Raw genomic sequence first — 484,152 nt, 5'->3', positions numbered from 1 at the left:
TCTGGGCAGTTTGAAAGCCACAAGCGACCACAATGACCCCAGGTACGGTCATGGCCATACAGTTTCTACAGCTTTAAAAGCCTTTTTTCTCTGCAGATTTCTTTAACTTTAATTTTACCTGTCCCCAAAGAGTATGCATCCCTGCAAGAACCTGGAGGAGCTTCCAGACAAGTCATACTTGGTTCAAAATTTTAGCTATGCAAAGATTTAAAAAAAAAAAAGTACAAAGCCTTTTCTTTTAATGGAATGAGTCTCGCATGGAAGTTGTGCAGTATTGTGCTGAGGGACATCAGCTATGCAGCATTGCCAACCACAGGCATTCAAAACTCGTGAGTCAGACTCCCCAAAACCCTAAGACTAGTTTCATTCCCTTCTGGATTTTGAGCCTTGAAGCACCACAACTTCAAGCTTTTCTCTTCTGAAAATGACATTTTTGACCAACGGGGCGAGAGCTGAAACCCTCACATCATCACTGGGCTGCAGGAGTCGTGACTGTGAAAAAAAACAACATTAAACACCATGAAACGAGCAATAAACCCCTGCACTGCCCCCCTGAATTTGGCAGCAGGACAGCCACCCCGAGCAGCTGGGACACCCAGAAGGGTTCGAGCGATGGAAACCTGGTGACAAGAAAAGAGATGTCCTCACCGTTAACGGTGACATGTTTGTAATGGGCCATGACAGGGTAGAGGAGAAGGGAAGAGCAAAAAATACTCTAAGGGAAAAAGAAGCAGGGATACCTGCAAGGAATAAGCGTAATAGGTTTATTCAACAGGGAGAAGGGAAGGGGAAATTTTTTAAGGGCAAGTATTCAGCTAAAGCTGCCTAAAATGGGGCCAGGCCTTACAGAGAATGGATATTTTAAGTGGCAATTTATTCCACTAATAAAAAAAGAAGGATGCAGGTGCTTTGGCAGGGCTGTGGACGGGAGCGGGCGAGCGCTGCGGTTGATCAGAGCCGGGTCTGCAGCGCCGGTCGTGCGAGGGCCTCAGGCACAGCTGGTGGCTCTGCATTTATTGGGCTCCTTTTCCCTGGTGCCAGGGCCCACGTATGGATTTCAGCTATCCAGAAAGCGCTACCCGCACCAGCATCTCCTGCAACAGCTCTGATCACAGGCTGCGGTAGGTAATGAGAGATATTTTAACCAGATGCTACAGCCATCCCTTCTCCAGCTGGGCAGGGAAGGGCTTGTGCCCATGGGCTGCTCCACGCTTGCACCTTTCACGCCAGGAGGTTTCTTGACCAAATTCCCAAGGCAGAGTAGCAAAAAGACAAGAAATCTTTGCAAGCTGGATGGTGCCGTGCTCGTCAAATTGCTCAGGGCTCCTTGGGGCTGACAGTGCTGCTCCAGAGCCAGGGCTCTTGCGCATCATCTTGCTGAAACCGGGCAACATCCAGCTTTTCACCTTCATCCCTAAGTCCAGAGCACATGAGTCAAAGGGTTGTGGAGATGAAAGATTAGACTCTGAAGTAATGGAAGTGGTAAATTACACCTTGCAGTAAGCACTAAATTGGTGCAGGCATCCATGCCTACCTGCCCACACCGATGGTCGTATTGCAGCATTGCAAACCGCAAGCCCATAGAGAAGCTGCAACCTTGACTCTCCGTTTTAGTGTCGTTATCACCATTATTTCAAACCTGGTAGCAACTGGGGACCCTGAGCAGGTTTCAATTCTGATACAGTCTACACCACATACAGATGAAAGGTCATCCTATACTTATCCCAAGGAGAATATACTCTCAACTGGCCCAGATCCCTCATCCTCTATTCTAATATATACTACTTTTAAACTATCACTCTCATACTAAAAATAAAACTATCTATGTCTCTCTTCTTCACTGCGATGTCTGAGTTGAAAGGGTAGAAGTGCTTACTGAAAGTCACGGTTAATGTACCCTGGAAGGATCTAGGACGGCATACCAGAACCTGGTTTTGGCATCTGGGAACCAGTTTTCAGCCATATATATCACCGTTCCTGCGTGCACTCTGGTGCACACAAAATTAGCCCTGTGGAATGCAGATTTAAAATTTGCTTTCCAGAAGTACTTAACTGCAGGAGCTAAAATTCACTCTTTCGACATTTCCTACCTGTTCAGAAGAGAAGGAACAAAGTCCTGGCCCTTTGTTATTTGGGTCCCTTCCCGGGAAGGTTTGCAAAGCCCACGTCTAGCGCTGCCGTTTGTTTGCAGCCTGAACAAAGACCTTTTAAGCAGCAGCTCCCGACAGGAGCTCGCCACCTGCCTGCCCCTTGCCTTGTAGTTTACTTTGGGGTCTTTTTTCAATAATAGCTGGAACACGTGTGCAAACCGGTGTGGGGGTTTTTTTCCTCTATGCCTACAGCGCTGGCTGCAAACCAAACGCCAGCCCAGGGTGTGCAGCTGGGAGAGAGAGAAGGAAAAAAAAAAAAAGAAAAAAAAAAGAAACAACCTGTGGAATGTTTTCTTGCTCCTGAGAGCTCCAACACTTCCCTGCCTGGGGGAGCGCTTGCCATGGCTGGCACTTGCTGCATCCAGCAGCCAACGGGGTTTCCTTTTCAGTGGACTCCAACTAGATTTTGGGCAAAAGATAGGGGCGAGGGGGATGCATTTAACAACTGCTTGATCACCTTTTTCAACTGATGCCATTTGGCTTGTTGCACAACCACCACCCTTGCACGTCCTTGCAAATGGTGGCTTGTTGCACAACTGCCATGCCCTTGCAAATGGTCCCACAAGGGCGAGGAGGGCTGCTTTGCACCCAGACGTGGAAGTTTGACCTCACCACCAGGTTTTGAGCTGTGTTTTCACCTCTCTGATACCAACCTCATGGCCACAAAAGCAGGGTGCAGGTTTTCTTACCCAGGAATCCGGAGCGGTTGATGCAACCAGCTAACCCTGACCCCACTCGAAATCCTCCCGGAGACAAGCCCTGCCGTGCAGCACGCAGAGGCCCTGAGCACCTTCCTCGGTCCAAGCAGCTCATGCAAGAATAACATGGAATAACGGATACGCCTGAGGATATGGCACAGAAAAGGAACAGGGTACTTCAGGGCGTGCTGGCGCTCGGCTCCGCTTCCCACTCAGGGCTGGACGCCTGGGGAGAAAGCACAGAGTATTTACGTGCTGGCTTGGAGGGATTAATTTTCATCGTAAATAGGGACACCAGAGTTTTTCACTATTTATTGGTAGAGATTCAATTTTGCAGGAGTTTGCGGTAAGTTTATGGCTTGTCCAGGCGGGAGGGCGGCTGGAGACGTGGTGTGGGCAGCGTGGAGCCCCCGCGCACTGCAGAGGGATGCTGCCTGCAGTCAGCCAGGGAACGTGGGTGGTTCCTGCAATATCAGCTAAAATTGGGAGCCCTACGCAGCTTATCTGAGCCGTGCTCGAGGAAGGCTCTCAGCACAGCCCTCTCGGGTCAGTGCTTTAATGCTGTTGTGCCATTCTCACTGCACACGCAACACCCCTGCGCTCCCCCTCCCAGAGCCCTTTCCAACTTGGCTGGAGTGGTTTAAAGAGCGGTTTTTTTGCCGTGCATGCCTGCCTTTCCACCGGACCCCCTCCCGGGGGACAGGCGAGCCTGTCCTGTCGGCCTCAGAAATAGACGGTGGCTCATATCGCAGCTCGCAGCCTCCTCCCCAAACCCACAGCCACAAAGGCGGTTGCTCAAGCGTAGCATTCCTGCTCCCTGTGTCCCGGGAACAGCTGTACCGAAAAGATGCCGAGAATCCCTGCGAGGCTCCAAGGAAAAGATATTAACCCAGGAGGGGAGCAGCAGTGATATAATAAAAAGTCATAATAAAAGAGAGAAGCCACTGAGTGGATTAGCAGCCCAAACGCTGCTTGGCTTTTGGTCTCCTTTCCTCCAGCTTTTCTGTGCCGCATGGTCATCTGCTCAAATTCCTCTACCCCAGAGACGCTCAGCTCCTGAATTTCAGACAGATCTCCTGGAGGTGTCTATGCTGCAAAGCCTGAGGGCATGGCCGAGAAACTTAACTGCACTTAACTCCACCCGAGTGCATAGGAGGACACACAGGCACGCGTAGCAGGCATTAGATGCTGCATCACGCGAGCTCCCCGATGCCCGTGCTCTGCTAGAGCAGGGCCACCCGCTCCAGCTCTGCCCTCGCAGGGAAATAAAAGGCAGATTTGGAGCTTGGTGTGTATTTCTCAGGTACAGCAAAGGTAGTGGGATACATCCCGCTGTTTTAGCCCTCCCCCCCGCCCCCGGTACCTGCCACACACCAGCTCTTCCCTACTTTGTGCCAGTGTGGAGCAGCAGATAGTTTTTCCCTGCCAGGCTGTTCCAGAAGCACTGACCCAGGCTCGGTGCAGGGGTGGGATGCAGAGGTGGAGTGTCCCCATGAGGAGCAAGCAAACCTGTAGCCCTCACCCACATTGCACCCAGATCCAACACCCAGCACAAGGCGTGCAAGGACAACGTTCCCCTTCGCTCCTTTAGAAACACCCAGGGCGATATCAGGAGCACAAAGCATCTGCCACCAGCGGCTGCCGGCTGCATCAAGAATTTTGCTCTTGGGGAGAGACAGAAGCAAAGGGGGCGGCTGTGGCGGCAGCAGCTGTTCCCTGCCCGCAGCCCTCCCGGCCACGCAGGGCATTTAAATTTTAAAGCACGCTCGCCACGGCTGTTTTCTCCGTCGTCTCCATCCAGCTCGCAGAGACCCTCTCCCCGGGAGCCGCCGGCCTGTGAGGCACCCATGGGTTCACTGGTGGCCAAGCTCCTTCTGCCCACCATCAGCACCTTGGTCTTCCTCCCCACCATCAGCATCGCGGCCAAGCGGCGCTTCCACATGGAAGCCATGGTTTACTTCTTCACCATGTTCTTCGTGGCGGTAAGATGTCCCTGTACCTCCCCCGGTTCTTTCATCCCCCCTGCACCAGGACACCACCGGGAAGGGTAGCTGGATCTCGCCCAAGAGCAGTGAGTGCGACCCCCAGAATATCCATTTTCAGGTTTTTCCCACCGTGTGCGGCGCCAAGTGGCTGATTCTTCAGTTTAGGTGGTCCTAAGGGGTGGCCTTACATAGATTTAATGGTGTTTTCTGTTTGTGAGGTTAGGGAGAGGGTCTGGGTGCAAAGCAACTTGATTGATTCGCAATGTTTTGGAGCTGTTTTTTCTCTTTGTTTTACAGCTGGTAAGTGGCCATGCTGAATTTGGGGTTTAAATTGTATCCAGAGTCTCTCGCTATGCTTCTGTCATTTTAGCCAAAAGCACGTAGTCGAATTATTGATTTTGCAATTGCTAAGTAGTGATGGGAGCAATGCTCAAGTCGGGGGAGTTTCTGCACTGGGAAAAGAAAGACTAAAACATGCTGCTGAGCTATCAGGAAAAATAAATATTAACCCTGGACCCTGGCAGAGTGGTTTGAAAATGTGTGTTTCACCAGGCTCAGAATCGCCCTGCCTTCCCTCGCATGGGAATAACGGGAGGAGAAAGTCAGTTGTCTGTACATATACAAAATAATGCATATTCCCGCTCCCGGCAGTAAGCTGCCCTGTGCTTTGTATTGCTGCTAAGTGCCTCTGTACACACACAGGTTGAGCACCTAAAGCAGCGTTCCCACTGGAATAAATCTCCTGCTTAACCCCATAGCAGGAGCATAGCAATGCTCTGCTAAAGGATATGAAGGAAATAGCCCAGCAACCCAACCAATATTGCATTTACTGCTTCTCCCCACCCATCTCAAGGCATCTCATGAGGGTTGTCTCATCCCTTGCACAGAGACAGAGAAACTGAGGCAGGGAGTAGATAAGGGTGTGAAAAGCTCTTCCACAGCAGCAGAGCTCTGAACCAGGCTAGTCTCTTATTCCTAAGGATCCACCATTTAAGCCTCCAATTTAAGCACAATGCAGGGGGAGAAATTCTGCCAGTTCCATAAAAACTATGGGACTAGTTAATAAAAACTTCCCAACCGAGCCCCCCCCCCCCCCCCGCCCCAAGCTCCCCAGGGAAGCCAGACATCTACGATTTCATTTTGCACCGGTTTTGTGTCTGCTCCACCTCCCCGAGAAGTCAATAGGAAAATTGGCATGTGTTTCGACGGGAGGTGGAACAGGTCCTCGCCGAAGAGATTGAAGAGGCAAAATATCTGTGCGTGGGGAAGGGAAGGAAGGGAAGGCAGCTGCCAGCATGGTCGGGGGGGTAGGAAGGGCAGCAGCTGCTGCTGTTGCCTTTCTTGTAGCGTCCCATTCCTCCTCCCCCAGGAGACCTCATCGGAGCAGTGAAAGCATATGTCCATCGCAGACAAGTGCTGCGACGCCAGCCAGAAACACGCTCTTTGTCTTCCACCCTCTCTTCCCCCTGTCTCCGGACTCCCCGAACCCAATCTCAAACAGAGAAAAGAATTACAGCCGTGGTGCAATCTTTTCTAGAAACTGCAGCAAGCCAAAGGACTTGCAGCAATTCCCATTATAAATAATATCAGCATCCCCGCTGGGCCATGACAGCGAGGATTGTTCCAAGGGCGTCCTGCCAAGCAGTGAAGGGACTTCTTCAGAAACAGCGAAGCACGCTGGTGCTACCACTAGAAAACTTGCAGGGCTGAGTGCTTGGAGGAAAAGGCGAGCGCCAGGCAAACACTGGGAGCATTCCTCTGATTGCACTGGAAAATTTCTCTTGGCTTGGTTCGCATTTATGTTGCATGACAATGGGTTTTTCGCAAATAACCTAATCAATGAGCTAATGGGCAGGAACCAGCGGTTTTTAAGGGAATGCACTAATGAGTGAATTCCCCAGTATTCAGACTCTGGCCGTATAAACCCTATTTAGCCTGGACAGTGACCTGGCATCTATACACATTTCATCAGGACACTCATTTTGAATTGTTTTACTAGAATCTTTCACAATTAGAACCATAACCCCAGAGTCCTCCTTCTGCTGGAGAGGACGTCCCTGCACTGCCTGCAGCTCGGCTCGAAGCAGCTTGGTCATCAGATTGCAAATGCTGGCACAGACCGAGAGGCAGACTAAAGCTCGTCCACAAATAATTTGTACTAAGAGAAAAGAATGTTGATTCTCAGGCAATTGGCAATTGGGAATGGTGACATGATCTCTCAAATATATTCATTACTGCGTATCAGTGACCCTGGTGTATTTGAGACAGCCTCAACAGCCACGCAAAGGCTGTTTTAAACCAATTGATAAGACCCTTTACCTTACTGGTCTGTGGGTAAGGAACTAGTTTTCTAATGCTTTTTTCTTTCTTTTTTTTTTTTTAATAGATTTACCATGCATGTGATGGCCCCGGCTTATCAGTGCTGTGCTTCATGCGCTACGATATCCTGGAGTACTTCAGCATCTATGGAACAGCTCTGTCCATCTGGGTGTCCCTGATGGGTAAGCACTGGTCTTGCATGGTTCCTACCGAGCACCAGCGTTTGCAGGTCGGGCAGGCTCTGTCGGCATCGCTGGTGGGATGGTCAGTGGGTACAGTCCCCAGAAATGCTGTTGCCTTTGAGCTCCCATCTGCAAGACTTAGCCGTGAGACTGTCTTTTAGGGAAGTCAGCCCGTGCTATGGTTTAATCAATTTTTATATCATTAATGCCTTGGAAAGCCATTGCACTCGGTGGGGTCCAGACACACATGAAAACTCTCCTGAGTGGTGGCTGGGGAAGTTCTGCTCTTGGAGATAAACAGAGGTCTGGTGCCGGGTGTTTGTGTTAGTTGGGTGTTCCTTTACCTTCACCAGCTCTTATGCGTGTCCCTACAACAGCTGAATTATTTATTTCAAATTGGCAAGTAACACATGCAGCCTTGTGCTTTAGTTCAAGGCAGAACAGTACTATGTGATGACTTAGTTTGAAGCCTTCCATGTCAGGGAATCCCCCACTTCTCCTCATTTTCCCCATATGGAGCCCCATCAGCATGTCCTGTCCTGACTTGGGGGCATTAAGAAATGCAGAATCTGCCACTTCCCTCGGTAGCATGCAAATCAAAGTGGTTTAGGCAAAACAAATATATCTTCCTAGTTCATCAAAAGCCAGTTTGGGCTGACGGGAAATATTATATCTGCTTAGAAAAAGCAGAAATATATTTCACTTCCTTTTTATTTAAAATCCTGACCCTTGCTCTATTACTCAATTTTCCTTTTCCCACATTCCCTTCACTCTCTTTTTTTCTCTTTTTGTTCCTCATTTGCCACTGAAACAAAGTATAATAGAAATGAAAAAAAAATATATATGACAGAACTAAAGAAGGATGAAAACTTCAAACCTATTGTTTTCCCATTTTTGTCAACACGCTTTTTGGAAGGACACAAGTATTTCTGACAGGAGAATAGAGCAGGGTAAGGGGAGACAGATGAAGGGACAGTCACTTTCCAACAGCAAAGGCTTTGCTCAACAGATTCGGACCATCTCCAGCAGCCGCACACCCAGTCCCGACTCTAGCCAGGCAGGGTCCCCAGCCCTCCCAGTGCTCAGCTGGGGTCACCACACTGATCTACAGCTCCAAAACACCCACAGGACTTTCTCCTCTGCCCCTCGGGGTTCCAGGGTTGGTGCAGGACCTCCGGCCGGGTTGGGAGAAGCTCCTGCAGCCCCCGAGCCCAGCACGAGCCGTGGGGCAGCATCCCCTCCGCCGGGCACAGATCCATCCCTCCGCCCTTCACCGCCGAGCAGCGCAGACAGCAGCATCCCCCTTGAGGGCATGTGACAGGATAAAACTTCTGTGCAGGGAAAAAAGAGTGGGGAAAATATTAACCTTAGAAATGGCTCTGTTCCCCCAAGGTGCGAGTCCCGAGGTGGGCTCCCACACTGTCCATGGCACTTCAGCACTCTCTCTGCTTGGCTGGAAAGGCAATGAGGAAAATCATCTCCAAAGGGCACTTTCAGTAGGTAACAGCAGTGTCAGGGTAGGTCAGAGCCGATCCAGACACTTTGGCTCCCTGCAGCAAAATTCAACTTGATTGCTTCATTACTGCATTCAAAAACCTTGCAAAAAAATACAAATCCCGGACTACGATGTTTAAAATATTGACCCGCAGGGAAACAACAGAGATTAAAATGCGGACATTATCCCTTAGCCAAACTCCCTATAAAACCACGATCCAAGGACATGGAAGGTGTGGTGACTGAAGCCCAGGGAAGCCTCTCGCTGTGGCTTGTAAAGCCCGAGCGCACATGTGCGGACGCAGACCCTCGGGCACGCTTCCCGGAATGCAAATCCAGGACAGCCATAACACAGCTGTGCGAGCTGGAAAAGCATGGAGCCCACTGGGATCCATAACTTTTATCAGTTATTACCCCATTCTGTGCTAAACAAAAGCCTCTAATAATTTACTCGCACTGGCGACTTCCAGCTTGCAAACCTCAGGCAGGTGCTGGCACGGCCAGGCAGCCCAGTCCCCATCGCATCGGCAAGCGCGGTCCTACTGGAGCGGGGTGAGCTGGCAAGTTTGGGAGGGTTGGAAATGTAGGATGAACTCAAGAGCCAATGGCGGGCTCACCGGGTGCAAGTGTCTTCTGGGTCGAATTCTCTGGGTCTTCTTCTTCTGGGTCTCGACTTCTGGGTCGAGGCAGTAAAGGAGAATACGGGTGGGAAATCTTTAGCTTCCACACGCAACACTGAACATAAGATCCCCTAAAAACAGCTCCTAGACCCACCACTCAGATGCCTCAGGATGGTTCGCTTTGCCCCCGTATGCCTCAGTTTCCCCAGCTGTGAGGCATAGGGGCAAACCAGAAGCGGATGCGATGCTGAGGGTCCCCAGGGCAGGTGGGACAGACCCCAGTAAGGCTTTAGGGGAGCAGATGAGGAAGGGGGTGGGTGAGCTGACGCTCCCTGTGCTCGATGCCGCGCAGCCCTGGCAGAGTTTGACGAGCCGAAGAGATCGACCTTCGTCATGTTTGGCGTCCTCACCATCGCCGTGAGGACCTACCACGACCGCTGGGGCTACGGTGTCTACTCGGGACCCATCGGGACGGCCGTTCTGGTGATAACCGTGAAATGGGTACGTAGGGAAGGGCACCGTGCCGGCATTTTGCAGGATGTTCACGGCGGGGAAGGGGCTGAGCCCTGCGCGGAGGGGTCCGACCTGTGCCAGCGGTTTCCTCCTCAAGGTCCAGCTCTCGCAGCGCAGGCCATCACGGTGATTAAACAGCACTTCTTCAACCCGAGCAGAAAGCAGGCAGACAGCCTTTGTGATAAACGCCAGATTCGATCGGTCTGAGCAATCTACCACATCTCCCGTCCCTGCGTTTCTAATCAGGAAGAACGCATTGATGGAGTTTTTACAGCTACTCAGAGGCAGAGGGGTCTGGTAAACTGCCCCGGAGCCAGTGGAAGATGTGCATAAAATGCGGTGATAAAGTGGGAAGGAATCTGCCTGTAGTCTGCCTGAATCTGGCTGGGGGAGTCGGGCACCACGCTGCAGCCTGTGCCCCGCACACAGCGGGTGCTGTCGAACCGGCTGGGAGCCCGGTGGCAGAGCCATTAGCAGGAGCCAGCACGGCCGTAAAAGGGAAAGGCGAAGAAATCAGTGATGGGGTAAAAACTGCAGGAAGGCACTGCTGAGCATCATGGAAATACAGTGATGCAAGTGCCAGCTACATACTGTCGCTAAGCCCCGTCTACTGCCCGGCCGGCAGCTAAAAGCAAGTGGCCACGACGGGGAGGGGATGAGCGAGGAGGGGACCGAGGTACGAGACCACCCTGTGTCCCCCAGCCTGCAAAGGCTGTGCTGGGATCCGCTCTCCCAGAGTTTGGGGTTGTGAGGGCACACGCTTCCTGAGCTGGGTTTGGGGCTGAATATTAAGAAAACAGCGTTATGATCAGGAATGAAGCAGGAGGACCCGTTGCAGCAGGAGGCACAGGTGCTTCCCACGTGCAGGCAGACCCCGCAGCCCCGGGGGAGCCGTGGGCTTTGGGTGGTTTTATTTCAGCTTTCATAGGATCTTTCGGATGCGGAACAGGCAGCTAAATCCAGGTGAAATTGTGTGGTGTGTTCTCTCTTTCCTTTCAGCTACAAAAGATGAAAGAGAAGAAAGGGCTCTACCCAGACAAGAGCGTCTACACCCAACAGATCGGTCCCGGCTTCTGTTTCGGGGCGTTAGCGCTGATGCTGCGGTTCTTCTTTGAGGTACCTGTTTGCAGAGTCAATCACCCTGACTTTACAAGGCGTAAAGGACATTACCAAGATAGGAGACCTCCCCCTTCGCACCGCTGGGCTGCATCCAGCCTTGGACAAAACCCAGCTCAGGTGCGGGTCTCTGGGGTTGGCGTGCCGGGGTCTGGTGGCAGGGACGAGTGTCCCTTCCTACCTGTCCCCATCCCAGCCCCTGGCCCGTTAATTGCGGTGTGGGCAGGGAGAGGTGTGACACCAAGTGACGCGCAGGGTGATGCTCGCTCTCTTTTTTCCCTGTTAAGTGAGTCGCAAGGTCACGGACAATGCTTTCTTCAGCCATAAGTGATCCTCAAAATGGCTTTGTCAAATGCGAGCGAGGTTTTTTGGAAACTGGGCACGGGTGACTTGAGGACACCTCGCAGAGCCACGGCAGGGACTGGATACAACCCAGGCACGGCCAGATCCAAAGCTGGCTCACGCCAAAGACTTTCAGTTGACTCCCAGGGGCACTCGATCCCATGTTTACAACCTTTTGCTCTTGCCGCTGGCCAGTTTGCCCGTCCTGCACAAAAGGGTCCGTCTGTCCCACACGGGGAAGGCGATAACCCCCCCGACACAGCTGCCGGTCACGCCTGTGCTCAGCCCCGCCGTTACGGCTGCTCTGTGCATTGGGAGCTGCTAGATACAACCTCACAGTCATCCCCAAGGATTATTTTTCAAAGCATTTAGTAATTGCAAATTCTAGCAGAACATAAAAATGTCACTTAGCAGAAACCGCCTCCCCCCGCGCCCCGGCCTCGCCGCCGCGTCCTTTGCGGGGTAATGAAACACTTCATTCAAGAATTGGGAAATGTGCAAATTGGAATGTGTTAAATCCACTTTGCTTTTTTTTTTTTTTTTAAAGCTGGAAATCCTTTCTTCTTTGACAGCAAAAAGAGGCAGAAGGCTCAGGAATTTTTTTTTTTTTATTCCTTTCCTTTCGGCTACTTGCAGAAACCTAATGTTTTGCACCTAACGCAGAGCCCCCCCCGGCACCTCTGCTCCGGCAGGTCTTGCTAACTCTCTTCCCACTTGCAGGAGTGGGATTACACCTACGTGCACAGCTTCTATCACTGCGCCTTGGCCATGGCCTTTGTGCTGCTGCTGCCCAAGGAGAACAAGAAGGCCGGGAGCGCCGGGACCCCCGCCAGGCTCGACTGCTCCACGCTCTGCTGCTGCGTCTGAGCCGTCCGGGTGAGCGGGGCACTTGCTTTTCTGCTCCTGGGGCAATGCAACCAAAAGCAAAATGCCTGCTGCGTTTTCCTGTGGGACATCGGCATCTTCTCCCACCGGCTCTGTGCAAGCCCCGGGGATTTTCTTCCCTGGAAAGTCTTTACCTTTCCACCATCAGCCCCAGCAGAGGTTGCGCTTCCAGTTTGCTCCATACTCCTACTTCTCGCTGGAGAAGCGCTTGTCTGGGCTGCAACCCTCAGGAGACCCTCGTGCTCTCAGGCCACGTCACCGCCTGGGCTGTCCCCTGCACTGGCCCTGGAGGACCCGAATTGTCCCCTCCGTGCAGGTTTCCCCAGCCTGAGCACGCGGGGCTTCGTTTGCAACGCCCGATTAACAGAACCTGTATTTTTGTGAGATAGTTACTATTTTATTTATGCATTCTCTTGATGTAAATAACACAGGCTAACAAAGACTTCGCAAGTGTGCAACGCCAGCATTTCTTAAGTGGTGCAAGAAACTTTCCAGCTCAGCTCCGCTCAGTTGAGGGTAGATGCCAGCCCCAAAGCAGAGCTCTGGGCACGGCCACCCCCTCCCCTACACACAGCCCCCCAGGGCCTGGAAGGAGCTGCAACATTGGGCACTTTGTCCTTGCAGACCTGCCCCGGGTGCTGCAGGCGGCAGGTGCGCTTGCGGCGAGCCTCATTAGTATGGAAAGTACATGGAAAATTAAGAGGCAGAGAAAAGAAGCTCCTGGAGGGAGGGGGAGGACTGTAAACCTATAACATCTCCTCTAACAGACTATTTACTATAGCAGAAGTGTATGATTTATTTAGACTGTCTGGGAAAAACGCCAAGACTATATGTCATGGACAATTAGAGCAGTATTGATATACAGTGATGTCCACAGAAAGCCCACATTAAGCCTGGGTTCCTCTGGAAGAGAAATCCACCCCGGTCATTCATCAGAGCAACTTCCTGCGACGGGGCAACAACCAAAACTGAATGAGCTTCCAACAAAAATATAAATGAATTATGAACCCCCAAGCATCCAAGAGTCACTGGCAAGCGGTGGCACAGCTGATGCAGCTGCACGCAGAGGCAGCGCTAGCAAAAAGCTTCCAGAGGGTTCACCAGCACCTAAACCAACACAGCACACCACGTCTTTCTGAGCATCCAGCCCCCGGGATGTTCTGCAAGATGCTCTAAGGGTTTGCGTGCGACACTTTCCCTATTCCTTGCACGCTACTGGAGTACTTTGCCACTCGAGGACTGCTCAGGGTATCCCCAAAAAACAGTCCCAAGTGCTCATTTTGTGGGTGTTCAGCCCCTCCTGGACTGCGGTGACGTTCATAGCCTTGCAGCAAGCCCCGGCAGTTTTCGTGGGCAGCGTGGGCATGGGGAGAGCCTCGCGTGGGTAAAGTGCTGGAAGGAGAAGCACTGGGTAACTGCAATGCCTTACTGTGGCTGAGCAGGAGGGGAAAAAAGGTTGGCAAACCCCATGCAAACAAGCAGGGCATGTTAGCTAAGGCCCAGCTGAGTAAATGAAAGCTCCAGCTCCCACCTGCCATGTATTCAGGTGTTACACCAAAAAACCCGAGAAGTATATTGCATACAATAAAATCCCAAGCAAGGTTTCCTTTTTCCCCTCTCCCTGCTGATGCCCGAGGGCACTGCTCCGACCGCGCAAACTGGCCCACCCTTTGCACCCCCATGCAGGACCAGCACCCACCCTTGGGACCGAAACGCAGCTGGGCACGTCCGCAGGGTCATCAGCCCCGCGCCGGCGGCAGCACCCGCTGCGGCAGCACCCGGCACCCCGACACCCGGGAGGAAGGTGCACGGGCTGATTTCACTATCACCCAGGCAGGATATCCCCTGCAATACAAATGCAGGGAAATATTATAAACATTTACAGCAACGTAGACAAAACAGTCTCTTGTAACCTTTTAGCGCTGCCGAGAGCTTTGCCTGTAAGAGCTCTTGAGCCTCTGCCAAAAATTCTTGCTGTTTTCATAAGAGTAGGTGTTTTCGTCTAAGGTGCAGTCTGAGTGCTGTGACCTTTGTCATGTCTGCTACTGAAATTTCCTGCTTCTCTGTTATTCTCTTCTTTGGTAAGACGATATGAAACCCAAAACTTTTATTGCCCCTTTTAAAGCGTCTTTATAGCTCCCCGTCTACTTCATATACTGTCTTATTCTTGAACGCTGGGATATTACTTATGGGATCCGGGCTTGATGCTGCAAAAGGCATTTGGGTTTCATGAAGCCCAAACCGCCTGGGTTTTTTTAAGATCAGCTGAGGGGGGGGGAAGAAAAAAAGAAAGAAAAAAGGAAAAAAGGAATGAGGGGGGAGGGACCGGGCTTTCCACTCCGGAGGCATCGGCATCTGCTACCAGCGCAGCGGCAGAGAGCAGCGACAAGGGCGAACAGGAGCCTGCCAGCCTCCCTCCTGCTCCGCAATACCTCCCCAGGCACAAAATCCCATTTGCTTTGTGTCTGGGCCAGTGCGCGGTGCCCGCCGACCCCGTGGGGACACCATCCCACGGCGTCTCTTCCCGCACCTCCATCCCCTGCCCGCTCTGCCCCAGAGCCAGCAGCTCAGACGTGGCCGGACACCACGGCCGGTGCCGAATCCGGTGTGGCTGGAGCAGATCTGTCCCAGACCTGGCACTGGTAGAGGTCAGCCCTGCTCGGTGGGTTCCCGCACACCCCATTTCCCTGCTCGGTTTCAGCATCGGGACAGACCACACGAAGGACGCGCGTCCCCAGACAAGGGCTGATGCAAAGCCACAAGGGTCAGGCGCCGGTGCTGATGCTTCGTGCTCCTATCCCACCCTTTGGGCTGCGGGGCATCGTCTCCACCGCATGTAGGGACCACAGCGGCAGGGATCCCCTGGGATCTCGCTCACTTCTGCACACTCCCTAGCATCCCCAGCATGGGAGGAGTGGGATCCCGGCGTGCCAGGGGGGAGAGGGCTGGCTGCCCTCGGGCTGCAGCCCCGCAGCAGAGGATCTTGCAGTAGGTGCAGGAGGCATTGGGCACCGATGGAGCTTCAGGGTGGCATGGTCAAACCATCCTTTCCAGGAGAGACACGTTCCCCTGCGCTTGCCTACGGCAGGGTTGGGATGAGAGGGGAATTAGGACCTACTCCTGCTTGAGGGGAGGCTTCCAGAGATGTCTAGTCAGGCTCGGTGCCAGCTAATCTTCCAGGCAAACTTTATCCAGATCCCTTTGGCTGCAGAAAGTGAAAAACTAGCCAGACCAAAACATAAAAGCCTGGTTCTGCTGCCAGCTGTATGGGGCACTCCAGAAAACACCTTATCACCATGTGATTTTGAAAGACCGCTTCAGGTTTTTTTCCACATGCTGCTCTTCCCTCCTCACCCTCACACCGCTGTTCCTCCGTGCACGTTCAAGTTGTGAGCCAGCCCGGCCAGCCCTGCCAGGTTAACTCACAGACCTTGGGGCCAAGGTTTTCCTTCTAACCATTTTTATGCCCTTTAGGCCACAGTGATGCTACGCCACTTCAAAAAGTGCTGTTGCTCCATCCCGAGGCACATACAGCTCCCCGGGAGCGGTGATGGACAACCCAAGGAGATGCATCTACCAAGACTACGGGAGAAGTCCTGCCTCCTCCCTGGGAGGGCTAAAGAAACCCGATTCCCCTGAAAATTCAAGAGTGGTGATTTCTTGTGGAAGTAGGGGCAGGAGCTCTCTGGGGAGCCCCGGGGAGAGGGCTTGCCCTGGGCTCCTCCATCACCCTCTGGTTCTGATGTGCAGATGTCTGTGCCCTGTAACAGGGATAAACCAGGTCTGCAGGGGCAAAGGGGAGTCACCACCAATGTCCTACACAGACCCAGGGCTCCATAGCCCTGGGACACGGCACAGAAGCACTAAGAGAAACCAGCCCCATCCATCAGCCTGGAAAAAAGGGGAGATGAAGCAACCGAAGCACCTTCTAGGACCACTTGGTATCTCTCAGCTTCACTTCAGCTATCCCAGCCCCGATGCGTATCTTTTCCTGGTGCACAAAGAAGGTCTCCTACGCTTCAGAGGAGTCGGGGGGCACCCAGGAAGACCAGGGTGGGATTTGCCGTGGCTGGTGCTGCTCTGCAGAAACACCACCTTTCTGCAGCAGCGCAGGATGGAGTTAGAGCAGACGCAACCGTGGGGGTCAGTAAAGTGGTACCTGCCGCGTGGCTGCAAAGCAGCCTAACCCAGCCCCAAGAGAAAAAAACATTGACGCGTTGGTGTTTTGCTTAAAACAATGCCATGCAATGTCCCAGCAGGTTTCTCTTCTCCTTCTCTTTCCTCTCAGCAAGATTTCCAACCAAACTTTCCACCCCAGTTGACGTGGGCAAGGTAGCCCCATTGTTCAGCAGCGACGGGGTACTTTCAGGGCACGGAGGAGCTCGGCTGCGGTGTTGCAGACAAGGCTGAGCCGCTCGCCTCCCAGAGGGGTCGGGCAGGGAGCCCCTCGCACACTCGCAGGTGTCCGCTCCCCCCCCCCCGGCAGCACCGGAGATGGACGCGGATGGTGGACTCGACCCAAGCGACCAAACCCCAGCGCCGAGTCCCTGACCCGGGGAAGGGCAGACGCAAAGCAGCCGGGCTCACTCGGCTCTTGCGGGGATGCTTTCACAGCTGCAAAAACCCGCTCCAGGTCCAGGTTCGGTGTCTCCAGCCTCCCCGCTCCTCCGGTGGAGCGGTCCCAGGGAGCAGCGGTCCAAGGTTTTTGGTTTAGGCCAATCTCCCAGAAATTCTGTCATCATGCAGTGCATCACGCACACTCCCGGATCCGCATTACACAGAGGATGGCCCCGGTCCAGCGCCTCTTAAAGTCAGTGGAAAAACCCTCCCTCGCTACGATGGGAGCTGGCTCGGGCCGTATACGATCTGACAGATACCATGGAGCAAGAGAGGTTGTTTTAATCTGGGAATACCTTGTGGCCCCAAAGCTTCTTCTGGAGACGGAAAGGGCAGCGTGTCTACAGAGCGGGTGCTGCTAAGAAAAGTTCCCAACCTCGCAACAGCCTTTCAATGAGCATTTAATGAACCGTCGTTATCTGATCCATGTGCTCCGAATGCAAGGGAACCGCTCGGGTTTCCAACTGCACACATCATCTGATGCTCATAAAATGAGCTGATGTGTCTGGGAAGCCCCAGACCCAAAGAAACATTATTTCAATGGGGAAAAAAAAGTCAATAATGCTTTAAAAAACACCCGCATGGACCAACAGGGACAGTGGCTGCTCTCCCCTGCTTACCTGTGGTTTTCCAGCAGAGCAAATGTTCACTGATAAAACTCACAATCTCCTTATAGAGGCAGGATCTGTTTTGCCTGTAAAAGGGAAGGTTTGGGGGAAGTTTTACATGTGTGTCTCCTCTCTTTCTATGTCTTTATATGCATTTTCATTTTCACAGTAGTTGAGCTAATCTGAATGGAGCAGGAGCGAGGGTCCAGGTTATAACCAAAGTATCAGGTAGCACCTTCACATCTGGAAGGGATTTTGACACAAGTTCTCCCAGACTGTTACAGACAGTTTAAAAGCAAAATCTGATAAATAGCAAATGTTTAACAAGTCAATAGGAAGCTGCATTCGCAAGAACATGTGGCTCTAACTGGTCTAGCACCGCCGCATTGCCAAGGCCCTTCAAACCCATACGCGCACATACCTGCAGCACGCGGCGAGGGTTTGCCATGGCTCTGCCTGGTCCTGGTCTCAGTTACAGAGGGAAGGATTAAAGACAGATGTGTCTTTGTATGTCCAGACATGTCCAAGAGCCCGCTTCAAAGCCTGAGAAGGGTAAGGGGCTTGCTTCTCCTTCCCAGCCTAAACCGAGTTCCTTTCATATTCTGTATGCCCCCAGCCTCGTGTTTAAGGTGGGAAGAGGATAAAGAGAGCTGAAGAGCTCAGGGAAGCACCACAGAACCCATCCCCACAAGCCTGCCAGCACACCGGGCACCACTGCCCCAGCACAGGAATTTTGGAGGATGCACTGGCCGGTGAGCACCCACTCGGGTAACTGCACAGTGTGTCAGAAACACACAAGGTCTCACCCCAATTTTGCACAGATTGGGGTCCATCAGAGCTCCAACCCACAAGGCAGAGGCGTTTGCACCTTTGAAAATCCTTTGCCATCCCTTGAGAGCCGCAGCCTCCTCAGGGCAGAGGCCACCGGCTGCCCGGGCAATGCCCTCCCGAGGAAAAGTGCCGCTGGCAGCAAAACATCCCGACACAAAAGCTCTTGCAGTGTTGCAATGCTGCCTGGTTTGGGGAGAATTCATACCAATAAACAAACGACTACCCAATATGTGGAAAGAGGCATTAAAATAGAGAGAATTATGCAAGGAGTGGGGAGCGGACGGGGAGACGGAGAAATAAAAAGTGACCAGGAAAACCACGAGAAACCCTCCAGGATGCCTGCCTATATTTAAAGATAATGTGGTCAGCCGTCTTGCCAAGTCCCACTCATTTGGAGCTAGGCTCATGTTTTGGATTAATTTTAAGGCAGTTCCTAAAGCATCTCATTCGCGCAAGGAAGAATTTTTGCCTCCTTGGCCAAGGTGACCTTTTAAAAAATCTCACTCACTATTTTTCAACCTCTCACTCATTTAAAATTGTCATCACCCGGGAGCTGCGGGGCACTCAGTGCAGACAATTCATTTTCTGGCGCTCACTAGTCCCACAACCCTGGAGCATCCTGGTGTGGGGCTGGGTGAGAGGATGGGGGGGCCGGGGGGGGCATTTTTCTGCAAGTCAGGACCCTTCCCCTCTCCTGTGAGCATCGCTCAACCAAGCACTGAGAGCAGAAATCGCCCCTTCTAAAATATCTCAGCCTCTCCAGGCACGCCACCATGGGCTGGTTGAAAGTTTTCTACAGAAACTAGTCTTCCAGAGATAGTCAGATTTTATATATATTTTTTTTTTAACTAAAATATTGTGTGGATGCATGCGTGTGCTCTCCAGACTAGTGCCTTTGTTCGAGGAAGGGAAAAGTAAATTGCAGATATTGCCCCCAAGCTCTGACTGTTCCATTGCACATGGTTTTTCTGCTCAGCTCTTTGCTTAGAGCCGCCCCAGAAGGAGCCACGTCAAGATGTGCCCCAGTTGCTCAGCCTCCATGGGGAGGATGCATTCAAGAAGCATCACCCCCAGCTCCCAGCCACAACAGGGGGAGACTTTTTGAGCAGAAATATGAGAGCGGTCGCTCCCAGAAACACCACCCAGTCCACCTTCTCGCCCAGGCATCTGCAGCATCCTAATTGCCCTGGAATCCAAAGCACGTCCACGGCAGGGCAGTCAGATGCTTCCCATTTAGCTTAAACTTTTGCAAAATGCTCAGCCACTGACTCACGGCAGGGCCCGGGACGAGCCGGCACACCGGTGGCGCTCAGCTGCCCTCGCCGCACCACGGCACGATCGTGTCCACTGCCCCATTGGGGTGTTTGGCCAAAAAAAAGGGATTTTTTTCAAAGTCGAGCATCCCTTGCTACTTTGCACCTCTCCCAGCACAGCCAGAGTGCTACCGGCAAGAGAGAAGGAGAAGGGACATGGAAGATGCTATTTTTTGCTGATGATCCCAGATGCCATGCTGGGGTTTTAAGGGAGGGATCGGAGCAATGGAGGAGAAAAGCACCAGCTGAGAGGGACTGGTGGCCGCAGGGGCAGCGCTGGTAGCGAAGCGTGGGGCTGCGGAAGGTGTAGAGCTCCTCAGCCCAGGGAGTCCAGGGGTTGCGGGCAGTCGGGAGCCGCTTGGGATGCAAGAAGCTCCGTTGCTGCTTGGGCTTTTGGGAGCGTAACAAGTAAGGCCAGATACTTCCCTTCCCTCACACCTCATGCCCTAAAGATCCAGTGGCAATACTGAGTGATAGCAGTGATCATAATTAGCCTTTTGGCTGGAAAGAAAGAAATCACAAGATCTCACTGCTCCCCAGGTCCAAAGGTGCCAGACGCAGCGTGAGGACGTCCTTCCCGCAGCAGCTTTGGTACGTTAGCATCCAGCCCCGGGGGAACCAAGGCACACAGAGGCAGCCACGAAAATGAGACAGACATTTGGGGTTTCAGTTAAGCAAATTTCCTCCAATCAGCAAGAAAAGTTGAGCTTGGGTTTGGCTGGATTTGGGAGATGAAGTTTTTGGGCAGCTCCATGGTTTTATTTAAACCAGTTCAACCAGCCATCGCATAACCTCATCTCACGAGGGGAACGCAGAAACTCAAGGTGCCTCTTGTGCAATAGATGCTGCTCTCTACCCAAGCAGGTCTGGGATAATGCTCAGAGTTTTGCTCCATCTCTGTCCGGGCTAAAGGAAAGACCACACACAAAACGGTTTCAGGATGCCAGCAGCTGTGCACAAAGCATTTGGTTTACATTAATTATGTCTGGATAAAAAAAAAAAAAAAGTTGGGGGGGGGGCGGGGAGAGAAGGAGAGCAAGCAAGCTGAGAAGACAGGAGGATGGAGGGAGGTTTCTGCATCGTCCTGATGAGATCTGCTCAGATCCCAAATGTAGATTGCAGCACATGCTGTGTGTCTTAACACCTCCGGCCCTGAATGGCTTCTGCCACCCAGAGCAGCCTGTTCCTGCCCTGCGCGGCGCCTGTAAACGCCTTGGTGAATGAGAAGGACAAATGCAGGCCGTAACACTCTCAAGGACCCCAGTGGGACCCTTTCCTCCCAGCTTTGCTCCCCGCTCCACTTCCCTCTTTCTCCTTTCCTGAGCAGAAGTGGTCCCAAGAAAGACTGGGGAAGGTAAAGCAAATGCTGCTGCTGGCGGAGGGAGAGATGCTGGGGGTTACTGGGAAGGGAAGCAGCAAATGAGAGAGGAGGGTAAATAAAATGGGGAGGAAGCCGATGGAAAATGAAATAATTAAAAGCAGAAAAATCCCCTTGGTTTCCCAGCAGTGCAGAGACCCCAGGAGCGGGCGAGGGAAGCCCTTCACCGTCTCCTCTCCGGAGAGTGCTGTGAGCAGCGGGGACTCTTCCAGGGTCAGGGACTGCCACCCCCCAGGGATGGGCACCCTATACCGGCACAGACCCACGGGTGCCCCATCCCCTCCCCATGGGCAAAAGGAGCCTGGTGAGGTGCGAGCTCAGCCTGCCTTGCCTTGGCCTTGAGCAACAAGCAAAGAGACCGGATCGATTTGATCTCCAAAAAGCAAAGCCCCACTGCGGCAGGTCCACGATGCTGCTTATCGTGGGGGGGGGGGGGGGAAGCGCGGTTCCCACCTTGGACCATACACTGGGCTGCACCAGCATCACCCCAGCAGCCCAGCCAGCATGCAGAGGGTGGGACATCCAGCCCTGAGCCCCCAGTAGCAAACACCTCCCTACAGGGACCGGAGCGAGCGACTACAATGAGCTGGCATCTGCACCCCCGCTATGTCCTGCACATCTTCTGCACGCTGCATGTCTCCTGCACGCTGCACATCCCCATCCCATGCGGCTCTGCATGCCCACTAAGCACTAGGACTGCAGCAGTCCCTGACCAAGGACCTTGCTGTGCCAGGAGAAGCACAAATCCTAAATACGTTCCCGTTTCCCAAGGGCCAGCGGCATGCAGCAGCCCAGCCAGCTCCAAAACAGGCGATGAGCACTCTCAGGTCCCGGCATCGCCAGGCACAGGCAGCTGGCAAGAGTCGTGCCACCGCATCTCCTGCAGCCGGCCGTCCCGGGGCGGCACGGTGGTCGAGCCCCCCGCCAGCAGCGGCTGCCCCTTCCCAGCCCGGCCAAAACCCCCTCGTCTCATGGGCAGCCTCGCTGTATAATGAACTTTTGCGTTGCAGCAGCACCGTCTCCGCTCAGCGGCTCGGGGGGCCCAGCCTGCGCACGCCAGAAGCTGGACTGACCCATGTCAGAGGTGATTAATTTATCAGGCTTTTGGCACCCACCGCTCCCCGCCAGAAAAACAATATCCCAAATTCCAGGCCCTCCCGCCCAGCAGATGTGTCTGCGGTGAGGGCGACCGTTCCAGCCCCGTCTCGCAGAAGCCGCTGCAGGGATGCAGCACCCGGGGCTCCCGCACTGCCGGCCGCCTTCCCCATCCCCGTGCATCAGCGGGAAAAACTTCCTTGGGAGCAAAACCCAGGGGCTTTCTGCTGGCGTGCCATCCCGGTGGGTCCGGCTTCTCGTCCTGCGTGGTTGTCCGTGCTGCCGAGTCACCGAGGAGAACCGGGATGGGGGTGAAGCCGAGGAAGGCGGTGGGTGCCGGGATGCCGCCCCGCTGAGCCCTCGCATCCGAGGGAGGAGCGGCACCATCCTGCCCTGCCGCTCCCCAGCCCACGGAGCTGCCTGGCATCGGCGAGCGTGTCTGTGTTTGAACCTAGCAGGCACTGATTAAGGCCTAATTAAATTGGCATTAATCTGTATCATCAGCAAAACACGCCAGGCCTTTAAGGGACAGGTTAACAAAGTTGTTATCATTAGCGGAGAGGGTCAGAGGATAGGCATGGGGCGCAGCATCGCTGCAAATGCTAGCCGAGCCCTGCAGGTTGCCCTCCCCACATCTACCAGGGGTTTAAAGTGAGAAACCGAGAGGGTGGTGATATCATTCAGATGTTGCAAAGCACTCGGACATCGGGCGGCCGAGAAACGGGAGACATTTTTCTTCCTCTCCCCCTGCCTCGCCACCTCCCCCTGGGTTTCGGAGGAGGGATGGGAGCCCGTCGGAGCACGGGGCTGCCAGTCCCTTTGCATCCCAGTGCCGGCCACAGGGAGATCTGCTGCCCGGCCGAGGCCTGAGCTCGCCCTGACGTCAGGGTGAGGGATGGAGGAGGGGGGGATGACGGGCAAACAGCCTCTTATTTATCCAAAAAGGTCACAAGCGCCTTGGAAGAGGCTGGAGCTGGATCCCCACGGTCCAGAGGAGGCCAGCGTCTCCTCGAAGGAGAGGTTTCACAATTCATCTCATTTGTTCGCTGTGGCATTTTCATCACGGTAGTTCGACTTATGCAATTACATAAAAAACATCTAATGAAATCTCGGTGACACAAAACATGAACGTTTATATTGGCCTCCCCGTGCCGCAGAGTTGATCTTGGCCGGGGCGTCCAGACAGACATTCTGCATTCTTCAGAGATTAAGCACTGAAACGCTCCGGAGAAACCCAGCTGCCCGCTCCCCCTGCAGCCGCGCCGCTAATTCCAACCACATGCTCGCCGGCCGGGAAAAGGGGAACACATACCTTATACACACACACACACACACACACGGGTACCGCCGGGGACCCAGCCTGGCACCCCACGCACCCTTCGGCTGCGTCCCCATCACCACGGGTACTCGCGGGTCTCCATAAATAAATACTTGCACAGCGAGCGCAACGGCTTGGCAGATACAGTGTTAGGTATAAGTAAGGTACTGCAGTGAAGTCATTAAGGAAATAAGAGGAGTGATGGGTAACCTCGAGTCAGGGCTGGAGCCCCCGAGCCCGACCCCAGGGTGGCGATGCCACCGCTGCCCACGCCATACCTCGCTGGGTTATCAGCCCGTGAGATGTCAGGACCCCGTCAAAATCAATGAGCCCGGGAGGCTCTGGGCAATGAAACCTTCATCCTGGTTTGGTTCCCACCTCCCCCCTTTTAAAAATTCTTCTGTCTCCCATTAAAAATCAAGCTGATCTTTTAAAAAAAGGAAAAAGAAGGGAAGGATGAGGCGTGGAGGGCAGGGACTTCGTCCTCGACAGTGCACGGGGAGCCAGGCAAGGAACCGCGGCGCTTCCAGAGGTGGGAACGGGATGGGGACGAGGGGAGCGGACACCCCATCCCGATGCTGCCCACATCACCCATCATGCGTAAGCTTGACCAGAACTGCCCCGGACCCGCACCCAGACACCACTGGGCGATGCTGCTTGTGGGTGGCCACAGTGCCGACGAGCAGAGCCACCTCGGCCGGCACCAGCCAGGGCGCATCCCACCGCACATCCCTGCTCTCACCATTGCCATTCCTGTGTTTTAAGACCCAGGGCAGTGACTCCGATGCAAATCCCCATCCCAGTGCCCGCCACAGCCTGAGAAATTCAGCTCGTCCCACAAAAGCACCCGTGGACAAACACGCTGGCCAGAAAAGCACCCGTCGTGCCAGGTGGCACCCAGCTGGCATCACCAAAGCAAAAGCCACCGCAGCGTTTTTTGCACCACCCTGGTGCATGGTTGGCTGCAAACCCTGCGCAAGACCTCACTGCCATTGTGGGGCGAAAAGGGGTGAATCCTGGCCAGCACCGGCTCACGTCACCAGCAATTTCTCCAAATACAGGTCGGTTTGGGGACAGGGACCAGCACCAGCTCGTGGGGCCAGATGTAGTTGCCGAGCTCCTGCCCCGCACCACTGGCTGCAGCTGGAGCTCTTGAAAAGCCCCAAACTGCCTCTCTTGTGAGGTCAGAGGGGTCCAAAATGCAAAACCCACCAGGGGACACACCAGCCCCACCACCCCCAGCCCCCCCCACACCATCGGTGCCCTCATTTTAAGGGCGGAACATTTTTAACATACTACAAACCATCGGCAAAACAAGATGTCAGGGCTGTAACTGCTGCTGGCGTCGATTCTGCCGGGGCGTGGGAGGGATCCAGGAATAACAAGGGGGGGTTCAGCGAGCAGCAGCCCCCCCTCTCTCGGGTTGCAGCCGGGGCTCCAGCCCCGCGGGCGCATCGGCCAGCTGCCTGCATGGGATGTCTGCAAAGGCTCGGGCTTTATCGCCTTGCACAGAAGGAGGAGGAAAGACGGGAGGAGGGGGGAGAGAGAGAGGAAAAATAGCCCCTTATTCCACTTTCATCAAGGAAGCATCAAGCCGTCCAAAAAATTTAATGTCATATTTTAGCAAGAAAAACAGCTGTTGTGGTACTTTAAGGCCCAGCATATTTTGGCCAGGGCTGCATGTTGTGGATATTGGCTGAGTCAAGGTTAGCTGTTAAAAGGCAGAAATTCTAGACCCATATGAAGAAACATCGCGTTCCTTTATATTCAGATAATATTTACTCCCAGGCCTGTTTTGTTTTGTTTTCTTCTCCCTCCTGGAGGGGGGCCCAGCCCCGGGGCTGTGGCTGCCCTTGGCATCGGCCAGTTCTTTGGGCAGGGGGGCGGCCGCAGGCAGGACATGGCACTTTGGGGGTGATGGAAGCAACGGGAAAAGCAGAGGAGGCTCCGCCTGGCACCTCCGACTTGAGGTTTGCCCTCCAATTTTCAGCACCGCCTGGCTTTTGAGCCATGCCTTGTGCACGGGGAGAGACAGAGGGGCAGGAGCCGGGGGTTCGCTGCCCGGTGGGAGGCGATGGGTCCATCCCAGCAGCAGAGGATTTGGGGCGGGGGGCTCCGTCGCTTCCCCGCGGTGCCGCAGAGAGGATGGGGACACACGAGATGCCCGCTGGTCTCATCCCACGTGCCTTTTGCCGTTCAGGTTGGGTCAGAGTTTTATTCTCCCCAAGGGATAAAGATGCCAATAAATCTGTGGCAGGCAAAGCGGGAGAAGGGGGAGCGAGCTCCCGTGCCATCAATCCCACCCTGTGTCCCAGGAGGGGCAGCTCTACCCCGGCCAAGGTGCCAGCGTACCTACAAAACTCCCACAATATTTAACCCACAAAAATTAAGTGCAATTTTAATTTGCAGCTTTATCTTTTCATAATTTTGTTCTGTTAGAGCATATCTATGTTTTTTAAGTTATCACCCATTTAAATGCCTGTATCTAACGTCGGTCCCCAAACCAGCCATGCCCAGGCTGCCGCGCTTGGGGTGGGCCAGTCCCCTCCAAAAAATCTTTGCGCGACAGCTCCTTCCAGCTCCCACCTGCACTGTGCCATGAGAGCAAACGGAGCTCCTGGGTCGAGAAAGGGCAGGGGGGTGTGCATCTATACTGCATGGAAACGAAACCCCCCAAAACTGGACACACAGCCCCCCGGGCTCCACAGCCCTGCACCGAGCACGATGCCACCCAGGCTGTAAATGACTCATCTTCTCATAAAGCTGGTTTGCTAAGGAAGAAAGAAAAGCCCTTGCCCCGAAACAATTCCTCTGCGCTTGCCAAGCTCGGCGGGAGCAATCCACGCTGTCTCTCTGCTTCTCCGGAGCGCCCAGTGTCGGCGTCCCCCCACCGTGGTGCCACCACCGGAGTCGGACCCCCGGTGTCCCCCCGCAGCACCGGGGCTTTCCTCCCCACCTCCCGCCCAGCGCCGTGCCTTACCAAACACGGAGCCACCAAACACAACCCTGCATATTTCGCTAACCTCAGACGCTTGGATAGGGAAGGCTGCGGATGAAAAAAAAAAAAAAAAAAAAAAAAAAAGGGAAAAAAAAAAAGTCCAAGGTGGAACCGCAATGTTTATAAAATGGGTCACTGAATTATACATAAAAATATTTTCCTTGTGGATGCAATTACTTCCTGGACTTGTTATTCCACAGATGCTTAAGTTCGCCTCAAGCAACTCCAATAAATGCTTTACAGTCTGCTAGATCAACAGTAGCAGCGCTGGAGCGAATTGAGCAGCGCTGTTTCAAATTTGTCAGAAAACCACACAGTGTTTTCATGCGCACGTTTTAGAAACCCAAACAAAATGATTCCCAACCGTCGTGCTCCCTTTCCTTATGCTTTTAATGGGTTTCACATGAGCTCCTCCAGACACGGGCAGAGCCCCAGGGGCTCAGGACACCCAGGCAAGTGCTCCCCGAAAGTCCGGGAACGGCCGGGAGAAGATAGGGACCGAGCAAGGGTGGCACCTCCCATCGCTCTTCCCATAAAAACCCTGCTCCTTCTCGCTCCCAAATTTTCCCATCTCATCCTCCTGCAAGGTCTGCCTCACCCGTTAGGTACCCGGGGGGCAGCGGGATGTATAACCAGCTTAGGAGGCTTTCCCAGGGGAAATGAATTTCGGGAGCGAGGGGTCGGGGCCGCCCCTACCTGCCGCGGCGGCTGCAGGCGGGTGAGGGAGAGTTCAGGGGCTGGGGGGGACACACGGCACGTGGGGTTTAAAAGTGCAATGAAAAAAAAACCCCAGAGGAGCGGCAGCAAAGCTGGTGGGAAAGGAAAGAAGCCGAGGCAGCGGCCGGACAGTTCCCAGCATGGGCACAGGCTGGTTATAACAGTCTCCCTCCATGGCATGGGAAAAGATTTGGGTTTTTTCTCCTCTATCCAGCCACCAATTTTCACAAAACTCAAAGTCAGGGCCATGGAGTTGCGTAAAGATATTTTTTTAATGCATGTCGGCCTTGGCCTAAAGGCCCCTGAATAAAAACCTAGTCCAGCTGGTGCATCTTGATCTTCAAAAACCTCAAAGCTCCTTTCACTTAAGAGCAATTGAAAGTATTTAGTGCCACTTCCAAAGACCTTGAATGGGAAAGCAACCAAGGGCTGGAGTGTTGGGGGACACCCCAGGGTCACGGGGCAGAGTGCTGTTATGCCAATAAAATAATTTAATGTCTGCCCAGGAATACTCAAGATTCACTCCAGGACTAACAGGTGGCTGTAACAAGATTATCCCGTTAACAGATCACCAGCGGAGCAGAAATGTGTTTTCAGGTCTCTGCTTTCACTCCAAATTTCATCCACGAGATTTTCTGTCGGCAGGATAAACGTGTTAAAAGGTGCCTGCAAAAATGGGTTTATAAAAAGCTCCTTATTCTCCTGCTTCGAGGACGCAGCTGCCTCTCTTTCCCCCTTGTACGGGAATCCCAACTCATCTTTGCCTTTTTATAGGCCACAGCAGCAATCCTGCTCCTCTCCCACTCTTCTCTGCCAGCGGCCAGGGATCGATGGCAGCCGGCCACCAGCCTGCCCACTGCAGTGTCACAGCCCCAGCTGGGATATATCCTTGTCCCCATCCCTTATCCCATGAGCTGCAGGCAGAATGCAGGCTCTCAGCCCACCATGCACAGCATGAAAGTCCCACGGGACCAGAGGAAGCATCGTTTCCTCGGCGAGGGCACCCCACAGGCTGTAATCCCCAAAATCCCAGCACGGCAAACCATTTATGAGGAATCCCCACCCCACCACCGGTGGAAAATGCTTTGCCAAAGGGAAGGAAATGGGTTGGGAAGAAGGTGGGTTTCCCTCTGCCCTTGCTCCCAGTCCCGGGATGGGGACGGGGATGGGGATGTGTCTCCGCGGCCGAACCGCATGCAGGGCTGCATGACGGGCACGGCGCTGCCCGCCTCGGAGGTTAAACCAGAGGCCCCGCAGGGAACACGCTGGCATTTTTAGTTGGAGTTAGGTCCCAGCACATCTTAATTTTCAATTCAACCGCCACTGAAAAGAAACATAAAATAAAACAAGCGCCAGCGGTGAGGAGGGAGGGAGAAGGCAGCATCGGGTCTGCCCATGGCCCTGAATTAGCTGCAGAAAAACGTTAACATTCCTGTGCTGGACCCCGGCCAGGGAACGGAGCAATTCAGGAGACGGCGATGCAGTCACTGGCAAACATGCACACGGTCTGCAGGTCCCGGTGCCGCAGGCAGCATGCAAAACCCCGGGGAAACGGCTGTGGCCGAGCGTGAGGAAGAGCACGGGCCCCGCACCCTGCTCCCGGGGATGGCCCCGAGGAGTTTTTAAATGCCACGAGCGTTTTTCTTCCCAAGGCAAAGCGACTGGGAAACGCCACGCAGAAAGTGACCCACACTATGTGGGATTTCACTGTAGCTGGACCCCATCCAGCTCCAGGTCCCCAAGCCAGAGGTGCCCAGTTTGGAGGGGTCAGGTCCTGCCTCCAGATGTGTGAGCCGCTGTGATTTGGAGGCGATGGGCAGGACAGTGCAGGGGCAAGTGCTCCCTTGGCAGGGGGGGAGCACAGCATCCCCCAGAGCATCCCCAGCACCCCGTGCCAGCCCCCCAACACCCAGGGTCCCACCGGCTCGTTGCAGAACCCAGCATCCCACCCCAGACCCCCCAGCATCCCACCCAGCATCCACCCAAGCCCCAGCCTAAGCTATGCCTGGCTGTCGGCGCGGTTTAATAAGGCTGGCCTGCGCCCTGGTATCCGCCGGCCGCCCCAGCCCTCCTGATTTTGCCATTTGCCGGGTGCTGGAGGCAGCGTGCCGCGCTCGAGCACCGGCGAGGGCTCCAATCTGTTCTTCATTAGGAGGGGCAGACAGCCCAGCGCGGGAGTCTGAGCCCTAATCTCCTTTCCAGTTGGTATCCGTCAGCAGATGTACAACAAGTGGTTGGATATTTTAGCGGGCATGTGTGTGACAGAGCCGTTAGGGTTTTTTTCCAGTTTTGGGGCAGGGGCGGGGGGAAGGGATAAAATGCCGTGGCTTGCTGAGGCTTTGCCGGTCGCACGCGGAGCCCGACGGCAGGTCCCGGTGCATCGGCACGGCTGCCAGCTCTGCTCCGCCAGCGTGGTGGTTTATTTTACCAAGGTCTTTCTTGGAAGAAGCGGTGATGAAGTTAACAGCCTGTGAGCCATAATTGGCTCACATTAAATCAAGGAAATGATATGTTTTGTTTTGCCCTTTTTAAAAAAAAAAAATAATAATCATATTAAACAGGAAAAATACACACAGAGCCAAGGAAGGAGCAGGCAGCAGCTCTCAGGAATGTGGGGGGAGATTTGTGTCCGAAGCATAAAGAAATCCAGTCTTTGCCATCAAAGAAAAAGCAGCTTCACTTCAAAATACCCAGCAGAAATGCCCCTAGGCAAGGGAAGGGGGATCCAAAAAAACCCAGGTTGTGGCACCGCAACCGGCGCCGCTTCAAAGCCTGTCCCAGCAGCTCACGGAGTTGAACTAGACACGCTAAAAAAATGTTTCTTAAAAAAATTCTTCTTGAAAGTTGTTTTATTTATCTCGCCACCTCTCAACCAACGCAGGGTGTCGAAAACCTTGTTGGTGCCTTAATGCGGCTCTGGATATACAGGATATTTCAGAAAGGAAACTTGTGCTTGTTCTTTAAATTCTATTTTTAGCCCATGTGGCTACATCCTGGATGTGAGCTGAGCCAGGTGACGGCAGAACCATCCTCCCAAGGCTGCAGGTCACCTAAGCCATCGGGACTTGGGAGGGATAACCTCCAGCCCCTACAGCCTTCCCTGCAGACATCCCCGCAGCCTAGCAGGGCTCGGCTGTATTTCCACGCACGCTGCCGCGGCGGTGCAGCCCTGTGCTTCCCAAGTTTTCACCCATCCCTACCAGCGAAAAGTGCCGCTTTTGGTCCCCATCCCTGGGGACGTTCAGCCCCTGCTATCATGCAGTATTTCTGCACAGATGTCCCTGCACGAAGATCAACCGCATCATCCAAGCAAGGCAAGGCAGAGATCTATGGGGCGCAAGGACCGCAGGGGACCAGCTCCAAGCACTGCTGGCTGCATCCCTCCCTCTCCCAGGAGCCACGATCGCCCTGGGGATGTTCACGCTCCAGAAGAGCACGGTCCTGCGCTGCCTTGACACTACTCGTGCATGCTGGCCCGGGCCAGCAGCCACCCAAAAACTACAGCAGAAGATGCAGCCAGTGACGAAGCCACCACATCGCATGGGAAGGGCTGGAAACATGTAGTCTGCCCCCACATCCCCTTTTTATCCACCATCTCGGTTTCATTTGTACCTGGGGGGACTGGAAGTTGGGGGTTGCAAGATTTCAAGTGACCTGAAAAAAAAAAAGTCCTCCAAGCAAGAAAAAACCATCCTGCTTTTGGTAAATCCAATGCCCAGCTGAAGCTCACACACACTTCCAGCTCATCCCGGCTTCTGGGTTAGCCAGGTTGGAAACGGGACACCAAAAGCCCTCGCTCTAAGCATGGGGGGATGAACAAGTCTTCCATTTGCGTGGCAACCAGGAAACCCCCAAATTCAACCCCTGTCCAATTTAAAAACAACAACAAAAAATCCCTCAATAGGAAATTCTAATTTTGCTTGGAAATGTCATTTCCAAACGGCACATGAGAAATCATGCTCTGACCTAGCATTGCTGACAGGCAAATATTTATCCCCACAAAATTTCCACATAAACCCATCACTTTTGTCAGTAGGTCTGGACACCAGGAGCAGATGGGGAAGGCAGCAAGAGGGGAGCCAGGAGGCACAGGGACAGGCAGCCCTGCCCAGCGGGTCAGAGCCACAAGCGGCTGCGAGCCCCTCAAACAGCTCACTGCAAACACGATGGGTCTCCTTGAGACTCATTTTGAAGGCAAGATGCAGCCTTTTCCAACGCATTCATAGCGAGTACCTAATATTTTTTCAAACCTAGTTGTACCATTTTTTCCAATACATTAAACCAATACGAGCCTCTGCTCCCAAGCCCCGCAGCACTTCATCATTCAGCGCTGCCGCTCTCGCCCGTGTCAGAGCAGAGCGGATCCTGTCCGACGTACATTTCTCAGTCTATTAGGCAGAGTTATTCTTTTGCTCTGTGTTTTGATACTTACAAAGCCATTACCATCCTTCGCATGCACATCCATCATCAGGCCTTCAAACTCCAGAAAGTCCCAAAAAACTATTTTCCACTCACCATGCAGCCTGCCAGGCTCTGTTCTTCTACTCTGCGTTCCTTCATCCATCGAAAGACATTTCAGCAAGTTCCGAGTCCAACAAAATAAACAGATGGCAGCCTGAAAAGGTGGTGATTTTTTTAATTTTTTTTTTGTGAGGGGGGAGCAGGGTGAGGGATACAGTAAGGAAGAGCTAACTTCTGTCTGCCTGGTTGGAAAAGCTAACCTGGGCTCCGAGCACCGATGCCCATCTGGAGCCGGAGAGGCTCCAGGCACCGTATTTTGCAAAGCCATGGGGTCTTGCAAAGCTCTGTTGGGGTGCACCCAGCCCAGTGCCGACCCCCACCAAGCACCCACGCACCCTCCCTCCACATGCCCCCAGCACCCTGCAGTCACTGGCCATCCCCTGCGCGACTCTGGAAACCCGGCACGTGCTGCTCGCCCGCGTCTTGCCAGGAGATTCACCGTCGTACCTCTGCGCTGCCCCGATGGCTCCCCAGCAGAGACCACGCGCTCCCCGAAATCACCCACATGCACCCACAGAGCAGCACCATGCTGCAAAACACCAGCTCTGCTACAGCCTTAAGGGATGGGGGCAACGCAGAGAGAAGCAATCCTGCCCCAGTCCAGCACAAACCAGCCCCGGGGCTGCCCCTAAGCCCAGCACAGGCACCGAGCATTATTGCATCTTGACCCAGCAATCACCAGTTCAGACTTACAGGGAAGATTTATGAAAGGATGTGGCCAGATGAGCGATAGAGACGAATAGCCTTGAGGAGTGACTGATTTCTCCCTTACAAGAGGAATAGAAATTAATTTATGAATTGGGTTAGTTAAGTTGCCAAGTGGCTTTGATGCAGTTTATTTTTTTGCATATGTTCATGATCTATTGCACAGCTGTCAGAGGGGGAGGAAGGTCCAATTGAGCCGGAGCAATGCATCACTCCGGCTGAGGCAGCCAACAGCTCTCAGCAAAACCAGATTGTCCTTTAATCGGCCACGGGTTGGTTTGCCGCTTTCCCGAAGCCGGCGCCTCCTTCCTCCCCACTTCACCCTCGAGGGCCTGGAGCCCCGTTACTTGCCACGCAGGTGGGGAGCGGGGCAGGACCCCCTACCCCATGCCGATGGCCAAGTACAGCCCACCGGAGACACTGCTGATGCAGAGTCTTCTTTCACCTTACCCACCCCTTGTGTGTTTTGGTAGGACCTACAGCAAGTCAGGAGAATCGCCAGGGAGAGATGGAGCAGGGACAGGGTGGTGGGTGCTTTATTCCTTACCAAGACTGCACTTTTAGAAAGAAACCACAGAAGGCAGAGCAAGGACACGGTGCTCACCGAAAGCAAGCGCGGGGACCTGTTACACCATGCCTGAGGGACCCCCCCTTCCCTCCAGAGGACACCGTCCCCCTGCACACCAAGGGACAAACCTGCCCAGGGGCTCAGCCCCGGCTCCTCAAGCTTCCTACGGGCTCCGGCTCCCCGTACTCCCCGCTATTACAGGTGCTTGGAGGTTTTTCAAGACACAAAGTAATTTCCTGTTTGAAAGAGTTGACGGATCTGCACCAAAACTGGATAACCCTTTGCATTTCAGGGAGATCCGACTGCTCCAGCTCAGGGCTTCTCTCCAATATGCTTTCCCCCCTCCCCAGATATAACGGGGGGAAGTTGGGTTGAGCAATCCTCTCTGTCCCATGTCCAGGTGGCTTCAGGTTTAGGACAGATACCTTGTCCTTCCACGAGGTCTGTGACAAGTACGTGCAGCGGCCATGTGCCAAAGAGGTGTCCCAGCCCGGAGCGGGGTCCCAGCCCTGTCCCCAGCCCCATCCTAACACCGCTCCCAGCCCAGGAGACGCAGCAGCCGCTGCCAGCCTTCCCTGCATCGCCCTACTCCCTCCCGAAAACCTCCCACATACAGGGCTATTTAGGTAAACCCCCTGGTAATTAAATTATCACATAAATACAGCAAAACCGGCTAATGCACATTTACGGGCTTGACGCCTCTTCAGTTAATAGTTGCTTTGTAGCCAGAAGAGTGAGAATTAAATCAGATATAGGCAATAGCTCCTCTGGGGAAGGAGGTGGAACTCAGGGCTCCAGCCCCGTGCGTGCACATGCTGGGGTCGCACCAGCATGGGTGGGCTCACCCCACTGTGGCAACAGAGCAGGTCCTGGGTCCCAGGCTTGTTATACTGGGTCCCAGGGCTGCAGCAGGCTGCCTCCGGCCACCCGGCACCCAGCCTGTGCACCCAAGCACAACACAGCCCCAAGGAGATGCCAGAGCCAGGGGCTCAGCACCCTTGCTCCTGGGAGAGCACAAAGCTCTGGACAGAGGGGAGGTGCAGATCCTGCTTTCTGAAGTCCCTCATTAGAGGCCACATCGACCTCCAAAAGCAAATGAAGGGAGGGAGATGAATTAGCAAGGGACGTCGCGGCATGCAGACGGCCATTTCATGGTAGTCTGCTCCAAGTCATCTTCACCCTGTCCAAGCCACCAGACTGCACAACCAGCTCGGCACCCAGCACTGCCACCAATTCCTCACACCCCATCAGGACACATCATCTCTCCCTGCTTCAGTGTTTGCCTCTGCAAACTGGAAGCTCCCAGCCCTTATCTTTGAGAGACATGAACATCCAAAGGACACACAGACAGACCCATCAACGTGCATGGAAGCCTTTCTTCTACTCGCTCCCAAGCACACCACAGACCAGCAATGCAGGTTTCACACCTTTGCTCTAAGGAATATCACTCCTGGCAGGGACTTGCAACCCAGCACACAAACCTTTCCAAGAAACACAAGCACAGAGCTGGCGTGACCCTGCATAGGGCAGCACGCTCAGCCCCGCCACTGTCCCAAAAAGCAGCAGCCAAACAGCTCCACGATGGAAAGAGCCAGAGATAACTAACCAGCAAGCCCATACCTTCCTCCTCACTAGAGATATTTATAACAAAAACAAAGATCAGGGAAGAAAAAGAGAAAAGCCTTTATCTTGCAGCAGTCTCAGTCCCCAGAGACCGTGCAGCCACACTCCCCAGTAAGCGCCACCATGCTCAGCACCTGCAGCCCCTTTTCACCTGGACCTGGGGGCCTTTTTTTTTTTAATTTGTAGGGCTGAAAGGCAGCTGCTTTGGGATGTAACATGGCAAATATGGCATTGCAGAGGCTCAGCACACCTAGCTTTGGGAAAAAGCTGAGGCCTAGGAGGGGCAGAGGAGATAAAGAAGAGCTTTCTCAGTGAGCAGCCTTAGGGAATTTGAAGAGGAAGGATGCTGCAAATTCCCTAAGGCCACTCATTTGCAGATTTTCCTTGGTCCGCAAGATGCAACCAGCAGCAATGAGTCCCAGCCCCTGTGGCCCCACGTAGGGCCATGCCCTTGCACAGAGCATTGCCACCGTGGGAGCGAACGGGCACTGGTAGCCCAGATGCACGAGCAAAATGCATGCAAAGGAGGTGACCGATGGCATTTGCTGATGGAGGGGGAGCTCCAGGTCGGCTGGAGGTTGTTGTGACATTCCTGCTCGGACCAACAAGGCACTGGAAAGTTTTTGGATGAGCTGGCCTGCTGCCCCAAGATCCCCTTGCTCCACGACCTTTCTTCCTGCGGAGAAATCACAGCCCCGAGTGCCTGAGTCAGCTGTAAATCCCCAGCATTGATCAGACACTAAATGCAGCACTTGGTGGTTGCAGAAGGGGAAGCAGATTGCACGAAGGAAAGAGCGCAGCAGGTCCTGGCTGACACCAAAGCGTCACTGGGGCTCCCACGCAGGCCGGGGGGGGGGGGGGTGCAGAAACCATCCAGGTGGTCCCAGAAGCACCAGAAGCTAAGGTGAATGATGGAAACAAGAGGAGCACTACAGTAGTTTAGGGAAAGACATCTTTTGTTAATTAAATCCAAGTGCAAAGCCAGTAGGTGTATACCCTCCTTTTGTACAGAGTGAGTTTGGATCGTGCAGATGCCCCAGCAAAACGCTGCCTGCTGAGCCCTGCGGGGTCGGGGGGATTAGGATGAGGGGCAAAGGCACCCACGGGCAGCCCAGGGCTGCTGGCAGCTGCACCCAATGTGGCAGAGATACCACCCTCCCCTTTTCCATCCTCATCAGCACTCTTCATCCCCCTCACCTGCTCCTTGTGCCCCCTCTGAGTTCACCCCTCGCTCCTTCCCTCTTCTTCCTCTTCCTGAGCTCTGCTCTATGTTGAAACCCCTTCCCCAGAGTGGCTGTGGAGGCTCACACAGATGCAATTTACCCTTGTAAAAAAGAAGCAGAGTTTAACTGGTAGCGGTTCCTCAAGGGGAGAGATGTGGCCTTAGCAAAGGGATGTTTCTGCTGGTGGAAACAGTTCAGCAAAAATCATCCCTGTAAGTGCTGCTGCAGTGATGGGTTTTGGTGTGGATGGGGTCTGCGAGGGACAGAGGCTGGGTGGGCACAGGACAAAAGCTGTAGGGCACCGTTGTTTCCCCATGGCTCTTTGCCTGCTGGTTTTCTGGGCTCCCCCAAGTTTCCTCCCCGTAGGCTGGCCAGGCACAAACCCACGAGGCACAGATTTTCTCTGATTAGGCAACGGCCTTGCAGCCTCTCCCCTTTCGCTTTCAGCTGCCTCTTCCTCCCCGTCCCCGAGGCAGCCCCGAGCGCGGCAGCACCCACGTCGCGGTGGGCGCTGCCATGGAGCCGAGCGCACGGGAGCCCCTCGTGAGGAAGAAGAGCTCCTCGTATCGGACCTTCCCCGAGAGCACTGGCAAGAGGCTCGACAAGGAGTACCTGCGGTAAGGGACGGACTGGGAATGTGGGGCTGGCTGTGGGGTGGGCTGCGTCCCCTCTCCCGAGAGCACTGGGCTGCGGGGGGAGCTGGTGGAAAAGCTGCTTCGTATTGCTGTCGTTCCTGAGTTGCCTTGAAATGGGGTCTCATCCTGCCCAGGGGGTGCGGTGCTGGATGAGCCCGCTTGGGAGAACCGTGGGTTTGTGTGGTTTTGGGCATCCAGCTCTCATGGGGGTGTAAGGTCCTGCTGGGGGGCTTGGGACCCTTGAAAGGAACCCCCTCCCTGCTCTGCTGGGACAAGCCGGCTGCCGGATGGGTCCGTGGTGCCACCCAGCTCCAGCTTCTGCTTTTCTCAGTTTACTGAACATGCTGAAAACCACCCGGCACAGAAGAAAGCATTGGCGGTGCCTGGGGGGGACGTGCTCTCCCCCCGCCACCACACAGCCGGAGTGGCTGCTGCTCCGCTCAGAGAAACCCCACCAGCCTGGGGCTGTGCAGGGCCATTCCCCAGAAAAATCCCTCCGTGGGCATCACGAGATCCTCGGCAAAGGCTGGGGGAAGCCGCAAGACAGATTTACAGTTTCTGCTGGGTGCGATAAGGGCACCCAACACATCTTTCTCGCTCCGTCCTTCCCTCAGGAGCCTCCACAACAAGCGGCTCTACCTGGCTGTGTTTGCCGCTGTCCTGGGGAACTTCAGTTTCGGCTTCGCCCTGGTTTACCCCTCGCCCGTCATCCCTGCCCTGGAGGCTCACCCCAGCCCTGCGCTGAGGCTGGACCAGCACACGGCATCCTGGTTCGGGGTAAGAGACGGGGTTATCCCTGCTAGGGTTGGGGGGACAGAGCCAGTGGGTGTGCGGGGAGAGAGCTCGGACCCACCGAGATCCCTCTCCGTGTCTCCCCACAGTCGGTGTTCACGCTGGGAGCGGCGGCGGGGGGGGTCAGCGCCATGCTCCTCAACGACCGCCTGGGTCGCAAACTGAGCATCATGTTCTCGGCGCTGCCCTCCGCCGTGGGATACGCGCTGATGGCCGGTGCCCAGGGGATCGGGATGCTGCTGCTGGGCCGCGTGCTGACGGGTTATGCCGGCGGCGTGACGTCCGCTTCCATCCCGGTAATGCGCCATTGGGAGGGAGTTTGCCGGGGATTTGCACGGCGGGAGACGGGGCAGCGCCGTAGCTGAGCCTGGGGCATCCTGCTAGTTTTTTTGGAGGCATTAGCAGAACTCCAGGGCTGCAGCTGGGCGATTGGGGATGGGGTGGGTGCATTGGGTGGGCAGTCCTGGCACGGCCAGCCTGAGCCGTCCCCGCGGTGCTGGACTTTCTTACCCGCAAAAAAGGGAAGGCAGGTCCTCGGTCCCTGCCCTGCTCCCCCCAGCAGTTATGTCCTCCCATGTTTACCAATTGCCAACCTCGTGTTGCATGCAGAGGGGAAGGCAAGAACTGAGTAACCCTGGGGGCATGTCTTTCCAGTAATGGAAGCGTGAGCATACTGCTGGGGCACTTCTCCCACGCCGGGGTGACGAGAGGGAAGTGGCCGTGTCCACGAGGCCGTCCGCTCCGCCTGCCAGGACCAGCTCGTGCCGCTGGACCGGTCAGGTTTCCACCCCGAGAGGGCAGTTTCCCAGCAGTTTGGGTTTCTCTTGACTGCAGTGGATGACTGTGAGGTGACAGAGGACGGGTTTTGGTGGTGACGGCCGTATTATCGCGGCTCCGTTAAGTGTGCGTTGTCCCGCTCCAGGTCTACATCTCGGAGATCTCCCACCCCGGGGTCAGAGGCATGCTGGGCGCTTGTCCTCAGATCATGGCGGTGCTGGGCTCCCTCATCCTGTACGCGCTGGGCAAGTATCTTGGTGTTTGGAGGGCAGGGAACCCTTGGTGAGACCTTAGGGGAGGGGAGTTGATTTTAAACAACTTTCTCAGCGAGTTGATGGATTCCTTCCCCTCACAGCCAGCTCACAACCACCACCACGGGTGTACAAAGCGGGTCTGGACAGGATCACCCGTGCATAACCCACACTTGTGTGTGTGTGTGTGCTCAGAGGGATGAATCCATAACCCACACAAACTCGTCACCGTGCCTGCAGACCCGAGTCCTGCTGAGGTTTCGTCAGGGCTGAAGGGCAGCATGCGATGAACTGTGTGTGCATCTCTTGTCAGCGTGTCCCCTGGTTGCTGCAGGATCTTGCTGGATACTCTAAGATTTGGGGGAGCTTGCTGGAATTTCCCCATATCGTACAGCTTAAAATGTTTCTTTGCTAGGAGAAAAACACACGCAAAATCTCTATTTATTTCTTTTTAAATTTTTTTTTTTTTTTTTTTCCGGATGGATTTATTAAATTATTGGGGTGCCCACATGGAGGCGAGGCCAGTGCGCACTTTCTGCTCCTAACTGTGCTGCTTCGGCAGGGCTGGTCCTGGACTGGCGCTGGCTGGCCGTCGCAGGGGAGGTGCCGGTGCTCATGATGATAGTCCTGCTCTGCTTCATGCCCAACTCGCCCCGGTTCCTGCTCTCCCAGGGGAAGGACGACGAGGCTCTGGGGTCACTGCGCTGGCTGCGGGGCAGGGACACGGACTATGCCCGGGAATATGAGCAGATCAAGGACAGCGTGAGGAAGCAGGTGAGGAGGCTCACCTCCAGCACGGGAGAGATGCAGTGTGAAAATTGCAAAATCCAGCCTCCTTTGGGCAATTCCTGAGCCGTCTTCTGGGTGCCACAGTGGTGCCCGGCGGTGGTAACGCCTCGGCGTTGTGGCTTTGTCCCCTCCAGAGCCGGCGGGTTTCCTGTGCTGAGATCAAGGACCCCTTCATTTACAAGCCCATCCTGATCGCGGTGGGGATGAGGTTCCTGCAGCAGCTCTCGGGCGTCACCTGCGTCCTCGTGTACCTGCAGTCGATATTCAAGAAAACATCCGTCATCCTGGTGAGCCCCGGGCTTCGGCCTGTGCTCGGACTGCCTTGTCTTCGGTGATGGCTGTCCAATGCTCCGAGTCCCCTGCAGCCCCGAGAACCCCAACTTTGAAGCCTTTTTTTAAAGCACGTGGTTGGCAGCAATTGCCAAGCACCTGCCCTGCAAAAGGCTGCATGAGGATGGGGAGCAGGACTGGCCCCACTGTCTCCGCGCTCTTCTCCTCTGAGCTTCAGGCTCTTTTCTGGCGTCTTACTATAGGAGGATAGCTTTGACAAAGTCATGAGCAAGACTCAAGGCAACACATGTAGGAACCTGCCCTTTCCCTGGCTCTCCCATCTCAGCTTCCCCGCTGCTTTTGCTGTTGCAGAAACCAGAGTACGATGCAGCTCTTGTTGGCTTGGTACGTCTGTTCTCTGTGGCCATCGCTGCCGTGTCAATGGATAAAGCTGGGAGGAAGATTCTTCTTTTTGTATCAGGTATGTCTCTCTCCCACTGTTGTTCAAGGGAAGCTCTTACTTAAGGATTTCCAGGAGCTCTGCAAATGTGGAGGAGTGGAAACTTCAGCCACACAGGACTCGGGCAGGGAGGGGGGAGGACTCTTTCCTTCGGTGGTGGCTCAGCTCCTCAGCAGAGGTGTTCCCGGGTGCTCAGTCCTTGGCACAGAGGGGGTCACTCACCCATCGGTCCCACTGTGACGTGGCATCTCTCCGCAGCTGGTGTCATGTTGGTCTCCAACCTAACCATGGGGCTCTATATCCACTTCGTGCCAGCTTCTCAGAACAGCACTATTGCTAACAAGACCCTGGTGAGCTCTGCCGACCTTCCTGCTGAGCCAACAAATTACATCACCCTCATCCCCCTCCTGGCAACCATGTTCTTCATAATGGGTAGGTGCAAAGAGCGAGACAGCACCCAGGACCCACAGCACAGGGCTGGGTACCAGCCTGGGGGGACGTTTCTCATTCGAGGCAGGGTGATAAGGAGCAAGGAGATTGGGCTTGGAGTTGGAAGGCAGGCAGATGTCCCTGGAAGACCAAGAAAGATGACATCCGAAGTCACTTTGAGGACTGACAGTCCATGAATGGGGGGGGAATAATGATTGATGGAGGTGCAGGGCAGGATTGCACAGGGCTCTTCCGCACTCCTCAGCGGGCTGCAGAGCCTCAGCAGCCTCCCCCTGCCCCTTCCCTCCTGCAGGTTATGCCATGGGCTGGGGGCCCATCACCTGGCTGCTGATGTCGGAGATCCTCCCTCTGAAAGCCCGTGGGGTGGCCTCGGGCCTCTGTGTCGTCGTGAGCTGGCTGACAGCCTTCACCCTCACCCAGTTCTTCCTCCGGGTCGTGGTGGGTACTGCCCCGGGAGGGTGTCCGGCAGCCCCTCCTCAGACCCTCTCTGCACCAGTTCACGTCTGCTTTCTGTCCCACTTTCCAGGAAGCCTTCGGCCTCGAGGTGCCCTTCCTATTCTTTGCTGTCATCTGTGCTGGAAACGTCTTATTCACAGGCTGCTGTGTTCCAGAAACCAAAGGCAGGTCCCTGGAACAGATCGAGGCCTTCTTCAGGACTGGCCGAAGGTCGTTCATGAGGTAGGAGCTGCCATCTGCCAGCCGTACTGGGCCACCAGTCCAGATGCTCAAGGGCAACAAAGAAAACGGTTGTGCTGCTGGAGGTGGAGGCTGGAGCTCTCTGCGAAGGCAACAGGAGAGGAAAGGGTGGCCATGATCGTCTCGCTTTGGATGTAGAAGTTGCCACCTGGAACTTTACCTTCTCTTCCCGTCATTCAACACTATCTGTTGCTCTCTGGGCAACATGTCAACCCAAGGTATGGGACCAGGTAACCAGTGCCAGGCTGGAGGTAAAGATGTCCTGGAAAATAAAAGGTGTGGCTGTGGACAAGAAACCATGCATGTCCTTCGCTCAGCAGCCACCAAAGCAGCCTGAGAGCCCGAGGGTTTGGCTGGAACAGAGAGAACAGCTGTAGCCACTTTGGCAAAAGTTCATCATGTAGTTGCAAGAATAAAACAGTTTTGCCTCCAACTTCACGATGTTGCCTTGATTTGCAGAGAAGGGAGCTGCAGGCAGGTGGGATGGGAGAGGCAGACCAGGACTGTGACAAGGGGACCACAGCAGCCTGCAGCATCCCAGATGAGTCTCATGTACTTAAAGACTGTGAAAGAGGCAGAGCCAGGTATTTTGTACAAAAAGCTGCCATGTTTTATTGCTCTAAAAACACACATTACACTAGAAGCCTAATGAACAAGACCAAATACAGTTCACAAAGAAAATCCAGGACAAAACAAAGAACGGGAACAGACAAACATTCAGCTGTAGTGCAAGTGATTCACTGTAGGAAAGACACAGCGGGTACTGCCAATACTTTGTACTGGGGTGGGTCTTTCCCACCACAGGGTTTTACTCATCCACAAAGAGGAAGGTGGATGCACCTCCATCACAGTTTTGTGCAGAGCCTCCACCTCCATCACTTTGGGATTTCAACTGCATAGTTAGTAGCAAATTGCTCTTACCCCTTTCCTGTGTGTCCTGCAAGATTAAGGACTTGGGTTTTTATTATTTTAGAGCCTAACCCTAGGTCGAACACAGCTGCAGGGTGTGTTTATGGCTGCGAGGAAAGAATGGCCTTGCTGAGTATCCCATCCAACCTCACTCCTCCCAAAAGGGCAGAACAACAAAGGCTGAGCTGGGAGATGATTTGCCCAAGTATTTGTCTAACCTCCTGAAATGCACTTGGCACCCCGAGGTCTGGCGGAGATGCTTGTGTCCTCCTATTCCTGGAACATTCAGCCTGCTATGGACAAGGAAGCATGGCGTAACATAGCATATTTGACCCAGGTCTCAAGATATGCTAGCTACTATTCAGATCCCCGGCAGCAGGAGAGGAGGGAAATCACCTAAGAGAAGATGTGCTTTATCAGAGGATTAATTTAAAGCAGCCTGGGACAGAGAAAGAGAGATGGGCCAAAATCAAAACCACAGAGAAAATTCAGTATTAGACCTAACCTTTGCAGCTGAGACCCATTTCCAGAAAGATGTTCAGCCCTGGCTGGAATAGGACTGTTTCTAAGCATGGCCTGATTACGAGAGGTCTCAAGAGCCTCTGGTTTCCACTGACCTTCTGAAGATCAGGATGTCTGGCAGCCCTGTGCTAGAGCGTTCTCTTTCTCACATGGCTATGGACCAGGTTTTGATATCTTCACTTCAGTGAACCTCTTCCCTGAAGACAGTGGATTTTTTTTCCTAAGGAAAAAATGACAAAGATGAATTGAACTTCCCAGGGCTCAGCCTCAGGAGGAAATGCCCGAATATGAAATGAGGTTGGACTCTTCAGGTCCTGTGAGAACCTCACTGGAGAAGTATTTTCTGAGTGACCTCCTTCAATATAGAAAGTCTGAGGGTTTTTGCTACAACGTTTAGAGTCTGAGAAATCACAGTGGCTCTTTCCAGAGGTAGAATGGTCTTTTTATTCACTGCACACACAGAGAATCAATTAGTATTACAAAATCAGCTCCTGCCCAGAGCAGCGAGGTCTGGGTACGCAGCAGAAAGTGAGCTTCTGCTCTTCTCTTCACACCCAATGGACAGCCCCAGGGGAGAGTGGAGCTAATATGCACAAGTGCTGCCAACTTCATGCCTGAATTGGACATGGAAAAGTTGCACGTTGTATAAATGCACGTGGGTAAGAAGTGCACAGCTCACACGGTGAATGGTGTAACAGTCCATTGCTAAGTGCACACGTGCTGCCAGTACCCAGGTGTCTTTTCCACACTTGGTATCAATAATTCACTATAGTCAATGCATCACCCGCTCTTGAGTTCTCACTTAACAAAACTGTCCCATCGTCTCCCAAGAGGCTTTTCCAAGACCTGGCAAGCAGAACCTCCTCCATGGAAACCCCGTGGATTAGCCATCCAGCCTGGATGCCATCAGCAGCGATTGGGTTGAGCCTGTAAAAATCTTTAGAGCAGGGCTTTTAACTTCATTTATCCTTACACAGCTCCAAGCGCCCTGATGGCGCCTCTAAACACAATTAATAACCACCATGCACTGTGAATGGGCATATTGACTACCGTGACGCTACTACTCTAAAGGTCCTTTCTATCTCCACAAAAAGAGTCTCTTGCCCACACGGAGGTGAGACCATCTACTAACTGTCACTACAACTCTTAAAAGCCATGGGTGCTGTCACCAAGCCACGTCTGCAATGATGGTAGCATCGGGCTTGGTTTCAGCTGCATCACAGACAGACGAAATTCCCAAGAGCTCCCACTCCAGACACGCATCTGTAGGAGTCAGCACTCTCGGAGCACGGATCTGAGATACCTCCTGTTGCAGCAGGCACAGACACTGAACAGACCCGGTGTCTTTAAGCGTTGGGGCCAAAGGCTCCAGGCTCAGCTCTTACAGAAGAGTCCCTGAGGCTCATTTTCAACAAAAGCCTTAAGCTCAGATTGTTCGCTGGCTTGGCCCCGGTGTCAGACCCAACTGCCGCAAAACACAGCACGACAGCACCGCTGGTGTCCAAGGGACTTCTGTCGTTGCTGCCAAGGGAGCAGAGCGGACCAGTCCGTGCCAACGAGCCCTCCAGGTGATCTGGAGCAGCACCTGCCTGCAACAGCCCCAGGGACTGCTGCTGCTGTGCTATGGCATCAGGACAATCCGATGAAGCCAGCGAGGGTCCTGCCAGTTCCGTGGTTCATCACCGCGGGCGTAGATCAGCCTGCAAGCGTTATTCTATCACCTCTGCTTTGCCTTTCGCCTCCTGTCACTAAAGCTACCGTGGAACTACTCACAGAGCAAAGCAGTCACTACCAAAGACATGCTCGTAGCTACGTGCACCAGTCTGCAACATTCCTCTACTAAACACTACTTAACTCCCCAACCTCCCCCCCCGAAATCAAAGCAGATGCCCTGTTTGCTAGGCAGGACTCCACACTTGAACCACCCAGTAAAGGGACTCTGCAAGGACACTGCTGGCTCGAAGAGCGGAGAGACAATTACCACCGAAGTACCCCACAAGCTGCAGCGTATTCCTCCTGCAGCACCCCATTACTGCAGGCAGCGTGACCCACACGGGATGCTGGGGTCCCTGCACACACACACACACACACACAAGAAAGGCCAACGACCCACGTATCGCATGCAGCAACAGGGATCAGCCCAGCGCCGGGGGCTGCGAAATGGCACAGCCTTTATTGAAACAAGCTGCGTCCGAGCTGGCGGTGCCTGTTCTGCATCCCAGACAAGCAGGTGTCAGAGCAATCACCCTTCGGAGCCCTGGGGGAAAGGGGCTTAGCACAAAGTGGCTACCCAGCATCCAGCTGCAAGGGCCCGCGCCTGTAAATAAACCCAAGCCGTGTTCCTGACCGGTGCAAATCCTCACACCTCCCTGAACTCCACCGAAGAAACAACAGCTAATATTAGCTGGCAGCTTAGGCCCCCGATCTCCAGGGACCGCTCTGGTCCCGCTGCAATGCAAACACTACATCCGTACCCAGCCATCCCCTCCAGCAGCGGCTCCATCCCAGGCTCTGCCAGGGATGCACTGGTGTCATTCAACTAACGCGAATACACACCGTACCTAGAGGACGGACGTGTTATATAGATAGTTTCCAACACGACACTGCTCAAAAGCCACAGAGCTGCTGGCGGACAGACCCTTCTGACAGACAGCCCCCAGCCTCCAGCAGCGTTTCTCAGACCGCCGTGCAACCCCTCTGGTACCCCAGTGATTCAAATGGGACCACAAAGTGTTGGTGGCAGCGGGAGGTCAGCTCCCAGGGCAGGAGAGCAAGAGCTGGCTGCAAGTCCCCACGGCCGCTGCTCACCGGAGCCGCTACCTGCCCTGGCTGCTGAGTGAGCACAAACCTCCAGTCCAGCAGCTACAGCCCAGTTTTCCTCCCTTCTCTCTCCCAGAAAAGGAGGAAAACCAACTTTGTCAAGCTAGTGGCCCAGAAGAAGACAAAGGGATCAAGGGACAATACGCTTTCCAAAAGTATGAGAAACACTCTGAAGGGCACAATAGGATTTTACGGTATCCCAGTTATAGCATCCCAGTTACAGCAGCCAGGGCTCTCCCTGGGTTCAGAGAGGCCCCCCCAATGAAATGAGGTGGTCCTTTGAAGGACAGGAGAAACGAGTGCTCTGTTTCCTATGTCCAGAGAAAATGAGTCCCATCAAAATACTTAAATAACTAAAAATAAATTATTCCCCTTTTTCCTCATCAAAGTAAAAAGCAATCGTGTAAATTCAAATAAATTAACCCCCCCCCCCAGAAGAAATCATAATGAGAAGAGGGGGACCTGAACTTAGCAAGCAGTTTTGTTCTGCATGATACAAAGCAAACAGAAAATATAATGCAAAAACCACTGATGGAGCCTGGAATAAAGAAGCAAGACATCCCAGCTATCTGCACTGAAATGGTGCAGACATCTCTATGTTTGCAAAGGAAGAATATGCCACCTTCCCATACAAAATCAGCCCAGGGCTGATGCAAAAAGAACACGAGCCCAAAGAGAAAGGCTGTACCAGACAGAAGCAGAGAGCAGGTCCCTTGCATAGAGGGACCTTGCATAGGTCATGGGAGCAGGAGCAGATGCAGGGAGTGAGAGAGAACAGAGTCCCAGGCTCATGACAGAAGGATGCTGTCGCACATCAGTAACCCTTACACCAGCAAAAAAACCCCACTTGGCTCAAGCAATCGTACCCTTTTTCAGCTGAGGTAAAGCAAACCTCACTTCCCTTCTTCCCCAGTAAAAGAGTGAAGCTTAAGAAAAATACCCTTATTAAGACAAAGTAATTAGTTCTTATAATTCAAGTAAATTGCAGTAACTGCCTGCAGCTGTGTCCAGAGGAAGCAGGGACTGTGCTTTGTAGGTACCAGGATCTGCCCCAGCACCTCTGGCAGCTCCTCTGCAGAGATGGTTGTTGTCTTTATGTGGGTTTTTTGCTGGAAGTCCTTTCCCATGCAGCGATGCCTTCAGTGCCTGGCCTAACTGGACCCATATTAAAAATACTCAGTGGAAGAAGACCAAGCTTAAGCATCACCATGTATTGCTAAACCCTGGATTAGTGTATATTACCCCCGGGAAGGGCCACACCAGAGAGCGTTACTAAAACCGTGTAACGTGCAATGGCAGGTTACCCCCAGGCATGAGGCCAGCAGCTCCGTGGCTCCCATGAGACCAGTGCAGGCGAGGAGCTGGCACGTCAGCTCTGTCCTTCCTCACCCCATCCGGAAAGCAGTTCCCAAATGAGCACTGCATCCTCAGCTCGTTATCAGGCATCACTCCAAAGAAAGGCTACCTATTCAGGCTTGTAAAGCAGCACTCAAAGAGCCAGTACCTCTGCAGCAAAAAAAAAAATTAAAAAAAATTTAAAAAATAGGGGGACTGTGAGATATTTGGTTGAGGGTTGAGGAGGAGAGAGGGGCCAACGCGCTGAGGTCTGGCTGCTGGTGTGAGAAGAGGGCACAGCCCGCCCCAGCCCCTGAGATTTCCAGTTGCTGCAGTGTCCAGGGAAATCACGGCGTGACAGGGAGGGGAGCGGGCAGAGGGAAGGGCAGAGTGGATTTCCGTATCTTCACCAACATCTCAGTGTCCAGGAGAGGTTACCCCGAGCTCACGTGCTTCAGAGAGCCTGTCCCTCTAGGGCGCCCGTGAGCTTCTCTTCATCCATTTGCTTCTGCTGCTGGTGGATACGGGCGTAGGAAATGGCATCTCCCCTGCAGAGAGAAGGGACAGTGTTGGGATGCGAGCTCCGGGTGCCCACCGCGGTGGGTACAGCGCCTGGCACGGAGCTCTCCCAACCAGGTCCCGGGCCTCTCCGTGCTGAGGGATGCCAGGAGTGAAATGGGACTTGCTGGTCCTCTCCAACCCCACCAAAGCTGCTCACTTCCCCCAGAGCTGGGCTCATCCATCCATCCAACAGCTGCAGAAAGAGGGCTGGGACCCACACGGGAAACTAGACTGAACTCCCAAGGAAAAGCTCAGAGCCTCAGCAAACCCTAGGACCTTCCCTCCCAGGGCTTTGAGATGATGGCAAGGAGATCTTCTCTGGCAGCATTTACACCTGAAAGCATGGTTAGTACAAGAGGAAAGCGTAGCCTTAGGGAGGCAGATGGGGGTGAGGGCTGGAGGTCCACCTTCCCCTTCCCTCCCCTCCACAAGCAGACAGATTTCTCTTACTTTTTGCCGAGTGCCGACAGGCCGTAAAGCACCCCGGTGGCAAAGGCAATGGCATTTCCAAAGAGCGTGGTCAACGTCAGGCTGAGCATGACCGGGAACACAGCCATCCTGGAAGACAGAGGCAGCCCTCAAAGCCGGGCTCCGCTCCCCAGGGGATGCAGGGATGCTCGTCCTTTGCGGCATGCCCACGTGCATCCCAACGCAGTTCCCGGGATGGCTTCACCACCACAACACACCCCAGGAGCATCCTCACCCGCAGTAGAAAGCGGCTTTCTGCCAGGGCCGCAGCTTGTCCGCCCTTGCAGAGACGGCATTCGCAAACTCGATAAACTGGCAGCAGAAGGGGGCTTCGCACAGGAACAGGACAAAGGCGTTGAGCCTCCAGATAGAGCAAACCAAAGTTAATTCTGCCCACGTGGCCCAGATAAAGGGTTGGCAATGCCCCCCAGTCTCCCGGAGACCAGCCGCTCCCATGGCCAAATGCAGGTAGAAGGGAATGGTGGGACTGGACCCCACCATGCTCCCTCCCCACTTCTGGATCATTCCCAAACCCCGGTGCCCCAGACTTATTTTGGATAAGGGTATCTCAGTATTTACCTAAAAAGGAGTAAAGAATGAATGTAAATAGAATAAATCCAGCATCTCAACCTGCCCGATGGAGCAAGATCTGGCAATTCACAGAGCCTGCAGTGCCTGACGGACATTTCCCTCACGTCCATTGCCCAAGCGGGGCAGCTCTGCCCCTTGCTCAGTGCTGTCTAATTAACCAAGCCTTCCTCCCGGCAGAAAAAAAGAAAAGAAACTCTGCTCACATCATCCACACGCCAGCCGCGATGTTCAGGGGGTTGATGGTGACGCAGTTCCAGAGACCAGCGAAGGCACAGGCTGGAAAGCAAAGAGGACTTTGGTGACCATGAAGACCAACCCAGCACACCCACGGGGCCAGAGCCTGGCAGGCAGGGCTGGCTTCTACTCCCAGCTCTGCCCTGCAACAGGACCTTGCAGCCACACCAGCACGATTTTGCTCTCCCATATTTTGGGCTGTTTTGCAGAGCAGGGGCTGCCCAGAAGACCCCTTGCCTCAGCCAGCACCTCTAGGCACTGCAGAGCAGCCTGCACCAGCGCAGGAGGGTGGGTGGAAAGGTCTGATGGTCCGAACAGGACCCCGGGATGCAGGGGAGAGGGTTTGTTCCCAGCTCCTCCGGTCGGGTATCCTTTTGATCTCAACGGCTGGTTTTTCAGCGTGACACTTGCACAACTGTTTCACTTGCGTAGAACAACAGAGCATTTGCCTTTACGTGGAGTCACGTATGTGGCACTCTAGTTTTTCTTTGGAATTACTGTGCTGATCTGGGATGAACAAAGAGGTCCCAGCAGACACCCGTCTCTGAGCAGCATGCGGAAAGTTCAGCAAAAACATGACTTGCAGCACCAAGGCACATGGGCACAGCATTAAATAAAGCAGAGGTGAACCCAGTCTCACACACGCTGCTGGTTCTGTGCAACTCCGCTAGAGATGGGCAGAAAAGAGCCAAGTTTGGGTCTCCGCTAATACAAATGGAAGCGGATGCCAGATAAAGCAGAGCCCAAAATAGCCCCAGCACTCCTGATTCTGTAATGCAAGGAGAGGAACGAGGCAGCAGCATCCAAGCTGAGGCTGCATGCACCTCCTTCGTGCCTCATTAAACTTGCAGAGCGTTCCCGGCACTTGATACGGCCCTTTTCCTCCGGCCATGCCAACAGGCTGCTGCTGCCTACCTGGGAACCCGAGCCCGGGCAGGCAGGGCAGCAAGACACGGACTGAGTCCACAGTAAACACCCCCAGTCCTGCAAAACTCCAGCTAAAACCATACAGCCCTTAAAGAGGGGATTAGCAGCACAATGAAGAGCAGCAGAGTCCATCTCTGAGAATGAGACCAGCCTGGGTTTGGGTATTTCAGATGTCTGCTCGTGTTTTGCTAAGGGGATCCCTGAGCAGAGCTGCTGTGAGCAATGCTGACCTTCAAAAGCCTGGCATGTGTTTGCAAGGTTTCTTTTAAGCAGCCACACTGCTGAATCTTCACAGTTCCCTTAAAAATAGTTATCCTTATTTACCGGACTGGAAAACAAAACTACAGGCCTATGACAGGACCGATCTAAGGTCAGCCCAGGAGCAAGTGACCTCCTGGTAAAAACCTAAAGGTTTTTTTTTTCCTAAAGGAAACAACCAGACAAGGTTATTTTTAAAGGCTTCCTAGGACTATTCCACAGGACCCAAAATCTTTCAGAGAATCCTGCACAAACAAGATGAGCCACCAGAGGAGAAATGCCAGAGGACATGTTACCAGCCGTGCTCCAAGGGCACTCCTCATCCTCCCGTGACAGAGGGACCAGTGTCAGTGTCCCCACGCTGCAGGGGAAACTGAGGCACTGGGGTGGGATCATCTGCTCATAGTCACGCATGCCAACAGCTGGAGCGCTGGAAAAGCAATGGCAAGCAGGATTGCTGGGAGCAGCGGGCAGCACAGAGAGCAGGGCACGACGTGGCGGTTTCTAATTCTTCTCTGTGACTAACAGACCCTTGGACGCTGACAGGAGAGGAGCTATGGGGAAGCACCACAGGCTTGTGACACTTGCTCTCTCCCAGGAAAGCACACCTCTGAAAATAATGTTAAGTGACTTTCAGGCACTTTATAATTAGCAGAACAGCAAAAATCAGCTGCACCTCAACTATTCCCAAAATGCAGCCGAGGCTGGGGCAGAACTTGCCTTGTTTAACAGCAGGGCAGAGCACAGAGCTACAAAACTGATCTCATCCACAGAACAAACCCGGGGAGGCAGAACGTTACTTTTTCAAGCAGGTTTTTGGCCTTACTCTTGTTTTAATCTAGCCAAGCAGGGGTTGTTTTGTCAGGGTTCTGGTTTGGTTTTGTCCTCAAACACCCCAAAACAACCCCTGAGCACTAAGTGTCCCTGTAGGAGTCTCAGCTAAGCAACCACCCCGCTTGCCAATGGACTAATGACCCAGCAAGCCTGAGCTGAGCAAGCCCCTGCGTCAGCATGAGCACCAGCCAGCGGGAAAGGAGTCAAAGGTTTATAATCGCAGGAACACTGCACTCGCTGGCGGCTGCCAACAGCCACAGAGATAACGATTCAGTGACCTTCGATCTCCTTTGCAGAGCAGCGCATCCCACAGCAGCCCGGTACATCCTTGTCCCACTGGGATGGGATCAGCTCCTGCCTCTGTAGCCAAAAGGGGATGGAGCTGCCAAGCCAGAGACTTCTTTTTGCGGAACAGAGGCCTCGCAATAGGTTTAAAATGCAGATAATGCTCAATGGCACGTAAGCTATGGAAGACAGACAGTTCTGCCATTTGTTTAACTGCTGTCCCATCTCGAATCCCTGAGGAAGCACAAATAACTGGGAGCTAAAATGGGGGGGGGGAGAACACCGCCCCCTACAAAGGCTCTATTCATTTCAAGCAGCTGGTCACTGTCCTCAACACAAGCCTATTTTTGCTCCTAGAGCATTTTACAAAAGCCACAGACTCTCCTCATCCTTTTACAAACAGGAACACAAGGGAGAGAAGGGACTTGGCCAAGGTCGCCAAGCCAGCCTGGGCAAGAGCCAGAAACAGATCCCAAACCTTGCTGTTCTTGTTCCTGCTCCGGCCCCTGGACCTTTCTGGCTTAAGCAAGTTGTAGGCTGCAGGTGTTTGCCTGGGGTAGATGTTGTCCGCCAGTCTCACCTCCCCTAACAAAGTTTCTCATCCTTTCTACAGAGAGTTTTTCCTTCTGTAAGAAATAATCCAGCCCTGTAGCAGGACCATAAATCCAGTTGCTCAAAATCCATATAAATTATTTCTGCTCTTTCATAGCAAGCTCTGAAAATAGCAGCAAACTCCAGCCTTGCCGTGTTATTAGTCACCCCTTTTCCAAACCGTCCACCTTCAACAAGGTGATGCTGAACAAGGAGCATTTTGCAGAGGGCCATTACTAGCACGGGACCTTGGAGGGTTGCCTCTTTCCACAGTCCCCCATTTCCCTGCTCGTAAGAGGAGTCTGTGTCTCGCACTGCCCCATTCTCTGCCTGATGAACTTCATGAAGGAAGACTGTCAGGGCTACAGAGCAAGCTGACAGACTCCCCAGATCATCAGCAGCAATCCTGTTAAGAGCCTGACACTTCTTCCAAAAGCTTCTTCTCACAGACTCGCCCAAATACGTAAAACTCTTAGCTTCCTTTAAAAACAAGTCATGAGCTCTCAGAGCTGTGAACAAAAGGTTGGGAAAATAATCCAAGTATAATTCAGCTGCTTTGAAACGTGAAGACGGAGAAAAAATATGTCTTCAAAGACTCGCGCTTTTAAACCACTCGTGAGCTGCTCTAGCACGAGGTGGGCAATGCCACCAACGCGACCCAACAGCCGTCCTCTCCAGCTCTTCACCCTCCATCCGTGTCCCCCTGAGCTCTGCACGGGCCAAAGCCACGCAAAAAGTGCCGAGGCTCCCGCTACAGCTCCAGTCCGTGGGAAAGACGCCGCTACACTAAACCCCCACCTGGGACCTGCGCCGAAGACACGTCCCAGCTGGTCTCTTGGCCGTCTGCCGGGACCAGAAGCACAGGGGCCCCAGGCAGAGCACGGCGAGGCCAGTACGTTTTGCCCCGTAAGAGCAGTCCTAGCAAATCTTTTCACACCTCCGGAATTTCAGCACCTGAGACATAAAACAGTGAGAGCAGCATATGTTTTACCAGCCTAGCCAAAAAGGGCTGTAACGAGCCTGCCCAGCGATACCGTGGTCTACAAGGTCGGCTGCAAAAATGCGGTGGGCTTGTGGAGTCAAGTCCCGAGGCAAGAGGCAGGCACGGGAAGGGGGCAGGGAGAGAGGGGGATCAGACGAAACGCCACAGCCGAGGGAATAAATCAGGGCCGACTGCACTGGCTGAGAAACACTCTTGTTTCACTAGAAGTTGTGGACCTGAAGCAGAAGAAATTCTCCATCCTGTGCTCTGCAGGAGATCAGACTAAGCGGTCATAACAGTCCCTCCTGCTTTTAAGAGCTATTAATCTCCCCACAGAATGTAGCAAAACAGCACTACAGGACAGGCTGATTTCTGGCAAAGTTGCAAAGACTCTTTCCCTGGGAAAATTTTTTTCAGCAGCAGGTAATTCAGAGCGCAGCCAACTCACTTTGCTGTACACCGGCTCCCTTCTTCTCTGTGTCCAAGACTAAACCCCTTAAAAACACACAACACAAACCAAGTCCATTATTCACCTTCAAAAAAAAAAAAACCACAGGCAGGCCCTCTGCAATCAACAACAGCAGTAACGGGAAACACACTCCGACATTCAGGATGGGGAAAGAAAATAAGTTGCAGGAACATACAAACACCCGAACAGACAAATAGGATGAACCAAATCTCGTGGCCCCTCTTCAAGCCCAGAACCTGGCCCTGCTGAGCACCCTGAGCCTGGTCCTCGCAGTAAAATCGTCATCTAGTTTATCTGCCCACAGCCCTCCCGCAGGACCAGGGGCTCGGCCGCTGCTCCCATCACTTCCAGTGAGTGCTGTATCCAAGAAGAAACTCGAGGATTTGCAGATCCCCCCGTGACGTCCCTTCTCCCAGGTGCCGAAGTTCATGAGGTTCGGTGAGCGCAAAGCACATCCCTCGTGTGCCAGCTAAAACCGCCCCACTTCGACACGTCCACGACTCTTCCTTCTGCCCGGAAAGCAGCAAACTTAACGTCTAGAGCAGACACAAAACCCATAACCCCAAATGATTGTTTCGTGGGGCGGCCCCCCTAACACAAAGGTGACCCTAACAAGAGGCAGGCGGGACCCCTGACGCGCGCTTTCGCATGCACGAGCGGCGCCGAGGGGGAAACCTTTGGCTGCAAGGGAAGGGGATACTTACACATGCCCCCGATGACCCCGGCAATCCTGCAGAGCCACCTGTACCACCAGGTCATGCCATCATCGGTGGAGGAAGCCGCTGGGTCAGGGGCTGCAGCTTGGAACTGCTCATCCTGAGAGCTCATCGCACCCCTGCTCCCGGGGGGTCAGGGGGCAGCACCCCGCTCCCCGCCCGAGCCCCAGCAGCGCAGGATGCACACACACCCCCCCACGCACACACACCCCCCCTCCAAGTGACGCTCCCCCCTTGCCCCCCTCCAGCCAGCCCAGGACACAGCCCCTAAACCCAGCCCTGCCGCTGCTGGACCTCTCCCCGCGCCCCCATGCAGGGCCTGGCCCCCGGCAGCCCCCCCCCAGGGCTGACAATGGAGGGTCTCTGCCTGCAGCAGCGATGCCAGCGGCCGTGGGAGCTGCCTCCACGTCTGCCTGCGTATTGCATTGTGGGTCCCCTCCTCCAGCAGGCAGGGCTTTGATGTCACTCTCATTAAAAGGCTGGTGGGCAGAGCCCGTCGTGTACATATTCATAAGCAGCCGCGCAGGCATGCACTCCATCCACGCCAGGGTCTGGGGTGCGCAGGAGCTCGGGGTCCCGCTTCCCCTGGCTGACAAGTAGATGCCGTTATCCAGGCAGCCAGTGCGTGCTCGGAAGAAAGGGAAACATGAATTTTCTGCATAACGTGAATTACAAAGTTCTGCCCTCGAGATAAGAGGGAAACACTCCCCTTAATCTGAATGGAATCAGGTTGTCTCCCTAGAAAATGGGAGCAGAAGCAGAACTTTGCACGTCAGAGATGTCTCAGTTGGCAACCTGTTGGTATCCAACCAAATGGTACAGGGAAACAGCCTTAATTCTCTTAAATTATAAAGACAGCTGCATTTTTTGCAAATTAACATGGAGCATACAGTCCGTAACCAGAGCCCATCTCCGCAGACCAGGGAGTCTGCATTGTTGATCTGGAACAATAAATAGCAGTGAGACTTGGGATCCAGAGCACAGTGGGAAGATAGATCCCATCTGCTAAAAGGTTACAAAAAAGGATTATGAAAAGGATGTCTTTTCATTAACATCTCCTGTTAGACAGGAAATGAAGGCCCAGTGCCTGCATCACCCACGCACTGCAGCGGGATAGCTGATATATCCAGCTCCTCAAGGATCTCGCTTCAAGAATCTACTTTCTACCTCTTCCAGGAATGGAACGTAAATCTGGAGACTGGCAAGCAAAAACCTTCAGGCTTAACCAGCAAAAAACAACTAATAAGAAGACAGAAGAAAATAAGATTTTGCGGTTGTAAAAAGATGTCAGAGAATTCAACCGAAAGAAAGCCGAAGCACGGTTAAAACTGCCCAGGCAGAACCATTTATTGCATCCAGCGTGAAGAGCAAGGGCAGATGTGTCCAGCCAGGCTCCAGGTGCAGAAAAGACCCCTTAAGCTATAACTTGTGATTTTGAGGAGGATGACAGATTTGGACTAAAGCATGGTCCAATGTTCAAGGTATTAAATGTTCAAGATATTAAATAAAAACAACCTAAAAAATGTATTTAAATCAAACTTGAGTGAATAATTGTCACTGCTCTAAAATACCTCTTCCTGCTATGACTTGCATCATGCAGTCTCAACAATCTCTCATTGCACAGTTCCTGTGAGAAGAAGATACAAGCAGATTAGTAGCACAGCTACCATTCTTATCTGACTAAATATGTCTCAGCAACAAACCCGTCATTAAGAGACAGAATTCTTTTATTTTCCCATAGAAAAGAAGAACTGGTATCACTGTCAGAAATATAATAGTAGAACCACAGAAAGGGTGGCTGGGGAGGGACCTCTGGATGTCATTTAGTCCTCCCATACAAAGCCAACTGTCACCAGGGCTTGACCAGGTCAGCAGTGTCTTGGTATAGCCAACTCCTGAAAACATTCAAGCTTTCCGGGTGACCTGTTCTAGTGTTGCACTACCCTCCTGGGCAAAGAAACTGTCTTGCCCTCACATGTCTCTAGTCTTCTTGGGCTAACAGTTCGTCCTCATGCACATCTTTACCTTTTTTATAACATTGCAGAATTTCAATGGGCAGTTTTAAGGGGCATTTTAAGTGCAGGAGAGTGAACTTAATGGCTAAACCATAATCATAGCTACTTGTAGCATACAGAGGTTTATAATGGGACACTGAGCCACTGAGAAATTAAATGACTATCCTAAAAGGTCACAGTGTACTACAGAAGCAGAACCCTGAGCCTTCAAGTGTCCAAGTCACTAACTGCAGACATGTAAACTGCATTAATACCAATCAACACAGACAGAAAATCTGCATGAGGACTATTTCTAAATATTTGGTAGTTATATGTCTTTTGCATAACCTTTATAACTATTAACTGAGAACCCAAAGGAGTCGGTAGATATTATTGTTCTTACTCAATAGATAGGGAAGCAGTGGCAAAAAGATTAAATGACTCGTGTGACCTCAAGCAGTGAACAGGCAGCAGTGACTAACTGGACCACAGCCCTTCTCAGTGCAGTGGCCCTCGCCCCTTTTATTTGGGCCCAATAGCACGATATTCAGCCCAGAAACTGGCTCGGTGATCCTTAGCATTTTCATGAAATTCAATTTCAGCTTGGCTTCCTGTTGATTGCCAGAAGAATTGTTGTTTCCCATGGAACACCATCGTCTTCATGGTGCTTACATCACGGACCTGCGTAAATAAAGACCAAACCATTATATCATAGCAGCCTACAAGTGAAGTACCCACAAAATACTGGGGACTTGTGAATTGGTCACTCAGGGGGAAAAGCTTCCCTACACGAAGGTTAGAAGAAATACAGTAGACATCAGTAGCGCTCATTCACATCTGTTTACATAAGAGATCAGAGTCTGACCCTCTAGAATTTGTGGTTGAACTTTGCATCTGGATGGAAATGTCTAATGAGATGAGTCCGTTCCCATCCAAATCATCCCCTTCAGGCTTCTGACTCACCAGGATGTAATTAAAATGCGTTTGGTTGCTCTCATTGCCCAGGTCAATATATAGGGCACGGATAGCTATGCGATGCCGAGGAGCCACATTGATGAAGGTCCGACACACTACTTCTTGCCTTTGATCAGCCAATTGCACAGGATTCACTATTTCACCTTGGGGACCAAACAGCTGCTTGTCACAGTCTGAGAGAGGGAAAGGGAGCAGAAAAGAAAATGATTTAGAGAAGTGTCCAGCACCTCCAAGAAAGAAATCATTTAAATTAAATACAGGCAGAAAAGTTTCTCTAAGGATTTTCATCTGGAAACCTCCTAACATCAGCAAACACCTGCAGGAGGCTTGCCTTTAAAACAGAGGGGTAGTCCACAAATAGTATTAATTCCAACACTCCTCAAGAAGGGGCTTATTAGCTGCTAAAAATGAAGCAAGGTTTCCATAGATTTCCATAGGCAACCATGATCTGTAGAACTCTGTGGGCCTTGTCATGGGTGCCTCAATCTAAAGCAATAGCAAAGCTTTCAGTAAGGTACCTTGGTAATATTTTTTAGTTGCAGTTCTGCTGTTGTACTGAAGAATGACCCCATTTCCTGGCAGCAAAACACGCTGTTTCACAATCAGTGTATTCGTTCTGGAATTTATCAGTGACAAAGGGAGCTTCCTGCAGCCTGTCCGCCACATCATTCGCCCAGAAAACAGCATTACCTCACCTGGAATGGATGAGCAACAGGGACCAGAAACACTTTTACTTTAAGTAAAAGGCTGCAACCTATCTTATACAGGTCTGGAATCAAGTAATTTCTGCATCTTGTTCCTATCTTATCAAAATCTGTTATGAAAACAGTCCAGTTAACTAATCTAACTGTACTGATTCCAACAACAGGGTGTATTACAGAAAGAGTTTTTAACAGGCCAAAGCAAGCAGCTTCTTTAACCCCATAAACTCCTTTCATCTCATATCTATCAACAAAACAGGTAAGAAACTATTATGCAGTGGGAGGAAAGGCATCAACTTCATTTAGTCCCATCTGGCAAAGACTTGGTGGGACAGAAAAAATGGTAAAATGGTTTCAGAGATTACACAGCCTCCAAGGTAGCAAGAACCATTCAGGGCACCAAAAGCACGTGGGCAAATGAGATGCAGATTTCCCAAAGGGCCAGGATAGTCCCCAGCACACCCTGGGCAGTACCTGCACTGCAGTTGAGGGAGCTCTCCAGGACGCTGACTATTATCTCCTCCCCGAGAGGACGTCCGATGGCCACAGTGCAGTCACTGCTCTCTACACCCATCATGTTGATGACCCCGGTGGCATTAAGAAAGAGCTTTCCACAGACACCTGTACAGCAGAGACAGATGAGAAAAACATCCAGAAGGAACTACCGCTGCTGCAAAACATCCCCCATTCCCTTCGTGGCACTATGAACAGACAAGTGCCAACAGTGTGCCCACCTTGGGTGGAGCACAGGAAGAGTCAGCTGCTGCCTCAAGGAGTCCCAAGTCAGAAGAGCTTTGGGAAGCCCAGGAAAGGGAGTCATTGTTCCTAGCTCAGATAACACGGACAGCTCAAGGCATGCTGGAAGGAACAGCATGTTGTCCATCCTAACCAGGAGTATTCCCTTCCCATGCTCCTGTCCCTGTACGGCAGTAGGGTCACCGCAAGCCAGCTGCATGCAGTAAGCACCTATCTCTACCTTTTGGTAGTGCCCTCCTCACCTCCACTGGTCTTTGTCTGTTCCCAAGGCACAGCTGGCACAGCAGGAGGAGGAAGATCCAGGTCCTTGTAACTCCCCTCTTTGGAAGTTGCGGCTGTCGTCAGCACGGCTGGTGTCACTGTCTGTAGTTCTGCTCCGTGGGACCTGGTCCCCACCGCCTGCTCAGGACAGGGCCCTGCGGAGCAGCCACGTACCACAATGGCCTTGGGGAAGTGCCTGCAGAAGATGGGGTTCACGTGCTTACGGGTTAGCGGGTTGAGACAGAAATCCTGCCGTGTCTGAATGCCATTCCCACACGAAGTTGAACACTGCAGAGGAAGAAACCCACAGGCTTTTATGCACGTGTTTCAGTTGGTATTTAGAAATAAACACATTTATTGGCTCAGGCATGATCTGGAAGGCTGATCTTTTGTTCACTGATGCTGTTCTGTCACTTGCCCTTTCAGTGCTCTAGTTTCATCAGCTATAAGATGGCTGACCTCGCAGGGGATCTTCCAAACTATATCTTTCAGTTGCAGAACAACTTCCTAAAAAATCTGAAAAGATCTGCATTCCAGAAGAAAACATGCCAAGGACCATTTTTAAACTGCAGCCAAAACCTTAGCTGAGAAAGGTGGGAAGCAGACCTATGGCTGCTAAACACAGGGCAGTGGAAAGGATGGAAAACATCCCTAGAAACACTTTAGCATTTCTGTGGGAAGTAAATATACAAGGCAGAAGTGGTATTTCTCCCCTCTATGCTTTAGGGAAGTGAATGGCTATAAAACCGCTGCAAATAGACGCCAAGTGCTGCATCTGAACCGGAGCAAATACCTCTGTCCACTCACTGAAGCTCCATTCATAAGAGCACATTCGGATGACACAGGGGACGCTGGTAAGGGGCTTCTCTGCCACAGGACACAAACGCTCCTCCAGCAAAATCTCCTTGCCTTGGTGAATCTGCACACAGGTGACCAGCTGAACAGCTAAGCCGAGCCCACAACTGGAGGAACAGGGGCCAGCTGGAGTTACCTTCCATCTGACAGAGGACATGGAGAAGAAAAATTCAGTTCGTGATGAATCCCCACCCTGTACTATCTCTCACTGTAGAAGATGCACTGCAACTCCCTCATGCTTCCCCCTTCTGCTCCTCAGCAACTTTCTTCATCCCTTCGCCTCACACACTTTGCCTATGGTACTTAGAAGGCAGCCTTTGAAACAAGGCTAGGCAGCCTGGAGCAGGTTTAGAATTGGACCCAAACAAAGGGCATTCACATTTTGCAAGAAGCCCACACGCTCAAAATATACATTGAATCTTACTCTGTGTCCATTACAGTCTTCCCCAGGGTGATGTACACAGTCTTAACTGCAAAAACAATCTTATCTCCTTCCGAAAGGCACGCCGCTCTGAACAGTCAGATCAGAAACTGACCCAGGGCATTTCATCCTGGGAGCGGCATCCTGTAGTACTCAAATAAAGTTCAGATGCCAGTGGCTTTCCAGTCCCACAGCAAATAGGGTAGGGCAAGCTCTGCCCTATTTATCAACCCTGAGCCACATCCTAGATCACACCATACATGTTCACAAACAACTGCTCTTCCCCAGTGCATGCTCTTGTGACCCACGCGGCCATTTTGATCTCGGAGGGCACAGCTCCAAACTACACAGCTCCTGCTCCCCTGGGCGAGGCAAACCATCACACTGGACACCTGCCACAATCTCTTCTGCCTTCTCCCTGGCCTCCCTTGTGCAGGAGAGGACCTTGTGCATCACACCTCCTCCACAGCTTACACTGCATGAGCCCATTTTGTAATGCCACCTGGGAATAATGCAGCCATCAGTGAGAACCTCCAGCTGTCACCTGTCTTCACTGGATTTTAAATCCAACCAGTCCATGGAAGTACAACTGGAATTCTGTTAATGCGCTCATACACACTGGCTCATGTTTGAGAGATCAGCAGTCAGGCCATTGAGTGCGCTCTGCAATACCATAAATCCTAAGGCAAGTGCAATCAATTTCCTTCGGTTCTCAGAGCAGCTATTCCAGATTCTTAGAGCATTTAATTCTAGCTACTTTCCTTGATGCTATGTGGAAACAGTACAGCTGGCAAATATGTCATCACCTTTTGCAGTTACAGATTTGTTCCTACTTCCCCAGGGTAATAAGGGATCAAGAGGTTTTCAGTTTTTCCCTGGACTCAAACTCCAAAGACTTCACTTAGTTCTGCCTGAGAATATACCAGCCCAGGAAAGACTCTCGGTTAGTTTGCTGAGTATGGATCAGTGCTACTGTTTTTGCAGCTGGCTGTGCTTTCAAACCAGAGGGCAGAGGAAGATAACATCCTCGGAGTAGCTTGACCCTTACTTTACCATGTCCCTGGAGACAGAGAAAGGAAAGACCTCTCACTGGCTTGTTTTCTCCTGCTAACTGCTTTACCTTGGTGGGCAGGGACCGAGATCGCAGACTTCCATCCTGCTCTCTGGCTTTGGCACTGGATGACAGTTTTCTTCTTGGGTTTCTTCTTTGGTGTCAAAAGCCACACATACATACTGTAGCTGAGTCTTACCTAGAAAGGAGTGATCTTACTGCATGGCATGCATACAAGGGTTGAAAATAAGCCAAGCAGTGTCAGTCGCATCTGTGTGTACAGAAGAAGCAAACTCTGCCCAAGCCCCAGGCACTCTTACTGCATTCATCCCCGCCAACGCTGAAGCACAGCAGCAGCCAGCCAGGCCTCTAAAGTATTCCCTGAGCCAGGCCCCCTTGCCTCTTCAGGCTTAACAAAAACTGTGACCACAGCTACACATGCACTTAGAACTGTAGAGGGGAAAACACCAGGTCCCTGAGGTTCCTAGGCACTAAGCTCACACCTACAGCCAAGTAACATTTCCCTGCAGCACTAAAAGATCTCACCTCTACCACAGGAGACGGAACACTCTCCAGCTAGAGGGCTCCAGACATACACGGTCCGATTTTCCAGCTGGATATGCCCAAGTGACTCCAAAGTCTGAAGTAAGCGTGAATCTTCCTCCTCAGAACAGAGCAAAAAGACCCAGACTGACATTGGCACCTGTTTTCCACACTGGTCCCGATCTAATGAAGCTGGGGGATACCTCCAGATCGAGCCTACAACATATTTGCTGTCCCTGAAGAAAGAGGCACATTTAAGCACCTTCTCCATTTTTGCAGAACTTCTAAGTACCAGGAATAGCTAAGGACATCCAACAGCCAAAACCCCTCCTAATTCACACTACCTGAAGAGAGCTACCTGAGACTGGAGATGCCTAAAGAAGTATCTTCCCCATCTGTAAATGTAAACCTGGCAGTGGCTCCCCAGTACAGATTTGGACCACTGGATCCTGTGCTGAGAAGCCCTCTTCCCTGATAGCAATCCTCCCTACCACGTCAGAACCTCTCTGTTTGCCAGTGACGTATTTCCTAGTGGACCTGGGGTTATTTCTGTTTCTGGTTTTGTTGGACTCTGTGAGGAGAAATGAAGAAAAAACATAGTCAACAGCTGCCCTAAACAAACCACCACTATGAATTGATGAATCCAGCAGCATAAATTAAGAGGGACACAGCTGTCTGAAGTGACAGGATGAACCTTTAACTGAGCAGACATCCTTGGTGCAAATTGCCCACCTAGACTCCAGTAGTAAGGTGGTGGTTCTTAATTGGTATCCTCCTGTGGATCACAAGTGCAAAGCTCCCAGTGAGACTCCTGAAAAAGCCAAGCCAGTAAACTCACTTTGTCCCAGCCTAATGGGCAGACATTAACCACACACGGCACAATGGAGAGGGGTTTTTCTTCTTCTGGGCACAAGCTGTCATCCACAACAGTCTCCAATCCATCACGAAACTGAACACAGGTCAGATTCTGCTGGGCAACTCCAGTTCCACAGACAGCAGAGCATTCATCTCTCTGAGACATCTTCCACCTAAACAGGAAGTACATGTATCACCCTATTTCTCATCTGGATCATGGAGGTTTATTTCTCACACCACTGACTACAGAAATGGGTCCTACAGAATATTCAGCTTCTCTATCTCAAGAGCCTTGTCTGGATGTGATTGAGAGAACAACTGCTGGAAATTAAGTCCTTGCACTGACAGCTCTCTAGGAGTAAAAGCACCTAAGCTAAAGACCTATAGTTCACAGTGTAATCACTTTTTATTAAACACTAAAATGTCTATGAGATCAATGTCTGGGCAGGCTTGGCTCTTGGTCCTCTTTCCAGTCTAATTAACACAAAGGTCTCCTCCAGAGTAAGACCAAATCTTTGTTGGCACAATCTTGGAAAGGATGTGAGCAGACATCTTCTGGCCATACCCTCGAAGTATTTTCATTTAGTAGACTAATGTAAAATATTGGAAGGACTATCTCCCTTTCATTCATTTGACATCTCAATCACCTCATAGGACCAGGAAAGACAACATGGTTTGGGATCCACTACGCCATTATAATTAGGAAGAAACTACCTCATACCTCTCCTTTTTTTTCACCTTGCACAATGCAAATGAGACTTCAGAGACTGGGTTAGCTGGCAGAGAAAGGACAAGTGAAGCAAGAATTCAGCTGAGCTTCCAGGAACACCAACCTGTACAGGCATGGCTCCATGACACAGGGCTTGTGCTCTGAAAGGGGCTGTGGTAGCTCCAGACACCACTGATCCTCTGTTATTTCATTCTTTGTCTGGTCAAAGCACACATGATGCACTGGTCGCGTCCCTGGGATACAAAAAGAAAAGGAAAGGAAGTTATAAAACAAAGTGAACAGTTCACCTCTAGTATGCTAGGAAGATGCAGTAATTCCACTTTACTCAAATCATCTGTGTAGGAAAATGGCATATTTGGGAATACAGACCTTCTATAAACACACAAACCCCTTCTTTCTGATATAAATTTTTCCTCAAGAGTTTTAAAGTGACTTTCCAAGATGAACACCCCAGAAGATGAGAAGTTTGATGGATAATCCACTGCCAAAATGGAAAGATTGCTCTAAACTGGTCGTTTGCAAGAACAAGGATATCAATCATAATTTGGTCCAAATTACTTTTAATGATCTTGATGTCTGACTGATGAGGGACGGGTTGCTGAAAATAAGCTTTAGCAATCAGCCATTTTTAAATGACATTCTGTAGAACTAATCATGTAATATCATCACGCTGCTTTTGTACCCAGACAGCACTGTGCCAGTGGACTCAAAGTGATCATCAATATCCAAAACTAGACTAGAGGTACTGGGAGAGAAACTGCAGACTTGCAGTGCCTGTGGCATGCAAGAAATAAAATATTGATAAACTACAGCTATAAACAAGATTTTTAACAATTCTGAACCTAACAGGTAAAGCGGGTGAAAATCCAAAGTCAAAAAACTTACAAGCAAAGCTGTAAAGAGTCTCCTTTGCAGTGAATGAGCTACCCACAAAGAGAGACAGGCATTCCTGAATATTAAAGAGCATGACCCTGAGAAGCAAATGTCAAGAATCAATCAGCAATGTTATCTTTTTACTACCTTCCTTGTTTTCAAATAATGTCTATTGGTAAGGAGGGCCTGAGCATCACTTTCAGCTCTCAAGATGCAATTTCAGCTCGGATTCTCAACTTTCCGTTATTTTAAGTCCCAGCTTTCTCATGTTTTTTGTTTGTGACTGCATTAGCTGGGAGGCCCCAGAGCATTTTGAGTTCTTTACTTCAGAGTTTCAGCAATCAGTTCACCTGGGGAATCTGCTGGAGAAAACCTCTCCAGAGATAACTAGTCCTATAGAGTGACTTTCACAAGTATTCATTAATGCATTTTTCTAAATTCTTGTCATAAAAGTCTTGAGAGCTTTGCCAGTGTCATCTGTATTATCTGGTAAACAAGATGTCAGACCGTCTACCAGAGTGATCTGTTACAATCTGCATTATGATTTCTTCAGGGAGACAGAAAGGATTAGCCATGGCACAGGAATAGAATTCTAAGAAGGAAGTTTCATAATGAGCTCTGAGGCTTTGGTTAGACACTAGATACCACTTTGGTCTCAGACTTTTGATGTTTAGCCAACTTCAAATTACAGTCTTCAATAACTTTGAAAAATCTGAGAAAATTATTTAGTCTTAAAACCAAAAGTTCAGTTAAAACCTATTTAAAAATCCTCTTCAGGATCAAACGTTTTCACTATCATTTTATGTTTCAGCTCATTTGCTGATTTGCTAATTTAATTCAAAAGCTGTACCACTCTTTTCTTTTGTCCAGTTTAATACTGGCAACTGCAGCTCACTTTCAGCAATTTGCTTTTAAATTCAGCTCAGTTGTTTAGTAAGTTCTAATCAAGTATCTATCACTGATGTCACATGTCTTTCAGTCAGCCCAGGAGAGCCCATGGAGTAAAGATCTGGGTGACTACCAGCTAGCCAAACTAGAATTCTGCCCAGATCTCCATAAAGATTGAGTACTGCTGCCTCACCTTCCCCACAGGTCACTGAACATGGCCCCTGCTGAGGAATCCACATATACGTCAGATTCTCTTTGGGGACAAAGTAGCTGAAGGTGATGTCTGGGTTGCTGGCATTGCCATATTCTTCTGCATATCTCCGATAGACCTGGTGAAGGAAAAAGTTGTGGTCAATGCAGAAATCAACTCAGACTCATTTCTTAGGATGGAGGTAAGAGAAGCTAGTCCCCCTTTCTTCCACCCAGTCCTAAGCCTCAATGCTATGACTCTCAATTCCTGCCAGATGCAGTCAGAGTACTCACCCTGTGAATTCTGTGCACAGGGCACTGAAAAAAGATTAAGCCAAGGAAAACGTTTAACTCAGTATGCTTTTCACCACACAACTATTCCCCAGGCCTGCAGAAAGCCTGCAGGCAGCCAACCCTCAACCTTTCCCAAGAAGAGCAACACCATCGCTCTTAGTGAACACCATCTCCACAGGCCTTGGACACGAAGCCTACTACACCTGGATTCTGCATGGCAGCAGAGCTACACAAACTCAGCCGGGCCAGTTCTGACTGGCTCCTTTCCAACTCTGCTATTTTAATTTACCTGTATTTCAATTTCTTCTTGTGTTGGCCCATCCACACGGACTTCCTCCAGGCTTGGCAGGTTGTCCTTGGTGAGAAACACTTTGTATTTGATTTGGCTGTCCTCCAGAACTGACGGATAGGTGACATTCAGTGAGATTTTTCCTTTTCCAGCAACCACATATTCTCCTTTAACCTTCACAGCTAGAGAGGCAAAAGTAGCAGTGAGGTTAAGAGATATGATGTGGTCCCCTGGTGCTGGCAGCTACAGACTGCCCACTTGCTAGAAACCAGTTTAATCTAAACCAGGCATCCCAAAGAACATGGTTTCTACCACTTCCCACTGGACAACATCCCACAAACAAATTGCATCATCAAGAACTTTCCTCCCAGATTCCATTTTCTTGTTTTTACAAGCTTGTTTTAGCCCTGCCTGTAGTTCCTCCTCTCCCTTTCTTTCAACTCACCCAAATGCGTGAAGAGTGGTCTCTGATTGGTAACATGGACCAAGGTGCTGTTATAAGGCAGGGACAGAAATGTAATGTACTCTGGAAGGATGGAAAGAAAGAAGACACGGTCACCTTCCGTTGCTGTACCTCTGTTGAAAAAGCTGGGGATTACAGATCAACTCCTCTTCATCTTACTAGCACACTATCCATTGGAGGACAAGCCTTACAGGCAGCAACAAAGCTTAATTGCAGACAGGGGTTATATAGCTAATATATATAAAAAAAAAAAAGATACAACAGTGATGGCCAGCAGGCTAAATTCACACTAACCTTAGCTCTATCAGCTTGGCTTGAACATAGTGATGGTGAATACAGCAAACAAAGCAGAAATGAATTCTGTGTCCTGCTCTCACCTCTCTTTTGTTCTTTTTATCTTCTCTACTAATATCTACATGTGATAGTGCAAGAGCCAGAGCAGTTGCTAAATGGATGTTTAACATCTCAGGAAGCATCTAACACAGCCGCCAGCTCCCAGTAATTTGCTGGACTTCCCAAATGGCTACATTTCTGATCCACGTCCGGAGAAGAACTATGACCAAAAAAGTCACTCTGCCTACACAACAGCATACAAACAGTACCATAATGTTGAGTCTGTGCGTGAGGACTACACACCTTTAGCTTTTCCTTCTCTGTAAGATCCACTCACTTCGGTGCAAGTGGTATTATCACCCCCACAGACCTTGCAAGAGTCCATTATCTTCTGGGAGTCCATCTGGCCATCACACCCGAATGCCTGAGCAAAGGGGAGAGTCTGTCAAGACTTGCCTATTCTGAGAACAAGTGAATGAAAGCAACATTGCCTAAATTCCTGAAACTGCCTTTTTCATTTGTAATTTGAATTTAAGACGACAAGGTAGACAAAGATGCATTTGTACCTAGATCTACCACTGTACGGCACTATGGAAAGCCAGGGATTGGAAAGCCTTAGCTGAGAGCACAAGTTGCATTAGTTGTGTGACATTTTCTTTCCCATAAGCAGCAGCCCAGAAAGATTTCTCCTGTGACCTAAAACAAAGGCTCTGCACTCCTTCTCTTCTATGAATTCTTTCTGGAGGGGGGAAGGGAAAAAAAAAAAAAAAAGCCCAGGAGAACAGTAAACATGAATGGCAGGTTCTAAAGGAATCTTTAGCTCCCCAGACCCAAACCTAGCTCACATCCTTCAGCCTGGCCTTCAATCCCATAGAGCTCAGAAAAGAGATTCTATCCTTATTCCCACGAACAAGACTAATTTACACAAAGCTACAGAAGGATCTCAGCAGGCTTAGCAGCAAAACATGTGCAACTGCTGAATTTATGCTACAGGCACTGATCCCAGGTTTTGGATGCTGCCATAACATCCATACTTATCACTGTCGCCAACAGAATAGCCGCAATCAGACTAGCTTAAGCCTACACCCTCTGCTGTTCATTACGTGGAAATGCATTACAAAACATTGTGAATACGAGGATAATGAGAAAAACATAAAATTTTCAAAGTGTATTCTGGGAATGTAAAGAAACAACAGAAAACATACAACCGGGTCAGCATTGAGAAGTTACTAAAATGCAGACAGTGCGGGGGAGTTATATTCAAGTTCATCATGAAAGAATGCCTTTCTCAAGGCATTCCAGAAAAAAAAAAAACGTACTTCAGTTTTGATTAGCAATACTGCAACAATCAATTTGTCAACTTATGATTCCCAGGTTTTACTCCTTGTTTTGCCACTGACTTGGTATGTTCGAATCATGTAAACTTTTCTCCAACAGAGTCAGCGTTTTATAGGGCTATTTATACCATGCAAACTGAACAGCTAATGATGTCTCCTCAACTAATGCATAAACCAATTGCTTCTTGGATTAGGGATGAATAGCCTTATGTACTTACTGCATAATTAGCAGAATGTCTTTTCTAGAGGGCATTGGCATTGGATACACAGACAGAATAGTAGATTTGCTGGACTCCATCCAATAAGCTAAGAACAAAACTCTCTTCTTTTGAGAAGAGCTCGCTCTGTTGTTTGGGTCACGATGTTTTCTTCCCCCGCTCCTAGTAAACTGACTTGTTTGGAGCAGATTACGTGTCAGAGGTTCACCTGGATTCCCCAGTCACTTACTCTGCAGCTTCCCATTACACACAAACTGAAAGCCCCATGGCGCTCAGAGTCATCCTGCTCACATCTGGTTCCATCTACGAAACTGTCTTCACGGCTTACCATGAATTCGTTTCCAACAGCCCTGCACATGTGCTTGCATAGCATGTCCCCTGGAGGAGGCAGACAGAAGAAGAAAGGAGTTACTCTTTCAGAAAGGCACGTGGCTGACCATCAAGCAATGAGAAGTCAAAAGGATCTGACAGAAAGAGTATCCAGGTTTCACATGAAAACTAAAACAATCACTGAAACAGCCTTTTGACTTCAAAGTACAGACAGGTCCATGAGCACTCCCCTTCACAAAGAAACCACAGTTTCTCAGTCTCTACTTACCTTTGGCAAAGCCAACAGCAGAAGTCCAGGTATAAAAGGATGGCACTTCTACAGTGAGATACAGTGGCTTTAAATTTGTTGCTGCACATTGTTCAGTCATAAAGTCCTGCTGGGTCATCAAACAGGCCTACATCCCAGAGAGAATTGTATGGGTAATGAAAGGGAGTTACTGAGCACAGAATCCCAAGCAGCATTTTACCCACTAGCTAAAGGCAGAAAGCAGTGGCTGGTAAGTAAAACACCATAACAACTGCAAATGAAAAAAACCACTTTAAAGGGACGCTGCGGGATATGCAGAGAATTGTGTTTGGAAGCTGATATCTTTGTTATTTCAACAAAATAAATGGATAAGGAAAATAGGAACAATATAAGAATGTTCCTCTGAAGAAAACTATCATTAAGTGAGTCACTATTTTCTCAGCATCTGTCCTGCTATGAAGGCATAGAGAAAATGCTTCATTACATGTGAACAATTCTATCAAATAATACTGCTGTCTTCAGACACAGTGGAACAAATAGCTCTCCTGTTGTCAGACAGATGGAGGCTGTATGCCAGATCTTTAGTCCTCCTTCTCAGATCAACCAGCTGTGAGAAGTACAGTCCCAAACCAGCTCTCAAAGAGTTAAGCGGCATTAAAAAAAAAGCTCAGAAGATGTGATGAGCTCCACTACCTGAGTATTGCACATCTCCACTTGCACGCTGGCACCATGGCATTCCTGCCCCCCAAAAGCAGGCCTGGAAATAACAGGAGAACAACTCCTCAACAGAGGCAGGTTTGTCCCAAGCAAAGTGCAAGACTCAGACCCCACGGCTCTGAGTCAGACAAGAGGCACTGCAAACTTCCTGGCTCCCCACCTCTTACCTGGGATTGTTACAGAACCGCTGCCTTATCACAACTCCACCTCCACAGCTGCGGGAGCAGGAGGAGAAAGGGCTCCAGCCAGACCACTGCCCATGGACTACAGCCATGGGGTTCAGTTCTTCCAGAGAGCTGCACTGTCCCTTGGAGCACCACTAAGACCAAGAACACACAAATATGGCAGCAGCACCACAGTGAACCCATCAGAGCTGGGATCTACAAGGGTGGCTCCCTGGCCGAGGAGCAGTGAGTGCCATGTACCCTCCAGCCACCAACAGTGTCTTGCTGTCTAATGAGCTCCGTAGCACCCACACCCACTCCTGATCATCAGATCAGCAGCCTCCTTACCTTATTGATTCCACACTCAGTACCATCCAAGAGGGGAACAAGAAGCCGAGTACAGCTGGATTTGTCTCCTGGTTGTACATGGCATGACAGAACTTCACATATGTCCTGGTGTGTCAAGAAAATCAGGGAGTTCGGGGAGTCACTTAGGCTCATCAACACAGCAGTCCCAAAAGTTGCTCCGTTTAAATGGTCCATGTCCCAGACGTTTGGTTTTCCCACAGCTACCCAACAATGCAAGCAAGTCCCTTCATTTCTCCTGCTCCTGGGCAAAAGTTGTGGGCATGTCAAAAGACCATCACTGCCAGCTGTAATGCTAGATGGTCAACTGAAGCAATTAAAGTTCCACCCACTTTAGGGCTTCCTCATTAACAAAACATGTCCAGATGGCAGCTATTAGCTATGCTGCATTTCTCAGACACAGGGACTTGAGCAATGGTGGGGAAGCTGAAGGAATCCAATGAACAAGAGCTCCCTAAGACAGGACCCTGAGTAGGCGTACCCAGCACTAGCACCGCCAGGCCCATTTGGACAGAAGGCTGTGCATACTGTGCAAACCTTAAAGGAGACTTATGTGGACGAAGGAGGTGATGGAGAGAAGGGAAACATTTTAAAAGCCTTTGAAGGTTTGTTCTTTGCCAAGAAATCTGTGGCAGGAAAGCACCTTCCATCCCTTTATAATAAAAATGTCCCCAGCTCCCTTTTGCTGAATCTTGGCTCCAGAACATTTCCCTGCTGCCCCTAGCAAGGGAGACAAACTTTCTACCTACAACATTGCTGTCAGCAAAGGTGCATGCTGTGGCAACACTCCCAAAGGCTATTTTACATTGCTCATCTGCTCCATAGTACAAGCCAGGCTTCCATCCAGGGATGCTGCTGTCCATGTCCGGCAGGTCATTTAAGCAGTTTGTTTGGCCTGTGCTGATAGAGACATAAGAAATATCACTTTCCCAGCTGTGGGCAGTAAGGACAATGACATGTTTGCAAACTTCTGCTGAGTTTCATTCTGGGAGTTGGCTGCTGCTTTCCCAGACAACACATGCTTACTGTGGGCTGTGATGGATTTAGCTGTAGCAGCTGCCTGGAGATGCTCACAGTTCCCTGCTGCTGAAGTTATAACAGAAACTCACGCCTGTTTCTCACCCAGCCAGCTCACAGCCCACAATGCTTGTTTAAACCTAGATGCTCTGACATTTTAAACAAAATTTCCAGGCTGAGCTAGTGTCTGAGAAGTCCAACGCACTCCAAGCATGTTAGTCACTAACCAAAGTAATTTCCAGCTACTTGAAACAAAAACTGGGGTTTAACTTCAGCAGCAGACACAAGTGGTAAGAAATAAACAAACCCCAAGAGTTTCACAGTTCCTCATTTTCCAGGCATGTCCGATTTTATTCCTTCTCTTTCCCTGCCCTCTCCTAAGCTCCCAGCACAGGGAAACACTCCCACATGGGCACACAGAACTCGACCATTCCCATACCTGACAAAGGCCAGGAACTCTTCTCGGCTACACTGTGACCAGGTGAGGTCGATGCTGTTGTGGTTTCCTGCTGAACCCATGATGTAACCGCTGCTGCTGCACTGATTCCCCTCACCATCATGGGGGATTCCAAGACTGTAACAGAAGAAGCACAGTGCCCTGAGGGGAAGAAACCCAGCAGCTGGGTTCCCTCAGAGCCTCTCTTCTCTAAGCAAGGGCTGAGCTCCCTCTGCAGCCTTTCCTTCTACTGTTGTCACAAAGGTTTTCTCTCCTCTTTGCAGCTTCTAATTGTCACAGAGCGTGCAGGAATACAAGAAATGCAAAGAACTCTTTCCAAAAGTTTTGAATAATCTATAGGACACCCCCTGTTATGCCAAGAGATCCTTTTCCTTCTTCTGAATCCTTGAAACTGGGCTATGCTTTTACCTGAATAAACCATACTGAGTTGATCTGGGGCTTTTCTACTGACCTGTGCCCAATCTCATGGGCTATGGTGACTCCCAGGTCAAAGCCAGTGTCCTGGGTAATAACACAGCTCCAGAAGGAGGAGCAGACTCCACCTAATTGAGTCACTCCACGTAGCTCCTTGTTCCCATCAGGTAACTCCAGGTCAAACCTAAAGTAAGGGAGACAGATACAGAGGAAAGAGCAAAGAACCACTGTAGCTAATAATGTCAGGTCTAGACATTCAGCTGAATTTATTGGCACCTTCCTGACCTAACTTTGCCAGCTACCTAACATTTTTTTTGACACATGGAGCTCCCTGGGGCAAGATGGTAGCAGTAGGGTCCCAGGAACGCCCACTGTTCAAAATTTGTGGTGATTCTACATTAAAAAATCCCCATGACACCAGACAAGCAGAATAGAATAAAATGACCTAATCCTATTTGCAAAAGACAGAGCAGTATCATCACCTCTTTGAAGAAAGAGCACCAGAACAAAGCCATTACACTCAAGAAAAGTTTGGCTTCGACAAACTTAGCCAAGACCATTTAGAGCAAGGAGCCTGAAAGTCAGACAAAAAACATCTGAGTCAGAGTAGCACTAGAAATCTTCCATAGAAAACACCAGCGGGTTTTCACTTCCAGTTACTGTTCGACTTTTCTGCCCACAAAAAGCTGCAGTGGGTTTGGCTGTGCTGCTCTGGAAGCATAAAATGTCTGCTCAAGTCTGGCTGGTCAGTGCTTGGGGAATATTCCAGTTCCTCCAGAAACTGAAGAAACAGCACCTCTCACTAACTGCATTACACTAAGGGCAGGAGAATCAACCCCAAACAGGAGAATAAATCCATTTCCAAAGATTCTGTGATGCCCAACTGCTGGAAGGCCCAGTGCAAATCCCTGTCACTGCACTAACAGCTAGATACCATCAGCCCTGTTTCCAGTCCCCTCCCAGGGCAGGGGAGTTTCAGTACCTGGTGACGTAGAGGACAATGTCAGCATGCTGGGGGTCAGAGTCATTCTGGGGGTTGACCTTCTTGCTCCACTCACAAACACTGATCAGCGAGGAGGTGATATTTGTGGTGATGTTTACCTCTGCCTAGAGTGAAGGCACATGTTTGCATGTTTCACACAGCTTTTAGCAACCCCTTGGACAACACTTGCACATAGTCCTCCCTGCTTACCTCTGGTTCTGTCAAAACAAGCATTTGCATAAGATGAACCCTGAAATGAACACCCAGTGAGGCATCTCTCAACAGCTCTGCCCCCTGTTAAAAGACAGAAAGGATTCAATACAGAAGGTACCTCAGTGACTCCCGCTAGCTGTTCCCACTAACAGCACTGCATTCACTACAAAGGTAACACACCTGGTAACCATAAGGGGCAACTATAAAATCACTGGGAAGTACAACATTAAAGTATGCACTACAAATGTAAATAGATCTGTCAACAGATGAGAACTGTTGTTAGACTTGTCAGATACTCTGAAGCAGACAGAAGAATCGGCATAGAAAACAGTTTAATAGGGTAGGAGAGTGAATGCTAAAGACTTTTTTTGCAATACACAGACACAGAAAATGCATTAAAAAATCTTAATAATAGCAAACGGAGACATTTAGAGAAATTCTGTAATGGAAATAAAATGTTAAAATGTAAGATTAATTCAGTAGATCTGGTTCAATCTCACTGAAAGTAACAGGGACTGGATCAAGGCTCTGGTGATAAAACTCTTGCTACTGTATCTGACTTACAACAATATTAGTAATGAAACAAAGAGCTACATTTTTTACATGGGTTTTAAGGCAACAACCCCAAAGCCTCTAACATCCGCTTTTACTCGTGCAGCTCCTTGTACAAGGGAAAGCTTGCCATGCAGTGCCAAGGGAAGCAGAGAGAAACACCCTGCACATAAACAGTGCTTTGTACCAGGAGCCAGTAACCACAAACACCTCTCAAAGTGCACTCACAGAGGTCCATCTGCCTATGACATAGTCTGTGACACTGTGAGCTCTCACACTGGGACAGCAATCCAAACAGAAAGCTACTCACAATGTTCAGGTTGGTGAGAATATATCGCTCTGTGTCCTCTTTGTGGTACAAGTAAACATCTGGACCTGCTACGACCATCAGCTCCAGATGTTTGACAGTTCCCTCAGCCCTCTTCTGCAGGCGAGAAAGAAACCGCCCTGCTGAACAGCAGAAAGGGACACAGGGAGTTTAAAATGCAAGACAACATAAAAGGTCCTACATATCCACTTGCTTTTCCTGAAAGACTAGAATAATCCAGCTGGAAGACCACTCCTCCAGTTGCTTGCTCAGGTTTCCCACTTCTGTCAGTTTCTTTCACCTGCCAGCATCCTTAATAACACACATATGCTATCAAAATAACAAATACCTGAATGAAAACACACTAGTTACACCTCAATGAGGTGAGAAACATATTCAAATATACTCATACATTTGTAGATACAAATTTTTCCTCTGAGCTCATGCAAGCAACTCCACTACCAAAAGACAGCTTTTCCAAGCAGAACAAGCAGGGCGTCCTCTCCATGCACATTACCTCTTGCTGTATTTGCCTCTCTTGCGGCACTTCTGAAAAGAATGTGGGGTCTGGAGAAGCCAAGGTCCTTCAGCAGGGCGACATCTTTGCTTCTGACAGGCCTGATATGAATCTTTTCCTCATTCGCAATGACGACTCCTTGCTAAAGGAGATGAAATTCCACCTCTGAGTTATTCCAAAGACATTTGCTATCAGTGAAGAACTGTGTGCCATATCCTTCCCATTTCTCCTTTGTAATGCTCAGATTTATTAAATGGATGATTCACACATGTTCGGCACATCAGGCTGCAAACCTACGAAGGCTGTAAAAGCTTGTAAAAATAAGTTCAGTGCATACTCACCAGCTGTCCTTCACAGTAAGTGACTCTACACTTAGCCCCGGGGGGTTGCAGTGGATTTCCACCTGCAAAGCAGTTGCCCGAGAATCGCTTCAGTAAGCTAAAGGAAGAGTTCACCACTTGATTGCTCAGAAAGGAAGATGAAAGGAGGGCATGGTCCTCTAGAAATTCAAAGGCATAGAGTTCTCCCCAGGCCTCAATGGAGCAATATTGAATACGACAGGACATCAGCCCAGTCTGTTCTTTACAAGGGCAAGTTGGCTCAGCAACAACAAACTCAGGTACTGAAAGAAATGAAACAAGACCAGAACAAGGGCAACAGTTATGAGAAACGACGATACATGGAAAACAAATGTAATGATCTATCTCCCTAGGAAAAAATACTCTCCAAATGACAACTGTGGCCTTTCAGGGTCATCGTGTCAACAATGAAAGAATTTCTATGCTTTCATGTATTCCAAAGTGAGGATAACCTGATTAGGAACAGACAACAGCTCTGAAACTGGCTCCTGATTTATCTGTGCTTTTGCTCTCTCAATAAGGAGAACAGTTCATTTAACAAAGGCTGAGACAGTCTTACTTCCTCCGATGTTAAATATTACAGAGTGAGAATTATCATAATCCAGACAGGGACACTAGGATGAGCACCAGGTGAACTCACAAGTAGACAACATCCGTGCTTTAAGGATTTGAGAATTTAAAAACGTATCTTTATTCTGAACTATCATCAATCCGGACCCAGAATACTAGTCTCTCCATGTTTATTTCAAAAAAATTATCAAGTGCATTTAAAGCTATTCTTAGTCTAAAGCTTCCCGCTTGGAAGACCTGGATCTGTTAACCTCATAGAAGAATACCAATACAGAGAATGAGGACCGCAGGAGAAATGTGCAAAAAGATTTATCATATCTCCTTCAGCAGATTTTAAATACTGACCCAGTTCTTCGACAGCTTTCTCAGTGAAACATAGGTCGCCTCACTGAGTAATGTGACTCGGAAATGCTAAACGCTTGTCAGATCAGGGTTCGTTAATAAGTGTTCTTAGCGTTATCGAACGCGCAGCATTAGAAATAAACTGACAGACGTGTTCCAAAATCAAGAAGGAAGGAGCCCTGCATACCATCAGACACTGAGCTGGTTCCAAAATAAGAGAAAACATCTTCCGCATCCAAAGCGCCGAGAAATTTCTGCAAGAAGAAGAATAGCTTTACATTTTTTTAAGAAAAACAAATGGATGCAAGACTATCGTTTAACTGAACTAACCTGGAGGGAACGCCAGCAAACAACAAGTACCGATGCCAAGTTCTCATGGCTTTATTTTGCACTAAGCATGGGCTGCACAACAGCCACCCAGAGGAAACAGCTTTATCTTCTCGATTAGTGAGGTTTGATGGATTTTGGCTTAGAACACGTTGTGTTGTCTCTTCCTTTTTTTTCCTAGAAATAAAAAAGTCTTCCTGGAAACCGCATTTTCTGGAGGTCAAACTCACCTCTTGGAAAGCCGGCGGCCAGCAGAACCCCAAGGGGAGCATCACGAGCGCCCGGATGGTCAAGCTGACGATCATGCTGGAGGAGTTGCAACCAGCGCTGCGGAGTCAGCTCCGGCCCAGGGGTGATTAATACGACGACGTTTGGCCCAAGGCATCACGTGGAACGGAAGGGAAGAGTGCAGGGTTTAAACAAACAGGGGAGCTGATCCTCTGCAGAGAGGGGCAGCCGGGAGGGGGGAACGGCCTGCAGCTCGAGGCTTTACTGGAACAGCTGGAGGGAGAGCGGTTTTTTGCGCAATGTTTGCGACTTTACCGCAGCCAAAAAGCGCGGCAATAACGAGCTCGGAGCCAGTCTTAGCGGCCAAACACACGCGGGGCGGTGGGGAAAAGGGGCTCCGTGCCGTTCAACCTCCGCCCTGACAGGCCTCACGCCTCCGCCGCGACACCGGCCTAAACCCACACCGGCCGCCGGGCCCTCACACCGGGGATAGGCCGCGGCCTCGCACACCCGGCGGGCCCCGCAGCCCGGAACCGAAGAGCGGGTCGACGTTCCCCGCCGGGCCGGTGCGGCGCTGCGCGGTCCCGTTCCCGGCGTGGCGGTGAAGCGGTAGCCCCGGTCCGTTTGGGACTGGTTCCCCCCCCACCCCCTGCCCCGGCGGCATGGCGAAGGAGAGCCCCGCGGAGCCCGAGGCGCCGGGGCCGAGCGCCGCGGCCCAGGGGAAGGGCAGGAGGAGGAGGAGGAGGAAGAAGAAGGTCTGGCGAGGCGGCGGGGAAACGGCGACGGGCGCCGGGCCGAAAGGGCCCGACATGGCGGCGGGGGCAGCTCCCCCCCGCAGCCCCCGGGAGTTCTCCTCCAACTGGAAGGCGCTGCAGGAGGTGAGGGGGGACCCGGGGGGGGGGGATTCGGCATCCCCCGGGGGGTTGGGATGGGGAAGCCGGCTGGGGCCATGCCGTGATTCTGCGACTGTAGTTGCACTTTGTGTGTAGTAATTAAAAGCAAGCAAGCAAACAAAATCATCTTTTTGTCACTAACTAAAGTGCTGCGGGCAGGGATGTGGGGTGTCCCGTTGGAGGTAATGCCCCTAGAGCCATTTAGAGAGCGCAGGGCCTCAGCTGGTGCTGAGGCAGAATGCCTGGAGACCTCGGAACGATGGCAGGGTCAGAAACGGAGGGACAGAATCAATCCTTTTTTCCTTTTTTTTTTTTTTTTTTTTTTTTGTCGTTTTAGGTACTGAAACAGAAGGCCAAGAACTCCAATGAGTCCATCTCTACATGTCAAACAGACACCAAAAAGAAGCATCCACTCAAAGCTGGAAAGAGCCAAGAAGTTCCAGCCATCAATGGGAATGGGAGTGTGATAAAGGCCAAATCCACAAATAAAACGGACAGTGGTTCTGCTAAAGACAATCCTCCTTTGGCTAAGCCAAAATCCAAGAGGGTTGCAAGGGATACGAATTTAAATGGCACCAAAAGCGATGGAAAAGGCTGCAAAGAAAAAAAGAAAAACGGCAATATTTTAAAGGAGAAAGATGATATAAAACATAAGAGGAGGAAAGCTGAAGAACATGTGGAGCAGCAACCCAAAGAGTGAGTACTTCAGACGTCATACAAGTATGTGAATATCTGTTTTGGGAGGTGTACATAAGGAGCAAGGAGCAGTACATTCAGAACAGCTGCACTCTTCCAGACTAAGTTTTGGGAGAAACAAGATGCATGCTGCCCCTTCTCCTCAGATACAGCAACAAACCTGCATAGGTCACAGTACTAGACTGATTTTCACAGAGCTAATTTCTTGATTTAAAAAATAAATATGCTTCTTCTACACAATAAAAAATACAAGACTGCTTTAAGACCGTTAAATGTCATTAAATCTGTACTTACCAGGGCTGAAATCTGGTTTGATGATGTTGACCCAAAAGATATTGAAGCCGCAATAGGACCTGAAGCAGCAAAAATTGCTAGAAGAAATCTGGGACTCGAAACGGGCCAATCCAAACAGTCTGTGGAGCAGGTGCTGGTTAAAGAAAAGGCTTCTGAAGGGTGAGTGGCATTTTAGCGGGAAGGATGGCAGCAGAGGCATCAAGATTATCTTCTAGTAACTGATTTGCAGGTGCACAGCTTAAGCTGACATCTCCCCGAGTCTGCTGACAGACAAACTGTTGAGTTTTCCCTGTTTGTATCAACGTGTGAACCTTGTAAACTCCACTATGTGGTCCCTGTAACAGAGGTGTCACCAAGCTGTCCTTCTGTCTTTTAGGCTGACACGAGCAGTAGCCATGGACTGTGAGATGGTGGGAGTGGGACCCAAGGGTGAAGACAGTATTGTGGCTCGTGTGTCCATCGTGAACCAATTTGGAAAGTGTGTTTATGACAAGTATGTCAAGCCTACAGAAGAGGTGACTGATTACAGAACAGCTGTTAGTGGCATACGCCCTGAGAATATAAATACAGGTAGGAGGTTTTTGTCCCAAAAAATGTTCTTCAAGGAGGGAAAATTTAACAGGCTATCGCAGAAGCCTCGTTGGCTGAGCTTGGAAAAGTTTTAGACCTATTTTGGGAAATGGAAAACAAAATGTAGTCTGAATGCTAAGAAAAATTGTGGGAAGAAGTACTTTTTACAGAGTGGTCACTAATGCCCTAGAAGTTAACTTGTGGATTATGGTATGGCAATAATAGGAAGTTTATTTCCTTTTAGTGCTACACTCTTTCTGGTATTCTCTATGCTTTTCTAACAAGCAGAGGATTTAGGGTACTGTACAAATTTGTGTAACTACAGTCCCAAAGATACAATTGCCTTCACAAAAAAGATGCAATGTTTTAACTGTAGCTTGCTTAGTTGTCTTATGCATCTAATGGAAAGCCTTTCACTATGTGGTATTTTTAGGTGAAGATTTTAAAACAGTTCAGAAGGAGGTCGCCGACATCCTGAATGGAAGGATTTTAGTTGGACATGCTTTACGCAATGATCTAAAGGTAAATGGCTGCAGATTTGTTATTTTGAAGACAAGGCTCCAAAAACTTAAGATCTATTCAATTTCTAATACATCTTTCTGGATCAGATGCGCATACTAAACTCCTAGGAACTACAGCTTTATCACTGTTACCTCAGTTTCTCGTCATGTCATGCTGCACCAATTATAGCCCTAGTCGCTTGCCTACTAAAGTTCTCCAGCTTCCAAACTCTGTGGCTAATAGCACTGATCTGCTTACTGAAGAGCCAGGAAAGAAATATAACGATGAAAAAACTGTTTGCATGCTTTCCTTAGCACCCAAAGCTCAGCAGTCTGGTCATTGTTACCAGAGACAGGTATCTTATGTCCTGCTGTACCAGCACTGCAGGTAGTCTGCACAGGTGGTGCCTCCAGATTCAGTTCTGTTTCCCATGCTAAGTAGAAATGTGGTTCTTGAATCCAGCCAGTGTCTGGATGATTGTGGTCTTGTCCATTCATGGTTTTGAACTATCTCTTATAATGGATGGAGGGAAACAGCAGAAGCTGTACATGCAGCTGTACAAAGTTTCATGCAACAGCACGCTTTGGACTGGAAATGTAATTTCTTTTAGGTCCTATTTCTTGATCATCCTCAGAAGAAGATACGTGACACACAGAGATACAAGCCTTTCAGACAGAGAGTCAAGGTAAGAAACTGACTCTTGAGCTGCTGACTCCCAGCTGGTAGCTCACTCCTACACTTGTCCCCACCTGACCCTGTTCCTCCTTTCCTGAAACAGGGATGCCTGCTTTTTGTTGCTTGAAAATGCTAGTCTAGTTGAATGCTTACTTAGTGTTTGAAATATATCAATAAGTTACTTAGTTCAGTACAAACATTGCCAGTAACAGCTGTGCACAAAATTCATTGGCTTTCCCATTCTTTAGCAGTTGCATGGTCTTCATAATGCTCTTCTGGATAGCTAAATAAGATGCTACAGTTCTACTTACAGTAAGGCTTGGCTCCTCAAAGGTACTGTTTCCATAGGGATGTAAAAAAAATTAGATGGCTTCAAGTTTCTGCTTAGACTGCAGGAGTAAAGGTTCAGATTATAGGGAGGTATTTTGTTTCATAACTCTATACTCAGGTTGTCTTTTTCACAAAAAAGCACCCCAAATGTAAATCTTAGGGTTATGTTAATACACATAAAATCCTTTCAGCAGTGCATCCATAAATCTCATAATTCATGAATTCTTCTTGCCAGTTCACCAGTAGAAGCTGAGATGTGCTATACTTTACTGAGGAATGCACTCAAACTAGTATTTTTATATGTATACACATATATATATTTCAAGTAGAGTGAGACAACATGAGTCTATCTTTTCTATTTCTAGAATGCACGGCCATCATTGAAACTGCTCTGTGAGAGACTGCTAAATGTTCAAGTGCAGACATCAGAGCACTGCTCGGTATGTATCTCATCAGAACATACATTTTTGGGTAGATCAACAAGGTATTACACATTAGCTCTAGGATCTAAGTTCATTCCAGAATGCTGGGGCTTCATTTTAGCCTCTCAATGAAAGTTAGCAAGCTCTGCTCGGACACCAGCATGCAGCAAGATTGCCATCTAAGCTTGCTTACTTACTGTTACGTGTCTCCTACCACTTGGATTATTTCCTTAACTTCTTTTGCACAAGTCAACTGTATTTTATTTAAATATTAATTCTTGTTATTTTAAGATCCCCGAGGAAAAAAGTAATTCTCAGGTATCAACTGCTTACCTTAAAAGCAGCATTCTGCACTGTTGTACTATGGCAGGTTGGATAAAATAGTGTGAGTGCCTACTACTGAATGGCAGCAGTTCGTTCCTTTCTTTCAGTGGACAGGAGGATACAATAGAGGAATGGACTGAAAAAGCAGGGCAAATTGTGAGGGTATCTCCAAGATACTGTATCAGGAGTATTTTTTCATTATGGCTTTCCAAGTCACGATGAGAAAGAGCAAGTGCATAGCCTTGTGGTGGGCCATGCATTCTGAATACATATTCATCCCTTCCACTAGTCACAGAACCTAAATCTAGAAAGAAATTATGAAAAAAGTTACTTGAAAGGATGTATTAAAATGATGGAAGATTTAGCTGCTTATTAATAATAACGTTCTTAAACCATGTCAACTATGTTTCATTAAGCCTCCACTTTGTTCTGTTCTGTTTTAGATTCAGGATGCACAAGCAGCTATGAGACTCTACACCTTGGAGAAAAAGAAATGGGAAGCTGCTGTTAAGAACAAATCTAACAACAAAAATTGTAAAACTTGAATGGTGTTTATCTGCAGCATTTGCTGGTTTCATGTCACATTCCAGGGCAAATTCAGAGATAACTCAGAACTGACAGCAGCTACTTAATAAAATCAATCAAAAGACAGTATTTCCTAACCTGGTACATGAATGCTGCCATATCAAAATACTGCTAGTATCTCCTTTCTGGATGGTACTTATGCCTAATGTCTACTACTGTGTTAAACAATACTTGTAACAAATGCCTGCATTTGTGAAGTACTTCATCAGTTCAATTTCTGCAAAGGACTGAATAAGTTAAAGTGTTTTTAAATTATGATAGATGAAGGAAGAAACTGTCGTTGCTTTGTTGAAACTCCCAAGACTAAAATCTTTATTTCAAGTATTTTAAATTCTACAAAAGTAAGGTGAATTCTTAATTATTGCTGTTAGTCTCTCGGTTGTGGTACCTAAATCAACAGAATATATAACTGTTTATATATTATTAATGGCCCAATATTAATCTTTCTGGTGAGAAAAATCTTTTAAAATATTTCTGGAGCATCCAAGCTTTTATATTTGAGCCAGAAGTGTACAAGTCTTGTTCTTATACAAAAAGGTTTTCTTTCACTTCTGCAGTTTCAAAAGCGTTGCATCCACAAGGGTCATTATCTCCTGGAGAGAAATGTGAGAATTGTCAAAACAAGATTACCTTGTTGTTTCACTTATTTTTATATTCCTTTATTAATAAAAACACTGTGTCTAACATAGGTCTTTAAAGTGAGTGGTGTTTTAAACATGTGGGGTCTGATTCTACAAAATCCAAAGCAACTGTAATTGCCAGACTGAATACTAATGCTGTGATTTAAATAATCTACACGGATACTGGAAGGTGACAAGGAATGGGTTTCAGAGATTTAGCAGTTGCATGTCACACACTGTATTGCCAGAATGAGAGTGTTCTGATCTTGTCTGTCAACAGGGGACACAGGGAACAAATTACATTTACAACAGAAGAGGGAGCTTTCTTCTCTTTTGTGATTCTTTTTCTACACTACCTTGTAACTGCAGGGTCCATTAAATTGGTACAGGCAGTGCCTGCAGGAGACACTGGAGAACAAGTTTGTGTGTAACTATCTTTGAGACAAATTATGTAAGTAGGCTAAATGCATAACTAAAAAGAGCGAAGTTATAAGACTAACCAGTTTTATTGGCTTAATGAAAAAAACTTGTAATTACTGGTTTCTTGACAGCAAGCCATTGCAAAGGAAATACTACTGTAACACATTCAATAGCTTGGATAACTGCCGCTGCTGGTGTTTCAAGTTATATTTTTTTAAGTACAACTACTTGTTGGAATTTAATGTAAGTTAAATCTTCCAGCAAACTGTGACAAGGGTTTGTTTTGTTGTTAGGGGTTGTTTTTAAGGATGTTACTTATAAAGCAAAAATAATTGGATGTAATATACTTATGCTTTATTCCTGTAAACATTAGCCTGTTTTGTTGTGAAGAATGTAGTAAATTAATGCAATGCAATGTTGCAAGAGACCAGAACAGTTTTAAAAAATTACAGCATAAAGCATAAAGAAAAAAACCCTTCCAACTACTTGTTTCCAGTAGTTAGAAGTATTCTTACAAACTTACTCTTCAACCCATATATACATAATTCTGTGAATTTGCTGCACTATGTAATTCCAGCTATTTCAGAATGATAAAATCCATAACCAGAAGTAATATACTAAGCATACACCCTTTATTATCACAGTGACTTCTACATACCAGGTGAGATGTAAAACGGAATTTTATTTCAGACAGCAGTTCTTCCATTTTCTGGGACAGTAGATCTAGCACAACTTCATCTGTAAATGAACAGGGTAATTTACAGTTACAGCTGCCAATAGTTTCACCAGGAGCTAAAGGAGACCAGAGAGAGAGACAGATGTACACAAAGGGAAGGCAAGATAAGATGAAGTTAAAACATTGTAACATCAGAGTGGCATTTATTCAAGAACAAGTGGAATGAACTCTCAGTTCCAATTTATCTTCTCTCGGACACAAGGTCTTCCCTGAGAGCAACTAACATGTCCCTGAGCAGCTACTGTTACGGTATTCTTTGCTACCTTTTGGGGGTGGAGGAGAGGAAGAGACTCTACAAGTAACACCACCATCTCACCATACTGAACCATCTCGTTAGTCAGCATACAGATACTTTCCACCACTCCAAGATCATCAAAGTGAAGGTGATAGGCATCTTTGATCACGTTTATTCCAGTGCCTTTTGAATCCGTTATAAATCTCAAAGCTGATATTTCTGAAAGGGAGACAAACACTGCTGGGCAAATTGGTAGCTGCAGACTGCATTATCTGCTTTCCGACCCCCTGCTGCAGCTAGCACACGTAATATTTTTCCAGGAAGTCGTGCCCATTACTTTCAGTCTTCCTAAAAGCTATTCTGAAGAATATTTGGGCAACAAGTAGAAAACCATATATGCAGCTGACACTGTCACACATGGCAGAAGCTATTTTAATGTTTATTGTTTTCACATTGATTTAACTGTGTAAAAGGGTAGAGCTCAAACAACTTCATCATAAATAACAAAACACTCTCAAGTTACTAATAGATCAGATTGTGCTGATCTAATACTTCTCATACATGCATGCTAGGTCCATGGGAAGAAAAAAATTGACACCTCCAGTTTCACTATTTGCTCTTCCAGTCCTGCAAGAAAAGATTAACTCAGGAGAGCAGATGTCAATCCCAATCCCACTTTGAACTATACAGAAACATCCACTTCTGTGCTGATCTGCAATTAATTAGAAAAAAAAAAAAAGAATTGCTGAATGTTACCAGATAGCCTTAGCAGGCTTGCTAATGCCAGGCAGGCATTCTTCACCAGCACTGGTCTTTCTGGGTTTGTCCTGAGCACATCCAGCAGAAGCGCTGTTGTGGGCTCATACTCATTTTCAGTTAAGCAACCTTTAAAACAAACAAAAAAACCACAAACAAACCCCCTAAACTTCAATATACTCAAAAGCCTTTAAAACAAGACTTATCATCATTCCAACTTCTGCCTCCTGTTTCTGAAATGACTTCTTAATCATGCAATAAGTTACAAAGAAAGCAGGTGAAAACCTGTATTGCAGTAAAAAAGGCCTAATAAAGTCTTACCATGAGTTGATCCAGGGGTTTAAGAGAATTTTCTGATACATCCTCTACGTCAAGATGCCCTTTCATTCTCCAAGCCAAAAGGAATAGAGAGTCCTGAATACTCAACCTATTCTGCCGGTGGGTACTAGAAACAAGACTGCTTAGGGTGTTTTACTCAGCTCTTCCTAGTGGAACGATGGCATAAGTGCCAGGTGGTAGCTAAACATACGGCAATATTCTTGCATGAGAAAGAAATAAGACAGAGTAGTACTGCAAGGATGCGTTTCTTAGTGCACATGATAATGAGATATGCATTTTATTTTTTAATCTGAAATACTGTTCCCAATCTACAAAGCAAATGGCATAAAAAGAAACCTCCCAGCCAATGCTGCACACTAACACTGTGTTCAAAGGAGTAACACAAATGGGATTCTTGGTCTCAAGAAATAAGCCAGAGAGAATGCTCTGCACAACATGGGTTGCTGTAGCTGCCCATCATTACAGTAACCATTAGCAGTATCTAGTTATATAATTGCTACAGCTCATCAAAAATAGCTTCATTAGAAAGTGTTAGAGAGCAAGTGCAGGGAAGACTGGTTAAGAGACGATGCAAATTCCTAACTCTGCTGCCATCTGCAGAGCCTGCTAAGGCCAAGCAGCCTGTATTTCAGGGATCACCACTAACAGCGTTCTGCATGCCAGCCTTTTCCATGCACAAGGGACAAGAAGGCTGGGAAAACACACCTTGGAGTGACAATGCCCACAGAGCCGAGCAAGCAGACTCCGTAACTCTTCCGTTCTGGAGATGCTCTTGAAGGACCGCAGAGGTAACAGGCACAGCACTTTTCAGCAATGCTTGGTCTACATTATTCTCTGAATTACCATAACAAAAAGCAAATGCATCAAGCAGTTATTTAATCAAGTAATAATATCATAAGCACATTGTATGTTAAATTATATCAGTAAAACCTTCAAAGATGTTGGCATTGGAGTAATGCAACATTATTTTAGCACGGACAACAGCAGAGGGAAGGAACCCAAAACGTACAAAAACAAATAAAATTTTACAGGACTAATAAACAGTAATGTTTATTGCAGAAACTTCTCCATGAACTAGTTTTCTTTGCCATTTAAATTATACATGGTGATCACAGCAAGAGACCTCCAAAAATAACCATCTTTTTGACAGAATACGGTCTGCAGGATGGATATTTAGCTGGTCACATAAATGGGTGGTTTGTTGCACAGAGGGAATAAAACACACCAAGTGCAATTGTGAACATTTTGTGCTTTGAGCATTCCTTGATGATTAGACCACCACAGACCTATACAGGAACATATCACCAAAACAAATCTCCTAAAAAACCTCCCAGTGCGGTCTCCTAAGAAGGGGTCAGCTCAAGCAATCACCCATGGCTCTCCAACACTGTGGGATGATGCTGGTTTAGTTCTAAGGCAATGGGAAGAGTACGCTTGCCAATCACATTTCTTTCGGAAAAGCAAGTCTCTAGATGTCCAACTCAAGATTCAGCCCAGTGCTGCCAAGAGAAGTGCAATGCAAAGAAATAAGATGCTATTAATTCCAAATGCTGATAACTAATCTAATATGCTGTTTGCACTCCACTCCCTCTGCTAAGAGCAGAGCAAAAACCACGACTGACAAACCAGAAACTGTGTGTACCCTTTCATTTCTGACAGTCTGTTCACAAGCCATATCTTGGCATAAACAGTAAAAATTTGACTTTGACACCTTATCACAAAAAGGGTTGCTAAAAAGTCTGCATTAGTTTTTAGTTTTCTCCCATTTAAGTCTGGATCACTTAAAGTTATTCTGGTAGTACTGTGGAGACATCTCTCCAGAATGGGAGAAAGAAGAAAAATCCAGTCCCAGCAACAGGAATGTCTGAACTCAATTAGGCACAATACCTGCTGCCTTTCAGTCACATCACATGAGTCTAGGCACAATACTTGCTGTGTTCTGCTTACCACTCACAGCCAAGCTCCAGAGAACTCCACAGCAAGAGAGGCAGATCTTTTCATTATGAAGAAATTTTCTTAAAATTGACAGAAGGTCTGGAATTACTCCAACTTTCCTTAGATTCTCTGCAGCAACTTCTGAAAAAACAGAAAAAAATTCTATAGAATCTGGTATTTTTGTCCCACTCACCCTCCTCACTACAGAGCACGCTACTAACCATATTTAAACAGTGATAACAAACCAGTAACATGATACCATCAGCTGAACAAAAGAAAGCAAGAGAACAGACCGAATTCTTTAACAAGATGTGCTTAAGCATAGTGTTTAACACAAGTGACCCTTTCAAATGGATGTTTGGCCATCCCTTTTCCATACAGATCTGAAATTTACAGAGCAGAAAAGGAACCAAGAGGGTATAAATGACTATTTTTCAAATGTTTGCAATGTAGCAATTCAAGCTACCTCAGCTTCAGAATTAGGAAACACTGTATAAAAATAATTTGGTCTTAGAGGGTAAATTTATTTGTACAGGACACTTTGTGTGTAATTTTTTTTTTTTTTTTAATTATCACCTTGCTGCTAAGTCCTCTGTAACCATTTATAAAAAAGAGTGTTCTGATGACTGTTTAACTGACACTGAAAACAAGTAAAAAATACTATAAATATTTAGCAATTACAACCTCAAGAGAAAAAACAAAGTAGAGAAATTAGGTAGAATGGCTTCAATTCACCATGGCACAGTCAAAAATAGAATCCAGGTTCTATGCCCCCATTTTCCTAAGCACTACTATTTGCATAGTTTGTACTTGTTTCCAAAACAAGATGAAATACAGGACCACTCTAATAGATACAATTCTGTAAGTACCTGAAGTCTCAGCAGTGTATCTTACACTTTCAGGAGTGTTCTTTTACCCATATCTAGTCAATCTTACCAATAGTACTCCTATTAAACTAATACCTACATCTCTCGGTGAAATCACGAGTTCTGCATTTTATCTTGGATTAGATTATAAAAGTCAAAACATAAGAATATTCACCAAAAATGAACAAGGTGACCCACCACTGGCTGAAATCATCATCAGCAATGTGCAGACCAATGAAAGTAACTCCTCATTTTCAGAGTATTTTCTCACTGTGTCTAACAGAGAGCTGGTCACATTCTCATCCAGGGCCATCACCACATCCTGTTCTAGAGTTGTCAAAAGTACACATTTGAACAGAACAAAGATTTCAGTGGCTTTGAATGAAGTCTGAACCCCCTGCTGTCAGCATCAGTAAAACATTCAATTAACAGCATTTTTTTCACATAACATATCCAGAAGTTACTTTAAATTTTCTTTTTCTGCAACACAATTCTTACTATTTTCAAGCTTATATCATTATCAGGTGTTATTGGGGTGAATTGCCAAGAAAGTGACAGCAGGGACCACACAAGAGACCAAAAAACACTTTTATGGTTTGAAATTCAAATACCAGAACACTGAGAGTCTCTTATTTATGCACTCTAGTATATAACATGAAAACAAACTTAGTAGCCTAATATCAGTAGCCTGTATTAAAATTAACACTAACACAGAATTCATGTATGCCAGGCCTGAAGAAAGTCCATGAGAATCCAGACTCTTATTAAGGCTGGTTAAATTCCTCTATTACTTTAAATTCATCCCCTAAAAACATTACTGAATCCATTTTAAACCTTATCTGCTACCTCTAACTTTACAAGAGATAGGCTGTATTAACCAGAATAAGCTGGAAGTCTTGTAACTGTACCTTGACTAAGAATTTCAAGCAATAAACTGCAACCATCTACTTGTAACCTGAGAGAACCTACATGAGTCTTCATGGCAAAAGCGATCAATTCCGTGAACGTTCTCAGATAGGGCAAGGCTGTGGGATAAAGAAATTGTTTGAGACAACATTCAGTTACACAGTGTAGAATGCTCAGTGGGTATCTATACTCCAAAACACAAAAGTTCCAGCTTCAAATAAATTTGCGTCCCTATGGACAATGTGAAACAGCAGAACAACATTCTTAAATCAAAGAGAAGAAAGTGCAACTACAGATGGAACAATACAGAGTGAATTTTGTAGGCTCTGTGGGATATGACTCTTATTAAACACAGCTGCAAGGCTATGCAAGTTAAATGTAGCCAGCACGTTCCTCATTAAGTCACACTGGCATTGTTCCCCAGTCATGTAGCCAGTTGCGGGGTAGAACATTGTGCATGAGCCCAAACCCATGCTTTTCAGAACCTGTGGAGGAAAGTATTTCATCAGGTTTCCTAATTCTAGGAAGACTTTGAGCTTTTGAAATAGCTAATACAGCTATTCAGTGTATCCACAAATACATGATAAAATGTTGACAAAAAACTGGGATCCATTTTGAGCACCTTCAAAGATGCGAGCATCAGTCATGGCAAGCCATGGTGCAGAAGTGCCAAACAAGTCACTCAGATGTGGCACAGCCTTGTACTGCTGTCAATAGGACTGAATGAGAATCATGAAGATCCATTCATTCTGTTATTTACAACCAAAGCCTCCTGTATTACTGAGTAAAGATTTCTTCAGTAACAGAGTTGAAGGTACAGGTAACTCTAAGGAAAAAAAAATGTATTATTCTTTTTCCTTATCAACTACAGATAGGAACACCCCTGTGTTTTAACATCATAAGCCAATGCCAGCATTAAAATGCTATCACTATCAAATACCAGTGCATTTTATAACTGAGATAACATGGTGCTTTGAAAATATTAATCTTGATCTGACATTAATCTGAAAAATGTGCAGATGCTGGGAGAAAATATACAGTCTTCACTCACACAGCTTTACTAGACATATGTAGCTTCCTTTTGCTCTATCAGTCTTACAGCCCTAGGCATTACCCCCAAGTTGCCCCAACGCTGATATGAATTACCTTCTTCAAATGTCAGTTTGCCAATTCACCTTAGTTGCCAATTAAAATATCACTAAGGTTTTTTTCCAATGTCTGTTTTTCTTATCCAGTAAAACACCTCTGCTGTTCAACAAAAGCATTTACAAAACAAGTACCAACACAATCACATCAACTAGTGGCCTATTCCAGTACATTCCAAAAAATGAGAAATAGGAAGAAAGCAATTTCATTCTCATTTATTGTCAGGAGAAATCTTTTCCTCTTCCTATTATCTCAAAATGTAAGGAAAGAGCAGAATAAATAAATTAATAAAATAGTGCCTTACCACTTTTATCTCTTATAAAGCTGGCAAGGTGCTGAATGGCTTTAGCCTGTACTTCTTCTATATCCCAGAAAGCCTGCATGAAATCTACGTAAACCAAGAAAATTCTTCTAACCATTTGATACAAACACTTATAAAAAGGACTCAGGTTTTCTCTATTTTGTGCAAGATGTGAATTCATATAAATGAAAATAATGTAGATTGTGATTGTTGAAGAGAGAGAAACTTTTCCCCAACACATCAAACATTTAAATATTACAAAGCGTTATGATTCACCTGTATAATCTGTGTATTTGGCATTATATATTTTGGGGATTTGCTGGAATATTAAATCAGAGCAGGGATAGGGGCTTTAAATGCATTATTCCAATAGCCTTTTCAGATTAAGATAATATCTTCCTTACTTAAAAGAAAAATAATGGAGCAGATCCTTTGTTGGCATAAATTGGCAAACATGTTAGAATGCAGACAAAAAAGTGGGGCTCCCCAGTTTTCTGAGGAATGATTTTGATCCCATTTAACTTGTGCACTAGGCATGGCTGGTAATCTTATGAGGTTATAGAAAAGGCTGTACAGTGATCCTTCCTCCAAATAGCATCTCATTTTATTTCAAGTAAAATGAATGTCCAATAATTCATTTTCAAGTAGAATGCATGCTGACTGGAGAACACATGGATTTATTTCCTGAAAAAAATCACCATTATACTAATCTTATTTTCCTTATTACCTAGAACACTTTCGATTCCTCCCTCAAGAAGCACATCTATTATTTTGGGAGGCAAAGACTTTTTCAGTTTTACTGAAGAGGCACCAGCAACAGTCAGGCATTCCCTAATAAATGGAACATCAGTCAGATCCCTAGAATTGAGACACAAAAGCAGTACCAGTAAGTTAGAACTGGTAAGTTACAAAAAAATTTCTACAGGCTTTGTTTCATTTTGATATAAAAAGTTAATACTACTTCTTTGAAGACTGGATTATTTTTGACAGAACTTAAAACAATTTACTTCAAAACAGCTAATGAAAGAGCTTACACTGAGCAAGCCATGCTTAGGCTTCAAGTAAAATTGCGTATAACATGATTTTATAGTGCAATGCCTCAAAAAAGGACACCTATGCATATCAGAATGCTCACTTCTGAATGAACACCAAGCCTTTGACTTTTTTAATAACTCAATGTGTCAAGGCAGTAAGATCAGCAACTTTGACTCAATTTCTTTCAAACAGTAGCTAATATTCCCCTCTTTGTGAAGGTAGGTGGGGTTTAGGACAAAAAAAATAAAGGGAAAGCACCCAGAACTCACTTTGCTGTGGGTCTCATGCTGGGCTCAATCTGTAGCATCATAAATAAAATTGGAAATAAAGGCAAAGAGCTGTTATCTCCGTTTTGCAGTAATGTCAGAACTCCCTCAAGACGGCTGGTATCCTGTCTAATATCCTGCAGTAATGAAGTTATCTCTTCTGCCTGTAAAGGGTATAGTATCAGAAGAGGTTTCACATCCTTGTTTACAGATATCCCGGTGGGCCCATGACATTTTAAATCTATAATGAAACATTATTACATACATTCAGAACAAAGCAGGTCGTCATGTCAAGTAGAATACAACCCAGAGACCAGATGTCAGATTTCTCAGTAAAAGAAAAAACAAATGTTTCTGGAGCCATCCAATACTTGCTATCTGTTGAAATAAGAATCATACAGTAATGTTGCTGACATTGTACTATACACAGTTTTTACTTGCACATGCGTGAACTGCAAGCAATTGTTTTATATCTAAAAATAATTTAGAGATAGAGATATTCTGCAGAGATTAGACAATTTTTACTGGGGATATGCCACAAAAAACCACACTATAACTAATGAACAATTTTCTAAGATGTTACTGTATATGTATCAAGCTAAAAAGTATTCCAACTGTATCTGTTGCAGGGTTCTGAGACTCACAGACTTATCTATAGTTTTCAATTGTGAACAGAATTAATACTGCAGGCAACTGCCTATGAATATCCTATTCATATGTTAGAAGACAAATAGTATAATGTGGAAAAAGGGGAGGGAAGACATTTTTTTCCTCTTCCGCTGATTTTCCTCTGAGGACTAAAAATATCCACCATAACTGAATCTTTTAAAAATAAAGTAGAAAAAAAAGTGAAACAAGTATCTACTTTCTTCCACTCTTATTTTCCATTTCATCTCATCTGTCATAAGTGTTTCTGTACTGAAGTCGCTAAGCATGAAGGATGCTTCACCAGTCACAAGTATGTTTGATGGCTTGAGATTTCTGCAACACAAATATTTTCTGTCAGCCTGTAAAATTAGAGTCTAATGATATATAACTACAGGTTCCCAGCATCTTTACACATCAGAAGGTTTGGGGCTTTTGGAGGGGTGCAGGAGGTTGTTGGTAGTGTGTGGTTGGAGGGGGGTTGTTTTGTGTGTTTGGTTTTTTTAAATATACAAATCATAATCTACTGAAATACAATTGTTTTCCGCTTTTACTGTGAAATGCTTTAAAATTTGTGACACAAATTTATCTGAACACGGAATGCAACAACTGTCTCTTACTTTAGATACACAAAGTATATACCCCGTCCATCACAGCCACCAAAGTGTAAGCATTAAAAGAAATGGTCAATATTCTAATGTTAAAATTAATATTAGAATTTTAGCACATTCAAAAAAAAAACAAAACAGAGAGAACACCTAGCTCAAATGGATAATATTAGACAAAACTTATGAAACAGACAACTTCAGAAGTCACAGAAAACTAATCTACATATGAAGTCCAGAATTTCTACCTCCTTCTTCCCCTTTTGGAACAGTAAAATTCACTGCCTCTGAACAGCCGTGCTGAACCAACAGTCACTGCAAAGAACAGTGACCTATCAGACACAGAGTACAAGATTTCTACTCACCTGTGGAAAATACTTTGTTTGTGTATATAAAACAAAGCATCCACCATCTGCCCCAGGAACTTCACAATCACCTGTTGAAGGGAATATACATGAAAGTGTAACAGAGTAACTTCCAAATATCCTTTGGAAGACAGCTTCCAAAAACACCCTTCAGCAAAACACTGTGCTTTGAAGATTTTGGGGAGGACTTTGAGAAAGAGGGAATACAGAGGGAGATATAAAAAGAAGTGAGACTCTGACAGTTTAACCAGATGCCTCTTCTGTACTTTTTACCATGTCCGCTATTTTTTCTGATTTCTGCCTTTTTTCCTTGATTACAGATGAAAGATCTCCTTGGCCTGAGTGCTGCATTACCAGACAAAGGAACAGAGATGATATCTGTAAGAAAACATTACACCAAAATTGTCTAATTGTTCACAGGTAATAACATATTCAGGAAGAAAGATAAAACTGAGCACTTGGCCAAACTGGTGGGTGTGATGTTCGCCAATACCAAGGTGTTTGAAGATGATTAATCTCTCACAGAGGACACTATTTACTTTCTTTTATTAAAAAATACAGCATGTTTCGTTTGTTTTTTCTTAAAACAAAACACTATCAAGGATCTTATCTGAAGCCATATGGGACAATTCAAGTCAAATATACACCCACAAAATCATGACAGATTTTGCCTGAGCACGGAATAAAATCTGCAAATAAAAAAGTCAGGGCTTTCAGTTTCCTATATTCTCTTATAAAAGGGTTTTCATGCAGGCATGAAAATCAGAATTGCACACCGATTCACATCAGAATCTGTGAGTCAGTGTGCAATACTGCCATGGACTCCAGACATCTTCACAGCTTTTCAGCGTGTTTATTCAGGAGTTAAGAAAGCAGGCTTGTTTCAACTCAAATAACCTTTTTTAGCATCTCACACCAATAACCCCAAATTTAAACCTGCAAAAATGCTTACATGCCTACAACATTAACCATGTGTTCCACTTTAGCCAATCCTATTTCATTCTCACCTCATGATCCCAAGTCACAAACAATTCTTTGTAAGCACAGATGTTTGAATGATGAAGTTTAAGCAAAGCCTTTGCCTGCATATATAAAAATAAATAAAAAAAAAATAAATAAAAAAGCATTATAATGATAAAAATAAAATAAATAAAAGAATGATAAATTTATAATAATATATAATAATAAAAAAATACAGAGAGCACTTTCTGTGGCTACACAGTCCTTCCCACTGAACATGACCTTAAATAATATCCTAAGCCAGTTCCTGACTCATTCATGTTACATGTCTGATCAAATCCTTTCAATTTGCAAGCTCTATTGTATATTTGTATGTGCAAATGCCAAGTTAAGGAAAATATTTCTAAGGCTCTACTCAATATAATGCTCTAACAGCCTTGTGAGATTCAAGGATATAAACTGATCCTTAGGGAGATGATATGTAAACAACCCCCTTCATCAGTTCCTAATATCCAAACCTGAAAACATATCTTAGAATATGAAAGTCAAGATGATTTTTCCCCACATAGCCATTATTTCCAGTAACCCCTGTACAAGCTTGAACCACAGAAAATACAACGACACTACCGAGATGCTTATCTCCTTGAAGCTGGTTTCCATGTAAGGCTCTAACAATTACTGCAACAAATTTACTGATGATGTGAAAGGTAAAAATAATTCAACTTATTCTCCTATAGTTGTTTTTGTGTATGTGCAGACACAACAGAAGAACCGAGAGCCACACTCCCAGCTGGGACAACTGCATTTATTTCAATAGACACATACCTCAGCAGAAAAATTGGATCAAACTTTATCAGTAAAACCAGCCTCGGTACATAAAGAGGTCACCTCCCTTGAGTAGGATGAAGCATCTGTACTGGCATGTAGTCTCATCATTTTCAACTACAGATGTCATGCATACTGGACACTGTGAGACTAATCCATTATGAGCTACTTCACGTATTTTGTTGAAACAAATTTTGAAATTTTAATACTATTTCTGATGTTGCTTCTTACTCAAGGCATTGAAACAAGTTTGCACAAAAAAAAGTACAACAAAGGAAGAAAACCAATCAAACCATTCACATCAAAAAATGTCCAACTCTGAGAAATTAACATATAACGAAATATGTTAACTACAAATTGAGTTCTTAATAATAAACTATAAACATACCAAAGTTCTCCTTCAGCTTAAAGGCCAATAGGATGAGCTTTGCTCTTTGTCTTCAGCACAAAACAAATATGAACCCTGAAAAGGGACTATCCTCTGAGAACAGCTGTCCATTTGAATTTACATATTCAAATGTAGGAACAATTAATACAAAATCCTGGCCTAAGCCCAAGCAGAGGGCAGGGAGAACAGCCCTCAGATAGTCCTACCTGATTTACATCTTGACTATTTACTTAGTTAATCCTTGTAGATAAAAGACTTTGCTCTGTTAAGACTTTGGTCTTTGTAAGTGAAGTAGTAAAGAACAACTGCACTGATACCTCCTTCAAGGCCTCACTTGCTTGCTTTTCCTGAATGCATTCAACCTGCACCAAACAAAAGAGAAGGATGAGATTGTAATATAGAGACAGGCGAACTTTAAGCCAGACCAATCTTGCCAAGATGACTGGAACTGCAAATTGTGTATGAATTGGCATAAATTTTCAATGATAACTCCAATTGCTAACGTTTGGAGCGGTCTTCTTGTTGGGAGATGGCCAGAAACAGAGCTTTAAGCGAGTGTGACAGCTAGCCAGTCCTTCTCCTGCATTGTCAAAGTAGCAGTAAGCTAAGGTGAAAACACGCTGGATGACCTAAATAGGCTGCTCCCCTTTTCCCATTTTTAACCTCAATATTCTTGTAAACTGATTTTCCCATTTCCAAAACAGCAGCACAGTAAATTGTAAGCCTACTCTTACCCAGGCCAAGCTGCCCAACGTGTTTGTCTCTGTTGCCATCAGAAGGGTCCATGGAGATGACAAACATGCCAATGGACTCTCGTTTTCCTAGCAACCACTTTCTCACCTGCTTTATTACACATTTCTTCTCCGCACCCTTTTCGGTTTTCAATTCAACTACCAGCATAGTGCCCAGCGCCCCAGGCTGGAGCTGCTCCAGCACCTGCAGAGCAGAGGAGAGACACTAACGCACTTGGTGGTTTTACACCACCAAGGCAGAAAGCCCCTCCAAACCACTTTCCCACAGACACCCTCCACGCAGCACACACCTCCAGTTCCCTGTGGCAGGACCACGGGCACCCCCACCCACACCCCAACTCTCGAGAGGGGCACACAGGCCTTGGCCTTCCCCTCCCTTCCAGAACTTTCCCCCTCGTTTCCCCCCTGCTAAGCACAACACCCCCATCTCCCCAGGGCCGTCCACACCCCAGCGCTTCCCTCCCTGGGACCACGCAGGTCCCTTCCTCAGGGTCACTTACACCCTCTCCAAGGCCACACACCCCCCAGGGCCACTTACGCTCCATCCCCACGGCCATATACTACCCCCAGGGGTATCTACACCCCCTCCCCTAGGCCACAAAGCCCTCCCCACAGCCATGTAGCCCCCCAGGGCCACTGACACCACCCACAAGGCTGCAGCCACCCCCTTCCCACCGGACAGGGCCCGACCCTTTGGGCAGCACCTCATATTTCTCCATGGCGGGACAGGGCCCGACCTCCCTGTGAGGCAGGACGGGTGAGGAGGAACCCCCAGGGCGGGAGCAGCCCCTCAGCCACTAGTAAGAGATAGCGGGGCAGGGAGAGACAAGAGCACTTCCCCTTTGCCTCAGCCTACACTTTCAGCCCCCCAAAAAGCGCCGTGATAGACCCCCGAACCGCAACAAAACCCTGGGGGGGAAAAAAAAACCCCGAACTGCCGAAGTATCTCCTCCTTAGGCGGCGCGGCTCCTTTAAGAACCCGGCGCGGAGGTGGGCGGGCCAAATGACCCCGGGAGGGGCGGGGCGGCTCCGCCCAGCGTGTGCGCCTCAGCTGCCGCCCGCGCGGCGCCTTTAAGGGCTGGCCTACGTGGCAGCAGCAGTGGCGCGGCCGGGCCCGGCGTTTCTTCCTTCCTTCCCGCCCTCCCTCCCTCTCTCTCTCTCCCTCTCTCTCTCTCTCTCCCCCCCGCGATCGTCTCTGAGAGCGAGGCCGGGCCCCAGGCGCGTAGCAGCCGGTAACACCCTCCCCCTCCCCTTTCCCCTCTTCTCCCCCGCCGCCATGGGCCAGAACGATATCATGAGCACCGCTGAGGACTTCGCGGACCAGGTGGGTGTCCCCGCCCGCCTTTCCCTTCTCCGCTCGGGCGGCCTTTGTGCGTTGGGCCGCTTCCTCGGGTGCTGGGGCCGGCTGTGAGGGGGCGCCTCGGCGGGCTCTGCGCTGAGGGGACGGGGACGGGGACGGGGGGTGGGTTAGGCCGCCGCCCTGAGGGGCCCAGCCTGGCCGCGTTAGGGCGGGCTGGGATGGCGGCGGCCGGGAGTGGGGGCTGTTCCTCCGGTGGGGCTGTGGGTTTCCTCGGCCGCGTCGTCTCCGGGAGGTGGGATGGGGAGGGGGGAGGCTGGGGGCCCGGCTCCCCGCCCGAGTGGAGGCGGCCGGCGCAGGCCCAGCCGCTGGGTCCCTGCGGGAGCGGCTGCCCCCTGCCCTCATGCGAGCTCTGCGGGTGTTCTTGAGCTGCTGGTATGGTGAAGCGAACCAGTTCTCCTTGGGAACTGGGCTTCTGCCGGGGGGTGAATGGGTGGAAGGAGAGCAAGAGGCCGAGCTGCTCGCGTCTTCTTGTAAGTCGTCTAGGCTGGCAGAGAGGGTGTAAAGGGGTGGGGGAAACTGGGGTGAGGTGGTGGTGACAGGAAAGCAAAAAATCTAAACCCTGACTGATATCCGGAGACCTGGACTGGAAGAGGCTTGCCAGCACCATAGTACTGTGCTTAGCATTGGGGCAAAAGGAGAGGAAAACGAGCTGATGTTGTCTTGTAATCCTTTTTACGTTTATTTCAGTGGAGGCCCTTGTGGATTTCTCTGTTTAAATAGAAGTTTGTGATCTCTTATTATATGTGAGAGCAGGAATATCTCGAGTGTAAGTAGCTGATCTGCTGGTGATGGTGTTAGAAAGATCTTCACTGTCATGGTGATTCATCTAATTGAAAGTAAGAGGCACCATCTAATCATATTTAGCAAGTTCTCTGGAAAATCTGATTCTGCCTGGTTCTACAACTCTGACTGAAGCAGTGTGACTTGTGTGGTGCACGATAACACGTCACAGCTCTGAGGGGGCTGTGCTGCCTCTGTGTCTTAAACTGAGTTTCACTGGGAAAACCTGTTCTGCACTTCCTCCCCACCCCCAGGTGGAAGACTCGTTTTAGAGACAGAGCTTCTCATGGTGTGTGGAGTATTCAGTTTGAGGGGTGTCTGGATCATCTTCGTTGTCCTCTGTTTACCTTTTCCTCACACTCCTTTTTAGAGGAGAAAATAAATTATCGCTATAGTGTTCAAATCATTTGCCAAAACTTACAACACTTGTCCTGACCTTTTTATAACACCTCTCTATTTATTCCTGGGTGACTATTTCTAGATGTCTTTAACACCCCTTTTTTCATACTACTGAAAGCTCTGTTGTCCAGCTAAAAATGCAGTTTGCTTCCTCCTGAAATGAGTTTTAAATGGCACAACTTTATTTGTGCTTGGCCCCATTCTATTTAAAGATGAGTCCTGTAGTACAGAATTTGGAGTATTTGCATATACTTACCCGTCAGATTGCAAAACAATTTTTATGGCTTTCAAATTAACTAACTCCTTTGATAATTCTGCTTCCAAATAGCTGCCTCGTAGCTCAATCAGATACTTCCAGTACTGTGTGTGCTGCGAAAACTCAGTATGATGCCAGTGTAGGAATGCAGAGATTTACTAAACAATAACCTTTGGTATATATTGAGAAGTTAACACTTGGCATGATGGAAACTGTTACTTCATCTTGGATTAAAAAAAAATATCTGGAACATTTGCACTGAAAGTATGTTGAAACTCCCTTTGATGGAGGCAGAGGTAGTGAAGCTGGACAATGACTGTTCTGGGAGCCGAATGCATTCTTAAAGATATCCTTGCTTTCTCCACTCCCTGTACTAATGTTCAAGACCTAATGAATCTTAATTTCTGTAGCCTAAAAGCCCTGTGGGTAAAATGTTACAGCTATTTCCATGGCTTATCAGTAAGTCCTGAATGTCTCTTACAGAAGCAAGAATAATCTGTTCCTTAAATTCAAACACTAAAGCGTAATTTTTCCCCAAATGCTATAAATGCTATTTGACATGGCAAATTATGCCTTGGATGCCAAGATACTGTCGGAAGTCTCCCCTGAAGTAGTAACAAATGGCTCTTAATCCAGAGGTGAACTAGTGCACTGAAGGTATGGTCTTACAAGGTGGCTAAGCTTGCCTGACATCTAGCTGTCAGTGAAAGGGGTTGTCCTACTTTTCCCAAGGTGGTGTTCCCCTTTTCTCTCTCTCACTAGCACTTTCTGTCACTGGACTAGAGAGATGAACTGTTGGGGGGGGGGGGGGAGTTGATTTTTTTTTTTTCCTGTTAGTTGCAAGTATCAAACTGTTTGGGTCAAGTGAGCACCAATGCTGGTGGTGGGATCACTTGTGATGAGAACTAACCATTGGTTTAGCTTGGCTGTAGCATAAGTTTGTAGCCCGCAGGTGCACAGTATGGCTGGTGAGCTGTTCTGCTCTGCGCTGTTGGCAGTTTCCAGGGACTGCAGCAGAGGAGACAGCTACTTGGTGGGTGTTGGGGGTGGTCCTGGTGATTTCAGAGAAGGCAACTCATTAGATATCAGGGAGGGCAGGAAAAGCCATTAAGGGTTCTTAAAATCTAAGTGATATTCAGTGCAAGGAAATTGGGATCTTGGTTCAGAATGATGCCCAGCTACAGGCTTTATGAATTGACTTGTTTTTAAGCCCCATAACACCAGCCTGATGTTATTAATTAAATAATTTACATACTGAGAAGTTAATCCCCTTTTTAGTGATTCTTGTTAAAATATTACATGCAAGCTCTTCATTGCAGTCACCATGTACTGCTGACAGTATTGTACTGGAAATAGCTGTATCTGGGGTCTGTACAGATTGTTTAGGGTTATAGAACTGGTTGTTTCTCCTCTGTAATCCCATAAGAGGGAGCAGATCTCAAGCAACTTTTCTGGTGTCTGTAATAATCTTTAGGAATGTGGGTGCCTGGTATTTCTGCTGTTCTGAAAAAAATGATGGACAAAAATGCAAGGAGACTATTGAGTCATTGTACTGCAGTGAAAGGACTCTAAGGGAGAACCAGACTCTGGGGGTTTTATTTAATTTTCCAACATAAATGCTGATGCATGTTGTTCAGCTAATTGTAACATCTCTGTATCCTATTTTGTGAAAAACAGAAGGGAAAAGAAAACATTTCATTGTTAGTCTGAACTTTTTTGTGGTTTATATTAAAAAAACTAAATTTGGAAACTCTCGATAACATAGTCAGTTAAGGATCAGTGCACTGATCCTTTATTATAAATCAAATAGCCTATTCTGGTTAGGCTGGGGAAGAATCTTCCCATGAAGAGAGATAGCAAAATGCAAAACATGACTAATAAATCCCATTTTAAAGATTTGATTAATAAATAGCCCTTTGGAAAAAGGAATTGGTATAAAGCATGCCTTAGAAGTAAAAAGCATTGTCATGAGACATTTTCCTGCAATTGAAAACCTGATTAAGACCTCTGGTAATGTTCTAGCGGCTAGAGCTGTTGTCTTGCTGTTTGAAATAAGTGGGAAAGCCTCTGTTCCCAGTTTTCACAAATAACTTGTAGACATTGATTAGCCCAATGTGATGGGTGTTACTGTCCCTGTGATTATTAGGTGGGATCTCCTTCAGTGGATATATACAGGTTGGTGAAAGGAAGTGATTTTTCTCTCTGCCAGAGGGTTGAGCATCCTATTCCAGAAAAGATCACTGGTGTCTGAGGCTGTTAGAGGTCTCTGTCCTCCCAGAACAAAGCAATCCCTTAAATGACTATGAGGTAGATATTTGGAATATGCCTTTATCAAAAACTCTAGATTAATAATGCTATGCAGCCCACAAGAGGGCTTTCTGTGCAGATTTGCAGACTGCTGTTCATCACCATGATCATAACTTCCCTGATCCAAGAACACACACATGTACGCACACAGAAAAGGCTTCTCTGTTTGGACGGAATATACCTAGGTGACAGCACAAATTCCCAACTCCTGGCTGTGTATTGGTCTTAAAATACCTGTAATTATGCTACAGTATGCACACTTTCAACAAAATGGACTGGATTTTTAATAAATTTGAAACAGTTGGAGGTGGGATGTAGTTTAGAAAGGATGATATTCCCTCTCTTTGGGGAGGCCTTTTTATGGATTTGACTTTTTCAAGCCTCCTTTTAAAAGAATGGATTTTGAGCAGAGATTTGATTTAGGGATCCCTGGATCCTCTTGTGCATCTTTGCTTGTTAAACTGCAAGGAGCATTTAAATCTATCTTTGCCTTTCTAATCCTGTTAGAGGGGGAAGTGGCAACACAAAGCCTCTCTGGTGTATGTTAGTGACTTGGCTGCCAACACAGAACCAGCTGTTCTTCTTTAAAATAGTTTTACTTTAGCATTTTGTTGTCTTTTCTCAAGATGTTTTGCCTCTTGCAAGGAGGCAATATGTGCCAAGAACAGTTGATGCAAAGCCTATAGCACAATAAGCCATCAAAAGATTTGATGTTGTAAGTTTAACACTGCCACCTCCATCAATCTCAACAGTTTTGTTTTGACTTACATGTATTGTGCTCAGTGTAGTGCATGTTTTGAGTCCCATGTCTTAGTTGGATATGTTTATTAACTGCAGCTACCAAGTTTCCCATATGTGCTGCTTTTATCTGTGTGAATCGTAAAGGAAATAGGAAGTGGTTTCAGGGTGCAGTGTTTGAGCCACATGTTGCTGGTGATGTATAGGGACAAAACCAGGGGGTCTGGTACTATTAGTTCAGTCCCACTTCTAGAGACCTGTTTCTTACAAGTTACTCTGTCCTTACCTAAATTACTTAGGTGATTTATACATGAATCCTCTAATTGTAAAATCACTTGATGTCTGTGATGCTCTCTTGTTGTTATCTGGTAATTGTTCTTTTCCTTTCTCTCTGGATCTCCATGGCTAGTTGTTCTTTTGGTTTGGAATTTTGTTCATACAGTCTGTTTCTGAAGCTTATTCACTTTAAGCTTGCTGCGTACCGGGGTTTCAACTTGTGTGTAGCTCAGTAAATGCAGCTTACGTGAGTTATGGATGTCCAAAGATGATGTGTGTCATGATAAGGTTGCTTAGCACTGCAGCTGCCTTGGGCTTCAGTCTTTCTGACTTGTCTTAAGCTGATTGGATGTGCACACTCATGTCTAATAGAGAGCATTAAATTCCCTCTATATACAACAAGAACAGGTAAATGCCTTCTTGGCTCCTTCACCTGGACTGTTGGCAGTTGTTTGACTTCAGGGAAAGGGAAGATGAGATCAGCTCACATGACCCACTTAAGAAGCAACAAAGATGAGGCCTGGAGGCAGATACCCTCTCTAATGTTCGCTTCTTCTTTCAGCCTTTCCACAGCAGTGGTTTTTTTCCTTTTCCTACGGATGCCCAGCACTTGTCCTCTTTCATTTCCTTCTAGACCGAAGTTGCCTGTTCTGCGTCTTGACAAGGCAGACTTATTTTACAAACAGCTTTTGGTTTTGTACTATTTCCAAAACAACTTTATCCTTAGTATTTCTCAGCAAGTTTGTCCCAATGCACAGTGAAATCCGGGAGAGAAGAAAGCTGTAAACCAAGATGTGGGTCTCATTCAGTGACAAAGATCACAAATTTTCTTCTGACTCATTCATCTAACTGTTGACATGGCTTAAAAAAGCCTGAAGTGGCAGCCCTGAGTCAGAGTACAGCTGCACTTAAAATGCACTTGATTAACTTGAATCTTGACCCTTAGACTCTGGATGCATGCAGTACAACTAGTGTAGTTTGCTCCAATATTAACTATTAAGCATGTTTGCCGGATTTTTTTCTTGTGATAATCTTCAGTTACGCAGTAAGCAAGCCTTGTCATCTGTATAGGATTTGGAACAGCCTTTAGTATTTGCTAATTACTGTGGCAAGAATAAACTTTCAGGAATGGCTTTAGTTTCCTTTCTCCATATTCCCATATATGCTGAAAGCATGCAATGCTGCCAGAACTTTAAAAAAAAAAAAAAAAAGGTATTCTGGCCAGAAAGAAAACCAGTCAGCTGTATTGTAACCTGAAGTCAATGTAAATGCTGAATGATGAAAGAGAAGGTTTGTGTGCCTTTTCTGTCCATTTTTATAATATAGTTCAATGCTGTCTGGAAGACACCTATACACATGTGGGTTCCCCTACCCCTTTTCATGCTTGATGTATTCTAATATTGCATAAATTGTATGAATCAGTGTGCCTTACAACACATTGAACTTTGTGTGGGATAATTGGGTTTTGTTAAATAGCTCCTTCTCCTAGGAGTTCTAACACAGGGATCTCTGTGGAGGCTGGCAGTTCTGCATGAAGGCTTGTGGCATGGGCATTTACCTTCACAAGTATCAACCTGCCCAAACTGTTCCTGTCACCTGAAGGTAGAAACCTGCTGGATAATCTTGTAAAGTTAGTTTTAGATTAAATTTATGTTTGTTTCTTACTAGATTGCGCTTACTCAAACAGCAGCATACACTGACTCCAAATGTGTCCTTCTAGTGATCTGGCTAAGCCGAACCTGTGCATGAAATGGGCCAGCCAGGTGCTAGCTTGCATTCAGAGTGACAGTGCAAATCCTAGTGAAAGTCACCATTAAGTAGTAACCAGTGTTGTTTAGGAAATGGGGTGACAGTTAAATGCTTGTCATGATCCAGAGGCAGTAAGGTTTCCTGTACACCTCACAGGCCTATACACCATGCTAGTCTAGACCCTGTTTGGCAGTTCTGTATTTGTTCCTTTATACTTACTGTAACTGTAGAGCAAACTAACCAGTGAACTTACAGGATGAAGAGGTATGTGGGACCAGATACATCTTGCATTCCCAAGAACTAAGGCTCAGCATCTGTTGCATGATGATATCATTTCCTTTTAACTGCTACACTGAACTGTATATATAAATGCCTATTTTCTTTCTGCAGAGGGTGCTATTTTTAATGGAAGTAGAAACTGTGTATACTTGCATAGAGGATAGAGGGTGCAATTTCATGCAACGGCTACACTGGTCTAATAGCTGCTTTTGCTATCCAAGTGCACATGCTTTGCACTGTTGCTTTTCTGAGCTGTTAGAGGGAACTAGCTTGGAAAAAGCTTATTAATGTTTCTGTCAGCCTGACTCCCTCAATCAGTTTGGTAGAGGCTGTTGAGTGCCTGAGCATGTGGGTGGGAGTAGGATTGCCCTTTCAGCTCCTGCCTATCTGATAGTTGAGCTGTAACATGAAACCCTGAGATAGACAAACTAAAACCAAGGTCAGCCTTCATCTAGTAAGAGCTCCATCAAAACACAGTTCTTGTATGGAAAGGTGCTGCTGGATTCTGCTTTTCTCCCAAGTCCCTGTCCAAAATGCTTTTTGGGTGGAGCATAACAGATTTCTCCCACTGCTCCCAAGTGTTCTCAAACTGGAGTGGAGAAAAATTTCACTAAATCCAACTCCCAAGTATGTGTTTCTCTCTAGATGTTGATGACCCTGTGTGCATGAGAACTGCTGACTTCAGAGTCTGCAGAGTGCATGGATCTGTTATGCCTCAAGTATCGCCTTGCCTTCTTTCCCTGCTAATGATGCTGTCTGCCCATGCAGTTCCTGAGGGTGACGAAGCAGTACCTTCCCCACGTGGCCCGCCTGTGCCTGATCAGCACCTTCCTGGAGGATGGCATCCGCATGTGGTTCCAGTGGAGTGAACAGAGGGATTACATTGATGGCACATGGAACTGTGGCTATTTCCTGGCCTCCATCTTTGTGTTCATAAATCTCTTCGGACAGCTGAGTAAGTGGCTCTAAGGCTGTTAAGGTGGATGCCAGAGTATTCCAGTGTGTCTGCCACCCTGGCTCATGTAAGCACTGTGAATCATGTAAGCATGGGATGCTTCACTGATTTCTTAATAGCCATTGACAGCTTAGAACTGATAGTACTACATGGGCTGAATGAAAAGAACTCTTAAATGACCTGCTTCAGCCTTTCCTGGAAGCAGTCTTAGAGAATTTCTTGTGACATACTACCTCTGAGTCAGAGATGCCAAGAATCCATTAGGACAATCTGTTTTCAGTTCTGTATGTGCATCTATAAACACATACCACAACCCCCGAATTCTGTAAATGAAATAACTCTTTTTCTTAAAAAGGGCAGTGTTAAGACTTTCTCAGCCTCCTGTTTTTATGGGTATTAATCTCAATAGCAAAGTCTTATCCTGCAGTTGGTACTCTTAAGCCTTAGGTGCATGTGTTGGAGATTTTCAAAGCCCAGGAATCAAAATAAGCCCAGAAGCAGAGCTTCTATATGTGTGCTAGGTGGGCTTAGGGTATCAGAAATGGAGAGAAGTAAAATTCTTTTCCATTTATATTATGTCCCTGATCTACTGTTCTTGATTACTCTGCCAATTTCTTGTCTTGTGTCTGGGGTTTTATTTATCCTCATTTTTGTGTAGAGAGTCAGCATAATTTAGTGTAGTTACCAGTCCTCATGTCAAAGTGGCAAAGGCTGTCAGTGCTTTGTGACAGAAGACTTGAGGAAGGATATAAAACAAAAGCTTTCAAGGAAAAGGAGTGCAGCACGTTTGCCCTAACAGTTATCTCATTTAAAAAAAAAAAAAAAAAATCTATGATGAGTTGAGTTTCTTTTTAACTTCTTTTAATGCTTTAACACTGATAGCTGCTGTACAGTGCTGTGTGTTGGGGACTGCATTCAGCATGTGCTTACCCTTTGTAAAATGAAAGAAACTTCTGGAATAATATTTTAAAATGCACTAAAACTTCTTGGTTCTCAAACTGATTTGTGCCAATGTGCCATTAAAATTTCCTGCCTGATGTTTCAACCGATGCACAGCTGAAAGAAATTGGAGTCTGCTCAGTTCAAAACAAGTTAGCATTCCTGCAGCATCTCTTCCTGTTAAGCCAGAAGTGTAACTGTGTTCAATTTCCCCAACTCAGGCGGCTGTATCCTGGTGCTGAGTAGGAACTTTGTGCAATATGCCTGCTTTGGACTGTTTGGAATTATAGCATTACAGGTAGGAGGCTTAAGTCTTCAGCCCTTCTAAACCATATCTTTCAAATCTCTCTTAGCCCCAGTACTACCAGCATGCATTTAAATACAACTCGTTCATAACTCTGGAATTTTTCTCCACTATGGCTTAGTGGCAGTCTTCACTGGCATTGAAATGTTTTGCTGCCTCTGTTCTGATGTGCCCAATAGATCCTTGGCTGTAATTGCAATTAGTCAGCTGGAGACATTGATTCAATACTTGACCTTGACCAGTTTTGCAGAATTAATTTGCAGTTTACCTGTATGTCAGTAACGTGCCAAATGTGGAACTTGTAGTTGCTTTGGCCTTCAGCACACAGCTTTTATAAAGGACTTTCCCCATCACAAAGGATCTTAGCTAGTAGCCTCCGTTGTGTTCAAAACCGATTAATTTTTGTGGGAGTTAAAGCACAAGTCAAATTTTGGCTTCTATCCCCTGTTTTATACTGACTCACTGGACCACATTGATGTAACCTGCCTTGTTTCCTTCTGTATAATATACTTGTAATTGACTTCTGCTATGGATAGTACAGGCTTGAGATTATAACATAAATTCAGAACTTCAGTGTAACTTATATGGTGTTTTAACCTGTTTTATTTTTTGCCTAGACTATTGCATACAGCATTTTATGGGACCTGAAGTTCTTGATGAGGTATGCCTAGTTCTTAAAGTTTTTATCAAAACAGAATGAAGACTGTTGTCTGTTCCTGCCACTAGCTGACAGAAGAAATTATCTTTGTACATAGTATTTACTAGAAAGATGTCACAAATTATGCATTTACATTAGACAAGAAATGACAGCACTTAAAGTCAGTAGAGTCTGTGTTAAACCATAGACCGTAGTTTCAGTACGGTAGAAGGGACTAGTCCCTAGCTAGTCCCTAGACTAGTCCTAACCCACTATAATCTAAATGCTTCTGCTACTAACCTCCTTGCTAAGAGTTTACAAAAAAAACTGTCTAAACTGGATCAGTGAGCTGCTATTATTTCCTAAATGGCTAAAATAGCAACTGTGCTTATGTGTGACTGAAGCCATTTTCCAAGAAAACTAAAACATGTGGATACTAGAGTGGTTTTTGGGATTTTAAATCTCTGATAAATTCTCTTAAGTAGAAGACAAGGTTATTAAACATGAGCTTTCTTGTCAAATCCTGAGTGATGGTTGGCTGTTACCTTTTCACCTTTCTCCTGAGAGGAGGGCAGGGGGCAGCACAAGAGCTATACTCCAGGCTTACTACAACCCTGTAAATGTGTAACTTCTTTTAGCAGCACTGCTGTTCTGTTTTCTCAAAGCAACCTCTGAACTACTTTGGCATAAATGGCTAAACCTGAGGTACAGAATAACTTCAACTCAACTGAATTTGTGCTGTAACAGATGCTAAGCAACTGTGCCTGAGCTGCAGGTGCTGGACTTCCCTGGCAGGCTGTATATGTCTGCACAGGCTGGTGTAAATCGTTGTTGTGTAGTGCTGCTGCTTCAGCTGTGAAGTTTAATGCAGACATGCATCACAAGGTGCAGAGTAGGTCACTCGCTAGCATGCAGATTCTTATTGAGTTGAAATTGCCAGATAAGACTTGAAATGTATAGATCACTGCAAACTGTAGTAAACTATTTCTTTTTTTTTTTACTCATTTCTATCTTTCTGTAGGAACCTTGCCCTTGGGGGAGGCTTGCTGCTGCTTTTGGCTGAGTCGCGCTCAGAGGGGAAGAGCATGTTTGCTGGTGTCCCTACCATGCGGGAAAGCTCTCCTAAGCAGTACATGCAGCTGGGGGGCCGTGTGCTGCTGGTCCTCATGTTCATGACACTGCTACATTTTGATATGAACTTCTTTTCTGTAAGTATCTCAATATAAAAGTATGAGTTAAGGAACTAGAATACAGTACCAACTCCCGGATTGGCTGCAGGACCTGCTCAATGCTTATAATTCAAGTCTATTTTTTAGTAGAATTAATATTTAGAAAAAGTTGCTAGATCATCTATGCCATGACAACCTGTTCTGCTGAACCTGTCCATGCTCTGTTCTGATGCTTGTGTATCTATTTAAGAACCACGTGTAAGCTCGTGTTGGCTTTTTTCCTTGCAGATTCTGCAGAACATTGTGGGCACAGCCCTGATTATCCTCGTGGCAATTGGCTTCAAGACAAAGCTGGCTGCCTTGACTCTAGTCATCTGGCTGTTTGGCATCAACATCTACTTCAATGCCTTCTGGACCGTCCCAGCCTACAAGCCCATGCACGACTTCCTCAAATACGATTTCTTCCAGACCATGTCTGTAATTGGAGGGCTCCTCCTCGTGGTTGCACTGGGTCCTGGCGGAGTCTCCATGGATGAGAAGAAAAAAGAGTGGTAACAGGAATAGCAACACTTCTTGGGACATAACATACTAAGTCCAGAACTGATTCTCTATGGATTCAACAAAAACTGCCAGCATTTTACACGTACATGCCCCCTTCCTATTAAAGGCACAGATGTTTTGAATTTGATTTACAGTGGCACCAGTAATATAATAGATGAAATCCTGTTTCTTCAAGGAATGTTGCCTAGGCTTATTCTAACTTCCTAGATTTGGAACTAACCCAAGGAACCTGCATTTTGCTGATGCTTCAGTGAGTTGCAGTAGAACAGTTGCTGTCTTTAATGTCAGCAACATTTTAAAATTTGAAGTACTGTGAGCAGATACAGCTGTATCATTCAGTGTGCTGTTGGGTTCTAGCTATAACTAAACAAGTGGATCCCCTTTCTCACCCTCTTCAAAACTGTCTTGTGCATAAGGAGTTCCATTGCTGGTTATAGCATTGCTTATCAAGGTGGAAAGCAGCATTAAAAAAATCACTGTTGTTTTGCTGCTCAGAGCCCTTTAATTCCATTTTATTTAACAAGAGGGAAGGTCTTTCCTGCCCCCAAATAGAAGGCAAAAAGAAAACCCTGAAAGTAGTTGTAACCCCCTCTAGGTAAGAAAATGGAGAGGGTTTTCTAATGTGTCCCAGTTCCATTCTTGACGGTAACAAGGGAGAATCCTGTATTACTAATCAGGAAGCCTGTATGGCTAATGAGATTTCAAGAAGGAAGGCGGGGGGGGGGGGGGGGGAGATACTCCTGAAGAGACAGAATGTTAAATTCTGTGAAAATTCTGTGCCAAAAGAACTCTTTATTCAGCATTCTTTCCCCAAAGTTGCCCCTCCTGAATTCCCAAGAAGGGAGCTAGGTTGTGCTGCAGGTTCCATAATAAGAGCTCCTTTCTGCTATTAACCAGCTTCCATCCATATATGCCCCAAATTCATATCTGAATTGCAGGTTATTGGTGAAAGTGTCTTTAGAATTACAAAAAAAAATTTTCCCTGCACTCAGTACATGCAAGATGAGAGCAGTCAATCTTCTAATCTGTAGTCTTTGCTTCTTAGATTCACTTCTGTCAGTCTCTCAGCTGTTGACTGAAGAGCTGGGGTGCTGAACCCTGGAGTACAGCCCCTTCTCTCTGCCATCTTGCACCACACCTGAGATGTGTAGGGAGGAAACATGGAAGTCAGCTGTGTGCTGCCATAGCCCCAGTTTTCAACTCTGTATGCAAATGGTTATAGCTGAAGAATGCAAGTGCAAAGCCTGTGCAGTGAATAAACAGCCAGGGATGTAACTTGCATGTTCAGAGAGAGGAACTCCTCAGCATAATGGTGAGGAGAGAGGAAGGCCCTGTTTTCACCTCTTGGTGCCATGACCTCTGTGCCATGAACATGCTTAGTGCTGCTCAGAGGAGGCATTTTGTCCTCTGCTAGTCAACTAGGTGAACCTCTTTCACTAGATTACGAAAGAATTCTAGAAAGCGTGAGCCCTACCAACTTGCTAACATTACATTGATCCTTGCACTGTTGTCTCCCTTGAGAAAGCTGCTCAACTGTTTGTTCAATGAGTAATTCAGCTGAACACTGCCAGCAGGAGCTATTTACCAGGGTCTCCTGGTAAGGACACTAACCTGGACAGTTCAGCTCAATGGTTGCTTTTTAGGAGAAAAAAACAGGCTGAAAGAACTGATGACAAATAGAAGAGCACTGTTGAATGTTAAACCAGTGACTTTCATCATCTTAAGGAGAAAATAGCCTATGTAATAGCAAGATGTGCTGCTGCTGAAGGAAACAAATTGGGGGGGGGGGGTAGATGGGAGGGGGAGACAGCATTTAAGGTCAGGTCATGTAGAAGGCTTTCTTTTAAATCAGTTTTGCAGGAGAAGTTTTCACCTCCAGTGTTCACTGTGCCTGTCTTCATAGCAAAACAAACTGGTCCTTTAGGTTGTGCATACACAGCACAGGATGCTTTTGCTCAATTTCACTGCAGGTCCTAGAATGGTTTTAGAATACAGGCAGGTTTTAGAATAGAGGCAGTCATTCTCAGATATCTTAACTGCTGTTGATGTTTGTAGTATTTATAAATGGAATGATAGAAATGACTCCTGTAAGTAGCCCTTCAGTTGGCTTTTTCAGCTTGTGTCCTGTCAAACTAAGGAGCTGGATGATGGACTAGTCTGAAATATTGACCAGTTTCCTCTGAAAATCAAGTCCCCTCTCCAACAAAAGGCCCCAGAAAAGGAACCGACACTGTCCCTTGCAGCAGAAATATTTTGGTACTAAAGGAGCACAGTTAAGTGGAAGGCATAAGATATTTCTAGGCAGCGCAATATGCAGGCTTACTAACTGTGAGTCCTGATACAGAAGATTCTGGTTTCCTACATGCACTGCTGTATTCATGCATCTCCCAAAAAATACAGTGACCTCTCCCCGTGGCTGAGAAGCTCTCACAAGCAGGATGTCAGCTATCAATTGGCTCTGCAAAGTGTTCTGGAATTCATTCTGAATATATTTTTGCTTTCTATGTGGAAAAAGAAATAAGTATAAATTCTCATTTTATGCTGTATTTTGTACCTTAGTTGTGTTTGAAAATGTTTTGATTTTTGGAAACAATCAAAATAAAACAATGGCATCTTTGTATCCACTTGGCGTGTGCGACTGGTGACACTCCACAGACGGGCTACCTGGAAATGCCGGTCAGTGGTCTTGTGTGCTTTCTCTCCCACCTCCTGAAAGCTATCTTTCCATAATGAGGTCCGAGCACTGGGCAGCCTGTGCTTGACTGCAGCAGTCATCCTTCCCTTGGTGGTGGTGGGGTGGCTCGTGGCTGTTAGAATACAGCTTAGTTCCACCCTGCTATTCCCCTCCCCAGCTGTAATGGTTAACTGGAAGGAGCAAACACTTCAGCCAGCCTTGTGCACCCTGTAGAATTGTTACACAACAGGCTTCAGGCCACATATTTATCATAAAATTTATTTGCCGTTCGTTGCTTTCTTGAAGTTCTTGGGTTTTTGATGATGACTCTTGAATTTCTTCTTTAAAGGGCCTGACTGTTTCTGTAGGAAAAAAAAAAAGTTAATCAGCTTATTTCCAAAACCCAAATCCTGCCCTTCCCAAGCCAGCTTAAAGAAGAGAAATTGAGTGTGGTCTCCTGGTTGCAGAGCCAGCCAGGATGTCTCCTTGCCCTACCCTACCAGTTAGCATCACTTTCTCTGACAGGCTTATGGTTTCATTCGATACAGTGAGTCTCCCCACAGAAACGAACCTCAACTTCATCCAGCCTTCACTTTCCAGTTTGATAGTCATAAAGGATCCAGCCCTTTCCTCAGGCTGCCTTAAAGGTTTATCTGTCTTTACATATGTAACATCTGCCTGCTTCCCAAACTAAGAAGTATCAGGGTATGTCCTCTAAGGCAGGACCTTGCCAGCTCCTCAAAAGAGGCAGAAAAAGGGGTCTAGAAGGACCCTGTGACTTAAAAAGGGTTTGTGTTTATCTGTGAATGAGGAGGAAGATTACAGAACCCACAAGACACACTTCAGTCTCCCTGCGAAGGCAGTGTGTGGCAGAATCCCACCAAAGCTGAGCTATTTATACAGGCAGGAACACCCCTAGTTACTGCAGGCAGGATAAACATTTACTGGTAGTAATTCACACCTCAGGATGGGAGTTAGCGGCTAGCACATGGGGAAAGTCTATTCTGAACAGCTTTGCACCTTCTGCTGGTTCTCAGACAGGAATAGATCAGACAAACACCTACAGGATGGGATCCCAGCTCCACGCTCCCCTCCTGCTGCACGCAGCAGTGTGGCTCCCACCTTTCCCCTTTTGTTGCCAACTGCTCTGCTGACATCCATTCTTCCACCTTCCTCTCCATTCACATCACCGTTCTGCTTGGCCCCATCATCCTCGCTGTCTGTTGCGAAGTCATCACTGCCCTTTGTGGTTTGTGGAGCTGCTGGGCTTTTTTCTGGGAAGAGTGCGGCTAAAATAGAAAGATTTAGCTCAGGATCAGTTCTCTGTGCACACAGGCTCTGCCTCCTCCTAACTTCACTTTGAGGGCATCTTAAGGGTGATTCGCCAAGCTGCTTCCAGTCTCTGAGCATATACTTGTCACTACTCAAATACCTGGGAAATAAACACACTGGTGTTTTATTAGAAACGCACCTGGTGCTCTCACTAGCCTCGTTCTGGGAACCGTCCAGCACAGGCGGTTCTGTGGTGTTACACCTCTGCTCTCCTACAGCAAGGCAGTGCCTCTAGATGTAAGCAAGCAGAACACCCTGAAAAACTTCTGTCAGACCCCAGGACTTGCTGAGAAACGAGGAAAGTAGAGATACCTAAAGCAGCAAATCCCCATGGATCTTGTATCCCTCCCCTCACAGCCTATGTGATCCAGCTCTGGTTATTACTTAGTGATAACTGCTATTACTGATTTTGCAGTGGTAAGTTTTTCCAAAACCCAAGAACCCCCAACTGGATGGAAGTCATGTGAGTAGCAGGGAGCAGTATAAAGAAGCCTGGACAAAATTAGCCAACGAGCTCCCTTCAGTACATAGAGGATACCAATGTTCTTACTCACGTGGGTACAGGTCACTCATGCTGTCATCCGTCTCCTCTCCATCCTCATCACTGGACTTTGGCTCCCAGAATTCCTCTTTTCTGTAAGGCTGTCTGCTCCCGTTCATTTGCTCATCAGGGTGGTGCGTCCTCTGCTTCTTCTGTCGCAAGCAGGCAGGGACGTACTCCACTCCTTCCTTCTGGCACTCCTCATCTAATAGCACGAGGGGTTGGGCAGCACTTAGCAAGGTCACCCAGTCACCCGAGTCCTTTCCATTTCCAGCTCTAGCTTATATTGACATATACTCAAAAGTATGTCAAGCTCTAACTCTAATATACATTCATGTAATCTACAGTGATAGTATGGACCATGAAAGGCAGGAAAGACGTTAACACAGACACTGTGCTGGACGTGCGAACCACCCTCTCTGGGGAAGTTTTAGAGCCGCTCCTCTCAAATAAGGATGTTCCAAGGTATTTGCTAGTGGCTGATTGCTCCCTACATCTGGGATCTTCCTTCCTAGCTGAGGAGCACACACAGCAACAGCAGTACATTACTGTCAATCTAAAGAAAACTGCCCCCCTCCCTTCATGTAGAGCTACTGGAATCTCAACGGGTCAGGGAAAAAAGTTGTCTGGTTTTATCTTCAGAAAAGCTACTTACATGTTTTTAGGGCCTTCTGATAGCGCTTCCCTTGGACATGACGCAGCACGTGCTCTGGAAACTTGTTGATGTGTCTGAGAGTGAGCTTGCAAAACAGCTGGTGTCTGACAAGACACAGAAAGAAAGAAAGAGCCAGCAACAGAGTTTAAGTATGCTATTACTTAATAACTTTTCACTTATAAGCACTGTGCTCAAAGCTGATAAATACTTTATAAATACCTTCCCTGTCCATAAAGACTCAAGAACCGTGTAAAGCTCGACCACTTTATGCCAGAGATTGAACAAAGTGTAAAGCACAACACACAGGAGGAAGAATACGTACAGATTCTTTGTGCTGGGCACTATATGGGGCTCAAACTTGCCATAGTCAAACTCTCTGGCTGTCTTTATCAGCCGCTGATACTTCTTGCCATTAGTATAAGCCTGCAGCTCCGACAGCCGACATGGCATCTCGTGGCCTGTCAGCCTGCATCTCACCTGAAGAAAAACGATGTCTGGTCAGGGAAGCCCAGGGGATTGCCCCAGAGCTGGGGAGGGCAAGAGAGGCCTCCAGCTCCCACCAGCATCCTCCTCCCCGGCCCTCTCCGACTTCCACAGCGGCAGAAAAGCATCCGGGCCAGGGAGCTTACTGGGCCCGAGCCCATCTGCCGGAGCACCCTCCCCGGCCTGCTACCAACCGGCCTCGTCCCCCCTCACGGCCGCCTCAGGGAACGCGGCCCCGGCCCCCCCTCACGAACCCCTCGGGGAGGCGGCCCCAGCCCCTCCCAGGGCCGCCTCCGGGGACGGCCCCAGGCCCTCAAGGCGCCCCTCAGCCCCGCACGGCCCGGCTCCATCCCCACCTTGCCCGGTTCCGCGAGGGTGAGGAGCGGGTGCTGCCGCAGGAACAGCCGCTCCTCCTCGGCCACCTCAGCCATGGCCACGCCGTCGGCGAGCCCGGGCCCGGCCATAGAGAGGCGCCGCCACACAGGAGAGCGCCTCAACTTCCGGTGCCGGCCACGCCGGGGTGCAGCCGGCACCATAGAGAGAGGCGGCTAGAGAGGGGCCTGACTGCCTGCCCGCCCGCACCGGGGCGGTCTGGGCCGGAGGCGGGTGGCGGCGCGGGAGACGGTGGCGGCGTTGCCATGGCGACGGGGAGGCTGCTGCTGCTGCTGCGCGCGGGGCCGCGGCTGCTGAGGGAGCGCCGGGGCCGGGTGAGGGCTGAGGGGAGCGGGAACGGGACCGGGACCGGGCTGAGGGGAGCGAGAACGGGCTGAGGGGAACAGGAACGGGCCCGGGCTGAGGGGAACGGGGCCGGGCCCAGGCTGGGGGGAACGGGAATGGGCTGAGGGGAACAGGCCCGGGCTGAGGGGAACAGGAACGGGCCTGGGCTGAGGGAAGCGGGCCCGGGCTGAGGGGAACAGGCCCGGGCTGAGGGGAGCAGGAACGGGCCCGGGCTGAGGGAAGCGGGGCCGGGCTGAGGGGAGCGGGCCCGGGTTGAGGAGAGCGGGAATGGCCCCGGGCTGAGGAGAGCAGCTCCAGGCCGGGTAAGGCCCCAATCCTGTCCAGGGCCTGTCCCCCCGCGGTGCTCGGCGCTGTCCGTGCGCCCGGCCGGACTGGCCCATCCGCCGTCCTTCAGCTGCCGGGGCCCGGCCGTTGGCCGCGGTGGGTTGGTGACCCCCTCCTCCGTCGCGGCGTGGGGACCTGTTTCACTGCACTAAAAGTGAGCAGAATCGGTGTCAAAAAGGCTGTAAATCTGTTCTCGTGCTGCTCCAGCATGGCGGGAAGGGCAAGTGCTCGGCTGGCATTTATTTCAAGAACAAATTAAGATGGTGTGTATGCGTGCTGATAGCATGGATGGAAAGGGGAAGGTCATTTGCTGTGCTATAGTCAGCCTAGTAACTGGAATTTGATTTTATTTTTTTTAAATTATAACCTAACCCGTAGTGTTTCACAGGCGGTTGCTCAGATGAGACTTAGTGCGTAAACAAAATTTAATGCAATCATTGAGGCAACTGGTATCATCTAGCTACAAATTTTACAAAGCAGAGACACCACAAAGGATCTTAAGGATCTTTCTTATTTCATGTAGGTGTCACATTGCTTGATCAGAAGAACATTTTTTGGGTATCCCCTAACTAAAGCAGGTTCTGGTCTGATCCAACAGACTAAAGGTAAGAATAGATTTGTTTGGGTTTCTGCCCTGTTTCCAACTTATACCAAGAAGTGACATTTTCTGCAGGAATTTGGCATCTCCTCTCCTGTACAAATCCTATTCCTCATTCTGTTTTTCTCTAGATGTTTGTTTGAGATTCTGCAGACCACAAAGTTCTACAACAGCTGCTGACGCATCTGGAGAGGACATTGTACTCAAATGGGGCCTTTTCCTGGTCCCTCTGACCACATTCTGTCTCGGCACATGGCAGGTACAAATAAATACTTCATTTCTTCAAGAGATGAGCATTTGAGGTCTGCCAGGTTTTGCCATCTCTGGCTGTTTAATCTAATGCAAATCACATACAGGGTAAAGATTTGATGTTGTTTTACCTACCTTTCTGTTTTCCAAGTGTCCATTTGCAAGTCTTTAAAGGAAAGATTCTTATTTTTTACACCTGCATTTCAGTATAAATATTTCCTCAAATTAAAGTCAGTAGCCTCCATTTCCATATCTCCAATTACCCTGCTTTAGGGTCAAAGGAGAAACTTATGAGAAAGATTTTAAGGCTTGCTGGGGTTATTGCATTGCTCTGTTCTACCACAAGGAATTACTTTTGTGTTTGTGTACTTTCAGGTTCAGCGACGAAAGTGGAAATTAGATTTGATTGCACAACTGGCATCAAGAATTACATCAGAGCCCATCCCTCTGACATTAGAGTATGGAACCTGAGATAGTTTATTGTCTACAGAGCACTGTCAGTGTGCTGGGGATATTAGATATGGTCCCTGCACTAATGAGCTTATGCTAAGCTAAACTGCATGAAAATGAAGGAATGCAATGGGAATCAGGACATGCAAGCAAATTAGAGAGATAGACATCCTGTTAAATTTTCTTATTTTTAGTAAAAGAATAAGTGAACGCTTCCCTATGGGATACTTTAAATGCATGTAAAAAGGATTAATCTCTGTTCGGGAGAATGCGGTATGTAGTTCATACCATACGTAATCCTCCTGGAGAAGGAGGACTTGGTAGCTGGTGTCTGTGATGTCCCACAGGGATTATTCCTGCAACAGGGAGTCTTGGATCAATAGCAGGCCCTGCCCCAGGTGTGGAGCAGTTGTGTTAAATATGAGACAGATTTTTAAGGTCACTTGGCCGTATGGCACAACTGTCAAAACAGTTCAGTTGTTCGATTTCATGGTCTGGGATGGGAAAGAAACACTCCCTGTTGGCTGGATGCACATGCAGCCTATCGACCTGCTGATCAGTGGTGTGTGACATTGAAGTGGCACTGGGTTACAGGTATCATGGCAAAGAATTGCTCTCTGGATACTCACTATCATCTCAATTTGATTCACTGTGATAGTAATAAAATATTAAGCCAGCTGCTTATTCCACGAGGTGTTTTGTCTTCTGTTTCTGTCTGGCAACTGGCTGTGGAGCGAACCATTAGGGAAAAGGAGAGTCCCACAATAAAATTCCCTAATTTGATTTGCCTGTCGCAGCCATGATTTTGTTTTCATACTGTTCCATGCAGCCCCATGGAATTGAAGGAATTGGAGTACAGACCTGTAAAGGTCCGAGGGCATTTTGATCACTCCAAGGAGCTCTATATTTTGCCACGGTCACTTGTAGACCCTGAGCGAGAAGCCAGAGAAGCCGGGCGACTGACATCCCACCCAGAAAATGGAGCAAACGTCATTACTCCTTTCTACTGCACAGAACTAGGGTAAGTTAATGAAAGTAATGGTTCTTGTGAGAAACTTACTTCTCTTTTGAAAAGCTGAATCACAGTGGTTGGGTTTATATAAATCAGTCCCTCTCCCTTAAAAGGAATCTCTCATAGTCTGTTAGGTCACTGAGGCTTGATTTGAAATTATATTTAAATTCCCCTATAATGTGCTCTGAGATGACAAAAAAAAGTGGTACCAAACGTACAGGTTGCTTCTTCCTTTGGTACTTAGTTCTAGGCAGCAGGAGGAATAAATTTCCTTTCACTCATGAGCCATATTTCTTTATGCAACTCTAGGGTCACAATTTTAGTCAACCGAGGATTTGTGCCCAAAAAGAAAATGAAACCGGAGACCAGGCTGAAGGGACAGGTAAGGGGGATACAGGGAATGTCGTGTGTTACTTTTTGCCCTTTGATAACCCAGAGGCACTGCTGAGAAACCCAGAAAGGCAGCAGCCACGTTCCACATCATGGGAGGTTACTTGAAACAGTCATTGTGCTTCTCAAAGGCAGCAAACCTTTTCTTCCCACCTTATTGTTAAGTAAATAATGCTTTTTACAAACAGGGAGCTGTTCCTGATCTGCTTTTTTCCCTGCTGTGTTACAGCACTACCCCACTGCAGGGCATAACCACTTGGATTTATAATCAGACCCTGCAAGAGCCCTATTTTTCTACCAGGACCTGGTATGCCCGAATATGAAATGAACCTTGAAAGATTCCTTTTTTCTCCTCTGCTCTTCTCTTCAGATTGAAGGTGAAATTGATCTCACTGGGGTGGTGAGGTTATCAGAAACCCGGAAACCTTTTGTGCCTGAAAATAACATTGAGAAAAACCGCTGGCATTACCGTGACCTGGAGGCTATGGCAAAGGTGACCGGTGCTGAGCCCATCTTTATCGATGCAGATTTCAGTAAGTCACAGAGGAACCCAACCCCATGTCCAATTTACATCAGTCTCCCTCCCCTTACTTTCAAGTAGTTATTTCCCCATGGCACTTGGAAAGGTAGAATCATAGAATCATTTAGGTTGGAAAAGACCTTCAAGATCAAGTCCAACAAGGTATTGCATCTTTCTCTTGTGTGCTCTGCTAGGTCTATTTTGAAAGTGATAGGCAGCCAGCACTGGGAACGGTAGCACACTTGGAGTGGTGCAGGTGGTGTTTGACACCTAGAGCACAACCAGCCACTTGCTGTAGGGCCACCTGCCCCACAGTTCTGGCTTTGCTGGGAACTTGGGAACACTATGGCCGAGGAAGAGGAGCAGGGTATCCACATGACTGACCACCTTGATCCCATTTCTCGCAGCAAGGGCAGCTCTACGCGATGCAGACTAGAGATTTAACTTGTGCACTGTGTTGTACCTACAGGAAGCACAGTCCCAGGGGGGCCCATCGGAGGCCAGACAAGAGTGAGCCTGAGAAACGAGCACATGCAGTACATCATCACCTGGTGAGTTACCCAGCCTGCATTTGACCTTCCACACGTTTCTTTTGAATGTAAGGCTTTGCCTGGCATTCTTGCTCCTGCACCAGTGAGACTGGATGAGCCCTTAAGCTGCAAAAGCCTAAAGCTTTAACCTAACATTTGCACAGTGATTTGACAGGTTTTGTGTCTTACTGCACTGCAGCTGACTTAGGGAGGTCCCATCCATCTTGAAAAGGTGTAAACGTGGTTTTGTTTTCTTTCATAGGTATGGCTTATGCGCTGCAACTTCATTCTTGTGGTACAGGAAATTTATACAAAAGATACCTCTGTGAAAGGAAGGGCTAGCTTTGTCTCTTCTGTACTACAGACTGCTGTCTTTTTTATAAAAGTCTGCTCTCGACCGATCAGTCCTGACTAACTGAAGCACCCAGAGTTTCACGGCAACATATTCAGTAAATATATGCAGCTATGAAGCTGCAAATGGACTTCAAGCAACTGATGCAAACTCTTGAGCTCCTAGCAGTGCGATTCTGGCTGCAGCTTGGAAGCACTGAACTTCAAAATTCTTAAGTGGCTGTTGAAACTATCGCATATAAATCAGCTTCAACTAGAAATCTCAAGGATACTTTTCTAGTGTGGTTGAGTGCAAGTTTTTAACTTCTCCACTGCTGTATTTTCCAAAAGATGGCAAGGGATTTTGTGAATCACAGTTTCTTCGTACTGAGCAGTCATTCGCAAAGTCAGGAGTGGTTCACAGCAGTTGCATCAGAATAAATAAAGGGCTGTGTGACTCACATTGTACATCTTGCATCTTAACAAGGACAGACCTGAATTAAAGGTTACTGTGGATACTAGAGTCTAGCTGGGTAGGGCAGCCTGTGGCTTGCAAGAGCATGATGAGGGCCAGCAAAACCAAGCAGCAGCCACCTCACCGGGAGCCTTATCAAGCTTGGTAGCCTACAACAACTCCACAAGAAGGACAAGAAGGTCTAGATTCTTTCCCCGCTTCAGCCTGACCATTTTTGCCCTGGAAGAGGTGTTACAGACCTCCTCATGGGAGATCCCCAGCTGGTTAGCCCAGTTAAGTGTTCTAACACCCTATACAACCCATACCATAACTTAAGGCTAAGTACTAAGGGAGATGATCTAGAGCCATTCCCAATTGAGAGGTATTTGCATAAGCAAGCTAGGCTTAAAGCCAGAACTAGCCTATCCCATGCAACTTATGATCACATAGTATGCACAGCTGAGCCACTGTTGATGGGCTATGTGTTCAGAGAGGAATTACAACATAGGACCAACAGTTAAGGGCAGTTGTTCCAAGTCATCACCTGCTCTATGCAACTGTTTCTGTGCGGCACTATTCAATCATTCGATGAAAGGCAATGCTAATGTGCTACCCACTGCCTGGAACACTCCCATTAACAGAGACCACTGAAACTTCATCTGGGGTTTTATTCTTTTTATGTACAGAAAACACGGTACCAATCCAGTACATCTTTAGCCCAGCTTAGTAGCCAGTTCTTTAGCCTTTGCTTTTTCAAGCTTAGCAATACGAGCCACTGATTTTGGACCCAAGACGTTACCACCCCAGTGACGACGGATCTGCAAAGAAGTGAGAACAGGTTAGACACTTCATACAGTCTCTTACTATATTCAACCAACTAGCTCAATCCCACTCTTGTGCACAAGGGGAAGAGCTTCCTCAACTAGGAAGTCCTACACATTTCAAGCAGTGAACTAACATTTCAGGGCAGCGCAGAGAATGTACCCCACCCTCAGGTATAGAATCTGGATACATCATAAGCAAATCTAGGTACACTACACCCAACAGGCTTTAAGCTGTTGTCACTATGTCTGAAATAATCTGCATTTCACTGGGAAGCTTTTGGGGATGTTAACAGTACAAACTGAAAGGCTAGCAGCACAGAGAATCTTACCTCGTCGTATCTGTCATTGTAGTTGGTCTTAACAGCCTCCACCAGCTTTGCAAGGGCTCCCTTATCCTCCCTGTTGGTGATAGTTTTAGTTCCTTTAGAGCCTCAATTTAACATTTTCTGTAACTCTTATGCCTCAGGATTTAAGAGCTCGTAGTGGCAACATGGTTTTTCAGGTTAAGTGTAAGCGTCACTTGTCAAGGGGTAATCACTCCTAACATCAATGCTTTAGGAACCTGCACTGCTCAGATTAAGGTTAATAGTTCCATCTATGTACTTTAGAGTAAACACCCATTTTGGTAAGCCAAAGTAATCTCTATCTTCAGGATCCAATAGAGCTCTTAATACAAAAGGACATCTATATTATACATTATAGAGACAGTATTTTATTTATTCTGATTACTTTAAAACTACACAAACCCAAATTTGCTATCCATCTGCTCTACAGTCTGTCTTTATGGGCAGTTTGCTTTCTCCACTACAGAGAATCAAGCCAGCACACAGAATACTTACGGGTTAACTTGTGTGAAAGCAACAGAGGTACAGGTTTTCCTGTGGACCAGTCGCCCCAGTCTGGCTTTGCCCTTGATGATGCAGTATGGCACTCCCATCTTGCGGCACAGAGCAGGCAAGAAGACCACCAGCTGAAAAGAAAGGGAACGTGCTGTGTAACTGAGGGAGAACATCCTTTTATTCTTTGAGTCAGCCTGGGCTGTGGCAATTGCTCAGTGTTAAAAAGCTCGTTTTGCTCTTCATTGTTGAGTCAGGTGAAGAAATTCATACATCATTGCAAGGGCCAAGCCTCATTGTAATACTAGGACAACTAGGAACATGCGCAAGTATTCCAGTTCTGGCAATTTATGCATTCTCTTTTCATGCAATAGATTTGTCCTAAAATGCATTTTCACCCCAAGCATAGTTCTGACCTCAGCTTAAGTTACACAGGTAGCCCATAACATCTACCAGCGCATATGCTTACCTCAATGGGGTCTACATCGTGGGCAATAACTACAAGCTGAGCTTTCTTGTTCTCTACCAGAGTCGTGACACTGTTAATACCTGAAAAACAATTTATAGGTAAGCTTTGATTCCGCTCAGTCTATTTTAAGTTTTCATATAAATCTCATACAACTAGCTCAGACTCCATAGTACAGCTTCAAAGTTCTGAAAACTTCTCATATCCATTCAGTAGCACAGAGAGGATATTCCACGGACAATTTGCTAAAGCTCAGGGTTAAAAAGCTCGTCTATTTTGCTCTTCACTTTGAGCTCAGGTGAAGAAATTCATACATCATTGCAATAGCTTGTCCAATCCTGTTTGGTTGGAGCAGAGCTCTAACCAAGTACTACACTTCCGTATGTGCAAGCAGCCAAGTCCATGTACAAAGTTACCTGCTCGGAGGACCGGTGGCCGCTTAGTCGGCGCATCTCCCTTTCCTGCAGCTTTCTGCTCAGCACGAGCCAGTAGCCTCTGCTTCTTCTCTTGCTTATTTTCTGGCCTGTATTTGTGCGCCAGCTTCAGCAGCTGCGTAGCTGGAAGAGAACATCTACTAGTTAGTTAGCTGCGTGACCTAAAAATCTAAGCATTACTTTCTAAAACACTGAAGTGCATCAGCGATCTTGGTGGTTGTCATCAAGTGTATTTAGACAGCAAAAAGTTAGCATTGTTTGCAGACTGCAAGAGCAGAGCTAGCAGAGTGCCTCTAGAGCCCATATTTACCTCTACATGCACCTCTGTTGGCAGTGAGAGCTCCTTCACTGTTTGGATGAGGAAATGCCTGTGGACCCCCACAGCAATTATGGTTAAAGGTGGTGCACTTTCTCCTTTAAAGCAAGCAACATCTACGAGGGAGTTACTCTACATGGGCTGAAAGTTTCTTGCAAAGACACTGTCACCTGGAAAAGACTATTTACTCATTTCACAGAAGACGCTGAAATCCCTTATTCCCCCGTATCAATGTCAGCCTGCAAGATGCTGGCTTTCCCCCCAGCACCTGCACTCATACAGATTTCTTAAACTATCTGTTTACACAACCCTACGTGGTTCTACATCAAGCTGGAAAAATGGATTATGATGGAAACAGGCAGTTAAGATAACCCTGGGTTTGGGTTGTTAAGTAGGAGCTTTGGTATTTTCTATTCCCTCTTCAAAGTACACAGCAGCTATCAAGACTTAAGCCAGCAAATTCAGACAGCAGCTTGCTGCTGACATCACCCCAGTCACTACTAAAGCTGCCCTAAAATGTTTCCAAAGATACTCTCCAGCTTACCTTTGTTAAATCTTATTTTGGTTTCTTTCCTCTTCTCTGAGGCATATCCCATCAATGACCCAAGTTAAAAGAACTTTGTGGGGCACATCCTTACCTGTCTGGCGGTCCAAAGCTTGAGTGAACTGGTTAATGGCAGGAGGCACCTTCAAGCGTTTGTAAAGAATGGACCTCTGGCGCTGCAGTCTGATGTAGCGCGGCCATTTCACAAAACGTGTGAGATCACGCTTCGGCTGGATATCCTGTCCTAAAAATAAAAAGTTTAACTCACAGCTGTTCCAAACCCACAGAGCAACAGCATGGAATAGGCACGAGTGCATCAGTGATCTTGGTGGTGATATGTCAGCACTATCACTCAGATAGCAAATATTCTTTCACATCATCTGCACACCGTACAAAAATGGCACTACAGGAGTCTGAATTGATTCACTGTAACATGTGGAAAAAGGCAAGATTCATCGCAATAGAATCAAATAATGAATCTTTGTAATACAGAAAATTCAGCAAATTGTCCATAGCCACCGTCATATACCTAATGAAGGACAGATCTTAACTGGAGGCAGCAAGGCAACTACCTCCATCACTGTCTCCACTCTACAGCTTTATTACAATACCCTTCTGTTTACAATTTAGGCATCTGCACATAAAGCAAAAAAAATCCTTGAGCAAGTAGCCCAAGTATTCACTTACTCACCAATGCCAAAGTTCTTGGGCCTCTTCTCAAAGAGGGGATTGACAACCTTCTTGGCCTCCTGCTTCTTGACTACAGCAGGGGCCGGTGCTACCTTCTTGCCCTTGGCCTTCTTTCCTTTCGGCTGCAAGAAAGGAATATGCTCTTCCTTCTTTTGCCTCCAATACTGATGTACTTGAAAGAGCTTTCAATCCACCTTGGAAATGCATTTTTCCAGGCATTTCACCAGCCTGACAGTCGCCCAGACTAGTCTTGCTCTTGCAGAGATAAAATCCTTTGCTTTGGCTTTAAAAGGTTTACGAACCTCCCGTTTAAAACCGCCTGTTGATCTCCTCGGCCGGGCAGCAATCGCCCAGCCCAGCGCTCCCAGACACCGCCAGCAACCGAGACACCCCCACCGCGGGTTACCGGCCACCGAGCCCGGCCCGGGATCCACCCTACACCGGGAAAAACGCTGCGGCCTGGCCGGGCTGCCCCTCTCCCAGCGGCCCGCGCTGCGCGGCCGCCCCGCTGCGGGCGGGTAGGCCCCGACCCAGCCTCCCCCGGGACCGACGCCGGTCACCGCAAACCGGTCACGAAACACCCCTCCCGGGTACCGAGCACCCGCACGGCTCTCCCCACCGGGCCTCGGCCCAGCGATGGAGACGGATGGCGGCGGATAAACCCCAGCCCCCACCCCGCGCACCGCCGCCACTCACCATCTTGAACTGAGGAAGAGAAAGGAGAAGCGGCGCATGCTGGGAAATATCTATGGGGCGCGACGTCTCGCGAGAGGACAGCGGCGGCGCGCGCGGCGGGGCGGGGCCAGGGGAGGTTCGAGAGGGGCGGAGCGGGGCCGCGGGCCGCCATGGCGCAGCAGCGGGTGCTGCCGCAGAGCAAGGAGACCCTGCTGCAGTCCTACAACAAGCGCCTCAAGGACGACGTCAAGTCCATCATGGATAACTTCACCGAAATCATCAAGACGGCTAAGGTGGGCAGGGGCCGTAGCCGAGCCCCGAGGCGGCCGGGGGAGCAGCCGGGCTCCTGAGGGGAGAGGGGCGGGCTTTCCCCGGAGGGGCGCCTCTGAGGGGAGAGCGGGGCCCCTGAGGGGAGAGCGGGGCCCCTGAGGGGAGAATGGCCGCGGCCCTGCAACCGGGGGCGGCCGTGAGGAGAGAGCGAGCCCCTGAGGAGATGGTGGGGGGCAGCGGTGGGACCTGTCTCCCCGTTGCCCTGAGGGAAGAGGGTTCTTTCCCCAGGGCGGGCGGCGGTCGGTTCTTCCCGGCTGCTGCTGTCCTCCCTGCCACTGCCCCGGTGTTGCTGAACGGGGGAGAACGGTGGGGAGGGTAGCAAAGATGATTCGCGGGTGCTGTAGAGTCCAGAGGCCGCCCCAAGGATTCCTTGTGTAGATTGAGGTGATATGAGTTGCCTTATAATGTAGTGATTGCGTATCAGGATTTTAGTATGTAAAGGTGGTTATGTACACGTTTTTCTTTAGATTGAGGATGAAACTCAAGTCTCTCGAGCAACCCAGGGTGAACAAGATAACTATGAGATGCATGTCAGAGCTGCAAACATTGTGAGTAGCATCTGCTGTTCAAATCGGTGGGTAGCATGTCCTGCAGGTACTGTTGGTTTCATTGTTGCATCTTGGGTAGCGGTTATAACTCTTAGGAGGTCTACTGCTAGAAGAGTAACCTGATATTTGGGGTGGCTGTCAGGTGAATCCATTCTCTAGGGGGAAAGGTGGGGTAGCCTGGCTTGTCAGCTACAGGCCTCTGTCAGAATCCTCACGTAATGTGAGAGTTTCTACTTTATTCAAGGCTTAGGCTGAAGGAGCAGCTTGGGAAATCTTGTTTTAGAATTGGAGCAAAGCACTGTTTTGATATACTGTGTGCTGTGTGATTATTTTTTTTTATTATTATTTTTTCCTTCACTCCCTGCTACAAGGTCCGAGCTGGTGAGTCCTTGATGAAACTTGTGTCTGACCTGAAGCAGTTCTTGATCCTCAATGATTTCCCCTCTGTGAATGAAGCTATCAACCAGCGCAACCAGCAGCTGAGAAGCTTGCAGGAGGAATGCGACAAGAAGTTGATTGCACTACGAGATGAGATCTCCATTGACCTGTACGAGCTAGAAGAAGAATATTACTCTTCCAGGTACAAATAGGGCAGTGGACTTCTGCCTTATGATCCCAGCCCTTTTGGGGTAGTTAGTCCAGACAAACAAGTAGTCCTTAGAGTACAGGTCTTGAGAATGTTCCCAACAACATTTCACTCCTGTGTTTAATTAGGTTAAACTCTTTTTCTGCAACTAAAGCAACTGCCTTTTCCTTGTAGATATCCTACAGGGTATAAATGTCATGGTGAAGGAGGTATTCACAGCGTCCCACTCTAGGTGCCTGCTTTAGTTGGCTAAATTTGACAGATAATTTGCTTAGGCTTCTTTTGAAATCCTTGTAAAAGGAGATGAATTTCCTTGGGGTATAGGCTTCTGTCTGAGTATCCTTCTGGAGGAGCCTCTGTCTCTCTCCTTGGAGAGACTAGCTTGCTGAGCTGGGTCCTCATGTTAGATGAGAGAACCATGTCTTCGTCTTCCTGGTGAGTTCTTTCCCAAGTGACCTGGTTACACAGTGTGCCTTTTCCCTTGTAGTACACTGCCCCCAGCTGCCTGGAGTCCTGTTGGGGTGAGCATTTGAAATGAGAAAAAAAGACTTGCTCAGTTTCATTGAATTATGAAGGATTGTGATAGGATTTTTCTATGGAAGACTTATTACTGATCTGTTTGTGGGATTTTTAATGTTTTTAAAAGACTCTTAGAAAACAGGCTTTAGAGAATTCAGACACTTTATTTTTTTATTTTCTGTCATGCACTCCGGCACTTCTAGTTGATGATGCAGTAAATGAAAGCAGGAGAAAACAAATGAGAACCTGATTATTTTGACTGCACTGTCCCAGCTAAGTGAAGTCAGTGCAATAATGCTATGACTTCTAAACAAAAACTTAACTTTTGAAAACCTGATTTAGAATTTTAATGACAGGCTTTCTATTTTTGCCTTTCCCTCCTTTCTAAAAATGCTGAATGCCTATAACCCCAGCTAAGTCAACTAAACCCCTAATTACTCAATATCTTTGGAAGTTAGGACATTATTTATGGGTTAATATATGTATTTTAAGAGTAAAAAGATACTGATATGACATAGCTTAGGAATGGCTATGACATCAGAAGAAAATTTGAGGTAAAAGTTCAGAGTTGTTTTTCAAACTTGACTCATTTTTCTGGGGGGGTGGCAAGGGATCCTAGAAATATCTCAGAAATGAAGAGTGATGGTCGCAAACCTAAGCACCAGTCCAGGCCCTGATAGGTCAGGGGTGCATCCACTACATAGGCTGCATACAGCACAGCAGCGAGCTGTATCCAAAGCGATGCAGTGTGGGATGATAGGGCCTCACATATGCCAGACATGCTTCCCTCACACTGTCACCAGACTGCCACTACTGTGTGTTGGTAGCTTTAACTTCTGGGCTAAGGGGTTCTGACCATGCTGGCACGGTCTGTTCACCTGCCTGGCACCAGACACCATGTAGAGCAACCCTTTGTAACAAAACTAACACTAAGCACAAATGTTGGCATATACCAAATGGATTTGCCTTTGTGCTCTTTCTTAGAAGAGTGGTCACGAGGTGAGGAAACTTTGCAACTCTACAGAGCTATGATCCCTCCACTGAAACCTGTTATCATGTAGCACTTAGTCGTTTGCTTTTAGCACTTACTCCCTTCCTGTGCTCTTTCCTGTCTTTTTCTGCACCAAAGAAATTTGTGTGTGTGTAAATATAGAAACAGTGATTTATTCAAAGTCCTTTTATAACTAGAGTACTAAGATATTTTTAATGAAACCTTATTGTCTAATGTGGGGAAAAAGGGGTTCTGTTATGTCACATAGTCATAGAGTGATAACCATGTTTAAATGGCTGTAAATGCAATAGCTGGTTTGCCCACAAACGGGCATTCTGTGCTGTCCTGGGAGCCCACCTGGGGTTGCCCCTCCGTACCATCTGTTACTTTCTCATGGGTCTTGATCCCACAGGATTTATAAAGAGGCGTGCAGTCCCGTGAGGCCAGGACATGGGTTCCATACAGCCATGCTGCCATACTGCTCTCCTGTGCTCCAGTTTCCCTGAAGGTCACTGGTTAGTTTATTTTAGGTCTTCCCTCCAGGGAAGGCTGTAGAAAAGAGCACCTCCAGGTGCTGCAGAGCTGAGAGCTGCCTGCCCTGTGCTGTGTAGCTTGTTTGGTCCCTGTGCACTGCTCCTGAAGGCTGTGGGGGAAAAAACTGTGGAAGGCAGCGTCTCCTGCCCAGCATCTGTCACTGCCATTGTGCTAAGGGGGCTTAGGAGGGAGCCCCTTGCCCACAGTGAGTAACTAATAGGATGCACCTCAGGTGTAGGGTCAGGTTTCATTGCTAGGGTTTTCGTGTGTACACGGGGGTTTTAATGAGGAGACCTGAAAGCAGGTCCTTGAAACTAAAGCCGAGTAGATTGTTCTGAAGGAATCTTTGCTTTCAGACCCTGTCTTCAAGTAGTTTCCTAGAGCTGTTCCTCTGCACACAGACCTGGCTGCATGCCCCAAAGGGGAGTAGTAAAGTCCCTCGCACTGAGAAACCCTCAGTCAAAGGACAGAGTAGCAGGTTGGGCAGTGCTGTTGTGGGCTGTGCAGTAGCAGCTTATTCACCCTGACTTTTGAGGAGTATTACATGAGAGGCGAAGCTTAGACTTTTGGAACTGTTCTAACGGGAGCAGCGGGAGAAGCAGTTGTGCTTCTGACGCAGCTGAACTTTTCTTTGTAACTCCCCTGCAAAATGCGGTGGATGCTGTGGCCAGATTTTCCTTGGAAACTGTGGCCTGAGGTCTAAGACTGACAGAAAAGGACTCGTAGTTCTGGTTCAGTCCTGAAGGTCTTTGCTAACTGAACCCAGCTTTGCTGTGTGTGGAGGACAGTAGGGAAGGGTGGTCTTCCAAGGCATTTTACAAAGGCCCCAGATATAAAGCCTGTGTCCACTGCCTTGTCATTTCTACTACAAAACCAGCTGGGTGATGCTGCCAGAAGAGAGCTCAGAAGTAGATGCTTGCAACTAGTGCTTTGTGTGCTTACTCCCCAAAGCGGTAACTCCAAGTCCAGCTTGCCTTTTCTCATCCTAAACCCCAAACTTGCATTTATGTTCCATTGCTCCCTCCTCTGAGATCACAGGAGCTGTCTTGAGTGTGGGGTTAAATCTCAACGTGTTTCATGTTTGTGCAATTTCAAGTGTCTCATATTTCTACACCCAAAATATTTCCCTAAGCATCTATTCAAGTCCATACATTAAAAATGTAAATAAAGCTGCAACAACAAAATCACTTGACCCATTGGGTTTGTTTTACTGTGAACGCAAGCTGCTTTCCACTCCAGCACTCGCTTTGTCTTGGGTGTCTCATCTGTGTACAGCTCCTTCCTCTCTTTGGAATTTGTTTTCGTTTTGTTCCAGTTTCTTCCATCATTTTTCTTTTTAGTTTTGGCCCTTCCACATTGCGTTTTCCTCAGAGCACAGGCAAGAATTAGCCAGTTGTTTAAAAACATTACTTTCCCACGCTGCTGGTTCATCCAGCTCTGTAGTCTACAGCAGTCAAATCCAGCAAGCTGCTTTTAGGAGAACAGCTCAGGTTCTGCTGAAAATGGTAGGAGCCATCAGAACTTTATAATCAGGCTGCAGAGCTTCCACACTAGACCCAGACCTTCTGTGGAGCACTTTATTGAAAGGGCAAGGGTGCAAATAGGTTTCTTCTTTATTATGACAGGGGCAGGCCCTGAAACAATTGTGCCAGCTTTTCTGCTGAACTAAAATTTAGAGCAGGATTTCTATTTTTTATCTCACATAGGTCATGATCTAATTCCAAGTAAAATAATAATGAATGGGGTCCTTACCTCACACAAATCAGTAGCAGAACTCCCATCTTTGGGGTCCCAGGACCTCGGCCCAGATCTTTCCAGGGACTTAGAGCGTCTGATTTAGAATTGAGCCTCTGTTTCGGTTTGTAGCAACAGTTTTGTCTCTGAAATTCCCCTGATCCTCACCAGGCCCACAAGGTTCAAGACCAGCTCTTAAGGGTATCTTAGGGAAGGCCAGTGTCACAAGACTTGTGATGAATTTGTGATCACAGACCTTACACCCATGAGTGGGGTTTTTTGCCATTTTCTTAATGCTTTGCTTCTGTCTTGCTTCCCCCACCCTTTCCCTCCCTCCCCTCCTCTCTTACTGCACCTGCTGTCTCTCCTTACTGGGGTTATTCTGGAAAGCTACAGTCTGTGTGACAGCAATGATCTTCCACTGTGCGAAGCCTACTGGAGACAAGACTTTGCCACGCTGTCCCCCGAAAGCCTCTCCATGCCTCTGACAGCTGCCACAGCAGAGCAGAGCGTTGCTACCTCCCAGAGCTCAACCCCATCGCACCCTCACGTGAACGGGCACGGGGCAGGCCCCACGGAGCACTCCTGAAGAGGATCCTCTGCTGCTGAACGCGGCACTGCACTGCTGCAAGTCTTCCACCTGCTGTACTGAGCAAGCGTCTCCTGCTGTCAGGAGAAGGCACTGGAGCTGCGTTTGTAGGTTTCTGCTCACTGGATAGCCACAGTGCTTTCTCTGCCCCTGGGACGTTGCTATGAGTGTTTGTCTCCATTAAGAGACCGTGATAAGTAAATACAGAGTTGATTGCTCTGACAAGTTAGTTAGGTTTGCTTTTATGTGATAGTTATGTGTAGAGTTCATTAGAAATCCAGTTTGTTTCCATGTGAATCTCAGTAAGTACATGCTGGAGTGTGGGGAGTTGAATTTGTTCAGGATAAACTTGAGCCAAATGTGGGGGCAGCGAGTGTTTTGGGGTTTTTACCCCGCTTCCCAAAGTTACTGACATTCTGGCTGCTTTAAAGCTCTCTCAGGATGGCCTCTGACAACCTCCATTCTACTTAATTAGGGTAAGAATATTGTATTTTTTTTTAGTCATCAGTCTTCGTTGTCAGAGTGCTTCACAAACTTGAACTTCTTGGTAGCAGCCGTTTGGGAGAAGACTCTCAGGAGACCCTTATCAAAGAGCAGTATTCTCCCTTTCAAAGAGGAAAGGGCACACTGAGGAATCAGACTGAGGTATTGATGATGCCATTTGCTCGAGGCCCCAGAGAGAAGCTGTGACATGCTTTAGTCTGATTCTGTTCTCAGCGTTTACACAGAAGCTTTCTATTAACATAGCCTGAGCTAACATGAAGCCAGTGTTTGCATTGGCTAATAGTTTTGTCTAATAAAAAACTCTGGAGATGACTGGGCCATATGGGGCTGTGAGGGATTCTCTGTTACTCTCGCAGTTTCCTTCAAGACGCTGTTGGTGCTTTGCCTGCAGCTGTGCAGCAGCGTGGCACTCTTTGGCCCTTCCCTGTTGCGGTGGTTCTGCGTTGACTGGACGCGGGGTGTAGTTGAACTGGAATAGGGTCGTGACAGCTCAGTGTGGTGGGCACCGTGGAGCTGCGGCTGCATTCCAGCAGCTGAGCTGAGCTTCCCTGGCATTCTGCTGCAGCATCTCGCTTCTTAGGATGTGAATTTTGGTCCATGTTTTGACTTTGTTTTCTTCCATTCCATTTATTTTTGTAATTAGGTGGTTTAATAAAACTAACTCTTTTGTATAATTTTTAAGGCGTGTGTTTTCAGCCACGGGGCTTTGTGAAAACAGGACAATGCTGACTGCGCCCAAGCGCTGGGACGCATCTGTGTGTGTGTGTGTCCGTGTCCCCGGGTTTTGGAGACCACCACCCCCCCACCCCCACCCCCCGCCGCTGTCGCTGCGTGGGGGCTGCAGTCCTGCCGCTCTACGGGGCACCCGCACCCCCCCGAACCGATAGAGCCCCGTCTCCTCCGACCCGCTCACCGCCAAGTAAGGGCCCGGGGCCTGCAGACGGGAGCCGAACCGGGGCGGGGGGGGCTACCTACGGCTGCGTTCGGGGGATGCTGCTGGCGGCCAGCGGAAACGGGGGCGGCCAGAGCACCCCACACACACCCCGCCGTCTGTCCGGGACGCCCCGAGGCCCGGCGGCGGAGCCCCGGGGGGAAAGGCCGGCGAGGCGGCTCTCGGTACCGGCTCCCTTCCCGCCTCGCAGCCGCCGCGCTGCCGTCACTTCCTGCCCGGCGCGCTGAGGTCACTTCCTACCGGCGCGGAGCGGCACGAGGGGGATGCCGCCGTCCTCCCGGTATCCTGAGGAGAGGACGGGGCGTCTCGGGCCCGGCCGGGGCTCCGCGGCCTGATTGTGCTGAGGGAGCCGGGCCTGGGTCGGGCAGGGCAGCTCCCGCCGAGGGACGGGTCACCCCGGGACGGTAATGGCCAACCTGGCCGCCCAGGACTCCTACCTGCAGGGTTTGGCGAGGAAGGTCTGCCTGCAGGGCGCCCCGGAGTCGCGGAAGAGAAAATTTGGTAACGGAGCTGTCACGCTTCGGCTGCTGTCCCTCCCAGCCCCTTCGTGGGAGTCTGGGCTTGTGACAGGCTTGCCTCCACGGGGGGCTTGGCCCAGGGGAGTGGTGGTGTGCCGGTTTTTAAGGAAAAAAAAAAAAAAAACCCAAACAATCTCTGTTGAAACGCGGGGCTCCCGAGCACGTTGTGCGCGTTGCGCTCTTAGCCCCAGGCATCGGTGGTCTCCGCTCGCTTTTATACACGTGGTGATCGGATGTGGGAGGAGTGGGATTTTACTGAAGTGTGCAAGCACTTGGTCTGTTTAAATAAATCCTAAACCATGTAATTTTTGAAGATTGAGATATGCCATTGTAATGCTGGAACTTGAGACTTCAGTAATAACTGAATGGTATGAAGTGGGCATGTAGCGTTGTCCTGTTTTGTGTAATTTGTTTTTGCCTTCTAGTGTCTAAGCCAGGCCAGCCCGAGGATGCTGGCAGACAGCTCAAGAAAAAGAAGAGAAAGAAACCCAGGAAGCAAGCTGAGAAGACAAATGCTCCTTCAGTCCAACAGGTGGTCTCTAACACCAGTAAACCTACTCCGGGACAGAAAGCAGCCCCTGAAGCCAGCAAATCATCTCCACGGGGTGTTACACAGAGCGGAAATGAGAGTTCGGTTACAGGTAAGAATACCATGAGGTCTGGCTAAAGTTACCTGAGCTCAGGTGGCTGCTTTTCAGTTGCTTCACACATGTCTAGATTGGAAAGCCTTTAAGAAGTTCAGCTGAATTGAAAACATATTTGCTTATTCCGTGTGCCCTAAAAGCTTTTGTGTATGTACATAAATTTGTAACGTCACCGCTGGGTGGCTCTCTGGAAATAGCATTTAAACTGAATTGCAGATTTTTTATGTATTTGGGTAACTTCTGGGAATTACTGCATGGATGCAGTCTCTGTCATGCCAGGCTGGCTTTCCATTATGAATCTGAAAAGCCTGATCACAAAGAAAAGATGTCCTTGGCATCTTTGTTTCCACTGGCTTGGTACTTGTTTTCTGGCTTGTTAGGCAGCCACAGGGCATGCCAGGCCACTCTGGCTGGCAGTGCTGAATGATAATATGGATAGGAAAGGGGTAATTCTAAAGAAACCAATGAAATAGAAACTCTTGGTTTCTTTAGGTTTTCCGTTCTATTCACAGCATCTAAAGAGTTCTTGGAGATTTTCCCATAGCCATAGAAAGTTCTCCTGTTTAGCTAGTGCTGTCTTTTAAGTATTTTTATTTTCTTCCTCTCGTTTTCAGGGAGCAAAAGTGAACTGGGTTCCCCTTCTTTTTTTGCAATTAATCTCTTGCGTCAGAGACTACATGAGAAGATTAAAAAAGCTTCTGGACAAGTATGAGAACTCTTAATATGTATCCATATGTGTGTTGATGCAATATAAATTCTCCCTAGCCTCCCAGGGGATGTGGGGACAAGACTACAATCTTACAAGGCTCAGGGTTTGAGCTAATTCCATCTCCTAAGGAAGTGTCTGTGGGTATTGCTGGGAGACTTGTGTGCGTGCTGTGGTCTGGAAAAACATGTGAGAAAAGGTAGGGCCTGGATTGGAGGAGAGCATGCCTCTGGTGATTTTGAGGAAAAAGAAAAGCACTAAGGCTGAAAGGGAACTTAGCTATGGGGTGTTGAGAGAGAGTAAAGGGTTTGAAATGCCTTTGCTGTGTTTAGTATCTCCAAAAGCTGAGCCCACAGCTTCTTGTCACAAGTAGTGCGTTTTTAGGAGAAGTTTGAAATCAGGAATTTGAGGACATCCCACTTTTAATTCTGCTTTGTCCCTGTCGTGGTTTAACCCCAGCCAGCAGCTAAGCACCATGCAGCTGCTCGTTCACTTCCCCCCCACCCAGTGCGATAGGGGAGAGAATTGGGTAAAACTCGTGGGTTGAGATAAGAACAGTTTAATAGAACAGAAAGGAAGAAACTATTAATGAGAATAATAATAATAAAGTGACAATAATAATAATAATAATAATGAAAGAATTGGAATATACAAAACAAGTGATGCACAATGCAATTGCTCACCACTCACCAACTGATGCCCAGTTAGTTCCCGAGCAGCGATCCAACTCCCCCCAGTTTATGTACTGGGCATGACGTCACATGGTATGGAATACCTCTTTGGCCAGTTTGAGCCAGCTGTCCTGGCTGTGTCCCCTCCCAGTTTCTTGTGCCCCTCCAGCCTTCTTGCTGGCTGGGCATGAGAAGCTGAAAAAATCCTTGACTTAGTCTAAACATTACTTAGCAACAAGTGAAAATATCAGTGTGTTATCAACATTCTTCTTACACTGAATCCAAAACCTAGCACTATATCAGCTACTAGAAAGAAAATTAACTCTATCCCAGCCGAAACCAGGACAATCCTTTTAAGGCTCCTGAATCATGTCCGTCCTTCTTCTTAGGACGATGCCAAAGAATTGCCTCCTGCAGTCCTGGAGAAGAGGCAGCGAAGGAAGTATGAGAGAGAGAGGAAGAAGCGCCGAAGAAAGGAGTTGAAGATGAAGGCAAAAGTGGAGAAGAAAGAAACTGAGGAGGTACCGGTAGAGCCAGAGAGCAAAAAGGAGGAGAGCACAGATGAGATTGTTTTTAACAGGGTTGAAGTCCATGAAGAGAATGAGTTGAGCAAGATCCAGAAGAAGAAAGAGAAGAGGAAAGCAGTGAAAGGCAAGATCACGCCTCTGACGGGCAAAAACTACAAGCAGCTGCTGAGCAGGCTGGAGACCAGGAAGAATAAGCTGGAGGAACTCAAGGATAAGGACCAGAAGAAAGCTCAGGAGCTAGAGAACAAGATGAAATGGACAAATGTTCTCTATAAGGCGGAAGGCGTGAAGATTCGTGACAACGAGGAGCGTCTGAAAGAAGCTCTGAAGCGTAAGGAGAAGCGTAAAGCGCAACGCCAAAGGCAGTGGGAGAAGCGGACAGAAAAAGTGGTGGAAAAGATGCAACAGCGGCAGGAAAAGCGTCGCAAAAACATTCAGAAGAAGAAGAAGGATAGGATAGAGAAGAAGAAAGCCAGGGCCCGGAAGAAAGGCCGGGTTCTGCCAGAGGACTTGAAAAAAGCTGGTTTAAAGTGAGAGCGAGGTGGGGAAGGGAAGTTCTGCTTGCGGGGATCAGCAGTGAGCTGTCACAGAGCAGACCCTCCGTCTGCCTGACCCGGCTGTGCTGCCGCTGCGCAGCGCCCGAGGAAACCAGCCCGTGGGACGGTCGCTGCCGTGACTTCCCAACTGAGTAATAAAAAAAAAGCCTGCGGTATGTTTGTTAATTAAATTAAAAGAAACGCCTTCCGATTGGTTGGTTATAATAGTTATTTTCCTCAGGGGAGGATGGCGGTTGCTCTTATCTCCTCCGATGCTCTGGACGTGCCCCTCGAAGCCCTGGTACCATCGAGGGACCCCCGGGATCGGCCTCCCGCCGCCGGGGGGGCGGAGTCCCGCCGGCGGGGGGCGGGGTTCCGAGGGGGCGGGGCGGGCCTAGGCACTGCCTCCCCCTCGCTGCCGTGGCAACGGGGAGAGCTGCCCCACCCCCACCCCTTTGCGTTGCTATGGCGGCGCGCGACGCGGCCATTTGGGCGGGCGGCGTTCGGGCCGGTCCTGGCTCCCCTGAGGGGACAGGGCGAACCGCTGGGCCCGCGGCGGGACGGCTCTTCCCCCCTCAGTCCCGTGCCCTCAAAAGCTGGTGAATCGTCACGTAGATATTTTTAAACCCTCCGAATGTTTTGCCCTGCAGCACTGTTAGTAGACAGTGGAAACCGTGCGGCAGGCATGTCGTTTCACCTTTAGGAGGGCCTTTTCAAACCGAAATGTTTGATCCGCCCTCGGCCCTCTAGCTTGTAAATCGCAATTCTTCTGGAAACAGGCCTGGAAGTCGGCTGTGGTGGGCCGCATGCAGCCGGTGGGAGCTGTACGCCTCGTCCCCAGCGGGGAAGTCTGCAAACAGATCTTTGAGGCTGAGGTAAAAAAAAAAGGTCGGGTAAAAGCCAAATGAGCTAATTATGTTGGTCAGTTGTTTGCTGGCTGTTAAAGTGGTGACCTCAAACCACAGGTCAGTTTCAACCTTTCTGGTTTTTGTTTGTTTAAGTAGAAAATAATTGCTTTATCTTCAGCCTATGCTTTCTAATGTGTCTACAATTGTTCCTGTGTTTTCATCATGTACCAGGGTATGTTAACTGAAGGCAGAATCGTTATGACACAGCAGCAAAAGATAAATTAAGATGCATAGTAAGCCAGACTCGGGCATTTCTCACTCTGCTGTTGACTTCCCTTGTAACAATAAGCAAGGCACACCATCCAATTTCCTTCAGTTTCCTCTCTGCAGAAATGGATATCTTTTTTTTCTCATTTTGAAAACAGCCTCGGATGAAAATTGTTATGCATATACCAAGTAGTGTTCATTATTTTACCTTCCTTTTCAGCCCTCTTCCCCCCCACTATTTTTATCTATTATTTTTTTGTTATTCTCTGTTCAGTAGGTTGGAAAGAATTCTAACGATTTTGATTATGGTTCTTTGAAGGCTCAGTTAATACGCTCTTTGGATGAAGTAAGGAACAAGACTAGGTTTTCTATAAAGAGTGAAAGGCTCACTTGCATTAGGGATTCAGAAATTTCTACTGATGCCAGCCTACTACCGTGTTACCAGCAGCAGCATGTTGAAAGAACACCCTACAATGACTCCACAGAAAAGCCACCATTGTACAGGTAGAGAACAGAAGCATAAAAACCAATTATATGTTCATGACTATAGGTATGAAGTTGTAAGATTTGCACTGGGAGCTAGACACTCCTGAGTTCTTGGTCACAGCACTAATGACTTGTAATAGACTGTCTCCTTGCCAGATGTAAATTGAGTATGATGAGCTGCTGCCTGTTAAAGTGCAGATTAACAGGCTAATATTTGTAATGGCATGCATATTTTATGGCTTTTCTTTTAAAAAGAAATTGTGTCTTTTTTGTTCAAAGCAGTCTAGTATAAGCCAGTCTGATACATATTTTTGAGCTATATTTTAAACTATGTTAATGGTTTACATGATGATGCAGTAATGATTATGTAATGAGCAAGAAAAGAAATTAGTGCATCCATCCTTTTCACTCTAACCGTTCTGCTGAATAATGACACCCTTATTCTCACTTCCCCCAAGGAGAAACACAGTGCCCCAGCTGATGGGAAGAGCAGTGGGCAGATAAAGGCTATTTCTACATTTCTTGCTAGTTCTTACTTAATGGTTCATAGATTTTTATACCTTTTAGAGAAAGTATGTATGTCTTTGTAGTTTACACGTATTAAATCTAGCATTTATTGCTTTTATGCCATCATAGCAGATTTGAACCTGTGATCAACATAGGCTAGATAATTACTTCATCTCAGAAGAAGCAACATTGATTCTTTGAATCATATTCTTTGGAGTCAGAATGATGCTTATGTTCACTTAAATGTTGCATTTTGCCAATTAAATTTAATGTTATACCTGTTGCAAATCCCTCCTCTTACGTAATTAATACAAATCAAAGCTTTATTCTCTTTCAGAGAAGCTACAACATTTCAAAAGGCTTGGAAAAGTATAGATGTAACTGCAGCAGAGGAAGTCAGAGCCCTACCTGATATTGTTGGTAAAAGTTATTTCCCTTAATGTCAGATATTTTAATTTGCGTTCTTAGGAGCCACCATAAGTATAATGGTTTTAGCTGAACAAGGTATAAAATTGTGGTGGGTTGACCCTGGCTGGGTGCCAGGTGCCTACCAAAACTGCTCTATCACTTCCCCTCCTCAGCTGGACAGGGGGGAGAAAATATAACAAAAGACTCGTGGGCAAAGATAAAGACAGTTTAATAAAGTGAAAGCAAAGAAAAACAAATGATGTTATTCTCTACTTCCCATCAGCAGGCGATGTCTAGCCACTTCCTGGGAAGCAGGGCTTCAGTACGCACACTGGTTGCTCCGGAAGACAAAAATGCCCCCCCCCCCCCCCCCCCCCCACTTCTGTCTCCCTTCACTTAGCTTTTATATCTGAGCTGATGTCATATGGTATGGAATATCTGCTTGGTTAGTTTAGGTCAGCTGTCCTGCTTATGTCCCCTCTCAAGATCTTGCCCAGCCCCAGCCTGCCGTTGAGAGGGGCAAAAATGTTGGAGAGACAGCCTTGATGCTGTGCCAGCACCGCTCAGCAGTAGCCAAAACACTGGTGTGTTATCAACACCTTTCTAGCTACCAATGCAGAGCACAAGCATTATGAGGGCTGCTATGGGGAGAATTAACTCCATCTCAGCCAGACCCAATACAAAAATCAAGCTCAGAAATGACCTGACACATTTTTGATGATTTGTAGGTAATTTTGAAGATGAAGAGTCTACTCAGAGAAAAAAATGGTTGTAAAATTGTCGATCTATCACAGTTTGTGTTTAGATGGTAAATTCCAGTTATGATGTAAGCAGATCTCATTCTTGGAAGTTGCAATTTTTTGCACCATACCTGAACTTAGTTCATGGCTTCCATGCTTTTATCCTGAAAATCACAAATAAATAAAACCAAAGGAAATTTTAAAATATGCTTTACTATTTTTAACCTACATTTGCATAGATTTTCTTTCCTGTTGAAAGCTGTCACACACTGTAATAGCTGCACAAACTACAGAGGTCAGAGTGTGGATTTAGTGATTCATTGTGTATGCATTATGTGTTCTGCAGCAACAGTTCCAAGCTATGTCATCCTTATTTCTTTCTTGGCAGTTCCTGAGGAAACGAGGAGTAATATCTTGGAATGCCTGTCAGAACACCGACGAGGCCGTCACGATGAAGCACTAACCTCCATGTATCATGAGCTTGCCTGCATTGCCAGGGTAAGACTGTATTTTGTAATCCAGATAGTCTAGAGTACTATACTAAGGTCAGGGCCTAATATTCAAAATATCAGACTGACTTCCTTACCTTTTTAGGAGATGGAACCCTTTGTTTTGGAGCCTGGAAAATTCCTTCTGGCAAAACTGATGGAATCTGATAGAAAAATTGAACTTCTGTTTAAAAAGATTGAGTTTGACTCTACTCTGGAAGGTTTCTCAATTGAAGTAAGGCAGCTCATGCCATTGACTCATCTTCAGTTATTTGTACCTGGTCTGCGTAACATAGTTTCTTATGTCTTGCTTTAGTTTTAAGATATAAATGGGTGGGGTTGGGGGGGTTGGTGTCCCTTTTTTTTTTTTTTTTTTGACATTTACTTTTCAGTGAGATTAAGAGTAAATCATTCTTGCAGGGTTTGGAAGAACTGTGGAATATCATCCAGCAGGAATACTTGACCAGAAGGAAGTGGATTAGGGAAATGGATGAATCCCTAAAAAAGGTTGAAAGGAGTCGAGCTGATAAAGTGAGCTGTAGTCTTAATAGCTGTTAATTAAGCATAAGATTACTATTTGCTCATAATGCTGGATGCAAAGCAAAGAGTGGCTTGCCTCCACAGGAGTCAGAGGTCTGCCAGGGGTGCTGCTGTGTAGGTGATTACTGTCTTTTCACTGATAGATCAGTCTCTCATTTTATACCCACATAATTAGGAGAAGATACTTCTTTTCCAGTTACAAGGTGTTTGTTTCTTTCACAGTTATCTGTAGTAAAGATGCAGGGAATATGGGAGCTGCTTTTATTTCTCTGCAGGCTTATTTAGGTCAAACTGTCATCAGGTCTAATGCTATTTTGTTGGGACATACCGATTCTGCAGCTGAGAACGTGCACAGATGTGCCCTAGCTAATTTTAGTTTGGGTAGGCACACATGCTACACTTACATAGGCTTCAGCCTGACCTGTAAAAGTCATTGGACATCACAGTAAATGTTTGGATAAATAAATGGATAGTCCATAAGGAAGTCCTTGCTGCTTTGTCCTGGTAGGCAAACAAAAGCTATCTGTTGTACCTGTGTCAGTCTGTCCTCTCTTTGTAATGTAGACATGATGAATAGGTCCAACAGTATCACCAGTAACTTTTCTGTTTGATTAGTTATGAAAAATTCCAGAGGTGACCAGGTTTGCTTAAATTTCATGTCCACTTAAAACAACCACTGGTAGATTCACTATAGATATTTGAAAGGAAGTTGGTTAGATTTCTAAATTCAGATTGCAGCCTGTCTGCAGACCACTCAGTTATCACAGATATTAAAGAGAAATCAGTTGAGCAATAACGAAATAGAATGTTTTAGTTACTATTTTTATGAATGTTTAAAAAAGTCAGTATTTAAGATGGGTATTTTGAGATTCACTTCTCAATCCATCTATCAGCCACTTGAATTTATTTTAATGGGAAAAAATTGTCTTGTTCATATTGTTGCTTAACTTGGGAAGTTGTCATTTGGGAAACTGTCATTTGAGTTATACAGATTTTTCTTTTTTTTTTTTTTTTTTAAATTCTTTTATTGCACAGATAACAGAGGTACTGAGGAAGTATACAGTGATACTGGAGGAAATTTCCTTCTTCTTGTCAGCTGATGTTTACAGGTTCATGAATGATGAGGCCATGGTAAACCTTTCATACTTAGAGTCTGTTTTACCTGTGAGAAGATAGCAATCTGAATATTTCCAGAATGTCTTTTTTTCCAACTGAAATTAATGAATTTCTACCTATCAATCACTGCAGTATAGGAGAGTTTACTATTTTGCAGGATATTCTTTGTCATTCGTATTCTTTTTCCCTCATTTTACATAGAACAGGCAATAGGGGTTTTTTTCATGTTATATGCTGCTTTTATTCCTGTTTTTATTTTTTAATACACAGATGATTAACAGAGCACTGTTGGCTAATCAGAGGGCAATTGCCAAGCTGTTCTTTAATCTAATGAAATCAGAGATGAAGACAGAATTATCACATCGTTTGAAATGGCAAGATAGAGTCAAGGACTGGAAGTTCATCCAAAAGAACTATGTAGTTCACAGTTTCAGGTCAGAAATTTTACAATTATATTTTGGAGTATGAGTAGCACAAAGTGACTAGTGTTCACTTGTGTTTTCTATAAACAGTAGTACTTAATCATTTTTCCATTACAAAACTAAAAAGCTAAAGGAAGTTTGCATTCTTTTTTTACCTGGGAAGTATAAAACATATTTTGTATCTGTATTTCAAACATGAAATTTTCCCAAACAGATACTTACTTCAATGTATTCTTCAATCCTACAGAGAATTTATGGCAAATGAAGAAATACAGAATCCCCCAACTGTAAAAACAGAAATGGAAAATATGATAATGGATCAGATTTTACTCAGTGAAAGAAGACTGGAGTTTTTGCAGCACCTTGGGTATGACAGAGAACAGGAACAAAGGAAAATAGAATTCTTTCTCGAGTTAATGAGGGACTTGACTACAAAATGCACTTTGCTTCCTTTCAGTGTGCAGTTGTACAATGCAGCAGTAAGGCAGGGCCTAAACATCTTTTATAAAGTTCTTTTTAATAGAAAAAATGCATTCTTGGTTTTCAACACACCAGTTACACTAAATAGGGGGTGATTGAGGGCTAGAAATGCAGGAACACAAAAGTACATCTTACTAACATTTGAAACATAGTAGAAAGGGGCAGACAAGGATGTGCAGATAAGTAAAAATTGATGATCTTGTCAAGGCATTATTTCTGTGTGGGAGTTTGTGTAATAAATCATGAAAGGAGTCTTGATAGCAATCTAACACTGCTAAGTTTGAACATCCATCCTGACAACAAGAAGATGGTTTGGCTGCGATGCATTACAATATTTACAGCTTTTCTTTTACAATGTATGTAGCAACAAGATAGATTACAGTTAGTTCCTTGTCAGTAAACAGTGGCCTTGAAAAACAGCAGTCATCTTGTTTTATTTTCATTGCTAATATGGCTGTAAATAAAATAAAGCACAGTAGTATGGTTACTCTGATTCATAATTTTATCCTTTAAGAACTGACTGGATTATATTTTAAGGTATCTGATTCCTGTTTCCTATTTCAACAGTGATATGTTGCCTCCAACACACACGAACAGTGAGGTAAATGAATGGTACAGATCTTTGGTGAATTTAAACAAAAGTATAGGTAAGTTGGGAAATCATTAAAACAGTCTGGAATTCAAGAATTTCTTTCTTTCTTTTTTCCAGGCAGTAATGAGTCAGATGGGTGCTTTGAAAGTATATGTTTGCTATATTCTTTTTTCCATGTGTTTCCATGTATCTTCTAAGCTGCTTTGAGCTAGCAAAACAACCAAAATAAGCAATCTGTTGCATCACCTCCCTTTTGCCAGCATTTTTGCATGGTGAGATCTAGCAGGAACTGACTTGGTTAGAATTAATCTGGGGAAAATAGAAGGTTAATTTTAATGCAGATCAGTTCTCAATCATTCAAAAATACTCATTACTTCTTGGAGAATGAGAGGGGAAGTATTTGAGATGCTTCCTTTCTCTGAGTCCTGTAGGGTGCCTTCCCTTGGCATGTCTACCTTCTCTTTCTCCAGAGCACATCCTGTCTTAATGTTGGTAGCCTGTATAGTAGCAAAGAAGTTGCTAGCAATTGTAAACAACCCACTACTTTTAAGCATAATGATAAAAAGATTTGTATTAAAACATCTTATTTTAATGGCTGATAGTGTCATACAAGTGTGAAGACACCACTGGGATATGTTATCTGTGCTGAGACTCAGCACAGGTCCTCTGTCATTTTTCCATTTCATAGTGCGCTGTGAAATACAGAAATCTTCACAACAGTCTGTTCTTCCATATCTTTCAGATACCCACAATGTGCAGTGTATGATGAAGATACGCATCCAGTATGAGATGGTCCAGCAAAAATGTTTGGCAGAAGTGCAGTTATGCAAGGTTAGTATCGTAGCTTTGCGAATTCTTGGAAGGATTGTTGGTAACAGTACGCAATGTGTTGTTACAGTAATAAAGGTTTGAGGATCCACCAGACATTGAGATAACAAGTGAAATTACTTTTTAACTTCTGTCTTATTCTGTTAGAAAACTTACTGTCCATTCTGTTTCACAGTAGCATGTGGTATTTGTACATCAAATGTGTGAAAGTAGTAACAAATGCCAGTAATGAAAGGAGTACTGTCTCACACTTAGGTAGAGGACTCAGGGTCAGAACCCTCAGCCTTTGTGCTGAATCTGTCTTGTTTTGGGAAAGAAATTCCACCTCTCTGCCTCAGTTTCTCACTTTGTGTCCAAATAGAATTGTACTGCTTACTACCAGAATGTGAGATCTTGGAGGTTGAATCATTCTCTATCCATTCACAAGAAAAGAAGAAACACTAAGCTTAGGTATACTCTCTAAAAGCCACACAGTATTTTATGTTCTATTATGTTCATGTCAGTAATTTAGCATTCTTTTCATTTAGAATAACCTGTTGAATCTGAAAGTTTGCACAAAAAAAGAGGCTGAAGAACTTGTGAATTCTGAGTTACTTCCATTGACTGAGAAACTACAAAGTCAGTTTGAAGAAGAACTGGAGCATATGGATGTATGTTTATTACATCTATTTTTATTGCTCTGGGAGTAGTCTGTTCTTCCTGCGCTACTGCCTGAAATGCCATATGCATCTTAGGCTATTGATACGTTAGAAAGAGGTCCATAGTGTGACTGAACACCTGCCCCACAAATAAAAAAAAGTTTGGTGTGGTTCAAGGAGTACAGTTCATAATTGTTTGGCTTATATTTGTAACAGGTTATCAGGGATGAATTAGGTATAGCTCATCCTGCCTGGATGCAGAGAGATAGATTTCAGTGATCTCCCAAATTTCTTTTAAACCTATCTTTTATGTTTCTGTACATGAAAATGCCTGGGCAGTTGTTCCTAAAATGACAGACTTCGGGGCATATGTAGAACATAGTAATTCTGTGCTTTGCAGTACCAGAAGAATAAACGAAAGTTTTGATATCTAAGCTTCTAGAACAAAAATATACATTCTTATCCAGTTTACTTGGACTATTTTTTCCTCTCTGAGTAGAAGAGACCATGTTGAATTCTGACAGTGTACTTACAGACAGCCTTTCATCATGTCATATGCCCCCTTACTCATTTATTTCACCTTCCAGCAAACCGTTTAATAATAACCAGTTTGCTTAAATGTATTTCTTTAGAGAGACTTCAAGGAGCTGGCTAAACAGAATGAGCAGAATTGTAGAAACTTGTACAGCTATTTTAAAGAGGCAATGGATCTCTGGGATGTCCATCAACTCAAACTGTCCCAGCAGGAAGGTGAACTTCAGAAGAAATTAGATGAATGCAGATGGAAACAGAATAACTCAATACAGGTATAAACATAAAAACAAGGATGTAGTAAGAGGTGGAGAAAGGACTTCTTGATGCAGAGAACCCTCTGGAATTCAAAATAGCTGGTATAGAATTTAAAATGTAATCTTTGACATTTATACTGGAATTTCTACAGGGTAGTTTCATTCTATCAGGTACATTGTTTGCTAACTGCTTGATTCACACTTAATGTACAGTCATATCTTATTTTTGATATGGCAATGGTAATAAAGATTTTATTTTATGTATTTAGTGGCTGCAAGTTTCTGTTACTCATAAGATCTTGTGCAGGTATAGAGTCTTGTTTGTATGTCATGCAACTTGGGGTGGCAATGTCGGAGCTGTTGTTCATTATCTATGAAAGATCTTCACAGTAGAAGAGTTTTGGTGAGGTAGCCTCCCTTCTTGGTGTAGAATATATGTACATAATTAAATTATTTGAATCCTAAATAATTATGAAGCAGTTTAGTAATTACTAAATAATTTTTACTGGGTTCTTTTTATGTGGCCTTAGGTGATGGAAGCTAATCTAGATATAATTTTGGATAAAATGAGAACAGCGAGCTCTGAAGAAAAGCTGAGGGAATATTTGGAGAACACCCTTTCTTCTTTAGATGACATTAGAGCTAGGTATGAATTTTGTAGTGCAAACTTAAAAAGTAAAGCATATCTGAATGTTGGTTGTAGGTCTTGTTTAGTGCTGTAGTGCGAAGGTGTGGAAAAACATGACTTGCTACTTTATGTAAGAATGTAAAATAAAATAATTTCCATATTGAACGAGGTTAAGGCAAATAATACTCACATTTTAGAAGTAGGACTAAGAAAGACTGGTATCATTTAAAAAATATACCAAATCAGTATTATGTACTACACTGTGTCATCCATGCCAATCGGATAATTATTTATTCAGAAGGTAAAAGTAGTAGTTCAGATTCTTGAATCACAAGGATCAGAAAGTAGGTCTGTGCCATCACCTGTGCTCACAGATTTGATCTCTTTCAAAGTCTCAGTGACTAGAAGTTACTAATAACTTTCAGACAGCCAAAGTATATATGTTGGTAATCTTTCTGTTACATTTCTCATGATCAGGAATTTGCATCTTTAAAAATCACATCAAAATTGGCACATACCACTCTCCTTGCTGAAGATCTTAGCAGAAGGTTTGAGGATTAAATAGCCAGAGAGGAAGCAGTTATATTTTCACACCCAGAAGGTCTTTTCTGTCTGTTAGATTGGAGGCATATTAGAAGAGTGATGTGGGCCTGCGCGGCAAATACACACACACACACACACACCTCACACTGTAATTCTGTTTAGAGCTGTTGGTTCAGTACTCTTTATGTTCATTAGGACAATTTAAAAAAAACTCCAAAGGTAATGTATCTTTTTAGGTGAGTGAAAATACAGTGAGAGGTTGCAAAGGTGGAATGTAATCTATCTGAACATTTGAACACGTACATAGATTCCCCATAATTATCTTCATATAGGAGGCAAAGAAAATGTATATGTAAATGAAAACAGGTGTGAACATTAATTTTCCTAGAATCAAGACTCAGCTTGAACCATTAGCTTTCATTTCCAAGTAAAATGAAAATAAACCAGAAAAGCTTCAGTCACAGCTAAGCATGGTACAGAAATAACATGAAAGACAGTATTTTGACCTCTCACTTCTAATATTCCTTCTGTAAGCACAGGTCTTGAATGGTTTCCATCCAAAATAAAAGATCTTAAATACTTTATTGCAAATATTTCTTCACTTTGTGCATTTATATATTTGTAATGAACTAATCTCTACTAACAAGCCATTGTAGTGATTGTGTTCAGGCTAAACAGATATAGTACAATGTTTAGCCTAAAGGTTTTATGAGATTGGTCAAAAAGTTAGATTTGGATTTAAAGACATTGTAGTCATATTCCAATTTATTTCTATACATACTTGAGTCTCTTAAACAGTGATCTTAAATTTGACAGGTATGAGACATTCAACCAAGTTCTAATGGATAAAGTAATGGCTTACCCAGAAGCTATTTTGTGGGAATTGCTTTCTTATAGTATATCCATCAGCCAATATTTTAATGTAAAGGAAATCTTCAAACAGGTATAAAGAAAACAAACTTCTTCTGGTTTAAAATCTTACTGGTGTATTAATTTTTCACTTTGGGGAAAATTTACATTAGCTTTAAAATTTAGATCATATAAACTAAAGCATTGTTTTGGCCATAGGACTGAAGTGCTTTTGGTAGAAATAGAGGGGGGAAACACAAAAGCTTTCTCTGTCCCACAATTTTAACTCTGTCCTTGTTACAAACCGCATTTTAGCAAATTCACTTGCCTTTTAAACAGAAAACTGCAAGGTAGCAAGATTACATTAATCAATTTGAGTTTTATAGCTTCTTTAGAAGATAAGTGATCCATTCAAGACTATCATATCTTATTGAAATAGATATATTTTGAGAAGGAATACAGATTTCTTATAAGAAAGCAAATCCTTATTTTTAAATTGTGTGGGGTTTGTTGTTGTTGTTTTGCTTTTAGAACTTGCAAGGAAAGAGAGACTCCACATTTCAAGATCAAGATAATACCTCAATGGTACAAACAGGTATTTTTGCTTGCTTGTTTTTCAATCTGTATTTCTTTGGATTGTGATCAATAAAACTCTGCTTTAACTGGAAAGAACTAGTTAAGGCTTCAGAAGCTGAACATCTGGTGGAGCAGCAAGCTGAGAGCATTGTGCAAGAAAATGAAGGAGAGGAAAAGACGGATGGTTGTCAACAAGAAAATGAAGAAACAAACACATCTGAGAATGACAAGACCTTTGCACAGGAAACTGAAGAAACAGAGGAAAAAGAAGATGGGAAGAGTACTCCTCATGAAAGTGAAGAAACTGAACATGCAGAACAGAGGGTAAGCTTTACACAGGTAAGTGAACAAGAGAATAAATTTGAAGGTGAAGGTAGTCTTGCACAAAATAATGAATAATAGGAAATCTTTTTACTGAGGTAAGTCTAAATTCCTTAAAGTAGATTAGATTCAGTCTTTGCACAAAGCATGCAGGAGTCTTTATTGCTTTCATTTATTTCTGGACTATTAGGGCTTTAGAGCCTTTTTATGGGCAAATGGAGTGTATAAAACAGTTTACAACCATTCCTTTTGTACTGCTTTTACCCTTGTAAAAGCCTTTTGCATAGAATTTTTTATTTAATTCTCTTTCTGTCTTTCATCATAGTATTCTTAACCCACAGTGAATGAGCTGTTTTTGTATCTAAGTATTATTTTTTCAGGTCTTTAGTCACGTGAATTTATTACCATAACAAAAACCTTTTAAAACGTTGATGACTCATTGATATTGAGACTTGCAAGCATATTCCCTGTATGAATGTTGTCCAAATTGAGAACAAGAGCATAATTCTTAATATCCTTAGGACTCTTACATTAGCTTGTGCACTGTTAATTCTATGCTTCTACCTTTTAAAGGTAACAGATGATGATTTCCAGTTGTTTCCTAGGCTATGTTCAACAGCAGCAAGGCAGAAAGCTCTGAAATTGCCGTGGAGACCTTTTCCACTTCTAGTGAAAACTCTTACACAGTTCTTGCAGTTGAAGAGGCAGGAAAGACTGACATCCCAGAGACTTATTTTACAAAATATGAAAAAAAAGAACCACTTCCTATGTACCTGAAATATGTACTTATCAAAGAAACCATGTTTGTAGAGCTGAAGAAACGGTTAGTAGAAAACAGTTTATGTTCTTTCTTTCCCTTTAGGTAATAGACAAATTGCAGTTGTTTGGAAGAAACATTAGACTAAAGATGCAAAACTTATCAATTATTTTGATGTTATTCCTCTATTTAAATTGATAAAAATAAGAGAAAAATTTTATATTGCTTTCCATCCATAGCTCTCAAAGTACCACTCAAGCATTTACCTCTTAGAGAACATTCATATTTTACAGAAAGTTATTTATTGAGAAAACATATTACAGAAAGGCAAGTAATTTGCCCAAATTCCCTGCAGAGCCATGAAGGTAAAATGCCTGGTACTCATTAGTATGCAGCCAGCTCATAAACTCTACCAGTATTGTTCAAATGGTAATGAAACCATATCTTCCTATGGTCATAAGTTAAATTCTTAGAATTAATATATTTAATAAATTCATTTATTACTTACTGTTCCTCACTGTAATATTTCTTTTTCAATCATAGGATTCGCCTCTGCTTTTTTGAACACTTGGAGAAATGGTTTGCAGAGTCCTTGCCCAACTCCTGTGCCTTTGTAGCTGCCAAGAAAGAGGAGCTGAATTCAGAACTTCAGCTGCATCTTCACTTGCATCAGCGAAGGCAGGAGAATATAGAGACACATATCTACAATGTTAGAGCTGGTACCAACTGGTTTTTTTACTCCGAGCATTACATATCTTCATTTAGAGATGATCATATGGACCAAAATGCATTTCAGTGTCAGTTGACTCAGTAGTAGAGGACAATAGGAAGCAGTTGAGTGTCTACTAATTCCTAGTATAATATGTTACTCATATATTTTAAAAAAGATGGGGTTTTTTCTATAGCTCATGCTGGTTTGTGCTATGTTATGTTTGGAAAATAACCAATAGTGCCTTGGTCAATGACTTGATTGTGAAAGATGTAGAACATTCAGTTTCTATTGTCAATATTTGTGAATCATCATTCTCCTTGGAATTATTTAACAAGAGTTTGCAATGTACAAAAAATAATTTTTAAAGTGTTGCAGAAAAAGAGTTGGCAAGTGTTGGGAGAGATTAAATGCCAGGGCTTGGCTTCTGAATACATGAGAGGAAGGATTTAGCTATATGAAATATCACTGAGCTACAGATTGGGCACTAATCAGAATTCTTTTTGTACGAGAAATGTCAGGTTTTTCTGCTGGAAAAAAAATTATTTAAGACAGGTTTGTTGGTCTTTAACATATAAACTAAAAATTCTCTTTTGGGAGAACAGGAAAATAATTTTTCAATTCCACTTTTTCCTGCAAAGAGGACGGTTGCCTTTTCTGGCAGTTTTCTTGAGGTTGATCAGCTGGCTCTTGATTTATCCAACTGTCATTCCAGAAGGGAGACCAAAAACGATTCCCACCCTACCCCACCCCAACATAGGGAGAAGTGTATTTTCCATTAAAAAAAACCCAAACAACCCTTTACCTTTACTTTTGTTACAAGACTGAGAACAGAGAAATAATAGAGATATCATCAGTGACCAAAAATAAAGGAAAAAGAGGGCTTAGTGCAAACAAAAGGCATTTGTGATTTGAATGGGTTAGGAGCTGCCAGGGATATATGTTAAACACAGGATAAAAGTCAAAGAACCAGAATTGGATGTATTTTATTTTATGTTTTAGCCACTCTGAGATCTGCCTCGATTTATTTTACCACTGCTTCTGATAATAGGTTGGCTGGTGGTTGTGTATAGTCCACAGTTAAGAGGGAGTCATGACCATGTTGTAAAACTTCTTTTCTTGTCAGTGGAACTGATACTTCACAAAGAGCGTCTAGAGTGCCACTGTGCTGGGGTGGTGGAAGCTCTGAAAAAGGAGAGAGCTGAATTTCTCAAATTTTGTGATCAGCAAAATAACATCAGCAAAAACTTACATTCGCGAATCCGTGACATAGAATCTGTCTTCCTCAGTGCTCCTATGACTGAGAAGTAAGTGTGCCACAGGTGTTGCTGGCTGCAAACTTCCATAGTGAAATACTCCTGATTGCTGTCTGAGATGTTCCCAGTTTGCATTCTGAATCTATTTTATATGTCATTACTCTTCAATGAAGACTGCTTCATGAAACTTTAAAAAAATGTAAAGAGTTTTTGTTTCCTTTCTCTCTCCCTGAAGAAATTAAAGTCAGTACTGAATGGATGACAATTTTCATATATTTTCAAAGTGCTGGCAGTATTAAAGTAGAAAAGATGTTTCATCTGTTTAGATTTAATCCAGTTTACTGAACCTGCACAGTACTAGCAATTGATCAATTGGTTTTGAAGGATACTCTTCAATAGCATCAGCTGCTTGCTGATATCTTCCAAGTGTTCATCAGAACAATCACAGTTCAGTGAGTTGCTTTCAGAATAGTAAAACACTCTTGAGTTCTCAGATTTTGTTCATGTCTTTACAGCCAGCAGTGTCTGAATCATAATGTGTGCTCCTCTTTCTATATGTTTTCCCTGTCTTTTATTATTTGCTGTTAGGTTAGTTTCTTTCAGCAACAGTCTGCACTCAGAGCTACATAATCATCTGGAAGTGATCCAGGTTTCCCTGAGGAGTTACCGGAACTATTTGGAGGAAGCTTTAGGAAAATTAAGGGATTCAAATGTGGATTTTCTCAAAGCTTGCAGGTATAGAGATTTCACTGGAGTGTTGTTTATAAATAGTTACCTATTTCTGGGCATCAGCATCTGTTGCACTGGCAGAACAGTAAAATCAAAGTTTATTTTGTTATTCATCTAGTTTGCTATTTAAAAAACAAATTTATTTTGTTAAGCCACAATTATTACACTGTTTTCATCACATTTGTGTTGATATCTATGTTTTAGGGCTGCTTAGCTAAAATAGTCTTTGAGAAAAGGAAGACTCATAGCCAACTGCTTTTACTCTGCTGGTTGCTTTCAGATTATTTTTGGAGGGAGGTAACTTTTCTCCTGAGGAGGTAAAGTATTTCAGCAAGCGTCTTCAGGAAGAAAGTAAGCGTATTGACTCTTTTGAAAGTTTAATCAAGAGAGATATGGAGAAAATGGAATCAAGCTACTTGGAGCAGGTGTGCAGAGTTTCATTTTTTCATATTTGATGTGATTTATAATCAGCCTGCTCCCAGATTAGGACTGTAAAACTGTTCTGTGTGGCAATTACATGATGAAAAAATAAGTAGAAATGGTGAGTTCTATGATTTAAGTTTTAAAAAGTGAAAATTAATTAGTTCTGTCTCTTGTTTCTGGCATTCTTAAAGGCTACTGAACTTATCAACCAGTCTGAAACAAAGTTTCGTTATCTTTTTATGAATCGAGTCTTTGTGGAGAAGATCCAGCGATTTTTGACAAATCTACAAGTGCAAATCAAATCAGAGGTACAAACAGAAACATCAGAACTTCATTTAAATGAATTATAATCTTTTATCTTTTATACCATTTAAGAGATTTTTGGCTGAATTCAGAGTTGACAAACGTTAACTGACTTTTTATATTCATTCAAAACCTGTTTTCTGTCATTATCAGCTTAAAACTATGTTTTTACTACTGCTGCAGCTATGCTGGAACACTACGGTCTTGCAGCATGTTGAGTATGTTCATCTGAATAGACCAGATTTTTGTGTGGTACAGTAAAGGAAAACATGAAGTGTTGCTTTTGTGAATTATTGTTTTCAGCTTCTCCTCTGAGTACCAGTGATTTGTTTTTACCAGTGAGTCTAGTGCTTCAAAGTGGAGCCTCTGAAAATCCCTTGAATGGGATTTCACTTCACCAATGTTTGCTTCTGCTTTAGGTAGCAAGTTCCAATTTGCAGGCAGTGACATTAAACTCTTATCTAGAGAAGCTCCATCAGAAGATAGATGCTTGTGCTCATCCTTCTGCAGAAAAAGAAGTAAGTTCTAATCAGCACAAAATGGTATTTAATTTGACTTGGTATTAGTTTGATTCACTGTGCATGTTTGTATAATGTATAAACTAACATTTTTGAGGTAGGCATGTTTATACACATTTGGGAGGTGGGTGGAAAGAGTACTTTACCACAGAATTTTTGCTCAGGAAGGTCCTGTACCTGTTTTCCTGTTTGCCAAACAAAAGCCTCAGCCTCTATACAATCTCATTACTTCCATGCATGTGTGTTGTGCTTTAACCCCAGCCAGCAACTAAGCACCACGCAGCCACTCACTCGCTCCCTCCCTACCCAGTGGGATGGGGGAGAAAATTGGGAAGAGAAGTAAAACTCGTGGGTTGAGATAAGAACAGTTTAATAGAACAGAAAAGAAGAACTACTAATGATAACACTAATAAAATTACAACAGTAATGATAAAAGGATTGGAATATACAAATGATGCACAGTGCAATTGCTCACTACCCGCCGATCAACATCCAGTTAGTCCCCGAGCGGTGATTCCCCCTGCCCCCACTCTCCCAGTTCCTACACTAAATGGGGCGTCCCATGGTATAGAATACCCCACTGGCCAATTTGGGTCAGCTGCTCTGGCTGTGTCCTGTGCCAACTTCTTGTGCCCCTCCAGCTTTCTCGCTGGCTGGACTTGAGAAGCTGAAAAATCCTTGACTTTAGACTAAACCCTACTGAGCAACAACTGAAAACATCAGTGTTATCAACATTCTTCTCATACTGAACTCAAAACATAGCACTGTACCAGCTACTAGGAAGACAATTAACTCTATCCCAGCTGAAACCAGGACAATGTGTAAATAAAATGGTGATAGAACAGAGTCAAATGATGTTGTATGCAACAGTCAGCATATTTGAAAAGTCTGAAATAGCTAGTTTGGTAAATACCATCTGTATTATCGTATCTTTCAGCCTTTGACTTCTGAAGAGTTGTATGATTTTGCCATAGTAGTGTTGAAAGAACTGAAAAAGAGGAGCCAATATCTCGACTGCTTGCTAGTAAAAGCTAGTAAAAGCCTGCATGATAATGTAAGATCGCATTTAAGTTCTCTGTATTTTATTTAATATCGAGTGAATTTTTATGTGTATATGTTTTAAAGGTTTTTCGGAATCTGTGCTTTGACTTTTCAAATGAAGAAGGATGCTGCATTATGCCAAGCTGTCCAAGACATTGTAACATTAGGTCAGCTTTTTTAATAGGCTGAGTAAATCAGTCACCACTGAGTTTACTAAATGTTAAAGATGCACAGCATCACAATAAGTTGCTCAGTTCTTCGCAAAAGTTTATTTTCAAGGTGTAGCACTATTCATAGATACATATTTCGGGGGTTTCTTTCGATAATTAAAAAAAATTCATCAAGTGTACCTGAAGAGTTTTGTTTTTTTTTTTATCAAGTGGTATTTTTTTTTTCCCTTCCTTGTCTGGAAAGTCTGTCTTCATGTTGTAATCTACAGTGGATCACTGTTTTAAGGGTATATACTTAAATTCTGCTTATGATAGTTATGAGAATCTACTGTTAACTATTTTTAAATGTCTCAGAGTTGTATAGCTGTAACAACATTACGACTAGAATTATAAAAACCTTTCTTTCAGCCTGTGAAGGAAAATAGTGCATGTTTAGAAGATCTGCTTTAGTAATCAGTACCTACATGTAATGGTTTCACTAATTGCCTGCTACAGTCAACAGGGTTTCATTTTTCTTCCAATTTCAGGAGGACTTTACCCCTCTTGCAACGGATGTTACGTTACAAGGTCCAATTGCTGTTGCCTTTCGAACAGAGTGTCTCAGAGATGAGAATAAAGTGATGGTGATGGGGCTGGATCCTGTCAAATTTCCTTTGTTAAATCCAAGCAGAATGGGAAAGTCTGCAGTTGATGATTTAGCAATAAGCGTTATCAAAAATTTACTTGAGTAAGTACTTGTTTGACTAAAGGTATTTTTCTGTCATTGTCTTTCTTTATGTTTTCTTTGAAATATATACCTCTTCTCTTTATGAGGCTCATGATAACACTACAAGGGGCTTCACTACAGTATTCTTAAAATTTATATTCCAGAAGCATATAAAGGGTTTCCTGAATTTCTATTTTGTAGTTTACCTTTGTACATACAGAACTATTGAATTTATTGTTTGTAGGTAATACTACTACATACTTTTTGATCAGTCTAGCTTTAAAAATCAGTCTAGCTGAGACTCCTTTCTTTTTACGAGCAAGATTTCTAATAGCTAAATTACCCCATTGTGAGTAATAACTGACATGTAGTTTATAGCACTATGATAAATTTTAGGTATTAAATTTTTGTCTTCTAGAGCTCTATTTTACTTAAAAGGTGATTAGATGCTACATAGCTGAATGAACATACAAAGTGTGAAATGAACAGTGTGGCAAGTGTGTGATTTGCAAATAAATATTTTAATGCAGTTTTGCTTGTAGAAATTCCAAAATTCCAGTTAAACAATTAGTTCGTCCCATGGAAGTACTTCCATTTACACTGTCAGTTGTGAAAATAATCCTATCTGTTAAATATTATCTCAGAAATTTAACTGCACTTAGCACATGGTAGGGATAGAGAACTTACATAGTTCTCTATATAATATAGCATACAATATAAAATAGCAGGGTATTCAATAGCCGCTTAGCTCTTTTTTTGTTTCAGAATTCAGCCGTCCAGAAAATCTTCAGGCCTAAATCAGGAGAGAAATGATCACTCACATTCATTAGGACCAGGTATGCCAGCATTTCTTTTAATATATTACATTCATCTAAATTGTAGTTCCTAGCATCTCGCTGAGCAGGTCTAGCATGTTCCAGGCCAGTGGCTTACATGCTAGCTCTAATAGAGTTGTACATCCCAACTTTTTTCTTGGATAACTTTGCAATAAGAAGATGATTTTTGGCTCTTAATCAATGAAAGCTGCAGAATGAGATAATAATTTTATGAAGAGTACCCATATTTGGGTACTCAAATAGTAGTGATAGCAAAAGGGAAAAGGGGTGGAGAAAAGAATTAGAAGAGAAGTCGTGAAAATATGTAGGGGATCAGGGATCCTTCTCACAGTGTATTATCATTCACTCAAAGGTTAGTGGAGGGGTAATCCCAACAGCTCCCTACCTAGCATTCCCATTTCCTCATCTCTCTTCTCCAGAGCTTGACTCCTCCACCCACTTTCAAAGGTATCATCTCTCTCTTCCACATTCCTAAGTCCCCATCACAGCCAAGACTATGAATGTAGCCCGTTCATTCTCCTTCTTATTCCCTGCCTTAATGTTGTTTTAAATCTCTTCCCATCTACCATGTATTTTCTATGACGTTCCCATCATTTATGTGCCAATGCACAACCTTTATTGCTGTTGCCACTGCTGGCTTAGTTTAGTTCTGTCTGTCTGAAATTATTGTTCCTGTAGTTGTCCCCTTAATGTTGTAAAGAAACATTATAGAAATGAGAACATAAAGCATATAACCATATAAAAAAGACTTCAGTTGGCATTTATACAATGTTCTTCATCTGTCCTTGTTAAATATAAAGCAATTCTTCCCACATCAAAGAAGAATGTTCACTTAAATGTATCTGATGAAGGTCCTCAGATCTCTGCTACTTACAGCCATGCAGGTCGGACCACCAAGAAGTCAACTTTTAACAAAAAGTTGCCAAAAGGAAGGTAAGACCCTTGAAAGGAGGAATTCCACTTATAATATTCCTGTGCAGAAATTTACCTAACCTTTGTCCACTGCCTGTTCTTTGAAAAATTCTTAACACTTATTTGTATTAGCCTTCTTTCCAACTATGCTTATCATTTGGGATCTCTTCCCTGTTTATGTCATCATGATCAGCTCTGCATTTTTTTTTTTTTTCAGATTTTGGCTGGAAAAACATTCTTCTTTTTCTCTTTCATCTGCTGTTGTTTTGTATTTTGAAGTTGTTGAAATACAGACTAACCCCATTCAAATCAATATGGCTTAATTTTCAGGTCTGGTGTCTACACAGTATGTCTTCTGTTTAGTCCATACATAGATGAGATGAGCTACTGTAACAGTGAAAACAACAGAAAAGTTTTGAAGAGCTGTTGAGGAGAGAATCCTGAGAATTTTTTTCCATCAAAAAATTATTTTCATATAATACTAGTGTCACAGTTACATTTTTTCTAAATTTTTCTTCAGTTTCATATCCATCATATGACTGACTAGCTCAAATAATCAGCCAGAGAAGGAAAATACTTGTAGATAGTTTCAAATTACTGTTTCGCCTCCCTAGGAAACAGAAATACACCAGACCAGTCCTCAGTGACAAGAGATTCCAGGTATTTGGAGAAAAACCTCCAGAATCTGAGTAAGTAATGTATATTTCCGGAAATAGAAGTTAATCTGCAAAAAGCCCTACCTATCTATTTATCTATCTATTTATAATCATGAACTACAGAGTTCACCATTGAATTTTGAGGTATTTAACCTTGATATTTATGGATTAAAGTGTTTATAGAACAGTTCCTTTTTTGCAGCATAATAATAGTGAATATAAAAGTAATCCATTTTATGCTGTTTAATGTCTGAAATGGGTGGCCTCATTGGAGTCCCTTTTGTACATTTACAAAAAATGGGCTGGAAAATGTAAAATACCCTGTCTTTCAGTTATTTTCACATCTAAGAAAATCAATAAATTTTATACACTACATTCTTGTGCTCAATATTACATTTATATGAATAAACAAGGAACAAACTGTTTTGGAGGTGATTTTTAAATGGTTCCATTCTCCTTCTCTAAGAAAATGATCATATTTTTTCTTGATAGTTGTACTATACAGAATGGAGCTATTTCATATGTGCCATGCAAAACTATTAAAATTAATGTCTAAGATGTTTAAGTGCTTAGGAATTTTGTTCCACATTATGTTTCAAAATACTTCCAGGAAACAGCTAGACCCACCTTCAAATGTTTTTGGTTTATCTAAAGTGCATGGTAAGCTCGTAAGGTAGGTTTTCAGCACAGGAAGTTGGCTAAGATTGCTTTTTTGTTCCAGTGACATGGAGGTGTTCTCCAGTAAGTATTTACAATAGCTCAGAGTCCTTGCTTCTTCTGAAGAGAATCTGTACTAATGGGGGTAAAGGTTCTTAGGCTTTCTGAATATTTTTTTGTGTATGCTCTGAAATATGTATTAAAGTAAACCTGAACAAAATATTTGAAAATCCATAAATATTACCAGTGTGATCATTTTACAGCATGATTGTCTGGTTTTTAAAGTTTTATTTATTTTGTTTGCTTTCAGTACTTTTAAAGGGATTATTATGAATATTCTCTGGACAGGTAATAACAGCTTGCTCTGCCTTGCTGAGGTAAGAAAACCCAGTGTTCTTCAGCCACTTTTGCTTTCATAGGTCTACTCCTGTGTCAGCTAAATAAATTGGTTCTTTACAATGTTTGGATGAACATCCAAAATTTTTCCTTTCTTCACCAGTGCATCTAATTTTAAAATAATATTTGACAGAGTGTATTTTTAATCACAGGTTTCTTTATAAATATTAACTAAGCATGTCAGAATCAGAGGAAGAAAACTGGTCTCAAATAAGAGGGTGGTTGGTAGCCTTATGTATCTCTGCTACTGTTATATGCCTAGATATGACTTGTTTGAATGTGTTATCAACAACTTTTCTCTTTTCTCTTTACCTCCTGAAGGAGTTCTACCAAAAAGAGAACCCTCAAATCACAATGCTTGAAGATCTGCCAGAGACATTTGAACATTGTGCAGAAGTGCTCAGACAAAATCTATTGTCATACCAAAGGCAGACAGATGATTACTACAATTCCTGTCTTACAGGTTAAATTCATTCAGTTAAGACTTTCAATTTCTTGTGTATGTAATTTTTCAGTTATGTGAACTGAAAATTGCAGTGATGGAGAATTATGTAGCTTTCTTAATCCATCACACTCAGTGGGAAAAGTCCAGTTGATTTTACTGGAAATTGGGCCAATATTCTCTTTTAATATATTATCAGCTACAAAAAGCATGGCAGAAGAATTTGATTAAGTTGAAAGACCCGTACAAGGTCCTATCTTTATCAAGTGTATGTTTTTCAAAGCATTGGACCTAGAAAAAGGAATGGCAGGGACAGAATCTCTGTGAGAGAAAATTCCAGGTTGTTTGACCCTTGCAGTGTCATTCAATACAGCTGAGTAGTTTGGGATTTTTTCCTTGCAATGAGTAATTCTGTGTCACATATACACACTGTGTTTTCCAAAAAGAATTTCAGGATCAGTTGAAGTTGTTTGAGAAGGAGCTCCCTTATGTCTCCCAGTTGGCAGTTGATGGTCTTTTAAAAGAACATGAGCAGAAGCTCAGCTATTCCACTGGTCAGATTCGGCACCTCTTCAATAAACAGCTGGAATGCTGGGAGAATGAGAAGGTATGTATCATGGATGTGTTGGAATGCTTCCAGTGTAAGCAATGCTAAATGCATCGAATTATAAAATGTCATTTTTATTAATCTCACTGTTTGCTTAATCACTTACTGTTGAGCTAGCCACAGATTTAGTTTCTGTGTTTGCAGTTAGTCTGTGTAGTTCTACTGGAAGCTTTGTATTTCTAGTAACTCAGTCCCTTCTCTCACTGCTTCCAGCACTGGGATGCCTCTTTATAATCTTATACGGCTCTGCCTGTCATCTTACACTTAGATTGTAAACTCTTTAAGGGCTGTGACATTGTGGTATGGCTATATAGCTCATGCTGTATGGGTGCGCTCATATGTAGGTGCTATGACATACAGATAATGAAATATCATTATACACTATCTTTCAAAAAAGAGGTATATTTTATCCAGTAATACCAGAACTGATAATAGAATCATAATGGAGATCATGCAGAAAATGTTATAGAGTAGTATCTTGAGATTTTGTCCCTTTGAGTGTTACGTTAAATTCAGGAAAAAATACAAATACAGAGATACAAAAAATATCTTGTTTACCACTTGGTAGGAGAGATTATTATTTGTTGAAAACAAAGACCAAGATGAGATCAGAGGCCCTGTTCTTCAGCAGATAGGCAATTTGGTATACGCTGCACTACAAGGTTTATCTCTAGACAGCCAAGGAATAGACTAAATTTTCTTTGTCTTTCTGAATACTTTTATATAAAATGTGTGGGGTTTACTTCTTCCTTATTATGACTCAATTGCACATACTTTACTGAAGACGTTTCTTTCTTATGTATTTACTTAAAGACTGTGCACAAGAATCAATTACATCCCTCCCTGGGACACCCAGACAACTTACTTCAGCTGGACACTTTGTGCCAAGAGGAAATAAAAAGGCAAAAAGACCAAGCTGATGGTATTCATCTCAATACACAGATGCTGCAGGTAATTGTAAAGCCATTGCTTAATATGAACTTAGATGTTGCATTTGGAAAGGAGAGTACCTCTTGGATACATTTTTCCTCCCCATCAAAAGTAAACTGGAAAATGTTTTAAGTTTTAGGCAATCCTGTTCATACATCTTTTAAATTTTAAGTTATTTATTATCAGCATTAGATCAAGATATACATAAATGCATATGCACATGTACACATGCGTAAATTTATTGTGGGACTAACTGATCTTTTCTATCACTCATAGAACATAATGAGGAAGAGATGACTTAGATCTTAATGGTAGAATTACTGGATGTAAGTCTAAATTGGGAGCAACAGGGACATCCTCTGGTTAATTATATTACTTGCAGCCAACAGATGCCAGGAAGGGTTTGCTTCTGTGTGCATTTCGTTAGTGCAGATAATTGACATTTTTCTACACAAGATTAAGAATGGGAATAAGCAGAATTTTACAGGAGAGGTTCAGGAATCAAAACACTTTTCCTGCTCCATCCCCTAGGGTTATTGAAGGTCAGTTCCTCAGCATTAAAACTCTTTGTTTACTTCTCTCAGGCCACTCACTCACTCAAAATTCTACACTGTCTGCAGAGTATATATATTTTTAGTTCCAAAGTAATATCTCCTTCTCCTCTTAGCTCTGCACACACAGAGAGAAACACACACACCCTGTTTTAGAATAATACCTGGCCAGAGCACTTCCACGCAAAGTACCCAAATTCCGAAATGGCCTTTCCTTTAGGCAGAAGGATGCATTTACAGATAGCTGGTTTTATCAGGTTTAGGTACTTAACCCAAATAATACAACTACTGGGCACCTATACACAGAACTCTCTAGTTTTTTGTACTTTACTTTAGGTAATCAGGTAGTGTTAAGAATACTGCAGAGAGGCACTTCTAGACCCTTTTATGTGCAACTTAGAGCCTTATGTCTGTTATCTGCAGCTGCTGCAAAATGTCAAGGTTGGATACTTGTGTAGTTCCTTTGGAGCTAAACTAAAAGGAGAGGAGATCAAATTATCAAAGGAATTCCTCTCACTTGTCTCCAATGTCCCAACAGGACTGTGCTGTGGAGTGTGCTCAGAACTTTTTTTCTGCACTAGCTGCCTTGACTGAAAAGCTGCTTCTCGAATTAGATGAAAGTATCACTATTGATGATGTACAAGTAGCAAGTAAGTAAAGAACAGATTGCTTGTTCAGGCCTCCTGCTTCCCTCTCAAAGATTGCAGCGGACTTTCCCTAGGAAGAGGAGACTTTTATATGCTATAGTACTTTAAATGGAAAGATTTGTATGATCAAGCATGCAAAGGTATTTCTTGAAAGTGAAGAGCACCTAGCTGCTTATAGTTACTTTAAAACAATGGTGTTGCTGCCATTGTTTTGTTGCTGCTGAGTATATCTTCTATTAAATCCCAGAAATTGAAATACCAAGACAGAAGACATCCACTTTAATCCGTCGTAAACAAGCTGGACTTCCTGTAGAAATCGCTGAAGTTAAACAGTTAATTGAACGTGGGAGCAGGTAATATTTGAAGCCACTGAACACTGTTCTATGTAATTTCTCTAAGCTGGTATCAGGCACTTTCCTCATAGATTTTTTTGCTGCACTTGTTGAAACTGCTGAATACTATGTTCATTGTTAACTCATGTCATTTAACTAGTTGTAGGGCAGTTTGGGCGGGTAGTGATTTTAAAGAAAGAATAGCAATGGATCCAAATAAAAGTCACTTACGTATTTTACTGTAAAGCAATAAAATTTCCATATTATTGCTATGCCACTTTGCTAGCCACTATTTATCAATTCAATACTTTCAGATCTATGAATATACTGTGTATTTTCACTCAGAAGATATGAATTATATCTACTGTGCAGAGATCCTGAAGTTTTAAAAGAAAAGGTGGTTATACTAAATCAGGTTTTTTTAGGGTAAACCTTTTGTGGAGATTAAAAAAAATAATTACTCTTTTGCACTTTAAGTACAAGTAACATGAACTGGTATGATCTGCTCTTTTTTTAAATTCCTCTCTCATGTGTTTTTTGTTTGTTTGCTTGGTTGGTTTGGTTTTTTAAAGGACTTGGCCAGGAATACCCATGACTACTCTTACAGACAATTCAGACTATATTCTTTGCAGAGAAACTGCATCAGTTACAACAGCTAAGACTACACTGGGCCACATAGCAGCAGTAGGAGCAAGAGATGCTGTGTATAAGGTTGGTCTGTGGGAGAGAAGTGTGAGTGGGGCTGCTACTGTTATGGGTTTGGTGTTTTAAGAAGAAAGTCATAGCTATTTATAAGTTTTTAATATACACAGTGTTTTCAGATCTTAAAGCCATATTAACTGTGTGTAGAAATCCCCTCTTGTGTCAGTTTCTTTGTGATGTCAAAAGCAGGCAGAGTTGGTTTCTCAGGGAGCCCTCTCATTCTGATACAAGAGGGAATTGTTTCAGCAGAGAAGCATGGATGGTGTTGGAAACAAGAAATTTCATGCATTTCAGCAGCATCACAATTTGAAAAGTAGCTGCTGCCACAGTGCCATTTCAATACAGCTTGCTTTCCACTCACCTTTCTTTCTAAAGCCTACAGCTTTAGGCTTAGATCACAAAGGCTGATTATTCCATAAAAGTTGAAGGGCTGTAAGATATTTCATACATATCTTACATCCTGAACTGTCACAGATCATTGTTTCCACCATAAAAATGATGACTCTTTCTTCACTAAGTCTGCTAGAAGAATGGACACATTCCAGATAACTCTAAGACTCTGACTTGCACTGATGATAGTTTGTGAAACAGTAGTGTTCAGTAATTAGGAGAATATTCTTACGTTCAATCATTTGGAAGTAAATGGTCCGTGTTTATGCATCTGTCGTGGAAGTAATAGTACTCCCAGTGAACTGAATTAATTTTTTAAAAAATGTATATTTTTAATAGGGAAACGTAAAATACACTGTCAACAATGGCAAATGCCATCAAAACTATAAATTTGCATGAGTGTTTTATGTATCTAGTCACGTACCTACGCACCTGGTTACAGTACAGTTTTGAAGTGAACATAGGTTGCCAGCAGGGTGTGATACAGTAAATGCATGCCACAGAAATATTTTCCTGAATGTATGTTGCATTAAAAAGACAGTATTTTATATTTTGGAGCATGGACTCTTTAATAAAGGTGCCTTGAGGTATTCATGATGGTCTGCAAGCTTCTGTTTAGGTGAAATACCTTTTTAGCAGCTTTGTAATAGTTCAGTTCATACTCATGACTTAGGAAGTTCCGGCAAGAGCCACAGTGCATTCTGTGTTTGAGATGCATGCTTTCCTCTCTGTTCTCTAGAGAAGGCAGCTCTTTAATCTCAGGAACTAATGGAAGTGAGATGAAGATATTGCATTTTTAGCAAAATTTAAATATTGCTAATAATTTAGTTTCAGAAGTCTTTAAAAGGAACACAGAAGGAAGACAGTGAATAATTCATTGTTCATATAATTCTATTGTCAAAGGCAGAAAATAAGTGGCCTGTATGCAATCTTCTGGCACAGTGGATCAGGACCTGGATTTAGGCAGTGTAAAATTATATTTCATCACTACCAATTTTGTCCTTTATTGTTGTTGTTGTTCATACAGAAATACAAATGTAGACTTGAGCAGCAGTTTGCCCAGATCAAGGAAGAAAGTACAGCTCAGCTGCTGACAATTCAGCGTTGGGAAGATTGGTGGAAACGATCCATCCAGAAGATTAAGCAACTCTATACATGAGATCAGTCAAATCTTGCTGATATCCTTCTGATCATTGTTGGTGCAAAACTGACAAGTTTGTACTAATATCAGTGATGTTACACATTTAGTCCAACAGAATTTTCTTTATTTTATTTATGTTGCACTGAGCAAGTGCAATGGTGAAAGGAGCTATTTTCTGCCTCTTGAAATAAAAAATCTGACGAATGTGCTATAAATGAAATGTAGACTCTGTGCAGTGCTTCCTAGTCGGATCTCAGCCAGAGTAAAGTTAACTCATTGTGGTGCTAGCTGTAATATGAGAATCTGAAAAGCTAGAAGCCCAAGCAGTCGATTTGTACTGAAGTTCATGTTCAAGACTCAGGCATGATTGAATATGTCTGTGTCATGGCACAGTCTGAGTTTATAATACTCAAAGGCAGCCTGGTTTAATAATGGAGTCCAGCAAGGAAACTTTTTCTTTGGCAGAGATGAAGCCCTTCCCATGGATATCCTCTCTTTCTTCACATTCTGAACAACACTGTACTCACAGCTCGCGACTTCAGCTTTAGAAATCTGAAATACAGGTTTAGAAATCTGAAATGGTTGGTCTGGAAAGAATATTTTCCACGGAATGGTCTACAAGTGAGGTATTTATCTGCAATCCAGAATGCTTTCCAAGGCAGGGCTGCAAAATAATGTACTGCTTTGTTCTGGGAGGTCAAGCAAGTTCATTTAGGAGTAATATAGCTACTTTCAACCATATAGCTTTTAAAAAACTCTCTGAACAAATTTGAGGAGTAACTATTAAAAATGCTTTAGCTGTTTTTTGTGTTTGTTAGGAGATTCTGTCATTAACTGCAACCACATCTATTTCATTTTTGTTTGCATTCATTGTGAACATTACAGTTGTAAATCAGATGAGGACAAATATCATAAATGTCAATTAGATGGTTTTAGATGCAAGGAAATGTTCCGAACTCATCTGGCTCCAGTGTTCTTGCAGATTTGTAACACAAACTGAAGCAAAGGGAGAATGCATCAGCTGTGCTCCTAATGATGCAATATTTCAAAATATGTGTATTACTTTTCCTGAGGGATTAGATGTTTACTCTGTAAAGACACATGGAAGTACACTCTGCCTATTACAATAGCTGAAACCACACTAAAATAACCAGAACGCCAATGTCATTTTTTTATTCTGGGTTAATTTTACTATTCAAATTGAGGATAACTTTTATTCTCCTTTCTTCTATCCATTTGTTATCCTCTGTCCTTCCCCATCACCCAATTTCTATGCTATCAGTCTCTGTATGCCAGGGCGATAAGTGCATGAGGATGGTCAGGTGCAGAAGAATCCCCAGGAGACTATCTGCAAAGTGGTACTGTCATATGTTTTCATTTATGCTTTGGGGGAAAATTTTGAGAGGATGTTTATGAAATTGGAAAGTGGTATCAAGCTGGGTGGGGCTTCAAGCACCACGGGAAAAAGAATTCAATGAAGGCTTGATGTTTTAGCAAAACAGAGAGCCTGAAAATGGAGTATAATTCCGTAAAGTCAAGTACAAGGCTTTATGTGTCATAGACCTGGCTAGAAGTTCCATAGAAAACATGTCGATTACATTTGGCCACAGGCTGAATGTCATCACCAGTGCTGTGTTCGTGCAAAGTAGGCAAGTGTCATATTGGAATGTATGAACTGTCACAGCATTTCAGTTTTGTGGGGTAACCCTGCTTTACTCAATACTGGTGAGGGCTCAGCAGAAGTAGTTGGGTTTTGGCACCAGATTGCATGAGAATAGACTGATTAGAGAGAATTCAAACAGAATTGACAGAAATAGCCATGGGTCTTGAAGCTAACAGTCTACAAAGAAAGACTGAAGGAGTTGTGGTGGTTGAGGTCACAGAATAGAGAGGGAAGGAAACGTCACAGCCTTCAGGTATGTAAAGGGAGTCTCCAGGTGCATGGTCACTGCCATAAAAAGGCACAGACCTAAACTGCAGCAAGCGAAATCCTGGTTGGAAATTAGGAAGCCTTCTGATAGGAAGGGCAGTAAAGCACTGGCATAGGTTGCCTACTCACCCTATGTCTAGCCAACTCTCAAAGAATGATTGAAAAGCAACTGTTTGAACTCCCCTTTACACACTTGTCCATTGTGCATGTGCTGGAGGCATCAAGCACAAGCTCAGATACATGGCACTGAAAAATCCTGGCATTGGTCTAGCAGCTCTCATTACAGAATTAGCACAGGAATTAGATAAAACTAGTCAAAGCATAGACTAACTGCTAGAGAGGAAAGGCTGGTTGCAAATCCTTCTACAATTGTGGATCTGCAGCATTTTTAGGCAAGAATCCAGAACTGCTCAGCATGAATCCATGAAGGCTTTAAATGTTGGAAGGTCTTGAGAGATACATATATTTTTAGGTTGTTTTTTTTAAAACTGGGATTTTGTGATGCTTCTTGGTGAAAGCTGATTAGATTGGTTGACAGGAGAGTGAGGAAGAAGCACCAGAGAGGATTTCTGTGTGTCATAATAAAGCAAATTAAAGAACTTTTTGCTACCTGTCTTTTTATAACCAAAGAAATTAAAGTGGGAAAATTGCCACTGTCTTTTCAGATCCATTGGCACTATTGTATGCCTTACCAAGGGCCAGGACAGAAAAGATTTCTGTGATGCTTGCTTCAGCCTTCCCAAAAGGAATTGCCCTGTACTGGTTCCTCCCACTAACATCAATGCTACTGACTATAAATAGGAGTTTGACAAACAGCCTCTTTTTTTTTTTTTTTTTTTTTTTTTTTTTTTTTCTTTTCCCCAGGCTCAAGTCACATGTTAGAACGTGCTTTCGTCTAACTCAAGACTGCATTACAGTCCCTACGGCAGCAGCCTGGAAAGCTTGCTTTGCAGGAGAGCGCTTTACGTGGACGCAAAAGATGCCGAGGAGGTGGAAGTGAGCTTGCACACACACAAGACTTATCTGCAGTACCGTAGTTCTGTATTCACTAAAGGTAATAATGAATGTAGCCTATAATAATTAATGTGCTTGTAACAAGCTCCTTTGGAGGCCACATGCAAAGGCTTTGTGTGTTTGTCACAGGTCCCGTGGTTCACACTGTGGGAACCTTTACTTCCCTGTGAACAGAAAAGGGATTAATTTGAGCTTTTAAGGTAAGACAGCTGACCTAGGGGAAGTTGATTTCTGTGGCTGTTGGAAAGGGAGTATTTTCTTTGACTTGCAGAGAAATATTGTTACCCAGTATGAATTATTGTTGTCTAATGTTTCTTTGCTTGTATTGGACTTTAGTTTACCTTTTTCCTACATGCATCTTTGGAGGGAGCTGTCTCTGGCAGTTATCTTCTGTGAAAGATGGAGTTTTATCAGCTGAAGTGATAACTGTATTAGCTCTACATATCACCTGATATGATTGATTTTGATAAGTTTACTAAATTGCAAAGGGTGTGGGCTTTAGATGAAGAAATGGAATCTACAGAAACTAGAATCAAATCAGAAAGGTTCCTTGCACACTTATTACTGTGATTAGATCTCACTGAAATGGAGAGATTTCTCAAATGCTTTACAGGAACTGCCTCAGTGGCCTGGCTCTTACAGTCTGGTTCCTTCCGTGTTCCTGATTTCAGAAAGACTGAATTAAAATGAAACTGTCTGGAGAGCCTCATACTTTTATGATTAAATAATCCATTTCTCTCATAATGAGATATTTATAGCCAATATCCCTTGCTTTTTTGTTCTTTGCAATTTGAAAGCTGTCCAGAGTAAGAAGTTGCCCTTCCTTCCTCTACTCTAGAAGGCATGATTTCCAGGAAAGTGGTGGGATCTCTTGTCTGTCTGTTTGTTGTTACTGCATTTATCTGGTAAGCATTTGCTGGCAAGCTTGGTCATATTTAAAAGATCCTGTCTATACCTATACTGTGGTAAAAAACATAGTAGCAGAAAAATATAGGTGGTGCATTTTATGGAAAGTCCCTGTTAGAGCTTTAAGAGAGAACAGTAATTGGTATAACAGATAAAGTAGCACTAGTAGAGGGAGAACCCTCTGAAGGGAGAGAGAAAAAAAGACCAACTGTGTCTAAATTAGGCTCCTAACACTGTATCTGTCTCACACAAAAAAGTTCAAGTACAGAATATTCCAGTTACATTTCAGTTCAGGCCTTCAAAGAGATGATTATCTGTCTCTTCAAACAGTCCAAACTCACTCCAATATAACTAGGAATAGCTTTGTAGCTATCAAACATTGCAGCTTTCAAACATTGAGAATGTTTGTAGCTTTGAGTATACTGACTACTGAGTATGCCTTACAGATTCTCTTGAGCAAACTCAAACATTGTTTGAAAGGAATCTGAGATCAGGCATTTCTATTAACTATTTGATTATTATTAAATTATTATTAATTGTACTGTACTTCTGATGTTGCCATTTGTTCTTGTTTCATATTGTGGGTAGCTGCATTTCACCAGTAATTAAGTGCTGTATATAAAAATGTATCTAGATGGTGATCAAAACTGAAGGGAGGAAAAAAAAATTAAAGGACACACACGCAGCATTTAAAGTCACAGGAAGTGTCAGTATAACACATCCGTGTATATTACATATTTATCCATTTTGGGCATTGCCTTGTGTGTCTCCATTTGTGTATGCTTTTCAAAAATGCGTAGGCCTATATTTTGCACACCACTTGGTGTAAATAATAATACTTAGACCTGCTGTTACAAGCTGGATGCTTCTGGACTCGTTTTGTTCTGAGATTCCCACTTATGCCTTATCAGCAGTATACTACGTTGAAAAATGAATACCCTGGATCGTACGCTAATTAGTAAAGTAGACATGCAGTTAGCTAGAGTTAATTCTCAAAATCTGTGCCAGATTGTCAGAAGATCTTGGAAAATCCTAGGAAGGTATCTTTTAACATTACCTGTCTTAAAAGGTTTCTTTGCTATCACAGGATTACAGTTGGAAATAGAAAAGTGCACTACCTCCCATATTACCTTCCTTGCCCCAAAATCTTGTAAGTATCCCTTTTTGTATGTAATGAATAACACAGATGATTGTTACAGGAGCTGTACTTCACTGACGGTATAAGTAGTTACTAACAAGTAGTCACTTGTTCTTTATTTTATGAATCTATAATTAGTCACTCTCTTAAAACAAAACAGTAATAAGACAACCTTTTCTGCTTTAGTCTGCTTGCCCTTCAGGACAGCTCTGTATTTGTACAGCATGAGTGAGGCCTTGTTTGTTGTGGGTCACAGAGAGACCATGACTAACAGGTTAACATTGGCTTTATTATCAGGGTGTAATCACACACACACGCATGTACACACAGGATCTCACTGTGCTTTGAGTTGTTGGTTAAGTATCCCAGCTCACTACATGGAGACATGTAAGTCAGAGAGGTGAAATGAACAATCACATAAGGAGTTCTGGCAGAGTTAGGAATAACCCCCCCAGTCTCCTAATTGTGTTCCTCTTCTTCACTCTATGATCTGTGCTTTCCACTCACTTTATGCATGTATTTGTGTTATGGCAGCGCTTGAGTTGTGAACCAGAAGCCTGCTCTGAGCAAATGAAAGGGTAGCTGCTTCTCCAGAAACCTTACAGTTTAAGGGGTCAGCTTCATTGTGTGATGCAAACTAATGTACAGTTAACTAACTTATCATGGGTCCCAAAAGCTGTCTCAAAGCTGCATAAAAGAGAATTTACACTGTGGAGGATCAGGGTACATGGCCTAAGTGAATTCACTGCCATATTGGACCATAGCTGTAACAAGACAAGCTACGGCTTTTCCAATGTTTTGTTGTTACTGATCTTGTAAAAACAAAACAAAACAATGCAAATAGAAAAGATGGTCTCTTAGAGAGGCATTTCTGATTACTTCAAGCCTTTAAAAATCATCATGTCTAGTAAGATGCTTATTTCTCTGTGCTATTTAAAGTGTGATATATTTCAGGTAGGTCAGCTCTCCAGGTGAGCAAGAACAGTTATGCAGGGAATGGAGCACATACAAGACCAGTAGTGGCAGTCCCCAACAAGCATATCCTTCCCTGGATTTTGACCCCTAAACTCTGATTTACCCACAGACTCGGAGAACTGCCAGCATCTCTCTGTCCTTGTTCTTTTGTGTGCTCTGTTTCAAAACTGTTACTTGTCTGACAGCCCCTGAATGTGTGTACAGGCAACATCTAACTCTCTGTACCAGGCAGAGCAGTGTGCACAGCAACTGGAGTGAGGACTGGGACAGCTGTCAGTACAGCAGCAGGTCCTGAAGCTGAACCTGGTTCATATTTTAAGAAAAGCATTACAGTCCCTTTCTATTCTCTCCCCATCATGCAGCTCCATGAAACTCCAATATACAGAAGAGAAGCTAATCCAGCTTTTCCCCCAGTAAGTACTGGCTTTTTATTTCCTGACCTTTAAACAGCTGTTCCTCTCTTCCAGGCATATTCATGTATTATTCAGTGGATATTTCTTCCTTTTTTTACAGATTATTTTATCAGCAGCCAAGAGTGCTGGCTCCAAAGTAAGTTTCTTTCTTTGAACTTTGTCATTTGTTTCTGCTGACTTTGGTTTGGGTGCTCTGTGGCCCTCACAGTCTCAGAGTCCTGGTACACACTGAACAGTACCTTGTTCCATCAGAAAGCTAACGATACGGGTATGTCTACAGCTGTCTATGCTGCTATAAGATTGAGTTTAGCCACTGTATTCTTGTTCACATACCTACTGTAAATTCCCAATTAATACATTAGCACACACACACACAGAGTCCATCTACATGGTTGCTGCCAGGAGCTCTTTTTTTGAGGTGGGAAATATGTAATAGTTGGAAGACAGTGAGAAGTACTTTCTGAAACTGTGTTGTAGCTGTAACCAGCTGTGGGAGAGCTTTAAATCTATTTCAGGGCAAAATCAAGCAGGTGCCTTGTATGACCTTCAGCAATGGTTTCAGCTAACCTGCTGGATCTTACACTGGAACAGATTGCAGGCACTCACACAGACAAGTCTCTGTGAGAAGCCGTGGAACCAGTGACTTTAAACAGACATGGAAGGTTTCAGGCAGCAGCAGCTAAGAAGTGACTTAGGCAAATGCTCCTTGTCAGCTCATGTTTGTTAGCAGTCTCCTTTGGTCCAGCTCCAGTGACCTGGCTCTTATCTCTAGCAGTTCACCTTCAGCAGCTGCCATTCTTTTGCACATTAATATACACACCCTGTTGGTACATACATATATTCCCTCCCCCCCACTATTTCAACAGGCTATGCTAGGCCTGAATATTTCTCCCTTCCATATTTGAATGAATTAATGTGCAAAATCAGCTAGTATGTACTGGACTAAATGAGGAGAGAATCTTGTAGCTTTTAGTGCTCTATGTCTTCCGAAGGGAGTTCACTAGCACACACTGAGGAGATGCATACCATGGAAATGAGTCATGGGGAAACCCAGTGCAGACCTTTAAAATGAAATGAAAAAAAGCCCTTCTTAAAGAAGCAAACTTGCAGATTTCCTTCCCCCTCTCTCTCTCTCCCCCCTCATCTAAAAAGGATAATTAACCCAGAAGGAGAACAGCTCAGTACATTTTCTATAAACCAAATTCTTCTTCCTGTATAATTTCATCTTTTAATCATACGCATTACTATAGGAGGGAGTGAAATTGTTATTCTCTTATCCACTCAGACTGAAAGTATTAGATCTGGGCTGAAAGAGTACTGCTGCCTCAGCCATCAAACTGCTCCCCACAGATCCCTTGGTTTGGTTCTTGTGCTACTATCGCTTTGGGAGCATGTCAGATGGGAGACTGCTTCAGCCTCCAAGTGTGGCCCTGTGCTGTGCATGACAAATTTCATTAGCAGAGTGCTATAGATCATGGGCTGGGATGAATGTGAGTGGGCTAGGGTAAATTACACATTATAAATGACATCTTGTTTTAAAATCAAAAAGGTAAGAATGAAGCCCTGAAAACAAAGAAAGTTGAAATAGCATTGTGTAGCTGTAATAGGGCATAATCAGACTCTGCTGCATATATATTCAATATTTCCACTACCCACACAGGAGATTAAGGATTTTCTATAACTTTGTTACACATTTGAATGTTGGCTCACGTACAGAATTTTAAATTATATCTGAATGTGTTAAAGCTATATATAAATACTGGAAAAAACAAACTGTCATGCCGCAAGCTGTGTTTTAATAACACAGCAATGGGGTATATTTTAATATTAATATTCATATTATTACTTGTGTTTTAGTTTGTATGTAGCAATCTGCATCAGACTGATAGCAAATATGCATAGCTTCTTATTCTGTAAGTTCAGTGGTCATTAAACTCTCCTTAGCAGAAAAGTCCTATGAGCTTAAATGAGATTTTAGTAGATCCTGGGGGTTTTGCCAGTTTGTTAAACAGTGCTTAATTTCATCCCAGGAACTGAAATGTCCATGCTCAGTAATCTTAAATAAGAGGGCAGGGAAAAAACTATGAAGATAATAATACCCATAATGAGTTAATGCTGATACACACACTCTTCTTCTAACTGTCTTTTGAATGTTTCTTTCCCATTTACTGGCTTTTAAACCAAGGGAACAGTTACATTTCATTAACATTCTTTTCCTTCAGGCGTCAGGATGTGCTGACAGTCACACCATGGCTGGCCCCCATCATCTGGGAAGGAACCTTCAATTCTGAGATCCTAGACAGTGCCTACAGGCCACTGAACCTCACCATAGGGGTAACAGCCTTTGCCATTGGAAAGTAAGTGAACCACTCAGTGGGCACAGTTCTTGGGTTGATGTACTTCCTCTGTCAAAAGATCATTTTGGCTTTTCTTGTCCTCAGCAGAGCTGAAATCTGTCCCAATCTGTAGTAAACTTTCATGCCCAGGTATTGTGTCTATAATCATACAAGCCTACAAGATAACGGACTCGGCACCCAAGGTACCTGGAAGCCTGGTCAGTATTTTTTAAGAACTAGCATGTGCCTTGGGTATTAGAGCTGTAGATAGGTGGTTGGTTGGTCAAAGTAGGGATAATCCACTTGTTCCTTGTCCTCCACTGTATTTTACCTATTGTGTGTGTAGTGTATGGATCCTTGCAGCAATAGCTAGTCAACACTCTTCATCCCTTGTCTTCTTCCATTCATTAAAGTATCCTTCATAATCCGCCATGCATCCCCTTGTCTCTGCTGTGCTATTCATGTGTTGTGTCTGCACAGATACACAAGGTTTGTGGGAGGCTTCTTGGAGTCGGCAGAGAAACATTTCATGAAAGGCTATCGGGTGAACTATTACATCTTCACGGACAACCCTGAGACAATTCCCGATGTCCAGCTGCAACCTGGACGAAGGTTTGTCATTGTCCCTATCAAGAAATACTCCAGCTGGCAAGAGATCTCCATGCGCAGGATGGAGGCCATAAACAAGCACATAGCAGAGACAAGTCATCAGGAGGTGGACTACCTCTTCTGCCTGGACATTGACATGGTGTTCTACAATGCCTGGGGGCCCGAGACCCTGGGTGATACAGTAGCAGCCATACACCCCGGCTATTTCAATGTCCCTCGAAGCCAGTTCCCTTATGAGAGGAGGAGCTCTTCAGCAGCCTACATCCCTGATGGGGAAGGGGACTTCTACTATGGAGGAGCCGTGTTTGGAGGGCTGGTCAAGAAAGTCTATGAGTTCACCAAGACTTGCCACATGACCATCCTGGCGGACAAAGCCAATGGGATCATGGCAGCCTGGCAGGAAGAAAGTCATCTCAACAGGCACTTCCTCTCCCACAAACCCTCCAAAGTGCTTTCTCCAGAGTATTTATGGGATGACAGGAAGCCAAAGCCCCCTGAAATTCACCTCATACGTTTTTCCACAGTGGATAAGAACTACAACAAGATAAGAGGTTGACCATCTGATCCCTGCAGAGGTGTCCTCCATGCAATCAAACCCACTGAATATTAGCTCCCACAGAACATGCCCCACCATGAATTTTTGTTCCCAGTGTGAACAAACTGAGAAAGGAACATGTGGATAATTTCTCTGGAGAATGGGAGTCTTAATGCATTTCGGAAGCAGCAGCCAAAGTGGAGGTGAGAATGAAAAGGTTTCTAGGTTCCTAATCTTTGTAAATACAAGCATCCTGGTTGAGGCTGCAGCACACAAAAAGGCATCCAAAAGGCCAGTTACCAAATGCAAGGCTGTCCTTATAGCAAGGCTGCAGATGCCTTTACCTGAGTGTTTCCTGAGGCCCAGCAGAAACTTAGCAAGATCAAAATGGTATTTGACATGCCTGTGGAGAAGGAGAAGACCTAGAGTTTTAGTAAAGACCTTTTCACTTAAAAATCCAGCTTTGCAGGGCAATTAATTTTCATGCATTGTGATTTAAACTCACACCCTTTTTCAGGATTAGGAGGAAACTTGCTCTCGGAGCAAGTTATCCCTGATTAGTGTGCAACAGGATTTCTTGGACCTTCTCAGCGGAGAGCTGGTGCCAGCCATTGCCAGTAAGAACCCTGGTCTGACAGGACAAATAGTGTGAATTCATATAGCAGTTATCTTCCACGTTCCAATCTGTGTTTTGGAGACCCAATTTTAGACAGAACTGGCAAAGCTCAGACCCAGACTGAACTTGTTTGGGTTTATTTCAATCACAGATGTGCTCTGAACCTTTTCCCTGGTTCCCATGTCTCTGTAGATCATGTAATCTTTTCCAACACAGAAAATCTGGTATTGAGAGGTTCATGTTCCTATCCATTGCTTCAGTCCTTTCCAACTTTTCTAAGCTCTGTGAAATAAATTGGCTAGAAGCTGCTGGAACTGGCAGTAAGAGCTGATGTATTTCCAGCAAACAGGGTGATTTCATTTTATAATTAAATGCTCTAGTGAAACTGTGAGTTCAGTCTAGAGCTGGAAGTAGGCTGGGGTTAACATTTTCTTTGCACGAATGTGATGAGAAGCTGAACCAGGCGTTTTGCAGCCTTTAAAGCCTGACAGCTCACTCGGGTGAAGAAGTGTGGGGGGGTCCAAACACAGGGGAACAGCCACAGCTTGCCAACGATGACAGCATAATTGTCAACTGAGGTCAAAGCATGGAAGTTCGTCAGCCGCATCCCTTGCCGCAGCACATCTGCCATAAACATCTTCTCCGTTACCTCCCAAGGCATGCTACCAAAGGGCTGTGCAAATCCATGCCATGCTTATTTAATGTGAGCAGGGAGAGGGACCACAGGGAGCAGCAGAGAATGGCAGTGCTGTACAGCACGGAGAGGAGAAGCAGGGTGAAAGGGCTAAGCTGACTGTTTCTAAGGGAACAGTTTAAAAAAAAAGAAAAGAAAAAAAGGCTCATTTAGCAGAGAGAGAGAAAATGGGGAAGAGGTGCCTGACTGTTCTTGCTTCTCTTCACATGAAAAATTGCTGTATGGCAGTGTATCAAGTATTTGAAGCTTTAGGGCCCCACCACTGATTGCAAATGACTTAACGAGCCCTTTCAGTCCTGTGTGAGCTGGCTGAAAATGGCACTTGCCAGTGTCATTGTAGGCATTTCATCTTCAGAAGACTAATTAGAAAATCTTTCATGGTACCCATAATATAGATAAGGTACACAAAATACCTCCAGCCCAAAACCCTTAGTGGCAGTTGGGTCTGTTGATTCATGCTTTATCCAGCCAAGGGTTTACCCTATTGTATTTTCTCCAGACTGTTCTTAGTGCTGTGGTGCTGGAGGAAGACACCCCTCTATGTAACTAAACCAAAACTGAATCTCCTGTGAAGATGTCTATGTTTGGTAACCACGCACCTCATCTAAGCCAAAAGGGTGAAGAAAGATCCTTATCCAAATATTTCCAAAAAAATATATTCCCACCAGGATTCCAGGATTAATACTGTATATTTCTTACTGTAAAACAGTTGTGTCTGAAGGCCATGACTGCAACTAAGGTCTCATTATGCCAGTTGCTATATATATGCATATGGATTTTTTTATGAGCCAAAAGGAACTGTCTAGTCTGATCTGCACAGGACAAGCCAGGTAATTTTATCTCCCGATGTCAGTATCAAGCTCACAATACGTAGCTGGTCTGTGCTAGATCTCTCAGAAAAGCATTCAGATCCAATAAAACCATGAAGTGGTAGAGCAGCCACAAATCTATAGATCAGCTGTGCCAATGGCTAATTCCCCTTATGCCTTAATTCTGCTCTAAATTGGTCTGTGTTTGCAGCCTGTATTTGCAGCCTTTGAGCTTCATTCTGCCATACTAAATTACTTGAATTCCTGTGCAGATATTCATAGCCTATACTAAATCCACCACAAGAGGAAGTTCTCCAGCACAAATGATGCATGGTAGAGGGTGGCCTATGTTTCTGGGGTACCTGTTCTGAAAAACTTTTGTGAAAGGCTTGGTCTCCGGCTCTGCTTCCTAGCCGCCTTTTGGCCGAATCCAGGACCCTGTGATTGACGTGGTAATGGCCTGATTTGTGCAGTGCCAAACATGTTTATCTTCCTGGCAGGCCTGCAGCTTCTCCCCAGGGGAATGTCTTGTGTCACATGTTATGTGACACAGTTCTGCTTGACAGGGCTGTGATTTGAAGCAGTACCTAGAAACTCCCTATGTCTCCAGTGAGCAGAAGAATGTGACTGCAGAAACACGCTCCCCAGTGCAGTGTGGGAGATGGTCCCTGAATCAGCTCATGCCCTTCTCTAATTAATAAAAGCCTGGACTTCTGTTGTCATCTCCTGCTGATTAATCCCCTTCCCCCAACACCAGCAGCAAGCTTTCCTTCTCTCATTTAGATTGTGCAGCCTGAGGCTTGTGGGCAGCGTGGGAGTTTCACAAGGACCTACTTTCTGATCAGAATTCCCCACCAACATCCATTGCTCAGTGGGGAAACTGAGGCACACGGTAGCAAGGCAGCAGAGTGGCACTCTTGCATGTGAGGTCTTGCTCTGTTCGCCACAGGGGACAATGCAGTCTCACATGTCCATGTGCCAAGGGAATTTGGACTTGGAAACATGCATGCAGTACTACATGAAAAGTGAATCACCACATGTAAATAAATCATCAGCCGATTTACACTGCCTGAGAATCTGATCATGCTTTCAAGGTATTTCTGACTCAAGCCTTGCTTGTCCTTAACCAAGCCTCAGATCAGTAGCTTATTGCCTTCCCAAGGGCCCCTTGTTCCATCCATCCCTTTCTGCTCAGCTGGAACAGACTCATCATTCATTGTCCATCTAATTTAAGAATCCATCTGACAGGCTTTTTCTTTCCTTGTTCCGCCTGGTGACTTGCATGGTGCATTCATCCCCAAAGGGAAAATTTCTCTGGGGAGCAAGAAACAGAAACTTCCAGCCCTGAATATGATCCTAAGGGGGGCCAGACTGTGATCCTCTCGTTCTCCCCACTGATAGGACAAAAATAATTTCCACTAAGCCAGACTAGCACCCTTTTTCACTCCTATTTGGATTTCCCGATAACCCTCCCATAGGTGGTGTTGCCTGACATTATTGACCAGAAACGTCATTTTGAGCCACTTTGATACGCAGCTATAGTTACGAAAGGACTGGCCTAGTCAAACCTTCTCTGTGTGAGATCTGTGGCTGGGGGGCATGGAAATGAGATGGTCTTTGAGCAGACATGAATGAGGAAGGATAAAAACATCAGTTATACATTCCCTGCACAAAACCAGCTTGGGGAATACCCATGTGCATTGGACTGGCTTAATGCAGCTAAAGCAGCACGGTGGTGGAAAGGAGCTGGAAGGCTGTGAGCTCCCTGCCAGAACGGCTGGTTTTACTCTCCTACCCTCTGTCTTACCTGTTTTGCCTGGGGCTTTACAAGGAAGACACTGTCTCTTGTTCTGTGTCCGCATGGGGCCTAGTCTTGGTTGCTCGCTAGTGAATGTGAGATACACAGAATGAGTTTCTTTCTCAGGGGGGATTTGCTCTAATCTGAAAGGGCAGCACTAAGCAGCAGGGTTACTATTTTCTCACTTGAATCCCCCCTGCTCTGCTTCACCTCACTGCCCCAGCAAGTCTCCGTGGGATCCCCAGGGGTGAAACATGCAGAGGGCAACAGCTGCTCTCCAGGTGGAGTGACAATGACAGTGATGGGCCCTTCCAGGGACAGCAGGAACTGGAGAAGAAATTTACAGGAGTGGGTTGCACTTTACCCACGCTAAATCCCCAGTCCTGCAGTTCTGATCCACACATAGGTCCACACAACCAAATAATTTAGGAAAGCATTGCTAGCAAAATGCATCGAAGGAGTGACTTTTAAATGTCTGTCTACCCACCCGACTCCCTCCTTTATTGAAGTGTAAAAGAGTAGTGCTGTACTGACTTGACTTTTCTTGGGCTATATTTAGATTAAACATAGATCCACCAAATGCCGTTGTTTTATGTAAAACTAGTATAAAGCCATATGAATAGAAAGGCGGTTTTAACCAGAAATCTCTGCTGCTTGTATGCCCACCTCATCCCCCCCCCCCCCCCCCCCAGTGAATCTTTAGCTAATTTAAAGCAAGTCAGATGAGTACAAATTACTTTTTAAAAGTGCTTCATTCTGGGTTTTTTTTTTTGTAGTGAGTTTTGCCAGCATCCAATTACAGTTATAGACCTTTTGAAGTATGTATTTTTCTCACTGTTCAGCACTGACACCGTTACTATAATTAGAATGATGTTGCTCTGTAGCAGCATCTAGTGCCAGAGCGATTGGCCTGGCAGCACCTTTTCCTTTCCTGGCTACGCTCCCCACCCAGAGCTGCTGGTTCTGCTGGCCTGGAGCGTCGGAGGAGCAGGACAGATGGGCTGTGCCTTGTCACCAGTTCCCACTGGATACGGGCTGTGCCTTGTCACCAGTTCCCACTGGAGATGGGCTGTGCCTTGTCACCAATTCCCACTGCAACCCTGGTAAAGTTGGTCCTTCCCGCTCGGTGGCTCCTGGGGCAGGGAGGCTGTTGGACGCGGTGGCACTCGTGTGGGTACTGGGGGCGCGTGTCGGTCCCCTGGAGTGCGGTGGCCCACTTTGCATCCCCAAACCAGGAGCATTGCACCGGCCGGGTGCACTGGGCCGTGCAGAGTGACGCAGCCTCCTCTCAGCTCCTGCTTCTCCTGACATCACTCTGCAATGGCACATGTCATCGGCCTCATAAACTATGGGTACCGGAGCCGTTCACACGCAGCCTGTTTCCAGGGCAACCCCGCTCACTCAGCCCCCGCTGTCTCAACCAGCTCACGCTCCAGCACACCGACTGCGCACCCAAAATCTCCAGCAGCTTTTTCCCGGGGTCCCTCCGTGCCCCCCACCCCCTGCCCTATTTCGGCTGATTGGGTTGAGCAGAGATGAGGCAGCCGGGGGAGGATGTTTGTGCACAGTCCCGGTGCGGCAGGCTGCCGCGCTCGCCTCCTTAGAGGTGTCTTACTGGGGAGAACTCGGCAGCCGTGTGCGCACTGGGGGGGGGGGGGGGGATCTCCCAGCAAAGGACCCTTCCTCTGCCCCGAGGCTCTTCTCCTATTTATAGCCTGCACAGCGGCGCCGTGCCAAACCTCTCCGAACCGCCGCTCGCTCCCTGGCGAGGCCTGCAAGGTGCTTTCCCACGGGTCCTGCACCCACAGCACCCATCTCCTGCGGGGGGGAGGCACCCAAGAAGAGGTGCCCAGGCAGAGGGTGCCACGGGGGCACGCGTGTACCCAGCGGTGCGGCTGCCCCTGGGTCCCCCGCTGCAGACGTGCACCCACCTGCAGGCTCTCGCCCGGGGATGCGGGGGGCCAGACCGGGAGAGGCCGGGCGCGGCCCCCGCCCTCCCGGTAGCGGCGCGCCCGCCCCCGCCCCGCTCGGTGCCGCCCCGCGCTCGGCTCTCCCGGCCGCGCTCCGCGCTGGCGGCGGCTCCGGCTCCGGCTCCCGCTTCCCGGGGCCCCATGGCCGGCGCGGTCCGGCCCCGGCCGCCGGGCAGCGCGGAGGGGCGGTGAGCCCGGCCCCGCGGAACCCCGGTGCGGGGGTCAGCGGCTGTCCCTGGGCGGCCGGCGGAGGCTATGCGCGGGGCACGATGATGATCGACACTCAGGTGAGTTGTGCTTTTTCACCCATCGGCTTTGTCTCTCCGGAACACTTTCGCGGTACCCCCGAGCTCCGGTGCGCTGCTAGCGGGGGCGGCCGGGCTCGGTCCCCTTCGGCACCCCGGCTAGAGGGGGTTGACGGTGGCCCACGCGTGTCCGCGACGGGTGACTAATGCATGTGCGGCGCCAGGGAGCGGGTGGGCTCTGTCGGTGATTTCCTTGGGGTCTGTACCTGCAAGTGCCTGTCCCTTGCTGCCTGCTGGTGTAGGGGGACGCTACGTGCTAGCAGTCCAGACCTCTGGTCTGCTGCGTGAGCTTTGGCAGAGGAGAAGCAGCAGCCTTTGCGGGGGGGACGGGGGATCTCTTTTTTTGTTTTTGTTTTGGGTTGTTTTTGGGGGTTTTTTTTGTGTAATGGATAAGTGTGGCTAGTAGAAGTGGGGATGAAGGATTGGGAACGAAAAGACAGTTTGGGACAGGGTCTAGCTGCGGGTGCGACGCTGCAGTCGTTACGGAGCTGTGTGGCTGCTGGCAGGCTGCAAAGCTGCTGCATGCTGTGCCAGCAAGCCAGGGCTGCAGCTCTCCAGGCAGCACTTAGGCCAAGGGGCACCAGGAGGTCCCTTATCTCTGCCTGGTGTGTTTATGAGGCTAAATGAAGCTAAATTGAGCTGACGTGGACAAAAGCTCTACACTCAGAAACCCACAAGTGCTTTAGGGGCAGGGGAGGATGAAGCAAATGCATGAAATTCGGGGGTCTCATCAGAATGTGGCTCTCTGGTCCTGATGCTCCCCTGACTTTATACTTTCTATTCCCCTTCCCATGTTCTCCTCCTGACCCCAACCCTGGGAAGGGAAGGGGGGTCTGTGCTGCTGCCCTGGTGGTGGTGGTGGGAAGGTAAGTGGGCAGTGATGGCTCCTGGGAGCCCAAGAATGAATAAAGGGAAGGGCTGATGCTGTGGTGGAAAAGTGGGCTGGGATCCATTTTTGGACTGGAAAATGTGCATACCAGAGCCGCCTCCTGCACCCAGTGGGTCCATTTGGTCTGGGCCTCATTTGGCTTGATCCAGCCCTATAAACAAGAGCTAAATTAGGTCTGTTGGGGGTAAGTTTGTGAGGCAGGAGCTAGTGCCAGTATGCATGCGTGCTGGATGTGGCATGTCCCTTTGGAAAAGGGGATTGGCAACCAAAATACCAGGGTTTGGATCCTGACCCTGCCAAGGGTCAAGAATAAGAGTACTCTGCCACCATGACTGTGGACTGGGGAGAATAATCTTGCTGGGAGATCCAGAAAATTATTAGGTGTAAAGCTGTCTAGAAAAAGGTGTCCAGGGCTCAGTCTCCCTTCCATGTTGCATTCCTATGGAGTGCTTTGTACTAAGGTCTCAACTTTAGCCTTCCCATCACTTTTTATAGTTGCCCCCATTTTATATATGGGTAAACTGAGGCATGTAAAATTATTTGTTACAAGCCTTAGGATCCTGCGCGGTGGATGTTATCATGGAGAGCACAGGTTAGAAGTCCTGATTCCGCCTACATGTCCTGCTTGAAGAGGATGAACCACTTTGCTATTTAAGGGGTGCAGTTCATTGAAGTCCCGTCATTTGTGACTACCAGTTAAGAGGAATTTCCAGCTGCACCCGCAGCCGCACCCTGCCAGTTCTTATGGCTGTACAGCTACATTTTTCATGCCTCATAAATGTTTCTCTCCCTGGTTGCTAAGGGAAAGACCCACACAAACAACTGGGAAAACTGAGTGCTGCAAAGTAAATAAGCTGAGCAAACAAGATTTTTTTTTAAATCTCTGATTTAATTGCTGCAGGTGTGTTGTTCAGGGTGTCCCGACATGTGAAAGCAAAGGTTCATGTGCAAGGGTGAATTTCATCCTTTAAAACTGAAAGCTGCATGTGAGCTGGGTCAGAAGGTGGCTTCCATCCTGAACCAAGCTCCCAGAGCTACAGACTCGTCCCCTCTCTCTCTTACTGGCTGCTTGGGCTGGAGAAGGGAGCAGATGGCGGACAAGCAGTCTTGGGGCTGGCTGAGGGCAGGATGCAGAGTGCCTGAGTGCAGGCAGGCAAGGCTGGAGCTGAATTTGTTTTTGTGTGTCTGTCATCTGCTCTGAGGCAGAGAAGGGAGCTGCGTCTGAAGTGTCTCCAATGGCTGGGAGTTAACTCTTGGTGGTGCTCTGCCACGGGTAGGAGGGTGAGTTGGCAACAAGTGACAGCAAGCGGGAGTCCAGCTGGCAGCAGGGTCTGGGAGGAAGCGGGTGGAGAGATGCAAAGTCCCTCCTCAGCGTGCTTCAGCTGCTCCATCTGGAGCTCCCACTCATGCATGCGTGTATATGCCTGCAGATAGGGCTGATCAGACATGAACAGAGGATGCAGCGACTGCTGCAGGCTCCGGAATAAATCTCTGGGATATTGTAATGATTGATTTGACATCCTGTAGTTCATTGTAGTTTATTATCTTTGGGGTCAGTTTGCTTTGAGATGACCCTTTATATGAAGAAAGGAGGGGCTTTTCAGAACTGTGTTTATTCTGGGCATCTTTGGGGTTGTGTTTTTCAGTTCCTCGCAGTGTTCTCACTCTGCCATTCCCTATACGGTGCCTGGCTACTGGACCTGGAGAAGCAGGGGTCCTGATCTTGTGTGGTAATCTTAAAAGCAGTCTGCGCTATCCATCAATGCTGGTTTTGCTTCCGATACCTTTCCCATTGCTATAGCAACACATGTCTCATGGAGGATGCCAGCATGCTTTCCAGGTGGTACATGCAGAGAAGCTGCTTCACCTGCCACCGAACTGCAATCACTTGTGGAGCAGGGCTGGCTAACTGGCAACTACACACAGCTGCTGGGGCTGGAGGTGCAGAGAAACTGCTCTTGGCTCCCTCAGGCTGACCCTGCTCTCCCAGGTGTTCCCACTACCTGGAGTTTCCCTGGGATATCAGGGTGACAAAGTACATGTGCGAGTGCGTGGTATCTAGTGCCAGAATCTGGGATTTCTCTTCAAAGGAGATGTTCGGGATGGCGTCAGCTAGGTTGCCAAGGCTTGATGTGTATTAGGGGCTGTTTGCTGTCTTCCCCCTTCACCTTGCCTGTAGAGGCTGGAAGATGTGCTTCACCTGCAGGGTGCTGATGGAGGAGAGGGGTTGTTTGCCTGCTTTTCCCAAGTGAGCTTGTTTATTCCTCCACCTCCTTCACAGGCTGCAGTCACTAAATGGGCTCTGGGATGCTCTCTTGTTCCGTTCCACCTCCCCATCCTGCTGTCCTTTGCTCTTCTGTGCAAACCAGAGGCTGTCGCCAGTCATTCAGCTGCGGGCGGCCATCAGCACTGCTGCAGGGTTGCCTTCCCGCTGCAGCGATGCTTGCTGCTGCCTCCGTGCCTGGCTTGGTGCTGGTTGGGGATGCATTTTGCATGCTGTTGTGACTGGTGCGAGCTGTGTAAACCTGTGCGAATGCCTTGTGTGGGCAGGCTGCAGGCTGTCCGGCTGTTTGGGGCCGAGCGGGGCTGAGCAGCAGATGGCACTGTTGGTTTCCCTATGAGTTATTGCCTTGGGTTTTGCCTTTTATCAGTGCTGAGAAGGGTCGGTGGTGACGGGAGCCGGGGCATGGCAGGCGCCTGGCTCTCTTGGAAAGGGGCACGAACGCCAGGCTGGGCTCCGCTGCGGGGAGCGGATCTGCTCAGCGGAGCTTGGTGCTCGCGTCTTGCTCACCAAGGAGGAGCTGTGTTTGACTGCTTGCCTCATCCTTGGAGACCTGAGGTACAATCCCAAAGCCACCGTGGGCCTGCTATGAGTCCTTAGCAAGGCTATGTCAATCGCTGGTCCCTCCTATAAAAAGAAAGCCCTGATCCACAGCTCCCTTTTGTGCTTGTTCCCACTGTCACCAGTCAACCCATCCCCCAGCTTTCCCTAGCACTCAGTAAACAACAGGCAAACGCGTGACCTTTCCATCAGCAGTGGCTGGGAGAGGTGCCTTTGCTGCTTTCCAGGCTGCCACATCTGTGCTGTTAGTGTTGGTGTAGTAGTATTTAAATACATGCATGGGGCGGTGTGGTTGAACACGCTGTGTTGCCGCCCCAGTGGCTGGAGCAGCACCAGGCATTCAGGAGTGGCCGTGGCAGCCAGCTGTTTGGGTGCTGAGCTGTCTCCCAGATATCCAATTTGCTCTGTCTGGGTCCAGCCCCTGCCTGCTGCAGGATCTGCTGGCAGCAGCAGAGCCTCCAGATGTTAGAAGGTTTTCCTGCTGGGACTGCCCGAGTCCAGCCTGCGTGACCTGTAGTGAGGGTTCACCCATCTGTTTTCCCTGGGGATTTTCATTTTAAATAACTTGATTTCTTGGGGACCTTTTGGCTCCCAAGTCACCCTGGGTGTGCCTGTGCATTTGCCCTCAGTCCTCTGCCCCTTGCCACCCAGCACTCTTGGAACAGGCTCTCTGCGGGCTATCTCTGCGGATATTTGTTTTCTCCACTGATTTTCCCCTGCATTGCAAGTTTTGGCCTTGGGTCAAAGACAATATTTGTAGACATGAGCTGACGTCAAAGTCGGCTCGGTGGTGGCGTGCTGGGGGATCACAGGCTTCCAGGACAGAGTTCCCGCTCCCTCGAGGCCTGGGAGTGCAGCAGGAGTTCATCCACTGCAAAGATTTACAGCTGCCCCCTGCTCCTGGGTTCGCTAAGCTGTGCTCCGGCGCGGCCCCGCAGGCTTCTGCCTTCCTGCGCTTGGGGCTGGTGAATGCAACATTCCAGGGTGAATGCTCCCTGGAGTAGCTGTAGCTGCAATACAATGTCCTTCACCACCCTGTCTGGAGATTTCAAAGCTGGGGGGAAGGAAGGAAAGAGGTGGGGGGGGGGGGGGGGGAGGAAGGGGTGCAGTGGTGCCCCGATGGGTTGCTTGCCTGCTGCAGCTTGGAGAGGGTGGAGAAGCCCTCCTTTGGTCTGTCCTGCTTCTGTGTAGGATCTGGAGAAAATCAGAGAGGCTTTAGATGTGGTGCCAGAGCTCTGGGATGTCAAGGCATCCCAGATAAGGCTCCACGCTTCCCTCTAGGGCCTAGAAAAGAAAGGGAGGAGGGGGAAGAGAAAATATGTGAGGTGTGGTGCAGATATTGACTGCTGTAGGCTGACCAGCGTTGTTAGGAGGGATCACCTGTGTGACTGAAGAAGCACTCCTGGCATTATCAGAGGAGTGGATGGGCAGCTAGGGCGCAGGTTGCTGGCGCAGCCTAGGTGCGATGCTCTCCCTCTGCCCAGGATTCACTATGTGCCCATGTGAACCTTCTCGCAGCCTCCCTGAAGGCACTTGCTGGCTGATACTACTCTGAAAGTTCTGTCTGACTTGGACCCTCGTGGGTTTCTCAGGACATCCGCTGTTCTTTTTTATCTTTCCTCTTCCATGCGGTCCCAATCTGTTTCCCACTCCCTTGCTATAAACACCCTGCCTGGCCTGAAGGCAGGAAGCAAACACTGCAAAGACCATGTTCAGCGCCGAAGGAGCCTGCCTGGCTCCATGCGGGCTGTCGGCACGGGATGGGGAGGTCAGGGTCATTTCACAGGGCAGCCCGCAGGCCCCTTTGAAATCTCTGGCAGCCACCCTGCCCTGCTTTTTTGGCCCCACTGCCTCCCTCTCTCAGCGGATTTCCCACCGTGTGTTTCCTGCCCGTCCTGCTCAGTGCTGTGTCCCATGTGGTCATGGCTCTTTGCTTCCCTAGGGAGGAGATGCCACCAGCATGAAAAACGGTTGATGGGTGGCTGGGATGGTGCAGCAAGGTCCAGAGCAGGCAGAAACGCTCTGGTCAGGGTGGCTCCTGCTGCATGCTCTGCTCTGAATTGTGGAGAACAGGACTATGGCCAGCCCTTGGCTGCTTTCTAGCCCCTCTCCAAGGAGGTTGGGCAGCCCTGGGAGGAGGGCCAGTGATCAAAGTCTGCTGGGAGGGGATGCAAGATTCTTCCCACGGCAGTGGTGGTTGAGGTGTGCAAAAGCATTGGCTGTGCAGAACCAGACAACCGCTGTTGCCTGAGCTGTGGGGTGTCTGCGGGGCAGATCTGGTGGGTGCACGTCGGGAGAGGACAGCTGGTCCAGGGCAGGAACAGCTAAGGGATGGGTCTGAGCTCTGCGTGTGCGGAGGCTGGAGGAGCAGGGAGGATGTCCTTCCTTCAAGTGGCTGTTTCCCTGGGAGAGGTCCCACATTAGCTGCCTCATGCCTAGCAGGCTAAGGAGAACACGAGTCTTTTCCTCATACAAACACGAAAGGCTTATGGTTGTTTAAGGGCCCTGTTTTGCTTGGCAGAGGTTGAAAGTCCCAGCAGGCTTCAAACCCTCCCGTTCAGCATTTCCATGGTGACAGGCAGGCGCTTCTGGTAGCTGTGCTGTCCTCGGTGGCACCAAAATAAGGAGGCTGGTGCCAGTGCTGTGCCTCGGTGTGGTGCGTTTGCAAGCCAGAGCCTGTGGCCACCACAGCCTTGTCCCACTACAGGGCGATCGGACACGCTCCTTCCCCAGTGCTCGTGGAGGGCAGATTATTTTGCCCCCAGTGGGATAAGCACTAAAAGGGGGAAGGGTTTTGTTCAGGAGAACTGTGACCAGCCTCCTGCTCCATCACTGCGCGTGGCACTGATGGGGATGCCTGCAGGATCATGTCCCCTGACAAAGAGTTCAACCTGTGCCTCTGCATTCATAACCCGTTGTGGAAAATATTAGGCCTAGTAATTTGCAATGCTGTGTGAATTACTAATTAAAGGGAAGGGGAGATGACTGATAAATGCTTGCACAGTCTAGGGAAGGCACATTTCCGCTGGTGGAAAGGCATTTATCTCCCTCCTGCCACAGCACAGACCCTCCTCCTCAGGCTTAACTGCTGCAGCTATCCTGACTGTGCCGTTTGGAGGGGATCTGGACCCAAAGGGGTTTTAGTTGAATGAGGCATCAGTCAGGCATTTGTATTTTGCACGGTGGCACAGCCCCTCCTGTGGCACTTGGTGGCAGGTCTGGCCACAGTACCCACGGCTGCTCTGGTCTCCGTCCCTGCGTGTGGCTCAGCAGTGTTTTCTCGGAGCTCTCCAGAGTGTGGAGGTTTCTCATCCTTGTACAGAAATGCAGCATGGCTCTGGGGTGCTTGGGGCTGGGTGAGAAATTGGGATTTTTACATCCTCTGCAAGCTTGATTTTTGGTTTTTTTCCACACTGGCTGTCATTGCAAACTAGGGGGGAGGGATGCAATCTTGAAACGTTTTGCAAATAGAAGTATTCTGAAAAGTATCCCTTCTCCTTAGGAAGTTGCAATGAAATTCACATTCTTCCATGAAATGTTTATATATTTTGGCCAAAGCAGTGTATCTTTTGCTGGGAAACATCCATAAGTATGACTAGGATGGTGGTAATTAGGAAGAGATTGAAATGCGATGATATTCATCAATATTTCAGGGGCCAAGTCCTACAAGTTTGCATGTGCGGGCACCATTTTCCTGTGCAAGGCCTCCTAGCTCCTTTGCTCTCTGGCCAGCGACCTGCAGCTGAAGCATGTGTTTCTTGGTAGGATTCAACATGTCTTTGGAGAGGCCACCACCGACACTGCGGGTGTTGAAGCCCTGCTTTTGGGGAATTCACCCAGCACCTATCGGAGTCAGCCACTGCACCGGGTGGCTCTAACTGCTTATACAACTCCCCTTTGCGCTGTTCCCAGTGCTGCTTGAAAGGGTGTTTAGTTAATAGGATTATAAAGCTTTCCTGTCGTTAGGCAACGGAAATCAATGGTGGGCCTCCAGGGCTGAGTTTCATCCGATTTACAGTACAGTCACTAGATGGCTGTGCTGGGTGTGTGGCGAGAGACTGGTACGGTGCTGGAGGGAGGACATACCACCTCCTGTTGCTGGGTGCCACTCTGATGGGGTCTCCTGCAAACGCAGAGGATGCTTTTGGTCCGCCAGTGCCGGCCACATGTTTCTCTGACTGCAGGGGTCCTGGTCGGTGCAGTGCCTGGGACCACATGGGCAGTCAAGATGCTGATGCAGCCCTGTGGTGCCAGCTGCATGTCCCAAAGCACTGGATGGTGTTCCCCAGCTCCCATGTCTACTGCTGGGCAGGTACAGGAAATTTTCCTGTTCTCCAGCCAAAAATGTGGCTTGGCCTAAAAGCTGAGAGTAGGCGCTGCTCTGCAATGCCTGAGGGGACTTCACCCACCTCTCTGCTGTAAGAAAGCATCTGGAGACAACAGGTTAGTAGGAGGGCTCGTTAATCTGTGCAATGTAAAGTGAGCTCACAACCCGCCATCCCCAAATTGCAGCAGGCTCCCAGCCCCCAAGGGGCTGCAGAGCTGGCAGGGGATGGGGCTGGCAGCCCCCTCCGTGGTAGGCTGCACGTCTGTGCTGCGTGGGGGCCAGGCCTGGGAAAACTGGGGTCCAGCCACAGCCTTCGGGGAGGTCAGGGAAGGGCCTCTGTGCTCTCTGGACTGTGTCCACCGAAGCTGACAGCCTTGGGGTTTGGTCAGTCCCACCCTGCCGTGTCCTCCTAAGAGGGTGGTCCAGGCTGAAGTGCCTCTCCCTCTCTGATCCAGGGCCGTGCCTCTTGGGAGAGGTCTGCAAAAGGCATCGGTTCCCCTCGCAGCAGAGGAAGCAATGTCAAACCCTTCACTGTTGTATCGGGAGGGTGGGGAGCAGCTGAGCGGGAGCCCTGAAGGAAACTTCCAGGAAAGTCAACCTGCTTCAGGAATCTGGCTGTGCAACAAGTGTTTCCCATCCCCATGGCTAGCACAAGCTGGCAGAGGGGGGACTGCACATGGTGGAAGCTTCTTTAAACCCCCTAGCCTGCAAAGCAAGCACGAAGAGGGAGGATCGGGAGAGCCTTTGGCTTAGTGTGTGGGGCTGGAAACCTCCAAGCTGCGTTGCCTGCCAAGTGACACGGAGCAGTGATGTGGATCTGCAGATAACCTCTTGGCCATGTGTTATGTAGGCTAAAGTATGCATGAGGAGCTGAGGCGGTTTTAGACTCCGCAGCACGGTGTCCTGCGGAGGAGAGCAGGCTCCTGGGGTGGGGGGACAGGAATCTCCTCCTTCGGGTTTGTTTAAGCTTCAGCTAAGCCCTGGAAAATATGCTGAAGGGAACGACCCTGCCCAGTGCTGGAGGCTCGGCCAAGTGGGTGAATTAGTGGACGCTCTGTCTCTGGCGAATGCTCCAGGTAGTATGTTGTGCTGTACATCACATCTGCGTGCCCCTGTTTGCATGCAGGCCTGGATGCGTGCAGACATATGCCCGGAGAGGTGCCCTGGCCTTGCTGCCAGCCTGGTCTCTCATCACAGACGGCTGCTGCTCTGGCCTGGTTGGCAGGTGGAATAAACCCCTGTGGAGATATTACAATTGGTAACAGCGGGGATTGTCATGGCTTGCAGGTGCCTTCAGCTCTCTGTTTCCCCCAACACCTTTCTCTTCTCCGGCAAAGATTTTGTTTGCAGTGGGAAGCGCCGGGTTGTGCTGCCGGGCTGGCGTGGGGACAGCTGAGTTCTGTAGTGCCCTGTGCTGTGCCCACCTGAGTCCCAGCGAGATGGCTGGCTGTGCTGTCAGTGCATGGTCCGGAGCTGGCCCTAGAGGAGCCAGGATGTGCTGACGTTTGGGAGCTTATTTTGGCCCTGGTCTTTCTTAAATCTCTCTGTGCTGGAGTGCTGTTGGCCCCCTTTATAGGAAGATGTTTTGAGAGATGATGGGGCTTTTCCTTGTATTCGGAGTTGGCAGGGAACAGCCATGATGGGCACGTGGCAGTTTGTGGCATCCTCCTGCACTAGTACCTCTGCAGCCCCCAGCTCCCTAAGCCTGCCGTATATGCCCAGCCTGGGAAGTTGGGCACCCATGCATGAATACAGTCATCCCAGCAACATATGCCCAAAACACGTGCAAGCCTTGTGCCAGGGATTTCCCTGTCTGAGAGCTGTGCCCAGGTTGCTCTGGCAGCACAGAGTGGCTGCACATGGGATGGGGAGACTTGGGGGGATGTTGTTAAATGGGCTCAGTCTAGTGGGGAAACTGAGATTAATCTTGGCATGAATGAGGAAGGGAGGGTGGGGGCAGCTATGATTTGCAGGGAGTTCCATGGTGACTGTCCTCCTTGCCCTCCAGCAGCGTGGTGGTACGGGGTGCTGGTGCCACTTGGGGCAGGAGGGACTGGGAAGCTGCTCCATGATGTCTGCCCAGGAATGGGGTCCTTCCTCCGCCTGGTGCATGGGCAGTTGTGCAATGGCTGGTGGCATCGTGGCCGGAGTGGCAAGTATCCCTCCTTGAGCAGCTCTGCCCACCCTGGGCTCCTCAGCTGTGTGCACCTGGGGGCTGCTACATTAGTGCCCCCTGCCTCGGTTCTGTCCCCATCTCCAGGGGGAGGGCAATTATGGAAACTCAATAAACTGTTGCCATGACAGCCTCAAGCTCGCCTCCCTCCCGATGCCATACCCACTGTGACAGCTCAATATTACTAGCTCCCATGGGACTGATTTCAACAGGATAAAGCGCTTTCAGCACGGGACGAGGCAGCTGGATTTCAAGCAGCAGAGCCCTTTTATCCTGCCGATGCGGGGAAAGTCTCAGAAGCAGAAAGGAGGTGTGTGGGTGCCTGTCGGTCCGTTTCCTATGGGGGAGAAGTCCCCGGTCTCATTTGCATCCTCTCGCAACCCCATGAGCTGCACCTCTGGTCTCCGTTGCTGCAGTGACCGTCTCCATGGAGACCGGTCCGGCACAGCCGCATCATGGGGACCACGGAGGGGGAGGCCATGGGGAAGCATCCCCATCCCCTCCCCACAGTGACGTGATGGCTCCCAGGGTGCTCTCTCAGCCCCCAGGGGAGCGTGAAAATTGAAATCCCTCAAGTGGCAAATGTGTGGAGGAATCCCAAGAAAACTAATTGGTTTTCTCCCACCCCTGTTTAATGCTTGTTGGCTTTCACTTTGCATTGGTAATTGCTGTTCTGCACCTATTAAAAGGCCGTCTTATGCTTCGTGCGAGCTTGATTGCAAATTAATTTTGCATATGTATCTATTCAGAGGAGCATGGGAATTTTATTCGGCTCAGGATGCTGAATGCCAGATGGGCTTTCCAGAGGCACGAAGTGCGGCACAGGCTGTGGCCACTATCGGGAGTAACTTTGAGGGAACGAGGGCAGGTCCTTCAAATAAATGCCTAAAACTGAGGGTGCAGATACAAATCAATGGGATGCGTTCTCATAACTCATTTGGGACAAGACAGATGGATTTCAATTGGGATATACAGAAGCACCCATGAGCTTAGATACCAAGGTGCCTTTGATTTTCACTGAGAAATGGGAATCCTACCTGCTCATGGTCTCCTGGAAGTCCCACTAGGCATCCACCTTCATGTCTGTGCCTCTATCTGCCTCTCTAAATCTACCCGTAGGCTTTTTGTAAATGCCAGATTTCTTCAGAGGGATGATATCAGGTTGGGATTTCTGTTTTTGAAAGTAGATTTCCTCTTTCTATTACTGATAAGTATCAAAGGGGAAGAGCTGTTGGGATTTTCCATTTGCCTTTCACTCGTCATGCTGCTTTGTTTCCTCTTTGCCTTTCTATCAGCCTCGCACAGTAAAAATAAACTAGTCAGTTTTGTGTCATTTCACTCAAGTACACCATTCTCGTGCACGTGCAGGATGCCATGATGTTTGGGCTTGTGGACAATACATGGAGTTGCAATTTCCTTTGAAAAACAAACTAGTCATTGTTATTTCTGTGGAATTTCTTTAGTTTTGTGGAAGCCTTTGATGCTTGACTGCATCAAGCATTGTCAGCCTTCCTTACGTGTGCCTTTGTCCTTGTGAGTCACTTGGTGCAAGAAATGACCAATGTGGTGGAGAGGTTGGTCACTGCTTCTTGGAGCATTCTGAATGTTTACGCCATTGCAGCTATGCTGGGTACTAAGAGCCTCCTGTGCATGAGTTTGTCACTGAAACCTGCATCCACCTATGCAGAGATTCAGTTGTGGTTCATCATGGCATGCCCAAAACAATGTGCTTGCAGGGTAGCAGAGGCTGTTCAGACTTTAAGGAATGGATGCACTTCCCAGTGCAGCAGTCTGCCTCTTCTTGAGGCAGCAGTAGAGCAGTTGGGAGCAGGATGCATCTGGCATAGGGACCACAATTTATTTGTGCTGCAGTTGCTCTGTTCTGCCCAGATTGTTACTGGAAAACAGTGTTTTTCCAGTAATGGTTGCTAAGCAGTGAGGTCTCATGATGGGCTTTATCTGCTCAGCTGGATGTGCAAGAAACAATAAAGCTCCAGTGCAAAATGAAATGGGGAAGCATCAATGATTGTGCTGGGGCTTCCCTGCCTGCGAGAAGTGGCCGCTGGGGTAAGGTGATACCAGGGGGAGATTTCTCTTCCACCCCTTCCAGGGCTTTTCTGCTCCTTGGGCTGGCATGTGCTGCTGTTGGGCTCCAGCAGTTAGTCCTGTGCTTGTGTGGATGACTTTTCTGTTACTGATGCAGTAGTATGTTCAAGGTGCTCAGCTGCTGTTACTGGAGGATCTGGGATCGTAGCACGGTTTCCACTCATGCCAGCCAGACTGGAGGAGGAGTAGGATGAGGCTGTCGTTCAAAAATCCACGTAGGATCGTCCTGTCTGGGCTGGTTTGACGGAGGAATCTTTGCCTTGCACTTCTGCTGAAAACGTCCCAATGGAAAATTGTTCAAAACCACTTTGCTGGTTTCTGTTGAAGGACCGTTGCATTCCCCAGTGACTTATGCAGGTGTCTGGGGAGACTGGTGCGTGGGCATGCATGAGCTGGCCCCTGGTGAGGAGGGGAAGGTTTCACGGTGTCTGTGGGACTGTGTGAATGCCCACAACATCTGGCTGGTTACCGCTGGCCAAAGCCTTCCACGTACAGCAGCTTTCATGTCCTATCAGACCCCATCTACTCTGTCCTATTGCTGTTTGTCTGAGACCATTCTCCAGAACAGGTGTTGTTTTGTCCAACGTCTGCTGCTGCTGCTCTGCCTGGCATCTCTTCTGGGACTCTGCACTTGTAGTTTTGCTTTCCTTTGCTGTCTGCCTGTGTGTTTTGTAACTTTCCAGAAGTGTTATCCCTTTGGCATCTTTATGGCTGCCTGGTGGGAGGTCGCTGGGCTCTGGGGACCAGCAGAACAGACTGAGCCCCTACCAGAAATGTGTGCTCTGGGGTAGCAACCTGTGCCATCTATCCCTTGCTGTTGCTGTGAGGTCCGGGGGAGCCCTGCAGACCCAGGCACCAGAAGATGATGCGACTCCTAGACCTCCACACCACCTTTGCAGTAACTCCTGTTCCCATGGGAAAGATTAGCTGCTGAACAGGATGATAAGTGGGTTCCTGGGGATGGTAGCCCTTGGAGACTCTGGCACTTGAGTGTGAAATCTGTGTCCTTTTCAGGATGTTGGTACAGTCGCTTCGGCCTACTGGATAGTGCAATCCCAGCTGGCCAAGCCCAGCTTGTTACTGGAAGGTTGTTATTGGAAAGCTGTGCTCTGCCAACCTATTGTGGGGTGGTGAGTAACCTGAGCTGGGGCTGAAGCATGGATTTGAATCACCTTTCCTGGAACCAGAGCTGTGGGTGCTGCCTGTGCTGGGGGCAAATTTTGCTGCTGGTGAGGACAGTGTGAAATGTGGGACTGCCCTTCCTGGGAGTGCACATTTTATTGAGTCACCAAGACATCATGTATGTAGAGGGGCAGTGACTGGCCATGCCAGGGTGTTTCCTGGGCTGTGGCACTGCCTTTCTGCCATGAAAAGAGCCAGACAGTTGCCAGTATGCTATCAGCCAGAAGCTAGGAGATGGCCCTGGAAATACTTCTTTGTCCATGTGCTTTAGCTGTATCTCCTCCCCTCTGAAGCCATTCCCGGGGCTGCTGCAGTGCTGCCCTCTGTGTCCTTGGTGCTGCTCATCTCAGCCATATGGTGCTTGAAAAATCTGTCTAATTTCCAGTTAAAACTTATTTTATGGTGGGTTCGTTCCTATCTGGTCTTGTTCCAGGCTTGTCCATTAGCTCCCATTCCCGCAGCATGTAAACACTGGTTTTCTCACCCTTGCATTTCTCCAGGGAATGAAGGGCTGGACCCCACTGCAGTCCCACGCTCTGCCCCAGCGTTTTGGGAAGGTGCCCAGCTCTGACTGCGAGCAGCACGAAGGGTCCATATGTGTGTGAGACCCGTCTAACCCCAGTGTCTTGGCTGGCTCTGGCTCCTGTGCGAATGACTCAGCCCAGCTGAGGAGGCCAGGAGGGACCGGGGCCAGTGCTGGCTGGGTGATGAGCAGGACTCACCAAGCCCAGCTTACCTAATGCTGCAGGAATGCCGGGCTCAGCAGGGCTCCTTGGTGCTGCCCTGAAACCCAGGAGTGCTGGGAGCCGGGCTTGTGGCCTCAGGCAGCGGCTGGGTTTGGGAAAGCTGGGACAGGGCTGCACCATCCCAGACCTTTGCCCTGCGTGTGGCGAGGGGCAGCCCCAAAGTGGGAACCCCTGCTGCCTGCAGTCATGGGAAACCACCCAAAAATGCCTGCCTGGAGTAGGGTCTGTTCACACTATTTATGTCATCCCCACTGGGCCCAGCAAGAAGGGCAGCCGTAAGGACATAAACTCCTGGTTTAGGGCAATAAGGACTTTTTATTGACTTGGCCCTAACATTTTGCATGGCCCCTCTGTTGGGTATTTAGCTGGCCCCAGTGACTCCCCTTGCTGGGTGCAGCTTGATGAACCCACCAAACTGCTTCTCTACTGCCCTCATCCCTGGAGAGAGACACCCTGGGTGTTTCCCCTGGTTATTAAGCCTGGTCTCTGTAGCTGATAAGGGTGAGAAAATGGCTCATGGGCTTGGCCCCAGGTTTCTTCTTGTTTGTGAGAGTGGTAACATCTGTGTCGTACATGTATGCAGGTGATATACATGTTGCTCCATGTCGACTCTCTCTTCCTTCTGCTACTGTTGGTGCGAATTCTGCAGGAAGATGCTCTTTGTAGCAAAACCATCCCATTTTGTGCCATGTTTACTTTGGCAAAACTCCGTTTTGGAGTCGCAGGCTCTCTGGTGGAAAAGGTAGCAGGTGTCATGCTCACCTGGGCAAAACTTTCCATGCAGAATTGACCTGCAAACAAAATGATCACTGATATTCACTGTCTTTTAGTGCCACGCTGCATTTTTAGTGCCATAAGGTTCCCAAGCACTCTCTGGATGTGAATTATTTAAGCCTCACTGTGGTCCTTGGAGTACAGGGAGGCATTGAGCTGAAACTGCCTCTGACAATGGAAAGCAGGGATGGAAGAAGAGAAGGAAAGAAAAGGGGAGGCTCCAGCTCCGATCATTCATGCTCTGTCTCTCACACCCTCTCATCCTTCCAGCTCTGCTTGTTTGCTTGCCACAACAGCCAGAGGGAAATGCTGTAGCTGCTGCAGACACAGTTTGATCATAATCAGAAATCAACAGCAGGGAGGACCTGTTGTGTCTCTGAGACAATGCACGGGGTTTGTGAGTGCCACGCATGTAGATGAGGCTGAAAACCTCACGCCAGTGCAAAGCAGCAGCCTGAGCCAGCACCGAGATCGCCCTGAAAGAAAGGAGAGGCTGAGGGAAGGCAGCGTGCCGTGGCATGCTTGCAAAGGACTGTTTCACCGACCTCAGGAGCATCGCTGGCTACACACATGCATGCACACAGGCGCACTTGCTCACACACGCGCACACACAGCCTCTTGGTGCAGCTCCTCGCAGCCCTTTGATTTGCAAGGAAGGAAATAAGACCTCTTAGAGCAGCAGAAGCAGCAGCTGTTGGCAAGATGCGCTGACAAAATTGAGCAGGGAGAGATCTCCAGTCTGGTTTGCTGCCTGGGCTGGACCTGCTCCTGGAAGAGGAGCGGCGGAGGAGAGAGTGAAGAATGAGCAGCCCCTCCATCCCTGGGAAGATGGAGGCAAAACCTTTGTTCAACGTGCAGAAGGCTCTGGTGCAGCCTGTGCAGATGTGCATGTTGGATATCCCCCTGAGCGTGCAGGATGATGATGTAAGTAGAAGGCAAGTGAGCCGCCAGCCCGTTTTCGGCTCCAGGGATGGGGTGGGTGTGCAAGGGGCAGAGAGGTGCTGTGACCCCACCCCGGTGCTATCCGGGGGTGGTGAACTTCTGGCGAAGTTAAAGATGCCAAGAGCTGGCACCGCCTCCAGATGTGACTGTTTCCTCTCTGAAGTGGTGTATTTTGAGGCAGACCATGTCTTGCACTTGCCAAATCCAGGGCACCAAAATGAAAGGAGTAGTTTGGGAGGGAGGGGAAGCCTTCCTATATGGAAAAAGAACTGTGTTGTAGCTCAATGCAAAAGGGAGTGTTTGCTGTGTGTGTCCTGACTCTGCTGCCCTGGGGTGGCTGACGGGTGTGAAAACCTGGGAGGCAGCAATCGGCTGCAGAGCTTGACTCTGCCTCCACACACCTTGGTGGCTGCCCCGCCTGGTCTTGCCATCTGTGTGGGCATCGATCCTGCCCTCTCGCTCTGCTGCTGTGCTGCAGCTGCAACCAAGTGCAGGGTTTGCTCCATGATGCAAAAATTTGCATTGGTTGCAGCACCGAGGTGGAGGTTTCCTGATGTGCTCGGGTTAGGGGATTCCTGGTGAGGGCTCCTCTTGTCACCTTAACTCTGCCCCTTCACAGAAATACACTACAAATCTGACTGTGCAAGAAGGGACCCTGTGATAAAGCTACTGGAGAACCCCAAATAGGGGCAATGCTTTCCAGAGCTGGTGGGTGGTGAGCGGTTGGTGTCCTGCATGTATTAAGGGTTTTGGGTGTGATCCAGGTGCTGTTAAGATTTGAGGCAAAACTTCCTTTGATTTTGGAGCAGAGAAAGCCCATGTTCTTGCTGTGTGTGTTCAGTGTTTGTACTATCACTGCAGGAGCCTTAAATCTGGATTTTCTTGATGGCAAACAATTGATATGTCACGGTTAATGTTACCTTCTCTTCTACGTTATCTGGGTGTTTAAAGAGGTGAAATGACAGTACAGAAATGAGCTCGTTTCCCTGGTAGGAGGGAGGACTTTCCTGCAGGGTGGTGTGTTGGATCTCGGCAGGGGCGGGAAGCCCCAGCTCAGCAGCCTGCGAGTGTCTCTGCAGGGACAGGGGACTTGCAGGGGAGCATCCTATATTTAGAAGCTCCCCCAGGGCTTTGCCAGGATCTACTGTGGTGCTGCACTAATGAGGATACCTGTGATGGCCACTGCAGAGCTGGTGGGGTGTGCCGGGGGTGGGAACCGTGCCCCAAAAGCGCAGGTGCCTCCTGCAGCATTTGTGGGAAGGAGGGAGGGCGGCCGGGCATTGGGAGGTGGCTGGAGCATGGGATGATAGCTGGTGAACCAGCGGCTGGATGCTTTATTCTTATTTAGCTTGGTGTTTTGTTTGGTTTTTTTTTTAAGCAGCAGATTTCTCAAGGCTTACATTACGTGATATCCATTCCTACTCAGTAGTGCAATCTGGTGCTGGATTTCCCTGCGGCCCCGTGGTGCAGCGCAGGGGATCCTCAGGGTTTGCCCGACACAGGTGGAGACTTCCTTCCCTGCAGAGGGGGAAGCCTGAACTGGAGACCTGTGCTCATCTGGGGAGTGGCTGGCCCCGGGCACGGGGAATGTCCTGATCTGGGTTACTTGGAAATGACCTCCACTTGCTAATCTTATTCCTGGTTTTATTGCAGAAAAGAAAAATAATTTTTAAGGGGGTTGTGCACTGTGTTAGAGGTTTGGTGTTTGTTGGTTTGGGTTTGTTGTTTTTTTTTTGGTTGGTTGGGTCTTTAACAATTCCTGCTAACCCTTTGGCGGCTGCTGGGTCACAGCCAGTCCTGGGAGTTGTGTCACGGTGAGGTAGCGGTCAGTAATCTGGCACATCGGGGTATCCCCAGCCCTCGGGTCATCACTGGGGCGTTAGCTCCATTGTGCAGGACAGAAAGGGTTAGCGCTTTCCTGTGGAAACTCAAACTGCCACGAGGTCAGGCTGGGAGCTTGGTCTCCAGCATCCCCATTTCCACTTAAATTGAGGCTCTGCATATGCACCTTGTGCGTTTCACCGCTGTGATCACCTATCCCAGCTCAGGGCTCTGCTGGTGCTTCCATCCCCTGCCCTCTCCTGCATTGAGCAGAGCAGGATGAGACCCCCAGGAGCGAGCATTGGCTGGCAGCACCTGTGAGCAGGAGGCAGATTAGAGACCAGTCTGCCTCTCTGTGCTCACATACCACTGCTTTGAGACTGAGGATGCTCGCTCCGTTTTCCATTCCTGGAAAGCGGGGGCGTAGCGGCTCCCGTGCCCCCACGAAGCTGGCACCTCTCTTTGCTGCAAAGCACGGGCCGGTGGGGAAATGCCGGCGGGGAAGTCCCAAGCGGCATTTCTGTCTGTGGAGCAATGGGGAAACTCCTCTTTCACAGCTGAAAGATTATCTCCAGCCAGGCAGGGTTTGGTGTCTCACGCCCACCCGTGTGCGGGTACATGCTCATTTCCCTGCGGTGGCTTCTGCCAGTCTGCGTGGGCATGGTGGAGGGAGCCGTGTTGGCATTTCCCCTTCTATTTCAGGACTTTCAGGCTCATGAATTGCCTTTCTTCTTGGAGATGGCACAAGCAGGTTGGGAAAAGTTTAGGAGCTGTGTTACATGGGGACCTTTGGATGCTCGCACCCAAAGGAAGCTCTACTAAAAGATGGGGGTCCAGAAATTGATTCAGCCAGGGAACGTGCTAACGAGTGGTCAAACCCTGCCTACGCCGCAGTGGGCTGGCCCTGGCCCAGCGCTGCCTTCCTGACCCGTTGCAAGTGTGGGAGCATTCAAGCAGGTCTGCGGGACGCAGGGTTGGGAGAGGGTAAAACAAATTAACTTCATGGGAAGGGAGTCAGAGGTTTTCCCAGCACCGTGGGTCTTGGCTGCATCACCCACCTGCCCTGAGCCCTGCTGCCCTTTGCAAAGGTGCTCTGGGGTGCCGGGTGTTCCTCTGCAGTTGAGTTGGCACTTTGCAACTCTCCCTGCCCTTTGCAAAAGGAGCATCGTGCCCCATCAGCGAGCTCCCCTCTTCCCAAAACACCCTGCAGACCAGGCGGGGACCCCTCCCTGCCCTCCCCTCCCCATCTCTGACCAGTGCCGGACGAGCAGTGCCATGTGCTGCCTTGCGCTTGTGTGCTGTGCTCCACATTGGAGCCAGCCATGCTCCAGAGCACTCAGAAACCTTCCTCTAATCAGGACCCTGTTTGGTTTTGTGGGTGAGGAGTCGGACGAGTATTTTCCATCTCCCTGAGTGTGAGTTGCCATGCAGGCTTCTGTGGCAGCAAAGGGACGGAGTGGCAGAGGAAGACGCAGAGGAGCTGGGATGCGACTGTGAGGAATGGGGGTGTTGCAGGGGGAGGAGGAGGACACAGCAGCACCAGAGACCTGGGCAGGAGGCGCAAGGCAAAGCTGAAAGCTGTGGGAGCAGAGTGCTGTGTCCCCGAATCCCATTGGCACCTGCTTTGACGTAGCCACGGGAGCATCTGGTCACCATTGTGTGTGCTCCTGCTGAGACCTGGCATGGCCAGGTTGCTGTCAGGTCTCTACCTTCCCCGGAGGACAAATCCTGCTGGCCTGGACCTCCCACACGTGCAAGGCATGGTGTGGAAATAACCTCAGCGGAGCTCTTCTGCAGGATCCTGTCCGTCTGTCTCCATCACCAGTTGGACCATAGCTGTGGGAAGGCCTGGCTTGAAAAGTGGGCTTTCCTTGTGCTGCAAATCCATTCACTGAACACACAACTGACCCCTTCCAGGCTGGGTTCCCAGAGGAGCAGGGCTTTGCCCTCAAAAAGGAGCAAGAGAGCTAGGCAAAGCCCGGATCAGGACACCCCACAAAGACATGAGTCCCTGGCTCAAGCCTGTTCTCCCAGGACAGCAACTCTGAGTCAACATCTCATACTCGTGTTTTCCAGGAAAACTGCTCTGCCCCGGCATGGAGCGGGGCTCCTTTGGGGAGTGTTTCACTAGCCGGCAGTGCACCATTGGAGGTGATGGAGAGACGTGAGCTGCTCGTGCCCACGTTCAGTGGCTGGTCATCTGGAAGGGGAACATCCTCATCTCCCCCCAGGCTACCCCCAACATGGTGGTGCGTGTTGGGCAGAGGACGCTCTCGTTTCTGTCTCCCTTGCTAGCTTTCGATGGGGCTGTCAATCCATCCCTTTCATAATTCAGCCACAGCAGTTGCAAAATTTCCCAGGGTGCCTCTCTTGCTATTATGGGTAGGGATTTCCAAAGCTTTGCTAATAAAAGAGCAACAGTTTCTATATCTGGGAAATGGGGAAATCAATGAACAAACTGTTGCAAGTGATATAACGGCTTCTTGTGGCATCTCGGGCAGTTCCCTAATATGATGGAGCTTTATGGCACACCGTTTTGTCAGCTTAATTGGCAATATCCGCTCCCTGCAAGTGGGAGCTGCAAGGCTTTGGGGGACCAGTGAGCCGATATCCCACGGTGGTGGGGTCCTGCTGCCCAGGCCCATCTTGCACAATCCCAGTGCATCCCTCCTGTCTGGTGAGTTGATCCGCTCATGGTTGTGCATACCAGGGCATCCCAGGCTAATACCATGCAGCTGACCCAGCCCTGTGTGACGGTGAAAATCCCTGGGAAATACCCCCTTGTTGCAATGTCCCATAAATGGCAAGTCAGAGGGGAGTGCAGCACAGCCTTTGGTCTCTTCCAGCACAGCTGTGTCTGAGTTGGACACTTAATGCAGTTCTGCAGAGTGAAAAGAAAAGAGAAATGATCGGGTGAAATTCTCAGTGTCCTGCTTAGGCACTTGCGTCCTCCGGAGCCTGTCCTCATGGTCTCCCTGTCTTTGCCTCCTTCCGTTCTCCTCTGTGATGTCCTAATAAGTGCAGTAGGTTTGACTTCAAAGTGGTTAGCAAATATTTTCCACTCCAGTGGGCTAATTAGTTAAATTACATTTCACATGCTAATTTATTCCTCTAATATTATTTTTTTCCCAGCGTACTGGAATACAGGAGAAGATAAAAGCTTGGTTTGACCTTAAAGCCAGGCTCAGAGGAGCTGGAGATGGGAACAAACGATTAGTTCCCAGGTTTGCTGTAGCACAGGCTTATTCCCTACCACATTGGAGAGCTCGTTCAAGTTGAGCTTTAAGTATTTTAGCTGACCGCAACCCAGGTACCTTGGGTGAAATGTCCTCTGGCACATAGAAGAAAAACTTTCAGATCAGCAGTAATGAGCTACTAATTTCCAGCTTCATTGTACCTGTCTGCAGCACAGGTATCACCTTGGAGTGCTGTGTAAATGGCAACTAATTAATCTTTGCAGGGGTGGGTGAGACTGGTGTTGCTTCCTATTATGCACCAAGGGGTGAAAGGATCTGCTTAGTCAACAGGCACCAGAGCCAGCCTCAGGATTCAGTCCTGCACTCGAGGATCGTGTCCCACAGTGGGGATTACGGCCATCCTGATCATAGCACTGTAGAGGGGCTGGAAAGGCACCTTCCTCACCAAGCTTGGGAGGCTGAATCCCCAAGGCTGGGAGGTAGACGCTTTCCCTGTGCTGGGTCTGTGGGGCTCAGCTCCCTCCCCGGGGGCTGCACGTGCGGCAGAGATGCAGCGGGTGCCTTTGGGCCATGAAGTGAGTTGTTGAGCAGGGGGGGGTTGCATGGTGTGAAATCCTCTTTGTCCCGCTGGTGAACGCTTGCTGGCAACTGAGCCCTGCTGGGGCCAAGACACTTGACATCTGCAGCCCCAGCAGCATCCTGCCGCTCTCTCAGTGCGGCTCTGCCAGCCTGTGCCTGTCGGAGGTGGAAAGGCTTTAACCGAGATCCTAACGGGGCCGGGGAGTTGGTGCTTGCCTCGATCACAGGTTGAAGCCATGCGCCAAGCGTTGGGGTGAAGCGATAGCTGCAAACAGCCCCGCAATGAATCAAACTCTGTCGTGTTTATATCAAAGGCTTTTTCTTTTCCACTGCCTGTGTATGGTAGATGTTATCAAGAGGGAGGAGCTCAAAATGAGCACTAGGACTGTTTCCTGACCACAGTTACAGTTAAAAACAACAAATCCCTCCATCCCCGCTCTTGGCCAAACTCTCCTTTTTCCCTTGGGTAAGTGGTCACTCGGTTTCTTTGGAGAAAACTAGAAACTATGGAAAAAGTTTCCCAGGCTGAATTCTCATCTGTAAAGGCAGAAATTCAGAAGGATGGTGTAAAGTCTTGGGATTTATGGGAATTGCCCCAGCAAGGCTAAGGGCTGAGCCCATCCAATGCCTTGTGTCGGTGTACAGGGCAGCTTCAAGCCTGTCCGTGGCTCCTGCAGTAGTGCTATAGGGTGCTGCCGCAGCTGCCTGCAGCAGCATGTGTAACCCCTCTGCCGCATCTGTACCTCTACTGGTTTTGTCAGTCCTGGGGGAGGGTATCTAACCACTGCCCTGTGAGCCAGCAAAACCCCCATGAGCTGTGAATGTGAACGTGCAAGGCAGTGACCGCTCTTGTATATGCCTTGGGCTGGCTGAAGGCAGAGGCAATGTCTTTGTGAGCGCCTGTCCCAGGAGTTTTTGGGGTGGCGGCAGTCCCTGTTTCCAGCCCTTGGTGAGTGTTCAGAGAGGGGATGGCTGGTGTGATAGCTGAGCGTTTACACTGGCTTAAAGGAATGGGGAAAAGGGTCACCGCTTGCTGCTACATTTGGTTCACTGGTACTAAAGTGTGCAGAGTCTTTGCCTCCCCATGTGCCTGTGTTCATCAACTGAATAAACAAGTGGAATACAGCCATGAGAGTGCTGGGCCAGTAATATCAGGGTTACACTTTAAATAAGCAGTTAGGAGGACTGTGTTGATGCAGCCAGGCAGACAAGGCTTGCCAAAGTAAAATGAAAACGCAGACCTCTGGAGCCTTGACCAGTGTCTGATTCAGCTCCCTAGGGTGCAGCCTGCCTCAGGGGCTCATCCTGCCCAAGGGTTTGTCATTGCAGCCCAAACACGATCGCTTCTGGGACATCCTATTTGCAGATTTTTGAGATGCGTGGTACTTGCAAAGCATCCGTGCTTGACCCATGTGATGCTGGCACATTAAGCTTGGTCACACCAGTGGCATCTCTGGGCAGCTACCTTGCATGTGCCTCGGTGCTGGGTGGTCGCTGGTGCTCCCCTGCTGTAGGGACAGTAATCACCCAACCGACTCTCACTGCTGCCCCGATGGCATTGCTGGTGCAATTAAAACAATGCTAATTCTCCATGTACTGCAAGTGCAGAAGGAGCTGATGATTCTAGTTAACTGTTCAATCGATCTGCTTAAATATATTTTTATAAGTGGCCTGGCTGGATCTGTGCTTGCTAGAGCTAGCTGCGGAGCAGAAACTGCGAAGAAAATTAGGTAAAATGCTGTGTGCCACATCTTCTACTGGTGTAAATCAAGGCAAACCCACTGATTTTGGTGGCATTGCAACCTCTCTCTATCTAAGGATGTGAACTGATGTTCAAGGTGACATCTAGAGCGTTTCTCTGTTGCTTTGCTCTTTCTTGCCATCCTTTAGCACCAGCTTCTCTGTCTGAAATCTGAGGGCAATGTGAGAGCTTGCTCCTCTTGCAGCTTTTACTCTGTAGACGTGTATCTCCGAAAGGTACAGGCTCTGCCTCTTGCACTTTGCCTTTCTCAAGTGAAATGGGATCACTTCTCTGTGCTTGCAGCTTTCTCACTCTCTGCTCTCGTGTTTCATCCTGATGATACTATGGGGACCCTCGAACTCAGCAGAGCATTTTTCGTGGCTCCGGGCACTGCCGAGGCAGATGCACAGTCGGGTCCTGGTGCCCACATGCTGCTGGCGGTAGTTGGCTCCATCCCTGCACCCCGGGGCTGGGCACCCCAATGAACGGCAGATCGGCAGCGGGCCGCGGAGCAGCTGCCTCCTGACAGTTTGATTCAATAAGGGCCCGTCAATACAATTTGCTGTCATCTGTCACTTTGCGTCGGGGCTCAGAGCAGCGCCTGCAGAAGCAGCTGTTGCAGGAGCGTGCCGTGAGGGCTGCCAGTGCTGCTAGGTGCCCACGCGTCCTCAAATAAGGCAAATCCAGTTTACCGACTGGTTTGGCGCATTACAGGCAATCAAAGGCGGGTTGCTCAGTGCCTGCTTGGAGTCTTTGCAAGAGCACAGGGGCACTTTGGCCCTGGCTGTCCTGCCCTCCCTAAGCAGAGATCGTGAGTCAGTAGGTGTGAGGGTGTCCTGCCTCCCGCTGCAGCCCCATCCCTCCTCTTCGTGGCTTCCCACGCTGCGTCCTGCGATGAGGCTGGCCCAGGGACGAGGCTGTCATCAATACAGCCACTTGATTTGGAGTATGCCAGCTGCAAACACGGGGGAAACGGAGGTTTCACCCCATTCACAGCCACAAATGTGACAGCAGAGTATGGATGTAGCCCTGGGCATCTCCCATCCAGGGACTCCATCAGAGCTGGCCCTATTTATTTACCCCATGTTTCGGCAGCAAACAGGGAGCCCTGGGGCCTTGCAGCAGCTGAGACAGCCGAGAGCGGCAATACTGAAGCAGAGGTGTGCCCTGTGTGTGCTTGACGCACCATTAAATGCCTTGAGCTGGACCTTGCCTTCAGATGTGGCTGCTGCCACAGACGCGGGTGGCACCGCTTCTTGCTGACATAAGCTCCCCTTTTGTGGTCCGTGGCTTTGCTGAAACGTCTTCACGTCGGCACGCAGTCACTGCATGGCTGCTCCTCGGCCAGCACTGACGTGCCTCGGGGTCTCAGCACCTCTCCAAAGCCAACACGTGGCTTTGGTGGATCCCCTGACCCTCACTGTACACTAGTGTCCCCACGCGTTAGCAATTTTCTTTTGTTTAAGCATTACTCAGCACAGATAGGCGCTGCTGCTGTGTTCAGAGAGGGCTGAATTTAGCCACGTGAGCTTCAAATAATGCGAAGAAACTACTCTGCCAGGAGCCCTGTCCTGAAACAGCTTGATTTGGCCGCTGTGCTGGCTATTGAGTGCCATTTTCATGCAAATAGAATCTTTGGTTTCAGTGCGATGTGCTTGTGAGGTGGTAAAACGCTACAGCCCAAGTAACAGAGGACAGCCAGATGCAGCTCAGTGTTGGCTCTGTCTGTTGTGAACCTGGAGTGCTTTAACTGTGTTGTTTTGGTATTAACATTGCTGAAAGGATTGGCTCCATCTTGCCCTGAGGAGATGGCTCTCACCAGATCCTCCTGCCCGGTGGAGGAGCCGTTTGCTGTCATATGACAATGCCGTAATGTACAGGCCAGGCAGGCTGGTGGTTTGGTTTGGGCAGAACTTGTGATATTTGGTATTTTTAACTCCTGGCTCCTGGAGTCATGTGTGTGGCATCACGTACGGTGTCTGGAGAGAGGAGCATGTTGCTGGCCCAGCGGTGTGCACCCTGGTGTTGTGGTCCGCAGCTGAGCCTTTCGGGCGTTACCTCCATGCAAATGCTGGCCATGAGCAGCATCTCAGGTGCTCGTCTTCCTCTGTGCCTCTATGGTAAGAAATTTCCTCTGTCTTAAAGTGAAGTCTTGACTTTATTAACCCCAAGGGCTGTTTACATCCAAAGGCTGATTTGTTGATTTTCTTGTCATCTACGTGCAGACTCATGCAGGCATCTCCTCTGGCCTGTGTCCTCGCTCCTCTCCCAGCTTCTCTGGGCTTGTGCTGAGGTTTTTCCTGGGTGTGCTGGGGCTGCTGCAGCACTCGGCAGCTGGACACCTCGGGTCTTTGCTCCCTCTTGTACCCCGGGAGTGGGGAATCTCTGATTCTGTCCTGCTGACGGCTGCCATCTGCCTTTTTAGTTTGGGGCTGGGTGCTGTGAGCTCCAGAGGACAGCCAGCAGGATCGGGCCCTTGACTTGGAGATACTGAGGAGATGTTTGGGATGAGCTGTGTGACAGTCTTGGCAGTGTCTGGCTGTGATGTTGGCAACAGGGAAACAAATGCAGAGCAACGCTCCCCTGGTAATGCTGGTGGCCCGAAATGGGGGGGCTTGCTTTCCTGCCTGCCAGGAAATAGCACCCAAACCACCCCCCGTTAAAAATAACCCCTTTCTGCTCATCCTTTTCTTCTCCCTTTAGGCTTCTATGTGCATTGCTCTCAGAGCCTGGGGTTTTTCTTTCATCATAGTACCCTCCGCAGCACTTCTACTTCCCATGCTGGAAACTTACGTACAAGTTAGAAACTGCAACCAAGTGAGGAAAGGAGGGGAAACGGGGTTTGTAGGGCCAGACCCTGGGCTGACCGACCGGAGCAGCTGGGAGGCACTTCTGGGGGCTCTGGGGAGATGTGCCGAGGACCGGGGGAGGCAGGATGGAGACAGCTGTTGCGGTGATGCCGGGTCCGGCAGCGTCGCAGTCGTGGGTCGGGGAGCCCCTGCCCGGGGGGGTCCCTCCTGGACAGCCCTGGAGCTGGCTGGAGCCGGGAAATGGAGACTAATCCCTTCCCGCCCTGCTGTGCGTGGAGCAAGAGGGAACCAAAAGCAGCTGAAAATCCCGGATTTCCCTTTCTATTTGGTGGAGGGATGGGGGAAACGCAGGGGAAGAGGCGGACAAGCTACAGGGGTGCAGCTCCACCTTTTCCCACTGCGTTAGGGCTCCCTGCCTCTGCTCTCACAGCCCTTGCCCCTGCGGGGAACTGGCCCTGCCCATCCATCCCTGGTTATTTTGGGGTCAGCACAAGGCAGGCCCCTGTCTCCGAGTGTCGGAGACCTGGCTGCTGCTGACAGTCCAGCCAGTCGCAGCATGGCACCAGATTGCATCCGAGACCTACAACAAACCTCGATTTCCAGGGGCCCTCGATTGCTGAATGGACCCACTGCCCCAGCTCTCTTGCTGCGAGCCTGCTCTGGAAAAGAGCGTTGTAAAAGGCGGTGAACCTCTGCCGGGGCCTGGGGCGAGAAAGGGGGGAAAGGGAAGCTCTCCAGGGATTTGGCTTTTGCAAAAAAGGTGACTCGGTGCGTGCCCCGACTGGCGTTGCACCTGCGTGCTGCTGGGTTACGCGCCCACGTGTAATGGAAACACTGACACTGCTCCTTACCCGCGTGGCACAAATAGCAACGGGTAATTCACCGTTGATAAGTATATAATGTTCACTGCTAAGATTAAAGAAAATTGACCTGTAATAATGCTGCCTGCTCAGGAATGGATTAATCAGCCCATGCTTTCCGTGTTCATCGAAGCACAGATGAGCTCAAGAAGCTCGTCGGGGGCAGGATGCTGCCTCACTGCTGCAGAAAGTCTCGCTGAAGCTGGATGAGACCCTTAGGGAGCAGCTTGTTTCACTCGCTGTCTGGTCCCTGACCCTCCTGCAAAAGTTCGGGTCCTGTTTTCTAGCTGTTTTCCCTGCAATTAGGGGGGCAGAAGATTCTTTAAATCTGATTTCTTACCAAAATAAGGCTAATGCTGTCATGGTATCTGTCTGCCTGTGTCCTCTCCCCAAATAAATTCTGAACCTGCTGGCCTGCTTCACACAAATTTGTCTGAGGGCACATGGATAATTAAGTCTGTGTAGATATGATGAAACAGGATGGTTGAGAGGAGAAAAAGAATCTTGTAAGTGCCCCCAAACATCTGTAGCATGAGTTCTTGTATTATTAGACACCAGAAAATCCACGTGGGAGATGCTTCTTACAAACACTTTAACCACAAAAACATTTTCATTCTCAATTCACACATTTTTAGGCACCAAAGACTGTCTGGAGACACAAAACCATAGGAAACAACACAAGTAGTTGTAGTGCTCATGGGATGACCTTTTTATTTTAATGAAAACTGAAATTCTTCGGCACTCAACGTGATTCCTGGAGCCAAGACTTGAAAGGAAAAACAGCATAAGTCATGGACCCGAAGGTAAAAAGTCGGGAGGGTCAGCAGTGCCGCAGCCAGACTCAGCACCGCGGTGTGACTCAGCGCTGCTTGCCGAGTTTGTTGATATTTGTGCCACTGTAACCGAGAGATAAATCTGGCCCTTGGCCACCGGCGTACAGTATTGTTTGCAAGAACATTGCTCCTCCGTGCCAATAACCCACAACAAAAAGAGTTTTGCTGGCCATTGAGAGAGGCGCTGGAATAACTTCCCCCACTAAAACAATGTGGAGCGGAAACCTTTTAAAGTAGTAATTACCGAAGGGAAAATAATTTTTTTTTAAACATCCTTTGTCTGAGGGTCTAACAATACCTGGGAATACTAAAAGACTTTTTACAATTCTTAATTGACTTTTCAGCCATGTGACTGACTGTTTCATCTCTGCAATACCCGGCTCAGGGCTGGGCAATGAAACTTTCCCTTTCCAGCTCTTGCCAGCCTCTTTTCCGGACTCTCACGTGGCCGACACCAGTAAGTGTGTACTCAGGCTGTTAAAGCAGAGTATTTTTGTGTCCTCTCACTGCATCCCAGCCCCGACTGGGGTGAATTTGGCCCAAATGACTTGGCAGGGGCTGCACGGTGTCAGCAAGCACCCCGGCTCGCTGGCTGCTGGTCCAGCTGCTGGATGTCTCTCCCACCACGCTCCTCCTGCAGCTCCTCTCCCTCGTCCCTGCGGCTGCTCCGGGCCCTCTGGCCCTTCTCTTGGCTGCTCACTTTCAATCGCATCAGCTCTTCGCTCTGCCGGAGCCTGGCTCCAAGGTTTCACTCCTCACTTCAAATCAAGTCAGCTTTCCTGTGGCTTTCACGGCAGCTTTCTGATGTGTCCGGGTTTTGATGTATGCTTTCCCTGATGTTTGTGCAGCCGAAGGAGGTGCGGGACCATTGTTGGAACATCCTTTTCCATATCCCCCATTAAAGGGCTTTGTTCCTGTTTAACTGGACTTCTTATTTTAAGTAACATCAGTTATTACTTGTGGCATTAACATTATGCGTGTGGTATGCCTTACTGTTGCTTCACTTATTTCCAGGATCTGACGTTTAAATCTGTTCCACCTTATTCCTATACTGGGCTAACTCTGTACTAAATCTAGGCTACTTGTAAATCTGTTTTATTTTGCTACCTGTAGCTCTTCAGATCAGCTTGGTACTGCAGCCCAGCATCTTGCAGCCTGTTTGGGTCACACGTTTAAACTGAGCTTTGGGTATAATTTAATCTTGTGCAACATACCAACTCTATGCGCTGCTTCCCTGTGCTTGTACTATGGCATCACTTTTCTCTTGGACTTCTTAGCAGCTTCGTGGCCCCGTTCCCTCCCCTACACGTGTTCAGACACGTCGTTCCAGCGACAGGGGAACGTATGGTGCTGATCAGGTTCGGGGAGCTGAGTCTGAGCGTGCTTGTGCGGCGTTTCCATCAGTCGAGGTAGTCGCACAGATGCAAACCTGCATCCCTGTGCCCAGGGAGAACAAGCAGTGTGGGATCAGAGCACGTCCCCAGATACAACACAAGTGCAGGCGCTCAGCGATGCCCCGTATGTGCTGGTAGGAGCTATCACCCAGGCATAGGGCAAGGGGGTGAGCCTCTCTCCACCTTCTCTAGCCCAGGAGGAGAGCCAGCGGGGTGACAGCCAGAATAAAGCTGCCCTCCCGCTCCCCTGGATGGAGAGTGGGACCCAAAGACCGGTCCGAGTTTCCCGTCTGTCTGTCCGCCTGGTGCGGGCAAGGTGGGTATACGTGTCGCCTTCGTGGCTGCAGCAGCGCAGCCTGCCTGCGTCAGCCAGGGAAGGCACAAGTGAGAGCAGGGCTAGAGAACGTGCCAGGAGAGGAGCTGATGATGAGGACAGGCACTCTGCAAAGTTTCTTTGTTATCCGCTGGGATTTCTCTATTGATCGGTTGCCAGAGTTTCTTGTTTCTGAGAGTCTCCTTTTACACGATTCAGCTGAACGTGTCATTTTGGCTGGTTGTCATTGGTGGAAAAAATGTACTGCCTGCCCTTGAATGTATTTTTGAAAGGTGAGCAGAGCCAGAGCTTCGTTCGGTTTCTTTTCCACCTGGGCTCACGAGCCTGGCCGTGGAGAGCACTTGCTGCAGCCTGGGTGATTTAGAAGGGGCTGCACTAGGCTGAAAGGGGGTTCGGGGAGGAATGGGGCTGCTCAGCCCTACACGAGCAGAGACACAAGCGTGCCAAAGCCCTAACAGCGGGTGATGCTGCCCTCTGTTTCGTAGGCAGTCACCAGCTGGTTGTTGCAGTACATATTTTGCATATTTAACAGAGCAGTCTTTTGAACTGAACTATTGCTCCCAGTCTGGCCCCAGTAGCTCAGTACAAAGGTGCTGGAGGGAGGAACAGCCGCGTGTGCAGAAAATCCAGCGCGTAACCTTCCTCGCCAAAGGATGTAGCGAGGGGAATAAGTTATGGCCAGTAAATTCCTTGATAGGTTGAGTTTCTTTGGGGAAGCAATGCAGCTGGGAGGCAGATTAGCTTTGCTTTCTGCATCTGCGTAGCCCCTGGTCACTCTGTGTCTGACCGTGGCAGGGCAGGGGCCAGCAGCACTCGGGGTGCCCTGCGGGAAACGAGGGGCTTGGGGTACTGCGCTGGTTGTGGGAAGGTGACTCCAGCTGTTGGGGGGGACTTGTTGGGGGACCCTGCAAGGCTCGGGGTGCTTTGCCAATGAAACTGCTGCCGCTGGACCTTGCCCACCATCAGCGATCAGATACGTGTTTCCAATATATAATGAAATCTCACTATGTCATTTTATTTTTCTGGTAGATGAGAAGGGCTGGTTTGATTTCAGAAAGGAGTTTCCTCTATCTTCAGGGGCTACACCCATTCCCATCTTTCCCTGCCAATTTTTGTGGCTTCATAACCTTTCTCCTCTTTTCTACCCGTGATATTTCTTTTCCCGACTGTTATGCAGAAGTCCCATGCAAGCAAAGGTGGAAATTAGAATAACTCTGAGCACCTGGGAAGCCTGAACTCGTCGTACGCTGATCGCTAAGCAACACAGAAAAATGTTTTTCCTGTTTTTCTTTTGGTTACAGGCACCTTAGGTGGTATTTGTTAAAAGAGCTGACTGAAACATTCTGGCAGAAAGGTGATAGGGAGATAAAAGCTGCCTTTAAAGACAAACAGCTCAAGAAATAATAGTCTTTACCAGAGGAGCTCTGGCGTGTCTGCAGCATGTCAGGCTTCAGCAGCTTAATGCCTGCTGAACTCTGCACTCAGGGGAGCAACACGGACGGCAGCGGAGAAGCACGTGGAAAAGGAAAAAGCTGCGACCTAGAGCTGCAGCTGCAGCTCCCTTTCGGTGTGGGGATGGCCCGTAACAAAACTCACTGGGTATTTTGTGATTCTCTCGAAACAGCGAGCTCTGGGCGAGCTTTCGTGCCAGTTTTCTTGCATCCCCCTGCTGCCAGTGCCCTGCAAAATTCTGTAACGTCTCTTGGTGCTTTTCACAAGATGGACCCTGTTGTCTTTGGCTTTCTGGGCATGTTTTAATGTTAGTAGTTATGTTTTGGCTCTTATTTTTCTGAGTATTTTCCACTGTAAATGGCTGTGCAATGCTTTGCTGCGAAGGAGTCAAGGCACCTCTCCCCAGAGATGGTCGCACAAAGCGTGCTGTGGTCAGTTGTTTCTTAGAAAGTGGCTTGATTCCTCCCCACGCCTGTGTTGGCCTTGTTCTGCTGAGTTTCTAGAGGTCAGCAAGCTTGAAAAACAGATGTTTGTGTTGTCACTTGCCACCCTAATGGAAGATGCTCAAATACTACGGCCAAGTGGATGGCATAAGAAGTAGGATCGAGGAGAAATATTCCTGCAAGCTCTTGAGTCTCCAAGGCCTGTAGCATAATTGCATCGACATTGCTGAGCTTCAGGAGTCTGCAGTCTCCACAGGAGATGCCGTAGCCCAGCTGTGCGCAGGGGCTGCAGGAAATGAAACACAGAATAGCTGGATGGAGAGTTTTAGATCCTAATTGCCTGGGGATTTGGTGTGCTTCCTCTGCTAGGAACTGACAATAATGAGGAGCTCGCCTTGCTGTGTTTAGAGGTTTGGCGTGCTTCAGAGAGGCTGGAGGAGAGCTGGGTTCCTGAATGAACCCTGCGCTTAATAGCTGCCCATGGGGGGCCATGGGGAGGAGAGGGTGTTGCAGCTGGAGAACAGGTGCCACTGGCAGAAGGGCCACAAAGTGCAGGAGAGCCTGAATCAGCCTTCCTCCCTGCCAGCGCAAAGAGTTCGTAGTGCCTGATCGGCCAGGGAAACAGCCCTGAGAAACGCCCAAAACCTGGAGGCAAAGCGAGTGATCCAACTGCCCTGCATCTGAAACACTCAGTGGAGAATTTCCTAAAACCCACACTTGCTGTAAGCCATGGCAATGTGTGGCTCACCCCTAAAATCTAGTTAGAGGCATTGATCGTGTTTGCAAGTGAGAATTGGGTCTGGGAGGGACTGAGGGCTGGCTGTGATCTGTTGGTCCCTAAATTTTGGGAGCAACTGCTCTAATTAACATCTGTATACAGACACTACTGAACGGAGCGGGGACATAGTTTTTCCCTTCTTGCACAAGCTTGGAGGTTTTTTTCCCCTCATCCTGAAGTAGAAGAGATAGTACTAGTTTATTATTATTATTTCTTATAAACCAATCTTCCAGCTGAGCCTGGGCAGTGGAAAGTGTTTCAAATTAAAATCTGAATGTCCCAAAAGTTTTGATTTAGGACTCGATGCAAGTGTAACAAACAGCTTGACTTTTAGTTAACAATTCTTTTCTATCGGTAGCACTTTTCCTCCAAAATGCCTTACAAACAGCAATGAAAAGGGCTTCCCCAGCCCCTACAATAGAAGGAAGTGTTATCGTCTCCATTTTATAGCGAGCGGCCTGACACAGCACTGCAGGGATTTAGTCAACGCGCCTCGTGAGTTGGTGCCAGAGCTTGGGACAGAGGCCGGATAATGTTGCAACTCCCACATAAAACAGCCCGGTTTCCATCGGAGGCTGCTGATTTGGGTCCCAGTTCACTCACTTGTCGGAACAGCGAAAGCTGGTGGTGTGCGATGCTCGAGAGGTGGCTGGGGCTGAGATCAGCTTTTTTCAGTTCTCTGCTCTGGCATCTGTCCTGCTGTAGGTTCACTGAGGTTCAAAGAAAATATGGGTTTTGCGAGGCGGTACTGGTGTGTGCCCTCGGGGCGGTGGCAGGAGCACTGGGGGTGTTTGGAGGCAGCTCGATGCCATGCAGGAGGCAGCAAGCCCTGTCAAAGCATTTCTGAGCGATGCTTTGCGGTGGGCAGCCTCACTCACTCAGCCCGTGGCCTGATGGAAAAAAAAAACCACCAGCAGTATCGAGCACAGGAACTGGGTCACCACGAGTTTTGTCCTGTAGGAAATACGCTGGAAAGCCCTTCTTGGAAGTGGAACAGTGAGATGAAAGTGAAGGAGGGCAGTTGCTGGGAGGGCTGGAGGATGGAGCTGAGGGGGATGCTCGAAGGCTGTGTGTACGAGCTTGTACGTGCCGGGGAGAGATGGCTCGGGGTCCGTGCTGAGTCTGGTTATTACGCAACAAACTAAGGTCTGAATCTGCAGGTCCTGACCTAAATGGATTGAGCTGAACCAGGAAACTGGCTTAGAGTTTGCAGAAGCCCCTCTGTGTTACCCGTTCCGCGATATTTACCATGCAGGGAAGCCTGCAGGCTGGAGACTGCGGGAGAGGAGCATAGATTTGTGATCTGTAGGTGCTCTGGTGTTGGCTGTATTGGTTTGCGTTTATTCAGCTGAGTGCTGATTGCAGAATGGTGGAAAGAAACGAAGTAAGGGATTTCCCGCAGCACACGGTTCCTGCGCCCGTCTTTGCTCCTGTGCCTGCTGAAGTCAATGGGACATATACAGCTGACGTCAATGAAAAATGCTTAGTGTGTTGTGAAAAGCTTTTGCTGAGTTTGCCAAGTGTAAAATGATATATATTATTTTTTTTAACAAGTCACGTTTTCTTAAATTCCCTGCTCCTGGAGTCACGTGTATATAAATTAACTGCATTTTTCAACAATTGCTAGACCTCCAAGGGTGTAGGTGAGAAACCTGAGGATGTGATCCTGCGTGTTCCTGTTCGGCTCTATGCTTAGAGGCAAATAAGCTCTGAAAAGTTATTTGTTTTGAATCTCATGATTTTCAAGAGCCTGGCCCCTGACGGCTGGCTGAGTGTTTGGGGTTAGCTACGCTGAGCAAACATCCTGAACTTGGGCTCCTGACCCTGCTTTGAGTGTTTTGCTTTTCAGACCCAGAAAGTTCCCAGGAGAGGAGAGAGGAAACTGGCTTGCTATTTTTAAACCCTCGCAGTTGCCTTCCTGCCTTATATTATTTATTATCCATTATCAGAAGTGTTTCTCCCCTGAAACCATCTTTAGTGGTCAACCAAGGGACCAATGAAAATTGCCCATCAAACAGAGCTGCATCTTTCCGTAGAGGTCAGACGAAGCTGGAGGGTTTTGAAGGGTTTTGCCAACTGAAAATGGGTAGTGCCGTTATTTATTACGTGCACTCAAGCAGCACCAAGCAATTCCAGTGGTGGGCCATGATTACGCTGCCCTAAGAGATAAACACTGAAGAAAAGCAGTCTTCCTCCCAAACACCCTGCAGCCCAGAGAGGCAACACTGCCTTCTGCTAGAGAACCGGGCTCTGCCTCCGATTTCTGTACGTACCGAGTGAAACGATGCACGCCACCGATCTCATTTCGTAGCACATCTTGCAGTATCACGCGGTTTCCGCGTGATGCGCCAGTTGGGTCTAAGGACACCTCTGTGCCGAGCATCATCACATCCTTTCTGCAGCAGAGAAAGCTCTGGTGACCTGACCAGCACCGTGGGGTGACCTGGGCCAGCATCTCTGTGCCCGGGCGGGGTTAAAATCCGCATCGCCCCCAAGACAGCATCCCGAAGGTGCAGGGCTGCCTTGGGCAGTGCAAGGCCCTGGCTCAGGGCTGGGTCCCGTTTCTCAGGGTGTCCTGGGGAAGTCCCCTTGACCCTCTGTGGCTGTAGATAAGCAGGACAATAGCCCACATTGTCCTCGCTCATCCTCCTGCCTGGTGAACTTTCAAGTTTAGAGCGTATGGCATCCCTGGCAGCTTCGTTAATCCTGTCCTGCCCAGGCAGGAGCTACTGGTGCCCGTGGCAAAGCTGGACATGTGAGCATCGGCTCCATGTTCTCACTGGAAATAAAGCCGCAGGGCTGGAAGGCCCTGGGAGGCTGATGTTATTTCAGCTGCGCAGGGAGCCCGGGCGTAAAAGTCTGGGTTTTGGTGTTGTCAGCAGCAACTGCCCAGACCCTGTGATATAGTTTATCGGCAGCATGTGAGGAGGGAAGGGGAAGAGCCAGGGGAGGGTGAGAGCACGCTGTGCTCAGCGCAGGGGGGATGATGAATGACAAAGAGTTTTGCCCGTTTCTCTTTGCTTCGGAAAACAAAATTACGTTGCAGGGTTTCAGCCTCGAGTTGGAGGCTCAGGGCCTCTTTAAAGCGGGATCTCTAGCCCCGCTGTCCCCCGGGCCTGTTTCTCTTTGCCACAGTCCTTGCTGGGCCGAGCGCAGGTGCCCTGGTCCCCGATTCCCCCGCTTTTGCGTGCGCATCGGGGTCCTGGCATGGGGAAGGGGTCAGACCTTGCTCCTGCCACTGACTCGCAGCGGGGCCCTCAGTCACATCCCTTCATCTCCCCCAGGGATGCTCCCCGCCGTCCCCACGGTGACCGTGTCGCCCCGTAAAGTCCAGCTGTGGAGAGCGAAGGGCTGGGCAGTGCTCTGAACACACTCAGCACTGTTGGCGGTGGGGGGGGGGGGGGGGGCGGCTGAGCTCATGTGATGAGATTAAACTTGTTTGTTCGGATGAAAACACATGCTGTCGATATTCACGCACTTGAATTTAATACTTTTTTCTTTGGGTGGTGGCGGGTGAACCCCAGACCTAGGTGCTGTAGGAACCCCTGGTGATACAGGGATGCTCTTCCAGAGCCGCTGTCGCCTGCACAGCTTTGCTCCCACCCCCCCCACCCCCCCCATCCCCCCTTAAAACCCCTCCAACCCGTCCCCCCTTCCCCAACCTCCGCTCCTCCGGGCAGCTGCGGGTCCCCACCACCCGCAACTTCCCGCCTCTCCTTTTTGGGAGCTTCGGGGCTTTTTCCCGACTCGGCCGCCTCCCACCGTTCCGTAACCACCCGCCTCCCTCCTTGCGGGGGCCGTGCCGTGCCGAGCCGAGCCAGGCCCCCGGGCGGGCGGAGGCTGCGAGAGGAAATCCAGTGCCTGGTTTTGCAGCCTCGCCGGCTCCGTCCCGGCCCCGCGGTGACATCAGGCTCCTGGGGGGGGGGGGCCCGGTTGCGGGTTCCCGGCGCCTACCCCGCCGCTGCTGCGGGAGCTCCCGCCGCTCCTCCGGGGCCGCTCCGACCCCGCCGAACCTTGGCCCGTTCCTGCTCTCCCTGCACCTCCGCGGCTCCGGTCACCCACCCACGGCATCCATCTCCCTACCCGGGCGTCCCGTTGTCGTCGTCCGTGTCCGCCGCCCCCCCCCTCCTCCAAGCCTCCCCGCTGCGTCTCCCCGGGCATCCCGGGGGCGCTGGCGGGGCCGGCGGCGGAGCGCGGAGCCGGGGATGCGGCGGCCGTGCCCATGGTGAGCCGCCGGCGAGTCCCGCCGCACCATGCCGCCGCGGCTCCCCCTTCTTCTTCTTCTTCTTCCTCCTCCTCCTCCTCCTCCGAGAGGATGTTCGAGGGCTGCCGGAGGGCGCGGAGCCTTTGGGGGGGGGTGAGGCTGGAGGTGGCCGGGGAGAACAGCCCCGTGGTGCTGCACAGCTTCACCCAGCTCGACCCCGACCTGCCGCCGCTGGAGGTGAGTGTGGGGATGGGGGGGTGGTTGGGGGGTGGAACTGCTGCTGTGAGGGTTTTTTTTTTTTTTTTTTTTTGGGGGGGGGGGGGGGGGGGTCAGCACTGCTCTAGTTTGGGGTTCTCTGCGCTCGCTGGCAGGCTGGCGAAAGCCAGCCCGGCGTTCGGGAAGGCTGGGGGCAGTCTGTTAGGCATAGTGCTGTTTCATTTTATTTAATAAATAGGTGCCCTTGCTCGGTGGTTTTTTTGCCGTGTGTCCCCGTGCCATTGACTGGCAGGCCGGCTTCTCTACTGTGAGAAACCAAAGAGACGCTCTCCCTCAAGACAACCAGGGAAGAGGCACGTTGCTAAAACTCAGGGCTTTTAATATTTTATTTGAGGCTCTGGCTGTTGGAGGCAGGAGTCTGCTCGGATCTAAGCTGCTTGTAAAAGCTTTAGGCTTGTCCAAACCGCAGAAGCATCCTCTGGGAAGGTTACGGGCATCGGGAGGACTTTGCTGGAGGATGCAAAATATTTGTGCTTCTTTGGGTTCGACCTCGGGCGGTTCAGAGTCACACTGGTCCCCTGGAAGTCTCAGCCCGAGTGGTTTTGTTGATGGCAGTGGCATGTGGAGGCACCCAAAATAATCTGAGTCAGAGCTTTGCCTTTTTTCTTAGTAATGGATGATCATCTTCGGCGTGCCAGGAATGTCATTGATTGTGAGCAAACGGTGCGTTAAGAGAAGCTCAGCTGGAGGAAGGTTTTGGCGTTCAGAGGTGGTCCTCTCAGGGCAGGGCCCGAGCCCTGCGGACTGGTGGTGCAGGGGTTAATATCAGCAAGGGTCAGCAAGTCTGGCTTTGCTGAGATTTAGAGCCAGCTGCAGATGTGCTTCTCTGCTCTGGCTCTGGATGCTTCCCGCTGGAGGGGGGCTGCGGAGCAGGGGAATCACCACTAAAACCTTTTGAGTTACCGTGCAGATATCCGGGGAGGGCAGCCAGAGTTTCAGGGGGCGATGGCCGCTTCTCCCAGCGCTTAACGATCTACCCCATAACCTGCGATGGAAAGTCTTGGTCAGCCACGGACGGGAAGGGATTATCTCAAGCTCCGGCTGTATCGGTTCACCTCTGGCCTGGTGGCAGGGACTCATCAGCTCTGCCGAGAGTTCATGAAAGCTCCATCCAGCTTATTTTCCCCCCTTTCCCCTCCCTGCTTCTCTCTCCTGGGGGTGGGCGTACTGACATTGTTTGGAGTACATCATCTGGTTCGTGTTATGCCTGGCAGGAAGTCCAGCCTCTCCGGCCCGCCGCGCTCCGGGAGGCCGAGGGGCCACGCTTTTGGCAGGGAGACCGAGAGGAGTGGGGAGGAAAAGAGGGGATGATGCAGCGTGCTGCTCTTACCCAGGGGAGAGGCTGCCTGGCACGTACGAGGCTCTGTGCACCCCGGCCGGAGGAGGCTCCGGAGCTTAGGAGAAGGTTTGGCAGCATCTTGGGTGATGGAGGCTGTAAAGGCATAAGTCGCTGGGGCTGAGGGTGGCTTTGCATGGCCCCCGCTCACCTGAGCACAGCAGAGAGAGACGACTGCCTGCCAGGCCTCCTCTGAAATCGTCTTTGTCCAGATTTCTGCTCTGGGCTGTACATGGGTCTGTGCTGCGTAATGGTCAGAGCGCAGTCGCCGGTATCTGGTTGCTTGGGCTCTTCTCCCAGCTCTGAACAACTTGCAGATAAATTTCTCCTTTCTTTGTACCATCCATTGGCAAGCGATGGCAAGAAAAGGCGCATCCCACCCAGAGTGGTGTATGGTGACCCGCTGCCTCCCGAGCAGCTTTGAGATGCTCGCTAACGTCTAGTGTATTCCCATGCAAGGGCCTCCACGTTGCTCGCTAAGCCCTGCCGGATGGGTTGCACTTGCCGGCGTTGCAGTGCACGACTGGGAAAAGGGAAAAAAATAAGCGTCAGTGTTGCACCAACTGGCCCGGCAGCAGCATGGTGTGGTTATGATCCTCAGGTAGAGTATCTCTGCAAGATGCACGCTAGGAGGAGAAGGCAGATTATTTGAATAAGAAAACCCCTGGAGACCGTCAGAGTTTTGCTAAGCCCCACTGATACCCTCTCAGCGCTGCTGCCGGTCCCCGGATCCGCGGTGGGAGCCTGGGGCTGCTGCTTCTGCCGAAGGGAGCTGTGCTTCCCAGGCTCAACATGTTCCCCGCGCTGGGACAGAGCTGGCTTTGGCGGAGCTGTGCCAGCTTATGGGGTGGATAGTCTGGTCCCACAGGGAATAGAGGATCCCTGGAAAGCTGCTGGGCAGGTTGCAGGGAAGGCAGATCTTGTGTTCCGCTCCTCGGCCGAGCCCCCATGGATGTCAGCAGGGCAGACCTTTGCCTGTATCCCACAGCAACGGTATCGATCACCGAGGCATCGCTTTGAGGCCCTACTCGAGGTCTCGTGGCCACGTGTTGCCAAGTGTTCTCGCCGTGATTTTAACCACAGGGAGTGGAAAAATTAAACTGTCTTAAGCAAGGGATCGACAGAGCAGCTTTGCAGACCTTTTGCTTTGTCTTTTCCAGTTCCAATCGGTCCCAAATCAGCAGCAAGTGTCAATCTTTCCTGTCCAGTGGCAGCCGCAAAGTGAATTTGGTGGTCCTCCTTTTTGTCCTTGCTGGACAAGCGTGCTGTAAACACCCCTGCAGATGACACAGACTGAAACTTCCATGAAGCTGACATTGCCGAACCTCTAGACAAGTGGCTGGGCTGACGGGTAGCAAAAAAGCTTGTCTCCTTGCTATTCCGGCTCTTTTTGTTTTCTGAACAATTAGGAGATTTTCAGTTGCTAAACCATCCTCGAAAACTTGAATTGCTCAGCCCAGATGCCTTGGAGGTCAGTGTTTGTTCTTTACAGCTGGGAAGGAGGCAAGGGAGGGGCAAAGATAGCTCTTAAAAGCCATTTTCTTCTAGCTTCCTATGGTGCCTTTGGAAGAAGATCCTTTTCTCCCAGCCTGTTCTCCCCCAGGCACAACCTGATATGCCCCTTGCAATTTGCCAGATGAACATCATCTGTTGGTATTTCTTGGATGGGGACGTACCTTCTGGCTCCCTTCCAGAAAGGTTTGGAGCCAGCGGTGGGGCTGGGAGCAGGCTGAGATGCTGCTGATTGTTGGTGGCTGCTGCAGGGTGGGAATAACAGAGGTGGGAAGGATCTTTTTGTTATTATTTGATATGGTTAAAGAGAAGTTGGAGAGAGGTTTCTAAATGTGTTTAAGGATCACGTTACTTTGAGGCTGCTGTGCCATGTTTCCATAGGGGTGGGGAAACCCTCCAGTACTGGGATCTTGCTGAGGTTTTAGTGGATTTAATACCAGACTGGCAGCCCTGGAAACTGAAATCTTTGTTTATCCACAGGCTGGATGGGCAGCCCCTCGCCCCGAGGCCACGCTGTGCTTCGGCTTGGCTCCCGGGGCTCCCTGCAATGGGAGAGGCAGGAGGTCCCGTGCTGCACCTCAGGGTGCTTCAGAACCCCCCAGATCACACCGTTGCTCCGCTGTGGCCATCTATTTTCTAGCTGTCGGGGTAGGATTACTGGGCAGGGGCAACTAAATGCAGTCTCAGAGGATTTCCACGCTTCCCTGTGCTTGGATTTGGGGTGCGATAAGCAAAAGGAGCATCGGGCCAGCTGTGCCTGCAGGATGGGTCCCGCTCAGCCGACACCGCTGTTCCAGAGCTGGGGGGTTGGCTGTGACCACCCCACAACTAGGACCAGAGCACGGCCTGGTTTGAGGGCCACCTGAGTTGGTCCAGCCATAGGAAGGGCTTCACCACTACCGACTCCTCCATCACCCTTCCCAGCTCTCTAATTGCCAGCCGCTCTGTCCCCCGAGGGACGTGTAATTGAAGGAGCAGAGACCTTATTTAGGTCACTCTAGACCACATTTAAAGGATGGGCATCCCCCACTTGTACTTTTTCTAACACCGTTCTCTCCAGAGCTGCCTAGTGACTGGCTTTCAAGCGGACGTGTTCCTTTTATTTAAACATATACTTGTAGCAGGGCTGTTTCAGTTCTCAAATATTTCTTCATCTCCCACGGACTCAGCAAGAGGGGGAAAAAATGTCGTTGCTAAGGAGCGGGATTTGGATACAAAGCTGGCCGAGCTGCTGGCGGGGGGCCCGGGGGGCTCCAGTGCAGCTCGTGGTGGGTCAGAGTTTGTGCGTTGCTTTGGTGAGATGGTACCTGTGGGGTCTGGATGAGGGGGGGGTCAGGATTCAAAGCATCACTCGGGCCTTGGGGAGAAAGAGTTGAGTTGTAGGGCTCATAGATTAAATAGTTTATCCCCTGCCTGGTGCTGGGTTAGACCCAATGGCAGCATCCATGGCCTGTCCAGAACGTGTGATGTTCGCTGCGGGGGATCTGTGGGACCTTCATTCTGCAGCGAGAAGCATCTGTAGGTTGAAAGGTGAGGCTGGCGTGAGGGCTCTTACGAGGAGGGATGTTAAGCATCGCACTGAAACTGTATCGCAGCCTCTGGCTGGAGCGTGCCTGCCTGGGAAAACTGGCAGCAGGGGAAGAATTGAGCTCTTTCGGCTACTTCAGTTGTCGGTTCGTCTCATTCCTGTCCCCGAGTGGGGACTCACCCGTACATCACAGCAGCCCCCAGCCCTCCTGGCTCTGCCTCGCAGGTTGGCAATCCGTATGGAGACCCGGGGAGGGGATGGGAGCAGGGACAGAGGTGCGAGGGTGCTGCACGGCAAGGCTGCTCTGAGCGTGTGCCGCGGGCTAGCGCAGGAGTAGCTTTGCTCACATGTAATCTGGTGTTTGCAGAAGGGATTTTGTGGATGGGCCTTTTGTTCTCTTAACACCTGGGAGCAGCTCTCCCAGAGGCGACAGGAAAGTCCTTTCCTAAATCTCTGTGTGGGCTGCAGTGAGCAAACACTGGTCTCCTTCGGTGCAGCGAAGTGGCAACTCCGCAGCACCTAAAACCTCCGTCCCTCTCCACCTGATTTTGTTTGGTTTGTTTTTATGATGTTATGCAAATAATCTCTAAAGTTTTTGGTTGCATTCCTGGGGCTGCGTTGGTACAAGTTCTTATAGCGCAGCGCTTTTACATTAGATAACTGCCGAGAGTTTCTCTTTAACATACCTGAGGGTCAGTAGTTATGTGACAGCGAAATGTCAGTGGAGATTAAGCACACGCAGAGGCACATGCGTAGCCCGTTTCACTTGCATAGCTTGACACCAGCGAGTTTGTTTTCATCACACAGTTGGTATTTCGATGAGCCCTGCTGTCAGAAACATGCTGGGACGGGAAAGGGCATCTTCCTGCTCTGCACGTGGGGTGCTGGGTGCCCGTGCCGTGGGGCCGGTGGGCACAGCTGCCTGGCAAGCCCCGGTGTCGGCGGAGGCAGGATGGAGATGGCTCCAGCTGCCAGGCACCAGCCGAGTCCTCGGAGCTGACAGGGGAGGAAAAAAAAGTTGTTTTAACTTGCAAACAGAGCAGATTGAGGAGGAAACTCATCGGAGGCAACTTCATCTGGAATGCTGAGGCATTATTTTTAGAGCGGCTTTTCTTTCTGCTAACCACACTTTAACAAACAGCAGCTGAGCTGAGGGCCTGTGTGGAAACCTGCTTTTCAAAGGGCTCGCTACCCATCTTACCAGAACTTCTTTTCATGTGATGGAGCAAAACCACGCAACCTTTCCCTGCTCTTTGCAGTGGTCGGGTCACCATGGAGACTCGCAAGCTGAGAGCCTGCCCTCGGCTCCCTGCTCAGACGGCGTTTTCATTTCTGAAATGATGTGTTTGGTTTGGGTTTGCCTCTTAGAGTTGGAACTAACTTCAGGAAACCATTGTTTAGCCAAGCTGGGCAACGTGAAGCGTGTTGCCCAAGACTGGCAGGGTGAAAACTCAGCTGTGGGAAGCGAACAAGGATGCTGAAGCGCCCACCTTCATGTGGTGGGGACTTTCGGGACCTCACCTTCCAGTTTAGGCCAAAACCCCAGGGATTTAGTTCAAAGACACTTCCCTAAAAGGCTCAGCCGGTGGCCTGCTGCGGGTGAGGTCTGGCTCCGTGCGTTGGAGCGGCAGCAGAGCCGGTGAGCTGGAGGACGTGGTGGGGGGTGTCACCCCCATTCCTCCCATGCTGCGACCCCAACGATCGCTGCAGACTTTTCAGAGCAAGGCTAATGCTTGGTTTGGTTTATCAACTTAAAGCAGCCCAGCTTTTCTCCAAATGTTGCTATCTGTTTCCTTTGATTATATTTTTTTAATGGATATTTGGTCCCAGCTGCAGTTCTGCTGGTCAGGACCCCTTGGCTGGATCCCTGTGCTGAGCAATACGGCGGCAGTGCCCATTGCTGGTGACCAGCACTGTGATTACTGGGTTTCTAGACAATGTGGTTTACTAGATTCAGTCCCGGTTGCAACAGTGAGAACTGGCATTAAGACAGGCCCGGCTGGTCCCTCCCTCGCAGCGTGCTGGGGGTGACTCAGAGCGTAGCTATGGCTTACGCCAGTGTCATAACAAACACTTATTCCCCGAGGTGCTTCTGGCGGGTGTTGGGGGGGTATACCACAAACTCCATCTCTCCCAGTCCTCCTTCCTATGGATTTCAGCATGTTCCTTTGCAAAACTCAGCTCTGGGAGGATGGGGCTGTTTGAGCCTTGATCTGTCTTAGTCCAGGCAACGTCAAAGGAAAGGAGCCGGGGAAGGAAGGTGGGCACCTCTGCCCTGTTCGCACTGATGCTGCCCCATGGTGGTTGTGCACATCAGCTTTTTGGGTATCCCAGGATTTGTCCCCTCAAAATCATTTTAAATGGGAGGGCGAGCTGCAGGGATGCTCACCTGCAACTGGTAATCCCAGGGAATGAAGAGGGCAGGGTGGCAGGAACAGACGAGTCGGGGTGGGAGCGTGCCTGTACTGGCTCACCGAAGCGCTGTGGCCAGGAGGAACAGGCTTACTTGTGTGGTGTTTTACCTGCCATGAAAAAAACAGATGGAACGTGAGGGAACGCTTGCCTGCAAATGCCTGTGGTCACCCAGCGCCAGGTTGAAATCCCGATGCCCGGTGTCCCCCAGCAGACGCAGGTGTGCTGCTGCAGATGCTGATACGCCTTCGTCATCAGCCATCGCTGGGAAAGGGCTGTGTCTTAAGCGGCGGGAGAAAACATGGTCCCAAAAGTCTGTGCTGAATCAGGGTAGGTGGGAAAGTGGAGCAACGCAGCGTGAAGCTGCCTGCTCGCTCCCTGCCACCCCCCGGGTTTGGCTAACACCCGGTGGAGGGTCGGTTGCCTGCAGGTCCCATTCTGGCTGATGCTCGGACGTGGTCCGCAGCAGGACCCGCACCTAGACGTGCAGGGCTGAAGGTGCGGAGAGGGAATTCATCCCACCACCCCGGCTGCCCATGCCCTGCCTGGACACCCGCGTTCCTTGTACCGCAGCTGCTTTCCACCCTTTGGATGCGCAGGATCCGGCACACCCAGCTCTCGGGGCAGGGCCTGGGTCCAAACCTCACTGCTTGGGCTCCTGGTGTGCATGTTCAGGCACTTGAAGACAGCTGGATTTTTTTGAATATTTTTGTTTCTCAGTTGTTTTCTCCCCAAAGGTGCCAATTAAACTTCAGCTCTCAGTTGCTTCAGCTATGGAAATCAGACTCAGTTGACTGAGCATCCTGATTGCAGGCCATCCCAGGTGTCGGCTTGTTGACTCCTGCCCCTGTACCTGCTTATATAGCACCTACTGCCTCGTTGACACCTATTTAAGTAATGCTCCGAAGGTGAGATTTTCTTGATTACAAAGCAAAAGCGCTTGCTCTCCTCCCTTCCACCTTCCCACAGGCGCCCCAGGGAGGGGAACAAGTAGAGGGGAGACTATCCAAGAGGAGGATCTCTCCCAGCCCTTTCCCAGAGCGAAGGGGATGGCCTGAGACCTGCAGCTGGGATGCGGTGGGACACGTTGGGGCTGCGGGTGTCAGGAGGAGGCTGGGACGAGAGGGACTCAGCCCGGATCTCCGTGCAGGGCGTCCCGGGAGGCACGCCGGCAGGGAACGGAGGCATCCTACGTCATCCCGGCCGGGTGGGAGTCGGGCGCAAGGGGCACGGCCGGAGAACAAAGGCTCGTATTTATTCCTCCCATCCTTTCACGGGCAGCCCCTCGCTGCCTCCCCGCACTGGATTGTTCCTGCATTTTCTCTGCTTCAGCTGTTTACTGGGTCACCCTGATGCAGACACGCACACAAAGAACGAGCCATCCGGCGAGGCCATTCCTGTGCCACCGGCACCGCGAGTCCCTCTCCGGCCCCGGGGAACACAGTGGTGGCATTGAACCGGGCTGGGAGAGCGCCTGAGCCTGCCCTGCTCCCGGGTCAGGGTGGGCTGGGGGCATCCGGAGCCCCCCAGGCATCCTCCTCTGCACGGGCTGGGGTGATGGGATTTTGGGGAGGGGGGCCCGAGAGGTCTGGGCTCGTTGGCTTTGCCCGTGCTTCAATCGCACCAGCTTTAAGGGAGGGAAGGTAGGTTGACGTAAGGCAGTGTAAACACATGGGTGGACGCATTTCTTTCACGAGGGTTTATTTTGGTTCAGCTTATCTAAGTTAAGGATGTGTCTGAGCTAAATTGAAATTAACCTTGTTCAAATTGAAACAAAGGGTGACGGCACAGTTACTGTAAGCCAGACTGCAGCCAGACAGGGCCGTGGCTTTTGGACAGCCTCCAATTTGTCCACCCCAATCTAGGCACCTTCAAAATCACTGAAAGCTAGGACTCTCTGCTTTCCTTTTCCCTCCGCAAGTTACAGCGGGTGGGTTGCTGCATAGGCAGCCATTTACAGCTTATCCAGGCTGCTCGGGAATGGCGCGTGGCGAAACTCCCTGGGAATATTGGCATGGGGCCGGTGGGATGGTTCAGCATGGCACGAGCGGCTGAAAGCCACCTCCTGGGTCCGGGCTGATGTTTTACGCCTGGCAGTTGCTGGATGAAGCCGTCATCATCGCGTTGCCCTTTCTGCGTCTCCCACGTGCCTCGCTCGTGCCGCAGGTGCGTGCCCAGGTGTGAGCTTCGTTCCCGCGGGTCAGGTACATGCTGGGGGCGAGGTGGGGGGTTGACAAAAGCAGCTGGTTTTAGAGCCACTGATGTTTCCTTAACATTAATTTTTTGGCTGTCCGGACTGGCACATGGCCTACGAGCTGAGAGCAGGAGAATATTTATTCAAGGCTTTGTGTCTCTGAGAATATAAAGACTTGACTTTTGGGATAGATGAACTCACTAGCTTGCAGATGCTGATACACGCAAGGGACAAGCATTGCCCTGGAGTTGCAACAACGAACAAGTCTGTGTGTTCTGGTTGACATGTGTTAAGACATAAATGACATTTCAGGAGGGACCATACCAGTCGGTTTCAAGGTATATCAGCTCCAAATGCCAACCTAATCACCATCCCTTTCCAAATGCATATGGCAGTTCTTGCTGCCACAGAAGTAACACACTTGGTGCAAAAGTGCCCTGTTTCAGCCATGGAATCAACAGAGTAAGGTTAGGTCAGGCAGGCTTGAACTGTAACCTCTTTGGGACAGACACCCGTTTTTCTTTGCATTTGAACAAGGCACTGTAGAGCTGTCATGTTGCAAGTGACTTACAGGTGCTCCTGTAAACACACAAAACATAATCAATTTTTGAACTGTTATGTTTTTTGCAGAATTCTCTGTTCCATCTTGGTGAAATACAGACTGTTGTTCTGAGCTGAAATGACTTAGTATGAGACACTCAATCTTTATTTACCCTTACAGAGCAATATGTATTAATTTTTTATACACCAGTTTTCACCAGTCATGTCGTTCTGGTTTCGCTTCCAGTAATTGCCTTCCGGGCTCTGGCAAGTTTGTAGCGGAGCAATTGCTCTGTAAGCGAAGGCCAGCTGCGTCCCTTGTATGCAAGCCTGAGTCTGTGTAGGCGTTGGTGCTGAGCCTGGATGCTGCCGCAACACACGCCGAAGTGATCACGAACACAAAGCTAAGGACTGTGGAGCAAGAGCTAGAACTGCTGTGTCGGCGGGATCTTTTTTCCATCAACTTGGAGAGGAAGCAAAACCTGCTGCACTCAGTTTTCTTCTAACCTTCAGCAGCCTCCGAAGGGAGCCCATCCCAGTGCGTCCGCTGGTAGGAAACGGGAGGGAAGTCCTGCTTTGGTAGGGTTTTCACGTAGGGTGCAAATGTCTAGGTAGAGGTGCTGGTGGTCTTCTATACTCCCGGGCGTAAGAAACCCAGGGTTTGGAGTTGAGCAGTCATCTCTGGCATCTCTGGCACTGCCAGTTGCAGACAGAGATTGCTTTTCCCTGGGAAGTCCTCCTAGCAAGGCTGATCCCCCAGCACCTGCATCAGGGGGCCTGATCCTGCCCCTTGGAGACCTGGGAGGCATGGAGTGGACACGGAGCGTCTTTGCGGATCTTTGACTCTTGGTTTCCAGACCATAAAAAGAGCGAAAAAGTCTCTACGTGTGGAAAGGCTCTTACTTTTCTTTAAAGGCAAAACAAAAGCAAATGGGGGAGGAACCTTGTGTATCTGCTCTGTCTCGTTCCTGGACCCGAGCGCTGAGCTCCTAATCCTCACTCCAGCCACTGACTCACTGCATGCGAGTCACAAGATGCTTTTGTAACAGATCCACCAGCCGCTGCTTTCTCATCTTCCTAAACCGTGAGGGTGGAGAAGGCTGCCTTTGAATATTGTCTCTAACCCCTCTGGGTTACGGACACAGGATCAGACCTGCCGTCAGTCTCGGGCAGCCCCAGACCCCGAAGGAGGAGGTCTGAAGTCCCCACAAGAGGCAGATACGGGGTGATGTGTCCCCTCCCTCTGCCCCATCCTGCTCCCTAGGAGTGTATGGCGCTGGGGGATGCACGGCCCTGGGATTGTTGCACTGGGTGCAGCTTTCCATGCTGAAACACCTGAAGCAGAGCGAAAACAGAGTTGAGTGTCAGGAAAGCCCGGCTGCAGAGCCCAGCAGCTGACGAGGCGAGAACAGGCTCTCAGCTGTCGCCGCTGTCTTGGTGTCCTGGCAAAAACACCCCCTTTTCATAGTGGGTTTAAGTTTAGCTTCTGGCCCTTTTTCTGTTCTTTTCCTGTTTCCCCCTTTGTCGTTATGTTTTAATGGGCTGTTGGAACCAGTCCTGGTTTGAGGCAGCTCTGAGCAGGCAGGAAGGAAGGCGGAGAGTGTTGAAAACCCAAAGGAATCGTGTCCATCTGTCTAACATCTCTGTGCGGGGAGCAGTGCCCAGGGCAGGGGCTGGGTGCAGCCGAGCTGCGGCGGGGGACTCGCGCTCCATCGGTGGCAACGGGAACACGGCTTGGGGAGAAAGGAGACACCGGGACATCAACTTGCCCGAGGCTGGCGTTGGCCGGGGAGAACCATTGTACCCCAGTGCCAACCACGGTCATCGCTGGGATTGTGTTTGGGAGCAAGAGTGCTCCAGCCCTCGATGGGGCTGCTCATCCAAAGCACATGCCGTGGGTCACCGGGGTAGGCAGGCACCAGCACGGGGCACCTTTCGTTTCCCCGAACTCGGGGGATATTCGGCAGCTTCCTCGCCAGCTTTGGGTAGTCTCTGTAGCCTTCCTGAGTGCAGCCAGGGGAAGGAAACTGCTGATGAGTGTGAGGAGCGGACGGGACAATCCTGACCGGCGGAGCCGTGGGGGAACATCCACCGCAGGGCTTTTTGCCTGGAAGTCCCCATGAGGAAGGGTGTTGTGCTGTGTGCGCTTATTTTGGATGTGTAGGACTGGGTACTTCTGCTTTTGTGGTCTTTTTCTTTGGTTCACGGAACTGCAGTTGTTTTCCTTTCACTAGATGGGGGTGGCTTTTTTCCTATTTCCTTTTACCTAATGTTATATGCTTCGGTTTGCATCAGAGGCCCCAGAGTTGCTGCTGTTCATTGCATGAGTTTGGGATTTGCTCCTGAGAGTGAAACGAAAATTAACTCGGGGCTTGTGTCGACCGTGGAGGATGCGGTCCTCGGCGGAGCCAGTTTCTTTCGTTTCTGAAAAGGCCCATTTCCCGTTGCTGGTGGGAAGAGATTATTCTGAGAAGGGACTGGGGATTGTAAAGACCAAACCCCCACTTTCTGTTTCTGGCTTTACCGTCTTTCATCAAGTCCTTTCGAACTTGTGCAAACACGGAGTTTCAATGAGAAACTCCCGGTGATGCCTCTGAGGCTCAGGTCTGCCTTTTCTTGTCTCGTTAGCCAGTAAGACTGTTAATTCCCAACAGGCGCAGGTTCCCGGCTTCCCATGGGCAGAGTTAGCGTCTGCTTTTCCCTTGTGGCTGGTAGCAGGGGCCCTTTGAAATCACGGTGCAAAGGTACGGTGCTGTGTTATACCTGTCTGTATAACAGACAGGCATTTTGTGTAGCCCAGCTGAAAGGGAACAGAGTAATACAAACGTCGTGATCTTTAAACCAGCTGTTGTCCACGGAGCATCAGTAAAAGCACTTTAAGCAGTTTTGCCTCTTCCACGTGTGCTGAAATTAATACCTTTTTCCAATAACAGTTCATTATTTTGTGTCTTTGGAGGCCAATGCGCTAACCCAGGACACGTGGGACCAGAGCTCTTAAGACCTGGTAATTGTTGGCTAATTGTCTGTGTGTAACGTGCAGGGATGCTGTCATGCTCACACTTAATTCTGTACTTTGCTCCTGTCTTAATAAAACCACCTTTGTGACTGATCTCAAACGCTTTCCAAAATGCAGATCCCTAGCCAATATTTTGCTTTGCTGTTTGGCTTTTGCATTTTCCCCTCCCTCGAGCTGGCGAGAAGAGATGAAGACAGATTCCCTGCTGCTCTCTGCCTGGCTCCTGCGAGGGTCCCTCACACCACAGCCCTTCCTCCAGGCTCGTGAACCTTGGCTGTGTCTTAGAGCTCGTTATTAAACCTCCATGTGAAGACGTGGGGTTCGACACCACGCCGTGTACTAGAACATTCACCAGAGAGCAGAAGAGTTTATTGCACGGAGCAGGAATTCCTCCCCGGTGTAGTCACCAATGCTTTGAACTATCGGTGGGGAGCTTGTTGCTCACGCAGCCCGGGGCTATCTGCAGTTGGAAGCGGCAGTCTCTAAAACCAGGCAAGCCATCTGGTGCAGACCTCCAGTTTCATATTTCAGGGGATGAACTCCTGCAGAGTTCACTTACGGCTGCTTTTGCAAAAGCCTCCAACTCTGCAGAATTGGGCGTCTGATACCCCTAAGTTAAACATGTGGTTTTCCCTTGTGCCCCTCCATCAAGAGGCCTTTTTCCTGCTGTATGGAGAGGAGCAGGATTGCACACTGAGCTGGAGAAATTGTGGTCAAATGTTCATTTTCTGTGTCATCTTTTTTTTTTTTTTTTTTTTTGATGCCCATCTTGAAATGCGTTGGATCTCACTTTCTGGAGTGCTGAGTCCCTTCTGTATGAGTTTTGTGAAAAGTGTAAATGCCGTAACCATCAACGTGCTCAGAGTTAGTGCTTTTACAGAAAGCTTTGCTTAATCTTGTTGCAGCCATTTAAAGTCATGTCTGGGCCAGTTGGATGCATCTCTTCTACCAATGCGATGCAGTAAGCGGAAGGAACTGTTCACCTGTATCTCTGCCATGGTGTGGTGCTCAGTTATTTGGGTTGAAGCACCAATGAAGGAGGGTTTGCACATGGGTGCTGGGCTGCGGTTGTGCTGGTTGAGGCCTGACTCACATTCCCTTCTGCTGTGAGGGGCAGAAAACTCCAGCAGATTTGTAGGGCAGGCAACGGGGAGCAATGGCTGTTGCAGTAATATTTGCCAGCACTTGACTGTCAGAGCTCTTTAGGGACCATTTTGAAGACATTCATCTTTGGTTGACTTGATGGAAATCCTGGTGTGAGTACCAGACTTAAGATAGCAGCATTCTTGAGGGCTGGCACGTACATAAGTCACAGGCCAAGGTTTCATGTCTCTCCCAGCCCTGCTCCCACCCCACATCTCCTCATCTGCAAAGGGAGAAACGTGCATTTGGTGCAGGAGTTGGAGTGGGACTTCACTGGCTCCATCCTGCTGCTGCTTTTTGCTTCGTTGGTTTTCAACCAACATGTGCAGAATGCACAATCAGCATCTTGGAGAAGCAGCGGTAGGAAAGAGGAAGCTCACACAGAATATAAATAGCCAAATTTTAAAATGTACCAGTGTAGCAGCTCGCCCGGCTCTTGGCATGAGCCTGGCTGAGGACCGCTGGGAAGCTGCGTACTTCGTGTGTGGTTTGCAAAGGGGGAACTTTGGGGGATATCGCATAAGTCAGCAAGACAAAAACTGAATGAATCTGACAGTCTTGGATATGGGAAGGAAATGAAATTTGCTTCTACACACATCAAAATTGGGTGTATCCTCTGCACATGACACAAAATACGTAGTGAAAACCCCTGCACGGTTACGGCAATACTTTCCACTGTAGTTGCACAGCAGCTGCTAATGATTCATGAATTGATCCTGGGACATTTTGTCCTCCCATATGATTTGACTTCTTTATTAATTTAATTGCATCTCAACAAGCATCTGATTTTTCTTGGTATTTGTGTCTGGGGTTTACAACTGCCCAGCCAAATCTGTTTTCTGAGTTAGACTGGACAGGGGTCTGGTCCTGCTGGACCCAGAGCTTTCCTCCAGCCCAAAGTCAGCATAACTGGAAGATACGCAGGGTAGGGCTGATCTGCAGGTTGGGGTGCAGAAAGGTGATAAAGGGGTGATAAAGGCTGGGAGAGAGCCCGGGAGAGCTGATGCGAAGCACTGTTGGAGGTGATCCCCCTTCTCTATCACTGCCCCTTGGGCAGCGGGCTTGCGCGCTCAAGAGGCATCCACTGCTGTCGCTTCTGGAGGACGGCACATAGCTGTGGGCACCAGGGTCTGATGGTCTGTGTGGACAAACTGGGAAGAGTTCCCACAGATTTCTTTCTTTTTTGTTGGAAAGAGCATCTATAGGAGGAAGAAAAACAACTTGGCTGACTTGGGCTCAAGTTAGGTACCATCTAGAGCCTGATCTAGAGCGGACGCAAGGCTTCAGCGGTGCCAGCAGCTCTCTCCTGAGGTCAGGGGTGGCTCACCTGGTGTAGGAGCACATCATTCCTGTGAGCTTTTGGTGGACAGAGGGAGAGGCAATGGGGGAGAAGCCCAGCTCTTTTGGCTGCCAGTGCCTTTAGCTACATACCAGCTCAGCTTCCCCTCACTGACGTGTTTAAACGGTTTCGTCTTCCCCAAACCGGGGCCAATGTCACGGGTGGCTGCTGGGGCTCCCAGCGCGGACGTGACGTGGGGCTGCAGAGGAGCAGGGGGTCAGGGTGGGCTCAGGGGCTTGTTCGTGCCCCCGTTGGTGTTCGGGCTGTGTGGTGCCAACCCTCGGGGCTCAGGGCTGCCTGGGCCTGGGCCAGCTAAGCTGGGGGCAAGCTGGGCTCAGATCTGCGCTACCCCCAGCAGCCAGCATCGTCAGCCCACAGATTTATCGAGGGCATGTACCTGGAGACCTGCCCGTCAGATTTATCGAGGCAGGAGGGAGATGTATTTTCATGTCACGCTGTCTAGGAAGGTGCGGGGCACGCTGTGCTGGTGGGTGCCTTTTCCATTCTTGAAATTCAGACCTGTTTATACTTGAACATAAATTTATGCCATAGTTTATCCCAGAGCACAGAACAAGAGGGGGACTGACAGAAGGACGTCTGTCTGTCTGCTGCCTTGTGCGAGTGCTTTCAGGGTTGGTCTGGAAGCCAGTGAATCCCCGGAAAGACTTCTGATGTTCACAGCACAGCCAAAGTTAGGAGCCTCACAACCCCTCGAGCTTCAGCAAACCAAACCTCTGCATACTCTGGCATGAATTGAGAAGAGCAGGTTCAGCAGAAAGTGAGGAAGAAGTTGAGTAACCCTGCCCAGGGGGATTCGCTGTCCTCATTCATTACAGCCATGAACAAGAAGCTTTTTAAAGCTTTCCCCTTACTCTCTGGGCTTGCTGTGGTTCCCTGCCTTGATTCTTTGCTAATAACAAGCACTTGACTTAAGCCGGGTGTGATAACAGCGCGGTGACCGCTGCTGTGATGGTGATGATAAAGGATGGTGGTTAAAGAGCACGTTAGGTGCACATTTGATAGCTCACGGTCATGTTTGGCACTTTCTGCTCAGTGTCTCTTGAGATGTGCAGTGCTGTCTGAAGCCGGGGCCCTGGGGTATGGCTGTTCCCACATTCACGAGGAGCCGTTTGGGAAGAGGATTTTTTTGCAGGGAGCAGCATCGCTCCTGGGGCCCCATCCTGGGTTGTCCCACGGCAGCTTCTTCCGCAGTGAACCCTGCGTTGTTGCCATCGCTTGGGGGTTTTTGTGCTCCTGAGAGGCAGATTGCAGGGAAAGCCACGGGCTGGCTCTGGCCCCTGGCTGGTCCGTGTGATATTCAGGGGGGACTTGTCCCCAAGCCCCTGTGCCCCAGCATGAGGTCACCTCCCCCTGCTAACCAGCTTATTGCTTCTGGGCATTTTCCCCATCTGCTGAGCAGTGGGTTTTGCCGCATGTTACACCGTGTCCCGCCATTTGGCGTGGGGGATGGAGGGAGGGGGAGATCCCTGCGGTGTTTAAAAGGATCTGGATAAATCCTCTTAGGAGAGGCACTGACTCAGCAGAGCGTGGTGAGAGAGGAGGAGGAGGAGAAGGGAGCCAAATTGTCCTTGTGGGGCTGGAGTTACCACCGCGTCCCACGCTGGCATGTGGGGCTGGGGGAGGCATGTACCTGGGGACCTGCCCCAAGAAGCATCCTCTCTTTCCTCACCAAATTTTAGGTGGTCTCCATCCCCCCAGAGCAGAAATGTGAGCCTTGTAGCTGGGTCAGGCTGTGGCCCAGAGGTGCCTGTCCCCCAGGGGTGCAGGGACCTCTCCCAGCTATGTCCGAGCCCACCCCAGCGCTGCTCCCTGGGGTTCCCCACCAGCTTTGAGCTCCCCCCTTGGATTTCTGCCTTGCGTGTGTGGTCAGTGCTGCTGAAGCTTGCGGGCGGCTTGGTTGCATGGTTATTATTTAATACCAAAGGTACGCCAAGGTGCTCAGTTCCCGCAGGGGCAGATTACCGAGATTACAGTCAGACCAGGCAGCAATGTCAATTTACGGCAAAGGCAAAAGCTTGGGGAGAGGGAAGCAGCCGGGGTTGGGTGCAGGGGTGTGCTGCCATCCGTCCCCCTCTCTGCCCAGCGAGGGGTCCCCGCTCTGCCCGGCACCTGGCGCTGGCACAGCCTGGGTGTGCAGAAGGGCTGAGAGGCAGAGCCAGGGGACATGGAGCAGACCGAGAGCAGCTTCCCAAAGTCCTGGCTCTGCCTGTGTGCAGGCTCAGGTGGGCCGAGGGTTAAGCTGGCCAGAAAGACTGGTGTCGCCTGGTTTGCATTTCTGAGCAGGCAAGGGAGATTCTCGCTGCCTGCCGGCTGTTGCCCTTGGTTTGCTGGGATGCCTCGTACAAGCCCACAAGAACATCTCTGCCACGCTTTACTCTCCTTATCTCACGGTGTATCTTGTCTTCTTGTGCAGAGCTCCACGCAGGAGATCGGAGAAGAGCTGGAGGATGGTGTGATCTACAGCATATCGCTCCGGAAAGTGCAGCTCCATCACACGGCCAACAAAGGGCAGCGATGGCTGGGGGTAAGCTGGGGGCTCCGCCAGCTTCCTGACACAGCGTATTTTAAGATGTTTCCCTTGCCAGAGACACGGTGACCTGATGTCAGGGCTTGGCTGGGTCGATACCAGCCCATGTCTTGCCCTCTTCTTGCTCCCTCATACACTCCTGTCCTGGGAGGTCCTCCCAACCCTTATCTGGGAATCATGTATTCACTGGGAAGCTGGGGCATGGGAGAACCTGCTGGCTGCTGCCCCATGGGAAGGGGCATGGGGAAAACAATCTGAAGCCCCGTTTTGCAAAATAGGGCAACTCTGATTTGCATCTAGATTTTGGCAACCTTGAGGCCTTTCCTGGGATTTCCCAAATGCTCAAGGCTCCTCAGCTGGGTTGCTGGTATTTGGTGTCTGAGGAGACCCGGCTTCCCTTTCCCCAGGCCTGTCACGAGAGCCCCAGGCACTGCAGGGGGTCCATGGTCCCAGCCTAGACCCGAACGGTGGCTCGTGAAGCTGGTTGGGACCACATTGCACTTGAACATCTCTGTCTTCACCCGACCCACTGACTTTTCCTCCTGTCCTGGCAGTTTGAGAATGAGTCGGCCTTAAACCTCTATGAGACGTGTAAGGTGCGGACGATAAAAGCTGGGACCTTGGAGAAACTGGTGGAATACCTGGTCTCAGCCTTCAAGGGCAATGACTCCACCTACGTCACCATCTTCCTGTGCACTTACCGGGCCTTCGCCACCACCAAGCAAGTGCTGGACCTGCTGCTTAACAGGTGAGGCAGCCCTGAGCCCTGAATTTCAGCTGGGGGTGGCCGGTTTCTGAGCCCACTCGGCCGGGAGAGCCCCAGCATCTTCTGCTGCCATGCCTTGAAGGGCTGGTGGGCTTCTCCCAGATCCATCAGCATGAAGGTTTTGGGGCAGGACGAGGAGGATGCAACTTCCCGGAGAGCTGGAGCCCTTCCAGCTGGTACCCTGCTGCAAGGTGGCCAGTGCTGGCTGCTTCCCTCTTCCCGTAATGCAGAGTTCGCTCTGCACCTCTGTGGCAGAGTTGAGGGAGCAGGACAGTGTGTGGGAGGTTCATCCCGACCTCCTGGCAGAGCTGGGAGTGATGTGGAGGGACAAGAGGCAGCACCGATAGGCGGCCGAGTCCAGGATGCTCACTGCCTTCTTGCTGTGCCCCACCAGGTACGGCAAACTCCACGTGCAGGCGAATGGGGACCATGCCAGGCACGCTGTGGATGAGAGGATGGAGCTGAAAAAGTAAGTCTGACCGCACTGTGGGCGAACAAGAGAAGGGTGTCTCTCATTGATAGATTTTCAGTTCTCATCCCATGCTGTTCCTGGTACCTGGGGTGTGTTGGGGTGCACACGGGTTTCTCATGGCACCCGATTCTCACACAGGCTTGCCTGTGTTCCTCCTCTCCCTGCAGCACCATCTCCTCCATCCTGGGCGCCTGGCTGGACCAGTACTCAGAGGATTTCCGCAAGCCCCCAGACTTCACCTGCCTCAAGCAGCTCATCTCCTACGTGCACCACAACATCCCCGGCTCAGACCTGGAACGCCGAGCCCGCATCCTGCTGGCCCAGTTCCAGCAGCAAGAGCAGAGCGAGTCCAAAGCAGAAGGTGGGGTCCTTTCCCCACTGCCAGGGTGTCGTTTGGGGCTCCAGGTGGCAAGAGTGCTACTGGTTGGCATTGACGGTCTCCAAAACCTCAGGTCTTGCCACATGGCTGAACCCCCATAAGCCCTGCCTGCATTTACATGGAGGTACACTGGGAAGCTAATCCAACTGAACCAGAAGTGGGATTTCTAAGTGGGCAGCTAATCTGCCTTTAATCCTCTGCAGACACTTGTGTCCAGGTTTAAAATGACTGTCCTTTTATCTGAGCCTCGTTTCTTGAGGTGTGAAGCCAGATGGGACTTAAGAGCCCAGGAGGTGGGATGTAGGTGCCTACAGAGGGCTGGCGTGGGTCGGCATGGGCCCTGGCTCACAGCGGTGCTCAGCTTCATGCTGTCTCTTACAGCTGTGGACCATGGCGGCTGCACCTTCCAGCTGGTGGAGGAGAACGGGGTTGGGGACGGGAAGCCAGATTTCCTCTCCTTCTCCCCCGAGATGGTGGCAGAACAATTCACGCTGATGGATGCTGTGAGTATTCATTCAACAGCCAGGTCGATGGTGCTTTGCCTGCCTGCAACCTGCTGCTCTGGGCACAGGCCTGTCTCTTCCCATCCATCTTCTCCTCCTGGCCTGTTCCCTTTCCAGGGACCCCAAAGAGACCCGTGTCCATCCCTTTTATCTTCCAGGAGCTCTTTAAGAAAGTGGTGCCTTACCACTGCCTGGGCTGCATCTGGTCCCAGCGAGACAAAAAGGGCAAAGAGCACCTGGCGCCCACCATCCGTGCCACGGTCCTGCAGTTCAATAGCGTGGCCAACTGTGTCATCGCCACGTGTCTCGGAGACCGGTCCCTGAAGCCGCAGCAGAGGGCTAAAGTGGTGGAGCGGTGGATCGAAGTGGCTCGGGTAGGACAGCCTGCCATCCTGCTCACCTCCTGCCTCGGCCCGGGGCTGCGGTTCTGCGGTGGGTGAATCCCAGCAGATTCCTGGGCTTTCTTTAATGCTGAATCCCCTTGTCATCTCCTTGTCTGCCCCCAGGAGTGCCGCATCCTGAAGAACTTCTCCTCCCTCCGAGCCATCCTCTCGGCTCTGCAGTGCAATGCTGTTCACCGGCTGAAGAAGACCTGGGACGAGGTTCTACGGTAAGCGGTGTCTTCTGGGCTCCTGCAGCTGCAGGGAGGTTTCAGGGGGGAGGTTGTGCTGTGGCCGTGGCCCTTGAATGTGTAGGTGGGATTTTCTCAGCTCCAGCATTGCCTCTTGGAGTGTGCCCAAAACCCAGGGACCAGCATAAGGTATCAGGGACCTAAAGAGGGTGAGGACGTAAAAGCACCATCACCTCCTCCTCCTTTCCATGCAAAACACCCTGGAATAGCCCCCAAACAGCAAGGCCCTGCTAGAGCTGTGAGCATTGCAGGGATCATTTGGATGAGCAGAAAAGAGCCCGAGGAGGAGACCCCAGGGCGGCACCATTGCTGACTCCCCCCCATGTTTCTCCCTGAGCAGGGAGAGCTTCCGCACTTTCCACGAGCTCTCAGAGATCTTCTCCGATGAGAACAACCACTCGCTGAGCCGGGAACTTCTCATTAAGGTATGGGGAAGTGGCACCCTGTTTCTGGCAGGGAGCTCGGGCTGATGCTGGCAGAAGTTTCCACAGTGTTCCAGCCACCAGGCTAAAGCCCTGGCAGTGCTGCCAGGGTTGCAGGCGTGGGTGCAGGCAGGGCGTGCTGAGTCTGGGGAACGGGCAGGGGTTTTGGACCAGGCTGGGCTTTCTGCTTCTCCACCCAGAAGTCGTCATTGCCTGAAGCTTGCAAAGCAATTCAGCAAGCAGAGATAAGCAGTGGGATAGGATCCAGTGCACCAGGTGACGGCTTCTCCCCAGAGGAAGCTGCATTTTAGCAGCCCGGTGCAAAGTGCTCTGGATTTCAGGTGGTAGGGTTTGTGAAAGGCTGCAGCAAAAATGTCCTTCCCTGTGGAGCCTCTCCGCAGCTTCCCAGCCTAGCTCTTCCAGTTTGGGGGCTGAGAGGACACAAAATGCAAAAGGGAACAAAACATCCCATTGAGGAGCTATTTATACAGAGCTGGAAATGGGAGCAGCAGTTCCTATTCACTAAGCCTCTCCTCCCTGTGAGCCACAAAAAAGCTCAGCTTTGATTTCCTCCTCTTCCCCTCATCCCTTTTTCCCTCTACAAGGAAAGTTGTACCAATAAAAGCAGGGCTGAATTTTAGCTTGTCTATTAGTGCAATTTCCCAGCCGGGCTGATCCTCACTTCTCCCCCCACATCCAGGAGGGCACGTCCAAATTTGCCACCTTGGAGATCAACCCAAAGAGGGCTCAGAAGCGGCAGCAGCAGCAGCGAGAGATGGTGAGTCTGGCACAGCCACCCCCTTGCCCCCTCCCCGGCGGCTGCCCGGGTTGGTTCCCGTTCTCTGCTGACCCTGGTTGTCCCTCGCTGTCCCCACAGGGTGTGATGCAGGGCACCATTCCCTACCTTGGCACCTTCCTCACGGACCTGGTGATGCTCGACACCGCCATGAAGGATTTCCTGGACGTATGTACCTCCATCTCAGTCCTCTGCTTCTTCTCCTTCCTCAGTACAACCACCCCAGAGCCTGGGCTGATAAATGGAGGGTGGGTCCCCCATGCGTCCTATGCCGGACACTGCACCCTGCGCATCCTATATCTGACACTGCACCTTCTGCATCCTATATCTGACACTGCACCTTCTGCATCCTATATCTGACACTGCACCCTGCGCATCCTATATCTGACACTGCACCTTCTGCATCCTATATCTGACACTGCACCCCACGCATCCACCTCTGTCAGCCCATGGAAATGGGTCGCTCTCACGCTGCCCCTTGGCAGGGATGCCCACAAGGCAGTGGCAGTGAGCCTGGGACCGGGAGGGACGGGAATAATTTTTTTCTGCCTGCTCCACGCTGACATTCGGCTCCTTCTTTTCCAGGGTGGGCTGATCAACTTTGAGAAGAGAAGGAAGGTGAGAGCTTTGCCTTGACAGCAGCACAGCAGGGTGGAAGGAGGCTGACTTGGTGCAAGCCCAGACTGTGCCAGTCACTTTGGGGTTGATCCCTCTCCTTTTTTGCTGTCATGTTCTTCGTTTTGGGGGAACGGGATTCTGGTCCTTCATATCTGCCTCCGTGCATGCGGCTGGGCTGTTTGTGGAGGAGGCTGGGGCTGGCAAACAGGTCTGGTCTCACGGCTTCCATTTGCTGCAGGAGTTTGAAGTCATCGCCCAGATCAAGCTCCTTCAGTCGGCCTGCAACAACTACAGCTTCACGCAGGAGGACCAGTTTGTGGAATGGTTCCACAGCCTGGAGAGGCTCAGCGAGGCCGAGAGGTGAGCGTGGTCCAGGTCTGTGCTGCTGCCGGTGCATCAAGAGGTGCCACCGCTCGTCTCCTCCGGCTCCTGAGCAGCTGCTGCCCCGTGCTCCGCTCCCTGCTCTGCCTCCCTCGCCATGCCGGCACGGTGCTCGCCGCAGCTGTGGTGGCACAGAGAGCTCAAACCTTCATCTCTCCCTTCCCAGCTACGGGCTGTCGTGCGAGATCGAGCCACTGTCGGAGTCGGCCAGCAACACGTTGAAGGCGAAGAAAAACACGGGCATCATCAAGCGATGGAGCGAGTGAGTCTGCTGATCCCCGGTGGGATGCGGGGTGGAGGTGGGGACCAGTGCGGGGCAGCTCCGGCTGAGCATCGCAGGGGATCAGGCTGCGGTGGCCGCTGTCCTGGCCAGCCAAATCCACCCTCGCTCTGCTCCCTTCTCACCTGCCCCGCGTCTCTCCTGGCAGCCGGCAGCCACCGAGCACCGAGCCCTGTGCCAGTGGCAGCTCCCACTCGAAATCCTTCGACCAGCTTAAGTGCGGGCAGTACCTGTGCAGCGGGGATGCCACCGACTCGGTGAGCGTCACCTCCGCCGGCTCCAGCAGCTCCGACGTGGAGGAGATTAACATCAGCTTCATCCCCGAGTCCCCCGACTGCCAGGAGAAGAAGGTACGGGGCAGCTCGCGGGGTCCGGACCTCCGGAGGCAGGTGCGGCCGTTGTGCAGGGACTGCCTCACCTCTGCCTCGGTGCTGGGGCTGGGGGAAGCGGGTGGGGGTCCTGGGGGCTGTTTGCGACCCGCCGGGGCAAGGGAGGCCCCTGCCCTTTGCTGCTCCGGCAGCATGGCAGGGCTCTCGCGCCTCCGGCGGCTGTAGTCGTGTCGGTCCCCCGTTGTCACAGGTCAGTGAGATCCCTCTGGCCTCCCTCCCCCAGCGCTGGTACACCCCGTCTGTGGCCGATGGAGAAGCTAAACCCACTGTGTCCTCCGCATCCCCTCTCCTCCCTGCCCTCCAGTTCTGGGAATCCACCTCCCTCTCCTCCCTGGACACGTCGGGCATCGGCTCAGGCTCCAGCAGTGCCTCGTCCTCTTCCGTCTCCTCCACGCCGGTGACGGCCTCCCGCACCCACAAGCGCTCGGTCTCCGGCATCTCCAGCTACTCTTCCCTCTCGTTGCCCCTCTACAACCAGCAGGTCGATGACTGCTGCATCATCCGCGTCAGCCTGGCTGTGGACAACGGCAACATGTACAAGAGCATCCTGGTTAGTACGGGACACCTGCGGTGACGCGCCCCGCTCGGATGCGGGCATGGCCCATTTTGGGAGGAGACGGTGGTGGGAGGCTTTGTGGCGTTTTGCAGCCCCTGGGTTAGTAACGCTCTGCTCTCACAGGTGACGAGCCAGGATAAGACCCCAGTCGTTATTCGCAAAGCCATGGCCAAACACAACTTGGATGGGGACCGGCCTGAAGACTATGAGCTTGTTCAGATCATCTCGGAGGAGAGAGGTGTGTGCTGGGGTGTGGAGGGCTTTCCTGGGGGCTGCGTCCCCAGCTGGCCATGCAGCCTTGCAGCTTGGGCAGCACCAGGTCAGAGCTGGACTTGGAGGCGACAGCAAGAGGGGTCCCAGCACTCAGGGACAACTCTTAGTCCCACTCTGGGCCCCTTTCAGGGAAAGGGTGCCCGACTGACCCCCATCCTTGGTCATTTCCAGAGCTGAAGATCCCCGACAACGCCAACGTCTTCTATGCCATGAACTCCGCCGCCAACTATGACTTTGTGCTCAAGAAGCGAGGCTTCTCCAAGGGGGTGAAGATCAAGCATGGCTCCAGCTCCACCCTGCCCAGGATGAAGCAGAAAGGCCTGAAGATTGCCAAAGGCATCTTCTAGCCTCAGCCCCACTGCCACCCATCACCGACGGGGCCTTGGGGGCAGGCTGCTCCAGGCTTGGCTGTGGTCGGTCCTTGTGCCGCCTGGCATGGCAAGAGGAGCGACCCTCGCCCGCGGGGGATGGCCGCGCATCTCCCTCCCGCACCGAGAGCTGGGGTGCTTCGTCAGCCTCCGTCTCTCTCTGCACAAGCCCCCGTTTCAATCAGGTCTTTTTTTCTACACAGGAAGGCAGCGGGGGGGGTGGGGAGGGAATCTCTCTCTCTCTTTTTTTTTTTTCTTTCTTTTTTTTGTTTTTTTTAAAACCTTCCACGGTGCGACACTAGTCCAGCCGCCGGCCAGCCCAGAGCTGGAGCTCGCCTCTGCCGTAGGTGCCTTGTGTCCGCGCAAGCCGGGGAGCGGTGACTCGCAGAGGTGCCGTTTGCAAGGAGCAGAGCACGAGCCATCACCCCGGGGCTGCAAAGCCTCCCCCGTGGTGGGGTGCTCTCCTTCCCGGCTTTCCTGGCGTTGTTTTTACCTCCACGTCCTTCCTCCCCGGGATAACTGGCATCGCCACCGCTGCGCACCTCTGCCTGTTCTTCCCTCGGGAGAAGATGCAGATGCCCCAGGCTGGGAGGCGAGCTGGAAAGGATGCAGCTCCACACCGGTTGGAGGAGGAGGAAGAGGAGGAGGGCTGCGTCCATGCCGTGATGAGCAGGTGCCTCATGCTCTCGACAACTGGAAGCCTGCGTGGTCTCGCTCCTCTCCCTGATCCAGCTCATCCTCCAGCTGGACTTTTGACGGCCCGCGTTCAAACTTGCACCAAAGATCAAACGCCAGTGTCTCTTCTACCGTCGGGGGAAGCTTTGGGCCGTGCCCCCAGCGCTGCCAGCCTAACGAGGAGGAGTAGAGCAAATTTCTGTCCCAATTTGTGTAAATAGAGACCTTGGGTCTGCGCAGGTGGGTGAGGAGCCGGAGAGCTCAGGATGGTCTGCGTGCCCCGGCTGCCACCGCCTGACCCACAGAAAGTGCCACTCACCTTGGGCTTTAACCGGACTTTTTCAAACACTGACCATGGGAGAAGCAGCAATGAGACTTCTTTTGTATAAAACAAAAAAGTTTACTGATTTTTTTTTTTCTTCAATATTTATTGGTTGTAAATAGAAGAGATGAACTTGTACATTTTACTAATCCAGCCTCCCCCTGCCCTGCGGCCCAGTCCCTCTCCTCTCCCTACTCTAGTATTTAAGGCTGCTGGGAGGGATATTGGCAGCAGCAGCAGCATCGCTCTGCCGTGCTTGTGGGGCTCAGACCCTGCCGGCCACACCCTCGTTTCTCTACCACTAGTTGCTTGAGCAGAGGCAGAGATGCTTGTTTTAATCATTGTAAGAAACACTAACCAAAGGGGGACCTTTTTTTGCTCTTGGCTCCATCTCTCTTCTTTTTTTTTTCTCTTTTTTTTTTTTTTTTTAAGCGCTTCCTTCCAGCACATCTTTCCTGTTTCCCGTCTGTCCATGCTGCTGGGTGGGTGCAGTGCCTTCCCCAGCTCCAGGAGAAGGGCCAGGGCTGGTGGCAGGAGCTGGGCTGCAGGCCCCTGGTGGGGAAGAGGCTGCTTGGGTGCGAGCGTGGCCGGCACTGAGCTCTCCCAGCCCCGCATCCCCTCGGGTGGCATCGCCTATCACTGCACATGATGGGAGCCCCTGGCTCCCTGACGCAGGGGCAGCCTTCTGCTTCCCCCCGCTGTCTGAAGCCCAGCCCCTGCCCTTGGGCACCAGCACCCCAGGGTCTTCCCTCTCCTCTGTGCCTGCCAGCTCCTGCCCACCCTGGGGCCGTGCTGGCCCCCACTGTCCCCCCTCCCCTCCCACTGGTGTCCCCCAGCAGCCCAGCATCACTGGAGGGACTGGCTGTACCATATGTATTTTGTACCACTTCAATGAAGGAGCACACCGCCTGGTGTGACTTGTACACAGCAATGTAAGTATTCTTTGCAATAAAATACTGATGCTCAAATGGCTCTGCCCCAAGGCAGGGGTTGTCCTGTCCTCCTTCCCCAAAAATGCTGGCAAGTTACTGGAGAAAGAGGAGTGGACCTGACTGTGGAGGAGGCGGCACTTGTGCTTGTCCTTTGTACCTTACGTTAACTCTGCTGAGTTGAGCTTTGTTTTGTGTTTGAACTAAGATACAGGCTTGTTTGAGGGAGCAGTGCCTGATTTTTGTGCAAGTTGTTGGGACTGCCGCATTTTTCAGTTGCATAAATGTGACGTCCAATTTACTGGTTTTACACCTTTTGATATAAGCAATGGCTGTAAGAGCAAATGCAATGGTTATTCCTTATGGTGTGGAGACAGTGGTCTGCCCTGGTTTGAGGCATCTTTCCTTTGGCACTAAAGGACTCATTTTCTAGCATGGCCAGCATGGTTTTTTTTCTATTTTATAATTCCACAGACATCAGTGGAGATTACTTGGATGGTGTGGTAATTCTAAGTGTGGGTCTCAACAGATGCAGGTGCACTGTCCAGAATTTCTCTGTGCCTTTGGCTACGTAGATTAGTTTAAAGTCTGGGCTTTTGGAAATGAAAGGATCAGATTGTGCAGACAGGGCTGGTAACTCCGTTACCTACTCAGGCAGAATTAAACATCCACATCACTGCAGTTTTCCCAAACAGAGGAATTTTGAAAATGGCTGGGAAATAAATGAATTCTGGCCCAAGTGATTTCTGGCTGCTTTAGCCTTGGGCCTCCTATGATGGAAAGCTTGGGTTCGGGTATTTTTCCTAGCATTTCTAAGAGTATTTATTCTTGGTGCCTGTGAATACCTGAGCACATATTCTTACCTGGCAGTGGTATGCCTAGTGCCTCTCTCCTTTTTTCAGTGCCCTGTTGCCTTGAGAAGGGTAAGGCTGTTGCACAGCCCCTCGTGCCTCTGGATTCCCTCCTTGCCAGGACCTACACCTTACCCTGGCTGTTGGTGCCCCCAGACAGACCAATTCATGCACAGCTCCCCTTATAAAGTCTTAAAAGCTGTAAAAAATGCCTTTGTACTTACCATTGCAACCCATGCTACCCTGAGGTAGGAGCACAAGGCAAAGCACACGATCTCCCAGTGAGCCATGGTGAGTGCACACCTGAGGAGCCAGTCGCAGATGCAGCTTCTGTGTACATACACACTTACATACATATGCATGTATTCAGGAGCACAGCTATGTGTCACTGTGTGAGCCCTGCAGATGTTGCTTTTGTGGGCTGGAGGCCAAACCTAAGGAAATATCTCAGTCTAACAAAACTCCAGAGAACATAAAAAAATACTGAAGCCTTGAGAAGCCTCACACAAGTGCAGGAGGCTGAAATCGTATTAAACCATGCATTAGAGCATATTATCGGCCACAAATGAGAAACCTTGCACTCATAACACACTGGGGAATGCACAAGGCTCAGGAAATGCCAGCAGAGCCTTCATTTCTGTGACAGGGTGGTAGCAATCCAGCCAGCAGTGGCAGACTAATGGCCAGAGCAGCCAACCTCTGTGGACCCAAAACTTTGCCCCACTGCCTGCTTCCTTCAGTCCTTGCTAACTACCGGGGAAGTCAAGACAGAATTGAGAAGTGCATCAGCTAGTGAGGACAACGTACGCTACCTCCCACAGAAGGGAATTATTCACTGCCAGAAAGTGTGTTTTCCTGCAGGCTTTATTTCCAAGATGGCCAGTGGGGCTCAATGTTGAAGTCATGGCACAGTATTTTCACTCCCCTTAGGCAAGCAGAAGGGCAGCACCTGCCTTAAGGACTCCAGCAGCACCGGAGTGCTTCCCCCAGCACCTCCTCAGGCACCTTTTCTATTGTCCACGTGGCCACCAACCCAGCCAAAGTGCACTTCCCACACATGGAGAGATTTGGGAATGCAACTTCTCCTCTTCTCTGGTGTATGGCTTGGATTCTGGGCTCTTTCTTGGGAGTTTGTTGAGCTTGCTTGAGGGCTTATTAGCCAGCAATTATGAAAATGTAGGCAATGGCTCCCAAACATGCAGAATGACAGCCATCAGCAGGCACCACAGTCAGTGCAGAGAGATCGTTATCATCTTAGTACAAGTTCTGCTTTCCCACATCCTGGGCATGGTGGCTGAACCCTCGGCTCTCAAGGAACAAGAGCAGAGAAGATCGTGTCCAACAGCAGTCAGACTGGTCACTGAGTTCACACATAGTCCAGAATTTCTGTCTCCATTTCATTTTCACTCCCATCAGAAGGCTTGAAGTCCTCTTCCTCCTCCTCTTCGTCATCCTCATCCTCTCCAGACTCATATGCCAGCTGCTCTTTGCCATCTGCACTGCTTGTTGTATTTGAGAAAAGAGCTTAATTGGGAAGAAAGAAAAACACTGTGATACCTCTTAGTGAAACCTGGGGGCATTTGCAATAGACTTCATAAAACAAGCGAGAGGAAGGCAGAAGCCGGAGGGGCACAGCTAGTGCTGCACATTTTAGTAGAATCTCATCAAGCCCAAAGCAATCTGTTTTCATACTCCAGGAACGCTGGCAGAACAGCAGCAGATCTGCAGTGGTGTGCCTCCTCTCCTAGCTGATTCTGACCTAATTCACTGGGATACTGCTTTGGCCCAGCATTGTGCAAAAATAATTTCCTCACTTCTTGTTCAATTAATAACATCAATAAAAAGTAAAATGCCACCAACAGATACATCAGTAAGGATAAGGTCCTCATTATGACTACGCAAAGACATTTAAAACCTGAAGGCTGTGATACTGGGAAGATGAAACAGAAAACCTTTACTCCCAGCCACTCCTAATCCCAACCCCAGTTCAAGCTGCAGGACAACACCCTCAGCTCACACACTGTAAAGAGCTAGAACACAAAGAGCACCAGATGTAGCACAAAGGAGGAGGCAAATACAGGAACGCTGCTGCCCCAGTGCTGACTGCAATATCCTCATTCAGCTCACATCTCAACACCATCAGGAAGGTAGTAATACACTTTGATGTTCGGAATAATCCTTACCAGGTCTTGTGGATCTGATTATCTGCTTTATCATCAGAGACATGGTATCTCGCAGCTCATCGCTAGTCTTTGGAAGGCACCACCCATCCCGCTCTGTGCATTCAGACTCTGTGCCATCATTCCGACGGATGATTTTCTGTAGGCTAAAAAGCAGCAAAAGGGAAGGAAAACGTTAGCCCTCTACATTCAGATGTAGGCTTCAAATGAGACAGACTATGGCTTACTTCCACTTTACTTCATTGAGTTAGAATAGTGTATTTGGTTATTAAGGTAATTGTCATATGGGAAAGGAAGTTCATGTGTGAAAAGTCTGTTCTATTTTTATTCAGAAGCTAAACACCTCTTAAGTTTCTGGTCAAGGAGAGAGAGAGGGGAATGGACTGAATATAAACAATAGGCTTTGAAATCTAGCTCTAACAGAAGACTCAGCTGCCAGCGTGCAATACCTTTCCACATTCAAGTCACAAAGCTGGTAGAACATCTGTCGATAAGGGGGTAAGGCTCCTTCTCGGAAAATGTAGATGGATTCCTAAGAGGAAAGAAGATAAGGATGAGTGTGCATTTTATGGTGTAACGTGACAACTCTGGCATAACTGAGAAGTTCTTCTGATGGACTGATTCAAGAACAAGGCACTTCCAACACAAATCAATTCCAAGGCATAGGTCTGCATATGGCAAAAGATAAAGCTGAATGAGGAATGCAGCAAAATTTCACTGCAGCCATAGTCACAACAGCACAGTTTTGCAGAGAACACACTTCATCTCTTCAAACTGCAGCTCCATCTGCAGCCTGTTACTGTGTAACAGTGGATCATAGGTTTCATTCTGGCAAAAATGGAAGAATGAAAGACTCCTGTTTAAATATTTATTTTGCCCTGCTGGATTTTGCAGGACAACCTGATAAACACATGGTGAGTTTTTGCACTTCACCACCCATAAAGTTCCAATTTTATCAATTGAAACAAAATGCTCATCACATCTAAGACTAGGGCTGAGAGTACCAGTGCCATCTTGCAACATGTAAGAAACACATTCAATGCACAGCAGGTGAAGTTCTGTAGTAACATGTCCTCAGGTTTACCTGGGAAACTGCTAGTTGTACATCAGCTCACTCAAAAATGTCCCCTTAATGACTGACAACATTTTTTCACTAAGCTATTTCAAGATTCTTGTAAAAGTAATGCTTACCTTCAGTTTATACCTGCTGGAAGCAGGCTTTTTTGCACCAGATGCACCAGATGTACCAAGGCCCTGTTTCAGATCGTGTACACTGACTGTATGACTTACTGAAAGACAAAAAAAGGAGTCCTAATGAGGGACATCTTTCACTCTGTGGCATTGTACTGTCACTTCTCTATGTTGATTCAACTTTGCTGGTAAGCAAAAACCAGACCAACCCAGCAACTAAGCATGTGTTGCTTGTTCTTCAGAGACATTTCTGGACAGTCACTGGAAAGGTGGCGAGTGTGGCAGCTTTTTCTGCAGTGCATTTGTTCATAATTTTAACCTTTTCTACCCTCCCTTGACATAGGAAAGAGAACAACTCTCCCCTTACTCTGCACCATCACTGAACAGAAGCAAATGCTGAATTCCCACACCGTTGCTTGCACAACACCCTTCTGTCTGCTAACAGGTACTGTAGCTCAGCCAGACACGCATCCAAGACTCTCACAACACTTCCCAGCAGGAGACTCTTCTACTGGCTTAACAGCAGCACCGTATCATAACCAGAAATAAAACTCCAATTTTGGCTCAGCTAGAACACAGAAAGACCCTTCACCACCTGCAACTAGGATGGGGTAAACAAAGAAACAGAAGAGCCAGACAGCCCTTCTGCTGGCACAGCATACCTTGCTTCTTGACAGTGATGGGCAGACTGTAGTTATACGTGCTGCGTTTTGCTTTCACAGGCATATCATTAGGGGCATAACCTAGAGGTGAAAAAAGAAAACCAATATTGAACTGAGGGCAAGCACCCTGCAGAATATCCCTAGCTCAGTAACAGAAGTGCTGGACTGGTGTGTGAAAGGCAGTCTGGTCTTTGGGATATGCTGACTTCAGCAAGGTGGGGAGAAGAGAGGTATCTGATCAACAAAAGCCTTTAACCCAGAAAGAGGGAGATGTGTTCTGATGGTAATGACTGGATGCCAGCTCTGTCATGGACTTCTTAGGTGACCTCAGAAAGTCCTTTCTCTCAACCTGCCCTCTGCAAAATCAGAGCAGGGGAACCCTATGTCCTATGGTCTGAGACCTAGTGTCCTGCACAAGATGTTGATGTCTTTGAGAAAAAGCTACTATGTACACAACAGCATCTACTGCTCAGTGCCTCCCCTGAGCGAGAGGGAAGATCGTCTGCTACATCCATTTGGGCTTTGAACACATGGAGGAGCAAAGTCAGCCAGCTGCCCATTGAGCTTGGAATGTGCCAGATGAGGAAAGACATATTGCATACTATGAAATAAAGGAGTTTACGGAAGAACTATGGTAAGCAATGAGCTCAAAAGGTGTCATCTTCATCAGAGCAGAAATATGGCAAAAGAGTTCGAAAAACAAGTAAAAAGAAAAGTACTACCAGGATTAACCAGAAAGCAGAGAGAACGTCTCTGTGGGTTGGGCCCTTTTACCATATTTCATTCCACAGCGAATTCGGAAGTCCAGTACTTGATAAATCTTTGCTTCAGGGTGTTTTCTGGGGTCATACCCAAACCTAACCCATAAGCTTCTCCAAGGACCTGTTAACTGCATAAACACACATAGGGGAAGATGGTTACAAAAAAATAGTAAAGTGTTGCAGAGGTTCTTAGAAAATTCTAATACTTCCTGTCATTGCCCAAGGATTATTTCTTTAACCAGCTCTTTCCTCACTTGCCACGCCAGTATTTTTATATTGAAACTTGGGCAATCAATGCATTGAAGTACAAATACTTGTGTGCTTTTACAGACTAACTTGCAAGGTCAAAATAAAGTGTTTGTTTGGACAAATTCTACTACCATTGCCAGATGGACAGTCAATCTGAGTGTCTGAACAGCAAAGCCAATTGGAACCAATGGAGTGAACAGTAACTGAATCCTCCATGGCTTTAACTTCTGTTCAGAAGCAAGGCTTTCCTTCCCTCTTCCTCTTTACATAACATTAAGCTCAGGTACTTAGTGGTAGGACCTCAGAAACAGTCAAGAACCAGGAACACCCGGCTGATGCTCCCTTGCTCTGTCTCCTAGCAGCCTCAGACAGGCACAAGGGCAGATATAACAGACTCACCATGTAATAGGCCAAATACGGCAACAGAAGTTTCAGCTTGTCTGGGTGGACACTGATATTGGCTTTTACTGCATTCCGAGACCAGACAGGACGAACTTCAAAGAGCTAAAATAATACAGAAACAACCATGAAACAGTGGGAGGGAGGTTACCAGTGGCAGTTCAGCTTTTCAAGTGGACTGTCTTCTGTATTGGGGCCTTTGGCCCTTATTGTGAGCTATCAGAAGAATGGTAAAGTAACAACTAGTGACACAAAAAGGAACTTAATGTATTGAGTTGGCTGCAAAGACAGATTCAAATCTTGACATGCATAATTGAACTTAACACAGCAGTGTCAGTGGCGCCTACTATCACTTGCTGTATCAGTCAGTTACAATCACCAAGAATTTTTGGGGAAGTCAGAGAAAATGGCTGCATGCAGTTTTTTCCTACACAGCATGCTGCAGTATAGTGATCAGCCCAGCTCAGCAATAAGGCACATACCTTTCTCAGCTCTTCCTCCACCTTTTTATCCACAGGATTGGTGCACACTTTCTTCCAGGTCTGTACAGCAGCATCCAGGGGTTTAGTTGGGATTTCTTCATCATCAAAGTTCACAAAGATCGCGTTGTGTGGGCGACGGGCCCTGCTGAGGCCAATCAGGTTCTCACCAGACACCTGGGGATTGTTGTATCCCTCCCTAAGAAAAAGGGAAAGCATCGGGTTTGCTTTCTGCCTGTGGCACACACGGACTTGGGCCTTCATGGGAACATGCGAAAATGGAAGTTTGTGCTCCAGATTTCGGAAGAGAAGGGACTCAGCTGCGTGAGCAATGGTTTGCTTTACCTTTGGTCCCACTTCCACGTGGATTTTGGAATCATATACTGGTATCATAAAAGACTCTTGTGGCACCATTGAGGAAAGAAAATGTAAATTAAAAAACCCTGTAAAGCTACATACAGCTGCCTGATGACAGAGGTCCCCTGCACTATCTGACAGAAAACCCTCAGGCAGTTGGCTACTAATCTGTATGAAATGCATTTGCAGCACAAAAGGCTTCACGCTCTGCATTTGCTCTGCTGTAGTTACAGCAGCTCAGTAGGATGCAGGGACAAGGCAAGATGGAAATCCAGTTAAGATAAATTATTTTTTTTTTTTTAAAGAAGTGCCGATGAAGGACTACAGTGAGAAAATGAAAGATGTTTCTTGTGGGAGATCTCACAGATTGTTCTTCTGGCAAAACTAACTGGGCGCCAGGAGGGAACAGGTCCGGTGAGTGCGGTCACAGGAACATATGGCATCGATTCCTGCACGCTCTCCCCTTGGCTCCAGCCCACTGGAAGCAGGCAGAAAGCCAGGCTCACTGCATCCCATGCTGCATGTAGCGTGCTGGGGGAGGCAGTCATTCTTCACCAGATCACCAGGTCCCCTCAGCTATCAAACCCTCAAGCAGACTTTTGCTGAGGTTTCTGCTTCCAGGCAGTTTCTCAAGCGTGCCTGCCTCTGTTGTACCAAATCAAGAGGGATGAAACACAACAAGGCAGCAGCTTAAACAGGTGAAATACATGAATGATGTATTTAGTCCTGCTCTGATGCTTCAAGAGCATAGATCGTATTATAATACTGAAGTCAAAATAGATTGGAGGCATCTTCAAGTGATCAAAAAGGAAATCTTAACTTGAAAGCTTGTCTGTTAGAAGTATACATCAAACTACCAAAATGTTTCGCTACCTGTCCATTCCAGAACCAACACAGCTATTTACTACATTATGAGAAAAGGCACTAACCGGTGTTGTATATCTGGCCGATAAAAATAGTCAACGGGAGTGTCCAGACGTGAGAAAATTGGTGGCGGGATGTAGAGAGGTAATTCCCTATTGAAAAATTCTTCCTTCTCTGGTTTGAGCATTAGAACCTTGTCATACATGGAGGTTTGTTTGCCATCAGGACCAGAGTGCATTGCCAGGTACTGAAAATCAGACATTCCTGTGAGAAACAAATTTAAAAGACTGTGAAGTTCATTGTGAATATAACCATATTTCTCACAACACTCAACTTTCAGGAGCAGGAGTCTGATAAGTTTATGCAAATGTTTATACAGCAAGGAGGCTGTAACAACAGGATACTTGATTTTCTTTCCAGTCCTGAGTTGTTTACAGGGAAACACTTCCCCATCCCATGAGACAAACTCGTCTTTAAGCCACATGGACACAAACCTAAGTATTACCTTGAAATTTGTAAACGGTGGTGACAGTCCCAAGAATTTCCATTTCAAACCGGACTTCTGGCTGAATTTGTTCTTCGGTGTCCAACTGCTTTTTCTTCTTGGTCCTCCTTTTCACCTTGAGCAGCATGGTGGAGGTGGGGAAGCGATTGGCACATACGGGATGGCAGTAAGGGTCCTTCGGGCGAAAATACAGCTCCAGCCTTTTGGCAGGGTCCGCATAAATCTGTCAGCGAGGGCAAGCACGGTCTCCGTTAGCACTGCGCCCGCACAGCCCGTCTCCCCTGGACTCTCTTTGGCACCAGGCCCCGGCCTCACACCCTCACCAGCCGTTTCCCCTCACGCCGCCTCAGGGAGATGAATTCCCGCTCCACCCACACCGGGTCAGGGGGACGCGCAGCCGCTCCCACCCTGCCCGACACCTCCCGTCTCCTCTCCCGTGGACAGCCGCGGCCCAGGCGAGCGGCCTTACCCCGAAACCACGCGTGGAGCCTGCGTGGGGACGTGCTGGGCCCGAACGAAGGGGTCCCACAGCGGGGGGACTCCTCGGCCCCGGCCCGGGCCCCCCTCACGCCTCCAGCCCCCTCCTCAGGGCCGGGGCTGGGCTCCCCGCCCGGATAACCTCCCCCCCCCCGCCCCTCCGGGGCTCCCCCTCCTCACCCGCGACACCCCCTGCTCTCCTCCCAGCGTCCGCAGCATGGCCCCGACGTCCCGCACCAGCCCCGGGTACTCCACACACACCAACCGCGGCGTGCGGGGCAGCTCTAACACGGCCGAACCCCGCTCCCGCCACTGCCGCCCCGCCGCCATCGCTTCCCCACCCCGGTCCCTCCCGCCAGTCTTCGCCCCCCTCCTCAGCGCCGCGGGCCGCGGCACAAAGGTTCCGCCGAAGATCGGTTCCTCCTGCTGCGGTGCGGGGCCTGGCCGGGCCCGGGGTGGGGGGGCGCGGGTTGGGGGTGGAGGTGGAGGTGGGCGAGCACCCGTGCTCCTCTTCTCGCCCGGGCTCGGAGCTGGAACTCCTCAGCTCAGCCTGGCCTCTGCCAAGGCATGGGGGGGGGGGGGGGGGTGGAACGGGACTTGTGCCCATAAACCTGTGTGGAATAACCTCCCGCCATTGGGTTTATTTCACCCTCTTTGAGTTTCGGAGCTGATTTCCGTGCACGTAGGGCAACAGGTCACCCGTCGGTTTGCGTTCGTAGGTTACAACTGTAATTATCTAAGGGCTGTTTGTTATTAGCGTGGGTGTTGATGGTAACGTGGGGATATCCAGAGGACAGGGCCTGTCCTGCGATGAGGAAAAACAAACCCGGAGCCCAACGGCTGGCAGAGCAGGCCGAGCCGCGGCTCCCGGTGTCTGCGGCTTCACCGGGACATTGCTGTGTTACGGGACAGGGGAACACGCTTTGCCCACAGACTGGATGTTGCTCATTGCCTGGCTTTAACGTTAGGGAGAAAATCCTGTCACGGCAAAGACAAAGAAAAGCCGTAATCGCTCAGTTACAAGCAAGCCTTTAATGAATTTGGCCTATTTTCAAAAGGTGTGTTTTTTTCTTAGCTTCACAGCAGCTCCTCAGTCAGGGAGATGTTGGCAACCTGCGGCAGACTCTGATAGACTGTGTTCCAGAAGTTCACGTAGCGGGATCTCAGATTCTGCTTCACAGAGTCCTGGTTTATCTTGTTGTTGATTTCCAGGTAGTAACTGCCGTCATTGCTGTAGGGCAGCCAGGCAATGGGCACCTTTGAATTCCCTTTGTTGGGATCACTGGAGAAAAAGGAGACATAGAAGTTCAGTTTTATCAGGGCAGCTTGTGGATGCAGCAAGGTTTGTGGTGTTTGGCAGGGGCCCCGTCTGCTCAAGTGAGGCTTCAAGTAAGTGCAAAGAGAGAGTTTGATGCTGGGACAAGAAATAGCAATTCTGCCTGCTAGGAGTGACTTGCTGACCTGCAGTCTCTTCCCTTGGTCCCCACTAGCATCGTCCCTGGCTGCAGGCAGGGGCTTAACTCCTGTCTGAACGGCAGGATTCGGAAACAAACCTCATCATTAAGTCTAAGCAGAGTTCACAAGTTCTGAAAATGCTTTTGCTGTCCCCAGGTGTTCTCTGGATGACCCAGAGGAAACTCCACCACCGGGAGACATAGAGCCAGGCGCACAACAGAAGTACAGAGAGGGCACCCCGCTTTTGGGAATGGCTCCTGAGAAGTTAATAGACAAGAGCAGCAGGCTGAAGTGCTGCAGCAAGCCCCAAATGTGGAACTGGAATCACTCACCCTGTCCTGGCAAAGTTGGTCCAGTAAGCAATCATGGCACTTGAGACAGTCCTGTGCTTGGGCAGGTAGCCCAGAGGGGTGGCAAAGGGTTTCCCAAACACGTACTGCAGGTCATCAGCATGGTCTGCCCCTACCCAGCTTGGGTAGACAGGCATTCGGGATGGCTGGGAGAACAAGTAGCTGTATGTCTTGGCACTCCTGGAGAAATAAAATAGACATGCTAAGTGGATGTGAGTGAAAATCAGAGGAAGGGGTGCAGATTCATAACCACGCTCCAAATACCAGCAGAGACAGAGATTCAGCCTTGGAAGATGCTCATGTGCATCTAAGAGGTGGTCTCAGGAGAAAACATCATTCTATCTGGTAATTTTTAACTTCCATTTCTGATTCTCACCCTAAACCTCATATCATCCAACTGCCATGTCTCATGGCATCAAACATTGCTAGGATGAAGTCTGAAGTTTTGAGGAAGCAAAAACTTGTTTTAATGGAAATTTAAAACAAATTCCTAGCATGACTCCCTTGCAGCATTAGAGAAGTAGTGTTTGTACAAGGTACATGTAAGCATGTGCTCAGTACCAAAAAGCGTGTCTCCTTCAAGTTCAGCCCTCTTAACCCACTCCTCATCCCCTTGTGCCAGGAACACAGCGTTTCAGCCCCTGGCGGGCTTTGGGCTCCTGCCAGGGCTGAGCTGCTCACCGGGCATTCTGCAGGTGCAGATACAGTGCCCACTGTGTGGGAACCAGGAAAATGTAGTCAGTAATCAGGTCCACCACTGTCCTCTTCATGACCTCCTGGTCCGGGTTGTCACCCCACACTTGCGTGTAGAGGTTGTATGTCGCGTTGGCTCCACGCTCGCCCCTGTCCACAGTAAGTCCTTTGACCAAATGATAGACCTCTTGCCTGAAAAGACAAGTAGTATCAACTAATTACAGACTGGCAGCTTCAAGTGGGGCAGGGATCGTGGAAATGGATCTCAGCTCCCATTGATGTTCATATCCAACCCTGTGGTTAGCAATGGTTTGGTGGAGTAAAAGCCAGTGATTTCATTCCAGGTCCTAGATGGTGGGCATGTGCTTCCTAGCCTTCTCAGCAGAACAGCTTGGGGCCAAATTGGCCACAAGCTCCTTTTTTCCGCAAAGAGGAGTATTAAGGGGTGGGCACCCAGCATGTCTGGCATGTACCTTCTCTGGACAGAGAGCATCAGGGCTGCCAAGCCTGTCCCTGGTGCTGAGTTCAGAAGCACCTTAAAGGTACATGGGGAGGCTTCCCCACTAGCTGGCCCCTTCTCTTGAAGGCTCTGGACTTGGCAGCATATGCCCTAGGCACCCTGGCTTGGAGTGACATCCTGTTTTGAAGGTAGTGCCCTGTCCACTCAGGTCTAAGGCCTTGGAGTTTGGGGGCTATGTTAAAGATAGGGTTCCTCCTGTTAAGGGTTTTAAGAGCATCCTTCACTTACGCAGTGATTTTCACCAATGGGCGATTGATAGCAGGCAAATCAATGCCAGCGAAGATGTGTCCATCCATGTTATTGATCCCACCAATGTAGTCAATGTCAGCAGCGTTGGCAAAGAGGTTCTCTGGCATGTCTGGGAGGAAGTCTCCATCGATGACAGGAGTGAGGGCAAGTGTGTGAACCAGGGGAGCTGCAGCAGGAGACAAAACCGGAGTCTGTTAGGAACTGAGAAAAGACATGTGTGGCCCAGCATATCCCATGGCTCAAGGAACTGTCAAAGGAATAGGCTAAGGTGAATGAGCGCTTGGGTGGTGACTTCAGCGTGACCACGGAATCACGTTCAGTAAACCTCATGCCTGTAGCTGGGGGACATGAACAAGACATCTGCCAACCAAGTACAGGCAGGTGTCATCAACAGTTCCTCTCCTTCCCCCAGCCCCTTCCCAAAATGCCCAGTCCAAGGTATGGAAGAGCAGAACTTCTCCCCACCCCATCTGGCTGCATTCACTCACTGCCAGGACAGCTGGCTTAGGCCAGTGCAGCTGCACAGTGGTGGCTTGGCCACTGTCTGTCCTGGGCAAGGCTAAATACTGGGGCTGTTTACTAGGAGCATGAGGAGAGCAAACAGAGGAGAGTCTTCTTGGGAAAGAAATTCTCACAGGCAGTAAAAGCAGAAGCATTCCCTACCTGCTGTGAGAGTCCTACACTCCACCCAGCGACTCAAATGAAAATAGCAGGGTTGTGGTCAATTATTTTTTTGTTTGTAAACTGTGTTCTGGAATGCTCTTGCTGCTTTCACAGAACAGAAAGCCCAAACAGCTGTTCTGGAGCCAAGGCATGGCCCGTGGGTAATTCCTCTGCCACCGCTGCCATTGCACGATGAATGGCATTCATTCAGCGCAACGCGCACCTGCCTGCAGAAGGGCAACTGTGAGATCTGTCATTACTGTCCCCTTTCTGAAGGACACAAGCACTGCTTCAACACTCCTGGCAATCACCCCAGTGTCTCATCAAAGGCATGGTGCGTGGCGGACCACAGCGTGGACCAGGGAACTTACAGGGCAGGTTGGTCAGCTGCAGGTGGTAGGCCAGTGTCACAGCTTTGGGGTCAGAGACGCGCAGGCAGTTGGCCAAGGCGGTGGTGTTGTCTGTGGGGCAGCCCACATGTTGTGCAATCTGCAGGAGGAGAGAGAGAAAGCTCCCAGCACTACCCTCTGAAGCCAGGCTTCGTTACCAACTTCACAGGGCAGAGGTGGGTTTTAATCTCAAAGCAGCATGTTTCCAAAGCTCTGTATTTGGCAGCATGGATCCTGCTGAATACCTTGCTAGTTATGCTCTTCTCTAGAGAATCCCTTTTTTTGTTTTCCATTCCCTCAAGCAAGGCTTGCATGTTACCTTTTTAGCCCAGGAGAGCGGGTCATTCTGGATGGCCCAGCTGCAGAGACCGACACCACTCTGGGTGATAGCTCTCTTGAACAGGCCCTTGTTCTTTGGGGACAACATCTGTGGTACAAAATAGAGACAAGAGGGTTTCAGGTGCAAACTCCTGAAAAGCCCATCGCCTCCCAGACCTGTCCGATCACCTCACAGCTTGTGCACCAGCCCCGAGGAAGCTGCCAGCTCTCGTGCTATTTAACAGCCTCAGCAGTTAAAGTTAAAAGGTGATATAGTGAGAAGAGGAGCAGAATAGGGGGACATGGCAAGTAAATGCTATTTCACCAGAGGTCCCAAAAGCAAGGACATGTGCCTGCAGAGGTGGAGCTGATTAAGCTGAAGAAGGAGGAGCGGCTACAAGGTGAAGAGGCTGAGCATTGCTGTCCCCGAGCAGAAGAAGATGTTAAACAGGCAGTGTGTGGAGGAAAGCAGTGGAGTGCCAAGGGGACCATCTCTCCCATTTACGGAGAAAAGAAGTGGCTCTGGTGGGGTCTAACAAGTACAACACACCTGCAGGGAGACACTGACGGCACCAGCTGATTCCCCAAAGATGGTGATGTTTTCTGGGTCACCCCCAAAGACCTTGATATTCCTCTTCACCCAGGCAATAGCCATGTGCTGGTCCTTCAGCCCATAGTTCCCTGAGCAACAGAGAGCACCCACCATTGAGCAAGGACATAGCAAAGCCAGTAAGTTGGGGACCCGTGACAGGGTCCCCTGAAGAGGGAGCAGCTACAGTACCTGGCATGTTTGCGTCTCCGGTGCTCAGGAAGCCTAGGGGCCCCAGGCGATAGTTGATGGTCACCACGATCACGTTGCCCCGCACAGCAATCTCCTCGCCATCATAGAGGTAGTTATTGAGGAAATTGGCTCCCTGGCTCCCTCCTACAAGGAAGGCGCCGCCGTAGATCCAGATCATCACTGGCAAGTTGGTAGAGACTGGGAGATGAGGAAGAAAAGCAGTGTGAGCTACAACATTGCTAGAAGGTGCTGCCCATCCACACCCATACCCCCTCGCTGAGCGTCGCTCCACCTGAGCAGGAACAGACATGATGCTGTGCAATAGCCTATGGCCAAGAAAGTCTACGCTCTGTAAAGAGGCTGAAACTCCCAACACGCTGCAGCTGAGGGACATTGGTTGACATGGCTCCCACCCTTCCCGCTGAAAATCAGTGTTCCTGCAGTTGCCCACTATGGGAACATAGCTGCTGAGAGATGCTCCAGAGCAATTTGTCCACAAAAGGCAACTGAGAATCTCCTCCCCAGGTCTCTGCCAAGCACATACTATGTTTCCTCTGTTGAGGGATCCAGATGTTCAGATAGAGACAGTCCTCGCTTCCACGGACATCAGTTTGTGTAAGTGTCATCTGAATGCAGCGTTTTTTGAATTCTTTTGCCTGCAGTGTTCCTGAGAGGAGAGAGGGAAGACAGCAGGTCCTAGTTAGAGGCATCAACTCCATCGTTTGGTTGCAAACTGTCTATCCATCCATCCTCTCCTCCGTGAGTCCAATACAGAGGCAGCAAAGCCTCCCCAGCCCCTGTGACCGGCCTGAGGGAGTGACAAAGTGGGACCTTTTCCCATGTCAACTAGTTCTGGACAGCCGAGACATGGGTAGGGGAGATGCAGGTGCCATGCTTCGGATTTGTTACTTCATGTGGTTACTTGAGCTGCTTGGGCACACTTAGACGCAGACTCTCATACCCACCATGAGACAAAGAGCTTTTTCTTGGCTCTGCTTAGTAGATGAAAGCAGGCAAAAACGTCTTTGGCTTGCCAATAATGGACTACAGAGAGAGAAGTGAAAACAAAACACCAGACCAAAGGCATTCAAAAGCTGGATCTTACCTTCCCAGCCAGGATGAGGTTGGGGGTCTTCCAGAGCCTTTGGAGGGGCAGCAAAGGGGATCCCTCTGAAGATGTCGACGTAATCCCCAAAGAGTCCCAGTTTTTTACTCTCGCCTTCCACAAAACCGCCCTCGGTGTACACCACACCCAGCTACATGTGGCACCATTGAGAAGAGAAAAATCCATTGCACAGTCCTTCATGCCTCTGGCTTCCCATGTTGCCAGCACCCACACCTTGCCCTGCTCGGTCCCCCAGATGGACCCACTCACAGCCCACCTTCCCCAGCCATCCCTTTGGACCCTTGTGGAAAGCCCACAGGTAGTTGCCACTGGAGTTGTGCCCATGTAGATGTCCTGCAGGCTGCCCTTTGGAGCAGATGGGCAGCGGCAATTCCCCTGCAGTCCCAAAGACAAACAGCGGAAGGTGAGGACCTACAGCCTTAAGATGTAAACCAGGCCAGACCTGACACAGAAGTGTGCAGGAAGTTTTGGAAGAATGTTGATGAGAGTCTTGGCCATTTTTAGGGCACCTAAAAACACCCTGCCTTGGCTGTCATGGTCCACAGGCCCACTTTCATGGGCTCCAGACCAGACGTAGCAGGAGTTTGCTTATTCAGGCAGGAACAGGCAAAATGTCTTGCAAAGCCATAAGAAGTGTTTTGGTACTTACGGTTGCAGCCCATGCTACCCCGATGTAGGAGCACAAGGCAAAGCACAGGATCTCCCAGCGAGCCATGGTGAGTGCACACCTGAGGAGCCAATTCCCACATGGAGGCTTACATATATATATATATCTAGGAGTGCAGCTGTGTGTCAATGCCATGACCCAGTCTTGGCTCTAAGGTAAACTAGGGCAGCCTCTACACACTTGTCCTTCAGTAGGCTGAGGCCAAACCATGGCTGAGGCAGACTGGCGTCACTGTGTGAGAGCCCTGCAGATGTTGCTTTTGTGGGCTGGAGGCCAAACCTAAGGAAATATCTCAGTCTAACAAAACTCCAGAGAACATAAAAAAATGCTGAAGCCTTGAGAAGCCTCACACAAGTGCAGGAGGCTGAAATCATATTAAACCATGCATTAGAGCATATTATCGGCCACAAATGAGAAACCTTGCACTCATAACACACTGGGGAATGCACAAGGCTCAGGAAATGCCAGCAGAGCCTTCATTTCTGTGACAGGGTGGTAGCAATCCAGCCAGCAGTGGCAGACTAATGGCCAGAGCAGCCAACCTCTGTGGACCCGAAACCTTGCCCCACTGCCTGCTTCCTTCAGTCCTTGCTAACTACCGGGGAAGTCAAGACAGAATTGAGAAGTGCATCAGCTAGTGAGGACAATGTACGCTACCTCCCACAGAAGGGAATTATTCACTGCCAGAAAGTGTGTTTTCCTGCAGGCTTTATTTCCAAGATGGCCAGTGGGGCTCAATGCTGAAGTCATGGCACAGTATTTTCACTCCCCTTAGGCAAGCAGAAGGGCAGCACCTGCCTTAAGGACTCCAGCAGCACCGGAGTGCTTCCCCCAGCACCTCCTCAGGCACCTTTTCTACTGTCCACGTGGCCACCAACCCAGCCAAAGTGCACTTCCCACACATGGAGAGATTTGGGAATGCAACTTCTCCTCTTCTCTGGTGTATGGCTTGGATTCTGGGCTCTTTCTTGGGAGTTTGTTGAGCTTGCTTGAGGGCTTATTAGCCAGCGATTGTGAAAATGTAGGCAATGGCTCCCAAACATGCAGAATGACAGCCATCAGCAGGCACCACAGTCGGTGCAGAGAGATCATTACCATCTTAGTACAAGTTCTGCTTTCCCACATCCTGGGCATGGTGGCTGAACCCTCAGCTCTCAAGGAACAAGAGCAGAGAAGATTGTGTCCAACAGCAGTCAGACTGGTCACTGAGTTCACACATAGTCCAGAATTTCTGTCTCCATTTCATTTTCACTCCCATCAGAAGGCTTGAAGTTCTCTTCATCCTCCTCCTCTTCGTCATCCTTATCCTCTCCAGACTCATATGCCAGCTGCTCTTTGCAATCTGCACCACTTGTTTAACCAAAGAAAGCCCTTCTGCTGGCACAGCATACCCTGCTCCTTGACAGTGACGGGCAGACTTTGTTTTGCTTTCACAGGCATATCATTAGGGGCATAACCTAGAGGTGAAAAAAGAAAACCAATATTGAACTGAGGGCAAGCACCCTGCAGAATATCCCTAGCTCAGTAACAGAAGTGCTGGACTGGTGTGCGAAAGGCAGTCTGGTCTTTGGGATATGCTGACTTCAGCAAGGTGGGGAGAAGAGAGGTATCTGATCAACAAAAGCCTTTAACCCAGAAAGAGGGAGATGTGTTCTGATGGTAATGACTGGATGCCAGCTCTGTCATGGACTTCTTAGGTGACCTCAGAAAGTCCTTTCTCTCAACCTGCCCTCTGCAAAATCAGAGCAGGGGAACCCTATGTCCTATGGTCTGAGACCTAGTGTCCTGCACAAGACGTAGAGAACCAGGAACACCCGGCTGATGCTCCCTTGCTCTGTCTCCTAGCAGCCTCAGACAGGCACAAGGGCAGATATAACAGACTCACCATGTAATAGGCCAAATACGGCAACAAAAGTTTCAGTTTGTCTGGGTGGACACTGATATTGGCTTTTACTGCATTCCGAGACCAGACAGGACGAACTTCAAAGAGCTAAAATAATACAGAAACAACCATGGAAATGAACACAGTGGTCTCAGTGGTGTCTACTGAGACTTGTTTTATCAGTCAAACTTTGGATTTGCCCATCATTACCCTCAGAAGAACAGTGTCTGTCCAGCAGCCAGTCTACTCTCCAAAAGAGCTGGAGAGCTCTGCAGAAGGCAAATTGCAAAATTCATTTTCAGAACACAGGCAACTCTAAGGAATACAATTCCAGAGCCCTGGCTGACATTTCAGATATGTCCCACTCACTCACTTTCCTGACATGACATTGTCGTGCCTTGAACAAATTTTTACCCCATCCATCATTTCAAGGGGAGCTGCAGCTGTTCAGGACACCAAATATTCCTGTATCCCTGGCAGAATATGCCAGTACAGCCCTTCTCGTTTGATAGATTAGAGAACAGAAAAAACAAATGTGTGTTTTGCTAAGGGTAAAAAGGACAGCTGATATCAAACTGGAGTGGAACCCAAAAGCCTGGATTTGGGTTCCTGGCCTAATTACACAGGCCCATATCTCACCCATTAACAAGGTTAAACAGGAAACACAATCACAAAACTTTCAGAGAAGCCAGCAGTAGTTACAATGACAACAATTTTTGATGAGGTCTGCATGCTGCAGTATAGTGCTCAGGTCAGGAATAAGGCACATACCTTTCTCAGCTCTTCCTCCACCTTTTTATCCACAGGATTGGTGCACACTTTCTTCCAGGTGTGTACAGCAGCATCCAGGGGTTTAGTTGGGATTTCTTCATCATCAAAGTTCACAAAGATCGCGTTGTGTGGGCGACGGGCCCTGCTGAGGCCAATCAGGTTCTCACCAGACACCTGGGGATTGTTGTATCCCTCCCTAAGAAAAAGGGAAAGCATCGGGTTTGCTTTCTGCCTGTGGCACACACGGACTTGGGCCTTCATGGGAACATGCGAAAATGGAAGTTTGTGCTCCAGATTTCGGAAGAGAAGGGACTCAGCTGCGTGAGCAATGGTTTGCTTTACCTTTGGTCCCACTTCCACGTGGATTTTGGAATCATATACTGGTATCATAAAAGACTCTTGTGGCACCACTGAGGAAAGAAAATGTAAATTAAAAAACCCTGTAAAGCTACATACAGCTGCCTGATGACAGAGGTCCTCTGCACTATCTGACAGAAAATCCTCAGGCAGTTGGCTACTAATCTGTATGAAATGCATTTGCAGCACAAAAGGCTTCACGCTCTGCATTTGCTCTGCTGTAGTTACAGCAGCTCAGTAGGGTGCAGGGACAAGGCAAGATGGAAATCCAGTTAAGATAATTTTTTTTTTTAAAGAAGTGCTGATGAAGGACTACAGTGAGAAAATGAAAGATGTTTCTTGTGGGAGATCTCACAGATTGTTCTTCTGGCAAAACTAACTGGGCGCCAGGAGGGAACAGGTCCGGTGAGTGCGGTCACAGGAACATATGGCATCGATTCCTGCACGCTCTCCCCTTGGCTCCAGCCCACTGGAAGCAGGCAGAAAGCCAGGCTCACTGCATCCCATGCTGCATGTAGCGTGCTGGGGGAGGCAGTCGTTCGTCACCAGATCACCAGGTCCCCTCAGCTATCAAACCCTCAAGCAGACTTTTGCTGAGGTTTCTGCTTCCAGGCAGTTTCTCAAGCATGCCTGCCTCTGTTGTACCAAATCAAGAGGGATGAAACAGAACAAGGCAGCAGTTTAAACAGGTGAAGGTCTCCATCCCACCTCCACACCGTGCAACCAACCTCCCCCCCATCCCTGAGCTCCCCCTCTCCCGTGGGTACCCTGTGCACCGCAGCCGGGACATGCGGGACAGCTCCAGCACAGCAGAGCCCTGCTTCCCCACCGCCACGGAGTCCCTGAGTCAGGGTTGGTGGCATTTCTCTGTGTATGTGTGTTTGTGTGTTAGTGTTACAGCCTTGCTGTTCCTTCTGCTTGTCCTAGCAGGGTGGGCCATGGGTGTGTTTGTTCTGTGAGAGCTCTGCGATGGGGCAGAAGTGGAACCACCAGCTGCAAATACCCAGGAGCCATGAGCCAGCCTCCCTCCCCAAAGCAATGAGCCTGGCTTAGAAACTGCGATTAAAAAAAAAAATAATTATATATTCACTGTTTTCACCCTGTAGGGTGCAGTAGTACCACATTTTCATAGGATCCCTGAACCGTAGAATACCAGGTTGGAAGGGACCTCAAGGATCATCTGCTCCAACCTTTCCTGGCAAAAGCATGGTCTAAACAAGATGCCCCAGCACCTCCTCCAGCTGAATCTTAAAGTATCCAATGTTGGGGAATACACCACTTCCCTGGGGCGATTATTCCAATGGCTGACTGTTCTCATTGTGAAAAATTTTCCTCTTGTATCCCATCGGAAACTCCCCAGAAGTAACTTGTACCCATTACCCCTTGCCTTTTCCATGTGACTCCTTGTAAAAAGGGAATCTTCATCTTCATTGTAACCACCCTTTAAATACTGGAACATGGTGATAAGGTCTCCCCTTTCAGCTTAAAAACTGTAATTCCCTTGGCTCTGACACTGGAGCTCTAAGAACACACCTGATTATTGTTAGACTTGAGAGGAAACCCCCAAACCTGTGAGAGCAGGTGGCAGCACCGCACAGGGAAATGCTTTAAAAGGAGACAGCCCTGGCATTATTTACACATGGCTAACATAGTATTAACTCCCTGGGTGAGCTTCAGAGGAGGTCCTCTGGCGTGTGCTGTGGTTGCTCCCTTCGTGTTTCCTAGGGAAGAGAAGCAGGGACTGTAAGTATGTACTCCAAAACCCTGTTCCCTCTGGGAGCCCTTGGAGAGGGGTCAAGGAGGTTTTGTGAGCTGAAAGTTGTTGGTGAGGTGAATACATACTCAGAGAATACACAAACCCATAGCAAGGTAAGTCGGTCCTGCTTAGTTGTACTTCAGTGTCAAAACATTGATCTCTGTGCTGGTTAGTAAGACAAATCAGCAAGAGTGTAAAAGCAATATGAGACCAAAGTCAGCTTCAGTTTATCCATCCACAGTATGTGTACACACAGTTCCCAATCTCCTCTTCCTTTTGTGCTTATTTTTTGTGTTGCATTTAATCTAGTGGAAGGCTGCCTCTCTGTCTCACAGATATCAGAGGACCCACTGGGCTGAGAGATTCCACAAACATGACATGAGTTCTCCATAAATTGCAAATACTTTTATTTCCATTAAGGTTTCATGGCATTCTTGGAAGTCTGGGCTCTGCCCAGAGTGTCAGGGCTGAATGCCATGGGGGGAAATACTACATCCCCCACCTAAGGTTTGGCTGAAGTTTCTTCTTTACTTTCTATTCTATAGACTGTGTACCATGAGCTTTTAAGCTGATAAGGTGTTTCACCTCAGAAGTGGTTACAGCAGGAAACAAAATGTTTATGGAAAAGGGCTATAATATATAAATATGATACAGCAGCCAAACTGTCAGAAGTCAAAACGTTATTTCTAATTGCCTTCTGCCATGCCTTAGATACCAAATGACTTGCAGAACTTTTTTTTCTCAGGAACAGTGATGTTCAAAGTGCCTGATAATAGGCTTCCAAACTATTGAAAGTCTTGGTTATAGAGAGCAGAAACTCTTTCTGAAAATAGTTTGCTTAGTGGAACTTTGTTCCAGTGCAAACCAGAATGGACTGTTCACGTTTCAGCTATACCAGTAAAAATCCGTATCAGCCCTGTGCAATGCCCAGATAGCAGAGGGCAGAATATGCTTAATTCCCTTCCACAGTGTTCTCTTTTATAGTTAGGAATGTTTCACAGTGTAAAGAATCCAAACTACAACGCTATTTTTCACATTATTATCACCGTCCTCCAAAAATACAAGTCTTTGCCAGCCCTTTCAGTCCTTGGATCGTGAGACTTCACCAGCTTTTATCTCCCTCCTTTGAGCCGCAGTTTCTCTCTGCTCATCTTTGTAATCTGACATTGTGATTTGTTCACTTGTGTGCTTGTTTTTCTCCTCCAAGAAGATTTGCTGAATCATTGGGGAGGAGGCAAGAGCTCTAGAGGCAGCTGGTGGCCAGTGATAAAACCACGGCCACATCCAGTCTTCAGGGTTTGCAGATGACAGCCCTTCAGTGGAAGGCCTGAGTCACATTCCCTTCCGAGCTAAGATTGCTGGGGACTTTGGGATTGAGGAAGTGGGGCCAAGGAAGTGGTACCCCAAAAATATAAATTATTGATCCTGACAACCACAAGGTTTGTGTTGTATCATCTCCCACAAAATTTATAATGATGCTGTGAGAAAACTTGCAGGGTAGGGGCTAAATCCTGCCGACTGTTGTGTATTGTGCCCGCTTCAGTGGGATTTGGCCTGAAATAGGTCATGGTATGTAGTGGCTGCTTCCAGACTTGCAGTAGCAAGGTGTAGTGTGAGCAAAGATGTGCCACGACTCCGAGACAGTCAAGAGCCTGTTTATTTGGAGAAGATGCACAGAATTCCACTGGTACAACTTATGCAGCTCTTTATATGATTTTTGCACACTGCCTAATGATTGAAATAAAAGCTAGGAGCTAAAATGCCTTAGTTAATTTCTTAGGTCTTTCACTCGCTCTCTGTATGACCTTGAGTTACTTTCTCCCTGGCTCTTGGTTTCCTTGCAGTAAAACAGGGATAAGGTGTTTCCGTCTTTGTGGAGCATTTTGAAATCTTTAGGTAGTATGTGCTATCAAACGCAAAGTATCATTAGTATTTGTGAGTCCTCCAACACCACTGTTGTGGCACTATGCAGCAGGCACGCAGACATGGCTCTCTGACTTTCTAGCTTATTATTTCCTTAAGTTCCAATTAAGATGGGAAACTTGAGCTGTCCCTTGCGTATTCACTCTGAAACCAAAGGCCTTCTGCTCTGTCAGCTCTGCCTTTAATGTAAGGCGCTAGAAAATTAGTTTTGTGGATATTTTTATAAGTATCTTCCAGAACTCAGAAATAAAATCTTACCAATAGTACATGATACTTTTCCTAAGAACAGAGTTTTGACTTGGGATGTTCAACTTAGTTATACTTCAAGGAGGTAAGATAGAAAGTGGAAGTCCAGGTGACCCAAGTTCCATTTCTAGTTGTCCTACTGAAATTTGGGCAAATATTTTAAAGTGAGAAATGCAGGTTGGCAGATTACAATGCAGAGACCTTGCTTTGATGCATTATGTGTTTTCTGTGGGATTTTTCACAATGCCACTCCAGTGTAAGATTACCGTGCATGTGCAGCAATTCTACCTTGCTCTTATCTGTAGATCTCGGAGCGTGTCCATGTTATTATCCTCACTTTGCAAATGGGGAAACCTGAGACACAGGGAGGGATAGTGACTAGCTCCGATCAGCTGACAATGTCAAAGCCAGGAATAATCCCTCTTTGAGTTTTGAGCCTCATATTTAGCATTCTCCATGATGCTATGATACCAGAAAATGCAGCTGCAGTTTCTGGACTCTCTTTTCCAGGTGCTGTCAGACCTGGATGTCCACTGAGCCTGACTGATTTACAGTCAAGCTACTACAGGCTGGATCTAAATAAGGAGCTGGGGCAGGGATGTCTGACTGACACACTGGTTCACCATGTCCATGCTCTCAGGATGGGGCCCTTTCAAGAACAGGAATGCTCCATCATCTCTGACTTCCCCTTCCCCAACTGAGGCAAGAGATAATTTCTATTTTATAAAGAGACGAAACCAGCGGACTTGACCACTGCCAAAAATCCCACCAAAGCTCCTAATATAGAAGGGCCTGGGATGTAAGATAAAGTTCCATTGCTTTAAAATTCTTCAAGAGGAAGGCAGAATCAATGGGATAGGGTTTTTTAACTCCTCATTCTTCATGAGGAAGCCTTGAACCTCAGAGTTTTGTTGGCCAGTGCTGAATGTGGCTGCCATACTTAGAACTTGCTTAGGAGCCCTTGATGCACAGAGGAATTAAACAGCTTAGAGGCTGCTCATGGCCTGGAGAACAGTAGATTATGGGTTGGAGCAGAAAGAGCTGTGACAAATTTGGTCCCAGAGTGTTGCAGAAACCACAGGGGTGTGACTCATCTCATGTAACTTTAGATATCTACAGATATTAGGCTCCCTTTCTCTTCAAGGAGAGAGAAGTAGGTGCGCTGAAGACATGACTTCTGTCCTATTTTAGGTATGTGCTTTAGGAGGAGCTAAATTGCTTCCTAGATATGTTACTTACCAGAAAGGGAACCTTTGAGTGACTAGCTCACATTGGAGATATCCTGGCCCACATCACTGCTGCAGAAGGTTTCCTGCCTCGTACCCCATAGAAGGCTTGAGACAGTACTGGCACCCAGGCAGCAAAGTATGAACACCTCCTCCCAGCACAGGGTCAGGGCTTGCACTGGGGCCAGCGTTCTGTCAAATCCCCTGATACAGGCAGGACCCAAGTCACCAGCTTGGACCCAGCCAAAGACCCAAAGGTGGGTGGGATGCAGGATGACAGCTGTCCTTATGGTCTAAATGAGCAGTGGCCTGATAACGGTGTGATCTGAAAGACTGAAGGAACGCAGTGTGTTGAAGCTGCTGATCTGATGCCGGTTCTATCCTGCACAGCCCATCCTCAGCAGGGAAACCAAGCGGAGAATGTGGCATGTGGGAATCTCTTATCTTCCCTGTCATGGCTGAGGTATAAGGACAGGTAGCTTGCACAGGTCCAAGGGAGCTCATCCAAATATAGCAGAGTCTCTCTGCTGCAGCTCTATTGGTATAGATTTAGTTATTGCTGCCCTAAGAGAGGCGTGAAGGGGTATTTGCTGGCCCACACTCTTGCAGCTCAGATGGGAATGGTCAGGTTTTTCCTCTTCTGTTCAGTTGGTTTGGTTTTTTTAACTATTTTTCAGAAACAGTAAAGGAAAACAAAGCAATTATCTGTACACCAGAACTTAGCGACTAGTGTTATTCTGAAGTGCTAGATTCCCTTCCCAAACCTAGGGAAGGCAGTGTGGGGAAGAACTGCTGCTCTGGGCACTGAACAGGAGCAGCTTGCTCAGTAAGCATCTGAATTGTTTGCTGTAAATCTGACTCTCCCCCCTGGGCAATTTTCCTAAGAAAGCCTACCCGGTGCATTCCCTCAGGCCCCTATGTTCACATTTGCAACTCTCATGCTGTACTTACCAGGGTTATTTGCATGGATGGGGGCTCCCTGTTGATGCCTGGGTGGCAGAAGCAAAGGGCTGACAGGCCTTTCCTGCCAATCTGTCTGTTGTTCAGATGAAGTGGTTGGAAAGTGCTCACTCTCCAGTTCTCTCTTTGGTTCAGGCACTCCGATAAGGCATGGGCTGTCCTATCTCGCCCTGGGAGCTGTTCCTCCTCCCTAACAGGCCCGCTTTGCCGGCTGACAGTTAGCAGCCGGCAGTGCTTGATAAACTTATCAGACCAAAGCTAAGCCCAGTGCATGCTCAGCTCCTCCCCAGCCTCAGATTTCCCCATTCCTGGGGACTCTGCTCTCTGCCTGCCTTGCCGTCTGGTACAGTGAACACAAATCACCCTTGGGCCAACAGGTCAAAATCAGCCCAAGGACCAGATTGAAAAATGCTTGTATTGAAGCAACACCTTTAAAATGAGGGTGTCAAGTGGGATGTTCATAGCATCCACACCCAGCTCTGTCTCTCTCCCCGGAATACTATTCACCGGTGGAAATGCTGCACATGGCTGGTTTATCCTCTTGGTGTTTCTGCTTGCCCTGTTTCTCCACTCATCTGGCAGTTTAGTGGTTTTAATGTAGGGGTCTCGCTGTGCACGCTTAGAGGATTTCTTTCTAAGCCAGTTACAGAATTAGGTTGCTTTGCCAAATTAAGTTTCTATCGCTCGTTATTAGTATCGCAGTAGCACTTGGGTGTTCCAGCCGAGATCAAGGCTCCATTGTGCGAGGTGCTGTATGTAGAAGATAAGGAGGGGCAGTCCCGTTCCTGACTATCTTACCGTTGAAATAAACAAGTGAAATGAAGATGAGAGGGGGAATTATCCTCCTTTCACAGATGGGGTGAAGCTTTCTGTGAGCTTCACAGTGTGTTGAACAATTTCAGAAATCCAGCGCTCGTGGCTTGCCCGAGGTCATGCAGGAAATGTGTGACAGATCTCAAGTCTCAGTTCAGGGTTGCAGCCTTAAGATCAGTGTGTCCATGGTGACTGTTAGTTGAAAGATGGTGGGTGAGGAACTCTGCAGGGATCTGCATTTTCTTAGGTCTCATCCAGCACAGAGGCAACTGACTGATTTACTGTCATTGAATAATTTTGGTGTGGCTGTTCTGAGTTGTCTTCTCTGTGTTGCATGTGCTATTCCAGGGCAAAAGTGGAAAAACATCTCTGCTTTGTGAGCAGAATAAGTGATAAAAAATTGTGTGGGATGTACTTTTTTTTTATTCTGTAGCAGCCTTGCAGGTCAAGCTCCCTATCTGTTCCCAAGTTAGGCCCTTAATGGCAGGCAGAAACGTTCGCAAGGAAACGTATGTATGCAGCTATTTCTGGGAGATTGTCTAAAGCCTTCAGGTTTCGCCTTGTGTGCTGTGCTGATGGGTTAGAACTAACCTGCTGGTGTGTCCCCATCACCTACGGCTGTGTGGCCCTGGGGGAACGACCTGCTGCGAGGACAAGGGACTCTGCTCTTATCTTTTTTCGCTGAAAATGCTTCCTCATGAAGTCTAGGGCAGGAAGCAACTGAACTCAGCAAGTAATTTTTTTCCCAATACAACATGTACCCAGTTGGAGCCTAATTCTTCCCTGTCCTTCCTCTCAGTTCCTTTTAGGCCTTCCCTAGCCATTGCCAACACCACGTGAAAACTTCAGGGTTTTGCTTTCCTTATGATTCTGCTCCATGGAGGTTAATACAACCTGAAGATAAGCTTCAGCATAATGCCGTGCTAGCTGGGAACACACCTCTGCTTCCTGCAGGTGTTCTGTGCCTCTGTCTTCATTAGGAAGAGAAAGATGCATCCTGTGTCCAAACTTAAATCCACCCTTGATCATAGTATTTCTGGGCTGCTGCTCTCAGCGCCTGAAGGCTGTCTGGAAGACACAGAGGCACCTCTCTCCTTCTGACAGATGCCCAGGGTTATTGCTTTGCATGTCCCTCATTTGCTAAACAAAACAGCCCAAAGACCAGGATTTTCTTTCCCTGGCAATAAAGGGAAGAAGGTGTGAAGAGGACTGGGGAAGTGCAGGATACAGGGCGGGCTCAGAGAGAGGCAAAAACAATCAGCTCTTTCTTCGGCCACAAAGATTAGTTGAGATTTTGCTTTTTGTTATCTGTTTCCTTGATTGACCGACGAGAATATTTTTTTGATGCAAGGGTAGATGGTGGGAAAGGGGTTGTTTCCAGAGTGGTCAGAACTGGGGAAGATTTGCATGGCTGGAGAGCGAGGCCAGGTGTGTTTGGAGTTGGTGACGGCCATGGCCTGATCCTGACCGGTGCTGAGCATCCTTGGGTAACCCTTGTGTGCATTCAGTGGCTGCAAGGATCAGGGAAGCCCTTTGCCTGCTCCATGCAGCAGGCCTGCCCGTGGCTGGTGCCGTGTAGGGAGTGGAAGGCTCTCCCCCAGCCCAGTGTGGTGAGGTTTGGGTAATGCCAGATCTGCTTCGTTCCTCGTTCCTTCACCTGCATTTCCAGAGCTTCAGGGGGTGCAGATGAAAGCCCGAGGAACCATGCAGGGTGCCGCTGTTTGCTCCGGAGCAGAGCCAAGCTGGGTCCTTCCATCCTCTTCCTTGGGAAACGGCTCTCCCTGATCAGCGATTGCAGGGAACAAGGGGCTGTGGGGCTCTGCCCAGTTTTTCTTTTGGGTTGCTGACATCCATAGTCCTAAAGGAAGGATGGGGCTCAGGCAGTGTTACCCAGGGGTCTGAAAGTGGCACCTTGTTACTCTGGGGGAAGAAACTGTAGTGCCTTAGTGGCGAACTCTGTAAGTTAATTCCCTCTGCTCTTCCTCCCATCTCAGGTCACCTCCTGACTCTGGCTGTACTGTCTCACAGGTGCCTTTGCCAGCTGGCCTCCATCCACAGCCTGTGTTTCTGGAGATACGCTCCCAGCGCCTGTGGGAGTGGGTCAGCCTGGCCCCCCCCCAGGCTGCTTTGGCCACAGACATGTTTTCCTGAGCACCGCTCTGCAGCAGCACACTGCCTAAGGCCATCCCAAAGTGTTTCTCTACTTGCTGCCCATCCATCTAAAGCAGTCCTTGCGTCTCCTGGGGATGTGCTCTCCAGGCTCCTGACAAACGTAAGTGTAAGGCTGACGCTGTCTTCTCCAGTGTAACTGCTCTTCAGTAATCTCTGTGCTCAGAAATTGCAAAAATGGTGAAAGCAGCTGCCTGCCCTAGAGTCCTGGGGAAATAAAAGACAGGACTGGGGTGATCTGTGCTTTATTAGGAGGGAGAAGCAGGCTGGAGAAGCACAGCCTTAGGACATGAGACCCCAGCTGCCCGTTGAAGGTTATACCTCCTCTGTACTGTGGAAATCAAAGATAGGAATGGAAATCTAATGGATACAGTAGCCCTTGTTCAGCAGGCTCAGAAGAACCAGCTGTCTGATTTGTTTTTATGAGCGGTTTTACAAGCAGTCTTGCCACAGTGCTGATCAGTGTGTGCCAGCACTCCCCGCCACCCCCCCCCCCCCCAAATGGCCAAAATTGGGGAGGTTCAGATGAGTCAGACACACCTGCTGTCCCCAGGACACAGACAGGGAAGTCTGTACTGGTGTGCCCGTGTGTTTTGGGGCTGGAGGGTATTCACTCCTGAGCAGTTCAGACGCTGACATGCTCTTTAAATAATTCTGTTTGCAGATTTGTGGAGTACAAGGGCAATAACAACAGAGTTTTGGCAGCAGTTTTAATAAGCTGAAATTACTTTACCTTGTGTAAGGCTTGTGCATATGTACATGTGTGAGTGTTCACATGTGTGTGCGTGCATGCCTGGTGTCATGGTCAGGAGCTGGGGACCAGTTCCCTAAGCCCAGTTCCATCACAGGTTATACACCTTCCCTGGGAGTCCCTGTCCTGACCAGGTTCTGGCATGACCCAGGAAAGGCCAACAGACTTTTAATGGGGGCTTCGATAACACCATCTGCTGGGTACACAATCCCGTGTCATCTGATGTGGCTGTGGCGGCACAGCCCTCTTGCTCTGGAGAGCTGACTTGCTGCCTGTCTGGGGCTCTGCACGAATCTGTCTCTGAAGATCAATGTCCCCTGATCCCAGGCTTTGAGCGTTGTTCGTGGCTGTTCTGTAGCCAACAGGCCCCTGCTCCCTGGATCTGACTTCTTTCATGTCTAAGTTTGGGAGCTTTGTTCCTGATGGGAGCCCTGTTCTGCATGTGAATTTCCATCTTGAGTTCCACTTGAGCTGTATAGGCAATGTTGTACTCCTTCCCTTCTCCTTTGCCCCTCCATCCCCACTGCCTGAATCTCCAGACCGAGGTGTATATATATATATACATATATATTTCATTTCTTGAAATGGATGTTTTTAACATGAAATACACTGTGTTAGCCCAGTTACCAAGAGGGAACAGATTTATCAGATAAATCCCAGCAGGCCTGTACATGTTGTCACTGTCTGGTATAGTGCAATAAAAATATACATTAGAATAAGTATAAATACATATTTACAGTGTACAAGTAAAGCCAGGAGTACAGACTCTGTTTTGAGCTTCCAGAATGCGTATTAATAACTAACAGCTTAGGCACGGCATAAAATAGGGGCAAGTACATTTTAGGTCTTAGAAAAATGGCTTTGGATTTACAGCAGTGTAACTGAGGGTAGGACAGACCTCTTCTCTCCTGGCAGTAAATGAATTTTCCACTTGGACCATTTCTTCTTTGCCCATGATGGCAGCCTTCTTTCATAAGCATTTGGAGTGAAATGGCTAGTGCCACAGCCTGTTCTCCAGGCTACTTCCCACCAGTGTCGTTGTCCAAGGCCATGTGTTCAGGGATGTAGTTACAGAGTGGGCTGTGTGCTGCTACAATGCCCTGCTTAACTGAAAGCGCTTGTCTTTTTAATGCTATAATAATACTTTGTCCTTCCTGTTAAGAACTCAAGGGACTCTACAAACCTGAGTGAATGACTCCACATCACCAGGAGGGGTGGAGAAAAAAGCCCAGTGCAGTGACTTGCCAAAGGTTATATAGTGAGAACTTAGAGCTTGGAGGGAAACTGGCTCTTTACTCGTTCCAGTGCTTTGCTTCAACCCCTAGACCTGGAAGAAGGAGGAAATACCACTTCTCTGTATAATATTTGTAAGGTACTTGCATACTACGCCAATGTGTACAGGCTAGGTCACTTCCTCCTTTAAAAGTGGCTGGAAAGCAGAACTCTGGCCCTTGACATTGATATCCAAGGGCCATTCCTGACCATACAGTGACACAGGATTGCCCAGGACAGCTCTAAGTTGGTATGTCCAGCATGCAGTGAACTATTGTGGGACATACCAGTCTGGATTCCAAGAGCAGCCAGTCTCTCTCGCATGGTACTGAGACATGGGGCTTGTTAGCTTATGCCTAGCGCTGTGACTTGGCTCTTCTTGGAGCTTGCTTGGTTGCCACTAACCCAGGGATCTCTGCAGCATGGTGCGCGTGAGGAATGCATTTAGAGACCCCTGCCATCAGCTAGGGATAGGAGCTGTTTTTTCAGTGTTTTCCTCCCACTCCAAGCTAAAAATACAACACAGTTAACTTGTCATTTGATCACAGTAAATGCTCTGCTGAAAGAAAATGACTTTAGGTGCCTGTTGCCAGAATTTATGACCTGGGCAAGTCTCTGCAGAAGCCCTGTCCAGGTTGAACACAGCTCACTGAATGCAATCTATTTGCATGCCCTAGCCTTATCTTCCTAACCATCAAAGCAGAACATGGTTACGGCACTAGCTTGGCACAGATTGTTGCTGCCGTTAGCCCAGGAGTTCCCACCTTGCTGCTGGTCAGTCTGATGAACTGGATTCTGCACACGGTGTAAATCCAGAGTAATGGTGATCTTGGAGGAATTTCTCTGGATTTGCACTTGAGCAGGTGATGTCAGATCTGGGCTGGTACCTGCTGTAATTGAAAAGTGAGAGCTCCCACAGATTTCTTTGTCATCTACTGGGATGTGCAAGGCTCTGAAGTGCCGGAACACCAAAGCCAGTAACATGACTATGCCAGTCCCCAGGGGAACATAGGATGCTATATGAGCTTTATGAGGTGGGCAGCCGCATGCTGGATGGAGATGCTGGGGAGAGTCTTCTTCCCTGGAGCATGCACTGGCAGTGGGAGCTCCAGAAAAGACCTGGAGCTGCCCCTCACTTGAGACTGTGTTGGGTCTCTCGGTGCCTCCGTAGATCCACTTTGCGCTGGAAGCCCTTGGCACAGAGCTCGCAGCTGAAGGGCTTGAAGCCTGTGTGCTTGCGGCTGTGAGTGATGAGGTTGGAGCTCTGGCTGAAGGCTTTGCCACATACCTGGCATTTGTGGGGCTTCTCCCCTGCAGGGCAGAGAAAATGGTAAGAAACACTTTAGCAGATGAGAGAAGGGAGTTAGAAACGCCCTTTAGTAGACTCAGACCTCACTGGCTATGCTTAGGCATCAGGGTGCTGCCAGCCCAGCTGTCCTGCCAATGTGTCTGCACTCTGGTTCAGCACCAGAGGGTGAAAAGAACCAGAGGCAGTCCTGTCCAGCTGTGCGACCCATGCCCTGTCTGCATCCAGGGCTGGGTACAACCATGACATGCACTGAAGGCTGGTCAATAACCACCTCCTGGTCACACTGAGGACATGCATCTCAGTGATGCTTAGACCTTCTGCTGTCTTACTGCACAGAGAAGAATGACTTTCCAGTGCCTCTGGACACTTATCCCAGGTCCAGTATCTCTGTGTCTGGGGAGTATATATGTGTATTAACATGATGGACTCTAATTTGCATTTTCTTATTGGGAATATTTTGTTTCTCACCGGTGTGGATGTAAGTGTGTTTCTTCATATCCGACTTCTGGTGGAAGCGCTTGCCACAGTATTGGCAGGGATAGGGCCGTGTGTCTGAATGGATCAGGAGATGAGTGGAGAGGGTGGAGGAACGTTTGAATGTCTTCCCACACATCTTGCACTCAAAACTTCTTTCCTGTTAGGGAAAGAAAATCATGGGATGTATGTGGCTGCAAGACATGTGACAGAGCTTGAAGAGTGCTAAGACTGTTAAGAATAGTAGATTTGATAAGCAAATCTCAGCTCGTGGACTGACATGCTAGGTGCAGCACAAAGAGAATGTGGGAAGGGTTGCTTATGGAAATGGATTACATCTTGTGATCCAAACTCCTGCACCCCTTAGGAGGAGGCGAGGCACAGAAGAACCAGTAGCGACGATCCTCCCCTCCCATCCAAGGAATTCTCAAGGGCAGTCTGAGATTTGTGAGACCAAGATCTATGGTCTTCAGAGCTCCTATCACTGTCATTGGCTGCTACAGGAAAGCCATCACATTTGTAACCTAGGAAATGTTGCTTCCTTTATAACAGAGTAAGCAACAGCTAAGGTCCAACACTCAAGCTCTGGAGAGCTGGTTCTCTGGAAACATGCTACCCACCTGGGAGTGAATATTGGTGTGCTGCTCCAGGCTTACAGCGTGTCCAAAGGTTTTGCCGCATACTTCACAAGCAAAAGGTCGGGTCCCACTGTGAGACCTTCGGACATGGACCTCCAGTCCATGGGGAGTGGAGAATACCTGCAAAACAAAATGCCAGTGATTTTTTTGGCATGCGGCAGCTGTGTCTCCATCTCTGTTTTCAATTCCTTCTCTTTCTTTGATTCTTCCCTCTCATGGGCCATGTGAACTGCATCACTCCTAGCACCCTTGTCCCCTAGTCAGGAGAAAAAGTAGGTACCCGTTTTGAGCCGCATGCATTGCACTTTGGTGTAACCCAGTGAAATGCTGATGTATGCAATGAAAATCACTCCAGCCCCTCCCCACCCCTGAGGCTCTCCTCTGTGGCACACCTTGTTGCACTTCACACAGTGGTAGGTCTCCATGTCCGAGGAGTAATGCATGCTGTAATCCAGAGGGGGCTCGGTGCTTGGCAGGAGGTGGCTTCCATACAGGCTAACTGGGTGCTCTAAGAGGGCTGACTGCATGGTGGAAGACATCTGTCGGTAGCTGTATGGCAAATGGAAAGCATCCCAAGAAAAGCCGGTTTTGTAGAAGGTAGGGGTGCTTGTCGTGTTACTGCAGTCTTTGATCTGCAGACCTGGGATGGCCATCTCTGAGTTTGCAAAGGAGAGGGAGAAATGAGTGTCATGCCATTGCCTGCAGCTGGGCACCAGTAAAAAAGTTCCCCAGGTACCACTCCCCCATTTAATGTCTTGCCTGACCTTGGGAGTTGCAGTTGGTAACTCCTCCTTCTTTGGTTCAAATCCTGATCCCCATACAAAGTTCCTATTATGACTGATTTCAACCTGAGGAAATTTTATGGGAGAGGGGATGCTAAGGGAATATTACCTCCCCCCCCCCCCCCCCCCACTAGCCCTGCTTCGTGTGGTGTTTGAAAAAGTATCATGTGGACACCTGCCTTGACCCATATAGCACAGAGCTCCATTAGTCCTTGAAATTTGGAGGCTTACTCATTGGGAATCATAGTGTCATCCTTCAGAGAGATGCTGATCTAGACCAGAATCATAAAGGGAAATACAGAATGCTCTTGATGAGCTCTGCCTGGGACAAGTTTGACTGTTGATGTCAAAATAAGAGCTGCCATTTAATGAAAATCTGGACATGCTTGTCCATAAGCCAGCCCAGCCCTGACCTCTTTTGCAATTGTGGTCTTGGGTAGCAGACCTTGAGCTGAAGGGCCTGGCAGCATCCTGCTTAGGTACTGGACAGGGACACTTTCTTCCTTCAGTTCAGACGGGTCCTTTTCTTGTTTTGGAACCCCGCATTCTAGGTCCTGTTTCTTGGTATCCTCTGGTGTCTTGTCTCCTATGGCTGTAATCACACAGTAGTGTCACAGTTAGTTTATTCTAGCTGCTAAGAGTCTATTCAGGTGAGTTTTGTACTAATGTATGAACTCATGCTTGGCTACGTGAGCCCATGCTCAGTTCCCTGAATAAGTGCAGAGTGGTGCAATCAGCATGGCAATCAAGGTCTGCCCATTGCTGACAAAGGGAAATTCCAAGCAGAATGAGGTAGGCAAGGTAAAGGGGGGTGGGAAGAAATGATAGGACACTTGATACCCTATATAGTTAGAGAAAATTAACCCTAGAAGCCACATGTCTGTAAAAATCATTTCCCCATTTAAAATAATTTTCGTTTGTGTGAGTAACTAACAATCACTAACTTATTAACCTCCCCACCCCTCTCCTAAGAGAGTTGAGTATTGTTAACTTGAATTTATGGACAGCCATGCAGGGAAGCAGAGAGGGGAGGTAACTGCTTACGCAGTTGCAAAGGTGACCACAGAGCCTTGTCTCCTCTTGCCTACACTCCCGTTTCTCCATGCTTGTCCCAGCCCTTAAGGAGACCAACCAGCACTTGTTAGAAGTGGACTTTATAGTAAGAATCTAAAATGGACAGAGGTCCAATACCTGTGCCTCCTTTCTGCTAGAGATGGGACTTGGCTGCTGAAGGACAATATTCACCTGTCGTCCAAACCCTCTTGCGTGCCAGAGAAACACAACAAATGGCCAAAGGATGGTGGCAGGAATTGAAATTAAAATGTCACCTCCTTTCTTTTTTATCAAACTTATCATAGGGCTGGACTCTAATTTGATAGCCAGGGCTAGAACAAAGGATAAGTTGATCCTAGATTTGAATAAAGAAAATTTGAATGGTGCCTGAAAGAAGAAGATAATTGACCTGGCCCTACCACTGCATGGATGGCTGTGGGAGAGCATGAACAGGAGCAGAGGCAGGACAGCAGGTGGAGGCAGAAGCAGTGTTGGTTGGTGTTAATATAGTATATAGCAGCTGGCCCTTCACCTGTAAGCGTGTAGGACTTCTTTCACAGTCACTGTTAGGGTATCACTAGTATTTTCTCACTCTAGCTGTAACTTTCCTTGCGAATCATGGGGAGGAGGTGGTAACACACTGAGGTAGAGAAGATGTAGGTCCAGAGAGAATGCAGGCAGAGAACATAGCAAGCTGGAGATCGAGGTGGCAGAGTTGTGAGTTTGTAGAAGACTGACAACCAAGTGCAAGCTCTTTTCCCAGCTGTTAGTTGCCTGAAGTTAGCCATCTTTCCCAAATGTGACGAACTCCACACAGAAATCTTATATCTCAAATGTCCCCAGCAACCCAGCAGGAAACAAAGGGAGGATCTAAATTTGATTTCAGTGGGACAGTGTGGATTTGGCCTAGAGAAAGAGGGCATACTGGACGGGATCAGCTTGTCCTTAGATTGACATCCCTGTGTGGAAGCCCTTAGTTGCTCTTTAGCTCTCTCATCCTACTCCCTTAGCTTGCCCACTCAATTATTAATTTGCCTTAGTGTATTCTTAGAAGCCCAGTGGATGGCTTAACTCACCAGTGAAGGGAGAGGTTATTGGATCCCACATGAGTATAGGCAGGTCATCTTCCACAAAGCGGTGCTGATGATAGGTATGAGCCTTTTTGCTCTTCACCAAAAAAGAACGTGGCATTTTCCATTCACTGCCTGGGCAGAAACACAGAAAAACAGCAGGTAAATCTCTGTGGTTTGGGGGGTAATTTCTCATTTGTTTCCCCAGCACATCAACCCTGTATGCAGCAGTGATGAGAATTAAAACTCTTCTACTAGGGAGACAGAGACTTCATCTCAAAGGTCCTTCCACCCAACTGAAGAGCAGGGAGTGGTTGTGTGGGTTTAGGCGCCTGATGGATCTCAACTCTGGGGAAAACACATAGCTGTGGAGGGGGCTAAGCAGAAAAACTTACTGCGAGATAGTCTCTGCCACTGAATGTAGAGATGGGACAGCAGATTGAAGATGGGATTGCAGATTACAGATTACAGTATACTCCATAAAAATTACACTTCACAACCTACTCCTAGGTTGAGGCAAAGAACTACTGCTATATTTATATCGTAGGTGGAAAAACAGAGGCACGCTTAAATTGGGTGCTGTGTTACAGAGCAAAAGTGGGCCTGTGGCAAAGGTACATTAGCAGCCAGGAGCTCTGTCTTGTAGCTCTTTGCTCTGGCTACAGGACACAGCGCATCTCTGACCTTAATCTCCCCGAGAGGACACAGTGGGGACCGTGGGTTGGAGATCACACCTTTGAGAAAGGGTCTTAGTGTTTGTACTGCACCTAGAAGAATGCAGTCCCAAGCCATGATATGGGCTTCTCTGTGAAATTGCTATACAAATAATAATTATAGAAACAACATCAATAGGAGAGACCCAGCGGAAAATCTCCGCAGCCATGATGTGTGGTGGGTTTCCTTCTTGTTGGCCGTAGTTTGAGTATTTTGTGTTCTGGCTGACAAACAACAGTCGAGCAGAAGTGCTGGGTGAGAGAGGTTACCTTTTGGATCTGACTCAAATATCATAGACCGTTGAAATGACTGGTTAGGAACAAACATAAAATGCTGAAATTTAATCATACAAAATTCTCTTGCAATGCATCTGTTATCTTTACTACCCAGAACCCAGCCCGCCCTGTGCCCTCTCCCCATGGCTACTAACTGTTCTCATGTAGGCAGTATGACAACAGGCTCAATGCTCTGGATGGCAATATCAGCTGGTGCCTTATTTGCATACGTATTTGCATTTTCCCTTGGAATTGTTCAGGATAGTAGCAGTAAAAGCAAATCTTGCTATATTTCATATGTAAAGTCAGCAGCAAGTTCTGGCTTTCTGTTGATGGGAAAGTGCAGTTTTAAGTTTTGTTTTTTCCTGACAGCAGTTGAAGTGTAGCCTACTTATTTACTAAAAAAACCCCAACCAAACCAAAGTTTGCTCCTGTTAAGTAGGAATGACCTGAAGCGTCTGTGTAAGTCAGGACAGAGCAGTGTAGGCTCCTGGAATCCCAAACAGCCAGGGATGGAAAAGGTCTGCTCCCTAGGGTGCAGAAGTGCCCGTGCTATCCCTACATGCTAAATATAATTACATAGCCTGGTGGTGTTTTGTTTAAATGTCTGAGGGCCACATTTACAGTGGTGCCTGCAGCTGCAGGTATGTGTACGGTGGAATGCACCCAGCGAGGTCTGCTGTGGGCAGGTGGATTGCCAAGCCCACTGTTGTCGGTGAGAGTCAGGTGCTCACCAGCCCAGCTGCCTTTGGAAATGCAGTTGTAGCTGTCTAGTTAAAGCTGGTCCAGGATTCCCACCGTTTCTTCTATGACTTCAGGGATAACTCTTGGTGTCTCCAGCCATTTTTTCTTCTGAAATGACTCACCTGTTTTTCTTTGCCTGTTTCCAGGAAATTTGCATATAACTTGAGATGAATAAGAGAAAACAGAGGCCAAGACTAGATTTGTTAATTTAATTTTAGAAAGAGGACAAAACAACACTGAGAATGAACCGTAAGTATGCACTTGAGGGAAGGGGCAGTGAAGTACGTTGCTGTATTTGCTGTCCTGTAACTCTCTAATGAGGTTCCTTCTAAGTATAGTGAACTGTATCTCTGCCTGGCGAGGAGCTGTGGCCGCAGCAATACCTCCAGCTTGGTACAAACACGGGAGTGTTCTGCAGTGGTTATAACCCTTTTAGTAGTGTGCTCTGCTGAGCCTGTGCATCTTGCATCCTAGCAGAAGTGCTTAGCTCAGAGGGTCTCACTGCTCTTGGTCAGTCCCAGATGGGGTGTCTGTGCATGGAGCTGCACTCTGCAATACAGACGTGCCCTAAAAGTCCTGCCACAACCCCTCGATACATGGAATTTCCATTCATGTCAAAGGGATTTTCCCATGTGGTGGGGCAGGACTGTGTCCACAATGGAGTGTATTCACATCAGCAAGCTTTAGGCACCGGATTTCTCTGCCTGAATTAACCAGTTAATTTCCCTGGGCTTCCTACACAGTGGAGGAAGAGGCTCTGGCAGTGGGTAACTCTGAATGTAGGGTGAGAGCCTGCACCCAGCAGTGCCAGCTGGAAGGGTCACCCTCCCTGCCCACTGGCTTGAGGACTCCATGGCATTAGCCAGACAGCTTAGCCAGGTAAATTAGAGGTTGGAGATGGGTGGCATAAGCAAGCTTGCAGTGTTTTATGGTAGTACCCACACACTAAGTACACAAAGGCACTAAGTACAGCCCCTCTCTTCTGACGGTGGTCGAAAGTAGGTGCATGTGAATCGAGAGGATTTTCCTGGATGTGTTTGCCCCAGCATATGTAAAAGTCAAATTTGGTCTAGTATCTTGACTGCTGATAAGGGCCTCTACTGAGCACAACAATCTTTAATGTACTACTGAACGTTACAAAAGGAAGTTACCTTCCCCCACCCCATTTTACAGAGAAAACAGGAACTGGGAGCCCAAAGCATAGTTAATTAACAACTGCATTGGACCATCTTTGTGATTCACACAACTGGGTTAGAGGAAAGCTAGAAGCACAGATTGTGAGAGAAAAAATACTATCTCTCCTTGAAACTCAAGATTATCAGTAGCAAGTCATCAGCTGCTACTAATGGCTAACTATATTTCACAGGGAAAGTAGTGCTATGGACAACAGACCCCGCTACATCTTAAAGTCCTTGAAGCTTCTGACAGAATTTAGCTTCAACCTTTTGCTAAAAATTAAACTTTATTTTTATGGAGTCTGTTCTTGCCAGCCCCTGTGGCAACAGTTTCTACCTTAACTGGCAAGTGCACAAGGGAGTTCATTGCTTGGGCAGGAGTGCCTACCCAAAATGGAAGTGTCGTGGCATTTTTTGGATTCAATACGGGATATAAAATCAGTAGCCAGCTAGAATTGACCTTCTTTGTTTGCCATTCAAGTAGCTGTACAATAATGTTGTAGTAATTTGCCCTGAGGAAAAGACAGCCAAACGGACCCAATGGAAAAAAAACTGCTTCACTATTTTTTGGGTACCTAACTTGAAGCACCTTAGAAGGGCTTCTTTTACCAGTTATAAATTCCCCAGTCAGATCTGAAAGTGGACCCAGCATTTGCATGTTCCCCTCCTATGTTCCAACTCCTCAGTGACGCTCTCTAGTGACTTTGCAGAGTATCATATGTAAAACCGTAAAGTAATATTGGAACACTGGAGATTGTGCAAGAACCAAATTAAAAGGGTTGGGGTTTTTTAGGGGGTGGTTTCTGACTTCAGGATCCTAATTTCACTTGATCCTATGTTCCTTGTGAAGCCATAACTCCCGCTTCACTGCATGGAAGCTTGCAGTACCCAAAAATACAGGATTGGGCCCTTCGATATAATTTAGAAGAAATTCATATTCTCACTGAATTAGATTACGGAGCTGTCCCCTCTGGTTCCTTCAGTGAAATGATTCATAACATGAAACACCGTATTTGGGAACAGGTGTTTGCAAGATTGTGCCACACTGAATCAGGAACCCAATTTGCAGCACAAGTTCCATTCTGCAGCTTTCATTTTTCTCTGAATTCAAGTAATCCTGTTTTTGAATTTACAAGGGTAATTGTAGAGATGAAACCCTTTTTCCCACTACACTCAGCAGAAATACTTAATTTTAACTTGCAATTGATATATGTCTTCATATAAGTTGATGAGTATACAAAGTTTTAGGCTAAAAGAGGCTTATTTCCTTCCCATTGCTTAATTTATATTTAAATCTTAATATTGCTTTTTCTGTTCTTTCTGGCAAAGGTGAAGCTTACAAAAATAAAGAATAGTTTGTCTTTCAGAAGGCTACATTTTGAGGAAAAAAGCACAAAACTGGCCACGACCTGTGTCTGGAATTTTTAAGATAAAATAAGAGGTTTTATGGACTCCTGACTCCTTAAATATAAAGTCATATTAAAAAAGAATTTCACTTTATAACAAAATTAATCATGTCTTCACTAATCCACCCTTGCAAAAATGAAGGTACTTGGGGCAAGTAATTTGAATGTGGCTTTTTAGTGGAAAAATGAGCAGAACATTATTTAATTCCTGTGGTTAGACTGGGCAAATGGACATTATGGCAGCGGTAGCAAATTGTGGTGGAAATTTTGTCTGAGAAGTGGAACAGAAATGCTTGTACATCTGTCGTACCTAGAAAAAACATTTAGAATACAATTGCAGCATTTCTTCTTTAGAAACCTCTTTTAGCTCCTAGTGATGTTGGGAACGCCACTGGCTGTAGCAAACTTTACCTTAGGTTTCCATGGATAAATAGACTTATATAGTGCAATCTAACAAATTCTATATCCCCTTAATATATAGATGCACTTACTGTGTGAACTTGCAAATCATTTGCTTTCCTGCTTAATGTATTGAATCAATCTGCTGGTATATGAGGAGCGTCTATAAATAGCTAATTCCATATGCTAAAAATCGTTACACTAATCAGCTTATACTTAGAAAGGATGGAAAAATAATAAAATAAAAGATAGGTTTGAAGCAAAAATCCTAAACAGGAGAGACTGAATTCTCATCTAGCAAAACTGGCACAGATTAATTGATGTCAGCAGAGGTGTGCTGCTGTTTGAATTTAAAGGTCTGGCCTTGTAAAAGAGCAATTAAAAGGAAAAATATAGCATGCCCTCTCCTCAACGCTTAAGTACAAAAGTCTATGTCCAGAAACTATTCCTTCTGCATGGAGCTTGCTGGGATGCAGGTATCTGAGACCATTGTCACATCTTTTATATTTTGTTCTACTATTACCATTTTCACATGTGAGAGTGAAGTAAGTATATGGTATATAATTTTAAAAGGTTTGACTCATTTGAATTAAGTGAACCATTATCATAAAGGAATCCTCAGGACAACTGACTTACACAGTGGAATATGTTACATATTTGCAAACACAAGCAAAGAAGAAGAAAAAGCTTAGAAAAACATATCAGAGAAGTGAGAAAAACAATGAAATTAAAAGTGTTTAAAAGAATAAATCAATCACCTGTTTGGGGGACTTTGCTTTACTGGCTTCGCCTTGAAATCTCCCCAGACAAGCAAGACGTCGTCTTCTCTCTGGACTCCTCTTCCACTTTTTCACTTAGTCGCAGTCTGCTGAAATAGATACTTCTCCTTTTCTCTCTTTCTGTTTTTTTTTTGCCCCTGTTCCCTCCCTGATTTTTCAATCAGATTATTTGTGTCAAAATCTGGCGGTGAAGAAACAGCCAATAGAGAAGCAGAGCCCAGAAAGTATTTGCTTATCAAAACTTTCCAGGACTTTGAAAACTTGGAAGAGAATTCGTGATGCCCAGCTCGAAACCCTAGGGGCAGCACCCTTCACTTTCTGGGGCAGCTTTGCCTTCTGCAGGAATACTCCTCTGTCATGTTGACAAAGAGCATGACACAGTGAAATAAGGTACCCAGCAGACATTTTTTTGTCTTTTCTTTAAAAAAAAAAAGCTCTTAAGAAACCTGTATTTTTACACACATTCATCCACGCATCATATCTTTCACAAACAGACACACCATCTGTCTCACATACACACACTCACATACTTCAGTCTCATAAACAAAACCATCTAGCACATATGCACAAAATTATTTTATTCCAGAATGGATCTTTTATCTCTCCAATTTCCAAGGAAAAAGGAATAAATACTTGCACAGTAATAACTGAAAAAGATGTGTGTTAATCAGCCTTCATTTTCCTAGGCATATGTGTGTGCAATCCATACATATTTTAGGCATTGCTCTATCTATATACAGCTGTATATAGGATATAAATATAGATTTAAGAAAGCTCATTAAGCAAGCTCATTAACAAGCATCTTTGCAAAAAGCTCTTGAAGAGCAATAATAAGAATTTGCACTTCTATCGCTTGCTTTCAGAAAAGGTTTGAAAATGCATTTGCAAATGTGAAATAATTGACTGCTAAACCCCCCCTGTAATGGCAGGGTGGAAGGAGGGAGAAAGCAGCAGAGGCCAAGTGACTTTTCTCAGATCACCTTGTTGTTCTCTAGCAGAGGTGGGAACAGGAGCTGGAGAGCAGTGATTTTCTTTTCAGAATCCTTGGGCATAACTCTTATTTGGGGACAAACAAAGAGAACTGATGTCCCCAAATGCTTGGAGTGGAGCAGGAAGTAATTCCTTGATTTCATCTATTCTCTGATTATCACAATCTTCCTGACTGTGCAAGTGCACAGTGGCATGAGCTGTATGTGTCCTCGGTTATCCCCTCCTGCGCTTAGAGCACGCTCCATGCGTGGCTGGAACTGGGACAGCAAAGATACTTTCTAAAAAGTTTGTAATTTAAGAAATATATAAGCATCCATGCAGCTATTGAGTGCCGAGTACTGAGACATTGCCATCAGAGAAATGCCTTTATAGCATGGAGTTTTTCTGCTCCCCGTGAGCTTTCAAATGCATTTCACTGTTTTCTACAGTCAATTGCATTAAACCAGGACTCAGCTGGGTCCCTTTTCCTACGGCAGCTCAGGGTAGTGAAAGCACCGGGAAGCAATAACCTTTTTTCTGCCCTCCAACAGGGTCAGCGGTAGGCTGGTGTTTCCTTGATGGAGCAGATGTGGTCCAGAGACACTTCAGATTCACAGTGGAGGTATTTTGCATCCCACCGTGGCAGGCGGTGGTGGCAGGCGTGCTGGCCTTAGCGCTCTCTGCCGGGACAGCCACAAGTCACAGCTCTTGTCATCGCACCCTGTCATTGCCCCATAGCACCGGACAGGCTGTGCAATGGGTTTTGATGCAACTCGGAGATAGGAGTGTAGGTTTCACCCACATTGAGAAAGATTCAGATTTTCATCTTAACCCATCTGTCATTTACTGAACATAATTAGTTCTTGTTGTTTATAGAAGCAAACAATCCCTTTTCCCTCTCCCTCCTCCCCTCCTTATTTATCTAGCTGGGTTTTGCATGAAAGAAACGTTCCCAAGGCATTGTGCTAGGAAGCTGATTTGCATCCTCTTAAACACAGGCATTTGAAGGATTACATTTCCCACTACAAAAACAAGCATTGTAACAGAAAACCAAAATGTACATTGCAGCTTTAGGGTTTCATATGAAGACAGTTACAGGAATTAAACAAAACAGGAAAATGACAAGCTGCTGAAAGGACTGAGATGTTATTTTATGAAACATTGGAGCTGGCTTCTGCCAGCACCCCTGAGCACAGACTTCCCGTTGACATAAAGTGCAAATGGCTGCAGAATGTGGCTCTTAAACTAGAGACAGTAAAAGCAAGTCAGCCACACAAAAAAACCTACAGAAAACTAGTAGTGCAAAAAAATCTAATGGCATCTTCAGTAAAACCTCAACAGCTAGCTGATTTCAGAGGTGCTCCAAAGAGTACTGGTTACAGTTCTTCGGAGAAGGAGGATGACTACATCTCCCAGAGTCAGTAACCTATGCGTAAAGCAGCTGCAAATAAAACATCTGTATCAGCTGTTCTGCTTCCCCAAGTAGCCATCATCTCGCAAAGCCCAGATATAATTGCATACAAACCGATCCCTGAGATAATGGGCACAGATACTCTCTTTTATGACTATTATTGCTACGCTAGAATGCCTGAAGAGAGATGAGGACACTGCTGTGTCTGGTTCAGTTCTTGCCTGCCCCTTCACTCTTTATTTTGCTTCAAGCATTCCTATGGAGCAAATACTTGCAGGATGGGAGCGCAGTCAGCTATCGCCTTGGCTTGTGTTCTTACTCTTCCCTGGATTTCTGTTTATGGCTCCTGTTAAACTTGTGACCTCTCCTCTCCATTGAAATTGCTATCAAAAGGCGATTTATAGAAGCTGAATTAAAAAAAACAGAGTGCCGGAGACGCATTTGGGGCTAGAAGGACCTTTGAGCTGACCCCGTGTGGTCATTCTTATTTTATGTTCTTCCTGTTGATATAATTTTCCCTGTTCTCTCTTCTTGTTTCAGGGCCAGCAGAGAACAGAGAGCTGCAAAGGGCTTATCTGGGCTCACATAGGCTTTTGCTGGCCCTGACCCACACGGGCTATGGTGGATGTACAGCGAGTTCTGCTTGCGCCCGAGGACAGTTTTGTTTTGTGCATTGCCATGAATTCTTACTACAGCGTATGCTCCAGTGCATCCTAAGTAAATAATTAAATGTATAACTCAGTAATAATAAACAGGTTAATTATAGCACATAATGTCCATTCTAATGCAGTCGTCTTCCCTTTCAAATCTAGCAGCAAACCCCTCCTGTAGCATCCATGTTTTCTTTGCCAGCTTGAATGTTACGGCAATTACACAGTAAAATAACACGACTAATTGCTTCCAGCTCTTTTCTGAAGCTCATCCTAATTTCCACTCTTTTCTGTGGCAGATTAAATAAACATGTCTTCTGCACAGCAGGAAAAAATACCATCACTCAGTCCAGACTGTAATAAATATTAATTGCCAGGCACAAGGCAGGACTAGATTAAAAACATGCTGGCTCCAAGCAACTCTATCTCCTCCAGAAGCAGGATGACCTATTGCAGGTGCAGCATGAAGTAACTATCACAGCCCTGCAGGGATGAGAGCTGTCAAACACCACAACTAATGCCTCAGAAGTTAAAAGTCAACCGATACTTCTCAGATGGGGTTCTAATCTGTTTTTATTTTTTTACACCTAGTTTCTACCTTGCAAACTTAGCGTCTCTGATTCCTACTAGCATCTGAGGACAATTCACATTGATTGAAGAATTAGATCAGCAGCTTGCCAACGACCCTCGGTGCATCCCCACTGAACCGCCCCTTCCTAGAGAATGAGACCCCGCAGGTCTGGGGATTGAAACGTTGAGTTGAAAACCTGCTGGTGTGGCATACAAAACTGAAGGCTGGAGAACCTGCCCTGAGGTAATTTCCATTCTTCTTTCCTGAACTCTAGAGTCTCCACAAGGAAAAATAAACCTTATCTAGAAAGAAGGATGAAATGTTTTATGTTGTATAGTTGCTGCATTTCAGCAAGAAAAGAAAATAATCCTTGTCCACGGTTTGCATGAAGTGTTATGGGGTCCAAAATGGGAAGAAAAAAATGACCCTTGCATATTCATCAAGCAGAAAGCAATCCAGTTTTGGGTGCCTGCCCTGGAGTTTCCTCCCAGGACTTCTGCAGTACAGACCACACCGCTGTCCCGTTAACGTCACTCCACACACACGAGAAGCACTTTTGAGACCTTTTTATTCCCTTTCGCCACATTCGGGCACTTAGAAAACCTTTTCAGGCCGGAATCCGGCACCAGGTTCCCGGCTGCCGCCGCCACGGCAGCCTCAACCGGCTTGTCCCGAGCCCAGCCGAGGCCCCCGGCCACCCGGGTCCCGACCCACACCCCCGGGGCGCCGCGGGCGGAGGGCAAACAGGGAACACGGAGGGCCCTTGCCGCCGGGCAGGCCAAGCCCCGAAGCCGGGCCGCCGTCCCCCGGGCCGGCCGCCACCGTCCCCTCAGGCCGGGCCTTGTTTACCGGCCGCCGCCCGCTCCCGCCCCGCCCCGCCCCGCCCCGCGTGACGTACCCGCCGCCCGGGGCTCCTCGCGGCACCGCCCCCAGAATCACGCGACCTCCTCAGGGCCGCATCGCTCCCGCGCCGAAGATACCTCCGCCGCGGGAGAACGGGTGGGCGCGACGGCCGTCACCTTAGCCCGACTTCGCCTCCCAAGGGGAGGAAGGCCCTTGAGGGGGAAGAGAGGAGCGGGGCGGTGAGGGACCGGCGCGGTGTCGGGCGAAGGGGGGAAGTGAGGAGGGGAGGTGGGACTAGTTTTGTGCGGCGGAGGGATTCGGGGGGAGAAGCGGCCTGTGAATGGGAGGGGGAGGGGGAGGCAGGGCCAAGATGGCGGCGCCCTGTGGGTTAGAGGAGCCCTGAGTGGTAAACAGCTGAGGGGAGGAGAAGGAGAGGTGAGTGCGCTGGGCCTCCTCCTTCCTCCCCCAGCGGGGCGAGAGCGGAGGCAGACGGGGCGGATGGAGAGAAGGAGGCAGAGACAAGAGTCGAGGGGGGAGGCAGGGAGAAAGGGCTTGGGGAGGAGGCGGCGGGAGAAAGAGAAGGGGCTGGGGGGATGGGGAAGGCGAGGGTAAAGCCTGACGGGGGGGCGGTGTTCCGCCCCCCCCCCCCCCCCCCCCGTCCCCTTTCCTTCCTTCCCTCACCAACTTGCTCTTGGTCGCTACCCACCCCTGCGGTGGAGGGGCTGCCGGGGGGGGGTTGGGCTGGGGGGCGATGTCCCCCCTACTCCCCCCCGCCTCCCCTTCCCCCCGCCCCCCCCCCCCAGCCAGCGCGCCCCTTGAATTTTGCGCTGTTTATCGAAAAAGGTTCAGCACCTCCGTTTCAAACGCTGAGTAGCGATTTCCAGACTTGTCCTGCCTCAGTTACTTGCTGAGGAGGTTCCCTCGTCCGGGGTTAGGTGTTAAAGCAGTTGTTAAAAGTCTGTCCCCTTGATGAGGAAGGCATTTCTTATTTCCTTGCTCGTGGGTAGGTAAGTGGAGTCAGGATGTTGTTTATTTCTACAAGAAAACATTTTGCTTCCTGTTATCACAAAGAACTTGGAAGACTGCAGTTCTGAAGTTTTCACCCTTTGTTTGCTATGGATGCAGCGTCTATCATTGTTTTATCAGTTTAGTCAGTGCTTCTCATTGTTTTTCGTGTTGTTTTTTGTAATGAGTCTTTTACAAGGCAATGAGTGAAAGAAAGAACATGCCTTAAAGGAGTATATGATTCAAAACCCATAGGAATGACACAGAAACCGGGATCAGGTTTTGTGTGCAGAACTGTTTCCAGAACTGCTGCTTCCAGAGAACATTCCAGTGGATGCTAATACAGAAGGTTTTCATTCTTTGGTCTGATCCTGAAGTTTCCTGACATTAACTTCGGTGGCAAGTTGTTAGAAATCCGTCATAATCGACGTGCTACTGAAGTGATGCCATTAGGTGGAAAAATTCCTCTTCAGTTTACATCTATGAACAACTAGAAACTGAATCTTTGAAAATTCAGGAAGTTTTAATAATTGGTGCAAGCATTGGGATTACATACTTCTGTCTGCAGTTGACTTGACTTTGCTAAGCAGCGATCAGGTACACTGCTTATCAGAAACGGCTATGCCACGTTTAAGCTTAAAGTCATGAGCTTAAAATCTTTTATTCATTAAAACCGTCTTTTTGGTTTGTTTTTGTTAGTTCGTTTGTTTTAGGTTTTTTAGTTTTTTAACAGCCTAGTCAACCCAGGACTAAATTGCCTTTATGGGGAGTTGCAGAGACTTACTCAGGTGAAAATATAGTCAGACTATCTAATGTGTCATGAGATAAGCTTTAATTAAAATGATTTTATCTTTGGCTGTGTTTAATCCTGGCTCCTTAACTCTTTGTTACTTGAGAATTTACTTTTATGGTGACTAATAAAAAGTAGCATTATTAGGGGTTCACAAGTGAGATACATCTGCAGTTCGACAGTGTTTTGGTGTTTAAACAAACATTTGACTTTAGTAAGTATTTGTAGCTTAAAATGAATGCTGGCCCTATTCAGACTGCTGGGAGGTTGACTTGTACGGATCCCTGAAATTCTTGAACCTGCCAAACACCTTATATGAGCTGGTGATGTCATTACCAAAGTCAGTCTCTAAGAACTGAATAGCTTATAACATATACGCCTGTGCATGTGCATGCACAAGCATACATACATATATATCTTTGGAAAAGATACCTTCTGTAATAAGCAAATCAAATAATCAGAGCACTTTTTAATGGTGGAGGCAGGGGAAGGGTACTAGATTTTCTGGCATGTTGCAGACTGGTGTATATTTTTTGAAAGAATATTACAGCTTAGGATATTGGTCTGCTATGTAGCTGCTATATTTTCATGTAGTTTAATAAACATAACGAGGACAAGTAATAATACTTCCTTTTTAGCATTAGCATTTCTTTGGGTAGCACGTTAAGATACAGAGCAAACTTCTTGTAGTGGTGAACTGCTATCACTTTCCTGGGTATTATTATTTTTTGGTTTTAATTAAAAAGTTACATATTATTTGGTATTGTTCTGTGTAATGCCTACTTTAATTCCTAGAGTAGTTAAAATGCCTCAACTGAGTACACTCGGTAGTTTGCAGTGGTTTCAAGATTTACTGAATTGCAGCCTAACTCTTTGAATATGCTGAAAGGTTTCTCTTGGTGGCAAAAAAACAACCTGCTGCAGAGATTTAGGAGTTTTGCTCCTTGTGATACTGCAAAGTCTAGAGCTCTTTGTTTACGTGTTCATGGTTCTAAAAAGGTTCCTTAGTTGAGCTTATTTTCCTTGTGTACTGTTAATTGAATTGACAGAGAAAAACAGTGCTTGGTCTTATTTATTTTCTATTAAGATATGCAGTTGTGTATAAGGAATTTAAATTACTCCCTTTCAGGATAGTAACTGGCTTGTTAGCATGGCTTCTGCCAAAGGGTTAAGTGTCAGCTCTACCATGTTTGGGCTTTTTTTTGACATCTATTGCTTTTAAACAATTTTCCCTCTGACAGAAATTTGATGCGTAGCAATTAGCACAGTGTATTAGCACAGCATAGTTTCAAAAGAATATTAAAAATTGCTGAATATTATTCTCTCTCTTTGTTTGAGGTTCTTGGGGTTTTGTGATCTTCCTGTTCCTGCATCAGTTAAGCACCTGTAACAAAGTAGAGGAGAATGTATATAATAATCGAGTTATAACTATAAATAATTATTGAGTTTAGGAATGGGGTCTCAGATCTTAAAATAACCAGAAAAATATGGACTACTAGATGAAGCCAGACACCTTCACTCTTTAAAAAAGAATAAATTAATTGTACTGCTAATTCAGTTTGAAATGAGGCTTAAAGTGTTTAGAGTTATTATTTCTGGGTGGTGAAAAAGGGAATGAATGATCAGCTGCTTACTCTCCTATTGCCACTAGTGTTTTTTCTCCCTACTGTCACTTTTCATTCATTGCTTATGTCACTTGTATAATGACAGTGTTTAGTTTACCTGTGAAGAAAATACAAAATTGAGAATTGTTAGGAAATATAAAACAGGCTTGGATTTTTGTATATCGGATAGGAGTGAGTGAGGCTTATTCTTTCATGGCAAACACTTCAAAGGTTTGAGTGAGAAGAGCTGCTTTGTTGCCAGCCTGAATTTTTCTTTGAAAACAATGATTGCTGTAAAATACTTCTGTCCTCATTCATGGCCTCTGCCAAAGCAGTACCTGAGGACCTTAGTTTATCTGCAGTAGAAATCAGATGGAAAAGTGTAAGTATTGAGGTCTGGCTTTACTTCATTGCTGTCAGCAGTGGTCTTATAATGTTGAAATCCCGCTTTTCTCTTGGGGGTGGGGGGGGGGGGGGGGAGAGAATAAATATATACTGGCGTGCCCCAAATTTAACTTATGATTAATGAAGAGGGATGAAATGCTGATGTTGATTCCTGCCCTCCCCCCTCCCCCCCCCCCCCCCCCCCCCCCCCCGAATAAGTGCTTCTGGTGTCTGAATTTCAGCGTTGTTACAGCAAATGCTAAGGACATTCTGGGAGGAGTGTGCATTTATGTTGAGTGTGTCCCCCTTCTCCCCACCCCTCAGAGAAGCATAACTGGCACTACCAGCTGCTTTTTCATTTGGCTTGAGATAAAAATACACTGAACAGAAGAACATCTTCTCTTGACAGAAATACTTACAGAAGTCATAATCTTTTGAAATACTCTGCTATATCTTTTTTTTATTTAGCCTTTTCCAATGAATATTTTTACAGTCTTTTCCTTTGTTCTGAGTTTGTAGCTTAACTGTATTGTGTTGAGGTTAAATTAGCTACTGAAAAATTTTTTTGAAACAAACTGATTCTTGGCTTGTTGGCTTCTCCTTTTTCTCCTGTAAGCTGGCTCCAAAGTTGTATTGGTGCTTAAAATGAATACCTTTTACTAAAATCTGTCTTTATGAAAGCTCTTGAATATAAGAAGTTTGCTATTGGTGTTATATCTTCCAGTGAGATTAAAATGTTGCATTTTAAAAGGTATTTAAACAGATTTTTTTTTTTACTCTTTACTATCTAGTGCCTTGGATCTTTTATATAAAACTGATTTTAAAAGTTAGTAAAGAATCAGTGGCTCAAACCATATGGAAAAGTTATTGACTTTATTTTAATCCTGTCAGTTCCAAGTATGGCTGCAGGGATGTGGAAGTTCTTCTAATAGGGGAATGATTGCAGTAGCTAGAAATGGAAGCATTAAAGAGTCTCATCTTCTATACTGTGTATTTGAGAAGAAAGACGTGGTCATGATGTGATACTGTAAAGGTTTAAGGGAAATCCTGTTCGCCACAGATGATGTATCAATCCCAGGTACAAAATGCTGTGGCATTCAATGGATGATCTTGCTGTTTTGCAAGGTAATGGAAGTTCCTTGACCTGGCCTGTCCTGAGTTCCTTATCTGCAAGATTTGAAAATCGCATCACAAATTACTGGTGGGACTGATCATAAATCACGCTGACACCATGGGCCCTGGGAACTGTACTCCATCTACCAGCAAGCAGTGTTTTCTGACTGAAGCTAAAAGCCCGTTGCCTGTAAACTAGTTATTCAGCTGTGTTTGCTTAGTGTGACGCGATTTAAGACTATTGCTGGAATTTCCTGGTTTGTTATTTGTGTTGGGCATCATGGACCCTATATGATTAGAGGATCTTGGTCTTAACTTAGGATTTCAAATCCGTTCTTCACAAATGACTTCACAAGAGATCCTGCATTGAGAAAGCTGTGATTTGCTTTTTTTAAAATTTGGCTGTTTATGTATAGCAGGGTGACAATATTATACTGGTGTTTATATATCTTCAGCAGATGAACTTTCCACCTAGTGAAGTACCTATGTGTAACGTTGTCTCATTTTTAGATGTGGTTTGAAATACTTTTATTAGTATTTTGGATACGGGCTTTTGGAGTGGAGATTGCTCCACTTCATGTAAAGTACTTCAGTGCACAATTGACTGACTGACAAGTTTATTTAAACTACGCTGGATTTATTGGCACAAGGTCACTTGAGCCATCTGTTTTAGTTTAGGGAGCTTGGGAAATTATTAGTTACCTATGTGTATAGTTATCAGCAACTAAGCTTGCATTATCAACCTTGCTTTTATCTGATCCTAGTGTTTGTGCATGCCATCAGGCCAATAGCATGAAGTTTGAAATCCTCTTACATCCTGAACATTGAAACCAGTGTTTTTCCCATCTGTCTGCAAGTGTATTGTTGAACCTGACTTCCAGAACACATCTAGAGTGTCTGCAAAGGCATGTTTCTTGACTTCGCCATGCTATAGTTTTTCTTTTGGCAATACCAGAATTATTGAAACTGCTGTTGAGGTTTTCACTGGTGTGATGAAGATCTGGTCCAAGTATAATAGTAATACTAGAGGAAAATAAGAAATAAAAGCATTCTTTTCACTCTGGTGGGGGGGTGGGAATCAAAGAAAAGAGAGTTGACAAGGTCTTTATAGAGTAAAAAAGCAGAGACTAGCGTTTATGCTGCTTTAATTCTCCAAACAGGTTTTGCTTGCAGCTGGTTTGGGGGTGTGGTCATGCATCTCTTTTGTTAACAAGAGTTTAAACAACTAATTCTTGTTGCTTAGGAAGCTGGTGAATATATATTGCTTAACCATAGCTGAGACTGTATCCTGATAGAAATTGAGGCACCTATGTTAGCAAGCCCTTTATGGTCTCAAAGACAGTGTTCTCGGAAATAAAGGAATAGATTACTTGTAGTAAACTATTTCACTATATATAGTTCTGCATGCATTCTGGATATCTCAGTATAACTGTAATTTAGTAAATTAAATATCACAGTGGTTATGAGAAACTAAAAAAAGCAGTTGACTCCTGAAAATGAGTAACAAAGTGGAAGGGTGACTCCTTAGGTTGCATGGATGAATGGCTTTAAACTTTTTGAAAGGATGGTGTCACTCTTTGAACATTGCTTGCCTTCTAAACAGCAAGCTCTTTGAGGAAGAAGTTGAAGCTTGGAAGTCTGCACAATGAAGACAAAACCAGAACCCCAAACCACAACAAATCCTACCTCTAATCTTTTTTGGAAAACAGTGATCCATTCTGTTTTTGAGTAAAAAGTGACTCTTCTCTCCTACCCCAAGTTTCTATTTTTTTATCTTTAGTTGAAAGTCTTGCTTACACTACCAGCCAGTTTTAAGTCTGCAGTTTTTAAGGTCTTGCCAGCATGGGACTTGAAAAGAAATATTGTTTAAATCTGAAACACTTCAGTGAGCAGACTCTGCTAGCTGCTTGTGGATGGACTGAAATTTTATTTGGACTATTCAGCTATGCAGCTATGATCATTGAAAACTGAGGGTGGGGTTTTTTTTGTTTGTTCTGTAATGGTGATTACTGGAACACTTAAAGTTTGTTCCTAATGAAATGCCTGTTGTGAGTGTGGTGCCATATTATCACCTTTGAATTTGCAATCAGTGCCAGATGAAGTAAGCTGATGTCTTGTGGCCCTAATAAAAGTGACCTTGGGCAGTTCTGCAACTACAGTGATATGTTGCAAATGACAAAGTTTACTGGTAGACAGGTTAACTCCTGCTGTCCAGTAACATTGTTAAACATAGGTTTTCAAGAAAGTAATATGTATATAAGTAATTGCAGTATTATCATTTAAAATAGAGCACTGATATATGATCCTTGTCTAATGTCTAACAACATTTTGACTAGAATCTAAAGGCTTAAACAGTTACGGTAATTATTCTAGGTTCAAAATTTAGTAGGATGAGAGAAGACTTCTTTGTGTGTAAGACTTTACCTATCATAAATAAAACTCTTCAGAAGCTTTTTGAAGGTTCACAGTACAAAACTAGAGTCAGGTGAAAGCCATCTGGTTTGAGGCAATTGCACAGCTTAACCCTTGGACAATACTGGAAGGGGCAACTATGCAACACCTTTTGGTGTTTTTCAGACTAAGGGCTGACTTTCTTCATGCAGGAGGTACGTAGCTATGCTATTCTTAATAAAGAACTTAATGCTGTTCTGAATATAAAAGGTTTGATAAGGAAGAAATAAATTGTGCTTTTTGTTAATCTCTTTATGCTTTTTCTTTATTAGTGATCATGAAAGGTGTATGGCTGACAGCATTGCAGACAGAAGCTCAACTCATCCACAGAACAGGTGCTGTATACACAATTGCAGTAAAAAAAATTCTTGTGTGTAAACTTGGTATGTGTCAGTCTTGTCTTCCATGGAGGAAGTGAAAAATGTATGCTAGCTGGAAGTAGGAGGAAAGAAGAAGCTAATAAAATTAGATGTGATGTGAAGCCACATTCTTTCTGCCACTGGGAAAGGTTCAGCATAGGATTCTTATGGATGAAGAAAAACTTGATTCATTTTGTGACAGATAGATGGATGTGATACCTGAATCCCTCCATTGCTGGTACATGGGAGGAAGCCATCTTAAAAGCCTGAAATGGCTTAGGTTTACTCCTGCTTAGTACTGTGAAGCTGACCAGTCATGTTATCTGCACACTGTTGCATTTAATAATCTATACAGTTTTTGCATTGCAGCGTTTTTAATACATTGTTCACAAATTATACACATGAAAAGAAGGTGTGTTGTGCTGCTAAGATTGTGATTTGGTATGCACAGGGTGGCCGAGGAATAGCAGCTGTAGTAACCCTAACTGAGTTTCCTAACAGCTGCAACTTGGCCACATTGCAAGTATTAAAGCACAAATCTATTAGTATGCAATAATGCGAAGCCAAGGGCAGTGAATTTAATCTAGCCACGGGAGTGGAGAAGGATCTTGCGATGCATATGTTCTCCAGTCCGTAGACCACTATGCAAAGGACTTGAAAGGTTGGTTGAGGAGGAATTGCTGTAAGAAAGCAAGAATGGAGTGATTTCAGGGAGCTATTTGCATTATATTCAAAACTTGAGTCTTAGCTGCCTGACCTGGAGAGCAAACTAAAAAAATATGGTAATAGAATGCTCTGACAGTCTATATATGCTAGCTCAGGTCTTACGCAAAACAGATTAATGTCTTTTTTAAAAAGATGAAGAAAACCCTGCTTGTGACTCATTGGCTTCTTTGGAAACTTTTCTCTTACAGGTTTTATTGCAGGTGTGTAAACTCTAGGAGTCCTTTTAGTGTTAAATGGGCAATACTGCAGAAAAGAAATAGGGAAGTGATGAGAGATTTAAGATGGAAAGGGAAAAAAGACAGTTCATTCATCTTTGCTCTCTTCTCTCCTAGTCTGGTAGAGAGGCACCAATGAGGAACTTCCTGAAGTTTTAACCTCCACGTTCATGTTAGTACATGCATCATGGCACAGCAAGGAAATGTTGGTGAGCTCCTCTCAATGCTGGATTCTCCAATTCTGGGTGTCCTGGAAGATATAACAGCTGCATTCAAAGATAATCTCATTTGTGGTATGTATCCTTTTATGTAATTCGAGGAACAGTTTTGCTTTTCTACCAATAAAGGTGGAATAATGGGGTTCTTTTTTTATCAAACACAGTCTTTGCAAATGCAACTTGAAAGAAACTCTTGATACTTGGGTTTGAAATTGCTTTAAGGATTGAGGCTTCTCTTCAGTCCATTTTGCTTAATGGCATGCCTCTTGGAAGGTCTGTTATATAATTGTTAAAATGCTATTATAAAATTACTAGCTTTTCCTGGGGCATAACCTCAAGTTGTGAGCTGATGAAACTTTCTTTGTCAAGTGTATCTAGAGAGAATTAGGTGTCATCCACATTATGGGAACCAGTTGGATTTTGTTAATTTGAACAATAAACAACAAAAAACTCAACCCCAAACAAAACAACAGACCCTGACTTTCTTGAAAAAAATATTGCTGCTATTAAGGCATCCATTTTGTTGATAGACCCTTTTCAGAGCATGAGAGCACTGTCGGTGTCCTTGTCCCTGAACGTGCTCTCCTTTATCTGCTGAAGGCAGAGAATGTAAAGTTATTCCTGAACTCTTTACCTGTGCTGGGTAAAATACTCTTGCAGTTCAGCTGCCTCTAGGTTTTTAAGGTGAGTCACTAATTGTTAGTTATTAAAAAAACTAGTTACTTTCCCTGAGCCGAATGCTATTGCTTAAATGCTCAGAAACTAGAAAATGTAGTTGAGAGGTCTCATTTTCCTAAAGGTCTGGCAAACCCTAAGTACTGGTTGATATTATAAATGGTGTAATAAGTGTTAAAAAGTTGTGCAGTGTCCCTGTAACAAATGCTTCATTTTTAGTGTATTGAGAATGTATGTGTTTTTTCTTGCCATAAACAAACTGATAGACCGTGGACCTATGCTTGTGAACAACCTAGTGGACTATTACTTGGAAACCAATTCTCAGCAGGCACTGCATATACTGTCCACACTGCAAGAGCCTCATGACAAGGTAAAAAAATCCCATTATTAAGTATGGCAGATTATAGCCAGATATTGAAGCAGCCTTTAAATAGCATCTGTTAGGACTCTATTTTCCATTCTGGTATAGAATTACTTTGTTGTAGAGATGTAGTATCTCTGTAGTAAGAGTAGTTAAGTTTTAAAATAAAACTTCAAAGGTCTCTGTTTCTTGGGTTGCTTAAACTGACCCAATTAAGCAAAGAACTTCTATAAATGAAAGTCTTCTGAGGACTATGTTGTGTCTCTGCAATGATACTGCTGCTTGTTCAATGCTGGATATGTTAACCTAAAACAAATTGGGTATTTTGAGAGCAAGTAAGGATTTTTAAATAGATTGAGAGAATGGCACTACCAATTGTTTTACTTCTGCTGACCAGAATTTTTTTATTATTTATTTATGATAAATGTTTTGAAGTGCAGTGACTGCTTCTGGACTAAATAGTTTGCATTTTGTTACCAGCAGACTTAAATTTATTGCTGGATTTTATTTGCTCTTGGATCCTGTATATTTGTAAAATGCCCTTAGTTTCCTTAGTTGGCAATGGCAAACTGCTGAACAGAGATTGGTGAAAAAGAATACATACCATTTAATATAAATACCTTTCCTTTTTCTACCACTCTCTGTAAAATCCTCTATCAGCATCTACTGGACAAAATTAATGAATATATGGGCAAAGCTGCTACTCGTTTACCCACTCTCTCTCTGCTGGGACACGTGATAAGACGACAACCATCTTGGAAACATAAACTTTCTCAAGCACCTCTCCTACTTTCATTACTTAAATGTCTCAAGGTAAGAACTGTCAGTGTTGTCCATAAAACACTTCTACACCTGATGTAAACATACATACTTGTAATGCACAGCATTTGTCTACTGTTCTGATGTCATTTAGTTAAGCTGCGAGAAGAGATAAAATGTTGATTAAAATGCTGAGCCACAGTGGAATTATATCAACTAAATAGTCTGTGCTGATCCTGTTATTACTGACAATCTTGTTTCTAAAAGCCACTGCCGCTATATAACTTTGAGTTAGGAAAGTTTACTAAAACTTTTCTAAAAGTAAGTTAAAGACAGAGGGCCATCGGTGAAGTTGATGGATATCTTGGATGTGAACTTAATGAGAAGTCGATAACTTGCCATTAGTGCATTCTGAAATTTGTGCACGTAAGGTAATATAATCTCCTTGCAGTGTAGATGGGCCATGCAATAGACTATTCTGTGGTGAAATTACCTTGCAGTTAGCAGACTTTCCCTTCTCAGCTACAGACATGATGGGTTACAAGAAGGTAGCTGTTTCCCCATGGTTTGGGTTTTTTTTCCCATCTGCAGATTTATCAGTTATAATATTGTACAGTATTGTAACAATGAACAAAGAATGGAAGGTGTTTTGAGACCTAGAATACGTTGTCAGTAATACCATTTAATATGATAGTGAAGAATTTGCATTAGTCATTTAAGTCACATTAAAATGCATGATGTAGTCAAGTGCCAGTGCTCTTCAAAACAAAAACACAATGAATTTGTAACTGCCAAAGAAGAAGCTACAAGTGCTGTTACTGGAACTCCTGATGTGTCTGATGAGTTCTGTTATCCTTTTCAGTGCGAGTCTTACCTGATTGTGAGAGGAGTGAAATGTGTCAAAGCTGGTGGGAGTAGAACAGAAATGTGGAAGTGCTAGGAATGTGTACAGAGGGATAGGGATGGACTGTGAAAGGTTATGTCTGACTGAGGGAGAGTAGAGGCCGTAGATTACACAGAGGAAGAAAAATCTGTAACATTGAATATGTCCAATCAGCCGGAGTGGCTCTTGGGAGATACCAAGACCACCTCAGTGGCATCTGGCCACAGGCTTACCTGTGCTGTTTACACCCCTATCCTGACAAAGCAGAGCTACTACCAAGGAAAATGTGCATTGAGCTGGGGAAGCAAGTAGGGACCCCACTGGGAAAGAATTTCAACATTTTCTGTATCCTGTCCTAAAATCTGATTCTCTATTACTGTTTCATCTAGCTAAAGATTTTTACTGGCACATCCCTTTCTCTCGGTGTAAGCCATGGAGTTCTAGTTATTGTTTGAATTGCTGCTTTATGAAATATATAGCAGCCGGAGTCATCAACCAGGTTTGACAGAAAAGCTTTTGACCCTTGTGTTGGTAACTGGCCAACATCCTTGAATACCCTGATCAGATTTGCAGTTTCTTAGGCTCTGAATGCTGTGGTTTTTAGCTCTGGGAAGGAAGGAAGGTGGTACATAAGATGCTTCACATACTAGTAGTTTTTCTTTCTACTCAGTTGTGGAACTGTGGTGGTGTTTCCTTTTTAACTAAGTCAAGTCCTTATAGAGAAAAGCAGCAGCAGAATAGGAGCAAGAATCAGAAATCTTTTTTCTTAGTTGTTCTGGATGAAAGAGACAATAATCTTGGTTCATTAAGTTACAGTAAGTTTCAGAGGGACTGTTTCAAAGTAGAGAACTTTTTCCATGATGATGATTCAGTGTTCACTTCATCCTTGGAAAAAAATTAAGTTCAACACTTTTAACTGACTAATGCAGGTTTTTTCCCTTCTTGCAGACTGACACAGATGTAGTAGTACTCACCACAGGTGTCCTAGTGCTAATAACCATGTTGCCAATGATTCCTCAGTCTGGCAAACAGTACCTTCATGATTTCTTTGGTATCTTTGGGCGTCTCTCAGCCTGGTGCTTGCAGAATCCAGGTGAGATTTCAACTTTGTTGCATGCAGTTATGGTTTAGTAGTATCCTTGTGACTCTTACACAGTTGGTGAGCACACTCTTTTGTGAGACTCTTAATGGCCTGAGATTATTTAAATGCAGAAAAATGATGTATTAAGCCCGCAAGCTATTCTGCTCTTTGATAGTTAGCATCAGGGAGTGCTGCTTTGCTCAAAATTTAGAAGTCTCTTAGATTCTTCCATGTGGTGCTGCTACTACATGAAGTGTTTCACTGGACCAAAATGCTACCCTGATGACAGTGAAAAGCAGAGATTGATCTTAATGGATAGAGAAGGGAAAATGCTAACATTTGAGGCAGATATTTGGGAATTTGAGATTTCCAGGTATGGATGGGGAGGAACAAGAAGCAACATGTAAGAGTTTCTTTTAATGTGCAACTGTCAATAGTCATGAAAGTGTTGGTAAAACTAGTTTTCTCAGTTATAGCATTGGTTCTGATGAATTGGTTTTGCTGAATTTGTTGTAAGGTGTCTGATATCTAACACTAGCGTTATCTACGTATGTGTCTCATGGCTGGATGAACAAATGCTGTGTTAAGCACATAGAGATGCTATTTACAGGGCCATTTTCCATTGCAAGTAGGATTGGAACTTTTAAGATGGCTAGTAAGATTCAAGTCTTGTGATTGCTTTTTCTGGATACAAGCTTTTAGTTTTTACTTTTGAAGTGAAGCAAACAGTTTTCTTTTTTAATCATTCAGACAGTCTTGTGAACTCTGGCTCGCTATCTAGAGGGGTTTCGGGTTTTAACTTGAATAAAGAAAATGCTGTGCTTGGAGAATGACAGGATACTGGTTGGAATTAATGGTCTATATCTTAATTTTTGGTTTTGCTGTGAGCTGATGAGTAAGTGTTGCCTGTTCTCTCAGAAGACTTCACGGTTTTGCTAGGAACTATTTGTATCTCAGAAGACTTGTTCCAGTTAACCTTTCAAATTTAAAAGTACTTTGCTTGCATGCTTAGAAGTTCTTTTCTTCAATGTAATGAAAAAGATTCTAAATACTTTTTCCAGGTCATGTGGCAGAGATTTATCTTGTCCATCTTCATGCCAGCGTTTATGCTCTCTTTCATCGTCTTTATGGAATGTATCCTTGCAATTTTGTCTCCTTTCTGCGTTCTCACTACAGTATGAAGGAAAACTTGGAGACCTTTGAAGAGGTGGTCAAGGTAAAATGCTGCTCATCTCTATATTATCTGAGACAAGGAATTCATAGCTGTATAAAGGCAGGTATTTGCCAATCTAATACACTACATTGATTTAACTGAGGGCTGCTCAACAAAACAATAAAAACTGGCTATTGGAGGACTGAAATCTCAGTTGGGAGCAAGATCATCTCTTGAAGCTGTGATGATGTATGTTAGCTTTATCTGTTAAATGTAACATTCTGAACTATTGGGATCAGTATGTTGTTCATCAGCTTTGTGTAGTTTAGTGCAATCAAAAGATGCTGTACTGATAATACGTACTTCTTCTTGCTCTTGCTCATCCAGCCAATGATGGAACATGTGCGAATTCATCCAGAATTAGTGACTGGATCTAAGGACCATGAACTGGACCCACGAAGGTATAAATATATGTTCACTCTGCTATTAGGAAAGGCTATAAATGAGCAGCTTTTAGCTGAGTTATTTCAGAAGGCTTACAGCAAAACCTTTTCTGTCAGCGGCAGTGTGTGCCAGTGGTGTTTTGCCACCCATATTCATAGGTACACCAGGAAAACATGTAGACTTTCTTCATCCAAGCTTACAGCTGGGTGAATGAGCAAAAACTGTTGTGAAAGGCCATTAACAACGTTGGGGTTCTAAATTAATTTTGTGTCTGGGATAGAATCTGTGTTCTACTTAACACGACTTTGTCTTAATTTTATGATTTAACAATCAAAAATCCTCAAAGTTCTGAAAGAATTTGCTTATAACGAATAAAGAGAAACTACCACTGACCTGCTTCATTGGCTTAAGGTTTGGGTCATATTTTTTTGGTTTGTTGAAGTACTTGGTGGGATTTAAGTGTTTAAAATGGCTTCAGTGTGTCTTGTTTTGGTACCTAGATATTGGTTCAGTTAACAGATCAATTCTTTTAACAGGTATGTCTTAACATTATCAGCTGTATTAGTTTTCTTTAGAAATAGGCTCATTTGCCTGCAGCAGCACCACTTGCTGCTTTTCTCTTGTCTCCACAGGCCCAGCCACTGAAGAGGAGAAATTGACTCTTGTTGCTGCACAGTAGTGCTCTTGCCCTGCTTTTCAGAGCCACTAGGAAAACACTACTAAATGGGAACCTATTGAATATCACAATGCTCAATTTTGCAGGCTTCTCCCAGACAGGGGGGAGGGTGGCACCACTAAGGAGTACAATTGGCACAAAACTACTAGTTGAAGCCTTCTGATTTGGTATCTTGCACATAATATCTTACATTCAAAAGCAACTCAGCCTCTAATAGACAGCCTTCTGTGCTTTCTTTTCTTTACAGTGAACTTCCATCCCCTGAAATACTGGGCAGATCTAATATGGCTGCTTAATTTAGTGAGAAAAAGTTTTCAGAATCAAGGAGGTAGTATAATAAAATATTCCCAAAACTTGGGAGGAAAAACACAGACCTCAAACTGGCATTGCAGATGGTGCTTGCCCTAAATAATATAAGATTCCCTTACTGCTGGCATGTCTAAATTTTGACTACCAACATCTGAGTCTAGTTGAGCTGATTTCTACAGCTGCTGAAGCTCAGGATCAACCAAGTCTTCGTATGCTGTTCCTCCTTTCCAGAGTGCTCCATGGCAGACCTTTATGGATCTCTGTGTCAAAGCTGTTTGTCTCTTCTTTGAGACCCCCTCTTACAAGTCATCTGGTTACAATTTCTGTATGGTGCCTTGTTCCAGTTTTGGCTGGGAGCATGCAAAGCTGTCTGGAACAAATGAGCCATCCTACAAGCCAATTCCTCATATCTCCAGGAACCCTTGTTTGTAACAATAATTGACTAACTTACTCTTTTGGATCCAAAAACTGTCTGCAGGTGGAAAAGACTAGAAACTCATGATGTTGTGATAGAATGTGCCAAAATCTCCCTGGACCCTGCAGAAGCCTCGTATGAAGATGGCTATTACTCTGTGTCTCGGAAACTCTGCACAAGCTTAAAACATCATCAAACTGACCCCAGTGCCAGCTATTACATTGACACACAGAGCAGCTATGGTAAGGCCTGCCTGACGGTTAATGAATACCCAATTCCTGGAAGAAAACTGGCCCTATAGCAAAAAGACTTCTTACTAATTTATCCCACTTCAAGTCTGATTCTTAGGCACCAGAAAATAAACTGTCTTAAAAAAAAAAAAAAAACACATAGATATATGCTCTGGTTGTGCAGACATAGACCATGTTTGCAAAGTTGCCTTTCCACTGCCTCTTCCTCCCCTGTTCCCTCTCCCCCTAAACAATGAACCAACCAATAAAAAAATCTGTAGTATGCAATATATTCAATAGAAATTTTCTTGGGCTGGAAGAAAAGTCTTGTTTGCTAGCTGCGAATGTGTGTGTTGAATGGATTTGAAATGTTTTGGTTAAAAGCCTTTACATGCTAACCAGAAGAATCATTGACTTGTATTTGATGTGTTGGATACTTTTAATTATTTTTTTGTTTTTTAAACTTTCAGGGACTTCTACCCCATACTCCACTCCTCGGCTAACACTATCACAAATGCCAGGGCAGCTACCTCAGATTCTGAGCCCCCAGTCAGTACGGCTGTCAACTGAGCCACAGCAGGTAAAGCAGAAGATAAAGCACAGCATGCTTTTAATGCTTTGCACTTTGTTCCTAGTTTGTCGTGATGGTCTTAAAAATTCATGTTTCTGAGAAGTACTGTGAATTCTTCAGAACTTAGTGTATGTTTCAGATTCAATCCCCATCTGATTTCCTGTATCAGAACCTGGATACAGGTACTTAACATGTTCCTTTTCTGAGCTTCACTGATTTGTGTTTATTGTGTATTGCTTTTACACAGGTTACCATCTGGAGTCCTTCTGCAGTTTGTGGTATGACCACTCCACCAACCTCCCCTGGAATTGTCCCGTCAGAGTCATCCCAATCTGCATCACAACCTTACACCAAAGCTGGCACATCTGGTATGTGCTGAATTTTGGAATTAGACCTTCAAGGTTTACTATAATAGAAATTCTGGCTGTAAATTTTGCTGCCAGCTTCTTAAATGGGAATGCCATGCCATGCCATTTGATAGGCTTAAGTCATTACTTCTGTGAACCAAGTACCTGGTCATGTAGAGCAGTGCTAATGCAAACACCGAGATAGGAAATAAGTTACGGTGAACTCAGTGCTGAAGTCTGAAGCAGGCCTTTTGGAAACTGTGCACTTTTATCTTGTTAAATAGCTGAAAGATTTAAGAAGTAAATGGTTGAGAGAATGTTTTAAACAATTTTTCACATACAATATTCAGCTGAAAGGAGGAAGTGGGAGCCTGCTGAGAAAACTTTGCTCCTTTTCAGCAGGGGGGAAAGGAACACCTTTGGGAACGCCAGCCACATCTCCTCCTCCACCCTGCACTTCAGATGACTTTGTGCATGTTTCACTCCCTTCAGCTGCTGCCACACCTCCTAAAAAGGTATAACAAAATTCTGCCAAACAAATCTGATTTTTTTTTATTGACTTGCCATACATGTAGTGACCATAATGGAGAAAAAAAAAAAAATCAGAGTAACTGATTTACAAAAAAATGTTGCATTTCATTGCAAAAACTCATTTTCTTCTAAGTTTAGACAACTATTGCCACGTCAGTTGCACAGTTTTAAGACTTCTTATATTGGTTTGCTATTTAAGCCATCTATTTGCAGGAATTTCCTTTCTATGAAACCGCCCAAGAGGTTTGTTTCCAACAAATGTCTGATGCAGAGAATCTATTTTGGGTTTTTTTGTTTTCTTTTTTTCAGGAGGACAAACCAGATCCTGGGAGGCCTTTACTGTCCCGACAGCAAAATGTCATAAACAGCGATAAATCATTGGGTAAACTGTTTTCCTCTCCCCATTACAATAACCTATTGTAAACAAATCTTGGTTTTATTGACACGTGTTCCAATTGCGAAACACTTTTCCACAGGTTTTTTCTCTTTCTTTCCCCCTCCCACCCCGAGTTCTTTGTAGTTCCAGGATTCTGCCTTAACCTGTGATTCAACTTAAAACCTTCTTGTGATGCTTTTGATTTCATTTTAACTATTCATCTTCAGAAATAGCTTGCAGATTTTTTTTTTTTAACTGGCCCTCATGCATTCTTATGCATGTTTAAATACACAGTTCTACACTGGAGGCTGAAAAAGGAATATTTTTTTTTTAAAGCTGATTCTTTGAGGGTGAATTTTTTTATTAGAAGCAGCAAGTTGTATATGAAGTCTTACTTGAACAAGTTTTGTGTCACATGTCTGGATCAAACTGTAAGGCTGCACATAAGGATAGATATGATGCTCCCTTCTAAAGGCTCTTGGAAAAACTTTGTTTTCTATCTACAATTATATTGCTGTACTTGAACCTTTTTTTAAAGTCCTGTGGAATATTGAAATCAACAGTGGATGGTTGAGGAACTCAGCTTCTAATAGGTAAATCTAGATTCCATTTTCCATTCTGTCATCTACATCTGTGACAGCTGTAGAAAGGGCTTTTGGTACTGTATTTGAGACTTCTGTAGTGTGATTCTTTACTGTCCTTGAAGTGGAGATGATAGTGAAATTTAAAGCTGGTTTTCCTTGGTGAAGTTTTATAGCAACACTGGAATCTGAATTTTCTGAATTACAAGTTGAGAACAGGCTAGGTTTTTCACTGGGTTCCTAATCTGTGACTGAGCTGCAAGCATGAGGTTTCTATCCTGCATGCTTTAGTGTGTATCTCCCTGGCAGCCGTCCCAAGAGTTTTTTATCAGTAGCCACATATTGTCAAGTTTGTATTATATCAGTTTGCTAAACTTCCTTTTTTCAGGTAAGTACTGTGTCCTTGTGTAGCCAGATCAGAAGCTAGGGGGAGTTTAATGCTAATGTGGAAGTATAGTAGTCATACTACACTTAAGCCACTTTTTTTTATTTATTTAATAGGTTAAATTTCAAACAGCACATCCTTATTCATAGAGGCGGTTGCCTACACTTGTTGTGCAATAGCAAATGTGAAGTTCACAAAATTACATTTTGGGATTAGGACTAACCAGTGACTGATCTCTGAACTGGTTTCCACATGGAATGGAACAGGAGTCAGATAGCTTCCTCCTTTGAGGAAGCATCTGAAGGAGGGGCAAGCTTATTCTAAGGACCTCACAGCAGTAGAAGACTTCTGTTTTGTGCTGTGATAAGGCTGAAGAAAACAGCATCTGTACAACTAACTTTTCTCTTTTCTTTTCTTTTTTTTTTCCTTCAGACACACCTGGTAGTAAAAGTTCAGTAACCTTAAATGATCTTCCAGAGTTTTTAGGTGGTTTGTCTTTTGAAGATAGTGCTGAAAAGGACAGAGAGGAAGGTAATTTTCTGTCTTCCTTATGTACATCTTGGCTAAGGAAATGTTTGTAATGTTGAAATACAAGATACATAATTATGCTCCCCCCCCCCCCTCATCCTTCTCAGATGCAATATCTAAAGAGATCTCCGAGATCACAACTGATGCTGAACACATGGTGCCTAGAGGAGGATTTGACTCTCCATTTTACCGCACAAATGAAAGTCTGTCAGGCTCTCAAAAGAAGACCCATTCGGTAGTCTCTAGTGTTCAGGGACACAGTCAGACCTCTGAGCCTTTAACATCTTCTCTGGACAAGTCTGGGCCTGAGAGTGCGCGGGAAACGCCCAAACAAACATTTACTCCCATAGACAAGCCCTGTGGAGGCTCTGGTGAAAGCCCTGCTGGTAACAGGGAAGGAACCTCTGGGGAGACGAGTATTCTCACTCCCAGCCCTTGCAAAGTACCAGCACAAAGAAGAGTGGTGTTTGGGAGTGGGCAGCCTCCCCTATATGAGCACCTTTTTGAGGTTGCATTACCAAAGACTGCCTACCTCTTTGTTGGCAAGAAGACTGAGGAGCTGCTAAAGAAAGCCAAGGGAACCCAGGATGATGACTGCATGTCCTCTACTTCTCCTGTGGAAGTACTGGACAGACTGATACAGCAAGGAGCGGATGCACACACTAAGGAGCTGAACAAGTAGGTGACTGAAAATCTTACTTTGCAAACTTTCTTGTTATTCCTTTTGTGCTGGCTTTGTTTTAATAGATGTGCCTGAAAAGCAGCCATGTCTGGAAGTCTACAATGAAACCATGTTCTGTGAAATACTACTGTTAACTGAGCTAGGTGTTCTGGCTGGAGGATTTTTATATTTGCAATGGTAATATGTTTGATATAAAAAAAAAAGGGACTGTGATCATTGTACTCTTACTGCCTTCACTGACAACTTATGATGAAGAAGCAGGGCTATTGGCTGTGCTGCAGGTTTGGTTTTGGTACCACTGTTAGTGAGATTTGTTTACTTTATCAGGTTTAAGTCCTATGCTAGATACTCAAAAGAAAATGTAGAGGCCAAAGGGAGGTTGACACTTTCTTCTGTCTAATATACAGGAAGCTAAGAACTGGAGAACCAGCTTTAAGGTTTAGGTGTATCTGTTGTATTCTTTATTTTCATCTTATTACCCTGTATTCCATTTTGTCCTTTTCTATGTCTGAGAGAGTTTTTCTCCAACTTCTAAGAAATTATGCCCTCCATCCTCTGCACTTGCAACCTGCTGCTTGCACGATTCCTCCTTATTACTTTCATACCGACTGACCATAATTGTTCTTTTATTAGGCTGTAAGCTCTTTTGAGGTGGGCATTCCATTTTAAAGTGACTTGCAGAGTGTTTTTATATTTAAACTTACTGGTTAATGCTGTATTTTCATTTTCAGATTGTCTCTGCCGAGCAAATCTGCTGACTGGACTCACTTTGGAGGTGAGGAAGTTTCTCGTGTTTTGGCAATCTGTTCCTCTATTATTAGACTTGCTTAAACAATGACCTGCATACTTTTTTTTTAACTAATGCTGCAGAAAGATGGTGCCCTCCATTAAGTCATGGTTTATCTGCTTAGCAGATAGATATCTGCGTTCCAGTGAGATGAGCTGCTTTTTTTCATCTTTGAAAAGTGAAAACTGCCTTCCCCACAATTCTAGATGTTTCTGCTTTTGACCACTTAAGATCTGCTAGCTTTCAGAGTGATGCTGATCATCTAACAGATCCTTCCACCTTTTCAATGCTATCTGAATCTAAAACTGGTGATTGTTTTTTTTGCTGCTTCACATTTGTGTCATAGCTTTGTGCTCCTAGGCTTCTATGGCGGTGGTGAGCTTGGCTTTTTTCTTCTTAATCGAAGGAGCAATGCATTTGAAGCATATACATGTTGCTCTGGGAAAAATGTTTAAAACTTTAAGTTTGTGTTGGAGATCAAATGGAGCAGACAGGCTTTTAAGTTGTAATTTAAAAGAAATCTAATTTGCTTATTTTAGAAAATATTTCCCATATGTGGAACAGGGGCAGTACTGTTCAGTAACCTCTTCTGTCTTTTAACTCTAATCCAGGTTCTCCCCCTTCTGATGAGATTCACACCCTGCGTAATCAATTGCTTTTGCTGCACAACCAGTTATTGTATGAACGCTTCAAAAGACAGCAACATGCTCTTCGGAACCGTCGACTCTTGCGAAAAGTGATTAAAGCAACAGCTCTGGAGGAACATAATGCTGCCATGGTGAGTACGGATACAACTCTAGCAGTGATTTAAATGCACTGGTGCTAGAAGAAATATTAATTGGTTTGGCCAGTATCTTTCAGTACCGCTCAATTAAAATAGAAGCCTCATTTCTCACCTTATTAAAGTCAGTGTTTGTGGAATGACTTGTGGACAAGTTACATGCGCTGTGATTATTAAAACCAGTAGTTTATATTTGTCTGTAGGCAACTGAATCAGTGGATGCTGGCATGCTTGACCCCTGCCAGTACTTACCTTTGGATAGTATTAAAGGCTTCATAGTTAGTGCAGTGATTACATAATGCCTAGCTAGACAACTTATTGCATTATTTGAAGAAGTACTGTCCTTTCACTCCTCAATTGAGGAGTAATAGCAAAAACTTTGAAAACTCCAATGTTCTTTTCCAGAGGTATTTACTGTGGTAAAATTTGAAGTTATAAGCGCATTGAAGGATGTCTCGTTACAGATTTAGGCATGTTTTAATTCCGTATCACCATATTATAGCTAATTTCATCAACAGTTTCACCTTTTGATAATTCAGTAGAAGAGCCAAAAATAGACTTCCAGATAGCTTTTGGAAGAGGAACTGTTGCTTCAGCTGTGAAGCCCAAGTCCCTGTCAAAAGCGTGAGGTGCAGTAGAAGAATCTGCTATTGCTCATTGTGCCTTTGGATGTGACTGAGTTTTCCACCTGTCCACTCTATCACCATTTAATCTCTTTTTCGGCCAAAAAGCAAATCAAGCCCTAGAAGCCGTAAGAACATGCTTGATATAGAATGTTCTATCTATGGAAATTTGTTATGCCTGCATGCTATTAATTTGATAGCTTTAACTAGCGACTTAAGACAGATGTTCTAACTGATAAAGCAGATGTCTTGTCTGATGCTTTCTATGGGGTTCTTAACAGAAGGATCAACTGAAGCTACAGGAAAAAGAAATCCAGGCCTTGAAACTGAGTCTGCAGAAAGAACAGGCAAGGTACCACCAGTTTCAGGAGGAACATGAAAATATAGTGGCTCAGCTTCACAGCCAGATCAGACAGCTGCAGCATGACCGAGAGGAATTCTACAACCAGAGCCAGGAATTGCAGGTATGAAGCATGACACTGAACAAAATTACGTTATCTACTTACTAGTTTTAAAAATAACCTTCCTAATAACATGGCATGAAATATCTGAAAGTAAGTTACATATCTCTATTAGAGATACTGTCCTAATTCAGAACAAGGTAGTGCATAATTGGAAATGCCTTACTTAGTCATCATCCTTTTATGGTTCTGTTTTGTCCTGTCTTCAGTTTGGAAATAAGAAAATGCAGTGTCTTAGCTGGCTTTGGGGCTTTCACATGTGCTCAGTATAACTTGATTTACAGTGCTGGTGGTTACAGCCCTCCAGCCATATGCCATTGCTAGTCCTTATTTAAAGTTTCAGAACCCTGAGTAAGGGTGGTTTGTTGTGGTTTTTTTTTTTCCATTTGAACAGACCAAGCTGGAGGACTGCCGGAATATGATTGCAGATCTGAGGTTAGAATTAAAGAAGGCTAACAACAAGGTGTGTCACACTGAATTGCTTCTTAGCCAAGTTTCTCAAAAGGTAAGAAAAGTCACTGTTCTTAGGGTCCCTTTGTGTCTTTCTGTTTATTTCTGGTAATTTTTATCAGGTGCTTTCTTGTTGAAAGAAGCCTGTGCTTTGTTCCATAGAATCTGATATTAATTGCACAAAAACAACATAGAGAAATGTATTGTGGTGAAGAAACTTTAAACTCAGTTCAAAGGCTTCTGAGCCTTCTCATTTTGGCTGCTTTTTCCACACTAGGAATCTGCAGATTGAGCAATATGAACTTGTATTAAAGCTTGCTAAATCTTGGCATCTTAGAGATCTTGTTTATATCAGAAATAGAATGGACTTCTTGTGTAAGTGGAAACATGGTTATGTTAAGGGAAGCAATGCCTATATGGTGAAGTTCTGTATGGACTGTCACCAGCTTTATGAAAGCTAATTTATTTAACACTTATTCCCTATGATGCATTGGATTCTTGTCTTTGTCTCCCTTTATAAAAATACCCTGTGAACACAGTGCATGTCAACTATGACTCTCCTGCTGAACTGTTCATTCCAGTGTTTGATTCTGTTCAATTTCTCTTTAAAGCTTTCCAACAGTGAATCAGTGCAACAGCAGATGGAGTTCTTGAACAGGCAACTTCTGGTTCTTGGAGAGGTCAATGAGTTGTACCTGGAGCAGCTGCAGCACAAGCACACAGACACTACAAAGGTATGATTGCATAGTTGCAGAGGAGGCCTTTTGGGAGGAGATCACTTGAGGGTCATCATCAAGCTGTTCTCAGCCTTGTGTTCAGAATGAAGGAAATGCTTCATAACTTAAAATACTTGGTTTTGAAATTGATTTTCAGGGATTGGATTTCATATTTAATCTTCTGTTCAGATATTTTGTGCACCGTGTTGTTACAGAGTCTATTCAGTGCTCTGTGCTTGAAAGCCAAGAAGGGGACATTAGGGTACACCTGAAGTCAGTTTTAGTCATGTGATGTAAATTCTTACCAATTTTTTCTTGCCAAAGGCCAAGACTTTACTGTGCTTTTAATGTAATTGGCAGCAGACTATTGCTGGTAAAGTAACATTGGGCTCTTATATTTGTGAGTGTGTATAACGTAGGGTAGTATTTGCTAGAATTTGTGGAAAGATCTTAACCAGGGTTTTACCGGGTTTTGTGATGTGCTCTTTTAAAACAAGCAGTCTTACTCATCTCACTCAGTCATTTTCCCATTAAGAGTTAGTATTAACTTTACTAAAACTTCTGTGGTTCATATGGTTTTACTTCCTGACTTCAAAGAAACCTTTTTTTAATTAGAAGCAAGTAAATTACACAACAATATAACTGTTTCTGCGTGAGAGCAAGTAATTAAAGAAGGTGGATAATAAGCCAAAAAAAAAAAAAGCCTCTTACTGGTATTTAATGAAGGTCATGTTGCAAAAAGAGTTTTAAAATTGACTTTGTCTATCCTAATCTGGTGCAGAACTGGCGAGTTTGCTGAAAAGGGCTTTTTGTAAGGAACATTAATGTGCTAATAAATTCCAGTGATGTGTAGTTATTTTCACAGTTACTTAATAGTGTACATCCTCAGAGTATCCAGTTTTTCTATATCTGTTTTTAGAAATGTTTCTTTTATTCCATCTTGCTTAAAAATGTGACTATTTATAGCATCAGAAACATGTCTAAGTATTAATAAAAATAACACACAAATTATACTTTAACATTGTGTTCTCTCCTTTGAGGAGGTTGAAATGTTGCACGCTGCTTTTCGGAAAGAACTGGAGAAAGCAAAATTGTGTGTTCAGCAGCAAAGCCAAAGGCTTGATGCTTCCCAGAAACGGATAGCTGAACTGGAATCTCAGCTTGCAAAAAAGGACCACCTCTTCCTGGAGCAAAAGAAATATCTGGAAGATGTAAAAATCCAAGCAAGGTAGGGGTTTCCTGTGTAAAATTTTAGCTATGCATTGACAGGTGCACTATCATAGTTGAGGCAGAATCTGGCGACACTGGACCTGATGGACTTTGGTTTCTTTTTCTGTTCAGAGGTCAGCTGCAAGCAGTAGAAAGTAGGTACAAGGCCCAGAAAAGAATCACACAGGCATTTGAGCTGGAGATTTTGGATCTGTTTGGCCGGCTGGAGAAGAGCAGCCTACTGAAAAAACTTGAAGATGATAAAACAGAAGCAGCTGAAGCAGCAGAAGAAAGGTAAGGGTGATGATGTAAAAATATGCTGGACTCATGGCCAGCTCCTTGGAAGTTGATATCCTTGTGGAATTCTTAGCACTTGGATGCATTATCTCGAAGTATTTCTGTTACTCCCCCTTTTACAGACTGAATCTGGTTCAGGACTCTGCCCAGGTTACTGAGAGTCACTGACAAAACTGGAAGTGCCCATGAAGTACTTTTCAGATAGCTGAACTGTTACTCAAAGTTTGAGAGAAATCTCTGGTTTGTCTCATAAAACAGTCTCTTTACAAATTGCTACACTGTTCTTACGTAGTTGTTTTACATATGTCTGCCTAAACTGTCTAGGTAGTGCTGGACTTTACTTCAGATCATACCTTTTTTTTTTCTACACCAGATTCTGCTACAGCATCAGGATAATTTCTTGCACTGCCAGCAGATTTGTGGCGATCACCTGTGCTTGGGTTAGGTAAAAAGAAAGGCCTACAATCCAAGGAAGATGTACAGATCTCTTCCTTTACCTTAGCAGATCAGGATCTAGTTCCATTCTGCTTTGGGATTATTGTCAGCTTTGGACTTAAAACACTGGATGTTGCAAAGCTTAGTGTGTGATGCTTTTCTGGTTACCCTTTGTCACTTCTGCTTTGCTACAAAACTGTGAAAGGAAAACTGTTGAAGTACTTCTGCCATAGCAGAAATGCAAAGTACTCTAACCTGCCTTCCCCAGCATTTCCCCTTCCATTGTAAACAGTTGCTACCATTTCCTTCACACTATATCCTCTCCCTTTCCAAAACAGGCTGGATTGTGGTAATGAAGATGCTGTGGTGGGATACAGTGAAGAAACCATTGGTAGAAATGGAGAGACCAAACCTCCCAGCACTCGAGGTAGTAGTAGCAGTAAGGGTGGCAGCAGCAGTGAGCTCTCCACCCCTGAAAAACCCCAGAACCAGAGATTCAGCAGTCGCTGGGAGACATCCGTGTTGCTGGAGACCTCGAGTACTGTCCCACTGACTGTAGGTTCACTTCCCAGCTCCAAGAGCTTCCTTGGAATGAAGGCACGAGAATTATTTCGCAACAAGAGTGAGAGCCAGTGTGATGAGGAGGGTGTAACCATCAACAGGCTTTCCGATGCTCTAAAGACTGAACTATGTAAAGATCCAAGCATGGAGACAAAGGCCTCTCCAAGCCCTGATAACCTTAGTGTCTCGCCTAAGATCCAGGAAAGCAGTGTTGGACAGCTTCATATCATGGACTACAATGAAACTCATCATGACCACAGTTAAAAAGGAAGATAGTCAATCAGTGTTATTTTCATATTCTTGGCATAGAACAGGAGGCGTGAATGCAAGTTTAACTAAAAGCTTTTATGTTTCTTTGGTCTGAGCAGCTAGCTCATGCAGCGGAATAGGATTGATGTCCAGAAACGGAAGAAGGCTGCTGAACAAATGCAAAGTGGATTTTTGGGTCTGGAATTGAAACGCCCAGCCTAACTCTTGCTTCTTTCTCAAATTCAGTCCTTAGCAGCGTGTACTAATTTGAAGGGACAACTGTTAGCATTTGCAAGTATTTTTTTCCCTTTCTCCCTGTCCCCAGTTGAGTGGCTGCGTTTATGAACTTGAGTGCAATATGAGGCCAAATTAACATTTGTGAGTCTCCTATGAATGCTTTGTATTTCCTTGCAAGCTTCCAATTTAGAGCAGTTAATTGTGCTGCCTGTCCGGGTGACTTCAGTTGCTTTCATCCCGGAAAGAATCAGCACTAGAATTTCTAGTCCATTCATCTAAAGGTCTCTATTTTGCCTGTCCACTGTCCCACATCCCTCAGAGCCCAGTCTTCATTAAGTTGGACTCTGATTGAATACCTAAATGTTTAAAGAACAGTGTACCTCTGCAAAACAATTCATTCACCCTAATTCATGATCATTGTTTATATTGTCCTTAACATTTCCTGGAAAGTTACATTTGAACAGACAATAAGGAACTGGAGCTTGTAATGCGGAAGAGACCGTATATGCTGAAGACTTCTTAAAACACTAGCTTCTGATCTTTTTGGTATTTTAAGTGTTTGCCTGACAGGCTGGTACTGACCTCAGACTGGTTCATATGGGAAGGCAATTGGGGTGGGAGAAGAGGGAAGAGGAAGCTTTACTCAGTAGGGAGAGCGTGCAGAACATGTATGTAGAATCGCAAGCTTATGAAGATTTGCAGAAGTGCATTTGTTTCTCTAGTCAGGGAAATACTTGTGCTGTCTGACCCTCCTTCATAGTTCTGGTCTTTGTTCCTTGTCTGAGCAAGACCACTGTGTTTTGAGTCCGAGAAATTGGCTTCATTCTTCCCTGGGAATATGTTTTCAGGCTTGACTTACAGAATATGGTTTCCTTTGAGTGCTGTTCTGCTCAGACCGCAGCACATTTTTCAGCTCAGCAATGTCAATTTGGCTCTAGGTATCTCCCCTTTGCCCTCATCCCGTTTCCTTAGAAGATAAGGCTGGGGAGGAAGTCTGCTCAAACTGAGAATCAGAATTCTGTCTTGAAGCCTTTCTGTGTTAATCATGTTTTAAGTCAATGATGAGCCTTCTGTGAAGGAGGATTGTGGGATCAGGGCTTGTCAGTGGTCAGACTCAATCTCCTTCGTGACAGAACAGAGCCCGCTGTTAGGAAGGCAGTGTGCTTGTTTTAAATGTTAGATATGTCTGGGTCCAGGCATACTTAGACATATCAGGCTTCACAGTTACCCTGCATCACATGTGGCCTCTTTTCTTAAACATTCTGTGGGTGGCAGCTGCTGTTTAAGAATCGTCTCACATATAAATCAAATCCAAGTACACTTGCACTTGTAGTTCAAATCCCTTCTTAACCTGAATAGGAACAGGACTCTGTCAAAGTGCCTGGCAATATGCTAAGTTGCGCCTGACAGTACTTTTCCTCCCACTTCCGCTTCTTCCATAACACCTAGGGTCTAAATACATTTCTGCCTGTCTAAATTATTCTCAGTGTCCTTTCAGTTGGTCAGTCCTAACTCTGAAAGTAAAGGTGAACTTCAGTGGTTTTGTCAAAGCTTGAATCTGCATGGAATAGAAAATAGAGAGTTGGTTGTAAGTGACAGACTGGTTTTGTCGACATGTCTATAGGCTTTCTAAGACTTAGCGGTAGCAAATGTGGTAGCGTATGTTTCGGTAAGATTTGGAGGTTTCCTGCCCCTTGCCCCACCGGGTCCCAGCCCCAGGAGTGAATGGTTTGCACATTGCCCTTGAAGGGCTGGCTCAGCCGTTGGATGCCATTGTGTTGGAGGAGTGCATTCGCCCATCCTTCTGCTTTGCCGAGCCCAGAAGAGTATCTTGCTTATATGATGATTTCACTTGTTCTGAGAGGAGGTTTTTGTTGTCGGTTACAAAAATGCCCTGGCGGTAATGCAAGCTCATTGATAAGGTGGCTTTTTTCTTCTTTTAAAAAGGTTTTAAACACTGGGATAGTAATGGAAACCACTTTAGGTTTGTTTATGGACCACAAAGATTATGGAGGAACAAATTTAGCAATTTTTTTGTAAGTCTAAAAATCATGGATCTGCTGTATGTAGTTAACTTGCAGTTCGTTTGAAGGGGTCCCATCAGTGAAGTGGAAACAGATTTTTTTAACTGACTGCTTTTAGTTAAATCTAAAATTGCTGTCTTTGTCAAGTTAATCTGTTCCCTGCCTCGCTCTTTGTAAGCATGTTAAACAATCCACATTAAATGCCATAAATATGAAATACGAGGAAATGGTACAATCGTAAGCTAAAGAGAACTTAAACCAAAAGGAGGTTTTGCTGTCCTTATTAGAATGTTCTAAAATGTCAAGGCAGTTGCTTGTGTTTAACTGTGAACAAATAAAATGTATTGTTTTGCACTACTCTGTGTTAAATTCCCTGCCAGCTGACCTCTTTGGGACTGAGCTGTGGTGAGACGAAACGTGCAGAAACAAGTTCAGTGTTGAAACATCTTCCAAGATCTGCATAGTACAGAGCAGGTAAGTGGTACTGCCCCTTTTTGCATGGGGTTTGTCATTAGAAGCTCATTTTTTCTGCATGGAGCCAAAGCCTTTTTTCTTCTGTGAAAAACAAACTCAGTGACATGCCAGTATAATCCATAAATTAACTGCAAACAATTCAGTACTGCAAATCTGCGTATTAGCTTTCTGTATAACATTGTTTATGTAGTCTAGAGACTACACAGTGATTAGACAAATTAATAGCTGAAAATGTCAGAGACTTGTTTGTAAAGCTGGAGACGCTGTCAGAAGCTGGCCAGCTTGCTCTGTCCCTGTTGACATTCTTTTCTGTACCCTGCTCAAGAGTCACTGTGCACGCAGGAGGACAGTTTCTCAAACCAATGGGAACTTTGGGGCCATTTTACTGTAAGCTTAACCTAGTAGGTTAAGGTTGTTCTCTTGTTTTGTCTTTTTTCCAGACTGGCACTTTCTTACTGTTTTGCTTTTGGTTTTTGGTGTTTTTTTCCCCCCTGAAATAAATGAATATTTGAAAGGTTGCTCAAAGCAATTTATAAATTCATACATGAACCTCAGCATTCCAGGTAAGGACTAAGTACAATTCTTAAATTTGAACGACACCTGTGAAGGGGATGGTGCTACTGATGTACAGTCTGTTTGTGAACATACTTTGGCTGAGTAACAGTTGTTATGGAGAATTTTATGTAAAAGTTAGCATAAATATTATCTTGGGGTTAGGTGATAGAGAAAGTTGTTTTGGGCCTTCTGCACTGGGGTGAGTTCTACAGCATGGTGTGAGTGAAATGAAAACAAAGCAGAAAGTGAATTTGACTGGCTCTTACTTTAAATCCATTTTGCATATCCCTTAACAAGCTTAGCATGGAAAAGCTGCACTTGATAGTGTAAAAAAAAAAAAACAATTAGATATATATTACCCACAGAAGTACATCCGCTAGGGTATAAAAAGAGAAAAATCAAGTACATTCCTTACTCACTAATGCTAAGTAGTATGTTTGGTAGTTTATAACCCAGCTAATAAACATGCAGTACACATTAGGGAAGGAAGTAATTTCATTTCCTGAATTGGAAGTATCTTTGCTGATTGATCTTGATTTATTGGAATTACTTAGCTACTGGTGCAAATGGTGGGGTTTGAAAGTAGTAAGTGGTTATGAAATAGTTTAGAAAATCAGCAGGAGCTGAGTTACTTTCTTCATACATTCATACACGCAGGAGCTTTTGCAAATAAAGCTTAGTTAGCATTCACATAGGCTTTACTTTTCAGACAAAAATTTGTTCCAAATAATTTTGGCTGATCGTCTTCATGATTCGGTGTCTGTGGGCTTTACTTGGCTAAACCTTTTTTCTTGAAGTCCTCTCCAAGCGCACCCTCTAGTTTTGGACTCCCTTGGTGATCTTTAACGTCTGCCAAATGCTATTTATGGTTTCTTCGAAGCGGTCTCTGCTCTCTGTCTCAGCGGTGCAGTGCTCGGTTTTCAGCTGACTACAAGCTCCGTTTAAACTGGTGCTACACCCCCCCCAAGTGAATTTGGAACTCTTGGGAAAACAGAGCTATCCTCCTGGCTTCGGTGCGTTTACAAATGGGGCGGGGAGGGGGGAACAGCCGATCACGCTTCTGAAATGGCAGCTGCTTCTGAGGGGACGGCCCCGCAGCTGCCCTTCGAGTCTTGGCCCAACAACCGGGGGGAGTGCGGGGCTGCAGCCCCTGGGTTTGCTTACCTGTGACAAGCGTTCAAAAGCCCCTTTAGTTTCGGGATGGAGGGGTGGGGGAGAGACATAGCAGGATGGTCAGAAACTTTTTAAAAACTGCTTTTCAGAGCCTTCGCCCGCCGGACGCTGACGTGCGGCTGCCCGGGCCGGGGCAGAGCCCAGGCGGCGGGGGTCCCGCCGGGGCCCCGCTCCCCCCCGTCCCGCCGCGCTCCCAGTCGCGGCCACTAGAGGCCCCGCGAAGCCTGCCACTTCGCTCTGCGTCGGCTTGGATGACATTTTGGGGATGCTGAGTTTCTCCTCTCCCTCGAACCGCCCCCCTTTCCCTCCTTTAAGACCCCCACCACCACCCCTGACACGATGTTAACTTCCTGAGGTCTGAGCTATACCCCATCCTCTCGGCGTCTGAGACGCTGGAACCAGATGTTTAAGGTACGGAAGGTTTTGACCCGATTACAGGTTGACAAAAGCCTGGTTTGACCCTTAATCGAGGGGAGCACAAAGGTAATTAATAGCCTACAGATGCCAGGATTCTGTTGAGATCATCTAGTACCAGCCCGTATCTCTAGTTCATTTTTTGAACAAAAAAAGCAGCATTTATTTCCTGGACTAACTGACAGATCTCTAGGTAAGTCAGTTTGGTGCCCTGCCTGGTTTCTCAGTGTGAATCTTGCAATTTTATGCTCACAGAGGCTAAAGTAAAACTTTATTGCACTTCTGTGTTTGGCATTTACATCCTGTTTATGTAAATTCTTCAAACAGCTTGATTTGTAGTGGAGAAAAATAATTCTTGCTGTATCTTTTTGTCTTTTGAAGTGTCCATCCACTCTGGAAGAGGAGAACTTGTATGGAAATTAAGTAATTTGTCTAGATGTTTTTGTGAGACTTAACTTTGCAGTCTTCCAACAGATTCTGGTCATGTCATTACCAAACCTCAGACTGCAAGTTTTACGCACTCATTTTTTCTGCTTGTGTTTTAATAAGACTGATTGAAAGGATAAGGTTAGGGTAGAAATTATTATTAAAGTTTGGGAACTGTTTCTTGCATGTATCATAACCTTTGTCATGCACAAATGGACAACTGCATTGGCATTTTGAACAGCAGCGTTGGGGAGATGGTAGACGGGGTTTGGGACTGTTCTGACAAGCAGTTTGTGCTGTGCTGTATTGTGAAAGCTGAAACTGAAGTACAAACTGGAGGATAATTTTGGTCTTATCAGAGCCCGCATGTTCAAATTTAAAACTATATGACAGGGTGAGGAAGGTTGGAAACAAGATCTGGGAATAGCATCCCTTGTGTCCCCAACACTTGTCATCTTTTAGTCCACATAGAGTGTACTTGTTCTGAAAAACTTTTGAGACAGCAACTGTCATCGGGCACTTGTCTTTGCAGCATGAAACACCATAGGGCAGCTGTGAGTAACTTTGATTTTTCTGCCTGAAGCTGCCTCTGCAACAGGGCTCTTGAGTAAAGCCTGAGAGGGTAACGGTCACGTTCTGCTGGCTGTGGCCCCAGTAGTGCCTAGGAGTCTCTGGGTGACCCTGGCAAGCTTCGCTACCCTTTTGAGTTCACCAAGGCTCAATTCAGTTGGATCATGTCGTCTCCTAAAAATAGGCTTCTACTCCAGAGTGGATACATGTATTGCATTGCAGTGCAAGTGGATAGCGGAAGGAGAAAAAGCGCAAAAGAAGGTGGGGTTATATGAGGAATACAAAGGCTCCTGAAAAAACTTTCCATTTCATCTGACCTATCATTCCTTCCTACGCTCTCTTCTCTGTATTAATTCTCCTTTTTCGGCTGCTTGTTGCCAAAATCTGGTCATCTTAAGGCAAAAGCTTTCTCACAATTTTAGCAAACCGAGCCAGGTATGCAAGGGGAAATTGTTTATTCAGGACTGTCTTCCAGCAGGAAGCAAAGAACAGGAGCTAATTTGCCTGTGGGAGGGGAAAAAAGCAGTCAGATACGGGGAAGACAGTGTTACTGAGATCTTAAGTACACAGTTAACAGTGCTTGAATAAAAGCAGCACCAAAAATGCATATCAGCTCCAGAGAATGGGGCGAGCCCATGGCTCTGCTGACCCTCCCTAAGCAGGCTGGAAAGAAAGCTGTTTTCAGCACTGGTATAAAGTCACTGTGCTGGAATTGTGAAGTGCTGGTATAAAAGCAGCATGAGACTGTCTCAAATGCCTTGCAGTTTTAATGAACTCATAACATCCTTGAAAGCTAGGCAAGCTGAATTCTCGTTGCAAAAAAGGGAAAGCACAGACATTTTAACTTGCAGTTTGAAAAGGAATGATCTGAAAATGGCCACAGTTTTCTCAGCCTCTCTGCTCTCACCAGATTCCCATGAATCACGTCGACTGGAAATGACTTCGTTAGTTTTGCTAACAAAGAGCTCTGGGGAGGACAGGGGTGGTTTATTCAAGTTTGGGTATTGTCAGCACACCAAACTAAGTGCAAAAGGTAAAGGAGAACAAACTTCATCTCTAGCTCTGACAGCAAAGGAGTGAAACAGGTGTAAGGGAAGATGTTCCGAGTAGGGTGTACTAGCAATGGTGTGAGAACCTGTAAGAAGGATGCAGGAGAGCAGTCGGTGCAACTAAAGCACTCTGACCTTTTCTGTAGCCAGTGGCCTGTAAGGGAGACATAATTAGTGTCGTCCACTTTGATTCTTTGGTCCAAATAACCAGGCAATTTCAGTGGGGGTGAGGGAACCTTAGGGACAAGTCTGAATCCATAACGAGACCTTTGCTGCTCTGCATCATGTCCTTCAGACATGCAGGTTCTTTACACCTCTGGCTTTGGTGAGTGAGTGGGTGTTCCTCAGAAGTCTGAGAAAGTGTAAAATCCCATTTCAAGTAGCTCCCCCAAGATATGTATCTGAGCGATTAAAACCTGATTATTCCTGACTGTTGCCTGCTCTCACCACAGTGCTGGTTAAAGGGATGAGCGCCAGTGCTACAGGTACTTCTGTTGGGAAACAGCTTTAAGGAGGAGAGTGGAAACGTCAGCAAGGGAGAGAGTATGTACCTGTCCAAGACTGGCTTACAGGGCTAACTCTTCAGAAAGTGGACTCGGATAGGAAAGATCTCTAGTATTCATTTCACTATCTTTAATCAGCCACCTGATTAAAGGGGGTAAGCAGAAGATGCATGAACTTTGATCCTTTAAAAGGCGTGTCTACCTGGTGGTTTCCAGGGCCCTTTAAGTTTCCCACTGTGATTTTTTGTGTCACTTAGGTTTTTCTTTTGGATATGCTTACTCCCCTGCACTTGTACATTATCTTTGTTACTAGTTGAGGTCTGAGCTTCAAGGCGCACAGAAAGTGGTGTTTGGGAAATGGCTGCCCTAGCTGGTGCATCCTGGGGTGCCCTCTTCTCAGAGATAGCACTTCCACCACTCACATCATACAGCATGGGCTGTGGCAGCTTCTCAATGTGGGCTACCCACTCCTTCATGCAGTCTAGAACAATGGGGATGAGGCTCACCACACCTCCATAGTGATTCTTTGCTTCATCACAGCTCAGGTGATTCACAACATCGTGGGGGTATCTGTGGGACAGAAGAAAACAGTGGGCAGAGAAGTCCCAGACATGCAACCCTGGTGAGCCCACAGTGCCACCCTGAGATCCCCTGGGAAGAGCAGAAATGCACAGACAGCCATTTCCCCAAAACAGAAAGGCACAGATAGAATTCGATCTTGAGAAGCAAGTCTTGCCAAACACACTATCCTGGCTGTTGGGCTAGATCTGGAAGAGTTCAAGAGCATGTACAGGCACTTGCCCCACAGAAATCAGCTACATGCAGGGCAGGAATAGGAGGAAGGAGGAAGTGAACTGCCTGCACATTGCATGGGCCTTTAGCATACTAACCTGCCTGTGTATGCCCTTCCATGCACCAGTAAAGAGAATGAATAAACAAACCAACCCCCTTTTTGTGAATTGAGGCTGGCAGTGTTTTTCCAACAACTGGAATAGTAAACTGGGTAGCACCTTGTACCCTCACTAAAGCCACAAAGATGTTGTAACGGAATTGATGGAGAAGTCAAGTGGGAATACATATTCTTGTGACAGTCCTCTGGCATTGACAGTTGCCTCAAAGAAACTAAGCTGATGGACTTACTTAGCTCGGATGGTGCTCAGATCATTGCTGTGGCTAAGGAGCAGCTTGCATCTCTCCAAAATGCCATTGGTTATGTTGTTACCAGAATGCACGGTTTCCAGCTTGTGGCAGAGCTTGCTTAGATCATTGCAGATGTTTAGGAACATGTTGAGGATACGCCTGTCGGTGGAATTGTTACAGTGATGCTCCATGTAGGACTGTACCTGTAGAGTGCAACATGGGGAAAGACAGAGTCATGCATGTTAAATTACATTTAACTTAAGCAACTTTGCAGTATAAATTAGTGATGAGAAGCTGCTTTCTCTTGTGACTCTGCAGGCATGAGCCACTATGGAAACGGCAATACAGCGGCAGGTAGTAAGATTTCTAGCGCATGCCTGAGATCCTTGCTTGTCATTCATCGTGACTGAAGAAGGCTGAGGTGATGGTGGATCCAGTTGTCAGCACACCAGTGAGCATTCCTCCCTCTTTGAAGAAAGTGTAGGAGTACTGCAGCCAAAACCACAGCTCTGCTGCAAGCACTGCAGAAACGGGTTGAGCGTGAGCAGAGTTTTCTGTCTGCTCTGAGCAGGGCACCCTCTGCCACTGCCATGGCCACTTAGGCAGAGTGGGGTGGGAGGTGAGCGCAGCGACCAAAGTGGGCCTGGTTTGGAGTAGCAGTGTGGATGTGTTTGCACGTACATACATTCTTCATGGTTCTTTATTTGGCACCACTAGATGTGACTGCAAACTAAACCCATTTAACTTAATTGTCCTTACTAACCTGTTACAGCAATGACATTCCCTACTTGCCTTGAGCATTTTTGTTACTCAGAGTGAATGGCATAGCATGAGGAAGCGTTATGCCAAGAGATTAAGTATCTTCTCCAAAGAAATTCCAGGCACTTCAGACATGAGTGGTCAGAATATAAAATACTGAGCAGCTGGTTGGCAGTCTAAGCTGGACTCTAACACCTTCAGTGCTTTCTCTAAGATTTCAAGACAAGAACGAAGTAGCTGTTCCAACATTGGTACGGTTTCTGCATACAGAAAAGCCATGCTATGTGCTTGGGCAAATTCTCAGCAGGTTTGTAGGAAAAATAAAAAATGGCCCCTAAGGGTCCATTTCCACTACAGCTTCCTCCTTCCACACTGTTTGCTGAGTGTTGTGTCCTTGTGAATGGCAGGAGTTTTCATTGCTGCTGGGAGCAGATATAGTCCTAAAGAGAATAGCATTTTAGCCTGGATGTTCACCAATGGGCTAACAGGACTACTTTTTGTCCACATCAACAACAGAGTTAATGCACCTGTGTAACCAGGATGGGGACCAGGACTACAGAATGATGGCTTGCAAGGGCTGCCCAGCTCTGCATTAGCCAACTGCTGATGAGCAATTGAGCTGTTGCCAGGGGAGTTCACGCTGGGCCGATGTTGTGACCACAGCCAGGCTCTGCAGTGCCAGGACTCACTGGGTGATTTGAATCTCTGGCTGAAGCAATGACTGAGAAGCTTGTCTCACAAAACCACTTGGGATTTGACTTTATACTCTTCTCCATGTAGAAGTCTTTAAGGAGCTGTTACCATTGCCTGACTGTGGTGCGCTCTTCCACCTTTCCACCTTACTGTGATCTCCTCTTTTCTCTGAGAAATGTCATCACTCAACACTAAAAATGCTACCATGTACAGCTTTTAGGGGTTAGAAATGCAGCCATGTTCAAGTGCAGTATCATTTTTTTCTGTGGTGTCTGTGTTCACATGCAAAGTAAGCTGGCAGTCAAGTCAGCTGTAGACTGAGATCACGCATATTTCTGCATTTGTTGCTTTTATTCTTGTGCCCTCCCATGCAAAATTAAAAATAGGGTTGGGTTGAAGCAGGAGAATGGCAGTGAAACAAAATGGATGTCTGGTTTTGTCCCCAGTGAACTTTCTTTGGTGTAGTGGTTCAGTTCCTGCACAAAGCATCACCACTATGTACTGTACCAATTGCTCCCTGTTCTCCCCAGTAACTAACTCTTTTCCCTTTCCTGTCCTCCCCCTGGGGTAACATAGTGCCATCTGTGCAGTACAGTTTGCTGCCTCTAAGTTTGCATTCAGGAGAGGTTTAAATTGGATATTAGAAAAAATTTATTTACTGAAAGGGTTGTCAGGCATCAGAACAGGCTGTCCAGGGAAGTGGTGGTGTCACCATCCCTCGAGGTGTTAAAAAAACACGTAGACAAGCCACTTCAGGACATGGTTTAGTGGCATGGTGGTGTTGGACTCGATGATCTTAAAGGTCTTTTCCAACCTAAATGATTCTATGTTACTATATCACAAATGATGCCATGGATCAATGTAATTGCTGAAGTCGTTACCTGCAAGGTTTCACCCCCCACAACAAGCAGGCCTTCTACCTCTGCCAAGAGGCTGTGTCCAAGCTTGCTCAGTACCACTGAAATATTGGCACTTTGAAAAGCAGCATAATGTTATACAAAATCTCAATGCCTATTTTTGGAAAAAATGGCTTAGCGTAATGTCTGTTGTGATCTTCTTCAATGTTACAAGCAAAGCCCTTATATTATAGAGAGTCAGCCCCTAGAAAAGACAACCAGCTCACTTCTGTGTCCTAATCCTAATAATAGCTTGGCTTTCACTCTGGCTTTGGCATCCATCTGGGTTTTGTGCCTGTGTTCTACTGTCTCAAATCCACAATTCTAATTTTATTTAGGTTTTTCTTCCCCCTCTGTCTGCAGGTGGTCTAAGTTCTTTGCACTACTTAAAACATCCCATGTTATAAAAATTCCAAGACAATTCACTTACCAGTCCAGAAAACCCCTAGCCCACTTGGGACTTTCAGCCCTCAATCCATCATCCTACCTCTGTAACACTGCCATTATTTTTAATAAGCACTATAGAAAGATACAGCAGCACCAATACCAGGGGGAAGAGGCAAGCATGCTGGTTACTACAAGTTAAGGATTACAGATTCCATGTGTGGCTGGGGAAGGAGGGTTGGTTTGATTGTTTTCTTGTACCCTGTATTTCTAGCTATGCCTCAGCAGCGAAATGACGGCCTTAAACTAAATCATAAAGTGATGCTCAGCAATAAAATTTCGTCTCTGTAAATGGGAAGACCTAACATAGGTATTTCTCTCCCCTACTTAATCTTTTGCCACTGGTTTGCAGAGTTATACACAAATGTTACTAGAGAGTTTTTGTGCATCTTCCCTTAGTAAAAACATTTATTCATCCCAGAACTAGACCCAAGTGCGTGACAGCACTGCGTTGGTCCCTGTTCTCATCGGCAGAGAACTTTGTGCTGAATACTTGTACCTGGCTGATGCTTGCCACAGGTCTGATCATGTCATGTGCATTCTCTCGGGTGTGTTGCAGTGCTCCAATAAATGTAAACTGCTGCTGCAGGAAAAGCTTGTAGTTCTGCTCTATGTTTCTTAGAGCCTCCTTTACCTCATTCATGTTTTCCCCCTCCTGGATTTTGGGAGAGAAGGAGAGAAAGGAAGCTACTTTTTAGAAATGATGCAATTCTACATATGTAACTGTCTTCTACCTGAGTTGGATTTGTGTAGGTTAGTGGAAAACTTTTAAAAAAAAAAAAAAGAGGAGAAAAGAGAAGATATATTGTGTCAAAGCTCTGCAGTCCCAGAGCCCCAAACAGTAAGTCAATGAGGTAGTAATGATGCTGCAAAAAGAGGTAGAGAACCCAGAGGGGACCACTGACAATCAGATGCCATAAACCCTAGTGGGTCTATTGTAAACATAATGTGGCAATGCATCAAACACACCGCTGTGAAAGGGCCGAAGGGAGAGATGCCTTCTCTTACCCGGTGTAAAACCATTGCCCAAGTGGCTTAAAACCTCGAACACGACACGAAGCCAGCTCGGCAGGTAGTATATCCTGGCAGACCTGGGGAGACCCGGGGCCCTGCTTGACCCCCCAGTCCCCGCCCGCCCCAGGCGGGGGCCTGAATTTTCCCCACTGGTGACCTTGCGCTCTGAGGGAAACCTTGCCCAGCGGCCCCCCGTAGTCCCCCCTCCCTCCCGCCCGCCCCCGGCAGCTCAGCGAGCCCTGCGGCTCCCTACCGGCCGGTTCAGCCCGGCGGACGGGCAGGGGCGGCGCGGCAGCCCCGCCGAGAGGAGCCGGTACGGGCAGGGTCTGACCGGCCTCCCCCGGGGCGCTCCGGCATCTCCCGACGTCTCCCTGGCAACGGGGGTGGGCCGCGTCGCCGTTCGATGATGTCAACCCCCACACACACCCCGGGGCGCCGAGCTGGGCGCCTTCTGGCGTCGCGGAGTGATGACGCGCTCCTTAGCAACGCGGCGGCGCGGCGGCGCTGGTTGCTAGGGGCCGCCATGGCCGCCCCCGCCCGGCCGTGGCCGCCGCCGGTGGGCGCTTACGCGGAGGAGCGGGAGCTCTTCCGGCTCCTGCAGGTGAACGGGCCGCGCCCGTCCCCCCGGGGGGCACCGCGGGGACTCCCCGCCGTCTCCTCCGGAGCGCGGCCTGGCGAACCCGGGGCGGGGCGGGGGGGCGGTGAGGGGGACCCGGCGAACACCGGCCTGGCTCGGCCCCAGGGTGGCGTGAGGCGGGGGGGCCCCCCCGGTTTCCTCACGGCCTCCGCCGGCGGCCGGGAGTCCCGCGGTGTCGGCCGCGGGGGAGGCCCGAGCCCGGCCTGGAAGGCTCGGCGGCGGCGGCGCAGCGCCGCGGCCATTTCCCCCAGCGGCCGGCAGCCGGCTCCTGTGGAAAGGCGCGGGCGGGTGTCCCCGTGTGAGGGAAGTTGTACCGGCTGAGGGCTGTCTTATTAATTAACTTCTTTTAAGAAGAGCCTGGCGGTTGCTAGGGTTCGCGCGTGTCGTTTTCTTTTTGCGGAAAAAAGCGGCAGCCTGGGGAAGAAAAGGGTTGAGTGCGTGAAAGCAATGCAGGCTTGGCAGGACAGGGAGGAGGAGGAGGAGGAGGAGGCAGTAAGAAATCGAGCGCGGGAAAACCCGAGATGAAGGGTTTGCCCTTCCCGAGAGATGGGCTGCTGAGGTGAGGTGTGGCAGCCTGCTTATCAGCGTTGTCCGTTTAAAACTGTTTCTCCCTGCCTTCCTACTGCTGTTGTGGCTTTTCTGTGGAGCTGTGTGTCAAAAATAAAGAAGTACACTTCTAACATCGTTGTGATTTCAGTAAATAGCAAGATTGGTTTCCCTGCCTTAGAGAAAGGTATGTTTTGTTCCGTAAGTTTGGAAAAAGACCTTTGGTCGAGCATGGGGAGGCTTGCACGAGAGCCTAAATATTCTGGTGCTGTTCTGGTACAAGAACTTGTCAGAGAGACTCCCCCTCTGCACAGCTCCGAAAAGAAGTACACTTCTAACATCGTTGTGATTTCAGTAAATAGCAAGATTGGTTTCCCTGCCTTAGAGAAAGGTATGTTTTGTTCCGTAAGTTTGGAAAAAGACCTTTGGTCGAGCATGGGGAGGCTTGCACGAGAGCCTAAATATTCTGGTGCTGTTCTGGTACAAGAACTTGTCAGAGAGACTCCCCCTCTGCACAGCTCCGAACTCATAACCCTGTCTATGTTATAAGGCCTTTTTACTTTTCCAAATCTCACTAGAAAACACACAAAGGCTTATTTTTCTTTCCTCTTCTTTTCCCCCCCCCTCTTTTCTTTTTTTAATGTAACTCGAGGTGGTTTAGTATGACTGCTGTGGCATAATATTTCTGGGGCTTTTATGGAAATACTGTGCTTTGGATGCCATGAGGCATTGAATCCAGCTGCAGGACCTCATATTACATAAAACGCTAGTGGGATTTACTCAGAATCTTGTTTTCTTTTCATCCTTCAATTATGTTGTAGCAGCATAATTGTAGCAGCTGTACAAACAAACACAGTTTGAAATTATTGTCCTAAACTTAAACATTTACAAAACCCAAAATGTGAAACCTAAAACCTGACATCCAAAACGTTAACCTCCCCCAGAGATTGACCGAACTATTTGTGTCAAAATTAAACTGAGATTAGCAGAACTGAATAAAATGAAGCATGCATGTAAGTTCTGGTAGGAGTAGGGCATGAAATAGTGAAAGTATCAATCGCTGTCAGCCTAAGCAATTCTGAATCATAGTAAGACCAGATTTTCTTAGGTTTCTTATTTTTAAAGCTGCTGATAATTGTTTTGCCAAATTCAGATTTTTTTTTAGTTTAAATAAATGTTGCTGAGAAGTAATTTTTAACAAGCTTCCGATAAAAATACAAATTTTATACTTTATGCTATGTACCACCCAGACCTTGAAGCATCAGAACTTGCATGTGAAACAGAATTGAATGTTTTAATTATAAACAGAATTGAATGTTTTAATTATTCTAATGAAGTGGATGAAGAAGAAAAGGAAAATAGGCCACTCCAATAAAAGACAATCAGTTGGTTAGAATATAAAATTCTATGGAATGTATTAACTTTATGGAATTTACTTGCAAATATTAAAGTGCTATGACTGATTTTTAGAAGAAGATGTCCTACTCCAGTGCAAGCATTTCAGTAGATAATCTAAGTCAGAATATTACTTGCTGTTTGATGTTTAGTTTTAATTACAGAATTCTTGGCTGTGCTGAAATGTCTTGTAAGAAAATCTATGGAGTTAGTGTTTCTTGGTGTTATTCCTCTCTCTGCCTGTGAAGCTACAATCCTCACTGAAATCAGTGGAAGATCCCCACTGCTATCGGTGGGAGCTGAAGCAAGGCCGTGTATAACATCAAACATTTAATATGAAAATGGGCTCCAAAACAGACATTCAAGGAAATGCTTTAAGATATCCCCACCACCACCACTTTTCATGTAGGAGAAAGACTAGTACAGTTACAAAAGTGAGATGTGCTGCTTTTGTGTTTTCTGCAGGTCTTGTCTGGTCAGGCTAGCCAGAAACTTGTGGGAATGTGCTTAAGAAGTTTAGCTTGCCCTGCAGAGATACTAGTTTAAGTTGACTCTGGTTTTGAAATTCCTTGTATGGTTTTTACGTCAATGCTGACTCAACCATTATTGACACCAGACTGCTCAAGCCAAACCTTTCTGGTGTCCGTATGTATCATAAATAAGCCAAAGCAAATAGGTTGTTGTTTTTAGTGGCAATTTTCTAATCATGCTTTACTTCAGTTTTTCACCATCTAACATAGGTTTCATAATCTCAATTTTGTTAGTGAAAGGGGCCTTAAAGAGTTTCTAAATGCTTATTTATTTTCGTAAGATCCTCATTGTAACATTGCTGTAAAAATGCAATATATCATGACTGCATAGCTATGTTAAATTTTCCTCAGACTTTGTCCTACTTATTTTCAGAATATGCTTGAAGAACTATTAATTCATAAGCCAGATGATCCCATTCAGTATATGATAAACCATTTAAAGCAGAACAATGATGATGGTAAGTGAAAATCAAGACACCTTATTAGTTCAATTCCTTGTTTGTAAACAGCTGTTTGAAAGATGCGCCTCAGTTGGCAGATGATGGATAAAACTTTTCAGACTGTGTCTTGAGGCAGGGGAGGAGAAAAAGGTGAGCGTTTTGGAATCGTTATAGGTAAGATGCTTTTAATTTCTTTTTTTAGTGGGTAATCTAATAAAAAATGCACTTTAACAGTTATAACAATGAAACCCTCTAAGGGAATAACAAAGAGTTCTAGTGTATCAATTATTAATGTGTTCTGTGCCCCATCTGATATTTCCTGTTGTCTTTACGCTTGCTAATTACTCCTTTTGTCAGGTGTAAATTTGGTTTCCTATTCTACCTGGGCTGGCAGATTCTCTGTTTTTTGATTAGTTAGTTACTAGCTGCTGTTAATGAGTTCCACTGCTCAGTGGCATCTCAGATGAAGGAACAGTGAGCATGCCTACTTGTATGTATAACAAAACCTGGTAAATTGAATAGGAAGTCTGTATTCTGCACAATAAAAGCATGTACACTCAATCAAATTATTTGATTTACAAACTGTTCACCCTTAGGCAGATTATATTTGGATATGCACAACTGCACTATAATTTTTGTTCTGCATGAGCTGTCAGGGGTAGCTGGTGTCATGTTGCTTTGATGTTTCTTTAAAACCATAGTAAACCATTATGAAAGTTCTGCTGCAGCATCAATGAAATCGTTATCACTAGAGATGCTGTGAGCTCTTAGTGGCGGTGATCAGATGGATGTTGATTGAAATGCTGCTAAATACCAGGGAAAAAAAAAAATCAAATCCTGCAAATTGTGTCCAGCCTTTTCTGATGCAGGCAGCATGAGTAATCAATCTGTTTTATAGACCCATGGAAAATATGTGGAAGAATTTCATGAGGTTTGATAGAATGCTGATCAAATTTCTTCACATTGAGCTAATATTTGTCCTTAAGCCCCACAGTATTATTTGAACAGAATTAGGCAGGTTTCCATTTCATGACTTCAGTACTTAGAGGCTAAAGATAGAACTACAGCAGTCATTTGTCAAAGGAAAAATGCTCTCTGCTTTTAGTCTGGAAAAACCTATTAAGAAAGGAAAGGAACTCCAATTAAAATTAAAGCCTAAATGTTGTTTTAAGAATAAATTATAGGAAAATAATGTAACAGAAATCTGTGGCAGAGTTGATTTTACTTTTTGATCATGGCGGAAGGTGCTGACTATTTAGAAGAAAAAAAAAAACCTTATTAGAGCCATCAGTAAAGTGATGAATTTTCATGATCTTGCCTTGCTAGACAGTTTTAGCCCTAGAGAAAATTTCAAACAGAGATGTGTGGAAAAGAAGCATTGCATCTATCCCAGGTGTGAAGTTAGAAAACCTTTTTAATTAATAATAGGATCTAAAGTACTCTTAAAAATATAAACAAGTCTAATGATGATTATAGCTTACAACTGTCTTGAAAATCTTGTAGGTCAAAGGTGTGATTAAGCTTTTGTGCTTAAGGCTCTGTACTATTGTTTTTTCATGTGTTCCTTCTCAAAACCTTAAAGAACCATATGAAGACCGATAATTCTTTCATACACAAAGATGCTAGTTTTCTACATTGTATCTTGGTTTGTGCTAACAAAAAAAAGCTTTCAGGATCCAAGCGGCATTTCTGTGAGTTCTTCCTTTACAGTCAAACCTCTGAAGAAACATAAAAAAGTTCTGCAAGAATGTTCATCATGTATTATGTGCTTTTCCTGTTTGACAAAGGATTTCTCTTACAAGTTAAATAAATTTTGTTGCATTAATACTAATCATAGAATCTTTTGGAGTTAAATGGAACTCAGTGAGTCCAGCTGTTCTTTCGCATTATTCCAGGATTAATTTTGTTACTGCTAAAATCATTGTTGAATGTTAAAACTTACTTTGCTTGGAAGAGTAAATCCTGTAACATCTCGTCAAGACTAAACATGGAATGAAATTTGATTTGTTACTGAAGAAAAAAGGCATTTTCTAGATTTTCCTGACTTCATTTACCCGCTGGTTCAGACCTCCAGTATTAAATACTGACTATTTGCTGATTGGAGGGGGTTAAACATTACATACAGTGGTGTCCTGGTTGTGCCCTTGTGTCATATGTTTAGGGAGAATGCTTTAGAGGAGTCTTACAAGTGTGCAAATGAGTAAATCAGTGAATTACACTGCCCCATCTGCTGCCAGCCACTAAGCAGAGAGAAAACCAGATTTAGTACAAAGTGAGCATTTACAGTAGCCCTGGGCAATATTAAAGCATGATATGGTGTATATAATGGTATGTTTCGTTTTTTATCAAACGTTTGTCCAAGAAAGCTGTGTATTAAAGCTTCAATACCTAAGGGTTTTCTTGTGAATTTTAAATCATGCTCCTAGTTAAACCTCAAAAGGATCTGTGGATGGAAAGGTTTTTTGATTTTCTTTGAAGTGGTTTGAAGAAGTTGATTAGTGTTGGCACCCGAGCACTCTTTTATGACGCTGTTTATAAATAATTCCTAAGTACCGGGCTGGAGTTTCAAGGTGTTAGATTAAAAAAAAAAAGTAGGATTTAATCACATTACATTTGAAAGAAATTAGGTGATAAAAACAGCTGATGTATCCTTTTAAAGTATTTTTCTACATTGTGTACTAGTTCTGTTGCACTTGCAAGAACCAATAAGGGGGGAGTTTTTCTTAAACCTTCCAAGTCAGATAACTTTGTAAAGATGAATCTGTAATTTTGGTTTCATGTATGTTTAAAAATTGCACCTGCCCAATAACTGTTAAGTGCATGGAAGGCCTCATAAAAATACATTTCACATACTTCCCTGTCTGCTGCCATCAGACACTGTATCTCCCTTGGTTATCAAGAGCTGAAGAGGTTTTTGGGTGAATAGATCCCTCCTCTGTTTTGACCCATGTTACTCCCAGTTAATACTTGTCAGTCCCTTCTGTATATTGTGTGTTTTGGTTTGGGTTTTTTCCCCAAGGTATAAGGGAAAAGCCTCAAAGATGTTAATTTAGAACGACAGCTCAAGGGATTGCAGCCCAAGGTGTGTCCATGGAAAAAGTCCCAGATACTCTTCTAAGAGTTACTCCATTTCCCCATTTTTGTCTTGCCTCTAATTCATGCCCAATGAAGCTTACAATGGTAATGCCTATTGTGTTGCCTATATGCATTAGATTAAAAATTCCTCAGAACTGGGATGCGTTTTTCCTACCTTGCCCCCTCAAGGAAAGGACAGGGACATGCAGTAAAGAAACACAAGATACAAATAAAATTACTTTTAATGATGACTAGAAAAATTGAAAGTAGCTGTCAAAAAGAGTAGAGAGAGTGCTTAATTTTGAAATATCTAAATCATCTCTGAACCCTGACACAACCTATTTAGGTGAAACTAAAAAGTGAAATTGCATTTTTTGTGATGAGAGCCAAAAGCTTTGCTGAAGTAAAACATTTTTACTACCATACTATGTAAGGGAAATGAGAGAAGAGACAATCTCAAGAAGTCCTATCCACTCTCAACCATTCTATGGTTATGATAATAGTCACTTTTAAATAGTCCTGTCATCACAAAATGTGTTAGGTCTAAATCAATGTTTTGGGAATAAAAGTCAAACTCAGATAAGGAAATATTCATATCTTACACTCTGGTTCACCCACTAAGCTATCCATGTGTTTAAATTGATTGAGAGAGAGAGAGAGATCTTATGTGTGTCTTTAAGTGGCATGTTTAGTCAGATTAATAATCTCATTGACCATGGAGATTAAAGGAAGACCCAGCTGGCATTGACTTAGTGTTCCCCCCTTTTTTCCCCAGTGCAGCCCAATCCTGAGGTCTCTATTCAGGCAGATTTCCAATGGAAATAATTGTTTCATTGTGATTACATTTATATTATGCAATGCAATAGTGAGAAACTGGTTGGGATTTTTGCTGTTCTGCATCTTGACATTCACATATTCTTGTTTCATAGCTCCAAGAATTTGTGTACTTGGTCCACCTGCTTCTGGGAAAACTACAGTTGTAAGTATACTATCTTCAATGTTATAATGCTGTCCACTTACCTTTTTACTTTCTACTGAGCTCAGCACTTGTGAAAATTTTATTCTGTGAAAATAATTTTCATAATTATCTAAGTGATAGGAGAGCACAAGACAAATTGAAGGGTGGCATTCCTAAGGGCTATGCCTGTATATTACGCTATAAATTGAATGGAAATGCTCAAGTAAGCTCTACAGGAACTTGCATAGGTAGTGGTAGTGATACTGCTGTAATGCAACAGAATTCTGCCTGCCTTGTTTTCTGAGCTTTTTAGCAGGACTAATTAACCTGGGAGAAGTACCATAGTTACATGTTTGTGGTATTCCCATATTGTGGATTTCTCCATTTGCATGGCCAGTTGTCTGTCATGTCCACTGATACTGCTTGATTGAAAATGTCAAAATTGTATTTGAACCACAGAGAAAGCTGACCACAGAAACTGCAGATGATGGTGGTGTGTGCATGCTAGGAAGAATGCTTTTTTCTTTAAAGTCTGTGTTATAGTACAGTAGATGAAAAAGACCTTACTCAAAGCTGTAGACTCTTCAACATCCTTATAAGAAACTGCTTAAAGTTACACATATAGTCTGTAAACTTAAATGGAAGGCTAGGAAAATATTCTGTCTTTCTGCAGCCTTCTGAAAAAATGTTTCATTTTCCTTCCAAATATTTCAACCTGTATTTTTTTTTCTTCTTCCCTCAGGCAATGTGGCTTTGTAAACATTTGGATGCCATACGTATCTCTCAGGAGACTTTGTTAGTCAAGGAAATATTAGCACTGACAAGGGAAGCAAAGATGTATAAAGAAAGAAAACAGGTGTGTAAGAGGATATAATAATAGTAGTTTTCATGTCACAGAAGAGGAATTATATGGCATTCTCATGATTTCCAGTGCTATGAGTTGAGCAGATCAGAGTAAATATTCTTGTATCTATGGTGGTTTGTGGAGTGGTTTGTGTATATGTAGGTACAGGGTCTTTCAGGGTACCCTCTGCTAGATAAGAAGATAAGAACAAAGATAAAAATGTGTCAGAGCATAGACTAGGGGCAGGAGAGGAAGACAATGTAAAGTAATGGAGGTCTTGAAAACATTAACCTTAGACATGAGCAACAGAATTGATAGAAGTCCAGGTATGCACCATATATAAAGAATGGTTCATTATATCATTAGACAAAGTGTCTTCTATTTCAGCATGTTTGATAATCTCAGTAAAATAAGCATTAATCTCTGAGGTCTCCTTCGGTACAAAATGCTCTGGAAAAGATGTACACAAAGAACTTTTTTTGACGTGACAGTGCTACTTAGTTGTGCATGCTTGATTTCTCTGTAGCATGACACAAATAACTAACTTGGTGCCTTAACTCAAAAGCGGTATGACAATCCATTCAGTTACTGAAAACTCTAGAAGCTCTCAAGCTGTGGCAATAGCAGCCAACTCAGGAGATCTTTCAGTTCTTGGGTTGATGCACTCTACCCAACTCTGAGTACCTGCTTTGCTCCAGACAGGTTTTTAAATCCCTTCGTGCTTTATTGTGGGCCTCCTAACTAATATTCAAAGGAGTTGGTCTGAAGAACATTTTTTCCAGATGTCATGACTTGCAGGATTAGTTTATCAGCAATGTAATTGTCTTGTTATTCAAGGCTAGTGACAGGTAGATTGGAAAAATATGTTGAAAGAATATCCTGAATACACAAGCATCTCTGCTTCTGATTCCTGCCCTTTTAGCTGATTCCTTTCTCCAGATGTCAAGGGGTTCCATGAGTAATAGAATGGAAGAAGTCTGGTTTTCTGTGACTCTAGCAAGACCATGAGTTCATATTTTCTCCCTCGTCACCTATTTTTGTAAAAATTGAAGTAATTTCAGATCTGTGAGAATTCTACACCCCTGCTATATTTGATTTGAATTGGCTAACAGAGTCATAATTTGCTGAGATGGTACACAGTGTGATACGTAGATGAATTTTTTTCCTTAGAAAATTAGGCTGAAAATAGGGTGGTGTTTACTGCACTGAATTAGTGAATGAGGTTTGGACATGCCTTGAGTAATATACTTAAAAAATCTGAGAGGAAAGAGTTCATTGAACTCACTGAACTTATTGGCAAAAAGGTTTGCTTTTGGCTGGGATGATATAAAATAATTCTTACTGAGAATATGTACTTTGAAATTGTCATTCTAATTATTAAAGATTGTTCTGCTAGGTTCATAAATTTCAACTTGGAGGGGGAGAATTTTAAAACAAAAATTCCCTTTGGTTTAATTACTGTAATTATTAACATATTTCAGACTATACAGATACACTTTCAAGGGTGTCCTTTTGGGCTTATTTGAGTTAAAAAGATGGATGGTGTGGAAGATGAAAGTCAAAAATGTCAAGGCTAATCAGGTAGTAAGGAGTACCCGAAGAGCAGAGTCTGGTGGTGGTTTAGTACTGTGCAGTTTGCCTTTGTTTTTGAGGTGTTAGATCCTAGAAGAACATTTTCACTAAATCATTTCTTGTTTCTTTATATGAGTTTGATTCTTCAAATGTAACTCCTTAAAACTAGGAGGGAGCTCCTTGCTTCCTCTAAATCAATGCAAGCTTTACAATGACTTAAAATGTAGCCAAATTATCATTTTGAGCTGTATTTTCCCTTACTGATTCATGTCTGCTGGCTAAATCTACTGTTGCCGTAACTGACCCCTGGTTCTGCTGAAGCAAGCGGTAAACTTGACTCCTCTAGCATACATAACATCCATTAGCTCTAAGAGGGTTTGAATGTCTATTCAGGAACAGAACAATAGCTGTTTATACTATCTATGATACAACCAGGGCATTAAAAAGTTGTAGTCCTGGCCAAAGCAATTTAATAAATGGAAAGAGAAAAAGCAGGAAGGAAGACTGTGTTTTTGAAAGTCTGGTGTGAAGATCATATAACACAATTTAATGTTGTTAGAGGAAGGTTTGATGCATATAAGGTTACTGTGGCTAAATTAACCCCAGTGCCAAAGGTCATTCATTTTTAGGTCAGTAGACCAATGTTACTAGATCTGGGCAAATGCTGCAAAAAGGTCTGCAAATATTTGTTCACGTATTTTACTTATCTTTAGCCAAGCTTTCATCTCTTTTGTGTTCGCTCCCAGTGAACATTAAAGCATTTGAGTTTTCCTGGCACAAGAATTCATGGAAGGTGTATTTAAAATACGTGATTATTCTCTGAAGCTCAATTTTTAAAGTTGGACATGCAATCATTCACTAACACGCACCTGGCCACTTACTAATGAGCACAGCTCAGGTAGTGAATTTTAAATATTGACTGTTCAAAGCAAAATGTGATCATTCTGCATGTAAAAATATTCCAAAAGAAGTCAAGTATTTTTGAATATTCAATAAATTTGAAGAACCATGAGCTATCAATAAATATTCCATGAACAGAAAAAGAGGCTACATTTTTGGATAAATCATTGCAAATTATTCCCTCATCTCTAGTTATTATAATGTTAATAGGAAGCACCTTCAGGTTTTTCCTATAGTGAAGTCTAATGATGAGCTATTGCATGTTTCACGTTTCCTTTTAACTGGATAAAATAAGAAGTTGAAACAACTGTGGTAATTGTGGGCTTGTGGGATGGGTGTGCTCTTAATGCTATACTAAATTGCAGTTAAGGTGTTTGCATACTAGTTAATGACTTAAAACTGCTCTAGAGTTGCATCGTATCCCTGTGCTTTTTAAGAAGAAATATAATAGAAGAGAGGAAAACCCAAGGCATCCTTATCTATGTATGTTCAGCATTCTGATCTATTCCAGGACAAGCCACTATGAAGGAACAAATAGGAACTGTTCCAGTCTTGTGTATACATAAAAAAGACCAGCCTTTCATGTGTATTTATCTGAACAAGTGAAATCTAAATATGAATGATTCTCAGAATACTAAACCCAATTTCTTCAAACATGACTGCTTTTCTGTCCAAGGTGCAAACTTGGAAAAGTCAGAAGTTTTTAGCTGCAGCTGTTTTCAGAACAAATATATCCAAAAATTCCAATAAAAATGTCTAGTGAAAGTGCTCCTCCAAAAAAAACAGTCTAGCAGTTTTATGAAAAGATCATTGAAATATAACTCTGACTAGGTTGGGCATGTAAGTTGAAGTATGATGTCCCTGAAATAACATGGAAGATTTAAAATTAATCATTAATGAGTACAGTTTTTCAGCAGTATGGAAATAGCAATTAAATCAGTGTGTATAGAACAGTGGTCTGAACATACACAAAATACCATAGCAGTAGGTCTTTCCATTAACTAAACTGAATGTTGGGACAGGCTCAGAGTGCCTTAGATAAGATACAGTCCTGCAGTTATCAAATGTATATGTGTCATTGTCCATTATCGCAGATCTCTGGGCGGTGCAGTCCCATCTACCAGGCTCATGATATATTTATGTGAGTGTTTATGAGAGAGAAATTGTAAATGTGCTATCTGATATGTATCAGATTTAATGATTTCTAGTTGAATAATTAGGCATTCTGCAAGCAGCCTATTGAAAATGATTTTGTAGGCCACTGCTCAGTGGGAGGAAAACTGACCAGGAAATGAGACTGGAATTGAGCCACAGAGAGCAGAAGGAACTAAAACACTGAAATACCCCCATGTGTGTCCTTGATTGTGTTTCTGCAGTAAACCCTGCTCAAAAGAGAGGGCTAAGAATACCACTGCACTGAAAGAAGTTAGTGTAATTTTGGTTTAAATTGGTTTGGCAAGGCTTAGCAGAGTGGACCCCCAGCAGTCACTAGCCTGTCTTGACATGACACATCAAAGAAGTAAGCAAGACACTAGCTGTTTCTGATAGCAGCGTGATGCACCTTTGGAAGGTGACAGACTCAAAGCCACAGACCCAGGATCCAGCAGCGAGAGGCTGCAGGAGGCTTTGACACACCACCCTGTGGGACCTGCTGACTTTCAAGAAACACAGCAATTTCTTTCCCTTTTTCTCTTTTACCTGCTTGAATGTTGGCTTATGAATGGCTGGTATTAGGAAAGGCACTGAGAACTGGGGACAATAGAGATAAAACCCAAGAAAACCCACTGCCTGACTGGGCCACCTTGTCCGTTCCACAGGCAGACAAGGGCTGTTCCTCTTTTGTGTATTCTGGAGTGCTTTCTCCACTCTACTTTAAAGTGACTTGTATGGTAGCATTTCCGCCACTCCTGGTGAAACTGTTTCATGATCTAATGAAGAAGATTGTTATGAAATCTTTCCACAGAGTCAGACATGTTTCATTATATCGATCCAAATCCTTTAGTACAACAAAAGCCTACAGAAATACTCTTTTTTAGGATTATGCCCTTCAGACTGTTTGGTTAGAAAAAAGAGATGGGAATCCACAATATATGCAACTGCATGGAACAAAGAATCAAGCTACATTTGTTAAGTGAAAGGTAATTTTTTGACTTGGGAGGTAGAGAATCTGACTGCAGAATTTTTTCTGAGTATTCATTTTACCAATAATGACAAAGTGAATGAGACTGAGACAAGGCATTTAGTCAAATGATTAACAGCTGTTGTGACTGGCATGGCCAAAGGTTTAGACTTTATCAAGTTACACTGGCTAACATAGAGTTTGTTTAACCAAGTTCAGCACAGAATGAAGGCCTAAACTAACAAGACAGTGAAGAAAATTCTTACAAGAAGGAAATAAGGTGTCGTGGTTTAACCCCAGCCAGCAACCAAGCACCACGCAGCCACTCACCCCCCCCCCCCCCCACCCAGTGGGATGGGGGAGAAAATCGGGAAGAGAAGTAAAATTTGTGGGTTGAGATAAGAACGGTTTAATAGAACAGAAAAGAAGAAACTAATAATGATAACACTAATAAAATGATAGCAGTAATAATAAAAGGATTGGAATGTACAAATGATGCGCAGTACAATTGCTCACCACCCGCCGATCAACATGCAGTTAGCCCCCGAGCGGCGATCCCCCTGCACCCACTCCCCCCAGTTTCTATACTAGATGTGACATCCCATGCTATGGAATACCCTGTTGGCCAATTTGGGTCAGCTGCCCTGGTTGTGTCCCATCCCAACTTCTTGTGTCCCTCCAGCTTTTTCACTGACTGGCATGAGAAGCTGAAAAATCCTTGACTTTAGACTAAACATTACTTTGCAACAACTGAAAACATCAGTGTGTTATCAACATTCTTCTCATACTGAGCTCAAAACATAGCACTGTACCAGCTACTAGGAAGACAGTTAATTCTATATCTCAGCTGAAACCAGGACAGAAGGGTATTGTTAATTTCTTGTCAGGAAATCTGGCATAATAAAGGAAGAAATATTAGGGGAGGGGAATGCTAAATCTGTAATGGAATGTTGTTCTGTCAGATAGCAAATACTGTCTTACAAAACATCTCTAGATCTGGGCAAAGTAATAGTGACAGAAAGAAATAGCACTTCTGAAAACATTGACACATGCAGTTTCAATCCTGTTTCACAGTCCAGAGTTTAAAAATAAACTAACATTAAAATTAACTATAAAATGTATTTTAAATAAACTTTCTGGATTATGAAAGAGTGAGAGTTACTTGAAACTATGAAACAAAATTCCTGAAAATCAGACGTGATAGCTATTAAGATCACTAATGCTGAGTCCACTGACCTATGAAGCCGTAGTGGGTCAGATATTTGTGGTGAAAAGGACTACTTGTGGATGTGATGTTCTTATGGATTCCTTTGCAGGTTTGATGTCCAGTGTGTGTGTTAGTGTGCAAAACTTGGCACTGCTTCCGTGTTAGTGTGCAAAAAGCATGGATGTAGGCTTTGTGTTCAGCTTACCTTTAACACTGATTTTTGTGCCCTTATTAACTCTCTGATATATTATGTTAATGACTTGGGACTTGCACAGGTTTATTTATTTATTTATTGTTAAGAAGACATCTCACTTCACCTTTAACCAGAATATGCCTGCATGGTAAAATTCCTTTTGAACTCAATTGTGAATATTCAGCCTTTTTTTGTTCTTTCTTTAGAAAATTCCCAACGCGCTTTGGGCCAATCTGATCCAGGAACGTCTGTCAAATGTGGACTGCATCAAACAAGTAAGAATTGCTCCTCAGAGGGCTGGTGGATAAGCACTTACACAACTCGTGCATAGTAGTTAGCATTCTGAGTCCTGAGCAGAGGAGGGAATGGGGGCAAATCATTGGGGGCTCTGGAGCGGATTGCTTTCTTGAACATCAGCAGAGGGAGTTTGGAGCTTTATTAACAGGATAAAGGGGAGGATGAGAGTATGCATATGCTAATCTTCTAGCACAGAGATGATCAAAGGCTGAACAAGCATAGCTTTGTTGATTGCCTGGGGCAACTGGCAGAGATATAGTGGACAAAACAGATAAACAAAAAATATATAAAAATCAATATGTTGAGTTAAGATTTTAACTCTTATTGAGGAAAGGGGGAAAAGGAGTCTAACATTATTCATTTCAATTTTCTTTGTTTCTCATTGTGTCTTTTTTCTTCCTGTGTTAGAAAAAACTGCATTTGAATATGTTTTCTTCTAGGTAATAATTAATATGTTCACTTTTAGTTTACACAAATAGGCAACTGAATAGGTTTAGCTGTATTCACAAGTGTGTGGCGCTTTTTTTTCCCCTGTGTGCTTAGCCTGAATGTAAGTAGAGACTTTTAATGTAGAACCTTACTCAAGGAAAGCAAAATCTCTTTTATGTGTTTCCTTTAAAATCTCAGATGTTGTTATGGTTTATTGAGTCCATAATCAGCCCATTATAAGGGATTATTTGTAAGGGACATGCTAATCTAATGGATAAAACCCTGTTTCTAAACAGTGCCAAAATACAGACTTTACGTTATTTGATGCACTTCTTGAGAGGAAGAAGTCCAGTGCAAAGTAGGTGTTAACATTCATGAAGGACTAAACATCTTTTTTCAGATAAATAGTATGTGTTTTCAGAACAGTAACTCTGTCACACCCACACCTTTGAGTCAGGGGGTAACTAGTACTTCCTGACCTCACAGAGATATTGCAAGGCTTATAGTTTTATTAAAATCTGTTGCTTCTCAACATCATCATCATCATCTACTTTGTTTGTTGAATAAAGCAGGGCTGGTACTTAACATTTCATTGAAGTGTGAAAACTGCTTCCTAAAGCTTCTTAGCATTAGGCACTGAAAGAAACTGGAAATGCTGAAAACCTTGTGTCTTGCTTGTACTTCTGCCTCTGTGATTTTTGGTGTAGTCTGCAATGATCTGTGGGCTGGATCCTTCCGTCCATGTAAAACAAAATCTTCTTGGGGGCTGGGCCGTTGCTTTGTAGTTTTTAACATGGTAATTCTGTAGCACAGAGATGTCTGTAGGTGCAGAGAAACATCAACAAAACTAGCAAGAACTGAAAAAATTTTCTGCGCCTGATTGAAGGTTTCGGCTTTTAGAACTCAGATAAACTGAATGATTGCCAAAGAAGTCTTCATGTGCTTCAGTGCAAAGTCAACTATCTTAGCTTAAGCCACTGATGGAAGTGGCTTTCAATGGACCTGCCTTGTGTAAGCTAGAGCAGATGGTCAATTACAGTGTATGAACTGTGGAAAGGATAACTTGATCAGGATGGTAATGAATAGCTGGAGATGTAATCTCTTAAATTGTTCCTGCCTGAGGTTTGCTAGAGGACATCTGTCTGTGTCATATTTCTGTTGCGAGCATATAGCTGCAGCAAAATAGGTAGTATGCTGGTCTGTTTAAGCAGTAGCTTAGAACTAGCAATAGCTAAACTTCAGCCTATCCCATTATCTAATCCACTGGTTGCATGAGAATTTAATTTAGAATACTACCTGCTGGTGTTTAATGTTACTGAGAAAAGTCATTAAGCTAAAACAAACCTTTCCTTGCCCAGCTAATCTTGTTCTTTTTTTGCCAGGTCATAGAGGAGTGCATGACAGTGCCCTTATCTGCATTGGGAAGTATCTTGCTATAAAAGTCCTTCCTTTTCCATCAGTAGAGAAAGCTCTGAAGGAGTAAAAATAAGCTTATGGGGGTGATTTTTGAACAATCCTTTGCATTTTTAGCTAAATCCAGGTTTAACAAGAGACTTACTGTAACAAAACTTTGGGATGCATTATTGGCTCCGATACATATTTACAAATGATGATATGGGACTTCTTCTCCTTCAAAGAGATGTTGTTTTTATGAACGGAGAGATGTTGTTTTTATGAACGGAAATTTGTGAAACAGAAACCTAGCTCATCACTAAAGTATTCTAAATTTATACCAGATATAAATCCCATTGACATTATGGGGTTGAATTACTGCAACTTTGGAGTAACATAATGATGAGTTGAACCCTGAGTTTTTAAACTACACCAGTATTTGCTTACATGGGGAATTGCCAATATATTAGGATTTTAAAATGTACTGGCAACTCTAAATTGCAAAGTGTGGATTTTTCTGATGCCCCCTCCTGCCTTCTTTCCACTAAATGTGAACTAATAAAATCTACTTCGCCATACAGATGAGACACAGGTTTTAGGCTGTTGTTTCTCTTTGTGTTCCCTTCCTACACTGGTATGATCGAGGCCTGGGAAGACTTTCAAAGAATTTTCTAGTTTGTGATGTATAAGGACATGACCTCCTCCCCTTTTCTTCCAAATGGACCATTTTTTGTGTGTTTTAGGATCCTGTGTTTCTTGCTCCATGCCTCATCATCTGGGGTATTGAAACAATGATTTTTGGATTCCATAGAAAGAAAGGAGTAAAGAGATTCGCAAAAAACCTAAGGGTTATAAATTTTTCTCTACAAAATACTGTATACCTTACTCAATAGATCAATAATTGATCTATTAATTTTGAATTTGCAAAGTAGAATTAAGTAGTAGGCATTGCTAGTCACTGTGCTTGAATTACATGGATGTGCCTGGTTTCTCTTGAAGGTGTTTTTAACTGAGTTTATTTTATTTTATTTTATTTTATTTTATTTTATCCCATAATAGTTATTTAGCACTCCATATAAAATATCTGGTAGTATTTAAGGTATTTGTTTATCTGTACTAAATTCATACAGGACTTAGGCCTTTCAATTGGCAGGAGAACTTGTTTAAAAACACACATGTGGTGTACCATCTTGTTCATTTTTGTGGCATTTTGAATTAAAGACTGTAGCTGAGGAACACTTGAGAAACCAGTATTGTCAGCTCTGGATATACTAGCAAATGAGCAGCAAAAAAAACCCTATGAATGTCAACATTTTTTATGTAAGCTGTGCAATGAGATATCATGGACGTACAGTAAGTCAGGTGATTGTATGATTTACTACCTTGACCTTGTGGCAAGATGTGGAACATCTATCTCAAGTGAAACTTCTCCTCTAGTGAGTATGTTTAAAATATCTTTAAACCTGGAGAAATGAAAGTAAGTTACAAAGATGATAAACCCAAAAGAGAAACTGCTCTTCTGACTGCTAACCGCTAGGCTTTAGGCTGGTTTCAGACCCCAAACACAGGCCCCCTGAGCTTGACACTAACAGCTCTGGTTGTGCTACTAGTAGTTAGCAGGTAGGATAGGGAAGATGCCAGGATACCTCTGGTATTTTCAGTAGTTTTGGTTAAATATTTTCTCACATGGTCTCTCAAAGGTGGTAGCTGCAGGGGCAATCTGTCCTGTAATGCTAGTTGGAGGAGAGGTGTTGGATGGTAGTAGTTGCTGTAAGCTAGCAAGTACGTGAATAATTCTTTACTTTAGGGCTTTTATAACACTAGCTCTAAAACCTCTTCAATGTGCTTATTTTTTCACATAAGTCTCTTTGATTAATTTTTCCAGTGTTTGTTGTGATACTGTTAAAGTGAGTTTTACTAACAATCAGCATATAAGCAAAATCCATTGCTCTCCAAAGGCTTCATCCACCCCATGCTTTTTTTGCTCTAATTGTTGGCATGGTTCCTGGTCTCCTTTTAATAGCGAGGGAAGGATCTCTCGGAGACTGTTATTTTAATATTAGGTCATGTAAACTTTGAGTAAGGTGACAAGATGGTTAAAATGCCAACAGCTACATAGTGTCTTGCCTACATTTTATGTTCCTGTTGTTATCACCAGCAACACTGAATCGGTGCTGGATGTCTTACAGAACTAGGAGAAAAAAAATCCCTTTATAAAGCTTTCCTGACATTCAGCAAGAATGGAGTGGATGTTATTGGTCTCATTAAGGTTTCAGCTATTTTTAGGAAACACACTTAATTGACTTTTCAAAGTTGTGATCGTTATTAAAAGTCTTTTAATTAATAGATAGTAATTCATGGTCAATAAAACTTCCTCACATTGTATATGTCTTCCATTTGAAAGGGGATCTATGCATTTTATTTGCAATATTTTCCTTGTGTGATTGGAAAAAGAATTAATACTGTGGATTTTTTACATCATTGAACAGATTTATGCCATTTCTCTCAAAACATGACTCAGCATTTTTCTACTGAAAATGTTAATGGATTAGGAGCAGTATGTTGGACCATAGTACCACCAGCTGTTTGTTTTATTTCTCCTTGTGGTGTCATTGGCTTGGCATTAATTGTACAGCTTTCATCCCACTGACAGTAGGAATACAGAATTTTTTGTGCCATTGTTTTGACAGTCACAGGTTTATAGATGTCACAGGCATTCTCCAAGGAGAACATTTTTATTGATCAACAGCTCTGCTGAGACTCTGTGTTATGTGTTCTTCTAATACAAATGTAGTTAGGACTGCGAGGGATCAGACAGGTAGGTCTTCCAGCATACACAGAAAACTTATTGCAAGCATTATGTTAGAACCTGGGACTTGTGAAGCTGATATGAAGACTTTTCATCTTACAGAGTTAGTACATGTTGGCTACGGCACCTCTGACTGCTGGTGTTGTGGAGGGAATTTATAGAACTGGAGAAGGCTGGTGAAGAGATTGCTACATGATGAATTTGTGAGAGAGTGAGTTGAGCAACCTTACTGATGTCTTAGGACCATTGAGAAACTAAGCTTAGGCCAGTGATTCACACAAGAAGTGGCAGAATTACTTTTGATTGGTATTAAACAGTTCAGAAAGGTAGTGGCTGTCCTTGAAAGGGAAGGCAAAGAGAGCAATGGCTATTGGTTCTTTTTGGTTTTACCTTGGCAGATAGAGTATCATGTTGTCTCTGTGAAACTCCGTGCAAGGATGGTGATGTTACATAGATTTATCTGGGGAGAGAATCTGCCCATTCACCATCTTTTTTGTTTTCCAAGAAGAATGTGGCTTTTTTTTTTTTTTTTTAAATAGCTTTGCAGCTTACTCAACCTACAAAAATAATGTGGGGAATAAAAGGTTTCTTGCTAATGGGAAATTTGGTAAAGTTTGAGCTTCTTTCATCATCCACACTGCTAATGTTGATGGACTGCAGGAGTTGGCTTGGCAATATTTTCTACTTCACTCAGTCTGCTGTTTTCTGAAAATCTTAGAAATTTTAGATCCATACTGGCAAAGCTATTACTGATATTATTTTTTTGCATTATTGTCCGTCCCCTTTCTTCAGATGGGAGTGAAAGGCATGTATTACTTTTTGAAAAATACTGATGATGTGGAAAAACTGTTGTGATGACTTGTTTTCCGAAAGGCAGCAGTATTCATGACCTTCGATCTTTATGCTTGTGGCTGAGATTTCTTTTGGGTATGTCACATAATTCAGCATTATTTCTTTGTGCTATCCCTTTTAATTATTCTAAGGCAGTGTCAATTTTGGATTTTGTAATTAAAAAAAAATTGAGGATGTACAGGTCAAATAACAGGAGAGAACTTTAATACTGAAGTCATTATTATTAGGGTAGAAAGTGTGAAAGTATGTAGGCTTGGTATTATAGCTGAGAGTAGTGCCAGCAAAGGAATGAGATTTACATTTGGGAATGACCCTGAACATTTCCATTTCCCCAGATTCCTTAAATCCAGAGAGGAAAGTGATGGCTTTGAAAAGTACTTCCTTGTTGCTGATTTTCATGGCATGGAGCGCTTCACCTGGCATTAAGGCAGCACCAGAATGGTGTATTTACAGCAGTCTTCATGTGGGAAAGGATTGAGGTTTCCAGCTGAAAGAGAGGGAACAGTGACCACAGAGTAAAGGCACCATGGAATTACTCACTTTTAGCCTTTGTTCCACCCTTGATGTGATAAGGTGCAATCCATGCATGGATGTAAGGTTACTGCTATCAAGAACAAAAAATAGATGGCTTCTTAAAGAAACAAATTTACCATGTGAAGTTACTAATTACACTTTAATGATAGTCAGGAGGGCAAAGAAGACCAGTGTTTGCATAAAGCATGATAGGCATATTTTAAGTCAGGTCTTGCTCTGCTGTGTCTTGCTTTCCTCTTGCTTCGTTCCCAAGCCACACTCCCTTTTTACTCTTTTTTTTTCTTTTTTCTTTTTTTTTTTTATCTGTGACATCTGCTTGGAGCTTGTCCCTCCTGTGATACCATACTACTTGCAGCTGTTCAGACCTCCAGCTCTGAGCTGTGCATGGGGTGCCCTGAGCATACGGCCTTTTTGATGTGTGATAAAACAGAACCAAGCCACTGGGGGTATGGAGAGGGAATGCAGCAGAATATCAATAAACCTGTTCTGAACAAAGCTGCAGCTCTGTGGTGGAATAGACATTTCACTGAAGTGTCAAGTAGATGGATAATGTATTCTAATTAGGGACTGACTGATACCCTGGAACTCAGAGACCTTTGGAAATAAGATCCAAAATGCTAACTATTTTTGTAGTGTGTGTTTATTTTGCATTTGTTTAGTGCTTTAAAACGTATTTGTTGCAGGAATCTCCTTATTGAGCTGTGTTTTCTTACATTGCGAAAACTTTTAGCTATAAAATTGCTTATTGCCTGTTTTAAGGACCTTAAAAATTTGTATATAAACCTCATGAAGTTTGCTATACATTGTTAAAATACAATATTGTGTTTACTGACTGTTGCTCAGTATGTGATTTTGAGCAATAAGCTCATCAGAAGCAATGGTTTTGTGGGGTGGGTTTTTTTTGTTTGTTTTGGTTTAGTTTCCAAAGGTGTTGCGCTTGGGGGTGGAGAAAATGAGCCAGATTTGTAGTCTGTAAATTGGCATAGATTTATTGGCTTCAGACCACTGATGCCATTTCTCCCTAGAAGAGGATCTGGGCCTATATATATGTTGTACAGGCACAATATATTCATAACTAGTGCTGAAGTTCCTAGCATACTGCTAAAAATATTGTGCAGTCTTGCCTTCTGCAAGTCCCAAGGGATAAATTGATTTCTCAGCACCTGTGTGACCTTAGACAGCAGTTCATTCTAATTCGATAGAGCAAACACTAGGAGTGGCAAAAATGGCTTGCAGTTACTTGAGTCTCTTATTTTCTACAGATATCAGCAGGATTACATGTTCCTGAAAGCAGGCTAATTAAGGAATTTTAAATAGTCTACTCTATTTTCTTGTATAATTGGAATGTCCCAATTTTCTCCTACAGAAGTCATGGAGATATGTTTCCCTGAAATACTTCTAAAACCTTTGGACCTCATACTGACAGAGCTTCAAATTTATGTGGGAGATGATAATGATTGCTAGCTAATGCAATATTAAAATATCTTCTTTATTTCAGTACAAAGATGGTTTCCAGATTTATTGTAGTATCACAAAGTTATTTTAAGGTATAGGATATAGTGACAAGGAAATGTGTGGTTAACCAACTAACAGATAAATTGGAGAAAGTTCAGGAGATTCAGACTTGAGACTGGGAAGTGGATTAGGTTTCAAATACTGCATCACACAGAAACTGAGCGAGGCTGCAGCTCTCCTACAGTATTTCACAGATCTGTAAATGTTTTTTTAAAGATGCTCAATCCAACACTTAGCTGGCTATAACAAGGACTTAAGGGAGCAAAAGGCTCTTTTTTCTTTTTTCTTTCTTTTGCTCTGTTGCTTCATTAGCTTTGGGAATGCTGGTTCCATTACTGTGAGTTTTCCTGTATAATTTAAGAAAATAATGAAAGCGTGCATATTTTCCTCAGTGTTCATGGCATTAAATCTGTCTTTAGATTTGTTTAGCCTCTTTTTTATACACAGTGTGGGCTGGTATCCTTTTGAATATTTCAAAACTGTAGAAACTGTTTTGGGTTGTTTTTATTCAAGACAGAAGTTTCTTTTCTTTTTTTTTAAGATTGAAACATGAAAAAAAAAAATCATTGCTACAATACATAAGTTCCCATTGCTTTGTGGCAGTGGTATTAGTGCATGCCATTTCACAAAAATATCAGTGCTCCATGTTTGCTTTCTTCTCTCACAAGCATCCAGAACGAATACTGTGCTGTTGTGGGATGAGAATGAGGTAATTTTTGTGCAAATAGCAGTGATATTTAGTGCTAATTTTTGTTTTTTCTCTTCCAGGATCAATAACTGTTTCATGTTTTTGTTCAATAGGGGTGGATTTTAGAAGGCTTCCCTGAAAATCAGGAACAGGCATGGATGCTGCAATCATCTGGCATCATTCCTAGGCATGTTGGTAAGCAGTACAAGGTTTATGTGTGATTGGACCCAGTAGGAAAGACTAGAACTGTTTCTCCCCCCAAATCCTCAATAAATTCAATACCAATACTGAAGACACCGGAGTCACCAGACAGCAGAATATTTCAGTACGGTTCAGATTTGCTCAAAAACTTGAGGTAACCTGTGAGACTTTAAACCCTGTCTTCATGAACCCTTTTCTTCTTACACGTTAGAGTTCTGTAAATTCAAGACCACTCCAGCAAGTGTCTCTGAGCGGCTATATATAGCTTTGCTTCTGCTCTAGGAGTGGGTCTAAGTTTTCTCTGACTTCCATCTCTAGAAATCAGCCTTTATCATCAGACCAAAACAATTCCCCATGTACTAAATACAAATTCATCCTTCTTTTGCATTAGAGAATGCAAGCTTAGCAAACTTTATTCCACCAAGTGAAGTGGACACATGATTTGAAGCTTGACCTTTCAGAGAATAGGTGAATTCTGACTTGATTTGAGAGGAACATTTGTTTACTGGCAAAGTGCTGGTAGGCAAGACCTTGACAGCTGCCCTTGCCATCTAGAAGAAGCCAGTTGTCCCAAATTAATATAGTTGGAGGACCTACTTAGAATGTAAGAAATTATTACGATTGTGGGGCATGCAGTGTAAAATGATGAATGTAGAGCTTGCCAGTGGATAGTGAACAGAATGTTAGCAAACTTGATGAATTGTCGCTTTGGGTTTGATTTGGATGAGATTCGACTGTTAATGAAGAATTCTGAATCACTGCAATAGAGTTAGGCAAAAATGTTTAATGCCTAGTACTTGCATGTATTTTTAATACAGCTAATAACATCTGAAGTTGAGTTTTGCTCACAATTATATCTATGCAACCAAGACCTGAATGAGAATCTTAAAGCTCAGTCTGTCTAGTTAATCAAAAAGATTGAGAGATGAGATTTACAGTGTATGAGTACCTTAATAGGGAGAAAAGCATCTGAAAGAGCTATTTGATACAGAGAAGGAAGTCATACAAAGAACTTGTTTGAAACCTGTAATCAAATGCACTGAAAATAGTAATTAAATTACAGTGTTTAACTGTGAGGATGATTAGCCAAAAGCAACCTAGGGAACTGACAGATTCTTCATCGTTTGATGCTTTCTAATCAAGTTTGTATACTTTTCTGTGAGGTTATCAAAAATTAAGCTTCACTGGTCTCACTATCACTATTTTCTGGGTGAAAAGTAATTGTTTGTGGTATAGAAGAGAATCAGTCTTGAGTGATCTGTGGGTACTTCCGTCCTAAGCTCCAGATACAATGTAAGTGAGGGACAAACTTGTTAATTGGTATGAATGACAGGGACAGCTAGTACTCATGGATACTGGACTGGATTAATGTATATTTCATCCCACTATACTGCTTAGGAGGTGGAGCAAAGTTCTGATTGAAAGTGAAATAAAGTTTTGCAGGTAGAATACTGGGAAAGGAGAACGAGGCAAATGTGCTTGAAATACGTTCATCCATCTTTAAGACTAGGATACATCTAAACAGTTACAGGAAATAAAACAACTAACAAGAGCTACACTTTTTACTTCTTTTTGTTTGTTTGTTTGCTTGGTTTTTTTGTGCCTAGTTGTGCTTTATGCTCCAGACACTGTGCTGATTGAGAGGAACAGCGGGAAAAGGCTTGATCCAGTCACAGCAGGTGCAGTACGCGTTTGTTCCTGATCTCCACTAGAAACTGGAGTGTTGCTTGGTCTCAGAAACATTGTTAATACCAGTGGGATTAAAATTTAAATGGTATCCCTTTAAGAACCAATAGGGATTTATAATTACAAATTTAAACTGTTTGGAAAAAGTGTTTGCTGACATTGCATTATTTTTTTGTGCCAGAAAATATGGGAAAATATGAAGCTCAGTATTGAGCCTGCAAACAGTAGACCACGGCAGTGCAGAATACTTGAAGCTTAGGTCTGTCCGTATGAGCTTACATTTTGCATGCATCTTTGCTAGGTCCTGTTTTAATTCTGAGGTGCAGGTATGCTTTTAGGTATCTTCCATTAAATGACTGTCAAGTTGACTTAGCTCTGTATTGTCTGTTGACTATCATTATCAATCATTCATCACAAAATAAAATCCTGACATTGCTCAATAAAAAAATCACGTTGGATGTTTTAGGAGTGGAATTAGGAGGGATGTTCTTAACTAAAGAAATGGCTTTTATTTGCTATAAAGGAGATTTGCTTATCAAAGGACTTGCTTAAGGTTCAGCCTAAGAATTTGGAGGGATATCCCCAGTTCCTTGTTCTTACTCATCATGCTGTCCTGGCTACATGGGTGGGCAGTTACCTTGGCCACTTCGTATCTGTGCATCTGTGGAGTAAGCTGTCAGTATAAGTAATGAGGGAAGTGCACAGTTTATTGCTTGTGCCACAATATAAAGCTTAAAAAAAGACCTTGATTTTGTTTAGGAAACCTTTTGGAGCTGAGCAAGACCTATTAAATCATCCTCTTAGTTCCTAATCAGTGTCTAACTTCCAGAGGTGTACCATACAACATTTGACTGGCCAAGTGATCCACTGATACAGCAGCGTTTGGTGAAACCAGAAGATCTATCTGAACAGGAGATGTCAAAGAAACTGCTGGAATATCACAGAAACTTCCCTGGGGTTTTCCAGATCTACCAAAAAGTTTTGAAATCAATCAATGCAGACCAGCCTTCCATGGATGTCCTCTCACAGGGTAAACATGTACCTTTATGGCACATCTGATAGTTGATAAACTCTTATTTGAAAGGTAGTTCCTAGCTGTTAGAGACAGTTTGTAGGATTAGGGTTAGTTAACACAGATAGCTCCCAGCTGAGTTGTGTTCTCTCTAGTACAGTGTTACGGCTGTTCCTGGTAATTATTTTACAAGACTAGAATAAGTGCAGATAACTGGAAAGTCTTAGTTCCACAGTCCTGCCAAGGAATAGCTGACTCGGTAGAACAAATGTCATGGTTATTTCTGCAAGAATCTCTTCTAAAAGGCTGCATTGTGGCTCAGTTGTTAATCTCCCAAAGGGCTAGTACCTTCCACAAGTCTGATAACAAGACGTAGGAGTAGTTCAAAGCCGGTAACATTTCATTTTTTAAAAGCTGCTTGTGCTGGTAGCTTTTCTGTTCAACAGTTCTTGTTTGCCTTTGCTTGACTGTAATGCAATCTGACTTTTAATGTTAATTCTTCAAGAAGAGAATGAGGAAACTGCCAGAAAGACCAACTGATAATGTACTTTGTAGCTGTCAGTCTGTAGATGATCTGTTATATCCCAGTAATTTTGCATCTCAAAAAGGTCTTTTTTTAATAAGTGCTGCACTTTTAAGATAAACAAGTAGGAAGTTTATATTCTGAATTTACACATTAATTACCTCTAAATTACTTAATTAAATTTAAAAGTTCATATCATCATTCATAAAGAATTCATGCCTTGAATTGTAAATAAAAATGCGAGTGCCTGAATATTAATTATTATTAATTAATAATGTAGTGAGATAAATTGAAAACTGGAATGAAAAAATCCTCTCTAGATCTTTTTTTCTGCAGTGCATCAAGCAGCCAGATTTTTTTTTTAAAGAATAATTAGATGTGGAGACTGTCTAGGGGATCATTACTCCTAATTAACTTGGTTATTTACTGCAAATTAAGCATCATTTGTAAGCAGGGTGCTTTGCCTGTAATGTTTGTGCTTTTCAATACACTGGGTTATGGAAAATGTTCAGGATAACTAGAGCACTCCTTGGGTAGCTGATATCTGGTTTTTAGGAAGTTATGCAGCAAATACACTATTTTCTGTTATGATTTTCCAGTCTTTTTGTTAAGTGTTTTTATTGCTACATGTAGAGGTAAAAAAGAAAGAGAAGATCTCTCATCAATATTAGTATTATTATGGATCGTTTCATACAATTATAAAATTTTCTAAACTCTTAAACCTTAATGCAATTACTGCTAACATATACTAGGATATGTGACATCAAATTCAATTGTACAGTGTAGTATCCCAGTACAGCTTGTGGCACTGGAAAAATAGATGTTTACAATCCCATGTGGCTGCAGTTTCAGTTAGTTTCTCAATACTTCAGGTCTGCTATCTAGAAATAGCAGGGCTGGAGTTTGCTGGAGATGCTTCTTTATTACAAAAGGATTTTGTAATGTTACAGAAGTGTCTAGCAGAGCGTCCTCAGCAAAAATGTTAGTTAGTATACAGCAATGTGTTAACAATGGTAGTTAAAATACTCATCCTTATGATGTTCTCCCTCAATCTTTTTGTGTGTTTTTTTTTAATATGGACTTATGATTCATACAAACATTAATGTATAAGCCTGTCCTATTTGTTAGACTAAAATACCATTTTATTACAAGGACTCTTTAGTCTAGAGAGCCTTTTATTTGAACTGAAGATGTCTGGGCTAACACTTAATTTTATCCATTGGAATTACAGAGGAAATCAGAGCCTATGTAGGTGTGCCCATGCTGCTTTAATCATGGGTAACTATGGCAGTCAGGAGACGGTGGCATGAACTTTAGCCTTGGCATTTGAATCTGTGATTCCTGGAAAGCTTGCATAACTTGTGCTGAAGCTTGAGCTGCTCTCTTCACTAGTATTGTGAACCATAAAAGGGGCATGGGGAGTAGGAGTGTTTGGCTTTGTCCAAATACAATCCTAATATGTCCTCACTGCCAAGCCATGTCTTCTTTTAGCTTCTTGGTGATCTATCAGGTTCTCTTTTGAGGTTGTAACAAAGTTCAGATCTCTGTAATACAGCAATGTTGATGATCTCATGTCCTGTGGTCTTTCCAAAGCCCTTACAATCTGTAGATTGACCTGAATGTAGTATTTCCTACGCAATACAAAATGTAGAAGAGTGAAGTTGGACAGAGAAGCTCAAATATCCTTCACATGTTATGCAAAAATGATGGACAAAAGAATAAAATTATACTTGGTTATGTGTTGTCTGTGCTGCATTGTGTCGTGACATCCTATGCTACAAGTCTATAATATTGTAATTAGGAGTCTGTGAATCACACACACATAGCTGGATAAATGTCATATTAATTTAACATACTGAGTTTTTACACTTAAATATTTGTTCAGAAACTGCAGAAAGTATTAAATGTAATTATATCCCTCTATAATTTGCATGGTAAAATTGTACCTATGAAGCAAAAATTACTTCTGCTAATGTGGTTTAACCCCAGCCAGCAACTAAGCACCATGCAGCCACTTGTTCACTTGCCCCCCACCCAGTGGGATGGGGGAGAGAATCGGGGCCGCGGTGGGGTGGGGGGAGTAAAACTCATGGGTTGAGATAAGAACAGTTTAAAAGGACAGAAAGGAAGAAACTAATAATGATAATAATAACAATAATAAAATGACAATAAGAATAAAAGGATTGGAATACGCAAAACAAGTGATACACAATGCAATTGCTCACCATTCGCCAGCCGATGCCCAGTTAGTTCCCGAGCAGCGATCTGCCCCTGGCCCAGCCAATTCCTCCCCAGTTTATATACTGGACATGATGTCAGATGGTATGGAATACCCCTTTAGCCAGTTTGGGTCAGGTGTCCTGGCTGTGTCCGCTCCCAACTTCTTGTGCCCCTCCAGCCTTCTTGCTGGCTGGGCGTGAGAAGCTGAAAAATCCTTGACTTAGTATAAACCCTACTGAGCAACAACTGAAAACATCAGTGTGTTATCAACATTCTTCTCATACTGAATCCAAAACATAACACTATACCAGCTACTAGAAAGAAAATTAACTATCCCAGCTGAAACCAGGACAGCTGAAAACAACATGGTAGAAGAGCAATTATTAATTGAATCTGCTCTTTAAAATGGTTTGCCATCTACTGATGAAAGAAAGTATAGGAGTGTAATGATAGTAAGATTTCTAAAGTGCTCCTCAGTGTAAGTTGCTGACATGACAGTTTTATCAGAGTCCTGATCTTGGTTGGAGTATCTAGATGTTTCAGTGATAAAATAAAGGATGATCAACATGACAACCTTTTTTAAAGAAACAGAGAAGTTAATCAGTGTGGTTTGTGGGTTTTTTAAAAAAATAGGATATAAACTGTATTTCTTGCTTTTTTCTCATGTTCTAGTTCTTACCTATGTCCAAACACGGCACCGATCCGCCGCCCCCTTTACACCACGGATTATCTTTTGTGGACCCCCAGGCAGTGGGAAGAGCCTGCAGGCAGCACTAATAGCTCAGAAATACAGTGTTGTCAACAGTAAGTTCTCAGTAAATATGCACTTTGCTCAATTCCCCCTTTCTCTCTTTTTGATCATTTATCTTCTGCTGTCTTACTTGCTCATAAAATTTCTCTGTTTGTCCATTACTATGGGTGTCAAATTTTTGAGGGAAGTGAAAAGTATTTCGATGAAGAAATATAAACCAGTAGAGCATATATTCTGTGACAAACCAGCTTTAACATTTCTTTAGTCATCATTTTTTATAGCCTTTGCATCAGTATTTTTCCGTGTGTTAGATTCCTGTAGTGCTCTGAATTCTTCTGCAGATCCATGGATCATGAGTAATGTCTTCGCAGTTTCAGCTGTCTGACCAAAATTGGGGCACTTTTAACATAGCATTTACTCTGAACTTTAATGAGGACTCAGGTTCTGTGAATCTGAAGTAAGGTATTGGAAAAGGAAGCAATTATTTAAAAGTGCATTCTCTTTCTTTTGTAAAGTAGGCCCAGAAAATTCTGTGTGAGGATTGTTCATGGTTAGCATGCTAATGTTAAAAAGCCCTATAATATGAGTACACAGCTTGGTGATAGGATCAATGCAAAATGCATCCATGTTCTATAATGTCTTCTAATAGTGAAGTAGCCATAAATTATTTTAAACAAATGTCTGATATCTTTAAAATTTGCTGATTAGTCATATCCTCTTTGTTATGTAAAATGCAAGTTTGTTTCATTAGTATTCTTTCGATGTATACCAGATGAAAAAATCAGAATTAAGGAGGTAGTGATTTTTTTTTATCTTTGGGAGATTCTTTAATTAGTGGAACACACTCCGTTGTCTATAGTTTGCTAGTGTCTTCCCCGAACTCCTGGTGAAGTCAAAAGATTCCATTGAACCTGGATTTGGCTTTACATGTGAATAACAACATCAAGATCTGAGTGGTATTGTTTCCAGTTACAGGTTTAGTAGATCTGCTCAGCAAAGAAATAAATTTTTCAAGTTCAAACTTCAGAAAAAGCCGTATGCTTTCCATAAAATCGTTCCAACTAATGGCTAGGTTGCAGATTTTGTGCAGTTCCATTAAATGCACAGAAACAGCTATGGAACTATCTACCTATCAGTTTAGGGTTTTAGGTTTAGTATTTTTGTATTTTAAATCTTTATTATTATTTTAGTCTTTAAAAAAGAAAACATGAATATGACTAAACTGATATCCACTGAACTTGAAAAAGGTAAATTATTTAAAAATCTATATTACAATACTGATAAGTACAAATAAAATTGATAGAATGTTTGTGCTATCAGTTATTTTAATATTGTTGTGGTTTATAATTTCATATTAAAAATAAATATTTGTAGATTTATTCAAAGCTGTATTTTTAATAACTGTGTAATTGGCCTAATGAAAAATAAAACATGTTTGAATGTGTTGAAGAAAATTAACTTGTTCTTGTGTTTCCTGAATAATTTTTTTTAAACTTTATTTCTAAAACTGCAAGTTTGATAGTGTTTTCATCTAGGTCAAAATTTGCATATTTTTTTTTTAAGTAACTATTATATGAGAGAGTTGCAGCTCCTTTTACTAAATACCATTACCACTGCTTTACCCATATGTTGGATTTTATTTTAAGTATACTGTAAACCAAATATTAGAAGAATTAAGTATTTAAAACAGAGTCGGAACACCATCATTTTTCAGAATAGTATTCTGTGTATATGTAATTTCCAATTAGGCCATTGGGATTGAAGCACAGGCTTAAAAATTTAATCCTATGTTTAAATAGTGTCATGAATTGGATTGAATTTAGGTGTATACATACTAGTTGTCTTAAATTGGGGTCTATGCACTGAGTTTCTATTACGTTTTTACACCATTTATTGTGAATATGAATTTGCTTCTACAGGACAACTAAAGACTGTTAAAATTTGGGTTTATCCCTTGTCACTTAAACATTAAACTTCATCAAATTTGTCCAAGAAATGTTCCCGTTCTTACTTTTGTTTGCCAAACAGTGTGATTAACAGTGATAAAGTGGATGAAAGAGCTTGCTTCTTTTTCCACTAAAGTCAGTGCAGATGTAGATGTTGGTGCTATTGAATTCAGAAGGGGTGGAATCAGCTTACGATTATTAATTGAAAGGTCATGCAATAATGTACAGAGTGACTGTTACCTAATATTAACCAAAACTGAGTTGAAACTAGGACTTGTGATGTTGGGTAACTTCTCCATGGCTTAGTTCCCCTCTGTGTAAAATAAGGGTCAGGACAGTTGTATTTAACTCACGTGGGGCAGTAAGACTCAGTAACTTTGGTCAGAAAGTGCTATGTAAGCCCAAAGTAGCAGTGTTTCGTGTACAACTGTCCTGACTAAAACTTTACATCTGCATCTCCTGGTGTTCTGTCTATTTGAAGTCAATGATAACATTGCATTAGCACAGTTTTTTAAATACAGTTCTTACACGTTCATTAAATGATCCAGGGAGTCACTTCCTTGAACTGCGTATTATCCCGCACCTCCAGCAGTGCGGTTCAGATGCTGTTCAGCAGGTGTAACTTTATTCAGTAATTACAAGTTTATAAAAAGTGCAAACTTTCTCTCTACCTCTGTTTTTAATATGTTCTTTGCCAAATGTATTCTTTTTTATTCAGCATTCTCCCCTGCTCAGTCTCTGCTTTTTGCTCTGCTTGGCCCAAAAAAATAAATATCCTAACAACAAACCTCCAAAACCTATAACTTTTCTTTTATTCAGTGACCTTATTCCAGTATGCAGCTTCTGGGGTTTTTTCCTTTTCTTCGTTGCTTCCTTTTTAAAATTTAACCTTGTGTCTTTTTTGTTCTTCCTTCCTGTTAGTTTGCTGCGGGCAACTGCTAAAGGAAGCTGTTGCAGACAAGACAAAACTTGGAGAACTCATTAAGCCTTATATTGACAATGGATACCCAGGTAGGGCACGTTGTTTTCTCATTACACTGTAGTTACAAATTTGTGGCAAAAAATAAATGGTGAATAAATGTTTCTTGGTCAGATTCTAATCTGAGTTACATCAGAGTAATCTGGAATTTTATTAATTGCATTCATTACATGTGATTTGAATCAGTGTGTAACAGAGGCTAGATTTCTAAGATCTTCAATATCTTGAAAGCATATCATTAGTTTGCTGTTCCAGTGAAATTCAGATTTCTTGTACACAACTCCATGTTTTCATCTCTAAATCAAAATCAGAATTCTGATATAGATGTATAACTGTAAAATGTTTAAACTGTTATTTAAAGTATTGTGTTTCATTTTCTCTGCTTTCATATGTGGATTTTGACTTTTAGAATGCTACTGTAGATTCCTCTACTTTCACGCAAATATTTTAAACTTAAAAATAAAGTTTCTTTGCACTTCATTTCTATTAGCATTTTTGGTTGTAGGAGGGGACTACCACAAAGAATATCTAAGCATACTTCGTTTTTGGAAGGCTCTGCAGTGATTTCAGATAAATCATAAATACTGTAAGCTCCTTAGGGCAGCAGCTTAAACTTACAAGTTTGTTAGTTGTCTTGCACAAGGATAGCTCTCTGTATGTAGTGGGTATTAAAAATCAGAAAAGATCTGTAGTTCTAAAGGATAAGTTTTATTTTAGTAGGGTGGAAGAATGTTTATTTTGCCAAATTACAATGGCCTGGAAGAGGAACTTTCAGTCCTGTTTCTGGCAACAGGCCAAATGGTTACCAACGATACAAATATAAGGAGACAATCTTGCTGAAGATTGAGAAATCTCTGTTAAGCTTCAGTATTAATGGAATTTTAAGCAAACCGCCCCTGAGCGAAGAGAAATCTTCATTGTCTTTTATTTTTGGCAAGGAAAGTCATTTGGTGAGGTGGAAAGCTTGAAAGTCCCCTTTTTTGCACAATAGCTTAACTCTGCAACTGAATTACACAGATCTGAAACATGAGCCTGTAAAATTAACTGAGGTTCCCTTGATACCATACCAAGAGATTCAGTACTTTTCTAAGCATTTCAAAAAGGCCTTTGGCAGCCTGCAGGTTTGGGTATTCTATCCCTCTGTCAGTCACTTTATCAAGCCACAAGGCAATACATTTTAACTCTAAACTTCATCTCTAGTGAATGGATTGCATTTATTCATAATACACTAACTCTGCTAGTTCAATGCATTAATTTTCAGTGGCAGCTACCATTTTGCTGGGACTAGGAGCTTATGTGGGAACCATGGGAATGGAAAGCATGAATCTCTACAGCCTGAAAGAGAGAAGCTGGGTCCCCTGTAACATAGACAGGGAGATCTAGGAGAGGATTTTCTGATTTAGAGATACTGCTAATCAGAATGGCCATTTATCTCCAAGGCAAGAGATCTTAGCATATCTTAATTGCAATGTATCCTAGATCTTCACGTATGGAAATAACTTCTTCATGGGTATAGTCTGATTCACCTGAATGTGGCTACTTGTGTATACAGTCTAACTCACATGTGGAGACCATTTTAAGCTCTGGGCCCATGTCTTTTTCGTGGTATCCATTAAATTCAGAAACTTATGTGTGTGCTGTTATTTCACTTTCTTCTCATCTCTGAAGTAGAGGACAGCCACTGTAAATACCTCACTCTCTAAATTTCAGTTATGGCTGAGATGGGAGTTTGGATGATCTGTTTATTCAAAGATAGGTTCTTTAAAAGCTTTATTTACTAAAATGCTCTTTGTGTATTTTATAAACTTCGTCTTAACCATTAAAGTTCCTTAAAGGAGATACCAAAAGCATTCCCAATAGAGTAAAATAATTGCACAGATCGTAATTCTTAGCCAGTCGTAAAAATATGCACATCCTTCGTCCAAGGGAGCTGCTTTCATTTCAAGAAAATGAAATTGAAGTTGTAATTCCTTTCTTCCTCCAAATTAGAAATTATTTCAGGTTTAGATTAATTTTTTTTAATATAGCATGCAAGGATAAAGCTGTGCAATGCTTCTGAATGTTAATGGGAATCATAACTATATTTCTGTGCATTGTGCTAAAAAATTCTCCCTTAGTTTTTGCTTGTATGCACATATATTTTATTTGGTACGACATACTACAAAATTAAGGGCTGAATAAAAATAAATATTATATAGCAATACCAGAAATAATAAGTTCTGTCATTTCGCTAATCCTCCTCTCCCAGTGATAACAAAGAATGAATTTACATTAGTAAACACTAACAAGAATTCATTACTGCCCTCACAAGAGTCTTGGAGAAAATGAAATAACAGTGTAGTGAAGAGGAAAGATAGGCAAAGAATCCTTGCTCTCTTGCTACAGATTTACTAACAGGTTAATGCAGAGGAAAGATTCTCATGCTATTACTGACTACATTAAGTTTCAAGAAAATCACATTTGAAAAGAGTTAGTTTAGTCAATAGCAGACTGTTATAACTGGAAAAGCAATTAGAACTTCAAAATTTTCCTTGCATTTCTAGTTATGTACTGAGTAAGTTTAATTGTTCCTTTGGGCCAGGAATCACGCAAGTGATATTATCACAGAATACCCTGGAATGAAAGACAAACCACGAGAAACATTGCGCTCAAATCATTACTAGTCAAAATGAAACTAGTACCATAAAATCTTGAGAGCACGCCTCATTCTTAAAATGCTCACCCTCGGGACTGATCTCAGTGTCGTTTCCATTCTTGTGGACACAACTGATGGCATACAATTAGTCATTTAAGATATGCCAGCAGGGTATGTTGTAGTGTCATAAAAAAGCTCAAAACCCAGCTTATTCAAAGCTAACTCGTTATTGAGTTATTGAGGCTGTCCACTGTCTATTCTGTTCTAGTTCTGGTTGACTAACTCGGATCTCTTCTTGGTTTTAGGATTCACAAACATTCTCTGTATTGTTTTTTCCTGTACTGCTGCTTCATGTATACAACATGTATTTCAAGAACAGCCCAGACAATTCTATTATTCACCCCAGAAGACAACTCAGTGCATTCCTATTTTCTGTATTTTCCAGTGTTTGCTGTCTCGTAAAGACCTTCTCTCCTGCTTTATCAAACTTCTCAATTTTGTATATGGTGATTTATTTTGCTTAATGAAGGTAGCATAGATATTTTTGAGCCCATTAATTTTTTAATTCCCAGGACATTCTAGTCTACAGTTCGTGCACACTAGATATTGAAAAATGCATTTCCAGTGAAAAGTTCAGCAACGTGACTGCTTTCTGTCTGTCATAAACATATAGTTGTTCTTTGGACAACCAGTCTGAAATGCACAGACTTTTCCTTTAGGATATTGTGGTTTCCACTGAATATTGGGCAATTATTGCTAACTATACTCTGGGCAGAAAATTACCAGCATTGGAGTCTGAGACCAGTCTTCTGCTCACTGACTCCAGTTAGTTTAAATCTTGGTCAATGATGCTAAATTTAGCATACACAGTTTGCTTGGGCAGCCTAGGAAGACTTCCACTTGGAGTAAGAGGCGAGAATAATGGCCAGAACTCTTCCATAGGCAGCAAGACAACTCACATAAATTCATTACATCTGATTCCTTCTGAAATGTTGTGAAGAGAGTGGTCCTCCCCTTCTAGTAATTCAGGCTACGGACAAATGATGCATATGTAGATAGCCCGTTTGTAGACCCCACAGGCTTGATGAAGACCTTTATGCAGAATTTGTGTCCCCAGGTTGCTGTAATTCTGAGGAGGGCTAGACTGCCTTCTGGACCTGTCTCATTGAAAACATGGGCACACATTAATTCAAAGTTCCGTTTGCAGGATCTATGTTCACAATTTTAAAGGTGTCTGTCAGAATTTGGTACCCTGGGAGAAAAAAAAAAAATGCAGAAAGCATATCTACTTCCCCCCCTCAAATGTCCCTGGTGTTTGCCCCTTGAGATGTTTGCATTTTATTAATGAAAATAGAGGCAGAAGCATTTTGGCATTGGGGGCATCACAAAAATAGGAAAGGTCATCAGTCAGTTGAAAAGAAATTTCAGTGTGTTCAATTTTCCATGTTCTCATGGTGAAATAGTGTGGAGTGATCACTGCTAATTAATATATGTGTTTGCAAGGCTGCAATAAATGGAGTCATGAGAAGTGAGATGACAGGAAAACAGCATGAAGAGCAGGGGCGGGGGAAACCATCCCAAACCAGTAAGATTCTGCTTTTCAGTTGGGAGAACTGCTATTAGTTTGAGTAATTGTTTTTTTCCACCAAAATGAAGATTCAGGTGGTAAAGAGAGCTGATTCCTGGAAGACAGACAACATTGCACTGTTTGCAGCCTGTTAGAGTTGAACACACACAATCTGTGTTGTTTTTTCCCCTTCCTTTTTCTATTTTTTAAGTAGTAATATCTGAAGCTGTCCCCAAAGGCAGTCTGCATGTGGGGGGTAAAATCTGGAATTCCCTAATTTCTCCTATTTTCTAATAAAAACTATTACTGTACAAATGTAGATTCCCCCCCACCACCCTTATTTTAAATTGGAATGGTTTTAAAGGGGTGCTTTTGGTGTAGCCTCTGAAAGTTGGGGTCCCCTGGTGATTGTGATCACAGTCTTACTGAAAGCACTTGGGTTTTGTTTTTTTTGACATCGAATTAATATTCTCATCACTAAGTGTGAAGTACAGATTTGACAATAGAGCAGCTTCCTCTTTGTTAAAAACTTGCAAAGAGTTTCAGAGTTGAAAGGCTGAGTAAATCTTTATATCTGAGGAGGTAAGCTTAGTGTTATTTCTTGTTTTTAACAGCGCTGTACTGGCGAGCTGCAAGCTGTCTGAACATTGGAGAGAGACCCTTTGGGAGCTCCATTGGTTTTCAGCAAGTCTTTGCATGCAGTGTGTTTGTACTAGCTGAAGACAGCGCATGGCTCTCTAAATAATTTACAAGTTGATTAATAGACTCACATGGGTATAATTAGAAGAGGGAGAGACAGCAGCTACAGTAACGGGTACAGTGCTTGGGGGAACTAGAGACTTTATTTTTTTTAAAGAAACTTTCTAGGGTGCTGGGCGTTTGAAGATAAGTTGGGAAGAGCTCAGTGCCTCTTCTCTTTTGAAGTGGAAATAGGACAGTTTGAATCCGTCGAGTTTAATTTTTCACAAGCTTTAGGGGCCCTGCAGTGCAACTCCCTTTTTATTATTGAAAAAACTCTCCATTTTTCTTTCATTTTCACACACATGCACACACATGCACGCATACACACACACAGAGCCTGAACAGTATCTAATAAACAAAATGATTTTCTACTCTAAGTTAGTTTTAAAACGATGCTATATGTTCACCTATATGTGCGCCTCAATCACAAATATACTGTGTAAAGTTAGAGATATTTATGAATACACCATACTTTAATTTATGCATTTTTAAGAAACCTTCACCTCTGTTTGACAATGCTTTTGAAGTAGCTCCGTTTTTCAAGTCAAACTTTTGACTTTTCCTCTGGGACTGCTACAAAGGTTTTTTTATGGAAAATAGGTAGCAGTCTTTTTTCCTGCTAGGAGAAAATTGGTGGTCAAGAGAACAAAATAAAATTTAATTTTTTTTATTCCATTTTAGGTGTCCATATTTTAATAAAAGATGCAAGGTTGTAGAATAGAAAGTTTTACATGAAGGCATATAGGCAGTAAGTTGTCATCTTCTTTCCTGAATTTTACTTTTTTTATGTGTTGAATCACTACAATATGATAAATTAGAGTCCCTTTTTCCTTTATTTGAAAATCTAGAATATATTTTTCTTTATTGTACACAACATGCAATAATCAAAATTGGCATATCTGGCTAGCAGATATTTAGGGCTGAAGTAACACTTGGGAGACTCAGTCTACAAAGATATTTTTAAAGGCCACCCCACTTAAGAGTAAAAACAAAACAAAACAAACCACCCCCAAAAGCCAACCCTGGAAGCCAGATCAGGCAAAATAAACATGATGTTATTTAAGAATCTAGTGCAGTTGTTTTCTGGAGCAATTATGATAATCAGTCAGTCAGTGGATATGGTCCCGCCTGTATAAATTTTGCCAGTCTCCTGGTTTTGCAGCAGTATTCACCATTATTATTGTTCCTGGAGTATCAATAGTCCAATATTAGCATCATAGCTCACAGGGATAGTGCTGCTGGAGTCTGTGGGTTTGCATGAGGGAGTTAAAACATATCAGGTGCCCACAGTTCCCATTTTTGGTCAGCGGGCATCATCGTGCGCCACCAAAGTGGCGCAGACCCTCAGGGGTTTGAGTGAAGTTGTGGCCCTTGGCCGTACGGGGCCTCATGGTTGTCAGGGGCTTTTAAAGAGCAAAGCACAATATAAATGCTAAGTATTAATCTTTAGTATTTATTTTGATCTTTATTGCTGACAGTCATTCTTAAAAACTTAGAAAAGTGGCGTTTCCTTTCCCGCTACTGTTCTTGCAGCACTAGCTCCTCAGCAAAGGGCTGCTGGCTTGAATTCTCTTCAATTTTCTGTTTGGAGTTTGGGATGGGGAAATCACATGAGGTTTTATAAGAAAACTGGGAGGAAAAGCATGTTGCATACTGGCAGCATCCCCTTTTACAGTCTTTAGAGTTCAACATCAAATTCTGGCTTTGGCTCTATTTCACTGGGTGTCATTCATACAGAATCAGGCTCCTGTATGAAACAGACTTTTCTAATGACAAGCGAAACATTTAATAGCTCTTGTGTATTGCTTTACATTTTTACATGTCCCTTTAATGTGGCCGGTAGGTGTCAGGAGGAGCGACAAGGGGGGGTCACAGGACTGGGCGGCTGATCCCACTGTTGGGGATCTAGAGTGCGTGCTGGCACCAGGCATCGGGGGTAAGGGGCGACAAATCCCTTAATGTCCTCTCTTCGCATCACATGGTGAAGCAGTATTTGGTATAGAAAGCCAAGATGTTTTTTACCATGTTTGTTAGACAAAATTTATTCTTTTTTTAATAGTATCGCTGTCAAAAAGGGGTTTGTAAGCCAAATTCTGCCCTCTGACAAGCCCTGTGTTCTTCAGTAGAGCTGAACTAGTTTAGAAATAAGGGGGAAATAGGGAACTTGGTTGATAATGGAAGTGATACCTTAGACGGGTTAGAACTGCGGTTGCTGTCTTGTGTCTCCTCGTATTCTCTCTGCAGAAGCTGAGGGAGTAAAAAGTAGTGCAAGTATACATTTTGTTACTAGTTTTAGAATCTTTCGGGTCAGAGACATCCCTGTGCGGTAATTCAGAGTAGCTTTTGTCTTGCAGGTGGGTAAACTGAGGCAGAAACCCTAATTCAACTCGAGCCACGCCGCAGTCAGTGAGCAAGCGTGGTTGGGAACCCAGGTGTGTGGATCTTGACCTCAGTGTCAGCCCACTAGATCATCCTGTGACTGACTGATAGCCTGTGCCATTAGGCAAATACGCACAGACACTGACAACATTGCAGAGGCTATTTTTAGGGGAAGAAAAAGCTTTTTGTGTTTGTATGCTGGATACTGGATTTGGATTGAATTTCCATTGCTCAATCTGAAGATGCCACTAACAGGTAAAGCAGTGTAAGGGTCTGGAATCTTAGCTGGTCACTAAATGTGATCAGATGTAGATTCCGGAATCTCTGGCTTCATAACTGTGAGGGAGAATCATGCATTCCTTTAACATGCATTTCTGAAGGTTGTAATTTATCATGTGCCATTTGATCGCCGATTTGGGATCATACCTGCTTTAAAATGTCATCACTTCCTCTTTAATGCGGCTAATTCCTACTTTACATTGCTAAAAACCTCAAAAGAAAAAGAGGTTCTAATATATTCCAAGAGGGAAAAATATTTAAAACGTGGAAATGAAATATTTTATGATATTATTTATTTTACTGTATTGAAATAATTATTCCAATTCTTACAGGAAGCCATTCTCAGCAGTGCTGTGTATGTAAAATGAGCGAGCGGAGACTGTCTTTCTGTGTAAATTTTCCATTTGATGAAATTACTAACTAAGTGTTACGGTCCTTTGCAAACGCCATGTCAATATTGTTATTTGCGTTGTTGCCTCTTTAGTTGCCGGCTTCACGTGAGCTTCAAAAACTCAGAACCGCTTTCAGCTTTTCCGTGACAGCCCGGCGGTGTCCCTAATTAAGGAGGACTAAGCAGGCTTCGGAGCGATCTCCGTTTCCGTGCATTACCGAGATTTCGGCGATTACAAGTCCCTGCCGCAGCGGCGGCTCCTGCCCGCCGGGCGGGTACCGCCTGCCGCCGCCCCGCGCTGCCCGCCGCGCCCGGCAGGTGGCGGTAGAGAACAACCAACCGCAGCGGGGCCGAGCGGGGCCGAGCGGGGCCGAGCGGGGCCGAGCGGGGCCGAGCGGGGCCGAGCGGGGCCGAGCGCCGCCGGCCTCCACCCGAGCCCGTGGCGAGGTCCCCTTCGCTTTGCCGCCTCGGAGCAAAACCGGGCGTTTTCCTCCCGCCGCCGCCCCCGTTTGCGTTGAAGACACACTTGGATGATTTTTTTTTCTTAGTTGCAGTAAGCAAAACGGGCTGTATGCTATGAAATGGAAAACCAGCCCGTTTTCACGAATCTGGTGTGTTGGCAGGGTTAAATTAAAATATCGATCAACCTACGTGATGGCAAATGGCTATTAAATCATTCTCAAACACATTAAGGACAAATTGATAAAATCTCTGAGGACCTTAATGTGGGCAAGAAAATAGAATACTTCTCTGAAAGACCCAAATAAAACGATCCATTGTGAATAATGCAGGGTTTATAGAGCAATAAGATAAGCAAATCTCATGCTTTGCTAAATTTGGGATTGACAGGACAATCCAGGAAAGTAGCCTTTGGCAGTAGCTTATACTCTGGGCAAGATGTTAACTGTCAAGCGCTGGGATCAAGCCTCAGGCATCTGAATTAACTGTGAAAGTCTTCAGACCCAGCTTAAAAAAAAAAAAAAAAAATCTCCAGAGAAGGATAAAGGGTAAATGGACAATACTGTCAAAAGGACCTTAAACTTTTTACAGCACAAAACTGACAGAATTTATATGCGCAAATACGTTTATCCTGTACTTAGAATCAGGGTTTTTATAGGTTTGGAGAAGTGAGTCAATACCCTTCAAAAGTCGCTGTTAAAAAGAAATATATGGAGGAGGAATCAATTTAAATATGATAATTGTATAGCTTGGAGCACTGACAGCATTGAAGCTATTGGAGAATAGTGCCCTGTAATCTCTCAAGTAGTGTTTTTGCATTTCAGACTGTGCCTTTAATGTTCTGTTACTTTTGTCTTGAGCAGATGGTATGATTTTGTCAACTGATTGCCTGATACGGTTTTCTAATAGTCCTGCAGATCTAAGAGCTAATAGGCCACACTCCTATGAGTTTCATGAGGAAGTACTTTTCATGAGAAATACCTTATACTTGTGAAAACCTTTGAAGCTCTGGGAAGTAAATTTATTTTTTAAATGGTCTGCTGGAAGGTGCTGATTGACAGCCCTGGAGATAGAAAATCTCTGGGTGTCCATGCAGCCGTTCCAGCATGAACAGCAGCACTTTAAGCCTCTGTTCCCTGTACTCTGCCTGATCATACTCTTGAATTGATTAGATCACTTCTTAGGTCCACAGCTGCTAATTCAGCTGCATAGTCTAGACCATTAACATGGTCGAGACAGGCTGAGAGGTAAAGGAGATATGGTGTGTGGTATTGATGTTAGGCAAGAATGTATGCATGAATGAATTACCTTTCTATATGGAGCTGGTTGTGGCCTCATTCTGCCATGGATACAATTTCTGAGGTTCACCGTGACCTTGGTCCGCAGCTATGTACGGTGCTCTCAGCACAGGGTATCACTGTAGCTCTGCAGCATTACTTCTGAGGGGTGAATTTTGCTCCAGTATCTTGGTTTTTCGCCTTAATAGAGATGTGCTTCCACATTACCTAATCTCGATATCTCTCTGTAGCACACTGTAATTTTTACAAGAAACTTATCTTTGGACTTCTCTAATGATAAAGTAAAATCTCTCTAGAGTCTCATTCCCCCAACTTTCAGAGTTGGAAACTCACACAAGCTTATGTTGAAAAGGAATTGATTATTCAAAGCTCTTGTGCTTCATAATCTACTTAAAGCATGTAGATTGACTGTCTCATCAGAAAAGCTCTAAATTTTACTTTGCTATATAGCCCGCTGGGTCATGTGCTTAAGGCCAGGAGACCCCTGGCTAGTTACTTACAGACTGTGTGCCCCTCCAATTACGGGTTATTAATTTGCCTTACATTCAAGAGACAGTTCCACATGAGTGAAAAGGAATACCATACTGCAGAGTTCTTCATTACCTACTCTGTCTGTACCACAGCAAATAAGAATAATACTGATTTCTTTCTTCCTTTTTTCTCCCCCTTTTTTTTTTTTCTTCCCCCTGGTCTGTGGAAGATGTTTTACAGTTTTAATGCAGCTGTTTTAAGTGTGACTGTTCCTGTTCAAGGGCAACTGATGTACTTTGTAATGCCATTGAACAGCCAACAAGCTATGTTCCCCTATTGTGTTGAAGTGATAGGTATGTTTGCTAATCAAGAGGAGAGCAGAGCTTGCTGTCTGACTTGTTTATGTTTTATTTCTCACCATCAAGCTTTAGAGGGAGGCACAGAAAATATGTAAGCATCTATATTATTCAGTGATGCATATATGTACATGAGTGTACAAACAATCTAAAGTGTATTGCTGATATCTTCTAGTCAGTCATCGCTGAAATTAGGAAGATGTCAGGGTTACTACATATCTGCAGCATTACTCAGAAAACCCCAAACCTGGCATGCCATTCGATAAATTGTTAATTAATTGTCACTGCATCTTGTTAGATTTTTTTTTCTCTTGTGATTGCTTCAGATTTGTTCAAAGTAGAGGATTTCAATCATCAGGATTCACAGAAGGCCTATGGGAAGAGATCAGTTCGAGCAGATGCTGCCTGGTTCCCATCACAATTGCTTTTTATTTTTCTTGTGGGCTGTAGTGTTTCTCCTTCCCATATGTAGGGTGGAAGCAATTTGGCCCCTGGAACTGGAGAATCTCCTATGATCTGCTGGAAGCTCAACGGCACAGTATACCCATTTAGTTCTCTGTGCCATTCCTGGGGCTTTCAGCCTCTGGCCCGATTCCCTGTTCATCTCACAGGGATGTCAGCTCCAGCAGAATCCTACCTTAGTGTAGTTTTACTCTTGGGTTTGTAGGTTTCATTCAAATCCTTTGCAAAACTCTCTTTAAGCATACTGAAAATGTTTCCAAAAAACCCATGTAATTCGGCACCTTTGTAAATCCGCGTTAATGATTCCAGTAGGAATTATGATAAAATAACATGCATCAAGACAGAAAGTTTAGTGCTGCAACCAGAAATTCAAGACTACCAGGAAAATTCCACTGGTCTTTGTATGGAATATGTTCTGGGGAAAGAGAAGGTGGGACTTTTTTTTCTTTCTTCCTACCAGGATGTCTTGGTTTTGTATTAGTTCTTGTAACCTGGAGGGTAGGGAGAACTGCCCTGAAACTCCTCTGTTATCCCCTCTATGCCTACATGCAGCTCAGGTCTTAGATAAGTGTTATCTGTCTAATAACATTTCTGCCTGCTGCTGCACTATTGTATAGTTAATTTGATGAATCCCATTTTTAACAGAATGCCTAGTTTTGCATTGTCATTTTGCTCTCTGTCGAGTGTCTGGTTTTATTCCATTCCTTTTTTCTTTTAGCAGATGGAGAATATTGCTCTCCTTAACTTGTTTTTTTTAATAATGTGAAGTGGGTATCCTCAATTAATACACTAATCTGTTTTCTAATTAATTCCCTGTGGTTTTCCTCCCTTTTTGCTGGTACATTGAATCCTGAGTGCAGTTCTGTAAACTCAGTAATTTGATTATTTAAAGGAAAAGTGATGAATTTCATGACAAAGGTGTAAGTCTTTAGGAAATGTTAAATTTCAGGAAGCAAATGGGTTCTATTATTGCGGTTTAAAACCTGCTTGTACCCAGCGTATAAACGTGCACTGATAATAATACACTCTACTAAAATACAGGCGCATTCCTGTCAGCTAGTCCTAAAGCGAATTGCATTGTTAGAAATCTGACGCATATGCTCTCCTACAAGCACTTGTTGTTGTATTTTTGTATGCAGATGTGATGGCAGGGTGAGTATCAAAACATCAACGTTCCATGATGTGGATTTATGTAGCATTTTTTATCGCTTGTTTCCAGTAGAGGCAACAGTGTATTAGACATACTGTACAAATAAAGAGAAGGGGCTCTCATTGCTTCTTGAAGATTGTTTTGGCTGCTTCTTTGGGAAGTAGCTTGAGGTGATTTTGCTGGCCTTTCTTTGGGGTTATTTGACACTAAGCCCAACACATTGCAAGAGTTCTTGGCAAATTTATAGTCACTCTTGTTGAATCTAATAATTTAATTCTTCTGAAAAAAAAAAAAAAATTACATGATACATAACTTTAAGTATCTTGATTGAAGTACTGTACTTCATGAAGGCTATTGTGAAAATATGGAGGATACCTCCTTACCACTGTGTCCCATTAAATAGAATTTTTAAAGCTGCATAGTAATTGTAATCCCAGTCAGCATCTTGCTGATGTTCTCTCTTGCCCTAAAGAAAAATAATAATAGAGCAAAGAGAATTTTTATCTCTAAAATTAGGGAGTCATCAATGCAGTAATTACAGTAGTTGAAATACATTTTGGAAATTTATTTCCAGTTATAAAAGCTTCAAGCCTTTGGGCAAGTTGGAGAAATATCGCATCTAGCCTGCTGTGGCTGAACCATTATCATCTGCTAAGCTAAATACAGAATGCCACAGAAATGTCTTTCCTGTTTTAGGATTTCTTTTACACAACTCAGGTCATTATTTTTGCATTTTGATAAGATTGTGTCACACACTTCATTGTGACATCAGCCCAGTATGGCTGAGAGAAAAAGTACATTGCAAAATTATGTAGGCATCAGTTTTTACCAAATACTTTGCTTTAGTCCTACAGTTCCTTGTGAGTTTGGGGGTTCCATAACAGCACAGTAAATATGCAAAAGTCAACAGTAACTCCTCTCTCCAAAATCTATCAATCATAAACAGGAATAACTCTTTGTGTTTTAGCTCCTGTAGCAGTCTAACCAGAAAAAGTGGTGTGTATCCTCCTTAATTGCAGACTCAGCATACAAAATAAATGTCATCTTTTTAATCCTTTGCAGTCCCAGACAACCTTGTTATGAAGATCCTGGCAGAACGCCTAAATGCACTAGACTGCATGACCAATGGTTGGGTGCTTTATGGCTTCCCAAGAGACATAGAGCAGGGAGAACAGCTGCAAAAATCACATATTACTCCAAACAGGTAAGATATAAATTTAGCAATCACAACATTACATAGATGAAAAATCTGTTTATGGAAAGATACAGGTCTTTATTGACATTGTATAGGCTATTGCATCTTATTTATTTATTCCTTCCTTAGCTAGAAAAAGGGTCTTGCTCATGGAGAGTAGGAAATAGCGCATTGGCCTTACAAATCCTCCAGATGGCCAAACTGTGGGAGTGAAAAGAGGTTTGTTCTTCTGGTTATTTGTTTGAGTTGCCTCTAAAGGGAAACCATAAGAAATGGATTAAAGTTTGGATTATATCGGAAGGTGTATTTTATTTGCAGCAGGAGCGGGGATCTACATCTTCTTTCTTTAGCATTGGCATAATATTATGGAAATATATTAGTATTGCGAGGAGCTCGTTATGAGACTTTTGGGTTTTGTGAAATAATTAAAAACAACATGAGAATTATATTTTATTTGAGCTATAATGAAGTGTTCAGAAATGTAATATAAGAGAAATGAGCATCAAAAAAGAACTGTTATGACTGCCAAGCAAATAAAATGGAGTTATTCTTTACAGCTGGTCCAAGGGTGGTGAAGGTTTGAAATGCTGGTGTACTCGTCAAAGCTGAGAGGCTTCTCCATTCCCCTCCAGGGGTTCCTGGTTCAATCGATACCACTGGCTGACACAGTGGCCATTCCAAAGGCATTCACTGGAAATGTGTATTCTTTATGCTTCCAGGAAGCTTATTTTTATCTAAAAACTAGTTGTGGAAAAGGTGTATTACCCACGTAATTGTTTAAGTTGGCAAAGTTACTCTTCGTATGTCTTCTGTGTGGCTGCCCTCAATCTCATCCCTACTCCCCATCCAGGGTATAGTGGAAAGATGTAAAAGAGTAAGACTGAGTTGGAGAGAAAAAAAGGAGAGTGAAAACAGAGGGAGCTAGCAGTCATGCTACCAAGGTTTAAAAATGAAAGTATGTGAAAACAGCAGTAGCTTTATTTATTAAAGTAAGACAAAATACATCTTAAACAGGAATCCATGAAAAAAGGGAGAAAGAATCTTGAAACTTATGCTAGATTCAGTTAAATAACATTTCCCATGGATTATTCTTCATGCACATTTAGAATGTAGGTCCTGAATCCCTAAACATGTATCTGAGTACCTGACATCAGTGTGAATACTCAAGTGTGTGCCATGTGCTCCTTTACAGTATTGAGACCTCATCAAGTGAGGAAGAACAACTCATTATAAAATTGTACGTATGGAAATCTGGCACTGATCCATTTGCTTAGCTTCCATTTTCTTTTAAGAGCTCTGCACATTCATATCTGAGTTAAGAATTTGGCCCCTACTATTTTATACAGGGGTTGAAGTAAGGGACAAAAATAGGCATCATGCTACCTGATTGATTTTGGAGCTGATATTTTCCATGAAACTGAAGTAGTAGGTATATAAGGGAGAAAGGGTGATTATAAACAAAAGGACATATTGCAGCATAGGATAGCAGGGCAGTAATTCAGTTTCAGTTGTGATGCTAGTTATAAAACACTATCTGCAGAGGTGGTGTTTCTGACATCAGGAGAAAAACCTGATAGAATTATAGCCTTGAAATCAATCTGGGAATAGGATGCAGAAATCTATAAATCAGACACAGAACAATCTACAAAGTCTCATTTTTAGGAGGGCTCTGTTGATGAAATTAGATTAAAATAAATTTACATATATATCAAGTTTATTATTAAAATCTAGTCACATCAGTAAACAAAATTATTTGTGAAAGAGTATGTTACTCTGTGTTTTGAACTCAAAGTAGACCTCTTTGGCTGATCAGAACACAGAGTTATTGTCTGCTTGTCAAGTCACAAATCTATTCCTTAGAGCTAATAAATGGTTAGTGTTCAAATACTATGTTTTATCTGACTCCCACCTCATAAAGCTAGTACACATAATACTAAATTATACAGCATTGAGCAGGATCAGTCTCCTGACTCCTCCATCTTATGGAAAGAAAAACAAACCTAGTAATTGATGGTAGAAAAGAAGGAAAATAAAGTTATTTGAAAACAAACAAAATGGGCTATAAAGTTTGTTAAAATGTAATAATAAAAAAACTCATACAGCATCAGCCACTGCATCCGAAGAACTGCCCTGGAACAAAAAGGAAAATAATTCATTTTCCACTGAAAAAGTAAGGTACAGGGTTTTCTTTAAATTAGAATTTGCAGTAGAGCAAAGCCTTGCTTACAGACGGGTAGAGGAAAACCTGCCCGTATCAGACAGAACCTGTCTACCAAAGAACTGCTCTTCCTGTACTCAGAGGAGACATGTATTGCTTTCTATGTTCCTCCCTATGAAGCAGTTACTGCTTAAGTGGACAGGATCCTAATCGTATTGAACTGTGGCAGCCTTTAGGGCAAATAAGAAGCTGAATCTATTAGTGGTCTCTCAGCTATCTAGTAAAAGAACACCATTAACCACTTAGTGCCTACGGTGAGTGGGAATCCAAATACAATTACAGGGTGGCATCTGAAGCTCAGAACTACTAACGCAAAGGACTGAATTCAGTTCTTCATCCAAATGAATGTAGATAGGTATTTTAGCTTTTTTTATTGTTAATGCTTGAGCAACAATAAGAAATATATAGTCTAGCCATGGATGGTTCTAATATACCGAAACCTCTATGTAATACCTACCAAACTATTTCTTATCCCTTTCTGCTCTCCCCCAAACTTACAGTTAAAATAAGATTCAGCAGCAACAGTGTCATCTGTTATATATCTCTTGTCATTAGCTTCAGCTGGTTCATGACCAGCTGTCTGCTGGTTCTAGGCCAGTTTAAGGCAATCAGCAGTTTAAGGATTCCCAGAGCCAGGGGTCATCTGGACAACTGTCTAATAGCCCATTTCCTTGACTTTATACTCTCTTTTTCAACACTGTACTTTTGGCCTGCACCAAATCATGTGGAAAGGAGTTTCACTTTTTCACTGGGTGTCATATGAATATACTTCACAGTGTTTTTTTCCAGGTTCCTTTCTTCTATTGAGAAACAGTTATAAGTGTTCCCTGTTCATGTCTCCTAACACTCCTGGTTTTATAAGCCTCTTGTCTATGCCTGTTCAGTCATCTCTTTCCCAGGCAAAGAACCATGGTCTGTTTATCCTTTCCTTTACTAGAAGTCATTTCACTCTTCTGATCATCCTGTCTCTCCCTGTTCTCTACCTTCTCTAGTCATTCTACCTGTTTCTTTGCTGAGATGGGACAACCAGAACTGTGTTCAGTTATGAGGGTAGCACTGTGTACTAGATGTATATATATTAGCATAAACATTTTTTATTTTTATCTTAACTCCATTACTCATAATTGCTGATATTCTCTTTGATGTTATTGTGATAGATTTTGGAAGAATGTCTTGTGCATGTAGGCTATGGTAACTATACAGTGTCTCTTTCATTGAAAATATCCTGAAAAATCACCAACTGTCACAAATCTCAACCAAGTATGTACAAACTCAGCAAGGAGGCTAAAGACCCTTTAACTCAAGATCTCTGTACTTAAAATTGTAGCCAGGTTTGCATTAAGAGTTCTCCTCAAGCCATAAAGCAAGCCCTTCCATCTGTGCCAATGGGCTCTGCTGCTAAATGCATCCTGGGATTCCCAGTTCCTTTGTTCCATCATTTCCTTTGTTTTTTTTCCATCTGATCTGAATCCATGGTCAATTATTTTACATTTCAGTATTGATTAATTATATTACAGTAGTATGTACAAACAACACAAGTAGGCAGACAAAGCTGGGCAGGGGAGGGATGAACTTGAGGATTGACCTAACAATACATATATAATACATTTCAAATACCCATTTTTCCAATATTAAAGTTTTTTCTTTCCCAGTAGAGAAAATAAACAGCACTAGCTCCTCCAGTGCAAGTTTTCCAGCAGTGTTTTATTTGGTCTTCAAAATGATGTGGCTGTATCCCTGATTATGTCATCTTTTTAAGTAATATATTTAAAGCTTCTTTTTCATCACACTACTAAGAACCTGTATTCAAACAGTTTAGGATAATGAATTTCCTAATTTCTAATGTAGAATCTGTGAATATGCTGAAAAGGGAAAAATCAGAATGGAAAAAAAGATGATTTTTTTTTTTTTAAACTATTTGGTCTTTACATGGGGCTTTCATATTTCTGCAGCTGATCCCAATGTGGATTAGGGATAATAAACAGCCTATTAATGGAGGCCTGAACTAGGAAATGGAGTTTGAATCAGCAGCAAAATTCAATGGCTGGCAAAGGTTAATAACTCCATTACTATCAGCTCTATTTTTTAGCCATTTGAAGAGCTAGGTGTTAGCCTTATCTTACTCCTCATTAATTGAGCTAATAGAACCCCAGTGACCCTACCATGCTGCCATTATCTGAGAGTTTACCAGACATGGACTGGAATACTTATCGTTGAATATGTAGTCCTCAGATTCATTTCTACATCAGAGATATTTTTGTTAAGGATTGGCTGTCTTCAGGTTTCTTTTTGTCTTTTCATTTCCTTGCTGCCTTCTGTAACAGCTACATATTTGGAAATTAAATGTAAATGACTTAATTAAAATCCTATCAAGGAACAAGCTAAGTCCCAAAATAGTTGCATCAAGGAAACATAATAGTGATTGAATTATTCAAACATGGAAAAATCTTACAGGGCATTTTTAAAACTTTGGCCTAATTTAAATGATTGATATTGTGTATTTATAATAGATGTGGTTTTAATTGATGGCGTAAAAAAATCTGATGAGCAACAAAGAAGAAATAGTTATATCTTCTTATTTTCTCATTTTCAAGGGAAAAAAAAAAAAAACCCAGAAAAATGACGTGGTTATCAAGGTACTAAATCAGTACAATAAAATTTGCCTGCACCAGGGAGAGAAACACTAGGAAAAGTCCAAGTGACTTATGCAGGATTTGTCTTAATTTATAAAGCAAGTAGTAAAAAAAAAAAGACAGACCAATTCTCTATTTTAATCATTCTCATTTTTTGTCTCTTCTGATTAGAAAGCAGCTCGCTCTTACCAGAGCCATTATATGGTTGCTGGTTTACTGACTGTTGTCTTCACTAATGCTAGTTGGTTTCCTCTTTATTACCACTTCACGTATGAGTGTTCCCATCTCAGCTAGTCTCTTCCTCCTCCATCACATGTTCAAAGTCAAACAGACTGACTGGTTCGGTAAAAACTAAGGGGCAAGACAGTGGGAGCTAAAGGGGCAGGATCTTCTTGAGGTCAATGGTATGCTTATGAAATAGAAACATATTTTGGAAAGTGTGTTTTAGGTGATGAATTCTTATTTTTCTTCCCCACTCCAGTGGAAGTACTCACCCTCTTAGCTATGCTGACTATACATCAAGTACATGCATAGCCATGCTCCGAGGGAGCAGAACACCCTGGCCAAATGATAAAAATTACAAGGTTTTTTCCCAGCCAAAATCAACTACAGATTGTGCTTACTGGGCAAAATCAACAAATCTTCCTCTCACCTACTTCACTGAGTGAGTGGGATCAGTTCAATCCACAGTTGCTACCCCTGTAGCTTTTTCCAAGCTGCAATAATTCAGTCGTTGTGTTACCTCCTGATGCATGTGTTTTGAGACTTACCTTGTTCATTGACAAGATTTTAATTAAGTCATTTACCTTTGTTTCCTCTATTGCAAGAGGCATTGCTGAGCACTCCATAATGGGCAAGATATATCAGGGAAGCTCCCGTTACCTTATATGTAACAGCTGTGCATAAAAAAAGTGTACATTGCTCTGGCATGAAGGCTCTGTTAAGCAGTCATGTCCATGGGCTACTTAATAGTGACAACTAATTCTCCACATGTAGTGCAAAAGCTGCACACCCAGCGTCTTTTGCCCTACCCAGAACTGATGGAAGCAGCTCCTTACATTTTTCTGAGGTTTGACCATTGGCGGGGAATCCTTGTTCTCCATTCTCCCTCTCTTCCTTAGTAGATCGTGCTCTCTCTTCCCTTATAATACTAGTCTGAATAGAAGCTATTGCTATTAAGTAATACAATAGGTAGGAAATTGCATGATACAATAAAAAGATTGTCACTTCTGCTGTACATTCTGCCTGACTTATATTGGTACCATAAGAGCCTTTCTATCCTGGGGAAAGGCATTAGTTAATATGCATCTTGAGCCAACAACAGCAAAACATCAAATGCAGTTTTAAAATCCTTCTATGGGCTTTCTGTAGGATGCTGCATTTGCTGTCACAAGCTTATTCTGCTCCAACAAGAGTAGGAGGTATATTTGGCTTCAGTTGTGGGAGGCAGGTATTATTTTTAGAAGTTACCTCATACAAGCTCCTTTTGATGGCTGGAGTTTGTTTGGTGAAATCCTGGATACAGCAATTAAGGAGATCTCTGATCTCAGCAAGCTTCCTAAGTCTCCAGGCAGAGAAAGAAGAAAAGCTTCTACTTCTAAGTCAGTATTTTTATTTTTATTTTTATTTTTTAAGGACCCAAAACCACATGCACAATCCTTTCATTCTTTTTGCTGCTGAGAGGAGGGATATCTTTCTGCAGTAGCTATCTCTCACAAATGAGGAGACATTAGGAAACCTGAAGACCTTCTATCCTGATTGCCCTTATGTTGAAACCATTTTTCTCAGAAGATGCCACCGGTATCAAGTATTGCCTTTCTGGACTCAATACCTAAGTGGAGAGGGAGAGAGAAAACTCTGTAAAAGCAGCAGAGTCTGGGCTACTTTTCATGTCTTTGGCGACGGTAGCACGTTTTAAACAGGGTAAACCGAACCAGCAATATCTCTGCTTTCTCCACATGGGAACAGATACAGTCAAAGTGTGGGAGCACTGGGCTTAACGTTAATGCTTTCAGTGCTTCTTCACAAAGTGCCATGAAGTATCCATGCTTTCAAGGCAGAGCTCCTAGCTCCTCCTTTGGCTGCCAAAATTAGATGCCTGTGTAGCAGCAGCAAGTTGAACAAGGTGACTTTGAGTAGGTGACAGGGGGTTGTATTTGAATCTTAAAGAGTCAAAGAACTTTGAATGATGTCAAATTCAGCATTACAGGTAGCTTTCTGTTTGAATACTTGCCTCTGCCGTTTGGAAGGAGCTAGCTAAATCAGGCAACGTTTCAGAAAGAATCAAGATCCCAGAAGGCCTGATTTGGTCGGCAACACAAGAGTCCTGTGCCCTTACATGCTCTCAGTCACTTGAGAGCAAAGGACAGGCTTGCGTCCCTATAGACAAAATCTATTTACTGTGGGGTATTAGTATTTGAGATTGTCTCTAGTTCCTAGAATAAACTGGAGATTTTTACTGAATCTAGTAGCCAAGTTCTCACATGTTTGCATTTAAAGCTTTCCAGTATTACTCAGGAAGCTGAGATGAGGGGTGTCCTGTGGTCAGCACTGGGAACTTGCGTATTTCTGTCTTGTCAGGGGAAAATATGTTGTTCTGAGAGGACATCTGAGAACTGCCTGAAAGAAGAACCAGGCTTTTAAAATTCTTATTCACAATGACAACTTCATGGTACTAATCTCTGCAAATCAACAAAGGTTGTTCAGGGCATTCACCTAGAACACAACTTTTGCTTAAGGAATTAAATGAAAGTCATGGTGTTTCCATGTGTTACCATTTAGATAGTAGTCAAGTCATCTAACCTGTGCTTTTTCCCTCTGCACCCTCTTTGCTTACATTTTTATTCACACATTTTGGTCACCAAAGAGCAGTCCTGAGAGCTCACTGAACTCACAGACCTGGATTCCCTCAGGTCTCCCAGTTTGCTCTCTGTTCATCTTGCTCTCCATGACTGATGCTCTGGGTTGGGATCCAGCAGTATTCAAGGTGCTGTTTTGAGTGCTGTAGCATTGAACCTGAGGGGCCATCCTGCAGCTCTTCTCTGAGGCTGTTTGGTGTAGAGTCACTTTTAACTAACAATTTTGCCAAGATGGGTATGTAGGAAAAGATGTAGCTGCACACAGTCATGCACCAGCAGTGCATTTTGTGGAACGTAACACTGATCTCAGAGGGTATATATTACCCTGTGCTTTGTCAATTCTGAATATTTCTTCATGGGCTAAAGCAGTCATTTTCAAAATTTTACCTTAATTTCCTCAGTAGTTCACACACAAATAAGAACCATATACATGCAAGTCTGATTTTGTAGGATTTAGGAGCTTTTTGTAAGGAAGATAGTGGTTTCAGAATCTAACTGGAACCAGAAAAACTTTAGAAAAATAACTGAGGGAGGGAAAACTTTAAATATAATGGTGTAGCAGCATTTTAATTTGTATTTGATAAGAGAACACATATAGATAAAACTGATTAGAGTTTTGCATGTATGAGAACTGTGGATGAAGACACTTTGTGTCTGAGAAAGCACGATAGGAAAAGGAGGGCTATCCAGTGTTGTCAAGCATCTCACATTGTGTTGATCTCTTACCATTTACTTCAGCAGTGTGGTAGCAAAAGTTGGCTGAATATTATTCTGAGTAAATGTAGGAAGGTCACCCTTACATCTGTACAGGGTAAAACTGAGTTCATGAAAGGCTGTTACTGCATTTGCTGTCTGATATTGAGAGCACAGGGGCAGTAGTTTTAGAGGAACTACATTACAAATGTACATTACCTTTGAACTCCATGATTACTAGAATTCAGGAATTCTGGAGTAAAAACTTCGGGCAAGATTGTGCCAGCTGTGCTCCGATTTAGTAGTCTCTTTGGATCTGAGACTAACCCCAGAGTAAGCCATTACTCAGAGGTAGTGTGGTTGGCAAAATTGGCCCATACTGAAAACCACAGGCAGAATAGGCATTACGCTTCTTTTGCTTAGATTCTGCAAGCTGAAGATCTGGGAAGACAAGTGCATCAGTCTGTAGCAAATATAATACGGCTTGGGTGATTAAAACTGTCAAGTATATTGCATATTGAATGGAGACTAGTTTGTCATTGCCATGAGGATTAGAAAGTGTAATCTTCATTAAAACATCAGTGGATTTACTGCTGTTTGCCTTGGAACAAGATATTTGCTCAGAATTTTCTAGTAAGTAAATTTAGCAAGTGCAGGGCAATTTAAGAGAGCGAAGCTGAATGCTGTCATAGCTTATTCTGCAGGAAAGATGTAGGAATGATCCCTTATGTCTGACAGATGCACTGGATCTAATTCTATTGGCCTGGATCACCTGCAGTCACATAAATGTATTAATCACCATCACTTAAATTGGCTTCCTTTGGCTCAGGTGTAACTGGTCGCCCAGTGTTTTTGTGCTGCATAAGGATCGTATTTTCTGTCCCTAAATACGTTATGTTTACAAAATTCTGTATTACAGAACTCTGTCCTTTGTAAGGCTTGAAATACATTTTGAGTAAGGCTTTTATCCGTCCCACAGAGGTTTCTAAATGTTATCCTTTTCTAACGTGCTGTATTTCTGAGCTCTGTAAGACCACTGTCATGCTTTGCACATGATAAAAATTACTTTTTAAAAAATTGTAGTCTAATATTGTTCTGATATGAATGCTGATTAATATCCCACTGATAAGCACTGAGTGAATGATCCAGAGGACAGTCTGTTCTTTTGATATGACTGACCAAAGATGAAGGTAGAGCAGGTTTAAAAATAATTGTTTCATTTAACCTTCTAGTACATGCTGCTACTCTCGTGAACATAATTTAAGCTGATTTTCAGGCCAAGTATCTAGGAAGAGTTCCTCCTCTCGTACTTGCAGTGCAGTCAGACAATTTGTATTGGCCGTGAATTGCCAATAGTGCCCCAAAGTTAAAGAAAACGGACACAAAGAAATCCCATGGCTTCTCAGCCCCTTGAGTCCTGTGGGCCCTTCAGATTGACATATATTTTTCTTAGCAGTGTTTGCAGTAAAACACTGAACTGTCAAAGCTAAGTGGTGGGTACGGTGAACTTGCCATATTTTTGTAAAGTTTACTTTTTCCTTTTAAAAGTACGGTTTCATCACAGAATTCTGACTCCATTGTACATTTCTAACCTCCATGGATGAGACTGCATAAAATTAGCTGGTATAGGAACAAGTCCTTAGCTTCCATTCCACCATTCAAAATATAATCTCAACTTGATAATTTGCTGCCATTTTTTTGTTAAAAATGTTGCTGCTAGTCCATTATACCGAATCCAGGTTTTTATTAGCATTCTGTTAATAAATAGCTGAAATGCATTTTGTTCAGTGATTATTAAAGAATTGCTTGTATTCCAATTCTGTAATTCTTACAGTAAGTAGCTGTTACTCGGAAAAATCATCCCATAAAACACAGCAAAACCAATGATGGCAGGAGAGAAGCTTGGACATAATGACAAGGGAGAACTAGGAACAGATTAATTTCTTAATGTCTCTTCTGTGTCCTTCTTTGGCTGTGTATTTGCATTGCAAACATAGGAAGTTCAATCGGTACAGCTTCCAAATTGTGCTGTCTGCAAAATCTTGGGAGTAGCTTCCTCTGATTTATTGAGCATCATGTTGTTTTACTGCTAAGTATAGGAGAGCTCCATATTCAGGCTGAATATTTGGGTTTAGTTCCTACCTTGTAGCAAATTTCTCCAGTGGTTCCTAAGTTTCTCATCATGCTTCCTTCCCCCCACCCCTACCTGACCCTGCTATAGATCTCAACTGTTGTTTTACCTTGTTGATGTTTTGTCTATATTTGCTTTAACCAGATGCCCCTCTTTGCATGCAGCACTGGGACTCATCCCCTCTCTCCTATCAACAATAATTAGCCTTGTAAGACTAATGGAAGAAATCGTGTCTAATTACCCTGTTGAAGGCCCAATTATGTTATTAACATTTGTGGGCTATAAGCTAATGATGAGGAGAGCCTCTCATTTGCATAGCATTAAGTTAATTGAGCTGGAAGCTATGGGGTGGATAGCAGTGATGATAGCAGGATTCTGTTACCGAATGGATAATGATGACCGGAGCAGGACGATTCACCTGACAGGTTTATTAATTAACGGCTATCTGATTACCTAAAAGAAATGGCAAGTGGCAGTCCTTCTGAAAGAAGCTGCAGTATTTTCTTAATGAAAGATGTTATGTCACTGCTGATATTCTGGGGTGATTTATGGTAATGGCAGTGTAAGCTTTTTACTGGAAGCCTCCACAAAAACCTGTTCTGGGTTCCTCCTTGCCCTTGCAAAAATGTGCCGCAAAGGTCTGATATTTCTAAATATGCCTAATTCTTACATAGCGCATGAAGTAGGGCTGTGCCGGTGAGTTTGTGTGATTGTATGAACAGTATATTTTGAAAATCCTTAATTGTTATATAGTCTGGGAGTTTCGCCCTTGGAAGAAATGGAGGATTTGATTTTGTGAAAGGGGGTTTTTTCATTATGGTGTTAGGCAGGATTCTATGTTGTATTAGTGAGAAAATAACTATAAACATTCAGCTTTTCACATTTTTCCAGTATGTACAAACTGCGAGTGAAGGTGAGTGCCCTTACCTTCAATTTATTTCTAGTTATTCAAAGTTGTTGGTCCTTTTAAAGAACAGGAATCTTTTTTCTCTAAAACAGTTCTAAGAATAAAAATCCATCTTCTTCTTTTTGATTAGATGTCAGGTTCTGTCTGGTTAATTCCAAACACATCGTAAAGATGGAGTCTTGTTTGAACTATAGTATCTTTTAGATGAAAAAAATCACTCTGTTTAAAAGCTGCCTGTGCAATCAATCCAAGGCTGAGTAACTTGCTACACAGTTACTCGTCATGAGAAACCCACACCTCAGTTCTAAATGTATCTGAATGTCAAATACAGCTTCCAGTCAGCAGATCTTTTTAGATTTTTTCAGCTGCATTGAGGAGCCCATTATTAAATCATGTGAACTCCAGACCTTACCCAGTGACTAAGATACCCAGGTCATTGTGGAAGAACCTTTGACCAGACTTGTCCCAGGAAAAAAGAGAACACTACAAGTTTTAACCTTCCAGAGAATGACTTTTTATCCATTTAGGTGGCCTGATGATTAGTGTTTCAATAGTAATAATGTGAAGAGTAGAGACCTATAGGTAAAATACGATCACCATTATTTTGCTGTTGGAGAACTGAGATGCACAAAGTCTCCCTGCATTCTGTGACTGGCGTTTGTTGGGTACAAAGGAGCCAAGAACATTGCCTTGATCTCATGTCGTAAAGAGGCCAAAATTTTAGTTTACTAGATACGTACAGACATTCACAAATCACCACAGGCACTTTTGGTCAAAAGGACAAGAGAAGAAAAATGAAAAATCAAAGATGAAGGAAGTAATCTGGGAGCACAGCTCCTGGAGCTGGCTAAACAGTCTGCTCTCTGTTCACTGGTTATGACTCGCAGCTGCCAGCAAGAATAGAGAGTCCAAGCAGTTACCACCGAATTGAGGGCGAATTACTCTGGGTAGCTGTGGACACCTGTGTGACGTGGAGCAAGTGAGGGAGAAGCATTTGTGTAACATTTACAAGGAGCATCTTCCGTCTCCTTCCAGGACACGATGGTACAGAGCCTAATGGCCGTAGCTGTCTAGAAATGACCTAAAAAGGTTGTTCAGGAAACCTAACACAATGAATAAGTGCCTTTGCTGGAATTTAAACCTGACATCTTCCTGGTCCTCATTAGCTTTCTGTAATCACTAACCCACACAGTCAGTGTTGGATAGAAATATCTTTACTGTATAAATTAGTTTTTCTATAAGGTGTTCTGTAGTTCACTACAGTGCCTTGCTGTATAAAATAGACAAACACAGCATCGAGCCAAGATCTGATAGATCAGGAATTATGTATTTAATTCAGAGTTCTGTATAGAGTGCTCATAAAAGCTTGATCATGATAGAGGGGCCAATAAACATTTGGGAACATAAATATTTCTGTAGGAAATGGCTTTGTGAAACATTTAGTTGTTGAGTAATAAGAAGAACAGAGAAATCAGAAGAGTAGAAATCTCTAGGTACTAATCTGATGGGTTATATATGCTGCAATGATAATAATGTTGAGAGAAAATTTTTATGGGACCAGTAGCAACAAATATATTGAGTCCTGCACTTTTTACTAATGGCTTCATCTTCTTGTGCTTGCCCCACTTGCTATCTCTGCTGCTCCAAAATTCAGAGAAAAGCAGTGGATGAGGCCTCAAGGTGCTGAGCTACTCCTCTGTTTGGACACAAGGGTGCAAGTCCTCTGAATTTGCATGAGCTGAGTGTTTTGAGCAGGCAGGGCAAAGCCTTGGAGTTTCAGGCCGTGATCAGATGTTCGCTAGAGGAGTGGATCAAAATCTACAGAAGGCCAGGCAGCATTTGTTGTCAGGGATGAACTGCAAAGGAAAATGTAACTATGTGAGGATTTCAGGGGAAATGATGCTCTTTCTTTGTCTTTTGTTTTTCTGGAACATCCATTACTTGAGTATTTAGGCGTCAGTCCAGCCAGCCAGCACAAGGAAATATATTTTAGAAAAGCAGACATCAAAAAGTATTTTAAATGGCCAAATTGTAGAACAAGACATTCTAGCAACACAGCTGGTGCTCTTGTCAGTCTGTAGGCTAGAAAATACGAAGAGAACCTGTAAGAAAAATAAAAACAACCTAGGAATAGCTAATCAGGTTAGAAGTGATGTTTTGGCTGCAAGGATTTTGAGGGCTGTAGAGAAAAATAGAATAAGATTAGAAAATGTTTGTCCATCCTGTATGACAGATGTGGGAGAAGATGTAATCATTTGTTACTTCTCTGTTCCTCTGAAAACAGCAGCAGCAATGAGCTGGCAAGCACAGTGAAATGCAGTTAGCAAAAGTAATGGAAGTTGAAAGTTTGACCTTTTGTGATGGAAATTTGATATGAAAAAAGGGTCTTTTGATAATTTCTCTATCCAATCAGATATGGGAGATGTCTTGATCCTGTTTCCTCATTTGCATGCTGACTGATCTCATTTGAAAACCCAATCATTCAGAAATATTGGGACGTCAACAGAAATGTTACAAGCAAGGAGCTGTTTTATCTGAAAGGTCTGCAGGATGTCATCTCTTGTTTTTCACTCCAGTGGCCTGATCTCTTCTTCATGATTCCATGTTTTTATTGGCAGGATAAGTTGAACATATTGAAATGCAAATAGCCCTTTCCACACTGAACCAAAATACAGGAGGTTTTTTTGGTATGATTGATTGTATCCAGGGCACTTCAAAAGCAACAAAGGAAATATTTGCTGCAGTGCCTCTGATTTCTTTGCATTGCCAAGTACTGATGTTTCCTGTTAGCAGTCGTTGGCAGAAGGTGCTTCCTGGGCCTGTGTCTCACCTCTGCTTTTTCCCCATGTAAGGCCCACGTTGATGCAGCTCACTGTTTCAGGGACCAGCGCCTGAAGTCGTTTAGTTAGTCTACATGGGGACACACACACACACAGAGTTTGTTGCTATCCCGGGTGCTTTGTGTCATAAATGTATTTAATGGTTTTTACCAAATTGCAGATGTGTTTAATCCAGAAGTGGTATAATTGAAAGCCTACCAAGATCGCATGTTGGCTTTCAACTGTGCGTATAAGTGTCCAGATGATTATCTGGCTAGTCAGATTTCAGATCCTAGGCACTGCCCACTTAGGTGAGTTTAGGATCAACTTTATCTCCCAGACAATTTAACCTTTCTATTTTCTAGAACAGGCAATCCAATTCCCATTTTACTCAACCACACAGTGGGTTAATGGCAAGTTTTCCTGCTGTGTAACTGGTGTCATTATCCCTTATTTCGGAGACTACCTATTAAACTAATGTCGTAAGCCAAAGTTTTGCATTACTTAACCCAAGGTTGGCTAGGGACAAACTAACAATATATAGTAGTTCTGAATAAAGGAAATTATTTAAAATAATTCTTTTTTTGGCATACTACATTTTTAACGTCAGGGTCAAGCTATATGAGAAATCTTTTTTCTTTATTATCACAAGATTTTTTTCCCCACCTATTTCTCTACCTGGACAACTCCTAGCCTGCTAATCTGAGAACTGTCATGGGAATGGGACGTTCAGCTCCTTCTTTCTGGGGCTTCTTAGGTTTGCTCTGCTTTTTAGAAAAAAGTAAATATTCACTGAATGTAAGTGTCTTGCCGCCCCGGCGAGTATCTGCATTGGACTGCAAAGATATTCTGCTTTTCTGGTTTGATGTAATTCTTATTCAAAACAGAATGATTCCAACAGGAGAGCAGAGATGGATTTTCTTAGTTTAATGTTGTGGCACTTGGCTGGGAGATGGTTCATAACTGGAATGTCAAAGTGAAGCTGACACGTTTTGAAGAGTTATCGTGAGCACCAGCTGTTGGCTGCCCCTACCTAACAAAACCTTTCTTAAAACTGGTGTGGTTTTGCACAGAGTTTTGCTTCTGACGGACAAGGACACCCTCTTGTCTCTCTGGAGTGGGCAGATTTGGAGAGGGGGTTTCATGCTCTGCACTGTAGGGTGGAGCACGTGAGGAGGAGAGGCACATACCAGGGCATCAGTGAGGGCACTCTGCAGGGACTGCTGTCCAAAGCCACATCCTGGAGGGAATGGGTGCGAGGAAAGGCATGGACCAAGATTATAAGCTTTACAGAATAAGATATCTTGAAAGTAATTTAGTTGGTGTTTGTACAACACTTGGAATTGTAAAGCTCTAAATTAAACAGGTGGTCAAGATTTACCACGGTGTTCCTCGGGTGGGTGACAATATAGCTGATTGAGGATGCATAGAAGTTTTCGGTCTTCATCACTGAGCTACAGAAATAGCTCATTTACCCAGCTTCTTCTTTATTCAATAGATTTCAGGGTCTAACCACAAGTTAGTGCACATGTTTGTGATATTTATCTGATAGTACCTAATTTCTTCAGTAACACATATACTTCTGTATATGGGTTGGGGATTTCATTGCTGAAGAATGTGCCTGGTTTTGACTGAGGACAGGAGTAACTTGACTGATAGGCCTCTTCAAATCAAGCGAATCCGTTTCATCAAATCCTGTGGCCTGTCAGCTGGGGGGAAGTGCTTTGTAAAACAGCAGAAACGGTAAATTCCCCCATTCCTTTTGTAATAAACTGAAGTTGTTGGTCTGACTAGCTAGCACAACTCAGCAGCTCTCTGAATTAGACACTGAGCATTCTCCCAGATGGGAAATCAACCTCCTTCATCTCTCATGTATTTTCAAATATCGAACCATGTAAGTTAAAATACGATGTATTGTTCTTGATAACCGCAGAGATCTGGCTCCTCCCTGCTGGATTTTTTAAAATATACTTCCCTCTCCCCCTTCTTCTTTTGCTCCTCCGTATTAAAAAAAAAATGCAGTTGAGCGTACCAATATTTTTTCTGCAGTGAAGTCAGCATAGAATATTAGTGTCCAAAAAGTTGTAAAACAAAAGACTATCATATGTTGCACCTTTTAATCATGTAATTGCTGAGTGACATTTAACTCTGAGGCTTTAAGTTACTCCTTTGTCAGCCAGCCTTCTCCTTCTGCCCTGCTCATTCCTCCCTCCTCCCAAAGCAACCTGCTTTTGCAGAGTAGTGCTTTAACTACACTGAAGTTTGGCTGAGCTTCTACATATTACAGCAGCAACACGAAAGCAAACAATTGAAGTATTTGAGAACAATGAAATATGTATGGCTATCTGTGACAGCCCTATAAAGCAGAGCAATTAGCCGCGTAATCCGAGAAAGCCAAAGCGACCGGCAGCCCACGGTTCCCTATTAGTTAAATGCTTTTTGTACGTCCTCATCCCATCAAATCAACTAACACTTCCTTTAATTGGTTCATGAATTATACAGCTTGGCTGCATTATAATTTAATCACCAGTAAACATTCCTGGGGCCCGCTGTAAAGTGTATAGCGCTCATTAATTCCTTAATTTCAGCAGATGGAAGGGGAGATCGGATGAACGGTGGCAGTACAGAGCGCCTTGGGCAATGGAAGAAGGAAAAAAAGGTGGGGGGCCGTTTAGGTTTTTTAAGGGCTGTCAGAAACTCAATCTGTGAGCTGTCAGCAGCTTGGACCCGTTTCCCCCCGCCTCCCCCTGCCTTCACCCCACCTACTGCTGCAAGTGACTGACGGATTCATATGGAGGCTTGTCAACCCGTCTTTAAACATCAAGCCAGCGGGTAAACCAAGCCCAATGTAAATTAATTCTTGTCTTACGGGCCCCCCTTTCTCTGTCCCCATGAATATTTCATGGCGGGCAGCATAAATATTAATTCTAATAGCTCTGCACAGTGGTTATTATTTCTGTTTTATGACAAATATTCATAAAATATTCAGGACCCTTTTTTAGAACATTTACACACTTGATTGTGAAATTTTCCAGCTTCCTGGGGACACAGTAAACATATTGGGGTTCTCTTGATGGACTTTTTTCTCTCTTAATTAATACTACGCCACATTAATATTTAATCAGATTTAGTTTTCTTTTCCCCAGAAGTGAACCCTATTACATTTGAGGATTTATTTGACAGTATTTAAACAGGGAATTTTTATTCCCTATTATGAAATTGGTTTCCTTTGACACATATATAAAATGACACATTATAATCCATTCTTTTATTCCCTCCCCTTGCCCCCAAATCATACACTTTTTGGTGTCAGTTCTTTTATTTACTTTATTTTACATGCCAAATATCCTACCAACAACAAAAGTTAGTGTTTAAAAGATGGGGGTGGGGGGAGTTTAATGTAGCATTTTATAGGAACACTTAAGATTAAACATCATTTACTATAAATTTGATTCCATTTATTTAATAAGGAATAAGACTATGGGTTTTCTTGTTAGGAGCTGGAGGTGCTAGAGAAAGGCTGCAGACAGGTAGCAAAGGCATCAATTCTGATATGAGTTTGCTAGTGCTTAACCCTGGAGTTCTTGCTCCACTCAAGATTTGATTTCCAGAATCTAATTATTGCAGAGGAAGGTTGCAAGCATCTAAGGAAACATGACTGCATTTGGGGAAGTGGGTTTAGGTTCCTGACCTGGGGCCTCTGGGGCCGCCAAGGCTTTCGATTATCTGAGACTGAGTTTGATTAACCTTGAGGATAGTGGAAATCATGCCAGCCACATTACTCTAAAGCAGTGCTGGCTGCCATCTTATTCTGTGATTCATAAAGCACCGCTGGAATGAACTCCAGGGGGAATGCAAAGATGCTAGAATAACAGCTGAGAGTAAGAAGGAGGCAAAGAATAAAAATGAGGGGAGAAATGTAAAGTAGTTTTGAATGGAGGTACTAATGCATCCAAGCCACTTATTACATATGGGAAGAGTTAATATTGCTTTTTCAAAAGAAGCTTTAAAAATGCATTGAAGCCCCTAGTATGAGAACATTTGCTCTGTATACGTGTGCCTTTCGCTGTGCTTATGTAACGTTTACACAGCCGGTAGCTCTTCAGACCACTGTCGCGTGGAATGGCTCTCGCTGCCAAAAGGCCTGGGGTTCTTTGCTGGTGTAAATCTGCGTGATGCCAGTGGAGCTACTTTGCTTTATCCCAGCTCAAGATCCAGCCCATTGTTCTGTAAAACAGACAGACAGTGCTACCTGGCAGGGCTGCGCCTGTTCCCCCTGCGTGAGCCGGTGTGGCACCCGCTGAGATGCTGCTGAGATACCAGGCTGGTGGGGTGGGATGCGGGAGGGACCCTGCCACCTCGACTGTCTCGGCTGTTGGAGGCTGAGCGCATCTAACTGGTGGGTGGAAAACATCGAACAAGAGTCATTACTCTGCACTGCTGGTGGAGGGAAGGAACATCTGCAGCTACGAAGGATGTTGTTCATCTCGCTCCCCTGGCCAGAAGCCATGTCCTGGGAATAGTGCCCCACTTAGCTGCCTTTTGTAGTTATTCGACAGAAACGCATCCATTTGAAAAGAAAGATCCAGTGTCTGGAAATAGCTTGTCATCATATGAATCATTATAGGAGCTCAATGAGCAAAACACTGGTGCCAATTAACCTGTGTTTTAGTGTTAATGCAATGAATTTTCCCTTATGGTCAAAACCTAGAGGGTGAAATTACTTCCCAAAATAGAATCAAGCATCTTGCATCAGAAGATATCCCCAAATTTGAAAGACATCAGTGAATAAAACCTCCCAACAGCTCCTTCCATAAATAAGAGATAAAGATCATTTCATCCATTGCAGAGACACACAGAAGCAGTATTTAGGGTAGATAGTAAACTAAGATCCATGTCCGGTCAGTAGTGCAGCTTCAGAAGATCCTCTGTAGTCTGGTTACCTGTGGGCAGCATACCTGGTTTATAGCTGCATTGAGAGAAACCTGAACAAGTCTGGGGAAAAAGTAGATGGGATATATGTAACCAGTTTAATTTTTAAGAGGGGATTTGGGCATGCAGAATGGAATTATGGAAATATAATGTGGTCGGGATCCTGTGGCTGGGCCTCTAGTTCTTGAGAACAGGCTTAGCCAAGGTTTCAGGTTCAAGGTGTCTTTATACTACAGAAAAGGGAGCGTTCTTTAGGGGAACTGATTGATCCAAGTCAGGTATCTCTAGCTAGAAAGTCAATAAAGACAAGATGACTTGGCTTTAGCTGGCATTAGTCACTTGGATTCAAATCTGAGCTTCCATGTACATGTCAACTTGAACCACTAACGTGATTTGCCGTATTATTGTGATAATTCAATGGTGCTACCCAAGAAAAAGACCTTTTTCAATGCAGATTTTTCTTGTATGTTGGCCAAGCCTGCCATCTCACTCCTGTCTGGCTTGTGGTCCCTGTGCGATCCAGAAGTTTGTACAGTTTTATGCATTTTTGGAAACTTTTAAAACAAAAAAAGTGGTCAATTTTAACAACGGGTCTTACAGTTTAGGCAAATTCAGGATAGTTGCTAGAGATGGTACTTGTCTCTCTGCCAGTTCAGTCACTCCATAATGCCCCCCAGGGCTTTTCCATCCTTTTGCAAGAACTGTGTTATTTCCTTCTCCGCCTGCTTTGGCTCTGTTTTATGAACCAAAGGGAGGAGCTTGCATTTGTGCCAGTGATCACATAAGGATTTTACCTGGGGTAGCCTTTTAGAGAGCTACTGCATCCATACACTTCAACAGCCTCATCTCTTTTTCCAGTTTTATATCTCAATTACAAAAATTGTAGCCATTGCATTGCCAGAACTGTGTCCTCCAGGAGAGTTATTTTCCATGGAGAATTGTGCCATAGCATCAGATAACACTGTATTGATATCGCTATATTGAGTAAGATGTAATGTGCCTTATGAAAGGCTCAATTTTCTAACCTTGAATTTGACATTTTCTGTTCGTCTGCCTGGAAAAGAGGGTAACTTTGTGTCCCTTTCTCTCTTTCCTCTCCTTCCTCTCTCTTTCTTTTGCTCTCTCACTCTTGCTCTCTCTTTCCCATTCTCTTTTGCTGATTTAGCTGGGATTCCATCAACGTTCTGCCAGCAAAGTTTGCTGTAACTTTGAGATCACACAGGCATCTGATCTTCACGTTCTTTTTTTTTTAAAGCAGACTGATGTGGTACGTTGTAAACTGCCAGGAGCACTTGCTAATTTAGTAGTTAATGACAGTCACAAAGAGTGTTTTTCTTGCCCCTGGAGAGGTTTTAGACACAGCTGGGGTAGATTTGCCACTATCAATTATGCACAATTTTAAACAAGAATTGGCCAGCAGGGGCCTCTTTTTTTTGCAGAGTGCAGAGCGTGAAGAATGGGAATATGGCAGCTGGTACCTGCCTACGAGGGAGAAGATATATAGGAGTCAAGAAAATAAGGGAAAGATTAATAGCTTACTATTTTTAAAGTTGCAGTTCCAACTCAAAAGTTTAAATGCTACATTAAAAGTGGCCCAGTGTTGTCTGGTGTTGCATCTTCTTTTTAATTCAAGCATCCTAACTTTATTGCAAGGCTTGATCTGGCCCTGGTATAGCCAGAAGCAAGTCAGTAGTATCTGTTTTTAGAAGCCAGCTAGGGAGTCAGGATTCTGTCTCAGATATCATGTTGCATTGTCTTTTCACCCTTAAATGAAAACAAGGTATGTATTGAATTAGATTTAAGGGTATAGGTCAAGTTTCACAGACAGTAATTTTACAAGAAGGGCTTGGCTTTGGGCTCCCCTCCACCAGTGTCAGTCCAGAGCAACTCCAGGTAATGGGCAATGCCAAGGACGAGAATCTGACATAAGTAAATAGCTCAGGTCTAGAACAGTCAACATCTGGATCCATCTAGGTCAGCCTCATAAAACAGCTATGTTTAAATTACAGGACCGAAACTGGTGGAAGGCCGTGGCTTACAGGCAGAGCTTTAGTTTTCTTGAGGTGTGAAGGCAGCTGGCAAGGCAGTGGAGCCATCCTGGAAGAATGACTGTCAGTACAGAGGAGGAGTGTGCCTTAATCCCTAGCTCAGTGATACCAGAATTCAGGCACACAGCACTTGCTTGTCTTGGGGCAACACTCGTAATTTTTCCATTATAGGTGCTTTAAGTCGGTGGCATTATATCCACAAAACAGGAAAACCATCACCAAAAAAATTCTCCTGAGGACAACTGAGCACTTACAATTGTTAATAACTTGGATTAACTAGGTTGGTTGCCATCTGGAACAAATGCAGTTCAGGATTAGATGAATGCTGTTCTGCAGGTCAAAAAACCTTTCTTCATTTATTGTATAGTTGTGACACATTTTGCCCAAAATGCTGTCTCACCATCAGATGTGAAATAAAACTTCTACTACCCATACTTTTACATTCTCCTCTCTCCGTTTGCAAAGGGAAGCCATCAGGATGCCCTGGTGACCTCTAGGATCTTAGATGATGCTGTCTGAATAGTCAGAAGCCAGAAGCAATCGGAATACCCTTTTGGAATGCCAGATGGCTGGTAGGAAAACAATGTTATATTCCAGCTGTTAGAGGCCTTTTATATTTCATCATCATCCAAAGGCAACTAGTTCTCATTTGACTAGGTACACAGTGAAGGTGTCATCAACATTATTAATTTGTTGGAATTTAATCTCTCTAATGTATCTGAAAGCTGTAATAGATTAGATAAGTGATGTCAAGTACAGTGAGGAAGAGGCAGGATTCTGACACAAGGGGGTTTTTTTCCTTTTAACATTTGTGTTCACGGTTTTATTATCTGTGAAAGCTAGCTGACAGGACTGGACCTTCTCTCACATCCCTCTCCTGGGAGAGAGAACAAAGGAGAGAGGACAGAGCTTTGCTTACGAATCACTTGGCTTCAGTCCTGCATCTAGCAGCAATGTTGCCACTCAGTGGTAGTTAGGGGGACATTTGTCCTCAGAGACCTGGGCTGAGGGGCTCTACCGAGTTACACCCCACAGAGCACCAATTTGTAACTGGATGCCAATGATTTTTGGTTGCCACTAGGTAGACGCTGAGGCCGTGATGCAGGAGTGAGGATTCTTGGTGCATCTCTGCCCAGCCCTCCCCGGTGCACACCTCGTGTTGCTGCTGATTAACATTATTCACCTGTTGCGGACCTGAACTAACAGCTTGCCAACTCTGAAAGAAAAGCTGCGCTAGATGCTAATCTAGCAGTATAATGTAGTATACTTTGATATGAGGCTGTGTTTCCTCGCCTCCCTGTCTACCAATTCTGATGACATCTGTTTCATATTTCCCCTTGATAGAAGTTGTGACACATTACAACATACAAAGCCTGGCTGATTCCTAAAGTGAGCTTTACAAAGGATGCATTTATGTGAAAAAATTTACACTCAGTATGTGAAAGGGGCCAAGCTGTGCTTGAAGATGAATCCAGTATTTGTAGGGAGTTGTTCCAGTTACTGCTCTAAATGCTGGATCAAGGTTGTGGATGCAGCCCTCTATCTTATGAGGATTTCCAAGAGAAATCCAACAAACATGTTACCTGGACGGTTGGAGGGTCAAATTATGTGATCAGAGTCATAGTAGCTGAGAGAGGGACACGGGCAAAATGTTGCCTAGAAATACCTTGAGGAGCTGAAGGAGATGTATCATATACCCAAGGCTAACCCTTCACAGAGAGTGCATACATGTAAATAGGCTTTACTCATGTGAGTAAGCCTCCTGGGGCTGCATAATATGTGTGGTATGTGTCTCCTTCAAAATGATAATAAAGCTTTCTAATTGGAAGGATTTTAAGTCTAGACAGTAGTTCTCTCAGTAGTTTTCCCCTTCATCTTTTTTTCCTGCTTCTGAACGATTTTAAACTGACAGCCCGGGGGAGTGTTGTTTTCTCTTATCTAAAGGAGATGTACGGTATGGCAGGGTAAGGCATCCCACCTTCCACTGGAAGGACCATTGGATTGGGAGTCTGTGCTGTTGTATAGTATATTCTGTGTGTGCTGTTACACAATGCATGTGGGGAAAAAGAATCTATACTATTAGCAGGCATGTCTATAATCTCCCACATCTTCCCCCTACACTCTTCTTTAATGGTGACACCAGACTGGATAATAAGAAGCATCTTGTATAAAAAAAGAAGGGAATCTCAGACAAGGCTTTCAGAGTTCATTTTGTTGGCAGCTTTTTAAGTGGAGTTTTTTAGGCTCTTCTGTTTCAAATACCATAATACTTTTTGAGTTAGTAACTATGAATTACGACAAGCTTTCTTGATATGCCAGGTTATAATCCTTTAGTGGTTTTGTTTATTTCAGAATATAATAGGAAGCTGTATCAATTATCATGACTGTATAAATGTTGTTCCTCTCTACTAGAATATTCATCTTGAGACATATCATCAGATGTTACCTGTTCTGACAATCACGGTTTTGTGCCATTGTTGGGCAACAGAAACAAAGAAAAACAAAATGTTAAGAGTGTAAGGGATAAAAGAGTGTTGAAACTGTTGTTCTTTTCCTGTCTTTGGAATCTCCGAGATCTTGAATGTTTTATTCCTGGCTGTTATTTTGTTACCACAGTGTGAATAGAAGTCATTATCTGTAAACATTTGAAAAGAGAGATGATTTTCATAACTTTAAATCCTACAAAGGATTCTAGTAATCTGCTATGTGCATGCCAAGGTAAAGCTCAGCCTTTCATCTGGTCTGATCCCACCCAGTCAGTGTAAAATGTTCCTTTGGTGAATGTCTAAAGCATACAGTATCTATTGTGAGAGGCAGACAAAAACGAAAATAGGAAGCCTGGCCTTGAAGGCAGCAGCAGGAGAAGGTGTATTATAAAGAAAGATGTATTTACAGCCTTCAGGCCGTGCTTGGTAAAAGTTATTTTCATAAGTTTTCAAAGGAAGCCTTATTTTTTGTTTTGTTCTGAATTAATCATTGAATGTGATCTTTGTCCAGATCTGCTTTAGCCTCCAATAGCTGGGGGACAGGGGACTCACATCCACTCATTCTCAGCAGTTCGTCAAGAATTTTCTGTTGAAGAGCTTTTGAGCTAGAATATAAAATTAACAGGACCATTATAATGAACCAAAATGCCAAGGAGGAGTCAATGGGAGATGGGTACAACAGTTTATATGCAACAGTGTAATGTGACTGGGCTCAGTAGGGGTGTATATTGTTTTCTGGTTCTGCATCCTTGATTCAAATCAGGGCTTTTGTGTAACCTGTATGAAGTGAGTTGGCAAGTGCCACTCCATCCTCTGGTGAAAAGCTGTTCATAGCATGGAACCCACATCACTGGCACCGAGGGTCTGATTTTTTAAGATGCTGAGCAACTACGTCTTGTTCAGACTCAATGGGAATTACAGATTTTCATCTTAAAATCAAGCATTAATATTTCCTCTTTAGCAGTCTCAACAGCAAGGCTGATTGTCGAGTCGGTTATGCCGTACCGAGCTGCCTTCCGTGCCCTGGCGCTGTTCTCTGCAGGTCAATGCTAACGGCAGGGACAGGGGATTGTCAGCATCATAATGTAGCACGTATTAAGTCTTACTACTCATTCTGCTTTTAAGGATGCAGGACAGGAGTGGGAGACAGGAGGACTCACACTGTGGGGCTGTGTGGGGAGGCAAGGGCAAAACAAGTGGAAGTGGACTGAAACAGCAAGAGGAAAATGCCTTTCATGGGCACCGAGTTGTGCAGTGCTGTTATTAGGGAAGAATGCATAATACGGGCAGACAAGCTCTTTTTTGGTCCTTGACAGGAACGGTAGCAATTTTTTATTTACCTTTTGCAGAATGTCATTGTGATTGTATTTGCTAGTTGGGTTGAGAAGCTGGATCCAGAGGACGTTCAGAGATAACTGCTGGATTGCGAGCAAGCTATGACAGACTCTGGGGAAGGCTGCAGCTGCAATTCAGTCACTGGTGTCCACACTGTATTTTCTGTTAAACCCTGTGCGTGCACATAGCACCACACATACTGTGTGTCAAAGAGCTTCTGCCTTGATGAGGTTGGAGACTAAGCAAGATGTGAGGAGAAGAACCAGAGAAGAGAGGTCCTGTGTATATGCTAACGTTTTCTGATGCTGCAGTTTTGAGTGGTACTGTCACTTCCACGTCTGTGTGTGCCGTTCGTTTGGGTAAGGATTAACTCGTACTCTGAAGGTCACAAGTGATGTTCTCAGGATGTTAATGCACTTAATTGTTATGTTCTCCATAGGGTATTTTTCTTTAATCTCGCCTATGAATCCATCGTGGAACGACTGTCTCAACGGAGGATTGATCCTGTCACTGGGGAAAGGTTAGCACTCATATCTGATGTTTAACATTTTTCAAGACTGCCAGTGAGATGAAAGCACCAGATAGACTTCATAGAAATCTAAGGAAACTCAGGAATATTGTACTCTTGCTTAGGGACTCCTTAAAGAAAAGTTAAAACTTTCATAGCTACTCAAGTACCAACTTACCTACCTGCTGCAGCAAGCTCCTGTTCTCAGAATAGGGCATTTTAAAATCTTGGAGCCTGAAATCTACAGCAGCAAGTAGCTCAGGTCTAACATTTTAATGGTCACTAAATTGGTTGGTGAAAGAACGCTGAGGGAAGATGTCTGAAACCTAGCCTAAATGCAGATGGTTTTCAGACATTCCCATGGGAATTTTGAAGGCTTCCCAGCTGGGGAAAATGGAAAACTTGCTGCGTTTTACTTCCCCCAGCTCCTGTGATGGTTCTGTCTGCTGTGAGATGTTAATATATTTCCTGCTCAGTAGAGCAAACTCATTTATGAGTCACTGAGTCACTGTAAGACTGGGTTCTCATACATGGCAGTTCATCTCACTGGCAGTCACATCACCTTGTTTCAGCAGTGACCTTCAGGTTTACTGTCTTATCCACCCTTGTTTTTCAGGGAAAAAGTAACAATAAAATATCTTACTAAATACCGGCTGGAATTGGTGTGGATTTGCAACTTCACTTGTGCTCTGTTTTTACGATTCCTCACACTTAAATTTTAAACCACTATTTTACTTTTCTAATGGTTAAATGCATCCTATTGAATCAAAGACAAATACTGAATGCTCAAAGATTAAGGCCATAAAAACTGGGTTTGTCCCAAAGTGGTACATGATTATTCAAATGTTTTACTCGAGGTGCAACATTAACTTGTGACAGCAACAGTGATTTGCTGTAACTGTTCTCTTTGTTTTAGTAATAATTGATGCAGTTGTTCAGAAGAAATTAACAGTATGAAGCAAATCATTCACACATCTTTGCGTTTCTTATCATTAGGATTAGCTTGTTCAGTAGCTGCTCCAGTTAACACGCTTCCTTCTTCCAAACTCTGGGGTTTATTCTTTCCAAATTCATTGTGAATTGAATTGTTTTAGATGATGTATCTAATCCTTGGCATTATGTTAAACCTGCACTGCTGGCTACAGAACAGTGAGGAGGGTGGCCTTCAGCTGTGCTCTAAATAATTCCAATGTGGAATGAACTCTGCGTCCACATCATTGTACCAGCTGGAGCTGTAGTGCAGTTCTGTGCAGAGACACAGAGACTCTGCTTCTCTCCTCTGTTTTGCATTTATCCTAACAGTTTCAGAAAATTTGGCTGTGCAGGAAGAGGGATAAACTGGTTTTGTGTTGGGGCACAGGAGACATTTACTCAGAAGTAGAATTACTGTGGCAGGAAATTTAAATACATGTTTGCAAAAGAGCTTTTAGCAATTGTTGGGAGCCTTTGGCAACACAGAAACATTGTCAGAATTCTTTTTGGTGTCAGCTGTCTGGGCAGGCTGAGCTGGACTGCAGCACTGCTACAGGACTCTGGTGATAAAAATCCTCCGTCTTGCTGAAGCCTGCTGACTAGTTGAGTGAACCTTCAGCTGTGAATTCAGGGAAGCCAAATTCTGCCATTTTGGAAGCTAGAAATAACCAAAGCCTACCTCAGAGTGAATTAACCTCTTTTTATCTTCAGCTACTATAAAAAGATGTTAGCAATTATATTCTACCTGGTATCTGCCCAGAAATAGAGACCAAGGTAGAGTATTTGTGTCTTCTAACTTTTTCCAGTGTTCCTGAGCAATAACAGTAGTAACCCTACTTGTAGTGGCTTATCAAGATGAAGCTTATCTACCTTTCAAGCTCAGCTTATGGTGATTTAGAGACTGTGTTGAGCAAGGGCTGTGCTTCTGCTACCCTTCTGCCGTTTGCTGGAAGAGCTCAGCCACATGCCTGCTAATAGGAAATACTTTCAAAATTTAATATTGGTGATCACAGCCCTGTTGCTGCACTTTTGAATCTTGGCAGGAAAGTCCCCAGTGTCTGAGAGCCATAAACGCATTTTAAGTTACAGTTCCTTCAGCAATGCCCGGACACAGGGCTATGTCTGGGCTCACCGATTCAATGCAGAGAAAGCACTCAAAGTTTGGCAGTTTTTTCCTGACTAATGTCCAGAATCAGCATAACAGTAAACCACAGAAAAAATTTTAACAGATGCTAAGGTTTAAGGTTAGGCTTTTTTAGATGATATTTAAAAAATAGGAATAAAAATTACAAGTAAAACATGCTACCTTGGGATTGGATCTGGAACACATCTCGAAATGCTTCTGAACTGGAGCATTGGACATGTAATAGGGATTTCTCCACACCTCGTGTGAAGTATATAAACACTAGCAGCACTCTGCATCACCTCAAGAGAAACTCTTGGCTTTTGAGTATCCAGGATTCTTGAGAGCAGGAATGACAGATTACTTGCCCTGAAATTTCCAATCATTGTTTTAAAACCCTAAACTAGAATAGAAAGAGGCACTTCCAAGGAACTCTGATAGGCAAAAACATGGAGTATCTTAGGAAATGGCCGCTGTGTCCTCAACGTGACCTGAAGCAGTGGCATTTGTATCTCATCTCCAGATACCACATGACATTCAGACCAGCACCGGCACCGGAGATCCAAGTCCGTCTCAGGCAGAACCCTAAAGACAAGGAAGAAAATATTGAGAAGCGTGTGGAAACCTATTACAGGAATGTCAAGGAACTGGAGGATTTTTATGAAGGTGCCTTTTATGTCAATGCTGACCAAGACCCTCATGTTATCTTTGAGTTTATAGAAAGCTGTATCATCAAGCCCCTTCCATGCAAAAAATTAAAAAGCTTGTAATTAATAAGGATGATTTCTGGAACAGTTGGTTTTAAACTTTTCCCTGTAATGTTTGCAGTCCGACCACTGAAATGGCAGGTTATCACAGATGAAGAGGAAGTCAGCCAGCTGTGTTAAATTGAAGTTCACCGAGGCTGAGTAAAGTACAAAGAGTAAGAAATTGTGCTTTACGGGAAATTTTTTTGGCTTTTGTTTTGTGATTCAAGGTATTAAACACTGTGGCTAGGGAAGTTCCTGTGTTTAATTCAAATATCTTTTTCTGATTCTGTGATTCAGTGAATAGTAGTTTTGTCTTAGCTATGTAATACCCATGAAGCCAGTTATGAGTATTAAAGCTATTAGATGTGTTTGTGTCTTAATTCACCAGTGCTCCCCACCAAAACTACACAGGCACTACCTGTCTACCTCACTGTTGCATTCTGCTGCAAGCAAATACAAAAGCAAATAGAAAAATGAAGCTCGCAGCTTTGCCGTGCACTTTCCCCAAAGACAACTGCAGTGTTTTGAGGCCAGGGTGCAGATGTTTTTACTCCCTTGTTAACTCAAATTGTTTAAAAAGTTCTGACAAAACACTCTGCAGATGCACCAGCCGTCCCCATCACCCTGTTCTGCAGTCCAACTCTGTGGCGGGGCAGAAAGAACAACTGGAAAAAATATCGAGAGCCATAGAAAACTGGTTGCAGGTTCATCACTTTCAGAACCCAACTAAGGACATAATGAGCTGCAGGAGCAGATAGGTTACTAAATTCTGATTTCCTGAGAGAGTGAGCCTCCCAGCCTACGGCTGCCCTGACTGAGCTGTGGCTGGGCAGGTTGGTGTCCAGTTTTGTGGTTTTTTTTTCTCTGGCTGGATCTGGCTGCACTAAATGCTCAGTTAAGTCTTTCTTAACTGGAAAATCTCTGGCTATGGAAATGTACACCCTTAGTGCTTCTAAGAAAGAGTGTGATTTGTTGTTGTGATTCAGAGAAGCACTGAGTTTGATGCCTCTATTACGTCTCCCTTTATTTCTCCCTTGTGTGTGAGCGTGAATTCCCCTTGACCAGGGGACGCGGAGGAGATGCAACTTTCTCCTGGAACCCTTTGTGCCTGGGAAGATGCAGGATGCAGGTGCTCTCTCCTTCCAGAGTGTACAGGCCTCCAAGAGCCTTTTGGTTTTAGATGACTTCTCTGATCCTGTTATTGTAAATAAGTTTGGGTCTTTGTTGCTGTCCTTGATTGTGTGTGTCTAGGTCTATCTGGAGTGCTGTAGAGACATAAGTGCCAAGTTTCCTCCTCGCACCTGTAGAGTAAATTCAGGTGGGAAGACCCTGGTTATCCAGATAGCTAGGGGGATGTTGTATTATTTGGGGAGAGTTTAAGGTTGGAATTTTCAATACCTTTGGAGGGTTTGGTGAATGGGAATTGGACTTTCCAGCCTTGGGGGCAGTTTTAAAAAAATCTCAGAATAAGTATCTTTGAAATCCAAGAAAGCCAAATCCTCTGGCACCAGCAACACAAGCCGAGTCCTCTGCACCTCTTGCACTGAGAAATTCTGGCTCATAGCACCAGGCTGAGGCAGAGGCTGCTCCTGCGGCACAGGGCCCAACCACAAACCCTCGTGTAACAGTGCTACCTGTTACAAATGTGTTGTTTGGTAACCTACTTGGACAGCTGGTTTTTATGCTATTGCTATAAAGATATGCTGTAGCATTCATGCATAATTGGGAGCCCTTCTATTAATAATACATGGGAAGCTCATCTTGCTAATATCACCTTCATCTGAGAGTTCCTACTAAATATTTTGATAGATGAAATGGATAGAGAGTGTGTTTAAATACTGTTTGTACTGCAGCTAGGGTACAAAAGGGACAGTGCATCTTTAATTAGACAGGTACATCTGCTTAATTAATTTAGCTGTAAAGCCCTTTTTCCTCTTCATTCTTTCATCTATATGCGGACGCTATATTAGTTCCGCTCTGCTGGTTCCATAGAAACTGAGAAAAAGAGCTCGTCTCATTGAGATGCGCTTGGCATGTCTGGGTACGGAGTCTCAGGTCAATGGTCAACCCCCAAGGGTTTGCAGCAGGCCTGAAGTGCAGAACGTAAGGGTTAGCAGAACATGCTAATACTGATGTAGAACTCTCCCTCAGAAACAACTAAAACAATTGACATTCATTTAATTACTGTAAACGAAACAGCCCCTGCATCACTTTGCATAGTAAAGCCTGTTAATACCAAAAAGGTTCAGTGGGTGGAAGGAGGAATTAGGCTTTTATAATTGGAATGCAACACTTGAAAACCAATTTGGTAACCACGCTTGATTTTATTAGCATCTTATTCTGGCAAAACAAATGTTGAGCAGTGAGAAAAACAAGGTAAAGAGGAGGTGGTAAGAACGCAGCAGGGACCAGACGTTACTTATTGTACAGCTTGCCCAGTTCTGAAATGGACATCTTTTATCAGTCCACTTTCCAAAGACGTTTTGCAGAGCAGGCTGCTTGGAGGTTGTGCTATACCCTATATATTACGCTGTTAATTACATAGTTCAGCAACAAGATGGGTATGTCCAAGTGTTCCACAAACTTTTGTGTCCACCTGCTCCAAACAATAGATCCTTTAGTGCCCTATGGTGGAAGGATGCTTCAACCCCCCCAGGCAGGAGACCCAATCCTCCAGCACGGTCTCTGCCCAGACCCCTGTAGCTCTTGAAAGATTTGCCCTGCCGCCTCCTTTCATTTCTCACCTTTCCCCATAAGGCTTGGGTGCTGCTGCCAGCACAAAAACCTTAAATGTTGCTGGTTTTGCCACCGTCTGTTCACAAGGTGCTGTAGAAGCTGCGGGACTCTAATGAAGGAAGGGCCAGGAAGGCGTTCGTACAGGTCCTTAAGGTTTGGTTTAGAGCAAAGACAGGTTTGGCAGGTCCCTGTGCCTCAGTTCTGCTTCCCAGAGGGGCAGCTGGAGCTGAGTTGGTCTTAAGTAGGAGTGAACTGTGGTTCTAACTGTGGCGAACTGTAACTGCCTGTGTCACAGTTGCCAAAACTGAACCTGAAAGGTGACTCTTGCCTTGTCATACATACTTCACTCATACAGAAAATTGTCTATTCCCTTCTACAAGCAGGCTCTCCTGGGTTACTCTCCTCTTTCTGCAACAAGAACTGTTTGATTCTACAGAAGAAAAGGTGATGTCAGGCCTCTTTCATGAAAGCAAGCTGGTTCTTTTAGCAGAATTGTTTTCTGGAGCTGGAGTGCTGCCACGTAGCAGTTCGGGAAGCCAGGGAAAAGAGGGGTTGAACCTATGCTGGCGAGGAGAAGGGAATGGTTGTGTGGCTGAAGGGCAGTATCGGACCCCAGGTCCTCTCTCAGGCTTTACCACTGGTGTCCTGTGATAGTGGCCACCGTGAGATTTTTATTATTAAGCTTTTCTTTTTTTCTTTTTTTAAAGTGTGAAGTCTTTTGCTGAAGGACTGAGTGCTTAACCACACTGCTGTTTCTTGCCAGTCCCAGCTCTTGGCACCCCATGTCCCTCAAAATACAGACATTACAAACAAGTATTTTCTTTATTTATTTAGAATAAAAAAGGAGCAGGATTACAATGCTACTGTCGCAGTATACAAAACATTCATTCAGGTTTGCTTCACGTTTACAAAATGTGCCATATACACAGCATCAATATTCACAGCAACTTTGTCAGACCCTCCCATGAACGAAGTCTCAAAGGAAAAATCTGAAAACTAAAGATTAAAACTCAACTTTGCTTTTCATTCAGCCTGATGACCACGTGGTCAGCCAGCTACAACACTCGCACCCCAGAATGGAATTAAGTAGCATGAAGGTATCAACTAGATTAGCGGAGCAATTAAACTCTCCTCTGAACAGTTCCATTTGGATGGCTCTTGGGTTTTCCCTTTTCAGGGCTGGCCTCCCAGTTTCATGTTAAAGAATGCTGCAGGGCTGGCACAGCCCCGTAACTCCTGCTGTAGGCTCTCAGCAGTGCGCGAGTCCTCCTGTGATGAAGGTGCTCCAAACATTCACATTTTGGCTTGATTCAGATGCAGCCTAGGACAGTACAGGGAATTACTCTGCTTTCTGCCCCAAACTGTAGTGTAGTTAATGCTAGCAAGTGCCCCATGCGACAGCTGTATTGCAGCAATGAAAACAATCATCCACAGGCAGCTGTGACACTCCTGAGGTCACTACCCAGATCATGACCGAGCAGCGGAAGTTCCAGGTCTTTCAAGTGAAGAGTGCTAAAACTGAGTTAGCATGAAAAAATAGTGACAGTATAAGAATATTTCAACTGACACTGAGGGTCTGGGAACATCTCCAGTGTAAAATATGAGTTAGAAATGAGTACAGCCAAAGATTAGCACAGACAGAAATTTGAGTATGTATACACGGCCCTCCTCCATTAGAGGTGAAAACTAAAGCTCTGTGGGCATTGCTGTACACACATACTAACCTCTAGAAGTTGTGAAAAACTATCCTGGATTGAGACTTCCAAGAGAAGGCTCGACTCTGTCTTGTTAAGATTCCTGCACCTTCGACAGCTAGGACAGGACTGCAGATGAATAGAGCCGAGCTCAAGTTGTCCTTGTTTACCCACACGGAGGGGGAAAAAAGCAGCTTTCAACCTGGTATTCACCAGTGGAGCTGTAAACTAGCAGGCATCTCCACGCAGACATTTGTTCCGGTTCTGGTTAAAGAATAAACCCTACACACTTCAAGTCTGGAGTATAACCAGCATAATTTGTGCGTTTACAGGCCTGATGATACAGAAAGCTTCAAAAGGGAATACAAAAGGAGGATGAGGACAGACATAGGATTGGTAACTACTCTGACCATTTCACATTTATGCACTGACAACTCATAAACACCTTCTTCCAGATAATTCAGATGCTTATAAATCTGACTTTTGCCATGACTACCAACACTTTGAGGCTAAGACTGCTGTTACCCTTACTTCCAGCTGCAAAAATATGAACTAGTGCTCTGCGACAAATTTTGGAGTTTATTACATTGTTAAGTATTGGACTGCTACTAACGACACACTTACAAGGTGACTGCCAGAAATAATTCAAAAACCAGCATGAATTAGGTTGTAAAATGCCAGCAAGCACTTTAGCATGGCAGTAGGAAGCAGGCACATGGTGGCCTCTCACTGACATACGACATACCTACAGCTCCACTCAGCAGAAAGGCAGACAAGAGAGAATGAAGAGGTACCTTCCTCTTCCCGCAGCCACTGTCCTGAAGATAATCTACTGGTAGGCACATCTAACCGGCCTTGCACATCTGTCTCACACAAAAAGTTTAGATGTTGGCAAAAGAGCAACGGCTTCAGTGATTAACCCCGACCTGCTCCACGGTGAGGGCTCTGAGGAACGGGGTTAGGCTCTCTTCCTCGTTCTCTCTCTGAGGCCGTACCTTAAGTGGCAACTGAGAGTCCAGCAGCTCTGCCTGCAAGGCTGCCCATTGCTTCACAAACTGCGTGGGTCATAAAGGGCGGGCTCTGTATTTGAGAAATTAAACTTCTACAAACAAGTCTCCTGTAAATGTTAGTTTAGGGCATAACAGCACAAGTGTGATTTGTTAGCCTTTAACTAGGACTATAAATGTTTGCGTTCAGTTCTTTTATGTCAAGAAACCCTTAATAAGGATAGAATAAATGGTGTTATGCTGCACATAATCACTGATGATACATTAACTAGTGGAAAACCTAGTAAGTTTAAGAAAATCAGGGAAATATTTATTGCCTCTATGTATGCATTAGCAACCATAATATTTCCTCTCTAGAAATATACAAAAGGATTAATAGAATGGGGGATCATACAAAAGGAAAGGATGATTGAATGATTAAGTCCACAACCCATAGCTGAATTAAGGTAAAAGGCAGCAATGAGTTCCACTGTCACCAATTCCAGAGCAGGAGGTATAGTTTGGAGACCCAAGACAGAGTCCTCATGAGCCCAAACTTTCACCTTAGTTCAGACAATGGCATCTAGCACCAAGGCACTAAGAAGCTGTACAGGCCAGAGCTGTTCTGCTTATCCATCAAACCGGGAGCAGCCTGGATTTCTTCATCCCAGTGGAGGAGGGATTAACTCTTATCAGCGCAAGTAGCAAATCTTAAATGCTATCAGAAGCTACTTATCAAGGACAATGACACTTTAGCTTCAGACACAACACAGCATCTCTGGCTATTAATTTTCAGATGCAAGAGCAAGTACCGCAATCCTTTTTTTTTAAAAAAAAAAAAAGAAAAAAAAAAAGCAGCAGCACATCAAGAACCACTTAGTCTCTCTGCTGGAGTGTTCTTCTTCTGGAGATGAGGCACCATGAGCGGCCACAGTGTTTACTACTAAATGGTGAAGCAGTTGAGAGAGCTTTCAACTATTCACTTGCTCTAAGGTTTGCAAGATATCTAAACCAAAAACTTAGTGAGATAATCTGTCTGATTTTGTGGGACTTTGGATACGTCACTTGGTGTTTCAAAACAGACTAGGCCTTAATATTGGATAGCTCCACTATGTATTAGTTTGAGAAGGCAGCTCTTGTTAATGGCAAAATAGCACAAGGATCTGGCAGCAGGTGCTCATACCTTCCTCACCCACTCACCTTCCCCGTGTGGGATGAAAGCAAGGGTTTTCATTAGGACAAGGTAAAGGATAATACATCAAGGTGCTGCTGCAGCTCTGCAGGTTGTTAGAGTACTCCAACAGGAACGGGACTAACCTCCACATTCCCAGAACTGCATGTCATGAGTCCAAGACAGATAAAAGGTTTCCTGAAGGAAGTCTCCGCTGCTAGCTGGGCAGAAAAATCCAGTAAGATCAGCATCAGAGGTTAAATGTTACTGGTCTGAGGCGTGCTATACTATTCAAGCCTACACTAGTTAAAAATATACTTTAGGGACCAGTGATGGTTTAAAAACAAAAAAATTACAATACCTCTTTACCTGTTGTGAATGGGTCAGGGTGAGAAGTGAAAGCTTTGTGCTAAAGGATCTCCACTGGCATGCAGACAAAGCCGACATCATTGGCTTTAAAATTCCATTCTCCCAGCAGTCATAAATCAGGTTAAATAAACTGGCAATGGTATACTGAGTGTCTACTGCCTTGAAAGACAAGGAAAATAAACATTAATGCTGCAACATTAATGCTAGGTGTACTAGAGCTTCTACATGTCTAAAGCATTAAAACTCAATCCAGGGAAATTCAAGATAACTGCTAGAAATAATCACCAGGAATTAATCTCATGATACCAAGCTGAACCTTTCGGTTAGCCAGACTTAAAACATTTCAGCGGATCAGAATATTATTATGGTTTCTAAGCCAAAATCAAAGAAATGCTGACTTTTTTTTAAAGCATTTACACATGGTTCTGGAGAGCTCTCTCACCTTTTTCCATAGTCAGATGAACTTCTGAATCAAACACTTCCTCGCTGATGAACTGGTCAGGACTGCCTTGGACAAGGACTTGCAGCTTCCACTTAAAATGTTTTCCCTACCCCCATGAACAAACCTGTTCAGCTGATACTCGAAACTGATGTTCTGTTCCCCGCAAACCCCATCAGCACTGGGAAGAAGATAAATGCTGCCCCAGGTACAGTACCTGGCCCCAAGCTATGCACACGCTGGGTATCAAGGTTACTCTTTGTTTTACTGGGTGCTAACACGATCTACATTTTCTTTCTTTGCAGACACACTGAAGTAATTTAAATTTTCAATGCACAGCAATAAAAAACTAAACATTTCTTTAATGTTATGGTATCACTTCCAAGGATATTTACAAACAACGCTAATTATTTTACAGATGAATGTGCTTCTGCTGTTCTAGGCTACTATATTAATATTATTCTCAATCGAAGCACTATCACGCTTAATGCATGAAACACTGAATAGTAAGGACAGCTGACTTGTTTTAATGTTAGCTGAAAAAAATTTGCTCCTACTAAAGCGAAGGAACATTAAGAAAATATGCATAGTCATTGAATCAAGGAAACTTAAGCACCAATCCACACATGCATTGTTGGAGACTGATGCTGCCAGGTCGATTCCTTGATTTCTCAAACAGCTGTAGAGCACTTCACACACAATTAGAAGTGTCATGATCACAAACAGGGCAACTTATCCGAGTGTCCAGATTGGTACTCTGAAGAATGTAAATACATAAACTTTGGATTATTTGACAACATGGATTTAAGTTAACAAGACAAACTGTACCAGATAACCACACACATTTTGGAGGTATTATTCCTCTAACACTGCATAGGAAGTTCAAAAGGATTCTCCTGCTCCCCATAGGAACTAGATGCCAAAGAGAGAAAGATGGTTTTATTATGATAGGACAGTTAGAAGGCAGAATAAATTTCTGGGCTCAGCCATGCTACATCATTGGTGTATTCATGAATCTCTTGAGGAGAATGTCAAGGTTATACACGAATAGCTTCACCAGACTCCATGCCCACTGGTGGAAACTTTACCTATAACATATTAGCCATGGTGGAGTTTTGGTTTGGGTTTTTTTTCTTTACTGCATTATTATGAAAAGAGAAACTGTCAGCTGGGAGTGATTACTTTTGTGTCAAACTTCTGTAAAACTCAGTTACTGTATGAGGGAGACTCTCAATTCAACTGAAAATAAGGTAAATTGGTAATGTTTTTGTTAACCAAATTACACTGGAAAAGATGATTCCTGGTGGTAAAGTGAAACAAAAGGCATATACATTGGCAAAAGCTAGGAAATAGTTAGAACTTAGGTCAGAAAAAGAAAGTGGGGCAAGAGACTTAAAAGCACTGGAAATTATGTTAGTGTTTAATCTAACTGCTATTAGTTTAATAACTATTACATTTAAAAGTTATTCTTACTGATCTGTTATTTGACCCAGGCAGCCAATATTACCCTTCTGACTGCAATATTGTTACAACAGTTAAGAGGCAGTTATTCTTCTAGACTTCAAGTGAAACTAATATAATGGCCAATTTCTTTCATATGGCTGTAACTGGCACATGCTTCACTCTGTGAGAAATTAGAACCACAAATTATTTTGATAGTTCAATATTCTGCAGCAAGTGCCAGTGCTTGTTAAAAAGCAAACAAGAGCACTACAGGCTGAAGCCTTCTCTACCCACCAAGACCATTCAAGAGGCAGCTCCACTGTTCCCGTCCCAGCTTTGGGGAAATCACACACTTGTCGGGCACGAAGGACAGTTCACACTGTGTGCTTAAGACTTCAGTTCCTTTCCAGTAAAAGGAAGCATGTCCAGCTGCTGATGCTTCAATGGGGTGCATTTCCAAACCGCCTTATAAACTCATCCTTCCAGATGTACTCCTGTTTCTGGAGCATGGAACAGGCTCTGGATTTAAGGGGTTTCTACTGCCTCCGATGTTCTATTTACAGGGCTGTGGACAACGTCTTCCCCCTCTAGTAAAGTCTGTATTCTTATGTTCTATATCCTTCGAGGCTGAAGGGAGCTTATGCAGCAGAGAAAATACTTTCAATCTTTACATAGCTTTTCTCTAGAACACAGGAGAATCACAGAACGTGCAAGGTCCTTGCAATAACCTCTTGATCCATTCAGGATCTGCAAATAAGAAAACAAGATCTTTAAAGCTGGAGGTAGAGATCAACACAGGAATGACACTTGAGAGGGACAAACTAAACGTTAATCTCGAAACAGTTTGTATATATTCACCATGCAGGATTAACTGAAAAGTTCAGAGGAATCCAACTCTACTTCTGTCTTGAAATTTCAAGTAATGCCAGTTTAAATCCCACTTCAGTAGGGGACAAAATTAAGGTGAAACAGCCCACACTACATCATTACATACTCGTCTAAATAGCTATATAGGAAAAAAATTTAAAGGATCACCATGCCAAAAATGTAGTGCTCTTATTTTCTGAACTGAAATTAGATCCTTAACATAATGCAGTCCTTGGTTCCTGTTTCTTTGTCCCTCTCCAATATAAAGAAATTAAGTTTACAGCCTCTCTCTACAGAGGTTTAAATTCTGTAGTTGATCCTTAGTGCTGTCTAAAATACCCATATATTATAGGGAGAGGAAAAGTATCACCTACACTTTGAGACAAACTGTTTGAGTACTCCATGATTTTTTTTAAGTGTACCAGTTGGGAAGAAAACAATTTTCTCGCACAGGTTGTCCTTCCTCAAACTCTGAAAACACAAAGGCAAAAGGTTGCCTAGCCCCCACGGCCTGCCATTACTGTCTCTGTATGATGTACTTATGGTAGGTTTGGGACCTAAGCCAGCAAGGTGCCAACTATTTCTTAACCTGTGTTGGATCAATACAGCTTGCACTGAAACAGACTTTCAAAGACCCTCAGCTCTTGCTGAACTGGATGCTAATATATTCCACTTGAATATAAAGTAACTGTTGTAGCACTCCAGCACAGATTACGTGTCTACCCAGCTCTCATTAAAATGTAGTATTTATAAATTAATTTTTGCAGTCACTATTTGTAAATAACGTATGCCACTAAGGCATGGACAACAGCACACTGAAATGCAGAGTACTAGTACTTCACATGGTAACTGCCTAAAAGAGAAGTCAGTGAAACTAATTCAAATCATTTTGCAGATAAAACTTAAGAATACATAATCCTGCCCCTTTAGGCTACAGGAACAGTTTACCTTCTGGGGTCGGATGCCGTGCAATACTGTCGTGAAGCAAACACCTTCTGTATACCAAACTCTGACAGGATTGGTAGGTTAGAAAGCACCTGTGAAAGGACAAGTAATTTTATCAAGAGGCTTGGGGTTTTATTGTTTTGTTTTGTGACCTGTTCCTATGCCCTGACTGGAGGCTGAGTTCTGTTCCCAATAGACCTTGCTTTCTGAGAGTAAGGGCAGTAATGAGCCACATGAAACACAAAAATTAATAATTGATTAATCCAGGTAAATGAAACTTCACAAGTGTACCCAATTACATATGATCACAAAAATGAAAAAGGCCAAAAATCAATATACCATTGAGAAAAATTTCATCGTTGGCCAAAAAATTTTAGTATACAGTAGAAGAGGTGAAAAGCTTGAGGGTTACTGCACAGGAGAAGAACCACAGTGTCTGTACGGCAATGACTATTTAGCCAACCTAGCACATACACAATATCCGTTAGGCAAAGGTTTTTCTTTGCGACAGACTACTGACTTGCCAAGTCTCCAGGGACAATCACCACATACCCCATACATCGATGTTGGAAGATTTCCTTTCCTACATGTTCCAGAACTTGTCTGACTTCTCAGTGTAGCCGTTTCCCATCATTTTTTGTTAAATTACTTTGTTTTCAAATGCTGAAGTAGCTAGAACAAACCCTCCTTCATGTGCTGTTCCAAAGGATGACTTGTGCTTGATTTTCCCTTGCCTACTTTCTCCCTGCCCCCATCCTGCCCCTGCTTGAAGAAAAAAGTTAAGACGATCAAAAGCATTTTATTTTAAAAACAGTGTACTGACAAGAGAAGCAAATCCAATCTACAATGCCCTCTCTCTCTCTCTCTCATGGAAGAGGACAGATAACAGCCAGCAAAAATGGCAATTAACTGCAGCATGGATAACATGCTTCATGACTTTTTACTCCAACACTATGAAGTGTTTTAGGTTAGCTATTTAAGTATGTTTAAATTATCCAGAGGAGGGCAAAAACTCTTTAAGAACCAATTACCTGAGCCAAATATGTCCATTGGAGCAGACTGCCTGTTTGCGATCAGTGAATGGCAGGATCTCTTTACACAAGCTGCAGTGCTCTGGAAAAGTCTGTTTGTTCATTTTCTTTAAGATATGCCCAATCAGCACCTGGGAATACACAGCAGTCAGCATTGTTTACAGCAAGACAGCTGCCTACTGAAAGGTGGAAATGTCTCTCAGGATATTGTGATTTCAGAATATGATACAGGATGCAAAGATCTGTGCTCTTCACTGAATTAAAAAAAAATAAAAGCATAAGCAATACAATACATTGATAAGTATTAATCTATTCTCATTTTATTGTCACCTCCTAAAGGTTTCTGTAAAGGGATACAGAACTTAAGAGCAATAGTGTTATGTTGAGCTACTTGCAAATTTTAGAAGTACTGAAGAAATTGCTATCATACCACTTTAGAGGATGCCACTGAGCATTATAGCAGTACTTTCACATTCTCATGCCTATCACAATGGATGTACTAAAAAAAAAAAAAAAAGTCCTGTTCAGAAATTACCTGGATGCAGGCCTTCAGCAGTCATCTTAGAGTATACATAATGTTTATAGTACAACATTTATGTGATCAGATTTGTCTTTGACATTTCAATAGATATAAACCACATCCCAAGGACCTTTAAAATGTGAAAGCAAACTGAATAGATAAAATAGAATTTGGAAGTCAGCTATTAATCACTATAAAAAAGAAGAATCTTGTTTACAAGATGAGAAAAGCAACCTCTCAAACCTCTAATTCATAGTAGTTGAATGCTAGAAAAACACAGCAGTCCTGCCCGAATACCTTCCTAGTGAATTACTGATGGCAACACTGTGTGGCCTGCTTGATTCTAAGTCCAGCAGGGAGAACACCACACTACATCAGTAATGGAAATGTGCTTCCTTCCTCTGTCTTTCTGGATGCAATGTAAAGGTTGTTTTTTAGAGTTCAAGTGATTTAAGGACTTTGGTACTGAAAAGAACTGTTCTCTGCTCATACAAAGAGGTACAGAGACATCTGAGATATTCTTGTCATCAAGTCTTAAGAGCCAGGAGGCTGATGGCAGAGTGTTCCCACTGAAGCTTCCTTTGTCTGATGTCTATATTCAGAAAACTTCATTGCCCAGTGCAAGGTTCACTGATCACTTACTTCCTGCCACAAATGCTTATTCTACACATTGCAATAGCCAGGATACTGTCCTTGCAGTTATGCTTTTATTTTGGTAGGGAGTATTGCAAGTTTTGGAAGAGTTACTACCATAGCCAAGCATTCAGTTATGCCTATTTATTGTAGTTCAATAAATGCAAGCGTGCCTGAAGATTCAGGCCGTGTACATTATAATAAAGACATTCAGTCAGCTTGGTTAACTGAAAGTCCTGCATAAAGTTCTGAATCACTGGATTTAACTTGTAAAACACAATCACTTTCTGAACCTCTGCAATTGATCTTTCCACTGAAGGCTCATGGAGCCATGACAAGACCTGACGTACCACTTGAACAGTCACAGTACTTCCAATCATACTTTAAGAAGTGATACTGCAACCCTTAAAGTTACAACTGCAGATGTAACTGACTAGACCAAATACCTCCTAAGTTTAGTTTTGTAGAGATGATAGATTAAAGTTTAGCCATGAAAATAAAACACCCCTCTCAATCAGTACCTGTTTTAAACCCACCAACAGCAGCAGAATAACCATGGTCCTCTCCCTTGTTCCGCAAAGACTGAGGCACGCTTATTCTTTATTGCACCTGATCCAAATTTCATCATCTGTATTTACATTCCCTCCTACTCCATAATTTCAAGGAAGGACAACTTAAGCTGTATGCTCTATAGAAGCTGACTGGCAAGGACGACATGATTACAGTTCTCTTTCCCACCCCAAAGTTGTATTTTCATTTAAGGATCTGGAGGGGGGAGAAAGAAGTAACTTGTAACACTGAATCCCCAGAGCATAGAGGTGCACTTACTCGTGCTGTTCTGTCATCATAGCCATCATCGGACATTAAGAAGTCACAGACTCCTCTGGTGGGAATACTGGTGTTTTCTGTAATCCATGTGTGTAGATAAACTTCTCCCAACACCCGTTTCATGTGTTCTCGTGTCAAGTGCATTTCTACTGCCTCAATTTGTGCCTGTATTTCAAGAAGCTTTTCCTCCATTGGCTCGCGGCCTCCTATGTCACTTGACTGAGGAAGAGAATCATCTGCAGTGTCATCTATGTCCATACCTTTGCCTGTGTCACATAGGCTCTGCTTGCTGGCTTGTTTAGAAGTCCCTTCCTCTTGATCATCCTCATTGCTGCCCATCCCAGGGGAATCTGATATCAAGATTTTTGCATCCTCATGTGAAGGTCTCCACATGACCTCTGAGGGAGCTTTCTGCATTGACTGGTACAAAATCCTCAGGAGAAATAGCTTAAACCGCCAGAAGTAAGTAGAACCACAACTCTCAATCTTTTTATCCAGTGCTTCCTGTAAGAACTGAGGAATATGCTTATCCTTCAAAATTTTCCAGCGTACAAGATCTGTCAAGTCCACTTGCCGGAAAAGGTTCTGAACAGAAGATTCCAAGAGCTGCGCAGCTGCTTCCTCAAAAGTCTTAAGGGTTACAAACTGAACTTGGTAGTTTTTGTTGACTGGGTGCAGACCGTTCGTCATGCCCTCTGTCGTAATAACTGCTAAGTATGCACCGCATGGGCTAACAGCTATTCCGTGAGTCCTGACAGAGCCAAACACTTCTGAGAGCTTAATCAGCTGGTGCTCAAACTTTAAAGCAACATCTGTGAATATAGGAATCAGCTGCCTTACCTTTCCGTCACTGGAGCACGTATACACCGTGCCGTTCTGTTTGTCCGCAGTCATAGATACGATTGGCAAAGAATGAAGCCCCGTCACGTGGGAATTATGGACATTCAGACCTGCTTTGGATATCAAGAGCAGACACCAAAACACATAAGCTCCTCTTGCAGCCACCACTAAGCTACAACTACATTTCTGGTAGGGGTGGTAAAGAGGAATACATTTGATACTATGCACTGGTAACTGGTCCATTTCTTGCCATAAGACTACGGGTTGTCTGAGCGTAAAGTAGCCTTTGACCGCTTTCAGATTGACAGGAAGGATCTTAACTGGTCCAAAAGCACTCCCTACAATAAGCCCGCTCATCTTCCGGTTGTTATGTTCATATTCCCACCAAGATAGCACACTTGGGGAATTTATTCCAGACTCTATGGTATTGCAAGAAGTAATGGATTCCTTACCCAGAAATGGAAGCTGAAATTGCCAAACTGCAATGTTACCATTTTCAAAGAGTACCGCTAAGAGCACACTACCAACATCCCGGCATTCGTTGTTGTGTTTAACCTGCTGAGTGGTGCAGATGCCTGACCACTCCATCCGCACTGGAGTCTGCATGCTGTGCCGTCGCTGAAATTCAGAGAAGTCTCCTAGTTCTCCCTTGGGAGTGTCAGCCTTAGAAAGTTTGTAACTGGCTTCATACAAACGCTCCCCATAGATTTGTGTCAGGTCCACCAGCTGCACCCACTGCAGTCTGTTGAGGTTTGTGTGGATGGTCAATCGATTGTCCATGGTTAAAGCTGCAAGCAGGCACCTTCCATTTGCGTCGCAGCCCAGCGGTGACCAGCTGGAATACTTGAATCCTCGCATAGGCGGCAATGACTTCCCCTCAGGATTGAACACTCGGTCTAGCATAAAAGTTTGACTAACCGTTGGATCCACTGAACTTGCAAACTTTTCCTTACATTCTGCTACCTCCTTTTTTGGACCAACCTAAAAGACAACAAAAAGAACTTTTAAAACAGTTGTAGAACTTTTTTTAGGAAGACTTTCCTGGAATTAATTCCCACTTGAAATAGAGCATCCCCTATCACAACCCATACTACACTGTTCCAATGGTTCATTAACGTCACTCTTAAAGACTTAAGCTTCGTTGTTGGCCTGAATTTGTATAGTTTTGACTCAGCTATTGAATCTTTGTCTGCTGAATCAAAGAGCCTGTTTTCATACTTCTGTTCCCAAGTGTGTGCTTAAAGGCGCTTGGCATAACATTCAAATTGTGAAGCACTCAATATTTCAATTCAAGCTATTCCATATTCTCAGCATCACTTTGGAAGAAAAACTCAGATCCACAACAACAGAATTATTACTTAGTAGGATATTCACCCAGACTTGCCACCCCTCTGTGCTAAGGAGCGTAAGAAGTCAGGTGGCCCTCTGAAGCCCAAACCAGTCCCTGTTGCAGAAACCTTTCAGCTTAGGTAGCGACCCAAGGAAGAGTTCTACTTAAAATTTCGCTGACACAATTGTCATCAAAGTAGCGGAGCTCAAGCGCTTCTGGGAAAAACCGCTGAACTTAGGAATCCCTGAAACCCACTTGGCGCTGGATCGTATTTCACCCGGACATCACCGGCCTGTATCTCTTTTTTTATTTATTTATATTTCCCCCCCCTCCCCCCAACGCTTTTAAAATACACCAACGCAGGAAACAACACCGCGTGGGCTGCAGCAAACCGCCCGCGGGGGCAGGACCAGCCCGGGGCGGCGGGGAGGGGGAAGGCGACCCCGGGGGGCTCCCCCGCCGCCCGGGGGTGGAGGACACGCAGCGTGGCAGCCCCGGGCCCGGCGGAGTTGAGGGAGGGGGAAGCGGCCGGTGCCCGCCGCCGCCGCCGCGGCCGGCTCACCTTGAGGAGACAGGCGGCGGAGGGCGCGGGCACGGCCGTGCGGTGGATGACCATCTCCTGCCCTCCGCTGTGGACGTCGCTGAGCTGCTCCAGGACGGCGATGCTACGGGCCGTGCTCACCGACACCCGGTGGTCCTCCGACCAGGCCAACGGCTCCAACCCGCTGACGCCGTGCTGCAACCGTACCGCCGGTTCCCGCCGCACCGCCGTCAACCGGAACCCGGCGCTCGGCGCCGCCGCCGCCGCCTCCTCGACCAGCGAGTCGAGCCCCAGCGGCGGCTCCTCCTCCCCCGCCGACAGCGAGGGGCTGCCCCCGCGCGCCGCCGCCGCCGCCATTTTACCGCCGCCTCACGGGGGGCCGCTCGGGCCGCGGACGCGCATGCGCCGACGACGACGACGAAGCCCCCGGCCGCCCCCGGCTGGGGCTGCCCCGCCGCCGCCTGAGCCGCCCCGCGGGCGGGAGGAAGAGAGACAGACAGACAGACGGACCGGGCCGCGGCCCGTCCCGCCGAGCCCCTGCAGCGGGGTGGTCTAGCGGCCGGGGGCCCCAGGCGAGCGGCCCCGTTCCCGTGAGGGCTTTCCCCAACACCCCCCCCCCCCCCCCCCCCCCCCGCCGCCACCACCACCCCGCGTCCGCCTCCGCCCTCACGGGCTGGGCCCGGCCCGAGGGGCGGCCCCGGGGCCCTGCGGGAGGGGAGCGGGCCATGGCGGCGGGGGGGACGCTGCTCCTCAACCTCAGCTCGGCGCCGCGGGGCTCCAGCCGGGTAGGTGCGGCGGCGGGGGGGGGGGAAGGCTGGGGGCTCGGCCCGAGCCGGTCCTCGGGGCCGTCGCTCTGCCGGGCCCCGGGGTGCTGCTGAGGGCCGAAGGCCGTGGGTCTCGCCCTGACTGGAGCTGGGGGGGGGAGGCAGGGGCTGGGGTTTGGCCCGGGGGAAGCGTGGTCGGCGAGGGAGGGGGGAGGCAGCGTCCAAAAAGTTCTTCAGTCGAACCTTTGGCTGGGGGTTGATACCTGCAGAGGGACCCGGTGGCTCGGCGGGGAGACGGGCCCGGCCGCCTTGGGTGGTGGTTGTGGAGGGGGAAGACTCGGCGGGGAGCGGAGGGGTGGGAAACGGCAGGTACGAGCTTCTCTAATCCCTCTAAGGGGGCTGCTGTGGGACTGCTCTGCGCTTTCCTGGCGGTGTCGGTGGCTTTCGACTCGTTGGGGGCTGAAGGTGCAGGTAATGCTCTTACAGGCCTTTGCCTCATTTAGAGATGCTCTGCATTGCTGCCAGGGAGGGGAAACTTCTAATTGTGGGAATGCTCTGAGCTGCAGGAATAGGTGCTTTACTCTCATGAGTTTGAGGAGAGGAGAACAAGAATGGGTTAAGCAGACGTTTTCCATTTTGAAGTTATTGTTACAGCGATTCTGGGTTGTTTCAATTATTATTCCTAATTTTTAAATAGTTCTTAGAATGTTATGCGAAAGTATGTGAGCGTTAAGTGTTTGCTAGGGTTTATCCTGGCTATATTAGGTACTTTGAGGTATGGCATCACCACCATCATCTTTCTGGTAGCAAATGTTGGTGGAAGGAGGTAGGTTTTTGGTTTGTTGCCAAAGATGTGAAGAAAGAGGTGAAAAAAGTAATGGAACTTGAAAACAATGTGGTTCATAGGAGGACAAAGAAAATCAGAGCGTGCAACTAACAGCGGGGGAGAGAAGAAAAGTGGAGCAAGACTGTGCTGGCATTTCACACGTTTCAGGAGTTCTGCAATTGTGTCGGGAAAAATAAGTTCATTAAAAAAGGGCTGGGGGACATTGAAGAGCTTTGGGGACCAAAGGAAGTTAAATTTAATTTTCTTCTTCACTGTTCCTGGAGGGATCTGGGGAGAGCAAAAGTTTTGCTTAAGATGATTGGAAGATCAGTAAAATAAACTGATTGCTGCAGAAGAAGAAATAAAGAGCTCAGAAACGCTGAAAGTTGGCAGAAGCGTAAGTTGGAGTGAAGTACAGGCCATCCTTCCTGCCCACAGAAAGAAGGAAGCCTACAGGGATGGCTTTAATGTAATTGGGAGATTTGCAGAGCTTTTGAGAGATTTTTAGAGCGTGTTCTGCTCAGTTACTGGAGAAGCTAGATTAAATCCTTTAGAGATGAGGACTATATATGATTTTAGATTTCTCTTTGCGTTTCAGTAGTGTTCAGAGGTCTCAGGGTTGGTGGTGAATCTGTTAGAGTACGAACTGTCTAGCTGCAAAAGTCAAACTTAGTTTCTTTAGTCATTTGGTAGGGGATTCCAAAAATAAGGATCTATTTGTGGGCTGATGTCTGTGTTCTATGTAATGTCATGTTGCTAATTCTCAGTTATTAATGAATTCTTGCTATCTGTTTTGTTTGTTAACATTAAAGCAGTCTAGTGCTGTGAAAAGAAAGCTCCAGTCTCCACATGGAAACCCACCTTTGAAACGTAAACGTAAGCCATCAATAAACACCTTCAAGAAATGTGCTGCAGAAGCTGACATCAGGGAGAAGAGAAGTTTGTCACAAAAATCTCTTCCTAAGAAGCAGTTGACTGACAACCAAAATGAAAGCCAGAAGAGCAAACCTTTCATTAAGACGTCCAGCCTGTTTAAAAACAACCCTGATATCCCAGAAATTCACAGGTATTTTAGACAAATGGGAGGGGAAAAAAACCCTTTTCAATGCCTTGAAATTCAGTGTCCTAAATTTTTGGCCTTGCTTGGGCAAAGCAGTTGCTCAGTACGTGTCGTTTCATTGCTGTTTACACAGAATACTACTGTATAATTTTTAACTACACCATGTGCTTTTTTTTGTTTTGGTTTGTTTCCCCTAACTCAGAAAAGCAGTGCAGCAGGTGCAAGAGAATGTATTCACTACAGATTCTTTTAGCCAGTTGGACCTCCATCCACATCTGGTGAGTGGCAGGAAGGCTGTATGCCTTGAAACATGCTTTTTTTGGGTGGGGAGCAGGTTAGAGAGCTGAGATGCACCTTTATTCATGGTGACTTGGAGAGGCTTGCCAGTACTTTGCCTGATTTTGTTGCAGTCTTCTAGCTCAGCAAGCTGGCCAGCGTCCTGATCTGTCCCCAAATGCACTGTCCCAGCACCCTTCACTGGTTGCACTTGTAGTAACCAGAAAACCACAGAAAACTATTTGGGAGTGCAGTATTTTAACAAGTCTGCTATTTCACGATGTACCAGCAGTGGTGTAATTCTGATTAGCTAAGAAGTGTTTTGAGGACATGGGAACTCTTGTAACCAGTTGCCCTGGACCAGTAATAGAGAGAATAAGCATCAGTCTTCTTTTTTTTGCTCTGTCTTGTACTACAAAAAGTAACAAAAGGAACAGTTTGACAATGAAACCTGTTTACTGCTCTTTATTATCTCTCTAGATCTCCACAATAAACACTGTCCTAAAGATAAGTAGCATGACCAGGTAAGCAAATTTATGTAGGAATTTTGCACTTCACTACCCCTTAAAGCCAATCATCTGTGATTGTTTCATTATATGTTATTGGTTTGTGAAGACCACAGTACCTGTTAAGCTTTCCCATTTGCCATAGGGTTCGTTGCTTTAAAAATCTGGGATGAGAAATAACTTGTAAGTTACACAGTAAGTCAGTTGTCACAGCTGAAGATGGAACCTTGGAGTCCTGCCTTCCAATTTGGTACTTGAATCATAAAACCATCATTTTTCAATTTATCGCATCTGATGCCTATCCAGTGGCTTTCCTTAAAAATCACCTCTAGTGATGTAGCTACACCGCAGAGATGAATGCATGGAATTTGGGGTAAACAGTTTTGAAACAGTCACTGTATGTTAAAACCTTAGGATTCTATCCTGCGTTGCATTTGTATTTCTTAATCTGTTTTGTTTCTTACACAGTGTTCAGAAGCAAACAATTCCTGTGCTCCTGCAAGGCAAAGATGCTCTAGTGAGATCTCAGACTGGTTCAGGTCAGTATTTAATTGTCAGTCTCCTTCCCTGGGGCATATTAAACTGGATCCCAACAACAGAACCAAAACCCCACGTTCCCAGTACAGCTCGTAAAAGTGACAGGCTGGGAAGCTTGGCATGGGACTGCTGTGACACAGACAGATGCCGTGCAAACTTCTGTAACAGTGCAGTGGTGGGACTGAATGTTGATGTGCAGCTGCCAGCCATTGCACGTGGGCCTATTCCAAGGTTTATGCTGGGGATGCGGATCCAGGAGGCCAGCAGAGCTGAGCAGCATACGCTCTTACGTTACAAACTTATGTGCTTGCTCTACAGCAAACTATGTCTGGATGTCTCATTTTCTTGGGTGGGTGGGAATATTTATTTAGATAGATCTTAGTGGGATACCACCACCTCTCTTTTTTTCAGTTTAACCCTTTGGTGAATTGCTTGTCAATCTTTTGTTTTGGAAACTTTCTACTTAATTAAAACTTTTCCAGACTCTGACCCTAGTTTAAGAATGGTAGGATGAATGGTACTTTAATTTGCTGTAATTGTCACTTTTTTTTTTGATGGAAGGTCTTCCAATTTTCTCCCTTTTAAAAAGGTAAAACTCTTGCCTATGGGATTCCACTTGTACAGTCTTTGCAAGGAATGGAATCCAAAATACAGGTAGGTGCAACAGAATTAAATATATTTGCTTTTGGTATTAAGATTAATAAACATAAAATCCAGCTCTTATTTTGCAGTCATCACTGTCTCTTCTTGACAGAAAGGTCAAGCAGTCTCTCTTCCCCTTTATTTGTGCATATGGCTTATGTGATCCTCCTGTACTGTTGAGATACAGAGGATGCAAGAACTATGTTACACATTCCCTATTAGTTCATGCAGTAGGCTAAATTGTAAATAAGCTAAATTGTCAAGTTTGGAGAAGGTAGAGTGCAGAAGAGGCGATGATCTCAAAGCCGGAAGAACTGAAAACAAAGGTTGCTGTCATGTCTTTAGGAGTAATAAGTTTCTAATCTTTGACATAGAGTGAGATTTGATAATTGCTCCCAATTTGGATCATCTGGTTGACCAGAAAATGCTGCTGCAGATCTGCCATCTCTTGTGCCTTTTATGGGAAGAGATCATCCTGACTTTCCTTATGGGTTGAACTGTTTCCAACCATCCTGGATTGTTGGGTTGTTTCCAACCCGTCTGCAGCTGCTACCTACAGATTGTTGCTGTACATCAAACATGAGAGTGTTTCTGCAACTCAGAAATACAAGAGTGAAACAGTATGCGTATGGAATAAAGTGTTGGGTATGACCATGAGCAGGGTTTCCAAGCAGGAAAGAGAAGGCAATGCAGTCTTGATATTTGAAACATTGTTGGTTTTTTTAAAAGCTGGGAGGGGGCAATACCCCAGGCTGTTGTGTACAGACTTGTACTAAAACCCTTCAGAATTCACTTTATTGGCTAGTAGCCGTTAGACGTGGAAGTGCTCTGTTTATCAGTGCTACATTCTTCTTAGTGGACCTCTTGTCTTCTCTGTTTGCAGCGCAGTGATGGGCCTTATGCGCTCATACTAGTCCCAACAAGAGAGGTAGGTGGCCTTTTTTCTTTCTGATTCTGTCTGAATCTGAGTGTTTGAACACTGGTTTTTAGTAGGTAGATGCGAGTCCACCAGGGACTGTCTTAGGAAACGTTGTCTGTCCTTTTGCTGAAATCTTGCCCTCACAGAAAGTGCGTTTGCTCTCTAGATGCATGTTGTCATTTTTGTTCAGTGCCATACTGAAGTAAGGAAGAAGGACTCTCTAACTTTTCCTCATGCAGTTGGAAATAATTGTGAAGGCTGGAGAAACTCTGTAGCTCAGTGCATGGGAGGGAGAAATGGGAGGGAGAAGCTTGCCTAGCTCACACAGGGAAGTAAGTAAAACCAATGAAATCAGCTTTGCAAATGTGTAGGTTTATACAGACGTTTCATTTTTAAAGCCCTTTTTTTAAATCCGTAAGTGAATGCTGAAGATGAGGCTTCCAAGACTTGGTTTCTCCACTGAACTCTCTTCTATTTGATTTATATTATTTGCAATTGCAAAGGCAATTTCAGAGGAGGGTATCAACCTTTTTTTTTTTTTTTTTTTTTGTATGTCAAATGATAATAACTTCCATGTGGAGAATTGATTGCAGGTATCTAGTTTGGGGCACAATATTTTATGCAACCTGCAGTGCAATATCTCAGCTCGGTTCCATGAAAGGAGAAAGCTCTGAAGCTATTTAAATTTTTACAGCAGCAAACTTACTGCCTCTCTAGGATGCTGTATGAATACTAAGCATGTAGGAAACTGTGCGTAAGCTTGTTTAAAGGTCTGCTGTTGAGAGTACTTATGAAGATAATTTGTAATTACATTTGGTTTTTACTTTGTATTGAAAGGAATGGCCTTCTTGAGAGCCTGGCAAGTGATAGTATGTAGCATGTGTAGTCAAAGCATTTAAAACAGTTCTACTCCCATAACTAAGCCCTGCTCACATACTCATTCCATGAATGAGTCAGGGTGGCACCATTGCCTTTCTTGGTCGTCTTCATTGCCACAGCAGAAATGGCTGTCAGATGGTACATTAAACCCAACAGCTATATGCTTCCTACTGACCAGACATTTAGGTTTGCAAGCTTTGTGCGTACCATCTCCCTTCTACTGACTGGGAAATGGAGAGGTAGAAAGATCCAGTGATAAGATCACTCCGTTGGTCAGGTGAGGGAATAACGTGGGCTGCCCTGACTGCCAGAAGATAACTAACCTCTGGGCTGCATTTCCTTTTCCTAGTGGTTTTCTTCCAGAAATTGTGCCATTTTCCTTTTTACTCTTCCAGTGGAGCAAAATCTTCTGTGGCTTTGGCTTGTTTTCTCCCTGGGGCATTCACAGAAGCCAGCAGAAGTCTCTCTTGTTCTGAGAGCTGGCTTGTGGAGCTGAACCAGTACAGAGGTTTTTGAACAGGTCCAAATATAATAAAAGAAAGATTATGCAAGAGAATAAAATAATAAGCAGCTTCTAAAAGAAAAATTAAGGATGTATTTAGAATCCTGATGATATACATAACTAGCTTATAGATTTTTGAGTCAAAGGGGCTTGTTGTCCATCTTTGTAGTCCAGGGGCTTTTTCAGAGCTCACTTTCTTTTGTTGATTTCCATAGCTTGCACTCCAAAGTTTTGATACAATGCAGAAACTACTTAAGGTAAGAATTCAATGTTCTGTGTTCTTCTTATTCCTTGAGCTTCTTGCTGTAAGATGCTAAGCAATTTCAGTTCCGGTGAATTCAACTGGATGCTTCAGGAGATCCAGCATCTGGCAAGATATATGGTCCTTAAAGATAAATCTGTTTAAGACTTAAGTGCCTGATTTCCCTGTGGAATGTTTTAAACTATTACGTGAACAATTAAGTGATTAATTATGGCACCTTAGTTGCACATGTTTTCATAAACAAGTGTAGTTGATTTTCACAACGTTTTGTTTTTAGAAGTACCTGCCATTGTTTCTGTCTGAGTTATGAATGGAAACTCTCACAATGACAAGTACTGTTTTAGTGAAACTAATACTAGACAGATGGGGAGTAGAACTTGGTGAACTGCTTTGCCAATTGAATGCCTGAAGAAATTAGAAGGCTTTTAAAATCATCAAATGATAGGGCTTTCCTTTTAATTGAGGCGGAGTATCTTACCATGGGGCTAGAAGGTATCTAAATCGTTCATCTGATCCATATTCCCACTCCCTCTTCTTTTTTTTTTTTCCTTGAAATAATAAGGCACTTTCCAAGTCTTTTGTAGTGCTGGAATGACCAAGTCAGATATTTTTTGTGTCATGCTGAGGTTTAAAGTACTTCAGTCTTCTTCCATAGTAATGAGAAATTACTGTGAGTGGACTTTTGATGTCCTTCAAAGGATGAAGTCTAAACTGATTCCCTTCAATTTTGTTACATATAATATGTAGTAACCATCAAGTTCAGTGTAAACTGTCATAGTGACCCAAAGCAGAAGATTTAGATCGTGGTCTGACTGGACCTTGGAAGGACTGGATGACTGGAAAGTGTAATATGGTTATGTAATTACTGAGAGAGAAGAAGGTTGATTGAGCTGTTCTGACACAATCACTCTAATGCCAACTGCTAAGGTTATATTGCCTGGATCTTGCTTAGACATCTTCCTTATTTTAAACCTTAAAAAGAAACTCTGTTTGTAGAAACTATTTTGTTGGAGCATTTCTGGCAAGCAGTGACCCATGCAAACTTAAGCCTATTTACCAGTCACACGTTTGTGCAGTCCTTACAAGCTGTGCTCTGCTTCTGTCCTGCGTTTCCTCTTGAGTGAGGCAATGGCAGTACTATGCTTTGATTATCTCCCCTGTAAATATTGGACAGTATTGGATTCAATGAAGGATTGGACCTCATTAAAGTAAGTGGCAAAAACTCCTGCCAATATCAATGAGACTGACATTTAATGTTCGCAGACATGGTGACTGTGTGCATGTAGGTCTGTGTATGTATTTATAAACTTTACAGGTGCTGTGTTTTTTCTTAAATTTTCCTTGGCCACAGGAAGATACTGCTTAAAGGCAAGATGAAGAAATAGCATTGTATCTTGTCTTTGAACATATAGGCTACATGGCGAGAAGGAAAAGAAATATTATTATGTGATTGGAAGTGGTGCAAAAATGATTGCATTTCTATCTTCCTAGATGATGTGGGAAGCAAGTTATGTGGCTAGAACTAAAGGTGCCATTGATATGTAGCTGTGGGTGACAGAGTGCATGTAGACTGTATCTGTTAGATCAAATCAGATGCACAGTGCTGTCAGCCCCAGTCCTTTCTTTTTTTGCCCAGAAATATCATTTTTGGATTAGGCTCTGTCTCTTTGTTAAGAATCTATATTGGTCTTGGTTTTCCTTTCTGTAGCCATTTGCCTGGATTGTGCCTGGAGTGCTAATGGGGGGAGAAAAGAGAAAATCTGAAAAAGCCAGGTAGGAAGCCAACTTCTTAAGTTGTATTTTGGGTTCTTCTGCTCTACAGCGTTTTTATCTGTTACTCTTCTTTAGAGTGCTTTTCTTACTGTGAGAGAGGATTGTGAGTTTGGATCAAGCTGTGATCCCCCTGGATCTTACACAGATACAGTGACTGGGTCAGCAGGAAGTATTCACTTCCCCCAGTTGGATCTATTTCTAAAATGTTGATGAGCCTTCTGAGAAGATGATCTCTTGTGTCAGTATTTTTTTTTCTCTTCTGACAAACACCTGTATTTGCTTACCACCAAGTGCTGTCTACAGTGTTTGTTATGGGGGAAATTGCTTTCTGGAGAAGAGATTTCCTGGTGTTAAAAATCTCTTTCATTCCCTTTTCAAGAATTGAATTGTAAGCTGGTAATCCAAAATGGAATTTTCATTTCTCTCTGTATAAGTATACACAAAAAGAAGTTTACTCTTGACAGTAAAGAAAGTACTCAATTAGAAAAGAAAACCTAGCTTGGGTGTTTTAGATATTTTTTTTTTAATATTATTAATATTTCTTTCCACCCTGTCCTTATCACCGAGTATGCCTCTGAGTATCAATGATGATCAAGGATAAAATTTAGCTGTGCAAGAAGTTTCAGTTTTAATCACTGTCCCTGCTGATTTTACTATGGCCATGATTTTTCCTCTGTAGGTTCCAGTTCCTCACTCTGGGTTCCTATTCCAGAGTTACTGCTAACCTGTATGTTTTATTTTCTTTTTTTTCTCTTTCTTTTTTCTTGTTTCTTTTTCTTTTCTTTTTTTTGTGTGTTTTAATCTAAACAGATTACGTAAAGGGATAAATATCCTCATTTCAACTCCTGGTCGCCTGGTTGATCACATCAAGTCCACAGAATGTATTCATTTCCGTCGCACTCAGTGGCTGATTATTGATGAAGCAGACAGGTAAACTTTCAAGTGTTTAGATATGTGTTGTGGTTTAACCCCAGCCAGCAACTAGGCACCACACAGCCACTCACGCACTTTCCCCCACACCCAGTGGAATGGGGGAGAGAATCGGGGAAAAAAAAGGTAAAACTCTTGGGTTGAGATAAGAACAGTTTAATAATACAGAAAGGAAGAAACTAATAATGATAATAATAACAATAATAAAATGACAGTAAGAATAAAAGGATTGGAATATACAAAACAAGTGATGCACAATGCAGTTCCTCACCACTCGCCAACTGATGCCCAGTTAGTTCCTGAGCAGTGATGCCCCACGCCAAATCCCCCCAGTTTATATACTAGGCATGACATCACATGGTACAGAATACTCCTTTGGCCAGTTTTGGTCAGCTGTCCTGGCTGTGCCCCCTCCCAACTTCTTGTGCCCCTCGCTGGCTGGGCATGAGGTGAAAAATCCTCGGCTTAGTCTAAAGCTACTTAGCAACAACTGAAAATGTCAGTGCGTTATCAACATTCTTCTCGTACTGAATCCAAAACATAACACTATACCAGCTACTAGAAAGAAAATTAACTCTATGCCAGCCGAAACCAGGATCATAATTCGCTAAATAACTTTGAAAAATAAGAGAGAGAGCGTGCACACGATCTTAAACCATTCATGTTCAGTGGCCTCAGCCAAGCACCACATATCTGGGATGAGGCAGAAATGTCCCCTTTGGACATATTATTGTACAATTATTCATTGCAGAAATTCCGTCAGTGTCTTCTAATGTGTCTGACCCTGGCAAAAGTTGAAGATGGAACATGAAGCCAGATGGGCCAAAGATCTGATCAGCTCTAGCACTTCCTCTATTCCTAATTGGCTCATGTAGCATTAAGACTTTCTCCTCATTCCTTCCTACAGCATCTTTCATCACTTCTGCTGCTTTTGTAGGATCCTGGACCTGGGCTTTGAGAAGGATGTAGCTGTGATACTCAATGCTTTAAATGCCGAGAGAGAGACACGTCAGAATGTCCTGCTCTCAGCCACCCTCACAGAAGGTAGGTTATAGACAGATGGTGTCTCTTTTAGCTGAATAACACACAGGCAACTGCAAAATAATGGGTTGAGTCTGATTATGTTACAGCCCAGTCTGAAGCCCTTTGCAGAAGTGGAATAATGCCTATTGATTTCTTTGGGCTTATGACACTTGTCCTTCATTACTGGAATTTCTGTCAGTGTATATACTTACATGGTCCTTACATACATCTCAAATTCCAGAGCAAAGTCACTGTGAAGCTGGGAAGCACTGGTTTGTTTGTTTCCTTTACAAATATAGAATTAAGGCAAAAAGCTCAGGACAGGACAGGACAGCTGTTGTGTGATTTGCTCAGTATCGTACAAGACGTCAGTTGCTGAGGCAAGAATTGAGCCAGGTCTCATGACTCCTGCACTCTTGATAGAGTGAAGATCTGCTGGGTTTTTTTCCCCACACACACACTTAAAAAACAGGACTGCCAAATGCTGTCTATCTGGTCAAGACATTTATGTAATGTAAAATAGCACAGTTGGCTGAAGTAGTGTCTTGTGATGCTTTTAGTGGAGCCCACAGCAACTAAGCCTGGCTAAGCCCTGAGAAGTCTGAAGTTTGTGGTTGTGTTCTGTCAGTGTCCGAGGCATGGCTCATTAGTTCCTTGCCCTTCATTGCTTTTTAATACAATTGCGTTAGCTCGTTTTTTGTGACTGTATCATCGCGCTCCCCAGCAGCACCCCGGACTGAACTGCATGTATTTTTCATTTTCTGTGATTTAGGAGTAACACGACTGGCCAATATCAGTTTGAATGATCCCATCAGCATTTCCATAGCAGATGAAATCCAGAAGGCACTCAAACCAGCATCACAAACGGGTAGACAAGCCAGTAGTTCATCAAACCACATGGACCAGGAAAACTTTGCTGTTCCAGAGAAGCTCAAGCAGTATGTCGTGATGGTCCCCAGCAAACTGAGGCTTGTCACATTAGCAGCTTTTATCCTTGAGAAATGCAAGGTGAGATTCTGTTTGTGTTTGTATTATTAAGTAGCCCCTTGCCCTTTCCAACTCCTTTATCTGTTACTCTATCAAGGATAGCGTGGCTTAGGTCTAGGGCTTTGAAGTGCATCTGGTGTACAGGGAGCCACAAAAGAGCTGAGGTGCTATTGCATCTCTCATGCTGGCATTGAGATACCTGTGCAGCCAGCACTCATACTTTTTTTGCGGTCTCAGCATTTGGTGTCAAACTCCATAATCCTTTCCCGGATAAGCGTATCTCCAGATGTGGAAGCCACATAGATCTTATAATGATCAGGGAATTGGGAGAGGTCTGTGGAAATGGTCATGTGCGATTTTTCTTGTTTTTCTTGCAGCTTGAAAAACACCACAAGATGATCATCTTTTTCTCCAGCTGTGAACAAGTGGAATTCCACTATGAGCTCCTTCTAAATGTCCTTTCAGGAGGGCTAGAATCGGAACAACCTGAACATTCATCTGTCTCCTTTGCGCACTTACAGTTTCTACGACTGCATGGCAACATGGAACAGGAAGTAAGCATTCTTAAAATGTCAGGATACGCAGTTTTATTCCTTATTCCCTATGATTTATTATGTGGTTATTTTGGGGAGGAGGGCAGAAGAGAGGACAGAGAGTCATTTCACCTCTAGGGGCCTCACTCTTCCATCTGCTAATGAGAATAAGAATGTTGTCCCACTTCTGGAAAGTACCTTGGTAGCTATATCTGCAAAACACAGCTGAAGAGGCAAGAGGTGTTATTTCAGCAGGCTGAGACAGCCTTTCTGTATTCCCAGTGGGTGCACTTAAACCATTTATGTATCCATGGTTCTCTCTCAAGTGGTCAAGACAGGCTTTTAATGCCAAAGGAAAACCTCATCCAAGCCCCAAAACATTACTACCCAGTAAGTTGCCCCCATTAGATAAGGATGGAGCAATTTGGCTTTGGTTTTGAAGAACCATGTCTTGACAGACTGCTCTTTTCTGTGGGATGGAATAATAACAATGTAATGGTGATTACCCCAAAATAGGTGTAGGTTTTAGCTGGATAGGCCTGGGTGATGAGATTGGAGCTTGCTACACAGGGCTGAGAGGCCAGGAGAAGAGTGTCAAATGAATTGTCACTGCAGCATTTCTCTCAGTAGCTGAGGGACCTCCCTTGAAAGGTCAGCCCCTGATCCTGCCCTTGGTCTGTGATGGAGAGAGTTACCGCTCTACTCTGAGCTGCACAGCAGAGATGGTAAATGAATAGAGCTCTTCTGATGAAGCAAGAGGTGAAGAGCCATTGTTTTTCTCACTCATTCCCATCCTGTGGAGACCAGAAACATGTGCTTTGCTGTCCCTGCAGTCTGGCCTTTCCTCAACCTGCCTGCCTGAGCGAGTGAGCAGGCCTGGTCTGGCCCAACTCTACCCTGACCAGCTGTTAAGCCAACAGAACACCACTAAGTAGCTGGCACCAGGGGAAGGGTTTTGCCTTTTTAGTACCCAGTGTGTAATTAGTGCTTGATGTCTTCAAATTAAGAGCATTAATGGAGCTAAATTGTGGATCCCATATGGTACTGCTGAGCACGGCTGCTGTCATTGTCAACAAGATACAGCGTGCTCTCTTCTTTAATTTTTGTCAGCAGAGGGTTCAGTGTGTCGGCAAGGCCCAAGTTTCCCTTCTTTCCCAGAACAGTACCTCTAGCTGGGAGTCAAGTATGTAAGGTTTCTTCTATATCATCAACATAACAGGACATTCACTTAACTCCTAGCTAGAACTCTGAGGAGGAAGGCTTGAAACATGGAAACAAGGATATTTTGGAAGGAGGAAGCAAAAGGGACAGGAAGGAAGCAGGTATGGTGTTTCTGAGGCCAGAGACAGCCTGAGCTCTGAAAAGAAGAGTAAATGGAATCAGGTCAAGGGAGTGTGAGTGCGTGGTGGTTTCCCCACAGCTAAGGAGAGGGAATGTAGGTGGGTGGGTGGTACTGGCAAGCGGAGATCCGATGCTGCTGAGGCCTTTGGTTACTAGTGCTCAGAGATTGTCTTGTGTCATAGCAAATATTGTGATTTAATGTGGGTTGGAGAATCAGTTTCTGTTGCTTTTATCAAGAAAAATATCACACCCCAGGGTAGTTAGTTAAACTAACTGGAGTGTGCTTAGGAAGGTTTTGGGACTGACAAAGCAGGAGGCTTTTGAAGGTAAGGGAGGAGTTGTACTGGCAGGTTCCTGCAATTCTGGGGTTCAATGGCTCAAAAACTGCTGGTGGGGTAATATGAGATCTGGGGGCCGTGGACAGCCCTGCCCAGGAGCCTGAGCTCCTGTTAAAAGTGGGGGCTGCAGGAATCCTGCAGGTGCAGACCAGTGATGAGGACAAGGCTGGGGAGCACCTGCCTCTGACACTCATGGGAAGGAACAATCTCCATCCCAGTGTCTGCAGTCCCATTGGTGGCCCTCACTAGTATGAGGCTTTTTCTTGTGGGAAGGCTGTGGGAGGGTGCCCTGGGAGCTCTGTGGCAGCTGCCTGCAGGGCCCTGGAGTCCTGCCTCCTTGCCCCCTTGGGCAGGGGTTTCTGGCCAAGGTCTCACCTCTATTGCCCTGTTACTTTGAAGACTTACCCCACAACAGTTCACATGAGCAACTGTGCAGCTGAGCATCCCTGATACTTAATAATTACACAGTCAGTCCAGTGACTGTCTGCATGCCCCGTTGGGCACAATGAGGCTGATCTCTTGTGACTATATTGCTGTGTCAACAAAATCGGCTTATCCTGCTCATCGTGCGACTGGACAGACAGCAGTTAAGATGCCCAGCTTTTTCTTGCATTCACAAAAGCCTGTGTTGCCCATAAAATATGCCAGTGCTTCTGTTGCTGCTGCTGAATCTTTTGTGGATCCCCTCTCCATGTAAAACAGTTACTGGTTTTTGACATATACGCGCCGTATTTCTGTGCAAACTGTGGAGGTGTTGGCTGCTTTGATTTGACCAAATGCATTCAGGCTTGCCCCAGCCTCTGTGCCTTCCTACCTGGGACCACACCTGTAAGCCATAGATTTTTTTTCCATTTGCAGGAAGTGTCTGACTGGAACTTGTGAACTCAGTTCCTTTGCTTTTGAAGCTGTACATGATATAGTGAATGAGGCATAGATTGTTCCATTAGCTGATTTGCTTTATGTTTGATTGTAACATGCATCAGCACTCTTTTAATTTTTTCTGTTTCAATCCTCTAGGAAAGAACAGAGGTCTTCCAGGAGTTCCTAAAATCCAAGACCGGCATGTTGCTTTGCACTGTAAGTAACTTAGAGTCCCTTTGCAGCTCCATGCTAATGGGCCTGTCTGATACCTAATGCTAGAACAGAGGATTTGGCACTGAGCTCTAATTCCAGCTCGCTGCCTGACCTTGAGGAAAGTCGTCTTCTTTTTCTACAACTACATATTAAATAAGGACTGGTACCCTCTTTGCAGATTGTTATATGTTCTTTTGCTGCAAGGTACCATATACAGAAAAAGCGTGTGTCTTATACAAGAGGCCTCTAAGTATTTTGCATGGTCTTATGTCTGGAAAAATCTGTTCATTTGAAGCTGGAGCCTTGCCCTCTACATGCAGTCAGTAGAACGCAATCCTGATTTGTTGTATGCCCCATAACTGCCAGGTAAATTGGATGTAATGTGATATTTCCTATCTTAATGACTACCCCAAGGTTAAAAACAAAAACCTGCAGGGATGGAAGGGAAGCCCAACCAGAGAATGGTGTCATTAGAAATGCACATGCTCTGCTGCTCTCCATGCTTTGCCCTTCAAGCTTCCTTCAAGGGTGCTGAGGGAGAAATTCTTGTCCTCTACTGAAGTTTGCTGGCACCCTTGTGTTGTGGTGGCACCTTCCGCTTCTCGTTTCTGACCTGTCGGTGCCACAGCTAGCCTGCTGCAGTGGTGCAGAAGGCTGCACGATTTGCTCTCTAATAGTGGCAGCTGTTGATCTGAAAATGTGTGAATCTTGGCGATTTCTACCCACTGCAAACTTGTAAATTACAGCGATCGGGAGTAATTAGAGCTGAGAAACCCTCTCCAGCTCTGAAATGACTCCTGTTCTTGCAGCACGTTATTCTTAAAGGAAACTAGTTGCAATTTTTTTCAGAGATTGGGAGCTGAAGTTTATCTTATTTTCATGCCTGCGGTTCAAACAAGGAGTGCCATGTTTATAGGAGTGTTTGATTTAGGGTTGCCAAATTATATATTGCATCACCTGTAAAATTGTACTTGTTACATGCTAGTCTTGGTCCTGCTTGTGTGTACAACCTTTCAATGGTTTGATCAAGGTCAAAATGCATCTTTGCAATGCATAAGTGTAACTATAACTTAGTTTCCCTATATATGGAGGAAATACTTCAGTGTCTCAGCTGAGGAGGATAGCAAACCTTAAATCATTCAGTGCTGTAGATTAAGTGTTTTGAAGATAAAAAGTATTTGGTAAATTCTAAATAATAAATAGCTGAACTTTGTTATCCTTCATGCAAATGCTGTCTATAACTGAGAAATTTCAGGGACATGTCTTGTTACTGAAATTTCAGTTTAATGAGTTTGGAAAGACAGCGAATGCTCAATTTTAGTCAAAGAGAAAACAGAATCATTGCAATCACTGGGATATCAGTTCCTTGGTGAGACTGTTCGAAGGAGAAATGCAGCCTGTGGCAGGGAAAATCTGCCAGGAAACGTACAGCTATTGACAAGGCAGGAAGAAGAAGAAGTTGGATAAAGAAATCCCAGTGGATGGGATCACCCTCTTGAGACACTGGAGATGTAGTTTAATTTTCTGCTATGCCACAGACTCCATACAAGTGGATGTGGAATTGTGATGACAAGGCAAGTAACCACATGTCAGCTGAGCAGTGATAGTTGTGTGTTTGCTCTTGACCTGTCATAAATGGGAAGTAATGTGAATTAATCTAGATTGCCATGAAGAGGGTAGTGTAAGGTAATGCATTTACTGTAACCCTCGTTCGTTTCAATCTAAGCTACTTTGCATTTACTGCAAGGAGGGATGCAAATCCTGACAGTTACAGTTACTATGGCTCAGCTGGCACATGGTTAGCACGTTAAGCACAGTAAGTTGTGTGTCTGAGTCCAAAATCTCCCTGTGCTTCAGCTCCCCATCTGTAAAATGGGGATAGTAGCACTGTTCTATCTTACAGAGATGTTGGGAGGACAAATGCATTGAAACCAGGAGGTGGCCTGTTACCACAGTAATGGGGACCATATGGACACCTTAATATAGAGATACACTTTGCACTAGTCCCACATTACAGGTGCCTCCCCAACGCAGATGTCCAAAGGGCAGCCAGGCACTGTGACCACCTCCTGTCTCTGAGGGCATTGCTTTTTCGACACTCTTCTTCATATTAGCAAAAATGTTTTGCGGAAAGATGGTTCTGTTCTTTTCACTGCAAAATCACATTTTGTGCCCACAAAATCTTGAAACCTGGCTCACAAAAGAGCAACACAAATAATGTTCCCGTCCTTCCCTTGTCCCTTATGCCATGTTCTCCACCCATCTTTCCGCTCTAGTAAGCAATGGGACCTGCTGTTCCTTTTATTAATTTGCTCTATGTCATATGTATATTAATATATTCCGTAAAATATTTTTGCCAGACAATATAAGCTGGCAGACAAGAAAATAAAGAAGGGCCGTGTATCTCAGAGGGTCTCATCCAGATTTATTTCTCTCTCCTTCACTGAAGTTCTTTGCGGCTTCCTTTGGGATGTGCCTTTTAAACAAGTTCATCTCTTCCAGGGAGAGAGGAAAGATCATTTGGAGATTGTTTGCTGTTTACTCAGTCACGCTAACTCATCTTGCCAGTTTTCTGGCGGCCCCAGCCAAGAGCTTTCGCCTCTGACAGCTTCTGTGCTCTCTCCTTCCTCCTCTGATTACGCAGCCCAATCTGTCACCCTGCCGACGGGGGTCTCTACCCTGCTGATGGCTTTCCACACTCGGCAGTAATGACTTTTGGCAGGCCGGGAAGGCGCGAGAGCTTCTTCCCCAGCTTGGAGAGCCGTTAGGCCCTCTCTGCCTGTTAGCTAAAGCACTTTGTGAGGTTCTTTGGTAAATAAATGAGTCATTTTAATCCAACTGACAGCCTGGCACCTGAGCAAGCTGCCTTCCATCTGTACTTCTAGGCCTCATGTAGGCAGCCAATTGTCAAGCTCAGGGCCTTCAAGACCTCACCATTGAGTGTCTTTCAAAAGCAACTTTAGCAATTTCCTTTGCCCTAATTAGATTGTGTGAGAGGGACTGAGCAAACCAAAGCCCTTGCAAAACTTTTGTGGCTGTGTTGGTTCTGATCTTCTGCAGCGATACGCCTCTCTTTCAGTGTGGCCGTTTTGCCCTCCGTTCCTTGCACCCACCCCTGCGTACCCCACCACCACGAGCACAGGCTGGTAACACGAATTGTTAGAAGCAGAAATTTCAGCATTTCTGGGGGTCCTCAGATGGATTGTACCTTGATGCCATGTCACTCTGTGGCTTGCAATTGAGATCAGGGCAGGAACATGGTTAAGGTTTCAGATTATCTTGTTTTTATCGTGTTTGCTTGGCATCTGGGTTTCTTTAAAATTGCCCTGGTGTAGATTATTTCTTCTTGCTCCTGTGAGATGATCACTTACTTCTCCCTTCCATTGCCCATTGAAAGGAATCAACGGTGACCTGCTGAGGTGTCATATTCTTGGTTTCCTTGTTATTAAGGAATGGTGGTGTGAGGTCATGCGTGGAAAGGGGAATGCTGTCTGGGGCAGTGGAAAAGAAGGGAGAGTAGTACATTAGAAATCTATTGGGCTTCTTGAAAGAGCACTGGCAGCAGGTTAGTGTTTGTGTGGAATAATGTAGTGCTAGTAAAACTGGATAATTGTTGCTTGGGCTATATTCTTTATCCTGGTAAGTTGACCCACAAGTATTTTTCTAAAGATCTGAGAAGCAGGAGGCTCATGGGCTCTGCCAGCAGAGGAAAGCAAATCAACTCAAACTTTTTATCCTAATTCTACCTTGCTGCTGTCTACTGGGGTCTTTGAGGAAAAGGAGTACAGGAGACTCAGGTGGACTGATACTGAGGAATCTTTGAGAGTTTGCAAAACACTCCAATTACCAGTAACTCCCAAGACACTTCTGAAAGAAAGCCAAGTTAAATCCCAGGAGAATAGCTGCTGATATGTGTCAGTAACAGCTGAGTGGAGTTGGTGGCATTGTGAAAGCAATAGTGAATACAAGGCTGATGATGGGAGAGCGCCTCCTCCTAAAATGCTGTCCCTGGCTATTTATTAGGCTTTCGGTTAACCTTTTCAACTTTCCTGCTTGCTTTGGCAAATGCACATGAGAACAATACTGTCTGCAGCAGTAGTTTCCCAGCTAGGGGTGTTGAGAGAAGAGACCTTAGAAGAGGAGTGAAAGAATCCTGGTGGATGAGAGGGATGGCTTCTGCGCCTCTGCCATCTACTTCTCCTCCCCATGTTGGAGGTGCCTGCTCCTGACCACAGGGACAGCTTGGCTATCTGTTTATTTTTGGTAAACTGACCCTGTCCCAAGGTCAGAGCCCTCTCATCAAACACAGCCTTTCCTAGACTACTGGGTCTACAGCACAGTATAGGAAAAGACCAAAGACTCGTCAGTGTGGAAGTATATAAGAGCCAGCCAGATAGGAATCAGATGTCAGCACTCCTGTCTGATCATGCTGTAGAGGTTATAATCTTGTTATCCTGGTAACTGCTGTATGTGTTCCCTGACTTCTCTTGATTTATTTTCTCCAACCTCCTTTAAATGGCTTTTTGTACATCTGTTCATTCTGACTCTGGGAACAAGTCGTTTCTTAATGAGTGTGTTGGAGCGAAAGTGTGTATTATTTCAGAGTGGGCGCTGTGGAAAGTGTCTCCTCTTTTACTGCAGTTGGAGCCACAAAGCAACCTGGCTAGTGCTTATGGGAAGGCCTTTGCTGCCAAAACATCAGCTTCCTAGTCTTTTAACGTGTGTGGGAGTTGCATGAAAACACTTCAGTGGGTGGCTGACACATTTTTAGTACATTAAGCTCCTGCTTACGTTCTTAATATATTCTATTTTGCAACTAGCTAAAAGATACATGTGTTCCAAAACATTTCCTAACAGAGTTAAACCTGCACACCTGCTCTGCTATTGCACGTGGTGAATGTAAAATCCAAGGAGTATGTGAGGACATTACTAATGAACAGAAAATCAAGAAGGGAGATTGAAAAGTATTTACACTCTCTCTTTGTTTTGAACAGTATTTAAACTCTCTTTTTTCTTTGAAAGGGTATGTTTTTTGAGCTATCCTGGCTATGGATAACTAAAGGGTCTCATTCAAGTCCTTCTCCAAGTTGATGGGTTTTCTCACCAGCTGGCACATCAAATAACACTCCTGACAGCAGCTTCAGTCTCTTTTCCTCGGGGCTGAGTTTTGTTTCTCCAAATCAAAGCCAGACTGGTGAAAATCTTAAGGGGTAGCTGAAGTCCCCTCTCCTTGAGCTGTACTCCAGCTTCCTGCAGATTCTGCTAAATTGTTTGTTGGCCTTTTATTGTAGGGCCAGGTGACCTGCAAGTCATCTGCTCCTCACCTTCAGACCATCACCTAGGAAAGAACTAATTATTTGTAGGTGGAGATCAGTGCATCTTTGGATATTCCACTCAAGGCCTAGGATCCTTGACCATTTGCTTTATGGCCATTTTCCTTTTCATCATAAACAGCCTGGTTTTAGTTCTTAGGCTTGCTGTGGAGAAAGGTGTGCTCAGAAATAGTGTTGCCTTCCAGAGATTTAATTCTGCCTCTCTCACTGTTGGGGCAGTAGGTGCCTACGTGCATTTTCATCAGTGAAACAAACTGAAGAACCACAGGTATCACTACCATTAAGACAGTTGATTCTCTCAGATATATTGTAAAGGGACTGCAGCAGACTGCTGTAATTCAACACCACTCTTTTGAAATAGGTGTTTTTATATCCTCCAGGCTTTGGGCCATAGTAGTGGATGTTTTTTTATTGTATTATTCTGTTAACAATATTCCTTGCTTTTTAAACCCTCAACGTTATTTCTGACCTCCAGTCCATCTCTCCCAAAACTAGGCACATAAAATTCCTACTTGCATAGCCAGTTTTTTTCCTGGCATGATTGCCATCCCAGAAGAGTTCTTACTTTGCTGATATCTTCAAAGCATTTTTACTAAAGTAGTTTCTGTATTAATTTTAAAGGATGTTGCAGCACGTGGACTAGACCTGCCTCAAGTTACGTGGATCGTACAGGTAGGTTTGCTGTGTATGTATGTATGTCTGAAGTGCAGTCTTGCTCAGATTAAAACCCTTTCCAGTCCAGACTCTCCCTCTGCAGTTTGCTGGTCTTTGTGCTGATGCCTACAGATGTGGGAGACCCACATGTTCCTGACTGCAGGACTGGGACTCAAGGTTTTGCTAGGATACAGCATTGCTACTGTAGCTTTGGTTTTGACAGTCTGTTTTCCTCTTCAATAACTCCAGTGTTATCAGCTGTGTAATAATATTCCACTGGCTGGGAGGAAGCACCCTCCATTTCCCTGCAAAGGAAGCCAAATCTTGTGAAGTACTGGCCATCTCTCTTGCAGTTCTGTGTTTCTATTTTTTCTGAGCTTGCTGGGGAGGCAGTTCCATGAGGAGTTTAAGTAGGATCCTAATGTTAAACATTGAGTAGCCCCATAGTGCCTGTGCAATGACCTGAATGTTTCAAGTGAGGCTTTGCTGGATAGCTGTAAGCATTCAGCTTTCAGTAGAACTGCATAGTTCAGATTTTCCTGGAGAAAAAAAAAAGAAAAAAAAAAAAAAACACCAAAAAAAACCCCAACACTGCTGCATTGCTGTTGACAGAAATATTGTGGTTTTTTAAAAAAAATAGAAACTAAGGGAGATGGATTGGACCTTAAAAATAGCAGCCTGTCATTTCAAAGAGGAAGCTGAGAGCATGAAGCAGATTTCATTTTTATAAAAGATTTATAATTAAAAAAAGGTTAGTTGAATTGAGGAAAAAGTGATACAGAGATTCTTGTGTATCAAGTGACACCTGGGTAAAAAGAACAGGGCACAGAGCCTCAACAAAGCTTTTTCATATCTACCTCATCCCTTCAGGTAACAAATTTGATTTTAATTTTGTGGTTTTAAAAAAGAAAGATTTTGTAGCAGCTAGCTAGTCAGAGAAGGCTGGGGAAGTGAAGTCTTTAATTCCCAGATCTGTATATTAATATAATTTAACCAAAGATATAGTTGCCAGTGTTAGAACGCAGTGCAAATTACCTAAAGCCCTGGGAGACTTCTGTGTGTCCAGAAGGCGAAATCTCAGCTGTCCTGAGAGCTGTGTCCAAGAGCAAGGACCTGCAGGGAGCAATTAGATTGCTCACAGCATCTTACTCACACCTCTAGCCAGTAGAAACTTTGCCAGAGGGCACAGGTATAAACACTAGAGTGGGCTTTGGTTGTTGGGTTTTTTCCAGTTAAACTGCTGAGGGCTCATTTCTGAGCAGTATCTCTGTGCATGTTCATTTTTCCAGGAAAGAGAGGAGGGGGGGGAAGAATAGGACGAGGTTAAAGGGAGGGAAATATGTCACCCTTTATCAGATCTTGCAAATGGCAGGGTAGTTTTGATTTCCAGTGAAGTAAATGAGAGGCACCGCTATATTTGGGGGGGGCTTTAAGCAACATTTTCATAGTGCCTGATAGTTGTACATGGGCAGGCAATTGCTACCTGTATCATAGGCTGCCGAAAGCACTTACTCCCTCGTGTCTCTTAGATTTCTTCTATCCTGTAACCAGCTATGATTTGCTTTAATCGAAACAAAGCAATTTAGCCCAACTCTGAATTTGAATCGTCGTCTTTTATTTTATGGCTTTTCTCTCAAATGTAGAGCAGGCAGCTTCCTGTTCTGGATGGGTACTCCTGGGGGCTGGGGTTTATGGGTCTTTTTTTGTTTTGTTTTTTATTTTAAGGGAAGCAAACAGGTTCCTGACGTGCCTGTACAGAAATAAAATGTAAAAGGCAAAGAGAGACACTGAGATGGGGAAACTGTCCTATTATCTGAAAGTTGGCCAATGTGTCACATTCACATGTCAAAAAACTGCTGTGGCTGAGGTGGCTGAGTGATGGTTACAGGGATGAGCCCGATGGGCTCTTTATAAACAGGCCAATTCCGAGGGAGGTACAGCATGTGGGTTTTGCTAAGATCCCTTTTGTTTCAGATGAGCGGGCTGAGTGTCTCGTTTATAATTAACATGCTGTGTTCTGTTAATTCCTCCTTTCCCTTCTCATGTTCCCTTTTGAAGTATAACGCTCCGGCTTCACCTGCGGAATACATCCACCGGATTGGGAGGACGGCTCGCATTGGCTGTCACGGGAACAGCCTGCTTGTCCTGGCGCCTTCGGAGGCAGAATATGTCAGCTTGCTGGCTTCTCACAAGATTAAGTGAGTCAGAAACACGAACAAAAGTTTCAGCTCATCCTTGCTAATTAACCTTCCATGGCACTTTCAGCGGGACTGTGTCTCGTGCAGGTTTTAATAAGAATTTATTAATTCTTGTGATCCAGGAACAGCCCCAGACTAGCAAACGGAGAAAAGGAAAGTGTGTGAAAATCATCAGCTTGACAGATTGTGCGTGAGTGAGTGTGTGTGGTGAGGGGCAGAGAGGAGACGATAGTCGGAGATCCTTTGCACTCCGTTGTTCTTTCTAGCCCTGGGTTCAAAACGTGGCTATGTGGAGATCACAAGTCAAATGAGCCTGTCAAATGCTAACTGGCCATCTGCCTGCATAGCACCATATTGTCAGAGATTGTGCTTTCTCTTCAGGAGAGATCCGGCAGAGAAATAGCTAGGGAGCTGTGGGTCATATCTGGCAAGTAATTCGCCAAGATGTGTTGTGTAAGTGACTTGTGACAGGAATAGTAGAGGCTTTTGTAAGTGGTGAGTGCCCAGTATGGTCCTGGAAGGCAATAAGGAGGGTGGACTGTGCTGACCAAAAGTGGGGTGTGCTTCCAGGCTAGCTGAGAGAGCTTCTCTTATGCCGGCTCCAGCTCAGACTTGGGAGTAGACAGTGAGAGCAAGCCAGGCTGGGTAAGGACCAGCCCAATGTGCAGTTGGCTACCTGATGGCTGACACATGATGAGATTTTAGTCCAGCTCTGCTTGCGCAATGGTCCTTTTGTGAAGAAAAACCACAACTCACTGCTCAGCATTGCTAGGCAGGAGTGCTATTGGGTCTCAAGGCTCCTCAGCAGTCAGCTGGATATATGTGACTCCCCTTGCTCCCTGCACTTCTGTCTCTCGGCGTTTCAAAACATCAGCCGAGTAGAGTCCCTTTAGTGTTGTACTAGTGTTGATGGAGCCCTGTAAACTCATGCACAAATTAGTTCTCTTTTATTTCTTGTGTTTATGTCGGGTGGAGCTGCTTGGAGTCGAATTTGGTTTTGCATCCTTGAAACAAACAAATGTTGGCAGTAAATACAGGCTTATTCTAGGCTGTGAGCCATTTAGTGGTCTAACAAAGAGCCATCCATCATCCCAGGTAACTATCTATTAAGCAGACACCAGCAAGACATGGAGGGCTAAGCTGACAGGGGTTTTTTTCATGTAACAAACAGCACTGACATTTAAAGGTGAAATCCCACATAATTGTGAATTTTTAACTCCAAGTGGAAAGTTCTATTTTTCTAATATTTTGGAAGTGTTGGAGAAGGAGAGGGAAATTTCCCTCCTTTTTTTATTTTAAATGTTAATGCTTTTATCCGATTTTGTTGGTTTTTAACAAGTTTAAGGAGCAGTGTCACTCACACTGGTAATTATATCTGCTAAGGAGACCTGTTGTTGAGCTAGCTGTGTTCTTCAGGAATCTGTAGAAGACTGTGCTGAACGAGCAGAGGGAGGTTTATGTGAATAATTTTTTTTTTCTTCACTTCTCAAATCAGTAGAGCCAAACAACTCTGGGGATTGTCTTTTCTTGTTTGTTTGGTTTATGTTCTTCATAAAATGTGCTGCCCTGCAGATAAGGGACTTGCCAAAAAAGGAGTGTAATTTGCCTTCCTTGACCCCCGTCTTCAGATGGAAGAAAATGACTGTCTAATTGGCATGGGTGGGTGATTTGGCCTGTTTGCAGTCATGTGTCCTCCGCTTTTCCTACATAGTAGCGCATGGTGTGAGAAGGGGCAACGGGATAGAAAAGAGAGCTGATGAATTACAGAGAAGATGCAGGAAGGCAGCTTGAAGCTAAAGGCAGCAAGTGCCATCAGCACAAATTGCCGTTACCCTTCATAAACAGAGCATTATGGTGATAATCCTGACAATTTAATTCAGTGCAAGGGCGAAAGACAGCATGTGTTGGACTGTCACCGATCCTCTTAAGCACTGATAATTTTTGTTTCTTTACCCCAAGTCTTTGTAGCTTTTGACTTTTACTGCACAAGTTACTGGAGTTTGCATTTTTTTATTCTTTGCTTAATTTTTAAATCTCTTGTTTTTTGTTGAGGATGAGTGTGTGTTGTGGATTTTTTTAATTTGTTTTTTCTTTTTTAAATGAAATTCCCACTGGGTTTATTGAAATGTAAATACTTCATAAAATATGTATTTCTAAGAAGACAAAGCATGAGATGGGTCCCTGCAGCCTTCAGCTGGTGTAAATGAGCAGTGCCATGGTGATTTACAGTAGATGAGGATCTGACCCAGAGTTTTTTCTTAAGCCCCTCCACCCACCCCAGCATGCATGGGAGTAAGTCCAGAAATGTTGAGAGTTGGAAGTAATGAGAGCAGACGTGGCTTTGTTCCTGGATGAAAATCCACTTTGGAATTAGGGATGACTGCCTTTGAAATTGGAAATCGCTCGCAATTAATTTTCACTGGTACCTGAAGCCTCTCCTTGGCTTCCACTGTGGAAAAGCAGTGTTAGCCTTTGCCAAAACGATCTCACTTTGGCTCTGCTGAGATCAGTAATTCCCATTGGGGCTCAAGAAAGCTGCATGGTTCTCTGCAACTTTCTTTTTGGTCTTTGTGTGGCTTGAAGTTGTGGTTCCTTTACCTAACTGTAAATGCATATGTGCATGCACATGCACACTCATGTTTTCTGTACATTTCTTTTTTTCTTTTTCCTTTTTTTTTTTTTCTTAAAGGTTAGACTCCAAAATGTTCTGTCTTGGCTCTAAGCGTAACTAGCAGATTTTCCTTCAAAGGGAGGAGGCAAGAGGCAGAAGAAAGTCAGTGAGGTTCACCTCCCCCCCCCCCCCCCTTATGTCTCTTTTAGTTCCTTCAACTGCAATCTAGCAGCGCCTGCCTCGACAGCTATCAGATAATTTCTTTATCTCCTAACGGCAGCCTAACTAATTTATAAAGGAAAACGCATCACCGTGAAGGCACGAGTCATTTCTTTCCTTTCTGTACGGTTGTGCTTGCCCCCCTCCCCTGCTCCCCTCACATGATGCTCCCCGCTGTGAACCAAGTTCACATATCTGTTAGGCTGCGAGCTGGCAGCACGCCAGGCAAGAGGAGGATCGGAGAGGGGGTGACATCTCAGACAAATCAATGTCAAAGGTTTGACGTTTTCATTCATAGTGGTGTCAAAGCAACCTTCGGGGGGGATGGGGAGGTATACTTTTCTCTTTGCTTAAGTGGTTGCCATTTATGTTTTAATTTACTATTATACTTTTCAAAACCAAACAGAGAAATCCTCAGGTTTTTTTTTTTATGCTTCGTTTCCCTTTCTCCCCCATCGCTCCCCCGCCTTTCTCTGCATCCTCTGTGGAGGAATCTGCTACATCGTGAGTCCCAGCTGCACAGCAATGGGGCTTGTCTCCCATATAGGATATCTTATGGCCACACTGGCCTGTACCTTTCAGGCTGGATGGCTATTTCTCTGGACAATCTCTTTTCCTTTCCTTTCCTTATGTTGTGGTAGTGAGCTGGCTGAGGCTGAAAAGACAGATTGCAAAAGTAAAGGTATTTGTTGCTTTAACTGGGAAGGACTGGGGAACAGGCAAGGATCACAGTATCCTGTTACACAGTGTGGCGAAGATTCGTCCATTCCTCCTAGCCAGGTGTTTAAAGATCTTTGAGTAAAAAGAAAGAGGATATCCTTGTTGTTGTAATTTCTTTCCGTACTTTACAAATTGAAGAATATCAGCAATGCTTCCTTTCAGAAACTGCATACATCTTTCTGACCATCTGAGATTCAGGAGTCTGAGAACTGTTGGACCCCCAAGATTTCTCTCTTCCTTAGACTGATGTAACCCCAAATGAACTCCTTGGCTTCCATGCAGTATTTATGGTATTTATTCTGGTATAAAAAGGAGAAGAATCTCTTTCCTAGAGATGACCTTTGCCCGTTGCTGAAAATTTGGGCCCACAAACTTCAGCTTTTATCATCTGAGTAATTCCCTTGGAAATGGGACCCAGTTTGGATGCAGCTGTAATATTAATGGCCTGGAGCTGCACAGCTGTTCCTGTATTGTCACCTGGTGTGCGTGTGCCCCACAAGACAGTGTTAAAGAGGACAAAGAATTTCTAGTCTCCTGTAAATGCATCTCTAAGTAGGACCAGTCACTTTAAAATGAAGAAGGTTTGTAAGCATTTCCAGTATCTGGGCCATAACAGTACCCAGCAGTGTCTTGCAGGCAGGACTGGGGAATAAATCATCTGGTTGAATCTACAGGAGGAATGTGAGTCGACAGAATGAAAATAAATGCCCAGTGTGAAACCTGGCTAGGACAGCTGACTGAGCCTCCTGTATTTTAAAAAAAAATGCTATGGGGTTCCTAATGGGTCAGGTTTGGCTTTACACCTCAAATGAGAGGGAAGGCGAGTTCTCAGAATGGGGAAGGAAATCAAACCGTGTGTTTGGTGTCAGAGGTGGCTTTTGAAGCTATAAATGAATTGGAGTGTGAGTGTGTCCGTCAGGAAGCATGACTCTGAGCTTGGACCCAAGCTATGTAGCAAGAAGTTGGAATGGTGTAAAATCTTGTGGGAAAGTGCAATGATGTGACCAGAGGGAGGGAAGCTGTGGGAGAGTTGGCTTGATAGGAGATGTTCCTTGGGATCCTGTTGTTACCCTCTGAGCTTGAGCCACTATGAGAGGAAGGAGCTGTGTCTTTACACAGCTTTAGCTTTAGCTCTTTAGTTTTGGGAGCATGGTTGCTAACATGGGTGGAAGCAAATGTGTGTAAACATCAAAGCACTTGTTCCTTTGAATGAGGGTTGAGCACTGTCTCTGATTCCAGAGAATCTGGAAGGTAAATTGGGGGAGACAAGATGTAGGAGAAGTAGCAAAGTAAGTGGAGCACATCTTTCCAGCCTGTATGTGTATGTCTTGGTCTCTTTCTCACACTTGCACAAGCAACTGAATGCAGGCACCTTCTGCTCTCTGCCCATGGTGTCTCATGTACAATAAAATGTTTGACACCCTCTGGGTTCAAAGTGGAGGTTACAGATCTTACTGTTTATAGTTATAAAGCAAATCTAAAGAAGTATTAACATTAGGAGCTGCTTCAGCTCTGTTTTGAGTTTCTTTTAGTGGAAAATGTAACCAAATGGTTCCCAATTGTCTTGGTGCTTCTCAGTCAATGCAAGGAAAGTAAAATCACGAAAACAACAGAAATACAATTAAAGGCTTAAATTTTTTCTTTAATCAGTTACTCTGGTTGAGAACCAAGGAGACTTTCAGTTATTTTGATGCTCTGTTAGAATTGGAGTGTGTGTTGGTGACTTGTAACAGCACAAGAGTATGGGTAAAATTGTGTCTGTTCCAGTGAAAGCACCAGTCTAGCTGGGGTTGAGATTTTACAGTAGTTACACTTTTAGGGTGGCTAAGTGAGTGTCTGGGGTAAGACCTCATGTATTTCAGGGATAAATTCTTAAGTTGAACATGTAAATCTCAATCTTTTTGCTATCCGTTATCAGCCTGTGGCTTGTTACATGCTATATTTGAAAAGTAGGAGAAATGGTAACTTTTTGTCTTTGTTGCTTCAGCATTTCAGAGATAAAGATGGAGAAGGTATTATCCAGCCTGATGAAAGATGATCGTTTCAAGTTGCACAGACCAGGAAGAAAGGTGAGTTATTCTGCTGATTTGGAATTGCTCCAATTTTCATTTACTGGTTAAACATCATAAGCATTCCTCCCCTAGCTTCTATCTTTACAGTACAAGATTTGGTATATCTATGACGTCCAGAACTGCTAATAATTACAGAACTGTCTTATATCACAGTTGTCCAATCTTTAAACTGTTGTCCCCAAAAAGCAGTTGCTTCTAACTCTACAGCAAATATTTTTGTAACAGACAGTGAAGGTTTCTGGCTGCAAAAGCTTTGGGTTTTTCCCCCCCCCACAATGTTTCTGTTTTTTCTTGGCTTTTCCGCACTAAAATACTGTTGGAGATCACAAATGACACAAAACTTCTCTGAAGAAATAAGGAAATTTGGTGATGTGTTACATAGGGGGTTTTTTATTACCTGTATTTACTTGAAGCCTAAAACAAAGCTCACTGGGTTGGCGGGCATCTTTTCATTGACTCCAGCAGGCATTGGGTCTGCCTTCAAGTTGCTAATTCACAGAATTCAGTCATTTGCAATTGATGTCTCAGGCATTTCTGCATTCTGGCAAATTAAATCCTCCAAGAACCCTCATTTTGAATGGAAGTCAAGAATGTGTCAAGCATGATGCAGCATGCTCTTTTTTTCTCTTGTTGCTGTTTTGCCTGCTCGTTCTTTCTGTTATACCATGTATGAGCCTTCTTGTTTCCTGCAGATGACTGTTATGAACTGTGGTGTTCTTGGTAAACATGCTTTTGAAAGATGTTCAGTTTTCCTACATGCCCTATATTTCGCAGAAAGCCAGATCTGTGGCTCATCTGAGATACAGCTCTATTTAAAGCTCTTTCCCACTACTGCAGTTTTTCACTGAAATCAGCCTGTAATGCCTATATTTTAAATGTCTGTAACATGCCTAGGATATGACCTCTTAATTCATTCAACAAATATGTAAAAGTTTAGTTGTACTTTATTAATTCAGAAATTATCTTAAATAGTTCTGTGTATAAATATTTTTCTTTTTTCCTGAATGTGCTTATAGGCAGGTAACTTTGTGTTCCTTTGGAGAGTTTTTCAACAATTACATTTATGTGGAAATTGCACTTCAAATTTGTTGCTGACATGAGACAGAATATTACCTGTTCTGGGCTTGAGAACAAATGTTATTTCATGGAAAGTGGGGGGGGGGGGGGGGGGGGGAGAGAACATGTTCTTTCTAGGAAATTATCATTTGGCTTTTGAAAAGTGGTAGGAGAAAATGCCTGCTGAATGTTGTTAAATGTCAGAGCCCAGTACTTGCATAGGTTCAAAAATCCTTGATCCATTTGGAAAATTCTCACCTAAACATCTCAGTGTCTTTGTATCCTTGTTTTTGGAACAGCAATAAAAAGCTAACAAGTCTGTTTGCTACCAGGACTGATCAAATTGGTATTTCTACCATGCTTTCAAACTGTAAAATACTCTACACATCTAAGCACATCTAAATACTCTTCTTTTGTCTTTCTCCCTTTCCTTCAAACAACATAGAGAACCAAACTATATTTGAAAGTAGCTATTACTCTGGTTTTTGCTCAGCAGTGCAGCCTGGGCTTGCCCTGCCATGCCAGGTGCTATACACGGGTACATGTACAGAAGGAGCTTGTTCCTTTTGCTTGCAGTCAAAGGTGGGATTGAATTCCTCTCTTCCCTCTGCCATCAAAGTGAATGGGATTTTGCTGTTGACTTCACTGGAGCTGAGATATATCCACTCTGTAGGATGCTCTGATTCTGCTGCAGGAACTTATAAATACAGAATAACCTATTTTTGTGTGACTCAGAAACTGAAAGGATTGGGACTGAGAAATAGAGTTTCTCTTTATGGAAAAAAAAAATCTGTATCATTTATTGGAGATGAAAATTACCGTAGTTCTGTCAATATCAAATAGGCTTCTTCAGGAATTACTTGAAAAATATATTAAGTGCAGTCAAGGATTCATTCTGTTTGTTAGCTTTGTATTTTATTGCCATCAGAGGCTCTGTAAGTGGTCTGCATTGCTTTCTCAGAAGCTGCAGGGGCATGTTTCCAAGTTATCAGGAGGCTTAATCTCTCTTAAATTCTGTAAGTTTGCCATAAAGACAGTACAATAAGCTGGGAATGCAATGGGACATTGTATAGGACAGAGAGTGATTGAGGTCTTGTTAGGAGGAGCTGAACCTGATCTGTTTGTGATGTTGCCATTGGAGAGTGTTAGCTTTGCTCATCAGCTCTTCATGCATTGAGTCATGTATATATTATAGTCGTGCACACAGGAACCTCATTATAATGCTCTTCGGTTCTCATTGCCTCAACTGAAGTCCATTACAAGTACCACGTTGGAACATGTATTTTTTGGGCTTCTGTGTGCAGCCAGGGAGCAAGCTGAAGTGCCTGTAAAATGTATATTTTATATTTAGGTATATAAAATATATATGTGGCTATGTCTGGGTGTGTGAATGTTCACCTGCCTACAAAGAGAATAAATTTGGTCTTTCAACTTTTATGGAGGGGGGCAGGGGGACTTGGTGAGTTCTAGAGAAGGTGTGTGGAGGTTAGTAAAAAGTTGTTATTAAAACAAAATCCTTCATTTTGTTTTGAAGTCTAATGGAAGCGGGAGATGTTACAGCCTGGCTTTTTGGTGCTTTTTTTCCTGTCCCTTTTTTTTTTTTTTTTTTTTTTTTTTTTTTTTTACTGTTTTAGGAAAGAACTTTTCTACCCCTGTCTAGTTTTATGGTGTTTCAATTCCTTCTCCCATTAAACATATTCTCTTAATGAAATCAGAAGCTTTCAGTACTTATTCCCAACCTCTCAAACCTAAAAGCTACAGTCTTTATAATCGTAAGTTTCCTTCTTCTGAAAGACATAAGTATGTCTTTTCCTGGTGTAGCTGGTGTTTGTGGGAGTACCCCGATGTCTCAAACCAGTTAAATAACATTGCATCCAGGCCCATTTCTTCTTTTAGCTTATAGATATTGTTATTGATCACAGTCATTATGCTAGTTGTTAGCGATCTGCAAGAATAGGCTTTAAGCAAACACAAGGTAGAAAAAGTTCTCCTATCCCACTATTTTCCGTAAGGGTAATAATGCTTCTTACTTAACAGATGTAACAAATTCATCTAGATGGAGAGTAGATCAAGCAAACCTCTGGGGTAGGCTTTCATCTTTTGGGTCTTGGAAAAATGTGTAAGGTCTCAAATTAATTGTTCTGTTCACCCAAACCAGGATACGAGCAGGATTAAAGCTTGCTTGTGTGAGTAAAGCATACAGGATGGCTTCCAGTGCACTTCCAGTAGCACTATTTTATTTGATCTGTCCAGACACTCACATAGTGTGCACATTCTATTTTCACAATTTGGCTCTGAGTCAGTTTTAAATTTAGATTTACTTTTTTATTATTATTGTATATCTATTTTTTATTATTTTTTTTAGATGAACCTCCCTGGAAGGCAGGAATCAAACACAGATTTTTTTTTTTCATGCCCATTAGGGGGCAATTTTAAAATGAGATCTGTCTCAAGGGGCTGAAGGGGATAAAAGACAAGGTGGAGATGGGAGGAGGGGAGAAGCTGTTTTCAGAGTACATTATGTTTCCTGCCATTTGCTTTTTTACATTTATTTCTCTTGGACTGACCTCACACTTTGGAAATTATTCACCTAGGTTTTTTATCCCTCATTTTTTTCTCTTCCCTTCCCCATGCCCCCCCTCCCCCCCCCCCCCCCCCCCCCCAGCACCAGGAAGAAGAGATGCCTCATTTTGAAACCTAAAGGGGGGAATAAGAAAAGTCCTTTGTAATATATTGCCATATTATCACTAAATCCCCTGACAGTTGTGACACAGAAGCAAGTCACCTGTCACTTAAGCTTGAGGTCTCTTTAATTTTCTCCTGGAATTCGCACCAGGCTGTCTTTAATTTGAGGCCTTTATTGGAATTCTGAAACCTTTCTGCCTCCCCGGTGCTCAGATCTATTCTGAGTGCTGTTACAGAATGTATACAATAACCAACAGAGGGATTCAGAGGGGGCTGAAGCACTGTTTATTTAACACTCTGGAGGGATTTTCGTGCTTATTCGGTCCTGGCTACCCGGCTTTCAATATCGCTTTGACAACCGTTATGCCCTTCTCATTAATTTTAAACAGTTAAAACACAGGAAAAAGAGAAAAAGTTTTCATTATTAAAGTGCTTTACTTTTTAATAACAGAGGATTCTGTCCGCCAGGGGAAAGGGCAAGCCTCACTAATTTCACATTCATATTAAAAAACGCTGGGAAGGTGACACTTTGTGCTGCCAGGAGGCTTAACAAAAGAAAAGTGATGGGGGCTAGGAGGAGCAGGCGGGGCAAGAAAGTTTTATGTTTCACGTCAATGGAAACTTGTTAGTCGCAGCAATGAGTGTCCACTTTGGGGAGGCAGCACCACTTGTAGTTTATTAAACCTTTACAGAGGCCCCTCGATTGCAGACTGTCTCAACTGATTAATAGGCACACGCTAAGTCAAACTAAAAGGCGTCGGTGAAACAAGCTGTGTTTTGAGTCTTTCTCGAGTGGATTGGGAGGCAGACAGCAGAGAGACCAGAAATCTGGGAGACTCTTCATGGAGCTGTAAAATACCCACTGTTGCCTCTGGAAATGTGGATGGACAGTTAGTCCAGGTAGTGAGTGAGCAGGAACTCTGGTCCCGGTGTGTGTTTGCTTCGTTGAAGAATAACCCAGTGGCTGGAATCTGTGGGATCCTGAGTTCAAAAGAGGGCACTGTGCAGGGAATTCAGACTACATTCGAGGTCTGTCTCTGGGCAGATTTGCTGTTAGGTTATAGAGTGGCAGATCTGGGTCAGCAAAACATTTTGTGTAGGGTGCCAGCAGCATTGCCTGCCTTCCATGATCACTGAGGTTCGCAGTGTCAGTGTGGTATGGTTCCCCTGGACTGGCAGCAGTGCAGAGGTGGTGCTCGCAGCTGCGAGGGAGGGAGGGGTTTGCAGCATTAGCATGCAAATCTACTGGGGAGGAACAACAGGATTGTTGCCTTGGCACAGGCCTAGTACACAATCATGGGAGCTGGATGTTTGTTTTCAGTCAGCCCTGGTCAGATGAGGGGCTTGACCAGTGTCAAGTTACTGCCTTGGATCTGGCACTTGGACTTGGATGCTGGTTCCTGTCTGAGTAGCTTTTGAGAATTGTAGCCCTTTCTTGGGAGAGGTTCACATCCATGGATGCTTGGCTTTGCACTTTGCTGTCAACTTTCCATCAAAAAATCTCTTGTTTTCTTGTCTGCATTTCCTTTCTCTGCCTGGGTACTTTAGAAAGAGAGACAGCCTCTCTTCTCCCAGTAACAGCTTGCTCCCAGGAGTGTTTGTTTTCCATTTCCTGAACTGCATCCTACAGTCTGATTCTGGGAAAGCTTGAGCACATGCAAAATTGCCCTTTTGGTCTGAGGAAGTTTCTTCTGTCATGCCTTTGGTGCAAGGGACTTGTCTTATTCTCGAGGAACCACGTGATGGCAGTTCCAGTTAAGTATAACTTGCTGACAGCGAGAAAACTTCATGTAGGCATCAATAGTGAGAAGTTCATTTGGTTGGCTTTGTTCACAGGTACTGAATTTGGTCCATTCTCCGGAGCTTGGGGGTGAATGTACATCTCCTGCCCCATGACTACCAAGAACAGGCCAGGTGTTTTGGGGAACTGTACAGGGAAACTTGCAACACCGGTCTAAAGCTGTTAGCACAGAGTCTGGGGGGAGTTATTCCAGATAACTCCAATGGAGACAAGCAGTGGTATCTGGCCTGTTGAATCGGGCGCGGGGGGGAGGAGGGAAAGAAAAGAAAGGAAAAAAAAAAAAAAAAAGGCGAGGGAAAAAGATGTGATAGATGTTAGAAAACACAGAATTAAAACTGATTTGCTCTCCTCACCACACAGTGCTCACTTGCTGCTTTGACTTTAACATCTTTATCTATATTTTTTTTCTCTAGTAATATTGAGAGGATTACCTTTGTTGGCCCCTGGGTGGTTACTGTGTGATTTTACTGTTATTAAATCTATTGTAAACTGCTTCATTATTCCTGACTCAAATTCTCTCTTTCCTCTAATCCTCCCACCGCCCTTGTAGAAATCCTGTGGCACAGACCCTCAGGAAGTCCGGGAGCGGGCCACAGTCTTGCAGACAAAATTTGAAAATTACGTTCACTCCAGCGAGGGGACTGTCCGGTGGGCAAAGAAAGGTCAGTGCATTTCTCTTCAGTTTATTCCAGAAGGGTTCGTATAAGCTGCCAAGATTTTCTTCTGGGGGAGAGCTTCAGGGAAAAGGCCTGGAAGAAACATTTTGGGGCCATTGGGCTCTGTAGGGGGTTGAGATGGGCCCAGAAGGCTTTGTGATGATATTAAATGTTAATTTCTTGCATTCCCATATTACGTGCAAATGAGGCTTAATCTTGGCTTTCGATAGGATTCACATCCAAGGGCTCTGACCCAATCGCATGAGCGAATAGATTATACGTCTTATGCTGGGAAGGTCATGGGTGACCTGCTTAACCACGTCCTGGTGCAGTACCCATTAGATGCTTTCAGTTTACACCAGGGATGAATTTGAAGCCTGTAAGACAGGATGCCTTGGGAGCAACTCTTAACAGGCAAGGATCTTAGTCTGGAGGTTGTTGTGTGGGATGGGAGAAAAATGAAAGAGAGGGCAACTACTCAAAAAAGCAGGAAGAGGAAAAACTGGGGTGGATTTAACAATAATTGTAGCAAGGTGCAAATCTGGGATTTGATCTCCCATCTTTGCCAAGCAGAATGCACAGCATTTGTCACTGAGCAGTACAAGAAACTCTTCCCTTCTGCTTCTCAGTTTGGAAAATCCAGAGGAAGGTGGATTTGGGGGAAAGACTAAAAATTTGCCAGGGATGTGGTAGGAAAAGAAACACTAAGCAGTCTCTTGAGAGGAGCCAAAAAGGTGGTGCAATGTAGGCACCCCTCTTCTATGTACTGTTCTGCTGCCCAGTGAGGCTGATCTGGGTGCGCCTGGAAACTGAATAACTGTTGTAAAGGGAATGTGGGAAGTCAGGCCCCAAAGGTCCTTGACAATTACTTGGAATTTGGTTATTAAATATTGAGACAAGTCCACAAAATGCAAGAGACTAAACCACTCTTGTTCACAATATCCAGGACTAGAGCCTTTCCCCTTTTTTTGAGTCTCCTCTTCCCACATGTCTCCCTTCCTGATTGTTTTCTTTTTCACTTCATTTGTCACTTTGATCTGAGTCAAATCCTGCTGTCTAAGCTTGCGTGGAATTCCTCTTGATTTCAGTTCTGCCGCGTTTCCAGTTAAGTTTGGATGAAGGGATCCTGATTAGATGAATTTTAATGGTCTACATCATTTCTGTTTACTGTTATATATACCTGCTGTATGCATGTGCGTACAAGTGTACCATATGTGCTAAACTTACATAAGTCACATGCTAAGGGGTCCAAAACCAAATGGGGAAATTGGCCTTTGAGCTGTACAGTGTCATCACAGAAACTGGATAAGGGAAGGCTGTTCTCAAGATAGAAGTTAAGTTCAGCATTAAAATTGTTTGGAATCATGAGAAGTGATTGTTCAAGAGGTCAAAGGTGCTGTTCTTTTTTTGAATGTTGTACGAACTTGTTAGGTGATGACATAGAACAACTAGAGCTCCTACTATAATAACCTGCTTATCCAACTTTATCCTACATGCTTTTAATGATGCATGGCCGTATTGATGGGTGAGGTATTTGAAATCCTACTGTTTCACTCTGCTCTACCCCCTGCCACTGCACGTCACTGTACTGATTCCCACCCCCCCCCCAACAGTTGCAGTGCTGATGTTTTTTTTCCTCAGGGTTTCAAAATACCTTTCTCCTACAGGTAAAGTGTTAGAGGCTTGCTATACAAGTGGCTGGCTTGCACCCATTTCTAGGTGTGTTGTGCTACTTGACTGGTGTAATTACTTTTATAGCTGCACTTTTAAGTCCACAATCTCAAAGCATGTAACTAATATCATCAAATCCTTGATTCTGCGTGAATTAGCTTCTTGTAGCTCCCCTGGAATTCCTTATACCCCATGTGAACTTCTAACCTGAAATGACTGTGACAGGGAGAATAGCTGAATGGCTCCAGCCACACTTAGAAATTCTCTCTATACAGCATGTGTCACTGTATGCACACACATACCCTACCCCGTCCCACCCCATGCACACTTGTTGCTGACCTCAGCACTAACAACTTTTAGCCACAGACAAGAAGTACAGAAAATATGTCAGGAAATGCTGAAATGTTGTTCATCCCATTTATCTTGTACAGGAACACTCCACCTCTTTTTCCTACTCTGCTATCTACATATGCAAATTTTCCACTGCTGAGTGGCTTCCATAAGCCCCCTCTTCCTCCCCTCTGCGCCAGGCATCATGAATAATTAACATGGCAGCTGGCTTTTGCTTTCATGGCAGACAATCAATTGGAAACTGTGCCAGAGATGCATTTGTTTCTCTCTCTTTTTCTCTTTTTCCCCATTTTCTGACCTAGTCAATGTTAATAAGCAGTGTTTTCACTGCAGCCTGCTTTCAAAAGGCGAGTGGCTCCCTGCCCACCCCTTCTGCCTCTCGGTCCTGTGTTTTCCAAACTCAAATCAAATGGTTCAGTGAAGGTGCTGCCCTTCAAACTTGATTGACTGATCAGCAGTGAGATGGGTGGGAGGAGGGGTATGGCTGGGCCCTGCTACCTGAAAGATGAATCTCATGAAATGTGGAGCCCCTTTTGGGAAGTGGAGGACTCTCACCCGAAGGGTTGCATGGTGATAAGTGCTCTGTTTTGGAGCTGTGGGGACAGATGGAGCTCAGGAGACTCTTATCCTTCGTGGCACCAGGGTTACAGAAAGGGTAAGGAAGCAAACCCTGCTTTTCTCCTCTGTGTCTCCCCATTTTATAGCCAATAGTTGAGCATTTTGCCTCATTCTTTCTGTCCTTATCTCATGTGTCGAGAGGGTCAGCAGTTACAGGAGCCCACTGCTGTGGCACAATGCTTGAATCCATGGCGGTTTTGGTGTGTTCTTCCTTCCCGTTCCCACATGCTCTGTACATTGGCAAAATGCCTCCACTGGTTTATCCAGCCATGCGGCTGAGGCTGTGCTCTGGGGCCAGCACTGGGAACTGGCTGCCAGCTGAGAGCATGGTGAACAGGTTATGTCACCTGTCTCACTTTCATATCTCATTACCCTCTTGTCCCCTGTTTAAAAAACAAAACAAAACAAACCCCAACTTACCTAATCTCCATCATATGTAACCCTCTGGTTTTTTCCTTTGACTTTCCACACTAGCATTTCCTATAGAAAAGTGGGGATGCACAGGTGCAAAGGACCAATCTAAATCCACTCTCTTACATGAGTGCAAGTCTGAATCCCATCCCGGACCAGTATACATTGCCTTAGACTCTTGTTGGTCTTGCAAAAACTATAACAGCTCAGGCAGTTTGCTTCTGTGGTTTTAAGATGAGGTACCCTTTATGTGAATTATGGCCTGACCAGCACTGTTATCAGTCTTTTTTAGTTGTTTTCATAAAGCTCGCTTTCTTTGATCACAAAATTATAAAAAAATTTCAACTTTGAAAAAAAAAAAAAAAAGCTTTTAATATCTGGCCACTGTAATTGTACATAAAAACTGGAAAACATGACTCTGGCAACACTGAGAGGTTTAAAAACCTGATAGTAAAGATTTAAAAAAGAATCACACTCACAAAGGTCTTCATTTAACTCTCATGGGTGCTGTAATGAACATTAGCAGCTCTGAGCTCCTGAGAGGTAAGACAGTTGCATGAGCTGTGGTTTCGACCTGCTGGTACGGCAAGGCTGTTATTTCAGCTTTAGCTTAGTGTCTTGCAGCTCTCCCTGGTTTTGCATGCTCAGCTTGGGACTGAATCTGACAGTTGTCTGGCAGGACTTTGGGAAGAGGGGTGTCTTTGACACTTTGATTCTCTAACTCTGATCTGGGGAGTTAGTACCAGCAGCCTCTCCTATCTGGAGAACTGTGGGAGGTGAGCTCAACCTTCATAATAACAGGATCTTTAGTATCAACCATCTCAAATGCTGCGAGAAAGACAGCTATATTGGCTCCAACGGGACCAAATTCAGAGCGGGAGCAAGTTCATATTCTTCCCTTTGAAGAATTACACCTTCTTATAGCAGGTGAATTTGACCAATAACTTTATGAAAAAAAGCAGCAGAATAGGGTTTTTGAGAGTATTTGAGATGGTTTGTAAGCCCTCAGAAGGATGGCCTTCAAATGAGGCACCCAAATGGGGTATTTGGAATTTAGCATTATCTTTTGGGGAAAACACAGGTCTCTTGATGCTCAGATGCCTCTATAAGAGCAGTGTTGTGAAATTGGGAAGAAGGTGCAAAAAACTCAATCTTTTCTTCTCATCGATTGGGAAAAGGAGTTCGCTTTACTCAGTAAACATAGCTTTGATGGATTCCCTGGGTCCTTCCAGGAGCTGATCTGCTAAAATGACATTTTTATTACTGTTCATAAACTCCAATCTCTGGCTGCTGCCAAGAGATTAGACATAAGCTGTGGGCAAACTTGCTGGTCCAGTGGCTCAACAGGCAAGGGCAGGAGAGGTTAGAGTTTAGAGCTTGCTGCTGTCAGGGGTGGAGAGGGAGGGAAAGATGTAGGTGGTGGTTGGAGTGAGGGCTGGGGGGACACAGGAGGTTTAGCAAGCAGAGGAGCAGCAGGGGATTGAAGGGAGGCATTTTCTGAGCTGTAGAGTTTTCTTTCTAAAAGTCCCTGTATTCCCCATAGCAGAGAGGACAACCTGGGTGTAGTTAATGTTACAGGTACATGGAAGAGCAGTGGTAGTGTTCATATTAATGGATGATCGTCTTTAGAGCAATGAGCCCTGAGGGAAGGGCATTACAGGAATATAAAGATGTGAAGGGAAATTTGCACACAATTCTATTATTTTTCCCTTTTGAGAAGGTGAGCTCTGTTCTCAGTGTGATGATGAGTCAGGAAATCCATCTGGCTCTCAGATATTTATAAGGGACTAGCTAGTAACTGGTGAAAAATGCATGGACTACTGGGACTGTAATACCGGAGGAGTCTTCCTATGCCATCTCCATGCTTCTCTTTCCCTCTGTTCATCCCTGTATCTCTGTTCCCTCTCTCCCCTTATCTGCTACCATTTGATGTCAATGACTCTTCTTGTGAGATGTGCTACAAACATCACCCTTTCTGGCAGAAAGGGCATCCTTGCAAGAGGCAAACATAATGCAACTTAATGTAGCTTTGCTTCAGTTCCTAAAGCTTCTCCACCACCTACCTTCTCCGTTTGGGATTGTACTTGTACTATACAACCTTCACAGATTTTTAACATGCCAACCTTTTCTACCAGCTGCTGACCAGAAGGTGTCCCAAAGGACAAGACCAATGTCCTTTCAGCTGGAACAGCTGAATCTTTAAGTATATGTATATAAAAAAATGCAGTAGTAAACAGAATTGACTTTTTTTTTTTCCCCCCCCTCAGCAATGCAGTCTTTCCTTTGTGCCTATACCACCTATCCCAGGAACCTCAAGCACATCTTTCACATCAAATCTCTCCACCTGGGTCATGTGGCCAAGAGCTTTGGTCTGAGAGATGCACCCCAGAACCTGACTGCTCTTCCAGCTGCAGGCTCCAAGAAGAAAACCAAACCAAGACCAAAAAGGTAGGCCAACTTGATGCTCCTGAGCCAAGGAACACCACATGACAAACCTATGGTGTGCTTTACTCTTCAAGGTTGTTGTGCTTGCTCCAGGAATCATAGAATGGTTTGGGTTGGAAGGGGCCTTCAAAGATCATCTACTCCACCCCCCCTGCCATGGGCAGGTCACATGTGATTGGTCCCGAGAGGCTAAATCATGCCATCGGCTTAGGTTGCATTGCTCTCTGAGCTGTTGTTTCATTCCCCTTTTTCTAATGGCTTTAGAGGGCCTAAAAATTACATTTATTAAACCGATTTGCTTGAACCATTTGAGTGGGAATTCAGTTTAAAAAAAAAAAACCAACAAACAAAACAAAACCAAGCAGTTTGCTTTGTAGTTTGACTTCTGATAAAGATGCTTTTTCTTGAAGGAAGCTGCTAAGTGTAGAGATGCACCTATAGAGACCAGCCTGGGTTTTCCTGCAGATCTTCCATTTTCAGAGCACTTGAAAAACACCATTTTCTATGAGTCTTATGAGCAGAAACAGTCTGACTTTTATTTATTTATACTTCACACAAGAGCTACCTTGAAGGATGAGGAAAGGTACAGGCAGTGTTCCAGGGCAAAGCATGAGACTTCCCATATATTGGAGTAGTTCACTTTTTTGTGCAGGTCTTGGTTGCTAGAGCTCCAGCAGCAGTCCTGTTGTCATGGCCAAGCACCTCCATAGTAGAAGCTGCCAGATTTTTTCCATCCACATCCCCACTCCCAGTCGCATGGTCCCACAGAGAGCTATGATCCCTGGCTCAGGATCAACTGCAGTAGCAACTCTTTGTCCTCATACCTGTCTAGGGAAATGCTCTCACAGGTACAGCTGTGCTCATAAGTACTTGCTGTTAGTGTAGGGCATGGGACGATAAAAGCATCAAGGAAATAGAGAGAAATTAATATTTTTCACTTCTCAAATTTGAAGTTGACTGTCTTGTGCATTATGAGCAAGGCTGTATAAGTGTTGATTTATCTCACAAGATAGTCTCTTCCTTCCTGGCCTTGACAAATACCACTGTATCAGGAGCAAAGTATGTGTCTTACTGTCTTTAAAGGCCTTCTGTGGCCTCCGCTGGCCTTTTTTATCACCTTTTCTACACTAGACAGGCAGTCTTTTGTAGATTTTCTCCTGCAGTTCCGCCAGTATTTTTCTAGCTGTCAGATTTGCCATAGGACAAATTGTGTCCGTCCTCTCGGAATGGCCAGCTGCAGCTTGGACTACTTATTCTCCCTAAGAAGACATTAGCTTAGTACCTGAAGGAAAGGGGAGGACTGCAGTGTATTTTTTTAGTTATTAATTATACGATCGACTGTAGTTATAGAAGTACAAGCCCAAATCAAAAGGCAGATCTGTTGGTAGAAATGATCATTCTACAGACTTGTGCCTCTGCTTGCCTGCTCTGCTGTGTGGACAGGACTGTTCCTGGGTACTCCTTTTCTGTGTAAGGAATTTGATGCTCCGTGATGCTTCTGGAGGAGCAGAGCCCTGAATCATCTTTTCTGCTTGAAATGGAGCTGAAGGTGCTCAGTACATCTGATCCTAGCTACTTTGAGTTGGTTCCACAGGATAAATAATCCTCCCTTTTGAGATTACAATGTTAAGGGCTCGCTGTCTTCCCTAGCACAACGGCAGGATACGAACCTCTGGCTTGCCAGTAAAATCACTGCAATAGTCCAAAGGTGGAAAATATTTTTTATTTTATCAGTATCAGTTGCGACTCTTTCCGCATAGTTGTTGCTGTAAACTCCATTAGCAAACGTTAGCCATGCAATTAAAGCACTAATCCCCATAATTGTTCCTGGGCTGGTGACATCTCTTGCACATGTACATATCTTGGGGAAAAAAAAATGCAAGGGGAAGGGATTTTAAAATAAAAAGTTGGAGACCGCATTGTCCTGCTTTGAGAAGCCACCAGGGACAGGCCACTGATCTGCCTCCTGCTTCAGCTGACCCTCACCAGCAGATGGGCAACAGGATGGGAATGCCCCTGTGAGCAGGGGATTTAACGGAGCTTTATTTCAGGAAGAATAGCCTGATTAGCCGATAAAGAGCATGTAAGATGGTATGGGGTGGGCTTTGATGTCTTGCTGGCCCAGCAGGGTGTCAAGCTATGACTGACAGTAGCGTGTCATAGGATTACTTGGCCTGCAACAATGCCTCTCTCTGTTCCTATGATGTTGCTACTCTGTTAGAGCTACTTTTTCCCTTGTTACGAACCTCTTTTAGACAGCGTTCCTCCTCCTCCCCAAGTCTTCATCCTATTATAGTACAGACAAGCTCAAGATACAGTAGGTAGTTTATGCACAGGACACGTGGGGTTGGGGGATGTGGAGGTGTTAGAACAAATGGTCTGAGAGTGATTTGAAAGCTCATTTGCACATGGAACATATAATTGCAGCTCAAGGAAAGTGGGCAGACTTTGCACAGGTTTGTCACGGCTCAAGCTCCAGATTTCAAATCCGGGAGCATCTGGAAAGTTAAGACCCTGCAGAAATAGCCAAAGTTGTGACGTGCAACAATTGTTCTTGCCTGTGAAACTTGTTTCTAATCAACTTTCTCTGTGTGTGCTTAAAAAAAAAAAAAGGGAGAGAGAAGATATATTAGTATTTATAGGATAGTTTAGAGAAAGTGAATATAGATTCAAATTCAGTCTCCACTAGTATAAATTCAAGGTAGTGCTGTTAACTTAGAGAATTGCTTTTGATTTCACACTGACAAAGCAGAAAGCAGAATTTACCCTGCCATTTAGAAGGCAAATGGTTTTTAATTGTAAAATGCAAGGCTTGAAATTATAACAGCCTAGTCACAGAGCAATCTTTTTAATTATATTTCTCACGTGATGCCATGAGTGGTGGTTGTCGTATTACACATTGTCTCCAAACATCCGATACTTGTTTTTAATCAGTCTGCTCACTAAAGCCTCATCTCTCAGCACCTGCCCAGAGAATAAAGACCAGGCACTCCAGGTTGAAAGTGGGGTAACAGCAATCATTAAATGTTTCCTTAAGAGGACAAAGAAAACTTTTCATTTCTTTTTAAGTCTCCTTTTGTGCTTAGCGCCTCCTTAGAGAGCCCCCTTGGGGAAGGTGAGACAGGAGGACAGAGCAGCCAGGTGTGGGATAGTTCAGTGCTGAAATGTGGAAGCAGCCCTCTCTTGAATGCACATGTAAAACTTTCATGTATTTTTTTAAACCTTTTTGTGCAAACCAACTGTCCCCTTAGCTGTAGTGGTTCTTGCAAAACCTGATTTGAAGATGGAAAAATATTTGCTTGTGGGTTTGGGGTTTTTGGGGGTTTTTTTTGAAAGTTGAAATGCTGTATTTAAGTAAGAGATGAGCACATGAACCAGATACTGTATATTAAGTTACAGTACACCAGCTTAGTAAGTGTCTGGGCTCATGCTTTTACTGAAGGGTAGATGCAAGGAAGCTGATCCCTGCTTCCATTGAGGGATTAACTGTCTTTGGTTCACTGCAGAGAAGCAGCATGCACAGGAAGTAGCTGACATGCCAGATAGACATGTCTTTTGACTCTTTCACAATGCAGATGCTAAAGACCTATTGCCATTCCATTCCACCAAGCATCCCTGTGCTACTCAGTCTTTTGCATTTTGGATGGGGGGGGGGGGGGGGGGTGGTGGTTCTGGGATTCTGTGGTGGATGATGGTGTGTATTCTCCTTTTGAACTCTGGAAGACTTGTGTATGTCCCCAAAGGGTTTTACTGCAATCAGGAGTTGCAACTTAATTTGCCTTGTTTGTGAATTCAAGCCATTAAAAAGAAAGGGGTACATCTTTACATTCGATGGATTCTGTGGAACTCATTGCTACAGGATGTCTCTGATGCCAGAAATGCTCAGAGAGATTGAATTTACCTATGAGTATCACATACATGCATGGTTGCTACAGCATGTGCAAAAAGCGAGTATAAAAATTGAGGTGAATATCCACTCATGCTTCAGAGTTTAAGTCCAACCCTTAACTGAAATGGGGTCAAGAATAGGTGTCCAGGGTGCTTCTGTTTGAGGGGATTGATTTACATCATTATTACACTGCCATTGCTCTGAATATGGATATCATGATGCCCTTAAGGTTTTGCTGCAAAATTATTGTGCTAATTCATTCTTCAGCATTTAGTGGTCAGATAGAATTAGACTCCTGGTGGGCAATATACCTTGCAACCCTGTGTGTCCTGGTTTGTATGGCGAGGGCAACAGTCTCCTTTGGGTGAAAACTAGTAGCCTTTCACCTTCCCTCCTGCCTCGTATCCTTGATTCCACTTCTGAATGTCCTGGCATTGACAATTTTGGAAAGACTAATGCTTCTATTGACAGGGCTTGCGAATCAAGGCTGCAGCTGGGTCTCCCTGCACAGCAATTTTCTAATCATTAGAAGCAGTTTGCCTGCCAGTTTTTGCATGCCATTTAGAGCTTTCCTAATATCACTTAATTAGTCAAAATGCAAGTTTGGAATTCTGCCCACCGGGAATTTCACTTGATTTGGGCAGTCTGCTCTAGAAAGCCAGACTGGAGCTCAGGTAAGAGCATGTATTCATGGACTGGAGTGCGAACAGATCCAAAAATTAGAGTTAGAGACATGGCTGCTGTGAAAGCAAACATCACCATCACTCTTCATTAAGGCAGTTCAGGGACATAGATGAGTCCTGCTTACCACGTCATAATGTTATAAAAAAGTCCTGTTATGAAATTAAAGTTTTATAATTGTAAAATTCTTCTGATTATTATCTGCATGCAGCAATGCCCTTTATTACTGTCGTGTTCCACCACGGCCGCAGCACAGAGCCTTTTCTCCATCTTTGAGCGAGCTAATAGGGCTTGCACGTGGAGCTGGAAAACCTCTGTAATGTTCGGTACACACCGAAAAATGATCAGCTCTAATTGAAATATATTCTGCCCTTCAGGCTGGGAAAGAGCCTGACAGAAGCAAGAATCCTGGGAAGTTCCCAGCATCCCAGTGGTGCTTTCATCCTTTCTCCGTAGGGTGAAGACCAAGGGATGGTAGCGAAAGTGAAACTGGGGTGTTTTGTCTCTTTCTGTGTAGATGAAATACAGCTGACTTCAGTATGGTAAGGTGGGCTTTGCTGTTTGGCATGTCTCAGCATGAAGACTGCACTGCTCTGACTGTTCTGGAACAGAGCTTGGTGCTCAGTCTGACTGGGTAATAATTTTCCTTGATCTTCTCCAGCTAGCATTCACATCAGCTGATAACAGAGTACCTAGGCCATCTGTTGAATTGTCGAGAGCAGTGTAGGATTGCTGATGAATTTCTTGCCCCCACTCCACAAAAAAACAATAACAGAAAACCAAACCCAAACAGGGTTGCGCTGGCTGCAGATGGTTCATCCAACACTGTAAGTAGAAAAAGCAGGTGTTGCAGCAGCCTTGGCCCAGAGGTAAACCAGCTCTGTTGCTGGCACAATTTCAAAGAGCTGTTGGAGGTGCTGTCAGGCAGATTGATAGCGCGATCCATGTTGAAATGTTTTCTGATAAATGAAACAGCCTACTCCTGTCTCCTCCAAAGACACACCATGAGATCTGGGACTGTGCGTCAGAACTTTATACTCCTTCTTCCTCAGCTGGAGCAATTTGGGAGCCTTTGGTTGCTGCAGATGCTGCGAGTTGGTTAAAGGTCACTACACTTGCTGCACTGCATTGCACCAGCATTTCACACAGCTCAAGACAAAGGAACAGACAGCAATGCCAACCAAGTTGAAGGAGACATCCCTAAGAACAAGCTCACTCACCATTTAGGTAAAAAGACGAGCAGAGGCATCTTCTGGGCCATCAAATGATATCCAAGAAACCATCCATGTATATGTACCACTGCTCTGGCGCATAGGAGTTTTTGTCTTGGAGATCAGCTTGGGATTCAGTTCTCTAATGAAGCAGATGTGTCAATGAAATATACTTATTAGAATTTTGAAATGAAAATGAAAAACGGTATCAGATACTCATTCCTTTTCTTACAGTTGTCACTTGGTCCTTTCACACCTGAATGTTTGAGAGTCTCCACAACCAGGATCATGGTTTGCATATAGTAACAAATTCAATCTGACTAAATCAGCTGGTGAAACTTGATCATTCTTATGATCTTACCAGTAATGCTTGGGAGATGAATGGGATGTTATATAGAAACAGAACAGTTTGCATATGCTTTTCTTGCTCTTCTGTTTGTGCCTTGGAGCTGTCCACAGGATCTCGGCTATGTTGAACATCCTCAAAGCTTAGTTCAGTATACCTGTCTTGGGGTTTTTTTGCCATAGTATAGTCTATGTTATTCTATCATCTTGTTGCTAGTGATTGTGGAATTCAGCAGATGGTGTCTTCAGCATTTGCAAAGCCATCAATGGCCCAAGTTGTGTGGAAGTCGCAAACTGTGTTGAAGGTGTGTTGCATGCAAGCTAGGTGGGACTTCTGTGGAGAGTTAGTATCGTGTGGCAGATCCTCTGGAAACAACAGGGAGGATTTCAGGCTAGTCAACTATGCTGCATTCTCTTGTTTGGGTTTTGGGGGTTTTTTCATGATGTGAAAAAAGATTTGCCTTGAATCTTTTCTGATACCCTTGAGCGAAGCAAAGAGTTGAGAGTCAAGGGGCCAGAAAAGTAGACTGGTCCAAATCATTCAGATTTCCCTTGAGATGGAGGGTTGAGCAGCACCAGCCCCCCTGCGGATGCCTGCGGCTCCTGAGTGGGATGGGGAAGGGGAGCAGCGTGCTGGGAGTGGCTCTGCAGATGGAGGCAAAAGGAAACTGAAGCAGAGGAAAGAAGGATTTTATTCTCTTTCCTTCACTGGACACTTTTTCTTTCTTATTTCTTCCTCTTCTGCCTCTTCATCATTCAGTGATGTATTTGGCAAGATTCACAAGTTTCTCATGTTTAAAGAGTGAATAAAATCATTCTGGTTTTCTGGAAGAGGACGGATTTTTTTGTCTTTAAAAGTTTGTCTCTGGCCTGGTCTTTCCTGGCCTTTCAGGATATAACAAAGTCAGCTGGGGACAGTTCCTCTGTTTCCTTACTGTCTCTCTGCTGAGGCTCTTGGTACCAGCTTTTGTGAGGTTGCAACTTAATTACAGGTGTGCACAGGCAGCTGTAAACCTGGGTCTTTTATTCCTTCCTCTGTCTCCATGAGGAGGAGGGGAGCTTTCTCAGACCGTGCCAAGCAATTACTAGGCTCTCTGCCTTCTCTTCCTCACTGTGCAAAGCACCTTTCTCTCCCTTTGATAACGAAGTGATTAGATAGATCTTGGGGTGATACAGTTTTTGCCCTATACGTGGAACATAAAGCCCAAAGCAGTGGTTGGGTCTAGGGTTAAGCCTTACAAATGAAGGGATGATGTGTTCCCCAGTTGAAGTTAGAAGGTGATCCTAACTCATCTCTGCTGGCTCTTCTGACTACTTACCAATTCCCGTCTGTCTTTTATGTGAGTCCTGATACCCCATATCTAGCGTAAAAGAGTAGTAGTCCAGTGGTGCTTCTGCCTGGCATCCAATATGTCACAGCACTCAACACCCAGTCTGCTGGACAGTAACGCAGAGAAGTCAAATAGCTTGTGTTCAGGGACAAGTTCTTCCTAACTCGTGTGTTGGGGCTGTTTCATTTTCTGAGTTATGACTTCTCTATTCCTGTCTCATTTTCCCCCAGCCAGTAAAAGTGGCGATTCTCTCATCCGTTTGAACATTCCTTTCTCCTTTAAGCCCTGCTGAAACCTTGGTACTGTAGCACGTTGGGATGGGTCAGTCATTAGTGGATCTTTTTTCCCCTGCAAGTTCCCCGTAGCTGCACTGTTTTGTAGTTCCCCACCTAAAGACTGGCTGTTGTGTTTGGAAAGAGGGATTTAAAGGGCTGGGGATTTCTGTGCCCATTATCAACATGATGTGTTCTCATTAGGGCTCAATATAGCATGATATCTAGACATGAGATCACAGAAAGAGATGCTGACAATCCATGTGTTTACCCAGTGATGGGAACATGGGTTCTGTGTATGTTGCAAATACATCTTACATTTACAGCCTTTCTGTGAAGCTTTTTGCCGCAGTATCCAGTACCACCACACAGCTCTCTTAAATTAACATCACACCAGCCTTTGGCAACAGGGAAGATGCAGTCCTCCTGGGTTATGAGGTGAGAGAATGGACATGAAGGCCAAAGAGATTAAACACTTTGACCAAGGATGCTCGGAGGGTATCGATGTCTCGCTCTGTTCTCCTGGGCTTTGTCTCATAACCACAGGGCGCCTTTCCTCACCGATGTTACCATGACTGCTCTAGCAGAGCCCCAGAGACTTTCACCAGTCGAGCAGAGAGGGCAATTTACAGGTTTACAACAGGAATCAGAATCTGGCCAGGGATCCTGACCTGGTGCACTTTCCCTGGTGTGCTGTCACTGCAGACTGTTGCTGTTGCCTTTGGCTCTTCCATCTCATGGTTAAACAGGGCCTTGACAGCTGCTTTTCTTCTCTCCGTGATCAGCACAGGTTCCACAGCACAGCTCCATTGATTTTTGTGGCCCTGGTTAGAGGGAGAAACCTCCCTTTTCCCTGCATCCTTGCTTTTCTGTGTACAGCTGATCACCACAGCAGGGGGTATTGATTTACTAATTGGGCAATGATTTCACCTGATTGATAATAAAGTGTTGGACAACCTCCCTGCTGAGCTGAAACTCAGCCCGGCAGCTACTGGTAGATTACTTGTCCTTTTGCAGCAGATAGTTCCCTGTTGTTAAGTAAACTGATCTGTTGCTTGGTAACCCTCGAATTACTGTAGTAAATGCTTGGAGACACAATGAAAGTGTCAAATAGAAACTTTTATCAAGTGATGGAGGGGGCTGAGCAGAGGATGCAGCTGCACTACAAAGTTTTTGCAGCAGAGCTGGGCTGGTTAAGGGCACACCTTGGCCTGGTGCTGCGTGTGCACCCACGAGCATCCCTCCGTGCTGCTGTGGCTTGTGCATTCGGGAAAGCAGTTTGAAAGGCACCTCTGCTGTGAAGGTACCACAGGTATGGCTTTACCAACAGCACCTTTGCTTCATTAGCTGTATGATCAGTTTCAAGTTGATTCTTTTTGCCGTGGTTTCTGTGGGTTCAAACCAGGTGGTGGCTCTGTGTCTGTCTTCTCTGGTATGTCCAGTCTCTAGCCCTTCTGCCAACACAGAGCTTGAATGTTTCATCACACCATCCTTCTTATCATTCTGATCCATCCTTCCAAACCCACTACAGCCATGAAACCTACGCAGGGGTGGAAAACGAGCTGTGGAAAAGGGGGCAAGCAAATACGCCAGAGAGCCAAGAGCTTCCCTTGCCGCCTTTGTGAGTTTGGCCTGATGAGTGGATTGATCTGTTGCTGCAGCCAAAAATGCTTCCTTCTCCTGTGACCCCCAACAAGGTTCTGGACACCTGAAGGAACTGTGAGAGGCAGTGCTATAAGGCATCAACCTTTAGGACTGCTGAGGTCCATGTGTTGTCATAAATGCACACTGGCATGGATGCGGGGCTTCTGTTCAATTCCCTTTTATTTAGAGGGACAGATTTCTGTCCACTTCTCTGGAAATTTTTGAGCTCTGTTACTGGTCCTTACTATAGAGAGGAGAGTGGGATGTGCAGACACCAATAGCTGTGAATACCCCATTGTGCCCAGGACCAAGGGAACATGGCAGGGAATGACGGGTCTTGCACCAAAGAGATTGCAGTTGAAATAAGCGTGGGTGATAGCAGCAATGAGGATGAGATTTGCCCAAGGTTATAGAGCAGGACAGTGGCAGAACTTGTGGTGGAAAAATGCTGAGTGGGTTTTTATATTTATAGCTGGCAGTTCAGGGCTACAGGGAGATCCACGTTGGAGTTTAGTGGCTGGGCAGAATGCAGCTACCTTTGCAAAAGCCAGTCTCTGGAGAGGGAGGCTGTAAGGTGCATGTGATTCTGCAGGACACTGCAAGAAAAGAGTCTGTTGGGTTTAGGCTCCTGACATTTATTTTTTTTTTTGCTTGTTTGTTTGGGTTTTTTTGTGTTTCCAAGCTTTGGATTTAAGCTCTGTTTATAAAATGTTTCCATTGTTCAATGTCTTAAGGCTGTTAGAGTTTTTTTTATTATTATTATAATTTTCAAACTGCTGTGTCACCTAATTCATCAGCCTTCAGCGCACAACCTTCCCTCCTTCTCCCCGCCACCCCTGCAAGAGCATTTGTACAGAACAAAGGCTTGCTTTTAAAAACGGCATGATATTTTGCCACCTTTGTGAAAACCTGTCACAACAATATCTAATTTTGCATGAGACAGAATTTCAAATCAAGCTTCAAGAAAAGGAAGCTGTTCTTCTGCTAATGCGCAAATGTCACTTTCCACGGCTGTAAAATCAGTAACCCACCTAGCAGCATTTCAGAGAGAAGGAAATCTAATTCCTCTTTTCTTCCCTCTGCCCAGGTCTGACCTTCTCAAGAAGACCCACGGCAAACATCGCCTTGCTGAGATCTTGCGATCTGAATATTCCAGTGGGATGGACACTGGTGTATCCAAGGTCAAGAAGAAGAAAAAACAGAGAAAACCTGGCAACCAGCAGATTCCAACATAAGCCGGGACCTTCCAGTCATTGGCTGTAAAACCTGCTTGAGTGCCTCAGCTGGGGGTCAGGGTGACCTGCCAAATCAACTGAGGAGTGTTTCAATTTATCAGGCAAATATGGGAGGGATCTTGGGGATCTTGGCCTCCTCCCCTTCATTCCATAGGTCCAAATGGAATCGAATCCAGGCGTGTCCTGTTGCACAGCTGCAATTAAATGTGGCTTCCTGAAGATGCACCGCATTTCTAAGGTGTTTTTTGCAAGAAAAATAAAAAGGTTAAATATGGTTCTCAGAGAACTGTGATGTCTCTATAACATGAAAGTGAGACAAGTGTACTCAGACAGGAGCTGCTTCCCTGTTTAAAAGACCTGTAGAAACACTCCACAATCTGTTGGCATGCTTATTTTTAAAGAGATAAACAGTGGTGGCAGAGGAGATATTCCAGGAGGATGTTTAAGAGGACAGGGGAGCCTGCCCTTTCCCCTGTCATTATACAGGGGGGACACTTCTGCCCCTGTCTCGGGTAACGTAGCCCACGGTGCTGCCACCTTCTCTCCTGTCCTTTGTGCGCTGGGGCAAAGTCTCTATCTCTGGACACTGATCGTTAGTCAGGTATTGCCACCTGGAAGGAATCTCCCCAGTTTCAGTGCAAGTGGCAAGACTGTGGAGAGCTTTTCAGTGTAATGACATGTGGTCCCTGTGGGGCAGAGCTCATGGGCACAAAACTTCATGTCAAAACTCCTGAGTTTGGGAACAAACGTTGTCACTGTGGGAGGGAGCCAGCGTGGAATCCAGCAGTCTCCAAACTTCTCTTTGCCTGCAGCGTGTTGTCATACCTAATTATATAACGCAGAGTATGTATGAAATGTCTCGCCTCTCTGAACATTAAAGCCTTTGCAGGCTCTTGCTAACACTTTCCAGTAGTAACCCTGGCTTTTGGGGTTCTCTGCTTTGGCTAGGCCTATTTTGAGTACGTCCCAAGCTAATGCATTTCACTTCTTTCCCATTTGCTTTTTTTCTTGTTCTTGCTTGTCATCAGAGAATGGGGACTACTAAGAAAAGGGATACAGTATGGCCCCAAATGTGCCAAGGCAGGCACCACTGCCCAGCATGTGAAATGGAACCCGAGCTCTAGTGAAGTCCGTGACAAAACTCCCCTTTGAGTTGGTGAGGTGGGGGGAGGGGGGGTAGTGGGTGCTCTCCAAGGCCTGCAGGAGACTTACAAACTCCCCCAGGACCTACAGGTGAGCACCCACCTCCCTCTCCCTGTCTCCCTCACTGTGCTTCTTCCAGCACCTCCTATAGCACAAGTGCCAAGCGGTATACTTTTGAAAACAGTGCAAAACCCTGCCAAAACACAACTTTCTGCTGCCTGTGTGTGTCTTCCTCGAGGAAAGAGATGAGGAAGAGCAGCCCACTTGTGACTTAAGCCAGGCATGTTTAACACAGGACCAGAAGGTGCTCAAATCCAGTAGCAATTTCAGGTGCTGGAAGCGAAAAAATACTGAAAAAGGAGTATAACCAAAAGAAAATTATACCCACTTTGTGAATACAGAATTGAGGGCACCTACTTCAGGCTATAGTGAGTCATACTAGACTGTAGGAGGGAAGCAATCAGCCCAAAAGTATTTAATTTCTGAAGTGAAATGTAACTTTTGAGAACCAACTTTTTTTTTTTCCTTCTAGGCGATTACCAAACACGCTGATTTTACTGCAATACTTTTTTGAACACTTCAGAAAGATATTTAAAAGGCTCCAGTATAGAATTAATGATGGTTTTGCAAAGAGAGTGAAGTTACTAGCATTTATTAGATTAAGATAAAATAACAACAAAGCCCACCTGATTTTGCTATAAGTACTGTTTGGAAGAGCAATCAGGTTTAAGATAAACGTCAACTTAAATGGAAAAGAAACCCCTGAGGATGAAAATGACTCAGAGAGTGATGCAGAGAGTGTAAATTTGGGAAGAACTGATCTTGTGCATGAGGGGAAAGTAATGTGACCTTCTCCTGGCTGACTGTCGCATATGAGTTAATAGGGACTGTTGGCAAATTCATAATAGTAGGAAAAAAGGCCAACAGCACGTCGGTGAGAGACGTCAGGAAATCTCATTGCCGTCTGTATTGACTGGGCATGTAGTGTTAGAAATGGTTATGATAAATAATGTGATTTTAAAACAAAATAGAATGCCTTTTTTCTTTCAGCTTCACCATCTTTTAGCAGGTAGTGCCAGATTACTCATGTAAGTAGGGAAAGGAAGAGGAGGAGGTTGATAAACAAGAAAGTGTTTAAGGCACACGCACCTGAAGCTAAGCCAAGTTTGCTCTTAATAAACTTGAAAGCCGATGTGCAAAATGTGTTTGAATAGCAGTGGGGTCAGCAGAAACCGAATTCTGCCCTTATTTACACTTTGGCAGCTATAGGTCGGCTCTGAGCTGGCTTTATCCTCGTGCATCACTCAATTTGGGAAGAACCTGGTAGGCGTGGAGTTAATTTGTACCGAACTTGAAGCACCTCTTCATCAAGGCCGGGCAGGGTGTGCCACTCGCTGTGGAGCAGGGGTGGCTGAGCTGCAGAGCTCCATCAGCTGCAGCGGGACCGGGGTGTTGCGGGTGCAGAGGCTCCCGGGTCCTCCCAGCACCCAAATGCTGGAGAAGCTGCTGGGGGTCACGGTGGGTTCCCTTGGCACAGCCCTGGCATGGAGCAGGAGGATGTCGCCCTGGACTGCTCCTGAATTTGTCCTGTCTCGCCCTGAGGTACGTGGTGGGTTGCAGGGGTCTTGGTTGCGTGGGAGCTGCCGACGCAGCTCGTCAGGGTGGGGAGATCGGCTCTTGGCAGTGTTCGGCAAAACCGCAGCTTCGTTTGACCGCACCGGTGTTGGCTTTGGTCAGGTTTGCTTTCTTGTCTGAACTGTGGCGAACGGTAGGGGCTTCGCTGCGCTGCAGCTTAAAGTTTCTGCATTTGGTCTGGAAATAATGGCACTATGGAGCTTTTATATAAAGCTGCCTGCGAGTCAGACATGGACTCCATTTGGGTTTGCCTTTCTTGATGCTGCCCTGCTCCCTGCTCTCGTGGGTAGAGTCCTGCCTCTCCCAGAAGATGCTCTTGCACCTTTTCTTAGCTCTGTTCTGGCTCCGTGTCCTTTGCCAGTAATAGGAGCCCACATTCTCCTCTCCTCTGCAGCTAGAACATCTTGAGTTTACACTTCCAGGCTTTGGGATAGGAAAAAGCAAGGAGGTCACCTTGGGACAAGGGTCACAATCGAACACCTACTTTCAGCGTCTAGGTCAAACACAAGACACCTTAGCACCGGTACCCCACCACTGAGAAGAACACATAACTAAGCAGGATAGAAAGCCACAGAATTTCCTTGTTTACAGCAACTTATTTTCTCCATAAGCCTGGGGAGAAGGCAGGACAAGCACCGATTGTTCTGGGCTTTCCATTCTGGCGTTAATTTTGTTTGGTGTTCAGATGAAACCATAAAATATCTCGGCTAGAAACAATTCTGCTGGTTTAGTTGGATTTGTGTGTGTTGGCATGTTCAGCGGAGCAGCTTTCGTTCTTTGTCTGTTCCCGGGGTGGTGGTTCTGGTTAAAGCTATGCTGGGAGGGGAGGAAGGTGGCCCTCAAGCTGGGTAAAAGCCCAGAAGGGGCTTGAGAGCCAGGATTGTGTTTGGTCCTGGCAAACCCACTGCACTAACTGGTTTGTGTCTTGGATCCAGAGCCCGGAGCTGACAAAAACCAACCACCAGCAGCCTGTCCGTTGGAGTCTCTGTACCCCAGGAGAAATCAGTGGAGCAGAACCAGTGCAATGCTCCAAAGGTTTCCTTAATGGGACTGGTGCTCCTTCTCAACTGTGCCATTTTACTGCAGCATCTCAATTCACCCCAGCGCAGCCTGTCCCGTCCCTGAGGACTTGCCAGGATCACCCCTGCCTGGCACCGGCCTCTAAAAATGAGTAGTTTCAGGTGCTGCTGTAGGTGCAGGAGCAGTGCTGGTGGGTTCTGCTGTCGGGCGGCTGGGTCCCCTCTCGCTCCCTGCACACAAGCTGGAGGTGAGGCTGGTCCTTCAGCAGCTTTTGAGGCCGCTGAGATCCTCCCGCACAAGCCGCTGTTCACGTGGCAAGCGCGGTGCTCTCTGAGAAGAGCCTACAGCGTGTGGTGTCTTCCCTAAACTGATTTATTTTGAAGCTTGCCTTGCTTGACTCTGCTATGAGATCTCCCTGGAGGAGACGGCTCCAGCCCTCGCTTCCCCTCTGCTCTCTTTTCCTTCCCAGCTGGACCTGGTACGGCCATTCCCCCTTCCCGGAGCGGAGGTTTCCTTGGGACCCTGCCGCGGTCTCTCCTACCATCCTTGTAACACAAACCGGACCCTGTCACTCCGTTAGGACGCTGGCTCGGACCCGCTGTTACAGGGGAGTTCCCAGCTTCTTGCAGATGTGAAATGGCAAATTTAAATATTGCAATTAGAAACGTGTAACGAAGGCTTGTACTTCATTAATGGAAGAGGAGGAATCTGCTACGGCTACAAGGACAATTAAATATTAGAGAATGTCTTTGATTCACATTCCTGCTGTGTAAATGGGAGGAAGGTTGCTGTATGCTCCTTGCCTTTGCACTCGCAAAATGAAAAGCACACCCACTGCAAGTTGTCCTTTGATAGATTTTTAATATGATTTTAAAGAGTTTTGTTTGGCCTCATTCTTATTCAATGAGATTAATTTAAAGCACTTATCCCCCGGGTTTAAGTCAATCCATGTAGGATTTGGGACGGGGGGTTGTTGCGCGGGGAGGGGGGTTGTTTGCCGGCCTCTCTGAAAGACTCCTTTCCCACTTCATTAACCCCGAGCTGGGAGCGACCCCCCCCCCCCCCCCCTTCCTCCTCCTCCTCCTCCTCCTCCTCCTCGCCCCAGCCGAGGCCCGGGGATTTACCAAACTCCCCCATTCACATGCAAAGGAACAGAGCCCGCTCCACAAAGGCCGGGGGGGCGGGATAGAAGGGCGGGGGGGGGGTCTCCCCTCCAGGCGTGGCTGTGCATTTGGCCGAGCCGACAATAACCCTCCCCGCGGGGCCGGCGGGGCTCGGGGGTGCCGGGCCAGAGCTCCCGGGACCCAGCCCCGGGGTGGGGGGGGGGGCGGAGGAGGAGGAGGGGGATGATGCTGACCGGTGGGTGCCGGGTGGGGGGGGGGGGGAGAACGGCTCAGCAAGACAGCCGGGTCCGCCGGCTGCGGAGGGAGGACCGGGGGTGGGAAGCGGGGGCAGGACCGGGGGGAGCGGAGGGAGGACGGGGAGAGCAGCGGAGGGAGGACCGGGGGGAGCGGAGGGAGGACCGGGGGGAGCGGAGGGAGGACCGGGGGGAGCGGCCGAGGGAGGACCGGGGGGAGCCGCGGAGGACCGGGCGGGCTGAGCCCGCAGCCCATCTGTCGGCTCCCCGAGCCGGCGAGCCGCTGCCCGGCTGTCCCGGGGACCAGCTGCCGGGCTCGCTGGCCTCGGCCAGCTGAGCGACACTTTTTAAAGGGTGGAAACAATCCATTTTCCAAAGCGGTCATTTAAAGCACTTAGGCAATTATACACTTAAGATTAGCGTTAATAATTCACCAACGCGGCGGCTATCGCCGCATCCCCGTCCCGTCTCCCGTGTGTGTGTGTGTGTGTGTCTCCCAGCCCCTTTTCTCTCCCCGCAGCCCCCCCAGCCCCACATGCCGGCACTGGGGCCGAGCCCCGGGGGTGGGAACCCACCCACCCCCGGGGGGGGGGGTCCCTGCGATGGGGGGGTGGGAAAACTCCTCTTTGCTTTTCCCTTTCCTTCGGCGGCGGCTGATCCGCCAGAGCAAACAAGCAGGAGGGGGGAAAAAAGGGCCGGCGGAGGCGAGACCCGTTTGTTTGTAAAGAAGTTTTATTTCCACATTTAAAAAAGGGGGAAGGGGGGGGAGCGGGAGCGGCCACGGCGTCCCGAACCCCCCCCCCCCCCCCCCCCCCGCACCCCCCGCCCCGGCCGGGCCGGCCCCGGGATACAGACTGACAAGAATCACTTACACAAATACGCCCTCAGGGTTCACAAATAAATAATTCATATACATTTTGCGCACCGTATTTACATTTCGCCGCTTTTTTTTTTTTTTTTTTTTTTTTTTTTTGCTTTTTTGCTTTTTTTTTTTTTTTTTTTTTTTTTTTTTTTTTAGCTACGGACGTCCCAAAGTCTCACTGCGGCGGGCGGGGACCGGTGGCCCGGACACCCCCCCCCCCCCCCCAACACTCCCCCGGCTCTTCCCGGCTGCAGGACCGGTGACCCGGTGTCGGGGAAACCGGGGAGGGGGCTCCCCGGAGCCGGCCGTTGCAGAGGTGGCTCGGCTCCCCCCCCCCCCGGCAGTTCCTGGGGAGGGGGCAGAGAGACAAACCCCCCCCGGAGCAGCCAAGCCCTGCTCGTACTCCCGGTGCCGTCCCAGGCCGGGGCAGGGGGGGGGGGGGCACAAGGGTGTAAAGCAGCGAGTGCCCCGCGGGGGTGGGGGGGGCAGCTCTGCCTGCTCCCCGTTCTGCCAAACCTGCCCTCGCTTCTTGCATTCTTTATATATATTTTTAAAAAAAAGGAGGGGGGGGGGGAGGTCTCATTTATATATATATATATATATATTTGGGGATGAGCGGGAGTCTTGCTTGCTCGTGGCCCCAGAGGTGGGGTGGCCCCCTCCAACGCCCCCCCCCCCACCACCACCCCACCGCCCCCCCCCGGCCCGGTGGGTGCCCGGACGGGTCGGGGTTCACCGGGGCTGCGCAGCCCGGGGTAGGACACCGGGCAGGGGAGGCAGGGGCGGGGGGGGTTCGCTGCCGCCCTGCAGTCCGTGGATGAGGATGCGGGGCACCAAGGGTCTCTGGAGGGCGGGGGGGGGAGCGCTGGGTCCGCGGTACAGGTAGAGAGCGGCGCTGGGGTCCAGGTTGGAAACCAAACTCTGCGGGTAGAAGTAGGGCGAGGGGAACATCCTCTGGAGGGCTGAGTAGTTGCCAGCCTCGGCCAGAAGCTCCAGGCCCACCGCCGTCTGCCTTTTCCACTTGGTCCTGGGGGGGTGGGGTGGTGGGGGTGGGGAATAAGTGGAGAGAGGGAGGGGGGCGTCAGGGTGGGAGGGATGCTCCCAAAGCCGCTCCCGGGCTCTTTTTAGCCTTTGCACACTCCCATTCCCCGGGCTTTTCCTTCCCTTGCACATCCCCCTTCCCCGCGCTCTCCTCTCCTTGCGCATCCCTTCTCCCCGCCGCTGTCCCCCGTACGGCTGGGATGGGCTGGGATGGGCTGGGATGGGCTGGGATGGGATGGGGGGGACCAGTCCCGTGTAGGGGGACGCAAATCCCATTAAAGGGCGAGTGGGGGGCTTATCTCCGTGAGCTCCCACGGAGCATCCCCGGAGGTACCGGAGCCAGAGCCCGGTTGGAATCCGTTGGCGGGTTATAAATCCCCGCGACATAAATCGCGACCAACGTTTCAGTCCCTTCCTGGGGTCTAAATTCCAGACTGCGAACTGCGTGTGACATCTCCTGTGTGACACGGGGGGATGGATCCTTTACCCGACCGCCCTGCCGCCGAGCAGGGATGCTGCTGCCGCCGCCGCCGCGATGCTTCGGCCCGAGGCCCCGGCGGCCCCGCTCCGCCTCCGGGGGCTCCGGGACCCCCGGGACCCCCGGGACCTCCGGGACCCCCTCCCCGGGCCGGGCGGCTGCGAGACTCCCACGGGGGGACACGCGTGGGGCAGCGTCCCGGGGCATTCGTTTGCGGCGTATATATATATATCGGGGGCGGGGGGGGAATATATGTATATTTTGATATCTGGGCATATCTACGTGCATGTAGGTATAGGTATGTGTGCATATATGTGTGCGTGTGCCAGATCTCATGGAGAAGCCCCGACCCCGGGATATCGCCCACGTCGGGGCCGCCAGCGGGCCGGGGAGGGTGGCTGGGGAAGGGGCTGGGGGGGCCGGCTGGGCTCCGGCGTGTCCTTACGGGAGGGAATTTGGGGGGGGGGGGGATGTAAGCGCCCAGCCCCCGCCACCCCTAAACTCCCCCAACCCCCCCGACGTGTTGATAAATCGCGGCTGTTTGCAGATGGCGAAGCGGGGCTGGAAAGGGGGGGAGGGTTAAAACTTGGGGTGAGCGAGGGGACGGGGTGGGGGCTGCAGCCGGGGGTCCCTCGTTTCGAGGCGGTGGCAATGGTCGGGGCTGGGGAAGCTCCGCCGGGGATGTCCGGATAAATCCACTGAAGCCATCACACGTCTCCAGCCCTTTTACAGATTTGTCGCTGAAGCGCTAAACCTATTTCCACCAGTAAATTATTCATCATAATAATAATTGTGTAATTACTGTAAGGGGTGTTAATTATTGATGCCCAAAGCAGTAATTGGTATCTATTATTAATGGGCCGATGTGTTATGCTGTTGTATTTAGCTGGAAGCCCGGTCCTGCCTCCCCGCCTTACCGGGGCTGGGGGAACGGATCGCGCCCCCCCCCCGCCCCAAACCCGCCCTGCCTCGGCATCACTTTTCTCCCCCTCACTTTGGGGTGAAAGGCCCACCCAGGGTGGTGGTGGTGGGGGGGGGGGTACCGCACCTCTCCCGATGCCAGGAGGGACGGGACGGTTGTGGGGAGCGAAAGCCCTGCCCGGTTTGGGGGTGCGGGACGGGGGAGAGGAGCAGGATGGGATCCCGGCGCTGTGGGCAGGAGGGAACGGTGCATTTTTTTTACCTTCTGTTCTGGTACCACGTTTTCACCTGCGTGTCGGTGAGGTTGAGGGAAGCGGCCAGCTCCATCCTGTCCTGCACGCTCAGGTATTTTTGCCTCTCGAAGCTGCGCTCCAGCTGGGCCAGCTGATGGTCGGTGAAGGCGGTGCGGGCTTTACGCGGCTTTTTCAGCCGTACCGGGGGGCTGTCCCGGGAGCTGGAGATCTCTCGGTCCCCTTCTTCTTTCACTGGGCCGGGAGGGAGGAAAAGAGGCCAGGTCAGGGCAGGAAGGGAAGGGAAATACCCGCAAAAGTGGCGGGGAGGGGGGGGGGGGGGGGGGTAACCCACTTCAACCATAAGCCGGGCTCAGGTACCGAGCCGGGCTCAGGGTGAGTTTGTTTTGCAGCCCCCGAAATTGTAACCCCGGCTGCCCACGGGGGGTTCATGGGGTCCCCGAGCCGGGCCCGGCCTTTCCCCGTCCCTAGGGCCTGGGAGAGGGGCTGGAGCGCCGGGCAGTGCTGCGGGGACCCCCCCGGCCCCTCCGCGCTCCTGCCCAGACCCCCCCTACCCCCGGCATCTCCCTCACCCCTCATTTCTCACGGGGCAGGACCCTGCTCTGGGTTTATTTCTCCCCAACCCAACACCTTTCGCGATGCTTGGATATAGAATTTTTCTTTCCTTTTTCTCTCTCTCTCTCTCTCTTTTTGTTTGTTTGTTTTTGAAACTCAACCCAAAAACTAACCCCAAATGAAAATTGTCAACCCACATTTTTTGGAGGAGAAAGTCGCCGGGGTGATGCTGTTTCTCCCCCTGCACGGAGAAACCTCCGTCCTCCCGGGGATGCTGCCGGGGCACGGAACAAATCTCCTTTCTCCAGGGCGCACAACGAAATACTGGGGAAGGGGCTCCGCCAGCCCGTGCCCGTGCTGTTATTTATCTTAAAAAATACCGAATGAGACGGGCCGGCGGTGGTTCCTTAGCCCGGTCGGTACATACGCACCGGCGGAGCGACGCGGGAATTTGCGCCGCGAAACATTAGTAGGTGACGGGAAAATTTCCGAACAGAAAAAAAAAAAAAGAAAAAAAGAAAGTGGGGGAAAAAAAAAAAAAAAATCCCTGTTTGTGCTCGCCTTCCCCACTCTCCTGGAGGAGATTATGTAGCAAAAAGACTCAGTTTATACAAATCGGCGGCGTTCGGTGTTTTTTGTTTGTTTTTTTTTTTTTTTACGGGGTTTTATGTTAAATTTGCTGGTGGCGGGGGTTAGCAGGGACAGGGCTGTAGCCGAACGCGAGCTGATTTCTCTCTGTAGGAAGACAATAATCCGGTTAATTGAGCCACCGGGGAGCGAAACCCTTCAACCAGAAATCCCGGCTCTGGCCGAGCAGGCAGAGCCCGAGCCGGGGACGAGCCTTAAAACACGGAGACCCGGCTCCGGTTCCCGGGGAAAGCGGCAGCCCCCCCCACAGCCCGGGAAGGGGCCGGATCCGGACCGAGCAGGGCCGGCAGGGGAGAGGGGGGGGGTCCCGGCCCCGCTCCCTCCCGGGAAAGGCCCGAAAGTTTGTGCGGAGTTTGGTTTTTTTGGTTTTTTTTTTTTTTTTTTTTTTTTTTTTTTTTTTTTTTCCCTGCGGAGGAAAGCTGGCTCCGGCCTCCCGCACCCCGGGGAAGGCAAATTCCTTCCCCCCCCCCCCCCCCCCCAACCCCTCCAGCCTCCTAAAAAAGGATTCTCGGCTCCTAAAAAGTTCCTGCTCGCCAAAGGGCTGCGCTCGTTGGCGGCGGCGGCTTCCCCGGCCGGCTCCGGCTCTCTCCCCCGGCTATTCCTAGCTTAAGAAAATAAAAAAAAAATTAAAAAAATATTACGGGTTTTTAGGCATTTTGGCATGGGCCAAATCCTGCCGCCGCTGCTGCGGTTTAGGCCCCGGCTCCGCAGCCCCTTTGCGGGGTAAATCAGGGGCGTTTTGCCCCACGAAGGCTGTTTCCAAAGCAGCAAAAAAAGGATCGAGTTAGGAGCGGAGACTTTCACCCGCTACTCCATTGAAGCGGTGTTTTTACCCTCATCTACGCGGTGTTTTTACTCTCAATTAAGCGGTGTTTTCCTCCCCATTTAAGCTGTTTTTTCCCCCATTTAAGCTGTGTTTTCCCCCATTTAAGCGGTGGTTTCCCCCCGATTTAAGCTGTGGCTTTTTCCCCCCAATATAACTGGTGTTTTCCCCCCTATTTAAGCTGTGGTTTTTTTCCCCCTGATTTAAACTGTGGTTTTTTTCCCCCCCGTTTAAGCTGTGTTTTTCCCCCATTTAAGCGGTGTTTCCCTCCCCATTTAAGGGCTATTCCGCCCCCACCCCCCATTTAAGCGCCGTTTTTACCGTGGCTGTGGCTGCCCCGTCGCAGGGGCAGGCGAGGAGCCGAGTGTGGCTGGGATAACGCCCCCCCCCCCCAAAAAAAGCCGCCCCCCCTGGCTGGCTTAGGGGGATGCAGAGACCCTGCGTTTCTTCTCTTCCCTCCCTTCTTTCGCGTCTCGGCGATTTGGGGGAAGGGGAGAAAAGCTGAAGGAATTCGGGAGGGGGCTGGGGGTGGTGGTGTAGGAGGCGAAAACAAAACGCCAAGGTGGGAATCCTGCCTGTTTTCGATCCCGGCCCTGTAAAACAGCGGGGACGATGCCCCGGTCCCTTCCAGTCACTTCCAGCCCCGGCACCGACCCGGGGCTTCGTCCTTCGTTCAGAGCAAAAATACCCCCCCTTTACCCCCCCCAAGCCCGGGGGCTCCCGCCGCGTTTGGAGGTTTGGGTAAATATTTTTTCCTCCATAAACCGGATTTGAGCTCGGCGGCTCCGGGCGGACCGAAGGTGCATTTGCAGCCGGGACGGGGTACGGCCCGTCCCCCTCCTTTTCCTACCAGCCACCCCTCCCCAAATCCAGCGGGCCCATCAGGAGCCATCACCTCCCCTTCCCCCCCCCCCCCCCCCCCCCCCCGTACCCTCTCCTTCCCCTCGCAAACACCCGGCAAACAATTTTCCCGAGTGAAAGTTTTTCCAGGGCTGATGGGGGCGGGATGGGCGAAAGCACCCGGGATAAACTGCTCGGGGGGGGGGGACGAGGACCGACCCCAACACCCCCCTCCTCCCTGTGCTCTTCCCGTGCCTCCCCCCGCCCCGGCTGCCGCAGGGGGAGGCCGGGAAGGGGCTGCGAGGGGCCCCGGAGGCCGAAGCCCCCGGCCCGGGGCGAGCAGCCGCCGAATTGAGCCCCGCTCCCCGCCGGCACCGAGGATCCTACCCCGGGCTCCCTGTCCGTCGTGCTCGTTTTTAAACCATTTCCAAAATAATAATAGAAAGAATACAAATCGAATCCAACCCCGCCGACTTTCTTGTTCGTTTCTCACCGGAGCAGGGGAAATACTCCGCAAAATCCGTGATTTTTTTGTTTTGTTTTGTTTTGTTTTGTTTTGTTTTTGTTGTTGTTTTTTTGGGGGTTGGGGTTTTGTTGTTGTTGTTGTTGTTGTTTTTTTTTTTTTCTCCCAGGCAGAAATCCGCCCCCGGTTCTCCTCTTCCCGTTACCTCGCCGATAGGAACGAAACAGCCGGATCTTCCCCGCGGAAAACAGCCCGGCGCATCCCCCGGGCGCGTTTGGCGAAGCACCGATCGCCCCAACCCCTTCCAGCGGGCCGAGCTCCACCGAGCCCCGAACCCCCAAGTTTTCCCAAGTTGGTGCCGAGCCCGTCGTCATTTTGGGGCGACCGGTGCCGTGACACCCCCCCACACACACACACTCTCCATCACCGGGGCGCGCCGGAGCCGGCTCCGCAACCAGCTCCCGGTGCACCGGGAGGCTTCGGGGCCGCCGGAGGCTTTGGGTCCAGGCCGCCGTGCAAAGCCCAACGGGGTGAGCCGCTCTTACCTTTGTACTCCGAGTCCGAGGAGGAGCTGCTGGTGTTTTTTTCCATTTTCTCCCTAAAGTCCTCGCCGGGCTTGGTGGGGATCCTGCCCGCTGGCTCCTGCCCGCCGTGAGGTCCATTGGTGCTGGAGTAAGGAGCGCAGGCGGCCAGGGGCTTGCAGTCGGCCAGGATGTCTCTGATGAGGAAGGAGGAGGTGACGGTCCGGGACTGGGAGGGAGCCGAAACCTGCCCCGGCTGGAGATGCGCATCCAGGCCCGGCCGCGGCACCGCCGCCTCCAGGCACTCGCGGCCCGGTGAGCGGGGCGAGGGGCACCCGCTGCTGCCCTCCGAGCGGGGGCTCAGCTCCAGCGGAGACCGGCCGTCGCCCACCAGCGGGTCCCCCTTGGGTACGGCCGGACTGCCGGCTCGGTGGGAGAGGATGGAGTCGATCCCAAACCCGGTGGAGCCCTCCATGGCCCCCGCGAAGTGCCGGCGCTCACACGGGCATTGGCGGGGAGGGCGCGGCGGAAGCGGTTTGATAATGATAATTAACAATAACAGGAGGGGGAAAAAAAAAAGGCAAAAGGAAAAAAAAAAAAAGGAAAAAAACAGGTAAAAAGAAAAAATAAAAGAGCAAAGTTCAGCCTGGGATCCGGGCAACAATTGCTGCAAGGCTCTCCGAGGCGCCGTGCGTTAGATCCAGGGCTGCTCCGTCTTCAGCATCGCGCCCAGCTGCACTCACAGACAGACAGACAGAAGAGGGGGGGAGAGGGAGGCAGAGTCAAACTTTGGCCGCCAAGGAGGTGGAGGTGGGGGTGTTGTATGGGTGGGGGGGGACGGACCCCAACCTCACCCGGGGTCCCGACCCCTTACCCGGCCACCCCACCCTTGCCCAGAGCCGCGGTTGGGGGGCAGCCCGGGGGGCTCCCAGCCGGAGGTGGGGAGGCAGCGATCGATAGTGAAGGCTTCGCAGCGCCTTAACCACTTAATGATCCAGAAATCAATGGGGAAGGGCGAGGGGAGGGCGGAGGGGGTGGCCAGCCGTCGGGCCGCCGCGGCGCCCCCCCTCTCCCTCCCCTTCCCCGCCAGCACCTCGGACAGCGCCGGGGGGGAAAAGAACCGGAGTCACTCCGGAGCCGAGGCGCGTCTTCAGCACCTCGGACAGCGCCCCGGGGAGCCGGAGTCACTCCGGAGCCGGCGGCTCCTTCAGCACCTCGGACAGCGGCGGGAGCGCCGCGCCCTCCGCGGGGGGGGGAGGTGTTGGGGGTGGGGGGGAGAAAAAGGGCAAAAATGGGGAGAAAAAAGGAACTTGTGCCACTCCGGTTCGGGGACCCCAGCACACTCCCCCCCCCCCCTCCCCTCCCCTCCCCCTCCCCGTGTGTGTGAACGCGCCCATTGGCCGCGAGGCGTTTTGGGGGATGTCACTCCCCGGCGGCGACACCTTGCAGCTTGATTAACGGGAATTAATTGCCGCCCGGATCCCCGCGCTTTCCGGGCGGTTTCCGCCCTCTTTTGCTGTCATTATGCTGCTGATGGGGCTCGTAATGGGGTGATTAGCCGCGGGAAGGGGGGGACAGGGCGGGGGGGGAAATGTCGAGGGCTTGCTGCTTTCTGCTCGCCTCCCCCCGCAATTAGCCGATCTGCCGGTCCCTCCCAAGGAGGGAAAGTTTTGCTGGGCGTTAAAATTTAAAAAAAAAAAAAAAAAAAAAAAAGAGAGAGAGAGAGAAAAAGGAAAAGAAAAGCACCAAAACCTTCCCCAAAGCCGCAGCGCAGAGGCGGCTGCTCTGAGCCCGAGGTGAGCCTCGGAGCTGGGAATTTCGTTGAATCGCCTCGAAATCGGTTGTGAACGAGCAGAGAGGTCCTTTAGCACAAGCAGACGCGGGGCCACCGGGCATCGCCTCCCACCCGGCGCGGCGGAGCCGGGGCCGCTCTTCCCGCTCTCCCAGCGCCCAGCGGCGGTACCTACTGGTGCAACTGGGAAGGGACCGCGCTCAGGGCGAATTTTTCCTGCCGTCAATCCCTTTTTAAATAAAAGCCCGATGGTCCCAGCCCGGGCTGCCCGCCCTGCCCGTTTTTCCCGGAGACACCAAGTTTCCTCCCTCCCGCCCCGTCGGGGGGGGGGCGTTTTGCTGCTGTTGCTCTCCCAGGCTGGAGAGGGACTGACTCACGCAGGACTCCCACCTTCCTCCCGGTCAGACTGGCTCCTGCCTCCTCGAGGGTTTATTTAGGAGCTTTTCCTGGGGGGGTAGACCCTTCGCCGCGGAGATGAGGAAAATATCCACCCCCGGGTGCGTGAAGCTGCGCCACTTTAAAGCGATGTCGTTGGTTATTTCTCAAATACTTGATTTCCTCTCTTCCCCACCTACCCGGCCAGGCAGCTGCATCTTGTCCCTTTTCCAAAGCCGCCCTTGGCCGGCAGCTTGGAGGCGATCATAGGAGGGGAGAGTCTCCCCCCCCCGCGTCCCCGGGAAGCCCGGCTGCCAGCTGTCGGGCAGCGGCGCAGGCAGGGCCCCCAGCACCTCCTGCCCTCGGCCCTGCAGGCTCGGGGCCGGCTGGGATCGGGGCAGCGGAACAAAAGAGCCTTATAGGAGGATAAACCCAGGGACAAAATCAGCATCAACCCCGGTCCCAGCCTGCCCTCACCCTGGGGGGGGGGGGGGGGGGAAACATGCTCAGCGCTGGGGGCTGCATGTCCTCCCCGACCCTGGGTGCGGGATCCCTGCTGCTGCTCTGCCTTGTCTCTCTCCCAGCACAGAGGTGCTGCCCCAGTGCTAGGGACTGGGGGGGTGGGGGGGTCAGGCTGAAGGGTCCTGGTCTGCCAGAGGTCGGTTTTGCATCACAAGCCTCCCCAGGTGGGGCTGGGCCAAGTGTCGCTTGGGGCTGGACCAGAGCAACAGATGTGCAGGAACTGGTCCCAGTGAGAAATTGGGCAGAGACCCTGATGGGGTTTCCTACCTCTTTGCGGTGTGACTGTGTTGGCTCCTGGGCTCTGGCAGCCTTCCTATCCAAACATTAGACCCCATTTGGGATGGAAATTGGCACTGGGATCAGGACCAGTACTGAGGTTGTGTTTGGGACCAGAAGAGGGAGCAGGGCTGGGAGTGGGTTTGGAACCAGGATTTGGATCAGCCATGCAGGGACAAGTTTGGGCTGGTGGGTCTGCTGCTGTGTTTCCTTCTCTTGAATAAAGCATCTGCCTTCAAATAACCGCAAGGAAGTTTCCAGATCAGACCCACTCTCTGATGCTGTGCAAGATTTTTTTGGGGGGGTATGTGTGTGGGGTCTGATCCGCATCCCTGAGCAGGCACTACAATGTGCCATCCCCAGCCGAGGCCCTGGGGACAGAGACTGTCACTCCTAGGCCATACTTGGAGCTCCCAGCAGCTACAGATGCACTTGCTACTCCTGTTCTAATGTCAATGTGGCTGACATTAGTTAATATGAATTATTAATATTACCATTATTAAATTGTTTCAGAACTAGACTCCCCAAGGCAGAAAGGTGCCCCATTCTGCCCATATGTGGTATCCCCCTTACATCACCAGACACTGGACAAGTGGGCTCCAAATGGTTTGTCTGTGTCTCCCAGCACAGGTAGGAAATCCTGTGTACAGCCCACCAAGCAACATACACCGCCTTCCCTGTGTGCGTCTGCCCTTAAATCCCATTTTCTAGGCTGTTCCTCTTCACAGATACACACATGCACCAGACAAGAGGAGATCCCTGATGCCAGCTGCATTTGCAGTCACCTCCTCACAAACCCCAGTCACACCCCAGGGCTGGCTGTAGGACCCCAACAGCTTTGGGAGCTGCTGTGCATCCCACCTCATCGGGAGCTGCTGTGCATCCCACCTCATCGGGTGCTGCCGACAGACAGGGTCAGGCTCTCCTGGCACCAGTTGCTGGTGCGGGTTTGGCCCTGGGGCCGTGGGGCAGGGCTGAC

The 484,152-nt window shown here is 45.8% G+C and overlaps 23 protein-coding genes and 4 non-coding genes across 66 annotated transcripts; 13 read left to right on the top strand and 14 right to left on the bottom strand.

Annotated features, from left to right (window-relative positions):
* The first annotated feature begins 4,684 nt into the window (after window positions 1-4,684).
* MYMK (myomaker, myoblast fusion factor) lies at window positions 4,685-12,679 on the top strand. Of its 2 annotated transcripts, none has more exons than XM_049832432.1 (5): window positions 4,685-4,830; window positions 7,220-7,334; window positions 9,801-9,949; window positions 10,961-11,077; window positions 12,140-12,679. In XM_049832432.1, the coding sequence occupies exons 1-5, from the start codon at window positions 4,696-4,698 to the stop codon at window positions 12,284-12,286; spliced, it is 663 nt and encodes a 220-aa protein (XP_049688389.1). In that variant the 5' UTR covers window positions 4,685-4,695; the 3' UTR covers window positions 12,287-12,679. The 2 variants fall into 2 exon arrangements, with proteins under 2 accessions (XP_049688389.1, XP_049688390.1); XM_049832433.1 differs by lacking the exon at window positions 4,685-4,830 and adding an exon at window positions 6,910-7,038.
* Window positions 12,680-36,284: 23,605 nt separating this feature from the next.
* Window positions 36,285-41,400, top strand: SLC2A6 (solute carrier family 2 member 6). Of its 3 annotated transcripts, none has more exons than XM_049833111.1 (10): window positions 36,285-36,436; window positions 37,069-37,231; window positions 37,336-37,542; window positions 38,169-38,268; window positions 38,837-39,048; window positions 39,198-39,350; window positions 39,706-39,814; window positions 40,109-40,225; window positions 40,536-40,681; window positions 40,770-41,400. In XM_049833111.1, exons 1-10 carry the CDS (start codon window positions 36,336-36,338, stop codon window positions 40,923-40,925), a joined length of 1,464 nt encoding a protein of 487 aa, XP_049689068.1. In that variant the 5' UTR covers window positions 36,285-36,335; the 3' UTR covers window positions 40,926-41,400. The 3 variants fall into 3 exon arrangements, with proteins under 3 accessions (XP_049689068.1, XP_049689067.1, XP_049689069.1); XM_049833110.1 differs by having other exon boundaries at window positions 40,052-40,225; window positions 40,770-41,398; XM_049833112.1 differs by lacking the exon at window positions 37,336-37,542 and having other exon boundaries at window positions 40,052-40,225; window positions 40,770-41,397.
* A 5,340-nt stretch (window positions 41,401-46,740) lies between these two features.
* CACFD1 (calcium channel flower domain containing 1) lies at window positions 46,741-53,632 on the bottom strand. 2 transcript variants are annotated; one of them, XM_049833135.1, is made up of 5 exons: window positions 53,430-53,632; window positions 48,349-48,421; window positions 47,790-47,915; window positions 47,537-47,644; window positions 46,741-47,073 (listed from the first exon to the last, which is right to left on the bottom strand). In XM_049833135.1, exons 1-5 carry the CDS (start codon window positions 53,551-53,553, stop codon window positions 46,980-46,982), a joined length of 525 nt encoding a protein of 174 aa, XP_049689092.1. In that variant the 5' UTR covers window positions 53,554-53,632; the 3' UTR covers window positions 46,741-46,979. The 2 variants fall into 2 exon arrangements, with proteins under 2 accessions (XP_049689092.1, XP_049689091.1); XM_049833134.1 differs by lacking the exon at window positions 53,430-53,632 and having other exon boundaries at window positions 48,349-53,420.
* Window positions 53,633-54,817: 1,185 nt separating this feature from the next.
* ADAMTS13 (ADAM metallopeptidase with thrombospondin type 1 motif 13) lies at window positions 54,818-75,955 on the bottom strand. 3 transcript variants are annotated; one of them, XM_049831949.1, is made up of 29 exons: window positions 75,579-75,955; window positions 75,209-75,275; window positions 74,092-74,372; window positions 73,751-73,892; window positions 73,237-73,373; window positions 72,372-72,455; window positions 72,162-72,286; window positions 71,217-71,363; window positions 70,748-70,882; window positions 70,041-70,191; window positions 69,274-69,378; window positions 68,929-69,080; window positions 68,738-68,801; window positions 68,066-68,192; window positions 67,697-67,845; window positions 66,216-66,336; window positions 65,562-65,642; window positions 65,117-65,298; window positions 64,538-64,673; window positions 62,687-62,816; window positions 61,837-62,026; window positions 61,002-61,119; window positions 60,525-60,654; window positions 58,922-59,126; window positions 58,110-58,416; window positions 57,586-57,732; window positions 56,929-57,105; window positions 56,399-56,583; window positions 54,818-56,116 (listed from the first exon to the last, which is right to left on the bottom strand). In XM_049831949.1, the coding sequence occupies exons 1-29, from the start codon at window positions 75,651-75,653 to the stop codon at window positions 55,958-55,960; spliced, it is 4,209 nt and encodes a 1,402-aa protein (XP_049687906.1). In that variant the 5' UTR covers window positions 75,654-75,955; the 3' UTR covers window positions 54,818-55,957. The 3 variants fall into 3 exon arrangements, with proteins under 3 accessions (XP_049687906.1, XP_049687905.1, XP_049687907.1); XM_049831948.1 differs by having other exon boundaries at window positions 73,237-73,376; window positions 75,579-75,954; XM_049831950.1 differs by lacking the exon at window positions 75,579-75,955 and adding an exon at window positions 75,352-75,547 and having other exon boundaries at window positions 73,237-73,376.
* A 210-nt stretch (window positions 75,956-76,165) lies between these two features.
* Window positions 76,166-81,554, top strand: REXO4 (REX4 homolog, 3'-5' exonuclease). The gene is made up of 8 exons (XM_049831954.1): window positions 76,166-76,454; window positions 76,807-77,165; window positions 77,463-77,618; window positions 77,836-78,029; window positions 78,463-78,551; window positions 79,141-79,215; window positions 79,901-79,975; window positions 80,725-81,554. Exons 1-8 carry the CDS (start codon window positions 76,239-76,241, stop codon window positions 80,824-80,826), a joined length of 1,266 nt encoding a protein of 421 aa, XP_049687911.1. The 5' UTR covers window positions 76,166-76,238; the 3' UTR covers window positions 80,827-81,554.
* STKLD1 (serine/threonine kinase like domain containing 1) lies at window positions 81,353-95,896 on the bottom strand. Of its 2 annotated transcripts, none has more exons than XM_049831951.1 (19): window positions 95,672-95,896; window positions 95,056-95,151; window positions 94,533-94,577; window positions 93,050-93,124; window positions 92,316-92,420; window positions 92,043-92,113; window positions 91,293-91,408; window positions 90,693-90,805; window positions 90,431-90,591; window positions 89,854-89,984; window positions 89,130-89,213; window positions 87,682-87,798; window positions 86,972-87,100; window positions 85,920-86,048; window positions 84,678-84,806; window positions 83,634-83,762; window positions 82,959-83,096; window positions 82,565-82,698; window positions 81,353-81,459 (listed from the first exon to the last, which is right to left on the bottom strand). In XM_049831951.1, the coding sequence occupies exons 1-19, from the start codon at window positions 95,684-95,686 to the stop codon at window positions 81,412-81,414; spliced, it is 1,965 nt and encodes a 654-aa protein (XP_049687908.1). In that variant the 5' UTR covers window positions 95,687-95,896; the 3' UTR covers window positions 81,353-81,411. The 2 variants fall into 2 exon arrangements, with proteins under 2 accessions (XP_049687908.1, XP_049687909.1); XM_049831952.1 differs by having other exon boundaries at window positions 82,565-82,644.
* An 88-nt stretch (window positions 95,897-95,984) lies between these two features.
* On the top strand, window positions 95,985-110,300 carry SURF4 (surfeit 4). Its single transcript, XM_049832066.1, has 6 exons — window positions 95,985-96,291; window positions 103,880-104,066; window positions 105,227-105,303; window positions 105,927-105,970; window positions 106,968-107,154; window positions 107,404-110,300. The coding sequence occupies exons 1-6, from the start codon at window positions 96,244-96,246 to the stop codon at window positions 107,668-107,670; spliced, it is 810 nt and encodes a 269-aa protein (XP_049688023.1). The 5' UTR covers window positions 95,985-96,243; the 3' UTR covers window positions 107,671-110,300.
* A 313-nt stretch (window positions 110,301-110,613) lies between these two features.
* Window positions 110,614-113,870, bottom strand: SURF2 (surfeit 2). Its single transcript, XM_049832065.1, has 6 exons — window positions 113,718-113,870; window positions 113,201-113,355; window positions 112,879-112,982; window positions 112,237-112,428; window positions 111,473-111,639; window positions 110,614-110,712 (listed from the first exon to the last, which is right to left on the bottom strand). The coding sequence occupies exons 1-6, from the start codon at window positions 113,823-113,825 to the stop codon at window positions 110,629-110,631; spliced, it is 810 nt and encodes a 269-aa protein (XP_049688022.1). The 5' UTR covers window positions 113,826-113,870; the 3' UTR covers window positions 110,614-110,628.
* A 33-nt stretch (window positions 113,871-113,903) lies between these two features.
* LOC126052024 (surfeit locus protein 1) lies at window positions 113,904-118,963 on the top strand. Its single transcript, XM_049832064.1, has 9 exons — window positions 113,904-114,068; window positions 114,947-115,028; window positions 115,153-115,280; window positions 115,646-115,728; window positions 116,550-116,741; window positions 117,042-117,114; window positions 117,493-117,655; window positions 118,112-118,193; window positions 118,435-118,963. Exons 1-9 carry the CDS (start codon window positions 114,000-114,002, stop codon window positions 118,499-118,501), a joined length of 939 nt encoding a protein of 312 aa, XP_049688021.1. The 5' UTR covers window positions 113,904-113,999; the 3' UTR covers window positions 118,502-118,963.
* Window positions 118,964-119,604: 641 nt separating this feature from the next.
* On the bottom strand, window positions 119,605-123,913 carry RPL7A (ribosomal protein L7a). The gene is given in 9 exon segments (XM_049832072.1): window positions 119,605-119,774; window positions 120,110-120,179; window positions 120,620-120,750; window positions 121,086-121,165; window positions 121,499-121,639; window positions 122,471-122,620; window positions 123,068-123,188; window positions 123,763-123,873; window positions 123,875-123,913. Coding segments are annotated over 9 exon segments (948 nt in total). The 3' UTR covers window positions 119,605-119,669.
* Window positions 120,827-120,899, bottom strand: LOC126052531 (small nucleolar RNA SNORD36). The gene has a single exon (XR_007510068.1). It is a non-coding gene; the product is annotated as a small nucleolar RNA SNORD36 (small nucleolar RNA).
* On the bottom strand, window positions 121,330-121,406 carry LOC126052540 (small nucleolar RNA SNORD36). The gene has a single exon (XR_007510076.1). It is a non-coding gene; the product is annotated as a small nucleolar RNA SNORD36 (small nucleolar RNA).
* Window positions 121,714-121,779, bottom strand: LOC126052542 (small nucleolar RNA SNORD24). The gene has a single exon (XR_007510078.1). It is a non-coding gene; the product is annotated as a small nucleolar RNA SNORD24 (small nucleolar RNA).
* On the bottom strand, window positions 122,689-122,761 carry LOC126052541 (small nucleolar RNA SNORD24). Its single transcript, XR_007510077.1, has one exon. It is a non-coding gene; the product is annotated as a small nucleolar RNA SNORD24 (small nucleolar RNA).
* On the top strand, window positions 123,910-130,752 carry MED22 (mediator complex subunit 22). 5 transcript variants are annotated; one of them, XR_007509927.1, is made up of 5 exons: window positions 123,910-124,034; window positions 124,539-124,619; window positions 124,991-125,199; window positions 127,128-127,454; window positions 129,374-129,456. XR_007509927.1 is itself a non-coding variant. In XM_049832074.1 (4 exons), the coding sequence occupies exons 1-4, from the start codon at window positions 123,912-123,914 to the stop codon at window positions 129,570-129,572; spliced, it is 606 nt and encodes a 201-aa protein (XP_049688031.1). In that variant the 5' UTR covers window positions 123,910-123,911; the 3' UTR covers window positions 129,573-130,752. The 5 variants fall into 5 exon arrangements, 3 of the variants coding, with proteins under 3 accessions (XP_049688031.1, XP_049688030.1, XP_049688032.1); XR_007509928.1 differs by having other exon boundaries at window positions 129,380-129,419; XM_049832074.1 differs by lacking the exon at window positions 127,128-127,454 and having other exon boundaries at window positions 129,380-130,752.
* A 516-nt stretch (window positions 130,753-131,268) lies between these two features.
* SURF6 (surfeit 6) lies at window positions 131,269-134,907 on the top strand. Its single transcript, XM_049832071.1, has 4 exons — window positions 131,269-131,529; window positions 131,972-132,187; window positions 132,805-132,896; window positions 133,957-134,907. The coding sequence occupies exons 1-4, from the start codon at window positions 131,436-131,438 to the stop codon at window positions 134,626-134,628; spliced, it is 1,074 nt and encodes a 357-aa protein (XP_049688028.1). The 5' UTR covers window positions 131,269-131,435; the 3' UTR covers window positions 134,629-134,907.
* Window positions 134,908-135,135: 228 nt separating this feature from the next.
* On the top strand, window positions 135,136-162,550 carry CCDC180 (coiled-coil domain containing 180). Its single transcript, XM_049832795.1, has 34 exons — window positions 135,136-135,505; window positions 136,023-136,249; window positions 137,076-137,158; window positions 138,275-138,384; window positions 138,481-138,609; window positions 138,795-138,905; window positions 139,950-140,045; window positions 140,301-140,464; window positions 140,700-140,819; window positions 141,500-141,579; window positions 142,267-142,355; window positions 146,330-146,393; window positions 146,469-146,713; window positions 147,301-147,518; window positions 147,996-148,171; window positions 149,288-149,468; window positions 150,006-150,152; window positions 150,427-150,571; window positions 150,761-150,877; window positions 151,292-151,390; window positions 152,328-152,444; window positions 153,129-153,328; window positions 154,073-154,143; window positions 154,944-155,076; window positions 155,670-155,744; window positions 156,322-156,384; window positions 156,679-156,745; window positions 157,086-157,227; window positions 157,653-157,813; window positions 158,627-158,764; window positions 159,833-159,944; window positions 160,189-160,294; window positions 160,846-160,984; window positions 162,393-162,550. Exons 1-34 carry the CDS (start codon window positions 135,437-135,439, stop codon window positions 162,522-162,524), a joined length of 4,326 nt encoding a protein of 1,441 aa, XP_049688752.1. The 5' UTR covers window positions 135,136-135,436; the 3' UTR covers window positions 162,525-162,550.
* Window positions 162,551-163,771: 1,221 nt separating this feature from the next.
* LOC126052297 (globoside alpha-1,3-N-acetylgalactosaminyltransferase 1) lies at window positions 163,772-175,784 on the top strand. Of its 9 annotated transcripts, none has more exons than XR_007510002.1 (9): window positions 163,781-163,864; window positions 165,301-165,490; window positions 166,248-166,355; window positions 167,444-167,506; window positions 168,832-168,882; window positions 168,983-169,018; window positions 171,105-171,239; window positions 171,699-172,565; window positions 174,172-175,784. XR_007510002.1 is itself a non-coding variant. In XM_049832797.1 (9 exons), the coding sequence occupies exons 4-9, from the start codon at window positions 166,294-166,296 to the stop codon at window positions 172,381-172,383; spliced, it is 1,032 nt and encodes a 343-aa protein (XP_049688754.1). In that variant the 5' UTR covers window positions 163,781-163,864; window positions 165,301-165,490; window positions 165,580-165,650; window positions 166,248-166,293; the 3' UTR covers window positions 172,384-175,782. The 9 variants fall into 9 exon arrangements, 8 of the variants coding, with proteins under 8 accessions (XP_049688755.1, XP_049688756.1, XP_049688754.1 ...); XM_049832797.1 differs by adding an exon at window positions 165,580-165,650 and having other exon boundaries at window positions 171,699-175,782; XM_049832796.1 differs by having other exon boundaries at window positions 171,699-175,782.
* A 2,603-nt stretch (window positions 175,785-178,387) lies between these two features.
* RALGDS (ral guanine nucleotide dissociation stimulator) lies at window positions 178,388-242,544 on the top strand. Of its 5 annotated transcripts, none has more exons than XM_049832724.1 (18): window positions 178,388-178,536; window positions 232,712-232,822; window positions 233,380-233,573; window positions 233,986-234,060; window positions 234,231-234,424; window positions 234,824-234,945; window positions 235,104-235,319; window positions 235,452-235,555; window positions 235,917-236,001; window positions 236,699-236,776; window positions 236,876-236,962; window positions 237,380-237,412; window positions 237,651-237,772; window positions 237,960-238,055; window positions 238,222-238,462; window positions 238,653-239,012; window positions 239,142-239,256; window positions 239,463-242,544. In XM_049832724.1, the coding sequence occupies exons 1-18, from the start codon at window positions 178,519-178,521 to the stop codon at window positions 239,636-239,638; spliced, it is 2,427 nt and encodes an 808-aa protein (XP_049688681.1). In that variant the 5' UTR covers window positions 178,388-178,518; the 3' UTR covers window positions 239,639-242,544. The 5 variants fall into 5 exon arrangements, with proteins under 5 accessions (XP_049688681.1, XP_049688680.1, XP_049688679.1 ...); XM_049832723.1 differs by lacking the exon at window positions 178,388-178,536 and adding an exon at window positions 214,929-215,218 and having other exon boundaries at window positions 238,222-238,423; window positions 238,767-239,012; XM_049832722.1 differs by lacking the exon at window positions 178,388-178,536 and adding an exon at window positions 214,929-215,218 and having other exon boundaries at window positions 238,222-238,423; window positions 238,686-239,012.
* A 740-nt stretch (window positions 242,545-243,284) lies between these two features.
* Window positions 243,285-250,896, bottom strand: GTF3C5 (general transcription factor IIIC subunit 5). Of its 2 annotated transcripts, none has more exons than XM_049832737.1 (11): window positions 250,741-250,896; window positions 250,084-250,306; window positions 249,644-249,842; window positions 248,361-248,556; window positions 247,879-247,983; window positions 247,244-247,358; window positions 246,470-246,550; window positions 245,808-245,905; window positions 245,066-245,148; window positions 244,620-244,762; window positions 243,285-243,960 (listed from the first exon to the last, which is right to left on the bottom strand). In XM_049832737.1, exons 1-11 carry the CDS (start codon window positions 250,888-250,890, stop codon window positions 243,803-243,805), a joined length of 1,551 nt encoding a protein of 516 aa, XP_049688694.1. In that variant the 5' UTR covers window positions 250,891-250,896; the 3' UTR covers window positions 243,285-243,802. The 2 variants fall into 2 exon arrangements, with proteins under 2 accessions (XP_049688694.1, XP_049688695.1); XM_049832738.1 differs by having other exon boundaries at window positions 250,822-250,893.
* Window positions 250,897-251,478: 582 nt separating this feature from the next.
* CEL (carboxyl ester lipase) lies at window positions 251,479-267,952 on the bottom strand. Of its 4 annotated transcripts, XM_049832733.1 has the most exons (15): window positions 266,884-267,952; window positions 260,425-260,620; window positions 259,864-259,922; window positions 259,657-259,761; window positions 258,429-259,228; window positions 257,084-257,234; window positions 256,523-256,645; window positions 255,979-256,176; window positions 255,748-255,878; window positions 255,199-255,306; window positions 254,862-254,979; window positions 253,807-253,993; window positions 253,047-253,250; window positions 252,348-252,545; window positions 251,479-251,842 (listed from the first exon to the last, which is right to left on the bottom strand). In XM_049832733.1, exons 5-15 carry the CDS (start codon window positions 258,519-258,521, stop codon window positions 251,638-251,640), a joined length of 1,716 nt encoding a protein of 571 aa, XP_049688690.1. In that variant the 5' UTR covers window positions 258,522-259,228; window positions 259,657-259,761; window positions 259,864-259,922; window positions 260,425-260,620; window positions 266,884-267,952; the 3' UTR covers window positions 251,479-251,637. The 4 variants fall into 4 exon arrangements, with proteins under 4 accessions (XP_049688690.1, XP_049688691.1, XP_049688693.1 ...); XM_049832734.1 differs by lacking the exon at window positions 259,864-259,922; XM_049832736.1 differs by lacking the exons at window positions 259,657-259,761; window positions 259,864-259,922.
* A 1,718-nt stretch (window positions 267,953-269,670) lies between these two features.
* On the top strand, window positions 269,671-315,746 carry TSC1 (TSC complex subunit 1). Of its 10 annotated transcripts, XM_049832710.1 has the most exons (24): window positions 287,982-288,761; window positions 292,068-294,661; window positions 294,779-294,841; window positions 295,924-296,099; window positions 296,966-297,069; window positions 297,721-297,873; window positions 299,651-299,795; window positions 300,845-300,999; window positions 301,324-301,397; window positions 302,844-303,022; window positions 303,481-303,590; window positions 303,829-303,949; window positions 304,328-304,443; window positions 304,769-304,841; window positions 306,234-306,332; window positions 306,437-307,007; window positions 307,743-307,786; window positions 308,410-308,576; window positions 309,484-309,666; window positions 310,058-310,168; window positions 310,725-310,847; window positions 311,870-312,057; window positions 312,171-312,332; window positions 313,109-315,746. In XM_049832710.1, the coding sequence occupies exons 4-24, from the start codon at window positions 295,994-295,996 to the stop codon at window positions 313,593-313,595; spliced, it is 3,471 nt and encodes a 1,156-aa protein (XP_049688667.1). In that variant the 5' UTR covers window positions 287,982-288,761; window positions 292,068-294,661; window positions 294,779-294,841; window positions 295,924-295,993; the 3' UTR covers window positions 313,596-315,746. The 10 variants fall into 10 exon arrangements, with proteins under 10 accessions (XP_049688671.1, XP_049688668.1, XP_049688673.1 ...); XM_049832714.1 differs by lacking the exons at window positions 287,982-288,761; window positions 292,068-294,661 and adding an exon at window positions 269,671-269,977; XM_049832711.1 differs by lacking the exons at window positions 287,982-288,761; window positions 292,068-294,661 and adding an exon at window positions 287,261-287,398.
* On the bottom strand, window positions 270,422-287,164 carry GFI1B (growth factor independent 1B transcriptional repressor). 2 transcript variants are annotated; one of them, XM_049832741.1, is made up of 7 exons: window positions 282,695-287,164; window positions 277,230-277,358; window positions 275,546-275,692; window positions 274,711-274,973; window positions 274,301-274,438; window positions 273,675-273,840; window positions 270,425-273,208 (listed from the first exon to the last, which is right to left on the bottom strand). In XM_049832741.1, the coding sequence occupies exons 2-7, from the start codon at window positions 277,342-277,344 to the stop codon at window positions 273,030-273,032; spliced, it is 1,008 nt and encodes a 335-aa protein (XP_049688698.1). In that variant the 5' UTR covers window positions 277,345-277,358; window positions 282,695-287,164; the 3' UTR covers window positions 270,425-273,029. The 2 variants fall into 2 exon arrangements, with proteins under 2 accessions (XP_049688697.1, XP_049688698.1); XM_049832740.1 differs by lacking the exon at window positions 282,695-287,164 and having other exon boundaries at window positions 270,422-273,208; window positions 277,230-282,676.
* A 1,986-nt stretch (window positions 315,747-317,732) lies between the features above and the next one.
* Window positions 317,733-326,333, bottom strand: SPACA9 (sperm acrosome associated 9). 2 transcript variants are annotated; one of them, XM_049832745.1, is made up of 5 exons: window positions 326,205-326,333; window positions 325,437-325,592; window positions 322,146-322,348; window positions 321,428-321,575; window positions 317,733-319,957 (listed from the first exon to the last, which is right to left on the bottom strand). In XM_049832745.1, exons 2-5 carry the CDS (start codon window positions 325,578-325,580, stop codon window positions 319,949-319,951), a joined length of 504 nt encoding a protein of 167 aa, XP_049688702.1. In that variant the 5' UTR covers window positions 325,581-325,592; window positions 326,205-326,333; the 3' UTR covers window positions 317,733-319,948. The 2 variants fall into 2 exon arrangements, with proteins under 2 accessions (XP_049688702.1, XP_049688700.1); XM_049832743.1 differs by having other exon boundaries at window positions 317,733-321,575.
* A 107-nt stretch (window positions 326,334-326,440) lies between these two features.
* Window positions 326,441-400,331, top strand: AK8 (adenylate kinase 8). Its single transcript, XM_049832739.1, has 13 exons — window positions 326,441-326,552; window positions 329,433-329,517; window positions 333,504-333,553; window positions 334,275-334,388; window positions 340,574-340,642; window positions 348,997-349,078; window positions 350,692-350,763; window positions 351,600-351,800; window positions 355,198-355,329; window positions 358,144-358,233; window positions 371,452-371,593; window positions 397,084-397,164; window positions 399,771-400,331. Exons 1-13 carry the CDS (start codon window positions 326,475-326,477, stop codon window positions 400,015-400,017), a joined length of 1,443 nt encoding a protein of 480 aa, XP_049688696.1. The 5' UTR covers window positions 326,441-326,474; the 3' UTR covers window positions 400,018-400,331.
* Window positions 400,332-416,394: 16,063 nt separating this feature from the next.
* On the top strand, window positions 416,395-467,924 carry DDX31 (DEAD-box helicase 31). 2 transcript variants are annotated; one of them, XM_049832731.1, is made up of 21 exons: window positions 416,395-416,842; window positions 417,084-417,154; window positions 418,772-419,025; window positions 419,222-419,297; window positions 419,776-419,819; window positions 420,270-420,340; window positions 420,928-420,992; window positions 421,864-421,908; window positions 423,496-423,537; window positions 425,251-425,315; window positions 426,126-426,245; window positions 427,183-427,289; window positions 428,041-428,276; window positions 428,633-428,809; window positions 431,485-431,544; window positions 437,496-437,546; window positions 439,587-439,726; window positions 445,264-445,345; window positions 451,441-451,552; window positions 456,865-457,045; window positions 467,503-467,924. In XM_049832731.1, exons 1-21 carry the CDS (start codon window positions 416,437-416,439, stop codon window positions 467,648-467,650), a joined length of 2,553 nt encoding a protein of 850 aa, XP_049688688.1. In that variant the 5' UTR covers window positions 416,395-416,436; the 3' UTR covers window positions 467,651-467,924. The 2 variants fall into 2 exon arrangements, with proteins under 2 accessions (XP_049688688.1, XP_049688687.1); XM_049832730.1 differs by lacking the exon at window positions 416,395-416,842 and having other exon boundaries at window positions 417,027-417,154; window positions 418,775-419,025.
* Window positions 467,925-474,399: 6,475 nt separating this feature from the next.
* On the bottom strand, window positions 474,400-480,683 carry BARHL1 (BarH like homeobox 1). The gene is made up of 3 exons (XM_049832742.1): window positions 480,233-480,683; window positions 476,370-476,592; window positions 474,400-474,694 (listed from the first exon to the last, which is right to left on the bottom strand). Exons 1-3 carry the CDS (start codon window positions 480,681-480,683, stop codon window positions 474,400-474,402), a joined length of 969 nt encoding a protein of 322 aa, XP_049688699.1.
* Between the last annotated feature and the right edge of the window lie 3,469 nt (window positions 480,684-484,152).

The sequence above is a fragment of the Accipiter gentilis genome, chromosome 29 (assembly GCF_929443795.1).
Source record: "Accipiter gentilis chromosome 29, bAccGen1.1, whole genome shotgun sequence".
Lineage (NCBI taxonomy): Eukaryota > Metazoa > Chordata > Aves > Accipitriformes > Accipitridae > Astur > Astur gentilis.
The sequence above is the reverse complement of the archived record's forward strand: the minus strand, read 5'-3'. Positions and strand labels throughout refer to the sequence as shown.

Coding starts and splice junctions, on each gene's coding strand:
- MYMK (XM_049832432.1), top strand. CDS start 4,696: ATGGGTTCACTGGTGGCCAAGCTCCTTCTGCCCACCATCAGCACCTTG. Junction 7,335..9,800: donor CATCTGGGTGTCCCTGATGG/GTAAGCACTGGT, acceptor GATGCCGCGCAG/CCCTGGCAGAGTTTGACGAG. Junction 9,950..10,960: donor TGGTGATAACCGTGAAATGG/GTACGTAGGGAA, acceptor CTTTCCTTTCAG/CTACAAAAGATGAAAGAGAA.
- SLC2A6 (XM_049833110.1), top strand. CDS start 36,336: ATGGAGCCGAGCGCACGGGAGCCCCTCGTGAGGAAGAAGAGCTCCTCG. Junction 37,232..37,335: donor ACACGGCATCCTGGTTCGGG/GTAAGAGACGGG, acceptor GTCTCCCCACAG/TCGGTGTTCACGCTGGGAGC. Junction 39,815..40,051: donor GATTCTTCTTTTTGTATCAG/GTATGTCTCTCT, acceptor ATCTCTCCGCAG/CTGGTGTCATGTTGGTCTCC.
- CACFD1 (XM_049833134.1), bottom strand. CDS start 48,569: ATGGGAGAGCAAAATCGTGCTGGTGTGGCTGCAAGGTCCTGTTGCAGG. Junction 47,645..47,789: donor AAAGCCGCTTTCTACTGCGG/GTGAGGATGCTC, acceptor TCTGTCTTCCAG/GATGGCTGTGTTCCCGGTCA. Junction 47,074..47,536: donor CTGTCGGCACTCGGCAAAAA/GTAAGAGAAATC, acceptor TTCTCTCTGCAG/GGGAGATGCCATTTCCTACG.
- ADAMTS13 (XM_049831948.1), bottom strand. CDS start 75,653: ATGATCGTCAGCTTGACCATCCGGGCGCTCGTGATGCTCCCCTTGGGG. Junction 71,364..72,161: donor ATTGTCCTCTACGTCACCAG/GTACTGAAACTC, acceptor CCCTTACTTTAG/GTTTGACCTGGAGTTACCTG. Junction 57,106..57,585: donor CTCCCTCAACTGCAGTGCAG/GTACTGCCCAGG, acceptor CATCCATTCCAG/GTGAGGTAATGCTGTTTTCT.
- REXO4 (XM_049831954.1), top strand. CDS start 76,239: ATGGCGAAGGAGAGCCCCGCGGAGCCCGAGGCGCCGGGGCCGAGCGCC. Junction 77,166..77,462: donor GTGGAGCAGCAACCCAAAGA/GTGAGTACTTCA, acceptor TGTACTTACCAG/GGCTGAAATCTGGTTTGATG. Junction 79,216..79,900: donor CTTTCAGACAGAGAGTCAAG/GTAAGAAACTGA, acceptor TTCTATTTCTAG/AATGCACGGCCATCATTGAA.
- STKLD1 (XM_049831951.1), bottom strand. Junction 86,049..86,971: donor GATGATGATTTCAGCCAGTG/GTGGGTCACCTT, acceptor CTGTTTTTTCAG/AAGTTGCTGCAGAGAATCTA. Junction 82,699..82,958: donor TAACGAGATGGTTCAGTATG/GTGAGATGGTGG, acceptor GGTCTCCTTTAG/CTCCTGGTGAAACTATTGGC.
- SURF4 (XM_049832066.1), top strand. CDS start 96,244: ATGGGCCAGAACGATATCATGAGCACCGCTGAGGACTTCGCGGACCAG. Junction 96,292..103,879: donor CTGAGGACTTCGCGGACCAG/GTGGGTGTCCCC, acceptor CTGCCCATGCAG/TTCCTGAGGGTGACGAAGCA. Junction 105,971..106,967: donor GACCTGAAGTTCTTGATGAG/GTATGCCTAGTT, acceptor ATCTTTCTGTAG/GAACCTTGCCCTTGGGGGAG.
- SURF2 (XM_049832065.1), bottom strand. CDS start 113,825: ATGGCCGGGCCCGGGCTCGCCGACGGCGTGGCCATGGCTGAGGTGGCC. Junction 111,640..112,236: donor CATGAGTGACCTGTACCCAC/GTGAGTAAGAAC, acceptor TTTCTATTTTAG/CCGCACTCTTCCCAGAAAAA. Junction 110,713..111,472: donor TTGGCAACAAAAGGGGAAAG/GTGGGAGCCACA, acceptor TTTTTCCTACAG/AAACAGTCAGGCCCTTTAAA.
- LOC126052024 (XM_049832064.1), top strand. CDS start 114,000: ATGGCGACGGGGAGGCTGCTGCTGCTGCTGCGCGCGGGGCCGCGGCTG. Junction 114,069..114,946: donor TGAGGGAGCGCCGGGGCCGG/GTGAGGGCTGAG, acceptor TATTTCATGTAG/GTGTCACATTGCTTGATCAG. Junction 115,281..115,645: donor TCTGTCTCGGCACATGGCAG/GTACAAATAAAT, acceptor GTGTACTTTCAG/GTTCAGCGACGAAAGTGGAA.
- MED22 (XM_049832073.1), top strand. CDS start 123,912: ATGGCGCAGCAGCGGGTGCTGCCGCAGAGCAAGGAGACCCTGCTGCAG. Junction 124,620..124,990: donor ATGTCAGAGCTGCAAACATT/GTGAGTAGCATC, acceptor CCCTGCTACAAG/GTCCGAGCTGGTGAGTCCTT. Junction 125,200..129,373: donor GAAGAATATTACTCTTCCAG/GTACAAATAGGG, acceptor TATTCTGGAAAG/CTACAGTCTGTGTGACAGCA.
- SURF6 (XM_049832071.1), top strand. CDS start 131,436: ATGGCCAACCTGGCCGCCCAGGACTCCTACCTGCAGGGTTTGGCGAGG. Junction 131,530..131,971: donor GTCGCGGAAGAGAAAATTTG/GTAACGGAGCTG, acceptor TTTGCCTTCTAG/TGTCTAAGCCAGGCCAGCCC. Junction 132,897..133,956: donor TTAAAAAAGCTTCTGGACAA/GTATGAGAACTC, acceptor CCTTCTTCTTAG/GACGATGCCAAAGAATTGCC.
- CCDC180 (XM_049832795.1), top strand. CDS start 135,437: ATGCAGCCGGTGGGAGCTGTACGCCTCGTCCCCAGCGGGGAAGTCTGC. Junction 140,820..141,499: donor GAGTTTTTGCAGCACCTTGG/GTATGACAGAGA, acceptor CTATTTCAACAG/TGATATGTTGCCTCCAACAC. Junction 156,746..157,085: donor GCTTGCTCTGCCTTGCTGAG/GTAAGAAAACCC, acceptor TACCTCCTGAAG/GAGTTCTACCAAAAAGAGAA.
- LOC126052297 (XM_049832796.1), top strand. CDS start 166,294: ATGATTTCCAGGAAAGTGGTGGGATCTCTTGTCTGTCTGTTTGTTGTT. Junction 169,019..171,104: donor CCAAGAGTGCTGGCTCCAAA/GTAAGTTTCTTT, acceptor CTTTTCCTTCAG/GCGTCAGGATGTGCTGACAG. Junction 171,240..171,698: donor ACAGCCTTTGCCATTGGAAA/GTAAGTGAACCA, acceptor GTGTCTGCACAG/ATACACAAGGTTTGTGGGAG.
- RALGDS (XM_049832720.1), top strand. CDS start 215,000: ATGGTGAGCCGCCGGCGAGTCCCGCCGCACCATGCCGCCGCGGCTCCC. Junction 232,823..233,379: donor AAGGGCAGCGATGGCTGGGG/GTAAGCTGGGGG, acceptor CTGTCCTGGCAG/TTTGAGAATGAGTCGGCCTT. Junction 234,946..235,103: donor AATTCACGCTGATGGATGCT/GTGAGTATTCAT, acceptor TTTATCTTCCAG/GAGCTCTTTAAGAAAGTGGT.
- GTF3C5 (XM_049832737.1), bottom strand. CDS start 250,890: ATGGCGGCGGGGCGGCAGTGGCGGGAGCGGGGTTCGGCCGTGTTAGAG. Junction 248,557..249,643: donor CGGCCAGATATACAACACCG/GTTAGTGCCTTT, acceptor CCTTTTTCTTAG/GGAGGGATACAACAATCCCC. Junction 244,763..245,065: donor TGTGACTTGAATGTGGAAAG/GTATTGCACGCT, acceptor GCTGCTTTTTAG/CCTACAGAAAATCATCCGTC.
- CEL (XM_049832732.1), bottom strand. CDS start 257,906: ATGGCATTGACACACAGCTGCACTCCTAGATATATATATATATGTAAG. Junction 253,994..254,861: donor GCAGCTGACCAACCTGCCCT/GTAAGTTCCCTG, acceptor CTCCTGCTGCAG/CTCCCCTGGTTCACACACTT. Junction 252,546..253,046: donor CTGCACCTGCAGAATGCCCG/GTGAGCAGCTCA, acceptor TTATTTCTCCAG/GAGTGCCAAGACATACAGCT.
- GFI1B (XM_049832740.1), bottom strand. CDS start 277,419: ATGAGAAATTACCCCCCAAACCACAGAGATTTACCTGCTGTTTTTCTG. Junction 274,974..275,545: donor GCCAGGCCCTTCAGCTCAAG/GTCTGCTACCCA, acceptor TTGCAAACTCAG/AGATGGCCATCCCAGGTCTG. Junction 273,209..273,674: donor ACACACTTACATCCACACCG/GTGAGAAACAAA, acceptor TCTGCCCTGCAG/GGGAGAAGCCCCACAAATGC.
- TSC1 (XM_049832714.1), top strand. CDS start 295,994: ATGGCACAGCAAGGAAATGTTGGTGAGCTCCTCTCAATGCTGGATTCT. Junction 303,591..303,828: donor TGTCAACTGAGCCACAGCAG/GTAAAGCAGAAG, acceptor GCTTTTACACAG/GTTACCATCTGGAGTCCTTC. Junction 307,008..307,742: donor CACACTAAGGAGCTGAACAA/GTAGGTGACTGA, acceptor TTTCATTTTCAG/ATTGTCTCTGCCGAGCAAAT.
- SPACA9 (XM_049832743.1), bottom strand. CDS start 325,580: ATGAATGAGGTAAAGGAGGCTCTAAGAAACATAGAGCAGAACTACAAG. Junction 322,349..325,436: donor CTGTGGCAAGCATCAGCCAG/GTACAAGTATTC, acceptor TGCACTCTACAG/GTACAGTCCTACATGGAGCA. Junction 321,576..322,145: donor CTGAGCACCATCCGAGCTAA/GTAAGTCCATCA, acceptor TCTGTCCCACAG/ATACCCCCACGATGTTGTGA.
- AK8 (XM_049832739.1), top strand. CDS start 326,475: ATGGCCGCCCCCGCCCGGCCGTGGCCGCCGCCGGTGGGCGCTTACGCG. Junction 329,518..333,503: donor AAAGCAGAACAATGATGATG/GTAAGTGAAAAT, acceptor CTTGTTTCATAG/CTCCAAGAATTTGTGTACTT. Junction 350,764..351,599: donor GCTTGATCCAGTCACAGCAG/GTGCAGTACGCG, acceptor TCTAACTTCCAG/AGGTGTACCATACAACATTT.
- DDX31 (XM_049832731.1), top strand. CDS start 416,437: ATGACCATCTCCTGCCCTCCGCTGTGGACGTCGCTGAGCTGCTCCAGG. Junction 426,246..427,182: donor ATTATTGATGAAGCAGACAG/GTAAACTTTCAA, acceptor CTGCTTTTGTAG/GATCCTGGACCTGGGCTTTG. Junction 428,810..431,484: donor ATGGCAACATGGAACAGGAA/GTAAGCATTCTT, acceptor TCAATCCTCTAG/GAAAGAACAGAGGTCTTCCA.
- BARHL1 (XM_049832742.1), bottom strand. CDS start 480,683: ATGGAGGGCTCCACCGGGTTTGGGATCGACTCCATCCTCTCCCACCGA. Junction 476,593..480,232: donor CTCGGACTCGGAGTACAAAG/GTAAGAGCGGCT, acceptor CTCCCGGCCCAG/TGAAAGAAGAAGGGGACCGA. Junction 474,695..476,369: donor ACGTGGTACCAGAACAGAAG/GTAAAAAAAATG, acceptor CCACCCCCCCAG/GACCAAGTGGAAAAGGCAGA.